Source organism: Sus scrofa, chromosome 9 (genome assembly GCF_054392235.1).
Source record: "Sus scrofa isolate SSC_HxYL_T2T_F1_AM1 chromosome 9, Sscrofa_HxYL_maternal_Yorkshire_Landrace_v2.0, whole genome shotgun sequence".
Taxonomy (NCBI): domain Eukaryota; kingdom Metazoa; phylum Chordata; class Mammalia; order Artiodactyla; family Suidae; genus Sus; species Sus scrofa.
In genome coordinates, this window is record NC_139391.1 from 47763945 (window position 1) to 48235485 (window position 471541).

A 471541-nucleotide genomic window follows, 5' to 3' on the forward strand; every position below is an offset into this window, starting at 1 on the left:
TAATTTCTTGACTCATCTCCTCTGGTTTTGAATCTCTTTCAGCGTTTCATGCCATTGTAGATAATTTGACGCTCCCATCTGTCCATTTCCTTCTGACCCTGCTACTGATAATGTGATTAAACCCTCCACTCTGTTGCTTCTCATTTACTCCTCAGTTATTTCTGATCATGTGTGCTGTATTTTCTTTATTTAGATCCAAGGTATAATTAGGGAAGAGGGCCTGAACAAAAGAGCCTGCCTTTTCTTTCTCTCACCCTGGCGTTGGGTGGAAAATGCTGTCCAGCATGTCCAGTGGGATACCAACTGGTCTTTGTCTTTTGTAACAGCTGAGGGAAGGTGCTGATGGGCTCGAATCCAGATGTGTGATGGCAGCTTGTTTACCTTACTTTGTGCTTAAGGAGATCTTTCAGATACTGTTACTTTGAAGCACTGCTTCTATTTTTACTATCTAACATTTATTAAATGTCAACCATATGCTCTGTTAAACACAAAGAATAGCATGGTTCTGTCTGGATTAAGAATCTAGAATGCATGTGATTTTAGTTTTAGCCCTAGTGACCAAAAAAAAAAAAAAAAAAAAAATTATAGTGATTATAGTGGACAGTGTAGGTCATCCCAGAAGATGTTTTCCAAATATTTTCTATTAAGTTAATAAACATTAGACCCTGCCCCTGAGGAGAGGCGTATATAAAACAAAGCACAAAATAAGAGAGAGAAATAAAATACACTGGGAACTTACTTTAAAAGTAAGATTTAACACTGTAAGCCAGCTATAATGGAAAAAATAAAAATAATTTAAAATGAAAAAAAAATTTTTAAATAAAAGCCATACACGTTTAAAAAAAAAAAAGTAAGATTTTAAATTTTGCTCTCATTTCAAGTGATAGGTTGAATTTTCCAGCTATTTTGGTTTCACCTACGTTTTTTTTTTTTCATTCCACAAAGAATATTTTGATCCTTTCAATTGGCCCAAGGCAAAATTGGTGGCTTGGCTCAGTTACAGGAAAAAGCCTGAATGTTAAGGAACATGAGTTTGGATTGCAGTTCACTTAACTACTAAGTGGCATAATTTTGTCAGTTAAACTGTGCCACAGGTTTTGTATGTATTCTATCAGAATGGTAGAGTGGTTGTTAAAATACAACCATAGCAGAAGGGGAATTTTCTGGTTTAAAATCAGAAAATACAACTCGGAGGCTCATATTTACTACTAAAGAGGTTACTTTCCTATCTTTGAAATGAAGGTGACATAACATCCTCACAGGGCTGTGAGAAGGAACACATGTGATGGGGGTGTGAAAACACTTTGTAAATTGTGAAGTGCTGTGTAAACATGAGTTGTTAAGAAGAGTGGTGGTGAGATGGACTTTGTACCTTTGTGATGACAGAACAAACAGTACTTATCCTGAGAACTCTATTTGCATGTATTTATTTGAAAAAAAAAAAAAAAGTACCCCAATGTATTTACTCCTGCATTCAGATTTATTTTGCTTTGAATGAGTAAGGTGCAGGGGTGGCAGCATTGAGCTGAGGACTGAAATGTCTGGGGTTGACTCTAGACCTCACAGGAGTGAGGGAGGCCCTGGAAGGCAGAGACCATCTGCATCCCTAGCATCCGGGATTTGACCTGAAATCAAGCAATTGTTCACTAAGCAACTGTTTACAATGGCCCCTGAGCGACTGTTTACTAATCCTGACTGAAGATGGACCACATCCTCAGCAGGAACTTCTGTTATTTAATAAACTTGTTTTCTGCCTGCCTCCATCTACTTCTCTATCCCGCTGCACCGTAAAGCAGATCTTTGTGTCACTACAGACAAGTAAAGATCTTGTCCTTGGGAGTTGGGGGAGGGAAGACTTCCTTTCTGTTTGGTTATTAAGTGTCTAAGTATTTATGTGTAGGCATTTTTGCTTGGGGTCTACTTTAAAAAAAATTACTTTCTCTATTTCTCTTTCCCCATCCTTTTTTTGGAGAGGAGTGGGGAGGCTGTGCCCACAGCTTGTGGGAGTTCCTGGGCCAGGGATTGAACTTGCACCACAGCAGTAACATGAGCCACTGCAGTGACAGCTCTGGAACCTTCAGCTGCACCACAAGGGAACTCTTCCGTCAAATGTTTAGGTCAATCCTTCCACCTCTATAGTGGGCCTGATTAATTAGCATTTGAAAAGCAATGCATCCCATCAGATTGGGGGAAGGGTAACTTGAGTCAGTTTGTTTCTGAGGAACAAGGTATTACTGTGTAGGCTGAGCTTCGTTCGCACAAGTGCTTCATGCTTGAAAATGCATGAAGAAAACCATCCTTCCTCCAGCAGGAGCTGCAGTCTGACTTGGCGGCTTAAAAGCGGTAGATCTATTGAGATACTTTCTCATTTTCACTCCACTCACTATTTCCATTCCTGAATGTGTATGCATGTGTGTGTTTTAAGAAGTCATTTTAAAAACAACCACAATGTTCATCTATTCAGAACGGCCTTATTTTGGAACTATCTTCTTTTCATGTAAATAGATTCCTTTTTTTTAAAAAAAACAAGGCTGTTAATGCTATTTACCTAGTAACACTTGAGAGTGTCAATAATATTTCTTTTGTCAAGAGAGCATTTAAGTAATTACCACATTTTCTAGTATTAAGTGTCTTCACTGTACTTAAAGTGCCTGTGCCTCTAAAGAGAAAGGCCCAAATATATGACATGTTTTTGCTTTCAACAATAAGTGCTACGCATCTTCAAAGACTGAAATTTCCTTTTAGGAGTTCCTGTCATGGCTCAGTGGTTAACGAATCCAACTAGGAACCATGAGGTTGCAGGCACAATCCCTGGCCCTGGCCAGTGGGTTAAGGATCCGGCGTTGCCCTGGGCTGTGGTGTACGTCGCAGACTTGGCTCCGATCTGGCATTGCTGTGGCTGTGGTATAGGCCGGCAGCTACAGCTCCGATTAGACCCCTAGCCTGGGAACCTCCGTATGCTGCAGGTGTGGCCCTGAAAAGACAAAAGACAAAAAAAAAAAAAAAAAAAAAAAATTCCTTTTAGCCTTGGGCCAGGGAGGCAGACTGAGAACCCAAGAATTTAGAGATGGAAGGTAGTTCATTTAACCTCCTAATCCGATGCTGGAATACCTTCAATGGCAATCCTGGCAGATGGCCATCCATCTGCCTGTATACTTCCAATGCTGGGGAGCTCATTATCGCCTGAGGCAACTCATAAATTCTTTCTTATTTGAGCTAAAATCAGCCTGTAACTTTTATCCATTGGTCTTGGTTATGGAGCAACATAGGAAAGCTCTTAAGTATCTGGAGACAGCTGCAACATCTTCCTGTAGTCTTTTCAAATTAAGATAACTAGAGTCTTCTAAATGAAGACTTTTGCCTAGAATCTGGAAGAACAAGAATGGAAATGATTGTTATACCATGCAATACACAGTACAAAACTTTTCTTGCCGTTGCAGCTAACGGGTAAGCATCTCTATTTCAAACTTGGGCATAACCCACTACGTGGTACAGTTCCTGAATGTAGCCCATGGCTGATTTAGCTAGGAGTGGTAAGAAATCTGTCCCCAGTGAATAGAAATCCTGCTATCTTATTCAGGTTGCTATTCGGAATTCCTTGGGAGGGCTCAAGCTCCTAAAAATTGCTATGAGATAAAATTTAAAGGTTTTCCTTTAGAAGGGAAAATTAAATGTGCCAGAATATAAACTTTTTGAAAGTAGAAACCCTGTTCAATTTTTCTTTCTGTCCCCTGTAGTGCCTAATATCCTACCTGGCAGATAGAAGCTGCTGGATGAATTATTGTGCTATTGAGCTGAAAAAGAGAACTGGTTGACATTATGTTGAAATATAGATGTATTGGGGGATATATATGTAATATATATGAAATATATGTATTCATATATATATATACATATATATATACTAGAGACATTTATACACACACACACCTCTTTTTTTTTTTAACCTTCAAATACCTTTATAATATCCTGAAGTCATTTAATAATAATTCATAGGAAGACTTAATGCCATTGTTCAGACAAAACTGTCCTCTGGTTAAATTGTGAATCCCAAACATCTGGGGTAATAGGAAAAGTGTCATCTTATGTTTATATCCCGAGGTGGTTGTATGGAGAAGGCAGGCCTTTTTCTATGTACCTGCCACTGCCCAAGGAATTACGCTTTGCTCTCCTTGCCTCTTCCTCCTGCTCAATTGTGTTGCTTCTTCAGTTTCTCTTGGTATTGGATCCTGAGAAGGAAAACAGAATGCAACTTTTTTTTAGTCCTTGCTCAACATTTGACACAATGTGACTTAAGTAAGTTAAGCTCCTTCTCACAGTGACCTTTGACCGTGTCCTTCCCGTGGCAAGCTTCCCTCCGGGAGTCAGAAGGCCAGAGTAACTTTTGTTACTTCTTCACAAAGTGGTGTGTTATCTATCACATGGTATAAAGGGAGCTGGCAATCAACGAGGAAAGCAAAATGCCACTTTCAGATGCGGGCATACTACCCTGACCATCTCGGGACTGGTTACAAGCCTTTACTTCTGCAGGTGAATACCATTGCCCCCGCCCCACAAAGGTGTCGCCAGAGTGGCAGGCCTCCCGCCTCAGTGTAAGTCTGTAGAAGATCCAGGCTGAGAATTCTGCATGTGTAGCCAAGCCATTGTGTGGGCAGGTCCAACTCTGCCATAAACCCCATGCCCGTGCAGCCTGCTCCCCACTCCACCCACCCAGTCTGCCACCCTAGACTATGACCATGTAACTGAGTTAACTAGGTCAAATGTCACACTGAAAATAGCTGATGTACGGACCCTGGCAGGGTTACTGCATTTTAATACTGTGTGGCACAAGGCTATTCAATCACTTCTTGGTTTCCTCAAACTTACTCCCTCAAATGTGAACCCAACTTCTCAATTTTTTAAAATTTTTTTGCTTTTTAGGGCTGCACCTGCGGCATATGGAGGTTCCCAGGCTAAGCGTCGAATCAGAGCTACAGCTGCCGGCCTACACCACAGCCACAGCAACACAGAATCTGAGCCACATCTGCAACCCCCACCAACAGCTCACGGCAACGCCAGATCCTTAACATACTGAGCGAGGCCAGGGATTGAACCTGCATCCTCACAGATCTTAGGTTAACCACTGAGCCACGAAGGGACCACCTGTGAACCCCAACTTTAGCTTATGTTTGTAACGGCTTCAACTTAATGGGGACCAATGCTTCATATGGCCCGTTAGGGCATTTCATTGGACTCATTTGGGCTGACCACAGAAGCAAATCTGATTTGCCAGAATTGCAGACCCTCCCTTACTCCATGTCTGTTCATTTACCGAACACGTTTACTTGCATCCACCTTCCCAGGCACTGTTCTGTTAATACAGCACAATGTCATTATGAACTTGCAATGAGCCTTCAGAGGGATCATTGGAAAAGAGATGGTAGGTAAACTTAAGAGCACATATTCTTTATGGATACACCCGAGGCAAATACAAAGACGGAAGAAGATAAAAATAAATCCAGGAGACCAAGTTCACAGTCTCTTAGTGAATCAGCCATGAAACAAGTAAGTAGCCACAAGCTCTAATAAGTGCAAGCGAAGTCTGGAGAAGGGAGTAATTAATCCTATTGGGAAGGAACTGGATAGCAGGTCTGGAGAAACTTCTAGTAGGAAGAGATTCCTAAACTGAGTGTGGAAAGGTAAATATGAACATATATATCTGTGTGAGGGTCGGGGGTGAGAGGTGGGAGTGGAGGATGGTTTCAGGCACAACTCAACATGTTCAAGGCACAGAGGCTTCAAAATAGGAGGGCCAAGGAACTAATTGCAAGTGTTTGGTGTTGATGGAGCATGAGCTGGGCAGTAACGGAAGAGGGGTGAGACAGGTGAAGTGAGCAGAGAGCTTATAAACTGCTAAGGAGTTTGTGACTTGAGTTTTACCTTAGAGGCCATCTGGGGTCATGAAAGGGTCTTAAGCAAAGGCAGCTTAAATAGTAGCCATTTGTGGATGTGTTGGAGGGAACTAGTCTAAGGGCATGGAGATCAGTTAGAAAACTGTTGCCACAGTTTCTAAGAGATGGGGACACAAGGATGGCATGTGAGGGCAAATCACCCAGTCACTGTGTGCCTGAGTTGGCCCCACTTATGCAATGAGTTCATGATAAACCTTCAAAGGGATCTTTGGAAAAGATAGGCTGGTAAATTTAAGATCAAATATTCTTCGTGGTTATACTGGAAACAAGTACAGAGAAGAAAGAAGCTAGTATAAATCCAGAACAAACTCCTTCCTGTGGGTTCCATTCACCCTACGGCTCAAATTCCCAAGATTTACCCATAATGCCCTAGCACATGGAACCCTGTCTTTCTAGCACAGCACAACCACTGGTTGCGGGGAGTGCTTCAGATGAGGGGCTCTGGGGGAGGGAGCCCTACTTCCAACACTTCTGCTAGTCCATTCAGGGCTGCAGCCTCAGAGATAATTAGCTGGGCCAACATTCCCCTCCCACAAAGCCCTGCTATGGAATCTGAGCATTAGCTGGACGGACCTTCCCCACCTCACCCCTACCCCCAGTTGAACTTGGGAATTCAGCTTGCCTGGAATTAAATTTTGATTGACAAATGACACTGATTTTCAGGAGTAAAGAAAATGGACAGCAAGCAGTGGGTACAGAACTCCACGATTAGCAGCAGAAGAGACAGGAAGGTGGGTGAGGCACAACCAGGGTGGGGCTGAAGGCCAGCCACTCTGGCATTGCTGCCTGCCATTGGATGGCTTGCAGGGGTGAGGGGGCTTGCTTCCAGGGGCCGAAGCTTGAAGGAAGGGAAAATCACTACTTTCCTAACGGGGTCCTCACTAGGCCACAGCTGAGGCTACCTCCACACCTATCAGCATCCCTCTGACCAAGCCCAGAGCTCCTTTTCACGTCCCCTGCTTAATAGGAGGAGGTCACCAGGCCAAGGAAGAAAATGAAGCATTGTGCAGAGATGGAATTTTTCTTCTCAAACACTTCAGCCTCTATGGTCTTGCTGATCTTGCATCCTTCCAGCAAAACAGGTCCAGGATCCAGGCTCAGCATTTCAGAGTTTGAAGTAACATTAGAGATTATTCAGTCTGTGTCCCTCATGGTTAGAGACGTGGACAGTAAGCAGAGGGATGGGAAGTCGCTTCCCAGGGGTGCCCCTCACTTCTCCTGTGTGCTGTCTGCCTGGCCCATGCTGCTGTTTGCCACTTTCCCAATGAGGTCCCATGGGAGGGACTAGAGCTGGAATGAGGAATAGTTCTGTGCAGCCTCTTTGTCCCAGCCTGTGGCTGGCTTATGGGGCTCCTTACACTTTAGCAGGCTCCCTCATCTGTGGAAGGGGGTGTCACCTTCACACCTACCTTGCAAAGTCAATGTGAAGGTTGTTGGAAATCATGCTTGTGTAAGTGCTCGTGGTTTTGGCACACAGTAGGTATTACGGGAGGCTTGCTCTAGCCAGTACTCAGCCAGCCCAGGGTGTGAAGCTGGGGATGGGAAACCAGGACTCCTGTGACCCACATTCCTCCCGACAGTCTGCGTGGCAGAGGAGTGGGGAGAGCAGGGTGGTTAGCCCTTTCTGGGGAACGCGGTGTCATGGAATATTCTCTAGTCCAGGTAACATCCTTTCATGCCCAAGGCCCAACCGAACATGTCTGAGAATGAACTCTTTACTGAGAATTTGATTAGGTTGTGGGTGGGCAGGTGCGAGTGGAGCCGAGCCTGTTGAAGATGGGAGGGCCCTGTGATCAGTGTATCGTTTGCCCAAGACAGAGACCACCTGGGTGGGAAAGGCAGGATCATGGCTAAGGAGGTCACGAGTCCCGAGATCTCCTTCCTCAGGAGCCTCCCCCCCTCCCCCCGCATTCCTCGGCTCCTCATTAGGGCAATTGTGATGCAGTTAAAATGGGCCATGACCTCGTCCACCTGGAGCTTGGACTCCTGGCTGAACCCTACCCCTCTCCCAGCCTCGGGGTCCTCACCTGTGACATGAGAATGACAGCTCCTCCAAAGATGTTCGTATTGATAAAATAGTGCCCTGGAACCACTAAATGCAAGTTGTCTCTCTCTAGTGTCTCCTGGAACAATTTGGTCTTTTCTCTCCCTGAGACCTCTGGCTCGCTCTCCATCCTCGCCACCACTAAGGCCGCAGTCTCCAGTACCCGGTACGCTCGTCCCTCGCGCTGTTCCCCAAGGTCCCACCAGGAGGCGCCCTTTGCCCGCCGAAGCGGGCCGGGCTCGAACTCCTCGGGGCCGGGGTGGGCGCCCCTTTGCGCAGGGCGGTGCAGGGTGCGGGCTGCGCCTGGGTCCCCCGGAGGACGATCCACCAGAGCGCCCGCACCTCGTCCTCAAGCTTCTCGGCCGCGCGCGCCCCTCGCGCTCCTGCCCCGCACCGCAGCCCCAGCCTCGCGCCTCCCGCTCGGCCTCGGCCCCCCGGGGCGGCGGCAAGTTTGCCCCCAGCCGCTCGGCCCCGCGGCCGCTGCGCTCCTCCCACGCCTAGGCCCCGGGGTGCACCAGGCGAGGAGGCAAGCGGGAGGCGAGGGCGTGCGGGCCGCCCGGCGCTCGGGCCCCGAAGGGGCGCCCCCCCAGTCGGCGTGCGCGGGCCGCTGCAGTTCCCGCGCTGCCCGCCGGGCGGCGCTCCGCGCCTCGGCCGCGCTCCTCCCGCGCTGCCCGCTCGCCGCTCGCTCGCCGCCGGACACAGACTCTGCCTTCAGCTGCCGGCGGATCGCGCTGGAGCCGCCGCGGCTGCTGCGGAAGAGGAAAAAAAAGGAAAACAACAGCCCGGCGGCCGGCGGAACAACGCCCGGCCCCAGCTCAGCCCCCGGAGTGCGGAGCCGCCCAGGTAAGGGCAGGGCCCGCCGCGGCGCCCCCGGCCCGCACCAGCGCTGCCCCCGCACCCCTCGCGTCCCATCCGCGCGGCGCCCGGCGCACGTCCCCTCCCGCGCCCGGATCCCCTACTTCTGACGTTCCTGCCTCTTCTTCCCTCCGGGGCCGCGGCCCCGCACCCTTCCTCCGCCCCCGCCCCCACCCCCTCCCCTGCGCCCTTCCTCCTCTCTCCCGCCTTCAGCCAGCCCGTCCCCTGCACTCCGGTCCCTGCGTCTCTCGATCGGGCCCCGAACCCCCATCGCTCTGCGCCGGTAGTTCCTCCAGTCTCCATCCCCATCTCCCTCCCTCCGCATCCCTTTCCCGGGCTCGCGTCCTCCCGCTCTGGTCCTCCCCCAGCCCCCGTAAACTCCCAGCCCTGCCTCTGCCCCCTGCAGGGCTGACGGCCCCTTCCCCACCCTGGCGCTTCTCCCTCCACACCTCGTCACCCTCCGCTTCTCCCGTCGCCGCGGTCCCCGGCTACAGTGCTCCATCCCAGCTCAGCCCCGGAGCCCACGGAGCCCCCTCCCCCTTTCCTCGCTGCCATCTGCCTCGACTGCCCCTGGCCCCTGCCCTGGACTCGGGCCACCACCACACCCCCCACCCTACACGTCGTCTCGCTTTGGGGGAACAGCGTCCTATCAGAAATGGACGAATGAGGCTGCCACCCATCCCACCCTAGTTCACCCGAGTGGGAAGTGAGGGAGAAACTCCAGAGACCTGCATTTGGGCGTGTGATGGGGGAGGGGGCTGGGGAGCAGCGGGGGGAGGGGAGCTGACTGAGATTCTCTCCAGTGAGGACCGGCCCAGCGAGCCGGGAGCCGCTCCGACCTGGCCGGGGTGGAGGGCCAGCTTGCGACAGCTGGGACAGGGGTTTCAAGGCGCCGAGAGCACCTGTGCCTCTTTCGCTGGCCTCCTTGAGCTGAAGAAAGTGAGAGGGGAGGAGCTGGGGCCGGGGGAGAGTTGGCGAAGACCTTTGGGGTGGAGGAGGCCGCGATGGGGGAGGCCCTGGGCCCTCTGGCCCGCGCGCCTGGCAGTGGCGGGGCAATGCGGCCGAGCTTTTCCTCCGCCGGACCTTCGGCTGCACAGCTCTTGGCATCTCTACTTTATGCTGCCATCTTCCTCCTGGTGCTGTTGTCTGGTGATGCCACGAGGTGCCACCTCCCTGCCTCCCTCCAGTGGCTCTTCTGGGCATGTCTCCCAAGGGCCTGGGTTGTCTGGGAAGAAGAGGGGCCCTCTGGGCTTGCTGGGCGCCGGTGCCAGGCAGTGGGCACCAGGCAAGACCAGACCAAGAGGTCCCAAGGACTGGGTGTGAGCCTTGAGCCCTGCCAGGAACAAAGAGAACTACCTTCACCTAAGCTCCCTATGGATCAGCTGGGTGACAATGACGCTTCCAGGAGCACCTGCTAAGGGTGGACGTGATATCCTCTGGATGGAGGCTCTCTGGGTTGGTAGTGGGCACCTGAGGGAGGAAGCTGGTCCTGCTTCCTTGCTTCCCTGTCCATGTGTGTAATGGGGGGGAGGGACCTGGAGAGGTCAGCTGAGCGCCAGTCCTTAAACCCCTCCTCCCAGGAAGCCCTGGGAACTCCACTGGGCATCATCAGGCCCATCGTATTTGCTGAAGCTGCAGCTCATGCCTCATCATTAATCAGGTTTATTATTTTCCTCACTGGCTGGATGTGTTTCTCAAGGTCGCGACCCTTTGGAGAGTTAATCTAATATGCACACATTACAGTGTCTGGGTTTGTTTAATTTCCCATATTTTGTTCAATTCTTGCGGAGGGAGCCTTCCATGGAGCTGTGGCCCGGGCTTGCCCACCGACCTCCTGTCTGCCTCACCAGCTCCATCCATGTCTTCCTCGGGACCTGCCAGCCAGGACCGGAGAGATGAGGCTGTCCCTGGAGCTCTTGGGGGTGCCTGGTGGAGAAGCGGCAGGGCTTTGTGGAGGGGGTAGCGAAGGGGTTCTGGTTTTCTGTGTTCTCCCTGTCCCCCGCCTCCCTGGGCATCTTGATCACTGGCTGGCATTTTCCCCAGCACCGAAAGCACTGGGTCGGCTTTGTGGTCTGGCTCCCAGGTGTGGTTTTCCCTGAGGCTGGAGAGGGAACTTTGCTGGGAGAGAGAAGTGGACTCTCGAGGGAGAAGGGCCCAGCTGCTGGGACGCAGTCCCTCCTGGACGGTGGGCTCAGCTGCCCCCGATGTGGGTCTCAGCCCAGCCGAGATGGAAGGAAGGAAGGAAGAAGGGCAGGATGACCTGTCCTGGGTGATGAGGAGAAACTGCTCAGAAAACAGGAGGGGCAGCGAGTAGGAAGCCAGTGGCTGCGTGTCTGGTTGCGGGTGGGCAGCGCCAGAGAAAGTGTGTGGGAAGAAAACATCTCTTGTTGCTTCTGCAGTACGAATCCCACATGTGGGGATTGAGTTCCACAGTTTTCCAAATGCTTTTTAGAAAAACTACCTCATTTGATCTGAACCAGACCTGAGTTACGTCTGTGCCTCTGCCCTGCAGCCCCGTGTTATTGATCCCCCGGGAACTGAGGCTCGCAGAGGTTAAATGACTTGTCCGAGGCTCTGTAGCCACACCTGAGGCCTCTGGACTCCCAGCCCGGGGCGCTTGTGCTACTACTTGTTGCTTCTTAAGGTCTCAGCTGCTCCGCGCTCCCGCTCTGCAGCCCCCACTCAGCCCTCCCCTCGTTCTCCAGGGTCAGCTCAACACCACCCGGGTCTGGGTTCTAGCTGGTCCTTGGTCCTGCATTTGCCCAGCTCGTAGACTGGCTGTCCCGGTACTCCAGGTGGCCTGCCACCTCCACGCCTGGTCATCACTTCCTCTTGACTTCCTCCTGTGGAGAGTTCCAGGTTCTCTCAGGCTCATAGCCTGTTCGCCTTGGACCCCTCGACCCCTGCCCCCCCACATACACACATCCTCCACTCACTCTCCCAAGTCTTCATGTGGCCTCAGTTTTTTGGGGCTCTGCTGGCGCCCAGCCTTGGGGCTGCATTTGCTCACCCCCCTGGGTTATGGTAACACAGCCTCCTCCCTGGGCAACCTGCAGGCTCTGCCTCCAGACACTCTACTGGTACCACACCTGCCTTCCTACAAAGGGTGGTATTTGTAACATGTGACCAGGTCTCCAAAGCCTCAATGGCCCCCAGGCTCCCGGAAAGAGTTCCCAGACCGTGGCTCAGAGTCTATGGCATGCACCTGCTGTCCCCGGCTTTATGCCTCTAGTCGTGAGCCTCTGTCCCTTCTCTGCCCACCATCACCCTAGGCCCTCTACCCCTTGCCTTTTCCTTTCCTCCTCTTTTTTGATCACCCACACCTTTCTCAGCCACCAAGATGCAGCTGGAGCCACACAAGGTGCAACCTGGGAAGGCCGCCCCCACCCTTACCCTCAGCCTGGGCTTTCATCCCAGCAGGAAGTGGTGGCAGCTTCCGCTGCTAAGTATCAGGCGTCTTGGGTTCCTGTCCTGGTGTCACTCCTGGAGTGACTTTGAACAAATATCTTAACCACTCTGAGCCTTACCTGTGTCACCTGTAGAATGGGGATAATCTCACCTGCCCAGAATGGTTGTGTGTGGGAATGTGGTTTGTCGAGTGACAGGCAACCCAGGAGGTACCCAGGAGCATCCCTTTTGTGGCTCATCCCGTGAAGCCTCTGTGGCTTAGCTCCCAGCTCCTGCCTGCTGTGGATTATTACCTGTCTCTGTGTGTCTCCCACCCAGATGTCAAGTCCCCCAGGAGCAAGGCCTTTGCCTGGTGCCTTTTCACACCCTCATCCCTGACCAAGGGAGCGCTGTCCTTCGGCATCCCAGCAATTGGCTCCTGCTCATAGTAGAAACAGAGGAAATAGTCATTACTTGATTATAATATTTGCTTACATAAAACAGGGGATGCCTTACAGGTAGCAAATCCAATACGAAGAAACATTTTAAGCCACAGTAACCAGCCGAGGTAAATGATGAGAAGGAAGGAGAGACTCAATTTAACATTGCATTGCCTTTGTAGTCTGCTCATTTTGCTCAATCACCCCTGAGACCCTGTGAGTTAGATGTGATCAGCCCGAATTTTACAGATGAGAAAGGGGGTCCGCAGGGGCCCCTGCAGTGTAGCCTACTCTGTGCCACATCACAGCAGGGGGCGCTTCAGAACCCCAGTTCTTGACCTTAGACTTGGGCCTGAAAAAGGGAAGGAGACGTTCTTTATAAAAAGATTGGCCCCTGGGGAGTTCCCAGTGGAATGAACCTGGGAACCATGAAGATGCAGGTTCGATCCCTGGCCTCGCTCAGTGGGTTAAGAATTTGGCGTTGCTGTGAGCTCTGGTGTAGGTTGCAGATGCGGCTCGGATCCTGCATTGCTGTGGCTGTGGTGTAGGCCAGCAGCTGTAGCTCCGATTGGACCCCTAGCCTGGGAACCTCCATATGCCATGGGTGAAGCCCTAAAAAGAGAAAAAAAGAAAAGAAAGATTGGTTCCAGGTTTTCTTTAAACAACTGAGCACTCCTGTCATTCCCATGTGGCCCAGCAGGGATGGGGTTTACCAGCACCTCTGGGAATCTGGTTTATGGCTGGGTGGAGTGCGCAGGAGGGCATGAGGCATGGTTGGCACGTGCGGCGTGTGCATGAATGGGAATGGGCACCAGCCTCAGGCTGAGCAGGTGTTCAAATGGGGCTGGAGCCCAGGACGGGGGGGTGGGGGTGGGGGGAGGAAGGGGACAGGGGATGTCCTGAGGGTTGGGTGATGGGTAGGAGGGGCGAGGTGCAGGTGAGGAAGGGGCCTGTCTGTGGGGAGGAGGGGTGAGCAGTGGTGGGGGGTGTGCAGAACTAACTGTCCACAGGACCTTGAGAACCAAAGAGAAGGGGTTCGGGACCCTCAGGCAGAGGAAGGTGGTGCCCGAAGGGGGGTGAGAGCCCAGGGGTAACGGCAGAAGGGGGTGCACTTGAGTGACATTTCCAAGGAGCAGCAGGACGTGCTGACAGATTGGGCACAGCAGACGGGGGAGCAGGAAGTGTCAGAGGGAACTTGGAGATTTCCAGCCTCGGTCTGGAGGAGTCTGGAAGTGGGTCTGAGGGAGGCTGTGGAGTGTCCCTAGACATGCTGTGAGGGGGGCGATGGGGCTTTTGGGGGTCAGCCCAGGGGGGCTGTGGGGTCCTGGATGCATGCCTAGGGGCATATGCTGGCAAGAAGGCAGGTTCTAGGTGGTTCTGATGCCAGATTTTCACCCCTTCAGCCTCCTGTGCGCCCTCTCCTCTCCTCCTAGAGCTGGGATCTCTGTGCCCAGTACTGGCTGTGCCTGTCACCTCTAGGGGACAGTGCCTCACATGCAGCAGCTGCTAATTAAATATTATTAATTTAATTATTTAATTCTCACCTGAGTTGGCCTCAACTCACGTTTAACAAATGTTTGTTACAGACATAAATTCATAGAGCATGGTGGGTGTGGAGGGGAGTGTGAGGGCTGGGCGGGGGGGCCTTTGGCTTCCTGTTGTGGAAGGTCCCCAGTTCCTCTGTCACACTGGGCCTTCTCCTCCTCCGTGGCTGCCCACTCAGTGCTGGACCCGACTATTTTCCAGGATGCTGGGGCCGGAGTGGTGGTGGGGAGGAGCGAGGGTCCAGAGGCTAGCAGACCTCCTTTTGTTATTCAGTCCTGGGTTTGAGCTTGGCCTGCTGTCCACTAGGGACACGGTGGCTTGACAGGGTAACCACTGTGAGCCCCGCCCCTCTCCTGGATTAGCCCTTATGGCCCCTCATTTGCCCCCCCCCCTTTTCAGGGAGCAGTTTGCTTGGAGGAAGCAGACAACCCAGGTGGCTGTGGTTTTGTTTTTGGGGTGCTGGCGGCATTTGGGCCATGGAGAGGCTGAACAGGAAGCTGGTGTGCAGTCTTGGGGGTCGGGGGGCATCTTTTGTTGGGAAGGGGGCACACTATGGACCTGTGGGAAAGATCCGGCTTGGAAACGGGAAATCCAGTCTCCTTATCGCTGCCTCAGTTTCCTGTCTATAATCTGGGGTATGTAATAAACTTGACCTCATAGAGTTCTTGATTCTGTGAGATAAGCATGTGGAGACTCCCCGGAGGGGGGAGCCAGCATGGGTGTGACCCCCCGCACAGGACAGGGAGGGGGGCTCTGGAGTAAACACAGGTTTAGAACTGGAGTTTAAGTGCCAGAGTTAAAGAGGAAGATTTAATAAAATGAGAAATCAATAGCCCAGAGGAGGTTAAGATGTGTGAGAGGCTGGCTACAAGGCACACTTAATAAAAAAGAAAAGTTTAAGAAGCCGAGCAAGTTGGGCATATCCTGGGGAGCTGGGGTGGTTTCTGCTCTCCAGCCCTGCAGGACTCCTGAGTGAGGAGCCTGGGTTTAGGGGCAAAGTGCCGCCGTCACCTTTGTCCGCCGTCAGGGACAGATCTCTGCTGCTCTCAGCCTGTTGGGCAGCCTGAACCAGACACTCCTGTTCCTCCTGTAGAGGCCATGTGGGGCGGCGGTGGCTGCGCCTCGATCAGATTGCACCGGATTCCAATCACAGCTCTTCCAGCCCCATCAGTGTGGCATTGGCAAGGGGCAGAGGAGCCAAAACTCACCTCTCTAAATCCCAGCAGGTGTGCTCAGTGATGGTAAATGGTCACAGTTGCTATCTATCGTTTACAAGTATGATTATTTTTCATGTTTACACAGTCTCTCCCAGCCCTGTTCAGTCCCTAAGCCGTCGCAGAACACAGTCCCTAGCAAGGTGGGTGAGAGGGTGGGAATTGAGGCATGGCCTTATGGAGAGGCAGCAGGGGCATTTTTTTCAATCATCAGAGAAGGCTAGAGTGAGTTTCGTCTAAGCCCCAGACAGAGGAGGCCCCTGAGGTTCAGGGAGCTTAAGTCACTTGTCCAGGGTATAAGACAGGGAGTGGCTGGCAGAACTGGGGTGTCAGCCCAGGCTCCTCAGCCTGCATCCTTTTCACTTGCCTTCAGGAGTGGGGGGGGGGGGCGCTGGAAAAGACAGACTCCCACAAATCATTTGGTCCCATCCCAGCATCCAGACCAAATCAGATTAGAGCTGAGAACGATCTTGCTTCTTTAAGGCGCTGGACTGTGAACTTGGGAGCTCAGATACAGTCTTGAGTTTCGTCTCTAGCACTATGGTGACACCTAGTAGGTACTCAGTAAATATTTATTAAATGGATAAATTAGTTCATAGCAACAGTGCTGGTAGCAATAACAATGGCTAATATTTATCGAATGCTTGTTATACACCAAGCATGATGCAAAGTGCTTTCCATATGTAATCTTAGTTCATCCTCTTAATGACTTTAAGGTTCTGTGATTATACCCATTTTCCAGATGAAGAGGCTGAGATTCAGAACACATGATTCATTAGCCCAAAGTCTCATGGTTGGTAAGAGGCGGGGTTTGAATTTGTACCCAGGTGGTCTTATTTCACACTCTGGTGGTACAATTCCTGTGTGCATGTGCATACGCATGTGTGCCTGAGTGCACATGTGTGTGAAATATACGCGGACTCTCCCCTAATTGCCTAGACTCCCCTCTGGCTCCCTCACTACTTCTGTTTCTCATCCGTTGGCAGAGAGGCCAGGCATGGAGGTGGCAGTGGGATCTTGATATGCGCTGGTGCCTGTCTTTCCTTGGCCTGATTTCTTTGACCCCCTGAGTGAGAGGTCACTGGCGATATTGGGGAAACAACTAAAACCAGCCCAGCAGAGCTTCTGCACTGGTGCCTGAAACATGGAAAGGGGAGGGCCTGGGGGAGGCTGAAGAAGGCAGCCACGTGAAGCCTTGACAAGACTCTTAGGAGCCAAAAAGTTGGAGCATTGATGGAGCTCAGGTGAGACTAGCCTCTGCCAGGTCCTGGGCCTCAGGCTGCGTAGACCAGCCAGGGTTAGTGTACTGGCCTTCCGCCAGGGCCGCGGTACTCGCTGCCTTGCATGGCTGCCCAGGGTACTAGGGGAACTAACTGAGGTCTTGGACTCTCAGAGGCTTGACAGCATCTCTGGAAGAAATCTAAAGGCTCACTGCTGGGCCCACGTGGTTATTATTGATCTGTATGGCATCTTCCTGGCCTAGTGCAGTTCATAAGATCACAGTGGAAGGTTGGTAACAGGATGGGAGTTTGGGCATCTCTTTGGAGGCAACAGAGACTTTTTCGGAAGTAGAGAGGACTAGAGTGGGTTTAGGGAGGGCCAGGAGACCCCCATGGAGGCATTTACTAGGGGAAGCTGGCGGGTGAAGTGTGTCACCAGCCCTCCACCCCACGGCCAGCCTCCATCAGCACAGTCAGCCTTTGCTCCGAGGCCACCAAGGCCCCTTCCTGATGGCGTCACACATTCATTCAAAGGCTTGTGATGACTTGGGGATTTCTGCCCTTTCCCCCAGGAGCTCACAGGCCACGAAGGTGAGGGGTGGTTGGGGCGGGTGGGATTTATCCAGACCCTCAGAGTCATGGATTGAGAGGTTGGATCAGGATCCGGGACTTCTGCCCCCCCGCACGGGGCTCTGTCCACACACCCGAGGCCTTGGGAAGGCCACGTCGGCCTGTGCAGATGATGGAGGCAGTGGTCCTTGGGTGCACCTGCTCCTCCGCCCAAGGTGAGGATGTTACACAGAGTAAAGCAGCATCTGTCCTGGAATGATAATGCCTATTTTATTGCAGGGAAAACCGAAACTCATGGAGATTGAATGAATCACAGTATCTTATTCATGGAAGGAACTTGAGATCATTCCGTCAACATCCTTCCTCTGCTCTCCTCTTGCCCACAGATAGAATCTCCCCTGCTAGTTACCTACCTCGGCTGCCTCCTCCTCCGCCTCCTCCTCTACCGCCACCTCCTCCTCCTCCTCTCCCTCCTCCCCATCTTCTGAAAGCTAACATCGGTGGGCACTTACTATGTTCTAGATGCCTTATGTGTATTAAGTTGATCTTCCAACAACCCCATGAAGTAGGGAGTGTCATCTCCTTTTACAGATGAGCGAACTGAGGCGCAGAGCAGTTGCATAGCTTGCCCGGGTGACACGCCAGGTGGGGCCAGGGTATAGACTCATCCGTCTGGACCATACTCTTGACCACCCGCCGGGCAGGTGTAGACAAGCATGTGGGAGCACCTGACGCACTGCCTGGCACGCAGAAGGTGCTCAGGAAGTGTTAGCGCTTCTCCTCAAAAATATCAGAAGGGGGGAGTTCCCGTCGTGGCGCAGTGGTTAACGAATCCGACTAGGAACCATGAGGTTGCGGGTTCGGTCCCTGCCCTTGCTCAGTGGGTTAACGATCCGGCATTGCCGTGAGCTGTGGTGTAGGTTGCAGATGCGGCTCGGATCCCGCGTTGCTGTGGCTCTGGCGTAGGCTGGTGGCTGCAGCTCCGATTCAACCCCTAGCCTGGGAACCTCCATATGCCGCGAGAGCGGCCCAAGAAATAGCAACAACAACAACAAAAAGACAAAAGACAAAAAAAAAACAAAAAAAACAGAAGGTTTCGCTGGACACTGAGCCAAACCTGCTTTCCACGCCCTTGTTCTGCACCCCGCCTTGGAGGCCTGAAGGCACTTCTGCCCTCTTGCCCTTCCTGTCCTGAGGGTGCGAAGCTGCCTCAGGAACAAGAAGCAGAGCCTCCTCCTACCTGGGTTTCTGTTCAAGACTCTTTTCCCCAAACGGAGTCCCCTGGCAGGAAGCTGATGGCTTCTCGGTGGGGGCCCCCGGGGAACGTGCAAGGCTGGCCCGGGCCTCACGGGCAGGTAGGTGCCTGATCCTTGGTCACATCCATTCATAGCACACATTTTCCGATGGCCTCCTGGGTGCCAGGCACTGCCACAGAATCCCACGGGGTGGGCTCCCCCTGGGCTGGACCCTTTCTAAATGTGCAGGCAGACCTCTTCTGAATCTGTCAGATGACGGGTTGGGCCTTGGGTCCTGGGGGCAAGGGGCTGAGAACCTCAGTGACCGACTGCTCCTTTGAGCTCCTGGGAGGCTGGGTGATGCTGCAGACACCTCCACCAAAGGGCCAGAAAGTTCAGATGACCCAGATCTGAGGGCAGGCAGGTAGGTGGAGAAAGCTCACCCCGTTTATGTGAGCCAAAATAGCACCACACCCTTCTCCTTTGAGAAGAAAGGGTCCTGCCGGAGTCCAGAGTAAATAGGCTGGAACATGAGATCCGCTAGGTGGGGTGCAGAGTGGAAGTGACCAGGGCAGTGGGCGGCGTGAGTCGTGGAAAGTTGGCTGAGTAAGTTTCCATCAGCACAGGACCCCCAGGCTGGCGGCTCGTGGGCTGGCTCTTCCCCTCGGTGCCTCTCTGGGGAGGGGGGTCAGTGGAGGTGGGTACTCAGTACTTGATCCTGGGCTTCTGGAGGTGGGGTGGAGCCGACCTTTGTCCCATGTTCCTGGGCTGGGAATGCCGCCCCTCTTGTCACAAGTTCCATCCTCTTATGTCTTGGCAGATCCTCAGAGCAGCCTTGCACTGCAGGGATTACTGGTTCCATTGACTCGAGAGAGGGTGGGTGCTCCCAGAACCTGGGGAACCTGAGCTCACACAGCTAGACCAGAGCATCACCCTTTTCTTTCTAAATGTGTGGCTTCTTCTGGTGGCTGGTGCTTCTCCAAGGAGCCAGTAGGGGTCTTTGCTTGAGTCTCCAGCCCCTGCAGGGGAGGAGCTTAAACAGCTCACCTGGAGGCGGGTCAAGGGCGGGTGACCACAAGGCCAGCCAGGCCACACTCAGATGCCTCAGGGAGGTCCGCAGAGGTCATCATCTGTCTCTTCAAGACATGAGCTCCAACAAAATAAAATAAAAAGGAGTTCCTGTCATGGCTCAGCAGTAACAAACCCAACTAGTATCCATGAAGATGCAGGTTCCATACCTGGCCTCGTTCAGTGGGTTAAGGATCTGGAGTTGCCATGCAGTGTAGGTCACAGATGTGGCTCGGATCTGGTGTTGTGGTGGCTGTGGTGTAGGCTGGCAGCTGCAGCTCCGATTGGACCCCTAGCCTGGGAACTTCCATTTGCCACAAGTGCAGCCCTAAAAAGCAAAAAAAAAAAAAAAGACATGAGCTCCACCACACAGCGCCTGCATCTGTCTCAGTGTTGCAGCCCCAGCAGCTAGGACGGTGCCAGCATATTGCGAGTGCTCGTTACATGTGTGTGGAGTGAATGGCTTCCTTTGGCAGCCTGCCCCTCGTGTGCAGAGGCCCGCATCGTGGAGCCTGAGGCCAGCGATGAGCCTCGGCCCTGGAAAGCTGGGATGTTGTGCTTCGGCTCACAGGCGTGTAGGATGGAAGGGTCGGTTGTACGGATCTCAAAGCACATTTCCCTGGTGGGTAGTGGGATTAACACAACCCATGACAGAGCGGAACCAGTCCGAAGGGCAGCCCTAAGCCCTAAGCACTTCAGCCCCTCACCCCTCAAACCCAGTCCAATCCCCCTCGGCCTGGCATGGGGGCCGAGGGGGATTGGATGGAGGTGTCTAGTGAGAGTGGGGGTGGCACGTGCGGTGAGAGGTGTGACCTCTGGATCAGGGTGGGGCACTGCCGTCCCCGTGTGTCAGGATGAAGCTCTGGGAGCAGAGGCCTGAGCCCCAAGGGTGCTCCCTAGACACGCAGTGTGAGCCGGGGACTGCGTGTCGCCAGAATTCCTTTATTCCCAGCAGAGTTAGTTGTATGGGAGGGCGGTGGGCAGAGGGGGGTGTCAAGGATGTGGGTGGAGGACCTGGGAAAAGGCCGCCTTTGTGCGGGGATGGAGGGCGCGTGGGCATAGGCCTGTCTGCCCTTTCAGCCCCTGGATCTTGGGGCACAGGTGCTGTGTGTGATGCAGAGCCCGGGGACTTCTGCTGCCCAGTGTGACCTTGGTCAGTGGCATCAGATGGGTTTCCTCCTGTGTCCCCTTCTGCTGGTTGGCCATGGTGCCTGCAAGGCTGGGTTGAGAGGACTGGGGCGGAGTATGGGCTGCCTGGGAGGGAGCCTGGGTGGACTTGAGATGTCTGCTGGGGGATCAGGACACAGTGACATTTAGTGTGTAACAGTGTCCAGTCGCATTTAGTCCAGCCAGCTCATTTTACACACAAGGAAAGCCAGACACAGAAAGAGGTAGGAACTTGCCCAAGGTCCTGTGATTTGCAGCAGTGGGATTCAAAATGGGGTCCCCTAGCCCCTGTTCTTTCTTGTCTTATGCCTCTCACTAGACTGATTCTCCAGGAGCCTCTTCTCAAAGCAGGGGAGCAGGTGCCCGTTTCCGCTGCTCCCCACCTGGCTGGCCTGGTTCAGCGGTGCCCCCACCATCCCCAACTGCTAGCCAGCCCCGTCTGTCCTGGGCAGGCCAGGAAATGAGCCTCAGAATCGGCCCTGCCCTCTGGGAGTTGTGACCCCAAGAGGCGTGTGGAGGAGAGACAGGCAGAGACATCACACAGACCCACAGCGGGCAGTAAACACACACTCATCTAGGCTGTGCCACAGAGGTGTGTGTTAAGACCCAGGGTCCAGGCTGAAATGGGCAGAGCAGGACAGGCTGATGACTCTCCTTTAAGCAATCCCAGGAAGCTTCCTGGAGGAGGGGGCTTCTCTGCAGCGTGGTGGTGTGGGAGTGCTGGTGCGATGTGTGGGAAGTCGTCTGGTGCGGTGGAAGGGTGACAGGAGAGGCCCTTGGCCAGCCTGGGATGAGATTTCCCACCTCTTCATTTACTCTGCAGCCTTGGATAAGTCTGTTACGATGTCTGAAAGCCTCTGTTTGTTCAGGGATAAAATGGGGAGGAGAAAACACCTAATCTTCGAGGGCTTGGAGAAGAGCAAATCGGATGACATCGGAAGGGCTTCTTAGAAGGGGCTTTCAGTATGTACTGTGTGACTTTATATACAGTTCAGGCACAGGCAGAGTAAACCTGTGGTGACAGGAGTCAGCGTGGCAGTTATGCTTGCAGGGGGTACGGGGGATGGGGGCTCTAGGGTACTGCTGATGTTGTTTCTGGATCCAAGAGCTGATTCTGTGGGAGATTCACTGAGCTCTACACTTTCGTGATTTCTTTGTACATACATTATACTTCATTTGAAAAAAAATTTTTTTGATGTTTTTTTGTTTAAGGTGCTTATGATGCTAGGCATGGCTGGGTTATAATAGCCAGAGTCCAGTCACTTGACAGAATGTCTAAGAGGAGACCTGGAATGACCTTTGGAGAAATCGTGTCTAGTTTGTGTGGAATATTTTAGGCAGTGTGCTAATCACTTCACATGCATTTTCTCATGTAGTCCTCGCAACAGCCCCTGTTTTTTTTGGGGGGGGGGTCTTTGTTGTTTCTTTTGTTTCATTTTGTTTTGTTTTTCTGTTTGTTGTTTGTTTTGGCTACACCCACGGCATGCAGAAGTTCTCAGACCAGGGATCCAGCTGGGATCGAACCTTCACCTTCGCCACAGCAGTGACACCATCAAATCCTTAACCTGCTGAGCCACCAGGGAACGCCCAACAGCCCCTGTTTTATAAGTAGGGAAACTGAGGCTCAGAGAAGATGTGTAATTGCCCAAAGTCACACAGCCAGCCTGGGGCAGGGGTGGGCCCAGGCCAAGTCCGACTCCAGAGCCTGGGTGGAGCATGAAGCGCCAACCTAACCTCTTGTCCTAACCCCTTCCTTGGCTACTAAGTGAGGGGTGGCTCCTGGGTCTGTGTTGTCTTTTAATTTGACGATGCTGGGGGTCCCATTGGCCTGCAGCTTGTGGTGAGAAGAGCACAGTTCCTGAGCTAGTCCCAGTCGGGGGGTGCCTCCAGAATGGGGGTAAGTGGGAAGCAGGAACCGGAAGGAACGCATTGGTCAGAGAGAAGCAAGATTGTGCAGGCTGGGTGGGGTTGGGGCAGGGGCGTCTCCAAGGGTCCTGGTGGGGAGGGGCTGTGTGGACGCTCCAGGCGAGTGATGCCTTGCTCAATTAAAACCCTCCTGGGCAGATCCCTACCAGGTAAGAGGAGAATGGAGTATTTTTCCTCCCAGCAGCCAGCCAAGGGGAGGGGGGAGCTGTTCTGCATTAAGCGAATTCCCTCACCTCTCCCAGAGTCTGTGCAAGGAATTTGCATCTTCACAGAGACTTTACTGCTCAGACTGGGCTGGGGGCTGGGAGGAAGGTGGGAAGTCGGGTCTTTTTGTTGCTTTTATTCATTGGCTAAGCAAGTCGGCCCAACTCCGATGAAGCAGCCCTGCGGTGTGGCCTTGTCTAGTGGGAGAGAGATGCCATTGTGTTTGTGTTTATATGCAACTGGCAAAGCAGATAAAGCCTTATTGTTGTCCAAGGTTTCCAATCAGATGGGGAAAAAGAGGGCCTGGTGGCATCATTTGAGGTGCTGAAGGGCACACAGCTTCTGTACCAGCCGAGCTGCTCAGCTCCTCTGGGAGGCCTGCCCTGATTAACCCCTTCAGCTCCTGATGGTTACATCTCAGCCCTCAGCAAGGACCTACACACTGTGAAGAGAGTAAGCACACTAGCGAGTTCTGGTTGTTTGTGACTGTTTTTGTCTTATGTCTGTCTCCAGTATGTTGGTCCTATCACTCCTATTTGACTGGAGGCTGACTGAGGGCAGGGACTATGAGGACCCTTTCTCTGGGCCTCCCTTAGCAATTCCATCCATGTAGCAGGTGTCAGCCTGCGCTCAGGCACTAGTTCCGCAGTATAGTGTTAACTCTGCCTCAGGACCTTTGCATGTGATGTTCACCTGTTTGGAACCCCTTCCGCCACCTCCTCTTTTCCTTTTGCTTCTCCATTCATCTTCCAGGAAGCCCTTTCCTGCGGCCTCCTGAAGCCTGAAAGGGGCCCCCTCTTGCTGCTCCCACCCCTCCTGCACGCCTTCCCTTCAGAGGATTCTCCAAATGGTGCTGTACCTGCCTGTTCACGGTAACTGCCACCCCGACTGGGCGCTGAATTCTGGGCAGCTCGGGATTGGATTGGGCTGTGACATCCACTCCTGTGCCATGGCCTCTAACACAGAGGGTCTTGCTGAATGTTTGTTGAAAGAGGCAAGGCCCTTGAGCACCAGATTGGGGGGCCGAGGTCCAGAGCTTCTCCACGGGAGCCCAGCTGCTCCGTCCACCTGCCCTGGAAGGAATGCCCTTGGCCTTGACTCCCTCCAGTTGAGCCTGAGTCCCAAACAGCTGTAGAGGCAGGACTCTAGAGCCCAGCGTGGGCGCCAGTGGCCACACCTGTTTTGCTCAGTGCTGAGTTCCTGACATCTGTACACAGATGCTGCATCAGAATGTCCCATGAATATGCCTGGAAATTCAAATGTGTCTGCCCCCAGTGGGGAGTGGGGCTGGCCAGAAAAGGTGCTTCCCCTCCTTCATCCTTCCACGGAACCAGGTAGAGGTGTTTTCAGGTGTCCTAGAGCAATCTCCCCTCCTCACCACCTGCACATTTGCTTTTGGGCACTTCCACATCCACTTTCTCATTTAATCCTCCTAGCAATCCTGGGAGGCAGGTGTTATTGGCCCATTTTACAGGTAAGGAAAGAAGTTCAGCGTGGTTATGCTGATATGGCCCAGGTGACAAGGCTGGTGAGCAGCAGAGCCGGGAGCCAGCTCTTCTCTTTCTAGCACAGCCCCATCGCGGCTGCCCTTCCTTCCAGGCAGCTCAGCGCCCTGTCTAGGAATCAGAGATCCCCAGTGTGTGCGTCCTCCTAGCACCACTCCCTTGTCCTTGATTGGAGCCCGAGAGTCCATGACCTTGGAAGGCCCGTGTCCTGACCACAAAGTGCGCTTGGGGAGGAAATCTGGCTTTGACAAATAGCCCTGTGGTCCCAGAACATGCAGGGCTAATTCAAGTGCAAACAGTGTATTAGTATTTATTACTCATGCTCCACTGCTAATAAAATTTGAGTTTTAAAAATAATGGTGAGCAAATGAATTGGTCGATGGCCTGTGGGGAGAGAATGCAGGGAAGGATATTTCATGGAGTTCCAGGGGGACGAAGCCCATGCAGTTTCCCTACTGGTGTGGGGGGATGGGAGGGCTTATTTTAGGGGGCAGCTCTCCACTCCTGGTCCTGTTCAAGAACTCTTTAATCTGCATGTTAAAATTGGTTGAAAGCACCTTTGCCAAGGGTGGCATCACCTCCAGGCCGAGGAAGTGGCTGTCGGCCAGGGAAATGCCTCTCAAATATCTATTTCAGTTATCTGTGCTTAAAATCCGTAATTTGGAAATTCTCACAAAGACCCATGCCTGCCATCCTGTGGGTACCTCTGTTTCTGACACCGGAGTTGTAGAGCAGGCCAGGTTCTGCCAAGCAGGGCAGAGACCTCAGAAGGTTCTAAGAAAAACCGGGGAATATGTCATAGGCTCCATGTTGCCTCAGAATTAGGAAGAGAGAGAGGGAACCCTGGGGAGTGGAGGGGACTCAGAGCTACCCTCCCTCCTCTCTGATAGATAGCACCTCTGTCCCTGTAAGTTATCAGTCCTTCTCTGTCTCAGGAGCATCATGAGCTGGAAGAAACGTAAGATGTGCTACCGTGTGACTTTGCGCTAGTCATTTAGCTTCTGCAGGACTTAGTTTTCTCATCTGTAGAATGGGGGTGATAAAACCCACTGGGACCACTTTATAGGATCAAGAGGGGGAAATGGGGCTGTGTAAAGCAGAAGAAATATGACAGCCCTTCAGATATTTTGAGACCATGCTTTTGCTTTCCTCAGGAAATTGCTTTGCAGAGTTTCTGTTCTAGCTCAGCAAGTTAAGGACCCGACATTGCCTCTGTGAGAATGCGAGTTCGATCCCTGGCCTCACTCAGTGGGTTAAGGATCTGGCAATGCTGCAAGCTGCAGTATAGGTCACAGATGCGGCTCCCATCAGCTGCATCTTCCAGCCGGTGTTGCCATGGCTGTGGCCTAGGCTGGCAGCTGCAGTTCCAATTTGACCCCTAGCCTGGGAACTTCCATTTGCTGCAGGTGCAACCCTTAAAAAAAAGAAAGAAAGAAACTGCTTTGCTGAAAGCTGGGCTTTCAGAGGGCTTAGAAAATGTGAGGGGCTTTGGGGTTTATTTGTGTAGGTGGTACCTGGAATATCCTTCAGATTTCGTCCATCAGCCGTGATGGACAAGGAGCTGCTTTGCCCTCCTCTCCCTCCTCTCGTTGCTCTCCCTGCCCCCACCACAGGCACCAGCTCTGCCCAGATGAGTGCTTAGACACCAAGAGTTGCCAGCACTGTGGACTCGGCACTCAGCACATCTGCCCCCCAGTTCTCAGTCAACCTTGAGGTGGGCACCAGTATTCTCCCATTTGACTGGAGCAGGAAACCGAGACCCAGAGCAGTGAGGGGCCTGCCCAGAGTTATGGTTAGAACTGAGCTCTGCCTGGTTCCTTCAGCATCCTGCCTCCTCAAGGTTCTGGTCCATGGTTGCCACGCCAAGGGTTCGGTCAGTGACTTCGGGTGTCCCTGTGGAGTGGGTGCCATCCCCCTTATTCTCTTTTACTCTCAAATGGAGACCCTCCTCCTGGCCCATTTCTGGATGCTCTGAGGGTGAAGAAGGACTTCAGCGCACCCAGCAGGTATTTGACCTTTGGGGTGCCAGAGACTGTGGGAAACAAGGCATCCAAAGGCCGAGCTGGTGTCTGTGGCCACTCGGACCCCCAGGGCTGCAGATGCAGAGGTGGTTACCTGGTTGTGATTTTGGCCTCTTTAAATCCTCCGTTGCCCCTCCCCAGTTCCAGAGGTGGCCTGGCCCTCTGCTCTGCATGTCCTTTCCCCAGACCCAGGCTACACTCTGAGCATCACTGAGGCCTGCCCTTCGGCCCAGCGACTTTGAATCTGGCTATCCCAATGCCATGGGATCTGTCTTCAGTGTGGGTATGGTGGCCCGGTGGCCCTGGTCTGTTGGTAGGCAATGTCCGAACAGCTGGGAGGCATTGGATCCTAGGTCTTTGCAGTGGGGCGGGGTAGGGTGGGGTGGGAAATGGGTATTGTTTGGACATTTGGTGTAAATTAGTAATATTGTGACTGCTAATTGAATGTCCATTGATTGCCTGTCAGAGGTTAGATTTAATCTGTCCTTCCCCCTGAGTCGCAGTGGACTGCTTAAACAGTTTGCTTGCTTTGCCCTCGTTTTCCTTTTCCTAACGTGGTCTCCTTCCCTGCACCCCAACCTGAGGTTCATTTCACTGGCTTCGTAACGAGCGTCTTCTGTTTTCTGGCACTGATCTTGGCCTCCCTGTAGCCTCTAGCCCCTCCCAAGGGGCTGGACTCATTCCTCCACTGGAGCTTTCCTGGAGCATCTGGAGACCCAGGGCAGACAGAGTCGGCCTGGTGCATTTCTTTTGGGGATTTAAATGCTTCGAGATGTTCTCTCTGGGGAGTGGATGGGGCAGTGGCCTGGAGACTTAAGGGATGAGCCCTGGTTGGGGCTACCTTCATTCACTCATTCACTCGTTCATTCATTCACTCCTTCACTCATTCATTCACTTATTCACTCATTCATTCATTCGATGAGGCACGGGCTCTAAGCCAGGCCCTGTGATCAGCCCTCAGGAGCAAATCCTGAGTTCAGCATTCTGGAGTAGAGATGGCGAAGCGAGCAGGTGACACAGTACAGCGTGATAGTCCAGGCAGGATCCTGGGGACATCGAGAGGACATTTGAATCAGATGTGGGCAGCAGGAAATGCTTCCTGAAGAAGGAACAGGGCCTGCAATAGAGCTCGAACTGCATTTCAGAGGACAAGGAGCAGTTAGCCCGGCAAAGGGAATCCTGGGCAGAGGGCACAGCCTGTAATGGCTAGTAACCTGGAGGGAGAGGTGGCCAAGAGTCAGGTGAGGGGCTGATAATTACAAGTGAGTTTCACTGAGCATCGGACAGTTTCTAAGAGCTTTCCTTGGATTGTCTAGTTTAGTCCTTAAAACAACCCCACATGCAGGTGCCATTAGCATCTGCTTTAATGGCTGAGGTGGTGGAGCCCAGATCCCACCTGTCCTGGTGGAGGTCCAGCATGGTGAATGCAGGCATCTGGCTTGGGAGTGCCAGCACCTTCTGCTTCACAGCTATGTCTGTCTCAGGGCTATTACACCAAGGGTTGGGTCGGTGACCTTGAGGGGTCCTTGCTGAACCAGGTTACGGAGGGTCTAATGTGTACAGTGAAAAGTTTTCACTTTATCCTGAAAGCTACATGGAGCCACTGAGAGCTTTTAAACAGAGGAATCACTTGATCAGGTTTGTTTTCAGAAATGACCACCCTTACTGCAGTGGAGGATGGGTGGGACTGGATCCAGACTAGAGGCCTGGGGAGCAGCTACTGAGCAGGGAATGATCCTGCAAAAAGGGCAGGGGGCTGGCTAATGGGGCAGAATTGGGGCACAGAGGCATGAAGGAGGCAGAATCTACAGGACACCTAAGGGTTAACTGGATGAAGGTGAGGGAAGTGGGGGAAGGCAGGTGTTTAGATGATTCTTTGATTCTTCTTTTTTCGTTTGCTTTTTAGGGCCGCACCCACGGCATATGGAAGTTCCCAGGCTAGGGGTCGAATCGAAGCTGCAGCTGCCAGCCTATGCCACAGTCACAGCAATGCTCTGGCTAAGGACTGGAGGTTCCAAGACCTCTGTAGCTCAGGATGGCCAGTGGACTCCCACTACCTCCTTCTCAGGCCCGATTAATTTGCTAGAGTGGCTCACAGAACACGGGAAATGTTTTTCTTACCAGGTCACTGGTAAAAGGATTATAATTCAGGAACAGCCAAGTGGAAGAGAGGCAGAGGACAGGGTCCATGTCCTCCCCACGGGTGCCGCCGTCCCCAGATCCTGTGTGTTCACCAACCTAGAAGCTCTCCGAACCCTGTCCTTTTGGGTTTTTACGGAGGTTTCACTGTATAGTCATGATTGATGAAATCTTGGCCATTGGCACCTGATTCACCCTCCAGCCTCTCCCCCCGCCCCCCACCCAGAATACTCACGTGGTCAGATCTCCTGGCAACCAGCTCCCATCCTCCGGTGGGGGCCAAAAAGTCACCTCGTTAACATAGTAAAAAACTCATTATCATGTATGTCGTTTAGGAAATTCCAAGGGTTTTAGGAATGGGGATGAAGACCAAATATATATTTATTATAAATCACAATATCAGTTCCCAAATCGATAAAAATGTCTTTATCATATAGAGACCTTACACTCATTTTCCCTGAAATGACAAGCGAATTCCTTCCAGTTTCAGCATATGTGCTGCTTCTGCTGAAGGGAAGGCTCTGAAGACCCAGATATAACCTACTAATTAGCTAACAGCGTGTTTTCTAAAACACAGAAAAGATGCATGTTCAAACTACACAACATTGTAAATCAACTGTCCTTCAATAAAATTTAAAAAAATGAAACATGATTTAATAAAAAAAAAAAATTCTGAGTCTTCATACCCTCTGAATGTAAACTGAGGGCTCATTGGCTACAGAATTCTTAACAGGAGTTGCTCTCTTAGAACAGAGTTTGGGGTTTTTTTTACCCCCCAGTTTTATTGAGATATAGTTGACATACATCCCTGTACCACTTTAAGGGGTGTAGCATCATGGTTTGACTTACATGTATTGTGAGATGATTACCACAGTAAGTTTAGTTTGCATCTGTAATCTCATGTAGATGCAATAAAAATAGAAAGTAAAAGAAAACCATTCCCTTCCCTGAAATCCAGAGCTCTTAGGCTTTGCCCTCTTAACTGCTTGCCTGCTTATCTTACTGCAGCGTTGGCTCTAGTCAGCATCCTGTGCATGACATCCCTAGTGCTTACTAATCTTACAAGTGGAAGTTTGTACCTTTGGACCACGTTCTTCCAACACCCCCTCCCCCACCTCTGGTAACCACAAGTCTGAGCTCTTTTCCTAGAAATTTGATTTGTTTGTTTTTTAGATTCCACATGTCGGTGAGATCATACGGTTTTTGCTTTTCTCTGTCTGACTTATTTCACTCGGTAGAATGCCATCAGAGTCCATTTGTTGTCGCAAATGGCAGGGTTGTCCTGTTTTTGTTTTTTAATAGCTGACTATTAAAATGTCCATTGCCTACATGTGCCGTATCTGCTTTATCCATTCATCCACCGATGAATACTTAGGTTGTTTCTGTATCTTGGTTATGGTAAATAATGCTACTGTGAACACGGGGTAGCATCAATGACATAGTGTTTGACAGAGTGTTTTTGTTTCCTGTGGATATACCCCAGAAGCCAAATTGCTGGATGATATGGTAGTTCTATTTCTTTTTTTTTTTTTTTTCTTTTTAGGGCCACACCCAAGTCATATGGTGGTTCCCAGGCTAGGGGTCCAGTCGGAGCTACAGCTTCTGGCCTACACCACGGCCACAGCAATGCAGGATCTGAGCTGCATCTGCGACCTACACCACAGCTCATGACAACACCAGATCCTTAACCCACTGAGTGAGGCCAGGGATCGAACCCACAACCTCATGGTTCCTAGTCAGATTCGTTTCTGCTGCACCACAATGGGAACTCCAGAAGTTCTATTTCTGAGGGACGCTACCTCCATACTGTCTTGCATGGCGGCTGCACCTGTTTACAATTCCACCGACAGTACACGAGTGTCCCCTTGCCAGCAATTGTCCTCTCAGAGTCTTCCTTGGAGGCAGCTGGGAGTATTCTCGAGGCTGGGCACACAGAGGAGGACTAGATTGCAATCGGTGATGGATTCGGTTCCGTTTTAGCCTAATTGATTTGAAGTGACTGCCCATGTGGAGATGTCCAGCAAGTAGGTCAAGATCTGCCCCCAAAGCCCAGGAGAGAGGCAAGGGCTGGGGATGCAGATTTTGGAGCTGGGGCAAGTGGGGGGCACATGGGATTGGATGAGCTCCCCTTGAAAGAATGGAAGAAGAGAAGAGGGCTGATGCCAGGCTCTGGAGCCTGCCCACCTTGAGGGCCTGAGTCACGAAAGGGACCAGAGGAAGGAGCTAGAGGCAGAAAGACAGCCCGCAGAGAGAACTGTGATGGAGACCCAGCTCTTACCAGTGTGGTATGACTTGGTCTGTGTCAGCCATCCTGGAAGCAAGGGAGGGGTCCGCAGTGTGGACACTGCAGAAGGGCGCAGTACCCAAGGCAAGGGCAACTCGGGGTCCTTGGTGACTGTCCTGGGAGAAGACTGGGTGAGGCATGGGAAGGAGGTGATGGCAGTAGTGGAGGAATGTCAGACAGCACAGGAGAGGACTCGTCACCCGTGGTTCCACAGCCTGGGGTTGGGGGAAGGGAGGGGAGACCAGGAGGAGCCCTGGGCAGGGGCGGAGCCTCGAGGGATGCCTCTCCGACCTGCAGGAGACCTGAGCACAGTTTACTGACTGAGAAAGACCAGAGGAGATGAAGAGGGGAGGGTGACCTGCCATCCTGGATGCCTGGGACTCAGGAGCTCCCTGGTTCTGGGGCTGCTCAGGATGGTCGGGGCAAACTGGGATGGTTGGTCACTTGGGAGAGCTTACATCCCACGGCAAGCTGCTGGGTGCTGGCCATGGGGTCTTTTGGAGAAGCCTGATGTGTGGTGTTTGCCAATTCCCACGGTCCGCTGAGATTACCAACGTGATGCCACTGAAGGAAGGGAAGAGGTGCACGGCCTCGTCTGTGAGGGGTCTGGGCGGCTCCAGCACACATGGGGGGAGAGGGAGAGACAGAGAGACAGAGACAGAGGGCCCCCAATGAAGGTCTCCAGGGAGGGCTGGGGAGGCAGAAGGGGCTTCCCTTCAGTGGGGACCAGAGGGAGGAGGCAAGGGTAGACCAAATGCAGGGAGGGGGTGTTAGGGCCATTGCCGCTCTGTGGCCTTGATGGTCACAGGGAAGGAAAGGCAGAGTCGCTTTTACAGCGTGAAGGGGCAGGAGGGAGGGGCAGAGGCCGGAGGAGTCTGGGAAAAACCGTGGAAGGAAGGCACAGGGGGTGGATAGGACCCCAGGGATTTCGGAGCAGCGTTGAATGGCAGAGTTGGTGGTGGCCTGGACGGTCGCCAGGCTGTTCTGACAGCGCTGAGAAGCCAGTGTGTACGCAGGAGGGGAGAGGCTGGCCAGCTGCCAGGATGGGGGTGATGAGAGGTCGAGGGAGCAGGAGGGCCTCAGGGTCATGGTTAGTGCAGGAATTGGCCATGGATTTCAGGCCAGTCAAGGCAGCGAAGACTCTGCTCAGAGGGTGTGGAGTGGGCCTGGGGCCTGGAGAGTAAAGGGTGGGTGACCCACTGTTAGGGAGTGACGGGGTGCAGTGGGCAGCCAAGGAGATGAGAGGCAAGAGTCCTGGAGTCGGTGCTGGTTTGGGGAGTATGTCACAGTGATCTGAGCCCTGTGGCCCTGTGGAGCCACGTTTGACCTGAGGGAGAGGCCCCAGGTGGGCAGCCAGACTGCCACTGGGTTTGTGCTGTAACTTGGCTGTGCTGAGGGGGACCCGGAGAAGCACTCTTCCTGTGCGCGGGTGGCAGCCATGGGCCAGGTCTGGGGATACAGGAGAGTGGGTGGGAGCCCAGGATAGCCCTGGGCCAGGTCTGGGGATACAGGAGAGTGGGTGGGAGCCCAGGAGGGACGCCCCCCACCCCCACCTCCAGGTCAGGCCTGGTTTTGAAGCCCCTCCCCTCAACCACGCCCCTCATTCTGGCTTCAGAAGCGCAGCCTCATCCAGGAGCCCCGCTGTCCTCCCAGGACCGGCCAGGCTCCCGCTTCGAAATGGGGCTCAGCTTGGAGAGACCTTCTCGGCTCCATCCTGGTGCACTTTGTCTCTGCTCTGCGGTGTGTTTGGGGGACGACCCACAGAACAGGATGCTAGGCAGCTGCAGCTCTAGACCAGTGACTTGTGCGGTGTGGGGAGGCAGTACAGTGGCCCCGGAATCAGACAGACCTGATCATTTAAACTCCGTGGGCCCTTGGTCAGGATGCTTAACCTGTCCAAGCCTCGGTTTTCTCATCTGTACAAGGGAGGTGATAATAGCACTCATCTTATTAACCAGGGAGGATTCGATGGAATAATCCGTGTAGTGTTGGGCAGTGCACCTGTGTGCACAGATGTCGCTCAGTTAATGTTAGGTATGATCACTGCGGCTGTGTGTCAGTCCCAGCTGTACCATCTGGGGGTCTTTCTCATCAGCATCGGCCTCCTCTGGTGAGTGATAGTCTTGGCTCACCATTACCACTGCTGGAGGGAGAAGGGAGGCAGCCGAGGGGCCCGCATTTGCTCTGAAGCCCTGGCCAAATTCTGGGGATAGTTGAAGGAATACTTCTATGCTATTCTTTTTTTTTTTTTTTCCCCCACTGTACAGCAAGGGGATCAAGTTATCCTTACATGTATACATTTTTTCCCCCTACCCTTTGTTCTGCTGCAATATGAGTATCTAGATATAGTTCTCAATGCTACTCAGCAGGATCTCCTTGTAAATCTATTCTAAGTTGTATCTGATAACCCCAAGTTCCCGATCCCTCCCACTCTCTCCCTCTCCCATCAGGCAGCCACAAGTCTATTTTCCAAGTCCATGATTTTCTTTTCTGTGGAGATGTTCATTTGTGCTGGATATTAGATTCCAGTTATAAGTGATATCCTATGTTATTTTTCTTTGTCTTTCTGACTCATTTCACTCAGTATGAGATTCTCTAGTTCCATCCATGTTGCTGCAAATACCATTATGTCATCCTTTTTTATGGCTGAGTAGTATTCCATTGTGTATATATACCACCTCTTCCGAATCCAATCATCTGTCGATGGACATTTGGGTTGTTTCCATGTCCTGGCTATTGTGAATAGGGCTGCAATGAACATACGGGTGCATGTGTCTCTTTTAAGTAGAGTTTTGTCCGGATAGATGCCCAAGAGTGGGATTGCAGGGTCATATGGAAGTTCTATGTATAGATTTCTAAGGTATCTCCAAACTGTTCTCCATAGTGGCTGTACCAGTTTCCATTCCCACCAACAGTGCAGGAGGGTTCCCTTTTCTCCACACCCCCTCCAGCACTTGTTATTTGTGGACTTATTAATGATGGCCATTCTGACTGGTGTGAGGTGGTATCTCATGGTTGTTTTGATTTGCATTTCTCTTATGATCAGTGATGTTGAACATTTTTTCATGTGTTTGTTGGCCATCTGTATATCTTCCTTGGAGAACAGTCTATTCAGGTGTTTTGCCCATTTTTCCATTGATTGATTGGCTTTTTTGCTGTTGAGTTGTATAAGTTGCTTATATATTCTAGAGATTAAGCCCTTGTCGGTTGCATCATTTGAAACTATTTTCTCCCATTCTGTAAGTTGTCTTTTTGTTTTCTTTTGGGTTTCCTTTGCTGTGCAAAAGCTTTTCAGTTTGATGAGGTCCCATGGGTTTATTTTTGCTCTAATTTCTATTGCTTTGGGAGACTGACCTGAGAAAATATTCATAATGTTGATGTCAGAGAGTGTTTTGCCTATGTTTTCTTCTAGGAGTTTGATGGTGTCCTGTCATATATTTAAGTCTTTCAGCCATTTTGAGTTTACTTTTGTGCATGGTGTGAGGGTGTGTTCTAGTTTCATTGCTTTGCATGCAGCTGTCCAGGTTTCCCAGCAATGCTTGCTGAATAGACTTTCTTTTTCCCATTTTATGTTCTTGCCTCCCTTGTCAAAGATTAATTGACCATAGGTGTCAGGGTTTATTTCCGGATTCTCTATTCTGTTCCATTGGTCTGTCTGTCTGTTTTGATACCAGTACCATACTGTTTTGATGACTGTGGCTTTGTAATATTTTTTGAAGTCTGGGAGAGTTATGCCTCCTGCTTGGTTTTTGTTTCTCAGGTTTGCTTTGGCGATTCTGGGTCTTTGTTGTTCCATATAAATGTTTGGATTGTTTGTTCTAGTTCTGTGAAAAATGTCATGGGTCATTTGATAGGGATTGCACTGAATCTGTAGATTGCTTTGGGGAGTATGGCCATTTTTACAATATTTATTTTTCCAATCCAGGAACATGGAATATCTTTCCATTTCTTTACATCTTCTTTGATTTCTTTGATTATAGTTTTATAGTTCTCGGCATATAAGTCCTTTACCTCCTTGGTCAGGTGTATTCCAAGGTATTTGATTTTGTGAGGTGCAATTTTAAAAGGTATTGTATTTTTGTATTCCTTTTCTAATATTTCATTGCTGGGGAGTTCCCGTCGTGGCGCAGTGGTTAACGAATCCGACTAGGAACCATGAGGTTGCGGGTTCGGTCCCTGCCCTTGCTCAGTGGGTTAACGATCTGGCGTTGCCGTGAGCTGTGGTGTAGGTTGCAGACGCGGCTCGGATCCCGCATTGCTGTGGCTCTGGCGTAGGCCGGTGGCTACAGCTCCGATTCAACCCCTAGCCTGGGAACCTCCATATGCCGCGGGAGCGGCCCAAGAGATAGCAACAACAACAACAACAAAAAAATTTCATTGCTGATATACAGAAATGCAACTGACTTCTGAATGTTAATCTTATATCCTGCTACTTTGCTGAATTTATTAATCAGTTCAAGCAGTTTTTGGGTTGAGTCCTTAGGGTTTTCTCTGTATAGTATCACGTTGTCTGCATACAGTGACAGTTTTATCTCTTCTCTTCCTATATGGATGCCTTTTATTTCTTTTGTTTGTCTGATTGGTGTGGCTAGGACTTCCAAAACTATGTTGAAGAGCAGTGGTGAGAGTGGGCATCCCTGTCTTGTTCCAGATTTGAGTGAGCTTCTATGCTATTCTGGTTGGCACCTTCTAGTGGCAACTGAGCCCAAGTCTCGGTCGGGGTCCACTGGCAAAACGTCCCTCCCCTTCTAATGTGTTCTCTGCCCTTTCCCCTCTTTTTCCCTCCCCACAGCACTTACTACCTTCTAAGATGTTTACATATTTATTTTGTTTTTTGTCTGTCTCCCCTCACTAGAATGTAAACTCCATGAGGGCAGGGGTTTCTGTGTTTTGTTTGCTGGTCTGTCCTCAGCATCTGGAACAGTGCCTAGTATACAGTAAACATTAAATAAGTATTCATTGAACAAATGAATGAATAAGTGAAAAACCCCAAATAGCCCACATACTTTATTCTTGCTGATTTTTTTTTGTCAGCAGCCTGGTTTCCTATATCCCTGTTCCAGAATCTTTCACTATTTATAAAGCCTGATCTAGCCAGTTATGATATTGTGTAGTGCAGACAGCTTCCTATGGAACCAGAAGGGAGGGAACAAATCATTCTAACCAGGATGGGAATAGGACATGCTTCACTGAAAAGATGACATTAAACTGGGCTTTGAAGGATGAATAGGAGTTTTCTGTGTGGGATTCCATGAACAGAGGCACAGTGGTGTCAAAGTACATGGAATAATCAGGGAAGAATGAGGAGTACCTGGATGTAGAGAATGTAATGTGTGCTGTGGGGGTGGAAGAAATGAGGTGGAAATCTTGGGATGGGGTCTTGCCGATGTATGCAAATATGCCTAAGAAGGGACGAGTAGTTGAGAGCTCAAATTTGGGAGCCAGGCTGCTTGGGTTCTGATCTCAGCTGTAATGCTTCCAGCCATGGGCTTCTATTTGCTGTAAAGTGAGATAATGGTAGTACTCGCTTCAGAGGGCTGAAGTGAGAATTAAATGAGTAAAATATACGAAGCACTTAGCACCTGAGCATAGTAAGTGACATAAACATTAACCATTAGTATTATAGCAGGAGCCCAGTGAAGGCTGAATGCATTTGGTACACATATTCGTGCACGTTTGCATCGCCACATGTAATGAGCAGTCCTCAGGATACGAAAGTGATGCTATAACCTGCCTCCAATCAGTGTGTGTACTTTTTATTTCTCGGTAGCAGACATCAATGCACATGAAGACAGTATTAGCGAGCTTGACAGACTCCTCCTGACCATGGGGCTGCATTTATACCTCCTTGGGCCGAAGCTTGGGTTCTGAAATGGGGACAAAGGGAAGCAGAAAGTCACTTTTAGTGGAGCAGTGGACAGTTATCAGTGTGATTCGAGAAGCATCGTGCCAAGAAATTGCAGGAAGAGTGAGAGGTGCCAGAAGTCTCAAGTCAGGCAGATCTTTTCATAAAGAAGAAAAAGGTAGATTAAAAATTATTATGAGGAGCTCCTGTCGTGACTCAGTGGTTAATGAACCCGACTAGTATCCATGAGGACATGGGTTTTGATCCCTGGCCTCGCTCAATGGGTTACGGATCCGGCATTGCAGACACAGCTGGGATCCTGCGTTGCTGTGGCTGTGGCATAGGCAGGCAGGTGCAGCTCTGATTCCGATTCAGCGCCTAGTCTGGGAACCTCCATATGCCACTATGCAGCCCTAAAAAGACAAACAAAAAACAAAAACAAAATTATGAAACAAAAAGTGTTATACCATTTTCCTCCAACATTTTGCAAGAGTGTGGGGAGCAGATGGCTTTGAAGCTCCTGGCAAACAGGCGCTCACCAGGGCCAGCGCCGTGCTCACGAAGAGGAAGCCAGGTCAACCTCACCTTTCCCCCCCTCCCCAAAGTTGCTGTGTGTCAGTATCTTAGACACGGGTGTCTTAACTCCAGGGAGCCTTAAGCCAAGTCTTGACCGAGTCCTTAGGAATAAGATGAAAAGCGTGAAGGGCCCTGATGTACAGACAGGTAGATTCCTAGCTTGTTGAATAATGGGATCCAGAGCATTGATTAAGGATCAGGGTGGACCCAGGGAAAACTCACCTTTGTCTGGGCTTTTATTCAGCCACTCACTTATTTGTGTGGCAAATATTAACCGAGCCTTTGTGTAGGTGTCTAGTGCCCTAGGGTGTCATCCTTGGGCCCATCCTGGGAGGCGCATCTGTGGATGTCCCAGAGGAAGAGAGAAGGCACATTGTCAGTGACACACATGCTACCAGCCTGGGAGGGAGAGAGGCCCCTCCACTGGGTGACATAATGGGTCTGTAGGATGATCGATGGGCAGAACAATGGGCCAAAAGCAACGCGATAGAATTAACCACATGCAAATGAGAAGTCTCGCATCCAGATTTTTGAAAAAAAATCAATTACAGAAGAGGGAAGCCTGATGTGGCCTCACTTAGGGCAGAGAACTTGGAGGTGGGCTGACATGAGCTCTGTGTGGCCAAGTTGAGGAAGGGGCCGTGTGTTCAGATGAAGGGAGAGGTTCCCCCCCAACCCCACGCTCTGATTAGTTCATGCTGGGGGGTGCCCTGTGCCCAGGACCGAGTACCCTGCTCTAAGACGTGTTGGTTAAAACCACAGCGCGTCCAGGAGAGGCTGGCGAGATGGCCGGGGGCTGCAGGAAGGTGGGAGGGAAGACTCAGGGTGACTGTTTCAGACATTTGAAGGTGTGCAGCGAAGTCCTAGGAGAGAGAGCCCCACTCGTTTGTGTCACTGTCCCTTAGTCTTCGTTCCCATCTGCAGACACACAGGACCCCTCCTTTTCTTGCCCACAGTTCCAGCATCCCCTCCTTACCTGGCTAGCAGTTTCTTTAGAAGTGAGAGCCTGGAAGGGGCAAGACGAAGTCTGAGTTGTGGTCAGGAGGTGAGCTCTGGGGTGGACATGTCCAGATGCTTCACAGGGTCCCAGCCATACAGCAGGCTTCAAAATAAGCAGTCACCGTCCTGAGTAGGGCCGCTGCCTCGCTCTTGATTGGTTATGAAGGGAAGGCGGATGCGTGTGTCTAAATGGGATCTCTGGGATCTCAGCAGAGCAGCTTCTGTACTGCCTGGGGGAGTCCTACCTGGGAACCTGCAGCAAAAGAAGCGAATGCAAATGCCTCCTGGAAGTTCTCCCCAAACCCCGCGGCAGAATTAATCATCGCAAACCCGCTGTACCGCCTCCATCAGCGCAGCCCAGAGTGCCTCGTGGAGGGGTGTCTGTGGCTCTCCCCCCCGCCTCCCCTGCAGAGCTGCCTGCGCCCGTTTATAGCCTCAGCCCTGGCCCCGCGCCACACAGAAAGTAGATGCTCAATAATGAATGAGCAAATCTGCTGTAGAATAAATGTGTTCTTCTCTGTCCAGGTTGGAACACAGACTCATTTGTTCTTTACAAAAACAAACCTCTGAGTGCGTTTTCCTTGTTCAGGGGATGGACCCAGGGTGGAGGGCGGGGATCTGTGTCTATCACACCCCAAGGAAAAGCACAGAGCATGCCCCTGATTTATTGCCAAGGCCAATGTTTAAATAAAAGCCTTGTCTTAATTATTTAGCCCTAATAAACAAAGTGAGTTTTGATGTCATAGCCGCAGACTTTCTTTTTTTTTTTTTTTTGTCTATTTGCTATTTCTTGGGCCGCTCCCGCGGCATATGGAGGTTCCCAGGCTAGGGGTCTAATCGGAGCTGTAGCCACTGGCCTACGCCAGAGCCACAGCAATGCGGGATCCAAGCCGCGTCTACAACCTACACCACAGCTCACGGCAACGCCGGATCCTTAACCCACTGAGCAAGGGCAGGGACCGAACCCGCAACCTCATGGTTCCTAGTCGGATTCGTTAACCACTGCGCCATGACGGGAACTCCAGCCGCAGACTTTCATAGATCACGTAGCTCTCATGAGGGCAGAAGTGTTTCGAGACAGGAAGAAGCTTGAGCTTCCAATACCACCCAGGGGCACAGAAGCCTCACACATCCCTCCCGTCACATGCTTGTCTCTGGGTGGCTCTGCTTTCCCAAACAATCTTGGTACCTGGCCAGCGGGCAGGGTCCGTGTTTCTGGAGATGCTGTTCCTCTTGGGAAGAAAGAATGGGGCACAGAAGTTAGGTACAGGCAGGCTTTTGTTCAGGAAAGTAGAAAATGTCCCGGCGACGCCCCTCACCTCCGACGCCACCCCCACCCTGGTCCACCAGGCAGCTGGTCTGTCGGATTTCCTCGGCGTGACGTCTGTGGTGTGAAAGGCCCGCTCTCTCAGGACAAATCCATCCAAGCCATTCCAAACTCTGGGGACTTAACATTCCAAGCACATGTCCCTTTTCTTTCTCCATAAGTTAAAATCAATTTTCACATTAGTAATGAAATCGTGTGGATTGCATTAGCCAACATCGTTGGCTTCCTCGCTGCTTCGGGCTGGCCGGGCAGACTGCCTCAGGTTCCTCCTCTTCCTCAAGGGCAGAGCTGGGCTGGGTGCTGGGGTTTGCGGCTTGTCTGAAACCTTTAAGCTGGTGGCCTTCCTGTGCCATGAGCAAGCTCACCCCAGAAAAGGAGGAAGTCAAAAGGAAAACAGGGTGGGATTTCTCCATTGGCAGGTCAGAGCCATCCAAGTAAGTCTGCAGGATGACTCTGCTGGTGCCAGCTGGGGCTCCGGGTTCTGACTGCAGCCCTGGAAGGGCTGGGGTCCTCCCCAGGGAGGTGTCAGAGAGGCCAGTGACCTCACTGGTCCAGGGGTCAGCTGAGATGTTTCTCCTCTCCTTACTCCCCAGGCTGGAGACTCGTGTACAAGGCCGGGAAAGCAGTGCTGGTAGCATTGAGAGCAGAGCCACGTCAGAGCAGGTGGGAGACGCTCAGCACAGGCTCTCGCTGGGGAAGGGCTCCCTGAACTCGGAGGCAGCACCTGGAGAGGAAACATCTCCCAGTGGGAGGAGAGTGAGCCCCTTTGCCATGGCTGGGGTGGCTTTTAGGGGCCTGTGGGGCAGTCCTGGGCCTGTATCTCCACTGGCCTAAAGAGGTTCCCGTTAAGAGGTGTGGCAAATCAGAGGGTAGAACCTTTGGACAAGTAGGGAGCCTCTTAAACTATCAATGATAATAATCCCTGGGGTTTGTATCCACTTAATAACAGGTCCCCCAAGGAAGCAGGTTGCAAACACCATCTCATGATCTTATGCCTTTCTCAACAGCACAGTGGAAGGAGTATCATCTGCTCCTCTTGGCAAGTGGACTCCAAGTCCAGTGCTCTGCCTGGGATATACTGCTGTCCCTTGTGGCCATCCACTGTGAGGGAAGCTGACCAGGGGACTTAATTGGAAGTATCTTAGCTTCAACAAATCTTATTTGATCTGGAGCTTAATTCGAGCTGCCATCAGCGAAGTTATTATCATTGCCTACGTATTTAAAGTGGTTAAATATTTAGAGCCATGTCAGCTTTTCCCAGCTGAAGAGGGTCACCAGACATATCAGCCAGACGCCTCCACTGGGAGCCCGACGGCAAGTCTCTGCACAGGGAGTGTGTGGGGGGGAGCGAGTGGGGTTCCTGTTGGGGAAGGGAGGCAGCCAGGTAAAGGGGGATCAGCAGTTCCAACCTGCTTGGCTTCCAAAGGCCTTCTCGAGGTTGCCTGCCAAAGGCACTTCTTAAATGATTGAGTTACTATGGGACTGGGACTTTGTCACTGCTGGAATAGGGTAGGGTGAGTGCGCAGAGAATGGATGTTTTCTGGGCTGGCGGTGCCTGTGGGAATAAGGGGAACCCTGTTTGTTGGGGTTTTCTGAGGGTCATCAAAGTTCTAGTCCTCAAGTAGAGAGGCCAGGGCTGGACACCAGAGATGTCATCGAGGAACCACACGTGGCCTGTTGCACAGATGGGCCAAGAAGAGGACACCGGCCGCACGAGGGTGGAAGATTGTTTGAGGTTGCTGAGCATGACCCAAGCCCCCTTCAGGTGCCAGGCGTGGTGGCTGAGGCCCTCGCTGGATCTTCACAGTGGCCCTGCATTGGAGGTTTCCGTTTGCTCTAGTTTGTAGATGGGGAAAGTGGCAGAGAGGTTGCATGGTTGGCTCAAAGGCCACATAGCTTATCAGCGGTGGGGTCAGATCTCCACTGCAGGGGTCCACCTGTGAGGCTGGGTGTTACCGTCTCTGTGGCTGTGTTGGGGGGAGCATCTCGGAGCCAGAGAGGCATGAGCAAATCGGAGACGGGTCTGGGTCTGGCCTCTGCTTCACTGGGGGGTGTAATTCTTGAGCCACAGTTCTGAGGAGACATGGAAGTCATTGCTAAAAAGGGACTAGGAGTTCCCGTCGAGGCGCAGTGGTTAACGAATCCGACTAGGAACCATGAGGTTGTGGGTTCCGTTCCTGGCCTTGCTCAGTGGGTTAAGGATCCGGCGTTGCCGTGAGCTGTGGTGTAGGTTGCAGACGGGGCTCGGATCCTGCATTGCTGTGGCTGTGGTATAGGCTGGCAGCTACAGCTCTGATTCGATACCCCTAGCCTGGGAACCTCCATACGCCACAAGAGTGGCCCAAGAAAAGATGAAAAAAAAAAAAAAAAAAAAAAGGAAGGGACGAGAACATCTCTGTTTATTATGTAGTCACACCAGAAATGGAGCCCTGCTCAGTCCAAATCACCTTATCTCTAGTCTTTAGAATGTTCTTTTGGCTGAAACTATGTGAAATTAATTTAATGGAAGGTTTTTTTCCCTCAGATAATTTTGTTCTTATTATAAAATGATATATGTTATTGAAGGCAATTTAAAAGTACAGAGAGGCAAATGTAAGAGCGTGGGAATTACCCATAATCCTACCGTGTATAAGGATGTTAATAATAACAACTGACATGTGTTGGATGTTGTGTACTAACACTATTCTCAGGGCTTTAAGTCACTCTTCTTATTAACCTTTTTCTAATGTGTGAAGAAAACGGATTCAGAGAGGTTAAGTAACTTGGCAAAGGTCACACAGCCCAGAAATGATGAGATTTTAATATGCACAGTGTGACCCCAGGGCCCAGGCTCTTAACTCCCTCTTTCTCCTGTGAAATAGAAGTAGCAATGCGTTTGGAAAGGGCAGCTTGGAGCTGTTTATTGCGCTTTGCCTACTTGGGACTTGAGAAACCGTGGTAACAGGGGTCAGGTGCCCCCCCCCCCCCCCCCCCCCCGCTGCGGGAATCTGTAGATAACAACACCTAGCCATTCTGTAACTCGGGCTTTGCGAAGACAGAGAAGGAGTTATGGAGAACCACTGAGGCATCCTCCATCTCCTTGCTGGGTTGGGGACACCTGCATAGAGATGAGCCAAGGACAGACGGTCTCTCTCCCTCATTGGCAAGGGGAGTGTCTTGGGGCCAAGCTCCCCTGGGCTCCGCTTCGAGGTCTGGTGCCCATAGTGTGGCCTGGGTGCCTCTGGTTTCTCCCCTTGGCGCCCCTGTGGCCAAGGGCCACCTTTGTCCTCGTGGTTGGTCCCAGCGTTGATCCCAGGCACCTCGGTGCTGGGCTTCTCATGGGGTCCCTTGGGGCAGCATGTCCCCTGGAGCCAGTGTGCAGAGGAGAAGGGAGGGGCGTGCAGGCCACATTCCTCACTGAAAAGCACCCCTCACGGCATCCGCTCGGCCGTTCCTTTTCACTTGGTTCAGTCCCAGTGGATGTAGGTTTGCTCATGCCTTTCTCAGGACTAGACCTGACCCAGAGCTGTGATCAGGGCTATTTTCCAAGGAGGGTGAGGGGGCGGGGAGAGGGTGAGCCCTGTGAGAGCATACCAAACAGTTCTGCAGTGGTCCTTTCTGGAATGGCAGAGGGCTTCCTTGGGGACAGCGCCTGCCTGTTTTTTTGCCAGGCTGGGGGGTATAGCCTCCGCACCTGCCATTCCAGGGGCCTAACTCCTTCTCTCCAGGGATCCACTGCATCTGGACAAAAGTCCAGCACCGTGAGGGGGGAGGGCACAGCGTGTGCCCGTGGACGTCCTGTCACACAGAGCATACGGAAGGGGCTGGGAGGGTGGAGTCTAAGGCAAGTGGACGTACAGTGCCTTGGGAGGGGCCTGGGACCTGCCTCCTGCCTCCGCTTCACCTAGGGTTAACCTTGATTGTGTCACTCCCCTTTCTGAGTCACGGACACCACCCCCTCCCAGAGTCCCCTCCCTACCATGTGGCTGTAGGAGTAGGGATCTGGGGCGGGGCTTCAGGCCTCCAGAAATAGAAGAAGATGGTTCAGAATCTTGCTAGAGGAACCAAATCTGACTTTGATCTCTCTTTAGTCCCACCAGGTTCCTGGACTGAGCACAGCTTCAGGACAGTGAGGGGGGTATGGTATCCCCTGACCATCCAGCTTAAGCCTCTTGCAAACAGAGCCCGGGGTGCCTCCCCTGGCAGCCTACCCTTTGGGCTCTAGCATCGCTCCCTCTACGTGTTTGTGTGTCAGGTGTGCCCCTCTCCCTGTGCCTGGCTGTCCCATCTTCCCTCTCTCCCCTCTACTTGTCCTGGGGAGCCAGCTCAGGGGTCAGCTCTTCGGTGACACCTCCCCTGCAGCCTTCCCTAGAAACGGTCCCCTCCTGTCGCCCCCAGAACACCACAGGCACTGCGTCCTCTCAGCCTTTAGCATCCGTGCTTGTTTGTTTTGATGTCTCTCTTTGCAGCTGGACTGAGAGCCCTGGAGGTCAGAGATCTTTTCTCTGGCACGTGAGGCTCCCGCCTCAGCAGGTGGCTGGACGGCTGCGGGGACCCAGAGTGATCGGTACTCTGGGGCCTTGGGGCAGGCAGGGCTCAGGCAGAGTCCCTGGAGGTGGCCAGACGCCTCCGGGGGGCATGGTGTCTCTCCCACACTTTCAAGACAGTGATCAGCTCAGTGGGAGACAAAGGTGCCCCAGGGGGTGAGGGAGGGGGGAGGGGGGGTGGGGGGTAGATGGGGGGGTGGGGCTGGTGAGACCGGGCAAGAAAGACTCACTCCTCTTTCCAGCCACTCAGACGTGGTTTTTATCTCAACATAAACACGCAGTTTTCCACCAAAATATCTTACAGGGAAAATCGGAAAATCTTCTTAGGGAGAGATCAGAAATTACATGAGCTCATCATTATTATTTTTTAATTAAAAGACAGCAACTGCCTGATATTTGGTAAATTCAGGCCCCTCCTCATGGGTCCCACTAATGTACTGGAATCTGGGTTTAATGTGCTGAATTTATTTTTTATAAGAATCTGTAACTGAACCTACTCAATGGATGGAGAGAGCCTGGCTAGATCTTTAAGAAACTTCTCATTAGCGGGATAAATGTGCTGAGTGGGAGGGGAATCAGCAACCACCGCTGCTGGGCGCTGGCCCGGGCGAGCAGGGCTGCTTGGCCTTATGTCAGGGTGAGTCCCCAGGGTCCCTGTGGGAGGGCACATGTGAGAATCGCACGCATAGGCGTCCTGATTCAAGCCTTTGTGTGAGTCATCACCTGTTACCTGGTGCCGAAAGGTAGCCAGGCGTGATGCTAGCTCACGCTGCCAGACTCCCAGGCCCACATGCTCTCCCTTACCCTGCCCAGCACCTGGGAGCTCCCTGATGCATGAAAATCCACATCATGCCACGCTCTAAGCGCTGGCCACGGCAGGTGTATAGGAGAAGACCCTGTACATGGTTGTCCAGAGACAGGCCTTTAATTCTGATGAGGGCAGGGGTGGGGGGAGAGCGCGTGGAGGACACTGGGCTGAGAATTGCATGAGGTGGAGACGTGGGACACAGAGGCAGGGGGACTCCAGGCAGAGGGAGGGCCGAGTGCAGGCAGGGGGTGGTGCAGAAAGGGGAGGGCTGTCCGCAAAGGTGTGTCTCGCTTGGCAGGATGGCGGGAGAGGAGGCTGGAGGCTGGTTCCTGAGCACCTTGCTGGGAAATCCAGACTTCCTCTTCTCAGCAGTGGGTTTTAGGAGAGAGAACAACGTGATCCCGTGGACCTTCTGGAGTGAGCTCTCTGGCGGCTGCGTGGAGGATGGACAGGTGTGGGAGGGGGGAGTCTTGCCGCCTGTGTGAGGCTCTGGCACAAATGCCCTGGAGCAGGGGCACATTCCTGGGCACCTGCCCCAGACCCAGGGCCCTTTGTGTTGCATCTGCAAGCTTTTTTTCTTTGAGGGCAGGCCTTTTGTGTGGAATCAACTCCAAACCAACATTCTAGGCTGGAAAAATATCATGTATTAGAGCCAGAGCAGGCCTGAAGGTCACTGTCCTAGCCCCTTCATTTTCAAGGACAGGAAGCCCTCAGAGGCTCAGTGATTCATCCAAAGTCACTCAGCAGCTGGGAGGGGGAGAATTTCCGGGAGAAAGGATAGCACCTCTGCTTTGCTTGGGGACACGTGTTCCCCATGGGGTCCTGGGAGCACACGGTGCAGGTCAGATGCGCAGCGGGTGGGTGCACAGCCCAGGCAGGCCCGGGCACCTAGTGTCATCTCAGGCAGCCGTGGGACCCGGGGGCTCTGAGGGATGTCCTGTTTCTTATCAGAGGAAACATGTCCCCCTCCATGGGGTATTGTTGGATGGCAATTGTGGACAGACACGACTGTAAGCAGGAAAGAGGGATCTTTTCACAGGAGGAGCTGCAGCAGCCCGGGTTTAAAGGTTTCTTTCCTTTAAAGGGGGGTGGGTGGAGTTCCTGTTGTGGCGCAGCGGAAATGAACTCGACTACTATCCATGAGGATGCAGGTTCCATCCCTGGCCTCGCTCAGTGGGTTAAGGATCCGGCATTGCCGTAAGCTGTGGTGTAGGTTGCAGATGCGGCTCAGCTCCCACGTTGCTGTGGCTGTGGCGTAGTCCAGTGGCTACAGCTCCAGTTGGACCCCTAGCCTGGGAACATCCATATGCCGCAGGTGTGGCCCTAAAGAAGCAAATAAATAAATAAATGAAAAGTAAGCAAAAGGAGGTAGGGCTGGAGAGAGTGGGGGAGAGGCCCAGCGAACACCCTACCCCAAGGCTGGAACGATGACATGCTGCACGACGCTGCTGGCCCGGAGCAGAAGCCTGGGACCAGACCGAGCGGAGGCTGAGGAGGGTGGCTGTGGGCAGCTGGTGGAGCCTGGCTGCAGAGGTGGGGGAGGCGGCCGCTGCCAGATGAGGAAAGGCCAAGGAAACACGGGTGAGCGGCCGGGGCACCTAGGGCCTGAGGACTCCAGCTGGGTGCCAGGGCTGCTGTGGGCTGGCGGGGCCCTTCGCAGCCTTTAGAAAAGGCTTCCCTGGATATTGAGGGGTGAAGATATATGGTCTGCAACAGCTTCAGACATTTTGCTATCAATAAATTAGTTTTTATCATTTAAGCCAGTTTGAATTGGGTTTTCTGTCACTCGCGATGGATTTGGTTCCAAGTGCAATGAAGAGCTATTAAAGGATTTTGAGCTGAGGAGCGCATGATCTAATTTACATGTTTTAAAGATGACTCTGGCTGCCAGGGGAGAATGGGCGGTAGAGGGGCATGTGTGGAAGCTGGGGACCCCTGGAGAGACCCTCTCAGCTGTTCAGGTGGGAGGAGTGGCTTCAACGCAGGGATCCTCGTAGAGTGAGCAGATGCCAAGGGAGTCATGGTGTATGTGGGACAGAATCAACAGGGCTGCTGTGAGTGGACTGGGAGGATCTGTGATCGCGAGGAGGCTGGGGCCGGTAGTGATGCTGGCTAGGAACAGGGCTGGAGGAGTGGTGGGTGGGCAGGTGGGGTGGGCTGGAAGTTCTCTTTGGAGCAGGTTACACTGGAGATGCTGAGTAGACGACTAAGCAGAGATAACAAGTCAGCAGTTGGAACTCGGTCTCTTGCCGAAAGGTCAGGGTTCCTTTGGGCGTCCTTAGCGATTAGAAAGAAAGTAATGTAGGGAGATGATTTAGATGTTGAGGCGACAGGGGCTGAGGGCAGAGTCTTGGGGTTGGCCAGTCTTAGAGTCAGGTAGAGATGGAGAGGCCAGCCATGGACACAGAGAGGGGAGGCCAGCCAGGGCAGTGTGGGGCCACACAGGCAGGAGGGAGAGGTCAGCTGTGCCCAGTGGTGCTGGGGATGGGGGCACACAAGGGAAGAACCCAGGAGTGCCCGCAGGATTTGGCAACATGGCGGTCACTGGTGACCTTGATGAGATGCCAGACCAGAGTGACTGGAGAGGGAATGGGAGGGGAGGAGTAGGGGGTGAGCCCAGAAAGTTCTCTGAGGTGGGCTGTGACCAGGAGCGGACAAGGAGGGCTGTGGCTGGAGGGGCCTGTGGGTTCCAAGGATAATGTTTTATTTTTATTTATTTATTTATTTATTTATTTATTTATTATCTTTTGTCTTTTTAGGGCCGCGCCCACGGCATATGGAAGTTCGCAGGCTAGGGATCTAATCCGAGCTACAGCTGCCGGCCTACACCACAGCCACAGCAACACCAGATCCGAGCCACGTCTGCAACCTACACCACAGCTCAGGGCAACGCCGGATCCTTAACCCACTGAGCAAGGCCAGGGATCGAACCCGCCACCCCATGGTTCCTTGTCGGATTCGTTTCCACTGCGCCACGGCAGGAACTCCTGGCATTTTAGTTTTAAAGACGGGCGATGGCAGAGCATGTGTGGAGGGATGGGAATGGTCTCAGTGTAGGGGGAATAAATTGATAATATGGGAAAGAGTTCCAGAATGAAGCTTCCGGCATGAAGAGCTCTGGAAAGTGAGGGGTTGGAACTGGCCTCTGCTGGGAGCATAAATGCAGGGATGCCAGAGAATATGAGATCAGGAGGAGGCGAGGGTGTCGATGTGGCCGTGGGACGTTAAGGGGGTTCCTGCTGACTTGTCTTCCTGGGGACTCCAGGGCAAGGCAGTGGGCCGAGTGCAGGGAGGAGCTGAGGGAAGAGGAAGGGCACAGGGCCTGGGGCCTCGGGGCAAGACTCCCGGGGTCTGTAGGAGGATTATAGGGCGCTGTTGAGTGCTCCTTTGAAGCTTGTGGTTATCAAATTAAAGTGCGAGTGGTCAGCCTGGCTCTGTGGTCCCCTCCAGAAATGTTCCGTTGCTGAGGTGCAGGCTGGAGAAGATGGAGAGTTGGGTTCCGGTGGACCTGGGATTCAGCGCGGGAGTGGAAGGAGGGAGGAAGGGGCAAAGGGTTGGAGGTCATCTGCAAGGAAGAGGTTATTTAACAAGCAATAATTATGCACATCCAAGAACTTCCGAGATAGAAAAGGATGGACGTGTTGGAAATGCTGGAAATGGATCTGGGATCATCAGCTAATGGGCAGTGAGTAAAGGCTTTAGACCAGATTGTCCAGGGAGGGTGTGCTGTGAGTAAGAAAGAGGACCAGTGGTCAGACATTTCAGGGGTGAATGGAGGAGGCTTGGGGTGACTGAGAGAGAGGAAACCGGGGGGCGGGTCATGGAAACCAAAGGAAGGAAGAGCAGGACTCCATGCTTCCAAGAAGTCCCGGGAGGCTGGACTTGTCCCTTTAGATGTCCCTGGTGACCTAGGGGTGAAGAGGGGAGGGGGAGGAAGTGGAAAGAGTGAATGGGATGGGAGGAATTAACAGTGTTAGAAACAGAGGGAACTTGACCAAGAGCCTACAGGGAAAAGAGGTTAGGATCTGAACTCAGGGGTTATATTTGGAACCAGAAAAATAGCACTTGGCTTCCTTTGGGTCTGGGACTATGAGTGAGAGAACCCTGGGGGCCTGGAGAAAAGAAAAGGTGTGAAAAGGGGTCTGGGAACAGGCCTGGGGTGAGGCCTGGGGTCTGTGGGGTCTGAACAGGTGAGTGACTGTAAATTGCCTGCCTGGGCACCACCTTTTCTCCCTCGGAGGTAAAGCAGGTGGTGCACTCCCAACACTGGCAGAGTGGAGGAGAGCAGGGGCTGAGGAAGGTCTAGGCCACAGTGTCAAGGCCAGGCTTTCAAACAGAGAAACCACTTGGGAGGGAGGTGCAGATATGGCGGGCTGGGTGTGTGTGGGACGCTTCACATTAGGGAGAATGTTAGTGGATTTCACACCCTACCCGCCTCGCAGTCCCTGGAATAGCTCCCAAGCTATAGGCTCTGTGAGGTTCTGTGCATGAAAGAAGGTGAATGAATATCTGACCTTAAGAAAACCTAGGGCTGGGAGTTCCCTGGTGGCTCGGTGGGTTAAGAACCTGGCATTGTCACTGCCGTGGCTTGGGTTGCTGCTCTGGCACAGGTTCAGTCCCTGGCCCTGGAACTTCTGCATGCCATGGCATGGCCAAGAAAAAAAAAAGAAAAGAAAACTTAGGGTTAGGCTCAAGTGGGACTAGCAAAAATGTCTGTGGATTTGTGCAAGTTTTTGAGCCCAGGATATCTTGCTCTAAAATAGCCTTGGATCTGTTGTCGGAGGGGGCAGTTCATTATTCTTCACCATGAAGGCTTTGATGGTCTCACAGCACGTCTTGCATCTCTTTCAGTGTCAGGGGGTGGTCAGGTGTTGGTGCTGGACGACAGTATCTCCCAGCCTTGCAGTCTCTGCAGGAGCTCCTGCCTTCACTTAGGTTTTGTTTTCCTCCTAGTTTCTCTTCCCCACTCCCCAAACTGGTGTGTGGCGTAAAGTTGCAGGGGAGGCCGGCTTCCTCTTCCTTTTCAGTTTCCCGTGAGTAGGTTCGGATGCCCCTGCACCCCTTTCCCTCTCCTTCAAATGAGGGATGTCTACTCCGCCCAGGGGTGTGGGGAGGAGGCTGCAGCCACATGGCAGCTGGGCGTCCCTGAAGGGTGGTCCACAGAGGTCTGCTGGACAGGCGGTTGCTTCTGCTGCCTTGGAGGCCGAGAAGATGCTCTGAAGCCCCAGATGTCCTTCAGGCCACAGGGGTCAAAGTGCCAGTGGCAGGTGTCGCTATGTTATCTATCCACCAGTTTTCAGCACGACTTCACACTTAAGTCCTGCAAATGGAGACATTTCCATCCCTGGGAAAGCCCAAGTCTCTGGTGTTTTTTGCTGGCTGGATTCTGAACGCAGAGCTCAGCGAGCGAGCGGCTTCTTGCTTATTCATTAAGTCTGGGCGCTCTCATTACTGGGTGGTGAACCAGAAGGCCCAGCGAGGCGCGGGGCCAGACAAGGGTGGGAAGGCAGCTCTGGCGCTGACACAGCAGTCCCAGGTCTGGCTCGCTGATTTGCACCGGCTTTGCTAAGAAAGCTTTCCACCTGGGGCTGCTCATGTACTTAGTCCGTTCGCCCAGCCAACGTGCCCAGACTTTCCCATCTGCCCTCAGGAGAATTCACATGGGGGCTGAGGCTGCTGCCAGATGCACACAGCCGGCATCCTTCTCACACGGTCCACCTGCCTTTTGCTTCCAGGCAGTTTCTTCTTTGGCAAATAGAATCAAGAAGGGCCCAGCATCTAGGTGGCGAGGTGGAGGCAGGGGCAGAGAGGAGATCCGTCCTCTTTCCCTGGCCCTTTGGACCTCTTGGCAAAGCTGTGAGTGGCATCAAGTCTGCAAGTCCCTTTTACCTCCATCCCCAGCTGCTCTGTCATCTTGGGGTTTCTTCCCACACGGTCACTCTCCACGGCCCCACCTCCCTGGGAATCATGGCCAGGCCGGGCTGTTTAGTCTCAGAGGCAGCAGAAATTGCTTGGCCTTGGATTTGACGGTTGAGGCAATGACAGCGTTTATACAGGCACTTTCCACCTTAGGTCTAGGGCACAGGTCATATTTCTAGCAGTTTATTCATAAATTGGCTGTGGGCTACTTGAAAACAGTTTTTCTCATAGAAATATATTTTCAGGTGGTGGTGAGGTTTCCATGCCAGCACACAAAGGGCTGTTTAACTTAGATTAAAATAAATGATCAGCTAGTCGGAAGAAGTGGGTCTAGGTCAAGGTTTAAACTGAAGAGGAGCAGGTGGGGAGGGGGGGCTTAGTCTGGAAGAAGGAAAGGTCATCTCACTGGGGCCACATAATAACGCAGCCAGCCCGGGACGCTCCTGATTCCTTTATCTCACACCCTGTGTTCAGTTCTTTAACAGTCTTGTATGATCTCTCTGAAAAGTATACCCCAAATCTGACCACGCTTTCTGCTTTTCACCTTGGGTAGCCACCACCACCCAAGACCAAACTGTCATCCTCTCTTGGGCTTCCTGTGCCCAGTCGCCCCTGTCCCCCTGCCCACAGCCTGTTCTTCCTATCACAGCTGGAGTAAACCTTGAAAATGCGAGTCGGAGCAAGTCATTTCAGAAAGATAACGCAGACTCTGGCCAGGAGGCAGCACCTACGCCCCCAAATCAGTTCCACTTACCTCCTGCCAACTCCACAAAGAGGCGGGGATCAGGATTCCTTGGGCGCTTTCTTTCTTTTGGAATCTGCCTGGTTTCCTTTTGGCATTTTCCCCTCCCCCAAGTCTCTCGGTTACTGCTGGCTTCTTCAATATCCTGGATAAAATCTGCCTTTGTTTTTGTTTTGTTTTAATTTTTTATTATCATTGATTTACAATGTTCTGTCAATTTCTGCTGCACAGCAAAGTGACCCAGTTATACATATATACATTCTTTTTCTCATAACATCTTCCATCATGTTCCATCACAAGTGATTGGATATAGTTCAAAATCTGCCTTTGGAACAGGCTTAACCCCTACCCTGCTTTGTTTTAGGAGGACAAAAAATAAAAATAAAAAAAAGCGCCCTCCCCCGCCCCCGGTCACCTACTACATACACACATAAGAGGATGCTTTTACAAAACGGTGCTCCATGGGTTCATAATTACAATCATTCATCTCCTCTGCGCTCCTCCATTAATGGTGAGCGGCGGTCCGGCTCCCACCCTCTGTGTTGGGTTCCCTCCTCTCCCCACAGGGTCTCTGATGCCTCCTCACTCCTTGCTCTCCGTCCTCCGTCTCCTCCAGGCCACCCTGCCCTGGGCCCCCAGCCTCCCCTTCCCCAAGTGAGCTGACATCCCCAACGGAGCCTACCCCGTCCAGGCCTGACCTCCAACTCCCGTGGCCAGGTTGGTGGACAGAGGCTTAAATCACCCTGACTCGGCCCTCGGCTGCTTCTCCTTGGAGCTGCCTGCTGACAGCTCTCAGGGACCCAGCTGACTTCTCAGCGGCGCTGTCAGTGTGTTTCTGGGCCATGTGTTAGGACCACAGAGAAGTCAGGGACCGGGAGGAGCCCTAGGAGGTCCTTTCCCCTGACTGGCCTCTGTCATCGGCCAGCTCCTTCCCACTGTTACCGTCAGAGAAGGAACCCTTTTCCATCGGTCCATTTGTCCCTTCCATCTGCCTGCGGTCTTGGGGAAAAGAAAACCATACCGCTTGCCGGAGTCGCCTGCCTCTGGTGCCACACGCCTGCCATCACCAGACTCTTCTCTTGACCACTTGTTTACAGTTTCTCAGCCTCTCTGCTGTCTGGGTGACGGGAGCACCCAGCCAAGACAATCTGAATTAATTTTGCAAGTAAAATTTAATCAGACGACCTATCAAGCGCTTCACTAAATCAAGACATATTACATCTCGTGTGCGCCCTGAGCCCATTCATCATGTAAGTCAGCCCCTGAAATGCCAGGCAGGCTCAGGGCAAGAAGGAAGAGCGTTCTTGTCTGAAGTCAGAAGCCGTCTTCCTTGTCCCCAGATTTGCCACCTGAGAGGCCTCTTCTCTGCTTGTCTGCTGGTGATAACATCAAGAAGGCATTGTTGGCAGTCTCAGAGTCAGGGTCAGATGCACCTGAAACAGTCTCTGCTTTGAAACTTATTAGCTGTGCAACTCTGAGCAATTTACCTAACCTCTCTGAGCCTCAGTTTTCTTATGTGTAAAATGGAAATGCTGTCCTTCTTAGAGGGCTTTATGAGGTGAAATGAGAGAAACCTATGTGAAGGGTCTGTATTATAGTAAATGTTCCCTAAATGTTAGTTCCTGCTCCCCGCCCCCCATGAAGGAAGTTAAAAAGCCCATGGGTGTTTTGGGTTCAGCCATGCTGATGTAGTGGCATTTAGACAGAACATCTAGGATAGGAAATTAGCAAGCAAGTAGATTTTATATATAAGGAACAGTTGAATGAATCTAGTTGAACGAGGGAAATGGCTTCAGGGGACATTTTAAGTTCACATAAAAAGAAAGTGGGCAGGGAGTTCTCATGGTGGCTCAGGGGATTAAGAACCTGACTAGTGTCCATGAGGGTGTGGGTTCATTCCCTGGCCTCATTCAGTGGCGTAGGTCACAGATGTGGCTCAGATCTGGTGTTGCTGTGGGCTGTGGTGTAGACCTAGCCTGGGAACTTCCAATATGCTGCAGGTGCATCCTTGGGCACCAGTGGCCATGGGACTGTCATCTCCGGTTGGGTGCTTATCTGTGCTGGCCCATGAGCAGAGAGGGCCAGACAGAATCTTTTTGTCCACCAGGGGCCCCCGGGCCTGCTGGGCTGTGGTCCTTAATTACTGCATTACTTACTGAATGTAACTTCTTTAAGCACCAAAAACTTAAAAATATATATTTTGGCCACTTAATGAAATATCCCCATCCCAATGGACAAAGGAAAAATAGCAGCAGCATGCATGCTTTCTTAACCAGTGTACTCAGAACACGATTAGATCAGTTTTGTATCACTCAGGGTTGTTGTAAATGTTAACTACTACGCCATGTGCTGCTGAACCAATAGCCCAGGGCTGGTGGGATGTTCTGTTTTCCGCACAGCTGACCTTCTTGCGTTCCTCATCCACTTCCTGTGCTTTCCCCCCTCTCCCACTTCATTGGTTGCCTCTTCTTACCTTTTTTATTGCCAGCTTGCCTGCCTCCCTGCTCCTCTTCCCTGTTCAGCACTCAGTCTGAATAAACTCTCTTGGCATTAGGCTTAGAGTGGAGCCCGGGAGCATCTCACCTTTTCGTTCTGAGGATCCGAGAGGCTCTCTCCTGTTCCTTCTGAGCCCCTTTTCCTTCCTTGTCTCAGTAGAGTTGAGGCCCCTAGCTGGCTGGTGCTACAGGACCGTCTGGGTCGACGCAGCATTGTTTGCATATGTGCCCACCTTTCCAGCTAGATTTTCAGATCGTGGTTGACAAGGGACCTGACTTTACATCTGTTATGCCTGTGACCGTGCTCCATGTATATAGCAGGGTCCCCGCCCATATGGACACATTGCAGTTATTGATGAATGTACTTAATGAGATAAGGAATTAAATTGAATAGTTAGTTCCATTGCAAACAGAAATAGTTTTACCACTAGAAAGAAAGAGAGCATTTCCATCATGTATACAAAAGAGACAGTTTGCTAGTGGATAAGAGTTAGGGATATTTGTGTTCTAGTTGGGTGATCTTATTCCATGCCTCAGTTTCCTCATCTGAAAAATGGGATAATTGTGGTGGCTACCTCATAGGGTTGTGAAGATTAAAGGAAGTCCTGGCTATTAAAATTGCTTGACACAATACCTGGCCTGTAATAAGCACTTGCTGATGTTAATAATGATAATAAAAAAGCTTTGATGTTGAATTTGGTGCTTCTGGTGGGGATGGTGTGTGAGCTTGGTGGGGTTTTGTGTACAGGCTCTTCCTTTCTGCCCAGGATTTCCTCCTCCACCTTCCCCTCTTCCATGCCTCTGGGAAGATCTCTCTATTTGGCCTCAGTTCTAGATGGATATTAATGCAGAAATGTTAGGTCTGGAGATTTCCACAGCCTTTGAATAATAGACATTTGGAAAATTAAATATTTCTGTCAAGTGTGCCATAAATCTTGGCTGTTTAGGAAGGTGAGAAATTAAAATTGCAAACCAGCCAGGGAGGGAGCCAGCAGTCAGGCTCCCTGGGGGGGGGGGGGGTCTCAGGGTGAGGGGGTGTGGAGCCAGGGGCCTCAGCCTGGGTGCGGGAAGAGGAGCAGCAGGCCCTGGGCTGCCAGGGGGCCGGGAGAAGGCTGGTGATGCAGGTCATCAGCTCGGCCCACTTTGAAGTTCCGAAGGTTTTGATGGAGGCTTCCCTCTCTGTGTTCTAGATCTGATCAGGCTGGCGCCTGCTGGGCTTCCAGCCTTTTTCTCTCTTCTTTCCCTCCTCTTTTGGCTTTTCTCCCCCCACCCCCACTATTTTCTCAGTGCTGATAGTTCCCAGCACCGCTGGAGAGCCTGTTCTGGCACCCCACCCCCCAAACGCTGTGGCAGGGTGTCCCACATAGAAGTGGTCTCCCAGACCACGTGGGCAGGGGCAGCCCCATGTCTGCGGGGGGTCAGGAACCGGCAGGCAAGCATGTAGAACATGGTAGTCCCCACAGCTCCCTCTGTCCTCCCTTGAGCCCCAAGGTGACTCAGAGATAGGCACCCACCTTCAGCCCGGTGCGTGCTTCTCCCTCCTGCCTTCTCACCCATTCACGAATCCAGGTGTGACTCTTGCCTGCTACTCTAGATACATCTGATTGGCATGTCAACTGGTCACCATTTCTTTGGTGAAACAGGCTGCAGACACATGGAGGCCTATCTGGGGGAGATGGGCCAGAGGTGAGGAGACTCAGAACCATGTTATGTTCTTGCTTTCACGCATTCGTTCGCTCAGCCACTGTGAGTAGACAGCTAAAATGTGTCAGATGTGCTGGACGCCAAAAAGATACAAATAATAGAGTTTATGTCCCCTCGTGTCCAGCATTGTGCTAAATCCTTTAGACACATTAATTCATTTAACCCTAAGAGCCATTATTATCCACTTAAATAAATGATTCGGAGAAATTAAGTGGCCATCCCAGATGGAAGAGCTGAGAATCAGACCCACATCTGAGGTTCAGTCACTTTGAATCACTTGCTCATAAGCCTTGCTAAAGAGTTGAGGGAGCCAGGCCTTGCCCCCGAGAAGCTCACAGTCTACTTGGAGGGCAGATGAATATATTTGACAGGGGGAACTCAGCAAGGAACCAGGGAGGGCTTCCTGGAGGAGGTGATGCCTGAGCTGAATCTCAAAGGATGTACAGAGCCCGTTGGGAGAAGGGAAGAATGGGAGTTCAAGTGTTATGAGGCTGGGGGAAGAGCTTCAACAAGCACTCAGAAGTGAGTGAGGACTTGTGTTTGAGTCATAACTAGGCTGGAGCCAAGGTATAAGGGGAGAAGCCAGGATGGATTGTGAGAAAGAAGCAGGGATCAGATTGTGAAGGGCCTTATAAGTCAGACTAAAGGAACCAGAAAGCCACTGTGGGGATTTCCATAAAAGGGTACAGGTTGAGATCCTCTGGGTAGCTGGACAAGGAGGCAGAAAAGCCATTAGGCCGCTGCGGACCTGAGTGTGAAAAATGCTTGGCTTAAACTAAGGTCTGCAAGTGGGCAAATCTGAAAGACTCTCTAGATGGGAGAACGGACAGGACTCCTTGTTGATTGCATCTGGGGAGTGCCATTTGTCGAGAAGGGTGGAGCCAGGGCTGGGGGATCAGAGTGGGCAACCAGTCCCCAGATATGTGTGGCCTGCCTGCTTGTTGGCAGTGGGAATCTGCACCGTGGACACAGGCCCTGTTCTGGCCTCACGTGGATAAAGTGGATGCATCATGACCACTGAGCTGTGGGAGGCATGTGACTATTGAGATGTCAGTCATGCAGGCAGGGGCCCAGCTGGCCCAGCTCCCGGGAACTGGGCTGGGGAAGTGTGCCTCCCCACCCCTCCTCCCTTCAGGCACAACCTCTTCTTTGTCGGTTACAAAGGAAGTAGACTGTGTATTAGACATATGGACAGTGTCTATTATTGTCCTCTTTTCCTGTGTGGCCTAAGGATTGCTTGGCCAGTAAGCACTGCTTTTGGACCTGGTGTCTCCTCGGATACCAGCACATGGCCGTTTGGAAGGCAGATGCCATGAAGCCCTCAGTCTAGCTTTGGGACAGGAGCTGTGAGATCCCAGGGGGTGCTTCCAGGCTTGCCCATACTCCAGTTTCTCTGGGCTCTAGGGAACAACTTCTGAAGCCTGGGTGACCTCGGTGCTCAAGGAGAAGCTTGTAAAAGGAGATAGGACAATCCTTATATTTTTAAGACCCTGGGAGGAAAGCAGGGTGGATGGCAACCTTAACTTTCTGGAGCAAAATGTAAAGTTCTGAAAACTGAGGACCAAAGCTAAGTTCAGTCTTGGCCATGCTCGGCCAAAGGCTCAGGGAGAGCAACAGCGCTGTCTTTGCTTTGTGAGTGAGATGGGGCCCTGGCTTTGAGTTTAGCAGACCCAAGCACTTCCAGAGCTCTGTCCTCTGGTCCTCCCCCATCCAAGGAAACTAACTAGACAGGGTTCCTGGTTCTGAACTCCTCTCCACCCTTCAGCAAAGCCCACCTGTTGTTCAAACAGACATGAATCCTCATCTGCTTTCTCTCTGGCTGTTTGTGCCAGTTCTGGTACCTACTGCACCTGGGGTGGGTTATGGCGCCCAGGCCTGCCACAAGCACAGCCACCGTCCAGTGTGACTCCCCACTGACTCCTGGAGCTCTCACTTTATCCATCACGGACTAGATGCTGCAGGTGTCTAGTGAATGTAATACAAGCTCCCAGAGAGCCTTTTAAAGGCGGCGCGGTGGGGGGGCGGCGGCAGGGGGCAGGATCGCGAGAGGGCGTGAGGAGTGGTAAGTTGGGGTGAGGGATGAGATGCTCACGAGGAATGGATTGTGGGCCTGGGCACGGATGGCGGCCGGCCGCGGCGGCGGCGGCGGCGGCGGCGGCGGCCGCCGCGAGCCCTGGCGCCCCCGCCTCGCTCCCCTCCCCACGTGTGCGCTCGGCCTTCGTTACTCTGGCAACTCGCCCTGCTCAAACGGCAGCAGGCAGCTGAATCCAGCCCCTTGTTACGGGGGAAAATGCTCTCATTGAAGCGCCAGAGCGGAGCTTCTGCCTTTTATTGCAACCGGCGCCACCGGCTTCCATTTGTAAACTTATTAGTGTGCGCGCGCGGGGAGAGGGCCGGGGAATCCGGGCCGTCGCGCCGGGGGACAGCAGAGGCGACGGCCGCCGCATGCTAATCAGGGGGGCAGGCTGAGCCTAGGGGAGGCCAGGGGCCCGCTCCGCCACAAGCGCCCCCGCCCCGGCGTTGACCTTGGTCTGGCCTGCTCCGAGTCCCCGACTTTGCGCAGGGAGTGGGGTCGAAGCGCACGGATGGAAAAGGTCTTAGGACCCAGAGAGGGGACAGGTGTCTTCTGGGGGAGAACCCCCCTCCCCGCACGAGGACAGGGCCGGCTCCCTGCCCTGATGTGGGGGCGCCCTAGCCCCCGTCCCTGGGCTTCCTTCAGCCACAGTCAGCCGGCGGCTGCCCACCCCGGGAGGGCAGGCCGCCTGCGCCCGGAATGATAACGCGCCCGCTCGCCCGCGCCTCCTTATTTTTAAAGGGCAGCGGCCCGGCTGCTGTGGCAGGTAATTAGCTGGACAGATGGGGACGAGCGCGGAGGTAGATGTTCCCAGTGAAGACAGGAGCCCTTCTCCCTGCCTCGCTCCCTAAAGGCTCCCGAGTGGGATGACGAACAAAGCGTGGGCCTTCCGGAAGCGGGCTGCTTTGGACCCATCTCAGGACTTTGCACAAGGGCAGCTCTTTGTTTATGGCTCCTTTTTCTCTTTCCATTTCCTTTTCCCCACACCTCCTCCCCTTTTCCGGTTATCTGCTTCTCTGGGGAGGGGGCGGGGCGAGGGGGTCCAGACTAACCGCCCACCTCCCAATCCCGGGTTATTCTGTTGGGGACCCTTTGCCAGATAGGCTGTCACACACATCAGGCCGGAGGCAGTGATGCTGGGGGCAGTCGTGGGAGGACGGTCTGCGGAGCCCACGTCATCCAGCCCAGGGGGAGGACGCTGGGCTGGGCTCCTGCCTGTGGGCGCAGAGCAGGGCTTTGCCTGCCTTGTGGCCACCAGCTGCTGACCTCATTAGGGCTCCCATCATGGAGGCGCCCGCAGGTGAAGGTCCATAAGAACCAGAGCTAAGTGGCTGCAAAGATATTGACAGCCTCCCTGGAAACTGGCTTTCCAATGAGCTGCTGCATCCCCTCCTGCTTTAATTAGCAGAAGGGAGCAGGACAAGTAGTTACAACTGCAGGGAAAACGATAAAAGATGGCTTTGTATTAGTGTGGCAAATTTTATTAAACCGAGAGAAAGGGTAACTGAAACATGACAGCCTGTGTGTGTAGTGCCTCCTGAATTTGTAATAACCCAATCTTGTTCTGAATCATCCCTGCGTTGGCAAGGGGAATATAAAGCATTTAACAGATCCAATATTGTAAGAGGTACAACAGAGGACTGAGTGGGGAGGGACAGGTAGGGGAAAAGGGTCTTCAACCCAGGGCAGCGCTCAGTGGTTAATGAGCAGAAATACAGGATCTGCTTAAGGCTTTGTCTCCTTAATTACTCTCCCTCCCTGCTCCTTTTCCCTTACATCTCAGTCTTTCCATTTATAATTCGGAGGTAGTATCTGGCCACAAAAGAGAACTTAACTAATAGCAATTAGTTGGTAGGGAATGGACAAAGCCACCTTTTTCCAAAAGGGAGGAACAGGGGAGATGGGAAACCCAGGAGGAAGAGCTGAGCTCTGTGGCTGTTCTGGGCTTGGGGATGCCTTTGGTACTTTAAACTGGAAGGCAGGGGGGTGATCCTATGTCTACTGTGCATTAGCTGTGGTGCCAGTAGCTGTTGTTATTTTGATGATAGAGATCTGAATGAGGGCCAGAGAGGTTAAGCCATATATCCAAGGTCTGATAGGTGGCAGCCTGCCTCTGTACTTTGGTCTTTCAGACTCCAAAGCCTACGCTTTATCTATTACCCTCAGCCTCAGATTTTAGTTGACAAATGAAAAGGGAAAAAAAAATTCTTCATTTGAAGAGACCTTTTAGTGAGGAAATGTAGCATTCAAGTTCCAAGGGATTTCAAGAGATCTTCTGATCGAGGTAAGATATTATCTCCTCTGCTTTTCAGAGGAAGCGACTGGGGCCCAGAGATGTTAGGCCACCTGTCCAGGGTGGTCCAGCCAGGTTCATTTGTTTTTTTTTTTTTGAAGACCTTATTTTAAGAGCAGTTTAGTTCACAAATTGAGAGGAAGGAATAGAGATTTCTCATGTCCCCCCTCCCTCCCACTCCCACACATGTACGGCTCCCCCATTAGCAGCATCACGAACTGGAATGGTCCATTCGTTACTAAGGATGGGCTTACGCTGGTACATCATAATTGCCCATAGATCCATGGTTTACCCAAGGGTTTACTCTTGGTGCTGTACATTCAGTGGGTTTGGATACCTGTATAATGCCATGTATCCATCATTATTGCATCGTACAGCACAGTTTCACTGTCCTAAGAATCCTCTGTGCTCTGCCTATTCATCTCTTCCCCTCTCTACCCCTGGAAACCACTGACCTTTTTATCATCTCCATAATTTTGCTTTTTTAGCTTCCATTTTCTGAACGGAGATGATGGAGTTAAGTGTATTCATAGCTGGTCGGGCAGCTAGTGGATTGATGTCAACTAGGAGGGCGTGTCTAGGAAGTTTCTGTGTCTAGGAAGTTTCTGCATCAGGACTTGGTCCTTGTTCTTACCCATTTCAGTTTTTTTGATGCGTTGATATTGGAGTTAAGACTCAAAAAGCTCTCAGCAGGATGGGAGAGGGGCTGGAGAGGGCATGTCTGCAGAGGCGGGCGGAACTACCATGTAGGACGGGACTTGTGGACACATGATTGAAGCCCATGCGTGCGGAGTGACCGGCCCGCACTTCCTGAGCAGAAGAGGCTGATGAAGTGATGGTCTCCGGGACAGAGACAGGGGCCCATATTCCCTTCCTAGACCCTTGTGCCTGGCCTTTGGTACTGGCGGGGTAGGGCGGGGAGCGGGGGGGGGGGTGCATCTGATGCCAACAGGAGGAGTTTCCTGTGTGGCTAGCATGTCACACTGTTGGGCTTTTCACAAGTCATCTGTCCCTTGACCCACCACAAGGCAGGTATGAACCCCAAACACCCCACATAGATAGTCGTCTAGCCCCATAAAATTTCCAAGGAAGACTTTGCAATCTCTTCAGGGGATGCAGTCAGACGTTGCTCACTTCCTTGCAGGGAGTCTGTTTCTCCTGGTCCAGCCTGCCTTCTCACCGCACCGTGCTCACTGGACGAAGGACGAACACCACCTTGTTCCCAGGCACTCTTCTTCGAGGCTGGCATTTAAGCCTCATCTCTCCTCTCACTCGAGTTCCTGCTGCCAGAAACTGAGCTTGGCCCTCCGAGGGTTTCACACCCCACTCAGGAGTGATTAACGTGCCCCCTCCCCAGTGTGGGGAGGAAATGAGTGAAGCACTTCTGTTCAAAAAAAGGAGACAAAAATATGTAATACAACCCCAGGCTCCAGTTTGGGTTTGCAAAGTGGAAAACAAAACAGAAACATTTCCCAGGTACTTTTATGTTATTGCCTCTATAATATGCCCAAAAATATTTTCCAAGTGATTCATCTACAATCCAATAAGAACAACGGCTGTTGCCATTTGTGTGAAAGGAGCAGAGGCGCATTAGTGAGCAATTTTATTTTATGGAGGGGAAATGGCACAGGTGTTTGGAGCCATTTGCCTGAGGCATCAAGGTCTGTGCCCAGGGTGTCTGCAGCTCCGGGAGGGGCAGCCGGCACCCCTGCAGGTGGGAGAATAGACCAGCCGGCAACACCCATGGTGTCCGTGGGGAAGAGCTGCCTGTGGTGGAGGCTTTGAACTTCAGGGCACTGATCTCCTGCCACTCAAAGATCTCTTTGTAGTCTGTTTATTAAAAAAAAAAAAAATTAGTATTTGGAGTTCCTATTGTGGCGCAGTGGAAACGAATTGCGGGTTCGATCCTTGGCCTCACTCAGTGGGTTAAGGATCCAACATTGCTGTGAGCTGTGGTGTACTTTGCAGATGATGCTCCGATCCTGCATTGCTGTGGCTGTGGCATAGGCCGGTGGTTACAGCTCCAATTAGACTCCCAGCCTGGGAATCAACATATGCTGCAGGTGCGGCCCTAAAAAACAAAAAGACCAAAAAAAAAAAAAAATGGTGTTAACAAGACTAGTTCACATTTGTAGGGAGACTTTCTAGTTTACAGTGCTGCCTTTTCTCCATCGTGGTGTTGATCCTGATAACAGGATTGGAACAGATGCTGTCGTCCCCATTTTATAGATGAGAAAACTGAAGTTTTGAGATGTCTATTGCTTTGTGCAAGATCGAGGCTTCCCGTCCCTTGTCCTCCCAGGCCTGTATGTGGGTGTCTGCTTGTGAGTGTCAGGGATTTCGTGTCTGATTTTGTGTCTGATTTTTGTGTCTGATTTGAGTGAGGAGGTTTGGGCCTCCCTCAAGGGTCGTGCTGCCCAATGTCTGTCACTGAGAGGAGAGGAGGGTCTTTGGGAAACAGAAGCAGCCTGGAGGACCCCAGGGTGGCAGGGAGAATCTCTGGGCCCCACTCTTGTGAGTACAGACCTGGAAGAGGCCGGGTATTGGGAAGAGTGTTGGGGTCAGCGTAATGACTGAGACACCCCTCCCCCTCGACCAGGACAAAGTGAAGCTTAGGTGACAAGGGTCGGGGTAGAAAGAGCCTACTGCCTTGCCTCACTGTAGAGCCTCCCTTCATGGCCAACCACAGAGGATCAGGTTTGAGGGTTTTTTTTTTTCCTCTTTTCTTTTCAGGACCACATTTGCCGCATTTGAAATTTCTCAGGCTAGGGGTCGAATCGGAGCCAGAACCAGAAGCCAACGCCTTAGGCATAGCAACGCGGGGTCCTGAGCAGCATCTGTGACCTATGCCTGCCCACAACTTGCAGCAATGCCAGATCCTTAACCCACTGAGCAGGGCCAGGGGTCGAACCCACATCCTCGTGGAGGTTCTTAACCTGCTGAGCCACAATGGGAGCTCCGTAGTTTGAGAGGTTTTTTTTAAAGCTAATTGTTCACAATATGAGCATACTTAATGTTACTGAATCGTACACCTAAAACTGGTTACGAAGGTACATTTCAAGTTGTGTGTGTTTTACTACAGTTTAAAAAAAGAAAACTAGCTGGTTGTAATCATTGCTCATAGTTTATAAGTCAAATAATATTAAAAGGCTTATGACAGTAAACAGTATTTTTCTGCCCTAACTGCCCCCCCCACCCCACAGCCTCCCTTCTTAGAAACAATGGCTTTCAACTTTTTAGCTCTTTCTTCTGACACTTACCTATCTCCACAGTTCTAAATAATATGTCTGTATTGTTAAAGTTTAATGCGGTGACTGTATTATCTATTGACTATTTATGGCAGAGAGGATCTAGTTCTCTCACTGCTGTCCTCTGATTCTTACGCCTCTGATTCTTATTCATGTATAGTGAATACACCGTGTATGTAATTTATATAGAGTGTATTCAAATTTTAGTTAAATCGGTGTTCAGGATTTACAGTGTTATGCCTGTGTTATTCATAACTGTTATACTACGATTGTGTTTTCTTTCTGATGTTAATAACTGCCTTGTTTTGCTTAATCTTTTTACTTTAATTTTCTTCATATTTTCTTCAGTAGTCTTTCAGAGTAATTTTCCTCAAGGTTGGTCTTATCAAGCGATAAATCTGTTCCAGCAGGTGTCTTGGAGCTTCTGCTCCTGGACCCTTTTCTTCTGTCTGGACAGCTGGCTCCCAGGCCTATGGCCGCATTATTCTGGGCATTCTCTTTGCCCTTCCGTGATTTATTACATTCCCTGTTGTCTAGGATCTTGCATCTTCTTTTTTTGGTTTGCTCCCTTGTTTTGATGGAGCACATTCTCCAGGAGTTTTCTCAGGTTCCAAAGATGTGTAGTGGCCCAGGGCATGGTAACGGCAGTGCTCGGGTTGGCGCCGCACACTCTAGGCTGGTGCCTTCTGCACCTGGTACACTGCAGTCCCCTCTGCCCTGGGTGGGAGCTCCTGTTTTCTGTAGCCCACACCATCCTTTTTTTCATTCCTTCGTCTTGCTGGAGGAGTTTGAGTTTTAGGACGTCCCTCCCACATGTCACACTAGTAGGTGGCAGAACTGTGACTTGGACCCGGATCTGCTGGCTCAAGTCTGAGCTGTGATCCACATGCCTCCTGCCATGGCCCGGACCAGCGCTCCTGGCCTCCTCTGGCCTCAGCCTTGCCTCGCCTCGCCTCCTCTTCCTCCCCAGTCAGCCCCACTCTTGATACCCGTCTTTCCATCACCCTTGGCTGGGCTCCGTCCAGGACCCAGTCTCCCAGAGGAAACCCCAGGGTCTGTGCGGTGACCTGGGCATTTTCTCCCTTTTTGGGTGGCCCATGGACTTTGGTGGCAGGGAATATGGTTTGTCAGGATCGAGGCCATCACCTGCTTCTTGCTTTGCCCATCACGCAGCTCTGCTCATGCCCCTCCTTTTAATGTAACGGTGGCCGATTTACAAAATTGTGTTAGTTTCAGGCATACAGCTTCAGGTTCTTTTGCATTATATAGGTTATTACAAGATATTGAATATCATTCCCTGTGCTGGACAGTGCATCCTTGTTGCTGATGTGTTTCATATCTGGTGGTGTCTATCTGTTCATCCCATACCCCGAATGTATCCCGCCCCCTTGCTCCTGCCCCTTTGATTGGCTGGAAGTCAGTGGCGGACTCCTCTCCTACAACAGGCCTAATAGCCTCTGCCTGGAAAGCTTCAGGCCTGAGTCTCGCAGGTGAAGGAGTAGAGCGTGGAGGAGAGAGTCAGGCCCCTCTGAAGTCCCCTGGGCCTCAGTAGGTGAGCGCGTGTTAAGATGGTGACCAGGGCGGGAGAGCCTGTCCCCTTGGCCGGCTGTGCCCAGGAGGACTTGCCTGGCCTGCTTGAAGGAGGCTGCCCGCTCCTTACCAGGTTCCTGCTGTCCCTCCGTCAGTCCCCTCCTAGAGCATTGCCTTTCGGGAAAGTTTCCAGGCGGAGGGGAAGCAAGATGGCAGTTCATGCCCGAAGTCCTGCATAAATAAAATCCACAGATAAACCCTGGGCCCGGCTCTCACCATCAGTTTCAATCTTTCTTCCTCACAAAACCATTCCCAGAGCTGCTGAACGAAACGTGACTGAATGATTTGTGTCTTCTCCCTTTTCATTCCCTCTGCTTCCTGCTTCTGCTTCTGATGGAGGTACAAATTAGCGATGAAATGACCCAAGTAAGGCCATTAAGTATCCTGCAAGAAGATGGAAAAGCAAGAGGCTTCCCTAGTCCATAAATTAGATGATCGGGCTCAGTGCCATTGAAGGTGACTGTTTACTCATTCATTCATTCATTCATTGACTCGGTAGTCTTTTATTGATCTAATAAACTTCTAGGCTCTGGGGTTCTAAAAGCCCAGCATCCTTCAATGTGGGGTATTTAAAGTATATTTAAAGCAAACTGACCTCTTATGGATTTTAATCACCCCAGGGTCACGAATCTTTGGTAGGTTTTGCCCACTTCGTATGGCTTGGGGTCCACGAGGTCCAAGGCTTGGGCTGAAGGACAGGCAATGGCTCAGAGCACGAGCCCCATAAATGTTTGTTGTTGACGACGGTGGGGCTTGATCAATAAAGCTAATACTGCCATTGTCATCAGGGAATAAATCTGCACTCGTGTGTGAGAATTTCCCCTTGTATGTGCTTCTAAGGATGCTCAATCAGACTCCTTATGGTTTCCAAGAGCTGGAGCATGATAAAAAAAGGCCTTGGCAATTTACTGCTGAGGAGACGTTGAGCAGAAAACAAGTAGTCACAGAGTCACTCCAGGCCTCCTTGCCTAGCCACCCCCACCTATACCACCCCACAGCTGCCAGGGACCCTGGGCCCCCGCTCAGCGCTCCTCACCTCTTGCTTGCTGGGCTGTTGGTGTCCAGCTCAAATCCCGTCTCCTTGGATGGAGGAGGAGGTGCACTTGGGGATAGAAAGTCAGAATTAGAACACATGGGACTCAGGGTGGCCACGAGCAAGTATGTAGGAGGGCAAACCAGGAATGCAAAAGGACGGGGGTGGAGGCAGCGGGCCCAGGGCTTGGGGCTCAGGACTCTCTCCTAGCCCCTTATATCTGGAGGTGGCCTCCATTGACAGCTAAGCCCACACTCTCACCCTGGCTGCCCACATCCTAGGGGCCCAGACAGAAGGTGGCTGATGGCCAGCTAATGGCCAGGCCTTGGGGCTGCTGCTGACTCATCTCCCCTGGCTCATGGGCTGGGAGCTGCCATCCTGGGAGGGCCTTACAGTCCTGAGAACATCTCCTGACAGAGCCTCTGGCTTCCAAGGCCAATGCTAATGCCTCTGGGATAGTCTGCGCTGGGAGACTTAGTCTTTTGTGTTTCTCTCCGCCCTCATGCCCAAATCATGCCCCAGCACCTGCCAGGTGTGTAGGAGGGGGCTCCATAGACGCTGCTTGAATTGAGTGGTGGGCCACACTGCGTGACTGTGCCTGAATGAGCAGGGAACAGTGATGGGAACAGCATCTGAGACTAAGCCTCTGGGAAGGATGGATCACTGTGGTTAGAAGTCTTCTACCGAAGAAGCCATGATGGAGACATGCTAATAATAAGAGCAGTGGTAGTAACGGCACAGACTTAAGGTGCGCGTGCCAGGCAGGGGGCCTGGTGGAACACCTGAGGTACGTGATCTGCTTAATTCTCACAACAGCCCTTTGAGGCACGTGTTATGACTCCCATTTTACGTGAGAATGAGAAGACACCTGGCTTTTTGCTATGCCTCCCTCCAGTCTCAGTTTGAACATCTCTTCCAGCTGTAACCCTCTATCTCCCTATTGCTGCATTTCTTTATCTTCCTGGCGGTTTGTTCTCTGGGACTGTGGGCTCTGTCTTGCTCATGTGGCGCCCTGGTGCCTGGCACGTAGGTGGGATGGTGTAGGCGCTCCAGGGATGTGTTTGAATGAATGAGTGGACACATCTGAGAGCATCACTTACTCCACCAGTCTACAGAGAGAGGAGGCTCTACGTTGCCTTGCAGCCCATGGAGCAGACCTGGATAGGTGTTTTCTGAGCGCCTACTGTGTTTATTGAGCACCTGCTCTGTATCCAGGTCTACACTGAGTAACAGGGAAGGGGTCCATGACCTCAAGGAGTTTCCAGTTTCTTCTGCAGAGAAATCCCTTCACTTGAATTTCTTCTAAAGCTCTCCTGTGCTTTTGATCAGTCACTCCTGCTTTGCCCCCAGGAGTTTTGGGAAGGGGCGAACAGGCACCATGCTCGGTAGCCTTCTCGACTTCAGAGGGCCCTGCCATGCCCAGCTTCCCTCAGGTGGACCAGTTGGGATGATTCAGTTACGCACATTCATGCTGGGATCTTTTGCTCCCTGCATTTGGGGACATGAAGGTTTTTGCAAATTCTAGAGAGCGTGAGTTTTCCGCGCAGCCTGTGGTGGGCTGAGGGTGCAGGCTGGTGCTGATGTCTTTCCACTTACCATCTCACAGCCCTCCTCCCCTCTCCCTGCCCGGCCACTGCCTTTTACCTGATTGAATTTTCACACCTTATTCAGTGGCTCCTCATGAAACTCATCTGCATCTCTTCTGTCTGGCATTGGGTCTTCCCACCATCTCCAGGCCTTTCTGTCCTCTGGGGCATTTTTACAGGAAAAGCAAAGGGTTTTCTTTTCTTTTGGGGGGAGAGGTGTTGCACTGTGGCATGTGAAAGTTCCTGGGCCAGGGTTCGAACCCATGCCACAGTTACTACAACCTGAGCCGCAGCAGTGACAGCGCTGGAGCCTTAACTCGCTGAGCCATTAGGGAGCTCCTGCAAAGGGTTTTCTGAAGGACTTGCGCTCTTGAGAGCATGAACGTATGCTTGGGGCATGTGTGTCACACACCTAGCCAGGCATGACAGTGTACGCAACTCCTACTCTTGCCTCTGCCATCCTCCCTCCAGAAACCTCAGCCTCTCTGACCTCCTATGGGCACCCTGCCGATTATAGCAGAATGAGGTGTGGGCATCCAGCACCCTCAGCCCTTCACCTGGCTCTTCTGAACCAAGCAGAAGAAGCTGTGGAGGGGGGCTGTGAGGATCGGCTCAGAGGCGGTCCAGATCGCATCCTGCTGCAGCTGGAAGATGCGGTCCCCTCTTCATTTTCTGGGAGGCGACCATAGGAAAACAGTATGAATGGCCATAATTTACTGGGCTCCTGGGTAAATTTGTATTTCATTCTGATTATTGAATGTGTCTCCTAATTGCAGCTATAAAAAGGAATAGTCCATCTTCCCCATGAAAGCCTGGTGCTGGCTGATTGTTGTTTAATTAGTTGATGCCAGTGGTCGAGGGGTGAGTTTGGAATTACAATTACAACTCCTATTATTTCAGGGAGATTGCTGAATTAATTAGTGGGACAATAGGATTCCTCATTGTTGACATCTTAAGAATCCACAATAATAACTTGAAAATGGGTTGTGATAATGGGAGTTGGTAATGGATTTGTCTTCTCTGCTGGGCGGGGCTGGACTTGAGGAGGACCGAAGTCCAACCCTTTTTTCTACTCCTCTCCTGGGCGGGGTGGGGTGGTGCTGGGAGTGTGGAGAGGTCAGTGCTCTTGGCCTGTGCTTTCTGACCGGCCAGGGATGGTGGAGGAAGCAGGGAGGGATCACACACTTGTGTGATATGTGACAGCTTTCTGATGACCTGGCCAGGTGGAGACCAAAAGTTGCATGAAATGAGTGAATAAAGAGAGGAAGGAAAGTGTCCAGCCAAGAATACTCTGGGTTTAATTCAAGGTCATTGAGAAGGAACCCTGCTTACAGCTCTGATGGTTATGGACAACCCCTCTGGCCAGGGGCAAGTAGCAGTGCCTCCCAAGAGGTAGGCCCAAGTGACAACAAGGTCGAGGTCATGCAAGGAGCTCTTGGAGGTGATCGGATGTATCCTCATAAGCCTCTATTCCTAAGGTGCCTCTGGGACCACCAGTCTGTGCTGGGCCAGTGATGAGGCTGGCTGCTGTTTGGCCTGGGTGACCTCCAGCCTTCTGCTCAAGGTCTGCCCTTAGCTCCTGCTAGGTGTCCAGACTGCCTGTGTTGGGGGTGGGGGGAGCTGGAAGCATCCTGCTTCCTCTCCCCTAAGCTTGCCCTCTCCTCTCTTTCTTGTCATCCTTCCCCTCTCCCCAGGAGCCACCAGAAGCATCTTCACTCTGGATATAAAAGAGAAATATTGCACTTTAGCTTCAGCAAGAGAGGTGATAATGAGAATATAGGAGAAACTGTTTATCCAGGTAGTTAATATTTGAATAATCCTGAAGGTCATGTGGCGTCTTCCTTTCAAAGCGCCATTTCTGCCCTGGCCGCGGCTGTATATGGAAAGTGGGGCAGGGTGCAGCTCTGTCCTGAATTCTGCACCTGGTGGAGGTGGAGCCAGTTGGTTTCTGTAGCCTCAAGACAGGAGCAGACGCCTGGGATAGAGGGGGCTGGGTAGGCCTTCGGGTGGTGGGTAGGCTGTGGCCTGAGAGGAGAGAGGGAGGGTCGGGGTGCCGTGAAGCACAGAATGGGGTGATGGAAAGCTCTTGGTTTAGAAAGACCTTCTTACTTCTGGTTCTGAAGACAGCTGCCCAATGAATAAGGTTGGGACCCCATTCACGACACTATCTCTTGGGTGTTTGCCTCCCCCATTTCCCAAACAGCACCCCACCCTGATTTTCCAGGGCTAGGTGTCCTCCAGGGGACAAAGGGCCTGGGGAATTTCTTGGAAGGCAGATCATTAAGATTTAATGGGCCATTTCCCGCCAGACAGGGTGATCATAAAATACAACTAATTTAGAGAGCTAGGGGATCACAGAGTCATTTTGCCTGTCGGCTGGGAAAGGCCAGACGTGAAATTATGCCAGCCCCTGCCCTCTTCTCTCTAGCCCTCCCCAGCCACACCACTGGGCTGCAGCTGAGCTGGCCCAGGGCACCTGCTAGATAGAGCCCCTCCCTGCTGGCGGCCAGCTGTGCAGCTGTGGCCGACTTGTGGACAGGTGTGTACTCAGCATGGAGCAGGGTCCAGGTGGCCACGAGCCCTGGAGCAATGCACAGACTTCACGGCTCTGGCCCTGGGGACCGCAGCTGAGGCCCAGACATCCTTTTGATTCTTTTGATCCCCTGTAGCGGGTTATCCAGAGCCTTGATCTGTCAGGGTGCTGTCCTCTGGGCAGAGTGAATTCAACAGCTGAAGGAAGTGAGTTGGAAAAGGGGTGTTGGCAGCGTGTGTGTGTGTAGGTGGGCACGTGCGTGTGTGCACACATGTGTATGCACAGGGCAAAGAAACAGAGACAGACAAAGGGAGAGGGAAGGGGGAGACAGAAGGGGCAGGAGAAGGAGAGCCACAAGCCTGGGGGCAGGGAACTGGAAGGGCGCAGGTTACCTTCCCAAGAACAGGGACATTTGGTCCATTAGCTGTGAGTCTGCACCCATGGAGATGGGAAATGAGAACATGAAAGGACAGCCCAGGGCAGCAAAGGGAGACTTGATGTCGGAACAGCAGCAGGATTGTCTGGGCTCTCTGGTCTGCTCCTCCATTGTTGGACTGAGAACATGCTGGATTAATGCTCCCCAAGAAGCTGAGAGAGGATGGGTGTGGAGTTGCCCTTAGGCATACGATGGAACCAGCTCTAGACATGAACTCTATTCATCTGCAGTTATAAAAGCAGTGAGTTATTTTACCAGTAAAATGGGTTTATTCGGCAAGAGCAAAGAATTGCAATTTGGAACGTGCAGCCTCTGAGACCCATGGGCGTGTCCACAGAACAAAGTAAGGGAGCCTGCTTTTATAGGGAAAGGGGGGAGTTGGGAGGGGCTGTTCTAAATGAAAGCTCATTGGGTGAAAATGGGAGTTCAGGGTGGTGATGGCTGCTCATTGGTTGAGCTGTGATGGTTTTTTGTTGGCTGGGTCGTTGCTGAGTGAGGAGAAAATCTTCCTTTGGAGAGTAAAGTAGCTGCACTTTCTGTTTGGGAGTGCAGGGCTCCCGAGGGGCACACGGCTGACCTGTAGCAGGACATGAGAACTCCCCATTCTGATGAGGTTTCTATTTATAATACACAGCCCCCCAAAGGCTCTGCCGCTTACAACATGAGCGACCTCTCTGAGGTAACATAAAAATGAGGATGTTATTGCCAGTCTCACAGGGTCATCCCGGGTGTTAATGAGACAATTCGGCTAGCGCTTTTAGGGCATAAAACATCTAGTAAACCACATCAGCCATCTTCCCTTCCTTCTGTGAATGATGCCCAGTGTGGTGCCAGACACGTGCCTGGCTCTCAGTACAACTGTTGTGATCAGATTCTGAATCCTGGGGACCACTCAGCAGCTGCCCCTTGGGCTGAGGGGTGGGCTGGGCAGACAGGACCTGGGGATCCTGGTACCGCCTGCTGGGCATGCCTTCCTTTCTGGTGTGGTTCTCACTAGACGCATCTCCACAGATCCTCAGAACAGGAGGTGGGGAAGATTGTTAATGCCACCAGTTTCATGGGCGACCGGCTTTGAGCCGAGGCTCTGTCGTTAACCGGCTGTTGGAAGTTCCAGGTTAAGCACTCCGCCCCGAGTCGGGTGGGGGATTCTACGGGCGGTGCTGTGCTTTCCCCATGTCTGAGGGACCCCCAACCCCAACCCCACCGTGAGTGCCCAGGAAGGCTCAGACACTCCTTCCTGCAAATAACAACGCAGGCAGCATTAATTGAGCACCCACTGCGTGCCATGGTCTCTCCTGGCGCTGAGGATTTAGAAGTGAATGAGGCTGGCATGGTTCTCTTGTGGAGCAGGGGTGACCGTGGTGCATAGGGATTGTCAGGACGTGGAATGAAAACCCCGGGATGGGTGAGGGTTGGGGGTGCAGAATGATGAGGTGGGATGAACTGAGGGATGACATTTATGCTCAGAGCTGAAGGGTTAGACAGAGGTCAGGGCAGAGCCTCCAGGGGAGGGGAACTAGGCGGGAGCAGAGTCCGCCAGATGGGTCATGCTTGGTGTCCTCCAGGGACAGAAAGATGGCAGCCACTGAGGAGGATGTGTGGTGAGGCCAGAGCGCCAGGCTCTGTGGGCCTGGGAGGAATCTAGACTGTGTTCTAAATGGCGATGAGAAGGCCCTGGAGGAGTTTTACGCAGGGGAGTGACATAATCTGATTTATATTTGAAAAAAGTACTTCTGACTGCTCTTTAAGAATACATGATAGGGGAGGAAGAGTTAGGAAGTGATGGGGAGCAGTGAGCTGGGTGATTGCTGATGGAGGCTTGGGCAGAGTGGCCCTGGCAACAGCAGATGCCTGTTGGGCAGATTCCAGATATGTGTGCTGCCGTTTTTTTGTTTGTTTGTTTGTTTGAAGATACACTTGACATACAATGACGTTTGCCCTGTTTAGCAGAAGATTCTGAGTTTTGACAACTGCATGTCATTGTGTGATTGTCATCACAATGAAGACACGGAACATTTCATCACACCCCCCCCAAATTCCGCTGTGCCCCTTGTTTCATTCCCTCCCCTGTCTTCCAACCCTAGCCACCTCTGATCTACTTTTGGTCCCATGGGTCTTGCCTTTTTACAAAGTCATATAAATGGAATCATACAGTATGTAGTGGATGGAGTCTTAGCATAGTGCATTCTTTCACTTGGCATCATGCATTCGAGAATCATCCATGTTGCTGCATGTAGTAGGAATCCATGCCTTTGTACTACTGGGTGGTATTCCGTTCTATGGAAATATGCATTTCTATATTCATTCACCACTTGAAGGACATTTGGGTCATTTTCAGTTTGGGACAATTGCAAATAAAGTTCAAATGAATGCAGACATTGGGGTATGCATGTTTACGTGAACCTGTTTTCATTTCACTTGGCTAAATACCAGGTGCAAGATTGCTGGGTCATCTGGCAAGTGTATGTTTCTAAGAAATGGCCCGTTTGTTTTCCAGAGCGGCTGTACCATTCTGTGTTCCAGTGGCAATGTGTGAGTTCCAGTCCCACTGAATCCTCACCCCACTTGATGTTGCCCTTAAAAAAATTTTTTTTTCTCTGCTCTGATAGATACATAGTGGTATCTTATTGTGGTTTTAATTTATATTTCCCTAATGATTAATGATGGACCTTTCTTTTCATTTGCTTATTTGCAATCCCCATGTCTTTTGGGGCCAAGTATGTGCTTAAGTCTATTGCATTTTTCTGTTCTTGTTGGTTTTCTTCTTATTGAATTTTGAGAGTTCTTTATATATTCTGGATACAAGTCCTGTATCAGATTTGTGATTTGCAAGCATTTTCTTTCAGTCTGTGACTTCTCTCTTTTACATCACAAGACCAAGTATATTTGTGAAAATAGAACCAAGAGTAAAGACTAAATATATAGTTTTTATATTTATTTATTTACTTATTTATTTTTGATAGGCAAGAAATAGATTTATTAAGATAGGATGCTTGTGAGAGTTGCACGTGGGCAGGCAGGAGAATGGTTCTAGAAGACCACTTCTTTGAGAATCTTATCTCCATGGTTCAACTTCTGTAGTTTCTATTTTTGTTCTTTTACTTTTTACAGCTGCATCTGCAGCATATGGAAGTTCTCCACCTAGGGGTCCAATTGGAGCTGCAGCTGCCGGCCTATGCCACAGCCATAGCAACACTGGATCCAAACCCATGCATTGTAGCTTGTGACAACGCTGGAGCCTTAACCGCTGAGTGAGGCCAGGGATTGAACCCACATCCTCACAGACACTGTGTTGGGCTCTTAGCCTGCCGTGCCATGACTCCCATATAATACTCCCATTTTTTTTTTTTTTTGTCTTTTTTGCTATTTCTTTGGGCCGCTCCCGCGGCATATGGAGATTCCCAGGCTAAGGGTCGAATCAGAGCTGCAACCCCCGCCTACGCCAGAGCCACAGCAACGCGGGATCTGAGCTGCCTCTGCAACCTACACCACAGCTCACGGCAACGCCCGGATCCTTAACCCACTGAGCAAGGGCAGGGATCGAACCCGCGACCTCATGGTTCCTAGTCGGATTCGTTAACCAGTGCGCCACGACGGGAACTCCCCATATATTTTTTTAATTGTAGTAAAATACACGTAACATAATGTTTACTGTCTTTAACTTTTTAAAGTATGTTGTAGCATTAAGTACATTGACATTATTGTACAACCAATCTCTAGAACTCTTTTCCTCCTTCCAAACTGAAATTCTGTACACATTAAATAACAGCTCCCCATCCCCTGGCAACCACCATTCTACTTTCTCCTCTTTATGAATTTGACTAATCATTAAGTGGAATCAAACAGTATTTATCCTTTTGTACCTGACTAATTTCACTTAGCATAAAGTCCTTAAGGTCCATCTATGTTATAGAATTTCCTTCTTTTTTTCAAGGTTGAATAATATTTGTATGTCTAAATCACATTTTGCTTATCCATTCATCTGTTGATGGGCTTGTGGATTGCGTCTACCTTTTGGCCCTTGTAAATAATGCTGCTATAAAGTTGGGTTTAAAAATATCCCCGTGGGACCCAGGTTTCATTTCTTTTGGATTCTTTTCATCCTGTTGACGGCGTTTTTTGAGGAGCAGAAGTTTTTTTTTTTTATTTTTTTAATTTTTTTTTTTAAGGGCTGCACCTGCATCAAATGGAAGTTCCCGGGCTAGGGGTCAAATTGGAACTGCAGCTGTTGGCCTACACCACAGCCACAGCAATGCCAGGTCCCAGCCACATTTTCAACCTCTACCGCAGCTTGTGGAAGTATTGGATCCTTAACCCACTAAGCGGGGCCAGGGATTGAACCTGTATCCTCATGGATACTAGTCGGGTTCTTGACCTGCTGAGCCACAATGGGAACTCCAAGTTCTTAATTTTTATTAAAAATTTATCAGTTTTTTCTTTTATGATTTGTGCTTTTGGTATTGTATCTATCCAAGATCACAAATGGTTTCTCCTATGTTTTCCTCTCAAAGTTTTATAATTCTAGATTTTGTACTTCAATCTGTGATCCATTTTGAGTTATCATTTTAGATGGTGAGAGGTATATGTTAAGGTTCTTTTTTTCTTTCTTTCCTTTTTTTTTTTTTCTTGCTGCTGGATATCCAGTTCTTTCAACACCACTTATTGAAAAGATAGCCTTCCTCCACTGAATTGCTTTTACATTAGATGTGTTTTTTATTTTGGCAGGCTTTATTTTTGGTCATGGATTTTTGCATTTTTATTATGTAGAGAGACTCTCTTTCTTTCTTTCTTTCATCATTCTTTTTTTGATTGTTTGCTTACAATATAAGTTTAAGGGGTACAACATAGTGATTCACAATTTTAAAGGTTATATTCCATTTATTGTTATTGTGAAATATTGGCTATATTCCCTGTGCCATACGATGTATCCTTGTAGCTTATTTATTTTTTGCATACTAGTTTGTATCTGTTAATACATGACTCCTATCTTGTCCCTCCTCACTTTACTCTCTTCACTGGTAACCACTAGTTGTTTTCTCTGTATCTGTGAATCTTTTTCTTTTTTTGTTATATTCACTAGTTTATTTCATTTTTTAAAGTTCACGTATAAGTGATGTGTCATCCCATATTTGTCTTTCTCCTTCTGACTTGTTTCACTTAGCATAATACCCTCCAAGTCCATCTATGCTGCTGAAAATGGCAAGCTTTCCTTCTTTTTTTCATTGCATGTATATACCACATCTTCTTTATCCAGTCACTGTTGATTACCATTGAGGTTGCTTCCATATCTTGGCTATTGTAAATAATGCTGCCATAAACACTGAGGTAGCTGTATCTTTTTGAAGTAATGTTTTCATTTTCTTCAGATATATACCAGGGATGGAATTGCTGGATCATATGGTGGTTCTGTTTTTAGTTTTTTGAGGAACCTCCACACTGTTTTCCACAGTGACTGCATCGATTTACATTCCCACCAACAGCTTACAGGGGTTTCTTTTTCTCCACATGGTCACTATCACTTCTTATTTGTGGTCTTTTTGATAGTAGCCATCCTGGCAGGTGAGAGGTTATGTCTCATTGTGGTTTTGATTTGAATTTATTTGGTGGTTAACAATGTTGAAAAACGTTTCCATCTGTATGTCTTCTTTGAAAAAAATGTGTGTTCAGTTGGGTTGTTTGGGTTTTTTGATGTTGAGTTGTATTAGCTGTTTATATATTTTGGATATTAACTTTATCATTTGCAAGTTTTTTCTCCCTTTCAGCAGGTTGTCTTTTCATTTTGTCAATAGTTTTCTTTGCTGTGCAAAAGCTTTTAAGTTTAATTAAATCCCATTTGTTTATTTTTGCTTTTGTTTCCTTTGCCTTAGGAGATAGCAACTATTGCTACAATTTATATAAAAGTGTGTTCCACTTAGTTTTCTTCTAGGAGTTTTATGGTTTCCAGTCTTACATTTAGGTCTTTAATCCATTTTGAGTTTATTTTCTTATATGCTGTGAGAAAGTGTTCTAGTTTCATTCTTTTTTATATGTCTGGTTTTCCCAGCACCCCTTATTGGAGAGACTGTCTTTTCTCAATTGTATATACTTGTCTCCTTTGTCATAGATTAATTGCCCATAAGTGCGTGGGTTTATTTCTATTCTGTCCTGTTGGTGCTATCTGTTCCATTCCATTGACCTGTGTGCCTGTTTTGTTCCAGTACCATGTACTGTTTTTTTTGTTTGTTTGTTTGTTTGTTTTTTAGAGAAACACTTGCAGCATATGGAAGTTCCCAGGCTAGCGGTTGAAATGGAGCTGCACCTGCCTCTGTATGCTGCAACCAAAGCAGATCTGAGCTGAGTTTGCGCCCTGTACTGAAGCTTACAGCAATGCCGGATCTTTGACCCAGTGAGCAGGACAAGGGATCAAACCTGTGTCCTCATTAATACTAGTTGGGTTCATTATTGCTGAGCCACAGTGGGAACTCCCCATGTACTGTTTTGATTTCTGTAGCTTTATAGTATAATCTGAGGTCAGGGAGTGTGATACTTCCAGCTTTGGGGGTGTTTTTCCTCAAGATTATTTTGGCTATTGGGAGCCTTTTGTATTTCCTTACAAATTTTAAAAATTTCCTCTAGTTCTGTGAAAAAAAATGCCATTGCTATTTTGATAGAGATTGCATTGAACCTGCAGATTGCCTTGGGTAGCATGGTCATTTTAACAATATTAATTCTTCTAATCCACGAACATGGTATATATTTTCATCTGTTTATGTTGTCGTCAGTTTCTTTTATTAGTGTCTCATAGTTTTCTGATATAGGTCTTTTACCTTCTTAGGTAGGTTTATTTCTAGGTTTTTTTTTTTTTTGATGCAGTTGTAAATGGGATTGTTTCTCTAATTTCTCTCTTATAGTTCATTGCATTAGATACTTTTTTGAGATAGGATTGACAGGAACAATTGGAGGAATAAAGGGTAACTGAGTTTTGACTCAGGCAGCTGGTTGAACTAGGGTGTCACTTTCTAAGGTGGGGTACCTTGGAGAGAAGTCTGGGAGTTGGAAGGTTAGGATTTGGAGATGCCCATGAGGCATATAGAGCATTTGGCAAGGAGACAGCTGGACGTATGAATCCGAAGTTCAGAACAGAGGTAAGGATTGGAGATACACATTTTGTAAGTTACTGGCACAAAGGAACAGACAAGTAAAGTGACACTTAGCGTTCTGTGTGCTGAATCAAAGATAGAGAGAGGTGTGTGTAAGGTGGGACAGAGCCCTGGGGCAGAAGTACAGAGAGGAGCAGGGAAAGGCCTTAGAGGTTAAGTCAGTGGTCTTAAAGGGCAAATAGGAGTTTGCCAAGAGGATCTAGGGAGTGGCATTTCAAGGGAGGGATTAGAATGTACACAGGCTTAGGAGCATGAAGTGTAGGGTGTTCAGGAAGCTGCAGAGTTTGGAGCAGCCAGAGAAAAGGTGCATGGGTAGGAGGATGGGAGGGGAGTCTGGAAGAAGACAAGGCAAGTTCAGGAAGGGCCTTTGCTCAGAAAGAGCAGTTTGAATCTCTCATGTAGATATCAGGGGTTTCAACGACAAAGTTTCTGTGAGGGAGCGACTGTCCCTTCCTCCCTCTGATGTTTATTTTAGGTACATGACCAGGGCCATGGTGTGAATTAGAGGCCATGAGACTGGAAGGAGAAAGGCCAATGAGGAGGTGCTTGTTATTTGTGAGATGCTGAGTGTCTGAACTTGGCAGTGGTTGGAGGGATGGAGAGTTAGAGGTGACAGTGACATGCAGGATGAGTGCCCTCCTCTCCTCATCTCCCCTCCCTTGGCCCCACCAGCAAGGCTACTCTTCCTCTGACCTGTAGAGTACATTTGTCCCTAGAGGTTCCCTGATTCAATCAAACCCCACCATTTAGGCGAATCTCTCTGTGCTTCAGCCTGTCCCAGACCTGATGTGCAGTGGGCATCAAGATGCCTGCAGCTCCTCCTCTGCCCAGGTGTGGAGGCACGCACGGTCCAGACACAGGCCCAGTGAATGGGTAACAAGTCTGAGCCTTCATCCGTCGGTCTAATCAGACCCCGTCTATCCTGACAGGAATACAGATGTGCTGCTCCTTTTTCACTCTGTCTAAAATTGGTTCGTAATAACAGTAGGAGTTAGAGAGGCATTTTTATTGATTAAACAATCGAGGCGATTTGTCTTTACAAAACTGAAAATATAGAGGTGTCTCCTTCTCCCTCCGTATACATTACGCATGCTTATTTATCGGAGGCCGTAGTCTCTGCTTGTAATCAAGCTGATGTTTATGATGGGGCTGCTTTATAATGCCAGGCTGAGATGATATAACGGGAATTGGACTGAAGAGAAGCCTAATGTAACGACACTGGCAATCAGGGGTGAGAGGCCCCCGGGGAAGGCAGTGCGGGCCCAGCGGGGGTGTTTGGAAGGAAATGTGCAGCCATTTTGATATGGAAAAAGGATTCTTAGAATGTCACTTACAATCCTTACAAGGTGCAGGGAAGAACATGGGCTCTGGATCTGATGACTCAGGGTTGGAATCCTAGCTCCTTGCCATTTATTGCTTGTGTCAAGTTACCTGACTTGAGTAACTTCAGAAGTGACTTCAAGTCTGACACCTGAGTAGAGATAATGATGTCTAATGAGATGGCAGGTGTGAACGGCCTATCACAGTGTCGAACACATGTAGTTATTATTATCTTGATGGCTCCAGAATGGGGTTCTAGGTAGGGGTGGGTGTGTTAAAATGCTTAGGCTGGGAGTGTGTGTAGGGAGCACGTCAAGAGCCTTGGGGGACTGACTCTCAGGCCCAGCCCATTCATTCTAGACCTTGTTTGCAAGTGTCAGGGAGCAAATTTGCTACCCCAGATTGTTTCTTTGGCATGAGGATTAATTTAGACTGAATATTTTTAAGCCTCAAAAGACTCAAGGGGAACCTTTGAGTTTCCCCCAAACTGCCTAGAATAATGTAGGTAGAGGACCTGATCCAGGACGGAAGCTATCAGCATAGATCACTAGACAAAGAACTAGGGTTATAGATGGGAGAGGGGGGACCCAGCAAAGCCTCTCTGTGTTAAAATTCCTCTGTCCTACTGTCAGTGTCCTACTGTCTCTGCCCGATATTTACTAAACATTTGCTTTTCCACATCTGTGTGACTTAACCTTCCTCCTCTTTGAATCCCCAAACCACTACCCCCAACGTCTTTTTTTCTTTTTTTCCCCCTGCTATGCCCTTGGCATGAGGAAGTTCCCAAGCCAGGGAGTGAACCTGCACCACAGCAGGGACACTGCCAGATCCTTAACCTGCTGAGCCACCAGGGAACTCCCATCCTCTTTGGTATTTAAGGTGAGGGCTTTAGCATTTCTGTGAGTTACTCAGTTTTTCTGGGTAGCTCTCATGAATACATATTATTAAACTTGAATTTGATTTTCTCCTGTTAATCTGTCTCATGTCAATTGAACTCCTAGACCAGCCAGAGGAACTGAGAAGGATAGAGGAAAATTTCTTCGCCCTGATATGAGGCTGGCCGGTCTGTGGCTCGGACGGGCAGATGTGCTTAGTGTTATGATGTCGTGGGCCTGCTGGGTTACCTGGCCAGCTACTTGTCAACTCTGGTGCTGGGGAAGCCTTCCTAGGGAGGGAGCAGACACCAGGAGGCTGCCGAGCTGTCTTTTGAATTGAGGGGGAGGACCTGGGCCATGTTGGACAAGGTTGGCTCTGTGGCATTATTAAGAGATCTTTCTAGTTCCAAACTGATACAGCTAACTGTTCCAGCCCTGCAGAACGTAGTGCAAAAATCGCTGTCAGTCACTTGGCTGCCGAGATTTGCCAAACCATATTCATGTGTTCAGTGTATGGCCCTGGATTGTGAGCTGTGGCACGCAGACTCAGGAGGGTGGGCGGCTGGAGGTGAGCAAGACACAGATGTCCAGAGGCCTGTCCCCTCTGGCGTGTGCTTGGACTTGGCCTGTTCTTGAGGACACCAGAACCCAGAGGGAGATGAAGTAGCTTTGGGGAGGGCTCTCGGCATGCTTCTAGTCCTCAGGTTTCTCGGTGCTTGGATTTGGGGCCAGTGGGGGCAGAAGATTCTTAGAGTAGAGTGTTCTTGCCGTTGGAGTGTTAGGGTGAGGTGATCACCCTGCCAGTCAACTCTCTTTCTTACTGCCTGGCAATTAATGAACAAGCACATATCTGCTACCTACTGTGTGCAAGCAGCGGGAATAGGGTTTCTGGGAAGTGGAGGCAGCAGTCATAATACGAGGTCTCTACTGGCTAATCGTTTTAAAAAATTTTAATTGGAGTTGAGTTCATTTATAATGTTGTATTAGTTTCAGGTGTACAGCAAAGTGAATCAGTTTTACATATATATATATAGCCATTCTTTTTTCTCATACAGATTATTACAGAATATTGAGTAGAGTTCCCTGTGCTATGCAGTAAGTCCTTGTTAGTTATCTATTTTATATACAGTAGTGTGGCTATGTTATTCCCATCCTCTTAATTATCCCCCCCCCCAACGCTTTCCCTTATAGTAATCAGTAGTTTGATTTTGGAATCTGTGAGTTTGTTTCTGTTTTATAAATAAATTCTTTTGTATACTTTTTATTAGAGTCCACATATAAGTGATCTCATATGATATTTGTCTTTGACTTTCTTCACTTAGAATAATAATCTTTAGGTCCATCCATGTTACTGCAAATGGCATGATTTCATTATTTTTCATGGCTGACTAATCTTCTGTTTTATATATATATGCCACATCTTTATTTATTCCTTTGTAAGTGGACATTTAGATTGCTTCCACGTGTTGGCTATCGTAAATGGTGCTACAATGAACATTGGGGTGCCTGTGGTTTTTTGAATGAAGGTTTTCTCTGGATATGGTAAGATTGCTGGATCATACAGAAGTTTTTTTTTTTTTTTTTTTTTTTTTTAGGACTGTACCCATGGCATATGGATGTTCCCAGGCTAGGGGTTGAATCAGAGCTGTAGCTGCTGGCCTGTGCCACAGGCACAGCAATATCAGATCCAAGCTCTGTCTTTGACCTACACCACAGCTTGTGGCAACACCAGATCCTTAACCCACTGGGTGGGGCCAGGGATTAAACCTGCATCCTCATGGATACTAGTCAGTTTCGTTATTGCTGAGAATGGGAACTCCACTAGTTCTGTATCTTGAGTACGTTTTCAGAGGGCAGGGACTTACTATGAACTAGACTGGTTGGGAAAAACTTACAACAGGAGTAGGGTTTGCAGGAGGATTCAGTCGGGTGTGATAGCCTGCTGTGGGGACTGTCCTGGCCTTGTACGATATTAGCAGCATCCCTGGTCTCTCCCTACTATATGCCAGTAGCATCCCTTCCAGCCTCTAAGCTGTGACAGCCAAGCATGTCTCTAGACTTGCCAAACATCTGGGGCAAAGTTGCTCCCACTGAAAACTCCTGGTGAAGAAGGTGGTCAGAGATTCGAGTGGAAAGCCTGGCTGGCCAAGTCTGGAAGGCTGTGGGTTTTATGTTAAGAAAGTTGGGACTACAACACAACAACAAACCATCAAATCACCTGATTAAGAAATGGGCAATAGGAGTACCTGCTGGGTGCAGTGGGATGATGGCATCTTAGCAGCACAGGGATACAGGTCTGATCCCTGGCCTAACACAGTGGGTTAAAGGATTTGGTGTTGCCACAGCTGTGGCATAGGTCGCAACTGCAGCTCAGATCTGATTCCCGGCTCCAGGAACTTCATATGCTGCAGGGCAGCCAAAGAGAAAAAAAGAAAAAGAAAAAGAAAAGAAAAGAAATGGGCAATAGACATTTCTCCAAAGATGTACAAAGGGCCAATAAGCATTTAAAAGATGCTTGATATCATTAATCCTCAGAGAAATGCAGATCAAAGCCACAGTGAGATACCACCTCACACCCATTAGGATGGCCACTGTCAAAAAATAGAAACAACAAGTGTTGGCAGGGAAGTGAAGTTGGAACCCTTGTGCACTGGTGGTGGGAATGTAAAATGGTACAGCCGCTGTGGAAAACAGTATGGCAGTTCTTCAAAAATGTAAAAATAGAACTACCATATGATCCAGAAATCCCACTTCTGGATATATATCCAAAAAGAATTGAAAACAGGGTCTGAAGAGATATGTGCACACCCATGTTCACAGCAGCACTGGTCACAATAGTCAAGAGGTGGAAGCAACCCAATGCCTATTGATGTGGTGTATACCTAGAGTGAAATACTATTCAGCTTTAGGAAAGAAGGAGATCCTGTCATATGCTACAACACGAATGGAACTTGAGGACAGTATGTTAAGTGAAATAAGCCAGTCGCAAAAGAGTAAATCTAGTCTGATTCCACTTGCATGAAGTATATAGTCCAGTGCATAGATACAGGAAGTAGAGTGATGGCTGTCAGGGCCTGGAGGGGGGGAATAAAAAAGAATTAGAGAGTTTCAGTTTTGCAAGATGAAAAAGTTCTGGAGATCTTTTTTATAACAGCCTTAATATAATTAACATCATTGGACTGTACACTTAAAAAGATGGTAGATTTTATGATATGTGTTCTCTACCACAATAAAAAAAAAAAAAAAAAACTAGACAAAAAATTTAGGGCCTCATTCTGGAAAGAAGGGGAAGCCTTTTATGAGCAGATGATTCCGAGAGGCTGTGGTATCAGCAAACTCTCCCAACAAGCTTGGGGTTTTTTGGGGAAAAAAAAATGCGGTAAACTATCATGACATAAAATTTAGCATTTTCCATCTTAACCATTTTAAGTGTATTATTCAGTGGCATTAAGTATATTCAGGTGCTGTGCAGCCATCACTGCCATCCATCTGCCAAACTCTGTTTCCCAAATGGAAACTCTGTAACACTAACTCCCTAAACCTCCCTCCGCCAGCCCCTGGGGGCCTCTTTCTACTTTCCGTCTCTATGAATTTGGTTATTCTAGCTACTTCATGTAAGTGGAGTCACACAGTATTTGTCCTTTAGTGTCTGGCTTGTTTCACTTAGCATAATGTCTTAAGCTCCTTCCTTCTTCTTTTTAACTTTTTATTTTATTATTATTATTATTATTATTATTATTTTTTGGTCTTTTTGTCCTTTCTAGAGCCAAACCTGCCGCAAATGGAGGTTCCCAGGCTAGGGGTCTAATTGGAGCTGTTGTCACGGGCCTACGCCAGAGTCACAGCAACGCCAGATCTGAGCTGTGTCTGTGACCTACACCACAGCTCACAGCAACACCAGATCCTTAACCCACTGAGGCGAGGGATCGAACCTGCAACCTCATGGTTCCTAGTTGGATTCATTAACCACTGAGCCATGACAGGAACTCCTTGTTTTATTTTAAAATTTTATATAGGGAGTTCCCTTTGTGGCACAATGTAAATGAATCCAACTAGGAGCGCTGAGGTTGCTGGTTCAATCCCTGGCCTTGCTCAATGGGTTGAGGATCTGGCGTTGCCATGAGCTGTGGTGTAGATCCAGACACGGCTTGGATCTGGTGTTGCTGTGGCTCTGGCGCAGGCTGGTGGCAACAGCTCCTATTCAACCCCTAGCCTGGGAACCTCCATATGCCGAGGGTGCAGCCATAAAAAGACAAGAAAACCAAAAAAAAAAAAAAAAAAAAAAAAAAAATTATTTAGCTTTTAGCCTCCCCATATAGTTTATTTTTTTATTTTTATTTTTGTATTGAGGCATAGTTGTTTTACAATGCTGTGTTAATTTCTGATGTACAGCGGCGTGATTCAGTTTTATACACAAACACACACACACACACACACATATATATATATATATATATATGAAACTTGCTATACAATAGGACCTTGTCATTTATGTGTTTTATATATGGTAGTTTGTATCTGTTAATCCCAAACTCCTAATTTATCCTTACCCCTACCCCCTGCTGTCCCCTTTGGTAACCATCAATTTTCTATGTTTGTGAGTCTGTTTCTGTTTTGTAAATAAGTTAATTTGCATCATATTTTAGATTCCATGTATAAGTGATATCATATGATATTTATCTTTCTCTGACTTAGTTCACTTAGTATGGTAATCTCTAGGTTCATTCATGTTTCTGTACATACATTATTTCATTCTTTTTTATGGCCGAATAATATTCCTCTGTGTGTATGTGTGTTTGTGTATAACATAACTCCTTTATCCATTCATCTGTCTATGGACACTTAGGTGGCTGTTGTAAATAGTACTGCCTGAACACTGGGGTGGGTGTATCTTTTTGAATTAGAGTTTTCTCCAGAATGTGCCCAGGAGTGGGATTGCTGGATCCTATGGTAATTCAATTTAGTTTTTTGAGGAACCTCCATACTATTTTCCATAGTGACTGTACCAATTTACATTCCTACCAATAGTGTAGGAGGGTTCCCTTTTCTCCACACCTTCTCCAGAATTTATTATTTGCAGACTTCATGATCATGGCCATTCTGACCCATGTGAGGTAATACCTCATTGTAGTTTTGATGTGCATTTATCTAATAATTAGCAATGTTGGGTATTTTTTCATGTGTCTATTGGCCGTCTGGATGTCTTCTTTGGAGAAATGTCTTTTTAGGTCTTCTGCCCATCTTTTGATTGGGTTGTTTGTATTTTTGTTGTTGAGTTATATGAGCTGTTTGTATGTCTTCGAAATTAAGCCCTTGTGGGTCATATCATTTGCAAATATTTTCTCCCAGTTCATCAGTCATCTGTTTCTGTTGTTTATGGTTTCTTTTGTTGGGCAAAAGCTTTTAAGTTTATTTAGGTCCTGTTGGTTTATTTTTGCTTTTATTTCTGTTGCCTTGGGAGACTGAAAAACATTGCTGCAATTTATATCAGAGAAGCTTTTGCCTATGTTCTCTTCCACAAGTTTTATGATATCATGTCTTATATTTAAGTCTTTAAGCCATTTTGAGTTTACCTTTGTGTATGGTGTGAGGGAGTATTCTAACTTTATTGATTTACATGCAGCTGGCCAGCTTTTGCAACACTACTTGCTAAAGAGAGTGTCTTTTCTCCATTGTGTATTCTTGTCTCCATAGGTGTGTGGCTTTATTTCTGGGCTCTCTGTTCTGTTCCATTGACCCATATGTCTGTCTTTGTGCCAATACCATGCTGTTTTGATTACTGTAGCTCTGTAGTATTATCTGAAGCTTGGGAGAGTCATGAGTCTAGCTTTGTTCTTTTTCCTCAGAATTGCCTTGGCAATTCTTGGTCTTTTGTGGTTCCGTATGCATTTTAGGATTATTCATTGCACCTTCCTTCTTAAGGTTGAATAATCTTCTACTCTATGTGAATGTATATATACATGAATATAACACATTTGTTTATTCATTTATCTGTCAATGACACTTGGTCATCGGGAACTTTTGCTTGAAATGAAACTATGTTCTCTGCCAAGGGTCATTAAAGTCAGATGTCACATGGGGCCCAGCTGCCCAGTAACACAGAGGTACCAAGTAGGCCACGCTGAAGACAGTAGTTGTTAAAACAGCTTGTGTTGGGCCCAAGAATGACCTCTACCTATTGCATTATCTCATTTGTTCTCAAGCTTTACCAGGCATCTTTATCACCTGGAGGGCTCGTGAAATCACGCATTACTGGGTTCCACTGCTCAGAGCCTCTGATTCAGCAGAGGCCCACGAATTTGCATTTCTCACACGTTCCTGGGTAATGCTGATACTGCTGGTCTGGAGACCACACTTGGAGAAACACTGCTCTGATTTAAGCTCAATGCCCAGGCTTAATGAAACAGTCTACAAGCTGTGGTGTGCAGAGCCCAGCCTCTTCCCAGCAGAGCTGAAAATCTGACCTTGACCACCACCTAAATTGTAAAGACTTTTCTCTGGAGGGCTCAGCAGATTGGAGACACCAGCTTTTGGCCCAAGGTGAGGTCTCAGGAGTTCCTCCTGGCTCAGCTCCAGGAATCTCCTCAGGGCTGGCTACCTGTGTCTCATTCTGCCTGTCAAGACTTTAGAATTAGATGCCACTGCTGAAGAAGGACCAGGCTCAGAAGGTTTGAAAAATGTGTAAAGACATAGAGCCTAATCCCACTTGCTTTGGGGGCACTCCCTGTTTGCACACCGGCTCACAGGGGGACCTCGGAAAACAAAACATGACCTTCCCTGCAGAGGGTCCCCCAGGGCCTTCCACCCTGCCACCTGCCCTGCCCCTCATCTACAGTAACAACCATCCTCAGCAGGGCAGTGTGTTTGTCTCCTTTAATATATATTTAAAAGGTATCGATGGTCAGAAATGCCAGAGGAAGGCACACACAGCTCTGCTTGGGTGGCTGGCATTTTTACATGTAAAAGCTTCTCTTCCCTTCACTCCTTGATGACCAGAGCAGAAAGAGACCTCAAAGGTTATTCTACTCAAACCCTTGAGGCCAGAGAGGGAGGTGAGGGTTGCAGGGTCACATGGCAAAGGTGAGCAGAGTCAACTCTGGGATGCTGCCCTTCCTAACTGATGTATCCTGCCAGTTCAAGGACATACCTATCTTGAAGGTCATGATCTGGGTCTGGGAGGTCTCAGTGCCTTTTTCATCCATGAAGCATTAATTCCCATTGACTCTTTCTTCTTTCTCCTGAGTGTTTCAGCCCCTTCCTGGCACCTGCCATGTACCCATGCCTCTGCTTCCTTTCAGCTGGCCTGGGAGGCGCATAGGTTCTGAGTTCATCCTGCCCTGGTGAGCCATTTCCTCACAGGCTCAGGCCTTGTCTTCTCCAGAGGAATGAAATGAAATCAGGCAGGCTCTGCTGTCCCACCCAGAACAAGCCCTTGGCCATGCATCCCAGCCTGGTGGCCTGGGGTCTGTGGCCCCAGATAAATCTTTAGGGATGCTTCCCTGCTCTCTGATGTCCAGCTTGCCCCCTTCTGCTGGCCTGCCACCTCCCTCGTGCTGTATTTCTAGGCTGCGCTCTGTGCCTGAAATGCAGTCGACCTGTGAGTCAGTGGACGCATGAATATGCTTTCCTCACCGCCTGATCTGGACTTGGGCCACTTCTTGGGAACCCTGATGCTGACCATATGGTGATGCAGGCACAACTCAGTGACCCATGTCTGTGGGGTCTCGTGGACCATCAGAGGCAGCCTCTGCCACAGGGTCCCTTCCCACAGGCCCCAGCTAACCTTTCATTTGTGGAGTACTTAGCCAGCATGCTAAGTGATTACCCACGTTGTTGGTTCTCCCAGCAACCCCTGAGATGGGCATTGCAATCTCTCCTTTAAAGATGGGTTAAATGAGGATGCCGAGAGGTTGGGGATGACGTGCCTTAACTCTTCCTCAGCTCCTCTCCTTCCCTGGGTTTCTCTAGGCTGACCCTGACCTAGATTGTGATGGTTATTGCCAGGAGGAGGTGTGTTCAGGGGTTAAATCCGAGGTGATCTGGCTTTTTCACCTGCTTCCTTCCACGGGAGGGGTAAACTGAGGCCAGTCACCATCCGGGGAGGTCAACCTCCTCTCTCTCCCCTCCTTCCAAGCCTGCAGCTGGGCTTTGACCCTGGCAGGTGGGTCTGAGCCTGGCTGTGCCCCTGGTCAACAGGGGAGCTAGTGCCTTGGGAGGGACCATCCATTCCATGGCCACCTTCTCTATGTGACTTGATCTCCTTTCCATACCCTGCTTCTTGATATCTGTTCATCATTGCTATGGTGCTAATCATGTCAGAAGTTTTTTTTTTGTTTTTTTTTTGTTTTGCCATTTCTTGGGCCGCTCCCATGGCATATGGAGGTTCCCAGGCTAGGGGTCAAATTGGAGCCGTAGCCATGGGCCTACACCAGGGCCACAGCAACGCGGGATCCGAGCCTCGTTTGCAATCTACACCACAGCTCATGGCAACGCCGGACCCTTAACCCACTGAGCAAGGCCAGGGATCGAACCCTCAACCTCGTGGTTCCTAGTCAGATTCGTTAACTACTGCGCCACCATGGGAACTCCCCCAGAAGTTTAACCTAAAAAGTGTGTTGGAATCCCCTGGTAGGCTGGTGGTTACAGACCTGGTATTGTCACGACTGGGGCTGGGATCGCCGCTGAGGCGTGCAGTCAATCCTTGGCCCGGGAACTTCTGTATGCCTTGGGCACGGCCAAAAAAACCCCTGTTGGTTGGATTACCCATGGATCCACCCCAGCTCCCTTCTGCCTCCTCCCCTCTCCTGACCTTTGCCCCCTCCTTCTCACACGTTCCCCTGTTTGGACCACCCCAACAACTTTCTTCTTTCTCTGTCTCTGTCCCAGGTGGCTCTGGTATTTGTTTGCCTCTGGAGTGATGCTCACAGACAAACATTTTGGGTGTAAGGGAAGTGCCGTTGCTTCCATCTTGATAAGTTGCAGACTGTCTGTCCCAAGCCTGCTCTGCTAGCATCCTGTCTCCCTTCTGCATTCATATGGGCCCAGGAGCTCTTGTTCCCCTCAAATGAGTCAGGGGAGAGATCTTGGAAGAGTAATTCATTTGAGCAGATGTATGTCAGTGTCCTCGGAGATAAAAGATGTCAGTACCAACCACCTGTGCTAGCTCTGGCCACAGAGCTCCAGAATGCAGGTGGGCCTCTCTTTAGGAAAAACCTCCTCTAGGTCCAGGCTGTTTGCATTACAAGTCACTTGACGGAAGGATTTCGCTGCTAGGTCCCTTAAAATTGGAGCTCTTTTGGTTTATTTAAATAGTGTACAGGTCATTAAGTACTTGACAGAGGGACTGCAGGGACAGGAGAACTTTATGTTCAAGCTTAAGAACCAGTGCCAATTATAGACCCTTTGGAAATGAAGACGAAGCAGCCCCGAAATCGTATGTAAGCCAGGAGGGAAAAACTGGACGGCACACCTCCTCTCTGAGATGCTTGCCAGGGACCCCTACAGAAATGTAGCTCTCTTTCTTTAATGATGAGCCCTGAGAACAGGAACTCAGCTTTCTGCACTGGTTAACGGATTGATCTGCGTTCTGCTCAGCACTGACTTCCCTTGAGCCGAGTGGGAGATTGCCTACCTGAAAATCAGAGTTCAAGTCAGTGGCCTTTTAAAATCTGTTATTGTCTGATGCTCCTCTAGTTGACTCCCTTTTCACTCCCCAGGGCTCCCGTGTCTTCCCTTCTCTCACTTCGGATCTCCCACCTCACCTCCCACACCTCGCTCTGAGCTCACCCTCTCACTTCAGATGCCCGGAGGTGATGGAGGAAATGAAGGCATCAGACTGGACCCCCGCCCCCCATCCTTCCAGCCCCCAAGCCTGCAAGCCCACTGCAGTGGTGCTCAGATTTGTCTCTCCTGAAACTCCCAGCCCAGCCCCTCCAGCTATGCTCTGGCTCCCAGCCTCTCACCTTCTCAAGGACTCACCCTGGGATCTTTCCCAGCAGTATCTTTACCTGGTCTCTTATCTGTTGCCTTTGAAGAAACCACAAGCTGTCTGCATTTGTCCCTTCTCTTTCCACTTCTGCTTCATCTCTGCTCCCTTTCACAGCCTAACCACTCAGACTTGCGGGCACGCGCTGCCTCTGCGTGTCCACCTCTCAGTCGCCCTCCTGCCCACTTCAATCTGGTGTCTGTCCCCATCCCCTGACAGCTTTCGGAGGTTACGGGTAGCTTCCATGTCACCCACTCCGGCTGACACTGCTGTGCCATCTTGGTGTCCCAACAGCATGCCCCACCCTCTCCTCGGGGACACTTGCTCTAGGCTCTAGGCTGCGCTCCTCTGGCTCCCCCTCTCTTTGCATTGATTCCTCCTTTTCTCTTGTCTGAGGATTGGATGTCCCAGACTTGGCTCTCCGCCTGCTTCCCCATCTTCACACTCTCACTAGGTGTGTTCACCTGTTACCGAGCTTTAAATTCCGTCTGTGTAGTGATGCCGTCCAAATTCCTCTCTTGGGCTCAAATCTTGCAACTCTGTCTGTCTACTTGAATTTTTCATTTGAATGGTCTACAGATATCCCAAACAAAGGAAGAGAAACTGAACTGTTGATTTCTCTTCTCAGATTTGTTGCTCCCTGCATCCTCCCCCCGTATCAGTAAATGGCGCCCTCGTCCACCAATGTGCAAGGCCAGAAACGTGGGAATCCCTGGTTTCTCCTTTCTCTCACCTTCTGCATCCATATGCCACCAAGTCCTGCCCATTTTCCCCAACATGTGCCTCACATGTACACCCTTCTCTCCTTCTGCCCTGCCACCCTCTGGTCTGGCCCCCATCATCTCTTTCCTGATGTAGGACGGTAGCCTCCTGGTTGGTCTCTTTACTTCCGTTGCTTTTTGTTATTCACACATCCTAGCGTTTCAGAAACATAATTGCATGTTATTCTTCTATGTAAGCCCTGTAGTGGTTATTCATTATCCTTAGAATAAAATCCTCTTTGCTGTGTCTTATAAGGCTCTTTATGATCTGGTCTATCCAGCTAATGCCCCAACCTCATCTCGCACCCTCTCCTTGACCAGTTGTCCCCTAACAACCATTTCCTCCCATCTTCCATGGCAATAGAACCCCGGTTTTGTTCAGAAAGGGGAGTTTTCATTTAAGAGGCAGTAACATTTTTAGGGAATTTTAGGGAAGGTGAGCTCTCTCCCTTCCACAGGAGGTGACCATGGTTAATCTAAGCTAATCATGGTGATATCATGACTCCGTGGCTTAAGGAGCAGGCATGTGCTTGGCTCTGTGCCATTGGACTTAAGAGAATGTCACCTGATGACTTCTAGGAAAGATGCACCGTCCTCATGAGAGAGTTGAGGTGGCTTAAGGGTGGGCATGTGCTTGGCTCTATGCCATTGGACTTAAAAGAATGTCACTTGATGACTTCTAGGAAAGATGCACCGCCCTCATGAGAGAGTTAGGGACAAGGAGGAGTTGCCTCCCAGCCACCCTTTCTGCTTTTCCAGTGTTGGTGGGTGAGGATGTGGTGCTCGGGGACCATGACTGGGGAGTGCCACACACTGAAGATGGAAGGTGGGAGGAGCAGGTCCTCAAGGACGTGGTTGAGCTGCAGAATCTATCCTATAATTGACAGCTGCTTCTTCAGTGGGAGAATAAATGTTTTTATGTTCCAGTCAGTCAGGAAGGTTTTCTGTTGCTTGCAGCCAAACCCATCCTAACTGCTATCCTTTCTCTCGCTTCACCCTCATTAGCTTTTCAGCCCAGGGACATGCCAAGCTCTTTGCTGCCCCAGGATGATTGCACATTCTGTTCCCTCTGGAGCACCTCCACCTGCTTTTCACATGCCTGTCCACCCTTAAGGCTCAGATTGCTTTCATATCAAGGTTTTCCTGCCCCACTCATTTCTTTGTCTCTGCTTCTTGTTAGTTTCACTTCTAGTCCTTAGCACCTTTGGAAATTATTTCTTCTTTTTTTATTCTTTTTAAGGCCGCACCTGGGGTATATGGAAGTGCCTCGGCTAGGGGTCAGATTCAAATGGGAGCCAGAGTTGCAGCTGCCAGCCTGCACCACAGCCACAGCAACGTGGGATCCAAGCTGCATCTTGTGGCACCACTGGGTTGTTAACCCACTGAGCGAGGCCAGGGTGTGAAACCTGCATCCTTACAGTGACAATGTCAGGTCCTTCACCCGCTGAACCACAAGGACAACTCCTGAGATTATTTCGTATGTCCATGTTCTGCTCCCCTCTTGTAAGCTCCATAAGGGCAAAGACTTTGCATCTTGTTCCTCACCTTGGCGCAGTCACCTGAAACAGCGCACCACAGAGAGACGGCGCTCACCTCCCGTTTGCCAACTGTGTGAATGGATGAACGACCAGGTCCATGCTTATCTTCCTTCCTATGCCCTCTGCTACTCAGTGACATCTACGCTGTGTACTCCAGCCATCCCATCCTGACCTATGGTATTGTAGTTTCTAGAATGTTCCTTAGCCTCTCACTTCTGGACATTTGTATAATGCAGCTCCATCTGCCTGGAACGACTCTTTCTTCTTCACCCAGGCACCTTCCAGGCTTCCATAGGTCTTAGCTGAGATGCTGCCTCTTCTGGGAGCTTCCCTTGCAGGACCCTGTTCCCCCACACCAAAGCACTTACCACCCTGGACTGTGTGGTATCTGCACTTGTCTGACTCTCCTAGACTCTGAGTTCCTTGAGGGGTGCCTGCTTTATCACTTTTTAAAATCATCGTATCCCTAACACCCAGCTCCCAGTAGGTATTCAAAAATTAGTTGTTGAGTCAGTTCCTTCGACCAGTATTTTGGAAGGCCCTCTGTGTGTCATCCATTTTGCTATCTGCTGGGGATGCAAAGATGAATAAGAAATTGCCTCTTTGGAGTTAATGATCAGTGGGTTAATGATCCTGCTTGGGTCTCTGCAGAGGCACCGATTCAATCCTTGGCCTGGCGCTGTGGGTTAAAGATCAGGTGTTGCTGCAGCTGTGGCATAGGTCGCGGCTCCAGCTCTGATTCAGTCCCTGGTCCAGGAACTCCCATAGCCTGCATGTGTGGCTGAAAAAGAAAAGGGGGAAAAAAAAAAAAAGAAAGAAATTGCCTCTCTTTCACATTCTAGGAAGGGAGAGAGGCCTGGTAACCAGTAAATGTAATACAGTGTGAAGAGTGTATTACATGACAAAGATATGTGTATTACATGTGATGGCAAAGAGGCTGTGGGAACACAGATGAAGGCTGCCTGGGAAGTAGGATGCGGGGTGTTTGTTGGGGGGAAGCTTCAGGGAGGAAGTTGGAGGAAAGACAGAATGTGTTTCAAGCCAGCAAAGTTATTTCCAAAGAGGAAGGATGGATATCGGCGTTATGTCTAAGTCTTGGTCTGCATCTCCGTATCTGTGTCTATAGCATATTGGGAAGGAGGGGCCGGGGCGGGGAGCTAAGGAAGGGTGTATATATGCAGGGAAGGTAAGCTGTGGTCTGAGAAGGGGCTTCCGCAGGTACACCTGGGTCCTGTCCAGGTCTCCACTCACCTGGTGCTTCTGTGTCTGTAAATACCAGAGGCTCTCAGGACCCTTGGCTTCATCAGTGGCTCCTCCTTGAGCTGGGAAGGCATCAGCCTCCCCCAGCCAGGCCAGCCTCAGGAAGCTTCGCTCCCCTTCTGGAGGGCCCTGGTTGTCTGCAGTGTCTCCACTCACCTTGGTGGTGGACCCCTGGGTTCCCATCTGGCTCTGCTTCCTATGTGCTGGGTGACTGGGGGTGGGGCCCTTCTCACGGTGACAGGTGCTCAAGAGGATGCAGGGGGGTCCTGTGGGCACAGCGCCTCTCCCAGGACCTGCCCCCCACGGGGGCCTGAGAACTGCAGTTCCCCTTCCTTCCTCTTCCCTTCTTGGCTGCTCTGCCCTACAGGTGTCGACTTGCCCCTGCGCCCTGGCCGTGCCCAGGCTCTTCAGCTGAGCCCCATAGGCTGGCAGCAGAGTCTCAGTGTAACATCAAGGCAATTTTTCGAGCTGCTTCTCTTTCAACAACGAAAATAAAACTGCCTCTCTGTCTTACTTGGCTGCCTGAGCCGAGTGCCTTGCCAGCTTGTTTACATTAAGGGATCTGCGGGGGTCCTCCAGGTTGTGGGCTGCGTGTGTTTTGCCTGTTTAGTGAGGCTCCCACTTTGTCTAATTTCCTAATACAGCTCAGCATTCTAATTTTTTCTCTAGGGCTGTGAACGGAAAAGGGAAATCGCAGCTCTGGCTGCGGCCTTCTTTGGCAGACTGTGCGAGATCCCCCCAAAGTCATCCTCCGGCCCAATTAGAAACCTGCCTGGCTTTAAGGAGCCAGAGTGCCTGCCGTCGGAAGATTCCTGTTCCGGGCCCTAATTACTGCTTGATGGAATGAATAAAGACATTGTGTTTTCTGCGTTTTACTTACAGCGTTGCTGATGCGGTGCATGTTGAATGAAATGTCTCTTTCCTCAGAGGGATTAAAAACCAAATGCCTCTGCAACAGATCGGAGCGGCTGTTTTAGCGACAGACTTGCCCTCCTGCCCTGGCCAGGCGATCTGGAATGAGTGGGTCCGGGGTCGGGGGAGCCGGTCCCTCTGGGGCCCCTTCCTGTACTGTCTGCTCTTCTGCACGTGGGGTAGGAGACACCCTGACATCTAGTCCAGCTGAGCAAAAGCGAGACAAGTGCTTAGTGAGCAGTGGTTTTCCCAGACAGTCTCTCGCTTCCTTCCCACAACAATGTAACTTGGTGCCTTGTTGTACCCATCGTGCAGATGGGGAAGCTAAGGCTCAGAGACTTATTCAGCATCTTTCTGAGGTCACGCACAGCTAGCAGGTAGCAGAACAGTGGTTTGGATTCAGGCTTCTGGTGCCGGGTGGCCTTCCCCTATTGGCCTGGGACACTTTCTTGGCCTGCTCGGTCCAGTTGGCCCAGCCCCTAAGGAGTCAGCCAGTTCTTTTCCTTGAGAGTAAATGGGGACAGTGAGACAGTGGGAACGGTGTAGCGGGTAACTTCTGCTGTGTAACAAACTTCCCCCAAACTCAGTGGCATAAAGATAACAAACTGTTGGTGTTCCTAGCTCTTGTGTTAGCTAAATGGCTCCTATGGTCTGGGTTAGCGTGACTGGTACTGGAAGGGCTGGGATGGCTTGTGTCAGTATCAGATGGGGCAGAGGTCAGATGTGTGCATCCCTCAGAAGGCTAGCCCAGGCCTGGCCTCTCTTCTTCCATGTGTTTCGTAGGTAGATGTAGCCAAAGATACCCATTCTTCCTCTTTGAAAACAACTCTGAGGAGTCTGCACTGTGGCTCAGTGGGTTATGAACCCGACTAGTACCCGTGAGGATGCGGGTTCGATCCCTGGCCCCGCTTAGTGGGTTAAGGACCCGGCATTGCCACAAGCTGTGGTGTAGGTTGCAGACATGGCTCAGATCCAGGCTGTGGCTGGCAGCTGCAACTCCGATTCGCCCCCTAGCCTGGAACTTCCATATGCTGTGGGTATGGCCCTAAAAAGCAAAAAAGAAAGAAAGAAAATAACTTTGCTGGTTTTAACTCTGTCCATACTTGTTCATGTGGAGGTGGAAGGTTCCTTGCAGCAGAAGAGGGGGAGGCTCCAATGTACAAGCACCTTTAGAGCCTCTGTTATTACTTCATGTCTGCTCATGTCCACTTGGCCAAGGAAGCCACATGTCCAAGGCCAGATTCAAGGGCTGGAGTGTAGACTCTGGGAGGGGCTGGGAAGCACCATGGCGATGGGCCGCATCCGGAGCTGGCAAGCTTTTGCAGTGGTTTTGCAATTTTCTGCCAAGGGTGGTGTTCTCAACAGCCTGCTTAGCCATTCCTGCTCCTGTCCACTAAAGGTTGGAGAAGGGACTTACTGATCCTCTCCATCTGGACAGGATGTCACCAAGGCTCTTTCCACACAGATGTTTCATTTGGTTGTTGTGTGCTTTTTACCATGCAGAGAATGAGAAAGCAAAACCTCCCTTTTGTAATTTATCCACGTTCTCATGACCAGTCATTATCGTTCATTATTTTGATTCCTCTGCCCCAGATGGTTCAAATTGCCTGGAAGTGCATGTGTGGACTTGGTGGTGGGGTCCGTGCCTGCTCCATGGCTTGTAGCTGCAGGAGGAAGAGGGGGAGGGGGAGGGCAGCTCTGTACCCCCTGCCTCCTCCCTTCTCTAGGGCTCACAGCATGCTCTCCTTTCTCCTCTGAACTTTACGTGGTTCCCCTCCAAGATCTGGGAAATGCAGACCAGAGAATTTTAGGCTCTTTGAAGGAGGGAGAGGTTCAGAAGAATCCATGCAGGGATTGAGTCTCTATATACCTTGACCGCTTCATCTCAGATTTTATCTGCCCAGCCCTGCAGCCTTTCTCCTGTGCTTCCAAGGCCACGGTGACCTGTTTTCTGAGTAGAAACTGCTATAATCAGAGGTTTGTGGAAACCAGTTTCAAGGCAGCCTGCCTTGGGTTCTATTAGGCCCTCAGGCCTCTGTTTAAGGTTTCCCTGAAACCTTCCTACAGGGAGAGGGCAGGGCTGTAGGAGGTGTCAGCCCCTGTGAGCTTTTCTCCAGCTCAGTTTTGTCAGCTGAGTCACTCCAGGAGCAAATCCTTCATAGCCAGGCCCCAAAGCCTGGGACCTGAACATGAGAGGCAAAGGGCCTTTTGCAGCCAGGACTGGTTAATATTATTGGCTGGTCTTGGTCTTATTCTTTCCTGCATTGGCTTGAGCACCTAGCACAGCGCCTGGCACAGAAGACAAGCTCCAGAAGGGAGCTCGTCCCTTGACCACGCTGCCATGGCTGATGCTCCCTGGCCGAAGGTTCCAGGACGGGGATGGGGGCTGGCAGCTCTGGTTCAGGTGGAAGTGAACTGGTTGCTCCAGTTGTCAAGGTGTGAGGAGAAAGGGGGAAGGGAGACCCCAGCGTGGGGGCCCGAAGGCTGCACCACTGAAGGCTGAATCATCTGCCTCCAGAGGAAGAGCATCCGGAGGCCGCCCTTGTCACCCCTGTGCGCCGGGCACCCTCCCCTCGCAGCCTGCGGGCTTCTCAGTGCAGCCGACTTCCTGCATCGTCAGCCTTTATGTGTCCCATTAGAGTAAGAGAGTAAAAGGTTTTATGAGGGTGGCTTTTCTCTCCCTCTGCCTTTTAAAAAAAAAAAAGTAAAGAGTTTTTCTGCAAATTAAACAAATGTCACATCAGCTTTGGTTGCCTGAATGGCAGCCTTCCAGAAGCAGTGCCTTAGGCTAAGCCAGGGAAGCTAGGTTTCCGCTCTCAGGGCCTCCCTGGAAGGCCCGCCTGGTCCTTGTCTGTTCCTTGAACAGAGGGCTTCGGAGGGATGTGGGTAGTCTTCAATTTACCCCTCCCGTCAGGGCAGCAGGAGAGCCCATTCTGGGGCCTAGGGATCCCTCCTCGGAGGGTGGTCACCATTGCCAGGAGCCCCTGTCATTGCAGGGCCACATTTTGTGTATGGATAGAATTCCCATCATGGCTCAGCAGTTAGCTGTCCTGACTGTAGCATCCATGAGGATGTGGGTTCGATCCCTGGCCTCACTGAGTGGGTTAAGGATCTGGTGTTGCCATGAGCTATGGTGTAGGTCACAGATGCGGCTCGGATCCAACGTTGCTGTGGCTGTGGCGTAGGCCAGAGCTATAGCTCTGATTAGACCCCTAGCCTGGGAAACTCCATGTGCCGCGAGTGCGGCCCTAGAAAGACAAAAAGACAAAAAAAACCCAAAAAACAAAAAACAAAAACAAAAAGCCACACAGCCCATTAGTGGCTTTGGTTTAAAGATCAAATCCTCATGTGCCCTGTGTTTACAGGGAGGGGGCCAATAGCAAGGAGTGGGGAGCTTTTCCCATTTCCTGCTGTTTTGTAAGCATCTTGTCTCTTGATTGTGTGTGTGGTGAGTTTTTGTTTTTGTTTCTTTTTTTTTTTTTTTTTTGTAGCTGGACTCACTCCCAGAAGTAAAGGGGCTGAGATGAGCAAAATAAATAAGGAATAAACAGGCTCAACATGTGGGGGAAGTGAAAGTAAAAAGCGACTGTGACTTTGGGGTGAAACTGACTCAGAACTGAATGGGAGCAAATCTTGAAGCCAGAGTTAATGAGATGGAAAAAGAGCAGCAAACATGATAAACAGTCAGAGCGAGTTTCTGTATTTTGTTTTTTTTTGGAACAGGGGAGCTAAGGGCTCGCCTTTCTCTTTAAGTGAGGAGCCCAGGCTGGGCTTGGCAGGTCTGTCTGCGTTGGCAGGCCTGCAGGACTGAAAGGGAATGCTCGCCTTCTGGGCCCTTGATCCTGGCCTTTGATTTTGCTGGGGTCCCTCTCACCAGCTCAGTCACCTGCCAGGTACCCTGGGGCCGTCTTCTGTCTGCTCTCATCGTTCCCTTTCATCCTGAGGCTCCTTAAACTTCTTGCTTGCTCTACTTACAGGATCCATCAGGGAGCCTCTGGGGGCCAGCTCCACTTGAACGGGCCACCCCTCCTTCTCTGTTACCTTTGCCAAGCCCCAGATCCCCCCATCTGGTTTCTCTGAAATGACGAGGATGCTGACAACTTCCTTTTCCTTATTTTCAACTGAAGAGAGTTTTTGCTTCCTGGAGCCAGTCTTCGTTTAGTGGATCAAGTAGAACCTAATAAGAATTGATTACCAGCCCGCTGGCTCCTCGCAGGCCCGGCAGCCCCATTCAGGGACTCCTGGGTCCTTTCAGGGAATGGGTGGATGGTCCTACTGGGACCTGCCTGAAGAGGAAGTAAGGAGCTGGCCTGGCATCTTGTAGACTTTCCCTCTGGCTGATGTCATCCCAGATCTTAGGGGGAGGCGTTGATAGCCCATTTCTGCAGATGAGAAAATAAAGACTTGAAGGAGCAACCTTGAGCGTTGGCAGAAGGAGGCTTGAACACAGAACTGTCTGAACCCAAAACCACTTGTCCCTGTTGAAGGCCTGGCCCGGCGTGAAGGGCTCTGTCTTCCTTAACTTTCCGGACTACGTTTTCACGAGTATCTCGTTAATACTAAACATGTTGGCGTTGTGTTTGGCGTTCATTGTGTTTGGCGTTCATTGTGTTCAGTGCTGGCTTGGACAGCAGAGGCTGGAAGGCAGAAGCAAAAGAGGAAGATGGCCAAGGAGGCCCTTTCGATGGGGGAATTGCCAGAGCTGAGATCACAAATGGGTGGGCTGTGTCCTGCTGGCAGACAGGCTTTGTTTGTCCAGAAATGCTGTTGCTCTGAAATGACTTTGGATGCCTTTGGGCAGGGAGGGTATTTACTGTGAGGCCGTACGCCCACCTCTCCTTATTGTCATACACCTGCCCAGGTCACACACACTTTATTGGCTTGGCTGGCCAGTAAGAAAGAAGGATTCTGCACATTTTCCCCTATTTCCACATTCAGGAACTTCAGGTGGGTAGCTTGAAATTAGCCATTTTGAGCATATTCACAGCATAGAAATCAACAAGAACTACAAATCAGAGCTATGTATTTATTTAGTTAGTCATTTCTTGTTTGAGACCTGGCTTACCTGCACATTACTGTCTGTAGGTGTTTACTTTGAATCCTAAAAGTCTCTCCAGCTCGTGCTAGGTGTGTTCACCCAACCCAGTTTATTTAATTCCCATCTACTCCCACAACAACCCAGCATGGGGATGTCATTGACCTCATCTTGAAGGTAAAGCCGTGCATGCAGGGAGGGTAGGTCCAGAAGCTGGGATTCAAAGACAAGCCCTTTGCCTTCAAGTTCAGTGTTCCTTGATGGCTTAGCTTCTTGGTTCTCAACTCGGGGAAGTTTTGCCCCCCAAGGGGATGTTTAGCCATGTCTGGAGACATTTGGAGTTGTCACAAGTGGAGGAGGTGCCGGCATGGAGTGGGCAGCGGTCAGTGCCCAGGGCACGCCAGCCCCAGGGCCAGGCGTGCTGAGGTGGAGGGTGCCTGGCTGAGCTGGTGGTGCCCCCTTGCATATGCCTCTTCTTTTCCTGTCTCAGGAAGAGATGAGCTAGATAAGGGTGACTTTGATCTTGGTCAGGAAAGGAGACACCATTTGGGGAGAAATGACTGCCCTGCAGAGGTGGGTTTTAGTGGGAGGGGTTAAGCCTGCACTGGTTTATGCCTGGACCCGGGACAGGAGAGGCTCACGGTCATCACCGAGCAGAGGGGTTGTGACCTGAAGACAAGAGAGAACATAGGATGACTTCACAGGGACTAGAACTGGGAGTGAGGGAGTGGTAATAAGCTGAAAGAGCTCCCGGTACAGGAAGGGGCAAGCCGGACCCTGTGAGCCCCAAGGTCCGAGCTGGAGGGAACATAGTCAAGAGGCAGATGAGGTCTTCTGAGGGCCACCCTGGGGTCCCCAAATCTGCCTCATTGTCAGAACCAGCCCGGGGACTTTAGTGAGAAACAATGATGTTTCTGGCTAGTCCCTATCCCAGGCGGAATAGCCAGCGGTGGGGCCCAGAACTCTGAATTTTTAAAAACTTACTAAATGATACTGATGACCAACCAAACAGAGGCCTTGGGATAGATGTTATTTGTCACAAGGGCTGGTCAACATCAAAATGAGTACTCCTGCAACAAACATTGAAAGACCTGTGCCTGCCCAGCACTGCTGTGGGCTTGCAGCAGAAGGTGGATGGATCTGCTGTCCTCTAGGACTGCACAGAATAGTGTTCAGCACAGGTGATAAAATCTCTCTGAGCCTCCCTTTCCTCATCAATTAATGGGACGAATACTGCTTTGATCACAGGGTCTTGGTGAAGTTTATTTTAAAAAGCACCATGGGGAGTTCCCGTCGTGGCGCAGTGGTTAACGAATCTGACTAGGAACCATGAGGTTGCGGGTTCGATCCCTGCCCTTGCTCAGTGGGTTAACGATCCGGCGTTGCCGTGAGCTGTGGTGTAGGTTGCAGATGCAGCTCGGATCCCGCGTTGCTGTGGCTCTGGCATAGGCTGGCGGCTACAGCTACGATTGGACCCCTGGCCTGGGAAAACTCCATATGCCGCGGGAGCGCCCCAAGAAATAGCAAAAAGACAAAAAAAAAAAAAAAAAAAAAAAAAAAGAAAAAAGCACCATGGAAACTAACAGAAAGTTCCTAGCTTGGCATCTGAGCCATGGCGCGTTCCCCACAGCTGTCTTCTGGCCATGATTCTTTCTGGGTTTTTTTAGGGCCACACGTCCAGCATATGGTAGTTCCCAGGCTAGGGGTTGAATCGGAGCTATAGCTGCTGGCCTACACCACAGCCACAGCTAAAGCAACAGCAATGCAGAATCTGAACCGCATCTGGGACCTGCACTGCAATTTGTGGCAACGCAGGATCCTTAACCCACTGAGTGGGGCCAGGGATCAAGCCTGTATCCTCACAGATACCATGTCGGGTTTTTAACTGACTGAGACACAACAGGAACTCTCTGGCCACAATTCTTTTTTTTTTTTTCTTTTTGTCTTTTTGCCATTTCTTGGGCCACTCCCGCGGCATGTGGAGGTTCCCAGGCTAGGGGTCGAATCAGAGCTATAGCTGCTGGCCTATGCCAGAGCCACAGCAACGCGGGATCCGAGCCGCATCTGCAACCTACACCACAGCTCACGGCAACACCGGATCGTTAACCCACTGAGCAAGGGCAGGGACCGAACCCGCAGCGTTATGGTTCCTAGTCGGATTTGTTAACCACTGCGCCACGACGGGAACTCCCTGGCCACAATTCTTGATGCAGGACTTTCCTCTCAAGGGCCATGTGAATTGAGGGTCTGTTCTGTGTCAGAGTGGTCTGGGCTCTGGAGGATATTGAAGTGAGGGAGACCTTGTCTTGGTCCTCAGAGAGCTTGGAGTGGGGTTGGGAGGCAGCTGGGTTAAACCCCCAACCTTCAGCATCTGGAACATCAGGCCACAATAAGTACAGACAACATGTGTCCTGCTTTCTAGGGGCCTGGGGACAGAGGGTGCCAGGGCCCAGGGAAGCTGCGTAGAGAGAGTTCCAAAGGAAGTACTGGATTTTTTAGGATGAGTGAATTTCTCTAGGTGGGCAGGGTGCTTGCAGTCTCAGTCTCAGCCAGACTGAGAACATGGGGGAGGTTTGAAAGAGGTGTGTTGTGGGGGGCAGGGGGTCTCTGGATCTTGCCTTCTAGAATTTCTGGGCTCTTCATTCTTGTCCTGTTTTTCCTTCCTCCCTCCTTTCCTCCTGGGAATGGCACACACCAGGTGCAGACACTTGAAAAAGTTCATCTACTTGATGCTTGATTTATCATTCAAACCTTCGGTAACCGATTTCCAGTCTCATAAAATATTAAATACATCCATATATTGAATATCACATTTTGATATGTTTTCACGCCTCATTTGCCACCGAAGTCAAGGACAGACTCACATTTTTCATGGCACGGGGCCCAGATTTGTCCTCCTACAGTGTTTTATTATATCCCCTCACCCCACTGCTCTGCTGCAGACCCGCATTCCTCAGTGTCTCACTGGAGCATCACCACCAACAGCCCACTTGGCACAGACTATGCCCACCCCAGGCAGAAAGGCTGCATTGATCATCCCCAAGGAGAGTTATTTGCATAGCATCGTAAACATTTGTGGAAGGGCAAGGTCTCTGCCAGACATCTCCAGATCCCACGTCAGACAGTGGCCAAGCCAGTGGCAGAGCCTGAGGGGAAGAGGCTGCAAGTATATTTAATTTTTCTGTCTGTTCTAGCACTCATGCTTTCAGTCGACGTTTAATGAGCACCTACTAAGTGACAGGCACTAGTGTGGAGTTTGTCTTTTTGCCTTTCCTAGGGCCGCACCTGCGGCATATGGAAGTTCCCAGGCTAGGGGGTGAATCGGAGCTGCAGCTGCCAGTCTATGCCACAGCCACAGCCACAGCCACAGCAATGCCAGATCCGAGCCACGTCTGCGAACTACACCGTAGCTCATGGCAATGCCGGATCCTTAACCCACTGAGCGAGGCCAGGGATCAAACCCTCATCCTCATGGACATTAGTTGGGTTCATTACGCTGAGCCACAACAGGAACTCTAAGCCCTGGAGATTTTAGAACAATAGACTATTGACTCCCTTCAAAGAGGAAGGTGTATATGCCATTTGGGGCACTAGAGTCTAGCAGTATCCAGGGAGAAGCCTGTCAGAGGAGCTTGAGCTTCGAGGGGAGGGCATGCATCTCTCCCGTGGGGGGATGGGAGGCAATGGGCAGTGAGAAAGCTTTCATGGGGTAGGGGCCTTATGTTTCTTTTTTGGCTAAAAGTAAGCGTGTGGAGGGCAGAGAGAGGACAGGGACCTCCTGGCGTGTGCCTGGGAGGATGAAGCTTGCTGTGGAGCTGGGAGCTGCTTGGTGTGGCTGGGATCCTAGGATTCGGAGAGGGGCCTGATGAGGCTCCAGTGTGGACAGGAAGTGAGGGTGGATCTTGGAGGGCCTTTGAAGCCGGGAGGATGAAGGGATTTGGCTGTATCTAGGAGACAGTGGGGGCCCCCGGGGGGTTTTCGTTAAGGAAATACCATGATCAAATGTGTGCTTAGAGGTGGTTTGGAGCAAGATAAGCGCAGGGTCAGAGAAGCCAATCAGAGGCGGGTCCTGTAGTCCGAGGGAGACTGAGGCAGGCTGGGACCGGGTGGAGGAGGAGGACACAGCTTCAGGGGACATTGAGGAAATGGACTCAACAGTGTAATTGCTCAAGGGCTGGTGAGCACGTGGGCTGGGTTTCCCCAAAAGTAGACCCTGAGAACAGGATTTAAGTTGTAAGAGGTTTGTTTAGGGGGTGACTGCAGGAAACTCCCAGTGGCAGAGGGAGACAGGGGAGGAGAGGAAGCCTGTGTGAGGTACTTAAAGGATGCAGTAGTGCTGTGAACAGCAGGGCTCAGTTCTGCTGGGGGCTTGCAGAGGTAGTCGGGAGCCTGGTCCAGGATGTCCTTCCCGAAAGCCCAGAAGACCCGGATACTCATCATCCAGGTCCCATATGTCACTGGCGAAGGGTTGTATCCATGCTTAATTACTCAGTGCTGTGATCTGCAGGAGAATGCGCTCAGGCTGGGGTCATTGTGCTCGCAGTACAGGATGCCACTTGTCGAGTGGGGATGGGCCACTGTCTGAGTCTATAAGGTTGGTTAGGGAAAAGGGGTGTCCATGATTCCCAGGGTTGGGTGGTGATGCCATTCAGAAGAGAATTTGGGGAGTTCCTGTTGTGGCTCGGGGAAATGAATCTGACTAGCATCCATGAAGACGCAGGTTCAATCCCTGGCCTCGCTAAGTGGGTTAAGGATCTGGTGTTGCTGTAAGCTGTGGTATAGTTTGAAGATGCGGCTCAGATCTGGCATTGCTGTATATGGCTGTGGTGTAGGCTGGCAGCTACAGCTCCGAATCAACCCCTAGCCTGGGAACCTCCATATGCCATGGAGTATGGCCCTAAAAAAGACAAAAAATAAAAATATTTAAAAAAGAGAATTTGGGAGGAGTAATTGTTTGGGTCAGAAAGGGGGACAAGCTAATTCCTGTTTGGATATGTTGAGTTTGAGGTACCACATGGAAACATCCAGCAAGTAGCTGATTGATGGGATCTGGAATTCAGGAGAGGGATGCAGGCTCAAGACACAGATAATGGCTTCATTTGGGTAGAGATGCAACTTAAGCCATGGGCTCAGATGAAGTCACTTATTGTCACATAAGGGATAAGAAGAGCAGACAATGGAAGAGCTGGGAAACATGAGAATTTAGGGAGCAAGCTAAGGAAGAAAGCTGGACGGTCAACCCAGGAGTAACCAGGGATAGAAAAACAGACAGAAGCAAGTGAGACCATAGCAATCCTGCAATTTCCAGAAAGGAAGAGGGATGACAGATGCTGCCGAGAGAGTGGTCCAGGAAAGTGAGGATGGAACAGTGTCCTTTGGGCAATGAGGAGGTCATGGGCATTTGGGAAGCATTTTCAGCTAGGAGATTATCCTGGAACTGGTTGTGCATGATCCGAGAGAGGAGAGGCAGCAAGGGGGTGCTGCAGCAGGCGTCCCAGGTCCTGGCCTGCAGTGTAGCAATGGGCATGGCAAAGAAGAGACAGTTGGCCGGCAGCTTGCAAGGAAGACCTGAGAGGGCTCAAAATTGCTAGGCTCAGGGGGCATGTCTGCAGTGGCTCTCAGGGCCAGCCCCGCCAGTCACATGCCACTGGGAGTCTGCAGACCCGGCCGTAACGTGGGTGTGTGTATGTGTTCCAGGGCTGAATGCTGTCATTATCGTGCCTGGTCTCTGCTGTTCCCCGTTGAGAGGGTGACCTTGGCCACGCTCCTAATTCTTCTGAGGCCTTTTCCTCAGTGTGGAGGCAGATATGATGCCCACCACGCCCTCCTCCTGAGTGTAAGACTGAAACAGCTGATTGTTTCAGAATGCTGCACAGCTTATGATGACTCATGTGGGTTTTTAACTACAGTCAGAACAACCATCAGGACCCTTGTCTTTGGCGGCCCCAAGACGATGCCCCCGAGAGCTGGCCCCTCTTCTCTGCAGTCTGGACTTTGAGCCCCCAGCTCACCCTTCTGGAAGCGCCCATGTGTGCTGACCTTGGATGCTTCTACGTCAAGGTGGGCAGGCCTGGCTGGATGGCAGCCTGTGGACAAAAAAGTGACCGGCCAGCAGGAACCTTGTTTTCTTCTCTTTTCTCTTCAATTCAGGACTGGTCTGGAGCCCACTGACAGGGAGGTTATTGAATCTGATTTGCTGAAATACAATAGCAAATTGATTTTGTAGCCACCGGTGCCTGTAACAAATTCCAAGTGAAGTTTGGATAGCACCATTGTGGGGTAATGACATTTTAATTATGTGTGTATTGAGTTTGGCTAAATTTTGGGGCCCAGGGGCAGAGATCCCGCCTCGTGCTTCCCGCTCCTCCGTCCCCATGAAGTCCGGTATGTTCATGCCCCATCAGATGTTGCTCCATCGCCCAACCCTTTCCTGCCTCAGGGATCTGGGAACTGAGCAGCTGGGGGTGAAGCCGCAGAGAACTCTGGCCTTGCACTTGTTCAGATTTTTCCCTCTTTCTGCCAATCCTTTGTCCCTCTCTCTCTGCGGCTTCTTTCTCACTCTCTTTGTATCTTTACTGACCAACCCTCTGGCAGCTTTTTTTTTTTTTTTCAATCATTTTTTCCTCTTCTGCACTCAGTTTTCTTGCCCCATTTCCCTCTGTTCTCTTCACGAACCTGCTGTGTGATCCTGGGCAAGTCACTTACCCTTTCTGAGCCCCGGTCCCTCCTCATTTATAAAATGAGGTGGTTAGACTAATTGGTCTCTAGGATCTCTTGGCACCGTTGTGATTCCTCCCTGTCTCCTGCCCTCTCTCCTCCCACCTGCCTTCTCCTCCCTCTTTTGTTTTTTCCCTTTCATGTCTCGGCCTCAATCGCTTTTTTATGGCCAGCTTGCATCTGGGCAGGCAACAGTGATGAAGGCTGGGAGCAGATTTTCCCTCTCCACCGTAAAGGTGGAGGCCGGGGCTGCCTTTTATGATCCCTGAGCCGTCCACAGGAGATGGATTTAGTGAGGAGCTGACTCGCTCCCCTCCCCCAGAACAGCCAAGTAATTGAAGAAAACATGAATGCTAATGATGCATTTAGCATTTGGACGTTAGAAGGGTGATTAATATGTTGTAAGTTGTATATTAACACCTTCACAGTGGCATAATGAAGACAAAATATACACTCGGATATGAAATTGTTTATTCTTGTGCGTAGACTCTTGGTTCCCAGCCCCCAAAGCCTCAGAAAACGCAGGGTTGCTCTGTGTGGCTGGTGGGGGTGGCGGAGGGATGGCTTCCTGGCATCATGGTTCCTGCCGGGAGCATGGCGGGCAGGGGACAGGGTGGTAGAGGATTCTGTCCCTTGTGAGCAGCACAACCATAGGACAAGGTGGCATGTCTTTTGTGGCCCATGGAGCTAACTCTTAAGCTTTCGAAGGAGCTACAGGATAAGGTGGCCATCGCCAGATGGCATCCACTTCTGGGCTGGGGGTGACATGAAGGATGGAGCCGGAAGAAAGGAGCCCCCTGGAGGGTCTTGGGCTTCAGGAAGTCTGGGGATTCGCCTCTGCCCCCAACTTTGCTCTGTGAAGGTCTGTTCTGCTGGGTGGGACATCCTTGCTAAGTCATAGGCCAGGCCCAAGTGAAGCAGGTGGATGCGAAACTCTGACTTTTCTCTTCCTCCACGTTGATGCTCAGCCAGGCCTCTTATTTATTTGTTTGTTTGCTTTGGCCATACCTGCAGCATGGAGAAGGTCCCAGGCCAGGGATCAAATCTGAGCCGTAGCAGTGACAACACCAGATCCTTAACCCACTGAGCCGCCAGGGAACTCCTTCGGTCAGGCCTTTTAGAACCAGAGCCTGAGACTGTCAGAGCAGGGAGTCTTGAGTGCAGAACTGGAGCACAGAGACTGGGAAAGTGGGGCCCCAGGATGGGTTCACCCCTCCGTCTGCAGGGACCTGTGGATGATTCAGTGGTCCAAGAAGCCAGGAGGAGTTCCGTTCCACACTCAACCCCATGGTGCCAAAGTCTGGAGTTGCGGGTAAAATGGGACCAGATTTGAGTCCTGGCTTTGCCGCTTGCCAGCTCTGTGGCCAGGAGAAGTCACTTCATCTCTCTGGGTCTCAGTCAGCCCTTTTATCAAACAGGATACTATTATTGAATATGTAGTGCCGTTGTAAGGATCACTCACATCCTAAACACACATACTCAAAGATGATCAGAGTGGGATGTGTGCGTTGATGTGAGAGGGAGAAAAATCAAGGACAGTTTCTGGCACAAACAGGGTGGGCCCTCAGAAAATGATGACAGTGATGGAGTCTTATAATTCCTGTTACTTCTCCCGTTGTCGCCTGCGCGCATGGCTGCAGCCTGCACACCCACCTCCTACCTGTCTCTTGAGGATCCAGCTTCATCGTCACCTCCTTCGGGCATATCGCCTCGCCACCCACCACCCCCGTCTGGATTCCACACCCTCCTGGGTGCCATCCCAGCGCCTATCCGTCCGTATCGTTCCTGGAATTTGTTTGTCTCTCTCCGCCATCTGACTGTACGCCCAGTGAGCCGAGACCGTGCCTCATTCTTCTCAGTATCCTCAGCACCCGTCTTTGGTGAATGTTCGTTGAATGAATGACAGATCTAATTCCCAGCCTGGGAAAGCATAGCGTGGAATGAAGCCCAGTGGCTGGGAACATACCAGCTTCTCGTTTTCCGAGATTAATCCTAAGTTCTTTTGTACCATGCAGGGGACAAGGTACTTTGGAGGTGACAGCATCCCCTCCTAGTGATGGGGGTCTGTGACCCAGCTTCCATCTTTACAGCGCCAGTCGCAACTTACATCCTATTGATTCCGTCTTTTCTGAATTACTCCCAGAATACTTGGTTCATTCTTCTTGGGACCTACTTGTCATTTTACATTGTCGTAGAGTCATTTGCTTATATAACCTCTTTCCTCCAAGCTCTTTGTGGATAAATGGTATCTATTCCTATTGGACACTTCTCACCACTGAGTACCACCGGCGTGTCCACCTCTGATAGACGCTACTCCCTATAGGGTGGTACTGCAGTGTAGGAATGATTTCCTACTATAGCTCTAGTGCAGGAGCCTATTCAGCTGTTACCTCATTATTTGATATGCTAGTTTTTCTACTTATCCAGTGTTCTAAGCTCCCAGAAAACAAGGATCTTATTAAAGACTTCTCTATCCTTTCAGTACTGGGTAAATCATGTTTAATGGGTAATTAATTACTGATTGATTTTCTCAAATTGTCTAGCCTATTATGACTTTTGAAGCAAAAAGCAAGTCTTATTAGCCTTGTTAGGGGGTGACAGCATTTGAAAGAATTGACTAAGCCTGAGTCCCAAGGATGCTGGGCACGCGGGATGCAGTGTGATGGATGGAAATGCTAAGGATTTTTTTCTGATCATTTCCTCACGAGCACCGATTACTTTCATGAAGGCAGAAGATCTCAGTTAAAGAGAATTATTAGACTTGACAATAGGAGTTGTAAATGTAACCCTCATTAACAATGTGGCTAATTGGGTTGCCTTGTGGCGGATGGTCACTGGCTTTGGGCTCTCCCTGTGATGTCTCTGATAGGAAGGGGGAGGACCCCTGCTCCTTCTGGGCCTGGCTGAGTCGTCCCCCCCCCCCCCCCCGCCCCACCAGCTCTGAGCTTTCACCAGGAGTGCAGTTCTGAGCCAGGGGCTCTTGAGGGCAGGGAGCAGGGAACCTAGGGGAAAAAGAAGTGACTGCCCAGCTGTCTGTGGCGGGGAGGGAGGTCATGAGAGCATGATGTGAACCTGAGTGTTTGTGGGAGAAAAAAACCTTTCAAACCAGCAACCCGCCTAGTAAGTAGAGCGCTCTGTGTACGTGGTGGGGGCTCTGGGATACACAGGCATTCCAGGCTGGAAGGGGTGGTCTCTGCATGTCACCTTGGGGTATGAAAATGATGAGGATGATAAGCAACACCTGTATCTAGGAGCGACTATGGGAGCTCAGGTTCTGGAGTTGAAGGGACCAAGGTTGGAGCCGAGCTCAGCCTCTTACTAGCCGACTGACCTCAGTGAGTTCCTTACACCCTTTGTTTCTTCATCTCTCGTCTGGGGCGTCCTGATAACAGTTTCTCTGTCTTGTGTGCAAGGTGACGTGGTTCCCCACCTGGGACTAGAACCCAGGTCCAGTCAAGCCATGGCCTGTGTTTTCTACGCACTGCAGCAGAGGGATGGGGGCTGTGTCTGTTTAATTAGCTGGCGTGGGTAAGAGCGTTGTATCTCCAGAGCTCTTCTTCAGAGGTAATCCTCTGAATCTGTGTAGGGCTGACGTGGGCATGGCATACACGAGGCAGACAGCATTGGGGGACTTGACCAGGAGGGCAGGGCAGCCTCGAGAGAGAATGACTGGAGGTGTGTACGTGCCTGTGTGTGCACACCAGTTTGTGCATGTGTCTGTGCACGACCACACACCGTTTATGCTCTTCCTCAAGGGTGCCCTGGAAGTGATGGGAAGGAGTTAATGTGCCAGGTGGGACTTGAGGAGATGCCCTCCATGTCTTTCCATCCCAGAGATTCTGTGCTTCTTCCCTTGGTTGGAAGGGACCTGGGTTCCGGGGCCAGGAAGCGCCTGAGCTCTGAATGCACATCCCTGTGGTCCCAGGAGGGTGTTGAGTAAGAGCCTGGTACAGGGGGAGTTTTCTCCATGCCGCCCTGCTCAGTGTCTCAGGATGCTTTGCAACATTTAAAACTTGGCCCGATGAATCTTTTTGGCAAAGTTGCCAGCCCTGCTGTAGCCTGGAATTGGGGAATCTGTGAACTCAGAGACACTCTATTCTGCTTTGACTCAGTGGCAGACAATCTGTTTTCTCCAGGGAGTTGGGTGTTGATCTTCAGTTATCAGGCAGTGCGCCCTCTCTTCTGTTCCCTCCTCCTCCCCATGAGTAGGCTCTGCCCACAGCCTCCCTAGCTTCCCTCTTCCTCCTTCCTCTTTCCCTCTGCTGATGGCAAGGACAGGCACCTGGCTCAGTGGCTGGCTTGCACCCTTTCTTTGGCCAGCCTTGCTCCCTCAGAAGCTGGCCTGGGATGAAGATGTAAGGCCAAGCAATAATATGCCCAGAAATAATCATCTGCCTGAGAAGCGAGACAGCAAAGGGAAAGAAGACAATAAAGCAGGTGGCTGGTTATTGCTATGGGCAACCAGCGCCCAGCCCCACTGGGGACCGGACCATGGGATAGCGCAGAGCCCCCGAGGGCAAGGTATCCTGTTGGCCCCTGATGGAAGTTTGTGACGCTTGGGGCCTATATGTGGGCTGTGTGCACTCCAGGGACCAGAAAGTTCTCAGGTGAGCTGCAGGGGCCCGAGGCTGGAAGCCCTTGAGTTGGCGAGTGTTGGGGGAGGTGGACAGGGCCCCATGGCTTCTCCTGACCACCCGGAGCTGACCTGCTGGGGGCCGGGCAGCTCCTGGGCAAACCCACTTGCAGGGAGATGCCAGCTGTCCTCCCAGGTTAGGAGCATTTCTGCAATTTGTGTTTCTTGAAAAGCTTGCCAGTGATCTGATTGATGAAAACTACAAACAAACTGTGGTTCACGGAGGGTTCCTGGGATGCCTGCCCCATGCTCAGTGCTTTTCCTGCATATCTCATCTTGCTTCTCTTGACATCCCATGAAATGGATTATTTAAAAAAAAAAATAAGGTTAAAAAGTGGAAATTATTTTCCAGTTGAGGCAACTGAGATGAAGAGTAGCCAAATGATTTGCCCCAGTTTACACGGCTGGTAGGAGGCAGGTGCTGGGTGCTGACTGGGGCCTCCTCTCTGCCCTGTACCAGCTCAGGATCTTGGCACTTACTTAGGACAAATGGCCACTGGCAAAGTGCTGGCAGTTTGGGTGGGCTCCTTCTGTGGGCTTCCTGTGTGTGAAACACCCAAATAATGAGATCGACTCCGTAAAAGTCTGTTAATTACTCCCCTGGATTATGGATTGATGGGGACCTGCGCCTGGGTTGACAAGAATTGCTTTTAAATCAGACTTTGAGGAACATCCCAGCCTCTGGCCCTTTGATGAATTTGTCTCTGCCTGGCAGGGCCTGGCAACTGCCTGGACCCGGCTTCCCCCTCGATTCCAGGAAGCCCAGCTGTGCCAGAGCCTGCTTGTCACTCTCTTTGTCCCAGGGAGCCCCTGGAGACCTTCAGGAACAGGTTCTACCTGTTGGGCCTGGCTGGCGCGCTCTCTGCCCGCGAGGCCTTGTACAGTGGCTTTGCCATCAGGCTTCGTGCTTGTAGCTCATGGGCAGCCCAAGGTCCTGCTTAACTGGGTGCTCACTTTCTTTCTTTCTTTTTTTTTTTTTTTAATGGCCGCACCTGAGACCCATGGAACTTACCAGGCGAGGGGTCAAATCGGAGCTGCAACTGCTGGCCTACATCACAGCCACAGCAACTCGGGATCCGAGCCACATCTGTGACCCACACTGTAGCTCACGGAAATATCAGATCTTTAACCCACTGAGCGAGGCCAGGGATTGAACCCGTGTCCTCGTGGATCCCAGTCAGGTTCGTTACCAATGAGCCACAATGGAAACTTCGCTTTCATTTTAATCGCAGGGCTGAAGAGCCCCAGAGTAGGCATAGGAGATCTTAAGTTCCACTAATTGCTGTGTGTCCTCCTTCTCTCTGGGCCTTAGTTTCTTCATGTGCTGAGGGATGGAGGTAGTATCCTGTCTAATTCTGAAATTCCCGGTCAGGGAGAAGCAGGGGGTAACTGGGTTACAGAGAGGGTGGAGGGTTAATGGCTGATTTTGGATGCCTGTCTCCCTTGGGTCCCAGCTGTCTGCCAGGTGACAGTTCCAGCACCCAGGACCCTTAGAACCAGAGACCTTGGACCCTGCCTATCCTAGAAGCTTGAGCAAATGTCTGGCCTTGGGTCTCCGTGGGGATGGGGGCAGAGGGAAGGAAAGCAGATGTGTGCTTGGGGGGGCAGGGGAGGGCTGTGGTCACAGCTGGAGCTTCTGGAGTCCGGGCCTGCCCCAGGTGCAGTGGGGCTGGTGGAGTGGACCAGGCCATGAAGAACTGTACCTGCTGGGCTTCTGGGCCAGTAACCCTGTCACTATGGCATCCCCAGGAGCAGTTTAGCCGGGGCTCAGTCCTAAAGACGGCACCAGAGAACAGAGCTTTCATGAGGGGTCCTTGAGGAAGAGCCTGTTGGATCATGCTTCCAAACTGGCTGTGACAGACATGCCCCCCAAGGAGCCATTCTTAGCTCTCTCTCTCTCTCACCAGATGGAAGCTGGCTACTTTGATCCAGGCACCTCCCAAAGGCCCCATCTCCTAATACCATCACAAGGGGTTAGGATTCCAACATAAGAAATGGGAGGGGGGGGCAGTTCCCGCCGTGGTGCAGTGGTAATGGCAGCATCTCTGCAGTACCAGGATGCACGTTCCATCCCCGGCCCCGCACAGTGGATTAAGGGATGTGGTATTGCTGCAGTTGCAGTTCAGATCTGATCCCTGGTAGGGAAATCCATATGCCTCGGGGCAGCCAAAAAACGGGGGAAAAAAAAGAAAAAGAGTGGAGTCTCTATTTTGGAGTTCTTGTTGTTGCTCAGTGGGTTAAGAACCCAAGATAGTGTCCGTGAGGATGTGGGTTCCATCCCTGGCCTCACTTGGTGGGTTAAAGATCAGGCGTTGCTGTGAGCTGCAGTGTAGGCCAGCAGCTGCAAGTCTAATTCGACCCCGAGCCTGGGAACTTCCTTATGCTGCAGGTGTGGACTTTAAAAAAAGGAAGGAAGGAAAGGAAGGAAGGAAGGAAGGAAGGAAGGAAAGAAAGAAAGAAAGAAAGAAAGAAAGAAAGAAAAGAAAGAAAGAAAGAAAGAAAGAAAGAAAGAAAGAAAGAAAGAAAGAAAGAAAGAAAGAAAGAATTTGGGGAGGGGGACACATTCAGTTTATAGTGGTGCTTGATAAATAATTGATGGACGACTAGATGATTAAAAGGAATAGTTGTTCATAAATGGGGAAAACTTTTAATGCAGGTGTTCACCGCCCTATGAAAACTTGTTTCTTATTTAGTGTGTTTAATGGACATCTATTTATCTCTGATCATATGCCAGGTGTTATGGTATTATTACTGCTACTGCTGCCACCACTGCCACTATGTCTCCTACTCTTCCCAGCCGCCGTTTGTCCAGCACACATGATATGCCAGGCATTGTGCTAAGTCCTTTACAAACATGATCTCATTTAATCCTTACAACAGTGCAATGAAATAGACACAGTTACCCCTCTTTTATAGACGAGGCTCACAGAACAATTAAGTCACTTGCCCAGGATCACACTGCCAGTCAGTGGAAAAGCTCTCATCCTAACCCAAGTCTGCCTGACTCTACCTGTACCCTCTGCCATTATTTCGGGGCTGGGTGGCTCAGTCCTGAGAACAAGGAGTCCTCTACCCCTGTTTCTGCAGATTGACTTAATTCTCTTTGGCTGAGAGATGCCATGGAGGAGTCTACACAGGCAGCCCAGCCCAAAGCCCTTGTCCCCTGCGCAAGGAACACGGTCACTCTGAGTCCTGTGCAAAGGCAGGCTGGCTGCAGGGCACGGTGGGGCCTGGAGGGGCGGCGGGGGCTCCTGGGAACCCTCTCCCCGGTGCAGCCTTTCTCACAGCCCATTTCTTGTCTCTGATCAGCGGACTGCTTGGAGGCCTGCAGGCCCCCCCTGCTGGGCAGGATCGGGGATCAGGCACTTGGAGCTGTCAGGGAGAAATACTGGAATCGTTTCAACAGGTAATCATAGGGCATTGTGAGCTTATTCAGTGCAAAGGAAGCTCAAATGGCACAGAAACCCTCTCCCGGCTCATCAACGGGCGTGGCGCCTAAGGGATTTTCTGTAAGGTGGACACAGCGGAGGCTTCGCCAGGACCCTGGTGGGGGGGGGCAAAGGCCTGGGCTGGAAGGTGGCTAACCAGAGTGGTGGCCATGGTGTCCTAGGGGTGAAGGGGAGCCCTGGTGAGTGTGCCTTTACCTCTGGTCCGGGGTTCCTGGACAGGCTGAGTTGTAGTCCTGTCTGGGTCACTTCCTACCTGTGTAACCTTGGCAAAGTCATTGTTCTTCTTGGGCCTCGGTTTCCCCCTCTCTGACGTGAAGAGACTTGACTGCCTGATTTGGGTCAGTTCTGACACACTCTGCTTCTGCCATCCCTTGTGACTTCTCAGCTGGAGAAAGGGCCTTGATAATCGTTAACATGGGCATGGGGTGTAGTGTGTTTTCATGTATGTCTTTTAGTAGTAGGAGTGGTAGTAATAGTAACCATAACGAAAAACTTGCCACAGCTAACACTCCCTGAGGATGCTGGGCATGTTAGGCTCTGTGGCAAGTGCATTATTTCCTCCATCCCTCACAGCAGCCCCATTTCACAGATGGGGATGTGAGGCTCGGAGAAGGGGAGTAACTTGCTCCAGGCCTCTTGGCCGGTAGGGGGCAGGAGGGAGTTGCTTAGCTGGGCTCTTTGATTCTGAAGCCCACGCCCTCAAGCCCTGGGCCAGAGTTTTTCGGTCTTTTGACCAACATCCACACAGAGCCCAACCCAGATTAGCCAGAGATAGATGTATACAGCCTGAAACACTGTGTGCTCTGTGTTCTGACCATTCCTATTCTCATTGCTTTTGGTTTTCCCTTTCTGGGTATCATTACTGCATCCCTTTCCTGTGGCCGTAGTGACCAAGGACCACAAACTGGGTGGCTTAAAACATCAGAAGCTTATTCTGTCACAGTTCTGGAGGCCAGAAGTTTGCAATCAGGGTGTTGAGAGAGCTGAGTTCCCTCGAAGGCTCTAGGGGAGAATCTGTTCCTGCCTCTTCCAGCTTCCGGTGGCTCAGGCCATCCTTGACTTTTGGCTGCATCATTCCGTCTCTGCCTCCGTGGTCTGATTGCCTCTCTCTGTATCTTTTCCTTTCTGTGTCTGCCTTAGAGGGAAAGAGTGGTTACATTCAGGCCTACATGATAGTCCAGGACAAGCCCTCCTCTCAAGATCCTTAACTCCAGAGTTCCCGTCATGACTCAGCAGAAACCAATCTGACTAGCATCCATGAGGAGGCAGATTCGATCCCTGGCCTGGCTCACTGGGTGAAGGATCTGGTGTTGCCATGAGCTGTGGTGTAGGTTGCAGATGTGGCTCGGATCCTGCGTGGCTGTGGCTGTGGTGTAGGCTGGTGGCAACAGCTCCCTTTCGATCCCTAGCCTGGGAACCTCCATATGCTGCAGGTGCGGCCCTAAAAAGCAAAAAAAAAAAAAAAAAAAAAAAAACCCAAAACACACACACACACACACACACACAAACCTTAACTTCATCACACTATTTGCCAGGGTAGTATGTATAGGTTCCCAGAAATAGGACATGAACCTAAGTTTGAGGGAACCACTATAATCCACTACCATTATGGACTGGGGAAGTTTTACATTCTCAGTGGATTTCCATCAGTGACTGTCACTATTCCTTTTGAAGCTCAAATTTTCTCATCGTTGGCCAAATGGGAGCCCCTTCAAGGCAGCTGCTTGTTCCTTAGACCCTAGCAGTCTAGGGGCAATTCCTTGTTCTCTAGCACAAGATGTTGCGGGCTTACCTTGGGTATTCCTTGCCTCGGACCTGGAGTGTCTGCAGGTCACTCTGACTTCTTTCAGCAGAGAATGATATCTCTCTTTGATATTGTCTATATTCTCTTCTATTTCCTTAAAAAATTTTTTTTACTGATTGCAGTCTACTACACTGATATCAGGGACCTACACATGGATGGGCCCCCACAGTTTGGAAACCACTGTGCTGGACTCTTTTGCCTTTTCTTACCTTCCCCACAGTTTTAGGAGTTTCCCCTCCTATCTGAATGTGAAGTACCCCCAAGCAGGGCCAGATCGCCATCCCTTGGCTCTCCCATGGCCCCCCAGGACTGGGTCTGCTCACCGAGGGCCCTACCCTTTGCTCGGGTCCTGCTTCCTGCTGGGCTTCAATCTCTCCTCCCCCACCTCCCACTCTCCCCTCCCCTCCCTGCTCTGCTTCTCTCTGTCACTGTCAGTTCTCCGCTTTGCCATTCTAAGAGGCTAATGTGAAAATTGTTCACAGATGGTACAAACAATATGGGAAGAGCCCCTGTCTCCATTAGAGCAACACAAGATAGTGTTTTTAATGATTAACTTGTTACTGCAATAATTATGCCAAAATCCAAACATCTTCTCAGTGTGTGGCTTTAGCCTTTTGTGAGGAGCTCCTGAGCCCCCCCTTGGTGCTCCCCAAGGGGCAACATCAATGGAGAGCCCAGGAACTGGCTGCCCTGTCCTTTCTGTAGCCTCCAACCGGGGACCCGATGAGCAGAAGTGGGTAGTGTGGTTACTGCCACTGCAGCCCCTCATCTGTAACCAGGTACCAAGCCGAACCCCAGGCCAGCCTCTAGCAAATTGTCTTTGGTGGCCGCCCGATCTCCATCATTCCTTTCGCCTCACACCCAGGCGCTCCTAGAGACCTGTCCTGCCCACCTCTCAGTGCTGGCCACCCCAGCTTCTTTGCACCCTCACTGGAGTCAGCTGGTACAGAGGGAGAAAGCAAACTGGGGGGAGTCCCTTGCAGGACATCATTAAAAACTGACTGACACTTAGTCCCTTACCGTCCTCAGAGTCTTTGCATTGGGGGGGAGTGCCTTGGGAATTGCTCCCAGCTCAGCACTTCCTCCTTATCCATCAGCACAGACCTTCATTTCTTCCTTCTAGGACCATGAAACAGCTCCCACTGGCCCTCTCCTCATCTGCTGCCCCCCAGAAAGAAAGCTCAGGAAGCCACACCTAAATCAAGACAATTTTGTGTATCAGATCATCCGGGGGAAGGGCAGTGGTGGGGCTTGAAGAGACCTGGAAAAGATGAGATGCATTCATATTAAAGTTAAAGACTGGTAGTCATGAAGCTGTACTTCAAAACAAATATTTAAACATAGGAGTTCCCATTGTATTGAACCCAACTAGTATCCATAAGGATGCAGGTTCAATCCCTGGCCTCACTCAGTGAGTCAGGGATCCAACGTTGCCATGTGCTGTGGTGTAGGTTGCAGATGCAGCTTGGATCCCGCGTTGCTGTGGCTAGGGTGCAAGCTGGCAGCTATAACTCCTAGCCTGGGACCATCCATATGCTGCAGGTGCGGCCCTAAAAAGCAAAAATAAAAAATAAAATAAAAATAGATTTTCATTTCATAGTGTGGTCAGTCAAGGCAGCCAGGAAAGAGGGAGACCCGGAGGGGGAAATAAAGAGGGGATGGCAACGGAGCAGCTGTCCAGAGAGGGAGGGACACAGCAGAAAGCAGCAGAGGGAGGCGAAGAGGAGCAACCAGGCTGAGCAAGAAGGGCAAGGCCTGCAGGAGTGGTGGGGAAACGACGAACAGACTCTGTGCCTCCTTTTAGGTTAGGAGTTCAGCGTCATTGACGCCGAGCACTAACATTGGCGAGGCTGCTCGGTCAGCTCTCCAGCTGCTCTCTCTCTAGGTCTTTCTCTCTCCCCCTTTAGCAAGCACAGCTCCCTCTGTCCAGTGGAGGCCACATCTTGGCCAGGGTTGCAGTGGACAGAAGTCCTCTCTGGCTTATGTGTCCTTATCTCCCCATCCCCAGTTCCAAGCAGAGCGCCAGGGATACGGAAGAAACAGTGCGTTTGGTGGGAGGGTGGGCGGATGGAGAGGTGACTCGGCTCTCCCAGGTGGAACCGATCCATCAGCGGCAGAGACAGCAGCAGTGGGGTGTGGGGAGGTGTGGACGGTGGCCGCCCCTGCCCCGCGCCAGGCTCCGGCCGTCAGACTGCCCGGTCCCTCTCCCGTTCAGATCCTCTGATTAAGGGCCCTGACATGGTAGTTGAAGAAATATAAAAAGCCCCATTCATCTGCTGGGATAGAATCACATTAAGGAGGATGAAACGAAAGGCTTTTCATAGAAAGAGATCTCCAGGATAATTTGATGGAAGACTTTAATAATTTCAAAGTACCCCCCCAAAAAAGAGGCTTTAAAAAAGAATTCATTTGGGGAAATCCCATAAAAATGTTAAGTGTGTGTGTGTCGCTTTGAGTTGTTACAGCCTGTTAGTGATCTAGAGGGCTCCTGGCAGCCCACAAAAGGGGGACTTTAGTTCCCTCCTCTCTGCTGGGACAGATGAAGCAAGGCTGCCACCAGGGGATTAGAGACCAGGGGATGGAGAATGGGTTTAGGTTACTCTGTTTAGACACTAGGAAGCACCTGAAACCATTTGACCTGCTTTCAGGGACTTGGCATAGACACTGTCTTGGAAGGAAGCTAATGAGTTTCCCTTGCTCTTGAAAGAGGGAGCGGCATCTCTTTTGTGAGCTGGGGTGGGCGCTGTGCTGTTTCCAGGCCACACAGGATGGTGCTTCTAGGACCCTGTATCCTATGGCCTTACCATCTTCCCATGGCCAGGCCAGCACTCCCTCTAGGTCCCCTCACTTCTCAAGCACCCCGAAATCCAGGATTTTCCCAGGAAACACTAGGCTCCTGGGGACCCCCAGAGCTCACTCATTTCATCCCTCTCGCTGAACCCCCTTTTGGATGAACCACTCAAGGTCTCCAAAGCTGCTGCCTGTTCATTGCTCTGGACCTGCGCAGCCTGGAAACCCTCTTGCTGCACTGCCAGCCCATTCCTACTGGTCCAGGGCTCATCAGAAGAATGGTGGAGTCACATAGCCAGAACTTTGTAGGGCAGAAGAAACTAGAATGTTTGCCCTGTGGTTCGCCCTGAAGAGGCATCTGCCTGATGTGTTTGACAGAAAGCCAGTCCCCACATTGGTGACCATGATGGCCAGCCCATGGGTTCCTGATGTGCCAGCTGGTGCTGCGAGGCTCTAGGGTCACCTCCCCTGCCTAAGGCCCAGGGCACACAGGTCAGTGGCTCCTGGGAGAAATAGGCCGGGTGGAGGCAGAGCCTGGCTCTGTCTGTGCTGATCTCACCTCCGGAGCCCCTGGGTCAGTACTGGGGGCGCGGCTGGGCCTGTGTGGCTCAGTGTCCATCTGCGTCACTGTCCACTTTATTCACTGTGGAGTCCCCGGGGGATGGCACAGGGGAGGTATTTCACTAATATTCACTGCAGTTGGTTGGTGAACAAACATTATGGAGCCCGATTTGACATATACGAAATTACAACACTGGTCTTGACGCCCCAGGCTGGATTCTGATGGGAGCCATCACTCACCTGATCTTCGCTGAAGGAGGAGCCACAGAGCAGGGCCAGGGAGCACCCAGGCTGGGGTCTGAAACCTGGGTTCTCATCCCGGCTCTGCCTGTTGCTGCTTCATGAGCCTGGCACTTTACCTGCATCTCCGTGAGCCTCTCTACTATGGGGCAGGTATGGCTCTGCTAGTCTCTTCCAGTTCTGGACTTTCCTCTTCTCCCCTTCCTTGTCACTCTGTGTCCCCCAGAGGGTCCCGAGCCAGCCTGGGAGATGGAGTGGGGCCCACAGGACCAGCTGCTCGGGCCTCCCCACTCCCATCTGCACATCCCACTTCTCTTATGTAACTGAGGCTGTGTTCATGCTTCAGTGATTCACTCCAGACAGCCTGGGCAGCTTGGCAGCTCCCAGAGGCCGAGTCACGTCCTGGGGGGGAGAAGCTGCCTATCCCCAGAGGCAGGTGCTGTTGGAACAAAACTGTCAGCACGGCTGCTACTGTCACCTTGGTCACCGGGCCAGAGGCAGCACAAGCCTGCGGCTTGGGGGCACCTGCTGGAGCTGTGTGCGAGGGTCTGGCTGCGCAGGGAGGTCCCTCAAGAGCCGTTCCTGTCTGGCCGCAGACTCCTCAGCTCTGATGTGGAATCATTCCTCCGGTCATAACAAATCCTTGAGGAATAAATGTAGCTGCACCCTGCTAAAGACAGCTTCTACCTAATGTCAGGATGCTGCCAACAATTAGCTGGGCCCCTTAATTCTCCTGGGCCTCATTCTCCTTATCTGTAAAACGGGCCTGAGAATGCTCCTGATGGAGGGATGGTCAGAGGCATAGTTTGTGAGGGTCTTTGGAAAAGTGTAGATGGCTGTTACCAGCAGGCAGCCTTTGGGGCTGGTGACAGGGGTGCTGGAGGAGCGCTGGGGGTGAGGGCACACTCCATGAGGGGTGCTTCAGAGAGGATGCAAATGAGACTGGGCAAACTGTGAGCGCGGGGAGGGAGCCTGAGGGGCCCTATCCTTGTCACCCGCCCTTCAGCCCACATCCACAGGTGCTGACCTCTCTCTGGCTTGGAGGAGTCATTGCTCTTGTTCCTGAAATAAATCTTCAGTCCATGGTCCCAGGACACCCCTGTCACCTGACACTGCTCCCTGGCGGAAATGAGGAATCTGACTCTTGAAAATCCATTTCTTTGGTGTTCCCAGGGGCCTTTCTGACCACCACAGGCCCCTTTGTGTGAGAGCATCCTTTGGAGATTGTAGGGTCCCCGAAGCCAAGAGCTGTGTTCCCCAGGCTCCTCCTGACAGCATGTGGCCCCAGCAGAGAGAGGCTCAGGAAGGCCAAAGCCCAAGATGACATAAAGGTCAGCAGCTGCTTCTCTGGGGTTCTGGTCCATCTCACTGATGGACAAAGGAGGAGGACACAGGAGGTCAGCCTCAAGGTGGCTGGAGGGAGGCCACTCCATGGGACCTGGGTGAGTCCTGAGGCCTTGGCAGTCTCATCCGCTCTTGTGGGGGATGGACGTCTCTGGAGAGGCTGAGACCCCATGCTCAGGTCTCTCTGTTTCTTTGAGACCCTGAAAAATAAATTGAAGTAAAGGGAGTTTCAGGAAAAGATCTATCCTCCCCCCCAATCCTTTCCTCCCCTTCTGAAATATTTATTAAGCCAGCTGTGGAAGCCTCATGCTGAGCTAGAACACTGAGTAGGAAGAACCTGTCTCCCACCCTCTTAGGAACTCACAACCTAGTCAGGAAGATGAAATAGCCATTGAACAGGACAGTAAAAGCCAGCATGGAGCGCTAATGCAAGTAGCACCGCCATTCAGACTTGGGTGAGCTGGGGAGAGCCTGGTGCAGTCAAGGAGGGCGGCATGAAGGAGGTGGCCCAGAGCTGGGCCTTGGAGGATCAGGAGGCTTTGAGGAGGTAGAGGGAGGTGAAGGGAAACACAGGGTGAGAACAAAACTGGTGCAAGGGCATTGTCTACACCAGTGAATATCTCGGTGGTTTTTGGACAAGTCACGTTCCTGTCTGAGCTTCTGTTTCTTCATTCGGAAAATGGGGACAATAGCAGTATCTAGCTCTAGAGGGTTGTTTGAGGATGGAATGAAATGAAAGGAAAATTACGTGGCGCCACGTTGCTCCAGAATACATACACCTTCAAAGCACAGTAGCCATTGTCATTCCTATTATTGCTGGTGCTACACTCTGCCCGCCCTCCCTCTCTCTGCCTCACAGCTGCCTCTCCACTGTCCTCCTCACACCCTCTCAGCTCTGCATCTCCCTCTGGGCCACATGTGCACCTGGTTCTGTGCTCAGGCCTCTGGCCAGTCGCCTCTCCCCAAGCGGAGAAGGCCAGGGCACCGCAGGCAGGTGTGAATTAAACCCAGCTTTCCTCCTGCTCTGCTCATGCCAATTGTCCTCTGAGGCAGAAAGTTTTCCTGCTGGGCCACTGCTGTTTGTATTGACAGCTCCGGCCACCTTTTCCTTCCGGTGTCCCCCATGCTGGGCGGCTGGGGAGCTGGCCTTTTGCTAGGAGAGGGGGGATGCCGCGCCCTCAGAGGCAGCATCTGCCCACCCCCTCTGGAGCCTGACATTTTGTCTGCAAGGGGCTAGAGGCCTCTGTGCTAATTGGGCCTGTCCCGGCTGTCCTGGTGTTAATCCAGTATCATTGAACTTGCAGTTGGACTGGCAAAGCTTCAGTGCAGAATGCCCAGCCCAGAGATGAAAGGCGCTTGGCAGTTGTGCTGGTGGTGGGGCCACAATGGGCCCAGTGCAGGGAGCATCCCTTCCCAGCCAGGGTCTAGGGGCACCCCCTACCCGCACCCCAGCTCATCCTGCCGGTGAAGTGGCCAGGAGGGTTGCCTCCCTCCCTGGCCAACTGTGGGCTGCAGCTCTTCCTCGCCACTGTCCTTTTTGGCCCTCGGTGTCTCTCACCTGTCAGCCTCCAGGGTCAGCAGAAGGCCCTGTAGCCCAGGCACGGGAGCTCAGCCCCTTGGGAGTGGACATGCCAGGCCTCCAGGGGCCTGCTCCTTAGCACAGACAAAAGACTGCCTCACCACTTGGTGGTGTCATTCTGAGTGTTTCTGAAACAAGGAGAAACACGCTGGAATGGAAACAGTGGACCAGGATCTCTTTGGGATGTACGTGCTCTTGGCAGCCTGCTGGGAGGAGGGGACCATCCAGGCTTTGCAGCCACATCTCTGCTGTTGGTTCTGAGCCAGCAGCCACCTCCAGCCTTCCCTGCGCTGCCAGGAAAAAGTGACCCCCAAAGAGAAGCCGGCTTCTGACTCCTCTTCCAGGAACCTTGGTCTGGACTCTGGGTGCTGGGGACCCTGTCTCAGGAACTTTAGGTAAGGAAGGAACCCTCTTGGGAGAGGATCTGTTAGGGGCCATGGGTCCATATCACTTTGAGGGGGAAAAAGAAAGTGAGCTAATGATTTGACTAGCTTTGCCGACTTGAAAATCACGTGGCTCCTTTTGTGCAGCAGCAGTGGGTGTTGAGGAAGGGCAGGGCTGGAGTCCTGGCTGTGGGGTCCTGGCGGTGAGGTCACTGGACCTGCTGCATCATCTGTAAAATGAGAACGTGGGTCCAGGTGACCTCTGGGTTCCTGGAGAAGCACTGGCCAACTAGACAAGAATGTGCGTGGGCTACAGTGTTGGACAGTCCTGGATCTGGGTTCCCAGCTTTGTCCCCTTTACAAGCTGGGTGACCTCTCTCGGCCTCAGTTTTTGTGTGCTGAATAGAAATAATCACAGCATCGGCCTCTCAGGGCTTTTGTGAGAATTGATAGAGATGCGTGGAGAGCGCTCAGCAGGGTTCAGCTCACAGACTGCCCTCAGGCCACATCAGCCGTGTCATGTGTGCAGCCGTTGTCATGGTCATTGTCATTATTATCATCGTTCCTCCCAGTTCTGACCGTGTTGTCCATGCAGCTGGTTGAGGGTTCCGGAATGCCTCTCACATTTAAAATGTGCACGAGTCCCTTAGAGACCTTGTCACAAGGCAGATTCTGACTCAGTAGGCATCGGAGGTGGGGTCTCAGGTCCTGCATTTCTCACAGGCTCCCCAGTGACACTGCGGACCCTGTCTGTGGGCTGCTGTCTGGGTGGCCAGGCTGTAGCCGTGACCCCCTGGTCATCCGTGCACCTCCTGGGTGGATGTGGCATCCAGGGCCAGGCTTCCAGTTTGGGTGGGAGCCTCTTAGGGTTCAAGAAGGATTTGAGGAGCCTGGTAAATCCAGCAGCCTTGTCATCAGAGGAGAGAGAGAGGGCGAAGGGGCCCTGAGGTCAGGAGAGTTTTTGCTGGCTCGTGTCATGAAAGAGAGTTTGAAGATGATTTTTTCCTTGAACTCCTCATTTTCTCATAATTTAGGGCTGATTGTTATGATTGCTGCCCGAGCCTTGAGACTGTCTCTCCAATTATGCTGAAAGCTCTTTGAAGACAAGTCTGGCCTCATGATCCTTCTAGGACAGAGCTGGGCCTGTAGGAGGCGCTCAGGACACGTCTGCCCGGAGCCCTGACCGAGAGCCTTGGCGAGTGTGAGATGAGGGTGTGGGCGCTGGAATCGAGTGGCTCAGTCCAGTCCAGCATGGTCATGGACAGTCTTGCAGCTGTGCCTGAACCCCCTCAAGCCTCCTCATCTGGAAAAATAGGACCATCAGGACCCATCTCAGAGATGTGTCAGGATTAATTGAGATAGGGTGTGTCAAGGGCCCCCATACCCAATTGCTCCCTTTCCCCTCATCTCCTTGCTCCGCCTTCGCCCATATTTCCTAGCTGCAGCACACCCCTCAAGTCCTGGGGCCACTTAGAATGAGAGACTCATCCCCAAGGGCTTCACTACACAGCAGGCCAGTCCCGCTCCAGGTTGCGCCGGCCTGTGAAAATTGAGGTCGAGAACTCGTAGTTCTGCGCCCAGTCCTCCTGGCCCCGTCCTGCCTGTCACCTGGTCATGTTGCTGAAAACTTTTGCTCTCGCAGGAACAGCACTTAAGTCGCCCAGCCCAGTGAGTCCTGTGGGTTGCGGGGGGACAGTCTCCTGTCGCCCCTGCACTAAACCCAGCCACCCCCAGAGGCCTCTGTGTTCACGGTGAACAAGCCTCTCTCCAAGGGGCCTGGGCAGGTTTGTCCTGTGTGCTGAGACATGTCCAGTGACACCGGAATCTTCTGGGTGTTGCCACAGAGAGACACCCAGATCGGGCAGTCGATGCTGATACCGTGTTAATTGCTCCGGTCTGTTGCCCACTTGGAGGTCACCCCCAGTTTCCTTCGCCCTCACACACAATCTGTGGGGCAGGCCGGCTGCCCCTTCCTCACTTCACAGGTGAGAAGACTTAGAAATCACCTGGTTCACCCAGGATCATGGTCAGATGGTGGCACCCTGTCATCTGGCTCTAAGTTCGGGGCCATTTTCCTTGAGTGACAGCTGCCCACAGGGCCACCAACACAATGGCGAGGATTAGAGTAGTCCAAGAGCATTGTCTGTTCGGTGACAGTGATTTCGGAGTCTTCTTGGCCTGGAGCTTCATTTAAGATGAAATGCCATCAGCAGGGTAATTATCATTATCGGCGTATTTAAAGTGCTTAAATATTTGAGTCCATGTCAAGCTTTTACAGCTCTCTAAATCAGAGAGGCGGTTACTCTGGGGCCAGGCTTCATAGGAATCCAGCCCTTCTCTGCAAAGAACAGAGGACTGTTTTCTGGGACAAAGAGGACTCCCTGCAGACAGTGGCCCCTCTTCCCAGAATGGCCTCAGCACATGTACACGTGTGCCTATGTGTGTGCTTGCATGTGTTAAGCTGTGTTAAGCTCCTTTGGCTTAGAAGTTCTCAAAACGAACAGTAGCTGGGTCTGAAGTCAGGCTGCTGCACCTGCCATTAATAGTGTTCAATTAGGGCCCTGGAAAGCTTTTAACTTTAACTGTTTATTAATAAAGTTAAATTCTAAGATGAAAACTGTACCAATTTAGCTTGTTTCTCAAGTAAAGAGGGAAATGAAAATGTCACATTCCCTGGGTGAGAGAGGATGGGCTGTGTCAGCATCTGAAGGCCCCTGGGAGTGGGGGTTGGGAGAGGCTACGTGAGCCTCTGTCTCCTCCCTGCCTGGCACTGTGGTGTTTGCCAGAGGAGCAGCCTGGCAGACACAGAGAGAGAGAGAACAGGGCTGGGCTCGGAGATTATTGGAAAGAAGAGCCTCGCTTACAGACCATCTACTCCTGGGGAGTGCCGAAAGCCCACCACAAACCTCTGTGCTTTGCAGCCGTGTGTGTCTGAGCACATGGGGGTTGGGGTGGTTAGCAGAGCAGACCTCCCAGGCGCTCACTCCGCTGCTTGCCCTTGGCAGGCTGTGTCATGTCAGAACAGCAGCAGCACTTTTGGATGCCCCATCTCAAGGGGACTCTTTGGACCTACCTTTCAGTTTGTGGGAGGGTTCAGAGGGATGATGCGAAGTGCTCAACAGCCACCTGATCAATGGCAGAAGATGGACTCTGGTGCCCTGTGTTTGTCTCTCTCTCTTTGTCACTCTCAGGTGGTTCGCGTATTAGTCATTGAACTTGACGATGAACATTTCTTGAGACCATACTGGCCAGGACCATACTGAGGTCCCCCAGCTTGTAGAGGGTGGAGCTGAGATTCAAACCAAAGCCCCCTCCCTCCCACCATTTGCTGTCGCTTGCTTCCCGGCCTGCAGCAGAGACAGCCTGGAAAAGCCTCTGCCTCGAACACAGGGCCTCCTCCTCCCAAGGGTCCCACCCTGGTTAGCCTTCTGCACAGCCTGTCTGCACGGCCGTGCCCTGGCTTTTCTGGAAAGAGCCTTGCCAGACACAAGACTCTCCCAGCCTGCCAGCCTGCCTTTCCCAGAGGGGAAGTTCAGGGTTGAGTCCATCAGACAGGGGACCTGTTGCTGTGTCTGGAAAACCCACTGATCCGGAGACAGCAGGTTGAGAACTGAGAAGAGAAGGGGCAGAGTGGGGACAGTAAGAGGGTCATATCTGGAGCTCTTACGAGATGCCCTGCCAGGGGTTTATCGCTCCCTCCTCCCTGCCAGTCTCTGTCCAGCTCACAGAGCCACCAAGTGGGCAGAGCAGGTGGCCTGAAGAGAGATGGGAACTGGCCTCCATGCTCCATTGAGCTCAGCCTGGACAGCAAAGCCCACGGGGCAATGCACCAGGGAGACCCGGGAACCCTGAGGCGCCAAAGGGTTTGTTTCCTACCCCCTTCTTCCCTCTCAGGACTGAGAAGATGGGAGGACAACAGGGGGCTGCCAGGGTGGCCTGGAATCCCCGAGGAAGCCTCAGATCACAGTCCCTACAATGTGCCTGGTTCCTGCTCTGCCCGCTGTGAATTTTCCTTTGAGATATTCTGCCTGTGAGGTTACAAGCCTGGCAGTTCCCCACCTGCTCAGAATGGGAGAACTGCTTGGATAGTTCTTGGAAACACAACAGAGCTGCCCAAAGTGCACTAAATCCGCTTCATAGATTGGGAGCTGTCAGTGGAAGTCCTATTGGTTCTTTGACAGTTTGTGAAACTGCAGACTCCCCCGCCAGCCATGCGCAGCCACACCCCTGTCTTCTGCCAGCTCCCCTCTGCCCGGAGCATTTTTACATTTAGCATTTTTGCATTTCTGTTGCTTAGTCTTGGCTTACCTTGGGGCTGACCTGACCTCTTTCCTCTCAGAGCCAGACCTGCCCCAAGAGTCCTAGTTCAAGGTCTAGATGCTCAAATGGTGCCTCCCCACTGCAGCCCAGGAGTCCAGCTGTGTTGTCCCCATCATTCTCTCTTTAGGAAGAGGCAAGAGGTTCAGCACCTCACAGGGTTTTGGGTAAGCAGGGCATATGGTGCTTTGAAGGGTGTTAGGGCAGTGCCCGCCCCCACCCCCCCAATCCCTTACCTCTCCTGCCGCCTGGTGGTAGTTGCTGTTTTGAGTTAAAGCAATTCTACTTTATGAAAAAGGAAACCCCCCAGGGAGGGGTAATAGTGTTGAACTGTTATTAGTCATGGATAATTTAGTGTGAATTAATTACTCTGATGGTGCCCCATGTAACTGCAGGGGGAGCCAAGCATAAAGTTGCTGGGTGATAATGGGGAGGGAGTGAAGGAGGGGGGCGCCTAGGGCACGGAAGCCAGGCAGGACCCCTGCCATGACAGGTTATCTCTTGTTTGTCTTAAAATTCTTTTTCATGGGGGGGGGGCTCTATCAAATATGCCCCCAAATGAAAAAGTCCTAAGTGTACAGCTTTGAATTTTTGCAAAGTGGATATACTCCTCTATCCAGCACCTGGATTGAGAAACCAGCATCCAATTGCCCCTCTCAGGCCCCCAACTAGTCGCCATGACCACTGTCCTGACTCCCAGTGCCTCTTTTGGAATTGATTGAGCATGGAGCCATAGAGCATGCATTTTTTGTGTGTGGCTTCCTTTTGTGCTGTGTTCTCTTTGTGGGACACATCCCTGCTGTTATAGTTGGTTCATTTTCATTGCTGGTACGCATAGGCCACCATTGATCGATTCTGTGGTTGATGGATATTTGGATGTCTAGTTGTTGACTCTCATGAACGGCAGTGCCTTGAATATTCCTGGACATGCATATTTTATTTCTCTTTTACATCTCAGGTTGGATGGTGGTCTCCCAAGAACCCTCCTCTGAACTCTGTCCTCAGGGGCCCCCAGAGGAGCCCCTCTATTTGACACCCCCCATACCCATGGCACTCTACAGTATTCCATGGGGCAGGAATGTTGAGCAGTGATGTTTTCATCTCCCGGGCCAGTGTCTGACACTGAATAGATGCTCAAAAGCATTGGTTGAATGAGTGACTGTGCACAGCCACGTCATAGCCTGGGGCTGGTCGTGATGTTTAAGAAAAGCAGCTTAGGAAAGCAGTGTTGGGGGGCCTTGGGGACTAACCAGGATTCCTCCCTAGAGGGAGTGTTGTTCTCTGGGCTCTGGGCTCCACAGGGTCCTGGGCGTCCCTGAGAATGGGACTAGAGTCCAGGACCATGGTCAGAGGTGTCTGACTGGGCAGGAGCAAGCTTCTCTGGTCATTTCTCAGAGACCCAGAAGCCAGGCTGAAGCAAAATGAGCTTCTGTCCCCTTTGCGCGTCTGAGGACCCTGATGCCATGGGCTTCCCTGGACGTAGGCATTTGGTAGCCAGCTGAGAGGGAGGAGTCATGAAGGATAGAAGAGAAAGGGGAGATGCAGGAAGAAAGAGAAGAGAGAGAGAGGAGGTGAGAGGGAGAGCAGACACAGGAACAAATCTTTTTCCTCTCCTTTCCAGAAGCAAGGCATGGGGGAAAACCAGACAGGCACGGAGCCCATGCTCTCGGGGGAAGCAAATGACCTCGTGTTTGGGCTGTATTGTTTTCACCAGCAAGTGACAAAGTGGAATCAGGAACATGAGCCTGTCGAAATGCAATGTCAGGGTGCCCTGGTGGGATGGATTTTTTTTTTCCCCCCACTGTCGCTTGGCAAATCCCTTTCACAGGCAGAGTGAGTAGCTTCCCTGGCTCCCTGGCTGAGCAGTGTTGATTGAGCAGGTTATTCTTTATTCATACACCTTTTGCTGAGCCGCATAACAAATATGCTGTAAATTCCCGTGCTTTAGAGAGAACCTGATGCATAAAACAGGACTACCTCCCCTAATATAATGGAGGCTGGTCAAATTCCACATACATCAAAGCCATTTGGGCTGCAACTGCTGTGTTTTCAAAGTAAACATTACCTCTTAAAGAAGATCCACACCCAGAATAATTATTTGGGGGCGTGATCTGAGGCTCAGGATGGTGGAACCTATTAATTTGATTCAGCCTAGGTTTTCTCCTAGTGAAGTGTGCCAGGGTAAACCCCAGACTGCAGAATGTGCCTTCTTTCTGCTGAGCCTCTTTGCCTACAGCTTGACACCTACCCCACCCCTGATGATCTTGTTCCTCTTGATGGCATCTAAATCCTCATCTTATGCATTCCTTTTCACCAATTTACCAATGATGGCACATGTACTGTGTGCCAGGCACGCTTCTAAGCTCCTTAACAAATACTAACTCACTTAATCTTCACCAACCTTCACCACTTTGTGCAGAGGCACTGATTTTTAAACCCACTTTCCCAAATGTGGGAGAAACAAGGCGCAGAGAAGGTAAGGGACTTGAGAGACCACACTCGCTGCCTCTCAATGATTTCTTCTGAGGGCATGGGAAGCAGGGGCCTGCCCTTTTCAGGATGAGAAAGAACTTTCAGTGGCTTTCTTACCATCCTCCCTATCAGAGGTGGCCCCTTGACCTGAGAAGAGCAGAGGGTCAGCCCCTGGCAAAGAAGTCACAGTCTGTGAAGTGTACCTCTCCAAAGGTCCGGATGAATCAGCAGCACCATGGACAGAGGCGGAAAGGGGCCCTTGGCGCTCCTGTCAGCAGTGGTCCCTCTGGATGGAAGGATTCGAAGGGCTGGCTGTTAACTCTCTTCATCTTGCTAGACATCCACACCACAGGTGCTCGCCTCCTCTCTGGGCTTGCTATCCTTTTTTTCTGGTTTTTCCTTCCTCTCTTTTCTGCTCTGGTGGCACCAGTATCTGCACATTTGCCCACTTTGGAAGCCTGGAAGTCATCCTATTTCCCATTTCTTCACGATCCACATCCAATCAGCAGGTCCTGTCAACTCTGCCTCCTAAAAAGCTCTCACTTGCGGGAGTTCCCGTTGTGGTGCAGCGGAAACCAATTCGACTAGTGCCTGTGAGGATGCGGGTTTGATCCCTGGCCTCACTCAGTGGGTGGAGGAGCTGGCATTTCCGTGAGCTGTGGTGTAGGTCACAGATGCAGCTTGGATCTGGCATTGCTGTGGCTGTGGCACAGGCCAGCAGCTGTAGCTCCGATTCGACCCCTAGCCTGGGAGCTTCCATATGCTGCTGGTGCGGTCCTAAAAAAAAAAAAAAAGCAAAAAGCAAAAAATTAGATAAAATAAAAAGGTCTCACTTGCAAACACACCTCTCCCCCCACTGCCTCTGCCTGCATTCAAGTCACCTTATCTCTTGCCAGAACTTCTGCATCAGCCATCCAGCTCCTCTCCCAGACTCCAGATGCAACCCCTCTAAAACTATTTTCAAATTGCAGCTGGAGTGGTCTTTCTATTATCTTTCCATAATTCTGACTATGTCACCCCTTTACTTAAAACCATTCAGGGGCTCTTGGAATAAAATTCACACTTCTTAGGATGGCTGCCAAAGCCTTGGATGACTGGGGCAGGCCTCCCTCCAGGCATCAGCTCTCGCTGTTTTCAGGTTCCTAAAGTTCTCTGTTTCCTCTCTGTTCAGGCCATGTATGTGCTGTTTCCTCTCCCAACCCCCTGGCTGATCCCAACTCATTGTTCAGGTCCCCTCTTGGAGGACCTTTCTCTGAGGAGTCTTCTCTGATCCCCCAAGCCTGGCTTGGAACCCGTTCCCAGTGTTCCCATGGTAACAGGCAACACTTCCTCTGTCATAACACCATGCACTTTGTATTTGAATTTGATGGTTACCTGTGTGTTTATCTGTTTTGCATAGTGTCTTGTATCCCTGGTACCTAGTACAGAGCTAGCTTGTGGAAGATAGTTTTAAAAAAAATAAACCCAAAACTTTTTTTTTTTTTTTTTGTCTTTTAAGGGCTGCACTGGTGGCATATGGAGGTCTCCAGGCTAGGGATCGAATCGGAGCTATAGCTGCCAGCCTACACCACAGCTGCAACATCATAGGATCTGAGCCACGTTTGTGACCTACACCACAGCTCACGGCAACGCCAGATCCTTAACCCACTGAGCAAGGCCAGGGATTGAACCTGCATTCTCATGGATACTAGTCGGGTTCGTTAACCACTGAGCCACAACAGGAGCTCCAAACCCAAAATATTTTAATGAGTAAATGCTACCAGGAAAAGGGTATTGATCCAGCAGCTAGGTGACTCGAGTTTTAAAACCTGCTCTGGTACAAATTCTTGATCTTGAATAAGTCGTTTTCCTTCTCTGAGCCTTGTTGGGAGGTGAGGGGCCTGCACGAGGTGATTTTCAAGGTCTCCTGCAGCTCTGAGATTCTGGATCCATCTTCTGCACCACGGGCTTGCTTTCCAAGGCTCTCTCAACTTTCTAGGCTATGAGGATACACCATCCCTGCACCTTCTGTGGCCCCTGTCTCTTCAAAACCTGCTGATAAGCAGAGCTTGGCTCCCTACCTTCAGCTGGGTGCAGATGTGGCCACTGATGGCCTCAGATTCTCCTGGCCTCCAGGGCAGGACTGCCTTGAAATTCTCTGATGTCCTTCTTCTCACCTCATCTTGTTTGCTGTCAGAACATTGTAAATAGGATGCTCCTAAGGCTGCCTCTTGTCTGTGAACTGTCCCAGTGATCAACAGGAGGGCATCAAATCTACATGCTCCTGAGGCTGCCTTTCCCCCAGCAGACCTGGGAAGCTCCTGGTGGCTGTAGCCTTAATCAGCACTGTGAGGCTTTAATATTTTTTAAATTAGAATATAGTTGATTTATAGTGTTGTGTCAATTTCTACTGTATAGCATATACTGACCCAGTTGTGTGTGTGTGTGTGTAGTCTTTTTCTCATACTATCTTTCATTATGTTCTATCCCGAGAGATTATGTATAGTTCCCTGTGCTATACAGCAGGATCTCATTGCTTGTCCACTATAAATACAATAGTTTGCATCTACTAACCCCAAACTCCTGTCTATCCCTCTCCCTCCTCCCTCCCCCTTGGCAGCACAAGTCTATGAGTCTTCTTCTATTCTGTAGATAGTTTCATTTGTGCCATGTGTTAGATTCCAGATATAAGTGATATCATATGGTATTTGTCTTTCTGCCTTCTTTTACTTAGTGTAAGAATCTCTAGCATCCATGTTGCTGCACATGGCATTATTTTGTTCTTCGTTATGGCTGAGTAGTATTCCATTGTGTATGTGTACTGCATCTTCCTAATCCATTCATCTGTTGATGGACATCTCCCTTGTTTCCATGTCTTGGCTACTGTGAATAGTATTGCAATGAATATAGGGTTCCTGTATCTTTTTGAATGAAAGTTTTGTCTGGGTACTTTCCCAGAAGTAGGATTGCTGGATCTTATAGTAGTTCTATATTTAGTTTTCTGAGGAACTTGCATACTGTTTTCCATAGTGGTTGTACTAATTTACATTCCCTCCAGCAGTGAAGGAGTGTTCATGAGGGTTTAATCTTAATACCCACTCACTGTTCACGTTTCTCATATTAATTCAGCACATCCTTCAAGCATCTCCTATATGGCAGATGGTGTTCTAGATGCTTGGACACATAAAGAATGAAGTAGATGAAATCCCTGCTCTATATTTTCACAAGCCCATGTAGGAGTGACCCATACAAATAAGAAACATGATAGATAAGCAAATTATATAATAAGCTAGAAGTCTGCGAGTGCCAAAGAAAGAAAGAGAAAGTAGAGCAAGGAGGATAAAGGCTCCTGAGACTTTGGTATTTGAGTCAAGACCGGAAGAGAATGAGCGCGTGCCAGTTTTTCCAGCAGAAGAGTGTTCTAGGTCCCCAAATGGGACTGTGGCAGGGGGAGGGGTACTTCATGGACCCAGCATCACCTGACAGAGCGCCATGCCCAGTGCATAGCAGGTCCACCACCAGTGTTTGTTGGTGGTCAGAGCACAGGCTGCTGGGCTTGAGGCAGACAAAACTGCATCTTGGCCCATCGCTCATTGGCTTTGTGACCCTTGACAAATTGCTGAGCTTCTCTTTCTTTCTTTCATCTCCCTTCATCTCTCCCTTCCTTGCTTTCTTTCTTTTCATTTTATTGGAGTGTAGTTGATTTACAATGTTGTGTAAATTTCAGGTGTACAGCAGAGTGATTCAGTTACACATATACATATATCTATTCTTTTTCAGATTCTTTCCCCATACAGGTTATTACAGAATATTGAGTAGATTTCCCTGTGTGTATAGTTTACTGTGCTAGTAAATCCTTGTTACCTATCTATTTTATATATACTAGTGTGTATGTGTTAATCCCAAACTCCTCCTGGTTTATCCCTCTTCTCCCATAGTACCCCCTTGGTAACCATAAATTTGTTTTCGAAATCTGTAAGTCTGTTGCTGTTTTGTAAATAAGTTCATTTGTATCATTTAAATTAGATTCCACATATAAGTGATATCATAGGGTATTTATCTTTCTCTATCTGACTTACTTCACTTAGTATGATAATCTCTGGGTCTATCCATGTTGCTGTAAATGGCATTGTTTCATTCTTTTTTATGTCTGAGTAGTATTCCATTGTATATATGTACCACATCTTCTTTGCCATTCTTCTGTGATGGACATTTAGGTTGCTTCCATGTCTTGGCTATTGTAAATAGTGTAGCAGTGAACATAGCGGTGCATGTATCTTTTGGTATTTATTTTTTGTTTAAGTACAGTTGATTTATAATGTTGTACTAATTTATGCTGTTCAGCAGAGGGACCCAATCATACATATATATACATTCCTTTTCTTATACTATCTTCCATCTGTATCTTTTTGAATTATGGTTTTCTCTGGATATAGGCTCAGGAGTAGGATGGCTGGATCATTTGTAAGTGCTATTTTTAGTTTTTTAGGAACTTCCCTACTGTTCTCCACAGTAGTTGTACCAATTTACATTCCCACCATCAGAGTAGGAGGGTTCCCTTTTCTCCACAGCCTCTCCAGAATTTACTGTTTGTAGACTTATTAATGGTGACCATTCTGACTGGTGTGAGGTGGTACCTCATTGTAGTTTTGATTTTCATTTCTCTCATAATTAGTGATGTGGAGCACCTTTTCATGTGCCTATTGGCCATCTGGATGTCTTCTTTGGAGAAATGTCTACCTAGATCTTCTGCCCATTTTTTGATTGGGTGGTTTGATTTTTTGATATAGAGCTGCATGAGCTGTTTGTGTATTTTGGAGGTTAATCCCTTGTTGTCGCTTCATTTGCAAATGTGTCCTCCCATTCTGTGGGTTGTCTTTTTGTTTTGTTTATGGTTTCCTTTGCTGTGCAAGAGCTTGTAAGTTTGGGTTTCTGTTTTCATCTCTGCAGGTGGGCCCCAACCCAAGCCTCATGGGGCTGTGGGACTTGAAGAAGTGACCGTGTGATGGGGCCATGGTGTATGGAGCCCAGTAATGTGGTTCCCTATACACTCATCTTCTGATCTTTGTGCAAGACACTTATTTTCTCTGAGCCTCAGTTTCTGCTTCCAGAACACAGAAGGCAGTTATTCCTGTGCTGTCTGCAGCCTAGACTTTAATAACTATCATGTCAAACCATGGAGGTAATAGTGATTTAAACATAGGTGACAGGTTTCCAGGGGCAAGTGTTCTGTGTATACATGTGTGCACAGATGTGAGTTTTACATGTGCATGATGGTGTGTGTGTAAGTTTGACAGGACACAGGTAAGCTTTCTATCATTTGTTGATGCTTCAAGGACAAGGACATGGTATTTTTACATGAGACCTTATGCCTCCTCTGCACTAGGTGCTCCACAGATCCTCGTTGACCGAGTACTGTGTTGGTGAAATGCTCTTTGCTGGATTAAATGAAAGCAGCAGAGCTGTTTGCTTCCAGGGAGCAGAGATGTGGTGCCATCGTGAAATAGGTTTAGAATATATTTATTGAGGACTGAACTGCGTGCCAGGCACTGTGCTAAGCACTTTACATGCATTTCTTATTTAAAACTGCCAACAACTCCATGAAGTTGGGACTGTTATCACGGTTTTATAGATGAGGCAACTGAGGCTCAGAGGTCAATGTCTTGACCATGGCTAGTAAATCAAAGAGCTGGGGTTGGAACCCAGCCTTCTGGAGCTAATGTACTTGCTTGCAACTCTGATGACTTTTTGAAATGTCACTGCTCCTTTCCATGGTCTGATCTTTCAGGAAGATGAGGAGGCAGAGGACAGGGAGGAAGGATGTTCTTTCAACCAGGCCAGGCTGAAGGTCCCAGCTATAAGGTCATTTCCCAGGTCATTGGCAAACCTTTCCAGTGTTGGGGGTGGGTGGGTGGGTAGAAAATGAAGGGATTTGCTTTTTCTTGCCTGCAGGAAGACAGTGAAGATGGTTAGAAACAAGGATTGCTGTCTACGGTGTATCTGAGTTGGTCCTTTTCCTTTTGGTCTCAGAACTTGTTGGAGATAGGAGAGCTCTGGACCACATGTTCCCCTTTTAGATGCCTAAAACCTGAGGATATATGTGTTTTTTTTTTTTTTTTTTTTTTTTTTTTTTTGTCTGTTTGCCATTTCTTGGGCCACTCCCACGGCATATGGAGGTTCCCAGGCTAGGGGTCTAATTGGAGCTGTAGCTGCTGGCCACAGCCACAGCAACGTGGGATCCGAGCTGCATCTGCAACCTACACCACAGCTCATGTCAACGCCGGATCCTTAACCCACTGAGCAAGGGCAGGGATCGATCCCGCAACCTCATGGTTCCTAGTCGGATTCGTTAACCACTGCACCATGACGGGAACTCCATATATGTGTATATGTATGTATATGTATATATGCTATATAGTATAGGCTGTGTGTGTGTGTGTGTGTGTGTGTGTGTGTGTGTGTGTGTATCCATTCTTCAAGGCCAGTGTAAGGGTCCCTTTCTGGCCACACGTGACAGCACTAACAGCCAGCACTGCCTTACACCTTGGCTGTGTGACCACACTCCCCACCCCATGCCACTGACTGCTGTTTATACCTGTCTCCCTTTGAAAGAACGTCTTGTGTGATAGTAGTTTTCTTTCCATTGCCACTGATGATGAGTGAATGCATCTTGAGCATGTAGATGAACAAATGAATGAACCAGTGAATGGTCACCATGCCTCCAGCCTGGGGGAACCCTTTATCTACCCCAGTCACTCATGTGTGGGAGGTTAACAGCTAGGAGGCTGCCGTCCTCTGGGGTGGGGCCCAGGGCCATGCTGGACATCTTTGGTGCCTTTAGAACACCAAGCTGCGTGGAGCTGACCCAGATACTCTCACCTCCCATCCCCTCAGATCCGCGGAGGTGCCGGGCTGGGCGGCTGGTCATATGGAAGAGCCTTTCTTCTGGAGCGTTCCTCATTTGATGCCTGCGTTACTGTCCCCTTGCCTGCTGGCTTCTCCTTGGGTCTGCGTGGAGAAGGAAAGTGTGAGGAAGTCGCTCTTCCGCGTGGTGTGCGTGTTTAATGCGCTCCATGCCTGCTGTGTCCCCCTGTGCTCGAGTTCTGGGCAATTACCCTCCTGCAGGGTTTTGTTGCTGAGCACAGCAGGTGGGCCTTGTTTGTAATTCACTTGCACCAGTAACGCTGGCTTAACACCATGAGGGCGACTGATCCACTCTGTGTCCCTAGCCCCAGATGCCACTTGATAGCAGGATGTTAGGTTGGCTTCAGGGGCTGAAGCACATCGAAGCTCATCCTGATCTGCTTTCTCCAGTTGAAGGTGACGAGAGGGGCTTCATTCATCTCTTGGCAGTCCCAGAGCATCACCATCATCCACACTAATGGGAAATCTGTACCCACATCCCAGTCCCCCCAAATCATGGTGATTTGGCTCTGGACAATAATAGCAATAATCACAATAACCGCTCTCAATAATCTCAGTAACAGTGCTGTCATTGAATGCTTGCGCTTTGCAGGCGAATGGCTACGATCGCAGCTGATCTTTGGAAGCAGCCTTGGGAATATCTAACATCGTCTCTGTGCTGCGGATGGGAAAACTGAGGCTCGGAGAGCGTAGTCCCTTAGCCAAGGGGACTACGTGGGACCACACTCTAGTTAGTAAGCAGCAGAGCCCAGACTCAGGGACCTTGGTTTAATGCCGATGCAAAGCTTGTATGGCTAACCACTGCCTTCCACTGCCTTCCTCTGGGATGAGTGATGATGAGTTTTGTGAATGGAGGTGGAGGGCCAGGGTGAGAGCTCCAACTTGCCATCCTCATTTTTTTTTTTTTTTTTTTTTTTTTTTTGCTAGCATTGATATTGATGAGTCACTGAGTGGGGGCGCTGGTGAGTGGAATTTAAACATCCTCTATAAGTTCACTCTTATTCATTAATCAATCATACATTTATTGAGCTCCAACTAGCTGGAAAACATTGTCCTAAGTGTTTTACAGAAAACAAAGATAAATCCTTCATCGGCTCAATGAATCAGAGAGATGGGGAGTCAGACATATATTCTAGAACAAAAGAAGGGAATTGACATGTTGGGATGGGGGGGGTGGAGGAGGTGAGAATGAACAAGCTGCAGAGATCTGACCTAGGAAAAACCTTTCTTACTTTCTGATTATGAAAACGTGGTTGGCATTTGGCACACTCTAATGAAACAAGTGTCACATGTGATGTCCCCTTTGATCTTTGAATAATCCCGTGGAGAAGCCAGGGCAAGTAGTATGTTTCTGTTTTATGGGAAGCTAAGGTGTAGAGAGATTTTAGGACCTGACCGTGGTCACACAGAGGATGGGTGCTCCATGTTGGAGCAGAGGGCTCCTGATTTTAAGTCCAGATGCTTCTGGAATCTCTTCCATTAGAGCCCAGAGTCTGAGCCGGGCCTGATCCACACTTGGCTCTCCGTGTGTCTCCCCATGTCCTACTGAGCCTGGCTCTGGAGCTCCCTGAGCTTCTGCTCTCCTTGCAGATCCAATGCTTGGCTGCTCAGAAACTTTCTTTTCCAGGACTCCAGGATCCATGCAGTACGGGGTCCACTCCCTTCGGGTCAACTCCCCAAGTTCACCTCCCCTCACACGGGGCTAAGTGCCCATTAACTGGCCTCTCTGCTCTCCAGGCCACCTGGAACACCCTGGTTACATCAATTTTCTTAAGCACAGCTCCATCCCTGGCTCTCTCTTGCCCAGAAACTTTCAATGGTGCTTTATTGCTTAGAGAATAAAGTCCAAGCTCCTTGGCCTTGGCATTCAAAGGCTTCTAGAATCTGACCCCAGCTCTTATTTCTCTTTGGGCCCCTCGGACACCACGTACTCCTACCAGGTCACTCTAGTCACTGTGCACCTTTGCCTTCCCCCGTGCATGCCTGGAAGGCCCTGCTTCCCATGCAGCACATGCCTCAGGGCTCAGCATGTGTCCTGCATCTTCCAAGAATCTAGCTCCAGCTGTTGGGGCCCAGGGAGGCTTTTCTGCCTCTGTCTTTTTAGCATTTCTTCCCAGTTGGTGACGAAAGCTGCCTGGCTTTGTGACAGCTGCTCCCTTGTTGTCTTGCATCCTGAGTTGATGGGTGTGCTTTTTAACTTGCTTTTCCCACAAGGACAGCCGCCCTTTCCAAGAAGCTTCTTGAGGGCAGTGAGCACATCTGAGTGTGCTGATGGCCCATTGGTTCCCAGCACAGAGCTGGATGGGCCCCGCGTGTGCAGGGCTGCTGGGATCTGGGGGTGAGCCCAGGCCCCCAGGTGGTCCTCACAGCCTTTTTGTCTCCTTCTGGCAGCTGGAGCTGGGCTTTCATGGTTATGTGCCCCCTTCGTCTAGGCCTCTGTGCTGGGGGAAGGGTTGAGTGCAGGGATAGCCCCCTTGCTTAGCTAAGGAAGTCAAGGATTTCCCCAAGGTCACCCTGAGGCTCTGCAAGGGGATGTGAAAAGCATTCAGCCCCTGGATTATAATCCGAAGACCCCCTGGCTCTGCTGGGGCTTCTGTGCCATCCCCCCCCTGGTTGTGGCAGAGGAAGTGATGGGGCTTCATCAGGCTGGGTGAGAGCTTCTGTGGCCTGTGACAACTGCAGAAGCTCAAGGCAGCTCCTGGAGAGGATGTGCCCCCTGCATCGCCAACCCCCTGAGACTGGCCCCCTCCCCTTCCCATCTCTCCTTCCAAGAAAGGACCCTCCTCTCACCCAGGGCCTGGAATTCTGCCAAGAACTGGAGGGGTGTGTGTGTGTGTGTGTGTGTGTGTGTGTGTGTGTGTGTGTGTGTGTCTGTGCTGAGAGAGAGAAAGGTAAGAACAGAAACTGCAGGTAGACTTGAGGGCAATAGCCTTGGAGAGAGCAGAAGAGGAGTAGCTAGGGTTAGACTGTGTCTGCGTAGGGAGTGTGGTCTGGGAGCACGGTCAGGGTCAGCTCTGTGCTGGGGTTAGACTGTGGCTGGGTGGGGAGCACGGTCAGGGTCAGCTCTGAGCAGCAGTGGCTCCTGCCCTTCTTGCCGCTAGAGCACCCTGGCCAGTGACTCGCGGTCCAGAGAGGCTGTGAGGGACCTGAGCTTCACTCTATGGGGCGGGGGCCCTGGCTCAGGGGTTAAATAAGAGGCCCATGTCTTCGAGCCAGTCGTTGAGAAAGCAGGGATTCTTTATTGTTTTTTAAATTATTAACTGGATCTTTTTAATTGGAAAAGCCATCCAACCTCTTAGCTTAAAAGGCAAACAGTAGAGAACATGTTTAGAATGAAAAGCAAGTCTGCCTGCTACCCTGACTGCAGTTATAGAACCCTCTCTGCAGGGGCAGCTGCCCAGCGCAGTGTCTCTTCTCTGCCCCCTCTCGGGGCCTGGTGCCCTCAGTGCTAATGAAAGTGGGTTGTGGAAGAGCTGGAGTGGACGCTGTGTGGGCTCCTGGCCAGTTCCCAGAGACCGTGCCAAGCTTGGGTGACAGCAGTGGAATAAGTCCCTCACGTTGCAACTTGAAGGAGACACCACTTATTTTTGTTACGGACTTTTATTGTGCGACCTCTGGCCTTTCTGCATTCTTTACTGTGGCCCTCCTCCACCCTGGCAGTGCTGGGGACCCATCCAGGGCGTCCTGAGGAATGCAGTGCACCTAGGGACAGCAGCCTTCTCACTTGCTCTGGCTGGGACTTTAAAAAGACGGGGCCTGGCTTTCTGACCACAGTGTCGGAGACACCACAAAAGCTCATGTGTACATAAGGTGACCACGTGGGCGAGGTGGAGCCAGGCCAAGGGATCAGAGCTCTGTGCCTGTGACCCAGCAGCTCTCAGGTCAGGACTTGCTTCCCTGTCGCTAACAGAGCCATTTCCTCTGGCTCTGAGCTCAGTGGAGCTGGAGACTGTCTGTGGACACCCTCATCCATGGGTCCGTAATAACTCATCTCTGGCTCTAGAAGCTTAAATTCGGATGCATCTCCCAGCCCCGTCCTTTTTGTCTCAAGGCTGCACGGCCCAGCTCTCCGCAGATATCTCTATGGAAGGTTGCAGTGCACAAAACCTCGCTCCAAGGTTTCTGCAGGGCAGCCCCTCTCCTCCCAAGCACCAGACAGATCCCGAGCAGGGGAGAGAGGGCTGCATTTACCTGGAGGTAATTAGAATGCTGTCCTTAAAAAGCGGGTTCTCTCAGCATCTTTCTTCCTGCTCGCCCTCTCTTCCTCTGTGGGCGCTTCTGCAAGGTCTCTCTGCCATGTTACAAACGGCTCCAGCATGGGGCTATTTTCCTTCAAAGCCTAGGCTCACGTGGTCTCTGCCAGGAGCTTGGCTCCCCCAGGGCCCAGCCTGGTGGCCTCAGATAAATGCCAGAGACATTTTTCACCATCGGGAGCCCGGCTTCCCCTCTGCTTCCCTCCCAGCCATCCTCCCCTCTCCTAGCTCGCTGAGGCTGGCGATTAATTCTCCATCGTCTCACCTCTAACCACCTCCTTTGCCACAGAGAGATTTGGATGCTGCGCCCTCCTCACTTTTTTTCATGAAGGATATTGGGTCCAGTACAAGGTTCAGGGAGGAGATTGGCTTTAGATGCAAAGCTTAGCCTGGACTTTGGGGCCGAGAGCGATTGGGGGCGCCTGATGACGGAGACTCACAGGAGCACAACAGATGTGTCAAGAAGAGTCTTTCCAGCCTCACAGACTCCCTGCATCACCCCAGCAGAGCCTCTGTCTGCATTTGCTCCTCGCTGCTCACCTCTGTCCCCTCCAAAGGACCTGGCTGACCCACATCAAACATTTCATCCTCAGCAAAACCTTCCCCATCGGTCACCTGAAGACCCCACCACACACTCTAGGGCAGCCTGTACTTTTCCTCCACCCTCTGTCGTCATGGTTTTTGGCTCCCTGGATATGGGTTCATGTCTCCTCCCCAGACTGTAAGCTCCACTAGGGCAGGGACTGTATCCCAGGGCCTGGACACTGAATGCCACACAATAGACACTCCATAAAATAGTTGTTGAATGAATACAGTATGAATCATGTAACACTATTTAAATATATTTGTATGCTTTAGTCTGGGCTAAAGGAACCACAAATAACAAAGTGCTTAGAAAGCACTTCACTCACCTGCAAAGTGATTCCCCTCCCACTGTCTCCTTCGAGGCTCTTAGCAACCCTGTAAGGTAGATGGTGGGAGAGTAGTTTTCCCATTTCACCAAAGAGGAAATGGAAGCCCCGAGAGGTTAGGACATGGGCCTGAGGTCACACAGCTCTCTATGACCAGCCCCGGACTTTCCTCCTGTGCCAGGCTGAGGCTGAGCGGGGATGGATGGCTGACTCTTCAGGGAAAGCTTCTGGATGGGGTTGACTTGGAGCAGCATTTGGAAGTGAGAGGGCTTCAGCAGGAGGCATGGGAGGCCTCTCATCGGAAGAAGGTGTGGATGTGGTCCAGGGTGCCTTGGAGGGGACGAGGGAGAGACAGGAAGTTCGCATTCACTGATTGCGTTACACGTCAAATCTCTTGCACTGGCTTTTCCAGGGAGGCCTTGTCAGCTGCCGTTTATAGTTGTGGAAATGCAGCTCTCAGAGGTTAAGAAACCAGCTTAAGGATGCTTAGTGGCAGCGGGGATTGAAGCCAGGGATGTCTGCTCTGGCCCCTGGAGAGGGGACATTGTTAAGAAGTGGATTGAGGGCTTTGATCTGAAATCTACACGGGCAGCGGTTTGGAGGGGAAGACAGACTGGGGCCTGTCTCACTCATCACTGCGCAGAAATTGGGAACAGCTTCTTCATCATATGTCCCGAGTGCCAGCAGTTACCTGCCATAGCCGTGCTCCCTGAAAATTCTCCCCTAAAGTCAGGCCTGGATCAGCCTCTGCGCTTAGTTTGTCCTGATGCGTCAGGCCTGGTCCAGCTCCCAAGCTGATGCCAAGCCTCCTAGGCTAGTCTACCATATTGTAACTCATCACAAACTCTCTTGATGGTAAATCCTAACTACCAGGCAAATCCTGATGGTTGAGGACATCTGGACTGGTCATTGTGCCAAAGGACACTCCCAGACTCCTTCTCATGTTGCTTTCTCCCCACCCCTGATGCAGCAAAATGTGCAAGTGGGCCTAGATCTCCTTGCATTTCACTTGTCTTCTTCAGCATCATGATCATTATTATAATCACCTTCTAATATTTTCTCAAGTCCCAGCTATGTGCCGGGTTCTGTGGGACACAGAGAAGCCAAGTGTAGAGAGCGGTGGATAAGAACAAGGTTCTGGAGCGGATGGCCAGGCTCCTCTGTTGACCAGCTGGGTGACCCTGACAAGTCCCACTTGAACTCTCCACCTTTGGGTTCCTTGTCTGCTGGGGGTGGGGGTGGGAAGCATGAGAGTCTGCCTCACAAGATTCTGAGAGCAATGAGTCTAAAACAGTACTTTGCACAGAGAAAGTAGATATTTAGTAAATTTTCCTGTTACCACATTGTTCCTGAATTGCAGACTCTCAGTGCTTAAAAGAATATTAGGGGTCATTGGTCTGATTCCCTCATTTTGGACAGTGAGAAACTGAGGCTTAGACAGGCTTAGACCCAGGAAGACCCAGGCCCTTGACTCTCAGGACAGTGTGGATCTGCATCCCGGCATCCCCTACTTGTTGCCAGGGAGACAGGATACTTACACCTGCTGCCCAGATGATTCAGGCCACAGAGAATGGCCCTCCCCTAAGGAAGTCACAGGGCTTGGGGTGCTGCTCCTATGCCCTGGCCACCCCACCGCCTGCACACTCCATCTGAGCTGCTGCCTGCTGTTGGGAGTTTCTCTCTGTCGGAGGAGTCGGAAGAGCAGAGATGCCCACATCCATTTGTCTTGGGGAGCCTGGAGCATCATGAGGAGTAATCAAGATCTTGTTGCCCGCAGCGGAGAGAAAACCTGTAATTAATCTGGCTGCCCCTCTGATTTCCTCTGTCCTCCCACCACCAAACACCGTCTGGTGGCTGTCAGCCTCCTTTCGGACACACCCCGGAAAATCACAATTAATGGTGTAATAGCCTTATGAGGACGAGAGAGAGACCAGCGGAGGGACCGCTGACAAATCAGGAGAGGAGAGGCCATTTAGCACAACTGGGTCAGGGAGACAGCGTGTTCGCTGTTGGCAGGCAGTGCCTGTCTGTGCCTGGTACCCATGCTGGTCGGGAGTCAACACACATCCATGGAGCTTCTGCTTGGGATAAATAGCATGGCAAATGTGTCAGGAAGATACATGCCTGAGAGATGTTCCTCTGCCCTCCAGGAGCACAGGGTCTGGAACAGAGAGAGGGCATAAATGTGTACAATGTTAAAAAATCATTCATTCACACCTTCCTTGATGGTTATCCCTGGCCAGCTGCCCGGCCACAGGGAACTGTCCTAGGTGCTGGAGAGGTAGCAGTGAATCAGAGGGAGAAGGGCTTGCCTTCATGGGGCTTCGTTCAAAGTACAAGCACCGGGAATTCCCACTGTAGCGCAGTGGGTTAACGATCTGGCTTGTCTCTGTAGCGTTGCTGGTTCAATCCCTGGCCTGGTGCAGTGGGTTAGGGATCCAGTGTTGCCACTGCAGCCAAAAAAGGAAAAAAATAAAAATAAGGTTATTAAAAAAATACAAGCACCAAAGAGAGGGTCAGAGACAATGAGTTCTGAAAGAGATGTGAAAGGAACTTCTAGCTCAAGATACTGAAAAAAAAAAATGGAAATTAGGTTCCCCTTCTAGGAAAAAGTAGGGACATCTGATTTGGGTCAGGAAACATCCTGGGCAGGTAAATGATGTAACATAGATGAGACCTCAGACGCCTTTACTCCCAGTCTGATTCCACAGCATGTCTTTCCAGAGCTCCCAGAGCAGCATGTGATCAGCATGCCATAGGATGCTGCCTGTGCTGTGCAGGTGAGGGCTGGAGGTTGAGAGCAGGAGCCCTCGTACAGTGGAGGAATCACACCTGGGCTGTAAATTCCTCATAGGCAAAAGGACTCTGAAAGTAACTCACCAGTAGATGGTTCACGCCAAGGCTCAGGGAGCCTTTTCCACATATATTACCTGATTGGATTCTTTCATTATTTCGATATATGTATATCGAAGCTACAGCTCCAACTTGACCCCTAGCCTGAGAACTTCCATATGGCATGGGTGTGGCCCTAAAAAGACCAAAAAACAAACAAACAAACAAACAAACAAAAAACAGCAAAAGAGCAGCGTCCTCAATTGCATGGGGAAGTTCTGTTTTTAAACTCTCTGCCTTCTGAGTTCCCTAAAATATAGGATTGAGGCCCAGCTCTGTTTAGATGGGGACTGTCAGAGACCCTCAGAAATCAGAAGGCATACTTGTAAACCTGCTTTGGACTTAAATTCTGCCAGTGCCTCCATGTTCAACTCTTAGTTGAAGAAGGAGCATGGGGTTTGTCATTGCAGATGGTTGGGTTGTCTTGAATTTGAACGTCAGCACTGTTGCTTTAGTTGCATGACCTTGGCTAAGTTCTGAGCCTCCCGGAGCCTCAGCTTCCACCTCTGTGAAGTGGGCGTGTGATATCATCTTGCAGGGTCAGTGTAAGGGTCAGGAGCAGTTTGTTACTTCGAGCAGTACATCACTCCTCATGACGATTCACCCCCCATATTACAGATGGAGAAATCAAGGTTTAGAGAAGCTAGCTCACTTGCCCACGGTGTACAGCTACTATGATGGCAGGGCAGAGCTCAAACCCGCGTTCTTACCTGTGACTGTTAGTCCAAGCCCCAGGCACAGAAGAAAAGGGCAGGGAAAGCTTTTTGACCCTGTAATGACCCTTTGTCTGAATCTAGAGCATTCTGTCTCCTTAGATTGTTTGTTTGTTTTCTTTTTTGGCCACACCTATGACATAGGGAGTTTCTGGGCCAGGGATCATATCTGAGCTGCTCTTATGACCTGTGCTGCAGCTGCGAAATGCCAGATCCTTTAACCTACAATGCAGGGCAGGGATTGAACCTGTGTCCTGGTGCTGCAGAGACACCGCCTATCCCATTTCACCACAGTGGGACCTCCTAGATTGTTTGTTTTAACCACAGTTAATATACAGAATGTACAAGTCAAAGTGGGAATTTGTTCCAGCTTGGTGTAAACTCAGAAAGTGTCTTTTTGACACCATCTGTTCCTTGATTCATTCAGTCAATAGTAGAGTACCTGCTGTGGGCCAGGTAGTATATATCACAGCTGACAGGTCCGTGGGGAGATGGGCAGCATCATCAGAAGTGGGATGTGTGCCCTAATGAAGACTGTTCCAGGTGTGTGGCAGCAGATGGGACAGGGACCACAAAACTCAGAGGGGAGGTGATGTGGTGAGCCTGGAAGACACAGTCTCCAGGCCATCAGAGGAGGAGGCTGCAGTCCCCACCCAGGCAGAGTGTGGGTGCCGAGGGAGGTGGGGGGTTGAGCCCTGCTGGGTGTCAGATGCAGTGGGGTAGGTGGTAGGGACACATGGGCAGGAGCCAGACCGTGAAGGATTTATCTGTTGGAGTGAAGAGTTCAATCAATCTCCAGTGCAGTGGAGAGCTATGGAAGACTTTGGGGCTAGGGTCGGTCATTATCAAGTGTGCATTTTGGTAAGAACCCCTGGCCGCTCAGCAGAGAACCAACTGGAGAGGGAAAGAAGAGAGAGTGGGCAAGCAAGACAGCTGCCATTGCAGAGTACTGATCGTTGCTGATAGACGTCTGGACCGGGGCAGATGGAGAGAGTGGTGATGGAGAGAATGTATCATATTTAGGAGGCAGAGCTGTCAGGACCAGGCAGCTGAATAGACGTGGGGGTGTGGAGGAGAACTCTAGGGTGACTAGTGGATGCTTGTGCACCAGGAAGGAGATTGTAGGAGGAGAAGCAGTTGGTGAGAGTGGTGGAGAGGATACTTCTTCTATAGGACAAGGTGGGTCTGAAGTGCGGTGGGACATCCAGGTGGAGATTTCAGGAGATGGCCATCTAAGTGCAGGTGTTCTGGGCTAGGGTTGCTGATTTCAAAGCCATAGCATGCAGGTGGTAACAAGACGTGGGTAGAGGTGAAGGTACCCAGAGATGGGTGATGCTAGTGGGGAGAGGGTCTTGGTGCTCTATCTAGAAAACGCCTTTTTTGTCCCTAAATGATTGAAATTATTCAGTTAATAAAAGCTGCACTGTTAGGTTCTAAGACCAGATTCACCTAAACTTTAAACTGAAAGTAAGAACTCAAATTTCTTTTTTTTTTTTTTTGGATAAAGGATCTAGAAGTTTCATGATCTGCTCTCATATGCAGACAGTTAAACAGTTAAGTGACAGAATAGGCATCAGAGTCAGAGACCTGGCTAGTCCTGGCTCTGCCTCCTAGCAGCTGTGACCTTGAGCTAGGCAGACACCTTTCTTTTTTGTTTGTTTGTTTATTTTGGTCTTTTTGTCTTTTTAGGGCTGCACCCGTGGCACATGGAGGTTCCCAGGCTAGGGGTCGAATCGGAGCTATAGCTGCCAGTCTACCCACAGCCACAGCAACTCGGGATCCAAGCCTTGTCTGAGACTTACACCACAGCTCCCAGCAACGCTGGATCCTTAATCCACTGAGTGGGGCCAGGGATCAAACCCATGTCCTCATGGATACTAGTTGAGTTCGTTAACCACTGAGCCATGACAGGAACTCCTAGGCACCTTTCCTGAGCTCACCTTCCTGTTCAGTAAATAGAGCTAGTTCTGTGGATTAAATAAGATAGAGACTCTGGAAAGAATTTTGTAAACCCTTGAGCCTTACAAACATGTGACGTGACAGTTCCTTTTTATTCCTGTAAGGTTTAGGGAAGACTATGTCTCATCCTTGTGCCAGGGCCACCCAGCTGAGGCCCAAGAACAGCCCAGGACCTCAGCCATTGTCCTTACACGTGGTATCTAGGATCAGCCAGGCTTCGGGGCCATGAACGTCGAATGTCAGCCGTGCATGTATTGAATATAGTTATGTCATCAATAAAATTTACACAGGCCAATCTGACACCTATTTAGTGGTCTGCCTAATAATTATTGTGCAGCGGGCTGACTGGGCATAAATGAAAGGCATTTGCAGAAATGATTGTATGTAGTATTACTTTTATATAGCCTAGCCAGGTTTTTACAGTTCTTCCCTGTTGACAATCCATTCATTACCCCATTCCACAAATATTTATTGAGGCTGTAATATATGCCAGGCTCTGATCAGGGCCCTGAGAAGTCAAACAGGATTTCTGTTCCTGCCCCACCTCCGTGGAGCTTGAATTCTAGTGGGGAGACAGATAGTCACTGAACCATTGACTTTAACCCATAATGAGTAAGAATGCTGAGCTTCCCCTGAGACAGTGTTTGCTTTTATCTCTTCCTGCACTGAAACCCATGAATTAAAGGACAAAGATTCTTGGCCTGATTTCCAACAGCAGAGTTGCCTTTGCTCCAATCCTTTTATTTTTTAATTAAAAAAAATTTTTAAAGGCTGCACCTGCAGCATATGGAAGTTCCTGGGCCAGGAGGTGAATCAGAGCTGTAGCTGCCAGCCTATGCCACGGTCATAGCAATGCCAGATCCGAGCCACAACTTTGACACCTAAGCTGCAGCTTGAAGCAAAGCCAGATCCTTAACCCACTGAGTGAGGCCAAGGAACCCACATCCTCACGGACACTGTGTTGGATTCTTCTTAACCTGCTGAGCCACAATGGGAACTCCTGCTTCAATTCTTTATCCTTTATTTCCCTCTGTCTCCCAATAGCTGGCTGTGACTTAAGGCTTTCCATCTATTGAACAAATATGTCCTGTGCACCTGTTGTGTACAAGTAGCCCCTGGGGATACAACAGTAAACTAGAAACAGTCCTTGCCCTTAAGAAGCCCTCACTGAGCCCACGTATAGACACATAAAGGCAGCAGCAATAGAGGGAAAATGCTGCCATCAGAGCCACTAGAGGCTTACTAGGGTGGCACAGAGAGCCGCCTGATGCTGACAAATAGCAGGGGTGAGGGGAGAGGGCCACGCTAAAGGCAGAGGGCATGATTTGTGCCCAGAAAGCTTCGAGGTGCTGAGTTAGGCTGGACTGTTGTGCATGTATATGGAGGGGAGATGTCATAAAATAAAGCTTTTACTAAGTGTTACACACACATACAGAAAACTGAACATCATCCTCAGGGTCTGCACAGCTGGATGTGGTTTCACGAACTGAGCACACCTGTGGAGCCAGCATCTGGAGGAAGAAACAGGACATCGTCACTGCCCCCAGGGGACCCCCTTTGTCCCCTTTGAGACACTCTCAACCTGCAGGGGTGATCACTAGCTGGATTTCTCATAGCACACAATGGTTTTTTCTGCTTTTGTACTTATTATAGTTAGACTCATTCTGCAAATTCTCTTTTGTGCCTGGTTTCTTTCACTTGATGTTATGTTTATGAGATTCATTCACACGGGGGCATGGAGCTGTGGATTATTCATTTTCATTTCCATGTAATATTCCATTGTGTCAATGGACACTGTGTTTCTCCATTCTGCTGCTGGACATCTGGGTAGTTTCCAGTTTGTGAAACTCCAGCGAGTGCTGCTATGAATGGTCTAGTGTGTCTTTGGTGAGCCTATATATGCGTTTCTATTGGAAATGCCTATTGTGGAGTTGCTAGACAATAGGATAAGTGTAAGGCTCTAAGAGAGCAGTTGTCCACAACAGTCAATGTCAGTTTGCAGTCCTGCTGACACTGCAGGAGAGTTCCAGTTGCTCCACATCTTTGCCAACACTTGATAGTATCTTTTTTAAGAGTCATCTGGGTGACGTGGAATGATACCTTATTGTGGTTTAAAATTACATTTTCCTGGGCACCTTTCCAAGTGCACCAAGGCCTTTGGATTTCATCCTTGGTGAAGTGTCTCTTCTAGTCTTTTGCCTATTTTTCTACTGGATTATCTTTCTAGGGGATGGGGGCACGATTCTGCTTTAATGCTGCTCTCCTAACCAAGGATTGTGGATTAAGATTTTCGGTTGCTTACCAACCCTGCCCTCACCCCAGTGATGGCAGAGCTGGGCGCCTACAGACTCTGATCGCAGCTGAAGACCTGGGATGTGTGCTTTTGCCCTCAGTATCTGCTGAGAAGCCACCTCTCCCACCTGGGCCAGGGAGGAGCTGATGTTTGTGTGGCCCCTGCTCTAGGCCAGGCCACGCCCGTGTTCTCCTCGCCCCTAGTTCAGCTCCATCAGGATGTGTTGTTATGCCAGGTCTCCCTGTGGGGAAACAGAGTTGAGTGACGGAGAGGAGCCACCCAGCTGGCAAGTGGAGGAGCTGGACTGGAAGCCGGTCCCTTCCCCAAAGCCTCCCCAGAGAGCAGGGCACGCCGTGTGTCCAGGATGATGGCAGAACCTTCCCACCCCCTCCTCTTCTGCTTACGCATGGTACCTGTTCCTTAAGAGCGGGTTGGGGTTTTCATCCCCAATTAGTCACTTTTTAAGAAGTGGAGCTCATTCAACCAGTCCCACTCACCTGCCCTTGATTTGATGGGGGCAGGCATTGGGGGGGGGGGATGGCCTCGGAACCTGAGGCTTCCGTGAGCCTGGGCAGAGGGAGGAAAGACACCTGGAGCCCGCCTGAAGCTCTCCAAACTGGCACAGTCGTTGGTGGAGGGAGTGCTGGCCCGCCCCACACTGGCTGTCCAGGTGGTGGCTTGGCCACTGGGCTGGAGGGGTGGCCGCTCTAGCAGGGACACAGGACTTGGACTCACGTGCTTCCTTCCCTCTCCCGCAGAGTTATGTCATGCCCAGACCAGCAGAGGGCTCCATGAGGATTTATAGAAGATGCCCCGCGTCTCGGCGCCTTTGGTGCTGCTTCCTGCGTGGCTCGTGATGGTCGCCTGCAGTCCGCACTCCCTGAGAATCGGTAAGCGTGGCGCTCAGCTCTGAGCAGTGCCGCTCCTGTACTCCAGGTGTGTGCAGTGGCTGTCTGGCCCTGCACTCTGCCCTCCCCGAGTCTGGCTGGGGCAGGGGTGCTGGTGGTGAGGCAGCTGTTGACAGGTTCACAGCTCTGATCTGCTCAACCTGCCCAGCTCCCCTTGGAGGGGAATAGAGATGCTGCTGAGTGCCTGCTGCAGTCTATGATGGACTTGGCGGGTCAGAACTGAGGGCGAAGGAGGCTGGGAATGGCTGTGGGGTTTCCCAATCCAGGGCTGGAGAGCAGAGCAGAGACCATCTCTTCTCTCCTCTGATCAATCCAAGAAGGCTTCCGGGAGGGTGCATTTGGGCGAAGTGTTCTTAGTGCCCCTGGCCCGGCTGCTTGGCAGGGCCCTTGTCTTGGTGTCGGCTCGTGCTGGCCCGGTTCTGGGGAGGAAAGGCAGGGGCTGTTCAGGGACGTGTGTCCTCCTCCTGGTCCCTCCCTGGTCCTTGCTGCCATGGAGTGCACATTCTAGGTGTGTGCAGGGAGTTCCTTGGTGGTCAGGACGCAGTGCTTTTACCACAGATGTGGGCAGCACTGCTGCTGCCTGTCCCATCAACAGCCCTATGCCTGGTGGGAGGCTTGGCACTTCTCGGGTCCAGGAATACCTGGGAAATCAAGTGTCTCCCCTCTTCCAACACCTCCAAGACCCAAAGCAACTCATTAACTTCAGGCGGGAGCACTGTTGATCCAGGTCCTGGAGACACAGCCCCAGGCACAGAGACAAGAAGGTTCAGTTCAGCAGGCGCTGTGTGGTTGTCTGATGGCCTAGGACAGACGTGGGGCGCTAGCAATCAGGAGTGTCTGCGTGTGTATGGGGAAGGGGGTCAATGTGGACAGATGGGGTGGGGAGGTGTCGCAGCAGTGAGGAATCCAGGCAGGTGTGTGGGTTGCAACAAGACCTGTTGAACAGCAAGAACCCCTGGGCAAGGCTAGGCACCACCCTAGAGACACTCGAACATTAGACAGGTTATCCACATAGGTGCCCGCCTGAGGCTCCTCTGCCCAGACTGGGATGGGGAGGAAGAAAGTGGGTACTATGAGTAAGGCAGGATCCTGGACCCTAAACTTGAAAGGGTGAGAAGCCGATTTAGGATGAAGATCACGATGCAGAAATCCCAGGGACTTGGCTTAAAGCTCATGATTCCTCCACTTGCAATCAGAACTGGTTCCAAGGTCTCAGAGGTGGGCATGGTAGTGGTGGCGGTCAGGAGGCCCTGGCAAGGCCCGGTATCATGGGCCAGAGGCAAGCTGCAGCTCCCTGAGTTGCTCCCATGCCACCTTGTGGGCACATGGGCAAGTTTCTCCACGCATGTGCAAGGACCGCTGATTGGAATCAGAAACGAGGACCAGTGACTCAGTCCTTCCTCTCACCCTGCCCTCGGCTCATCACTCTGCATACTTGAAAAAAGGAATTAAAAACAAAATCTTCCTTCCCTCTTCCCCATTCCCTTCTACTGAAACTTCAAAACCTAATTTAATTCTGCTTAGCAGCAATGCAAAACTGTTCATATCCTTAAGATGCTTAATTTATAAGATGCCTCCAGTTATTCCACATTTGCTCTGAGCTTTTCTCCTCCTCTAAATGAGTGGATAAAGCGGTAACCCATCAATTTCCATTTGTCACTAATGGGAAGCGGAAAGGGATTGAGCTGGAATCGGCAGCACCTCGCGGCCTCAGCTCTCCTGACACTTGTTACCCGGGAGGGAAGCAGAAAGTGGAACTGACAGATCCCTCTCTGGTCTGCTAGGTGACAGCAGAGGGCTTCAAAGGGACCCTCATGCTCCCATCCCTACGCTTGGAGCAATGCTTGTCCCATGTCGTCAGCTCCGCTGGCGCTCAGTTCTGGTTCAGGCCAGGCCATTTCCAACTGATTTCCAGCCAGGGGCCCTGCTGGCTGGCAAGGTCAGAGAGGAAAGTCAAGAAAAATCCAAACAGCCGTGCTAGGACTTGTTTTCCTCTCTCCTTGGTTATCCTGGGAGCCAGGAGCTTTATGGATGGAGAGGTGCTAATTACATGGACTCCAGAGGGGATCCGGAGTAGGGCAGGAATGGGAGGAGAAGTAGGTCAAGAAAACACAAGTAGCTGTGCTTAGCGGCAGACAGTCTTCCGCACAGACAGGCTGGACCAGTGCTGATGGTGCTGGGTCCCCCAAGTCCTCCAGAGGCTCCCAAGAGAGGGAGGGGCTGCTGCTCCATCCCCCTTCCCAGGAGTCACTGTTCCCCACGCTGGCTTTTGCTGGGATTCCTCCCAAACCCCCAGCCTTAGATCAGAGGGCTGTGAGATCGAGGCTGCAGGAGGGGACCAGGAATCTGGGAGATAAATTGCCCGCCTGCTCCACCCCCAGCCCTGCTTGTCTACTGGTGACAATATGGATGTTTGTGAAAAGGCAGCGAGCCCATTACCCTGCCTTGGGACTGCTGTTTTTCATTCAAGTGAGGCACAGGGCGGGAGACACAGCCAAATTGTCTGTTACCGTGTCCGGTGTTTACCCCCTGAATGAGGTTTTGGGTAAGAGAAAGGGATTTTATTTATGACAGTGAAGCTGCCTGCATAAATTCCCCAAACTCCCACACATATGTCAGCCCCCTTCAGTCATCTATCTTTGGAAAATGTCTTTTGATTTTGCTTCTGTCCCTCTGGGTCCTCTGAGTGATGACTGTGGGAGCCACAAGTTAATAAATGCCCTGAGAAGACCGTCCCCCCCGCCCCCGTCTCTACAGCCCTCCTTGACTTAAAGGGCGCATCATCCTATCTTAGAGCCATAAAAGATTCTAAGGATCCCATTTTCCAACCTGCTTATCTCACAGATGAGGAGGGAGGCCCAAAGCGGGCAGTGATACAGCCCTAGAGGCCGGTCTCCTTGACTTCTCTTGCAGGGCCCTCTCCACTGCCCACCCACGGGCACCCTTAGCCACTGAGGAAGCAGAGACACACTCACAAGTAGGTGCAGGTCGTCGTTTCTTAGTTTTCTCTCATCCCATTTCTGACATCGGCAAGTGTTACCCTTGTCCTGGTAACACAGTAAGTATTTGTCAGCTGAGTGAATACGGGGCTTGCCAGCCTGCCTCCTGTTATTGCTTCCCTGGTCCCTTATTTCAGACACACTCACCATTAACCAAATATACTGGAGTTCTCGCCATGGCTCAGTGGTAACCAACCTGACTAGTATCCGTGAGGATGCGGCTTTGATCCCTGGCCTCGCTCAGTGGGTTAAGGGCCGGCCTTGCCATGAGCTGTGGCGTAGGTCACAGATCCTGAGTTACCACGGCTGTGGTGTAGGCCACGGCTGCAGCTCCGATTCAACCCCTAGCCTGGGAACCTCCATATGCCGCGGGTGTGGCCCTAAAAGGCAATATATATATATAATCTCTCGAATATAGGGAGGTTTACTCTGGGCTTTTCCCCTCCCTCTCTTGTGCCTCCACAGTGCGTCCTCCCATTCTGTCTTCTCTGTCAGGAAAACAACTTCAACTTCTCCCTCTCCCTCTTTCTCCCCTCCCTCCCCCGCTTCTCCTGCTCCGGCTCCCCCTCCATCGCCACCATCACCGGCTTAAAGAGCTCTTCCTCCGCGTAGTTCTGTCCCAGTATTACCCTGTTCCTCCCAGGGGCAGATCATCTTTCCTCAACCATTCTCCTGTCCCCCTGTGCCTGCTCTTACTGGGTAGAGCTCTAATTATTATGGCATTTCCCCACCAGACTCCGAACTCCGAGGGAGGCTGACCACCCAACACAGGTCCTGACACTTGACGTAGGCAGGTGTATCACACAGGCCCAGTGAGTGGGTGGGTGGATGAGTCCATGGCCCTTGCAAGACATGGTTTCCCAAGAACACGTTTGGTATCGATCGTTGTAAGTTTCTTCGGGTCTTACCTCTGCTTAAAGAGGTGGACTTTTTGGAGGAAGTCAAAGAAAACGGAGAAAGAGAAAATGTCCATCTATCTGTCTTACTTAAATGAAGGAAGAACAGGAGTTTCCATTGTGGCTTATAGGATTAAGAACCTGCCGAATATCCGTGAGCATGCGGGTTCGATCCCTGGCCTCGCTCAGTGGGTTAAGGATCTGGCGTTGCTGTGGGCTGTGATGTAGGTTGCAGAAGCAGCTAGGATCCTGTGTTGCTGTGGCTGTGGTGTAGGCCAGCGGCCGCAGCTCCAATTTGACCCCTAGCCTGGGAACCTCCATATGCCATGGGTGCGGCCCTGAAGAAAAAAATAAGAGAGAGAGAGAGAGACAGAGAGAGAGGCTGGAGGTCCTGATTGGGTTCTAACACAAGTTTGAGCTATAATGGTAAAAACATCCATTCATCTGATCAACAAGTATTTATTGAGTGCTGTGCCAAGCACCAAGGATATGGTGCTAAAAAATAATAACCCCCATAATAATTCCCACGTGGAAAGGCCTCACTCGCTGCCAGGCACTGGGGTAGCTATTTCACATATTTCAAATAGTTCTTCACATCAGAATTAATGATCCGATGTTATAGATGAAGAAACAGAGCCTCAGGGAGTTTAACTCGCCTAAGGTCACCCAGAGACTGCAATTGGAAGCTGTCTGTCTCTAAAGCTTCTCTCTCTGCTTTGCTTTCTTGCAGCTGTGCACCCCTGGAGACCTTCGGGTGTCTCCCAGCAGTCACATTAAATATATTGTGGTCTATCTGGTTGAGGAGTTCAGAAATGGACTCATGACTACTTTATAGTCTCCTGCTCTTTTTTGATTCTGTTCCTCCCATCCAGTGATCTGAGGGCACAGAGTCCATTTGACAGATGAGCAGACTGAGGCCCAGGGATGCAGAGGCTCACTCAGGGTGGCACTGAGTCCTGCTCAGTGTGGGTGGCACTAGACACATCAGGGGGTTATTGTAGCAATTGGATTTCTTTCTTGTTTAAGGTTTCCCCGGGAGGTGTAGCAGCAAGAGCTTGGGTTTATGTGACACTCTGTCTTACTAGGACCCCAAGCACTTTACAACTCCCATTTTTTAGCGAGTTGGTTTCCCCCAATGAGCTCCAAGTCCTGCAGAGAGAGCGTTAAACATAGAGCATTCAGATGTTAGGAAGATGAAGATAATAAGAGAATTGGGAGAGGGAAGGGGGGAGAATTAAAAACACCGATTTTCTTAGCCTGTTTTGCTGTGTATTAAATATAACAGACCTGCAGAGATCCAGACAGGCCGACGGAATTCTGTGCCTTGCAGAGGACTCACTGTGGGATTTTTCAAGTAGTGGGCTCCCTTTCAGAATGTGACCACGTGATGCTGTCACGTGATGTGATTTATGAAATTTTGATCAGCGTGTAACTCTTCATCTCTTTGCCAAATGGAGTCACCCGTAGAAGCAATTGGTCTTTCACATTAGTGACAAATAGAAATTGATGACTTTCTCTTTCATCTATCATCTAGAGAGGGATCCGTCTACAAAGCTTTCTGGGACACAACCCCTTCCCCCGCTGAACACCTTAGGGGATCAGTATCTTTCTTGATATGTCTGTATTCCTGGGTCTAGCACCATGCTTGGTCCATAAGAGATACTTAGCAGTTGTTTGCTAGATGAATTATCTAAGGATAAGTTTTGAATCATGAACCGACCTGTCAGTTTTCAAATTTCTCTTCTCCCAGATATTGTTCAGTGCTGAAAAATGCCAACCAATTTTATTTAACATTAAGGGTACAAAATGTGTATTTAGGAGAGTGAGTATTTTGCTGCCAGCAGGCTGTGAGGGTGTCCCCCTGCATGTGTGCCTGCTCGAGGCTGTCTCTCCTTCCTGGCCTCCCCTACCCGCGCCCACCACCACCACATCCTCAAAGGGATGAAGGAGGCTTGGCTGCAGTTAGGACAACATCCAGGCCAGTGGGCTCAGCCGGCACAGTTGTCATCCGTCTTTCGCTCTGGCTGATCTTCTGCCAGGAGCACCACACCAGATACCTTAGGGTGTTTACTCTCTCTCTTCACCCTTCCAGGACCTATTTGTGAACTACAGTCTCAGGCCATGGTCTCTGTGCTGAGAAATGAGGGATGAGTGAGGCCTAGATGCTCCATTTTACAGATAAGAAAAACCAGGGTCCCAGGAAGTTGAAAGGAATTGGCAGAGGCCACTGCGGCAGTGCCAGGACTCCTGACTCCCCAGCTGCCGAGTGACACAGTTTACGGTGTATAATGTGTTGTGACGCATGTTAATTCAGTTTTCCCCACAACCTTCGAGGCAGGTAGAAGTAAAGGCATCTCGCGGAAGAGGAGCCTGAGGCTCCGGGTTTGTGACTCGCCCAAGCTGACATGGGAGGGAGCAGCAGCCTCAGAGGGAAGAGAGGAAGGGACAGCTCCCAGGCGGGAACAGAGGGGGTCTGTTGAGTCAATTCAGAGGACAGCTGAGGTGGTGGAGTTCTGAATAGCCTGTTAGCAGTACATTTTTTTTTTATTACTCAATGAATTTCATTGCATTTATAGTTGTACAGCAATCATCACAACCCAATTTTATAGCATGTCCATCCCCAAATGCCAGCCCATCCCCCCACCCCCAAACCTGTCTCCTTTAGAAACCATAAGTTTTTCAAAGTCTGTGAGTCAGTGTCTGTTCTGCAAAGAAGTTCATTGTGTCCTTTTTTTTCAGATTCCACATGTAGGCGATAGCATATGATGTTGGTGTCTCGCTGTCTGACTGACTTCACTCAGCATGATAATATCTCAGTCCATCCATGTTGCTGCAAATGCTGTTATTTCTTTCCTTTTAATGGCTGAGTAATATTCCATTGTGTATATATACCACATTTTCCTTATCCATTCCTATGTCGATGTGGCAGTACATTCTTTTTTTTTTCTTCCTTTTTTTAGGGCCTCACCTGCAGCATATGGAGGTTCCCAGGCTAGGGGTCCAATCGGAGCTACAGCTGCCGACCTACACCACAGCCACAGCAATGCCAGATCCGAGCCACGTCTGTGACCTACACCACAGCTCACGGCAACGATGGATCCTTAACCCACTGAGCAAAGCCAGGGATCAAACCCACAACCTAGTTGGATTCATTTCCACTGCCATGATGGGAACTCCAATGTGTCAATACATCCTTGATAGGGGAGAACTAAAGCTACTAAGGGCCAGCAGTGTGACTCCCAGGACCTCACCAAATCAGACCAAGCTAAAGAGAACAGGCAAATAAAAACAGGAAACACTATGTTTTCTTAAACATAAATGTCATGATGAATCCGTGGGAGGAAGCTGGGAAAGTCCCCCCCGGTAGCAGGGGTACTGGAGAGAAGGGAGGGGGCTGTTGGCTGCACTAAAAATCCTAGATAGTGGAGGTGATTTCCAAATAATTTTGGTACGTGGCTGCCTGTGTTCATTTGTGCTAGAATGCCCGCTTTCCCTGGGCTCTCATTTTGCCCCTCCTCACGTGTGATGACCCCACAGTATCTGCTGCCCTGCTGGGCCAAGCCCTGCCTGGCGGAGATGCACATGGTTTGGAAGAACAGGCATGGCCATATTTTGTCAGAATTTCAAAAACCTGTCTCCCGTTCTGCAGAGTGGTTTGCAGAAGTCTTAGGGTAGGGAGTGAGTCATCAGCAAGCTCTATTTTTTTCTTTTTTCTTTTTGGCCATGCCCAGAGAATGCAGAAGTTCCTGGGCCGGGGATCAAAGCTAAGCCACATCAGTAACCCAAGTCACAGTAGCAACAATGCCAAATCCTTAACCCACTGAGCCACCAGGGAACTCATATTTTGGGGGGGGCTGGCTTATGACAGGGGGAGGTGGAAATGATGGAGAAAGATTTGGCTTTGATGTAAAAAAATATTTATCTGATGGATGGAATGAGCTAGCCTGGAAACCAAGATCCCCACAGCTGGTGGTGGCCACAGATAGGCTGGACAGGGATGTCCGCATCCCTGGGGGAGGGGTTGGACCTGTTACCTCTAGGACCCCTTTCAAGCCAGGAACCTGTGCTAGAATACTTTAGCCTTTGGTCTGTTCTCATATCATTAAGGAGACATCCCGTTATCATTGTGTTCTCATTAAGCACCGTTAATGAGAGCTTAGAATGGAGACGGCCATCTGCCTGATTTAAGCCATGACCCCATTCTGCGCCAGTTGCTTAAGCTGGATAAGACCTGAAGCCCCACTGATTCCTCTTACTCTGTTGGTGTAGACCTGTCTGGGTGTTTCTTCTTTCCCTGTGGCTACTGCTGGAGGAGTCAGAGAAGCACAGGCAGTGACAGAGGATGTTGCCAGCTCTCAGCTGAGTGTCTGAGTGTCTGAGTGTGTGTGTGTGTGTGTGTGTGCGCGTGCGCGCGCCTGAGTGGGTGGGCAGCACACGTGCGCCTGGGCAGAGCCTGCATATCCCACTCACAGCCTTGCAGCTCGGCTTCAGGCAAGGGGGTGGCCGCATTGAGCTCTCCCTGTTCAGGGTGAGGGGCACAACGTTCCAGATCGGCTTGACGGGGGCAGGCCCTTGGCTGCTGGGAGCACGGGGCACAGGAGGTCACAGACAGCTGTCAGGCCGCCCAGCAGCCTCTCTCTGTCTTTTTGGTGTTTTTCTTCCCATCGAGCTGAGTTAGGGTCCTGGGCTGGTGAGGTCCCTTAAGCCCACATCCATGAGGACTGTGGTGCAAAGAAGGGAGCCAGCTCATCCAATCCAGGCTCAGCAGGTGCTTGTGGGGCCTGCCTGGTCCCCTGGCTGGGAGGCAGTGCCTCCAGACCAGACTTTCGAGGAAAGCCAACGTAACCGGGGGTGGGTGGCCACCTGGGGCAGCCCACGAGAGGGACCCTCCCTCCCTCCTGTCTTCCCCTCTTCCCTCAGCCCCTTCCACCCTGACTGGCCCAGGGGCTTGCCGTGGCTGTTCCAAGCTGATGGGGGTCTAGAGAGCAAGGGGACACCACAGAGCCTGGCATGTTCTGAGCAGCTCTGGAGTTGGTGCTGGAAGGTGCCAGCATAGCATAGAGGTGGTTGCCAGAGCCTGCGCTCTAATCAGACTACCTGGGTTTGAATCTGAGCTCCACCCTTTATGAGGAACTTAATTTCTTGAACAGGAACTTAATTTCTCAGAGCTTCAATTTCTTGACCTATAACATGGACGGCAGTAGTGGCTGCCTCATGTTTTTATGCAAATTCAATGAGTCACTACCTAGAAAGCACTTAGAATGCTGTCAGGCCTGTAGCAAGTGCTGTCAAAATGACACCGGCTCTTGGGAACGGCACTGGCCCGAGTGGGCCAGCCTGTCTCCGTCTCTTAGTCTTCCCCAGCCTAGAGCACCTTCTCTACCCCTCCACCTAATGCGGTCTCTTCCCTTCTTCTCAACTCTGCTTTAAATTCACCTCCTTCTAAGAGTGGAGCATCCCCACCTGGTTTGGAAAGCTCTCACTTCTGGAATTCTCAGCACGCAAGAGGTACACATGCTGGTCCAGTCGCACGGGTTGCACACTGTCTTATTGGCCCGGACCTGCCTGCTTTCACAAATGTTTTAAAAATTTGAGTTCCATCAGCCCCATAGGGCTAAGAGCATCCTGAGAGATTGGACACTATCTTCTCTTCCTTCTCAGTGTCCTGAGCTTTTCGCCCTGGGGTCACGGTTCCTGGTACCAGCTAGTGGGTCTGAATGGTCTCCCATCTTAAAAACCTCCCATAGTCCCCCACATCCTTCTTCAGCTAACCCCCTGTTTCTCTCCTTCCCATTGCAGAGAATTTCAGCAAAAGAATTCTTTTTCAAAGCTGTCTCCATTTCCTCTCCTCTCTTACCTTATCTGTGGGACTCCCTCCCATCAAGTTCACCCCCACCACAGTGGCCGCATGGCCAAATCCTACCGTCTCTCCCCAGGTCTCATTTCACCAGCAGCATTTGACTGTTGTCTTTCACTCCCTCTTTCTTGAAATGCCTCTTTTTCTTGGCTTCTGGGTCACCCTCCACCTTGGTTCTTGCCCTTCCTGGCTGGCTCTCGGTCTCCTTTGCTGCCTCCTCCTCATATCTCTGCCCTCTGAGGACAGATGTGCCCCAGGTTCTGTCCTTAGACCTCTTCTCTCTCCACCCAATCCCTAGTGACCTCATCCAGTTTCATGGCTTTTGGTGCTGATGACTCTCCAATCTCATCTCCAACTCTGACCTCCCCCCATAGCGCCAGACTGATGTGCTTACTATCCTCCCCTCTTGGATGTCTAAGAGAAACTCAAAGTGGACATGTCCAAAGTTGAGCTGCTGATATTCCCCTAGAAGCCTGCTTCTCCTCCCGCCTCCCCCGTTTCATAAGCGGCAATGCCATTCTGTCTATTCGGACTTAGAGCCCGCTTCTTGGAGTCGTGCTTGACCTCATCATTCTTGACATCCCCTATCTTCCCAATGAGCAAGTCCTGGTTGCTCTGTCTTCCAAGTATACCCAGAACCCAGGCACATCTTGCCACCTGGGCTGTGGCTTTCCTGCTCCAAAGCAGTATTCTTCCCCCTGCCCCACCCCGCCCCCGGATTACTGCGGGGCTGTCCTACAGGTTTCTCTGCTTCTCTCTTGCCCCGTCGCTTTTGTTTCTCAAAGTGGCAGCAAGGGTGATTCCTTTCGAATGGAAGCTGGACCACACTGACCCTCTGCTCAGCTCCTCCAATGCCTTCTTAGATCAGAGAGTCCTTACAGCATCCCACAGGGCCTCATACCTTCTCCTGTTACTTTTTTTCTCATCTCTTACCACTCTGCCTCTCACTCACTCCACCCCTGCCCCTGCTTCCTTGGTGTTCTAGATGTCTGCATAATTTACTCCCTTACATCCAGCAGGTCATGCCCTGCCCTCTCATTTCTCTCTCTCTCTTCCTTGCTTTGCTTTTTCTAGCACTTGTCACCCTCTGGTGACAAGTGGTCATATTGGTTTATTGTCTGAGTCTTCCCATCAGGCAGAGCCCTTTGTTTTATTCTCTGCTGTTTCCCTAGCACATAAAGCAATGCCTGGTATACAGAAGGTGCTCACTAAATGCCTACTGAATGAGTGAATGATGCAGACCCAAAGGAGGTCTCAAAGGAGCTTCCAACTTGAAAGCTCTTGGAAGGCAGAGACAATTATGGTCTCTCTTGAGACAACAAGCAGTTCTTCACAAGTGTTCCTGGCCAAGGACAGTGCAGTGGCCCTGCTGGCTCCCTGTCCCCACGTTCTCCGGTCCCTGCAGCAAACTCTAGGTCCTGGAGCTAATCTTGATCCCATGCCGAGGAAGTCCACACCAGCCGCTTAATGATTCAGCATCGACATGGGTCTTGGCTGCTGGTCTTTGTCCCTCAGATCCAAACACCAAGCTGTTGACTTAGAATCTTCCCTGACCTTGGTGGCCACTACAGTGCTCGTTTCTGTCTTGTCATCAAGTCTGAAACCTCTTTGATATTCTGACTGTGCCCAAGCTCCCCTGGGACTCTGGTCAGGCCTTAGCTTGTCTCAGTCTTCCCAGAGCCTAGAGACTTGAATCTGGACCCAGCCTCACAGCTGGGACGCTGCCACCTGCTACCAGCTCTTCCCTGAAGCTTCCAGTGTTGGCCAGGGTACCGCGGACTTCGCCAGTGCCATACTCTGCCTGTCTGCTTGTATGTAGATTTACAAATCTTGATGATTGAAGGGACCCCGATGTGACCCATCCCGCTTTTGAATAGTTCCGTCCATTGGTTTTCTTGTCCATTGAGCCAAAATCTGTCTCTCTGTCCCTTCCACCTGCTGTCCCAGCACTGCCCATCCCTCTGACGGCACAGAGGGATGGGCAGTGAACCAGTGCTTTTCCCTCTGACGGCATCTCTGAGATCAGAAGCCCTGTCATCTCCTAGCCCCTAGTGTCTTCTTTCTTTCAGAGATTTATCATTAGTACCTCTGACTCTTCCTTCCTTCTCAGCTTTCAGATTCCCTTTGTCATCCTGGTCACCCTCCTCCAAACAGGTTTTCCCCTTTCTCCTTCCTAGGTAGGATGTGGTCCCCAAATCAGAGGCAGGCACTCCCCTCATCTGTTTCCATCTGCTGTGGGCATCTCTCCAGCCTGATGGGATCTGGTCTCCAGGCTCAGAGCCCCTAGTTGGACCCATGCCCATGGAGCCCCGGCTGACTGGTCTTCTGGTTAAAAAAAGCCCATCTCTGTCTCCACCTATGCCTGTGAAATGCACACGCCCTCCCCCCCAACCCCATCCCCGCCCGCGGCTGTCTTTGCTCTCAGTCCTGGAGTCAGTGCTGCCTTTGAAAGCCGGTGGCAGGTTGCCCCAGAGTGTGAAGATATCTGTTAAGGAGCCCGACGCTGGGAGGTTCCCTAGGTTGTGTCACCCCTGTGGCTTCTTCCAAGATGTGCTTTCCGATCCTTTATAGTACATGGTCTTTCAAGCAGGGAGTGACACAGGCAGGGGAGGGAATGCCACTTTGCTGGCAACACTCATAAATTTCCCCCAGTGGCAGGGATCTAACAACATGAGACTTTGAGCTTTCAGCTCACAGATGAAAGAACAGGGATTTTCCCGAGATGACAGAGAAGGAAAGCAGATACAGCCCTGGGGGCCTCGGCAGGAAGCTCTGCTAAGGACTTGCTCCAAAGAGACGCCAGCCACAGCCTGGATGGGTGCAGAGTGGCCGTGGGTGGTCCCACACCTCTGGGCAGTTACCCGGAGGCCCTCCGGCCAGTGGCCAGGGGAGGGGAGAATTTTCTGATGGCATCTGTAGGGAGTTCTCCCTGCTCTTCCTGAAGCCCTCGGGGTTTCTGAACCCAAAGGGACCTTTACCTTGAGCGGTGATTGAATGCCAGTTTTTCCTTTAGAGCCAGTTGGGAAAACCTTGTGTGCTAGAGGACGTAAGCTGTGGAATGGGAATAAGCGGATTTGGTGGAGACGAAATAGAATGCAAGTCTCAGTATCTGTGGCTCGCCCCCATTGGAGCTCCCCCTGTATTTAATCAACTTCTTCCTCATCTGCCCAGAAATGATGTTGCAGAGAGCAATGCTGGTCTCTGGGCAGGGCCACCCTCTTGGGGGGTGAGTGGGGGCTGTTGCTCTTGGCTTGTGGTTACAGCCTGGGGGGGCTTCCTTTTGGTTCTTGATTGAAGCCTATCTTACCATGAAACCATGAGGATGGTCCCCTGGGGGAGCTTGGAGTTCACATTCAAGTCTTCGTATTCTAGGCATCAGGGAACAAGGCAGCCTTGGAGTCAAAATCCATGGGTATGACTCTCCCTTACCAGCCATGTTCCTTTAGGCAAATTACTCAACCTTTCTCATGCTCAGTTTCCCATCTGCAAGCTGGAGATAACATTCTACCACAGGAGGCTATCATATTAAATTAAGAGAAGATATGCAAAGTGCCATACGTAATGTGCAGCATCTAGTAATATTTAATAAATATTAGTTCCCTTTCTTTTGTTTCTTTAGAATGGGGTGGGCTTTGTTGACACACAAACTTGGAAATGATTTACAGTTTCAGCTTGTGACCTTGGGCAAGTTCTTTGGCCTCTGTTTTCTACTATAAAATAGGGATAATGATACCCTATATATGGAGGTTTATGTGTGATAATATATGCAAAATGGCTAGCACAGGGCCTGATAATTAGTAGGAGGTCAATAAATAGTATCCTACCATGATTATTATTACTAGAATTTTCAGCTGCTGCCATAACAAATCACCCCAGACTTAGTGCTTTAAACCAGACAAATTTATTAATTTACAGTCAGAAGTCCAAAAGGAGTCTTGCTGAGCTAAAACTAAGATGTCAGCAGAGCTATGATCCTTTCTGGAGGCCCTAAGGGAGAATCAGTTTCTTGATCCTTTTGGTTGTTGGCAGAATTCAGTTCCTTGCAGTCCTAAAATCAAGGTTCTTGTTTTACTGCTGGCCGTCAGCTGAGGCTGTTCGCAGCTTCTAGAGTCCGCTGCATCCCTTGGCTCCTGGTCCCCGTCTGCCCTCAAAGCTCAGTGTCAAATCATTCTCACATCACAGTTCCCTGACCTCAGCCAGGAGAGGTTCTCTGATTTGGGGAACTCATGAGATGATGTTGAGCCTGCCAGGATAAGCCAGGATAATCTCCCCATCTCGGGGTCTGAAACTTTAATCACATCTGCAAAGTCTATTTTGCCATGAAAGGTGACATATTGGCAGGCTCCAGGGACAAAGATGTGGATGTCTTTGGGGACCATTATTCTGTTCCTCTGTTTGGATGGCTTCCAAGAAAGGAGTCTGAGCCTCTTAAAAGCCTTCTCCTGAGCAGTGCCCTGGGCAGGGGACCGTGCATGCTCGTGGAAACTGGCCCCTATCCAGTCCTTGACCCGACTGCCTGACTCCTGTTACACACGGTTAAGCCTTTGGCAGGGAAACTGGACAGCCCAGAGCACTGAAGCCAATGTATGTCCTCGATGGGTAGAGGGAGCCCAATGGGATGGCCACGTGACTGTGACTGAGGTTGTGCCCTGGGAGAGAGAGAGCTGGGAAGGGACTGCATAACGGGAAGTACTTCATCACGCTGATTTAATGTGTTGGGTTCTAAAGGAGTAACCTACAAGCAGAATGTTATCTGTGGCCGTGTCACGTGGGCTCTGCTGGGCTTGGTTTGGAGTGATGTGTTTATTTCCTGCCATGGGGCCTGGAAAGAATAATGTCCCCTCAGAGTCCCAGCATTCCGTCTCTTACTTGGCCTGTCATCCTTCCAGAAAGGGATGGATCCTCTTGGGTTTGAGACAAGCATGGGAGAGAGGAAGGGACTGCTGTGAGCAAGGAACTAGGAGATCTGGGCTCTAAGCCTGGCCCAACGTGCTCCTCTGTCCCCTGGTACTTATTTAATGCTAACAGAGCCCTGCAGTGGGCCAAATTCTGTGGGAAGTACTGGGGACAGGATATTTTGTTGTTCTGATGTGAAAAGGTAAGACTCAGACACGGAGGAACTCCAGGCAGCACAGGAGGCATTGCGTGCAACAGGCCAGCTCCAGGGTTAAGCAGTGGTGACTGTGGTCCAGGGGCTGGGGGGCGCATTGGCACTTTGGGCTTCTTTGGATCTTCATGCTATATCGCCTGTTTCCATCTAATGAAAGGGCGAGGGGCCGTCACGTTCAAGGGTGAAATCACAGGATAGGGAATGACCTTCATGTGTGCTGAGCACCTAACATGTGCCCATCACCATCTATAATTTACATCATTTAATTTTTGTAACAACCTCCAGAGTTAGGTTTGATAATGTCTGGTATGAAGTTATAGAAACAGAGGCTTGGGGAGACTGAGGTCACCCATGGGGAACATGGAAGACCCTGGATTTGAACTCAAGCCTGTACCCCGTCTGTCGGCCACACTAGGCACCTCCCATTCTTGCCCCTGCTGTGCTTCCCTCCGTGGAGCCCCCGGGAGGCGTGGGGAGAAAGTGGGCATGAAGGAGGCTACCCAAGAACCTGGAACACTTCGATTTCTTTCGCGAACAGAAGGCAGACACTGCCCCTGAGCCCTTCTTGTTGCCCCCTGCCCTTGCAGGTTTCCTTTGCAGACGTTTGAGAGAGAGAGAAATTAACTTAAAATTGAACCACAGGAGTAGCGCTGAAGGCACCTTTAGGCTAAAAATAAGAGCAGAGGCTGCGCCGCTCGGAGGGGACAAATCTGCTTGCTGCCTTTATTTATAGCGGCTTATTTATTAGATTCCAAATGATGTTTAACCAGGAATCATATGGCAGTGATCTTTGATTACTTATGCGGCTAATGGCGGAACATATATTATTATCATTATTTATTCAGCCCTGTTAAATTCACTGGGTGCTTCTCTCCCAGGAAGTCACCAGGGAGAGGGGCCTGGAGAGTTTTTGCCTTGTAAAATCAGCATAAGGCCCCCAGGGAAGGAGGTGGGGGGGGGGGGCTTGGCAGGTGGTCCTAAAGACCAGGCAAGGGGCTCTGCTAGGAGTCTTTTTTTTTTTTTTTAAGGGGGCAATTGTTTGAAACAGGGGGCGCGGGGGAGGGTTTTGGAGAGGACACCCTAAGAGGGAAAGAAGAGTGCAAAGTAAGAACTGAGGCTTTGAAGTCAGAAGTATGTAGGATTATAATAATAGCAGCATATTTAAGTATTTATTATGTGCCAGGGACTATACTGTTCAAAATCATTTATTGCTGCCCTCGTGTCCATTTTAGAGATGAGAAGGCTGAGGCTCAGAGAGTTAAATAAGTTTCCCAGGGTCATGCAGCTGGTATGAGGCTGGATCCAGCATTAAAATCCAAGCCCTGTTATGCCCGTAAAACTGCCCTGCCCTAGTTCAAACCCAGTGGCCTCTCTACTTCTGCCTAAGCTTAACTTTTTGAGTAAACAGCCCAGGAAAAGAATGGAAAACTTGTCCTTGTCCCCAAGGCGTGAAAAGAGTGTGGGGGCTGGCGTTCTTGGCTCCCCTGTGCTCTCTCCCCAGGTGCTTTACAACCTGCTCAGGGTGAGCTGCCAGTGGTCCCCAGGGGCTCAGTCCACCTAGGACATGCCCGGAGCAGGTCACTGGGGAGGGGCAGGGAGTGAGAGATTCAGGATGTTGAGCAAAGGTTTCTGGGATGATGGGATCTCCCTGCCCAAGCCCCAGAGTCGGGCAGCCAGGGCGTCCGAAGGTGGAGGTGGTGGTGGAGGCCTGGGCACTTCTGGGCCCTGGTGCCCAAGGAGCAGAAGCCATGGTGTCCCCACCCTGTCACCCCTGGCCTTGCTCATAGCAGGTGCTCCGTAGGCATCGCTTGCATGAATGAATGATCAGTTTTTATTACCTTGGGCCTCTCTGGAGAAGGTGTTTGTTCTCCGTGGGACCATATACCCATTGACTTTGAAAACGGGCACCCTGGGGACAGGAAACAGAGACGATGTGAGCTAAGTTACATATCCTGAAAAAGAACAGCAAGGATCCTGGAACATTCTGGTGGGAAGGAGGGAAGGTGTTAGCCTACTGTGTGTCTCAGAGTTTAGAAAGGAGGAGAAAGAGACCTGGGCTGGATGCAAAAGGTGGCTTTCTGGAGCATCCTCCCCGCCTCTCTGTCCCCAACCCGCCGCCTCTGGCCTTTTCAGTTCCAGCAGACACACCGTGCGGAGCATTCGACCTTTAGAAAGAGGGTTGGGCGCTAGGCCCAGCATCACGGGGACCCCCTGCTTGGTGCGGCTCCGAGGCCCGGCCCCCACCAGGGGAGGCACTGCCCACAGTGGGATGAGCCAGTCTCACGCCCTTTCGCCCCATCCCTCGGTGCCCTTCCCTTCATCTCTGCAGACACAGCCAGCGGCTGCCTGGGGTTTGGCCAGGTGCCAGGGCGCTTGAAGAGAGGCCCCTCAGACAGTCGCAAGAAAGGATGCGCTTAGAGGAAGAGTCGCGAGGGATGGGGGAAGAAGCGCAAGGAAGTCAGGCGGGGTAGCAACCTTGACCGCAGCAGCTCAGGGCTCAGGAGCAAAGCCCAGGAGGAGGATGAGCCCCAGGCCGTGCCAGCTGTTGGATGTTCAGGGGTCACATCACGGCTCTGGGCCCCCACCTCACAGGCTGGGATCTCCCCTGCCCTGTCCAGCCTGGGATTCTGTGTTTCCAGGCAGGTCCCCTCCGATGCATTTGAACCTCCGCGTTGTCCTCCTCCTCCGCTGTTTCCCCTCCCCGCCTTCTCCTCCCTCTGCTCCTCTAAGTGTTTACCGTCCACCTGGATCTAGATCATCCCCTGATTAAGAGCCATTTAGCTGTTGGCTGCCTGTTCACTCAGTTTTATAGACACATTCAGCAAGGCACAGAGGCCAAGGCCTGATTTTGGAGGGGGGGGTAATGAGAACAGGGCGGTGGCGGCCCACTTAGATTGGATTTTAATAAAGTTTCCAGCTAACCTAAATCAGCCGCATCACAGGCGGCCCAGTGACCGCTGCGCGCTTCCAATCCGCCCCAGGCTGCGTCCCCAGGCCGGGGCGGCCAGAAGGCTCTCAAATGGGGCTGGGGGAGGGGTGGAGGCGGGAGCCCTGCTGGAGAAGAAGTGCCAGGCTCACGCGGAGGACCCTCCTTGGCAGCAAGGGTAGGGCGGCTTTTGTGAAGCGCTCCGAGGTGAAGGCTCTCGGAGGGGAGGCCGAATGCCTGCGCTTTCAGCAGCTGTTAATTAGTTGCAGATGATGAGATAATTCATAAAAATTAGCAGTGATTTCCTTCATTGTGTTAATATCACCGGGCAATAAAACTGCTGTTAAGGATGACTTTTCTCTGCATCAGAGAGCAGGACGTCAAGGGAAAAAAAGAGCCCTCCGTGGGGTGGAGGGAGAAAAAGAGGAAAACAGAACTGGTGAGAGCATGACAGAGGGAGTGATTTCCAAGCTTTGGCTGGAATCATCGGAAAGAAGTCAAATTGAAATGCAAATCCTGTGTCTCTCAGAGCCCTGGCTGGGAAGAAGTGCATTTGGTGGTGTCACCTTGGCTGCCGATGGGCTGCCAGACGGCCGGCGGGGAGGGCTTCCCCAGCTGCTCTGTGGATGCGAAGTTGGCTGTGGCCTCAGCTTCCACCCCAGTCAGGGTGGCCTGGGCCCCCAGGAGAATTCTCCAGAGAGGGGCACGCTTGCTTATGAGCCTATGAAGCCCTGCATGATCTGGCCTTGACCCCTCCATCTGCATTTCTCTAAGCTTTTCTCCCCTCTCACCCAGCTCTACCCACAGGAGCCTCAAGCCAATTTCTTGAGTGTGCCCAGAGCCTTCCTGTCTTGGGGCCTCACACCTACTGTTCCCTTTGTCCAGACCATCATAGGACACCCCTTTTCTTCATCCCTAGGTAAAGTGTCATCTCTGCAGATAAGCCTTCCTTGACTGTACTCGTAGTGCCTGACGCAGTCTTCACAGTGCATGTGGGCAGTGAGGGATGGATGGATAGTCTTTTCCATGCTCAGCACCTTCCCCAACCACCTGTTATCTCCAAGGTCAAACTCAGTTGTATATAGTACCTGTATTTACCTGCTAGGGCTTCCATACCAAAATACCACAGACTGGGTGGTTTAAACAAGAGAAATTTATCTTTCCGCAGTTCTGGAGGTTGGAAGTCCAAGATCAAGGGGCTGGCAGGTTTGGCTTCTCCCGAGCCTTCTCTCTTTGGCTTGCAGCTGGCCACCCTCTGACTGTTCCCTCATGTGATTTTTTCCCCTGTGCAGGTGCCCTTCTCACGTCTGTGTGTGTCCTTTTCTCATAAGGACACTGGTCATTTAGGATTAAGAGCTGCCCTAATGACCTCATTGTAACTTAATCACCTCTTTAAAGGCCAGGTCTCCAAATATAGTCACAATCTGAGGTACGGGGTGTGTGGGTGGTGGTGGTGGCTAGGTTTCAACACATGAACTTTAGGGGAGCACAATTGGGCCCCTCACAGCACCCCATGTGATCTAGCCCCTGCTCAAATCTCCAGTCGCATCTCTACCTACCCTCCTGTCTCTGTTCTGCTGAACGTCCCTCAACTTGCTTTGCGTGTCATCACATCCAGAAGGATTTTGTCCATGTGTCTGTCTGTTTGAGGAATCCCTACTAATTCTCTAACACCCAGTTTATATGTCATGTTCCTGGGGAAGTGTCCCCGGCACTGTTTTCCCCTCCTGCTTACTATCCTCACTCTCCTGAATCATCGCGCCTCATCAGCACCTTTATCATGACAGGTTTGCTTCTGGGTCTTTCCTGAACTTGCTCTGCTCTTCAGAGAGCATGGATCACCAGAGAGTAGGTGCTCCGTAAATTGTTAAGGGTACAAATGAATATGCAAAAAAATGGTTTAGGAGTTCCTGTCATGGCTCAGTGGTGAATGAACCTGACTAGTATCCATGAGGATGCGGGTTTGATCCCTGGCTTCGCTCCGTGGGTTAAGGATCCAGTGTTGCCATGGCTGTGGTGTAGGCTGGTGGCTACTGCTCCAATTGGACCCTTAGCCTGAGAACCTCCATATGCCGAGAGTGCAGCCCTAAAAAGACAAAAAAATGGTTTAGGTTTACTAGAGATGAGACTGTCTTAGATTAGGTGGTGACTGTGAAGGTGGTGAGAAATAAACAGGTCTTTTTGAAGTTGAATTGACCAGTCTTGGAAGTAGATTGGATGGGGTGGATGAAGGAAGGTTAAGAATGAGTAGGTTTCTGGCTTGACTGGTTAGATAGCCAGAGGCATCATTTATTAAGAAGAGGAACAGGGAGTTCCCGTCGTGGCGCAGTGGTTAACGAATCCGACTAGGAACCATGAGCTTGCGGGTTCGGTCCCTGCCCTTGCTCAGTGGGTTAATGATCCGGCGTTGCCGTGAGCTGTGGTGTAGGTTGCAGACGCGGCTCGGATCCCGCGTTGCTGTGGCTCTGGCATAGGCCGGGGGCTACAGCTCTGATTCGACCCCTAGCCTGGGAACCTCCATATGCCGCGGGAGCGGCCCAAGAAATAGCAACAACAACAACAACAACACAAAAGACAAAAGACAAAAGACAAAAAAAAAAAAAAAAAAAAGAAGAGGAACAACCTTGGGGTTAGGGTGGTGGGATGAGGGGATCGAGAAGGGTAAGACAAGGGTAAGACTGGATGTCAGCCAGGATGTCAGTCAGTCAAATGCGATAAGACAGGAGACCTCAGAAGCGAGGCCTTGGATGGGTATATAAACAGGAGAGTCACTGGCATGTAAGCGGTGTTCTGAGCCATAGGATCAGGCAATCTTCTAGGGAGAGAACAGTGTGGAGAGTCTAGGACTGAGCAACCTAACGTGTTTACTCAAAAAAGAAATACCATTTTGCAAAGCAGACATAGCCTAGTGAATCCACAATAAATGGCAAGACTTAACCAGCCAGAATATTTTAACCAGCAAGAAAGAACGGAAAACTGTGAATTGTGTGTCTGGGGGCATATTGGCCAATGATGGTAGACTAACTACAGAGAAATAGGGAATGGTTTTGAAAGACCAGCCTGTCTCTTGATAGACCAGCTGACACCATGTTATGCCAGCGTGTCCTCACACCCTGCTCTAAAGAAAGTAAACTCTAGCCCTGGAGTGTCCAGTTGCCAGGCTAGGAAAAGCTTTCCCAAGTGGTGTGTTACAAGATGCTCAAGAGCTAAATCATGAACACAGACTTGCAAATGAGAGCACAAACTTTTCCATTCCGTTAACACTTTCTGGTAAGCCTTCTTTTTTTTCTATTCTGGGAGAAAGCAGAGTGCAACAAAGAGGATATGCATTCGACTTGATAACTGACTGATCGATCCATTCTCTCATTCATACTCAATATTACGAGCAAACCACTGTAAGTCAAGGTTAAGAAGATAAAGAAGGATGGCATTTGCTTACTGACTTCCAAGGACTTATGAAGACAGCACTAACATATATGGAGAATTGAATGACAGTGTAAGACAATTTACTAACTGTAGCAAGGCAAAAACATATTTAAGTGTCCAATGTAGGGTGTAGACAGTATGTGGTATAAGAGCCCAGTGGAGGAAAAACTCACTATTTCTGCACCGAAGTCGTCAAGGAAAGCTCTTCTGTGCTCATCTGACCCAATTGTTTATCTTGAGGAAATGAGTGAAAGGTTCTGTCGTACAGGTAGTGAGATGGAGTGGTGTGGGATCTCTGAGCTGGCAGTTCGGCAGAAGATGACGTTTAGATCTGCTGCCATCTATTGGTGAGTGTGGAAAGGAGCCAGGAGCATGGTCCACAGGTGGTAAAAACGAAAGGTGCCCGCAAGAACCAGGGGTTGGCACCTCCCTCTCTGGGACACGAAAGCCTTATCCAGTTCATTGCCATGAAAAGTAGAGTCCTCAGACCAGTGTGGTTGAAATCACTTGGGAATATGTTAAAGTGAAGAATCTCAAACCACCCCCCAAGACCTACAAAATCCGTATCTATGGATGAGATCAGTATTTGAGAAATACTGATCTCATCTGGGTGATTTAAGAATTTTCCAGGAGTTCCCTTCATGGATCAGCAGAAACAAATCCGACTAGGAACCATGAGGTTGAGGGTTTGATCCCTGGCCTTGCTCAGTGGGTTAAGGATCCAGCATTGCCATGAGCTGTGGTGTAAGTCGCAGACATGGCTTGGCTCTGGCGTTGCTGTGGCTGTGGTGTAGGCCGTCAGCGGTAGCTCTGATTAGATCCCTAGCCTGGGAGCCTCCGTATGCCACAGGTGTGGCCCTAAAAAAAGCGCGCGCACACACACACACACACACACACACACACACACAAAGAATTTTCCGGGCTGCTTCCCAGGCCCTCCTCCCTGGAGAGTCTGATTGGTGGGACTGGGATGCCACCTGGAGAGTCGTATTGTTAATAAGTACTCCCAGACAATGATTTTCCTGCCATCAGGGAAGTTTTGGAAGCTCTGGTGCAGCTGTGGCCCATGTCCCTGGGTCAGGCCAGCTAGTCCCCATGCATCCACCAACCAGCCCTCTTCCTTCCACTGAAGGCACGCTTCTCAAGACCACCAACCAAATGACATTATCTTGGTCTTCATCGTCTCAGCCTCCTTTAACTCTGTGTAGAGTTACAGTTTTGTTGACCTCTTCCTTTCTGAAGCTCTCTGGATCTTGCCCCATTTTTCTACTCTTAAATATGTCTTCATCTCTTTTCCTGGTTCTTTTTCTCCCCTGAGCCCTTTAGGCTCCCCTTGCCCTTTTTGGGCTGTCTTGTCCATTCTGTGGCTGTGCGTACCACGGCGATGTACACAACTTCCCGGTGGGCTGTGTAGGGGGGGTCCCACTTGTGGGATAACGCCATTCAGGCTGAGGGTCAGTAATGCTGCTCCGGAGGCAGAAGTGTGTGAGTTTTAGCATCAACCCTTTGGGAGTGAATCCTGCTGTCTGCTGGTCCCCTGGATCTTGAGTAATCAGTTTACTTCTGAGTCTCATTTTACCTCTAAAGTGAGATGAATAATACCTTCTTCAGAGGGTGATTGTTGAGACCATTATGTATATAAAATGTATGACACATAAGAAATGCTTCATAAATGTTAGTTTCTTTAAAAAAAAAAAAATGCTTCTTTATGGAAGTTCCCATTGTGGCTCAGCGGTAGCGAACGACTAGTATCCATGAGGATGCAGGTTTGATCCCTGGCCTTGCTCAGTGGGTTAAGGATCCAACGTTGCCGTGAGCTGTGGTGTAGGTTGCAGACGTGGCTCAGATCTGGTGTTCCTGTGGCTGTGGTGTAGGCCGGCAGTTGTAGCTCTGATTTGACCCCTAGCCCAGGAACTTCCATATGCCGCAGGTATGACCCTTAAAAAAAGAAAAAAAATGCTTCTTTATGATAGACACCTCCATTCAACTGAATTCCTTTTACCCATCCTACTTTTTCTTTTAAGCTCTGTGTCTTTGCTCATCCTCTTCCCTCTGCTTGGATCATTTCCAGTCTTGCTGTCTTTCAAGGTCAAACTGTTGCTACCTTGCCCTTGAAGTCAATTCAATACCAAATCAGCTTTCACACAGATTTCTGTATTTCTCTTATTTCTAAGGTACTTAAATCTCTTATACCGTATGTTGTGATTACTTAGGCACATGCTATCTTCCTTGCAAGACTAAAAGTTCCATTCAGGCTGGGCTTCTGACCTGATAATGGTTTTTTCCCCCCCCTAAGGCCAGCGCAGTGCCTGTCCTTTTCATGCCAGGGAAGCTCTGCTGTCCTGGTAGCGGATGGGCTGCATCACTTTTACACATGAGAGCCAACACATTACTCTCCATTACATATGCTAATAGAAGAGATCAGTGATGTGGAGAATCCAAATAACAGACTGTCCAGCATTAATGCTGTTGGCTTTGGAAGGCATTGTGACGTTTCTGCTTCAGATTTACCATGCTGATTATGTGATATCAAAGTGAGTCTGCACTCCACACGCGTACTCCATCTGGGAAACCCAGGGGATGACCCAAAGGGGTGCTAAGCACTTCAGGATTCCAGTTGTCCAGGGATAATCAAGCCCAGCATCACTTGAGAGATGGCCATTTTATGATTATTCCTCTCCTAGCTTTCCCTGGTCAAAACGCTTTATAAGAATATGGGCACGAGTCAAAGGCACACTAGTCACTTGTCATCAATCTAAAATACCTCTGATGATAGAGGAGGAGCGCTGGGTCTTGAATGGATGTCAGACGATAATAATAATACCTTACATTTGTATCATGATTTATGAAGAGCTTTCATGTGTATTCTTTAATTTTATTTTCTTGATGCCATGAAGTAGATAGAATAGGTCTTAACCCGCTGCACCACAGCGGGAAGTCCCAGGTGGTTCTTTTTATAGTTTCCATTTTTTTGTGAAGTTCTTCATTTTAATCTATTTTGTAAATTTTCTTTCTTTTTTTAATTTATCACTTTTAAAGTTCCTTTCTTTGAACTCTGATATCTGGATCACCTGTGGGTCTGTTTCTGTTATCTGGGTTTTTTTCCCCCTCTTGGATTTTGGTTATATGGTTCAGCTCTAGGTATACTTAATTTATTATTATTATTATTGAATGGTGTGTTCCCTGGGTCTCTCCCTTGCTTGGTCCTGGATTCTGGTCTTGTCTATTCAGTACCTTAATACTGTGGGAAAACTCTGTTTCATAGAGGCTTTCTGCTTAGTTTGTTTCTGTTTGTTTTTTTTTTGGCCTTCTGTTCCATTCAGCTTCAAAATTCTGTAGATGACCTCAGGGGACAACTGGCCATGCATTTGAGGGTCCTCATGTCCCTCATTTTCTCTTTCTGGTCCTAATACTGCCAGATGCTCTGCTGGTTTTTGTCTCCTAGCAGCAGGCTATGCCTGTGAAAAGCCTGGATTCTCAGCCATTGTCCTGCACCCACAAATGGCAGATCCTTCCAGGTTAGAAGCAACTATGGAACGTGAGCTCGCCTCTCCTCATGTGCCCCCTCTGTAATTATATCCTCTCTAATCCTGTGGCTCCAGCAGGTGTATGATGCCTTCGAACAGATGACTGTTGTATTTCATCTAGCATTTCTAGTTGTTCTCAGTGGAAGTTTTGATCTGCTACAACCTATCCCATCCTTCCCAGAAACGGGAATCAGATATTCATTATCAACAACACATAAAAGCCATGGCTTACCTGGGCAGTTCTTGGCTGGGAGTCTTGGGAGGTGGCCTCTCCCATGGGGGGTGAACCTTCCCCAAGGCATTTACCAGAGACTTCGGGCTGCTCAGCCAGAAACAAGGCAAGGAAATGGATGGTGGTAACTCCGAGGCCCAGGAGGAAGGCATTCATTAGGCTGAGGAATGAGGGTTCGGCAAGCTCGGGAGGCCTCGATACTCCATCAGGTTTCTAATGACTTTGTCAGAGTGTTAATCCCTCGGGTGAGCGGCAGCATTTTGATATCAGCAAACAGATTGTGTTTCAGCCCAGATAACCCAATATGGAGTCTTGCCATGTGAGCTGCCAAAAAAAAATTCATCATATTTATAATGGGGTGGAGAGAGAAGAGTCAGGATAATGTACACTGGAAACAGGGTGATGGGGCTCAGAGTGGGGGTGGGCTGGAGAGGCACTGGCCCTGGGACCGGCCCGTGTGTGTTCACGTGGGCGCCATGAGAGAAAGACTGTCCATACAGCGTGCCTCCGGAACCTTCCCTTCCATCACAGAACCCTTTCTGAATACCTGGTCTGGACCAGGTCCTGCCAATACGCGGATAAAGGAGACCAAACCCTACCCTTAAGGACTTCACAGTCTGGTGGAAGAGGCCGACGAGTGGCCCGATAATTAATAACAGTAGCCCTAGGCGCTGGATGAGAGAATGTCCCTGCTGTATTGGGGAGCACAGAGCAGGGGCAGGGCTTGGGGCTGGGGGTGGGGCCAGGAAGGGCTTGAGCTGATTCCTGAAATGAGCCAGTCGGATGGGGTGGGAGACATTCTAGGCAGAAGGAACAGGCCGAGGAAGTGTGCTGCTGCAATATTGCCATAACCTGCTTGTGATTCTGTAGAAATGGGGGCCTTCCGTCGCCTGTGCCCAGATCGGACCTTCGGGACCTCTGGCCTGGCGAGAGCCTCTGCCTGCCTTCTGTCTCCTACATCTTGATTCTGTCTGACACACTGAACCCATGTTCTCTTCCTAAGGGGTGATCCTGGCCGTTGTTGTTCTCCACTTGAGAACGTCTTACGGTTTCTCTTCTTTATAAAGTACAAGATCCCTGTGGTGCGTTAAACTCTTCCGTGGTTGGACCGTAACCGGCTGCCCATTCACCATCTTCACTGACACCCTCTCACCCTTGCCCTGGGGCCCTGTTTTCTGGTTTTACAAGACCATTCTTCCTGTAGACAACCAGAGTTTTCCTGGCCCCCGCGGCTTTGTCCCTGGTATTCTTTAGGCCTGCAATGGCCTTCCCTGCCATCTTTGCATCTTTTGCATCTTTACTCAAGACCCAGGTCGCATGTCCTCTCTGAAAGCTTCCCTCATCCTCCCTGTCAGAATGATTCATTTCTCCTCTGAGTTCCTAATAGTTTACCCCTCTGTTAAAATAAATCACATTCTGCCCATCCTCTAGCGTTTGTGTCTCTGTGGCTTGGTGGCTGCTCCCACCCCCACCAGCTCGGTCTCCCACCCCCACCAGGGCGGTCTCCCACCCCCACCAGCGCTGTCTCCTTGAAGGCAGGGAGAATGCCTTTCTCCCCCATACCTCACGGTTCAGTCCCAGGGCTCGATATATATTTATTGATCGAATGAATAAATGAGTATCGAATGGGCTTTCCATGTGTTTTGCTGTAGGTGTCTCTTAGTGTAATTAAAGATTTTTTTGAAGTCAGTTTCAAGCAAAAGGCAAGATAAATTTTACGTGCGGCTTGAGAAGGACCGTAGAAGTGATTTATGGGTGGGTAGGAGATCTGTGCAGGCAGGTGGAGGACACGCCCACAGTCAGCTCTGCCTGCTCCTTCTGGCACTCCAGACCCTAAATGCAGAAGTACAGCTGCCCTCAGCAGCCATGGCCAAGGCCCTCAGGCAGGCTGCGCCCTTCCCACGCCCTCCTGACAGGTGAGTGGTTTCAGTGTGTTGTGCTGAAGCACTGGATAAAAGCGCCCATTCCTGAGTGTGTGCTAAGGCGTTTACGGTCAGGGTCCACCCAGAGCCAAGCACATGCCCTGCTGTCTCATGTTCTGGAACAATCTTTTTGTGCAAGGCTTGTGCTCTTAGGCACATTTGCACAGGTGGAGATGCTATTTCCTGGTCCAGCCACTTTCTGCTATGGCAAGCCTTGGCAGAGCCCACACGGGGCTCAAACTTGTGGCCTTGGCCTCCTGGCCTCAGGCTCCAGCCAGCTGAGCCCCCTGCCACAGTAGGAGCTGGCTGCACCTGTCTCCTTGTTTCGAGAGTGAAGTTGAGCCTGGGCAGTGGACAGCCAAGCAGCCGGCACCAGGCGTCAGAGGCCCAGAAGCAGCAGTTCAGCATGGAGAGTCAGAACACCTCCCGAGTGGTCCAGATGGGTCCCCCAGGGGCCATTTCTCCCAAACGGGGACAACAGCCCCGGGATGTGTGACTTTTGCTTCCCGATGACTTTGCACTGACAGTCAGGTGTCTTGGCCTCCAGCCTCCCCACCAGCCAACGTTCCCAAGGCCCAGATTTCACTTTCTCTTATTTTAGTTTCAGGCCATTTCTTCTTTTAATGGTGTCCCAAGCTGCCTGTAATAATTCTTGCCCTTCTTTTATGTGGCTCTGTCTTGCATATTTATGGGAAGTTATCAGGTCCTCTTAAGGCCCTGGGTCTCTGGGTTCCACGTATTATGTTCCTTTAACCTCCCTTTATAGGTCAAGCCTTCTAATTCCTTTAATCATTTTTATTACCTTTCTTTGTATTCGATCTCCCTCCTTGGTTTCTTTTAAGAGCCAGAAGAGCTAAATTTCAGAGTGGTCCAAGAATGGCCTGAATTACAGATGGTCTGGAGTCCCGCTTGGGGAACTCTCGGGTCCACCAACCATGAAGCTTTGGTGTGTTTCTCATTTTACCCTGGCCTCCCTGTTCCCAAAGGATCCACCCTAAACTTCACCTTCCCATGGAATGGGCCTCGCCTTACCATGACCCAAGTATCAGACTTGAGTTGGGGGCATGGTGTCCTTGAAAGCCAGGAAGCTAAGATTAGGAAGACTTGGGGTGGGAGGAGATTCTGAGCGCCTGTGATGTACAGGTACCATGCACGACTCCTCACCTATATCATTGCCATTCCACGAAGTCTCACATAATCACCTGAGGTATGTATTACTCCCTTTTCGAAGTTAAGGACCGAGGCTCCAACATGTAAAGTAGTAACTTTCCCATGAGCGTGTGGCTAATAAATGGCACATCGGAGATTTGAACACAGGCTGTGAGATGGCCCCCCAAAATCTTCTCTTTCCACTCTCCGCAGCCTCCTTTAAAAAAAAGAAGGAAAAGAGGGATTTGCAAAGGGGGCGGTAGAACTCAGAGCAGCATTAAGGTGAGCCTTCTGTTCCTTTTGTCCTCACTGAACCCAGATCCTGGGGACCCGTGGCTTTCTTCTGGCACATCCTGAAAGAAAAAAAAATAAAACCTCTCTGCTTTGGTTCAAATGCCTCTCCATTTATCCCAAACACAGGTTGTTTCCTATCTTTCGTGCTGCAGGACCCAGACGTCCTCAGATGCCCTGCCAGTGGCCCGAAGGGCATCTTGAGGTTACTGTTGTATTATTCCACACTCCTGAGCTGGGTGGAAGGCGTTCTGTGACCTAGAGCTTGGAAATCTCCCCCCCTGGTTGATGCTGCCCCCAGCCCTTTCCTGCTCCCTGTTGGGCTGCTGTGAGGGGACCCTTGTATGATGCATATGCATTGGATTAGGCTGAGCATGGCCTCTCTGTGGGTGGCCTCTCATCCAGTTCTTCTCCGAGCCCAGCCAGGCAGCAGGGGGAGGACATGATGGCCCAATGTGGCAAACTAAGCAAGTGTCGGTGGTACCTGGTATGATGGTTGCCTTCCCTGCCCCTTAGTGGGTAGGTGGTGGAGGCGGGGAGAAAGGGTCTGCCATTGTGCTGCTGACACCCTTGCCCCCAGAGCCCTATTGTAAGAGTAAAGAAGAGCAGTGGCCCATCAGAAAATGGCGAGGGAAGAGCTTGGCTCTCCCATACAGGAGGTAAGCAGTGCCTGTGATGGCCTGGGGGCGGGGGCAGAAAAGTTGGCTCCCCATCTCCCTCCAGAGCCCACTCAGCCCTAGGGAAGACTTCTGAGGCTTTGCTTCTCAGCATCAGCCCCACTTTTGGCCATTCTGCCAGTTTTTGTGCTAAGTGCTGGGGAAACAGATGAATAAGACATGGGACTGGTTTTCAAGGCGTGAGCAGGCTAATGGGGGAGATGACACATAACAGATCGTGACAACTCAATGTGGCAATCGCAGGGATGAAGATGTACATGATGGAACCAGAAGCAAGGCACCCATCAGCCTAGAACAGGGGTGGCAGCGGCCAGGATGGTTTTTAAGGGAGATATATCCCCGAGCTGGGTTTAAAAGAAGAGGGAAAGTGAGCCGAGCCAAATGAGGGAGAAGGACATGCCAAAGGGGAATCGTAAGTGGGACGGATAGGGATGGAGGGAAAAACGAGAGGAATCCTGGGCCAAGTTGTGGGGCCCCTGTGTGCCAGAGAAGGAAGCTTCAACTTTGGGAGGGACAGGGAACTTTTTTTTTTTTTGTCTTTTTAGGGCCCCACCTGCAGCTTATGGAGGTTCCCAGGCTAGGGGTTGAATTGGAGCTACAGCTGCCGGCCTTTGACACAGCCACGGCAACTCGGGATCCGAACTACGTCTGCGACCTACATCACAGCTCATGGCAACGCCGCATCCTTAACACACTGAGCGAGGCCAGGGATTGAGCCCGAGTCCTGATGGATGCTAGTTGGGTTTGTTAACTTCTGAGCCACGATGGGACCTCCCCAGGAACAGGAAACTATTAAAGAGGGCTTTTAAGTAAGGAGAGTCCCTTGGCAATATACATCTTGGATAAAACATCCTGGCAGTAAGATGGAGGGCCTATTTGAGGGAGGTGAAACTTTAAAAAGATAGACCAATTAGGAATTCCCTGGTGGCTCAGTGGGTTAAGGATCTGATGTTGTCACTGCTGCGGCTCAGGTTGAGGCTATGGCACAGGTTTGATCCCTGGTCCGGGAACATCCATGTGCTGTGGGTTAGGCCAAAATATATATATATATATATATATATATATATATATATAGAGAGAGAGAGAGAGAGAGAGAGAGAGAGAGAGAGGGAGAGAGAGAGGGACCAAATAAGAGACTGTTGCAGTGGTCTATCTGTTCCTCCATCCATCCATGAATCTATCCATCCAACCTTTTCATAAATATTTGCTTGCTACCTAGCATGTGTCCAATACTTGTTGAGTGTGGGTATACAGAGGTGGATAAGAAAGACAGAGCCCTGGCCTCCAAAGCTGGCAGAGGAGAGGCAAGGAGGCCCAGATCTCTTTTGTAGAGCAGATGGAAGGTGGAAGATGAAGTAAAACATTATTTCGGAGGTCAATTTAGTAGAAGTTGGTTATTGATTGGATGGGGCAGGTGGTGAACTTGAAGATGGAGGCAAGGATGTCTCCCCTTTTCCTCTCTGGATAACTGCAGTGGCTGAGTCAGGAGGGCTTCCATTAGCATCCTTGGCACCTCAATTAAGCATATAACCTGAGGAGAAGCAGTGTGCTTGCTGTGCAGACTCAGCGCTAAGACCAGTTCACTAGCACCATTCTGCCTCTCAGCCTGACTGCCTTTCATTCCTTCCTATAAAAATCCTGGAGCTGCCGTGGGGAGACTGGGTGATTGACATCCACCAGGGGCAGGTGCGTGATAGATGTGGACGGCTGGTGCCCAAGACCTCCCAAAAACAGCTGGATACTCAGATCTGAATCATGAGAGGTGGGGTCTGGACTAGAAGTATAGCTTTGGTGTTGTCAGCCAAGGAAACAGTGAGAGCAGACCAAATAATTCTGAGAAGAGTGGTGCCGGGAAAAGAACTAAACGTGGACTAGACATCAAGATGCCCTGGCTTGAGCCTCAGATTTGCCATTCAGCTGCCGAGGGACCTAACACCAGGGTCCCTCCTTGGACAGCCTTGGAGACCCTCATCTGTAAAATGAGATGATCAGACCAGATTAGTGGGCTCTAAACTTATTTTTTAGTGGTTAAGTCTTTTGTTTACAGAGTTCCTATTGTGGCTCAGTGGGATAAGAACCTGACATAGTGTCCATGAAGATGTGGGTTCGATCCCCGCCCTTGCTCAGTGGGTTAAGGATCTGGGGTTGCCGCAAGCTACAGGGTAGATGGCAGATGCGGCTGGGATCTGGCGTTGCTGCGGCTGTGGTGGAGGCTGGCAGCTGAAGCTCTGATTCCACCCCTAGCCTGGGAACCTCCGTGTACCCTGGAGGAGGCCCTAAAAAGTGATCTTGTGTTTACCTCCAGAATCCCAGTAGGTCAAAATGGAGGGCTGTTATCAAAGCAGGGCTTCGGGGGCTTGGAAGCCAAGGAGAAGCTTTCCTCCTTGGCCTCCTTTCTCCTCCCACCTCCCAGGACTGAACCACTTCCTCTGAGGGTGTTCCGGGGAGCACAGTTTGAGAACCGGAAATGTACGGGCTTTCGGAGTCCCTTCCACCCTGTGCCAGCTTCTGGAGCCTGATTCATAGCTGGCTTGGGTGCAGGAGGGAGAGTCTATGCCTTAGGCCTCCCGGAGGCTGCAGTAGGGCTGTTGGGAGACAGGAGGAGGATGAGGCAGCCTGGAGCCCATCCCACCTGCACCAACCCGGGATAATTGTTGTCCTTCCGGAGCCTCATTCAAAGGCTTTCATTTGTTTTCCTTAAAAAGAGAAAAGCAGTACAGGCCATAAAACACTGCAGCCTCCGGTAACATTTCCCCATCCCCTCCTGCGGTTCCCGTTCTTCCTAGTTTATCATCCTCAGGCTTGATCACAGGAACTTTATTATTTCCTTTTCCCCTCCGGAGCATGTAGGAAGGTTAAAAAAAAAAAAAAAAGATCTTGAGGCTCAGCTGAAGCCAGTTCTGCTTCTCACCCTTTCCAAAGGCCTGTGCTATTTATGATTCACAGTCCCTGGAGAGGAGACTCCGAGACCCCTGGCTGAGAGTGCGCTCCCCAGCTCTCCTCCTGCTCCAGGCCGCGGGTGGTGGGGGCCAGTCCGCACGCAAGCTGGGCTGCAGACAGCGGTGGTGCTGAACTGCGTTCCGAGCTGTGACTGTGCCAGCTGTGGTACAGCCCCAGAGGGGCTCTAGACAAGCCGGGGCCCTTTAGCTCCCCTGGCACTGAGCTTGTGCCTGAAGCTGTTCTGTCCCCTCCCTTCCAGCAGCAAGGGCCTCAGGCTGCACCCCCACGGAGGCCCTGGCACTCCCCCTGGCCAGCGTGGCTGCCCTGTCCAGTTGTGAACAGCCTCCCATGACTCGCCAATGGATTATTTCCAAGATGCGTATTTCACCCAGGCCCCCGTGAGAAAGACTCACTCTGTTCTCACCGCAAAGCTGGAGAGGTTTCTTTGGCCACATCAAGATGTCAGTTCTCAGCGCCAAGGGCGCTCGAGGCCACACTTGTCAGAATTTTCATTTATGCACACAAGGAGGATAGGTCAGCCTGTGGGGTCTGGTGGGCCCACCGCCTTCCACCTTACCTGGAAGGTGGCCACAGGCGGGAAGTGGAGCAGGGCAGAGCTGTCCCTGCCTTGTTAGCACAGCCCAGGCCCTATCTTGAGCCTTGTGTGAGATGCGGTGTCATTAGCAGGGCAGCCTGGCTGGATGTTGATCAGCCCTGCAGAGCCCTGGCAGGTTGGCACTGCCACACAGACCACCGCCCCCAGACCCAGCTGTGTGAAGCCCCCAGAGGGAGGGAGCATTTTGAGAGGACAGCACTAGCATGGGCCTGAGGGACCTCCCTTGCTGACACAGAGCCCTGCCCGTGGCCTGGCAGGAGCAAAGCCCAAGGCTCTCACGTGCCTCCCCTCAAGGGCCTCAGCTCCCTGAGTGGCCTTCCCTTGGGGCTCTTCTCCAGCCCTTGTTCCAGCAGCAGGCCTCCCACTGTCCCAGGCCAGCTCAGGGATCTGGGGTGCCTGCTTCAAGATGGGGCAGCAGTCCCGGAACCACCTCTGTGACTTGCCCTATAAAAGACAATCACGCTAACAAGATCTAATCGGCTATTAAAGGAGAAAGTGGTCCTCTAGGCTCCTCAACCCTGGGCATGCAGAGGGGGAGGAAGAATCTACAAAGGCTGCGTGTGAACCATCTGTGCTGAAGTGTGTGCACAGCAGGCCTCACACCATCCACATGGAGTCCTGGAATCCTGCTCTGTGGGCCTGGCGGGCAGGGGCCACCCCAGCTCAGAGCCAGAAAGGAGCCTCAGACTCAGATCCTATGCCCCCCTTTACAGATGAGGAAACCGAAGCCTAGGGAGGAAGTGGTGCTTCCCTAAGATCATAGAGCTGGTTGCAGGTGGAGCCAAGGGCGGACCTGGAGTTGGGGGAGGCCAGTCTATCCTGCCTCATGGCTGGTACAGTGAGCGCCCCCCTCTGCCCTGAGGGTTTAGGGTCTCATGAGGGAGATGGGCTCTACAAATAATTATAACCCAGTGCGCAGAGGCCTAGAGGAACATTCTGAACTGAGTAGTGGCTGCTCAGCTATTCCCTGGGATCCAGGGGAGGTGATATCTGAACTAAATTTTTTTTTTTTTTTGTCTTTTTGCCATTTCTTGGGCCGCTCCAGCGGCATATGGAGGTTCCCAGGCTAGGGGTCCAATCGGAGCTGTAGCCGCTGGCCTACGCCAGAGCCACAGCAACACAGGATCCAAGCCGTGTCTGCGACCTACACCACAGCTCACGGCAACGCTGGATCATTAACCCACTGAGCAAGGCCAGGGGTTGAACCCGAAACCGGATGGTTCCTAGTCGGATTCGTTAACCACTGTGCCACGACAGGAACTCCTGAACTAAATTTTTTTAATTAAAGTATAGTTGATTTACAATGTTGTGTCAATTTCTGCTGTACAGCAAAGTGACCCAGTCATACATAGATATACATTCTTTTTCTCATATTATCTGCCATCATGATCTATTGCAAGAGATCGAATACAGTTCCCTGTGCTGTACAGTAGGACCTCATTGCTTATCCATTCTAAATGCAATAGTTTTCATCTACTGACCCCAAACCCAGTCTATTGAACTAAGTTTTGAGCAAGGTATTTCGAGATAGGTGAGGGGATGTCCTGTGGCAGGGGAGCCCTGGAAGTGCCAGTGGCTGAGTTCCAGGGTGAGAGAGCTGAGGTAGGAGAGGGGGTTTGAGCCCTGTGTCCAGCATGGAGTTGAGCCGTTCTCCATGGAGCAGTGTGGAATTGGTATGGGTGAAGGCTTTCTCGTATTTCTGTTTTGGAAGAGAACTGGAGGCAGTCAGTTGAACTTGGGGTCAGGGGAGGTGGCAGTGGGAGAGACGGTGAGGATTTGGCCAAGGCAGCAGGGATGGATGGGGGGGGGGCAGCAGGGGCGGAGCGCCAGATGATGCCTCCACCTTGTGCCTTTAGCGAGGCGGGGCCAGGGCTCTGCTCTCTATACCCTCCTTCCAACTAACTCCCCAGCACACAGGCTGGCAGAGCCAGCAAGTGGCCTTGGAAATCTGGTCTGGCTTTCTCATTTACAAAAGAGAAAACCGAGACCCAGGGAGGAGGTGTGATCTGAGTGGGGCAGCCCCACGTCTGGAACCTTGGTGTCCAGCACCTAGTCCAGGGTCCCCACTACTGCCCTTCATAGGCGTCTGTGTTTCTGCTCATGAAGGAATCTGCCTTCTGCCTCCTACACCCATTCTTAGCGCCGTCACCTTCCCTGCGCTTTTCCTTTGCTTCGCATCTCCAATCGTGTCCCTCTGGTCCTCTCCAGGGCCAGGGTTGTTCAACCTGGACTAAGCAGCCGCTTCTGTTCTTGGAGAAGGGACAGCACTTTTGGTTGGTTGTACGGGTCCAGGGGAACTGTGATGGACAGTCCAAAGCATCAGCTAACCCTGATCCGAAATGCCTGACCACAGCTGTCTTCAACCTGGTTTCACTAGGTCTGACCTTTAAGAGCGTGTGTTCCTTTAACACGTGCCTGCTGCCAGAGGGAAGAGTAGCTCCAAGGTTACCAACAGGCATGAGCTACAAAACACACAGGGGTGCACTTATTGCACGCAGTAAGGCCTTTGTGGCGGTGTCAGCAGCACCATCAGATGTGCTGGCAGCCACCAACTCTCAGGGTGTATAAAATATCAGGGAGAAGTGTGGGGTTGGGGCTGTCGGATGGGGGGACAGTCCCTCTGGGAAGGCCTGGCAGTGCAGTAGTGAATGCGAGCCCAGTGGTCTCGGCTGAGGGTCTTACTCCTGCACCGGCTGTGCCATTAGTCTACACACCGCCGCTGTCCTCCTGCTCCAGGCCCCCTTCTCTCCTTCTAGGTCCTGGGGTTAGGGGTAGGGTGATTTGGCCAGAGCTAAGGTGACATCACTCGCCCTTCTGGCCTTGTATGGTGTGATGTTTCTCCACTTGATCCATTTTACGTCTATTTGAAAAGGATAAATTAAAAGAAAATAACATAATAAGGTGTTTATCAATATGACACTCTTTGTCTTATTGTGCTTTGCTTTATTGTGCCTCACAGATACTGTCTTTTGCAATTGAAGTTTTGTGCCCGCCCTATGTCGAGCAAGTCTATTGATGTCATTTTTCCAACAGCATTTGCTTACTTGGTGCCTCTGTGTCACATTTGAGTCATTCTCAAAAAATTTCAAATTTTTTCATTGTTATGGTGGTCTGTGTTCAGTGATTATTGATGTTACTATTACAGTGGGTTTGGGGTACCACGTACCATGGCTAGTAACACAGCAAACTTAATAAATGTATGTGCTCCGACTGCTCATTGACTGGCCATTCCCCATCTTGCCCCCTCTTCTCAGGCCTTTCTATTCCCTGAGACACAACAATATTGAAATTAGGCCAATTAATAACTCTACAGTGGCCTCTAAGTGTTCAAGCGAAAGAAGAGTCACACATCTCTCACTTTACATCAAAAGCTAGAAATGCTTAAGCTTAGTGAGAAAGGTGTGCTGAAAGCCAGGATGGGCTAAAAGCTAGGCCTCTTGTGCCAAATAGTTAGCCAAGTTGTGAAAACACAGGAAAAGTTCTTGAAGGAAATGAAAGGTGCTATTCCAGTGTACCCACGAATGATAAGAAAGTGAAACAGCCCGATCGTTGATATGGAAAAAGTTGTAGTGGTCTGGATAGAAGATCAGACTAGCCACAAGACTGCCTTAAGCCAAAGCCTAATCCAGAGCAAGGCCCTACCTCTCTTCAATTCTATGAAGGCTGAGAGAGGTGAAGGAGTTGTAGGAGAAAAGTTTGAACCTAGCAGAGGTTGGTTCATGAAGTTTAAGGAAAGGAACCATCCCCATAACATCAAGGTATAAAGTGAAGCAGAGACAAGTGCTGATGTAGAAGCTGCAGCAGAAGATCCAGCTCAGATAAGTAAAGAACAAGGCTACACTAAACAAGAGATTTTCGGTGTAGATGAAACAGACTTCTATTGGAAGAGGATGCTGTCTTGGACTTTCATAGCTAGAGAGGAGAAGTCAAGGCCTGGCTTTGAAGCGTCAAAAGCCTGGCTGACTCTCTTGTTAGGGGTCAATGCAGCTGATGATTTTTAAGTTGGAGCCAGTGCTCATTTCCCATTCTGAAAGTCCTAGGGCCCTTAAGAATCATGCTAATTCTATTCTGCCTGTGCTCTGTAAATGGAATGACAAACTCTGGATGACAGCACATCTGTTGACAACATGGCTTACTGAATATTTTAAGTCCCCTGTTGAAACCTACTGCTCAGAAGAAAAGATTCCTTTCAAAATGTTATTGCTCATTGACAATGTACCTGGTCACCCAAACCTCTGATGGAGATGTACAATGAGATTCATGTTGTTTTCATGATGCCTGGGAACACAGCGTCCATTCTGCAGCCCATGGACCAAAGAGTAATATCGACTTTGAACACTTGTTATTTAAGAAATAAATTTCAAGAGTTCCTGTTACTGCTCATTGGCTTAAGAACCCAACATAGTGTCTGTGAAGGAGTGGGTTCCCTGGCCCACATCCCTGGCCTCACTTAGTGGGTTAAGGATCCAGCATTGCCACAAGTTGTGGCATAAGCCACAGATGCTGCTTGGATCCAGTGTTGCCATGGCTGTGGCGTGGGCCTGCAGCTGCAGCTCTGATTTGACCCCTAGCCCAGGAACTTCCATATGCCGTAGGTGTGGCCCAGAAAAGAAATACATTTCATAAGGCTACAGCTACCATGGAGAGTGATTCCTCTGATGGATCTGGGAAAAGTCAACTGAAAACCTTCTGGAAAGGAAAAAATTTACCATTCTAGATGCCATGAAGGACATTTGTGATTCATGGAAAGAGATCAGAATATCAACACTAACAGGGCTGTGGAAGAAGTTGATTCCAACCCTTGAAAGCAGTGTTGGTGGTACAGTGGTGAGCATAGCTGCCTTCCAGCCCTCCTGGATGACCTTGAAGGGTTCAAGACTCCAGTGGAGGAAATAATTGCAGATGTGGTAGAAATGGCAGGAGAACTAGAATTATAAGTGGAGCCTGAAGTTGTGACTGATTTGTTGCAATCTCATGATAAAACTTTCAGGATGAAGAGTTGCTTCTTATGGATGAGTTAAGACTGGTTTCTCGAGATGGAATCTCCTCCGGTGAAGATGCTGTGACGACTGGTGAAGTGACAACAAAGGACTTAGACACATACACTTAGTTGATAAAACAGAAGCAGGATTTGAGAGGATTGACTCCAACTTTGAAAGAAGTTTTGCTGTGGGTGAAATACTGTCAAAAAGCATTGCATGCGCAGAGAAACCATTCCTAAGACTTAGTCAATGAAGCAAACTTTACTCTTACCTTCTTTTAAGAAGTTGCCACCGTTGCTGAAGGCAACCACCCTAGTTGGTCAGCAGCCATCGGGACAGAGGCAAGACCCTTCACCAGCTAAAAGATTACGACTCGCTGAAAACTCAGGTGATATGATGCTCTGTATTTTGAAGCAATAGGGTATTTTTCAATTAAGGTTTTCAGACATAATGCTCTCACGTAGTTAATAGACTTCAGTATAGGCTAAATATAACTTTCTGTATGTACTGGGAAACCAAAAAAATTGCATGACACAGAATTCTCATCGTGGCTCAGCGGTTAATGAGGCCAACTAGCATTCATGAAGATGCAGGTTCGATCCCTGGCCTTGCTCCAGTGGTTAAGGATCCTGAGTTGCTGTGAGCTGTGGTATAGGTCACAGATGTGGCTTGGATCCCGCGTTGCTGTGGCTCTGGCATAGGCCGGCAGCTACAGTTCCAGTTTGACCTCTAGCCTGGGAACCTCCATATGCAGCCCTAAGAGACAAAAAAAGACGCACACACACACACAAAAACCAAATTCGCATGACTCCCTTTATTGTGATGTTTGCTTTGCTTTGGTGGGTGGTCTGGAATGGAACCTGCACCATCTCCAAGGCACGCCTCTATATAAGTGCTTGGGCTGCACTTAAGGGCAAAAATATTCCCCCAGTTTCAGAAAGCCCCATAGAGCTCCTGTTAAGAAGCACTGGCTTTGGAGTTACAGAAACTCAGAGCAGATTCTGTATCCAGCCACCAAGAACTGTGTGACCTTGGGCAAGTGAGTTAGCCTCTGAGCTCCTGGCTTCTCTCATCTGTAAATTGCACAGAACCGTGGCAGCCCCCTGTGTGGACGAGAGCCATTAATGAGATGCAGTGTTTTAAAGCTTTTTACACCGGGCTGACTTCTTCCCTCCTGCGTCTTTTGCTCCAGATACCCATCTCCCGGTAATATTCATAATATCCTTCCAGCTCACCCTTGTTCCGTACTTCAACTTTGAAAGCAGTTTTGTGGCCACGGTGCCGTGGCGGCCTGCTGCTCCCTCCTCCTCACCCCTGTGGCTCCCTGTGCCGCTGGCTCAGCAGCCCAGCTCCAGCTTCCACCCTGCCCTCCAACCCCCATCCTCTCTGACCTCCCTGAGCCTCTGAAGGTCTTGGGCTTATTTGTCTGCACTGCCTGGTTGGGAAGGGGTCTGAGTGGAGCTCTCAGGAGCCCATTTACCCAAACCCTGAGTGCATACACGTTTCTGTGTTATGAGTGTACTGTGGTCATCAAGAGACCTGGGCTCTTGGCCTTCATCCAGCCAGGCCTAGCTTAGGGAAGAGTCCTTAATACTTTTTTTTTTTAAGGGCCATGCTCATGGCATATGGAAGTTCCAGGCTAGGGGTCAAATTGGAGCTGCAGCTGCTGGCCTGCATCAAAGCCACAGCAACACCAGATCCGAGTCACATCTGTGACCTACAGCACAGCTCGGGGCAATGCCAGATCCTTAATCCGCTGAGCAAGGCCAAGAATCAAACCTGCATCCTGATGGATACTCGTCGGGTTTGTTACCACTGAGCCACAATAGGAACTCCCTTAATAAATACTTCATCCCCCTCCCTGACATACACGGTGGGGACAAATCCTATCCGGCTCTGGAAAGCCTCCTGCCTGCTTTTGCGTCTGCTTCACTGGCAGCCCCAGACACATGCTGCCTCTCTTCATAGTTTCCATTGCCACTGGCTGGTAATGGAACCAGCTTCCTCCATCCACACAGCCGCCTGTGACTCTCGGACCCTGGGTAGCAAGGCATTGCCCAGCTGCCCTGATCCTGTCTCAGTGGCTCTCGGTTCCCAGCCCACTCCCCCCAAAGCCTGGGTCACACGGCTTTAAGGAGGGATCAGACTGGCTCCTCCAGGGTTCCATCCGTGGATGTCCGGGACCAGTGGCCACTGATCACCATGCAGCCTCCACAGCCCCAGCCCTCAGTTCATTCATTCATTGCACAAATGCTTATTTAGTGCTTGCTCTGGACCAGGCACTGTTCTAGGCAGGGACATAAAATGGTGAATTAAAACAAGCAGGAATCCCTGCATCATGATGAATATGAACAATAAACTGTGTGTGTGTGTGTGTGTGTGTGTGTGTGTGTGTGTAGTCTGTTAGGCATAAGTATTAGGGAGAAGAATGAATCAGGGAAAGGGGTGCAGGAAGGTCCTAGGGAAGGGGTGTTAAAATGTCAGACTGGTGGCTGGGGAAAGCCTCACTGAGAAAGGGACATGTGTTAAGATCGAAGAGAAGGAGTTCCAGTTATGGTTCAGTGGGTTAAGAACCTGACTGATATCCATGAGGATGAGGTTTTGATCTCTCGCCTCTCTCGGTGGGTTAAGGATCTGGCGTTGCTGCAAGCTGCAATGTAGGTCACCAGTGATGGGCTTGGATCCAGTGTGGCTGTGGCTATGGTGTAGGCTGGCAGCTCTGATTCGACCCCAGCCTGGGAACTTCCATATGCCCCAGGCGCAGCCCTAAAAAGAGAGAGAAAAAAAAAAAGACTGAAGGGAAGTGAGAAGTGAGAGAGGAGCTATGCAGATGTGAGGGGAAGAGTATGTTAAAGAAGGAACAGCAGGTGCAAAATGTGCAGAGACCAGAGGGAGGAGTGGGCCTGATGTGTCCAGAACATAACCAGGGGACTGGCCTGGCAGAACCACGGGAGACAAGGTCAGAGATGCAGGTGTGAGGGTCAAGCCCCATGGGTTCTTTAGAGTAAAATGGGAAACAGAAGGTTTTGAGCAAAGCAAGGTCATGATCTGACTTCGGTTTTGAAGGAATCACCGTGATTGCAGGGAAGACACAGGGAGACCCATTTGAGAGGCTCTTGCGGGAATCCTGGCGAGAGATGATGCTGGCTTCTACCAGATGCAGCAGCACAGCTAGTAAGAAGTGGCAGAATCTGGATAGATTTTGAAGGTAAAGCCAACAGAATTTCCTGATGGTTTAGAAATGAGATGCGAGAGCAAGAGAGGCATCAAGAGTGGCTCCAAGGCCATTGGCAGGGCTCTGGAAGGTTGGGGTTGGCATTTGCTGTGATAGCGAAGGAGACTGGACTGGTTTGGGTGTAGGAGCTACCTGAGTCCAGCCGTGGTGTAAGTCTGAGATGCCTGTTGGAGTGTGAGAGTGAGAGCTGGAGTGTGATTCTGGAGTTCAAGAGACTGGGTTCTGCAGAGACACAGACTGAAAGTTACCAGCACATAGATAACACTTAAAGACACGAGACTGGCTGTATATATAGATGGAGAAGAGGCCCAAGGACAAAGCCTGGGGGCACTTCAGAAATGCAGAGATTAAAGAGTAGGTGCCACCAGACAGACAGAGGGAAACCAGGTGAGCATGGTCTCCCAGAAGCCAGGGGAAGAGTCACCTGCTTTGGCAGATGCTCCCAAGAGATGCAGCCACATGAGGATGGAGAGGTGGGCCTACACATGGGGGATTTTTTTTTCACTTGCCTTTTTTTTTTTTTAAAGCATTCAATGTGTGTTTATTTTCTTTCTCTTTTTTTTTTGGTAAGATTTTTATTTTTTCTCTTATAGTTGATTACAATGTTGTCAATTTCTGCTATACAGCAAAGTGACCCAGTCATACGTATATGTTTCACTTGCTTTTTAATGCTCCGCACTTGTTGTTGTTGTTCCCTGAGCCCTGGTCTGGGGAGGAGTAGCAGAGCCCATGGTGGGGACATTTCTGTGAAGCTGGAGGCCCCAGTCCTGCTGAAAGCAGGGGGGTAGATTTATTGTCATGGAAGAGAAAGAGGGAGATAGCAGCACACTTTCAAGTTTATTATCTCATTTTATCCACAACAAGTCCTGCTGGGAACATATTGATAGGGTAAGTCCCCATTTTTAGATGAAGAAAATGAGACACATAGAGGAAACAGGTAACCTGAGATCATGGGCTTTGAAATCAGTGTTGGCCAATAGAACTTTCTGCAGTGATGGAAATGTTCTATATCTGCTTGGTCCAGTATTGGATCCTTGGGCTACATATGGCTCTGGAGCCCTGGAGATGTGGGTAGTACAACTGAGCTGACTTTGTATTTAATTTGTATTTGTATTTAACTTAATTTACACTTAGGAGCCACCTGTGGTAGCGCTTACCTTCATGGACTGTGCTGTTCTAGGTGGACAAATCTGGATTTAAACCCTGGTCTTCTGACCCAAAGCCTAGGATCTTCTCAGATTATCCTCTGCTTCCCAAGAAGGTGGTAGAATGTGCCAGGACTCGGCTGGCCTCAGCTGGTACATTTTGGGGGAAGCAAAGTTGGAAAAGAGACAGTGTTTTTGACCCAGGGGCTTCTCTAAAATTCTCAGGTTTATTAGCCAATTGGCAGGTTCTCCAAGGTGTCCTGAAGACTACCTCCTGCTGCTCAGCCCTGCCCAGGCTCTGTGGCTGAGTGTACCTGGGGGGAGGGTGTACCTAGGACACGCGACCATTTATAAATCCTACCACCTGTCCATTCCCTCTCCTCTGTGAAGCTTTCCCTGTCCATCTCATCCTCAAGATTGTTTGGCAATATTGTTATTTAAATCTCCTTTTGGACCCTTAGAATGTGCCTGCTGTTATTACCACTATCTCATTTGTGTCTGTGTCCTGCCCCTGAATTACTTATAAACGCTGCAGGCAGGTGAATCAGACCACATCCTGTCTCCCGTTCATGGTGTGTTTGGGGTAGTGGGGTGTAAAGAATACTAGGCTTGATTGTCTTGGTATCACTAGAGCCTGGAATAATGCTTAGAGAGTCGTGGGGGCTCCATAAATATCTGCTTAATAAATATCTGGCTGAACTTAGATTTATTATAGTCTTGGTTCAGATTAGGAGTATCCTATAGCTTTGTGGTCAAAGGAAAAATACTAAGCTCTTTGAAACTCAGTCTGCTCATCTGTCAAATGTGATGCAAGTCTTTTGTGTGTTTTCCTGAAGATCAAATGAGATGCTAACTATAGAAGTTTTTGCACGGTGCTCATTAAGTGATAGTTGTTTTTAAAATTGAACTATAGTTGATATACAATATCGTGTTGTTTCAGGTGTACAGCAAAGTGATTCAGTGTTTATATCTAAGTATATACATATGTGTGTATATACATATGTATTCTTTTACAGATTCTTATCCATTATAAGATATTGAATATATTCCCTGTGCTATACAGTACATCCTGTTATTTATCTATTTTATGAATAGTGGTATGTATCTGTTAATCCTATACTCCTAATTTATTCCTCTCCTCTAAGCAGTAATGTTTCTTGATATCTCTTGTGATGGTGTATATTTATTTTCTTCTACACTAGACTGCGATCTTCTGCAATGTAGGAACTGTATTTTACTTAGTATTGTCCTCTATAGCTCTTACACAATCCTCTAAACATATTAGGTCCTCTGGAAAAGCCGTAGCATTTATTGCTTGCTGGATACCTCTGGCCCCAATTTAGGAGATGCATCTGAATGAGACATGACCAGGGCCAACAGGGAGTATTTGGGCGAGCCCAAGCCTAGAAGACTCATAACCTCTATTTCAGCTTAGAAATGTGATTTACAGGAAGTCCCACTGCTTCTCCCCCAGGAGGCATTGGATTTCTTTAGATTTCAGAGCTGCCTTGGATAGTTCCCCTACTAGAGTGTAAGCTCCATGGGGACAGACATTTTTGTCTGTTTTATTCACCATTGTGTCTAGAGCAGGGCGTAGTATATACTAGGTACTAGGTGCCTGATAACGGTTTGTTAAATGAAGGAATGTCCACAGGTGGGCATGAGAACTATTACGTTGTACCAGGGTCAAATAATAGACATTTTAGATTTTTGAGCTGGACTATCTCTGTTGTGATTACTCAACTTGCTATGGTAACACAAAAGAGCCGTCTAGTCTGGCAAGACAATCACAACTCAAGGAACAGGCAGCGTGTGATTTTTCCGCTCTCTTAGTGCTCTTTGTTGAAGAAACCATTCTTTCCCCATGGAAGAGTATTTGCACCCTTGTCAAAAGTCAGTTGGCCATGGAGCTCCCGTCGTGGCTCAGTGGTTAACGAATCCGACTAGGAACCATGAGGTTGCGGGTTCGAATCCCTGGCCTTGCTCAGTGGGTTAAGGATCCAGCATTGCCGTGAGCTGTGGTGTAGGGTGCACATGCGGCTCGGATCCTGCATTGCTGTGGCTCTGGTGTAGGCCTGTGGCTACAGCTCCGATTTGACCCCTAGCCTGGGAACAGCCAGAGAAATGGCAAAAAGACAAAAAAAAAAAAAAAAAAAAAAAAGTCAGTTGACCTTCTATGAGTTTAGATGGGTTTATTCTGAAATCTCAATTCAACTCCATTGTCTGTTTATGCCAGTACCGCACTGTTTTGATTATGGTAGCTTTGAAATCAGAAAGCGTGAGTCTTCCAACTTGGTTTTTCTTTTTCAGTGTTGTTTTGGTTAATCAGAGTCTCTTACAACTTTATATGAATTTGAGAATCCATTTTTCCATTTCTATATGAAAAAAAAAAACCACTCTGGAAATTTTGTTAGGGATTGCATTGAATCTATAAACCACTTTAGGAGTATTGCTATTTTCACAAGATTAAGTCTACCAACCCACAAACCTAGCATGTCTTTTCACTTAATTGTATCTTCTTTCTTTCAGCAATGCTTTTTAGTTTTCAGTGCACAAGTCTTTCATCTCCTTAGTTTAATTTATTCCTAAGTTATTTTATGCTTTTTAATGCTATTGTAAATGGAAATGTTTTCTTAATTTTCTTTTTGGTTTATTCATTGCTAGGATCTAGAAACACAATTAGTTTTTGTATGTTGATCTTCTACCCTGTAATTTCACTGAATTTGTTTATTAGCTCTAGTAGTATTTGTGTGGATTCTTCAAGATTTTCTATATATAGATAAATGTTATGGGCAAAAGAATGAAGTTGGGCTTCTACCTCATTCCATGTGTAAAAAATTAACCCAAAATGGATTAAAAGTCTAAGTATAATAATTAAAACTGTACACTGTTAGAAAAAATCATAGGGATAAATATTCAAGACCTTGGATATGACACCAAAAGCATAAGCAATCCAAGAAAAGGTAGAAAAATTCAACTTCATCAAAATTAAACCTTTCATGAATCAAAGGACATTATCAAAAAATGAAAAGATAACCTAAAGAATGGGAAAAATATTTGCAAATCATAAATTTGAGGAAGGTTAATAAATCATAAGAACTCTTATAACAACAGCGAAAAGACAAACAACTCAATTAAAAAATTGGCAGTGGACTCAAATAGTCATTTTTCCAAAGTCCAAATGTTCAACAAATGTGTGAAAAAGATGTTAAGCTTCATTGGTTATTAAGGAATGCAAATCTTACCACTTCACATACACTAGGATGGCTTTATATAAAAAATAAAAATGAAAACACCCAGAAAATGAAAACACCCAAAAAATAAAAATGAAAACACCCAGAAAATAAACGCCAGGATGTGGAGAAATAGGAACTTTTGTATATTGCTGGTGGGGATGTAAAGTGATGCAACCACCGTGGGAAATGTTTGGCAGCTCTTCAGAAAGTTAAACATAGAATTACTATGTGGTCTACCAATTCCACTTAGGGGTATATATCGCAAAGAAATGAAAACCTATGTCCACACAGAAACTTGTATATGAATGTTTATAGCATCATTAAAAGGTGGAGACAACCCAAGTATCCATCCACAGATAAGTACATAGACAAATTGTGGTATATACACACACTGGACTATTACTCAGCCATAAAAATTAATAAAGTACTGACACATGCAACAACTTAGATGAACCTTGAAAATATTATGCTGAGTGAAAGAAGCGAGACCCCAAAGGACAAATATTTATGATTCCTTTAAGTGCCGTGTCCAGAATAGGCAAATCCATAGAGACAGAAAGCATCAGTGAGCAGTTGCCAGCGGCTGGGGGAAGGAGGAGATGGGGGAGTGGTTATTATTTAAAGGGTATGGGGCGTTTTGGGTGGTGAAGAAGTTTGGAATCTAAAGAAAGATGATTGTTGTAAAACATTGTGGATGCATGTACTAAATGCCCCCAAAGTATACACTCCAAGATAGTTGTATAGTATTTTACGAACTGTGTGAATTTCACCTCAATTAAAAAACAAACAGGAGGCAGGATTTTGGCCTGTGGGCCATAGTTTACTAACCTCTGCTCTAGAGCGCTGTTCTTCAAATTGCAGGTCAAGACCCATTAGTCAGTTGGGAGATCAATTTAGTGGCTCACAACCAGCAACTGTAGAAAAATGAAAAAGAATGGAATAGAACATAGTGGGGTGTCATAGACAGTAAAGAATTATTGTTTCATGAGATGTTTGTTTCAGTTTTATATATGCGTTGATGTGATAGCTGTTTCTTTTTATTGGCGATGGTTAATGTCTGAGAAAATCACGGTAGTCTCTCGGTCCTGTGTGTCTCCTTCGCTGCTCACACACAGCACTTCACTCTTGTTACCAAATGTGTGAAGGTTTTTCCCACACCGAGAAATTTTCTGCGACACCAACTGGGTGTCTTGCAGTTTAACTCAATTCTGACACTCTCTGTTGACACTAGCTACCTGGAGGTAGTGTCGGTTCTCACGGGTTAGGGGCTCAGCCCCACAAGACTGCGCCCCACTTCAGATGCCAATCCCAAGGAGGAGGTCCCCAGGTTACCCACAACGTCTGTCCTATTTAAACTGCAAATCAGAGGGTGCCACACCCTCCTCCTCATGTTCAGTTAATTTGCTGGAGTGTCTCACAGAGCTCAGGGAAACACTTACATTTACCGGTTTATTAGAAGATAGAATAAAGGCTACAGATGAACAGCCAGATGGAGAGATACATCACGCAAGGTCTGAGAGGGTCCTGAACGCAGAAACTTCTGTCCCCATGGAGTTGGGGCTGTGTCATCCTTGGCGTGTATGTTTGCCCACCTGGAAGCTCTCCAAACCCTGTACTTTTGGGAGGTTTATGGAGGCTTCCTCGGGTAGGCATGATCAGTCATTACCTCCATTTCCAGCCCTTCTCCTTTCTCTCGTGCGTGGGGGACAGGGCTGGAAAGTCCAAGCTTTTAATCCTGCCTTGGCCTTTCTGGTGAGCAGCCCCTGTTCAGGAACCCACCCAGAGTCCCCTCATTAGAGCTAAAGACCATCCATCACCCAGGCAACTGCAAGGGTTTCAGGACCCCCTTGAGCTCAAGGACCAAATGTAATAACAAAAGATGCCCCTGGTACTCTTATCACTTAGGAAACCTCAAGGGTTTGAAGAGCTCTGTGCCAAAAGTAGGGATGAAGACCAAACACATTAATCACAGCATCACAGTTAATAAAACCTCAAAGCCACTTTTTCCATAGTTCTGTGGCCTCTTTCTCGGGTCAAGTCCAGTTCCTGAGTTCACAGCCAATCCTCATTTTCCCCGAGTCTCGGGCTACTTTCCAACACCCTCCTTGAGCCACAATGAAGCCTCCAGGACACCCCACTCCCAGCATTGGACCCTAAATGCCAGGGAACTGCTTCCCAGCATCCAGCCAGGCCTGAGCTTTCCAGAGGTGTGTGGACACTGGGCAGGCACCCTGACCAAGTCCTTCTGCTATCGTCTTAGTGGAGACATGGGAACCCCTTCCTGCCTGTTTGCAAGAATTTGGTGATCCAGCCTGAAGTCCCGGGAAGGGAGTGAGGGCCCTCGAGCTGACCCTGATCTCTGCCCATAACTCTTTCAACACCTTTTTGCCACCAGCCCCACTCTTCTGGCTGCTCTGTGGAGAGCAGATTTCTTGTCAACATTCAGACCCAGTTTCTGCGGGTCACCCAGCTGATTCAGCCCTGGTTTTGTTTGCCGCTCTCCTTTCCCAGTTCCCAGGGTGACAGTGGGGTGCTGGGGCTCTGAGGGAGCGGTGTGCTCACATGTTGCTATGTGAACCTCTGTTCAAGTCTGCCCTTGGTCTCTACCCTTCTGCAGGACCCCAGAGCTGGGGGGCCGTGGGTAAGCCATACCCGGGAATGGGACGGACAGGTGGACTGCAAGGCGGATAGACCGCATACGTGTGTGTGTGTGTGTGTGTGTGTGTGTGTGTGTGTGTGTGTGTGTGTGTGTGTGTGTGTATGGTGTGCTCTGAAGTCCTTAAAGGATTGGGGTTGGTTTCTGGCCCAGGACATGCTCAACCTACTGGGATCTTTATCACACAAGACACGGGTAGTCTCTTCCATGTGATGTCAAAGCAATGTGGGAGGTTAAGGAAGGGTGGCTTAGGAGCAAGGCCCAGGGCAGCTGTGACTGCGTTGATGGTAGCTGGATCCACCCCCTCTGTGGCTGCCTGCCCAGCAGGCCTCCTGATTCCTGGCCCCTGGCGAGCAGATGCACCGTATCTGGCAGCCTTGTCTCCTATAAGCACCATTCCTAACGTTATGGTCACCATATCATCATACCACACTGCCACAGCCTGACACTGTGTCGGGCACCAGGAAAGCTATAAATAGCCATGGAGCTTCTCTGACGCTGGCACAGACCCTGGAGCACCTCAGCGTTCCCATTACAACCAAAAGTAGGACTTTTTTTGTCTTCATCAGTGTTGAAGCCACAGGCTCGGGTGAGCCTGCCAGAGGAGGGCTTCTCAGGAGGACACTGCAATGAGATGCTCATTAATGGAGACCCGGAGACAAGAATCCCTAGGGAACTAAGGAGGAGGCAGAATACATGCATCAGAACTACACGCCATGGGAGCTGGAGTGGGCAAGCTCTCATGTATCACTTCATTGGCTGAGACCTGCTGCCTGGGCTGCCTGCCTGCCAGGCAAGCCACGCTGCTCGGGGTGAACCATTAAGGTGAAGCCCAAGGAGGGACCTGTCAGTGTAGGCTGACCCCACTCTGAACTCTGTCCCGCCCCTGCCAATCCCATGCATTTGTCTCGCTATGTAAACCCATGTGGCTCTGTAATCTCAGAGCCCCTTCTTGATGACAGACTGACAAGAGTAAGGGGAGTGATTGAGAGGCTGGGCAACCATAGTACTTTAACATAACAACTGTCATTTATTTAGCTCAAAAATCAACTGGGGGAGTTCCCGTCATGGCGCAATGGTTAACGAATCCGACTAGGAACCATGAGGTTGTGGGTTCAGTCCCTGCCCTTGCTCAGTGGGTTAACGATCCGGCATTGCCGTGAGCTGTGGTGTAGGTTGCAGACGCGGCTCGGATCCCGCATTGCTGTGGCTCTGGCGTAGGCTGGCGGCTACAGCTCCAATTAGACCCCTAGCCTGGGAACCTCCATATGCCGTGGGAGCGGCCCAAGAAATGGCAAAAAGACAAAAAAAAAAAAAAAAAAAAAAAATCAACTGGGGCAAGGCTCAGTGGGCGAGGTGCAGAAGCCTCATCTCTGCTCCAGGTGGCATCCACTGGAGGCTCACTTATGTGGCTGGCAAATTGGCACTGGCTGGAAGCTCAACCAGAAGAAGGGCGGGGGCGTCTCTTCCTCTCCACGTGGGCTCCTTTGCAGGCTGTTGAGCTTCCTTGCAGCGTGGTGGCTGGGTGCTAAGACCAAGCAAGTCAAAAGCACTGTGCAGGAGCTGTCATGCCTTTTCTGACCCAGCAGACGTCACATAGACTCACTTCCACCGCAGTTGCAAGCCCACCTAGAGTCCAGAGGAGGGGTCTTAGGCCTCACCTTCAATAGGAGGGGTGCCAGAGTCTCATCGCTAGAAGAGCCTGTGCGATGGCTCTTGTGACCGTCTTGGGGGAAATACCATCTCCATAGGAGCCACAGAGAAGGAACACCTGTATTTGGAGGTTACCATATACTTAGAACCTTGGGGGACCCGAGGAAGTGGTGATGGGTAAAAAGCAAGGTGCTGAGGAAGTAAGTCCTGCCACTGGCACAGGAAACCTTGTTTCTCCTCTGGAGGGTGGGGGTGGGGGTGGGGGAGCACAAAGCCTTCCCTCTGCTTCTTTGACATCTGTAAGAGACCCTTTGTGAGAAAAACGCTCCCCATCCGCTCCCACCTCTCGCTTGGCTCACCAGAAATCCCTGATGAATAATCCTCGTCTGGGAGAGACCAGAAATATCTTCCTACTTAACAGCCAGGCAGAGGCGGGGATGCGCGCAGGGCTCAGAGGTACGGCACCAGCAGCTGGCAGATTGGCCGGTGTGGGTTTTTTTTTGTTTTTTGTTTTTTTCCTTTTAAATCTCTGGATTCTGGAACAGAGCCACATCCAGGGAGATGCCCCCAGCCTGGTGCTCCTTGTGGGAACATGAACAGGCTCCAGAAGACAGAGGAGACAGCTGCTTGATTCAGAAATGAAGCGGCCCCTCTAAAGGTTAATTGCGTTCAGCTGTGTGGGGCCAGAAAGTGGTCGTCGAGACCCACCGTCCTGATGCCTCCTCTCGCCTACGCAGGCTGGAGTCTCTCCTTTGCATGAGTCCAAAGCTCTGTTGCCTGGAGGCCCAGGACCGCTGTCCACAGACACTCTCTCGTCTCTCCCCTCCCACCCCGTCCCACACCCTGGGAGGATGGTTTGTGTGTTCATAGGACCCCAGCAAGCCAGGCGGCTCTTTGCTAATGGCCCAGAGCCTGAGCAAAGTCAGGGCAGTAACTTACCTTCTTGGCTTGGGAGTATTTAGGAAACCCAAGAGCTTGGGGGCAGGCGATGTGGAGTGCCGTATATAAACAGCCCTCAGGAGGACCTGCTGGCTTGGGAAATCCGAATCCTATCTGAACCATAATTTTCAAAGGGAGAGCCAGGGATCACCTATCTGGCCGGCTGTCTATCTCTCTCTCTATTTATTCTTTTTATGGCTACACCTGCGGCACATGGAAGTTCCCAGCCTAGGGGGCCGAATCCCAAGCCGCATCTGCAACCTATACCACAGCTCACCGAAACACCAGATTCTTAACCCGATGAAGCCAGTCCAGGGATCGAACCTGCATCTTCATGGATACTAGTTGGGTTCTTAACCTACTGATGCTGAGCCACAATGAGAACTCCATGGATCACTTATTTAGAATCTTACCTGGAGGATTTAGTAAGAATGTAGATTTCAGACCTACTGAAGTCTAGAGTTTCTGAATCTGGCATTGGCATTTTAACAAAGCACTCAGTGAGTCACAGGAATTCTAAAATTTGAGGCCCTGTTGTCATCCCTTCCCCCGAGTTGGACTGCCAAACACAGCAGTTCACTCACCTCTGTCTGTACGGTGGCTTCTTAGGTGCTGGAGAGATGAGGATAAATAAGACGTGGTCTCTCCTGGGGTGGGGGTGGGGGAAATAATTGTTTCTAGAAATTCCTAAACTAAATGTTATCCTCTGAAAACGAGGATTCACGTCCATGACCCCTCTCCTCACCTTCTGCCAGGGTTTTAGAATTACTTCCTAAGGGAGTCTCTACAAGTGCTGACTAGCTTATAGGAAAGAAAAGGTCAGTGTGATAGGTGTTCTGGGGAATTGATGCCATCTGGGCTGGCAATGTGGAATTTTGATAATAACCATTCTTCGTGTGTATATGGTGCCTTTGACTATCCCTGCAAATACACAAATGTAGACGTATTTGTCCATACCCAGGATGCTTTGGACAGCTGTTTAGCCACTTCCCCAAGCCCCTTCCTTTCCAAGGCTCTTTTAGGTTTTCTGATTACACCAAAGAGAGTCTCAGTTTTCTGTAACAAGAAAAGCAGAGGAGGTAGAAGAGAGAGTTCTGGACAAAGAGTGAGATGACCGGGATTCCAGTCCCTCCCAGCCACTTATGACCCATGAGGTGCTGAGTGTGCCTTCTGTCTGCCTTTTCCCTTCTGCCATGCGGATACCTCACAGCAGTTAACTAGATAAAGCAAGCCCGGTGCTTTGAAAACTGAGCAGGAATCACATGCAAAGCATTATGATGAGTAACGAGAACTTTGTGCCTTGGTTTCTGAGTTACCTACAGTCCCAGCTGAACAGTGGTCAGCAAGAGGCAAAGCGGAAACAAAATGAAAGGCTCGACCCCATGTCAAGTCTTAAATCCCGAATCCGCAAATACGGAAGGTGCCCTGTATTCTAATTAATCCGTATAGCAGCGTGGAGAAGTAGAGAAGACAGATGTTGTCTGCACAGTGAGGAGATTGGACTAGATATTTTCTGGGGCCTCTTCCAGATCTGAGATGAAATAATTCTGTTATTTGTCAGATGAGAAAACTGAGTTGAACTGAGCTGAGGGGAGGTTAAGAGGTCTGGCTAAGACCATGGACTTATTGATGACAAAAGTCAAGATGTAACTGGGGCCTTCTGGCCCTCTTCCTGCCCCCTTCTGATAGATGGCACTGCCTCACTCCGGCCCCTCGCTGAACAAGTAAATATTGGTCTGAGTCTAGCCTCCTGTATGAGCAAACTGGTCCCCTGTTCCAGCGGGTTCGGCCCCTTTCTCCTGAGCATTTTTAAATAATTCAATGAATTGGGAGTTCTCTTTGTGGCTCAGCGGTTAACAAACCCGACTAGGATCCATGAGGATGTGTGTTCAATCCCTGGTCTCGCTCAGTGAGTTAAGGATCCAATGTTGCCCTGAGCTGTGGTGTAGGTCACAGACGCAGCTCGGATCCTGCGTTGCTGTGGCTGTGGTGTAGGCCGGCAGCTGTAGCTCCGATTCAACCCCTAGCCTGGGAACTTCCATATGCCGTGGGTGTGGCACTAAAATAAACAAAAATAAATATAAATAACTCAATGAATTGTACAACCATCATCACAATCTAATTTTAGAACAACTCCATCCCCCACCCCCCATCCTCCTGAGCATTTTGACTCACAGCAGTCTTTCTTCCCAGATTGGAATATATGGGCAGTTTGGGTTTCCATGCACAGAGGTCAGAGCGGAGACAGGAGCAGCTGGCTTTTCTCCACAGAAGTGAGCACACCTCCAGACTGTCCCCAGTGGGTCTGATGTGTAAAGATAAAGCCCTGGAGTTCCCTGGTGGCTCAGTGGGTTAAGGACCTAGAATTGTCACTGCTGTGGCTTGGGTTGCAGCTGTGGCATGGGTTCAATCCCTGCATGCCACAGGCACAGCCAAAAAAAAAAGCGTCCTGCACATCCCACTTTGGGGTCCTTTCTCTGAGCTGCTCTGCCACCTGACAGAGCAGAATGAACTGTTGCTAGTGATTTGTATTATTTTAAAATCTGTGTGCCCAGAGGCGTCTTTGCCAGAAGCCCAATGAGTGAGGAAGGCAGTAAATAAGCTGGGAGCCTGCAGCAGATGCCAAGGCTGCCATGCCCTGGGGGGCAGCGCAGAGCCTAGGCCTCCAGCCTCCCCGCCACAGCCAGGATGCCCCCGGGGCGGGGGGCGGGGAGGACCAGCCTCTGGGCCCTGCACCCCGATCCTGGCCCATGGGGTGGGGGGAACCAGCTGAGTGGCAAGAGGCAGTGAGCCTCCAGTCAGGCTCTCTGATGAGTACTGACCAGGGCCTGTCACGTCAGGAAAGCGTACCTTCCTCCAGGAGACATCCAGTATTAGTGGCAGCAATAACAACCATGGAGTCAACAGAAGTGAGTTATAAAATGTTCATTTTAAGGGCAGCCGTGTTAACTCCTGAGAGCAGCAGGAGCATTTCCAGAGCAGGGCAAAGGCGTTTAACTCCTTGGGTCTTAACTTTCTCAATAGGGCGGGGGCTGACGGAGTCAGTGCGAATATTCTGCCCTTCATTTGCTGTCCTAAGGCCGAGAGCTCCGGGGGCCCCTCACCTGTCGCTCACACAGCCTCAGGTGTGCAGGGAGAAGGGGGAGCTCAGCCTGGGGTGACTCATCCTCTGGACCTGGGGAGGCCGTGGATCCATTTCTGAACACTAATGAGTGACAGCCTGGGATGGGGTGTCTTTCTCTTCAAGGGGCCTCTCAGGAGAGCCCAGGTGCAGGAGCCAGGCCCTTCCAGAATCCCAGAGCAGATTCCCAGGGCAGAATGGGGCTCAGAGGCTATCTCCTCCAGTCTCTAACCATCTGGCAAAACCCTACCAGACAGGGCGGTCCTTACTGTTTCCCAGGAGAGAACTTCCCGAAATGTCCTTTGCTGGAGCGGGAAGATGGGACCCAGACACCTGGAAGCTACAGGAGGCCTGTTGTGGTTGGAGGGGGAAGGGGCTTCCTCTGCTGAGCTTGAGGCCAGGGCAGAAAAGCCTCAAAGCTGACATGCAGGGAGTTCCCATTGTCTCACAGTGGAAATGAATCTGACTAGTATCCATGAGGTTGCAGGTTCAATCCCTGGCCTCACTCAGTAGGTTGGGGATCTGGTGTTGCCATGAGCTGTGGTGTAGGTCACAGAAGTGGGTCAGATCCTTCGTTGCTGTGGCTGTGGTATAGGTGGCGGCTACAGCTCCGTTTTGGCCCCTAGCCTGGGAGCCTCCATGTGCCATGGGTGTGGTCCATCCTGCCAATGGAATCTCCCCATCCTGGGGTCTGACAGTGTCTTTAGAATCCAGTTCATTCATATATTCACGGATTCAGAGATGTCAATTTCAGGCTCACAATGTGCCCTGCGCTCTGCTGGGTGCTCAGGATCCAGTAATGAGCAAATTGGACAAGTCCCTGCCTTCACCTGGCCTACACGCAGCAGGGAAATTAGACAATAAACAAGCAATGACTTATAAAGGGGTGAGTACTCTGATACCAAAAGCACAGGGTGCTAAGGGAGCCGGGGTGCAGGGGAACCCAGCCTGCTCTTGGGGGAGGTGGAAAGCTTCTCAGGAGAGATGATAGAGAAGCTGAGTCTTTATGTCCAGCCAGGTCATGTGACATGCTGGGCTGGGGGTTAAGGGGAAAGGGCAAAAGTGACAGAAAAGAGCCCAGAGAGTCAAGATTTTTTTTCTGATACATATATTTTTTAACATTAAGGTATAGTTGATTTACAATGCTGTGCCAATTTCTGCTGCACAGCAAAGTGACCCACTCATACATATATATGCATTCTGTTTCTTATATCATCTTCCATCATGGTCTATCCCCAAGAGATGGGATATAGTTCCCTGTGCTGTACAGTAGGACCCCATTGCTTTTCCATTCTAAATGTAACAGTTTGCATCTACTAGCCCCAAACTCCCAGTCCATCCCACTCCTTCCCCCCACCCCCGGCAACTGCAAATCTGTTATCTATGTCTGTGAATCTGTTTCTGTTTTGTAGATAGGTTCATTTGTGCCATATTTTAGATTCCACATATAAGTGATATCAGATGGTGCTTGTCTTTTTCTTTGTGACTTATTTCACTTAGTATGAGAATCTCTGATTGCATCCATATTGCTGCAAATGGCATTATTGAGTTCTTTTTTTATGGCTGGGTAATATTCCATTGTGTATATATACCACATCTTCTTAATCCATTCATCTGTCAATGGGCATTTAGGTTGTTTCCATGTTTTGGCTATTGTGAATAGTGCTGCAATGAACACAGGGGTGCATGTGTCTTTTTGAATAAAAATTTTGTCTAGATATATGCCCAGGAGTGGGATTTCTGGATCATATGGTAGTTCTATATTTAGTTTTCTGAGGAACCTGCATACTGAGTTCCATAGTGGTTGCACCAATTTACATTCCTACCAACAGTGTAGGAGGGTTCCCTTTTCTCTACACCCTCTCCAGCATTTGTTGTTTGTTGACTTGTTAACGATGGCCATGCTAACCGGTGTGAAGTGGTACCTCATTATAGTTTTGATTTTCATTTCACTAACAATTAGTGATGTTGAACATTTTTTCATGTGACTGCTGGCCATCCCATATGTCTTCTTTGGAGAAATGTCTATTTAGGTCTTCTGCCCATTTTTCGATTGTTTTTTTTTTTTTTTTTTTTTTGCTGTCGAGTTGTATGAGCTGTTTGTATATTTTGGAGATTAAGCCCTTATCAGTTGCTTCGTTTGTAACTATTTTCTCCCATTCCATGGGTTGTCTTTTTGTTTTTCTTATGATTTCCTTTGTTGTGCAAAAGCTGATATGTTTGATTAGATCCCACGCATTTATTTTTGGTTTTATTTCTATTGCCTCGGAAGACTGACTAAGAAAACATTTATACAGTTTATGTAGAGAATGTTTTGTCTGTGTTCTCTTCTAGGAGTTTTATGGTGTCACGTCGTTTATGTTTAAGTCTTTGAGCCATTTTGAGTTCATTTTTGTGCGTGGTGTGTTCTAACTTCATTGATTCACATGCAGCTGTCCAGTTTTCCCAGCACCACTTGCTGAAGAGATTGTCTTTCTCCCATTTCATATTCTTGCCAGGGAGATAAGATTTAAGAAAGGAAAAGGAGGGAGTTCCCTGTGGCTCAACAGGTTAAGGATCTGGCATTGTCCCTGATGTTGAACCCCTGGCCCTGGAATGAGGGCGCAGCCAAAAAGGAGAGAGAAAGAGAGAAGACAAGGAAGACGCCCAGATGGTTTCCTGAAGCAGCTCAACCAAAGCAGTTTGTACCCATGTTCTGGTCAATCAGGAAAATCACCCCCAACTCAGTTGTCTTGGTGATTTGTAGAGACAATATCAACCAAGGCCGCGGACTGTACTATTTTTGTTATCTTCTAAATTCAGCCTCTGCCTAGATCCTACCAGGGTGCTCTGCCTCATAGAGGTGGCAGCCCTGGTTGTTGGTCACTTTTTCCTGATGTCAAGTCCAGATAGGAACCTTGTCACTTCTTTCTACCGGCCCCGATTGTGCTCTAATCCTTTTTTTTTTTTTGGCTACACCCACTGCCATGCAGAATTTCCCAAGCTAGGGATAGAACTCACACCATGGCAGTGACAACTAGATCCTTACCCGCCAAGCCACCATGTAATCCCCTCTGATTTTTCCTCTTTTGTTGTTTGTTGTTTTTTTTTTTTGTTGTTGTTGTTGTTTTGTTTTTGTTTTTTGGGGGGACCATACCTTCGGCATAGGGAAGTCCCCAGGCTAGGGGTAGAATCAGAACTACAGCTGCAGGACCCGAGCCACATCTGCGACCTACACCACAGCTCACGGCAACACCAGATCCTTAACCCACTGAGCAAGGCCAAGGATCCATCCGGCATCCTCAAGGATACTAGTTGGGTTCTTAATCCACTGAGGCACACTGGGAACTCCCTCTAATTCTTCTTAATAGCCCTTTACGCACTTGAAGTCAGCAATCACGTCCCTTCCAGATCTCTTCCCCAAGATGAGTACTTCCCGCTTCTTCAGCCACTTCTCTTATTACTTGCTTTCTCTTTGTGTCACTAGCCTGGACCCTCTCCTTTCTTAGTTTGTCATTATCCTTCTGAAAGTTGTGCCCAGAATGGTCACAGTGCTTGGCGTTAGTCTGGCTAGAGTGAGTATCAGAGAGGAAATCCCCTCCTTTATCCCAGGCACTCTGCCATCATTAACGCAGCCCAGGATTATACCTTTTTTTTTTTTTTTTAAACAAGTGGCATTTTGTCACAGTTGGCCCATGTCAAGCTTGGGGTTCAAAAACAAATGAACAAAGAAAAGCCGTATCTTTTTCTTTTAATAAATGTTCTGAGCCAGGTTGGTATCCCCCTGTTTATAGGTCTGCTATTGATTGCTTGAATCCGAATGTAAGACTTTATATGTTCCATCCAAGATTTCATTTTATTGGTTTCCTGCAGTGTGCTCTTCTGCCAGTCATTTTGAGTTTGGATTCTGTCGCCCGACATGCTATATGCACGCCCTCCCAGTTTGACGGCCCCTGCAGATTTGATCAGCACGCTCTCTGTGTTGTCATCCCCGACCCCCGAAAGTCCCCACACACTGGCTGCTGACTCCCTATGGGAGCCCGAGGAAGGCCAAGCGGGGCCCCTTGCATCACTGCCACTGAGCTATTCAATCATTGTCATGTTGTAATTGGCAAAAGCGACTCTCAGCAACATGTCCCGTGCTTCAAGCCCTTTCCCAGGCTAGGTTTAATTGTAGTGGGATTTATGACCGTCGCTGTAGGAGGTAATAGATGTGTCTCTTTCATTCTCTCTGGCTGCTGAGGATTTCTGAGGGAGGAGGAACTCTGCTAGATGAAGGGGTGGCTACCAGTGACTGATTGAGTGGCAGCGAAGGTCGCCCTAAGAGATGTGGGTCATGAATATTCACAGTTCCCTGCATGTAGCAGTGCTTTTCTGGCCTTATCTCTTCACAGCAGCCTTGACAGAGAGGGAAAGGAGGGCTCAATTCTCCATTTTACAGAGGGGGAAATTGAGTCGAGAATGGATTCTAGGCTGATTTGGGGTCCTGCTAAAGTCAGGATTAGAACTGGGGCTGCAGTCCAGGTCTTGGGCTCTGATCTTCCTGCCTTACCCAGCATCCCGCATCTCCCGAATCATCTGGGATGGCACCTCTGCTCAGTACTCATGCCTCCTCCACTGTTATTTGTGAGACGATGGCCTGGCAGCATGTTGAAAGGGGGAGCCTAGCCGTCCAGAGTTTCTGTTGTTACACAGGACTTGCTGTGTTTGAGACAACGCACTGGGTACCACTCGGGCTGCGGTGTGTGAGCCGCTATCCTGGCTTTTCAGTAGGAGTGATGTTTCATAATGTCAGGAAGTCACCCAGCCGGGGACTTATCTTGACGTATCATCCACAACTCGGGGGTGGGGGGCGGTGGAGAAAAGAAAGTGCTAGCACCTGTGTCTGTTACAACCTGGAATAAAAGCAAGGGACTCTCAGAAAAGACTAATCAATCCTTCCTTCCTTCCCTCCCCTCCTCCTCCCGCCTTCCATTCATTGATCTTCCCATTTATTTTTGTCTATCAGCAAATATTTATTGAGCATCTGTTGTGTGCCAGGCACTGCTCTAGGGCTGTAGATACTGTGGTGAACTGGCAGGCTCAGTTTCTGGTCTCCTGGAACTTAGAATCTGGTGGAGGATATGGAGAACTAAGCACTTATTTTAAAGGGTCAAATCTGTCCTTATAGGGGAAGGATGGGGGTGCTGTAGGTCACTTAGCAAGGACCTGTGACCTGATCTGGCTGTTAAAGAAGCCTTCCTAGGGGACATCATGACTTAAACTAAGACCTGAAGTTTTCATAAAAGGTAGGAGTTAGCCTAGGTAGAGAGGAGGTGGAAGTGGGGGGTAGTTAGAGGAGAGGCGTGTTCAGCGCCTCCAGGCAAGAGAGATCATGATGTTTTATGAAATGCAGGGAGAGGGGAAGTGGGAAGAGTTGAGCCTGGAGGGGTCGGCAGGGGTCCGATCAGAAAGGGCCTTAGCAGTCCTATTGAGGAGGGTTGGACTTTAGCCTCGTACAGGGGGAAGCTACTGAAGAGCTCAAGCAGGGAGGAACATGGGCAGGTTTGTTTTAGAGATTCCTCCAGCTGCAGTGAAGAGTATGAATTGGAGGTGTTCAGTTTCCATCCTGCTGATCCTGAAGTGCCTCTGGGCTTCCCAGTGGAGCTGTGTATCCTGTAGGTAACTTGATATGTAGGTCTGGAGCTCAGAAGAGAGGTGATTTGCTGTGTCTCTGGGAGCGCTTGGGCATTAATGCTAGTCCTGGCCAGGTGCTGGGAGTCAGCTTTTCAAACTGTAATTGAAGCCATGGTCATGGATGCTGCCACCAGGAGGGTGGGGGTGCCTAGGACAGAATCCTGAGCACCAACCTAGGAGGGCAAGCAGATAATCTGGGATAAGAAGCCCTTTTTGGAGTCACAATGGAATCCAATAAAAGCTGTGGGTCTTTTTAAAAAAACAAAAACAAAAGCAAAAACCCAAAGAGATGGGCAGCTTATGCACCTCTCTGCTCTCATGCACCTCCCTGGAGGGAAAACGGGTCTCCCTGCCTTCCTCTGACCCTGCTCTTGGTCCCTCTCCTTCTCTCCCTTCCTGTTTCCTTTTCTAGACATTTGTTTTCTCCACCAGCGACTTCTCGGTCAAGTATGGAGAATGACATTTGCCAAGGGCTCAGGGATTCTCAAGTCCCAGTGTCCCCAAAGCACCGGAAAGGAAGTATCATGCTTTCACAGCATCACCGCACACCAGGCTGCGTGGGCACCTCGCCGGCTCCCTTTCATGGGGCCGATGGACTCTGACAGACAGTCCCACTCTGAGATAGAGCTGGGGAGACTGAAGCAGAAAATAGGACGCAGCCTCCTCTGGGTTCTCACTTTAATTTAATTCAAATGAATTAAATATACTCTTTCTGAGCCCTTGCTTCGTGTGGATTCCAAGTAGGGGAACTCACCCAAGCAAAGGCACAGAGGCAGGACCGTCCTGAGCGGGGAAAGGGCTTCGGAGTTGTTCAAGAACTTGGGTGCGTGGGATGTCACCATGGGGGGAAATGAGGCTTCGGGGCAGGATTGAGCCTGATGGTGATGGTCCTGAATGCACGGAGAGTGAAGCGTCTGGACTCTTCTGTAGGCAGTGGGGAGCTGGCAGTGGTTTCTGAGTTGGGAGTGAAAGTATCAGAGCTGAAGGAAAGGAACCAGAGCCTGATTTGCAGAAGCCTAGACCTGGATTTGTACAATTATAGAACTCATTAATTTACCCAACATGAATCGAGTGCCTGCTATTTGCAGGCTTAGAACTTGAACCAAGAGATGCAAAGATAAGATGCAGTCTCTGCTTTCAAAGAGTTGGCAGCCTGGCTGGGGAAACAGAAACGTAGTGTGATAAGTACATGGGAGGAAGCAAAGCCCTCAGCACCCCCGCCCCAGCCGCTCTCCCGCCCTGTGTAGGAACCCTGCCAACAGTGAAGGGAGGAAAAGAATTCTTCTCCTCCAGAGGCTGCCAGGAGACGAAAACCTTCCCAAGCAGCTGCTGCTCTGCCCAGAGCTAGTGATGGGTTCACAAGGGAGGGTGGTTCTGCTGCACCTGAACTTCATTTAGTGGCTCAGGGCCCCGAACAAAACCCCATTTGCCCAGCCCTGGGCTGAGCTTTTAGTCTGGAAGGTTACGAGGGCATGGGCGTGGATTAGGATCCACATCCTCTAAGTACTTGCTGGGGGGACCTCTTCATCCCCAAGAGGGGAGAGAAAGCTGATGAAGCAGCTCTCCAGTGCTCTGAGGGGCAGTTTGGGGTTTGGCCCGGAGAGTTTCCCCAATGACCGAATGACCTTTAAATGGAAGCCAAATGCCATGTGTCCATTTCATACCTGGTCGGCTTGATGCGAGCCAGGGGCTGGGTTGGCCTGGCTGGGCTAATGCAAATGTAACTGAAGGGTGAGAAATAGGAAGCGACTGCAAACACATGGGTGGCGGGCAGCGCCGCAGGAACAGATGCTTCCAGAAAGACCCCTACTGGAAATGCCTGTGTGGTTCCCTGGGAGGAGTCCAGGCTGCCCTTTGGGTTTCTTCCTTCTGTCTGCTGAGCCTGCTCGCAGGTACGGCAAACGTGCCAAGGATCTGGCAATGCTGAGATGGTGGAGAAAGTCAGGGCCCACCCCTCTCTTTTGCCACCAGCCTCCTCACCTCCTAGTCTGTTTAGAAGGACAGTGTACAGTCAGGACATCTGAACCCCCAAAGCCAAAAGCCTGGGTTCCCAGTTTGATTTGTGGTCATGGCTATATCAGCTGATCTCTTTGGTCCTCATGGTCTTATTTATAAGAAGGGAAATAAGATCATAGGAAGACACTAATGTGTGGAATCAAAAATACAAATAATACAAAAGAGCTAATTTACAAAACAAAAAGAAACTCAGGAGTTCCCGTCATGGCACAGAGAAAACGAATCTGACTAGGAACCATGAGGTTGAGGGTTTGATCCCTGGCCTTGCTCAGTGGGTTAAGGATCCAGCATTGCCATGAGCTGTGGTGTAGGTTGCAGACATGACTCAGATCTGGCATTGCTGTCACTGTGACATAGGCCGGTGGCTACAGCTCCAATTAGATCCCTAGCCTGGGAACCTCCATGTACTGTGGGTGCAGCCCTAGAAAGAAAGAAAGAGAGAGAGAGAGAGAGAGAGAGAGAGAGAGAGAGAGAGAGAGAGAGAAAGAAAGGAAGGAAGGAAGGAAGGAAGGAAGGAAGGAAGGAAGGAAGGAAAGAAAGGAAAGAAAGGAAAGAAAGAAAGAAAGAAAGAAAGAAAGAAAGAAAGAAAGAAAGAAAGAAAGAAAGAAACTTAAAGACTTCGAAAGCAAACTTACTGTTACCAAAGGGGACATGGTGGGAGGAGGGATAAATCTGGAGGAAGGGATTAACACATGCACACTTCTATGTGTATCAAATCAATAAGTAACAAGGACCCACTGTGTAGCACAGGGAAATCTACTCGATACTCTGTAATAACCTATATGGAAAAAGGATCTGAAAAAGAAGGAGTATATATGTAAATGTGTAACTAATTCACTTTGCTGTACATCTGAAATGAATACAACATTGTAAGTCAACTATATGCCAAAAATTTTTTTTAAAAAAGAAGGAAAAAAGGAACCCTCCGTCTCCTCTCTCACTAAGATGATGTGGGGAGACTGAGGGAGGGAGTATGAGAGAGTGTATCAGGTACGGGTCTAACCAGGTGCATCTTTCTAGCCGGTTTGTGGGCAGGAACATACTCTTGAAGCTGAGGCTCCACCCTCCTGGGGGCCCAGCAGCCCGAGCTCCACATAGAGCTGGGACAGAAAATCACCGAGGTGGCCTCCGCAGCCCTAGCTCTGACCCCTGAAATAGGCTTATTGCAAGAGGGCCTGAAGAAATTCCAAATAGAATTAAGTCAGTGAAGCTTTTTTCCCCCCTTAAGTGTCTGTCTAGACACACACCTGATTCTTGGAAAGGAAGGTCACATGTCAACTGCCTCCGGCTTTGGGTGCTGAGAAGCCTGGCATCTTTCTCTTGCCATCTCTCCTCTCTTCTTCCTCCATCTCCTCAATGAAAAAAAAGACTGGGCAATCCTGTGACTGTCGCTGGAGTTCCCAAGGAAGCCGGCTCATGCCAGATGTACATATGCACCCCACCCCCCCCGCATCTGTAGGTCGGCTGGGGGCCTCCCAAGCACCTTCTCCTCTCCCAGTCTTTACCCAGGCATTCCAGAAACAGTAGAAGAACCTCCGACTCCCAGCACACTGAGGAGTGATAGGACCAAGTCTCTTAGTTGCTAAAGCATCCGTGTTCAGAGGGGATGCTCGCCAGCTTCCATTTTCCCTGAGGACAGAGCTAGGAGAGGCAGGTGTAGGCGGCAGCAAGTTGGATGTAGGCTAGGGTTCAGAGAGAGCATGGTGTACTGGGATGGAATGATTTGCTGGCCTCCTGCCCCACCCCCTGCTCCTCTCCAGTCTTCTAATCTGGGGACACAAACTCCAGCTACAAGTGCAGTCTCGCGCCAGCATGGGATTGGTCTTGTCCCTGAGATGGAAGAAAAGAGGGAGGGCCTCACATACTGAGCATCGTCTTTAGGCTGAAGCTGCAGCAGAACGGGGCACTTTCATCCTCACCTTGCTGGACACATGGGGATCCAGGGCTGTGGGCTGCTCCAGCGTCCACCTTGGTCCTCCTGTGACTTTGTCTCTGGGCCTGGTCCCCTATCTCAGGCTGCTGTAGGACCCTCCATACCCTGTTTTCTGCCTGCTTCCCAAGCTGGCTGCTTGAACCTTTTTCTAACCCTTTCCCATCATCTTGCCTGGTTTTAGTTCCACACTGACTTGAATCTGAACAGGTTCACAACTGGCTGAGCCCCAGTTTTAATAAGAACTGTTAATCAAGGGGATGATGTGCTAAGAAAGAAGGTGGCTTCTTCCAATCCTTTATAGAATAATGTGGTGCTTAAAGGAGTAAATTAGTCGGTTTTCACAACATAGACTAGCACAACTTCTATACCCACATGTAACGCAGGGTTTCCTGTAATTGGTCCAGCCTAAGTAGAGGTGGGGCTGGAGGTCTCAGAGACAACCTAGAAGAAGATGAAGGTTTTGGAGTCAGATCTAGATTCACACCCAGCTGGGACCCTCACTGCCTGTGTGACCTTGGCCAGCTGCCTGACCCCTCGCATCTTGAGTGCAGTCTCTGTTGGTAAAGTCAGACTGAGGATAGTCCTGACCTTTTAGCTATGAGATGACCTAGAGATACAGTATGTGGTGTCTGTCTTCTAGAGGCCTGGAAAGCTCTTTTTCTTTTCCTTTAGGCTTCAGGAGTCCCAAGTTATTTGTAGACACCCCTTCCCATACTAAAAAGGTATTTCATTTTAGATTCAGATGTATCTAAAATGAGTTAGATAAGCTTCTCTCACACCTAATATTCAAAATTGGAATTTACCAAACAGAAAATTAAGGGACAATAGCTAGATTTATTACAGAAGGATCCTTCTTTTGCATAATGATATTTTCCAGGGTTCTTCTGCTAACAGAGCATTTTTGTCTATGTTGGATGCATTATTTATTTGATAAAGAAGCTGAGAAGAGAGACTGAAAGCTAAAGGCTTAAACATTAGGAATTACTGGGAACCTTTGTTTCCTACAGGTCAATTAGAAAAAAAGGGAAAAGATAGATCAGATAAGAGAGATTTGGGGAAACCGGGATTTGATTGGTAAAAATTCAGCTTTGCTTCAGGAAACAACTTTTGCATAAAGCAAAGTACACCTGAATTGTGGAGCAACTTGCGCCTAGAATGCAGAGCACGTTGATGTGTGTGTGAGTGCGTGCGTGTGTGTATGTGTGTGTGTGTGTGTGTGTGTGTGTAGAGAGAGAGAGAGAGAGAGAGAAAGGAAGAGAAAGGGGGAGAGAAGGAGAGGGTGAAATTGAGAAGCGAGGGCTCCTGTTGGCATGGCCATTAAAACTACTTCTGCCGGTCACGGTCACAGCACATTAGGGTCTGCCAACGCAGGATCGGTCATGAAATCAATCAACACTGCATTTTGTGTTTGACTCTGGTTTACTGTGGACTGTTTTCTCCAGACATCCTCTGATGTCTAACTGAACAGATGACTATAAATTTCCCGCCGCATTCCAGGTCCCAAGGCTGCATCCCCTGTGGTGGGAAGATGCTGTTTGGGGCGATGCTGGGCCCCAGATCCCAGCCTGCACACAGTGGGCGTTGGGAGCTGAGAGTGTGGGTGTGTGTCCTGCTTTGGTCAGGACAGCTCAGGACCGGGAAGGAAATAAGCTTTCAGGTGGGCGGTGGTGGTGCACAGCCATGGGCAGATGGAGAAGAGGCCGGGAAGATTGCAGAGGGGGAGGAGGTGCCGACACCAGGCGAGGCAACTGGGGGGCGTTATGTTTAGTCTGTGAGGGTGCAGGTTGGGGAGGGGTGGGGAGGGAGGTCGACTGAGGATTTGAGCTGCATTTGAAGAAGTCTCATGTGGTGGCGGGCAGTCTGGGTTGGAGGAGGGGCTATTGGCATTGAGAAGCTGAATTAAGAGGCCGTTGCTCTGATTCGGTGTGTGATAGAAAGCCTAGAGCAGTAGGCGGTGATGATGGAAAGGAAAGGAAGAGGGACGGGGTGGGGGGGGCAGAGACAGAGGGGTGCAGGGTTAAGGTGACTCTCCGTTGTAAAAACTGGGCGGGTTTACTTGTTCAAGCAGTTCCTCATTCATTCTTTCCAGTAATGGATATTGAGCTGCACCCAGCCTTGTGCTGCTGGCTAGAGGGAAGCTCAGCTCAGACGGTCCCGAGTTGATTTTCAAATGAAGGGTTTAAAGTCCCTGAGATGATCTGTTGCAATAGCTGTGGGAGTACAAAGAGGGGGGTGCTAGTTGGGGGGCTCAGGGAGACCTTTCAAACAGGTGACCTCTAAAAAAAAAAAATAATAAATAAATAAATAAATAAATAAATGAACAAAAACAGATGACCTCTAAGCCATGAGCTGGTTAATGAAGCCAAATGCCATAGTAAGGCCAAGAGGAGAAACAGACCTGGCTGGTAATCAGACATCACTGATGACCTTCGGGAGAGCAGTTAAGGAGGATTAAAGCTGTGCCCAAGGCAGTGTATTAAATATCATGTATTAATGGCAAATTTGAGGCCTGGTAAGATCAGGAGGTGACTGCAGTTAGGGCGTCATGGAAAAGAGTTTGTTACTCACCGTTCACAAGAGGAGGGGCCGCACACCTAACCAGGGGCCACACAAGGACGCACTGGGGTTGGCCAGGGGGCAGCAGGAGCCAGGGCAGGTGTGGGTAAGAGCCTTTATACTGGTTTCTGCAGGAAGCAATGGGTGAGGCAGCACAAGCAGGCTTAGGATTGGCCAAATTGAGTGACCTCAGTAGGTTTGGGGGCCTAGGGCCTCTCTCTGGTGGCCTGGTTCCTAGCCCTGTGAGTGATTAGGGCTGGAAGCCAGTGGCCTGGAGTGTCAGAGCCCCGTGAGCACCCAGTAAAGGAGGAGGTTGGGGTGAGTTGACTTGTGTTTGGAAAATGTCCTTATGGGCTAGTTGTTTACTATCTCTAGGAGGGGCGGTCCCTCCAGGGTCAGCAAAGCCCCAGGTGTCAAAGCATCAGAATACAGGAAATAAAAGACAAGGTTCATACTGGCAGTTAAGGGAATAATCACCATCATTTATTGTACAGTAACCATATGTCAAGTACTCTTCTTAGTAATTTACATGTTTTAGCTCCTCTCTTCTAGCATCTTTAGGAGTTAAGTACTGCTTGTTGATAGATACAGAAACTAAAGTTCAGAGAGGTTAAGTAACTTGAGGAAGGTCACACAGCGAGAGTACTGGGCCTCGATTGTCATCCCCATCACTGTGCCATTCTGCCTCCTTGGCGGGTGCTGAGCCAATCACAGCCAAGGTGGTGGAACCCTCATTCAGCAGGGACCATTTTAATTAAAGTTGAGAATTTCTTGCAATTCTGTCTGGCATTTTTGTTTGCAAAACTCTCCATTGGCTCCTCCTGTCTCCACCATGATGGAGGTAACGGCATTTTACAGTAAGATTAACTGAGGATCAGCAAGATTTTGAGGCTCTCCCAAAGAGACATCTTGATTCCAATGGGGAGTCAGACTCCCAGCTGTGGCTGTTCTGAAAGGAACTGGCATTTCCCTCTCTGGGCAGCCTGAACAGGCTTCCCCGAAACGCTGCTTCCTTCATTTGCATGCGCACAAAGTGTCTCCAGGTTTCAAGGAATCTCTTGCAAGCCTGTGTACTGTTCTTTCTATAAAGAAGGGGCAAAGAACAGTCTGTGCCGAAGCCTTCGGAGCACTGAGTGAATCCAAATGAGATTTGCTCGGTAATTATGTTTTCCTTAACGAAGTTTAAAGGAGGCAGTAACTAACAGGGCTTTATTCAGACACCAGCCATTTCTCATCCCGTAAATGGTGCTTCAGCAGCAGAATCATAAACAAAAGATTTTGAAGGGTTCGAGTTCTAAAGGCTGCCGTGAGCTGGAGAGGGAGACGGGAAATAACTGAGGTTTGGGGTTTGTGTCCCAACGTCTGATACCTGGCCTTTCCTCCTCTGTTTGGATGGCTAAGGCTCCGGTGTGTAACAGGCTTCAGTGAGTGTTGACTCTTCTTAAAGGGACCACAGGAGTTTTCTTGGGAGGCTGGGGGCTTCCTGGGAAGACCCTCTGGAAGTCTCTTTGCAAAGTATCTTCTTTTGCCCCTTACAGGGGATTAAACAAGGAGCCTTCAGGCATGACTGAGCTGTACTATAAATGGGGCAGCAAAGTGAGAAGGGAAAAAATAGCCCTTGGGAACCCCTGGGCTGCCGGTGATTAGAAAGAGGATCTTGTCAAGGTCAGGACAGTTTGCAGCCAGATGGCCTTGATTTCTGATTTGTCGCAGAGCTGTCTTGCCCAGACTAGCCACCTTCTGAATTCCTGACTGACCTGCAGTGATTCCCACCTACTGCTCTGCTAGGCCTCGTTCCCAGCCCCTGTCCTTTGCACAGGGGAGGACTTTGGGCAGGAGGCGACCTCTGATGAGTCTCTCTGTGAGAAGTATCCCAGTTATCAGCACAGTGGGGTGAGGAGTAATGGCCAGGACCTAACAGCCAGCTGTTAACCAGCTGGCCACCTGCTCTGTGGCCCCAGGCAAGGAGGGGCAGGATAAACAATTAGGAAACTAAGGTTCAGAGGAGAGCAGTTACTTGCCCTGGGTCATGTAAATGTACCCAACTGGTAAATTCAGGCTTTGGAACCAGACCTTCAACCTAAGTGTTTTGGTTTTCCCATAGAAAGTGCCATATAAAGCTTCACACACACCACGCTACTTGTTTCCAGAATAAGTCATGCCCCGCCTTCCTGACCGTGGACAGGACATCTGAAAGTACTTTGTAAAGTTCTAAACCAGTGGTTCTCAGTGGGGAGGTACCTAATTCTTTAAAGACTACAACTTAGAATAGATTTACAAGGAGATCCTGCTGAGTAGCATTGAGAACTATGTCTGGATACTCATTTTGCAACAGAACAAAGGGTGGGGAAAAAATGTAATGTATACATGTAAGGATAACTTGATCCCCTTGCTGTACAGTGGGAAATTAAAATAAAATAAAATAAAATATTTTGAAGTATAATAACATAAAGTAAAATTCACTTTTGATGGTGTGTAATACTCTGAGTTTTGACAAACACATGCAAGTATGTAACCAGCCCTACAATCAAGATATAGAACAGTTTCATCAACCCCTGTAAGTTCCCTTGTGTTATTTTGTTACCAGCTCCTCTCCCAACCCCCAGCTCCTGGCAAACACTGATCTGTTTTCTGGCCCTGTTTTTGCCTTTTCAGGAGGATCATGTAGGTGGAAGGATACAGGGCTATAGACTGACTGTGTTCCCTCCAAAATTCTTTGTTGAAATCTCATCTTCAGTGTGGCGGTATTTGGAGGTGGGGTGTTTGGGAGGTGACTAGGTCATGAGGGTGGAGCCCTCATGAATGGGATTAGTGCCCTTACAAACGAGGCCCCAGAGAGCTCTCTTGCCCCATCCATCATGTTGAGGACACAGTGAGAAGATAGCTATCTGTGAACCAGGAAGCAGATTCTCACCAGACACTGAATCTGATGATTCCTCGATATTGGATTTCTCAGCCTCCAAGACTATAAGAAATAAATTTCTGTTGTTTATAAATTACCTAGCCTGTAGTATTCCAAGATTAATGTAGCCATTTCTGTCTTTTTCTACTTAGTACCTCCAGGTTGTTGCCAATACAAGAAGTTTATTCCTTTTTGTTACTAAGTAGCATTCCATTGTGTGGATAGGCCACAATAAGTCTCTTCCTTCACCAGCTGAAAGACCTTTGGGTTGTTTCCAGTTTTTGGAGGCCATGAGCCAAGGCTCCTATTTTGCAGCCATGTGAATGGAGGGGGAATTTTGTAAATTTGTTAGGTCAGTTCTGGTTGTCACAGTGATTGAGGAGTGAGCACCACTGGCAGGTACCAGGCAGGTGCTCTTCCAGGTTCTGGAGGGTCCAACGCCATGCAGATATAGCAAGGCTTTTAGTTCTTTTTTGTTGTTGTTGTCTTTTTTTTTTTTTTTTTTTTTTTTTTGCTATTTCTTTGGGCTGCTCCCGCAGCATATGGAGGTTCCCAGGCTAGGGGTCTAATCGGAGCTGCAGCCCCCGGCCTACGCCAGAGCCACAGCAACGCGGGATCCGAGCCGCATCTGCAACCTACATCACAGCTCACAGCAACACCGGATCGTCAACCCACTGAGCAAGGGCAGGGATCAAACCCGCGACCTTATAGTTCCTAGTCAGATTCGTTAACCACTGCGCCACGATGGGAACTCCTAGTTCTTTACTGTATATTTATATAAGGCATAAACTCACATATTCTGCATTTACAAATACATCTTATGTATTTGTCAACACAGGATACTTTTGGTAAATTCTTAGTTTGCACTGAAGTTTCAATGAATGTAAACTACTAAGCACATTGGGAAGACTTTACCTTGTTTTGTTCCGAATTTTACCAAAAGTTGTTCAACATTTTGGAAAATCACGTCACCCTTCACCACTCTTGCCAACTCAGCTTATGGTATGTGAGTTGCCAGCACAACACTTTTTATATTAGTTTGAATTTATAGTTGCTGTGTTCATGGTGATGCTACATAGAGATGCAAAATTTGACTACTTCCTTATGTCTTCTGGTTTAGTCATTTTCAAGCCTTTGCATAATTAAATGCTTATTATCTTATTACAAATGACTTTATTACTCTTTTGTATTATAATTAGAAGAATGAGGTGGCTTTTTAAAAACAATAGCTATGTAGTTATATATGAATTTTATTTTGGAATAGAAAAGGAGTATTATAAAATATTAGTTATAGAAAGGGAGTGTTGAGTACATTAGAATTGAGGACAACACCTTTTTTCAAGAGTTGTGGTGTTAGGACACTTTATCCAACAGTATGGACAAGGCCATGTCCTGAGAGAAAGGTTTAGATTGACAGCTGGCAACTTTAGGAAACTATTCATGTTTCAGAGATTGCTGTGGCAGGGTTTGGGTTCCCTTTTCTACATCCCGAGGCACTTGGAGAAATAATTAGCTGATAAATATTTATTGAGCACTTATTATGTGTCAGGTGGTATCACTGTCCACAAGGAGAATTCTAATGGTGATGGTGGTGGTGGGAAGGTATATAAACAGACTACATTTTTATGTACAAATAAATGAAAAGGTAATTGCTGGCACTGTGAAGTGCTAGGAAGAAGGTAAAATCACCAACGGCTTTACCTGGGGTATTAAGTAAGGCCTCTCTGAGTTTGGACCTGAAAATGAGAAGAGGCAATGTTGAGAAGATCTAGGGGGAAAGCATTCCAACCACAGGGAATAGGAGGGATTAAAAACCCTGAGGTGAAATGTTCTGGGGAACAAAAAGAAGACCAGGTGTCTGGAGCCTGGAGAATATAGGGAAAGTAGAAGGAGAGAGAGTCAAAGAAGATAGAGGTCTTCAGAGGATGCAGGTCTTATAGGACATAGTTAGGTGCTGAAATTTCATTGTTTGCAGTGGGAAGCCTTGAGTTGTGTCAAACATGGGTATGTTGTAATCTGAGTTATGCTTTAGAAAGATCACACTGGCTACCCTGAAAGGGCAGTGGAGGCAGAGAGACCAAGAGGGTAGTGCAAAAGTCCAGAAGAAGAGTGGTACAGACCTAGATCAAGGGTAGAGCATGCAGATGGTGGCTAGTACTTGAATTAGAAATGTGTTTTGGAGGAAGAATGGCCAGAGCCTATAGATATGATTAATTCTGGAGTGTGAGGGGAAGAGACTGACCCCTAGGTTTTTGGCCTGAGCCATTGGGAGGGAAGTGGTGCCATTTATTGAGATGGAAAGATTAATAGAGATGGTAGAGTTGAAGCGGACAGTTGGCTTCTTTCAGCCAAGTTAAGTATGAGACACCTATCAGACCTCCATGTGGAGATGCCAGTTAATAGTTGGGTATGTAAAATCAGGTGATGCAGTCTGGAGATAAAATTGGAAAGATATCAGCAGGAGAGATTTTGGAAAGAGTGGCAGCATAGTTTTTGGATCTTTCCAAATCCCAATGTGAAAAAACAGACAGAATAATGAGATAGTAAAACCGAGATCCCATAAGTAACATTTACAGTAAAAGTAGATGACAGAGTATCCCCATGAACTCTAAATTACAATAGGATGGGAGAGAAATCATGCAAAATACAAGACTTGTCTTTGTCAGTGTCCATACATGAAAAGCAGAGAGAAAACAGAGGGGACCTGAGAACAGGAGAACCTTAAGGTAGCCACAGATATTCAGTAGAAAATATGAGGGACACTTTGTGAGTAGCAGCTAAAATTGGGGGACACAGTGGTTCTGCCCACTACAATAGCAGGTGAGTGCAGGGAGCCCTCCAGGTGGACTGAAGGGGCCAGACCAGTGTACTTCCTGCATTTTCTCAGAACTGATCTGCCAGGCTTTCTTCCTGCTGGGGTCCTCACTGAATAGTGGGGGGGGTGAATCAAAATTGCAGAGGGTTGGGATAACAAAAAGAAAAGGAAGAGAAAATCCAGAAAAGATTTGGGAGGGGAAAAGAACAAGGAAATCTCAGAAAACAAGTTACTTTACTTTTTAATACTACATAAAACAATGGGAGAGGGAGCTCTGCGGAGTTAGAGAAGACACCTGATTGAAGTCTTTTTCCTAAAAGTTCAGGAAACCCCATTTCACTTAGAAAGGAGATGATTGTGTCCAAACCCCATAAAACTTACTGTAAGAATGAGAGTAACATCCCTGAAGACAATGAAAATATCCCTGAAGACACCAGAAAACATGCTCAAAAACAAATCAAAACAAAACATAAAGAAATCCCATAACATGCTATTTCAGTGAGCTAAAAAAACATTTGGAAATTGTTCAAGACATAAAACTTAATATAAATCAGAATTAGAGAAAAGGAAATGTCATGACAATATTCAAGAAAGAATTATAAATAAAAGAAAAAAACATTTTATGAGTGAGGAGTAAACTGCAAGGAACATGAGAGCAAATAAACACTATAAATAATGACTTGTGAGAAATAAAAGGCATAAAGGAAGGCAAAACTTAAAACCAGAAAGAAATTCAGAAAAAAACATTGTTTGAAAGAAAGTGACAAACATGGAAGAAAGGCAAAGAGGATTCAACATATGGCTAATAGACATCCTTGAAAGGAAAAATAAAACTAAATCAAGGTAACAGATCTTAAAAATTACAATTCAAAAAAAACCCTGAAATTTAAAAAATATATATATTTAATTTGTTTTGTTTTGTCTTTTACAGTTGCACCCATGGCATACGGAGGTTCCCAGGCTAGGGGTCCAATCAGAGCTACAGCTGCCAGCCTACATCACAGCCACAGCAACGCAGGATCCAAGCCACATCTGCAACCTACACCACAGCTCATGGCACCGCCAGATCCTTAACCACTGAGCAAGGCCAGGGATCAAACCCGCAACCTCCTGGTTCCTCAGTGGATTTGTCTCCGCTGCGCCACAATGGGAACTCCCAAAAATATATGTTTAAAGTTGCGTATTGAAAGAGCACACTGGGTGCCTAAGGATATTGACCCAGAAAGACCAAGGCATATGGTTGTAAAATTACTACACTTCAAAGAAAAAGGAAAAAATCCTTTGGGTATCTAAGCAAGAGTAAGTGATTTATATGAAAAAGCAGATGATTCTGTCATCAGACTTTTCTACAGCCATGTGTTATGACAGAAGAAAATGGAGTAATGTATGCAAAACAGAAAATGTGAACCTGACCCAAAGATCTTATATTCAGCCAAATTGACCTTTAATTGTAAAGAGCACAAACTCTCATTAGAATAGCATGTAAGAACTTGGAGAATATTAAAAAAAAAAAAGAACTTGGAGAATATTGTTCCCATGAGTCCTTCCTCAGGAATCTACTAGAGAATGAGTTCGGACAACCCAGTGACCAGAGAGACATGGATGTGGGACCAGTAGTGAGCATTAAACATACATTTGCTTAAAACATAGGCCAAACACTCTCTGACGTAAACAACAGCAACATCTTCTCAGATCCACTTCTTAGAGTAATGACAATAAAAGCAAAAATAAACAAATGAGACTTAATTAAGCTGAAAAGTTTCTGCACAGCAAAGGAAACCCTAAACAAAACGAAAAGACAACCCACAGAATGGGAGAAAATATTTGCAAATGAATCGACTGACAAGGGATTAATCTCCAAAATTTATAAACACCTCCTACAGCTCAATATCAAAAATACAAAACAACAACCCCATCAAAAAAGGGGCAGAAGATCTAAACAGACAATTCTCCAAAGAAGACATGCAGATGGCCAAAAAACACATGAAAAGATGTTCAACATCACTCATTATTAGAGAACTGCAAATCAAAACCACTATGAGGTATCACCTTACACCAACCAGAATGACCATCATCAAAAAGTCTACAAACAATAAGTGCTAGACAGGGTGTGGAGAAAAAGGAACCCTAGTACACTGTTGGTGGGAATGTTAATTGGTACAACCACTGTGGAAAACAGTATGGAGATTCCTCAGAAAACTAAAGATAGAATCACCTTTTGATCCAGCAATCTCATTCCTGGGCATCTATCCAGAGAAAACCGTGACTCAAAAAGACACATGTACTCCAGTGTTCATTGCAGCACTATTTGCAATAGCCAAGACATGGAAACAACCTAAATGTCCATCGACAGAGGAGTGGATCAAGAAGATGTGGTACATATACACAATGGAATATTAGCCATTAAAAGAAAGATAGAACAGCATTTGCAACAACATGGATGGACCGAGAAATTATCATGCTCAGTGAAGTCAGACAATGAGACACCAACATCAAATGCTATCATTTACATGTGAAATCTAAATAAAGGACAGAATGAACATCTTTGCAGAACAGATATTGACTCACAGACTTTGAAAAACTTATGGTTACCAAATGAGACATGTTGGGGGGTGGGGGGATGCACTGAGGGTTTGGGATGGAAATGCTGTAAAATTTGGTTGTGATGATTGTTGTCCACCTATAAATGTCATAAAATTCATTAAGTCATTAAAAAAAATACATTTGCCTTATAGCAACAAAACGAAGTGAGCGTTCCCAGAGCAATAGCAAGTAACAATGTAGATACAGTATTAAGAATGGTGGAATGGCAATGGCGTATGCAAACCATTCTAAACCTTAATCATCATAATGGCTGGGAGTGGTGTTAGTATTGCTACTAATTAGTATTGTTATTCTGAGACTGTTGTCTGTGTGATGTGTGATAAAGCAAGTAAATAATTAAGGGTCATTCTAACTCTGTTTTTTCTGTGTCCTTGAAAATCAGGATTCTCCAGGCGAACAAATGGAAATACAGAGGTAGTTATAGAAAAGGCAGAGTAAAAGCCCTGTAGACCTGACCTTGAATTTTGTATCTTAAAAATTTTGTATATATATTTTATATTTATATGTTGTATGTTTTATTTTATATATCATATATAATATTTATTATCTACATCTATCTATAGATAGATTTTTGTATTTTACCCCCTAACCTCATCTACCAAAAAGATGGAAATTATAACCAGGAGATGCAACCAGATTATAGCTGTGCTAAACCATTTCCTACTGAAAGAAATTAGGCTTCTTGGAGAAATGGCTGGTCCCAGGTGTAGGCAGGAAATGTACAAAATGAGCGTGGAGCAGGTCGTACAGGAAGGACTAAGGAGCCAACCTAAAGAGACTCCCACTGGTCAAAGGTGACAATTTGAGCTTTAATAAGGATAATCATTGCAATGGATTGACACTCATGTTTAAACATGGGTTAATATGTTTATATCCATGGGTTCATAATGACATGTAAAAAAAATTGGTCATCATCCATGGATGACAGGGAGCTAATTAATTATGTTGAAAACCATGTAAATAAAAGGAAGTTAGCATTTATCTTGTCATTCTTACATGCCCTTGGGTAACTAAATAATAAATGAGGGGCAGCATCTCTATACAATTATTCAGGTTGATCTATGAAAACTGAAGTGAATGAATGAGTCTAGCGTCTAGATTTGCGACATTGAGTAGCAATAGTTGCTAATACTGAAAAAAAGTGTTAAAAGTACATATTACATGCCTTCTGATGGAAGTCTCCACTGAAGTTTTGAACCTTGAGCCTGACCAAGCCTCTGGACCCAGCGGTTGGTTTATGAGAATGAAGAGACAGAGAAGCATGTTGAACTGTACCAAGAGTGTGCAGGGAACAGAATTCAGACTATGGGGAACCCCACAGGGCAAAGGAACAGACACACTTTAAGGAAAAGAAAGAGATGAAGGAGAAATTCATAAATTATAAGAGAATCATAGCATAAAACTATATGCTATAATCAGTAGGTTAAGAACACGATTAGTATCCATGAGGATTTGGGTTGGGTCCCTGGCCTGGCTCAGTGGATTAAAGATCTAGTGTTGCCATGAGGGATGGTGTAGGTCACAGATGCGGCTCGGATCCCCTGTTGCTGTGGCTGGCGGTGGCATAGACTGGCAGCTGCAGCTCCGATTAGACCCCTAACCGGGGAATTTCCATATCCACAGGTGCAGCCCAAAAAGACAATAAATAAATAAACAAAAGAGTTTCCAAAACAGGGCAAGACTAAACTACAGTGTCTAGGAAAGCACTTGGGTGATAAAGCCATAAAAGAGGGAAGAAACACAAAAAGTGATCCCTAGAAAAGTCAGGAAACAGGTTACTTTTAGAGGGGAGGATGGGGCTGGGTTGGGATGGGGACTGGCAGGCCTTCTGGGTGGCTGGCAAAGTTGAATATCTTAACCCGTGTAGTTGTTATAATGGTGTTCACCTTATAGTAACCCCTAAGCTATTTATTTGTTTTGGGTGGTTTTCTGCATCTATGTTTTATTTTACGATAAACAGACTTAATTTTTTTTTTTAATCATGCCTATTTAAGTGGAATTTCAAGCCATGGAAAGGATGAGGTCACTTGAGAGAGAGTGTAGGTGGGAAGAAGCACATTCTGAATCTTGGGGGCACCCTGACATTCGGAAAGTCTGGTGGGGAGAGATTGAGAAGAAGTTATTGAGGCAGGAAGACAAAATGACACCTGTGAATAAACAGATGAGTGAGATAGCAGGGGAGCTGAGAGAAGAAAGGATTTCAAGGTGGAGTAAAATTTCACTGCCTAAGGAGTTCCCGTCATGGCTTAGTGGTTAACAAATCTGACTAGGAATCGTGAGGTGAGGGTTCGATCCCTGGCCTTACTCGGTGGGTTAAGGATCCGGCATTGCCATGAGCTGTGGTGTAGGTCGCCGATGTGGCTTGGATCTGGCATTGCTGTGGCTCTGGTGTAGGCTGGCAGCTACAGCTCCAATTCGACCCTTAGCCTGGGGTAGGCTAGGAACCTCCATATGCCACAGGGTGTGGCCCTAGAAAAGGCAAAAAGATAAAAAAAAAAAAAAAAATTCACTGCCTCTAAGAGATGAAATACAGTGAGGCTAGATTACCCATGAGCTTTGGTGAAATGTAGGTGACTGGGGACTTTAGTAGAAGTTGTGTCAGGGTGGTGAGGACAAAACCTAGTCCAGTGGGGTGAGTTAAGGTGAGAATGGAAAGTGGGATGGAGACCAAGTAAAGACAATGGTTTCAGGGGATCTTGAGTAATGAGAATGGGGATGAGGCCGATGGATAGGTTAGGAAAACCCTGGAGCTGTCTTAGTGCCAAACAGGAAGGGGACTCTCCCCAGCCCCCAGGGCACGTGCCCTCTGCTCTGTAAATGAGAGCAGCATGGCCTATTCTGCTGAAATTCATCACCCTCTGCCTCCCTGTCCCCACCCGCCCTCTGCACCAAACAGCGCAAGGTGCTAAAGAGACCAGGCAGCTGGTGGCTGGCTGGTGTTTTGCATGCGGGGTAAGCAGGCCCTGAAGGACAGGGGGCACCGGGCTTGTGGGCAGCAACAGCTAATTGTTGAGAGGATGCCAGTCCAATCAAAGCAGCATCAGCCAGATTGCTGATCCCCGTCACCCTCTGCTTTGGCAAAGCTGAGAGAACGAATTCTCCGCATGTCTTGTTCGTGCCTTTCCTCCAAAGCTCAGCCACCAGCTGGCCCTTTCTCATCTGATGAGACAGAGGGCCCAGACACCGCATAGGCCTGGGCTGTTGGAGACACAGCCAGTGAGTGGGGAGCCCTTTGTTCATTCGAAGACCAAAGCCAAAAAGTTGGATCTGCATGCCCGCTTCAGAGCATCCTGGCAATTTGAAAGGAGCTCTGGAGCCCTTGATCTCTACCTGCCTGTTCCCCTAACCCACCCCAGTTGGTTTCCTGAGGCTGTGGATCCCCACCCTGTAGCCAGTCCCCTAGCCTGGGGGCAAGGGTGTTCCAGCAGGATGGCTGAGGGATGAAGAGCCAGAGGTGGGTCTCCTCACCTATGTGGAGATAGTGATAGTGCCCACCTCACTGAGGTCCTGCAAGAATGAAACAGGTTAGTGGGCTCAGAGTGCTTAGGGCTGGGTTTACCTTGCCAGTGAGGCCAGCGTTGGCTGATCTGGTCCCTTAAACTTCCCGTAGGTCTGTCTGCTTTACTGCCTTTCTGTGGGGAGTTTAAAGCATTTCTGCGAGCCTGGACCTCTCTCCAGCCTTGCTCCATATCCTGCAAATCTGCACGTGAGGACTGTTGCTGCCCAGGGAATTGTGAGATGCAAGTGACCCCAGAGAAGACCTTGTGGATGAGAAAACCGAAGCCCATAAGGGGAGAAAGCCTTTTCCACTGCTTCTAGAATTTTCTCTTCCATTCTGTTCTCCCAAGACAAAATGTTCTGTGTGTGTGTGTGTGTGTGTGTATATATATATATATATATGTGTGTGTGTGTGTGTGTGTGTGTATGTATGTGTGTGTGTATATATATATATGTATGTATGTATGTATGTATATGCATATGTATATATATGTATATGTATATGCATATGTATATATACATATATACACTGGTGATCCCAGATCTACAGATAATGTTGGATCAATTCTCTGGCAGGTCACCTGCCATATATATGTTGGAAGCAAAATTTGCCATTGCTTTGTGGTGTGTTTTGGAGGATGAAATAGGTCATGGACCCCCTTCTCTCTCTTTCTGTTACTATCCCTCTGTCCTCGAGTAACAATGCTCAGCATCAGATATGCATATAGAGTCATTTTCTAGCATTTATGATGCATTTACACTGAACTGGCCCAATCCCATGCCTGACTACTATCTAGGGGGCAGGGTTAAACAAAAGGTGACTTTTGAGGCTATAAACAGAATCCTTCTAGCAGGATCACGCATGGCCCAGATCCAGGACCTGTGTCGTAGGACTGCTCTCTAGCCAGCCGACCTCATGTGTGCTCCAGCCTCGTCTAGCAGGACAGCCCATCTGGTGGCCAGAGTCTGCAGTGGGTAAATGCAGATGGTTGGTTTGCATGACATTGAACAGCTTGGGATCTGGACATGGACCATTGGCTGAACTTAGGCAGATCCTACCCAGTATCTGGCATCACGTATGTGTAGCTAGTCCTTCCTCCCCTTTCTGAGCCCACTCTCAGCCTCAGGGAATTTTAATAAAATGCCTGAGCCTGACTGGACTCGAAAATCTACAACCTCTTATACCTGAGTAGAGTAGTGGGTTATATTTAGGCCACTGGGAAAGTCATCTGCCGTCCTTGCAGCTGCTTTTGATTTGAAAATCAAGGGGACCCAGGACAGTCACAGCTGGCTTCTTGCCATGGCAGAAGCTCTGAGCCCCTGCCTCCTCACAACACACATGAGAGGCTGAGCCTCCAGCTACAGTAAGGATGGGGACTGGGGCATGCCCCCACCCCCACCTGGAACCTGCTCACCCCACATCACCCACAGCTGCCCTCTGGCCCTGTCTCAGCCAGGACTCTAAGCATCATCACCCACTGGGCATGGTACCCACACAGAGCCCCCGCAGGGAGAGGGCAAGTGACCTAGCAGAGAAGTGATCCAGCATTGCCTGTAGACCTGGGATCAGCATAGCTACCTTTGGGATCTGCCTGGGATCCTGGCCTCCCTGGGTGGGTCCAGGGGAAATCATTTCAGCCTCAGTGGCCCCATGGAACTAAGTGACTGGCGAGGGATGGCTGAGTTTCCCTCCTGCCCATCAGTTGGTTGCCTTCCCTGTGAGCACCTCAGTGCCTCTGTAAAGTGCAATGGCCCCTCACCTTCTCCTGGCCACGTGCTCTGCAAAATGCTTTGCTTATGGACTGTCTCCCATCACCCTCACCTTTCCATGGAAATGGCATCTTCCTTTGGTTTTATCTGAACTTCCAGGGCCGAGCCTGTCCCGAAGTGTCCACACTGCCCCCACCCCCATATTCTGGGTCTGCCAGCTGGGCTGGGGACCTAACCATCTAAGGGAGGTGGGGCCACAGGTGGTGTATAAGGCACGTGCCCAGGCTCATTCCCTGGGGCGGGTCTCTGGTGAGTGCTCCAGAGCCCCAGCGCTGCACTCCCCTCCCTGGTACCGTTGCCAGCACTGAGCCTTTACCAGATGCCAGGGATCATTCAGAGCATCTGCATGTATTAACCCATCTGCCAATCACAGTGCCCCCGTTTTTTTGCAATTGAGGAATTGGGAGATTTAGAGTGGTTGAGAAACTGGTCTCAGGTTTCACAGCTAGAAGGTGGTAGAGCAGCAGTGTACGCCTAACCATGGTGCCATCCTGCTTTTCTGCAAAGAACAAACATGCAGATTTCCTTCCTAGGGGGACTCTCTGTTCATGTAATGCCACAGAGGGGCCCTTGACCTTTCAGGTCAGATGGAAAAGTCCTTCTGTTCCCACGGGCATCAGTACACATGCCTGTGCTCACGCATGCACACACGCACGTACATGCACGTCAGCAGGTATCATTGCTTCACTCTTCATTTTTTCACTCGTTTGTTCAAATAGCCAAAACCCATTGGGCCCCACTGAGCATTATGGTGGATGCTGAACCTTGAGAGGGGAGTAAGGAGCAGCCCCTGCCCTAGAGGGTTCTTAGGCTCAGGTACAGCAGTAGAAGGGCAGGTGCAGCAGTAGAAACATGTGTGAGTTACCTGGGCACACAGAGGGGCAAGTCTGATTTGGGAACCTGTAGGAAATCTCAGGAACTGAGGAAAGCTTGGACATAACAGAACCTTGGAATTAGCATAGGAAGGCCTGGGCTCTGCCAATAACTGTTGCAAAGGTGATATGCCAGAGGATCCAGCACAGGGTGTAACGCAGGTGAAGTCTCATAAATGTGCATCTGACCAACTAGCTCCATGACCTTGAACAAGTCAGCCAACCTCCTTGAGCCTCGATGGTCCCATTTATAAAACTGGAGCAATGGGACCCGCCCTGACTACCTTTAAAGTTGTGGCAAGGATGATACCATTTATTATGGGTGAAAGTTCTCTAGATGTGAACTTCTCTCTTCACTGCAAGGACTTGGTCCAGCGAGGCTGGCTCAGGGGGTTCGTGGAGGACAGCTGGGGTCTCTGGTTACAGCAGAGAGGGACAGGATTGATCCTTGAAAGTCCGAGAGACAGTCTGATTCTGCCGGCACCCTGGACTCTCCCCTGAACTGACTGTAAAGCACTTTGCTGTGACAGTCTTTTATAAATACTTCCTAGTAACAACAACCTCCACAATTTCTAGAGGGAGCGGGGCTGGTGGGAGCGTTAATGAGGCTGTTGCAGCCCAGCTCCATCCAGCTCAGTGGAGACCAGGGACATGCAGGAAGCCATGGGGCTCGGGCCTCCCCCCGCCACCCCCAACGCACCCCACTGCCTGGATGCTGGACACAGCTGGACCCATGGCACCATCAACCCCGGCTCATGTCAGTCACTTTGGTTTTTTGTTGCTGATGCATTTTACTTGGAGCTTTAATCAGTCCTAAATAGTCAGGAAAATAATCCTGAAAGGCTTGCCCCCTGGCTGGGGGAGGGAGAGTGGATAATGTCATCCACATTTACTCCATGCCAGGACCTGGGCAAAGCAGGTGGCAGCATCTTTGTAGCAAGTGACAAACCAACCAGGCTATGAAAGGTCTTTTTCTGGGCAAGAGGAGATGAGAGGGGAGGAGGAGGAGAAATGGGGGGAGGGAGTCCGGCTGTGCAGGGTAGAGGGGTGGCGTTTGTATAAAAGACTCCAAGGAGATTTATGTGGAAGTTAGGGCTGGAAAAGGCAACCGTTCTAAGTGGAATATTAATGGAATCCATTTTCTTGCCATCTCCTGCAGGAACGCTTTGGAAGTGCAGGGGGAAAAAAAATCACTTTGCAATAATAACGGTTATTTATATAAGAGAACAGCATTGGATATATCAAAATGTGAGGTTTCAAGGTAATAGCTGGACCCTCAGAATCATCATTATCCATTTAAAAGGCAATTTCTGGGCTAGGAAATTGATAGAAAAAAATGGCCCAATCCTACCACGGTAGTAAATAAATTTGTGTTTCAGTTTTATTATTTGATTTCATTCTGAATCTGATGGGACTTGATGACTAAAGGGAATTGAGTAGGGACGTAAATGGGAGTGACCTTCCCCACAGCATCTTTATCGATGTCCGAGTGTGACTGTGGGGGGAGAAGCCGCACGCATCCTCCCTCATCACAGCTGGAGGGAAAACAGTGGAGGCAGAGGAGCAATTTCTGCCAGAATCCACCGGGCATCTTCTGGAAAGTTTACTCCACGCTCCTGTAATTCCACTCTCTCCCATCTGCCAAGTTAACCATCATGAGTGAACAATCCTCTGAATTTTTTTTCTATTCACACTAAATCTATAAATTTCTTTTCTTTGGAAAAAAATGGGATCATTCTATACATATGGTATTGCAATCGGCCTTTTTCACTATATTGTGAACAGCTTTCCGTGTCAGCTTCTATACATCTACTGCTTTAAAAAAGCAAAATGTTTCCCCTCTCTTTTCTTTTTTTTCCTCCCCCCATTCCCCCCCCCCTTTTTTTTGGTCTTCTTAGGGCCACAGGTATGGCATATGGAAGTTCTCAGGCTGGGGGTTGAATCAGAGCTGCAGCTGGCAGCCTGAGCCACAGCCACAGCAACGCAGGATCCAAGCCGCATCTGTGCCTATAGCAGAGCTCACAGCAACAGCAGATCCTCAACCCACTGAGTGAGGCCAGGGATCAAACCCAAATCCTCATGGATACTAGTTGGGTTCGTTACTACTGAGCCACAACAGGAACTCCTGGAATGTTTCTTCTTTCTGTGAATATCCATCATTTAAGTAAGTGATCTCCTTTTGATGGACATGTGGGCTGTTTCCATCCTTGTGCTGGAGTCTTTACACCTTTGCAGGAGTGTTTCTGGAGAGGAATTCCTCAGAGTGAAAGATTTGGATCAGAGGGTATGAACATTTTAAATTAGAATCAACAGAACATTATTGATCTTGAAAAATGAGACCTGACAACCTGTGCCCCGTAGGTCAAATAGATTCTCATGACGTCAGACAGATGGGCAAAATTGTGAAAGATCTTTCTGGAATTGGTGCTTATTTAGGGGCCAGGACAGTGATTGAGAAGGAGATGGAACTGGTTTTGGAATATGAGCCATTAAGCCACATCCCTGATGATGATGTCAGAGGTGTGACCTGAGAGCGTTTCCAGGGTAACGATAACCTCCTTTGCTACCTTGGCTGGTGATAACCGCTATCACTGAGCACTAATGATGAATGAGGCATTGGGACTTGCTGTCCAAGACCAGCCCTGAGATTCCAGCTCTGCCACCGATGAGCTCAGGACTTGGGTGCAGTTTTTAGCCTCTTCCTGGGTGAAATGGGGACCATCACAGACACCTACAGAGTCTTAATAAGGGTTAAATATTTTAATTCTTGTAATATTGCTTCATAAAGTAGAAAGTGCTACTTAAATGTCAGTGTTTTTATTAAAAGTGAAGCTGAGGTTTATTCAAAACTGACCGAAGTGCTTCCCCCGCCTCCGCCAGCCTCCACCACAGTGCTCGGAGTCCTAGGACCCAAAGAGCCAATGTGTGGTTTTTTTCCTCTTCGGTCTTGAATCTTGGTAAAGTTATGAAACCTAAGCCATAATCGCCCCTTCTGAAAATTTGAAGGGGAACACAATTGTGTAAGAAGCTCAAACCTGTGATCAGTAGCATCTTTTGCCAGAGAACATCCATCTGATTTGGTACACCTTTGCAGAGGTGCTCTGCTGATTTTTATTTTTAATTTTTTTCAGAGATAGTGCATTTTATTTTTTTTTAATTTTTACGATAGTTTGTTCACAATGTTCTGTCAATTTCTGCTGTACAGCAAAGTGACCCAGTTGTGCACGCACACACACACATACATATATATATATATATATACACATTCTTTTTCTCACATTAGCCTCCATCATGTTCCATCACAAGATGGAACTAGATCTAGTTCCCTATGCTATACAGCAAGAGCTCATTGCTTATCCACCCAAATGCAATAGTTTACATCTACCAACCCCCAACTCCCTGTCCATCCCACTCCCTCTCCTTCCCCCTTGGCAACCACAAATCTGTTCTCCTTGTCCATGAGTTTGGGTTTTTTTCTGTAGATAGGTTCGTTTGGAACTAGAAACTCTCATACTAAGTGAAGTCAGTCAGAAAGAGAAAGACAAATACCATATGATATCACTTATATCTGGAATCTAATATATGGCACAAATGAACCTATCTGCTGATTTTTAGATCAAGTATGAGACAGATAGGTAAGTAGTAGGACAGGTAGTGAGGCCAGACAGGTAGGTAGGTAGGACAGGTGTGGAGGTAGATAAGGCAGGTAGGACACTTAGGTGGTAGGTAGATAGGTAGGTAGGACAGGTAAGTAGGCAGGTAAGACAGGTAGGTAGGTAGATACATAAGCCACGGGAACAAGATAAGAAGAGCAAACTGCTCCTTCTTCCAAACCCTGGTCCTGGCCAGGAGAGGAGGGTTCTGTACCCTTGGAGACCAAGGACACAGAACGCGGGGTGCTGGCATAGAAAATACCTTAGGAGCCAAGGGACTGTCCTAGATAGCAGATGGATAAGAGCTTGTGCTTACCCGGCAGCTGGAACAGAGTTTCCATTTTCATTCAGCCACACTCTGGAGAAATCAGGAACTATTCAGGAGTTGCAAGCATCAGATGAAAAGGTCTCTGCCATCAACAGGAAGTCCAGATGCTTCGGAAGAGAGGCAGGCAGAACATGAGTTTTCTCACCTTCTCTTAGCACATCACTCAGTAGAAATTCAAGTGCAGACAACATTTGCATGAATGAAGTCACTGCGTCTAAAGGTGGGTGTTGGAGGAGGAGGACAGGTCAACAGAATGGTGAATGCTGTGGAGCTGAAATCCCTGCTTTACCTCTGGTAAGCTGTGTGACCTTATGTAAATCACATAACCTCTCTGAGCCAGGGTTTCCTCACTTTCAAAAACAGGGCTAATAATCCCTTTCTCGCAGGCTTGCTGTGAGAATTGAGGTAAAATGCCTGGGACAGAGTGAGTTCCCAAGACATGGCAGCTCTATGGGGTACAGCACCCTGAGGTAGCTGCTGTGGATGCCGTTGCTCAACTCTGACAGCCAGGGTCCACAGACTCAGGCCTTTCCCAGTATCAGTAGACACCGCCTTGATGTGCTAACAACCCCTAACGAGCATCATGCTCATCTGTTACATCAACAAGCAATTAGTGGGCAAGCAGAAGGCTCTTGCTCAGCACATCCTGTTAATCTGCTGGTTGTTAGTTCACATTAGTTGGAAGCAGATTAACTGCACGTCCTAACAGGCATGGAGCAGCCTCCATTCGGAGCAAGCCCCACGCGTCCCGGCCTGTCTTGACTCGCCACCGCCACCGACTCCTTCCCTCCAAGGGTTTGTGACAAACCCCGTCAGTGTGAGAAGTGGTGAAGATCTGGAAGGAGGCCAGGAAGCAATGGAAAAAGTCCCACACTCCATAAACGGATTATCTAGATGTAGAGTCAGGAGTGATAAGGTGGTTTGAGGCTCATAAGAAACTCAGACAACTAGCTAAGCTTTAGAAATTGCTTTACAGGTATTCATAACAATATGGGGCCGGGGAGGGGAGGGTGCGTGAGGGGGCAAGAAGTCCAGCTGCCAGGATTCCTGGTTCTCTACTCGGTTCCTGTTTGGGATGCTTTGGCTTGGTGATTTATTTTGTGCACAACCCAATATGACTGTTAATATTTTTAGGATTGCAGTTAATATTGCAAACGTTATTGTCAGATAATTTAATTAGAATTTTATCACAGAAGTAGGCACAGGGCCTGGTACAAAATCTTTGTGTGCATGTGTGTGTGTGTGCATGCGTGTGCGCACACACACACACACACACACCAGTTCTCAAGCTGCTTGCCCTCTCCAAGTATGCTTTTCACACAAGACCCAGGGTGAAGACCATGTGGGTTTTAATCCTTGACACAATGTGTGAACTTGACTGTTTGTAACCCAAGCCCACGATCCAGTAACTAAATGGTTTAATTAAGCTTATCACTGCTACCCTGAGCCAGGCGCCTCTGTGGATTAATGTAGCTAATTCAATATCTTCTCTAAGAGGCACCATCGGGGAATGTGATTCTGCTCCGAGGACCAGGCTTTGGCCTCTCCATTCACCTCCAAGGCCTGGCTGGGGTGTTTGTGTGTCTCCCAAGGTGGTCTCAGGCAATCGGCTGACAGGTTAGGCTGACAGGTTAATCCCTACTCCCTCCACAGGCTCCTCAAGTGCTTGGCTGTTGAGTCCACTGGAAGCCTTCCCCAACCTCCCCCTCCTCCTTCCTCCTCCTGCCACCCCCTGCCGAGCACTTTTAATTTGCCTCGAATAATTGATTCTGTCTTCTTCTTGCACCTCATTTTCTCCTCGCTTTTATTTATCACCTTTAAACCTGTCCTTGATATAAGTGGGCCCCGTGTCTGCAGGGAGAAGGGAGAGCTGGGTAGCAGTCTTGGGCCACCGTATGGCAGGCGAATGTGTTGGTTCCAGAATCCACAGGTTCCATGTCATCTCCCCAACCCCACCTTCCCCAGGCAGGGGTGACCTCATGGCTTGGACCCCCAGGTCTAGAAAGCACCTGCACACAGGAGAGTGCTGAATAGCTGGTGAAGAGAATGACAGATGAATGAATGAAACATACCTTGTCTTTTGTGGCTCTGTGTTTGCATCTGCTTCTCTCCTGCTGCTGAATGCCCTCCCCTACCCCTCACTCCCACTCATCATTCACGGTAGGATTCCTTTCCTCTGTTAAGCCTTCCCTGATTATCCTGAGAAATCATCTGGCCCCAAATTCTCATTTCATAGAATGGAAACTGACCCCCGAGCATCCCCTTTCTGAGTTTGCCTGGCAGCAGACCTAGGGCAAGAACTCAAGTCCTGGAGTTCCCATCGTGGTGTAGTGGTTAACGAATCCGACTAGGAACCATGAGGTTGTGGGTTCGATCCCTGGCCTTGCTCAGTGGGTTAAGGATCTGGCGTTGCTGTGAGCTGTGGTATAGGTCCCAGATGCGGCTCAGATCCCACGTTGCTGTGGCTCTGGCATAGGCCTCTGATTCAACCCCTAGCCTGGGAACCTCTATATGCTGTGGGAGCGGTGCTAGAAAAGGCAAAAAGACAAAAAAAAAAAAAAAAAAAAAAAAAGAACTCAAGTCCTGGGGCTCCCCCAGTGCTCCTTGCTTCTCCCTCCTGGTCACTTTATCATTTATTTTCTATTTGGTATTAATTTTTATTCCCCCCTCCTGCGTAATGAGCTGCTGGGGGATTGGTATCATGGGTTATTGTTCTTGGAAAGGCCCCTCAATGGATGACGAAGTGTCTGCTTATGAGGATGACAGTAATATCTTGCATCTGGGAACTTCAGTATCTCACAGGTATTCTATACTCACATGAAAAACATAAGGTTCCTATTGAAAACACTGGACAGAATGTCCTCTAGGGTCCTTTGGTATCGGGAGAGGCTGCACAAGCTGCAGCTTTCCACCTGCCGAGGATTGTTATTGAATCTGAATCTGCCCTTCTTTCCCAGTGCCTCTTACAATGGAGGTTCCCAGGCTAGGAGTCTAATTGGAGCTACAGCTGCCAGCCTATACCACAGCCACAGCAACGCCAGATCCTTAACCCACTGAGTGAGGCCAGGGATCCAACCCGCAACCTCATGGTTCCTAGTTGGATTGGTTTCCACTGCGCCATGACTGGAACTCCAACAGACTGTTTTTTAACCAAATTCTGAGAAGCTGGTACCATGGGTGCATGTATGGGAAGTGGGGTGAACCAAGACCAAAAAAGCTTGAGAACTTTTTTTTTTCCTTTTTAAGGCCGCACCTGTGGCATATGGAGATTCCCAGGCTAGGGGTCTAATCAGAGCTGTAGCCGCTGGCCTGCACCACAGCCACAGCAGCACCAGATCCGAGCCACATCTGTGACCTACACCACAGCTCATGGCAATGCTGGATCCTTAACCCACTGAGCGAGGCCAGGGTTCGAACCCAATCCTCATGGACCCTAGTTGGGTTCGTTAACTGCTGGGCCATTGCGGGAACTCCAAGCTTGAGGACTTCTTAATGAAACAACATCGTATGTGGTGTCGACCACCCATCACTTGGGTTGAAAATTTAGTGGATTCCTCATTCTAATTCTCTTGTCTTGACTCTGTGGCTGCTTTCAAATTTTAAAGCCACCATCTCTTGTCTACTGATCTCTGAGGAGTGGTCATGGGCCTTAGGCTGAGATGGGTTATTTAAGCAGAAATGGGTGAGCCCTGTGGGTTTGAGATTTTGTAGGCAGAGTCATATCTATGCTTGGCCTTTAGCACTTTTTAGCACCAGGAAATTTCTGCCAACACTTCCCCCTAAGCCCTTCACTCTCCTCCACCACCATGGCAGTCTTCTGTAGATTTGATAGAGCTGGCAAGGCACAGGCCTCTCCAGAGCTCGAAAGTGTTTGACCTCTGGACACTGAAGGCTAGAAGGAAGCCCCTCCTCTCTCTGGCTGCCCAGGTGCTGTGGGCACGATGAGTTTCAGGGAGGGATGGGCAGCAAGGCCAGAGAGCCTTTATTTGTCCAGCTTCCTTATGGTGACGAGGAGCTACAGAGAAGCAAACAGTTCTGCCACTATCTGGGTGCCACCCCCACATGGGAAACCATCCTGCTCTTTGGATCAGAGCAATCTGCTGAGCTTTGCAGGCAGGCTGGGAGGGTGTAAAGCAGAGCAGGGGAGTTCCCCAGAAGGGGCCAGACCCAAAGGCCTGGGTTTGCATAGCTGAGAATGGAGGGCTTAACCAAGCACAGTTGGCACAGCCCCAGAGAGGAGAGATGCAGGAAATGGGGACCACCCACCCCTGCTTGGTGGAGGGCCGTCCTCACTAAGGCAGCCCGGGCATGACTCCACTGGGCTGCTGACGGGCTCCAGCAGTGGGGGGGTGGGGAGGGTTAAAAGTGCAGAATCATTTTAAAATTTACTTGTAATAACTTTTTGCTGAGAGATGAGAAAGAGAACTCAGTCTGGAAGTGGGTCCCAAGGTCAGGGTTGTTGCAACTGCGTGTGAGAGTCATTTTTTGTCAGCGGTATTGGGAAGGGGGGAGCAAAGGTTGGGTCGAGCATCCCGCAGTGTGAGCACTGCACACAGACTCTGAGTGTGACCTCTCATTTTACCAGCAGAGAAATTGAGGCAGAGAGGGGCAGTGACTTGCTGGAGTTCATGCAGCTGCGCGGCTACTTTGCAGCAGAGTTACGGCCAAGACATAACCCTCTTGACCGCCAGGCTGATACCGCTCTGTGGAAGGAGGGGAGGGTCAATCTCCTGAGCACCAGGTTGGAGGCTGTTTGTTTCTCCTGGTGGTTCGGGCACAGCAGGAAGTAAAAAGGTGTTTATTTGAAAAAAAAAACAACCAACAATTGTTGAGATTCTGTCTTGGTACATGCTCACCCTTCCATAGTTGTAAAAAGGGATCTTCAGATTAGAACCCTCTCTTTCTTTCATTCTGTAGGGTTGTTGTGGTTTTTTTTGTTTGTTTGTTTGTTTGTTAAATAGAGGTAACATTGGTTTACAACATGCAGGCATTTCACGTGCAAGCATTCTAATTGGCCTTCTGTATACACTGGAGCATGCTCACCACCCAAAGTCTAGATTCCATCCATCACCGTACAGTTGGCCCCTTGACCAATCTGGTAACCACCAGTCTGGTCTCTGTATCTGTGTGTTTTTGTTTTGTTTTGTTTGTTCATTTATTTGTTTATTATATTCCACACATAAATGAAATCTTATGGTATTTATCTTCCTTCCTCTGACGTACTTCACTGAGCATAGTACTCTCAAGGTCCATCCGTGTTGTCACAAATGGCAGGATTTCATCTTTTTTATGGCTAAGTAATATATATATGTATATATATATGCATCTCTGTCCATTCATCTGTTGATGGCTACTTGGGTTGTTTTCATATCTTAGCTATTGTAAATAGTACTGCTATGGAGAAGGAGTGTTTTTTGAATAAATACCTAGACATGGAATAGCTGGATCATATGGTAGCTTTGTTTTTAATTTTCTGAAGGATCTCCATATGCTTTTTCATGGTGGCTGCCCCAATTTACATGCCCACCAACAGTATACAAGTGTTCCCTTTTCTCTACAGCCTCTCAACATGTGTTATTTCTTGCTTTTTTGATAATAATCATTCTAATGGGTGGGAAGTGAAATCTCATTGTGGTTTTGATTTGCATTTTGTTAAAAATTAGTGGCGTGTATTCTTTGGAAATATTTCCTCACCTCTTCTACCTATTTTTTAATTTTTTTTGTTCTTGTCATTGAGTTGTATGAATTGTGTATATATTTTGGTTATTAACGCCTTATTGGATATATGATTAGCAAATAGCTTCTCTTGTTCAGTAGTTTATCTTTTCATTTTGTTGCTAGTTTTCTTTGCTGTGTGGGAGTTTTTAGTTTGATGTAGGGCCATTTGTTTATTTTTACTTTTGTTTTCCTTGCCTGAGGAGACAGATCCAAAAAAGATACTGCTAACACCAATGTCAAAGAGCACATCGCCTGTGTTTTCTTTGGGGAGTTTTATGGTTTCAGGTCTTACAGTCAACTCTTTAATGCGGTTTGAGTTAATTTTTTATGTGGTGTGAAATAATGGTCAGGTTTCATTCTTTTGTTTGTGTCTGTCCAGTTTCCCCAGTATGTTTATTGAAGAGACTTTCTTTTCTCTATTGCATGTCCTTGGTTCCTTTGTTGTAAATGAATTGACCTTATATGATTGGGTCTATTTCTGAGTTCTTTATTCTGTCCTATTGATCTATTTGCCTATTTATCTGCTAATACTGTGCTGTTTTAATTATTATAGCTTTATAGTAAATTTGAAACCAGGCAGTGTAATACCTCTAATTTTGTTCTTTTTTTTTTTTTTTTTTTTTTTTTTTTTTTGTCTTTTTGCTATTTCTTGAGCCGCTCCCACGGCATATGGAGGTTCCCAGGCTAGGGGTCTAATCGGAGCTGTAGCCGCCAGCCTACGCCAGAGCCACAGCAACTCAGGATCCGAGCCGCATCTGCAACCTACACCATGGCTCACGGCAACGCCGGATCGTTAACCCACTGAGCAAGGGCAGGGACCGAACCCGCAACCTCATGGTTCCTAGTCGGATTCGTTAACCACTGCACCACGACGGGAACTCCTGTTCTTTTTTCTTAAGATTGTTTTGACTATTGTGTTTCCATACAAATTTTAGGCTTTTTTGGTTCTATTTCTATGAAAAATGTTGTTGGGATTATGATAGGGATTACACTGAGTCTGTAGATTGCTTTAGGTTCTGTGGACATTAGCATGGACTATCTTTCCATTTCTTCACAAGTTCTTCAGTTCCTTTCAATGTCTTATTGTTTTCACTGTGCAGGTCTTTCACCTCCTTGATGAGATTTATTCCTAGGTATTTTATTCTTTTTGGTACAGTTGTTACCCTGTCATCTAGAGCACAAGTTCCCAAAGCACAAGCTCCATGTACCATTTTATTAAAATAATGTAATTACCTATTGCTGAACTATTCTGTGCAGAATACTTTAGATAAATTATTCTATGTGACCTTTACCAAGTCAGGAAGCAGGCACTATGACTCTCATCACAGATGAGGAAATGGAAGTTCAGGCAAATTAAGTGATTTGCTCAGAGTCACACAGCTGGTCAGTGGCTGTGTCAGGAATTGAACTCGAATCTTTAGGACTCAAAGAAATACATGGGCAGTCAAGGCTTTTGCAGTTTATGAGTTAAGTGGAGAGGTGTCCTTGCAATGTACCTGCTTTGGATTTGTCCTATGTGCAGAGAATCTTGGTGGAGAGGGACCAGTGCCTTTTCACCTTGGTTGAGCCCCCAGGCTTACTCACCATCCGAGACCCCTACCTGAGTGCAGTTAGCCAGCTCTCGGGGCAAGTTCCGAACCAGGGCCTGGCAGGAGGGAGCAGCGCCCTGCCTGTGGCTGCCCGTGGGAAGCACATGCAGAGGGCAGAGGACCAGGTAGGAGGTGCTGCAGTGCAACTGCAATTAAAAAAGAGAAAAAGGAAAAAAAAGGAAAAAAAACCCCACGGTGCTTCTTGGCTCTGAATCCCAATTTGCATCTCATCTGGGAGTCATTTGCATAGGAAGTCCTATCCGTAGCTTTATGAAATAAAATAAATAAAATGAATGGGCTGGCAAAGCTGCCAAGCAGACTCCCAAAGCCTGTGCTCTGAAGGGGAAGTTATTGCTTTGTTGAGTTCTTCTTAGAATCTCTGGGAGCCTTCCCCGCAAGGCTGGGGGTGGGGTGGGGGGGAGGGGCAGGTTTCTGGGTATAGCTCCAGAGAAAGCAGGCAGGTCCGGACCCAGTAGGGCAGCCACCCAGACTCACTAAAAGCAGCCCCTGTGTTCCACTAGAACACAGTCCTTCAGGTTTCTCCTCTCTTTTCTAGAAGACTCCCCCCCCCGCCTCCGCCCCACCACCCCCTAGCTCTGCCAGACTTCCTGGCTGGGCTCTGTGCTTTCTGAACAGCAATTCTCTCTGTTGCATGAGCAGGATAATCCTTGGGAAGCTTGTCCAGGTCCTTCCCAGAGACTGATGTGGTTTGTCAGGATTGGGGCCCAGGAATTTGACCTCCAGCATGCAGCTGGGGGATGGGAAGTCACACTTTGAGGACCCCCTGCTCCAGGCTGGAGCTGATAAGATGCCAGGTATTCCCTGCAGGGTGACAGCGTCCTCCCCCAGGGCAGCCGCACGCCCCGCTAAGCCCCGGTCCTCAGCCTGAGGCCTCCCCACAACTTGTGAAGAAGAGATGAGCGACTTCCTATGACAGAGGAGGGAAGGATCCTCGGCTGGGCCAGGATCTGCCCCTGGTCACTCAGCCAGGAGGCAGGAGAGTTTGGTTTAGAATCTGCTGCATTGTAGTGAGTGAGCTCCTTGAAAATGAAGCAGTGTCACTCCTGGTGGAGTTGCGGGGTAATCAGAGGGGCACAGAGGGTGGAACTTTGCAAGGGGTCATCCTCAGCACAGCCCCCTGCACATCATCTGATGCTCCATCTAGAGGGGACAGGCCATGTCCAGGGTCACACAGCCCGCCCAGACAGGGCCGGTCCACAATCTCAGGGCTGCTGCAAAGGCCAAAGTAATGCCGGCTAGGGTGGGAAGTAAAGAGATCTGCTCCCTCCCTGAGCCTGGTGGGTCTTCTCATAATCGTGGAGAGTTCAGCAAAGTTGGCCTTTTGAGTGGCCCTTAAAGGTCATCAATTTAAACTGGCTTTTTCCTTTGAAAGTTCTCCCACTTTTTAAAATTGATTGTGCCTTCTAGCCCTTGCTGTAGCAGGGGTGGGCAGCCTTGCTGAGGGGTTAGGACTGGACACGGCTCCCTGCACCCCCCAGCCCCCGCCCAATCCAGAGCTCACTTTACCCGTCTTGCTTCTCGAAAGGGGGTGAAAGGACTACCTGTTGTCACTGTTTGCACAGCCAAGGCACAAAGCATGGTAGTGTCTGGTGACACACAGTTGGCTTCTGGGCCCCTTCACCTTCCTCTCCAGGGTGAAGTCAGAGCAGGACCTAACTCCTGGGTGGGAGGCAGGAGAGCTAGGTTCCTGGGCTGAAAGATGCCCTTGAGGTGTCACCTCCTCAGTCCTGCCCCTGCCTCGGTCCTGCCCCCTCCTTGCTCTCTGCATCTTGCAGTTTCCAGGGAAGTGAGCCTGAGAGTAGGAGGTGCCCACTGGGTGGGGAAGTGCTTGTGCTCGAGGGGGCCCTGCTCATCACACCACATCCTTGGCAGGGAGAGGCCAAGAGCAGGATGGGTGATTCAGAAAAGACAGGAAAGCTCTAGAGCTTTGCCCAGCTTTCCCCAGAGCAGAACAGCAGTGCCTGAGCCCTGCTCTGCATTCAGCCAGTTTAGGTCAATCTGAGGAATTGGAGGAGCTTCTGGGGAGCAGAGGCAGATGCCCAACCCTGAGTAGCAGGTGAGCAATCAGACAGCAGTGTGTGTGTGTGTGTGTGTGCGTGTGTGTAGGGTGAAGTAAGCTAGGGTGGCTTTGCTTAGGGAAGGAGTCCAATCATGGGCACTGTCATCATTCACTAACTACAACCTCAGACAAACCATTTAATTTCGCTGGCCCCCAACTTCCTCTTCTGTAAGATAGGGACCGTACCCATCCTAACCAGTAGTGGTTAGACAAACCTAAAACAGGTAAACAAGTTCCCTCTGGATGTCAGGAGATGATTACCCTGATGACATTGAACTTGAATGAGAGGCTACATACCCTGTTTTCATTACTGACTAAATAGTCATCATTTCAGTTCCACAAATATTTTTTGAGTATAAACAGCCCTGTTTCAGGTGCTGTTGGGGATTTGATAGGTAAGATCCAAGTCACACCCTTTCTTTCTTTTTTTTTTTTTTTTTGCCTTTTTGTCTTTCTGCCTTTTCTAGGGCCATTGCCTTGGCAATATGGAGGTTCCCAGGCTAGGGGTCTAATTGGAGCTGCAGCCGCCAGCCTATGCCACAGCCACAGCAACACAGGATCCAAGCCACGTCTGCGACCTACACCACAGCTCACGGCAATGCTGGATCCTTAACCCACTGAGCGAGGCCAGGGATCGAACCTGCAACCTCATGGTTCCTGGTCGGATTCATTAACCACTGCTCCACAATGGGAACCCCAAGTCACACCCTTTCAAAGTTAGAGGCTTGAGAGTAAGAGGTCAAAAAAAAGAAGTCTACTGAATCTGGTTGTTTGGGTTTGTTGTTTTGTTTTGTTGTCTTAAATGGCTTTGCTGAGATATAATTCACAATAAGACCAATCACCCATTTAAAGTATGCAATTCAGTGGGTTTTAGTATATTCAGAGATGCAAAACTATATCACTATCACTTTTAGAACATTTTTCATCACCTCAAGAAAGAAACCTTGTCCCTCCCACTTCTCAATCCCCTCATCCATCCCAGCCCCTGGCAACCACCAATCTACTTTCTGTTTCTGTGGATTTTACCTATTCTGGATATTTCATACAAATAGTCTACAACGATACCTTTGTGCCTGGCTTCTTACATGTAATGTAATATTTTCAAGGTTCATCCATGTTGTAGCATGATTCAGTCCCTTTAGTGGCTGAATAATATTCCATTGTATGGATATACCACATTCTATTTATCCATTCATCAGTTAATGGATGTTTGGACTTTTTCCACTTTTTGACTCTTAACGAAGAATGCTCTGAACATTAGTGTACGAGTTATCGTGTGGACATATCTTTTCATTTCTCTTGGGCATGTACTTAGGAGTAGAATTTCTAGGTTATATGATAATACGGTGTTTACCTTTTTGAGGAATTCCCAAACTATTTTTCAAAGGGATTGTACCATTTTTGCACTCCCACCAGGAGAGTATTTCCCATCCTACCTCATGTGGTTTTGATTTGTTTTTCCCTAATGGCTGATGATGTTGAGCATCTTTTCGTGGCAGATTGGCCATTTGCAGATCTTCTTTGGAAAAATATCTGTTCAGATCTTTGGCCCATTTTTAATTGGGTTATTTGTCTTTATTATTAAGTCGTAAGTATTCTTTAAATATTCTAGATTCGAGTCCCTTATGATTTGCAAATATTTTCTCTAATTGTATGGGTTGTCTTTTCACTTTCTTGATGATGTCCTTTGAAGCAAGATATCTGAATCTGAATTGCAAAAAAAATGTCAGTGTTAATTACCCTGAAACCTCTTTAATTTGGACTCTGATCATTTAGAATTGGAACCAGTCAGGGTAGAGGTTCAAAGTCCATCCATTCAGCCCACAGTTATTGAGACTGTCTGTGGTCAGGAGCTGTGTCAGGCTGGGAGATAGAGGACTGGGAAGAGCAGAGCCTGCCTTTGCAGCCCACAGTCTACAGTGAGGAGAAAACAGCAGAGCCCTGGGGAAGGAACAGCTAACTCTGCTATTCAGAAAGGGTTGACTAAGCAAATGAGCAGTGAAAACTATTTAGGAAAATGAAGTGCTTTTGAAGGCCCCTCAAGCCCCCAATGGCTCTCATGTCGATGCTAACGAGATGCGAGATGCGAGATGCGAGGGCCTTGGCCACTCACCCTAGGGGGACTCTTGGCTTGGATCCTCCTTCTGCTGGCTGTGGGGCCCGTCATCTTTAATCCTCCTGATAACCTGATGGGTGATCTGTTGTCGTCATTGTTTACTGATGAAGTAATTGGACCTGGGGGAGTTAAGTGACTTGCCAAAGGTGACAGTCAGTTGTCGGGTTGGAATTAGGACAGGGATGAGCACCCGCTGGCATCGTAGAGCTCTGTTCTGTGAACTTGGGTCCAGACCCAGCCTGGCCCCAGCAGTATAAACTTGGTGCCCTTCCTTAGACAGGTATGATGCTTCTGGCTCCAGGTAGTAAAATACTAGTTACCTGCTCCACCCAAGACTAACTAATAGGGAGTTCCTATTGTGGTTCAGCAGGTTAAGGACCCGCCGTTACCTCTGTGAGGATATGGGTTCGATCCCCGGATCCTGTGTCCTGTGAGCTGCAGTGTAGGTGACACAGAGGCAGCTCAAATCTTTGTTGCTGTGGCTGTGGCATAGGCCTGCAGCTGCAGCTCCAACTGGACCCCTAGCTGGGGAACTTCCATGTGCTGCAGGTGTGCCCCCCCCCAAAAAAAAGACCACTGTGTGGCATTACTTTTGCAATGCTGGGCTCTCCAGGTGACACTAACCCAAGGAATAATACTTAGAAAGTGTATTTTCATTCATCAAACATTTGTTGTAGGCCTGCTCTATGTATTACGCCCCCATCTCCTGCAAAATGGCTGAGACCCCATGCCCCAGCCGGCCCTCAGCAGACCCTCTGTGGGGTCCAAACCCATCGCTAACCCCCTCCCTCACATCCTCCCTGGTGTCCTGATGTGGATAAAACATGCGCATCACCTGTGTGCCACCCTCTGGGCCCAGGGAAGTAAACAGGGTGCCAGGATTTCCTCAGGACCCTAAAGAAAGCCTCGCTCCTGTTTTTGTTTGTTCTTTGTTTCATGCTCTTGAGGACTTGGCTCAAAGGGCAGTGCCAGGCCTGTGAGCCACACTGGACTCAAAATCATTTTTCTTCCTGCCTGTTCTTCTCACATGCTTAAACCACATTTGCCAACCCTGCCTTTTTTCGGGGCAAATTTCTTCTCTTGTGGACCCGCAGTCCCTCCTACAAATGGACCCCTGTGATTTTACCCCGTGGATCTTCCAGACTTGCCATCAGTCCGAATGGGTACACAGCTCAGATTCTGATCCCCAAACTCCTCCCAGGAGGCAGAAAGCCCCAGCCTGGGCTTCCCCTGGCGGCTTCCCCGCAGGCGTTACGCAGCCGGGATAATGCAGCTCCTTTCCCACCTCTGCCTCCCACAGCATCAGACACCTGCAGCCGCACAGCCCGGCCCCAGCTCAGCTCATTTCCTGCCTGAGAACACAGTTCAGTGGAGCTGATTTTTCTGCTCTTGATGAAGGTGCAGGATTCCACCCTTGAATGAACTGAGTATACGCTCGTCTGCTCAATGGCCCGTGAGAGTCTTGTCTCATTGATGGCATGGTGGCAGCGACAGGTGAGGCTGCCTGCTCTCCCAGCAGGGGAGAGGCTCCCAGGGAGGGACCCGAGAGGCCATGGGAGGCACACTCTTGGCCATCAGGAGCCACCAGCCCCACAGAGATACCAACAGACTCCTGGAAAGCAGCCTCTGGGAGGCAGAATGGCGAGGCCATCAGGCAGGGCAGGGAGGGCTTTGCCTACTAGGCCACGAGACTGCCTTGGGGCTTCTAGAAGGTGGCTTGGCCTACCAGAAGGATCATGGGCTTTTGTTCAAATCCAAGCTTTACTTCTCTCTGGGCAAATCCTCTGACATCTCCAAGCCTCAGATACCTTACCTGGAAAATTTGGGTGATGCGAAGGAAGGTAAATGTGTACTTACCTGGGTCACAGGGGATCTGGGAGGCAAAATTCCTCAACACGTGGAAAATACCAAGGATGGCACAGGGCCCTGGAGGGGAGGGGCGCTCGGGAACTCTTAGTCTCTCTGGAGAATCTGTCCACCTCCACAGCTATAAACGGAAGAAGAGCCCCTGGGGTCAGGGGGAAGCAGTGAACCCTCATTCTCCCAGCCCTCTTGATGTTATTTTGGGGTTCCAAAAGAAGGCTTGGGCTCCCACAAGGAGGAGAGCTACATTTAAAGCGTTAGTGTTCCCTCTTGGGCATGAAGCCACCAGTCTCTTCGCTCTGCAGTGATCAGAGGGCTGTTACCGAGGCTCCCTTGTCTGTGGAGGAGGGTTTGGATGGGGGAAGACATGGAGGCCACGGGACTCCTTCCCTGTGCACTTCTGGGGTCAGGGTTTCTCCACTCCGCCCCCACCGTGCTCAATGCACGAAGGGAAACACGAAGGGAAAACACGAAGGGAAACTGCAGCCCCAGGTGCCTCTGCTGGAGCGCCCCTTGGTAGGAAAGACTTTATAAATTCCTGATGGTTTATGGACTTGACGTGTAGCCAGCAGGGGGAATCCTACAGAATCGTGGCCGCCACCTCACCAGAGGAATTATCTCCAGAGCCTACAATTCCTGCTTGGGGAACAGTTTTCGCTCCCAGGTGGGGAGTAAAGGCCAAGATGCCAGCCCGGGGACTGCGCTGGGACCCATCTGGGGCCATTCATCCCTGCCTCCCTTAAGGCTCAAGGAGCATGGTTGGTGGCCCTCATGCCACACAGGGGGCAGGGGTGACACATTGTTCAATGCAGTCGAACAGACAGTGTGGGGCCAGACCTCCCCTTCACCCCCACCCCCCACCTTTGGCTGCTGCCTCACACCCCATCCTGAGGACCTCCAGGGCCCCGGTGTCTCATGTCTGTGTCTCAGCAGCACTTTTTTTTTTTTTTTAATCAACTGCTCCACTAATGAGCAGCTCTTCCCTCCTCCCTGTCTGGATACCTCCCTGATGCCCTACCAGCAATACCAATACACCAACTAAAGAATTAATCCTGGAAAGTTGTGGCAGTGGGCTGAGGAATGTTCCTCTCACTTCCAGGTGACCCCCAAATCCATGCATATTAGCAGGGTCTTCCTGAAGACAGGGTCCCCACTTTCATCACCAGACACAATGATGTGCCTGCAATTAGCTAGGAAGTCATCATTGAAACGCTCACCAGGTTTGCAGCCCCCCTTGGGTGCAATAAGGGAAGCGGGAGGAGTTGACTGATTCTCCTTTATGGCAAAGGCGTGGTGTACAAAACAAACACACACAAATCTTTCCGTATTCCGTGGCACAGAGCCACCTGGTTGACAGTGGCATGATGAAACGACCTCAACGCCCAGCATCTGTTTATGCCACACAGTGAAAGTTAATGAGGGCTGACCCCCAGCTAAACTGCGAGGTCAATCAAAGTTCTGCTTCTGGTTCCAGCCATCCTTTCCAAAGATATGTTCCTTCTTTTAGTGACACACTCTTTTCCAGTCCCTTCACTGTACCAGGGTGTGTCTCCCCTGTGACCTTGCTCCGTCCTTTATAATCAACAAGGATCTGCTGTTGGCCAGTTCCCCTGGAGACTGGCTGACAGGGTGTCCTTGTTTTTGAGTGAATTGCAGGGTTTTTTTTTTTTTCCCCCTCACACTGTGTACGCATTTTGGTACTTTATGCTTAATTTTGTATTTTATGCAATGAGACTTTGTCTCTGGAACAGATAATTTCAGACCCAGGCAAGCATGTGGTGGGGAGTGGTTGGAGCTGAGAGAGAAAGAGAGCAGAAATCATGGCAATACTAAACAATGTTCAGATTTTATTTTACCATTCTTAGAACACACACACACACACACTGTTTCTCACGAAACTATGAAATAGTAAGGCTAAGATAGCATCATACCTACTTTATAGGTAAAGAAACTGAGGCTCAGAGAGACGAACTGACCCAGAGTTGCTCCATAGCTAGTCCTGGCAGGACAGAGAGTTGAACCTGGAAGTTCAAACTGTCAAAATGATGTTCCTCTCATTGAGCTATGCTGTCCCCTCTATGCCCTGGCCCCTGGTCATCCTCACCTCTCTCTAAGCCTGGTCATCAGGGCAGCATGAAGATAAAACTGTTTAGGAACCTTAACAAATTGATCCACCTTGATGATGCCAAGTCTCATTGGGCTGTAACTGTTGAAGATTCTCTCTTTCTTTCTTCCTTCCTTCCTTGAGCTCCTAGGGGTAGGGATGATAAAATTGTGAGTATTGTGTCATCCCTTGCTTCCGTTCATTTCTTTATTTTATCAGTATTTGTTGAGTACCTCCTACATGCCAGGCTGTGTGCTAGATACTAGGGATCCCAAAGGGAGAGCTATACTCCCCATCCTCTAGTGAGCAGACGATTCCCATACAATGCTTAAAGGTCAGGATGGAAATTAGGGTGGGAAATAGTGGCTCACAGGAAAGGGCTTCCATCCCAGTCTCAGGAGATTAAGAAAGGAGCTGGTCCAGACGCTGATCTTGGTCGATAGGCCAGGTTATGCAATTAGGATGTATAGAGTCAAACAAGGAGTGTGTGTGTGTGTGTGTGTGTGTGTGTGTGTGTGTGTGTGTGTGCGCGCGTGCGCCTGTGTTTGTTTTATGTGTGATAATATTATATTATGGGGAGAAGGGGAGAGCAAAAGATGGAGAGAAGGCATGGGATGAGCAGGAAAGGGTAGGATCTAGAATACTGCTGGAAGGAATGGCCTTACTCAGGTAAAGGGTCTCTTTCTCTGGGACAGGGAGGAAAAATGGGTATAAATATTGATGCATTTATTCACTCATCTAGTCATATTAACTCATTAAATATGTGGTGAGCGCTGTGATGTACCAGCATTACTATGTAAGGTGATGAAGATATAAAGTTAAAAATAATGAATTCAGTACATACTTGCTGAACAGCTATCTGCTGTGTACTTTCCTAATAATAATTGTGATATGTATTGAGTATTTATCATGTGCTTGTTTTGTTTGAAGATTTTTGCATGTATTATTTCATTTAATCATGTAACAGCGGATGCCAATGTTATCCTTATTTTTACGTGGGTAAACTGAGACACAGAGATTAAGTAACCTTCCCAGTGTTCTACAGCTGATACATGACAGAAACACGCTTTAAACCCAGTTGGCCTGTGCTCTGAAGCCCCATGCTGACAGCCACTAAAAGTACCAGCTCATGGAGCTTGTAGGCCCAGTGGGGGTAGATAGATGTGCAGACAAACAATTAATATGCAGCAGATTTCTATTTCTGAAAATGTGGTTGACTAATAAGTTGAAAACTCCTCTCTGAGAAAATACCAAGAACTATAATAGCAAACCTTTTGAACACTAGCTGAGCAGGAATGAAAGTAAGGAAAACCACTAGGGACCAAAAAAATGACGAGAAAGCTGAAAACTGAAGTGGTGAGTGTGTGAACTGATGCTGTGGCAGCCTGGAGTGAGAAGTGGAGAAGTGCTAGTCTTGGGATTCAAGGAGTTTGGATTTCATCGACCATGAAGGGATAGGAGGCGAGGCCCTCGAACTGTAGGTGGAGAGTTAGAATTGAGAATCCCACCTAAGGATGATGCCCTCAGTGAAATGGGGACCCATGAAATAGCCCACTCATGGGCACCACCGGATAGCTCCAAGTAAGAAAAAGCAGTCTGAGACTTTATAACCATGAATGGTCTGAGGTTTGAGTTTATACTCTCTGCTGGTCCAAGAATTACCAAGTGGAAATGTAAGAAACAGTAACAGGCTGGTAGTATTTCTGACAAAGCAAAACAAAAACTCTCAAATGGACAAATCCTCAACCATGGCTACAAAGGATTCCCATAGACAAACCCTTGTGAACGAGAGTCATCAGGTGGAACAGACGTCAGGATCAGACCCTCAAGAAGTGCTGCTCGGAAACACTGCCCTCAAACTACGTGTTAGACTAGATGGCCTTTCCATCTGACAGTGGCAGAATACACAGTCTTCACAAGTGCACACGGAACACTCTCCAGGATAGATCATGTATTAGGCCACAAAACCACTCAACCACTCTTAATCAATTTTAAAAGATTAAAATCATATCAAACATCTTTTTTTTCACCATGATAGTGTGAACTAGAAATCAACTGGAAAAAACAACTGGAAAATTCACAAATACGTGGAGATGAAACAACATAATACTGAGCAACCAATGAGTCAAAGAAGAAATGAAAAGAGAAGTTTAAAAATACCTTGAGGAGTTCCTGTGGTGACTCAGCAGGTTAAGAACATGGTATCTATGAAGATGCAGGTTCAACCCCTGGCCTCGCCCAGATACAGCTCAGATCTGGCGTTGCTGTGACTGTGGCATAGATCTGCAGCTGCAGCTCTGATTTGACCCCTGGCCCAGGAACTTCACATGTCACAGGTGTGGCCGTAAAAAGAAAAAAAAAATGACAAAATAAAAATATCTTGAGACAGATGAAAATGGAAATATAACACACCAAAACATATGGGATGCAGTAAAAACAGTTCTAAGAAGAAAGTCTATAGTATTAAACACCTGCATTGAGACAAAAGATCTCAAATAAAGATCTCACTCTACACTTCACAGAAATGGAGAAAGAAGAGCAAACTAAACCCAAAGTTAAAGGAAGGAAATAACAAAGATCAGAGCAGAAATAAATGGAATAGAGACTAAAAAGATACTAGGAAGGATCAATGAGGTGTAGCCAAGACAGTGGAGAAGGAAGACTGAGCTAACCTCCTTCCACAGACACCAAAATTACAGCCATTTACAGAGCAGCTATCTATGAAAAGACCTGAAGACTAGTGGACAAGATTTTCTACAAATAAAGATGCAAAGAGGGAACCACACAACATGGGTAGGAGAGGTGGAGACATGGTATAGTCAACCTACGGTAGGTGACACAGGAACAAGAGGATAATCACAATTGCAGAGGTTCTTCCCAAAGAGCCAAGGGTCCAAGCCTCATATCAGGCTGCTCATCTCAGGAGCTCTGCACCAGGAAGACAAGCCCTCAGAATGTCTGGCTTTGAAAGCCAGCAAGGCTCGTGATGGGAGAACTAGAGGGCTGTAGGAGAGAGACGCTGCTCTTAAAGGGCGTGGGCAAAATCTCACACACTCTGAGTAACAGCACAGAGACAGTAATTTGAAAGAACCCTGGGTCAAAACACTTGCTGATCTTGGAGTACCTCCTGGAGAGGTATGACACAAGTAGGACTCCCCCTGGGAGTATGGATACTGGTCACAGTCACTTTTGGGAACTTGTTTTACCGCACTGGTGCTACCAAGCACCATTGTGGAATCCTCGCCCTAGCCTGTTAGTGCTGGGGGCTTACCACTTACTGGTAGGCCAAAATAAGCCCTGAGCCCCTCTCAGGGCAAGCAGCCAGCTATGCCAGGACCCAGCCCTGACCACCAATGGGCCAGCAGCCTCCACCCAAGGTAGAACCTGGCATCTAACCATGCTGGGACCAGGCTCACCTGCTAACATGCCCTCAGAATTCAGCCCCACCACAATAGATGGGCCCACACAGCCTATACAAGGGGATACCCCTGGAGCATATAGCTCTGGTGACAAGAGGAGAGTATGTTACTGGGCCCCATAGAATGTCTCCTACATAAGCCCCCTTCTCTAAGATTGGGAAACGTAACCAACCTACCTAAAGCATTGAAATAAACACAGAGAATTAGGCAAAAATGAAGAGACAGAGTAATATGTTCCAAACAAAATAATAAGTCAAAACCTTAGAAAAAGAACTAAATGAATGGAGATAATTATCTACCCAATAAAGAACTCAAGTTAATGATCATAAGGATGCTCAATAAAAAACTAAAAATAGAACTACCATATGACCCTGCAATTTCACTCCTGGGTATATATCCAAAAACAAAAACAAAAAACCCCAAAACACTAATTTGAAAAGATACATGCACTCCAATTATTTATAGTCACCAAGGTAGGGAAGCAACATAAGTGTTCTAAGATGAATGGATAAAGAAGATGTGATACATATACAGTGGAATACTACTCAGCCATAAAAAAGAATGAAGATTTGCCATTTGCAGCAACATGGATGGACTTGGAGCATATTATGCTAAGTGAAATAAGTCAGAACAAGACAAATACTGTATGATACCACTTGTATGTGGAATCTAAAAAACACAACAAATTAGTGAATATTACAAAAAAAAAAAAAAAGACTCACAGATATAGAGAACAAACTAGTGATTACCAGTAGGGAAGGGAAAGAGGGGAAGGGCAATATAAGGGATAGTGAGGTATAAACTATTGGGTGTGAGATAGGCTCAAGGATACATGAGGGAATACAGCCAGTTTTAAAAAAGATGCTCACTGAATATGGAAGAATTGATGAACACAGGGATGATGGTGGTAAAGAGTAAGAAAATGTAAAGAACCAAACTAAGATGATATAATGAATGAAATAAAAGTATACTAGAAGGAATCAACAGCAGATTAGATGATACAGAAGAATGGATCAACAAATTGGAAAACAGTAGTGAAATCACCCAAACTGCACAGAAGAAAAAAAAAAAAGAGTTTTTTTAAAATGAGGCTAGTTTAAGAGACCCCTAGAACAACATCTTGTGTACTAATATAGGCATCATAGGAGAGAAGAGAGAGAGGGCGGATAACTTATTTGAAGAAATAATAACTGGAAACTTACCTAACTTGGGAAAGAAAACAAACATCCAGGTCCAGGAAGCAAAGAGAATCCCAAACAAGATGAACCCGAAGGGATCCACATCAACTCTTGCCACTTTTATTCAAAATAATCTTGGAAGTCCTAGTTATAGCACTCAGATGTGAAAAAAATAAAGGCATCCAAATTGAAATGGAAGAAATAAAACTGACACTATTTGCCAATGACATGTGATATTATATATAGACAAGCCTAAAGATGCCACCAAAAAACTATGAGAGCTAATAAATGAATGCAGTGAAGTTTCAAGATATAAAATTAATATACGGAAATGTTGCATTTTTATGCACTATAAATGAGCTAGCAGAAGAGTAAGATGATGCTTTTTATAATAGCATCATAAAGAATAAAACACTTAGGAATAAGTTTAACAAAGGAAGGGAAAGATCTATGAACACTGAAAACTATGAGATTTTTGCTGAAAGAAATTGAATGATACAAATAAATGAAAAGATATTCCATGCTCATGAATTGGAAAAATTAATCTTGTTAAAATATCCTTACTACTCAAAGCAATCTACAAATTCAAGGTAATCCTTATAAAAATTTTATGACCTTTTTTACAAAAATAGGAAGAAATAACTCTAAAATTCATGTTAAACCACAAAAGACCCTAATAACCAAATCAATCTTGAGAAAGAATAAATCTAGCAGTATCACACTTCCGGATTACAAAGATATAGTAATCAAGACAGTCTAACATTGGCATGAAAATAGACACATAGATCCATGGAACATAACAGCCCAGAAATAAACCCACACTTACATGGTCAATTAATTTATGAAAAAGGAGCCAAGAATACACGGTGAGGGAGAGACGGTTTCTTCATTAAATTGTATTCAGAAAACTATTGGTACTGCAGAATAATCAAACTGGACTCCTATCTTACACCTACACAAAAAATCAACACAAAATGGTTTGAAGACTTAAATTTAAGACATGAAGCTGTAAAACTCCTAGAAGAAAACATAGGGTGTAAATGCCTTGATGTCAATCTTTGCAATAATTTTGGGGTTTGACACCAAAAACAAAGGCAACAAAAGCAAAAATAAACAAGTAGGACATCATAGTGAAGAGCTTCTGCACAGCAAAGGAAGTTGTCAACCAAATGATAAGGCAACTTGCGGAATGGGACAAAATTTTGCTGATTGTATATATCAATTAAGAAATCAACATCCAAAATATAGAGAGAACTCACAGAATTCAATAGCAAAAAAAAAAAAATGAATAACCTGATTAAGAAATAGGCAGAAGAACTGAATAGATACCTTTCCAACAAAGACATACAAATGGCCAACAGGTACCTTAAATGGTTCTAATCTCTAATCATCAGGGAAATACAAATCAAAACGACAGTGTCATCAAAGCCAAAAATATCACCTCATGCCTGTTAGGATGGCTGTCGTCAAAAAGATAAGAGATAATAAGTGTTAGATAGGATGTGGAGGAAAAGGATCCTTGTATACCATTGATGGGAATGTAAATTGGTGCAGCCACTTTGGAAAACAGTATGGAGCTTTACTCAAAAAATTAAAAATAGAACTACCATGTGACCCAGCACTTCTGGTTATACATCCAAAGATTCAAGTCCTTCTACATGGATTACAAGGCCCTTCACAGTCCACCCCCGTCACCCATACCCAGCCTCATTTTCTGTCCTTCCCTCTAATCACCCCAAATCCCAGCTACAGGAATGAGTTGTTTTCATTTCTCTGTGCCCATGGACTAGGAATTCTTCTCCAACCAGCAAATTTGTATCTCACAACCCAGCCTAACTGTGTCCTGCTTTATGAAGCCTTCCCAGACAACTCCCCAGAAAGAGGAGGTCCCTCCCAGTGCTCCAGAATCACTCTGTAAGTTCCTCGGCACAGCACCATCACAGCCCATGATTGCCAGATATTGCTTGAGGGCCTTCTCTGTCCTTGCTGGGGCTGGAGCATAGCAGGAAACAAAACAGACAAAATTCCCTCCCCCATAGATTTTTTTTTTCTTTTTACGTCTGCGCCTGCAGCATATGGAAGTTCCAAGTCCAGGGGTCGAATCAGAGCTGCAGCTCCCAGCCTACACCCCAGCCATGGCAATGCCAGATCCGAGCAGCATCTGCAACCTGCGCTGCAGCTTGCAGCAATGCTGGATCCTTAACCCACTGAACGAGGCCAGAGATGGAACCCACATCCTCATGGACACTGTGCCAGGTTCTTAACCCACTGAGCCACAGCAAGAACTCCCAACCCGCTAAAGATTTGCGTTGCAGCTAAGACCAGAGACTACACATAAGTACAGAGATGTGCGATGTGTTGGATGTTGACAAGTGCTATGAACAAAAATAAAGTGAGACAGGGTGTTCCTGACCAATCGTATTGGAATTCTTTGCTTGCATTTCCAGACAAGACTGTAAGCTCCTTGAGGTCAGGGACCATGAATATGTCAGTCTTGCATCCCCAGCCCTTAGCCACAATGGGCCTGTGATGGAGGCCGGGTGAACGATGAATGCTCTTTTGATGGGCAGGAGCTGAAAAGTGCCTGAGAGAGACAGGATCAGACCCCCAGCAAGCTTCTGCAGACACCAGGAGGACTGATTTGGGGAGAAAAACCAGAAGGACAAATTTGTTTTGAAGTTCCATGACTGGCTCCTTAGGCATCCCTATGTTTTATAGACAGGAATGAGATGAATGCGAATTTAAATAAAGACTTTAGTCTGTATTTAATGATGCTGTTATTAGGCTGCTTTTGGCACTGCATTCCCTGACATAAAGTTTTAAAATCGGTATTTCAAACACTAAATTACCCTTTGGGTCTGCCAACTCTAATGATAAATAAAGTGAAAGTCGAACTCATTACCATCAGATTCATGGGGTGGGTTAACATTTGGTAGATTAACCAGTTCTGGATGCTGAGGAATGAAAGCTTCTTCAGTGACAGAATCTGACGGAGAATCAGGGGCTGGAGCCTCCTTGGCAGCCAGGTTCATTACACAAGGGTCCATGAGCCCCTGCTACAAATTAGTGGGGACTTAGATCCCTCCACATTCTGATAACAGGGCAGCCCGAGGATGCCTTTGACTCAAGCAGCTCTGAAGTACCAGGCTATTTGGAGGCAGGGCTGGGAGAAAGTGTTAACTTGGAAGATGTGAGATGCCTTGGTATGTCCAGAGAATGGGCTCCCCAGGCACCCTGGCCAGCTCCCCGTGGCCCCTGGTCCTGCCCCTGCTGGGACGCACCCCTGCTGCTCGTCCATCAGGCCTGGGAGCGGAGAGTGCTGGTTTGCACCATGACCTCCGTGATGTATGCCTTCATGAGTGGTGGGAAGGGCTGGGAGACAGGTGTGGTTGACCAGGAATGGCTCTTCTCTGTCTCCTGAGAGGACCCCAAGGGTGTGAGTCCTGTAGCAGAGGGGAGATGGTACCCAGACCTGTGTGAGCCAGAAAGAAGGGAGAGTGGAGGAGGAATTTCCATAGGTCTGGTCTCTCCTCACCCTGAGAGCCAAGCAGGGTGGGCTGGTCAGTGGAAGAACATTGGAGGAAAGGGTCCCTCTAAATTACAGATGTGGAGTTCCTGTTGTGGCTCAGCGGTTAACGAACCTGACTAGCATCCATGAGGATGAGGGTTCGATCCCTGGCCTCGCTTAGTAGGTTAAGCATCCAGCGTTGCGTGAGCTGTGGTGTCAGTCGCAGATACAGCTCAGATTTGACGTTGCTGTGGCTGTGGCGTAAGCCAGGGGCTACAGCTCCAATTGGACCCCCTAGCCTGGGAGCCTCCATGTGCCACGGGTGTGGCCCTAAAAAACAAATAAAAATAAAAATAAAATAATTACAAATGCCCTGTCGGGGGGTGGTGGGCAGGTGATCAGGGGACTGCTGGTCAAAGGGAAGAACGTGTCGTTAACCAGATGATTCTGCAACACAGGGGTCGCTGTGTTTCCCAGTGCAGGGAGCCTAGGCGCAGCATCACACAGGCTCGGATTCATATTAGATGAGAAAGTGGTCAGGTGGTTTAAGCATTTGGTTTTCTGGATCATCATCTGTAAATTAAAATAATAACAGTTTTCATATTGCCCACCGTATAGGGTTGTGATGTGTAAAAGTTAAGAGAAAAAGCAAATACCAACCACCAGGTGCTTAGAAACACCCAGAGAAAATACTGTTTTTCCCTCTTTCCCTCAATCGTGAGAGAGGCATCTTCCTCAAAGCAAATAATTCCCCTCTCCCTTCCCCTCTCCTTGCCTTCTTTCCTCCCTCCCAACTAGCCAGCTACTATTCATATGCATTTAGCACATAAAAAGGTGATTTATTACACAGAACTTTCTAGGGAAAGCATTGAAATATACTGAACAGAGTCTTGGTAGTAAAGGATCAGACTTTTAGTTTTAATCCCTCAATACATCAGCTCTGTGTCCTTGAGTTGATTTAATCTTTCTGGGCTTCTGGATACTCATCTATAAAATGGGAATACTAACGTTGTACTCTTATCTCCTAGATTATTATAAGATATAAATGAGCTAAGATGTGTGACAGTGCTTTCGTAAACTGTAAAAGCAGGGAATTTTTTTGCATTAAAAATTATAAATGTCTGTGATGAGATCCACACATAACATAAAACTTACATTAGTCATTGTTTAGAGTTTGGTGGTGGTAAGTACATTCACAGCATGTTGTAACTTCAGAACTCTTTCTGTAATGCAGAACTAAAACTCTGTACCCAGTAGGTAATAACTCCTCATCCTCCCTGCCCCCCTCCCACCCCACCACCACCTTTCTAGTTTCTGTCTTTGTGTGAATTTGATGATTCCATAGGTGGAATCATGCAGTACTTATCTTTTTGTGTCTGGCTTCTTTCACTTAGCAAAATGTCCTCAAGTGTCATCCATGTTGTAGCATGTCTTAGAATTTCACTCCTTTTTTTCTTTTTTGGTTTTTGTTTTTAGGGCTGCATCTGCTGCCTATGGAAGTTCCCAGGCTACGGGTCAAATCAGAGTTGCACCTGCCAGCCTACGCCATAGCCACAGCAACGCAGATCCAAGCCACATCTGTGACATACATCACAGCTCACGGCAGTGCTGGATCTTTTAACCCACTGAGTGAGGCCAGGGATCGAACCCGCATCCTCATGGATCCTAGTTGGGTTCATTACTGCTGAGCCACAATGGGAATGCCCAGAATTTCATTCCTTTTTAAGGCCAAACAATATTCCACTGTAGGTATTGACCACATTTTGTTGATCTATTCATTGGTTGATGAACACTTGGGTTGCTTCTGTGTTTCAGCTATTGTGAATAAAGCTACTATGAACGTGAGCATACAAATGTCTCTTTGAGATCTTGTTTTCAGTTCTTTTGGATATATACCCCGAAGTAGGATTGCTGGATCATATGGTAATTCTATTTTTAGTTTTTTAAGGAGCCACCATACTATTTTCCATAGCAGCTGCACCATCTTACATCCTCTGCAGCAGTACATAGGGGGTCTTTACATTCTTGCCAACACCTGCTATTTTCTGTGTTTTTTGGGGGGCGGCGTGTTTTTATTTTTGATAATGGCCATGCAAATGAATATGACGTAAAAAGAAGACAGAGCATTAGTTATTTATATAAGTAATTGATTTAATTATAGCTCACCTCATTCAAAACAGAAAAGCGTTTTGAGTCCTATAGCAGAGAAGAGATGGTACCCAGACCTATGTGAGCCAGAAGTAATGTGAAGTAAAAAGAAGACAGAGCATTAGTTATTTATATAAGTAATTGATTTAAACCAATTTATTAAGATAAGGACACTGCCCTGGAAAAAGTCATGGCCTAGAGGAAAACTGAGGCTCTCACACCAATATGTGTACCACAGGTCACTTACAGATGGCATCTGGCATCCGTATGATGGTTGGACACGGGGAGTGATCACTGAGGGTGTGTGTGAGACTTAGCTTTTGAGCTTGGAGAATGGCTGAGATGTCAATATGCAGAGACTGAAGAGGAGGGGTAGAGCTTGGGTGATCTCTGCAGGAAAATAGCAGGGTGGCAGATGTATCTCAGAAGCAGTAAAGTTTGTTCAGGGAGTGCTACTCAAAGTATGGTCCCTGGATTAGCAGGATCAGTAGCTCCTAGTAACTTGTTAGAAATGAAAATGCCTGGGAGTTCCTGTCGTGGCTCAGTGGTTAACGAATCTGACTGGGAACCATGAGGTTGCAGGTTCAATCCCCGACCTTGCTCAGTGGGTTAAGGATCTGGCGTTGCCATGAGCTGTGGTGTAGATTGCAGACGCGGCTCGGATCCCACGTTGTTGTGGCCGGTGGCTACAGCTCCGATTAGACCCTTAGCCTGGGAACCTCCATATGCTGCGGGAGCAGCCCTAAAAAGACAAAAAAAAAAAAAAAAAAAAAGACAGAAATGAAAATGCCTGGCTCCTCCCACTCCAGGAATGGGGCCAGGCAGCCTGTGCTGTAACACCCTTGGGGGAGAGGAGGCAGGTAGAATCTAAATCTACAAAGAAGCAGATTCAGGGGGCAGTGTGGCTTAGGGGTTAAGGAGTTGGGCTCTGGTGAGAACCCTCTGGTGCCCATTGCTACTGCAATGAAGGCAAATTTCTCACCCTGACCCAGGAGGCAATACAGTCACCTTCTTCCCCTCACTCTCTACCCTCCCATCATGAGCTCCAGCGCCTGCCAGACTCCTTCTCAGCTTGTTCCTTCAGCTTGGAATGCACTTCCCTCTCCCTTCTGTTTAGGTCTCAGCTCAGATGATGCCTCTTTCCACAGACACCTTCCCTGACTGCCCGCATCATCCTTTCAGGCAACCCTGTTTTTCACAGCGCTCCTTGCAGTCTTCAAGTATCCCGTACTTCTTCCTTTGCGCGTTCCTTGTCTGCCTTTCCCAATTAGAGCCTAAGATCCTCTAGTTTGGGTCTTGGTCTCGATCACCAGTCTGTGAGAACAAAACCTGGTGTGTTGTAGGTGTCCAGTATTATTTTTGTATTCAGTGGACCCTGGGATGCTTATGAGGGGTTCTGAATAGTGAGGTGATCTCCCCAAAGTGGGGTCTTGGACGATTCCTCTTGTGGGTTTACTTAGAGGGTGGCAGAGTAGCAAGGCTCTGAGAGGAAGAATTCTCAGGGCCTGGAGAGGGGTTGTGAACTGATGATGCTCTAAAATAGAAGTTCTCCCCTGGGGCCAGTTTGCCTCTCTCCCACGCTCCCACCGGGACCTTTGGCAACATCTGTCGGCATCTTCGGTTGTCACAACTGAAACAGTGTTCCAGGCACCTCGTGGATAGAGGCCAGAGATGCTGCTGAACTTTGTACCATGCACAGGACAACCCCTCCAACAAAGAGTTATCTGGCCCTGAATATCAGTGATGCTGGGGGTGAGAATCCCTGCTGCACTAAACGGGGGAACAGGGGGTGACTGTGGGAACAAAGAGAAAAAAACCAGAGTGGATATTTTGTGTTCCATAGGGTAAGATTTTATCCCCATCTGTGCCTACAGTTGTGGCTTTAAATCTTTTTGGCAGCAGACTCAGAAGACCCCAAGGATGGGAAATTCCTCTGGGAGCAAGCACATCTCCTGCTCTGGTTCTCTTCCCTCCTGTTTTTCACTTCTCGCTAATCCTGTTTCTTTTTCCTCCCTGTATCTTCCTCTCCGCTTTCTTCTCTCCTTCCTCCTTCCTTCTCCTTCCCTTCCTCCTTCCTCTTTCCTTTTGCCTTTTCTTCTCCCTTTCTTCTTCTGCCCACTCTCCTTTCTCTCTCATTAAACTGCTCATTATAAAGATTTGAAGTTTATCGGGTTTATGGTCTCAGTCCTTAATTTTTAAAGTGGGTAATTGCTTGGTGTATACTAAATTAAATTTACTAGCTTTTTACTTCTGTGGCATATGGCATCTGAATGGGACTGCTTTTTATCTCCTGCAGGTTAGTGCTGTTCCCTTTCCCTTTGTCCCTCTATGAATATTTTGAATATTCTGACAGCAGCCACTAAGCATCTCTTTCAGCCAGCAACAGCTCATTAGGGAACTCCGCCAGGCAGTGTCAGGGTGCCAGAAAAGCAAGACCTGGTCTGCTGGGTTCTGGTGTAGAGTCTGACGGGTGCCCCTCTCCCCACCATCCTGGGCTGCTCTCCTGGGCTGCTCTCCTGGGCTCCACGTGGCCAGGGACCCTTGCTCTTCCCTGAAGCCCCTCCCCCAGTTCCCCACCTTCCCTCCACAAAGCCCAGCCCACAGCATTTCCCAGGGACAGCCTGAGGGGCTGATGACACCAGCTAACAAGGAAAATGAAATACAAGAGATATGTTGTCTGATCATGGGTTTTTGAGGGAGCAGAGACCCGAGAGGTGTGTTTTTTTGGTGAGATGGCACAAAGGGTGTGGAGACTCCTGCAGACCTTGAGGAGGCAGGGTGACAGCTGAAGCAGTGAGGCAGAGTTCTCCCTGAGTTCTAGACTCTAGATGGGGACACCACACGAACTTGGCCTCCCCAGGGCGTAGCTCAGTGACCCTCCTCCTGCAATCAGAATCGGTAAATGGGGACACCACACGAACTTGGCCTCCCCAGGGCGTAGCTCAGTGACCCTCCTCCTGCAATCAGAATCGGTCATTCCACTGTGAGCTAGAATGTTGACATTTTTGCTGGTACGAATCTTCTCCCTTCCACCTTAGAAAAAGGGCACAAAGGGAAGATGACATTATCTGAATATTTTTCGATGCGTTGGCGAATGAGTATTCAACAGAGCGCTTCTCCTACGTGAGGCCCTCACTTAGCCACTCTAGCCCCATGTCCTGCTCGTCAATTTCCCTGCCCTGTTCTGACTCTTTCCCAGGGGGATGGTGACACTGAACAAGAAGATCTATTGCCTGTGCTTCATTCTCCTGGGAAAAGAGATAACTCCAAGTTGGAAACAATCAAAGTAATGGCCCTGTGGATTTGTCTAGCTGTATTCTTGCAAAGAACCCAAAGCCGTTCTAATCCGTCCTCAGCTCTCATGTGCCCTCTTTCTTGGGTTGAAGAAAGATTAGCATCAGCCAAATGTGTCAGACTTCTGGCTCCCATCGTAATTACCATTCTGATTGGAGGCAATACAGTCCCGCATTGTGAACTCTAGGTGGCATGACCCTCATTTGTCTCAGCTTTGGGTAAAACATAAGAACCCCTCAGTGGGATTATAGCTTAGGGTCTCCCACCCTCTAGAGTCAGGGAAGGAGCATGGAGCAATGGTGACGTCACATGATGGAGAGTGACAGGTGGGTCACAGACAACGTGCAGTGGTGACTCAGAGGAGGTTGGCTTCTGGGCATGGCACCTTCCAGCTGCCCAGCTGAGCTCACATTTTCGAGTCAGCCCGGCACTTCACTTGTGCTCTCTGCCCTCCTTCGTCGCTGCTGCCACCATCTCCCCAGTTAGTCCACGAGCCTTTGAGAGCAGGGGCCAGGGCTGCTTCGTGTCTCCATGGTTCCTGAAATGCGTCTTTCCCATCATGACCTGGCTTCAGATAGGCGTTCAGTGCGTGCTTATCCAATTGAATTCCCCCTGACAGTGAAACTATCCTAGGCTCAGGCTTTTCTGAAGTTCAGGCAGAACTGGCCTGGCATCCCCGTACGTGCTAGACCTATTCTGATTCTCAGCATCCTCTTCACTCCCCGTCCCTCTGCCTTCATTCCACTCTACCCTGTAACTTGGCAGGAAGGCTGTCACCAGCAGCTGTTAGAAAAGACAAATGGGCAACTCCAGCCCACTCTTTCTCTGTCCTGCCTCGCTTTGTGTGCAAAGAGCCTTGAGTGCGGCTACATTAGGCACTGCCCTGCCACAGTAGTGCAGCTGGTCCAGCCGGTCCAGCCGGAACTGGCCAGGGGAACTGCCACAGATCTGTGACCATGAGAGCACAGGGGGACTGTCCTTCCCCAAAGAAAACCTAAAGGAAGGTGGTGAGATCCAGGGAGAGAAAGGAAGAGAGAAACTGGGATTATCGATGGTGTCTGCGGAGACCTGACAGAGCATCCGTATGAACAAGGCGCTAAATACAGATGTGATTGCTGGTTTTGCCAGGGACTTTATTCATACCTTTTTTTTTTCTCAAAGGCCATCTCCTTTTGTTAACTGTGGGAGTGTGAAGGATTAAGGGATGGGCCAAAAGGCAAACCAGGTCTGAAAGTGAGACAACCAACACACGTTAGGATCAAGTCTTTTACCAAGTTTGGAAGGCACGGGCGCCTGATGTTTGCCCAGATCTGTGCTCAGTCAGATGGACGGCTCCCGGAAAAATGAGATGGGTCCCCAACCCAGAGAGCAGTCCCTCAGCACCAGAAAGCCGCTCTCTGCACCACTGCGTGCAGGCCCTCCCACCCGTCCTTCCCCGGATGCTTCCCCCTCCCCCTCTGAGCGGTCCCTCCACTCAGACTCCCCCTCCTGAGCTCCCTCCAGGCCCTGGTCAGCTTGACAGGGAGCCCAGTTCTGCTGAGATGTCACGCCCATCACCCAGCCCCACTGCCAGAACCCAAACCTGTCGGGGGCCGTGCTTCCCTCCCAGGCCTCTCCAAGGGCAACTTCTCACTCAGAAGAGAGGCAGCTATATCTCCCTGCTCTCCAGGGCAAACTACAAACACCACCCCCATTTGTTCCCTAAGAAGAGCCCCACTTACCTGGTACCTGCCTTTCTCATCTGTGGCTTAGACTCCTGGCTCACAGCTTTCCTCTCATCCCTCTCTTGACTCTCGCCCTGATCCATCACTTTAGTGCCATTGCCTTTGGGGATCCTTAATGTCCTCCTTCTGGTGACCTTTTCCCTCTTCAGGTCACTGGATTGTGGCAATTCTTTTTTTTTTTTTTTTTTTTTTTTTTTTTGTCTTTTTAGGGCCACACCAGCAGCATATGGAATTTCCCAGGTTAGGGAAATTCCTAACCTGGGAATCGGAGCTGCAGCTGTCGGCTTACACCACAGCCACAGCAACCCAGGATCCAAGCCGTGTCTGCGACCTACACCACAGCTTACGGCAACGCCGGATCCTTAACCCACTGGACAAGGCCAGGGATTGAACCTGTGTCCTCATGGATACCAGTCGGGTTCATTACCGCTGAACCACAACAGGATCTCTTTTTTTATTTTTTTTAATGGAAATTCCTGGGCCGGGGTAGAATCCGAGCCACAGCTGTGACCTATGCAGCAGCTATAGCTGGATCCTTTAACCTGCTACACTGGGCCAGGGATCGAACCTGCACCTCCGTAGAGACCCAAGCCACTGCAGTCAGATTCTTAACCCACTGAGCCACAGTGGTAACTCCTGGATTGTGGCAGTTCTTAATTCTCTTTTGCCTCTAAAGATTTAAATTTCAATATCTCACAGTCTGAAAACAGCATCCTTCACCCTAACTCTTAACCATCTCACTCTCATGGCTAATGTTCTTCCATAGGTTCACATAGCCACATACCCCAAGTATTTCTCAGTCTCTCAGCCCCTCTGGGACAAATTTTGGGACAGCTTTTTCTGGGTTTCACTGGCTTTCCATCGAGTGGAAAGACCATGGCCAGCCAACCCCACCACGATCCTGGTAGTGCCTTCAATTCCTTTGTCCCATGTCCTGCCCACCCACCTACGAACTCCTACTCTCGACAGTTCTGACATCTACCTGCCCTGCTTTCGTCTGTGCCCTGAGGCCACTTGCAGAAACACACCGACATTTGTTTCATTTCAATTGGGCCCAGACAGAAATACATTTACTTATCAGAGCACCTGTTTTAAGCTTTCACCCGAAACTGCCTACCTCATCTTTGTCATTCTTGCTCGGAAGATATGATCTTACCTCTTTTCAGAGAAAATAGAAGCTCAAGCTCAGTCCTCTCAACACCTCCACTCCTTAAATCTATGGGCAGCCCCATCTATGAATATTGGGCAGACTTGTGCTGTCCAGCATAGTAGCTGCTTGCTGGGGACAGTCCTTGCCATGTGGCTAGTCTGTACTAAGGTATGCTGTGATTACAAAATACATCCTGCATTTTGAAGCTTTAGAATGAAATCAAGAATACAAAAATATCTCAATGACTTTTTATATATATTAGATGTTGAAATAGTAATTTGGGGAAATTTTGGTGAAATAAAATATATCATTAAAATTAATTTTGGGAGTTCCCTGGTGGCTCAGTGGGTTAAGAATCTGGTGTTGTCACTGCTATGGCACAGGTTCAGTCCCTGGCCCTGGAACTTCCGTATGCCATGTGTGTGGCCCCCCAAAATTGATTTCATTATTTCACCTGTTTCTTTTTACTTTATCAGTGTGGCTACTAGTAAATCTGAAGTTGTATGTGTGGCTTGCATTATATTTCTGTTGGATGGCATTAGTTAGGATACAGGCTGAGCTATAATAACCAGAAAGCCTGAAAATGCAGGACCTCAAAGATGGAAATGACTTTATCTCCTCTATACGTTGGAGGTAGGTGGTGATCCAAAGCTGGTGGGGGTGGTGGGGGCCGGAAGTGGTGTTGCCATCATCAATGTGTAGTTTCCTCCTGTTCCTGTTGTCACTATTTCCAGCCAGCAAAAAAGGGAAGGTGAATCCAGGGCAAGGAGATGGCCTGGATGTTCCACTGTCATGTCCACTTGCACTTACTGGCCCAAATTCTGCTGGTGGCTTCTCCCAGCTGCAGAGGATGCTGGGAAATGGAGTCTGTGTCCAGACTAGGGGCCATGTGTCCAGGTAACATGAGGGGATTCTATTCTTAATAGGGAGGAAAGGAGAGAGGGCCTTGGCCATGCCTCCTTCCCGCTCCCCCTGCTGTCCCCCCTCTTAGCTCAAGTGAACCTGTAGCCTGTGCTCCAGGCTCTTTGGATACCAGCCTTTGTGCAGGACTTGCTTCGTAAAGTGGCCCCCTTCTTTTGACAGTATTGGCTTCTCCCTCCCCTCCGGCTCTTCTTCTGAGCCCCTCTCCTGTGAATTAAAGACCTTCCCCTGGGCAACGTGATTCACTCTACCTGCTGCCCTGATCACACTCCTTCCTTCTTGAGGCCGTTCACTTCTCAGCTACTCCTCTACCTGCGGCCACCTAAACGCTGCCCATGCCTCCCTGTGAATGGCTCTTGCCAGCATCCCTGGTGACCCCGATTGCTGATCTCATGCAGAATCCTCAGTGCTTATTCTACTTGACTTTGTCCTCCTTCCCTCCTCTGGCCCATCCACTGTAACTCCATCTCTTGCATCAGCATCTCTTCCTACACACTCTCCCCAGGCTAAGTCCCTCTGTCTTAGCCTTGCCCCCACCCCCTTACTCTCCATCATAGGCCAGATCCAAATTGCCATCACCACCCTAACCCCAAGATCTCCCAGGTCTGTGTCAGTAGCCTGGTTGGTTCTCTGGAAGAAGCCAGGTCAGCAACTTTGCTGCTCAACAGCATACCCCACGCTTAATGAATACAACCCCAAACGCATCACCTGCCCTTCTCCAATAACAAAAAAGAACCACCTTCTTCTCTCCTTTTTATCATCTGAGTCAGTGATGTCGAGGTCTTAATAATAAGTGAAGCCAGAGCCCTTCCCAGCTCTTCCCAGCCCTCCGCAATCGCCACCCCTGTTCGTTCCATCTCCTGCATTCCCCCCATTTCTTTGACCTTGAATCTGCCCCCTCTCTTTGCCCTGTGCCTCAGTAGCTGCCTCATTTTTCTGGGCACTAAAATCCCCCAAAGTGGTGTTCCCAGCTTCCTTGGCAGCTCTCTCTCCAGTACATCTACTGTGCTGCGAGAATGATAACCCTGAAATGCAAATCTTATGATGTCACCGTCTGTGCAGAGTCCCCCTGTTGTTTTACCTGAATTCCCTGGCGTGATACACAAGGTCCTTCATGCTCTGGCTCCTGTCTTCCCATCCAGCCTCCCCCGCCACCGCCGGGGGCCCAGGCACCAGCTGAAGCAGCCACCCCCGGCTTCCTCATGCCTTGGGGGGCTCCCTGCATGGGAACACACTTCGTTGCCCTGCCTCTCCAGGGAAACTCATGTGTCTCCTTCAAGATTGCCTCTTGTGTGCACCTGGTACAGTGCCTGGTAGGTAGAAGGCCTCACCGCGTGTGCGCTAGGTAAATGCATGAGGCCTTCCCTAAAACTGCCCTCTACCACCTGGAAGAGTTGGGTTGTCCTGTATCCATGCTTCCTTAGAAATCTGTGATTCCCTCTAGGAACCACTTACTTCATTATACAGTAAAGGTCTGTCTCTCTCCCTGCACTCCTGCCAACCCCCAAGAGGGACCAAAGGTTTGAGAGACAAGAACCTGGCCTTAGTTGTCTATGATTCCCCAACACAGTGAGCACCTGGGTGACCTCTGGCTGGAGCCTAATATGATTTGGTCAATCACATACTGTAATTGGGTTGTGACCATTTGCTTTTATGGTCATATCTTATCCTTTTCTCTGTATATAGTACTTTGCTTAAGATAGACATTTAATTGGTGTTTGATGAATTAATAAAGGAATGATTGTATGAATGGATGTATTACTTATACCAATTACAAAGCACAGAATTAAGTGCTTAATGAATGACACAGATGAAAAGTGCTTTGGGGGATTTGAAGAGGCAAAATCAGCTGAGCTAGAGCAGTGCAACTCTTGCCTGGGGCAGGGTGGAAGTGGGCATGAGAATGGAGCATAATTTAGATAGGGTTTTGATATGGGTAAAAAAAGGCTGAGACCTTTTCCAGGAAGAAGAGACCACCTGGAAAAAAGGCACAGGCAGAGTGACAGCAAGGACTGCCGAGGTGTAGCCAGGTGGTCAAAGAATTGAGTAGAATGTGAGCCTGGAGAGGCTTGAGGGGGGCCAGGTTGGGGGGGGGCAGTCTAGTGAATCTGCAGTGGGGAGTGGCTAGATTAGTGCAGGAGAGACTGGAGGCAGGAAATAGTTTAGGGGTATTACCGGAAAGAGGCAGGGGTGGCGGCAGTGGGGACAGAAAGAAAGCTATGGTTGGGAGGCAGATCCCTGAGTGGTCCTTAGTAACTGAGCAGAGAGAGTGGCTGAAGGATGGGGAGAGTGCAGGGTGGCTCTGACATGGAGAGCATGTGGGAGCCTAATGCTATTAATTGAAACTGAGGAGTTCCTGTCGTGGCGCAGTGGTTAACGAATCCAACTAGGATCCATGAGGTTGCGGGTTCGGTCCCTGCCCTTGCTCAGTGGGTTAACGATCCGGCGTTGCCGTGAGCTGTGGTGTAGATTGCAGATGCAGCTCGGATCCTGCGTTGCTGTGGCTCTGGCGTAGGCTGGCAGCTATAGCTCCGATTCAACCCCTAGCCTGGGAACCTCCATATGCCGCGGGAGCGGCCCAAGAAATAGCAAAAAGACAAAAAGAAAAAGAAAAAGAAAAAGAAAGAAACTGAGAGGTCGGTGAGAGCCCCCCATTCTATGAAAAATAAAGGGTCACATTTGAGACATGGAGTTTGGAAGGACTTCCAAGGGGACATTTTCTTTCAGCGGCCAGAAATAGGAGTCTGATGTGTGGATAGAAGGTAGGGTTGAAGATAGAGGTTCTGGACTTTTCTGTATAGAGCTGATAGTTGCGAATGCATTCATTTTTTAAGGGAGAAAGTATACGTCAAGAGAAAGTGAGCTGAGGGCTAAATCCAGAATGTGAGATCTGGGAACACTGCCGGCTAGGGTTCTATAGAAGGAAGGGAGTGGGGGAAGGGGCTGGGGTGAAGGTGATTAGAATGAGAATCAAAACAGTGTCATGTCACGGATGTCAAAAGACAATGCCAAGAAAAAGGGTCCAGTCACAGGTGCTTCAGAGAGCCTCAACATTCTGAAAATCAAGGATGGAGAACCTTGGTGACTTCTGAGGATGAATCCAGAGATGGCGGAGACTCGGGTTGGAGAAGATGCAGAGGAACTGGAGGCCATAGGTGTAGATCACAGAGTTTAAGATGTTTCATTGGCTGAGGGGGAGGAGGAGGGGAAAGAAAAGGTAGAGAGGAGCCGGGGGAATAGTAATATTTTTCTTAGTAAAGCATTTTTTCACAATTGAGGTATAATTTATATACAATAAATTGCATATATTTTGAAGTATACTCTTGGAAAGGTTTTGCCGTGCATATGCCTGTAATACTGTTACCATGATCAAGATAATGAATTTTTTCTTCATCGGGAAAGGAGTTTCCTGGTGCCACATTGTCGTTCCTCCCACTGCTCATTCACACCCCCTCCCACCCCATCCCCAGGCAACCACTGATCTGCTTTCTACCACTATAGATCAGTTTGCATTTTTTAATTTTATTTATTTTTTTGTCTTTTTAGGGCCACACTTGTGGCATATGGAGGTTCCCAGGCTAGAGGTGGAATCGGAGCTGCAGCTGCCCACCTATGCCACAGCCACAGCAACGCCAGATCCGAGAGCTGCGTCTGGGACCTACACCACAGCTCACGGCAACACCGGATCCTTAACCCACTGAGTGAGGTCAGGAATCCAACCTGCGTCCTCACGGATACTAGTTAAATGCGTTTCCGCTGAGCCACGACGGGAACTCCCAGTTTGTATTTTTTAGAAATATATATAAATATCATCTACAACACATACTGTATGTTGTCTTTTTGGTCTGGTGTCTTTCAATCCATCTTATTGCTGAGTAATGTTTCATTGTATGGCTAGATCCTACTTTGTTTTTATTCATTCACCTCTTGATAGTTGTTTCCAGTCTTTGCTATGGATCAAGTAATTTTGAACATTTCTGTACATATTTTTGTGTCGGTGTATGATTTCTTTTCTTTTAGATTCATACCCGGGTGGGATGACTGACTCATATAGTAGGTGTTCCGTTTAATGGTCACACCCATTGTCCAGCTCCATCGGTAACACATGACAGTTCCAGGTCCTCCACATCCTCACCAACTTGGTTTGGGTTGAGCTTTTAAGTTTTAGCTGCGCTCATGGGTTTCTGGCACTATCTCATTATGGTTTTACTTTGTATTTTCCCAGTGATTAAGGATGTTGACCGTATTTTACAGACGATTTGCAGCCTATATAACCTCTTTGTCGAAGTGTCTCTTCGAATCTTTTGCCCGCCTTTAAATGTTGGGCTGTTTGATTTCTTATTATTGAGTTTTGAGAATTCTTTGTATATTCTGGATAAAAGTCTTTTATCAGGGATAGGCTTTGCATATAATATTTTCTCCCAGTCTGTGGCTTATCTTTTCATTCTATTAACAGTGTCTTTTGAAGAGCAGACATTTTCAACTCTGACGACATCCAGTTTGTCTATTTTTAATTTTATGGGTTTTGCTTCTGGTGTTACATCTAAGAAATCTTTTTCTAACTCAAGTTCACAAAGATTTTCTTCTGTACGTTTTATAATTTTAAGTCTGTGATCCATTTTTGTGTAAATTTTTATATACAGCATGACACAGGGTTTTTTTATGTATATAGTATGCATAAGTTTTTTTTAAACACATGAGAATCCAATGGTTCCAGCACCATTTGTTGAAAAGACCTTTTTTTTTCACTGTACCTTTGTCAAAATAAGTTGTTCGCATACATATGGGTCAGAATAGTAATTCTGATGGAAGAATAGAAGTCTGCATAAAATTCCTCAAAAGTCAAGGCAAATTTGGCTCACACATTTGTAAAACACCTCCTGTTATCAGGAAGGTGCCAGGCACTGGGGACAGAAGAAAATTAAAGAGTGAAAGTTAAGGACTAAACCAATAATTGAAATAGAGTGTAAGAGGCATGGGATTCTAGGATTATACATAGTTGGGATATTTGATCAACCTTTGGGTTCAGAGAAGGCTTCCAGGAGGAGGGGAGGTCTGAGCTGAGTAAGTAAGAGTGGTGAGTGAGCCAGCATAAGCAGGCAGGAGAATGAACAAATGTATGCTGGCACACAGTGGCACTGGGTGTGTGTGTGTGTGTGTTAGGTGGTACTCTATGTAGTTCAGTTTTTCTAGAAGGTAGATGCGGATGAGCAGAGAAGCAGAATATAGGTTTCAAGAGTTTGAGCCAGGCCTTGTTTGCCATATCAAGCAATTCATTGATGTGGGGATTGGAAGCGAATAGCCGGGGTCTGCACCGTAAAGGCATCACTCTGGTAGCTGTGTGGAGGTGTGCCTGGGACGTGCCGGCTAGTGGTTAACACTCTGGTAGCAAAACGAAGTGAGAGTTAAGCGGTTGCAGTCAAATCATTGGGATGAAAGGGCTGAGCTAAAACTGCAGTGTTGAGACCCAAGAGGAAAGGGGTGATTCGAGAAATTTTGAGGGGAGAAAATCAGAAGCAACCGAGAGGTGGGTAATTGGGGTGAGGCCATGATGACTGGCGAGCTGGTGCTGCCATTAACTAACCGCAGGAATGTCACAGCAAAATGCACGAGCGGAGAGGGTGGGTGAAGTCTGGGTCTTACTATTTGAGATGCTCGTCAGATGCATACGTGGAGGTACCATCAGACTGGTGGACATAAGTCAAGTATCAGCGTGGAGGTGGCTGTGAACAGGGTGGCCTAGGAAGCTCCTGGGAGTGAGGTGAGAAGAAGGCAGTCTGCATAGACTCTTGGGGCTCCCCAGGATTTAAAAAAGCAGGCAGGAGGAGAGTACCCCCTGAGAGAATAGGCAGGGATGGAGGCGGAAAGTCCCAGGGGCATCGTGTCATGGAAGCCGTGAAAGCTGAGAGTCTCAGGGCAGCAAAGAACACTCGGGACCCTCAGATGCTAAGAGAACCCCAGGAGGTGGCCTGATGAAGCGGTCATGCAGCCCACAGGCTGGACCAAAGCTCCCCTTAAGAGCTCGGTGATCTTGGGCAAGTTGCTTAGCCTGCCTCTTTCTCAGTTTTCTCACCTGTAAAATGGGACAGCAAGCTGTAGGGTCATGTGAGGATTAAATGAGATAACACACACAGTGTTCTTAGAACAGCACCTGGCAGGTACAAACAGCGGTGCCAGCTCCCAACGTAATTAGACAAGAAATCCAAACAGTCTGCTGCCTTGGATAGAAATGACTGTTGAGGGTTCTTTACCCTGTGAGCTGGTTTGAGTGGGGTGGGGGTGACGAAAGGGAGAGTGTGGGGGCTACGGGTGGGCGTTGAGGAGAATGTGGGATGAGGCAGAGTCAGCAAACATTGAGCAAGTCACTGGAGAAGCCCGGCCTGAACTGAAGGTGGGGGAGAAGGCGGGCCAGAGGGACGTGCTTGTTCGGTGTGGCCGGTGGAGGGCCCCTGTGGGAGTGGAGGGCTCCGACCACATCTTAGTGGAGGGGAGTGAGCCGGTCTGGGGCAGAGACGGAAGGTGAAGCAGAGCAGGGAAGCTTGGTGAGGCTGAGAGCTGGGCATGAGGGGGCTCTCCTGGAAAGGAGCCTCCTAATCCAAGCCCGATGGAAGGCAGGGTCGCAAAGGTGAGGCGTGTCACCGAGAGTGGCCTCAGGTTAGCCAGTCCTTGGGCCAAGAATGAGAGCTGGCGGTGGCCAGAGGTTAAAATCCGTGTTACAGTCTGAATTGTGTACCGCTTACCCCAACTCACACGTTAACATCCCAACACCCAGTGCCTCAGAATGTGACTGTATTTGGAAATAGGGTCTGGAGAGAGGGAATTCAGTTAAAATGAGGTCGTATGGTGGTCCCTAGGCCAACATGACTGATGTCCTTGTAAGCAGAGATTAGGACACAGACACGCACACTGGAAGGACCTTGTGAAGACCCAAAGAGAAGACGGCCGTCTGCAAGCCAAGCAGAGAGGCCTCAGAAGAAATCAAACCTGCCGATACCTTGAACTTGAACTTCTGGCCTCCAGAACTGTGAGAAAGTCAATTTCTGTTGTTTAAGCCACCTCGTCGGTGGTGCTTTGCTAGGGCAGCCTCAGCAAATGGATGCTCTGTAACATGCAAGGACAGAAATGATGGTGGGACAGAGTTGCACCCCAGGTGAGGTGAGGCGGGTGTGAGTTTGTGGTGGGAGCAGCCTGCACAGCAGTGGGATTGCTTCCAGCAGGAGGAATGACCTTGACCGACAGGAATGAAAAGGGGCACCGAGAGGACAGAGGTGAGAGAGGAAGCTGATGCCAGTGAGTGATGGTGATGCGGTGGTGGCCGGGGCCCTGGGAAGCAAGCAACCCGAAGCTTGGCTTGGGAGCAAAGCCAGCTGGTTCTCTAGAGGCTCACATCACCTCTTCTTGTTAGCACAGGGCTCTAACCAGCTGAGCCGAACAGTTGTAGACGTATTATAGATACTGCCTATAAAGATGCTCCAGTAAAACCTCTTTATTTCTACCCTTAAAGAGGTGAGAGTTGTCGAAGTGCTTGGAAATCTTCAGCAGCAAGACTCTGGAAGAACCAAGGGGTGGAGGATTGTCCAATCCCGAGGGGTCACCTGTGGGCTGCTGAGAAGTTGTGGAGGGAGGGCAAGCCTGTTCTGATGTGCACAGGTGAGCAGAGGGCGCGAGAGCCCTCGCCCCAGGAGGAGGGCTCCATGAGGTCCTCCGCCCTGCAGGGGAGCTGCCCGCAGGCCACGCTGCATCCAGTGCCTACTGCCCTGAGCACAATGTGTGCTGCTGGCTGTCAGCACAGAAAGGCAGTGGCCTGGCATTCTCTCTTCACTCCATGCCATTCACTAAGGGCTCAGTGCCTGCGCGTCCTGGATCGCACAGCTGCCGAGATGAATCAGGCCTGGCTCTCACCCTCAGGGTGCCGACTGTGGAGGAAGAAAAGATGGACAAATAGGCAAAATGAATAATAGAATGTCAGAAGTGGTTCCTGTCTGAGGAAGGGTACCGAGCACTTTCTATGAGAGTTCTAAGGAAGGAGGAATTGATTTGGGAGGGGGCGTCTGGGAAGATTCAAAGGAAGCAGGGATTGCACAGGGCTTTTAAGGTCCATGCTAGGTGAACAAACTCATATATTGGAGTGGAAAGAGAACTACCCTTTCAAGACAGCACGTGGAAATGGAAGGAGAGCGCTGGGCTGGGGAGCAGGGGGAGGGCTTCTTGGAAGAGGTGGGTCTGAGGGGGAGAAGAGGCCTGGTAGGGAGAGGGGGAACAAGGGACAGTGCCAGTGTCAGTGGAGGCATGGAGGAGGGAACACAAGAGGCCAGCCCAGGTCCTAACTCGGAGATGCTGTCCCTTCGGGGATAGAAGGGATGCTGCGGGCAGAAAGGTGTGACAGGTCTGATGCCACCCTAGAGACTGGATTGGGACCAACCCTTCAGACAATGGGGAGGTCTAAGGGGTTTGAGGGGGTTGGTGATCATATGCCCTCCCCTGGGAGGTCATGGCCACACCCTTTAGGGGTGAGCAAGAAAGCACTGCCGTGAGCAGACCTGGCCTGCCTGCCCACAGGTACGTGTCCTTGGCAGAGGGGACGTAGGCTGGTGGGCCGAGAATATGGAGGGGTGCTTGGATGGAGGTGGGCAAAGTCAAGAGGCTACCCTTTCCTTGGTGTGAGCCTCAGAACTCAGAGAGGTCCTATCAGAGAGTCAAGCTCCAGGCTCGTGGGGAGAAAGCCCAGTGGAAATAGAGGGCTTGTGGTTCCTTGGACAGGAATTTGGGTTCGCAGAATCATTGCATGACCCCCTGTCTGGAAAGGGGGGCAGATCCCAGTCCCTGAATGTGTCTCCCCATCTCAGTCTGGCCCATGCCATGGCCCCAGACTGCCCAGCCTCACCGTGGCTGCAGTTGCCTGGTCTGCAAAGCAGTGAGGGGGTTGAGGGTTGGCGGATGCATCAGATGAGGTGGCTGCTCCTGAGGCATTAGCTGGGCCCTCAGTCTCCCGGCCCATCACCCAGTTGAGGATGTTCTCAGCCAGAAATTAATCGTTGTCTAAAACCTAAAACCTAAAAACCAGTGCCCAGAATGGTACAGGAGTTGGGAATGGAGGCAGGACTGTGGATCTTAGAGAGTGGGTGAGCACCCACCCCCTCTGAGTGTGGAGTCCTGAGCGCTCAGTGTTGGGGGGGGCCCTCCTGTGCCCACATCCCCTCTGCTCCACCCCCTCGCTACCCCCTGGCCTTGATCCCTCTGTCTCAAAGGGTGTCCAGTGATGCTCTGTGACTTGATTGGGTGGTATCACAGGGCCGGCTGGTGTCCTGCACGTCAGCGTTTATATTAGCTCATTGTCTTTGTCAGCTCAGCTGCCATAATAAAACAACGCAGCCTGGGTGGCTTCAACAACAGACATTTATTTCTCAAGTTCTGGAGGTTGGAAGTCTGAGGTCAAGGTGCCAGCAAGGTCAGGTTCTGGTGACAGCCTGCTTCCCCTCTCGGAGGTGGGGAGTAGGGGAGGGAGCCCTCTCTGGAGTCTCTTCTTCTAAGGACAAGAATCCTATCAGATCAGAGCCCAACCCTTATGCACCTGTTGAACCTTAATTAACCTCTTCAAGGTCCTATCTCTAAAAGCAGTCACTCTTGAGGACTAGGGCTTTAAAGATGAATTAGGAGGTACATAGTTCAGTCCACAGTACAGATCTTATTTTTAATTTTTAATTTTTTTTCTTTTTTGGCCATCCCATAGCATATGAAGTTCCCAGGCCGGGGATCAGATCCGAGCCACAGTTGTGACCTACATCACAACTGCGACAACCCTGGAGGCGAGACCATGCTGATCTGTTGTGCCACAGCGGGAACTCTACACATCTTTGTTAAAATCGAAGTATAGCTGAATTACAATGTTTGTTAAGTTATGCTATACAGCAAAGTGATTCATTACACACACACACATATATATATATACACACACATATATATATACACACACACATATATATACACATACATATATATATATACACATATATATATATATCCTTTTTCATATTCTATTCCATTTTGATTTATTCTAAGGTAGTGAATATGGTTCCCTGTGCTATGCAGTAGGACCTTGTTGTTAATTTTATGTATAGTTGTTTGTATCTGCTAATTCCAAACTCCTAATTTATCCATCCCTCCCTCTCCCACCCCACCTTTCCCCTTTGGTAACCCTAAGTTTGTTTTCTATGTCTGTGACTTTGTTTTTGTTTTGTAAATAAGTTCATTTGTATCATATTTTAGATTCTACATATAAGTGATACCATATGATAATTGTTTTTGTCTGACTTACTTCACTGAGTATGATAATCTCTAGGGCCACCCATGTTGCTGCAAATGGCATTATTTCATTCCTTTTTATGGCTGTGTGCTATTCCATTTTGTATATATACCACATCTTCTTTATCCATTCCAGTCAGTGGATATTTAGGTTGCTTCCATGCCTTGGCTATTGTAAATAGCATAACACATGCTCTACAAAAAGAAGAGAAAGGGCAGAACCAGGAGGCTCTGGAACAGAGTGTGTATGTGTGGATGTGGGTTGCCACTGTGGTATAGGTATAAATGCACCCTTTGTGTACTGATGGGGCAGAGGTAAGTCCAGTGTGACTCTGTAGCACGAGTAACTTGATCAAAATGTTACTGAAGTAACTCCTCTTCTACTCTAGAGAGAGGCCTGAGCTAGATTTACAGAGACCTGGGGATTTTCTGAGAGATTATTTTATTAATTAATATCTTTTATCACCAGTGACCTAGTAGATATGTAACAGGTCGTAGATGAGAAAGTTGGTAATAGTGAGGTCACTCAAAGAGAACGATAGCTGCCCCAGTCTAAAAATCTCATAGGGGTTGGGTGCCTGACCTATGGGAATTCCCACGGGTCCAGGGTCCCCTGTTGGTGTCTCATAGCTGGTTTGCCTTGGTGAGAAGTCCTTTGTGCTGACTACAAAGCCTGTGTGCCCTGCTGTTGTGGATTGAATGCTTATGTCTTCCCAAAATTCATATGTGGAAACTCAAACTCCGAATGTGATGGTATTAGGTGGTGGGGTCTTTGGGAGGTTGACTGGGTGTGGGTGAGGTCATGCAGGTGGGGCCCCCATGAAGGGATCGGTGCCCTTTTCAAAGTGACCAGAGAGCTTGATCTCCCCCCATCTCTGCCATATGAAGACAGAGTGAAAAGACAGCCATCTGCAAAGCAGGAAGCAGGTCCTCACCAGAGCCCCATCATACTGGCACCCTGATTTCTGACTCCCCAGTGCCCAGAACTGTGAGAAATAAATCCCATCCACTCTATGGTACTTTGCGATAATAGTGTAAGCTGAGTAAGACCTAGCTACCTAGCCCCCTCCCTTCTCAGCAGCAAATCCCTAGGAAGACAAGTTTCACTGGAAGGAAGATAGAAGGTTAAGGGTACAGGGTTCATGTGAGACCGACCTGGGATCCCCTCCCTCCTCTATACTCCCCAGCCCTGGGAACATGGGCAGGGCACTTGACCTCCCTGACCTCTGTTTTCTCATCTCCAACTGAGGATGACAAGATACACCTACTTCATGGAGTTACTGCAGAGAGTAAGTGAGACTGTGCCCCCTAGGATTTCCCCTGACATCGACACTGGATAAATGTGTACCTCTTAGCATAAGGCTCATGTGCCATGGACCCTGCCTCTTTCCCATGGCTCGTGCAGGATGGCACCAATTCCTGACATTTTAGATGTCTCTTTTCTATTCTCTAAGGCTCGGCTCATGGTTTCTATTATATTTTTAAGAGCGAAACAGTTTTTCCCCACATCACATCTTTTGGGGAGCCCCACTACCTAAAACTGTTGGATGTGGAGTTGTGCTGGTTGAAGCCGGTGGGGGGCTAGAGAACCCCATGCAAACTCCCCCTCTGCTTCTTGAAGGAACCCAAGGGCCCTCCGAGGAGCACCCTTTGAGAATCACTCCTCCGGACTGCCCACTTCCCTTCTATTCCCCAAACCTTCCCCCCTGGGACAGCACAGAGCAATGGTTCAGATTTCCGTTTCCTGAATAATCATCTCATTCCGGTCTTGCTGCCCTAAGGTCACCTGGGTAGGAGTATTAGGTGTCCCCAGGCTCTTAAGTCATGCATTTCGGGTCCATTGGCTGCTCCCTCTGGTGGCTAATCCTATCACGGGTGAATGGACTTTGCTGTTAACTCGCAGCAGCCCACTTTTTTGCCTAGTTCTAAGGTTACACTTTTGTCTCCCCATGGCCAACCTGTGTAAATGAAATCTAATTTTTATTGTTCAGTAAGGCTAGGCCTATAAATAAATCCGCAAATCAGAAGAAAATGCTTTGTCATATTCTGTGTCCTGGTTTGGGTTTGGAAAATGGGTCACCAGAGGTCTGGGAACACTGTACAGAAAAGGCGGCATAGAACCGCGTCTCCATGCACACCAGCCACTGAGACTCAAGGGCCATGTGTCAGTGAAATCTTTTTGGCTTGATTTCTCAGAGGTGTTCTTCTGAGGCTTCAACCTTTGCAAGATAAGCTTGATCTTTCTTTCTTGGAATAGCTTTATTGAGATATAATTTATATACCACACCATTCACCCATTTGAAGTCTATAATTCAGCAGTTTTTCGTATATTTACAGAGTTGTGTATCCATTTCCATGATCAGTTTTAGGACTTTGTCATCATCCCAGAAGAAACACCGTGTACATTTCAGCCACTCCCCATGGCTCCCCCACTTCCCCTCCTCCACCACCACCACCACCATTGGGACTTTCTGTTTCTATGGATTCACCTGTTCTGGACATTTCATATGGATGGAATCTTCCAGCATGTGGTCTTTTGTGTCTGGCTTCTTTCACTGAGCATAATGTTTTCGAGATTCCCCTGTATCGTGGCACACCTCAGTACTCTATTCCTTTTTATTTTTGAATAGTATTCCATGTATGGATATACCACATTTTGATTATCCATTCATCAGTTGATGGACATTTGGGTTTTCTCATTTGGGGGCCATTGTGAATAATGCTGCTTGGAACATGTGTGTACAAGTGTTTATGTAGAGATTTTCCATTATATAATTTTCTCTACCAAGAGAATGAATGATATCAATGGTTAGATTTATTGAGTGTTTGCTGTGCGCCAGATACTGTGCTGAGCACTTCACATGTATTATCCATGTAATCGTCACAGTAGCCCAAAGAATAGGCTCTTGTGCCATTTTACAAGGGAGGAAACTGAGGTCCTATGGCTACCACAGGGCAGAGCTGGGATTTGAACTCAGGATAACACTTATCCATAATACCCCTTCCAGCAGTCAGACAACTCTTGGGACCACACCACTCCAACCATTCACGTTGACTAAATCACACTGGTTGAATCGGTATGGTGTGTGTCCCTTCTATACATTGTCTTACTCAATCCTCCCAGCCACCCCATGAGGTTGTCTGACTATCTGTAATGTTCAATGAAGAAAGAAGTTCGTAGAAACTATGTGGCTCACTGGGTGACACGTCTCATTTGTGTCAGAACTTGGAGAGCCAGCATACAGCCATATCCTGCAGCTACTCCTTGATAGCACACCTCTCCCTCCTTTAACCCTGTATCACCTCCAGGAGAGTGTCTCATGCCCAGAATGCCCAGAATACCATTCTGTCATGTGCCCAGAATGCCATTTGCAAAGGACAGCCACCATCTCCCTTTCTCTGCATGTGTGTGCCTGTGTGTGCGCCCATAAAGGTATATCCAAGGGTATCACCATGCCCGAGCCTAGGGACCTCTTGCAGGTAGGACCCCTGGTGGCTGGCCTTGGCATTACAGGGTTCCTGAGGTGGATTTCCACGTTAGAATTCACTGCTACTCCTGGCTACAAACTGAGACCCTTATCACGCAGAGGACTTGTTTTGGGGACAGTTCTGAGAATGGCAGGCTGGAGGTGGAAGGTGGCAGAGGGGGGAGACTGGAGAATGAGGAGGGGTAACAGTAGAGGGTACCAACTGTGTCCCTGTGGTTGCCTGCCCACAGCTGCTATCTTGGATGACCCCATGGAGTGCAGCAGAGGGGAGCGGCTCTCCATCACCCTGGCCAAGAACCGCATCAACCGCGCTCCTGAGAGGCTGGGCAAGGCCAAGGTCGAAGTGGACATCTTTGAGCTTCTCAGAGACAGCGAGTACGAGACTGCAGAAACCAGTACGTAGAATGGGCAGGGTTGCCCTCTGCTTCCCTTGCTGGCAGAGGAGGGGCTGGTGGTGTGAGCTGCACCCATCGCCAGGCCTGTGATGTAGATATTCCCAAGAGAGGGAGAGGAACATGCACCAGGAGGCCCTACAGGGCTTAGTCTAGACAAGATCCCAGCTTTTGTGGCTAATTATGTGTGGAGTGAAATCAAGACAGGAAATTCATTCATTCACTCATTTACCCACTCATTCATTCCTTCATATATTCAATTCCTTCGTCTCCTGGACAATTTGTACACATGTCCCTGAATGGAAGCTTGTATGTGGTTAAGAAAGGAGAGATACGGCCAGCCCAGGGGTGATGCAGTCCTTGTACATCTGTTCCCTGTCTTGCTTTCTTGTGCTGAGAGCAGTTTTGTGGGAAGAAGCAGAGACTTGGGCTGGAGTTCTGCACTCGCTCTGTAGGTAACCTTGGACAAGACTAAGTAGTCTATTTAACCTCAGTGTATTCATCTGTAAAATGGGAATGCCCGAGTCTACTTTGCAAATCTTGTAACTCATTGTGAGCTTTAAACAACTTACAATATAGGGAAATCCTCTGTCAATTGCAGTGCTTTACAGATATACATAATTGGTCACTTAAATCACACTCATGGAGCCCCTACTATGCTCTTGGTGCTGTTTTTAATTTTCCCAGCAACGGAGAGTTGTGTTATAATTCCAACTTTGCCAAAGAAACTGAGGCTCAAAGACATTAGATAACCTACCCAACCCCAGAGCAAGTCCTGGACCCTGAACTTACATCACAGCCCTGCAAGTCTAATGTCTCATCTGCTCCACCTCTCGTGCAATTCTCTGGTGTGTTGCTGTTATTACCTTGACGACTTTATAGGATGAGCTTCCAAGTTAGTGGGATGGTGCTTTGCAGCAAAGCTAGAGATGAACAACTCCAGCTCGGAGGGAAGGAGGGGAGCCCCTCAGCCCGGAGAGGCAGTGGCCTCTGTTCCCTAAGACCCTGGAGTCCCATCTCCTTCTTTTTTAGCCCATTTCAACCTTTAATGACACTCAATGGCAAAACCAAATCAAACCAAAGAACAACTTGCTTAAGTATACATGTCAGACAGCTGGTCTTCTATGTGTGGGTCCAGTGATGCTTGAATCGGGGCAATTAGCAGTGCAAGAGAAGAAACACGTTTACACTGGCTTAAGTAAAATTTGCCGGATATCGTATGGATCCAAAGAGGGTGAGAAGGGAGGAAGGCAGTGGCTCTCTCTATCTCACAGCTTCTTTATAAGCTCTTGCTGTATCGAACCCATGCTCCTCCCTCTCTGCTAGTTTGGTTTCCCTACCTTATTCATCATGTCCCAGAATGGCCATCCAGGTCCAATTTATAACTTGTTCATTCATTCAGGAAATTTATGGAGCCTATGCTCTATTTCAGGCATGATTCAGGATATCATGCATTGGGAAGGATGTGAAAAACAAGATAGGCACGGTCCCTGCCCTCAGGTAGCTGACAGTCTCTCTTTAGCCTACAGCTTCCCCCAGTGCTCCTTGGTTTGGATTTCTCAGCATCTGATTGTCACAGCTCATCTTTCCAGGGCTGGTCTCATAAGCCACAGGCATTGGCCAGATCACCTAAGCACTACCCTTGGGGAGAGAGTCCACTCCTAGAGACTGAGGGTGAATTCCTACCATATAGAACAGGATCTATGGACACAGATTCCTCCAGAAGAAGGCGTCGGGGCACAGTTCATTCATTTAGTCCCTTGGCCCGTCAATAAATATTCATGAGTGCCTGCTGTACTCTGTCCGAGATGATGAGGATTCAGCAGGGCACAGATAGAAATCCTAGTTGTCATAGAGGTCAAGTACAACAAAAGGAAGATTCAGATTTCTCAGGATCTTCCAGAGGAAATCCGACTTCCCGTTACTCTCCTGGTCCAGTCTGTGCTGTGGTGTTTCTTTGTCCAGGAGGGCAGGTCTCAGACAAGGCTCTAGATTTCTACATAGTTCTAGAGTCTGTTCTTTGAAAAACCAGCTTCCTTTTCTTCTTTGGTTCTTCAGGGTTTCCCTCGCAGAACAGGAAGCCTGAGGGGTTGCCCACTGCGGATGGGGGTCATGAGCAGATGTAAATTTTCTCTCCCAGTGACCCAGGCTTAGCAGAGGCAACACATCTAAAATATTAAGCCAGCTGAATCAGGGGAATAAAGGAAACTGATGTCTTTATTCCACATTGCAGAGCTGTGGAGCGTCTTTCTCATGCCCTTCTTTTAGGCACCGAGTATTTTACTAACAAGCGGCCTTTGGTTCAGCTTTTACATCTCAATGTGTTTGAGGCAGGATTAGCATTTGTGAGAAAAGAAGGCTTTTGGATCTTTCTACCCCAAAGGCTTTTCATCTAAAGCCAGAGCTGCTCCCCCACAATGGATTTTAAATACCACCCGGATCGTTCATAGAAAGCTTCCAACCCTGCTCTTTCCCTCCTACAATAAGGGTGGGGTGGGGTGCTGGGTTAGCGCTTTTAGCTGAAGTGGGATGGGGGCGGGACTGGGGGGTGGGGGTCAGTGGCAGGGTGGGGGAAGGAGTTGGAGGGAGATGAGATCCGGATGCGGAGGGAACAGCAGGCCTGCGATCCCTACTTTGGAGAGACTGTGGTATAAAGAGGAGCCAGGATTTGGGGATCGGACTGATCAGGTTTCAGTCTGGGCTTTGCTGTTTCCTAGCTGTGTGACTGTGGCTGTTGAACCATTTTGTGCCTCAGCTTTCTCACTTGTAAAATGAGGTGATAATCATGTCAGCTCCTAGGGTCACTCCAAGCAGGACCCAAGACTGTGCAGGTGAGTTAATTACACTGTGCACACACCAGGCATCCAGTAAGTGGCAGCTATGAATTTCGTTGTTGGCTTTATTCTCGCACCCTCGCCCTGGAGCTGGCTTCTTCCACCTCTTCCCAGCTTCCTCTCTCCCTCTCTCTCTCTCTCTGCCCTGTTTGAGTGTTCAGCCATCCCTCTCCACCAGCCCGTGTACCTCTCAGGCTCCTCTCACACGGCCTGTCTTAATGTCAGCGTGCCTTGTAGGGCCGCAATTGTGACTGGTTATTCCCCTCTCTTTTCCGTTTTCTGGGTTGATGCTGCCGACAGCTCTGAGCCTTTGGAAGTTGTGATGTGCGGCCCAGAGCCCCGTGCTGCTCAGAATCCCGGCTCTGTCTTCTCCTGGCTAATGGCCCTGGCTGATTTGCATTGTTAACTTACAACTATTTGAAAAAAAAATTGAGTGGTTCTGGGGCCCGGACTAAAGCCCCCAGCTTCACACCTGTCACCTGGTGGCCCAGGACACCACTTCAAGGAGATGAAAGATCCCAGTGATGACATTCTTGGTGGCAGAAAACAGAGGCTCTGATCTAAGTAGAAGTGGTATCGATCCTACAGGGTACCCTGCGCCTGCTCTCTGCGGTGTGTGAGTTTCAAATCTCCTGCACGAAGCACACGTAATGAATCACATGCTGGGCGGACATGTCAGTCAAGGGGAGCAATGGCAATTGCAGAATCAAGGAGGATGAAGTGAAAAGAAACTAAAGATGCTGGAGTCTAGAGTTCAGCTTTCTCATTTGATGGTTGAAAGCGGGGCTGAGAGATGAAAAGTATCACACAGGGTGTTAATTAATAACAACGTGGACTCTGGAAAGACACAAGTAGCAAACCACCCTGCTTCTATCCGGTTCCTATAGATTTTCATATAGTGGGTTTATTTAAAATGAGGGTCACTCGTCAAGCCTCCTCAGACCCACCACGTCTGATCCCCCCACCTCTCTACCAGGTCACCATCATCACCTCAAGCTTCTTGATGTTTGACTTCCCAGCTCCCTCTGCTCGGCGTGCAGATCTGAAACAAGGGGGCTGGACAAGACCTCTAGGTCACCTCCCCTCCCACCTGTCCCTTCCCTCCCTCGCTCTAGTATCTTATCTCCATCTCAGCCTTTCCCTTGCTGGGACCTCCCATGGGCCTCACCCTCCTCTCTTTCTATAGATCCCTGTGTCTCCTGTGGTGAAAGTATCAGAGCTTAACTAAGCGCCACCCTTTACCACCCCAACACCCGGAGGCACCGTCCCTGCTGCCACCAGAGCCAGTTTGAGGTTTAATTTACTGCAGAGTTAAATGCAGAAGCCTCCCTGTCAACCCCTCGCCCCTGTCAGGGTTTGTCTCTGTGAGGCCAAGCGTGCTCTCCGCTGTCCACACTGTTTCCCCTGGAAACCCAGAGGCGCACTGGTTATCGGCCCCGCGAGGCATCGGTGCCCGGAGATGGGCAGGGAGCGTGAGGTTCCGGCTGCTTGGCTTCTCGAAGTCTCTGTGAGCATGACCTCATGATTCAGAGTTGCTTCTAGCCGTTGAGGGCTAACATCCCTCCATCAGCTCAATAGAATGACTCCAAGGCAGCATAAGGGAAAAAGGTGAGAAGCCAGAAAAGAAAGTCTTGTGAATAATGATGAGTCAGGCAGCCAGCCTGCCCTGCTCCCCTTCTCTGAGCTGCCCGTCTGCGTAACCCGGTCTCAGAAATGCATTGAATTGCAGTGCTTAGAAATCATCTGGCCCAACCTCCTCATGTTACAGGCAGGGAGGCTAAGGCTCCTGGTCTTTCCCAGGAGGCTGCAAAGGCCACATGTTTGAAAAGTGCTATAAATCTCGGTAGCTCTGCTTGCCCGGGAGTGGCCCAGACAAGGCAGAGGGGGGTCAGAAATAGGTCATAGGTGTTGCTAGGTGGTCAGGTAAGGCCTCTGGGCCAGACCTGGGACAGGCAAGGGGAAGGGGAGAGGGTCTTGACACGGAAGGCAGGAAAAAACTCGGTACCTTGGGGCACAGTGACAACTGGGCGTGGCTAAAACAGAGAGTGGGGATGGTGGTGAAGGCCAGGACTGGAGAGCAGTGTGGAACAGCAGTCAAGACTCAGGTTCAGGATCCTACTCCTGGCTCTACCAGCACCATGATCTGATCTTCTCCTGTGCTTTGGATTCCTCATCTGTAAAATGGGAATAATATGAGTTCTCACTTCATGAGGTTGTTGCAAGGATTAAAGGAGATTTAGAGCAGTGCCAGGTGTCAGGTGAACTCTTGATGGATTTTTCCTATTCTATTATTATTAGCAGGAGAATTAGTGTTATAACGCCTCCTTCAAGGGATGTTTGTAAGGATTCAGGGTCGTGGCATGTCTGCCTGGTGTCTACATGTGTGGAATCCCCATAAATGGTGTTGCTGCTTCCACAGTGATCTGAGGCCACGCTGAGGGCTTTGAACAATGTGCTTTAGTTGAGAGGAGCCCATGGCAGGGTTTTTTTCCTTCCAGTTTTATTGAGATATAATCAGCATACAGCACTGTATATGTTTGAGGTGTACAGCATAATGATTTGACTTATATACATCATAAGTTGATTATCACAGTAAGTTTAGTGAACATCCATCATCTCACATGGATACAAAATGAAAGAAATAGAAAAAAATTTTTTCCTTGTGATAAGAACTCAGAATACTTTCTTGACAACTTTCATATAGAACATACAGCCATGTTAACTGTACTTATATGCTGTATGTTACATCTCTAGTTCTTATTTATCTTATAACTGGAAGTGGGTACCCTTTGACTGCCTTCATCCAATTCCCACTCCCCCCCAACACACACACCCTGCCTCTGGTAACTACAAATCTGATCTCTTTTCTATGAGTAGGTTGTTTGTGTTTGAAGAATAATTGACCTGCAAACTACTGGTTCCTGATGCACAACACAGTGATTGGATATTTCTGTGTATTACAAAATGAGCACCATGATAAGTCTAGTTACCATCTGTCACCATACAAAGATATTACATTATCATTGACTGTATTCTCCCACGCTGTTCATTTCATCACTGCGACGGCCAGTGGCAGTTTGGAGTTCTCTGATGCCCTGGGGCCCTCTGACCAGGGATGTCCCCATTGTGGGGGCGTGATGGTGCAGAATCCTGGCGCTCCCTCCCTCTCAGCTCAGAGTCCAGCAAGGCCAGTCCATTCAGTCCCGTGTCCATTCACAGAGCTGAGAATGGACCGTGCTCCCGAGGCTTTGGCACAAGGGGGAGACGGTTCTTGGCACTGACGGAGGCGATTGTTCCCCTTGCTCCAGATGGTCAGGGCTCTGTGCTCTGCGTGCAGCCTGACCAGGCACAGAGAGACCCTGCCCTCCCCCTCCACTTGGGCTTTGGCGCCAGGAAGTGTTTTTATGTGAAGGGCTCTGAGCTTTTGCAGCCTCTGCTCCACATGGCTGTCAGCTCCCCATGGCTCTGATTGTTCACCACAGGGATTCAGAGAGCACCCCACTGTCAGCAAGGAGCCCAGGATTTCATCATCCCCGCCTACAATCAGTGTGCCTATGAGTAACCCCTGTGGACCATCTGTAGCCCAGGCAGACCCTTCCCCTCCCTGTGAAGACTCAGGGGAGGAGTGAGTTCCACAAGCACCTTCCACCCAGCCCAGGAGTCTAAGGGGACTTCAGATCCAGGCCAGAGCTGGTATCTCCAGGGGCAGAAGTTCCCCCATCTTATAGCACCCCATCCTGGTCTATCTTTCCTGCAGCTGCTCTGTCAGTTGCCGGCCAACTCCTCTGCTGGCTGGGAAACTTGGTTCCCATGGCAACCTCACTCCCACCTGCAGGTTCTCTCTTCCCTCGGAGGGAGAGGTAGAGTGTACCTCCTTCTCCTCCATCCCTCATAAAACTGCTCAGAGACCCCCATGAGACGGCCAGGGCTTGCAGAATCAGGGGCCAGGAAGTTTCAGAGCTGAGGCCCTTTATAAACGATTTTCATTTCTATGGTGCAGGCATCCTTCATCCGGAATGAAAGAACAATTCCCAGATTTCGGGAAATCCCCAGGCCATGGCTGCTGGGAAGATGATAATTCACTTTCATTTCTCTCATTTTGGATCATTTCAAATCAGTGGAGCAAACATCTATTGAGCAATTCCTTTTTGCCAGGACTGAATAGATGTGACCTGTGCCCTCAAGGAGTTTCCGCTCCAGTGGGAGATGAGAGATGTGTACTCACAACAGCAGGCACCGGGCTACAAACCCCTGAAGCTGGATATGTATAGTATCCAGAACTTTTCAGATACAGCAAAGGTCTGGTGGTGCTTATACCAGGCATTAAGTAGCTTCTCAGGGTGGGGTGAGGCGTACACCTGCAGTAACCACAATTAAATGCATGCTTACATTCTGATATTCACATATTGTAAATAGCTTCACATCTGTCTATCCATCAATCTGCAGCAGATTTTGCCACCAAAGGAGTTTGATGAAAATCATCCAATTTCAGAACCTTTTGGGTTTGGGAATTGGAAGTAAGGGATTGTGATCTTTTCTAAGAATATCTTTTTGGGAGAAACTTCTCCCTGTTGGGACCTTGCATGATGAACTAGCTTGGGGCAAAAGCTGGCCAGGAATTCAGAGAACATGGATGCTGACCTGTCCAGCATAGAGCTGACTCAGAGCCACAGTGTGATATAAATAAAGGGAGGAAATGGCACCTTCTTGACTGTGGGCAAGAACTAAGCTGGGCACTGGAGGATCAATAGGAGTTTTCCAGTCAGAGGGGCAAGAGAGGGTCCAGACCATGGTCGTCTGTGGGTGCTAATGGACTCCTTTGCAGAAAAGTGGTTTTAAATGAATAAAATTAAATAGATAGGATGACCAGGGAAACCAATTATCTGGAAATTCATTTAAAATATTTTAATAGTGAGATATCTATATATGTATTTCTTTCTTAAGGTATTCAGTAGTCAAACCCAGCATCAATCTAAGTATTAGTGTAACTTTTAAGTAATTATTAATATGATATTTCAAGACATCGGCAGCACTGTAATGCAATATGAAAACACTTGTGATATCTATCAGTGACAAACTCACAGTTACCGTTAATATACTGTGGTTTATTGCCTGTATTCAACACTGAAGGGAATGCCAAATTTCAATTAGGGGTTAGAGAAAATAATGCCATTTTTCTTCCCCCAAGTGTTCACAGACCACTGACTTCTTCCCATAGATCTCAGGCAGCAGGTTAAGAACCCCTGGTCTAGTCAGACAGACTAGTATGGGAATAAGTCCGGGTAGGGAAGTATGGAGTGTGTCCCAGGTGAGCTGATGTGAAGTCGGAGGAGATGTGATGGGAGAACAGGCTGAAAGGGAGACTCTGGAGTTCAGAGCATCTGGATTTTACTTGCTCATTGGAAGAAAAATTTTTTGTAATGAAATTTTATTTTACTTTTCTTTTTTGCTTTCTTAGGGCCACACCTACGGCATATGGAAGTTCCCGGGCTAGGGGTTAAATTGGAGCTGCAGCTGCCAGCCTACACCATAGTCACAGCCACAGCAATGCCAGACCCCCCACCACATCTGCGATCTACACCACAGCTCACAGCAGTGCCGGGTCTTTAACCCCTTGTGGACACTAGTCAGGTTCATTGCCGCTGAGCCACAACAGGAACTCCCCAAATTTTATATTTTATAACGATGTATTATAAAGGGAATACATGTTCATTTATAGAAAGTAGAGAGAAAGGGGGGAAAAAGTATCATTTAGTGTTCCACTGGTCAAGTCAATCTCTACAAAGATCTCAGTTAAGCACTGTTGGTCAAGGGAAGCTGTGCGGTGCAATGATTAAGGCAGTGACTCAGGAGGGATTGGGGGTTTGAATCCCGACTCTGCCTTTTAACTCTTCTGTTTTGTTTTCTTATATGTAAAATGAAGGTGACGATAATAGTATCTATCTCATCAGGTTGTTTCTAGAATTAAATAAGTCAATTCATATAAAGTGCTTAGAATGGGCCATAATTAGCACTCAGTAAACCTCTTCTTTTATAACCCCTTCTTCTAATCATTCCTCAGTGCATAACTATTTTCTGTATTTGCTTAGTTGTAGCCTTCATATAAGCTGCACATATAATTTTATATCCTGCTTCTTTCTCTTAATATTATTACATAAATATTTTTAATACTATTATAAACTGTTCATAAGCATTTTAAATATCTAGGTAATATTCCATTTGGGTGTATGACCCACGCTTTAGATAACTATTCCCTTACGATTGGACATTTAGTTTATTTCCAGATTTCCACGGCAAGTGTTGAGTGGGCTTCAGTGTGGTTCAGCCGCTCTTTATTGAGTGCATAACTCTGAGTCTGGCCGGTGATAGGGTACTAGGTACAGAGGACACAGAGATAAATAAGACAAGCCCTATGTTGAGGATGATAATTTGCCTCAGTTTGAAGAAGGGCTTGGGAATGAACAGTCCTGGAGACAGAGAACGCCCTTAGGAGGCAGGTTGTCAAAGGGGCCGTGACAGTGGGCGTGGGAAGGAGGAGAGGGTGGGGGCGAGCAGGTCAGATGGTCAGAGCCTGGCCCCTGATTGGTATCTCGGGTGAATAGATTCAGTGGGGGGAGCCAAGGAAGAGTCAAGGGTGACCACGGTTTGAGATTTGGGAGCTGGGGGGCAGGGGGCAGTCAAGTGCAGTGGTTAAGAGCTTGGGGTTTTTATTTTGATTTATGTGTTTATTTATTTTGAAATGATTTTAATTTTTTCCATTGCAGCTGGTTTACAGTGTTCTGTCAGTTTTCTACAGAACAGCAAAGAGACCGAGTCACACAGCATATAGACATTCTTTTTCAGAGCTTGGGTGTGGATGCCAGATGGATCTCCAGGTTCCCGCCCAGCTCTTCCATACATGACCTGTGTGACCTTGAGCAAGTTGCTTACTTTTTCTAAGACTCCGCATCAGTTTCCACATCTGTAAAGTGGGGATAATAAGGACTCTTCTCCCTAGAAGTGTGGTGGCCAAATCAGATTATGTATGAAAAGTATACTGCAGATATGATGTATTGGGAGTAATAATAAATCATGTAGAGTAGGTACTTTGTGTCTATTAACTCACGTTAATTCTCACAACATCCCTGCCGAAGAGGCACCATTAGCATTCCAATACTGTGGGTAAGAGAGTGTTGGTAACTTGCTCAAGGTCTCACAGCTAGTTGGTGACCCAGCCAGGGTTCACCCCCAGGAAATCTTGCGTCAGAGTCCATGCTCCTCGGAACTGTGCTTTCTGCCTCTATGCTGCCAACGTGCTGAGTGCAGGACACCAGAGGGAAGTCCTTGTGGCCACACGCAGCAGGTGGCTGGAACTTGTTTTGTAGCCCCAGACATCCGTCAGGGGGTAGAGTTACTTGGCAGAGATGAGCGTGGAGGCCACAGGCAAGGGTGAGATTGCCCAGGGAGAGTGAGGCATAGACAGATTCGGAATTTAGCAGGTAGGAGAAAGAAGAGGAGCTGGTAAAGGAAGTGGGAAAGACCAATCAGAGAAGCGGATGAGAGTCAGGATCTCAGATGGATCAGATGGTGTCATGAAATTCAAAGGAACAATGCAATCAGCTGCAAAAAGAGAGATAAGAACTTCAGGGAGGTCACTGGAGACCCACGGAGGCAGGTGCAGCAGAACAAGATGAGGTGGGAACCCCAGCTGGAAGGGATTGAGAAGAGATGGGTGAAGTGGCTGCAAGGAGTAAGGCAGATAAAATAAGTGGCCATGAGCCAGTAGGGCAGACACTGGATGAGGTTCACAGACTTGATTTCTGACGCTGGCTCTGACCTGTCTTAGGTGTGTGACTTGAGGGGAGTCATTTAACCTAGGTTGCTGTTTCCTTATTGGTAAAATCAGGAACTAAGATTCATCCCTGAGGCTGCTGTAGGAAATTTTTTTCTTATTGATTTATGTATTTTTTTAATTTTTATTTTTATTGGAGTATAGTGATTTATAATGTTGCGTTAGTTTCAGGTGTACGGCAAAGTGGTTCAGTTATCCATGTACATATATCCATTCTTTTTCAGGTTCTTTTCCCATGTGGTTGAGTAGAGTTCCCTCTGCTATACAGTAGTGTGGGGATTTGATGGCCACTGAACAGAGATCCCCTAGCAGGCTAAGAGTTAAGTTGGCTGAGATCATGTGAGATAGCTTCCATGGAAGTAGCTTCAACTTTGAAGAGCATCCTTCAAAGGCGAACCCTGTCCACAGCGACTCTGTCACTGGGGGTGGGTCTGACTGTTAGTGCTGATGAGTTCCCCTCCAGCACCCACTGCCCACAGCCTCTAGGTCAGCTGAGTTCTGTGATGTTACAGGGTCCCTGCCTGAGCCCCAGGCCGAAAGAAGACTTCACAGATCTATTGTTTGTGCGATAAATTGCAGCACGGGGATTTGAACCCTGGTGCTCTATCCCACCACCGGTGCCCCTTTAGAGCCATCACTTGGCCGTGTGGGCTGGTGGTCAGGATGCTTCTTTAAAAGAAAGAACATCCAGGTTGCAGGCATGTCTTTGTGGCTGGCTCAGAGAGGATCCTTGGACTGATCCCTGAACCTCACGTTACTGACCTGACGCTCTAGGAGAAGGAGGAAAATGTGTCCAGTGTCCAGCTTTGACTTCTTTGCAGAGAAGGATGTCTTGTAGCAAAACTGGGAACCATGGGGCGTAATCCGGGGCGGGGGGTGGCTCTTTGGTTCTGCTATCACCTGTGTGTCCTGAGAATTGTCCTATGTTCTCTCTCCGACTATTTTCTCCTCTTCTTCCCGCCCTCCCTTTCTGAGTCTATAGTAAGACTTTACACTCTGTCCTCTTCTAACCGCGTGTCCCATCCACCCACTCATTCATTCGACAACTGTGAACTGGGTGCCTAGAAAACCCTGTGCTGGACACCTAGGCAAAGCAAGGTGATTGGGGATCTAGAGATAACTATGGCTAAGCGCCGACCCTTAAAGCTTTGACGTCTAGTAAGAGGAGCAACACATGTAAACAATGAACTGAAACAGACACATTGACAAGTGTCTTAGAACTTGTAAATCATGGGCCTTGGAGTCCTGAGGAAGATGAATCCCACTTAGAGGAGGTGCAAGGAGGTGCATGGGAAGTGCTCCTTGGCAGGTGGCTGAGCATCCAGAGTAGAGCAGGGGAAGGGCCTCTTCCCCAAGGGCAGTGCAAGGTCACAGAGCTTTGCTGGTTGGTCAGGAAGGCACCTGGAACATTCAGGGAAGCAGAGCACCAGGCTCCAGGGGAGCTGAAAGGAGGGTGATGTTGAAAGACGAGGCTCCCCTCGGCCCCCCTCTCTCTCGTCCTCTTCTCCTCTCTCTCCTCCTCCCCTTGACTTGAGCTGAGTGGCTTTCTTCTCTCTGCCTGCATCGGCCTCACTTCTCTCTGCTTGTCTGCCTTTCTCCCTCCCCAGTCTCTCTCTCTCTCCTTCTCTTTGAGAGGCTAACAGATTGCACCCCATTCCTGGGCCGTTCTGTGAGCTGGGTCCTCAGCCCCTGCAGCCGCCGTGCCCCGGCTGCCAGCACCCATCCCGCAGGCCAGGCTCTGTGCCTCTGTCCTGCAGTGACAGCCAGACAATTTATACACCCTTTTGGCTAAGGCCGTATGTTGTCATAACCTGGGTCATTTCCTCATTTAATACCTTCCATAAACTCCAATAAAACTGTCCTGGAGCCTCGGTCGTCCAGGGGAGGAGGAGCACTGGGTTTGAAAGGGTGGGAGAGGGGGCCAGCGGTGGGGGGGTGATGGGGGGGAGGTTGGAGGACTCAAGCGGAAGCCCACGCCCCACCTGATGAGAGCCTTGTTTCCTTTCCTGCTCCCCACCCTCTGCTCCCGCCACTGGCTGCAGTGTGTCAGATCCTTCCCAAAGGGGTGGTCGCCGTCCTGGGACCATCCTCCAGCCCGGCCTCCAGCTCCATCATCAGCAACATCTGTGGGGAGAAGGAGGTGAGTGCTGGACCGGGTAGGGGGACCGTGTGTGGGCTGGGAGCCTGTGCCCCAAAGAGAGCATGGCTTCTTAAGGGCTGGAAGAGTGAATCAAGGTCTGGGTCTGGTTGATGCCAGGGAAAACCTCAATACGAGTAAAAGAAGAGGTCCTTGGTTGGCACTTACTTTTTTCCAGGTAATTTGGATGGAGGAGACTCAGAGGAAATTTTCCCAACAAGATTTTCAAGCTGACCTCCTCTGAGGAGGAGGGGAGGAGGCTTGGTGGCGATGGGAGGGGGGGATGGTCCAGGGAGGCCACGAGGGCAGAAGCTGGAGCTTCACGGAACAGCTCCGGGGCTTCTGCTTGGTTATGGGGATTCTGGGGAAGAATGCCTTTGGGACAAAGCCTTCTTCCAACATTTTAGTGTGGAAATAAAGTTTGAAGACCTCTGTTTTACAAGTTCTCTAGAACAGAGACTTGACTTTGCTTTCTCCTTCATTCACGATTTTCAGTGTTTGCTTCTCCCAAGTGGTGGGTCCCTTCCCTCTAGTTCTTGTTCCCTGGGGGATAAAGATGGTTAGGGATGAGCTTCTGAGGGCAGGCCTGCTCCAACAGCTCTCTCCCTCTTTCCGCCCAGAGCAAACAAACAGAAACCAAGATTCTGCTGCTGGAACCTTTCCTAGTCCTTCTTGGAATCAATCTGTCCTTTGTCTTCAGATCTCTTCTCTGGAGACAGTGGCAGCTTGACCCCTTAACTGCGTGAGGGCCTTCCAGCCGGGTCTTTTGGGAACAGGTGATGCTTGATGCTTAGGAGCTGGGGAGGGGGCAGGGCAGAGGGACGAGGGATGGAAGGGTCAGTCTTACCCCTGTCCTAGGAGCCTGGAGGCTCAGCCTTCCAGAAACTTTAGCCTTGGGAGGATCTGGTTCTCATAAAAGGATGGGGCACCTCAGAGAGGCAGTAAAACAGCACATAAGCCTCTGCCAACCCCAGGTCCTCCGGAAGCCACTCCCTTGATGCCTCCACGTCTCTTACAATGAGAGAGCCCTGAGGCTTTGGGCAGAATGTTGATGTTCTCTGTTTTACGAGCCTGCTCCAAGAATTGTTTTCAGCGGGGCAGACTGCCCTGCGGTCCTAGCCCGGTCTTGTAATGGGTCTTGCTTCTCACTGCCCCTAGGCTGAGCCCCGGAGCATCATGCCATGAGCAGGATCCATGTTGACAGCTCCCCATCCTTACTCCCAGAGGTCCCCAAAGATGCCTCCTGAGCCAGCCCAGGCCAGACCAGGAGCTTCTGTCCCACCGCAGTCCCTTCCAGTATTGCACAAGCCTCGGCCCCAGCAAGTTAGACCTGATGTTCAATTTAAATTTTTCGTGCCGGGCTCCAAGGAGCAGCTCAAATCTATGGCAGGTTGTTATTTCAGCGATCACTGCGATCTTCACCAAGTGAGGTTGCCAAGACCTCAGCTCCCCGCTTCCGCTTTTCTGCTCTCTCCTTTTCTTCTCTCCCTTCCCCTCTTCCCCAGAATGCTCTCCTCACTGTTGCCTACCGTCATCCCCCATCCCCACTCCGGAATGACCAGTGGTTCAGTGGCTAATTTTTTTGCCTTTTTTTTCTAAAGCTGCACCCATGCAATATGGAAGTTCCCAGGCCAGGGGCCGAATCAGAGCTGTAGCCCCTGGTCTACACCACAGCTCACAGCAACGCCAGATCCAAGCTGCGTCTGCAACCTACACCACAGCTCACGACAATGCCGGATCCTTAACCCACTGAATGAGGCCAGGGATAGGACCTGCATCCTCATGCGTAGTAGTCAGGTTCATTACCGCTGAGCCACAGTGGGAACTCCCTCGGTGGCTATTTTATCTCCACACACACATCCCTTAACCCTGCTTGGCATTTCAGGCTGGAGGCGGAGACCCTGACTAGCAACCATCTTCCTATCCGGCCGCCCCAGACTTGTGCCGTTGACCAGAGAGATGGGTCATGCTGCCAAGGGAACAGCCAGACGGTTACCCTTCCTTTGTCTGGTCATGTTCCTTCCAGAACAGCCTTTCCTCTCCATTCAGATTATGCATTTCTTTTAATATTTTATGAGGCTGAACTGCCTTACACTGATTCCCCTCGGATTCAGCGAAAAGAAAGAAATGGAGTTCTCACCCAGGAGTTCATTCCTTTAAACGCTGCTAACATCTCTGCAGCCTCCACGACTGGCTGCTTTCTGCCTTGCCGACTTCCCCTCCAAGCAGCTCACCTCTCCTCTACTCCCTTCCCACCTGCTTGATGACTTCCTGGGATGCATTTGCAATTGCAAATCAATTATCAGTTGATCATAGTCCTGGCCTGGCCATCCCTGCCTAGGTCCAAGGGAACAGCTGGCTGCTTCCCCAGGAGCCTCCAAGGTGGCGGGCTCTGCTGGAGACTCCTCTTCCTAGGGAGGCCCCTCACCCCCTGCACATACAGCCCCAAGAGCTTTTCCAGCAGCTCCTAGATTTGCGGCAGAAGGAAGAAGGGAAGGAGAAAAGGCGTTGCCTGAATACTTACCCCATATGCTAGGTTCTGAGCTGGTACGTCCTTTACTTAGAGGGCCTCATTTTATCCTCCCAAAGCTAAAGAAATGCCACTTGTTTCTCCATGTTAATGAAGCTTAGACAGGTTGAGCAGTTTGCTCTAAATCATACAGCAGAACCCCGGTGCAAACCCAAATCTGTAGACTCTCAAACCCATTTTCTGAGTCTGCACTTTCCTGAATCTTTTGCCTGCTCCATCTCTGGGATCCGTGAGCTCAAGGGAATCTGTGAGGGTAGTTTCTGTTGGGATGAGTTAGCTGCTGATGGAGCCTGATAGGCTTGATGGCCATGTAGGGGGGGCTTTGGTTAGAGATGCTCAAATATGTAAGCCAGCCAGCCTGGCCATCTGCTCTTGCCCAGCCCTGGCCTCCATCTTGCCCCACTGTGACCTTTTCCTCTTTCAAGGTGCGTTCGTTATTCATCTTAGACAGACTGTAAGGGTTGCAAAATATCAGTGGAAGGAAAGACCCCTTATGACACACCCCAGGTCAGTGTCATTCTTTAGCATCTTCTGTCATTGCTCACCAGGCTCTCGCCCCAATTCTATGCTTTTCAGTCTTGGCTGGAAAATACTGGTTGCCTTCTCTCTATGGTTGAAGGGCTAATCCTACTTGATTTCAGGAATTTTCTCCCGAGTTTTTGTAAAATCTTTATCCTCCCCTCATGCCAGTCTCAGAGGAGCTCTGGGCTCTAGCTGACTTCTTTTTTCAGAAGCTTAAAAGGATAAGGTAGCAGAATTCTACAGAGACATCTCAGACTCTGGACCAGCCCAGGCAGAGAAAACTTCGACAATCATGTCTGGATGATTGTCCATTCTAGGAGCCGACCAACTCACCATCAGAAAGTTCTTCTTGCTGTCTACCCTCAATCTTCCTCACTTTGACATCAGTTCACACCCACGTTTGCAGGACTCTGGCCCTCACGGCGGGCGCCCTAAATGAGGATGAGGGTTGACGTGTCAGCTCCATCTCGGATAGAGGCACCAGCAGCCTTTAGCTCCTCTGGCTCTGGGTACCGGGGTGACAGAATAAAATCAAGGTCGATGGCAGCTTATTACATTTTAACTTTCCTATTACCTTACCCAATAGCCTAAGCCGCCAATAACACAGCCATCACAGCCTGTTAATGTCTCTTTCCGGGAGAAGAGAGGCGGAAGGCTGGGCAGTGCCTCCTGGAAATGTCAGTAATAGACGCAGAGGAAAGCTGACATTGTCCTAATGAAGCCAAGGCAGGTATTTATTTACCTGGCTCCATTCACAGGCTCCCTCGATGGTTTCCCAGCCTGTGCTGCTTCCGCTTCCACACGTGTCTACCGAGGAGCCCATCCTGGGCTTTCACCCAGGAAGCTTGCGGAGAGCTGGCCAGGCTAGGCTGAGGCGACCCCTCCCTTAGTCCCCAGGGCAGTGTTTTTCTCTTTCTGCCATCTCTGCTCTGATTCATTAACTACAAATAAAATAATATAAGGATTGTGCCTTCAAGAGCCGTTTGTCTCGCTGCCCAGCAGCAGGCAGTTCCTCTGAGGATAAAGACCTATTGTTTTGCCTTCCCAGGGCCACGGACCCCAGCTCCAGGGTCCACAGCACATTTATAAGGGTCTCGGCTGAAGGGTTTCCCATCCTGGGTCTCAAACATTGTCAGGCATGCCGGTTCATCTTCCTCCTGTGGACTGGGTGCCCTGAGTCCTGAAAGTTCCACCTCTTACCAGGCGAAGAATTCACACTCTGCAGCCTTGCCTCACTCATCTTTCTTTTCTTTCTTTCTCACTTGTTCTGGATCTTCCCCGCTGCCCATTTTTGCTCCTCCCCGCAGGTCCCTCATTTCAAAGTGGCCCCAGAGGAGTTTATCAAGTTCCAGTTCCAGAGATTCACAACCCTGAACCTCCACCCCAGCAACACCGACATCAGCGTGGCTGTAGCTGGGATCCTGAACTTCTTCAACTGCACCACCGCCTGCCTCATCTGTGCCAAAGCAGAATGTAAGTTTCCCTGGGTTGGCTCCTCCCCAGACAGTCGGGCTGTGTCAATTTCAACCTGACGGTTTGAGGGGAGGGCCCCCTCTGGTTTGGGGGATGACAGCCAGAGGGTTCGGGCATTCCTGCGTGTCCTTGGCTGTTTGTCTGTGTGTGTATGGGACAGACAGAGCAGTCTAGGAGGACCCTTTGCCAGAACTCCCTGGGGCCTCGGGTGGAACAGAGAGGAGCTCAGTTACAGGGAGACTGGCCAACTACCAAGGCTTTTTGTATCTGCACACGCAATTCCCACATTTTCAGCCTCATTGTTATGGAGCTACAAAAAGAGAGAGAAAGAAAATATAAAATTGGAGGAATTTGTACTTGATGGGTTGAAGAGCTTCTTTCCTTAGAGAGTGGGGCTTGCTGATAGAACAAGGTCCAAGGTCAATTCCTGATAGAGCATTTTTTTGCAAATGCAAGTTTTAGAAATGCGTTTTCTCTGACTCTTAGACAATTTGTGACATAAATTCAGTGTTTATGAGATTTAGCTAATTTAAGCCAGCACATTCCAGCAAATCAGTGCATCTGTGTACTCCTGGTGACAGCTGTGCACCCACACGCAGTCAGGCAGGTGCTGTCCCGTGGCTACCAATAGGGCCCCAGGGCCCCAGCCCCAGACGTCTGGGTCCTGTGTGACTCACCTGTGCAGGTCTTACCCTGCGGGTCCGGGTGTGCTGCGCCGGCAGAGGTTCCCCGTGTCCATCGGGCTCTGTCCTGTGGCTCCACAGAACCACTCTGCCTGCTAAGTTCTTCCTCCATCCTGGGATCCCTAGAGCATCTGAAAACAGTAGCCCCTCCCTGCCAAGGGTCAGAACCATCTTCTTCTTTTTTTAATAGTCAGTTTGCAATATTGTCCTAATTTCCGCTGTATAGCAAAGTGACCTAATCATATATACATACATATATATACACACACACACACACACACACACAATACATTCCTTTTCTTTATCATCTTCCATCATGGTCTATCCCAAGAGACTGGATATAGTTCCCTGTGCTGTACAGTAGGACCTCATTGCTTATCCATTCTCAGTGTAATAGTTTGTGTCTCCTGACCCCAAACTCCTAGTCCCTCCCACTCTCTCCCCTCTTCCCCTTGGCAAGTCTGTTCTCCATGTCTGTGAGTCTCCATCTGTTTTGTAGATAGAGAAGCATCTTCTTTATGGGACCTTTGTACCTTGCTGCCTCCACATATACTTTCATTCATTTATTAGACACAGATTAATTATTTGCTCTGTGCTACCCAAGAAACAAAGTAACTGAGTCTCAACAATGGCATGCATTTTATATACCTTTTTTAATGATGACAACCACCCAGTGGGTTTGGAAGTGTTGGAATTCCCTGTTTCAAAGTTCCATAAAATTTAAAATCCAGTTCCTCAGTCTCACCAGCCACAATTCAAGTGTTCACATGTGGGCAGTGCTGATATAGGACATTTCCATCTTCCCCAAAAAGTCAATTGGGCAGCATCGTTTTTGATGATCAGGGTTTTGTGGACCAAAAAAGAGAGACAAGCTTAGTTAACACTTGATTCCATTTCTCCCTGGTGGAGATTCACCGCACGCATGAGCACAGACACTCTGAGCTGTCCTGTGGCCAAAATGGCTCTTTACTTCATCTTCCAAAAAGGTCTGATCCTATGCGCCCGAAGGATGCTGACCTATAATTATTTGATGGGACACAGCTGGGACACGTTACATTCCACCAAGTGGCCCTCTCCTCGTGTGGCAGCCTTGCACCTTTGCAGGGTGTAACCAAGACAAGTATTCTCTCCTAGCAACTTCTGCCACAAGCCCACTGAGGCAGGACTGAACTGGCACACCCCATGCACCCAATGGGAACATTGAGAGACAGAGGACAGGCTGTAAATATGCCCAGGCAAAGATGGTTCTGCAGTCCTCCTCTATGCTGGAGGTACAGGGTCTCACCACCTGACAGGAAGTTCTTCCTTGTGTCTAGCCACAGTCGCTCTCGTTTGAAGCGGAGCCCTGTTTCCTCTGCTTCAGCTCTTACTGGGCTTTGGGAAGTAAGTTGCTCAGGTGTTTGTGCAGCACCTGCTATGTGCTGAGCACTGTGCTAAATACCATTGCCTCCTTGCCCAGGGCTTTTTCCACTGGAGTTGACATTCTCTGACTGACGTTCAAACAGCTCCTCGCAGATTGCAAAGCACTTTCTCTTAGGTTTTCCCACTCTGCCTCCCTTGTCCTCAGTCATTCTAGAGCTAAGCAGTCTTGGAGCCACTAAGGGACTTGGCTTAAGGTCACATGACAGGTACATGACAAAACCAAGACTCTTCACTTGGACTCTGAGCTGGGGGACTTCTTCTTCCATAGCCCCTCCCACTCTCCCGGGCTGCACCAGCTTCAAAGGAGGGGCTCGTGGTGAGCTCTGCCTGGCAGGCATGGTGTGGCAGAGATCTCTCTGGAGCGCTGCATCACCTTGCTCCCTTGAATGGAGTGCAGGATAGCTGGGCAAGACAAGGTCCTGGAGAGGATGAATGTGCCTAAGTGCTGGAGAGGCGAACCCACAGCCCGGGGGTGGGGGGGGCTCATCCACCACACAGGGTAGCCCCTGCTTGGAGCACTCATCTATTGAGGCCGCCGAGTGACTCTGGCCCCACCCACCAGGGAGGAAGAAGGGTGGGGCAGAGCAGGAGAAGTTCAAGGGCAAAGAGGATTAAAAATCTAATTAAAGGTTGAAGAAATGAGGGACTGAAGGAAACGGCAGCTCAGAACTCAGGAGGTGACACTTCCGTCTTCCTTAGTCACGCAGGGCCGAGAGACACCGCAAGTGGAATTAGAAAGGAGAACCTAATTCTCTTTTCCAGCCATCAAAATTAGACAGAACAGAGATCATTCCCTGGGGAGTCATACCACTTACTCTCCTTTTTCCCCAAAGTAGATTTTTAATAAGCAGGTTTTGGACCAAGTAGAGTTGTATTGTGGATTGCATTATTTTTCTTTAATGGGAAAAAAATATCAGAACATCTGCAAGTGCGTGGTTCTGGTGAGGCGGGGGTAGAGAGGTGGGAAGGAGCCCTGGCGTGCCTGTCCTGGTCATCCCCAAGGAGCCTGGGCGAGTTGCCGCTAGGGGACGTCCAAGGAAGTTTGGGGCTTTCCACTCTGGTCCCCCAGGCCCCTTTGGTGCGATCACCCAGCCCTGCCACAGAGTTCTCCCTCTCCCTCTTTTTTTTTTTTTTTTTTTTTTATTACAGCCGCACCTGCCGCATATGGAAGTTCCCAGGCTAGGGGTCAAGTTAGAGCTTCAGTGGCCGGCCTATGGCACAGCCAGGGCAACACCTGATTGGAGCTGCATCTGCAACCTACGCCATAGCTTGCACGTATCTTTGCACGTAGCTCAAATCATCTTTTTCCCCCCATGCTTGCTCTGGTGTTTCTAAGTATTTTAATGTCCTTTTTGTAGCTACAGGGCCTGTGCCGCTACACTTTCTGTACATATGTACCACCCTTGTGACCTTGGCAAAGTGATTTAGGGGATTGCTCATCTATAAAATGGGGTGATGATTCCTTCCTCCCAGGATGGTTGAGGGGATAAAATAGGATGAGGCGTCTATGCCTAGGGGACCGCGGTACACAGGACTTTTCCTCTCTTTCCCTCCTTGGATTCCTTTTGAATAAAGCCAGGCCAGGACTGAGCAGAGTAACAGGGGATCCACTCTGTCCTTAAAATATCCCTGTGTTCCTTAAACTCGGTCTAGGTTTTTGGTGAGGAGCAGACTCTGGTCTCCCAGGAGAAAGTGCAGCTGAAAAGAAAGGCTGATGGCTGATGAACCATCTTTGCGGTCAAACCAAGGTGCCCCACTGCTCATGAGCTGTGTGATGTTAAGTAGGTCACTCTCCCTCTCTGAGCTTTAGTTCCGTCCTGTTTAAAGTGAAGATAATAATGCCTCTCAGGGTAATTGGGTAGAAGGTATCTGGGCCCAAAACATATACACATTTAAGTACTGTTACTTTATTGTGCAACCCTGGTTCTGCATTAGAGGGTGGAGGATGGGGGGGGGGGGGCTGTTAGCAATGATACCCAGCGCCCCCTATGAGTAACAGGGCAATAGTAGGCCTTTCCTGTGCTGTCCCCAGGAGGCGCTGGGGGACGTCTTTTGCTCATGGTGATACAGATTAACCATTTATGAAGCACTTACTGTGTACCAAACACTCTGCTCAGGGTTGGAGATGATTTCATTTCAACCTCACAGTAACTATATAAGATGGGCTCTATAAATATTCTCATTATGTGCGTGGAGGTAAGAGAGATTAAGTCCATTTTCAAGGTCACATGGTTCTTGTTACCTCCTCTCCTTGCTTTTCTGAACACTGTGGAAGAGACAGAAGTAAGGGGCCAGTTTTCTATGTTATGGGCAGACCGAGGCTTTCCTAGGCTGCTTAGGTGGTGAATCAGGCCAGAATGTGGAATCAGAAACCTGGGTTTGAACCTTGGCCTGTCCCAGGTCCTCTAGTTCTGTGATCTGTCCCTGAGACGGTCCTGCCTCAGCGATTTGTTCTCCCCCAGGAATAATGATACTACCTGCTTCCTGGGCACTCATGGGGTTAAATGAACAGTAAGTAAAGGAGTGTGGACAGAGTTCCCCCTGCGGTTCAGGGGGTTAAGAATCTGGCTGCAGCAGCTCTGATTGCTGGGGAGGTACAGATTTGATCCCCAGCCTGGCACAGTGGGTTAAAGTATCTGGTATTGCTGCAGCTGGCTCAGATTCAGTCTGCAACCCAGGAACTTCCATATATGCCACAGGTGCAGCCATGAAAAGAAAAAGAAAAAAGAAAAGAAAGGGAGTGCAGGGAACTTTCGGGGGAGGGATGCCTGCTGGGCCCTATAACAAATAAATAAATAAACACCCTTGGAAGTTCACTTCATGACTCAGCTGTTAATGAACCCAGCTAGGATTCATGAGGGTACTGGTTCGATCCCTGGCCTCTCTCAGTGGGTTAAGAATCCAGCGTTGCCATGAGCTGTGGTGTAGGTCACAGACGCAGCTTGGATCTGGTATTGCTGTGGCTGTGGCGTAGGCTGTGGCTGTAGCTCCAATTAGACCCCTAGCCTGGGAACTTCCGTATGCCATGTCTGCAGCCCTAAAAAGGTAAACAAACAAACAAACAAACAAAGGCCCTGAAATAGAGGGGGTGGGAGAGGGCAGCGTAGAGCCAGGTTCTTGACATGCCCATCCTTGCCGGCAGACAGGGGGCAGCCTCGATGATGCAGCAGGTCCTCTGTGAGTAGAAGTCTCAGCCCACTCCCCCATCCCCTCCCAGTCTCCTCTTCTGGCCCCTCTGGGCTGGCCCTTTCTGCCTTTTCTTGGGGCCAAACCCAGACATGGGATGGGACAAAACCAAGAAGCAGGTGGAATATGTACCTCGTTCAAACATTTGAACTTGTTCTGTGCCCTTGCCCCTGGCCATACATCAAATGCTCATCCCTCCCTCTCACTTAGAATCTGCTCCCTGGAAAAAATAGGAGGTGAAAACCACCCACCCTTGTGCTTGGCAGGGGGAGGGGAATAGAGACGCCAGGTATTGTGCTCAGTGGTGAACTCGCCTTATCTCACTAAATGCTCACTACCGTCCTCTGAGGTCAGTGCTACATCAGCTGCCTCCCATAAGATTTAAAAGTGCTGCCCTGGCTGACAATATTAGCATTTTCCAAAACCAAAGCCTGCAGCCCAGGGAATCAGCCAGTGGAGAAGTGGGGATGCCTGTTGAAATCAGTGTTTATTCTTTTTTTGATACAAGGGTCCTCTGTGACCCCTGCAGGCCCATCCCTTAGGGGTTTGTGTCCTCATCCTGGGGCCCTGTCCACCCTGGCTGTGCCTTCCTAAGCCTGTGCAGCCTCGTGCCCTGCCCAGTCCCTGCCTCCCCGTCCCAGAAGCCGGCCTCCCTTCTTCTTCCCAGGCGGCCTGTTAGGTTTCACCTCCATCTATACCATTGCATCCTGAGTGGGACTAATAGCTTCCCCAGGTCCCACTCAGCCTTGGACTTGCAAGCAGACCCACTTCTGGGCCAGGGGTTCCATGGAGGAAGGTCAGGTGGAGGTAGAGGGGAAGCTGGGAAGAGAGCGGCTTTTAACCCCTTTGGTGGCAGTTGCCTTTGATAAATCCCTTAGTTCCATCAACAGAGGTGAGGAGAACGATGATCGGAAAAGGCCAAATGGCACTGAAAAACTCCTAATAGTCTTAATGTTTCTGAACCACTCTCCCTCTTCTATAGATGCCTTCCACTGCCTAGAATTTAAATAAATAAATAAATAAATAAGGATCCTTTTCTGATTCATAGAATTAAAAGATCTCTGGGCTGAAGAGACATCGACACTCTTATAGTTCAACTTCCCAACCACTGGTTTAATTTGCTCTAAAAGCCATCCTCAAGTGGGGTTTCAGTCTTTCCTTGACTACCTCCAGCAATGGGGAACTCACTACCTCCTAACATAGCCCACTGCCTATTTATTTATTTATTTACTTATTTATTTATTTTTGCTTTTTAGGGTCGTACCTACAATATATGGAGGTTCCCAGGCTAGGGGTCTAATCGGAGCTGTTGCTGCCGGCCTACGCTACAGCCACAGCAACGCCAGATCCAAGTCACATCTGTGACCTACACCACAGCTCATGGCAATGCCAGATCCTTAACCCACTGAGTGAGGCCAGGGATCGTACCTGCAACTTCATGGCTCCTAGTCAGATTCCTTTCACACTGTGCCATGACGGAAACTCTAGGATTAGATTCTTTATAGGATTCACTGTGAGGACCTAAGAGAGATGAGCCATGTGAAAGGCTTAGCCCGTTACCTAGAACACAATAAGAATTCAGTCAATGTTTGTTTTTCTTTCTTTTCTTTTCTTTTTTTGGCTTTTTAGGGCCACACCTGCAGCATATGGAGGTTCCCAGGCTAGGGGTTGAATCAGAGCTTAGCCGCCAGCCTAAGCCACAGCCACAGCCACAGCAACGCCAGATCTGAGCTGCATCTTGCGACCTACAACGCAGCTCACAGTGATGTTGGATTCTTAACTCACCGAGTGAGGCCAGGGATTGAATCCACATCCTCTTGGATGCTAGCCGGTTTCGTTACTGCTAAGCTGCAACAGGACTCCAGTACATGTTACTCTTGTCCTTGGCTGCTGGGAGCAAGTGCCTATTGGTCTCTTCCCATTGGAATTGAGACACTGTTTTCCCAGGAGACACCCGTCCACCCACACACCCTCCTCCTGGCCTGAAGACAAAGCAGGATTAAGATCCTTGCATCTTGGTGGTATTCTTCTGGAACCCTCCTCCCACTGCTGCCCCTAGACAGCTAATAGCAGAGGGAGGGTGAGAGTCCTTAGCTCACACTCCCAGTTTTCTCCTTTGCTCTGGGCCCACATGATTGCCTGCTGGAGTGCAGTTCAAAGCCTGTTCTTTCATAGTCGTAATAAAGCCTAGTCTTAATGCAGCCACTGTACTCAGTTCAAAGGGTTTTGCTGGACCTGTTTTCTGGCCCTTGTGACCTTGAAGGAACAACTCCCCGACCTCCGCAAGGAAATGAAGGCTCCTCAAGCTAGATGTCACATTTATGAGTGTTCACCATGTGCGAGGCTCCGGCCGAAGCACTTGACATGTCACCTCATTTAATTCTTGCCACAGCTCTGGGCTCTGGCTACTGATGTTACAGGCAGACGTCGTTTTATTGCACTTCGCAGATACTGTGTTTTTTTATCAACTGAAGGTTTGTGGCAGCCCCACCTGCATTGAGCAAGTCTATCGGTGCCGTTTTTTCCAACAGCAATTGTTCACTTCGTGTCTCTGTTACATTTTGGTAATTCTCGCTGTATTTCAAACTTTTTTGTTATCATTGTAATGAAATTATATGCGAAATTATGATGTGACTGGTGATCTTTGATGTTGGTATTGCACAAAGATTATGACTCGCTGAGGGCTCAGTTAATGCTTAGCATTTTTTCGCAATAAAATATTTTAAAAATTAAGGTATATATACTGAGTTTTTAGGCATAATGTTATTGCCAGCTTAATAGACTACAGGATGGTGAAAACAAATACTGTAGTCTATTAAGTATGTCCTGGAAAACAAGAAACCCGTGTGATTCGCTTTATGGAGGGGGTCTGGAACCAAACCCACAATCTCGCTAAGGTCCACCTGCGGTCTCATTTCTCAGATGAAGAAACTGAGGTCAAGAGTTTGGCTACATGAGGAGTTCCCATTGTGGCTCACTGGTTAACGAATCTGACTAGGATCCATGAGGTTGCAGGTTCAATCCCTGGTCTTGCTCAGTGGGTTAAAGATCCAGTGTTGCCATGAGCTGTGGTGTAGGTTGCAGACGCAACTTGGATCCAGCATTGCCGTGGCTCTGGCGTAGGCCCCACCCCATATGCCGTGGGAGCGGCCCTAGAAAAGGCAAAAAGACAAAAAAAAAAAAAAAAGAGTTTGGCTACATGAGAAGGTCACACAGTGAGCAAGGGGCCAAGTTAGGGCAAGACACATAGGGAAAGATTCTGAATCTGGGTCTTGGGTGCTGGGCGGCAGTGCCTCCAGGGCTGGGGGGAGGAGTGGGAATTCTCCACTCAAGGGAGCCACAGTGTCTGCTTTAGAAGAGCGTTCCTGGGGGGGTTGATGGGGGGAGGCCCTGGGCGCTGAGGAGCATTCTTTTCCTTTGAGGCGGGAGAGATGGAACCCCTAGAGGTTAAGAAACTGACCCAGGTTAGAATGGGGGGGCTTGGCGGGGGCCCAGGACCCTGCCTCCCACCTGCCCTGCTTCTGCTCCTGCCTCCTGAGGTGGCACCGTGGACCCTCAGGGGCTTCATGCTCTCTCCCCACCCAGGCCTTTTAAACCTGGAGAAGCTGCTCCGGCAATTCCTTATCTCCAAGGACACACTCTCCGTCCGGATGCTGGATGACACCAGGGACCCCACCCCACTCCTGAAGGAGATCCGGGACGACAAGACAGCCACCATCATCATCCACGCGAATGCCTCCATGTCCCACACCATCCTCCTGAAGGTGGGCGCCGGGCCGGGCGGGGGCTGGTGGGCACCGAGCCGCCTCCCTCTGAATTGCCGCTCCGCTCCCTCCTGGCCTTGGGTCCTCCTGGGCCGCGGCTGAAGGAACCCTTGCCGGGGCCTCTGAACCTGATGACACTGTGCTTCGGTTTCAGTGGCCGGCTCCTGAAAGCTAAAAGGAGAAAGCAGGATGACAGCAATGTCATAAAACATTTCACTCCCAGTGTGACAGGCCAGCCACCCGCTGAGACACTGGCCAAACCTAGACCTGCCAGGAGCTCTGTGGTCCAGGGGATCCTAAGAGGGGCTCGGGTCGTGAGGTGGGCTCCTTGGGGGCTGGGGGCAGAGGCTGTTTGCCAAACGGTGTCCAAGTATCTCCATATGTTGACAACCAGGGCAGTCACCTCCTTGCGTATTACTGAGTATCCGCCCTGTGTGTGATCCTGACACGTGTACTACAGTTTACAAAGTGCTGCATGTAATTTCTCAATGTAATCCTCTCACTGACCACGAGAGGTGGGCATGGTATCTAGCCTCGGTGGACAAAGAAACTGAGACTCTGCCATGAGCAGCTTGTCCAAGGCCTGGCCCAGAGAGAAGCCGAGCTGAGCCTGCTTCCGTTCTCTTAACAGCAAATCAACATGTTTTTCTTACTCCCCAGGGACACGGAGGGGCAGGGTGCCAGTGCCTGAATCAACATACACGCAGAGAATCTGGGACACGGAGGCCGATCCGAGAGAGAGAGAGAGAGAAAGAGAGAGAGAGAGAGAGAGAGAGAGAGAGGGAGAGAAGGAGAGAGAGAGGGAGAGAGAGAGAGAGAGAGAGTTAGGTGTCAGGTGTCAGGTGCCTGGGGATCGACACTGGACAAACAGCTGCAAACAGCTGGGCATCCTTGGAGTCACTGGCGCCGGTTCCTGGGCTGGTGGCTCAGCTAAGCGAGCAAGCCCAGATAGAGGGGACCCTGCTTCCAGGCTCCTCCTTGGCTCGGGCAGCTCCCCCAGCCTCTCCAGGCACATCGGCCTCTTCTAATGCTGTTTTAATTGCACATTTAAGCGCAACCTGCCGTTTTCCACAGGGGGGGTGAGCTTCCTCATTAACCTCTGCTGAGCCTCAAGAAGCCCAGATGATTCTTCCTCTCCCTCCCTCACTATCTCCTAAGCACCCCCCTCCCCCAGCTAGGTTTGTCTCAGAATTAATAAAAGATTTGAATGGGTTCTCTGAGTCCCGAGGACCGTCCCTTCAGCCTGTTGCTATAGTAATTTTCCACAGCTCTAAACCTACATCCGCCTGTGTGCGTACACCCAACTCTCAGACTCAGGCAAACACAGAATTTTTCTTTCTTTTTCTTTCTTCTCTTCTGTGTGGAGCTCTGATCAGTGAAGTCATCAAGGATGGAAAAGCTCCTCCAAGTTTCAGGGTCCGAGAGATATAGGTTGAGGGGTCCTCAGGAAGGCGGGGAGTGGGGAGCAAGCTGGATGTCGGCCCCCCCCAACCCTGCCCAGGTCAGAATGCATGTTCCCCCTGCAGTAGCCGGTTCCTGCCTGGAGAGCCCCGGTGGAAGCCTTTTAGGGTCAGCCCTTGCCCAGGAATGTTTCACAGCTCCCAGAGTAGACAGTTGGGCTCCCTTCTTCCTCTTTTTTTTTAGGGTCACACCCGCAGCATATGGAGGTTCCCAGGCTAGGGATCGAATCAGAGCTGCAGCTGCCGGCCTCCACCTCAGCCACAGCAATGCAGAATCCAAGCCGCATCTTTGACCCACGGCAATGCTGGATCCTTAACCCACTGATAGAGGCCAGGGATCGAACCTGCATCCTCATGGATACTAGTCAGGTTCCTTACTGCTGACTGCAATGGGAAACTCCCTCCCTTTTTAAAAAATGTGTCTGGTTTGTTGTTGAAATTTCAGAAAGTACAGAAAAGCGCATAGAAGAGAACAAAAATCCTTCGTGATGCCATCACCCAGAGATAACCACTATTAAATTTTGATGTCTAGCCTTTCTGCCTTTACAGACACATTTTTTTTCCTTTTCCAAAATCATTATCATACTGCACACATACTTCTGAAACCTGTTTTTTTTCCCCCACTTAATTACATGCCATGGATTTTTCTCATGTCATTACATATTTTTCCACAAATATTTTAATGGCTGCATCATTTCCTATCATATGGCTGCACCGTAATTTATTTAGCCATCTCTTTATTGTTGGAGATACAAGTTGTTTTCCATCTTTGCTATCATAAATAATGCTGGGATGCACATCTTTGTACATAAATCTTTATGCACATTCATGAATATTTTCTGAGCATAAATTTATAGGAATGGAATTACGGAGTTAAAGGTATGCACGCATTTAAGGATTTTGATGTGATTTGCCAGATTGCCTTTCAGAAAGGCCGTCACAATTTACACTCCCACCAGCAGCATATAGGTGTCTTACAGCACCCTTGCGGATACTGGGTATTTTCATTAAAAACGCTTTTAATTTTTTTTTATGGCTGTGCATTTGAAGGAAATTCCCTTGTAATGATCATTATTAGCAAATGGTTCTGTTCGGTGGCCAGTGGCAGGCTTTCCTAAGGCTAGCTTTGGGCTTCAGCCCTTGTGATCTTGGAACCAAACCCGTCAATATCCAGCAAGGCTTCTGGGAAGCCCCCCCGCCCCCCGCCCCCCACCACCCCGCCCTGTCCCCTTTGTTCCCAGTTGAATTTCAGGCCAGCCCTGGATCAGTCCTAGACTCATTCTGCATGCTTGCCTGGGGCTCCAGCCCCTCTTTCATGGGGTTACAACCCAGCCTTGAGGGCCAAGGGAGGATGGACTCAGTGTGGGTAGCAGTGTGATCAGAGGGTGCACGAAGCTTCGGGAGCCGATGTGCCCTCGTGAGCCTGGCCCCAGAGCTTGGCAGCACTTTGCTGTCTCTTGATTTCAGGAGGATTTTCAGAGTAATCCCCTACTTTATTGAGTGGCTGTTCCGGCAACAGACTTTGTGTTTACCCAGAATTGAGGTCTTAAAAACCAAGGATCTCTTGTCTTTTATTGTTAGGACAGAAGATTTGGCAAAACGGGTTTTAACCATCTGACAGTGCCCCCCCCACTCCAATCCAGCCCTGGAACCAGGGGGCTCTGGTCAGGGGTCAGGGCCTGGGCAGTGATGAGAGGCAGCAGCGCTGCTGTTGGATGGAGTCGGGAGAGAGAGGGAGGTGGGTGAGACAGCACAGCATCCTCTCGGAAGTGGAGAAGGCAAAATCCAGCTCAGCTGGAGGAAGGGGGAGCCTCACGTGGGGGGAGGCAGGGGTCTTAAGCTCCATCATGACCCCCGTGTAATCTTGCCCCAGTCACTTCAGTTTCCCACTGGAATGGCAGTGATATAATTACCCTGGCCTGTCCTTCAGGGAGCCTGTGGGGTCTTTATAAGAACACTCGGAGTTCCTGTTGTGGCGCAGCAGAAACCAATCCAACTAGGAACCATGAGGTTGCAAGTTCGATCCCTGGCTTTGCTCAGTGGGTTAAGGATCCAGTGTTGCCTTGAGCTGTGGTGTAGGTCACAGATGTGGCTCAGATCTGACATTGCTGTGGCTCTGGTGTAGGCTGGTGGTGGCAACAGCTCCGACTTGACCTCTAGCTTGGGGACCTCCATATGCCATGAGTGTGGCCCTAAAAGGAAGAAAGACAAAAAAAAAAAAAAGGAAAGAGAATGCTCGCCAAGTTATTGGGGTTCCTTGGGAGAGAAGCACTATGTAAGGGGCAAGTGTAATCATCCCTGGCCTTGTTTTCCGCCCCCTGCACCTCAATAGTCACGACAAAACCGGTCTCCAAGTAGCCCAGGGCTGCAGGCTCTGGGATGAAGATCTAACCAGTTGTCAGAAGGAATGAAGGCTCTGGGGAGAGATGAGCTCATTACTTCCTTGATCTCCTTGTCCGCTTCTAGAATACCTGTCACACTCCATGCCAGGGGTACCGACAAGGAAGTTTGGTTAGGGGTATCTGCGATGGCTTCCAAGATCAGACAGAGGAGGCCCTTCTGAAGTGGCAGCTCTCAACTGTGGGCTGAGAGCCGCCGGTGCACCACGGTGGCCAAGGGTGAGGCATGTCACAAGCTATTTGCTCCTTACTACTAATCAAGGACCAATGTTTGCAAAGGATTCACTTGTTTCCAGCATGACAGCAGATTCAGGAATACGCTCATGAGTCTCACTCACTCTCTTTCTGACGGGGGCGGAGTTAATTTGGGAATTGCCTACAACCCACACTCTCCTGTCTATGTCTCTGAAAGAGGCATCATCTCACAGCCCTCCAGGGGGAGTATAGTTCAGTTAAAAGCACAGAAGTTAGGCTGCCTGGCCAAACTTCTGTCTTTGGTGTTTACAAGCCGTGCCATCTTGGACAAGTTGCACCGCCTATGGTGCTTCAGTTTCCTTGGCTGTCAGATAGGGGGTGGCGGGGGCATAATGGTGCCAACCCCATCAAGTTAACCCAAGTAAAATGCTTTCTAGTCCTTGGCGCATACTAAACAGTGGGTGGGAGTTAGCTGTGGTTATTGTTAGTGGTTGTGGAGATAATTATTATAGTCTGTTTGATTATTTGTTTCATCTCCCTTAAGTTCGCTCTGGTTTCCATAATACCCAGTCGTATCCATGGGAATGTGCTGTACATGAGCACATCAGCTACTCGGAGTGTCACTGCCGGGGCGGCGGGGGTGGAGGTGGAGAAACCCTACTCTGGAGGCCAGGGTTCCTCTGCTCCATCCTCCCAGGTGGAGGGCAGTGTAAGAACCGATCAAGATGTTCTGCCCTGCCTGGTGGGCAGGGCCAGGCCAAGGGCAGACACTTGCAGCCGTCACTGCTCCTTCACTTCCAATGGGTTTTTATGTTCCTTTCTGATCTCCTTCTCTTCCCTTTGCAGGCAGCGGAACTAGGGATGGTGTCAGCCTACTACACATACATCTTCACTAATCTGGTAAGACATTTTCACAGCTCACCTCCTTGGCATAGAGAATATCATTAATTAGGGTCAGTGGGATGTGACGGAATGAAGCCCAGGAGATGGGGAGTAGGGGAAATGCGCAGAGGAGCAGAAGCCAGCATCTGAGAACCATGGAAAGCCAAGAGCCTCTGGGATTCTCATCGCAACGATTTCTTAGCCTTGAGAGGATGGGGATTTGGGGGAGTCTAATGCTTCCATTCAGATGCTACCAGCTACACAGCCCTGAGCCCTCGGGTGGGTGAGTGTCCCCTCTAGGTCTAGTTACTGGCCTGCAGTCCAGTCTCTACATTGCCAGACCCCTTTGCTGTCTGGCTCAGAAGTCAGAAAGCTAGAGCACAAAACTATGCATGTCCTCTGTACAGTGGTGTTGTAACTGGATGCACCTCCAGAGGCCATTTTTGCCAAATCCCCTTATTTTGCAGCTGAGAAAACAGATCTGTAGACATTTCCTTGAGTCAGGTTGAAGCACTCGCTTTGCCACATACCAACTACATGTCCTTCAACAAGCACGGAGCCTTGGTTTCCTTACCTGTGAAACGGGCATAAGGACAGCGCTATGTCGTGGATTGCTGCCATTTGGAAATGATGTAATTTAATCTGCGTGTAAGTATTTTGAAATGGTAAAGCATTAAGAAATGGGAAACGCTGTGAAGTATCGAGAGGAGAGAGAACCTCAGAGACCAGGTTGGCACATATATATCTTTTTATTTTGGAATAGTTCAAGATTCAAGGACGTCGCAAAAATAATACAGAGAGGTACCGTTTTCTCCAGTATTATGTCTTCCGTTATTACAATGCAGGATCAGGACCAGGATATCAAAATATCAAATCTGTCAAGACGTGTGTGGATGTGTGTAACTCCCACTGCAATCAGGATACAAGACTATTTCATTTATGACAAAGTTCCCCCTCAAGCTGCCGTTCTATCATCACGCCCACTTCCCTTCCTCCCATCATCCCTAAACTCTACCAGCTGCTAATCTGTTCTCTAGTTCTGTAATTTCCTGATTTTATATAAATGGAATCATAAGTAAATGACCTTTGAGGTTAGCTTTTTTCACTCAGCTATTTGCCCCCGAGATCCATCCCAGTTGTTGCCCGACTCAGTTTGCTCCTTATTAGTGCCGAGTCATCTTTTGGGTAAGGATGTACAGCGTGCTTAACCATCCACCTATGTAGACTGTTGTTTCCAGGTTTTGGTGATTACAGATAGAGCTATTGTAAAAGTCGTTCAGAGAAGGGGGTTAATTATTCTGTGTGTTTATTTATCGTATAAACTCATGAGATATCCAAATTATTTAAGTGGCCCCTTCATCCAGATGTAACTAATAGCCACCAGGCTGGGCATTAAGGATTGAAATGAGAATGAGAAACCCAGCCTGCCAGGAAAAAAAACCACAGCAAGGTACCTATTGTACTGCAAAGTGGCAAATTCTACACAAAATGCTTTAGACCCCAGAGTGGGGGCCACTTACTCCATCTGGGGCCAGCAGGAAATGCTACACAGAAAAGGTCTTTAAGCTACACCCTGAAACACAGGTGGGCTTTCTTCTAGCCAGAGCAGGGAAGAGCACTCAAGAATAAGGAACAGCATATTCACATACCTCAAGATTTGAAAATACGTGGTCTTTCCGGAAACAGTGAGTCACTTCAGACATATGGACTCCTCCAGGAATGGGCATGGCATTTAATTCATATTCATTTATCTATTTACAGCCACCCGTGAAAGTAACCTACTTAAAAAATGGGAGGCAGGGAGTTCCCACTGTGGTACACCAGGTTAAGGACCCAGAGTTTTCTATGTGGCAGCAAGGGTTCAATACCTGGCCCAGAAGTGTGGGTTAACAATCTGGCGGTGCCATAGTTGTGGCTCTTCCATTTGTCATGGGTGCAGCCAAAAAAAAGAATAAAAAATGGAAGGCGGGTATCAGAGAACAGCAGGATCCTTGATATGTTTAGGGAACAAAATTCAATCTCCCAGACTTGACTCTTGAATCTTAAAATGGACAAGGTGACCTAGAAGTTGAGACTTTCTTGGCCATCACAGGCGGTGGAGCAACCTAGGGACTTGTGCAATGTCCTATCGTGGATGTAGGACCAGGTCTCCTGAAATGCCCTTCCAGGGTGAGGAGAGGGCCCCCCAGGGAGACAAGCTGGGATTTCGGGGTCCCTGTTCTTTTCCAGCTGTGGGGCTGCTGTGGAATTGTTCATGCTAAAGCCCCCTCCAGGCCTTTGCTCTCAGAGTTGAAAGCCCCCTTGTAGAATCCACAGCAGTTTCTTTTCTGGTGTAGGGTGCCCCCGACGACAGACCTGCCAGAGAGTCATTTCACAGTTGCCTAGTTTGCCCCCACCACAAACCTGCCTGTTCCACTGTTGGGAAGTTTTCATTGAGGTCTAGCATCCATCTAGGAGGCCACACAAATCATAGGTGCACAGCTTAGCAAACATTCTCCAAATGAGCACACCTGTGCAAGCAGCACCCAGATCCGGAAATAGAACATTGCCAGCACTCTGAGGTGCTGGCACCTCAGCCCCCTTCACACCCCCTCCCAGTCGCTACTCCTCATCATGTAAAGCAGAGGGGACTTCTTTGTGTGCTTATTTATTTTTTTCCTACCTACTGCTGCTGCTGTAAATCAGAGCATTCACATGCAAAAGGGAAGCAAAGGATTAGACTATCCCCAGAGCAATGCACAAGCATTTGCTTAAAGTAGGGAGCTGTCTAGGGGAGCCTGGGCAAGTTGGCAGAAGAGGAAAGAGAGATTAAACTCCAAATGTGTTCTATTTTGGAAACCTGAAAAGTGAAGGGGAGGAGAGGGGAAAGGCAGGCCAGGGGCCGTCTGACTTGCGCCAGCCTTCCAGGGACGCCCCCTACCTTAGGCAGCCAGGGCAGCAGAGGGGGAAGAAGAGGGCAGCAAGGAGTCACGGGGTCGGGGTGAAGATGAAAGGAGCCTAGTCATTTGGAAGATGCATTCCCAGGGCAGGACGGCAATGAGAAATAAGGTGAGGTTGTTTGGCTTGGAGATTTTTAAGAACGCCTCACCCATCCTGCCTCCCACCACTCCCTCTTCTCAAAATTGGCAAGAATGATTGTGATGATTAATCTTGCGACAAAAGCACTGGCCTATGAAGGCAGGGGACCTGGCTCAAGTCCCCATCTGCCTCACACTCACTGTGTGACTTGGCAGGAGTCACATGGACTCTCTGAGCCCTAGTTTTCTCATTTGTAAAATGGGGACAATACAATCCTACAGGATTGTTGTGACGATAAAGAAAAATGCATTATAATTGCAAAGCCCTATGTTTCTAAGGCACTGTATTTTTTTTTTTTAATAACACTATGATACCTTCAGCTTTCAAAGAGCTTTTGTCCTAGGCTGGGCACAGAACGAGACGCGCTTTGGGAGCGGGCCTCAGTCGGAGAGTTCTTTGAATCTGGAATTAACAGAATTCACACAGTTTATAAGTTTGCAAGAGGAGATCAGAAAACTAACTGCATGAATGATGATGACAATAATAACCCAGAAAATGGAAGCAGAGCCATTGTAAAAATCAGTCAATGAGAGAATATTCTGGAAGCTCCTCATTAGGGCCTTGGCTCTCTGGAAGGGACAAACCTTTATTAGGAGTAAAGAGACTATTTGAAGTCCATTCTTTCTGCCCAGTTACTGCTGGAGTCTTGGGCCGGAGTAGGAGGGGCTTTGTACAGATGGTCCTAAGAGATGCTCTTTGCTTCTCCAGTCTCCCCCCCAAACACACATGCCGCCTGGACTTTAATTCATATTTATTTCTTCTCCAAATTCCTCAAGGACCCCCATTGTGTCCCATTGCTCTAAATTCTGCTTCAGTGATGCAGTGGGCACTCATATGAACTTTTCGAGAGCCACCGCAGTGAGCTGGAGAGGTGCAGGCCTTGGCATTTAGTAGACATGACTAAGAATTCAGATTTGACCAAGTTTCCAGCTGTGTGATCCTGTGCAAGATGCTTAACCTCTCTGAGCCTCAGCGACCTCATCTGCTAGTGGATGCCAATAATCCCTGCCTTAGGAGAGAATACCTATCTAGACACCGGCCCACAGTATACATTCAGTAAAGGGAAGGTATTATTTTAAGTCCTGTATGCTTCCCATGTGGTAAAGGGAACAGGAACTACTTACTTTGCTGTCCAGCCTCTAACAGCCTATAAAAGTGACTCCTAAAATGCCGTGTTATTACTTTGCAGAGAATGACGAGGACTGGATAGTGCAGTTGCTGTGCCTGGCCATTGTAGGGTCTGCTGGTGTCAGTGGTTACTGAGTAATTGGTCAGGTCCCCATGCCTCCATCCCATCCAGGTGTTAAGAAGGCTGATTCAGGGCATCTGTAATCAATGGACTAGCTTGGTGGCTCTGAACTCCGTCCATTGCTTACCTGTCACAAGACTTGGGACAAAAATATCCATGAATCAAACTTGTCATCCATCAATTCATTCACCCTTGTAGAAACACAGTTTCTTTCCCTGTCAGGATCCAGCCAGCAGAGAGTGAGTGTGCCAGCCCTAAGCTTTGGGTGATGGGGGTGACAGATGTAAGCAGAGGCTGAACCCGGGGCACTGAGGCTGGCTGGAAGGGTCCTGTAGCTTCTGCAGGCAGAGGTGAGGGGAGCTGGACAGGCCCCAGAGGAGTTGATCTGGGGGCCCAGTGGAAGCCCAGGCTCAGTGAGGTCCGACAGTGGGTCCATCTCACTTCAACCAGACGGAGGAGACCCAGGACCGGGGACAGACCCACTCCAGAGCAGAAGAAGTCGTTATGGACACGAAGTTGGCAGCTGTTGAAGGCACACAGGCAGTGCAAACAGTGAATGGATAGCCAGGTCTTTTATTTTTATATCTGTTCTGAAGTGGGATATGAGATAGTTTGCACTCGTGTCAGAGGTTTGATCCGTGAAACAGCTTCTTGGCCCTGCTTCTGGTCCTAATGGGTCAGGACTTAGTCCCATCAGGGGAGCCAACCTCGGATCAGCAGGTGGGACTGGGCCACCTGAAGGCACCTGGCTAAGGTGGGAACCCAGCCAGAGGGTCAGGTCCCGGGGTCTGGTCTTGATAGCTGTCACGGTAAATTGAGAAGCAGGGTGTGCTCTTGGTTGGGAGTCTGGAGAGGAACCAGCACGAAGCAGGTCCTGATGGTCTGCCAAGGTAAAGAGTTGAAAGTCCAAGCCAAAGTGAGATGGACCTGGTAAGGGACAAAACAAGGCCAAGGAGAAAATTATTCTGCAAAGTCACAAAAGACATGCACAAAAGATGCATCAGTGACCTTGAGGACTAGTTCCTGTCTTTATCCAGATGTGTTGCTTTCTTTGTTTTTTGGCTGTTTTTATTGTGACTAAATATTCGTAACCTAAGAAATGCCATTTTGGAGTTCCCGTTGTAGCTCAGCAGTTAACGAACCCAAATAGTATCCATGAGGATGCAGATTCTATCCCTGGCCTCGCTCAGTGGGTTAAGGATCCAGCGTTGCCATGAGCTGTGGTGTAGGTCACAGACACGGCTCAGATCCTGCATTGCTGTGGCTGTAGTGTAGGCTGGCACCTATAGCTCCAATTTGACCTCTAGCCTGTGAACTTCTATGTGCTGCAGGTGCAGCCCTAAAAAAAAGAGGCAAAAAAAAAAAAAAAAAACCAACCCCAAAAAGAAAAATGCCCTTTTAAGTTTATGGTTAAGTGACATTAATTACAGTCACAGTGTTGTACAATCATCATCACTATCAATTTGGGAAAACTTTCATTACTCAAAACAGAAACTGTTGATTAAGCAATAACTCCCCATTGACCCCCTGCCCCCGGCCTTGGTAACCTCTAATCAGCTTTCGTCTCTAGGAATTTGTCTATCCTGGATATTTCCTATTAGTGAAATCAGATAGTATTTGTCCTTTTCTATCTGGCTTGTTTCACTTAACATAATGCTTTCTAGGTTTATCCATGTTATAGCATGTATCAGAATGTCTTTCTTTTTTTCCAACTCCTTTTTTAGTGGTAAATATACATAAAATTTACCATTTAAAGTGTACCGTTCAGTAGCAATAAGTATATTCACATTGTTGTGCAGCCGACACCACCATCCATCTTGAGAACTTTTCTCATCCTCCCGAACAGAAACTTTATATCCATTAAACAATAACTCCCCCCTCCCTCCCCCTCCCAGCCCCTGGCAACCACCATTCAGCTTTCTGTCTCTATGAATTTGCCTAGTCTAAGAACTCCATATAAGTGGAATTATAATATTTGTCCTTTTGTGTCTGGCTTATTTCAGCTAGCATAATGTCTTCAGGGGTCGTCTATGTTTCAGGGATTTCCTTCCTTTTTAAGGCCGAATAACAATCCCTTTTATGTCTACACCTCATTTCGTTTATGTCTTCATCCATCAGTGGGGACACTTAGGTTGCTTCTTCCTTTTGGCTATTCTGAATAGTGCTGTGTGAACATGGGTGTTCAAATGTCTGTTTGAGTCCCTGCTTTCCATCCTCTTGGGTATGTATCTCATGGGGAAATTGCTGGATTGTATGGCGATTCTATGTTTAATTTCTGAGGAGCAGCTAAACTCCTTTCTGGCTGTACCATTTTCCATTCCCACCAATAATGGATGAGGGCTTGAGTTCCTCCACATCCTACTAATAAATACCCATTGTTTTTGTGATAATAGCTGTCTTAACGGTATGAAGTGTTCAGCTGTGTTTCTTATTTCTACCTGGAGTTTTCCAATCAAAAGAAGCAAGACCAGGGAGTTCCCCTTGTGGCACAGTGGTTTAAGAATCTGACTGCAGCAGTTTAGGTTGATGTGGTGGCTCGGATTCGATCCCCGGCCTGGCGCAGTGGGTTGAAGGATCTGGCATTGCCGAAGCTGTGGCGTAGGTCATAGCTGTGGCTTGGATTCAGTCCCTGGGCCAGGAACTTCCATATGCTGTGGGTGCAGCCATACGATTTTTTTAAAATTTAAGAAAGAAAGAAAGAAAGAAAGAGAGAAAAAAAGGAAGGAAGGAAAGAAAGAAGGAAGGAAGGAAAGAAGGAAGGAAGGAAGGAAAGAAAGAAAGACGGAGTTCCCATCGTGGCGCAGTGGTTAATGAATCCGAGTAGGAACCATGAGGACTCAGGTTCGATCCCTGGCCTTGCTCAGTAGGTTAAAGATCCAGCAATGCCATGAACTGTGGTGTAGGTTGCAGACGTGGCTTGGATCCCGTGTTGCTGTGACTGTGGTGTAGGCTGGTAGCTACAGCTCTGATTTGACCCCTAGCCTGGGAACCTCCATATGCCGTGGGTGCAGCCCTAGAAAAGACAAAAAAAAGAAAGAAAGAAAAAGAAAGAAAGAAAGAAAGAAAGAAAGAAAGAAAGGGAAAGAAAACCGCATGGCTGAAATGGAGAGTCCTGATTATAAAGCTTTGTAATAAGAGAAAGAAACTGGTGTGTAAAAACCCAGTCCATGAATCCTTCAGACCTGGTGAAAATTCCTGGTTCAGGAGCTTCCTTCCTGTGTGCTCTGATGGTCTTGGGGGGCCTCAGTTTCCTCATATGTAAAATGGGAATAATAATATCCATCTCAGAAAGTCTTGGTAAAATTAGGGTAACACTTTGGTTCTGGTAGGCAGTGCTGACTGCGCTAACAGGTAACCCCCAATCTCACGGCTTCACACAGTAGAAGCGTGTTTCTCACTTACTTAAAGTCCCCCAAGGGTGTTCCTGATCATGGGGCAGCTTTCCATAGGGCCACCTGGGCACCCAGGCTTCTTTCAGCTTCTATTGTGTCCTTTGAGAGGCCAGGAATGGGAGAAAACATAGAAGATCAGACACAGGAGGGCTTTGGGGCCAGGCCTAGAGGTGGTACCTAGCATTTCTCCTCATAATCCCATTGGATAGACTCAGTCACGTGCCCGCACCTACCTGAGAGGGATTTGGGGAAACGTCATCTTCTGTGTGCCCAGGGAGACGAGGAAGTGGGTATGGTGGTCAGCTGGCCGTATCTGCCACATTATTAAATGATCAGAGATCACCACATGTCTCTTTCACGGATCCCAGAAAAGCAACAAGCATCCTTAGTCCTGGCATGTCTGTTTAGAAGCTAACTGACCCTGTACATGGAGATCTCCACTTCGTTATCAAGGTGTCAGCTTCCTTATAACTAAAAGTGTCTGCATCTCAAGTGCTCTTGCCCAGGTGGGCCGCTGGCTTGATGGTCTTGTCCGGTGCTTCCGGGTGGGGCAGGCAGAGGACAGGTACAAATTTGCTGCGCTGGTTCTATTCTTCAGTCTGAAAGGAGTCTGTGTCCTCCATTCAGCCTCCGTGTTTGGCTGTGGCAACCACGATTTGCAAGACTGATGCAAGTTTGGATAAAGGACATGAAGAATTAAGGGCCTGTGGGCAAAGCTTAGTTGGCCACTGAGACAGCAGAAATGCCATCTGAAGAGAAGAGGTGAAGGAGAAAGTGCAATTGGAGCTAATAAATCTGGGAGGATTATCCAGCTACTAATGAACCCAGGGAGATTCGCAATCACTGCCTAATAGAAAAGATAAAATCACCCTAATCTATTGTCAGTGAGCACAGATGGGGCTCTGTGCCAAAGGAGGGAGCTGCCGCAGGGAAAAGTGTGCAGATATAGGATAAGGGTCAGGATCATGAAATGTCAAGGAAAGGTAGGAAATAATTGGGCACCAGAAGCCAGGGGCCACCCGAGCTGCCACCAGCATTGCAGGTGGCATGGCTTGCTGGATGCTGCAGCACCATTTCCTTTTCCTGCCCCGGGCAGCGGGGGGGAGGTGCTAGAGCTCTATGCTTTTGGCACCACCACCATGCAGGAGGGCAGGTTGCCATTTGTGCTGCATGTACAGAGGTTTGTGCTGGCCTCTCAGAGTTTTTCTCTTGGGAAATCTAAAGAGAAGAAACCAAGTGCTGGTTGGATGTTGGAACGCATGGGTTGGGTTACTCCAGCACCTGGAGGGCTACACCTGCATGGGACAGGGTTACACCAGCACCTGGAGGGCTACACCTGCATGGGACAGGGTTACACCAGCATCTGGAGAGCTACACCTGCATGGGGCAGGGTTGCATGAGCAGGAGGCCTCATCATGCAGAGGATGGGTAGTGAAGCAGCTGTGGCTTCTAGTTATGACCCTGCTACTGACTGGCTGGGTGACATAGTAATAGCGCTAGTTGATATTTATTGACTCCCTTGTACATGCAAGGCCCTGCCATCAGTGCTTCCCGGTTATTTTCTCGTTCAGACCTTACACAACCGCTCTAGCAGAGCACTAGGGCACTCCCATTTTAGAGAGGAGCAAGCCGAGGCTCATAAAGTGTTGATACCTTGCTCAAGGTAGTAGCCAGATTAGGGACGCAGGCAGTCAGCTCTTAGCCACCTTGCTCTACTGCATTTATCTGACCAACCATTTCTCCTCGCTGGGCTTCAGGTTCTTCCTCTGAAAATTAGGAGTCTGTGTGCAGGGATCGCTGAGGGGCTTTCCAGCCCTGACCTTGTTTCATCCTGCACACCGTTGGGGGTATTTCAATTCATAGCACTTTGGGGTTGGGACTCCTTCCTGGGGAGAGGGGAGATCAACCCATCGAACTGAGGGCCTGCGTGGCCTATGGAAGCAGTTTCTGTTCAGCGAACAGCTCCCTGGATTCCCAGAGAGTAGCCAGGTCCTGCTCAGTCCTGCAGATACCACCTCTCTCCGCCCCAGTCTCGGTCTTATTTGGGAAGAATGAATAAATACAGCCAATCAGTGCTGCTCTTCTTGATCCATGTTACTATCAGGCAGACTGAGCTTCTGTTTCTTTTCCCGGAGGTGTATCAGAGAGATTAGCCATAACTCATTGAAATTGCTAGAAGTATTATAGAAAGGGAGCCGAGGCAGACAGGGAGGGAAGAAACAAATGATTCCAAAGAAAGTGAAGGCTCCCCATTTTGTTCTTCTGCCCCTTTCTCTGACGAGCCAACCCTACCCATCTTGTAGGTCTTACTTAAATGTCACATCCCCAAGGAAGTTTCCCCTGATCCGCTCTGCAGCGCGTCTGCTGACCCACACTCACACAGCACCCTGTCTTCTGTATTTTGTGGTGTTCATCCCGAGTGGGAATTCCTCCTTCTATACCTGGTCCCTGCACCAGACTTTGAACTTCATGAAGATAAGATCAAATCTGTCTTGGTCTGTGTGCCCCAGTCACCTACTGGCACATAGTAGGTGCTCAATAAATAGTTATTGAGTCAGTGAGTGAAGATGTCAAGTTATAGTGTTCTTGGAGGGCCGGCCAGGGGAGTTGGCTCATCTCCTTCATCCAACAGGAATTCATTCATCCCAAGGAGGCGCATGAGTGCAAAGGTCCGAAGCTCAGCCAGGAGAAGCTGGGTCCAGCCTCCCCTTCCTGAGGATGCTTTGGCACTTTCGTAGCGCACACAGTAACTTCTCAGTCTGGAATACCCTTCCTGCATTCTGGGCTGGACAGATTTGAAAGGAAGGATGTGTGAGACCAGAAAGTGTGATTTCATTCAGGATTCGGGGGTTCTGATGAGGGAGGGCCGTGTCAAATCCTGAGGCCCAGGGTTGGCGCCAAGAGAGACCACTGAGGGAGGATGAGGCAGAAGTGTGCGAGGACAGTCCGGCTGAATGGCCTGTCACCTGGGGCTGCTTTCTCTACTGGCCACACCACGCCTGGGTCAGCCTCGGTCCACTGGCCTCTTCAAGCCAGCACCTGGCACCTGACTTATGGAGCCAGAGCCCAAGTCTTTGAAACAAAATCTCTCCTTCAGGTTTTCAAAGCTTCATGACATGATTTAATCCTGTCCACTGTCCCCACGACTAGGCCCATGAGTCTGGGTGAGCCTCACGGCTGTGTTGACACAGAGGATGAAAAGGTGGCCTGATGGAGGCAGCCAGGGACTCAGATCTCAGAGGACTGGAATTTGAATCTGGGCTCAGCTGTGCGTAACATTCACCCATGGCATGCTCCTTAACGTACTGGAGCCTTTCCCTTTTGTAAAGTAGGGATTTTGTTTGTTTGGTTGGTTGGTTTTCGGGTGTTTTTTTTTTTTTTTTTTTTTTTTTTTTTTGGCCACGGTGTGCAGTGGCTTGATATGGGATCTCGGTTCCCAGACCAGGGATCGAACCTGGGCCTTGGTGGTGAAAGTGCCAAGTCCTAACCACTAAACCACTGGGGAACTCCAGGATGGTAATTCTTATGACATCATTTGGTGAAGAACATGGGAAGTTTCTGCTCCTCAGTGGGCTGCTAGGGAACATTATTCCCTGGCCTCCCTTGCTCCCACTTCCCTGTTGAGTATTTCTGTGCTTAGACCTCAGTGTCCTGGTTACTGCCTCTAGCTTTCCAAAACTCCAGAGCCCTTCTCAGAAACTTTGCAAAATTGGCGTCTTACCTAATTAGAACTACTGTTCCCAGGGTGCACGAGCCTCTTCTGTATCTGATAGTCTTACAGAAAGCACACTGCACATATGCGTGTGCACACGCACACACGTACATACACACAGAGTTAGCCAACAGCTACAGTCCATCAGTCAGACAACTTTCCAGTGCCAGAGCAATTGATTCTAAAGTGTAGTTTATTGTAAAATTATTAAGACTATCCACATATTTCACCTTTATTGAGCCTTTTAGGAGAACCACTCTGCATAATACAGTAGACTTTGGTGAATAAATATGTTTTTAGTGCTACTGGAAGAGTAATGGAGTGAAAGCTCCCCATGTGTCTGTCTGAGCTTCCCAGTACCTCCCCCACCAAATGCAGACCCGGAGACGTGGCAGAACTGGCAGTGACAAATGTCTTCTGGGCATACATGGGTACAATGGCATCTTAAGGGGAAGCTATTACTCCAGAGTTGTGTGCTCTGGCTGCTAGCTCCCCTGTGTCTGTTCTCTGATCTAGGCCATTGATAGAGGGTGGGTGGGGGGTGTTCAGGAGAAATGGCAGGGAGAATTGGAAGAAGATTCAGGAGGCATCGACTGAAAATTACTCTTTGTATTTGCATCGGGGGAAACTGGCTGACAGCTGGAAGTCCCTTGGCCCAAGTTCTGGGATTATAAAATGATTAGCTAGTCATGATTAAGCGACTTACCTATGGAAAATGCTAGAGTCAACTCCACTTATTCAGCAAACATTTATTACGTGTCTGCTGTGTGCTGGGGAATGCAAGCAGCAGTAGCATGCGCTGGAAGAGCTGTATAGAGGCAAGGCGGGGAAGCCCAGAGGAGCATTTAGTGCTTGGGGGCGGTGGAGGGGGGAGAGGCTTACAGTTATGGCTTCCTTTGAATCATTTATTGAGGGAAGGTTTAAAAGGAGAATGGGAGGGTGACATGCGGCCAGAGGTAATAGGCTCGTGGGCCTAAAAAGGAAAGAGCACGGTGCCTGCCATGGCTGGAGCGAGAGGGTGTGATGGGGCTGGAGACCCAGAGCCGCAGAGGGAGGTTCCGGTCAGGTGACGTCCTGTCCACCCTGCAAAGTTGCTGGGCTTTTCAGCATTCAAATTGGCATTGGCAGGTCCAAGGTCTAGTCTTGGGGGTCCCACTAACTGACCTTGTGTGACCTTGGACAAGCCCACCCTCCCCTGGGGATAAACTAAAGGGTCTCCAAAGGCTTTCCAATTTTTCAATTCTGTGGACTTCGTGGATTGAATGAATATATGATAACTGGCTGGATTATCCCAGCCGGTCTCTTTTCCATGGGAAGCAAGTGACATTCCTCTTCACGTCCTTGTCCCTCCAGTGCCCTCTGCTGTCCCAGTCCCCCATCCCCACCCCTGAGCAACACCCCTGCCTCTCACTCCCTCTTGCCCAGCAGTAGCTGTCCTGTGTCCCACGTCCAGCCCACCTCCTCTGAGCCGGGATGGACAATGGGCCTCCCCCGTCTCAAAATCTAATTCGCACCTATACATGGATGGCTGGTGATGGCCTCGAATTTGGGAGGATCTCTGAGAGCATCTAACTGAATCTTGTCATCTCACAGCTGAGGAAAAGGAACTGGAGAGGGAAAGTGACTTGCCTCAACTCCCACAATGAGTCAGGAGTAGAGGGAGGTGTCCATGCTGTGGTTCATTGGCCAGCGTTCATTGAGCACTTACTGTGCCCCCTATCAGGGACACAACAATGACAGAAGTCCCATCTAGGCATAGGGCAGACCAGAGGGAGAGACAAACGCAGAGTATTGTAAATCAGTGCTTTAAAATGATGATGATACCTGCAGTGTATTCTGGCGCCATGAAAGAAGGGGCTTCTAGCCTAGCCTGGCAAGCTTCCTGGAGGAGGCCACACCTTGTGGGCCTTAAAGAATCCGTAGTCAGCCAGGTGGTGAGCAGGAGTGGACAGGACCTTCTAAGTGAAGGACACACACAGTTTAATGCCCTAGACCATTGCTTTTTAACCGAAGCCTTTAGCAAAAAAGGGGATCCTATGGGAAATCACGAATTTGGTGAGGAAGGTGTTTGGGGGCTGGGAGAAACCTTTGGAGCCTTCGCATCTCTGCACACAGGCAGCCAGTTGCCAGCTTCCCTGGCCTGGGTAAGCAGGTGCAGAAGGAAGGTGTGAATCACAAGGGAACCCGAGTTAACACCTTTCTTGTGGTGGTAGCTGGTTATAAATGCCTGAGACATGTCAAGCTCGCTTGGGTAGCTGTCAGCAATTCTCCCCTTCAAGGTGATGGGCACCGCTGGCCTAAAGAGATCTCCAAGCCAAGCGTCTAAGCCTGGGGAACAGGAGCCTGCCCACCCCTGGGCCTCACCAGGAGATCTGGTTATTAAAGGTGAGGCAGGAATTTCCGCGTATACCTGACTCCTCTCGGCGTGGGGCGGTGGTATGAGAGCTGAATGAGGATTGCCAGGAAAATCAGTAGAACCTGAAGAAGCCTTCGAGGGGGGTGTGGAAACCCTGGTGGAGGCACAGAAACCCTGCCTTGCGTCGGAGGAACCAATTGTCAGTCAGCCCCTTTGCTCGTGTTTGACAAACAGCATGACAGTGAACATGGGTCCTGCAGGGCCCCCAGAACCCAGGTTGAGATATTTGCGTATCAGCCTTTAATAGAATTGAAGCGTGTTCCTTGCATCTGCCCGACACACACACACTCCCACATCCAGACCTGCATGCGCTGCTGACAGGGTGCACCAGACTGTGCCTGTGAAATAAATCAAATTGAAATAAGAACCAGACTCTGGGGGCTACCCTGGCTCAGTATCTCTAGAAATAGAATGGAAACGTCCCTTCGGACTGCCCAGGGCTCCTGCCCAATAGAGCTTTGAGAGAAGTGGAGATGTGCCTTGACTTCTGTCACAAATAGTCCCATTAATTCAGTGAGAGATCCCCCAGCCTCCCCTTCGGTCCTCTGATCCAGCACTTCCCAATAATCCACGATCAAGAGTCTGATCATAAAATCTACCCATTTCCATAATCGGTACTGCAATAATGAATGCTTCCTAGGTGCAGGTGCTGCGCTGGTACCCTGCTAAGTACTTTATGCTCAAGATCTTAAATGCTCAAATTATTACTACAAAGTAGGGCCTCCCGTTCTACCAGGCAGGGCGGTGAGGCCCAGAGAAGTCTGAGAGCTTTGTCTGAGGTCATTCAATCAACAAGTGGTCCAGCTGAGAATTTGCCCTTGACCTTCCCGCCCACATCTCATCCTCGACAAACTGGACAAACTGATCGTTACTGCTTGTCTGCGTTGTATGAGTTTTCTATTGCTGTGAAACAGATTGCTGCAAAGCTAGCAGCTTAAACCACATCACTGATGGGCTCACAGCTCTGTAGGTTACACGTCTGCGCGGCACGGCTGGGCTCTCCCACTCAGGCTGGAATTAAGGTGTTGGTTGGCCAGGTTCTCATCTGGAACTCAGGGACCTCTTCTGGGCTCATTCCTGGGGCTGGCAGAATTCACATGCTTGTGCTTGGTTGTAAGACTGGAGCCTCTCTTTTTTGGGGACCACTCTCAGCATCCAGAGGTCGCTCTCCGGTCCTTGCCCATGATCCCACCATTCCCTCTGTCAGAGGATCTCCCGCTCATCCAGCCCTCTTCATACCTACAATCTCTTTGACTTCCTGCAACCAGCCAGAAGAAAACTGTTTTTAAAGGGCTCAGGTGCCTGGGTCATCCCCCTCTTTTACAGTCAATTGTGCCATGTAGCATAACCTAATCACAGGAGTAAAATTCACCCGCAGGGATTTTGTATGTGTCAGAAGGTGGGGGAGCTGGTCTCTTGCGGGGTCATCTTAGATTCCTGCCCACCCCAGGCACTAATCACCTAAATGCGTTTATTTCCTCTGCTCCCTCCCCTTGTCCCCATCAGCTGCTGAAAGGACAGACATGGAGAGAGGTAGCCAGGTAACCAGGAGGAAGCCACTGGAGACTCTTGGGGCAGGAAATGGTACCTCCCCTGATCCTACAGGTGGTAGAGCCAGCTTCTCTCTCCTGCCGGGTTCTGGGCCCGGTGCACCATCCCTCTACTCCTGATGGTGTGCTGTGAAGTAACCCAGGAGAGAAGACAGAGCCAGAGCACAGGGGGACCTGAGGCCCCTGGAGACACTGCAGCGACCACAGAGGCTCCTGGCCCTGAGGACTTTGGGCCCTGTTGAGAAGAGTGTTTAGGATGTGATGAATGTTTGGAAAGCTTAAAGAGACTGAAGAGAAAAGACATTATGGCAAATCATACTATTATTATTATTACATTATAAGTGCTATTGTATTACAAGCACCATTAGGAGTAGCAAGTGCTGTTATTATGGAGCAATCCAGCTCCTCTCTCCCCAGCATCAGGCTTCCCTCAGTGTCAAAGGCATCAACTGCTTAATTAATCACCATCTGAGGCTGCCCCCGGCCCTGTGTTTTTAGTGCTGACAGCTCCTGTTCTCAGTCGGGTGGTAAGTGTGACACCTGCCCATCTAGCTGAAGCCTCCAGCCACAGTCCACAGGGTAGATGCCTCTCTTGTGTGTCTTAAAGCTGGAACTTGATCTTGGCCAAAAGTTAAGATGGTCTAAAACCCATTCCTGATCAAACGAGGCTCTCTCCCTTAAAACCCTGCAGTAGCTCCCCAGGAATCCTGAATAAAGTACAAAGCAGCCTCTTATGAACAGGCCTCTGGCCTCTACTTGCCTCTTTCTCTACAGCCCCCGCACCCCAGCCAGGCAGGGGGTGGGCTGGAGGCTTGCGCACCCTGCACTGATCTGCTGCCTCCCCTGCCGGGCTCCATGGATCCCGTCCTTTCTCTGTCTTCCACCTCTTCACCTGCTGACTCCTGCTCACCTTTCAAGACTCAGCTTGCGTTCGGTTCTCAGACATTTCAGTGGAATCTGTGCCCCAGTGCTTGTGCCCCCCCCACTCTTTGGGGGCTTGCCTTCCACCTGCCACTAAGGGTAAGCACCTTGGCAGGGGTAGGCTTGCTCATTGGTATATTCTTGGTGCCTGAAAAGATGTGTGTCCTATAGGAGATGCTAGTGTTTGTTTGTTTGTAGAATGAGGCAAAAAATGGCCAGTATCTGCATAGTCTTCTGTTACATACATTTCCCTCCGACTGTGGAAACCCGTCTGAGAGCCCAGTGCCCTGGGTCCTGATCCTGTCTGAGTCATGTAATTCCGGAATGACCTCGTGTCAGGGACAGCAAGTCACCTGCCCCCCATGGGAGCCCCTCACTGGTCCTGCTGCAGAGAAGGGGGCAGGCTGATGGACCATGTCACTCATCTTCCTTAGCAAGTCCTAGCCCCCCTGCTAAGACGGGGAGGGGCGCCCTGGGTCTCTACACGCCTGAGGAAAGAGTAAGGTTTAGACAGAAGGCCTGATGGGTGGATCCTGAAGGCAGGGGACCTCAGAGGTGAGGCAGCAATGCTGGGGAGAGGACCAAGGCCTGTGGAAGAGCAATGGCGCCCCCCCCCCCGCCACCCCAGTCTAAGGGGAGAAGCACAAAGCTGCCACCATCTCTCATGTCAGTTTGAGCCACTGAAGATTCAGCTTCAGAGTTAGTAACTGCTTCCTTAGTCCCAGCAGCACAGAATAGTCTTAAAACCACAAAATGAAACTGCTGGGGTGGAGATGGGAGGGTTCTCCCCACTGGCCTCTGCCTTCCTTCTTCCTGGGAGTAGAGGACTGAAGCCTTTGTAAAGGTGGTCCCAGCACACGGAGTTTGCAGGTGAACATTAATTCAGTCGATGGATGTGTGAGTGCTTGCTAAGCATGGGCACAGAGCAAGGTACAGGGAACAGAGCATTGAACAGGACAGAATATGGTCTGCTTTTGAAGTCCTGTTGGTGGATGCACGTTGGGAAAGAAAAGCCAAGGAGGGACAGGGTTTCTGGGAGGAAGGCGTACGTGTTTTCAGATCATGGGGGTAAATGAATAAGAGACACGTGGGGAGAAGGATCTAGGATCGCTGGGAGCCGGGGTTTGGGAGCAAATCTCCCATTAAATGGAAATCACTGACAGGTATGAATTAGCCTCCCAGCTGCTGCTTTCTTCAAAGACCTATTACACAAAAAGCAATCACCTCGTCTATAGAGAGTAGAGGCTTTGATGCAGATAAACAGACAGACAGGTACCTAGAGGGAGAAAGAGCCTGTGAGGGTACCCAGGAGATTCTAGATTCCTGGTGGCTTCTGGGCTTTCCTGAGAAAGGAGAAGGGTGAGATAAGTGTCTGGGTGTGGGCCTCCACCATACTCTGGGTCCCAAGGGAAGATGAACGGCTGTAGCCATAGGAAGAGCCTTGAAATTTGAGAGGACCATGTGGTCAGAGGAAGAACAGCCCGACAGGTGTTCCCTTCATAAATCCATTCAGCCAGCAGCCTTGCCTTCTTTCTCTATGCTCTGCACCAGGGTAGATGCAGCTGACATAAGCCCTTCTGTCTCCGACAGCACCCAGTCCTAGGGAAGTCACTTTGAACAAACTCACGTGATAAAAATCTCTAAGTGGAATTCCTGTTGTGGCTCAGCAGGTTAGGAACCCAACTAGTATCCATGAGGATGCGGATTCAATCCCTGGCTTCTATCAGTGGGTTAAGGATCTGGTGTTGCCACGAGCTGCAGCATAGGTCTCAGATGCATCTCGGATCTGGCGTGGCTATAGCTGTGGCGTAGACTGGTAGCTGCAGCTCCAGTTCAACCCTTAGCCTGGGAACTTCCATATGCCACAGGTGCGGCCCTAAAAAAGAAAAAGAAAAAATATCTCTAAGTGATCATAAGTAAACCGGTGAAGACAGCAGCCAGTTATTGGATGATGGAGGAGGTCAAGGTGAAGCATGAACTGAGGGGTAGACCAGAATCACCATATGTCCAGTTAAGGAGTTTGCTCTTGTCCTGTGTGCCGTGGCAGGGGTGGGATGGATCGGGAGTAGAGGGGATTCACGGTCAAGTGTACAGTTGAGAAAGATCCCTCCAGTGATGGCAATGGAGAAAGAGCTTGGGGAAATGCAGGACTGGAGGAGGGCGACCCATTCGTTCATAATCCAGGAACAAGTGGAAAAGATCTGAATGGAGGTAGAGGCGAGGAGGATGGAGAGCAGGGGACAGATTCAAGAGACACAAAGGAGGGGAGGTATTCCCAGTGGCAGTGAGTGAGTGCCTGCATCCATGATGAGATGGGGAGCGTGGGAGTGGCAGAAGGGGAGGATGTGTCCCAAATCCTAGCCTGAATGACGGGTGAATAATGGTCACCTTCACAGCTAAGTAACCAAGGGAGGGGATTTGATTGGGGTGAAAAGAAGTTCAAGTCTCAAGGATATCTTTCATCATTCCAGCTTTGTTATAATGGTTTAAGAAATTGGAATCTGGGGTTCTCGTCATGGCTTAACAGTAACAAACCTGACTGGTATCCATGAGGTTGCAGGTTAGATCCCTGTCTGCACTCAGTGGGTTAAGGATCCAGCGTTGCCATGAGCTGTGGTATAAGTCACAGATGTAGCTCAGATCTGGCATTGCTGTGACTGTAGCATAAGCCAGCAGCTGCAGCTCCGACTTGATCCCTAGCCTGGGAACTTCTAAATGCCACAGGTGCGGACCTAAAAGACAAAAAAAAAAAAAAAAAAAAGGGAAAGAAAGAAAGAAAAAGAAACTGGAATCTTTCAGTCCCCCCAGTACTCCTGGGGTAGAACATTACAAGTGGTCAGTCATTAACAACCTCAGTGAAGGGCTCACACGTTTGCCTTTATGCTACATCCTGGTGACTTAGCCTAGCGCTGTGCACACTGTAGGAATGGAGTTATAAGCACTGATCTCGGAGGTCAGGTACCCAGATCTTAATCCTATGTCTGTCTTTTGGGCAAGATACTTAAGTCCCAGGCACTTCAATTTCTTCTTCCATCAAATAGGAATATACATAAAACCTGTTCTGTCCACACCGTGTGTGCTAGTGAGGACCAGAGGAGATAGAGGAAAGTGCTTTATAAATTTGTGGAGCCTCAAAGGAAGCAGTTAATGTTATTATCTTCAATGATAAATTGATGTTTAATAAATGACTTGTGATTCAGGTGACAGAAGGCTCTTGGCCTCCTTTCTCAGGAAGCTAGGGGCCAGGATGCGCATGGAGCAGAGGAAGTCAAAGGCTGAGTTTTGGGTGAAAGCAGCGGCTAAGTAAGGGGCTGCTTGAGACACCCCTGTAAGAATAAGAACCAGGGCTGGAGTGAAGGGTCTGCAAAGAAAGACAGAGCCCAGGTGGGTCCAGGGAGCAGATCTGAAGAGATGCCAGAGGCTGTAGAATCACCGTCAGGATGGCACTTTTACAGGTTGCCTGTGGCCGTGGCAGGAAGGGAGATGCTAAGGTTCTGGGGCCAATCAAGGCTGAGGATTTTCTGCAGAAGCAGAGACCTTCCTTCGTGGCATAATCTGTAGGCCCTGGGAGGGATCCTCCCCCACTGTGTTCCTCATTCTCTTAAGGATGCCTGAAAGTGCGTGCGAAATGCCTTCCTTGAGCTATTTTTATTGTTATACTAATAATACTAATAATTCAAGGAGTTCTTGTCATATTTCCAACCTACAGGGTGCTTTCCTATATATTCTCTCTCTTAAGTCTTACAGCCAACACTGTGAAATGTTATTTTCCCAATTTTGTAACAAGGAATCTCATCTAATTAAAAGAAACTAAAATCAAGTGGTTAAAAAGTCAAAGATTTTTTGGTTTTTTTTTTTGGAATCTGGGATTTCAGTGAGGAAAATGGAAGACAAAACACCCATAGACAGGGTATGATTTAAAAGGTTGTGACTCGGGGGTTCCCTTCCTGGCTCAGCAGTTAACGAACCCGACTGGGATCCATGAGGACGCAGGTTCGATCCCTGGCCTCGCTCAGTGGGTTAAGGATCTGGCGTTGCCCTGAGCTGTGGTGTGGGTCACAGACGTGGCTCAGATCCCGAATTGCTGTGGCTGTGGTGTAGTACAGCTCCCATTCGACCCCTTGCTTGGGAACCTCCATATGCCGCAGGTTCGGCCCTAAAAAGCAAAAAAAAAAAAAAAAAAAAAAAAAAGTTGTGATTCCAAATCCATACCCACTCTTTCCAACACAGTGATTCTCCTAATCATTTAATTAAAGCCAGCACCCAGCTGTGGGTGTCACTAAGCTTCTCTGAGCTGGGGATACAGCACGGAGCGAGACAGCCCCCCAGGCCATCGGGGATGTATCTGTGCTCAGGTGATGGTGACTAGTGATGACCAAGGCTCCTGAACCACTCTTGGTCCAAGTCGGCCAAGTTCAGGAAGCTGCATTTAACAGCTTCGTTCTCTCCGCGTCTTAGCCATTTATGTCTTCAATGACGCTGCATTTATTTCTAATTCCTCCCTGTCTGCTACCTGGCGTTGGCTTGGGTTCCTTCTCCCGGTTCTTCACACTGAACAGACATGGTGTGGGGCAAACCTCAGCTCTGCCCTGTTCTCCAGATCAGTATGCAGCTGCTCAGTCTGGAGCCCACGCTGATCTCCAGGCCCCTTTGTAATTAAAATCCTTCTCAGGCAGAGATTTAGTTGATGTCGAGGTAATCCCTTTACTCTTAGATGATCAGTGTGCGTTTTGTAACTGCAAACCTTAGACCAGAAGTCCCTGGACTTCAAGTTGAGTGGTGTATTCTGAAATGATTTTTTTTTTCTTTTTAGGGCCATACATGCAGTATATGGAAGTTCCCAGGCTAGGGGTTGAATTGGAGCTACAGCCGCTGGCCTACACCACAGCCACAGCAACGCGGAATCTGCATCTGCTACCTACACATAGCTCTTGGCAATGACAGATCCTTAACCCACTGATTGCAGCCAGGGATCAAGTCCAAATCCTCATGGATCCTAGTCGGGTTCTTTACCCATTGAGCCACAAGAGGAACTCCTGAAATGAATGTAAACTCAATTTTGCCAGCCCTCTTTCAGCACAATCAGAATGAACTCATAGGGCCTTGCCCCTGACTCGCATTTCCAGTAGGAAGTTGTACAAGCATCTGAAGTCAGCTAGGTCTGGGTGTGAGTCCGGACCTGCTTACAGCTGTGTGGCCTCGGAAAAGCCCCTTCACTCCTCTGGGTCTCTGCTCCCTCAGCTATAAAATAGCTCAAATAACTCCCAGGCCACAGGGCTGCTATAAGGATGGATTGAGATCGTGCATGCGAAGTGCTTAGTTCTGCCAGGCACACCGTCGGTGGCCAATAAATTGTACAGTTATTATTCTTATAACGATGGCTTTGTTACAATTATTTATGGTTGAAAGATCTGGATCTTCAATTCAAGCCTTCTGTCTCCACACAAATAGCCACACCAAGCAATTAACACCTTATGGTGACTTACTTAGCAAAACTTTTCTCATCTGACAAGTAGCTAAGAATAGCTTCTTGAGGGGTGAGGGGGGGAGAGAGAAGAAGGGAGGAGAAGCCCCCAGCCCAGATAGTTCTTTTTGTCAGGATCCACATGTAGCCTGGGGACCAGGAGGAAGGAGATGGGACCAGGAGGACGGAGATGGGACCAGGACTTCAGGACCAGGACGGACTGCACTTGTCATGGGTGCCTCCTCTCTGTGGATTATCTCTGCAAAGCGGACGTTCTTATCTGCGTTTAACTGAGCGGAATGAAATTCAGAGAGATTGCTGAACTGCCCAAGATCACCCAACCAGTGTGGGGGAAACAGAATTTGAACCCAGGCCTATCTTATGTCAAAACCTCTTTCTGCTATATCCTATGGCACCGCTGATGAGATCTCCACATGGCACAACTCCAGGGGGCGCCATTCACATCGCCACCCGTGTAAATAGCCACTGGGAGGTGTGCCACGTACTAGCTGCTTCTCCTGAGATCAGAAGGGCTGTTCACTAACTAGGCGATTGCAAAAGAGAAACAATGAAGGCCTGACTTGGTGGGGTTGGAAAGAAAGGGACAGATTCGAGAGACATTCAGGAGACAGGACAGAATTGGCAAAGATAAGGTGTGGAAGTAGAAGATGAGGGAGTTGAAGCAGTTTTTGAAGTGGAGGCAATAGTAATGCATTTGGTGGGTTAGAAATACAAGTGAGAAGGGCTTCCGGGCCGAGAGAATAAACATGCCTTTCCCCCACTTCACCTGGGCCCAGGGCTAGGAAGCCAAGGGTTAGGGGAAGGACTTGACCCAAGGGCATGGTCTGGACCTGTGTTTTGGTTTCCTGCTTTTCTCCTTGAAGTCAAGCACAGGAGCCGAGTGTGGATCATGAAGAGCTCTTGCGCTTGTAGCTCTAGTTGGCTGATCTTGTCCTGTTGTCCCCACCCCCACGCCCCCACCCCAGCTCACAGTCTGCCCTGGCCCCTGGCCTGGTGGATGAGCAGGCTATAGGGTCACAGAGTGGTCCCTGCAGCTGACCAGTGAGTGGATGCCTGTTAGTAAACCGGGATGTTGGGAATGTCACAGCTGCTGGAGAAAGGGAGGGCCACTCAGCCGAGTTGCAGCACCCACGTTGCTCTCAAGCCTTTATGCATGAGGCATTCTTTCCAGGCTGTTCCAAACACCTTTCATTCCAGATGACACTCCCCTGTTTTCACCTGCAGCTGTGAAGTGACCTTCAACTGTAGGTTTTCAGTTCCCTCAGTCCCCTGAAAATCATTGTGCATGCGAACACACACACACACACACAGACACTGACACATACAAGCATGTGCACACAGTGCACATTTAAAACTTTTTTTTGCTTTTTAGGGCCGAACCTGCAGCATAAGGAAGTTCCCAGGCTAGGTGTCAAATCAGAGGTATAGCTGCCGGCCACAGCCCCAGCCATAGAAGCACCAGATCCGAGATGCACCTGCAACCTACACCACAGCTCGCAGCAATACCGGTTCATTTAATCCAATGAGTGAGGCCAGGTCTCGAACCCACAATTTCATGGAAACTAGTGGGGTTTGTTACCACTGAGCCACGATGGGAACTCGTAAAACTTTTTTTTTAAATGAGAAAGCCCAGTGATAAGGAAACAAACTGTCAAGAATGTTTTTCAAAATACAGAAGGGCAACTTCCTGAGGACAATCAAAAGTTGACACCACTTCTATTCTTGTCCTTACACCTTCTGTAGGGATAAGACTGTGGGTGGAATCAGGCAGAGTGAGGTCCCCAGGGCATTGAAACGTCTTCCATCCACAGTCCTCGACCAGCATTCACCAAACAGCTTCTCGGTCTCAGGCACTGCGCTGGGCATGGCGTGGGGTTCAGAAATGAGGCAGGCACATCTCTGCCCTCCAGGAGCACACAGGCCTGGGAGAAAGAAGACACAGGTATGAAAATGCATTGGCACCACAAGGGCTGTCACAAAGCCATGCACCCCTGGAATAATTGACGATTTGGTCTTGGTCTCTACGCCACCACTCAGCCTGAGCAGGTGGCCATTGGTTTTGTTCTTCACCCTGGTCCCTCTGGTCTTGTGACAATGGTGGAGTCCCTTCCATTGGGATGTTCATGATTCCCTGAGTATGTTTAGAGTAGCATTTGCACAGTACGTTCGGTAGAGCACCGTCGCAAGACATTCGTAAGTTTGGGGGAAGAGTGTTCTGTGGTCAATTTGTTTGGAAGGTTCTGTGTTAAACAAAATTAAGCTGCCTCACTGTAAGACTTCCTTAACTCTTGAATACGCTCATGTGCACTGTGAGTCTTGAAAACCCTAACCCCTGACCCTAACCCTAACCCTTCCGCTGTGGCTCAGCGGAAACGAATCTGACTAGTATCCATGAGGACGCAGGTCTAGTCTCTGGTCTTGCTCAGTGGGTTAAGGATCTGGCATTGCCCTGTGCTGTGGTGTAGGTTGCAGATGAGGCTCGGATCTGGTGTGGCTGTGGCTGTGGCACAGGCTGGCGGCTACAGCTCCAATTAGACCCTTAGCCTGGGAACCTCCATATGCCACAGATTCAGCTCTAAAAATCAAAAAAAAAAAAGAAAAAAAAGAAAAAAGAAAAGGAAATGTAGAGAGAACATGCCTTATTTGAACATGGAACCCTGTTTTCATGAAGTTTCTGTTAACACCTCCCGGAAAAGTGAGTGCCCTGAGGAACATACTTTGAAAAATACTGGCTTAGAAGGTTTTCTTCAAGTATAAACTGGCGGTGGTCAGCCATTGCCCATATCCTTTTAGATACCAGGCTTCAACCACATCAGGAGACTGTAAGTTGAGACATAAAGAAGCATTTCCTAACCATGAGGCAGCTTAGAGAGAAGAAGCCTGGAGCTTCCCAGGAAATGACAGTAAGAGAACATGCTTCCCCCTTTCTTGGCCTTTTATAAGCTCTCCCACGAGTCATTATAGATAGAATGGATTATCAAGGAAGCTTCCAGATCTTTTTATCTTAAGGGGGCTTTGAAAAGAGAATCTAATTGAGGGACAAGAAGGTAGGAATTAAAAGGCAGGAAGACAGACTGGCGGACTTCTGGATGGGCTGTCTCGAAATGTCTGCAATTCATTCATCGCTTCTCACTCTGCCTGGGAAGTACCCTTCTAGGAAAACACCTTCCTAAGTCAGGTTTCCAAGACAAGTGGAACGAAAGAAGGGGGAAGCCAGAAGCTGCCTGTGCTCTGGCGGTGGCGTTTTGGTAACTGTCACAAGCGGAACATGCAGCATGCGCCCGATGTGATCCGCCTTGTGCGTGCATCTTACTGTTCCTTGAACAACCTCTGAGGTTGCTGTCATTATTGTTCCCCTTGTACTAACTGAGGATCTGAAGCCCAGATCCTGAAGGTCATACTTCCTGAAGGTCATACATTTCAGTCGGGTGTGGAGCCCGGATTTGAACACCAAGGCCCTGCCCCCTGCGTTCCCCTTCTGCCACTGTGAGTGTGTGGACATCACGGTGTCAGGCATTCCTTGAAATGGGCCTCCTTCCACCAGGCTGAGCATGTGGGGACAGGATGGGGGTGTGGTGAGGAGCTACCCCCCTGACCAAGAAGCCGAAGGAGAAAGGACGTCTTCCAGCTGCCCCCACACCAACCTGGCCACTGAGGCCCCTAGGTTGCCTGACAGCAGCCTGGCTCTGTGCCCCCGCCACCTCCCCCTGGCCAGATGCGCCTCTTCTCATTAGCCATCTGCCCCCTCATGCCTGCTGACAGCCTGCAGCGCCTGGGCAGCTGCCCTGTTAGAGAGACAGGCGATAATATCAGCTTATGAATCAATACATTCTCTGGCCCATCCGTGTTCCCCTGGCGGGAATGTGGCAGGATCCAAAATACACGTAATCCTCATCCGACGCCGAGATGTCAGGGGTTGGTGGCTCCAAAGGAGTCTTTGTAACATCGGTCTGCGAGCTGCAGCTAATGAGGCTGGGCTCCAGGTGGACGTGCTCAGGCCGGCCGCCGAGGGCTTGGCCGTGGCTGTGCGCATGAGTGAGGATCAGGGGACATGCCGGGGAGCCTGGAGGAGCTAAGTCTTAAGACAAGGAGGCCGCCTGAAGAAAAGCCATGTTTCTGCCCAGCCAGAAAGTAAGCCCAAGGCGGCTGCCATCTGTCATGTCGGGCCAAGGAGCTGATGAGTGAGTCCTGGGGTCTAACGACCTTGTGCCCACCGGGTGGAGCTGTGTGCTAGGCGCTTGGAGTGAACGTGCCATGAATGTGAATTCAGTGTGCAAGGCTGGCTGACCGCCATTTGGGGGCATTATTCCAGGAGCCAGGATGGCAAGCCGAATATCCACACCCACTTACCTAGAGTCCCTGTGTAGGGCCGAGGGGGCCCTTGGAGTCCAGGGCTCTGAGCTCAGCCCTGCCTGAGGAGGGGGATTCTTCCCCCTGTGACATTAATTGGCCTTAGTGAGACTCACACCTGCAGGCTTTCCTGGAGTTAATACCTGGCCCCCGCCAGGGCAGGGGGTGAGGGCCACCCGTCCTGGGCGAATTCCCTTGAGCTTCTAAATGTCCCTACCCCACATGGGGTTTCTCTGACCACTTCATCTAAAGTAGCCACCTCCTCAGAGTTCCCCATGTGGCTCGGTGGGTTAAGAACCTGATGTAGTCTCCATGAGGGTGCGTGTTCAATCCCTGGCCTCACTCAGTGGGTTAAGGGTCTGGCGTTGCCGCAAGCTGCAGCCATAAAAAGCAAAAATAGGAGTTCCCGTCATGGTGCAGTGGTTAACGAATCCAACTAGGAACCATGAGGTTGCAGGTTCAGTCCCTGCCCTTGCTCAGTGGGTTAACGATCCGGCATTGCCGTGAGCTGTGGTGTGGGTTGCAGACGTGGCTCGGATCCCGCGTTGCTGTGGCTCTGGCGTAGGCTGATGGCTACGGCTCCTATTAGACCCCTAGCCTGGGAATCTCCATGAGCCGCGGGAGCGGCCCAAGAAATAGCAAAAAAAAAAAAAGCAAAAATAAAGTAGCAGCCCCCACCCTCACACCCCATAGATATCTGGCATTGTATGTTTATTTATTTGCTTACAATCTGTCTCTTCCTCTAACCTGCAAGTTCCTGGACTCAGGAGAAGTGTTTTTTGTTTATATCTTCTGTGTCTAGAACATTCCTCTTGGCATATAAGAAGCACTTAAATGTTTGTTAAATGAATACAAAAATAATAACAAATAATGGCACAGTCAAGATGCTTACTGTTGATGCTTACAAATGAACTGCAGACTGTCAGGTTGAAATTGTTAGAAAGCAAACTTGATTTTGTCACTCCTCTGCTGGTAGTGCCCTCAGGTCCCATCACTATAGGATAAAGGGCAAGCGTCCCCGCCAGGCATCCAGGCCCCTGTGCTCTGGCCCCTGCTGTCTCCAGCTTCCTCTCTCACCATCCCCCCGGGCCCCATGCATCCTAGGGCTGACCCAGTGACTGGTATGCATGTGACTGTGTGCCCTGCTGAAAATGCAGACTCCTGGGCCTCAGCTCTCGAGATCTGCATTCGGTTGGTATCAGGTGGGGTGTGGGGATCACAGCTTTTAAGAAAGATACCCTGGGAGTCTGATGGCAGGTATTCTGTGGACATACTTTGAGGCACGATGCTACTGTCAAAGTCCACCTCGGGCACCCACGCCCCGTCTCACCTCCATGCCTTTGTATCCATGGAGACTTCGTCTGGCATAGCTTTTGTCCATCCTCATTTTCTACCAGAAAAGGACTATACATCCTTCAATATGCAGCTCAGGGGTCACACCTTCTGCAGATGCAGTCCTTCCTCCACCAGCTCATTCGTGTTTTTCTTTCGCTCCCACCCAGTGCATCTCACACATGCCTTTCTTAGAACTCATTCTGCTCACTTCTCTTGTTCTCCCTCCTGCACCCCAACACTGTGAGTGCAGCAAAGAGGCGCTCTCAGTCATCCCCGGGCCGTCCTGCCCAGCAGAGTGCCTGGCAGTGGTGTCCATCTGGCTAGAACGAGATGCCCAGCTGTGCTCCCGCAGAGTCTGCCCCGCTCTTCCCGTCCTAACCTGCTTTGCCTGCTGCATCTTCCAGGAGTTCTCGCTCCAGAGGATGGACAGCCTCGTGGATGATCGCGTCAACATCCTGGGATTTTCCATTTTCAACCAGTCCCACGCTTTCTTCCAAGAGTTTGCCCAGAGCCTCAACCAGTCCTGGCAGGAGAACTGTGACCACGTGCCCTTCACAGGGCCCGCGGTAAGTGCCCACCAGGTCCCTCCCTGGTGCCCCTTTGCCACCACGTGCACCCCCCTTTGTGGGCCACCCCTCTCCCCTGGACTCCAGCCTTCTCCAGGCCTAAACATAAAGGGGTTGTGGAAGTGCCAGAAAGTGGTTACAAGGTCACGTTTGGGGAAGTAGTGAGCAGTAAGCTGCAGGGGCAGAGAAGTCGGAAGGAGGATAACGTGTGAAGGCCCCAAGTTGTCATTTTGTCCTGTCTGTGCTCAGACACCTGATAATACTGTGGATGGGACCTGCCTGAGCTTAGGATCCAAAAGGTTGCAATGGGAGGGCCTCTCTGCTGATCTGCTCCCTCATTTCTCAGATGGGCTGAAGCCTGGGCAGGGAATGGGGGCGAAGGAGCGGGATTTCAAGGGCAAACCCCAAGCCCTTTGCCGGTGAAACTAGATTCTGAGATTCCTGGCCTGGTGCCCTTTCATGGCCCTGGACCACCGCCCCCAGCAGAGCTCATCCCATGAAGCTTCTGTGTGCCTCACCCGCATCCTTCCTCCCTGCCCTTCCTTCCCCTGCATGTGTGTGATGGAGGCAAGGGTTTCTTGCTGTTCTCCACCGGATCGGATGTCCTTACTCTGTGGGGCAGGTCAGGAATGTCTGCTCATATCCATTTGCCGAAAGGCAGGCCCTCAGGAGATGGGATTGTGTGGCTTTCTGGATCTTTCCTAGCCGGGTTACATTTCAGCCTCCCAAAGCCCCACCAGGCAGCTCATGTGATACCCACCTAACTTGCTAAGGGGTCGGAGGTCATGCAAAGCTCAGGGACCTTTGATCAGGGAACCAGATGGGAGAAGGAGACAAGGTTCTCAAGGTGACAGAGCACATCCCAACAGGGAACTTTAGACCTGAAAGAGGGAAGATTCCATAGGAAGGATTGGACAGGAGCGAAACATCTGAAGGAAGGGAGTTCTCAGCCCCAGCGGCTTAGGGGAGAGGGAGGATGACCTCAAGCGCAAGGTCATGGGTAGGACCAGGCTCATTCCTCCTGGCAGGGACCGGCGCTGCGCTCCTAGTCTTGCCTGCATCATCACTCAGTAGGTGCCGACACACTTCAGAGCCCCACAGCTCAGTATCAGAGAAGAAACCAAACCTGCCACCTCCTCACCAATCTAAATGGGTCCATGTTTGGCGTCTGGCCTAGTGACATTGAAGGTCCCAGTGCCACATCGCCGATTTCCCTCCGAGGGATTCAGTCCTTCCATTTGTGCTCACACTGACTGCAAACAGGCAGATGAAAGGCTGTTGGTACCTGATGTGGTAGCTTCTACAGACCTGATAGCAAGCCAGGCAGTGCCGTTCACGGGGCTGTGGGGCCGGCTCTGGACAGGCTCCCACGTGCTGGAAAGAGCACTGGCCTCAGAGGCGCAGGATCTGAATTCAAATATCCGCCTTGCCATTTTCTTGCTGTGCCATCTTAGGTAGCTATGTAACCCTTCTGGGGTTCAGATTCCTTATCTCGAATTTGAGGCAGTTATATCTGACCATCTTAGAGGATGGTTTGGAAGATAACGTGGGCTATGTGTCCATCCTCAATTCACGGTTATTCATCAAATGAGTTTATTTAACATTCCATCTGCCAGACACTGGGAAAAGTGTTAGTAAATATCTCAGGTAGCTTTTGCAACAAAAATGCTGTGTAAAAACCCTCCCCCCACCCAATCTCACCAATTTCCAACAATGAACATTTATGGAGCTTGTGCATCTGAGGGTCAGCTAGGGATCAGCTAATCTAAGCTGGTGCATCCAGGCTGCTCCGCTGATCTGACTGAGTGCGCTCAACCCATGGGGGTGGCTGATCTAGCCTGGGGCAGCTCTGCTCCACGTGCCTCTCATCCTTGTCCTGGCCCAGCAGGCCAGCTCGGCCTGTCCTCATGGTGGTGGCGGAAGGGTGGCAAAGCAAGTGGAAATGCACAGGACCTCTTAGTCCTAGGCTCCCAGAACAGGCACACTGTGACTTCCACCTCGTTTTCTTGGCCAGAGAAAGCCACAGACACACAAACTGAGAGTCAGGGAAGGAAGAAATCGACAGAGAATGAATGAAGAGGGAAAAGTGCAGTCACGTGGCAAAGGGCCTGAGTACAGAGCAGGGTGAAGGATGGGGGCCCGTCACGTAAAACCCATCACAGAGGAGCGCCACAGTGTGGGGAGCAAGGTCTGTCCCCACCTCTAGGACAGTGGTTCCAATGGGTATGCTGTGCCCGTGGAAGCAGAGGGCAGCCCCTCAGTGCTGACTGGAGGAGGCTAGTAACCACTGCTCATCTATTGCATGTGGGATGCTCTGCAGAGTCTAAAGGTCTCCAGGGGAGTTCCTGTTGTGGCGCAGTGGTTAACGAATCCGACTAGGAACCATGAGGTTGCGGGTTCGGTCCCTGCCCTTGCTCAGTGGGTTAACGATCTGGCGTTGCCGTGAGCTGTGGTGTAGGTTGCAGACGCGGCTCGGATCCCGCGTTGCTGTGGCTCTGGCGTAGGCCGGCAGCTACAGCTCCGATTAGACCCCTAGCTTGGGAACCTCCATATGCCGCGGGAATGGCCCTAGAAAAGACAAAAATAAAATAAAATAAAATAAAATGAAGGTCTCCAGGGCACGGGCCACACCCTGACTTGTTCCTGGCCCGGGATCAGGTACCCATCATGTGGGAGCAGCCCCAGACAGTGGAAAAGAGAGAAAACCCGACTTCATTCTTCTCCTTCTCAATCTATTCTCAGACCTCCTAATCCTAATCCAAGAATGTCTGGGGGACCTTTGGGGACAGGAGGATCTCTGGAGGCTCCCTCGGGGCTGGAGGTAGAGAAAGGAGAAAGAGTAGGCTGGGCCACACGCCCTGCAAGCTATTTCCCAGGGCGGGTTCAGGGTGGGGAGAAGAATGTGAGCCTTAGACCTGGACCTGGTCACCGGAGGGGCATAGCAGGCAGCCCTGGGCCACAGATTCTCGTTTTGCTTTTGTCCTTCTCTTAGCTGAGCCCCTTGGTTTTCTTGTCGGTGAAATGGGGACGCGGGTCCCTGGTATCTTAGGAGATGGGGCGCTCCTTCCACTGGCTCTCACCCAAGAGAGAAGAATGCCCAAGCTGAAGAATGCTGAACCACGATGCTTGCAAGTATCCCACTTTGAGCTCCTTTCCTGCCACATGGCATCCTAACAACAGACAAGAGTGGTCGTGTACCCTTTTCTGACAGATGAGGAAACCGAGGCACAGGAGAGCCAGGTGGCCTGCCCAGGGCCTCCAGAGGATGGTACTGCAACGAAGCCTGGACTGTAGCTTCTAGAACCTTCCAGGGTCTCTGTGGCCCTCGAGGAGCAAGGGGAGGTGAGACAGAAGTTCCTCACCTAGAAGAATGTGTGAAGCTCACAGCATCCAACAGCAGCAATTCTTCGTCAAGGCTTCTTGCTTTTAGCATCTACCTTTGGCAAAGTGGTGCTGTCCCCTCTCTCTCTGGGGGCAGAAATTCCCAGCCCAAACAGCCCAGCTCTTACATTTGCTGGGGAGCTGGAAGGCGAGAAGCAGTCAGTTCCAGGAAAGCACAGGCTGGTTTGTTTCCCCACCCTGCTTTCTAAGAGGCTGCAGCCACACCGTCTGGGAGGGCCCTACTGTCCTGCCCTCGCTCTCCGAGGCCCTGTGCCCTCTCCCCTCCTCTGTCCATGAATTCTGTCCTCTCCCTTTTCCATCTCTCATCCTCTCCCCTCACTCTTCCCTTTCCACCTTCCTCGTCCCTGTTTCTGCCTTCCTTTCTTTCTCTTTCCGAAGTCTCTTCCACCCTCCACGTTCCCTTTGTTTTCTTCCTCTTTTCTTCTCTATTTCTTTTCCTCCTAACGTCCTCACCTTCCCAGTCAGCCCGTGATGTTCCAGGTGGAGCTTGCTGGAAAGGGGGCCCAATGCCAAGGGAGGTGCCACAGGGAGGGGTGACCATCAAAGGAAAAAGCCCAGTGCCACCCCCTCCCGGCCGTGCCTGCCAGGTGGCTGCCAGCGGGCTGCAAACGTGCTTCTTGCTGGAGATGATGCCAGCAGAAGACAGTGTCATGAGCTGAGACACATCCCCGCTGGATTCACGTGCCACTCCCATTCATCACGCGGCAAAGAACAAAAATTGTGGGAAATCATTAAAATTACAGATGGCTAGATTAAGTAATTAGAATTTAGGCTAAAACAGATGTTTGTAATTAAGTATTTATTTCATTGAATGAAACCCAGATTGTAAGAACTACTCCATGAGATTTGAATGGTTCCTACCCTGGTATTCTCTTGGAGGGGGCAGCGTTTAAGTGATAGCAGTTCAGAGATAAATGGCCACTGAAGAGGACTCTGGGAATCTGGTGATCTGGGAGTGTCGGGGGCATGAGGGTTACAGGTGTATGTTTAGAAGATAGTCTTATTTTTACTTGGTGGGTAGGAGGAGAAACTCTGCCACTATTCCCTGAGTCAAATTGATTCATCTTAATTTATACAGAGCCTCTCATTCCCCTAAACAATTTACAAACAGCTCCAGAGAAGACAACAATGAAGAACTAAATGAAAATATAAAAACAAGAGAGTCGAGGGTGTTTGCCAAGCAACATTTTGCAGCCAAGAAAGAGGAGAGGATTTTAAATGAGGATTGAGTCATTTGGGGGATTTAATATTTAGAAGAGACAGGCCAGGAGAAGCAGAGACAAGACCCAGAGGCACACATGCACGGATGGGGAGCAGAGACGGCTCAGCTCAGGAAAGGGAAGCGGGATGGACGATGGGAAGGGGTGGAGACAGTGGGCATCTCGGGCCCAGTAGCGGAGACCTGGATGGAGTGCTCTTTGGGTACCAGAACGTTTCCCCAGCTGCAAGCCCAAATGCCTTCCAGAGCTAAATTAGTAGGTAATGGTAGAGGGAGAAAGCAATGAGGAGAGCAAAAGATGCTTCAGGATGGAGAGCTGAAGTGAGATGGAAAAGGTGATGGGGCAGAAATTACAGACTCTCACACCTTTGGAGGTGAAACTGGGTGAGAGGAGGAGATTGGCGGCAAGGAGGCCGAGGGATGAGCTGGAGGAGTGTGGATGGGGGACAGGTTGGCAGAGAGGGGATCCAGATGACAGACGTGGGCTGATTGCCGGGAACCTGGGAGAGGGGAACCGCCGCTGCCTGGTTATAGACAGAGGACCTTTAGGGGATGGAGCTGGGAAAAGATGTTTGGGGCTTCAGTTCAAAGCAGCCCAGACTGAACAGAAAGGACCTGTGATGCCTAGAGCACACGGAGGACACGTCACCCATGTCACCTCTCTGAAGGCAAGATGGAGAGGAGAGAGGAACCTTGAGGCTATCCTCTCCGTCTGCTCCCTGATCCATCTCCCTACCCCCAGCATCCCTTGTTGGAGGTGTAATTACTAGAAGCACTTGAAGAACCTTGAAGGCTCCTGGAGTTCAAGATGCCAAAGAACACCATGCACAGGCGCACACCGATCTCCCAGCATCTGGATCACTTGCTAATAAGGGAGCATCAGCCAAGAAAACCGCATCCCAGACAGAGTGGGAAAAGTGACAACCATGTGGCAGGAAAGAGCTTGGGGCCTGGTGGGAGGATGTGAGAAATGGCCTGGTGAGCTGTGTCTGCAAGTCTGCAGCAATATGGGTCTCCGGGGACCAGTGCACGGCCTCGAAAGAAGAAGAAAGGGCCTTAGACAGGGGATGAGGTCAGGCCTCTCTGGGGGGCTGGGGGCAACAGGACACCTGAGAGGAAGGGGGTCCCCCCAAGGGTGGTAGTGCCAGTGAGGATGCTCTGAGCTTCCCTTAATGGAAATCCAGAATTAAATGGCCTCCGGCAAGAGGGAAGTGTGTTATTTCATGTCACAGCAAGTCCACATGTAGGGCAGACCCTGGAGTGATGTCATTGGAAACCCAGGTTCCTTGCACCTGCTCTGTTGCCCTTGGTGTCAGCTGCATCCTCAAGGCTGGAGCCGGAATGGCTAGGACAGGTCCAGTTGTCATGTCCAGACCCAGTCATGTTCAGGGGAGGAGGAAGGACTGCGTCTCTTAGAGACAGGAAGCCCTTCTGAGAAGCAGCGCTTCACTCCAGGCCTCAGTTCACATCCCATTGGTCAGAATTGGGCCACCTGCCCTGTTCTGCATCACATATGGGCAGAGGGAGATGGGCTGACTCCAGGACCACTCCAGGAGCTGGGGTTGGGTCAGGGTCAGGTGCTGGGTAAAAGCTACCCCGAAGCACCTGGCCACTTGGGGAGGGGAGGACACTTGAAGGAAACGGGGGCTTCTATTAGGGAGGAGGGAGGGGAGAGGGGTGCTAGGCAGGCAACTGGTGGTGATACCCTTTAAATGCCCCCTCATAGTCCTGCTCCAGCAAAGCTTCCATGTGGCTCTTAAGCAAGGGGCTAACTTGAGGACAAACAACCAGTCAGAACAGGAGGTAAACTGGGTGATGACCAAATCCAGGGCAGCAGAGAGCCTGCCCATCACCTTTCCCTGCCCCCAGCTCTGGCCCGAGACTCTCATACGCTTGTCTGCTGTTGAGAAGGTAACTGCATCTAGAAAGACTGCCCCATGCTGGCCTGGGGCATATTGGAACAATTCTGATGGAGCAGTGACACCCGCACTTGTCAGGAGCCTTGTCGGGAAGGGAGGGGGAGAGACTGCTGCAGACAGGGGCGGAAACCAGCCTAGAGAAGGGGTGCTGGGTCCCATTCTAGTTCTGTCCCATCTGAAGTCCTTCTTCTTTTGTAAAACGAGTTGGACTAGTTGATTTCTAGGATCCCTTCCAGTTCTGACACTAGTGGATTTGAGAATCTCAAGATGGAGAGATGAACCGGGAGGCAAGGGAGACAGAAATTAGTTCACAGCATCGTTTAAATAGCCAAACAGAAGGATGGAGAAGCCAGCGTCAATCTGGGTGAGCCATCTCCCCCCTGCCCTCCCTGCCCGCCGCCACCGCCCCAGGTAGATGTTTGTCTGAGCTGGAAAGGCAGAGTCTATAGTGTTCATAATTTCCATACATCCTCTGGCAAGGAAACGTGAGAGGTCCATTAATAAAGGAGCCACACGTGCTGGGGGAAATGAATTATATGCAAAGGACAAGGACAGCTGTAGGCTTGCCCAGAAGTATCTGGTGCCAGGCAGGTGAGGCTTGAATCAAGGGAAGGAGGAGCTGAGCGTCAAGGCGGAAGGGCAGTGGGTGGAAAGAGCGTGGAAAGTGATGGATGGACTCTGAGCAGCAAGGCTGGTCAGCTGGACTGAGCGAGGTTTCCACTGACCTTGATCATGCGTTTTGAGCGCCCCTCCCTGCTTGGGCTCCATATCACAGGTGGCTTTGGGACCAGACAACAGAAAAGAAAGGCGATGGAGCCAGAAGGGCAGAAGCCCCAGGGAAGGCAGAGGGGGCACAATGGCCCACGCCTGGCTGGATGTCTTGGGGAGAACCAGAGATGCTGAGGTCTGCAGTACCTGCCGATGGCAGGGGCTGACTAGATGTGGGAAGAAAGGAAAGAAGCAGGTGGAAGGAAGGAAAGAGGAAGAGAGGGGGTGAAGGGGAGTGGTAAGAGCACACCGGTCAGGCAGTTTTGCAATGCGGGGGAAAAAAAGGGAACTGGAATTGGGGCAGAGAACTTTAATTGGCTGCTTTCCCTTCTCACTGCCTTCTAGAAAGATTATCAGATTATCCAAAGTCAGCCCTCTCAGTTCCCATCACAGGCCTCCTTGCCCAACCTGGAGCTCAGCTGTGGGGAAATGAGTCCCTCTTCCCAGCCCGTTTTTCTGCCCTGTAGCACCCTGTTTTTTCTACTCCCCAGGGTCCTAGTTCAGCCACCTATGCTCCCTGAGCACCTGCAGACACGTGGGGGCACCTGGGGGTGCACCGCCCCTCCCCTCAGGAAGGGTGAGCCTGACTCTGGTTTATAGGGTGCTTGGACAGACCCACGAGGCAGGCATGCTGCCTCCTTCCGTACAGGCAGCTGGCTGACCCCGCGGTTGCGCAGCTGCCCACGGCACTCAGCACATCAGCGAGGCCAGGGATCTAGGCTCGGGGTTCAGTGTTCCAAGTATCAGGCTCTTTCTCCTGCACCTCGCTATCTCAGGCTGCTTACTCTCTGGGGAGCTTGGACAAAATCCAAGAGGTCACAGGATGGCCTGCCTGCCACCTGCCTTGGAGGGGCTGGAGATCCAGGGCCCAGCCAGGCAGGAGGACGGTTGTAAGGCGCCACATGCAGAGTGTTCTCAATGGTTTAGGCTTTGAAGGGATGCTGCTGACTGCCTGTGTGGACTGTCACAGTTCACGGAAGGAACTTGCTTTGCACTGAAGCCACACCTTGGCTTCCTGAGCCGCATGTCCCTCCTCCCACGAGGGGGTCTCACCTTCCCTCCGGGCCCCAGTGCAGTGTCCACCCTGCAGTCATTCACACTCAGTAGGTTCCCTTGTCGCTAACACAACAGAGGGTGGTCACCTCCCCAGATGGCACGTTTCCCAAGGACAGGCATCTTCTGTTCTGCTCCCACCATCTCCACCCAGATCCACGGCCTTCCCCGCCCCAAAGCCCACAGGCAGCCCGTTAACTGGATGTATGTTCAGAGTAAGGCTTGTACATGGATTTCACTCAAAATGTAATTCCATTCAGGAGCTACGTCTTGGGGGCCTCCTGTGCGCCAGGTCCAGACGCTAGAAGCAATGTAGGAAAGAGGGATTGAGGCCCTGCACATTCCTGCCCTAAGCGCTTGCAGTCGCACAGGGAGGTGAAAATATGGAAAAACAGCTGCACCCACCCCTCCCCTGACTTTAAGGCAATCCCCCCACCCCCTCGCCTCACTTCTGGTTTATTGCTTCTTCTCCCATCTCCCCTGCTCCCAGGTGTGCTTCACACCCCCACTGTCCTTGCTCCCGCAGCTCCCCCTTCTACCCCCGCCAGAATGCCTTTCTCCCCCAGCAGCTCCCCACCCCAGACTCAGTCACTTTTCCACCAAAATCCTTCAGTGCTCAGTTCCAGTGCTGGACTGGAAAGATTTTCTTGATCACCCAACCAGATAAAGTATCTTCCCCTTTGGGAAAGATTTTCTTCATCGCCCAACCAGATAAAGTATCTTCCCCTTTGGGGACCCCCCCCCCAAAAAAAAGAGACCTTTGGAGCCCATCTCACTCAGTCTCATGTTGCCTTTATTTGTGTCCTGTCTCCCCATCCCCCTCCCCATTCCACTCTAATCTGTCACAGGAACAGGGTCTTTGGGCTTTGAACTCATCCTGTACTTCATGAGTGCTCCATCATATTGAATATACAAAATAGACTGTATCTAGGAAAACATGATATCATAGGGGTCTTCCAGGAGGAAGTGACCTTCACCTGAGCCTTGCAGAATGGGCAAATCTGAGGGCAGTGGCTGGGTTCCTTCCACCTCCTGAGAGAGGCACCCTGCCTCCTTCCTGGGTTTTTCAGATCCTTGGAAGTTACTACTTCCCTGGGACAAAGAAAGAGATACCCTCAAGATGATTTGAGCTGGCTTGAGGGGCCAGTTTCAGAGATGCCTTGGCCACCACTAGATCACCTTGGCACCTGGACTCCTAAGGGAAGTGGAATTGGCAGTGGGTCAAGGGCATCGGAGACCCGTCCTTACTTTCTCTGTTTGGCTTTTCTCTCGTCCTCCTCTTCTGCCTTCTTCCTCCTTCCCTCTCCTTCCTTTTCACTTCCTCTCTCTGCCCCGCTCTCTGCCCTCTCTCAGCTGTCCTCAGCCCTGCTGTTTGACGCCGTCTATGCTGTGGTGACAGCAGTGCAGGAGCTGAACCGCAGCCAGGAGATTGGTGTGAAGCCCCTGTCCTGTGGCTCGGCCCAGATCTGGCAGCATGGCACCAGCCTCATGAACTACCTGCGCATGGTGAGGGGCGGCGGGGCCCCCGGCGGGCATGCCCGGCCTTTGGGGTGTGTGTGTGTGTCGGGGGTTACTATTCTAGGGCCCTTGCCCTAGGGGGAAGCAGCGATCTGTGGTGACCCCATTCAGGGGATCATCAGTCACATGTGTTCCCTAAAAAACCACGAGAATCCATGGCGAGTTTGTGTACAAGGCAGTGGCCCTTGAGCCTTAGCCTATGAGGGAGTCCCTGGATTCTAGGCTTGGAACTTGACCTCTTGGCTCAGAGGTCCCTGCAAAACTTTGCAGGAGTGGGGATGGATAGATGATGCTGCTGCCGTAGACCATGATCCCTCAGGGCACTGCAGGATCAGCCCTCTGGCCTGATGCCGGGGTTCCCCAGCGTTCTCCCAGCCAAGCTACCTCTAGTAGGATGGACATGGATTCTCACACATGTAAGAAGCCAGCTCCCATCAGAGAAGCCTGGTGTGGCGTGGCTGAAATTTTGCTTTAGAGTCAGGTCATCCTGACTTCTTGCAGGCTGGGGGTGGGTGGGCACCCAAGGACCAGTAATGCTCTTCACAGCCAAGGGCCTAGAGGAGGCGCTCAGGGAGTTCTGAGTTCAAGCTAGCATGTCCGCATCAAGTTGTTTTATGTCAGAGCGGCCAGGTCATTGGGTCTGGGGCAACTTTTCCTTCCCCAGCCCTGGCCAATTCTACATTAGTTCCAGAGATCATTTTCAGGCTCTCAAGATCCTGTGGCTGGGGGGTGGACCAGAGACTGGATCTTGATGGCTTTCCCTTTCTGAGGCATCCTTAGCTATGTGGTGGAATGCTCGCCTGGGGCTACGTGGGAGGCGGGGCCTGTTTGGTGCTGTAACTCACTCTCTCTTGGACAGGTAGAATTGGAAGGTCTCACCGGCCACATTGAATTCAACAGCAAAGGCCAGAGGTCCAACTATGCCTTGAAAATCTTGCAGTTCACAAGGAATGGTTTTCGGCAGGTAAGCCCAGCTCTGCTACCATAGTGGCAGATCCCTCCTCCTAGTTCCTTCCTCTGTCCCTGACCCATTTCTCCTTGGCACTCAGGATGGCCTCCTACTCTCAGTCACTCCCAAGAGCAACAGGCTGCGTCCTGTACAAGGCTCCTGGCAGGCACTGGCTCCCCACTTCCTGCCCCAGGATCAGCCAGAGTGGGTCAGGGGCCTCAGCCCCAGCAAAATACCAAGAGGGAGGCACTGGTGCCTTACAGGGGAAGAGAGGAAGCAAAAGGACAACACATAAGTAAGGAATCCCAGGCCTTTGCACTGTTTGGATTACTCTATCCCCTGAGGCTTGGGGAACCCTAGAACCAGTGTGAGGTTCTGAGTTGCACAGATCAGATCTCATGGGGGCTGGGGAATCTCTTCGTTGTTGTCGCAGACGGTCTCTCCCTTCGGCTCCTTTCCGACCAAGCCCCACCCCCGCCTACCCCCATGCCAGTCACACCCTTCCGCTCCTGGCTGCTCCCTGTCTACACCCTCAGCTCAGGGATGCTTGTCCTCTGGAGCTCCTTTCAACTCCCTCCTCCTTTCTCATTCTCCTCCATTAACCTTCTCAGTCTCCTTCCCTCCAATTCTCTTACATCAGAGGAAACAGAAATTCTGGCAGTCACCCCAAGTGCCTCTCTGAAGGTCTCCCAACTTCTTCATCATCCCAACAGTCCACTCTTTATTCTTGGTCTATCCTTTCTCCAACCTTAAAAAAGCCTGAGAAGTAGGAAACGATGCACTCGGTACAGCAGGAAGCAGGCAAATTGATGAGCCTCCTGACTATTAGAGTGACTAAACCAGGGAACATACCACTGAGAGAGTCACAGAATCACCTTTCCAGGAGATTATGAGGAGTCATCCTCTTTATCATAAATCCTCTTCAACCACTACCAGCCCCACCATCATCTCCACCACCATTATCATCACCATCTCTACCCCCACCACCATCATCTTCACCACCCCCACCATCATCTTCACCGGTACCACCATCATCTTCTTCACCACCACAACCACCACCCCCACCATCATCTCCACCACCACTATCATCACCATCTTCACACCACCACCGTCATCTTCACCAATACCACCAATACCACCATCATCTTCTTCACCACCACAACCACCACCATCATCACCATCTTCACCACTACCATCATCTTCTTCACCACCCCCATCATCATCTCCACCCCCACCCCCATCATCTTCTTCACCACCTCCACCATCATCATCTCCACCACCCCCACCATCATCTTCACCATTCCCACCATCATCATCTCCACCACCCCCACCATCATCTTCACCATTCCCACCATCATCATCTCCACCACCACCACCATCATCATCATGGAGCTATCATTTATTAAGCTCTTACCATGGGCTACATACCACATTAAATGTGCCATCTGTATTTTGTTATTTAATCCTACAAAGAAGGTGCTTTTTACTAATCCCCATTTTACAAGTGAGAAAACTGAGGCTCCAGGAGACTGGTTGACTTGGCCTTGAACAGTTAGTAATAGCTGCTGGTTTGGACTCTGCAGCCCAAGTTCTTAACTGCTATGACAAATGATGCATCAGAATCACCTTGTTAATTCGTTAAAAATGCAGATTTTTAGACTCCACCTCATAAGAGTCTGATGGGGTAGACCTAGCAGAGGGCCTGGGAGCCGATGTGATCCTGATGACATCCTGGGCTGAGCTGGGAGGGCTGTCACATCTGCATCCTGCCACTCTGTCCTTGTGTCTGAGAGACACAGATTCAGCCCTTCTAATGGGGTCCAGGGGAGGGCCCTCTAGGAGGAAAGTGATTTTGCTGGGACAGCTCACCCTTCTTGGAAGACAACAAAGCAAAAGGCCTGAGTCCCAGACTGAGAGAGGTGCTCTGGCATCAACTTCTTAAGCTCAGGGCTCCATGTTTTTTAAACAATGACATCAGCTACCATTTTTCATAACTTCCCAAATGGGACAGAAGTTAAGTGGGATGGAAGATCCCCAAATGGTCATTTCATTGATCTAACAAATCCTGTATCGGGCTCATCCTGTGTGTCAGGTTCTGGGCTGGGCACAGAGAAAACAAAACGGGGAAAGGCACGCTCTCCGCACTGAGAGAACCCACTGTCTGCTGAGACAGACTGATGAGGAAAAAATAAGTGCAATTTTGGGTTATTAAACTCAAATTGTGCCCTCGGGCTCGTAATTCTCAAAACAAATGAAGCCGCCAGCCTGGAGGAAAATTGTCAGGCACACTTCCCTAGTCCCAGTGTGTTTGGGGGATGCAAAATAAAGAACTATTCATTTTTTCAATACATATCTTCAACACAGACGTGCCAGGCTGTCTTCTAGGCAGAGGTTAAGAATGCGCGCAGTGCCTGCTTTCATGGAGCCTATATTCTAGTAAGGGATAGACAACAGGCAGACAAAACTATGCAATGTACTCGTGTAGCTAAGTGCTACAGGAAAAGTAAAACAGGCTCTGGAAAGCGAAGGTTTGGAGGGAATAATGGGGAGAAACAGCGGCTAGGAGAATAGCACTTATGCCAGACCCAGACCCATTCCGTAAACCCAGGCTCAGGTTTTGAGAAGCTCCCTTTGGTCCTCAGCCCTGCTTTCTGATGCTCCCCAGAAAGAGCCCACTTCCATCAGGCAACACCTGCGGTGGCAGTGTTGGCTGGTGGCCCTGATCCCACCCTTCTCTTGAAGAAGAGCTCATTAGGCTCAAAGTACCTCTTCCCCTTATCTCTGCTTCTCCACCGGCCCCCACTCTGCCCGGCTTTACCAGCTGCTGGGCTGCAGGACTGTCTGAATCATTAGGAAACAGCATTGCTAGGCACCAGCACCCATCCCTTAGCAGCCCAGTCCAGCAAGGGGTTCGGCTCTGAGGCATCCTGCGTGGCACCTGCTGTGTCTCCTTCCCCAGCACAGGTTATTATAGCTGGAGAGGGCAGGGCTTTTCAAATGCAGATGTAGACAGAATGGCCCATGGTGCTTGTATTAAAGCGTGGGATCCCGGGCCCTACTGCTATTAATTCTGAGTGAGTGAAACTGGGTCCATGCCAGGAATCTGCATCTTCTTAACTAGCACCCAGAGAGATGACTGGAATGCTGGTGGTCCATAGGCTCCCCTTTGACTAATACCTACTATAGCCTCTGTGTATAGAATTTCTTCCTGACCCCCTGTATCCCACCTCCATCTTTTTGAGCTGATGTTGAATGGCACCTGCTGTAGGAGTGACCATTAAAGAGGATGGTGTTTTTGACCTTGAGTTCCCCTAAGGGACACACAGCCTGGATTGGACTTATATAATGGATCCCAATAATCTTCTTTATTACTCATTTTTCTTCAACAAATCTGGTGACCTTCCTACTGCTGTCCTGTCTGGCTCTGTTTCGCCAGGAGCCGTGCAAGATGTATCATGGGCACAGATGTAGCTTTGCAGCTCTGGTCCCCAGGTCCCATCCCAATCACCGACCCAATCTTTGCCTCTTGACAGGTGTCCTTCCCCTGCTTATTACAGGATGAAGAAATGGTTTGGGGAGTGGTAATTAATGGAGCTTCTCTTCCAGGGTAGGAGGAATGTCAGTGTCACGGCTCTGATATTCTCCCAGTTCCATCCAAGGTGATGCTGGCAGGGGAGGGGAGAGTGACAAAGAGCAGGAGAAATAATATCTCTTGAGGACCTGTTGTGGACCAGATACCACACGGGCACTTGGTGCAGGTCACTTCTGATCTGGAGACCAGCCCTTCAGGTGGACAAACTCCCATTTTGCAAATAAGGAAACCGAGGCTCAGGGATGGTAGGGAACTTGGCCCAAGTCCGAAAATAGCAAGGACTTTAGGCCAAGCTGGAGTTCACGACCAGACTTGTCCAACTCCAAAGCCCAAGCTCACAGGTCTCCCCTTCCTGCCTTTTCTCACTTTCCTAGAACCCCTCAGCCCCCAGATCAAAATGCTTTCTTTACCTTGCTGCCACCTGCTCCCAGTGACCTGCGGAGCTGGGCTTTCTCTAGTAGTGGCATCTTCTCCTGTGGATTTGGATTTGTTCTTTCTCTTCCTGTCTGGGCGAGTGACTATTAAGAGCTGGGCTTGATTATTTAGAAAGCACCATGCAGGGACCCAGTGGGTTGTAATTGGTAAAATGTCTGAACCAAATGCCATATTCCCTGCCAGTGGCTGATTAAGGGATTATTACCATTTTAAAAATAGTCTTTTAGAATTTAGGGTTATTTATTACCATTTTAAAAATTACTGTTTTGAATCTGTTTGGAGAGGACTCTGCTGAACTTCCATTGGAGCCTGTCTGGAGGAATTGCTCCACATAATGTCTTGTAAGTGACATTGCCAAACCCCGTCCAGGTTCGCTTGCTCCATCCCTGAGTTTTTGCTTGTGTGAGAGAGCCCATCTCCATCCCATATTCTCCCCCCGCCCATCCCCCAAAAGATGTCCTGAGTGGTATTGGAATAGTATAATTTCCCTCCCTAATTTGGGAAAAATCATATTTGAAAGACGCGAGGGAGTGAAAAAAAAAAAAAGCACAGCATCAGAGGGCCCTTAATTTCCTTCATTTTAACTTGGTTTAAAGATCAGAGGTTCTGAGCAGGCCCCCAGCGACTTTGTTAGGGCTGTAATAAGATGAACACACCTTTCATCTGAGGATCGGAAATGGCTTAACAGGCTTAATTAAGCCTTTGGGAGAGGGAGGGATGAGGTAGGAGAGGGAGGGAAGGGTGTATCTCAAGCTAAAGATGCACATCTGAACTTTGCCATTGGCTCACTGTATAAACACAATGGGACACGTCAAGTTTCTTCCTCTGAACAATGAAGATGGTGACCCCTCTGCGTGTGGGCTGGCTAAGTTCAAGGATGCCTGAAACCAGATCTACATAGCGCTCTCTTCTGCTTGCCTGTGGTTAGATAGAGAGCTGGCTCTGCAGGCATAATATTGGGTTACTAATATGGCTACCATTTATTGGGTGTGATGCGCCGTGCCGAGCAGTGTGCTTGTGTACTTACAAATTCTCATCTTTTTCACCCACTGTGCACGAAAGCTTTTCTCTCCGCCTTGCAGGTAAAGAAACTGAGACAGAGAGAAAGTAATGAGTCCACATGCTTCCAGCTAATTCGTTCCACACTTAAGAACTGAGCCCGGGTCTAGCTGTTTTCAAAGTCTATGGTCTTCCTACTTGGCAGAATTGCCCGGAACATGTTGGAAGAGACCTTGGAGGCCTCTGGTTGAATCTTCCAACCCCATGTTCTCCACAGTGTCCCTGAGGGAAGCAGCCACGCAGCCTCTCCTTGAGCACGTCCAAGGCTGGGGAATTCACTGCTTCCCTGGGGACACGTTCCAAAGTCATCAGGCACTGAGTCAAAACCTGCCTCCTAGTCCTGCTCCATGAAGTGACCCAGAATAATCAGCTTTCTCCTTTTTACCAGGTCTTCAAGTATTTAAAAATACTTTGATTTCCCTTCACTCATTCATTCTTTCCTGAAACTTACCCTGAGATTTTTTTGAGTACCTATTTCGTGTTAAGGGCTGGCAGTGCAAGATAAAATGAGTCACGGTTCCTTCCAGAGCTCCTTATCTTTTGGGAACGGCCAAAACTACAGTTGGTAATCGCTGTGCAGCGCTCAAGTTTTTATGCTGCTCCGATTCTTTCTCTTGCCCAAACAACAGCCCATAGCTGTTCCCAGTATGACCCAGCTGACAAATCTCTCACCACGAATGCTTTTTGGTTTGTCTGGGGGCTCTATGAGAACATGAGACCCAAATTGGGGATAAGGCTCCAGATGAGGCTGAACTGTACAGAGCTGAGAGCCCTGTGGAACTTGCACTGTCCTCACTGGTAACACACCATTTCTACTCACCACATTAACTTGCTGGAATCAGTCTTCAACTTTTTATTTTAATTTATTTTATTTTTGTCTTTTAGGGCCGCACCCGTGGCGTATGGAGGTTCCCAGGCTAGGGGTCTAATTGGAGCTGTAGCCGCCAGCCTATGCCAGAGCCACAGCAACAGGGGATCTGAGCTGCGTCTTTGACCTACACCACAGCTCACAGCAACGCCAGATCCTTAACTCCCTGAGCGAGGCCAGGGATCCAACCCACTACCTCATGGTTCCTAGTCAGATTCGTTAACCACTGAGCCATGACAGGAGCTTCAGTCTTCAACTTTTTAAAAATAGTTTTATTGTAGTTGATTTACAATATGGTGGTAATTTCTGCTGTACAACCAAGTGATCGAGTCGCACCTGTCCACACAGCCAGTCCCTTTCAGATTCTTCCCCACGTAGATTAGCACAGAACATTGGGTAGAGTTATCTGTGCTATACAGCAGGTCAGTCATGCCATCTTCACGTGTTTGATTCATTCTGAACTCGGGGCCCTGGAGTTCATTAGTTACTCCTTTCCCTGCCCCCCAATCCCCACCACGAAATACACAGGGTGACTTTCACATGAGCATTTCCATGGAAACCAGCTCTGAGCTGCCTTTCCCTTGGACCACAGATCCACTTAACTCTGTTCTTATGGCGAAGGAGGTTGGCAGAACTGGCCAGGGGTGAATGAGTAAAAAGCTTTGTGAACCAACAGCCCTGTTTTATTTTCCAAAACTGATGCAAACTCAGCTTTCCAGGGGCCTGATTTCCCCGACTCGACTGTAGGGGCAGGAGGATGGACAAGATGGCCTTTGTGAGTGGCCCTTGCAAACCAAGAACTCCGGGAGGCAGTGTTCTCTAAAAGGTTCAGGGAATCCATCTCCAACATCCTAGAGTCCCCGCAGGTTCCGCCAGTAACTGGGAGGACGGGCTGCCTCTCTTCTCCCTCCTGTGCCACCCTCTTTCCTGACGGAAGCCTGCACACGGACACATCTGCCCCCTTTCCGGGGAGGTCTGGGCGGGATGGTCCAGTGCCTGTGTCCGTAGAGCCCGCTTTGGCTGCCCCGCTGAGTGGTGCAGCGGCTACTACACTTCTTATCGTGGCCCTCTGCAGCCGGAACACCAGGAGGTGTCTTCTGTTGCTTTGAGGGTCATGTTACAGACCTGCTGGGGGATCCCCTTCCGTCCCCTCCTCCAGACCACTTCTCCCATTTCAAAGCAAAGAACAATTGGCGTTCCCTGGTGGCTCTGTGGGTTAAGGGTCCGGGGTTGTTACTGCTATGGCTGGGGTCACTGCTGTGGCACGAGTTCAATCCCTGGCCCAGGAACTTCCACATGCCATGGGCACAGCCAAAGGAAAAAAAGCAAAGAACGGTAGAAAACCCTGAAAACGCACTGTCAGCTGATGGTTTTCGCTGCTGTTACCAGCACCTGGCGTTGGGGGAACAGTGAGGAGGGGGACATCCATGGACAGGTGTCCCATCCCCAGCATCTGCACCGCCCTCCCACCCCCACCCCTCTGAGTATGAGCCTCTGGGTCCACCCGTGCTCACAAGGACAGCCATTAAAGCGCAGACAGGTTGTCTGTGGGGGGAGGCTGCTTAGGAAGTGCTGTGATTGCTACTAAGGCGTTCTCAATCCGAGGAGGGAGTTTTACCATAAATATGCAGATCCTTTGAAGCTGCCTTTGTGGGTCCTGGCTCAGAGCAGGGGAGCAGGATTTGACTGCTGGCATTCAGGAGCCTCGGGGTGCCAGTTCCCCAGCTGAGGCACGGACCTGAGAGGAGGGGCCGGCTGGGGAGCTGCTCAGTGGCCATTCCCCGCAACTTGACCTTTGATGAGGAAATTTTCTAAGGCAGAAGATTCTCAGGTGGAGGGAAGGGAGAAAGATGGGTGGTTTGGGGGCTGCTTTGAAGGTTACTGAGAAGTCACCTATTCCTTTTAATTAAGGAGCTGGGAGAAGGAGAACTGGCCTGAGGTTTAAAATAGTTGACAACATCTCCTGGAATATCATACATTCTTAGAATTGGAGGAGACCTGGCAGGTCCTTGAGTCCAACTTTCCCACCAGAGAATATGCAGATGAGAACATCGTTCGTAGGCTGAAAATCCCACAGTGATTCCCATTTGCTTTCAGGGTAAATGGCAGCTCAGCAGCAAGGCCGTAGCACGCTGGGCCCTGCCTACCTTTGAGCCCTCTCCATGCCATCCCCCCTCAGACGTCCCACCCCAGTCCCCCCACCCCCACCAGTGATCAACTACCTCATGCCTGAGCCTGGCCCTCACCCCATCTGTCACCCGGCCACTCCTGCTCACGTCTCCAGAGCTCAGATCACAGAGCCCCTCCCTCCTCAGGGAAGCATTGCGGGCTCTTCTTTTACATTTATTCATTTTTAAAAATTTTAAATATTTTTTGCTTTTTTAGGGCCACACCTGTGGCATATGGAATTTCTCCACCTAGGGATCGAATCAGAGCTGCAGCTGCCAGCCTATGCCACAGCAGCCACAGCAACGCCGGATCTTTAACCCACTGAGTGAGACCAGGGATCGAACCCACATCCTCATGATGCTAGTTAGATTCGTAACACACTGAGCCACAGCAGGAACTCCCCGAGTGCTGTTTTTATCTGCTCTCTGTGCCTGCCTCTACTATAGCACACTCGCACTGCTGTCACTCTGGGACTAGGGACTCTGTGAGTGCAGACCGAGCATGGCCCAGATGAGAGTGGGGCTCATGGACCTGGGGAGAAAGGATGCAGCCATGCACGAGGCCTTGGGGTGCGCAGAGCCAGGCCCTAGGGCCTGGGTGGGGGGGGGGTTGTGTCGGGAGCCCTGGGGACCAAGGATTTTGTCATCAGAGTGTTTGAAAGCCACTGCTCCCCAGTTCAAGATTCCACATAATAAGCCTCGCCCTTGGCAACTGGAATTTGAAAATTGGAGCAGAAGGTACCTCCAATCACTGATGCGTCTCTCCCTTTCCGTTTGCTTTCCGTTCTTTAACAGCAATACTCCTCTGGTTAATTAAAAGTCTATTAAGTACCTCCTCCAGTGAGGGCATCTGGCTCGGCTGGCCACCCTCACGATGACTGACAGCCAAGGAGCAGGTGAGCTGGCTTCCAAAGAGTGTCACGTGTCACCCAAGGCCTTTCTCTCCTCCTGCATCCCTGGCCCCACAGACTTCTCGTTCTTTCTCCCAGAGCACAGGGACCTCCTGCTTATCAGCTTTGATGAAAAAGTCACTGACTGCAGAAGCTTATTCACACACATCACACATCAGCCGGCAAACAAATTAGAGCTACTTAAATTTTCAAACGGGGGGAGCTGCTTTGGGGCAGAGGAGCAGAGTTTCAAAGCACTGCATTTTAAATCTATTTCTCGTACTATGCCCGATCACGCATCTTGCCTGAGCTCAGCCTGGGGAAGTTTGCCAGTTCTGAGTGACTGCTTCCCGCACCGTTACAGCCAGCGCGTGCCCGGGAGAGCTGGAAGGGCTGAGCTGCTAATTTAGTCTCAGAAAGCAGGTCGAGTCAGTCAGCTCTGATGAGACACAGGGCAGGCTCCAGGCCAGAGGTGTGGGGGGCGAAGGCAGGTGAGCCAAGGGGGAGGGAAGATGCGGGGAGGTGAGGGGAGCCGTGAGTGGGGCAGGCACCACGGGGAGCTGGAAAGGCTCAGGCCAGGGTCCAGCTCTCATAGTTCCCAGCGTTCCGTTCCTCAACTGCTTCCTAAAGAGGAATGACGGTCACCATAATGTCTACTTTATATGCATCATCAAATGATTGTGAGAACAAAAGGAAAGATGTTTTTATAGATGTGCTTTGAGGGTTCTACTCTATCGCTCAAATTTCACTTCTCTTTTCTCTCACAGAGATGTCTGTCTGTATATTTCTCTGTCTCTGCATGCAGCATTTCTGGAATCTCGCTGCTAGCCTTGCTCAGGGCAGAGAGGAAGACAGAGCAGAGCTGAGCCATATGCTCACGTCACTCCTGCTGCAACTCCCAGAGTCCTGTGAGGGCCAGCCCAGGCCAGCCGTGCCCAGTGGAAATAAATTCTGCCAGCTTGCCCCCACCCCCAGCTTCAGGATGTCCCCCCCCCCACTCCTCCCTCTCCTTCCTGCATTCCTAACCTCTGTCCTTCCTCTACCCCCTATCATGGCAGCATCACCAGTTCCACTTTGCAGTGGCTCTGGGTAGCCGTGAAGCTGAAAACCAGAAGTCATGGCTCTGCTCCTAGGGGGGCCCACAGTGCGTGTCGGGCCTGCCTGGCATGGGACTGCCCAGACAAGAGCTGCTGACACCCTCCCCCCCTACACCAGCGAAAAGCTCCCATCTTCCCAGGGGACAGTGAGGCCCAAACATGCTCCATCTCCCACCTGCAGCCTACACCCATCCAGGGGCACTGATGGGCCATCCTCAGTCCATCCCCAAAAGCTCAGTGATGCTCTCCCCTGCCCTCCAGCATCGTACTGACTCTTAGAGGACGGGGAGTGACCAGCCGCCTTCAGCCCAGATGCTTCATTAGAACCATTAGCTCAACTGGCATCTGCCGCTCAGAGCTCAAAGTTGTGTGTCATTAGTACAACTGCTTCCCCAAGATACTTCTCTGCCCGAGGAGCTTAACAAATGAGGCTGGGCACACTCCATGCCTGGACTGTGTCGTGTTCATGGGCAGTAATTTTCATGTAAGATGAAAAATCTCAAGCACGCTTGAGCTCTCTGATAAATTCTCTCCTCCACAGCTAATTTGAAATACCTTCCATCTTCTGGGAGGCGAGGGAGGGCTGTGCAGCTGAGTCTTCTTATTTACTGACTCTGCCGTGCACTCACCCCATGCTAGCTTGATTATCTTCCAGGATGTTTAGAAGAGAGTTGTGAGATTTTTGGATCCTACAAGAAAAAAAAAAAAAAAAAAAAAAAAAAAGAGTTGAGATGTAGGTAAAAGAAATGATCAAAATCAGTACTTTGTTCAAAAGAGAAAGGCGATGTGAGCATACTTACTGCCCTACTCAGGGAAATTTAACTTCTGAAACCTTTAGCTAGTTGGAGAGTCTATTAGAGCCCTAAGAGCATGTCTGGGGAGGGGACCATATTTAGCCAGAGCCAGTGGAATGAGCTGAGCTCCACTCCTGCCCTAGATGGTGTTTATCTGTCACCAGAGTCCCTAAAAAGAGCCGCTGTCAGTTTGTTCTCTTTGGCAGGAGTAGGGAGTGAGGGCTAGACCACATTCTGCTTAATATCCCAGAGGGTGGGGATTTGGGATGGAAGTCTGGGCACCTCTTGGCAAGAGTCAAACATTCAAGCGCAGACAAGTACATTTGCTTCTCAGTATTTGCAGATTCCATCTTTGCAAATTGGTCCACTCACTAAAATCTATTTGTAGGCCCAAAGCAGTATTCAGGGTGCTTGCACAGACATGTGCAGAGCAGTGAAAAATTGAGTGGGTTGCCAGGCACGACCCAGCTGAGGTTAAACCTGCGATGTTCTGCTGCTGCCTTTTTTCTACTCATACCGTAAACAAGTATCCTTTTCATAGTCTTTGCAGTGTCGCATATTTCACACTTTTGTGCTTTTTCTCAGTGATTTTGCCGTTGAGAATGACCCCCGCACTTAGTGCTGAAGTGTTGTCTAGTGTTCCTAAGTGCAAGAAAGCTGTGGTGTGCCTTCCCTAGAAAATACAGGCATTAGGAAAGCATTGTTCAGGCATGACTTTTAGTGCTGTTGTTCAATATTAATGAACCAACAGTAGGTATTGAATAAGATGTCTATCAGCAGAAACACACATAAAATGAGGTTTTGTGTTCATTGGTTGATAAAAATGTGGTCAGTGGAAGCTCATAGGAACGTAACCCTGTTTTTTCCCTTAGGAGCAATGGTTTAGTCTCCCTAATTCAGTGTTTGTGGCAACCTTACAGAACACAACTCTCATGAATAACAAGAATCCACCATAGGAGTTCTGTCGTGGCGCAGTGGTTAACGAATCCGACTAGGAACCATGAGGTTGCGGTTTTGATCCCTGGCCTTGCTCAGTGGGTTAACAATCCAGCGTTGCGGTGAGCTATGGTGTAGGCTGCAGACGCAGCTTGGATCCTGCGTTGCTGTGGCTCTGGCCTAGGCCGGTAGCTACAGCTCTGATTAGACCCCTAGCCTGGGAACCTCCATATGCCACAGGAGCAGCCCAAGAAAAGGCAAAAAGACAAAAAAAAAAAAAAAAAAAAAAAAAGAGAATCCACTGTAATGAGTTTGGCCAGGAGAGAAGGCCAGGAATGAGCAAGACTCTGAGAGGCTGAAATTTTCCTATAGTGGCCTTTTTCTCTGCTTTCTTTACCCCATGCTCTTTTCCTCTTGTTTTCTTACAATGTCCAAGGGTTTCATCTGCCCCTTGATCCTCCCGATTCCCCTGATGTATGAGTAGAATCTAATTCCAATACTCTTGGGGCTGAAAAGACTAATAAAGGTCCTCTAGACCAGTACTCTGTTCAAATGCTTGGATTCTTGCAAATGTGTTCTCATGAAGGATAGTCTGTGCTTGAATGCCTCCAGTGTCAGGGAACTCACTACCTATAGGGGTAGCCTGTTTTATTGTGGAAAGCTCTCATCATTAGAAAGTTCCTCCACTTATGGGGTGGGATTCTTTCTTTCTGAAGCCTCTTCCTTTTGTCCTTAGTTGTGTTTCTTGGGTCCACACATCTAGTCCATCCTTCCCATGACAGCCTTTACTTGTTCCTTCTGGAGTGTGATTTTGATCTCTTTACCTTCCTGCTCAGTAAACTTGAAACACTGAAGTTAGTCTATGCCTCACTGAAAGAGGGGTGCCTGGAACAATATGCAGTATTTCAGGTGTGGTCTGAGTAGAAGAGTGCTCTCTTCCCTTGCATCAAACCCGTCGTCCCTTTGTAAGTAGTGTGTGCAACTGGATAGGCTCTCGATACATATCTCTTGAATTGAACAATAATGTGTTAATACTTTGGGATTTATTTCCATGTTGCCCAAACACAATGTCTGAGCTCTTAGACCAGGCATCTGCAATGGAGGAATGCCAGGCTTCATCCACGAGGGTCAGAGAGAGTTGTTAGCTGGCAGGTGGGAGAATGCCCTTCCTGGCATCCCTCTTATTGGTGGTCACCTGCTTCCGCTCTGTGCCTGGGTGGCCAAGCTTCCAGTGGCCTTCCTACAGTCACTTCCATGGCCTCTAAATTGTCCCTCCTCAGGCCTGTCTCTCTCTGGCTTTGCTCCAAAGCCCTTGAAAAACAATATCACATTATCAAACTACCTGAAATTTTCAGAAGTTCCTGTTTGAGGTGGAAGGGGCTAGATTCAATCCTTCTTTTATAATAAGGTAACTTAAGGCTAAAAAAAGGGACTTGCCCAAAGGAATTCCATAATTCAGTTCAATAGATATTTATCGAGCACCCAATATAGGCCAGGTGCTGTCCTGGGAGCTGGAGCTCCGAAGGGGAATTTACTGATGCAATTGTCAAATATTGACCAAGCACTGATACCATGCTAGGCACTGGGGATAGGTCCCTGATGAGTCTCATTGGTCACGGAATGTTTTTTCTAGTGAGGGAATGGACATGAAACACATAATTACCTAAATAATTCTAAGAAGTAAATAATTATCTAAATAATTATATGATAAGGGCTACAAAGGAGAAGTTCAGGTCATGAATCCTTGTGATGGAGACTTGAGTGAGTCAGAGCTTGGGAAGGGCCTCCCCATGGGGGTGACATTCAGGCTGAAGGTTGATGATAGTTGGGCATCTCTAGGTGAGAGAAGGGCAGTGAACTTGAACAGTGGCTCCCAGAGCTAGTGGACCCATGTGGGACTTGGAGACGAGCATCAGGGGAAGGCAGAGCCCACTTGAGAAGCCGGAGTGCCTGATGCTTTACCTTTTCCACTCTACCCCTTCCTCAAGCTTTATTTAAATATCCTCTCATAAATATGTAAGTCAGAATCAAAGGTAAGGAAAAGCAAAGGCTGACCTCAGGGATGTGGACTCTCAAGCAGGAAAGCTGATAGCAAATACCAGTGGATAGGAATAGCAATTCAAATGTTGACCAGGTATTTAACTGCATATCCACAGCCCACGAAAATTAATATCTTGGGAACAGTGCAACAGAACGGACCTGCCTGGGTTTGAATCTACATTAACTAAAGGCACTTTGGGCAAGAAACCTCACCTTCCTGAGCCTTAGTTTTCTAATCGGTAAGATGGGGATAATAGTAGTACCTCCCTTATAGTGTAGTTGGGACAAATAACAAAGGTAAAACATTTAGCCCAATATTCAGTGTGCAGTAATTGCTCAAAAGTATCAGCTTGTATCATTTTCTTATAGTTAGGCCTTTTAGTTACAAGTGCTGAAGAGAGGAGTCCACTGATGCCAAAAATGTGTTTATCGAGCATCAGTTGTGTTCCAGGTACTCTGCTGGGGGCTGATTATAGGGTTGTGAACAGGTAAGGGATCCATATCCCTGGTGCGAGGCATTTGTATCCTTTTTGATCATGACTTGTATTTAGGTTGCAACCCAGGACACACATGACACCGACCCACACATAATTGAAAGCAAAGCTTGTGGAATACCAGTTGCCCTTCCTATGTGGGTTGCACTCTGATCTCTTCCAGATATATATGTCATTTTTAAAATGCAGGTCTTGACCCACTAAATTGATTTCATAACCCACTAATGGGTGGCAGCCACAGTTGAACAAAACACTGCCTTAGACCCATTCAGTTGAAGTTTTAATAAGCCAGGGACAGCTCATTTTATATGAAGTCTCCCTAGCTTTCCCTGGGGTTGTTTTTCATCTCTTACCTTTGGCATTTGCTACCCTTGTCCTTTGATCCTGGGTTTTTAACCGTATTCTGCACATAAGCACATATTTTGTGCTAAAAGAATATTCTGGCTGGGAGAATGAGGTCTTTGGCCAACATCAACAACTCCTTTTGTTCCCCAAATCACCCCCTTCAGGCACGGGCCCTCACTCATGACCCATTCTTCCATGTAAATGAAATTTTTATGATTGGAGATACTTGGTGTCAATTCAACGAACCTTCTGTTTCTTCGTGTCGGGGCTTCCTCAGGGAGGCGTACACTACAAGCCTTTTTAGCTGGACTTACACCAAGGCACAGACCTACCCTGTACTGTAGACACTCTAATCTGTAACTCTGTAGTGTTTCACACCTGCCCACCGTTTTTCCTGCTTATATGTTGACATTAGTTCTGTGCGCACAGGGACACACGATGCATTATTCTATATATTCTTCCTAATGGGAATTTCAACTTTGAACCCTGAACCTGAGGTTAAAAAAATGAGTCATTGGTTATGGCTCATCCAGCTTCGGATGGCCCTAGAGAACAAGGATTTGGAATAAAGAGTTTGCCTTTGATAGGCCTTTAAGCTTTTCTTACATCTGTGATTGCCTCGCCTCATCCCAGTAAGATGAGAAAGGAAGAAAGACTAACCACCCTTATCTTTTGGTAGCAAAATTGACTTCCTGAGGCCACGCAGCAAATGGCAAGTTAGAACCTGATTTCTGATCAGCCACCGGGGGGACAATAGTGCTTCTGTCTTAAGTTCCCATGGCTTATGATGGCTCATCAAAAGCCATCAGGCACCCCAACTCGGTTGATCACCATAGCAATGCTGTACTCTGGGTAGGCAGATTCATTTATTTCCATTTTGCAGATGAGGAAGATTCAGAGAGGTGAAGTGACTTGCTCAAAGTCACACACACAGCAGAGGTGTTAAGAAAAGGTGGGTCTTCTCTTGCCCCCCCACCCCCGCCCCGCCACCTCCTCTTGGGTGAAGCCCCTAAGAATCTACCCTGTGACTTAGTCAGGATCATTCTTGTGGACGCTTGTAGGTGACTCCTCCCTTAGGGACTGTATTCTCCAAAGAACAAGGTCACTGTGATCAGAGAGATGTGTGGGAAGTCCCAGGTCATAAGGTCAGGATAGCTTACACATCCCCAGTTCAGTCAGATGATATAGCAGTAAACAGAACCTGAGTTCAAATCCCAGTTCCATCCCCTGTTAACTGCGATCCTCAGCAAACTGCTTGATGTCTCTGAGTCTCAATTCACTCATTCATCCATTCATCGAAAACGTGCATGAAGTGCCTACATTAAACCTTGGCATTACTATTGTCTGAAGTGCCTACATTTCTCCAGTGGGAATAATAACAAGGTTGTTATGCAGAATCAGGGAAATTTATGCAAGCAACCCAAGTGCCCAGCATGCAAAGGTGACCAATGAGTAGTTGTGAACTCTGGCTCTAGTGCAGGAGGACTTGCCCGGCCTTGGAGTTATGTCATCCTGTCTAGAAGCTGGATCCCGGCAGCCGTGCTGAGCGCAAAGAACAATCATCCACACGTACATAAAATATTCAGTGTTATAGAGCCATGCGCATTCCCGCAGAGGCAGGTTCGGATGTGAGGAAATCCCTCAGGGCTTTAAAAACGAATCCCTTTTTACTTATTTGGGAGTGATAACCTTGAGAGATCCTAGGCAGCAGCGGGAAGGTGGGGAGCAGAGCGAGAGGCATGTGGCCGCTGGGCAGGACCGCCCAGCTCAGGCAACAGGGGAGGGCTTTCCTCCAGCGGCGCAGAATGGAGAACGACAGCCGAGACCTGCGTTCTCTAGGAGAGGACTGTGGTCCTGGGAGACGTTTGACTTTGGGAGTTAGAAGCAAGGCTTCCTGAAGGTAGTGATTTCTGCCCTGAAGCCTGAGAGGTTAACAGGTATAAACTAGACCAGGGTTTGGAGACCTTCTTCTATTCAAGAGGCCCAGCTAGTGAAAACGGAGACTTTGCGGCTTTGCAGTGGTAGATACATGCAGTCACAGACAGTACAAATGGGCGCAGCTGTGTTCCAGGAACACTTTCTTTCCTGACTCGGGCAGTGGGCCGGGGTGTCGGAGTCCTGTCGTCTGTGGTCTGCCCACCCCTGAACTGGCTGCAGAGGGGCTGGGGGCAGGGGGTCGGGCAGCAAGGAGAGTCCCAGACAGGGAACGGCGTGCATGGAGACCCTGGTGGGTCGGAGTTGGTGCACTGGAACACGTCAGTGTGACTGGAGCCCAGTTAAAGCCGGGGAAGATGGTGTGGGGTGGGTGTGGAGGGAGGGGAGGGCAGGGCCAGGCCTTGCCGGGCCTGGGGGGCCGTGTGAAGGATTTTGGTCTCTATCCTCCAACCAAAGTGGAAAAAGAATAGAAGGGTTCTCAGCAGAGATCAGCACCATCATACTGGAATTTTGTTATTGTTGTTGCATTTTAAGTCTGCACCTGCAGCCTTTGGAGGTTCCCAGGCTAAGAGTTGAATTGGAGCTGTAGCCACCGCCATATGCCACAGCCACAGCAACATGGGATCCAAGCCACCTCTGCAACCTACACCACGGCTCTCGGCAACACCAGATCCTTAACCCATTGAGCGAGGCCAGGGATTGAATGCAACGTCCTCACAGATACTAGTTGGGTTTGTTACCACTGAGCCACAATGGGAACTCCTAGACTTTTTATTATTATTATTTGTAATAATAATAATTAGTAGTAGTAGTAGTAATAATAACTATTATTATTATTATTTGTCTTTTTAGGGCCGCACCCATGGCATATGGAGGTTCCTAGCTGCAGCACCATCCGATCCGAACTGCGTCTGCCACCTACACCGCAGCTCACGCAGGATCCTTAACCCACTGAGCGAGGCCAGGGATCAAACCTGCACCCTCATGGATACTAGTTAGATTTGTTTCTGCTGAGCCACAAGGGGACTCCCTATATTCGGGATTTTGTAGAGATGGCCAGCTGCTACTGTGTGGGGAACAGAACAGAGAAAGGCCCTGGAGGATCCGGGTCCAGGGCAGGTTCAGTGGGAGCTTGGATTAAGGTGGAGGACGGGAGGGGTGAAACTCGGGCAAATGAAGTGACTTGCTCAGGGTCACCCAGCCTGGTGGTCCAGTGCTGGATGCTAATGCAGGTCTCCAGGCTCCAGGGGATGCAGTGGCAGCACTTTTAGGAAACAGCCGGGGACACTTGCAATCCAGGGCCCCTGGACAAACGTTCCCATGAGTTTACACTGGCCCAGGGCCACACCGCAGACAGAATGCAGGTCTCTGACACTCAGTCAACTGTGCAGTGGTCGCTTCTCCGAGGGGCTGGGGGTGGCCCACATCAGTGTCATAGAGTCTGTCCCAGGCCCCAACAGGCCTTATCTGTGCTTTCCTTATAGCAGGTCTTTGAAGCTTGGTCCCTTGGTGGCTGCTGGAGGGACAGCTACCCTAATAGCAGTAAGAAGTAACAGTTCACGGCAAGAATAGAGACACTGTGAAAAGAGACAAATTAACTTATGAAAGCACAGAAATGAGGATAAGAGGCTGAGGGCAAGGACAGTACCGTATCACAGGACAGGGTAGTAACTGGCTTCGGAAGGATGACACTGGGTGAAAGTACAGATGTCCACCCCACTTAAGAGGACACAGCATGTATTTTAGGAAATACTACTTTCAAATAAATAATGGAAATCCCTCAAACTTTAGTGCTTAAAGGAGCACGATTATTACTAATTTATACGTATTCTATGTCCTTTGGGAGAGTTGAATAAGGAATCCTTTCTGTGCACCTGCAGACACACCCGGTATCAGTTATATTTACCACAGTTTTCCTATGTGACAAAGGCGCCTATCATCAGATGTTTCTTCTAAGAGCATGGAATCAGTAGTGAGAAGGAATATATATTTGTTTTAAATATTCCAACCTTAAATAAGCAGCACAATGGCTTTGTTTCAAGTCTTGGTTTTGTTTTTGTTTTCCGCCTGCTGACTCTGTGACTCGGGCAAATTAGTACTGATATGGACTCCACCTTCCTTGCTGATAAAGTAGGGTGGTGACAGTGAGATTCGTAGGCACAAACTAGCACCCAGCACTGGGCCTGTGAGCCTGGGGGTGCCCGTGATGTCGTGGAGGCGGGTTGCCCCCGCTGGCCTGAGCCCGTTACACACGTCTCTTCCCAACACGGTGTCCCATGACAGCATGTCCATAGCTGGCAGTCAGTCGTGGTGGGGGTGTTGACACCACAGAAATTGGCAAACCAGACCAGCCAGGACCTTTTCTCCTGGAGAGCCAATTTTTTTTAATTTTTTTATTAAAGTATAGTTGATTTATAAGGTTCTATCAATGTCTGCTCTACAGCAAAGTGACCCAGTTTTATATACATGTGTGTGTGTATATGTGTAATTTTTCTCATATTCCATCCTGTTCTATCACAAGTGACTGGATATAGTTCCCTGTGCTTATCCATTTCCATTCAAAACGTAATAGTTTGAATCTACTAATCCTAAACTCCCCACCCATCCCACCCCCTTCCCCCCTGCCCCCTGGCAACCGCAAGTCTGATCTCCGTGTCTGTCTTGTAGAAAGGTTCATCTGTGCCATATTTTAGATTCCAGATACAAGTGATTTCTTATGGTATTTGTCTTTCTCTTTCTGACTTACTTCACTTAGTATGAGAATGTCTAGTGAGCGCCAGTTTTTAAATGGTAACCCAGCTGGCTGCGGGAAGGCCCTCCGCTGGGATTTATTCCCTGCACCCTCACCTCTCCCTGTCTCATGGTTGTCGTCTGAGTCGCTCTCTGTACTTGCTGTAGTCCCTCTTGCCTCAGAGTCATTGGAGGACTTGCTACAGCTTGTGCTGCTGGGCCTTGCTCCTAGACTGTCTGTAATGCAGCCCCAGAATTTGCATCTCTAATGCTGACCTTGCTGGTCCAGGACCCAAAACTTTGAGACACTGGCCCAGTCTAATAAACAAGTCCACAGTGCCAAAGACGGCACAGAAGAGAACCCCCCGTCTGCCTCAGATGATGGCATTGCAGATTCAGTGAATGATTATCTCGTCCTCTGCATCTATATTCTCTCCTTTCACCTCCTTAAGGACCCTGTAAGGGAATCATTACTGTTTAAACCCCCGTTTATAGATGGGGGGAACCGAGGCTCAGAGGGATTAAGTAACTCACCCAAGGTCACACAGCTCATTGGCAAGAGAAGCTGCATTAAACTCAGGACCTCCAACTCTGGGGCCCCCAGGTTTGTGGGCAGGCTGTGGAAGGCTCGACGGTGAGTGGAGGCTGAAATCAACCTGCCCCGCTGTGTAACCGCAGGGTCCCATCCATCCAGGTGGTACCTTTTTCCTCCCTGCCTTAAGGTGCCATGTAGGCTCACCATGGTGGTGTCCAAATCCATACCCTTTCCTCCCTTCCCTGCAACCCTGGGACTCTCTAAACTGGTGAGAAGGCAGAGCAAGTGGAAGAGGCAGGGGAAGGGCTGGGGAAAGACATTATTTGCGGCACAATCAAGCCGGCACATGTGGGCATGTGGAAGAGGCTTACAAAACAGCTGTTCCTGCGGGAGGTTTGGGGGCAGGTGTCAGCAGGGTGGAGCAAGGAAATTTGGCTGGAGGCAGAGCCCCAGACTGCCTGGGCTGAGAGCTCTATCTCTTGCCCACCCCTGGCATGTGTGTGGTGTGGAAGGTGCCCAGTGGGTGGGGCAATTAGCCTGCGTCCCAGGGCGCCTGGCTCTGTCTCCTGCTCTCCCTCCCACTGCCTCTCTGCAATTAGATTGCTCTGGGTAATAACTGCCAAGCCGCTTTGTTGGATCTGATGGGTTTATTAATTTCTTGGGGGCTAATGGGAGGGTGGGTGGGAGATTCATTTCCTGACTGGAGCTCAGGGGCTAATTCATCTCTTTGCCATGTCCCCAGAGGTGGGGGCGGGGGGTGGGAGGGGACGTGGCTCAGGCTGTCAGATCTGGCTCTGGGTAAATCATTTCTATCCCTGGCTTTTGTGGGAACCTGTCTATCTTGTGGTTTGGGTCAGAGAGGGAGTCTGGGGCCGGGGCAGGTGGTTAGTGAGGGTTGGGGACCATGAGGGTGGGAAATTTGGGGTGAGGGGTGGTCTTGCTGGTCCTGTTAATGTGAAGTGCATGTTTAGACGACAGGTCACTGAGAGGCTCAGTCTGCTCCCAGACACCCAGGGGCTGACATCCAGCCGAATTGTTCTTTATGTCCTTCTGTCCAAATCTGGCCCTTCCCCTCCTACGAGACCCTCAGGAGCCAACTGTAGCCATTTGGAAGACGGGGAAGCAGCCCCATGTCACCCAACTTTGTGGACATCTAGGGCTGGGGGTCCTTGCTGTGCAGCTGAGCCTCCCTCAGGCCTTTCACTGGTTGGCCAGGCCTGGTGACAGGAAAGATGCAGTGGCACTTCCACCTAAGAGATGGCCACGGAGACAGGAAAGCTCTTGCATTTAAGAGTTAGACAGGCTTCCCATCGTGGCTCAACGGAAACGAATCTGACTAGTATCCATGAGGATGCGGGTTCGATCCCTGGCCTTGCTCAGTGGGTTAAGGATCTGGCGTTGCCATGAGCTGCGATGTAGGTCACAGACGCAGCTCGAATCCTGCGTTGCTGTGGCTGTGGCATTAGGCTGGCAGCTACAGCTCCAGCTTGACCCTAGCCTGGGAACCTCCATATGCCATGGGTGCGGCCCTAAAAAAGACCCCCCCAAAAAAGAGTCAGCTCTGGGTTCAAGCCTGAGCACCACTTGCTGGCTAGGTGACCCGAGGCAAGCCGTTACCTTAAACCCCTGAGCCTCAGTTTCCTCCTATAGAAAATGAAAACACCGTCTCTGTTCCACAAGGTTGGTGGGAAAATTCAAGATGAGAGAACACACCCAGCCTAACACGTGCCCATCCCTGTTGCTCTGCTTTCTCCCTTCACTTGAAAATTCAGCAACTCATCCCCTCTCCTTCCCATCCCTCTGCCTTGCAGAGAGAGGAGGAGGGGGAAACTCGGGCCCTACCCTGACCTGGCTGGTCCTTTTGAGGGATGCTGGGCACTCCGGAGCCTGGAAGAGGCTTGCTGTCTCCTGCCCCCACCTCCCCGCCAGCTGCACTCCGCTCACATGACAGGATGGCTTCCCCTGCTTAGGACCAGTCCCTGAGCTCAGCGGCAGGAGCATGCATAGGCCAGCCCCACGCAGGCTAGTGGGGGGACAGGAACACAAAACGTGCAGTAGGACACTGGAAGAGCTGGGCAGGATGGCAACGAAGGCTTCCTTGGGCTGACTCATCAGGGCCAAGGGCACAGGGGTTAAAGCTCAGGTCTCTCAGCTGATGGGGAGGTGACCGCAGGCAAGTTGGGAGGGCTCTTCTATTTTGGTTTCAGTTTCTTTCTCTGTCAAACGGGGCTTCCCACATGGACATACAGGAGACACTGCTTATAAACTGAAAACAGGAGCTCATGCAGCCCCATTCTGCCCTGGCCCAGGTGGAGAAAGCCGCCTAGCCCCTCTGGGGAGCATCCTGGCTGAGGCTTGGAGAGGGGATTTTGGTCACCTCCCCCTGGGCAGATGAAGGGTTCACGTATCTTGAACCATTGGGCTCCTGCATGAATCTAGAAGAGTCCAGCTGGACCCTCCCCTCCTCAAGCTCCAGACTGTGACCTCAGGAAGATGGTTACTGCTCCCCGTGACCTTCAAACCTCTAGCTCCAGGAGGTGGGGAGGGGGCCAAGGGTGAGGTGTATCTTTATTGTGGTCGGAGCTTCCACAGGGGGACCCAGAGCCCAGCTGCCATGGGTAGAGCCACATGGCATCCAAGGAACCTGTGAAGGTTTTCCAGGGAAGCTGCCGCTGGTGCCTGGAGATGCCTGGCAGAGGCCGATGTGTGCATTTCATTGGGTTTCTAGCCAGCTGTCAGCCATCGCTCCTGGCTGCCCACCTCCAACACTCAGCAACAGAAGCGATTTGCCAGGGGCTCCAGCTAGCAGAAAGATATTGGGATCACACACACGTGTGTGGAGTTATAAAAAGGGTTCCACTGAGAAAACAAACAAACTCTAAAAACCCAATGATGCTGCATTCTGCTTTCAGTGACTTTCTGGAATGCGGGATTTGAGTAAGGTACGGATTTTTTTTCCTCCCTAGAAGTCAAGACAATGGGGAAGAGGAAGGAAACTAGCATTTATTGAATGCCAACTTAATACATCTCACAAGGACCCAATGAAATTTCTATTATCCCCATTTTAGAGATGAGGAAATGTGTTCAGAGAGGTGCAGGAACTTCCAAGGTTATACTGTCAAGATCTGTGCTCCTGGATCTGGCTGAACAGGCCCATCCATGATCTCAGTTGACTCAGAGAAGAAGGCAGGGCCAACAGCCCCCATTTATAGCTGGGGAAACTGAGACTCAGAAAAATTCGGGTGACTTGCCTAAGTTCCCGCAGCCAGTGCGAGAATCCACCAGGACTGGAGCCTGGGTCTTCCCTCTTCTGGTTCCTCCATTCAGTGAACCTTTCAGCAGATATTGATCCAAGATCCTGGTATGTGTCCCCTCTCTCCAGGGGCCATTCTGGTTCTCGTTCAGATAATGAGAACTATTGAAGGCAGGCTGAAGCAACAGAGCTCGGTCCTGCCTCGAGGTGATGCAGATCCACGCGGCCCTGCGCTTCTGGGTGGGAGCACGTCCCTCAACTGTCTTCCATTCCTGATTTCTTTTCCCAGGTTCCTCTCCCACCTCTCTTGAGTCTTCCCCTCCCCTCCCCCTCAACCCACCCATCCCTGACCCCCTAAACCCATGTATCAGGGTCCAGACCCTCCACACACCACGCCCCTTCCTCCTTCACTGGTGTCCATGTAGCCCAGCCAGAGGCAGGGGACTGGGCTCCCCGCTCCCCCAGCCCCGCAGGACCTCAGCAGCCCCGCCCCCTCCTGCTTCCCCATCCCTGCCCAGCCTCTCTCCTTGGTCTCCTCAGATTGGCCAGTGGCACGTGGCAGACGGCCTGAGCATGGACAGCCGCCTCTACGCCTCCAACATCTCCGACAGTCTCTTCAACACCACCCTGGTCGTCACCACCATCCTGGTAAGCGGGGTGCCCCCCGGGCCTCCCAGCTGCCACTCCCCAGGGGGCCTCCTCCCTCTCCAGGCACCCACAGCCTCCCCGGGAACAGAAGATGGGCACTCTCATCACTGCACGGAGGCCAATTTATGATGGTGTAATTAAACTCAAGTTGCTGTCGCATATGGAAATGATAGCTGATGAGCTCACAAGCCATTGGGCCAGCAGGATGGGGTGGTGAGACAACACAGTATGCAGATGCCTCTTGCAGAGGCATCCTGACAGCCATGGCCATGGGTGGGCACCTTATGCCACGGGTGGGGAAAGGCCACCAGGATGGCCCCTGTTCTTTCACAGCAGCCTACCTGGCTTGTTGCCTACTGTGTACAAATCCACCCCAGCCCCCAAGCCAGTGGATACCTGAACCTCAGTGGGTATTCATGGCCCGTTTCTTCATTTCCGGATGATCAAAAGAAAGTTCTCCATCTATATAGCAAGGGACTATCTGCCTTTTTTTTTTTTTTTTTTTTTTTTTTTTTTTGTCTTTTGTCTTTTGTCTTTTTAAGGCTGCACTTGCAGCATATTGAGGTTCCCAGGCTAGGGGTCGAATTGGAGCTGGAGCTACCAGCTTACGCCATAGCCACAGCCACGCCAGATCCGAGCCATGTCTATGACCTATGCCACAGCTCACGGCAACGCTGGATCCTTAGCCCACTGAGCAAGGCCAGGGATCAAACCCTCCACCTCATGGTTCCCAGTCAGGTTTGTTAACCACTGAGCCATGATGGGAACTCTGTGCCTTTCTTTATTTGATTCAATTTTTCTCAACAATTACCAAGCCCTTCCCCCTGCGTGCCAGGCATTGTGCTCACTCCTGGGGACATGAAGATGAGTGAGACTCAGTCTCTGTCCTCAAGGAGGCTGTGATTTAGTAGATGGCACAGGTCAAGTGCATTCACGGCCAAGGTCTTCTTCCTCCCCCAACCCTCGAAGACCTTGTGTTCTTTAAGGCTTAATTAAACCAACTTCATGTATTAAGCTATAATTAGTATCCCCCTCCCCCACCTCCTTTTAACTAATCAAAAGCCTATTTTGCTGCCTGGCCCAGCATCTTATTAGCAGGAGATAAATAGTTGGCTGCATGCATAGAATTCCAGCCCAAACCGACTTGACTGTGAGTTAGCCTGCTCAGGCTTCTGGTTGCTAACTGTGCAAGGTCTGGAATTGTGTCTGCTTTTTTCAGGCTTTTGAGATAATACAAAGAGGTCAGGTAGCTCCGTCATTACCTTCATGAACTCCTGGGGCCCAGAGCCCTGGACTGGACTAGGTGACCCACTGTAAGCAGATCAGGATAAAAGCCAGGCAAGAGGTGCCTGCCCTGTGCTGTGGGAGTTGAAGGAGAGGGAAGTTGGTCCCATCAGCGAGGTCCGCAAAGGCTCCAGAGAAGAAGGACATGGAGGACGGGCTCCAAGAGCCAGGGACAGATGAGAAACGAGAAGTGAAAAAAAGAGTATGTTGTCTGGCATTCAGGAAATGCCGGAAAATGCCACTTTCTAGGAAATGGCCATTGGAAGAGAGCAGAAAGGCTTGAGGCCAGAAAACTGTGTTGGGTCCGCAGGGCTTAGGAACTTGAATGCCAAGCTCATGAGTTTTGCCTTCATTTGATACAGGACTGGGGTCACTGGGTATTTTTATTCACTCATTCGGTGACTATTTGGTGGCACTGCTCTGCGCTGGTCACCATTCTGGGGGCTCAGGTCTAGACAGAGCTGGGGAAGGGGAGTGGGGGGCTGGCCTCACAGAGGAGGGCAGATCTGAGCAGCGGCCTGATGGAGTGGGGTGACAGCTAAGTGGCCGTCTTGAAGGGAACGTAACAGACAGAGGGACTGGTCAGGGCAATTCCAGCTCACAGGGCTTTGGACATTTCCCACCTCAGCCCAGCCTTAGCCTGTCTGAACTAACATGAAAATGTCAGCAGGGTCGGGGTAGGGGTGGTGTCACCAAGCTTTGGAGATCTGGGAGAGCCTGGCTGAGCTGAGGCAGCTGTGAACGGCCGTTTTGGCCAAGTGCGTCAGCACACAGAGCAATTGCTGGGCCCTTCTCTACCTCAGGAGGACTTCCTGAGTCTGTCCCCTGCTGTCCATTCTCAGGCCCATGTCCGAATATAGATCCAGCCACCTCTGCCCTTGAGCTGCTGTGGCATGGCCTTCTCAAAGGCCCCCTTCTCACTTGTTCAGTACATCCCAGGCCCTGCAGCATGGGCATCCTAAAATCAGAATCGTCCTGTCATTTCCTTCCTCACAATCCATCAGTGCTGCCCAGGACCAGCCTTGAACCTGGAATATAAACCCCCTTCATCAGGCTCAGCCTGTTCTACCTGCTTCCTCTCCAAACAATGTGGGGTCTGGCAGCATTGGACCACCTAACACTTCCTCCTTGCATCATGCTGTTCCCTGCCCCTGTACATGCTGTTCCCTCTGCCCGGAATACCGCTCTCCCATAATTCCTGTTTCCAACAGGAAATACTTGTGCATCCTTCAAAGCTCTGCACCTCTTCTGCGAAGTCTTCCCTAATCTGCTTCCTGCCCTCTCCCTGCCTCCAGCATGTTGTACACACCTCTGCCATGGCCTTTCTCCTATTAGAGGTTGTCATTTACTGATGTACCTGCCCTTCCAGAATTCAGGCTCCAGAAAGCTCAGGGATGCCTGACACAAAGTAGGGGCTCAATGGTTAGAATTTGAATAAAGGAATTCCTTAAAAGCCAGAAGAGTTTGAGAGAGAGAGATGGGGACATCACCAGGATGTTCTTCCTGCCTCTTTGGGTCTGAAATTGGACAGGGCTCAGAGCTTTGCACAGACCCTCAGTGACACCGAGGCCACAGGGTCATGTTTCTAGGCTGGGAAAGTCAATCTGCACACACACGGTTGTTCTCCTCTGCACACGTGTGCTTGTGAGGGTGGGGAAGGACGCTGGTGTCAGGTGACGTTTAATGACATGTCAAATGCCATGCCAACAAGAACCTTCTCTTGTGCACGTGTGTACAAGTCAGTCACTCTTACCGGGAATGGTCATCTTCATTTAGTCCCTTGTGACCATTTGGGGGATATCCTTGGCAAACGATCATCCTGAATGATTTCTCCCTTAATCAGCACATGTCCCTGTTGTCCCTGCTCCCCTCAGGGGACAGTTGGGACTTATGTGGGATTTCTTGGTTAACACCAGCAAATACCCAGAATTAGCCGCAGCTGCCATCCCTGGAGCCCTTACCCTGTGCCAGAGCCCGGGGTTAGTGTCCGGCCTGCGTCACTGCCTTTCGTTCTCCCAACACTCCACGAGGACAGGACTCCAGGCCAGCGCTCGGCCCCCACACCTCCCAGCGTGCCGCTGAGCCCACCCTTTCCTGCACGACTGCTCCCTCCAGCGTTGGCCTTGTGTGTATTTGCTCTAAAGATGTCTGGATTTTCAATTAACTTCAGAGGAGAGAGTACTTGGAGAGGAGAAGTGGGTGACACTCCTTGGGATCATTAAAGCTACCCTCTGGTGTTGCCTAACCACCCAGGCCGGGACATGCCCAGCCAAGCCCTGTCTCTGAGGCCATTTCAGTGTTTGTCACAAGTGCTGAATGCGGGCACCAGGTGGGGGCGCCAGAGAAGGGGAGGAGTCAGTGCCCACAAGTGACAGAAACATTCTACCTGCAAACGGGCACTCACAGGAGGATGGGGAATGTGGGGAGGGGGGGGGCTTGGCTGGAAACGCTGTGGGAGTTTTGAGAAGTGGGGCGACATCAGAGGAGGCAATGGGACCCCAAGGCCAGAGATGAGTTAGGTCAAGCAGAAGAAGGGGATGGAGAGCAGCTGGGGCAGAGGGAAGCCCTTGACCTGAGGACAGCATGTGTGGAAGGCAGGGAACCTGGCCCCATCTCACTGACATGACTGTGCACTTGATCATAAACCTGAAGCACATCTCCTGCAGCTCAGAGCTCCCTCTCCCTGGCACGGAACCTCCAACCTTCCCCTGTTCTGCTTCATCACACCCCCAAACCCACTGAGCCCCTTCCTCCCCTCATGATCTCTAGTCTGTCTGGCTCCCCATCTTCCCCAGCCCAGAAACCCCTCCCGGCTTAAGTTCAGCAAACCAGCATTTCGGCACGTCCCTCTCTTGGCTTCTAGAATTGTCTCCACCCTCATGCTCAGCCATCTCACCTCCTGCCTGTGCCCAAACCCAGCTGTCCTTGCATGCCCTGCTCCCAGCTGCCCATCTATATTCAGCCTCCTGCCTCAGCTGGGCCTGGGCAGCCCTGTGCTCATCTGCTCACCCCCATCAACCCCCCAAGCAAACCTTTCCAAGCACCAGGACTTCCCTCCCACCTGCCCTCAGCACAGCTCTGGGGGCTGGCACGGCTCCTCCCTTCTGGCCTCCTCACCGCCTCTCTGTACCCACGTCTGTGCTCTCCACCTGACCGCCAGGTCCACTTCCCAGCCCCAGGTTCACCTTGACCCTGGCTCTCCTGGGACCTGGCTCACCGAGCAGCCCTTCCCTCTCTTCCCGCTCTCATCTCTCCTTTTCAGGGGTTCGTCCCTTTCCACCTGTACCTGTACTCTGGTCCCGCCCATCCTAGGATGCCATCATCACCACCTTCCCCATATCCTGCTGCCCTTGAGCCACCCTCCAGTCTAGGCGGTCATCCATCAAGGGCTTGGTGGACACTGATGGGATTCTCCAACCCTGTAGTTGGCAGAGGAGGAGCTGCAGTTTGGAGAGAGAGGTGACTCATAGCACTTGGGTGGAGAAGTGGCCTGCCGGCCTGCCTTTATCGCCTGATTTCTCAAAATCCTGGTTGGCCTCACCTGGGCACTTCCCATTCACTTGGATGGGAAGAATCCTTGCTGGATTCCTCCATCACCCACCCCACCCCCCAAATCGGCTTTCCAAGATCTCAGACCCAGACCCTGGTGTCACAGTTGCTTCCTCACTGGGAGGGAAGTGTCTGCCTTCTCCTGCTTGAAGCCCCCTCCTCCTCAACCTTCATGACCGCACTTTCCTGATTTTCGGCTTTTCTAGCCACTTCTGCTTTGTCCTCCTCTATGGCTGCTCTTCATTTTCCCTCTCCCAAAAATCAAGTCTTATCCCTCTGCTTTCCTTCCTCAGTTCTTCCCCCTCGATGGCCTCCCACATCCTGCCACTTCAGCCACCCGCCTCCCCTGAGGCCGTGCCAACTCCACCCCCACCCCCTTGCCCTCACTCTGCACCCCCAACCCGCAGTCGGAGGTTCCCTCCTGGATTGCCTGCCAACACCTCCAATTCAACATGTTCCACAGCCTCTTCCTTTTCAAACCATCCACGCCCTTGACGACACCATCCCCGGTGGGTCTCTGCTCGGGCTCCAAGGGCCTGAGGCCCCTCCCCTCGGAGCCCCCCTCCCCCACCTGGCATGAAGCCTGACCCTCCCAGTGTGGCGCCAGTCCAACCTGAGCCAAAGCACCGCCTAGGACTCAGCATCTGTCTCAGGAGAGGGTCCATCCTTACTCCCAGCTCTTCTCTCTCTTGCCACTTAATGTTCATTACTCACATCCCCAAGTCTTTAAAACCCTCAGTGCTTCTCTACTATGTAGGTCTGATTACAATCACCCCACCCCAGCCCCCAAGGCCCATGTTGACCCTAATTCATCTTTCTGTTTATCCTCCCTCCCCCCACAACCTAAGGGCAGCTCCATCGTCTGCCAAATGGGCCATGATCCTTCCCTCTCGGGATTATGCCCTTGGTCCTGCCCTTCCCTGCCCATCATGCCCTCCATTGACACCACGTCCACCTGTCAGTGTGCTGTCATCCTCCGGAGCCCAGCTTGGACAGCTCCTCCTCCATGGGAACTTCCCTGGACACCTCACCAGAGAGACCGTCCCTCCTCCCAACCTTCATGGCTGGATGCATCCTGCCTTGGGTTGTGGTTGTTGGTACATGGAAGAACCTCGCCTGCTCTGTTGCCAGCATCCTGTACCTCATAATGCGCAGTGATCGGTCTGTGTGGAATAAACACAAAAGGAAGAGGGGGAAAGGAACAAGTGAAATGGGTGGGGGGCCAGATGATGACCTTTCCTAAGGTAGAGGGGCTTTAACTGGACCCTCTTGTGTGTTCCTGGTAAGAGAAGTGCCTTGGAGTTCCTGCTGTGGCTCAGCCAGTTAAGAACCTGACATAACATCTGTGAGGATGGGAGTTCAGTCCCTGGCCTTGATCAGTGGGATAAGGATCCAGCCTTGCTGCAAGCTGCCACGTGGGTCGCAGATGCAGCTCAGATCCAGTGTTTCTGTGACTGTGGTGTAGGTCTCAGCTGCAGTTCCGATTGGACCCTTAGCCCAGGAACTTGCATGTGTTGCCAGTGCAACCCTAAAAAGAAAAGAGAGAGAGAGAGTACTGCCTTGAAGTCGAGGAGGGGAGCTGATTGTCACCTCTAAACTAGCCCATTTACCTCCTTCCACCCCATCTTCTTCCCAACCTCCTGTGTCCCTGGGCCCCCTCATCACATGCGGCTGAGACACCAGGGCTAAGATGAGAATGACAGCTGCCCAGTTTTGCTGCAGGAAAACCCGTATTTAATGCTGAAGGGGAACCACCAGGAGATGGAAGGCAATGACCGCTACGAGGGCTTCTGTGTGGACATGCTCAAGGAGCTGGCAGAGATCCTCCGGTTCAACTACAAGATCCGCCTGGTCGGGGACGGCGTGTACGGCGTGCCTGAGGCCAATGGCACCTGGACGGGAATGGTTGGGGAGCTGATCGCTCGGGTAAGGAAGGAACAGGTGATTTGGATTTGCGGGTGCGCTGGGGAGGGAGATGGAGGGACAAGAGCTTGTACTGGATGCTCATGAACCCTCTGTTTATTCAGTTAATCTTTTGTGCATTTTTCATTTACTTGTCTATTCACTGCATAATAAATCTTTCCTGAGCTGGCACTGAGCCAGACACTGGTGGTATACATTGGTGGATGAGACCACCATCAGCCCTTCCCCGTGGCTCTCCCGGTCCCAGTCCAGCACCTGTAACAGGTAACTGGAGCTTTGACCATTAACATGGCTTAGAGAGTTTGGGTTCCATTCTTGGATAATCCAGGCACTTTTTGTTTGTCCTGATTATTTTGTGGGTCATCAGCACCCGTGGCAGAGCTTGGACAGGCCCTGGGAGAGTAGAACACATCCACATCAGTTGACTTTGACACTTGAGAGGGGCTGGCGAGGACACGTGACTAAATAACAGGGGAAAAGGGATCAACTGTCAGAGGAATTGGTCCCAGTTACCACTATTTGGTTACTTCTTGTATTGGTTTCTGCTGTCGTTCATGTGCTTTTATAGGCCCAGGGCCAAGGTGCACTTGGACAGGCTGTAGATTTTCAGGGTGAATGTGGGGAATTGATTAACATGCAGGGAAGCATCAGAGAATGTCAGTCCTGGGTAGGTTAGAGCAAGGCTACAGAGAGTTCTTCCATGGGGAGAGCTCTGGTTTTCTTGGTACACACTGGTAACATCTGTAAAAATTAATTAAGTGGTTACTAATGCACTGTTTCTATTTCCACAACCGAGTTTTTCTGGCCAGGATAGGTGAGGAGTACCCAGTGCAGACAGCGCAGACCTAGGTTCTTAGCGTGACCTTGAACCAACCCGCTGCTCTCCTGCTTTGCAAGTGCAGAAGGAGTGCAGCTCTCTGGCAGCCTCCCAGCCAGCGCCAGTGTGCAGGGGGCTTTACATACATTAGCTCTAATCCTCCTGGAACATACCTTTTAGCTAGTTGTTATCCTCATTTTACAAATGTGCCACCTGAACTCAGAGAGCTTGAATGACTTGTCTGAAGCCTCACAGTTAGTGTGAGACGAGGCTGGGATTTGAACTACATTTCTCTAGCTCCGAAGCCCACGTTCTCCCCACCCCAGAATACGACCTCAGCTGGACTTGAATGTCACCAGGAAAGGTCCCCATAAGCCCAGGCCCTTCCTGCTCTCCTTCCTTTTTATCTTCCCTCCCTCCCTTTCTCCCTTGCTTGCTTTTGTTCTTTCCTTCCTTCTCGTCTCCCTTCTCATCATTGAACTGATATTATCTTAACCTTTTATAGGTACCAAACCTGAGATAAAGATACATTTTTAAAATCCTAATCCTCAAGGATTGAGACCCGAGCCCCCGGAAAAGGATGTGCTGCTTTTCTCTAAGTCCCACACCCCCTCCCAAAGCAGCTTCTTGTCTGGACCACTCCCCTAGCCCCCCAGAGAGGCACCACCCAGTAGTTAAACCCCAGAAAGCTGAAATGCCAGGTCTTTTCCTTCCCTTCTCATTAATGTGCTCAGTCACCTTGAGCTCGTTCCTTCAGCCCCATTGGGCTGCCTGGTGACTGGTGGGGTGACTTTCAGGGATGTCAGAGTCAGCGCACAGCCATCCCCTTATCAGCCCCCTAATGAGCGGTGACGTGGACTGGCAGGGGGAGGAGAGGAAGCTGGGACTCAAGGACATGCAGCCTCGTGCTGAGTGACTTGGGCAATCAGATGGGGATCTTAAAATTCACCCCAGATCGCCTTTCAGGCCAAAACACTGTTGCTTTATCCTCATCAAGACCTGGCTGCATAGTTTTAATTAACTAATGAACCTATTCATTCAGTACATATCCATTGGACACTTTGCACTCTTCTAGACGATGGAGATGCAATGGGGGACAAAATAAACATACTCACTACCCTTATGAATCTTAGATATTAAGGAGTATTGTTAACGCATTGACTTAAGTTCAAGGGAGGGGAGGTAGGAGGGGCTATGAGAAGGCCCTGGAGAGGAGGGGTCCAGCCTTGAGAGGCGAGGGGGTGGGGAGGAAGGCTTCCTTTGGGACATGGTGTTTGAGCTGGTGTCTGAAGAATGAGAAGAGCATTTCAGGCAGAAGCTCATTTGAATGCCATGGGCTGGTGGGGAGATGTGATTCTGGGCAAGTGTGGGAGACCCCTGCCCGGCTCTGCTGTAAGTTCAGTGCTTTGATATGTCTGCCCGGATATTCTCCTAGAATCCCAGCAGAACTAAGGCCTGCATCCCTCCTGTATGACCTGTATCCCAAGACACACAGGAACAGGTCAGAGGTTGTAAAAGCAGAACCTTGGGATGACACAGTGTCCCAACTGAAAGAGACCTCAGAGATCCCTGCACCTAAATCTGTCACTTATTTAGGTGAGCAAATGCAAGCTCAGGGAGGCCAAGGAACCTGCCAAAGATCACGTAGCTGGGAAGTTTGGAGCCAGCGTTTAAGCCGTGGTCTGCCTGGCTTCAGGCTCATAGTCTAAGAGCAGGAACTGTGATGTGACATAGAGCTGACATCATTTCATCCACTTATTAGCTGTGTGTTCTTGGGAGAGTTATTTTCTTCTTTCCATCCCGTCCTCCAGGTCCTCAGTGCTTATCTAGAAAGAATTTTTGTAAGGATTTAAAATAACCCGTACAGGAGTTCCCTTCGTAGCTCGGTGGCTAACGAACCTGACTAGGAACCATGAGGATGTGGTTCCATCCCTGGCCTCGCTCAGTGTGGTTAAGGATCCAGTGTTGCCGTGAGCTGTGGTGTAGGTCGCAGATACGACTTGGATCCCGCGTTGCTGTGGCTCTGGCGTAGGCCAGCGGCTACAGCTCCAGTTGGACCCCTAGCCTGGAAACCTCCATATGCTGCGGGTGTGGCCCTAAAAAGACAAAAGACCAAAACATATATACTTTTACAGATTATACTCAGTGAAAAGCTATTACAAGATCATGGCTGTAATTCCCTGTGCTGTGCAGTATGCCCTTGTTGCTTATCTATTTTATACCTGCTGGTTTGTTTCTGTTAATCCTGTGCTCCTGTTTGCCCTTCCCTCCTTCCCTCTCCCCTTTGGTAACCCCTAGTTTGTTTTCTACATCTCTGGGTTTGTTTCCATTATGCACTCGTTTGTATTATTTTTTAGAGTCTATGTATCAGTGATACCATGCAGTATTTGTCATTCTCTGCCTGACTCCTTTCACTAAATATAATATTCTCTAGGTCCATCTACATCAAATGGCAGAATTTCGTTCTTTTTTTTTTTTTCTTTTTAGGGCCACACCTGCAGCATGTAGAGGTTCCCAGGCTAGGTGTCAAATCGGAGCTGTAGCCTCTAGGCTATACCACAGCCACAGCAATGCCAAATCTGAACTGTATCTAATACCTACACTACAGATCACAGCAGCACCGGATCCTTAACCCACTGAGCAAGTCCAGGGACTGAACCTGTGTCCTCATGGATACTAGTCAGATTTGTTTCCGCTGAGCCATGACGGGAACTCCCCGTTTTGTGAGTGTGTGTGTGTGTGTATGTGTGTGTGTATGGTTGAGTTAATATCCCCCTGTGTATGTCTATATGCTACATCTTCTTTATCCATTTGTCTGTCAGTCCCTCTCTTGTTCAAGGAGTATGTTTTCCTGGTACAAAAATCCAATTAAGCCAATCATCTGCCAGCAGCTAAGGGTGAAAGCCATGGTTTGCATCATGCTGGGGCCGGCCTGAGATACCTTCATGGGGGTCCAGAGTCCTGAGTGAGCTGGTGCCTCAGTGGCAGGCCCTGGAGTCATCCTACAGGCATGTGTGGCTCTTCAGGGGCTGCTTACTCATGCAGCTCATGTGGCACTTGAGGGAAGATAGAGAGAGAGCAGGAGATGAGAGGCCAAGGGTGTGGGTGAGCCGGGCTGCCCACCAGCTTCCCCTGGACAACAGGCCCGGTAAGTGTAGCTGAAACTGCAGCAGGAGAGACAAAGATTTGATGTAAAGGAGAACCTCCCCCTGGAGGCCTGGAGACAGACTAAGGCATCTTTCTTTAGAGAGTTTGAAGAACACAGTAGGTAGCCTCCTGGATGTCAGAGTGATGTGGAGGAAAGGGTAGAGGCCCGGTCACCTCCACCGGGCATTCTAGGGCTTCGATCTTTCATACCCCTTGTCACCTGCTTGCTCAAGATTGTGATGCTTGAACACATGGTGTGTTAGTTGTGGAAGAGCATTCAAGCGTGTTTTCTACATATGTTTGGAAATCATCAAAGCATGTCTTTTGGTATAAATCCCATTAAAAGTAGGAGTGTGGTTGGAGTGAAAAGAAGTGAATCCATATACCCTGGGTCAGGTGGCTGGCCTCTCACCCCCAGGGCTGTGTCTGAGCAGTGGTGATGAGAAGCATGACTATTTGGGAGCTTCTCTGGCTTGGATTCCTTTTGCCCTTGTCCAACCCTTCACAGCTGATCCCAGAGAAGCCCTGCACCGCGGTGATGGTGTGTCTTGGTGGAGGTGTAGTTGGCAGAGAGGAGGAGATGGACTGGAGCAGCTTGAAGAAGAAGACGCCTTAGGAACAGTCTCCACATCCTCCTGTATCACCCCAATAAGTGTATTTAAAAGTTAATTGAAATTGTTGCTTATATTCAGATACAGAGCCGAATAAGAGAGTCCCTAGTTCCTCTTTAATGCAGGACCAGTTGGGTAAAAGCAGAGGGAGAAAGGCTAGGATAGGGAAGTACAGGGGACAGTGGCAGGACTGGAGGAGGGGCTCCTGACTCTGCTTGTGACGTGTAGGGAAGACACCTGCAGGAGATGATGCCCGATCTGATCTTTATGGACCAGGAGAAGTTGGCTGGGGGAGAGGAGGATGTGGAGAGAGAAGGGCACACTGGGAGGGAAGGAACACAGGGTCCAAGTCATGGAAACAGGAAGGTCGTGATAATTTCCATTCTAGGTCACTATACCTGAAACAGAGCGTGGTGGGAAATGAGGTTGGGAAGTGGGCAGTGGTCACTGACAAGGGGCCTCCATGGCCTTCTATAGTCCGGAGCATGGATGGGTGGAGGGGGTGGGACAAGTCTGGAGGCGGGAGAACCAGGTAGAAGCCTCATGTTGTTGCAAGAGGTGATGAGAACCGGAAGTCACTAGGGAGATAGAAGCAGGTACACGTTCAAAGGCTGTCTTTCAAGATAACAGTTTTTTTAATAGAGGCATGCAGTCTTTAAAATATATTTATGTTTTAAGAAATGAAAGATTACCTGTAATTCCGCCATCCAGTAATACCCATGGTTAATATTTCAAAAACCATCCATTCTGATTTCTGAATGAATCTATACTTTACACAAGTTCCTTTTGTAAAATGGGACCATAGTATATGTGCTGTTTGGAACCTGTTGAAACTATTTAATAGATAAATCATCAGGAGTGGGGACCAAATGGACATGGTCCATGGGAGAGAGAGCCCAGGATGATGCCCAGGTTTCTGACAGGGGCGTCTGAATGGATGGTGGTGCCAGGCATTGAGGTGGAACGTTCAGGAGAAAAACAGGTCTTAGTGGGGAAGGGGATGATTTCAGCTTTGGAAATGGTAACATTGAAAAGTTTGGGACCCGCAGGAAGAGGTGTTCAGCAGAGACTTGGCTAGACTGGAGTGGGTGGTGAGTTGTCAGTGGTCACTGAAGCTCTGCATGGGGAAGGAATCCCCAGGGAGAAAAGTCCTCTGTTCAGGAGTGAGGTAGGGGAGGAGAGCCTGTGCAGGCTGCTGAGAGACAGTGGCTGAAGCAGCGTCCCACCTCTTAAAAGGAAGTACAGAATAGCCTTCACCAGGTTGAGCGATGTAGAAGCCACCGGCAAGAGCGGTTTCGGTGGGTGGCTGGATTGAAATCAGATTGCAGTGGTCGAATCCTCGTGGAATACTCTTTAAAGAAGCTCAGCTCTTATGCGAAAGCAAGGTAAAGCCTTGCAGTAGAAGGAGGCTTCGAGCCAGGGAGGTGGCTATTGCATAAAACGTCTATGGAAGTGGCTGCTAGGAGTTGAGGACATGTCTCTTAGGGATTGCGGAGAGGCAGGGACGGTCACAGGGTTGGACCAGTGTCGTGGTGGTGGAGAGTGACAGTGACAGTAGGCAGGACGGAGGGCGGGGGAAACCGTGCATTCATAAAGGTGTTTGGAGTCCTTGTCGAGACGTGAGCACTTCTCTCCACAGTGAGAACTGGGAACCACTACAGTCAGGGGTCTCCCATCTTGCATGTTGGCCTCGTCACCCCCACGTTTGTGCATGGATTTCATGTTTGCAGCTGCTTCTGCAGCTTTGCCCTTTATCCTCCACAACAGCTCTGTGATGCAGACATCATTACTGCCGTGGCGTGGGTGAGCAGACTTAGACGTCCACAGTGATTCCCCCAAGGTCCCACAGAGGGGGGGTTAAACTTGGGCATCTGAGTCCTCATCCATGACAGCACACGACCTCTTCCTGCTGGAATTACAGCCACAGTTGGCCTTCACTTCTAAGAGGTCCTTCCAGGCAGAGGATTTGGAGGCTGCTCAGAACTTGGTATCCAAGGCTGACTCTGGCCCAGAAAGGGATTGCACTTTATCTGTAACATGGGAAAGCTGCACAAATGGCCTCTCCAATCCCTTCTCTTCTCAGCAAGTGGGTATGAGGCATCCTTGTCAATTCAGCCCTGTGCCCTGATGTCCTGGAAGCAGGGAAACTGCATTTCGCATCCTCAGGGCCCAGCTTGGGAGAGAGCAAAGCACATTCAGGAAGAGAGAGAGTTCTCCTCAAGCTTCAAAGCTCAGAACCAAGTGCCCTGTTGGCATTCAGTGCCCTGTTGGCAGAATGGCCCATTTGGGTTCACTGAGAAAAGGGCTTTGGAGGGCTTAGATTCAAGACTCAAGCTTTGGACATCAAATAGCTTTCACCAATGACATTTTGATGAATTAAGTGTAAATAAAGCTGAAATGCTTCATTCCGTTTCCCCTCCTGGGCCCCTGGGAGAAAGGATTTTGAAGAGAGTTTGGCAGAGACCTGGGGGGGAGTGAGCTGTCCGTGGCCTTGATCCACTGGGAAAGTTGTCCAGAGACATTTTGCTGAACTAAAAAAAAAAAAAAAAAAAAAAACATACAACTAGTCCCCTGAGATTCCTGTTCACCTTGAAGCCAGAGATGACTTTAACTGAAAATAGGTCATAGAATTGTATTCTTTAAAAATCTAGATACCAACCCAGGGACTACAAGTGAGTGTTCCACTCTCCCCACATGACCGCCACGCTCAGGGAGGGCTTTCTCTTCCTTCTTAAAGCCTGTCTCTGCATTTATTCAAATAGGAAGAGGTGGGCTCCATTGAGCACTCAATGATTCATTCGTACATTCATTCATTCATTCATTCATCAAAGTGCCCACTCTCTGCCAAGCACTCTTTGGATGTGAGGAATTATGTGGTAGGGGGCTCAAGATCTACTCAAAGAGACTGGTAAACCAAGAATTCCAGTACGGAGAGAAACACACTATATTGATAATATTAATGATGATGAGAATAATGATGGTGATATTTATGAACTGTTTCCTGAGCCCCTGACTCCGCCTTCACTCACCTAGTCCTCACAATAACCAGATGTTGCCGATGAGGAAACTGAGTCACAAAGCAGATAAGGAACCCATCCCAGGTCATGTGGGTTGGGAGTGGCAGGGGCAGGTTTGCTGGAAGTGTGGACGAGGTAGGTACAGGCCTGAACAGGGAGGGGCTCACCCAGGAAAAAAACCACTGAGCAGAGTCTTGAGGATGGAGAAGCAGCATCTCAGTAGAAAAGAAGATTCTAGGTGTGGCAGACACTGAGATTACACCAAGCAGTGCAGGTTGTTCTCTGTGGCTGACGTCAGGTGAGGCAGGGGTGGAGGAGAGCAGGGCTCTAGGCAGGGGCTAGTCGTGACAGGATTTATATGTTGGGATATTTAAACTATGTCCAGAGAGCTAATGAGAGCTATTGACGAGTTAGGTGGGCTGTTCTTTTTATTTCAAGAGAGGAGGGCTGGCGTAGTTGGCTCTGGTTCCAGAAGGTTAGTTCGGCCAGTGAGAGAAGGGTGGGCTGGAGGTGGGGAGACCACATGCAGGTATACTCACCAGACTGTGGTCCCGTGATCAGGTGGGATGGGATGGGACCTGGATGAAGGCAGGGGCCGGGATGGCCGGGAGAAAATAGTGACAGTATGGGGTTTCGGCATTTACTTCTAGGACCCACCAAGTGGGGGCGCTCCCCTTTTGTGTAGACTTTTAAGCACGGGTTCAGGTCGTCCTGCCCTCAGGAGGAGAGGAAGGCTCTTTGCCTCTGGGCAAGGTCCTTGCCGGAATGGCTTCCCGGGGGCGGCGTGTCCAACAGCGGTCCCTGCAGACAGCCCCCGGGGACCTGGGAGGGGAGGAAATCCATCTTGTCTGGTTCATTACGCACAGGCTGGTGTCCTTGAGAATAAAAGGGCCAGTGCCCTGGGCTGCATCTTGGACCACAACTGCCTTTGCTCTCCCTCTCTCGTCAGACCCTCCCTTTACAACCCTCTATCTCATTTTGAGTTCTCAAAGCTTCTTTTCTGTGACTCGAGTCCTTTTCAGCCACCTGATAAAAAGCCAATAAAAGCAGTTCGGAGACTGCAGCTGCTCTGCCTTTCTTCTGAGATGTCTGTATTGGCCTGGGCTCTCCTGCCTGCCTCAGTGACCACTTCCTCTGTCCCTCTTCAGAGGTGAGGTACACACTGCCCAGGAGACAGCAGCTGGGCTTCAGAGCCTTAGCCTGCCATCGGCTGAGTCCCAGAGATGCCTCCCTGGCTGTCACCAGCTTTCAGCAGAGGGTCTGCCGTGGGCCTTCAGATTCTCTTTTTCCTCTTGCTTCCCAGGGATTTGTAGAGACTTAGAATGAGGGTCTCCTCTGCTGAAGGCACCTCTTCCTTATTTAAAGCTGAGCCCCCTTGAGGGAGAGGGGGTGGTGGCCATGACAAGGGCCAGGTGCTGTTAGGGCCTCTACACAGGTTATTTCATCTCGTCTGTGCCTGGCAGGGATTATTACTCCATTATACAGATGAAATGGAGGCTCAGAGAGTTACCAAGTAGCCCAAGCTCAGGCTCACAGCAGGCAGCCAGCGCCCAGACTCAGCCCCTGCTCAGAACCCCACCTTGTGCTCACGTCTCTTCACCACTAGGGCGGCGTCAGAAGTGGTGGCTGGAACAGAGAGTGATTTGGGTACAGCTTTCCTGTCCTCTGGGTCTGCTTGCTGGGCGAATGGAGAGGAAGGAAAAGGCTAGTCCAGGGGAAGACCAGAAGGGAGGAGGCTCCCGGAGGCCAGTCTGAGAGGGACGCCTGGATGACACATCCTCACCGCCGTTATCCAGGAAGTGGGTGTTATAACTGCTTTCTTTTTGCTGACTGTGAATGCACAGCCCAGAGAGGCCAGCGCCTGCAAGTGCTAGGATTTGAAACCAGGTCCCTTCCCTCTAGGAGCTCCCCAACCAGAAGGGCAGACCGACCACAGAAATGATCTCAACACAATGAACACTGACAGAAAAACCTAGGAAATACGTGCTGTGTTACAAATTCAAACAGCATCACATTCAAACAGCAGAAGGGTTCTCATTGTGGTTCAGTGAGTTAAGAACCCGGCATGGTCTCTGTGAGGATGCCCGTTTGATCCCTGGCCTCGCTCAGTGGGTTAAGGATCTGGTGTTGCTGTGAGCTTCGGTGTAGGTCACAGGTGTGGCTCGGATCCTGTGTTGCTGTGGCCGTGGTGTAGGCCGGCAGCTGCAGCTTGGATTTGACCCCTAGCCTGGGAACTTCCATATGCCATATGTGTGACTATTAAAACAAAACACAAACACAAAAAACAAACAGTAGAGTATCAGGCAGAAATTACTTCTGAATGGGGACCGCTGAAATGGATTCTTGGTGGCATTGGGACTGGCAGCTCCTTGCAGGCAAGCATAATGTCTAATTCCTCCTAATCTCCATATGGACCCAGCATGGTGCCTGGGACACAGGAAAGTGGTAACAAATAGTTGCTTTGAATCATGCAGAGCAAGGCATCAGGCTCTAGGCATTCCTTGAATAAACTTAGGTCATTTCTCAGTAGCTTTCTATCAACCCAACTGTCAACCTGAGGCTTAGAAAACCAGGCTACCAATTGATTAACCAATCAGCAGAGAGTAATTTAACACTATGAGGCAGTCACTGGGCTAGAGGTTCAGGGTAAAAGGACAAATGAGATTAGCTTCCGTCTTTGAAAGCTTACAGACAAGGTGATATGGAGGTAGACATCGTACAGACAAGTAAAAGAAACGTTTGCCCCAGTGTAGGCACGGGGGAGGAGAGGATGTTGCTAGGGGAGCCCCAAGTAGGGCTGGACCAAGGAATGACGTTGTCCATCACCGGTGAGGGTGCGCAGTTTAAATCCTCATCTCCCAGGAAGCAGCGTCAAGCCTGTTGCCTCCCTGGGATCATAGAACATGAGGCCCAGAGAAGGTCAGCCACAGATCCAGGAAGAGAGAGCAGAGCTTTGCCCGTCTTTCCTTAGACCCCCGTGATGGTTCTTTTCCGAGGAAGAGGTTGATGTGGAAGAGGATCTCAGGGGCGCTGAAGTTCGGTTATGTTCAGAGCTACCCCAGCAGCTCCAGACTGGGAACTCCTCCAAACCCCATGGGTGTCTAGAAGCAGCCTGGGAAATTTGTCAGAAGGCTCACTTCTTGGGAATTATTTCCGCCCTCCCCACCGAGTGCCAGCTGTTAAGGGGAGTTGAGGGTCTACAGAGGAACTGAAAATGGATTAATTAAGGCATCTGAAAGCCTTCTGAGAGACTGGCTTGCTGGGAAACAGAAGAGACAGGCAGTAGGGAATTGATTTGGGGCAGGGGTGGGGAAGGGAGCGATGGAAAGGGGTATCTTAATATCTTCTAAGAATACTCTGGTCCTGATTTCCCACTTCATATGGCAGAGGTGAGGTGTCACCTACAGGCTCAGACATACACCGGGCTTTAGTCTGAGGTCAAGGTGCTTCCAAGGGCTCCAGTTCAACATGTGGACCCTTAACCTCTGTCTTGTTCCCCAAAGCACCCAGGAATTCAGCTGCTGATTATTCTCCAAAGCCTGAGTCTCTAATGTTGCTAGCCCTGGTTCTTGCACTCCCCTCCTCTCCAGGAGTAAGGAACCTATTCCTGAACCTGGGGCCAAGGCCCTACTTATGTACTTCCCATCCTCAGGCAGTATTACTTGCCCCTACATGCATTGATTCAACACTGGTTGTGACTTCAGATTGAATAAGACCCAGTTGTTACTTTCAGTGAGCTCACATTCTAGCTACACAGAGCATCCAAGGACAGTTGCACAGGTTGTGTATAGTACAAGGGGTGAGTGGGGCCTGAAGCCTAGCCCTCACACTGCTCACCAAGCATATGCTCTAGTGTGGGGCCGTATCCACCTGTAAATTTTCTTCCTACAAAGACCTTTAGTTTGCCAAGTCATGTGCCCCCTAAATCAGCTAGGAGGATCAACTTTTATAATTTGCACAATGGCCCCAACTATACTAGGAATGAGGCCCAGGGTATAAAAATAATGAGACCACAACATGTGATATATGCAAAATGGAATCGTATACAAAATTTTATGGGAACACAGGGAAAAAAAAAAAAGAAATAGTTCAGCTCGAGGAAGCCAGGCAAGGCTTTACAGCAGAGCTAAATAATAGCTACTGTTTATTGAGTACCTACTACCTGCCAGCATTTCTCATGCATCATTTCCTCTCCAACAACAATCTTACGAGGTAAATGTTATTATTCACAGTTTATAATGAAGATGCTGAGGTTAACTTTAACAGAGAGGCTAACTCAAGGTCACATAGCAAACAAGTGATTGATCTGGAATTCAAAGGCAAGCCTGACATCAAAGAACACAGTCGTTCTAGCACACTGTGTCACCTCTAAGGGAAGTAACAGTCAAGTTGGACCTTGATGGATAAGTAGGAATTTGACAAGTGCCAAGGGGGAAAGAGTTGCAGGCAGAGATAACTGTGTGAGCAAAGACACAGAGTTTGAATTAGATGACAGGTGTAAGGAACACAAGCAGTGCAATAGGTTGAAGGGAGGTCAGTTGCTTGAGGTGATGCTGCGGAGAAAGTCTGGGATAGTTTGTGAAGATCATTGTAAGGCGTGTGGACCATATTTTAAAGATAGTAGGAATTGCTGGAGTGTCTTCAGGCAGGGCAGTGACATGATCAGATCTTTGGTCTAGAAATAGATTCTAGAAGCAGTGGTTTTCAAAGTGTGGTCCCTGAACCAGCAACATCAGCATCACCTTGGACTTGTCAGAAACCCGGATTCTGGGGTCCCATCCAGACCTACTGAAGCAGAAACTCTGGAGGGGAGCCTGGCAGTGTGCATTTTCACAGACCCTCCTGTTCAAGTTTGAGAATCACAGGCGCTCTTGGCATCCACTAGACTGGATGGATGGAGGAACTAGAAGCAATGAGACCAGCGCAGAAACTATTAAATAATTCCAATGAAGGCTTGAATGATGACAGCAGCAGTCAGATCTGAGGGGCAGTGATGGATTAAATGGGCATTTCAGAGGCAAAATGGATGGGGCCTGGCTGTTGAAGGGAGAGAGAGCAGGGAAGGGGTGGAGAGACTCAGGCTAACTCCTGCTCTTGGCTTTGGGTGGCAGCTGCCTGGTAAAGTCGTGAACTGAGAAATGGCCCCTGGAAGAAGAGTGGCTTTAAATCTTTAGGCAAAGGTGAGGAGATGACATGAGTCTGAAATGCCGGCAGGACTTGGAGGTGGAGAAATGCAGTACGTGGGAAAAATGTGTGAGGAAGGTCAGTAAGAGGGCAGAGCTGGGTCTGAGCTCATTTGGGGGCCGTCAGGATGCAGGTGGCGGTGAAATGGGACTGAGCGTGCTCCCCCCTCCCCCCTGCTGGCCCCCAGGTACGGATCCCTGCTCTCTGTGTGAGCTTGGACAAGCCACCCAAAGACCCACCCCACCCTCCTCTTCATCCTCGAAATGGAAACCATAGCACCCACCCCCAGGGAACAGTGAGAAATCAATGAACTGTAGTGTCTGCAGTGACTCCGAGAGTGTCAGCCGGCTCCTCTCCTTCCTGCCCTGTTACCCGCCTCTCTGCCTCTCCAAGGCTGTGCATGCACTTCCTCTCCCAGCCTAAAGCCCAGTTCCTCAGTGCCCCCTCTATCCATCCCCAAAAGTGGGTACACAGGCACTGGCGTGCACACACACACATATACACACGCACATCCCGTCCACCTGTTCCCATGAGATGAGCTCTTCCAGGGCCAGGTATTTTCCTCTCCCAGGCTGGCCTGGGCTGATCCCTCCTTGCCACACCTGTCTGGAGACCACAAAGCTGTAATTGAATCACACAAAACTGAAGCATTTCATGCCCATCGTGTTCCTGTTCAGGGAGGTCCAGACACCTCCCAAAGATGACAGGCAGTGATGGTGGCCCGCCAGGCTGTTCTGACCCTCTCTCCTGGCCTCTGCAGGAAAAGGGGACACAAGGAGAAGGAACTCCCTCCAGAGGGACAACCTCTGGGCCATCTCTTGGGGGAGACATCAGCTCTGTCAGGTGACAAGGTGGTGGCACTGGTGGCAAGTACACACGTTCTCTTGATCTTGAAAAAAAAAAAAATACCCGAGGTGGAAGTCTGGGTCTGTCCCTGAACCTTAAATTGGTGCCTGCATGTCCCTGGGCTCCCTGCCATTTGCTCACATGTTCCGTGCATACACATTTCCCCCATGCTCTGCCTTCATCGGCCCCATTTCACCAATATCCCTACTATCTGAAGGATTAATTCAGAGCCACAAAGTCCTGCATCTCCCATCACTTGCCCCTCACTCTCTAGTCTTCTCTTGGTTCCAGTTCCCGCATATGGTTTGTACCTTTGCTCTTCCTTCTGGCAGAAACCTTTTTCCCCAAGTCTCCAGTCTACTATTCCTGCCTTATTATCTAAGTCACCCCCTCCAAGAAGCATTCTTTCTCTGCCACACTAAGGGACCCCCATCCTCTCTCTGAGCCATTCTACCACATCACCTTGTTGTATTATCTTCAAAGAAACTATTCCCAACTGACATTATCTTGCTTATGGCGAGACTATTTGTTTGCTGTGTATCTCCCTTCACTAGAATGTAAGCTCTCTGAGGTCAGGAACTACATCTGTCTGGTTCACCTGTATAATGGTAGCACCTGGAATGGGCTCCATTATCCACAGCACTCAGGAATTATGGGATGGATGGGTAGATGGATGGATGGATGGGTGGATGGACAGATGAGTGGATGGATGGTTGGGTGGGATGCTATGGAGGCATGTGTGAAAGAACTAACTGCTATGGCCCTTGGACCCAGGCACCTTAGAGCCTGGACGGAACAATTCAGTGCTGAGAACCAGCTGCAGGTTTCCAGGTGACCCTTTTGACTGACGACAGGGAAAACACATGAGTGGTCCAGAAGTGCTGGAGCATCCAGCAGGCCAGGGCAGCCGAAGAGGACGTTTTCCTGGGCGCTGTCCCCCCAGGGCCACTGTGAGGCCTGTACAAGCTTCCAGTAATTCCCGGACCCCTTCCCCAGCTCCCCACAGCTGGGCCTTCAGCTCACCCTACTATATGCTCTACCCGCCCCAGGTCCCGCACCAATATTGTTTTGAGAAAGAAGAACTTAAGCCACCTCTCCCCTCGCCCCTCTTCCCTTGGGGTGGGGATTCTGGTGTGAGTTGTCTGACTCTCAGATTGACCCCATCTTCTATCTTGTTCCTCAAGCCACAGCCCCCTCTCTTCCCTCTTTAAGCTTTAGTTGGCCTAACTGGGTATCTTCTCAGGCCACTCCACACACCCATTTATCCTCCAACCGCCTTTGGCCTAGACCTTGTCCCCTGTGCTTGCCGTCTCGATTTCCTTGAGTATGTGTATTGATGGGAAGGGGTGACCGCAGCCTGAACACCAGGGAGCAGGCGCCCGGGTCACCTGTCTGGGCGTCTGAGTCACCTCACCTGAGGCTCCTGTGTGCTGGGCTCACCCCCATGACTCCCTGTGCTGACCTTTTTTTTTTTTTGCCTGTCCCGTGGCCGATATTGCACTAAAGGTGGTAGTGGGCTCCGTGTGTTGAACACGTCCTGCGTGCCAGATGCAGTTCTGACAACTGCTTTACAAAGATGATCTCATTTAATCTTCAAAGCCTCGCGAGGTAAAGTATGATTACCTCCATCGTATAGATCAGCAAGCAGACTCCGACTTCAGTTGTCCACGTCACACCCCTGAGAAATGGTTCCAAACTCAAATGGGCCAACAACGTGCCCTCTTAAGGACTGTGGGGAGCTGCCCTGGTCACGTGCCATGCTGTGCTTACCAGGGGTCCCTCGGCCATCAGCTGCTGCTGCTGTGGCTCCCTGCCCCAACCCTCTCCCCCTTCTCAGCAGTCAGGCCCCGCTCGTCCCTCCCCTTCCTGTGAATAAACAGCCCCACTTCAAAGCATCCGTAGGTGACAGCTCCCTCTGTCCTTTGGCCATCCCTCTCTCACAGAAATGAATTCTCGCCAGAAGGTCTTGTGGTTTCAGCGCGCTTGTTGCCATGGCTTGGCCTCGCCATCTCAGTTCCCGGCCAGAATCACTATATGCTTTGGGAGGCTTATTCACAGACTGTTTTTCTTGCTGTTCTCTACCTTGTCAGGAGCAACTGACATCCCACCATTTGTCAGCATGAGAGCCGGGCCTGGCTCGATCATGCCAGTGGCAGTGTTGGCAGCTCTGAAAACAGCCCTCTGAGAGCCCCATTCTGCTCCGCCCTTTCCAGAACCTGTGGCATTATTCCTTATCTCCTGCAGCCCTTGGATGTGCTTCTTAGCTTGACGACAAACTTCTGCTCCAGCTGTGTCTACATTTACAATCTAGACAACAGAATGAAGGCCTAGATCTTTTGAAATGGCAGCATGTGGTCCCTTCAGTGAACGTGGATGGCTCCAAAAGTCTGTCAACTCTTGCTAAATGGATCCCTTATCCAAATCCAAAACAACTCCTGAGCAGATCTGCCGGGTCCTGGATGCTGGCGGCCTGGCGGCCTGGCTGGTTGCCAGGGAGTGACAAATAGTGGAACACAGGCAGGAGATGAAAATGGAGGGTGGATGTGGTCAGTAAATACAGCCAAAGCTGGTGTCAGTTTGGCCAAAAGTGAAGGAGAGTTGATAGAAGCAAATCAAGTAGAAGGGCTCAGCCTTCAGAAACCCCGCCAGGCAGGACAGTGCAGCCCAAGCAGAGGCCAGGTCTCAGGGGCTTGAAGCAAATGGACAGAGGATGGAAGCAGGACGCCAGAATCAGGAACCATGTAATAATAGTAGCAGCAAACATTTATTGAACGATAAACATTTTCTGTGTGTCAGGCCTTGTATACTAATTCATGTCATCCCCACAGCAACCCTATAAGATAGAAGCTGTTACTGTTCATACTTAACTCGTGAGAAAACAAGTTCAGAGAGGTCAAGTCACTTGCCCAAGGTCACACAGCTAGCAAGAAGCAGACTTCAACCTGGGACCTGGGACAGCTCTCTGTCACAAAACACAAAAGGGAACATCACTATTGAACAAGGAACCGACTGCTCTCCCCCTCTGGGTTTTGAGACCCATCCAGGGTGGGGGCTGGCAGGTGCTGGAGGGTATTTGAAGCTCCCAGCAGGGAGGCCGTGTTCCCTCCAGGGCTTTGCCCCGTGTTCATAGCACAGAGAGAGCTGCATCCTCTGGGAGTTTCACAATCTGTTCAGCTGTTTGGACCAAACAAGGGACCTGGACTTTTCTCCATCCAGATGTAAATGCAAATCCAATTAAAATATCCTGATGTTCCTTTTAGCCCTTCTTGATGTAGAAGCCACCCAGAAGTTTAAACAGTAGGTTCACCATACCTGACCTTCGTTTCTTGTGTGTGTGTGCAATGACCGGCCCCTGCCACAAATAATGCAGCCATTGCAGCTGGGCATGTATGTTCTGGGATTTTTTATTCCAAAGAGTCAAGGATGCTGAGTGTCAGGTTTGAAGGTATCCATTCTCTCTTCTACTTGAGCAAATAACTTAACTTAAAAGAATTTTTTTAGGGAGTTCCCATCATGGCTTTGCGGTAATGAACCTGACTAGGATCCATGAGGATGCAGGTTCGATCCCTGGCCTTGCTCAGTGGGTTAAGGATCCAGCGTTACCATGAGCTGTGGTGTAGGTTGCAGATGCGGCTTAGATCTGTTGTTGCTGTGGCTGTGGTGTAGGCTGGCAGCTCTAGCTCCCTAGCCTGGGCATCTCCATATGCCATGGGTGTGGCCCTGAAAAAAATTTTTAATGAAATATACATATAGAAAAGTACGCAAATCATAAGTGTCAACTTGATGACTTATCACAAAGGGGGCATAGCCATGTAATCACAACCCAGGGCAAAAACTACACCAGTGCCAGCACCTGCAGATCCTTGTCCCCACGCCTCCAGATGCCTCCTTTCACTCTCTACACCCCCCTCCTCCCAAAAAGTAACCATCACACTGAACTGAGCACCATCCGTGCTGAGCCTTATTCTCCTATTTCTGAATTGGCTGTTGCTGATCTTGAGGTTGTTGTGGGGCTCAAATGCAGCCTGTGAAAAAGAACTTAGGGGGATGTTATTGTGGGTGGGCCCTTGAGCCCTGTCCTCACGTCTCTGGAGTTGACCAAACACACTTCATCACCCAGGAAGGGTGGCCAGGGATTTACAAGGAGATCTCTAGCTCTCCTCTTCAAAAAATTGCAGGGATCCCTGAGAAAATGCTCTCTGCCCTTGGCCATAGTTTTGACTCATGTGGATGCTGATAAGAAATGAGGAAAAGGCTAGCCGAGCCAGATGGTGGAGCTGACGGGGCAGATCTTGGCTTACCCTTCCCGGAGCCCTGGGGCATCCCAGGGGCCAGTCTGAGGCAGAGCCGGGACCTCCCTTCTGTCCAGCAGGACAGTAAGGGGTGGGGGAATCAATAGAGGAGGAGCAGTTGCAGGCTTAGGGTGGAGAGGAGGTGAGGGGGGGGGGTTCTGGAAGTTCTCTATGGCCGTCAGCAATGCTCTCAGCAACCGGTGGTACTTTATGTCACCCAACAAAAATAGTCTAATAACAGGCCTGTGAATCACACCTTTCCTAAATGCAGAGCTGACAAGAGGAAAGGGCAATAAAAGAAAGCGCCGTGAGCTAGAGGTACTGTCAGATTCCTCCAGCAGCCCATTCGACTGCAGAGCCCCCCTGGGCACGCCTTAAAAGCACAGGCTCAGAACCCAGAGGCCCTAATTGGTATAGAGCTTGGTCAGTGCCAGCTCTCTTCCTGGAAGGTCAAGGCTGCATGTTGGATCCTCGTGTGGGCCAGTTAGCCTTGCTCAATGTCAGGACCCCACACCGCATCCCAGATCTTAACCAGCTTTCCTGGCAGCCAGCAGGGATGGGAGACAGACGGAAGTGTGTGAACTCACCGGCGGAAACTCCCTGCCTCTTATCACGGGCCTGCTGATGACCGTGCTGTCATGTGGGCTGGAGCTTTTCGCAATTTGATTGGGAAAGAAGGAGCCTTGGGTTAGGAAGGAGAATATCATCCAGAAAAATTAGCTGGGATTCTGTGTCATTTCCTTTTCTGATGTGTCAATCGTTGGTGGATCTTCAGAAAATCAGGGGCGATGATGGCGGGGATGGTAATGGGGCTGCAGTGGAGGAAGCAGAGGTCAAGCTTTCTAGGGCATCATTGCGCCTGTGGAACTGCTGAGACCCAGAGTCTCAGTGCTGTTTCTTTTTCATGTCCTAACCACATAAACATCGTGCAACATACATCATGCATATTGGTTTTCCAATCGTGGGATTTCTTTGCACTCTCATCAAAACCTACATTGATGTTTTGAAACGATCATCTTTAAAACATAAAATTGAAGTTGAACTTTCAATGAAAACTAATAGCTTACACTTCAGTAGCATGTCCTGCTCCAGGCAGTAATCTAAGTGCTTTTCATGTAGCCATTGAGTCTTCACAACATAGCCCTGATGTATGCATCACTACTGTCCCCATTTTCCAGATGAGGAAACTGAGGTAAGGGATAGGGGTTTAGGTCACTTGCCTAAGACTGCATGGCTGGTGCGTGGCAAGGCTAGCCATAGAGTGTGTGTTCGTAGCTAAAACATTAGGACGAGTGGCTCCCCCAGCTCAGAGTCAAGGTGAGAAAATAGCAGGAACTGAGCTCCTCCTTGCTTTGCGTGTGTTCATTTGGTTGTGCCTTCCTTCCTCAAAGGTCGATTTGGCGCCCACCACGTGCCAGGCCCTATTCTAGGGTCTGGCGATATGTGCGGACACAGCAAACCCCAGGCTCTTGCCTCCTGGAGCTTTTTGCTTTCTAGACAGACCATAAACCAGTAGATGACTACATGAAGACAGTTTTAGATTGCGACTTTTGCTGTGAAGAAAACCAACGAGAGAGAGGGTGTCAGGGAGAGGATTCCTTTAGATGGGTGCTCGGGGGAGGCCAGTCTGAAGCACAAACAGTGTGGAGAGAGAGGCCAGGGCAGAGCCGAGCAGGGAGAGGGAGGAGTAAGTGTGAAGACTCCAAGGTGCACGTGAACCGGTCGTGTTTGAGAAGCAGGATGAAGGCAGCACGGCCGGAGCGTGGCAAGCGGGCAGCAGGGCACAGCCGTGTCACAGCGCCAAGTGGGCAGTGATACAGAATCACAGTCAGTACACTTGGGGGGGGGTCTCTCTGGGCTCTTTTCCCGGGGCCCATGCACACCCAAGGGTCCAAGGAGAGTGACGAGAAACCCTAACCTCATAAGGGAAACGTTGACATCTATGTTTTTTCTTTTTTAAATGATTTTCATTTTTTCCATTATAGTTGGCTTACAGTGTTCTGTCAATTTCTACTGTACAGCAAAGTGACCCAGTCGAACATATATATACATTCTTTTTCTCACATTATCCTCCATCATGGTCCATCATAAGTGGCTAGAGAGAGTTCCCAAGGCTATACAGCAGGATCTCATTGCTTATCCTCTCCAGATGCAATAGTTGGCATCTATAAACCCCAGACTCCCCGTCCATCCCACTCCCTCCATCTTTTTTTTTTTTTCTAAATTCAAACTGAAATGTGATGTGGCCTTCAGTTACGACTGTGAGCCACAGACCTTAGTGGCATTAACCACACCCGTGACTTTGTCACCAGTGGTGCCGTTAGAGTGTTGCTGCTAGACCTACCTCTGTCCCCTGCGGCCCCTGTATCACAATTATGTAGTTATGCATTATATAATCTAGTCATGTGATGCAGCAGGTGTAATCAACATTTTAAAACATTTTTAAAGAAGGTTAACAGACCTCCCCAGGCTGCTAATGGGGTCCATGACATTAAAAAAGAGTAAAAATGTGCTACAGAGAATGGCATGGTCTGCTTTAGTTTTCACACACCCCTCTGGCTACACTTGGAAGAGTGGATTATAAAGGGTGCTCCATCCACACAGCTCACTGCATTTAATCCTCACCGAAATCCTCAAAAATAAGCATAATAGGAGTTCCCGTCATGGCACAGCGGAAACGAATCTGACTAGGAACCATGAGGTTGTGGGTTCCATCCCTGGCCTCACTCAGTGGGTTAAGGATCCGGCATTGCTATGAGCTGCAGTGTGGGTCACAGACGCAGCTCAGATATGGCTGTGGTGTAGACCGGCAACTGTAGCTCGGATTAGACCCCTAGCCTGGGAACCTCCATATGCCACCGGCCCTCAAAAGACAAAAATAATAATAATAATAAGCATAATATTTCCCCTTTTAGATATGAGGAAACTGAAGCACAGACTTCAGGTAACCTGCTCAGCTGAGAATGGCAGAGCTGGGATTCAGACACATGTCTGTTTGATCCTGAAGGGCAAGAGGGTCCATGGCCAGTGATGAGAGCGTGTGACAAAAGGTCAGACAATATCTGCTTGGCCTCCTGATCCAGCTTGGACCCCAGAGCCACATGTCTTCACCTGTGAATGAATCGCCAACCCTTCTTCCCTTAAGCCTGCTTCTTTCCTAAAATCTGCCCACATAGGCCGGTTACATAGCCCTGAGCTGAGCCAACTACATATTTCATGGGGATTTTAACTCTAAAGAAATTCATGCAACCCTGAGATTAGACTGTCACCCCGAGAAATAGCACCAGGGAGCCCTCGGATCTGCGAATGACGTTGCTGCTTCCCCTGGGATGCTGCTGCTCCTCTGGGCTCAGCTCTGAGAGTTATAGGCTCCACCCAGGGGGCCCTGATCAACCTTACAGACCGGGGCTCAGGTGAACTTGAAAAGGCTCTGCCAGGGTCTCCATTTGAACAGGAAGCAGCCTGGTTCAACTCGGTGTGTGTGCGTGTGCATGTGCGTGAGAGAGAGAGAGAGACAGGTGACTGGGCTCCAGTCCTGTCCCCTTATCCTTGTTCCCATATCCTGACCCAAAACAAGGGAGAAATGTGGGCTTGACACCCAGTCTCCCCAGTGAACAAGGGCACCAGACATCTTGCAGGTGCTATGTGACCCCAGCCTGTGGCAGATGCGTGTCGCTGAGGCTGGTTATTAGGGAGTCTAAGTGGTGGGTCCTGCAGTTGCTGGAGCCAGGAGTGGGAGTGAGCTCCCCAGCACCTTCAGATCCCGTTGCCTCCTGATTCAGTGACCCGGGGGAACCACAGTGGGTTCCCTGGGCCCCTCACTAGGTGGGGACAGGGGAGAGAGGGAGAAGGGCTCCCAGCAGGTAAATGGATCAAAAGACAAAAGGTGGGTAGATAATCTAATTTGCAGTAGTCCGAGCTGCAGATATTGATCTGCTCCGCTGCGCAGCACAAAAGAACTGAGGGCTGGCGAGATCCTGGAAGCCGGTCCTTCCTCTTCTGGCCACCTCGCTCTGGCTGGGCCTGTCCTCAGCATCCCCTCCGATGACTGTGGTGGTGCCATAACCCAGGAGTCCGGGGCCCCTTCCCCTTCTGCATGGGCTCTCTGGGTAGCCCTGCCAGAGGAGTTATGGGAACAGGGCCTGGGAGGGGGCAAGGGGAGAAGGGAGCCCTCTAGTGAGGATTTGGTGGGGATTCAAGTCTTCTTTAGGCTGAAGGAAGAGGATATCACATCCAGAGCATGACCTGAATCTACTAATAATGACCCATCTCCCTGACAAATTCTGTCCTGCCTTCAAATGCATCAGAAATCAGCCTGATTCTGCTGTCAGCAAGAGGGGATGTTTGGGGATGGTCCCCCTCTACTCTGCACCTTTGGCTGCCCTGGTTGTTAATTACAGACTTATTGTGTATCCACTTTGCAAAAGTCACTATGAACAATGCAGCCATAAGAAAGCAGGCCTGGAGTTCCCGTCATGGCGCAGTGGTTAACGAATCCGACTAGGAACCATGAGGTTGCGGGTTCAGTCCCTGCCCTTGCTCAGTGGGTTAACGATCCGGCGTTGCCGTGAGCTGTGGTAGGTTGCAGATGCGGCTCGGATCCCGAGTTGCTGTGGCTCTGGTGTAGGCCAGTGGCTACAGCTCCGATTGGACCCCTAGCCTGGGAACCTCCACCCGCAGGAGCGGCCCAAGAAATAGCAAAAAGACAAAAAAAAAAAAGAAAGCAGGCCTGAGAATCTGCACATCTGAAGCTAGCTTTTTCTGTATCCTAGCTATGTAGGATGCAAATTAGTAACCTCTCAGGACCTCAGTTTCTTTATCTGTAAAATGGAGCCAATGGCAACTTTGAGATATTAAATGCATTAAGTTTTTGTAAGACTTGGTCCCTGCTTTATACAATCTAATGGAGAGCTAAATTATGTGCAAGAAAGTCCACAAAAAAATGTAATAATAACAGTAAGAGTTAGTATTTATTGGAGTTCCCTCTGTAGCACAATAGGTTAAGGTGTTCTGCAGCTGCATTTAGGTCACAGCTGCTGCTTGGATTTGATCCTTGGCCCGGGAACTTCCAATATGCTGTGCATGGGGCCCAAAAGGGGAGAGAGAGAGAGAGAGAGAGAGAGAGAGAGAGATGTAATTAAACGATTTTTTTTAAAAAAAAGCTAACATTTATTAAGAATTATTTGGGAGTTCCCATCGTGGTGCAGCAGAAACAAATTTGGCTAGGAACCATAAGGTTGCCAGTTTGATCCCTGGCCTCGTTCAGCAGGTTAAGGATCCGGCATTGCTGTGAGCTGTGGTGTAGGTCCCAGACGTGGCTTGGATCCCACATTGCTGTTGCTGTGGCTATGGCGTATACCGGCAGCTGTAGCTCCGATTGGACCCCTAACCTGGGAACCTCCATATGCTTCCGTTGCAGCCTGAAAAATAAAAAAGAGGGAATTATTTTGTGCCGGGCATAAATATGGCATGGGTTGCTCACTTAATTCCTGTAGAGGCTCCATGAGGGTGGGAAGTATTGTTATATCCCCTTTATGGATGAAGAAACTGAGGCAGAGAGAAAGTAAGTCCTTTCCCAAGGTCACTCAGCTACTAAGTGCAGAGTTGGAGTGTGAGCTCAGGCCCCCTGTTCTAATACAAGATGCCTCCTGAGTGGTCTGAGTGGCGTCTTCTCACCTTTGATGATTGGGAGGAGGGAGGCCTTATTCCTGAGATGATGGATGGTAGGGAAGTTCATACTGAGGAGGTGACCTTTGAATGGACCCTGAAGAGTCGAGTTACTGTTGGACATTCTAGGTGGTGGAAGGGGCCTCATTTGAGCTCCGGCTGTGGGAAGGTATGAGGTGCTCAAGTTTGAGGGTCAGCTGAGCCAGACAGGCTGTGGGGACCTAGGGGGACGTGCTGGGAGCTGAGATTGAACTTGAAGGCATGGGCAGACCATGAGGACCTGACCCCCAGGCTGGGCTTTAGAGGACTGAGCATCATGGATAGTTTTTTAAGAGGGAAGATGGGGACAGGCAGAGATCAAGACGGTAGAGTAGTAGGACATGACCCCCCCACCCCGCCACCGCCACCACCGCCCGCTCCCACCGCAGGTACGTCAAGAGGAAGGACAGGCCTGACTGTCATGGTGTGAGTGAATTTTGTTAGGAAAAGAATATTAATAACCACCGTTTATGGTGCATCTACAATATGCCAGGCATTGTGCTTTGTGCGCTGTATTATTGTCTCATTTATCCTCCTGTCTACCCTGAGGTGGTGATTATTATCCCCATTTTACAGATGAGAAGCGTGAGCCTGGAGAGGATGTGGAACCTACCCCTGGCCACACAGTAACTGGACGGCTGGGATCCCAATTTGCTTTGGTGGCAGAGAGGCAGGGCAATGTAGTCACAAGGCAGAGCAGGTGGAGGGAGGGAGAGCTGTGTGTTTGCATTTGCCTCATTAGGAGGACCAGACGGGCTGTAGAGAGAGGCCATCGAGATTCAGCAGGATAAGAATCGGAAAGTACCCTGTAGGCATTGCAACGTGGAGATAGGTCACTGCTGACTGACTGGAGTGACACAGGTCAAGGGCAGCATAGTTGCCAGAGTGCCCTTCGTGGAGTGAGCGCTATCAGTGCAAGGAAGTGAGGCAAAAAATGAAGATGGCCCTTTCTTGCCTCTCTTCGATCTTTCAAATTCACTAGAACCAACTGAATTTGTTGCAGGTTCAGGGTGCAGCCTCTGAAGCCCAGTGGCCCAGGGTTGAATCCTGGCTCTGCCACCCACTTGCTGTGCAACCTTGGGCAAGTTCCTTAACTTCTCTGTGCCTCAGTTTCTGATCTATAAAATGGGGGGATAGTAGTAACCTATCTCATAAGGGTACTGTGAATATTGAATGAAGTAACAAATGTAAATTGCTTCGTTAGTAAATTGATAACCCAGGAAAGGGCTATAGGTGTTAGATATGTGAGGATTGCAAATCTGATGCTGCTTAAAATATTCAGAGGCCTTTGAATTGCTCTTCAAGGCACTGCATTTTCTGCCTGCCTCTCCAGGCTCACTCCCCAGCCTTCTGTGCTCTAGACACTCTGGCCTTCTTCTGGCTTATGGAAAGCACCAAGCTCCATCCTACCTCAGGACCTTTGCACATGCTGTCCCTTCAGCTGGGAGTGCTCACCCCAGGTCTTCCCAGTGGTAACTCTTTCAGGTAACTGAGTCTCTTTTGGAAAAGCTCCCATGACCATCCCAGACTCCGTCAAGCCCTTTTCTCCTTTCTCCTGGTGCCAGGGATGACTCCTTTATGACACTAACTACAGCTGTAATTTTATAGATTTCTTTTCTTGGACCATCTGGTAGCTGTCTGCCTCACCCACTGGACTGTTAAGTGCTTTGCTGCCAGGGACCACACCTGTGTTTACTCACCCCTGGATCCTTGCACCTTGCACACTGCCTGGATCTGGGCAGATAGTCAGTTAAGAGTGTTGGGGGGATGCTGAGCATTAAAGAGGAATGGATTGCTGGGGGCGGGGGACAGTGGGTTCTGCCTACCCCGAGATCCCATACTCAAGGGTAGAGCCTGGGACATACCGCTTTCCAGGGGCCCTCTGAGCTCCGTGACACTATGTCACCCTTAGCCCAGAGTCTGAGCCAGAGCCTACCATGCCTTATCCGTCCCCAGCAAGCCAGGCTTGGTGGACCTGGAGCTCATTCCTAGCTGGGTGTTTACAGGTAATGCCCTCACTGCTCTCACCGCCTCGGGCCTGGCCTTGCTTGGAATTCTGTAAGCCTTGCAATAGACAGGGGATCTCTGGGGACAATTACTTTGGAATGAAGGCTTCCAGGAATGCTCACGACAGCCTTATTCTGTGTAGTGTTTTCTCATTCCCACTGTAGCCTCCCAAAGCTTTCTAGTGTTAAGTAACACAATTACAGAGTTAAATAAATGACAGTGAAAGCTGTGAAGCACTGTGGGGCCCGAGGAGAAGGTGAAACAAGGTATGTACAGACGTGACAGGCAAAGGAGTAGAAAGATGCTGGCGGGGTTGGGGGGGAGCAGCCGGCTCCACGGGGGACAGGAGCCCGCTGGACTGGGAGGCCGGGGCAGGGGGGCATAAAAAGCCTGAAGAAAAAGATCTGGAAGCTGATCAGAGATAGCACAGTGGATTTAAGGATTCACAGGGAGCCGGGGAGGTCATTTAATCAGCTGCCCCCAGAAGAGAATCGTATAATGAGGAAGAGGCTGAGGAGAAGGACTGGGTTTGGTTTCCAAGCTGGGCATCAGCTGTTTTCCCTGGGACAGGATGAGGCCCCAGAGGGTCCTTATGTGGATCTTCAGAGGAGAGCCAGGGAAGCATGTTGTGTCAGTACAGTTGCATGCATGTCCCAGTCACCTAGGAAAGGCCACCAGGGGCCAGATGTCCAGAGGCCTCTACTTAGATGGAGGCAGATTGGGCCTGGCTGCCCTGCGGACGTGCCTACAAATAGTATGGGTTAAGAGGTTGTCTCCAGACGCCCCTGTTGAGATTCTCATCATCCTCAAGTTCATCGTCATGATCACCATAATTATCATCTCGACAGCAGACATTTATCAGGTACTGACTTCCCTGGCCCCAGGCTCAGCATTCACTTTCTTAGCAGTTCTAGGAGGTGGGTGCTAGCATTATCCCCACCTTACAGATGTGCAAACTGAGACTTGGAAAGGTCAAGTGATTTTTGCCCAAGGTCACATGGCAAGTAAAGAAGTAACAGTCTGGACATGTCTGTCCCACAGCGAAGGCTGTCTTGGCCACCCTCTCTGTTGCCGTCATGGTCCCAGATCAGCCTGGCAGGACTCTACAGTGTGTGTGGTTTACACGCCTCTTCCACACCCATCATCTCTTTATTTTATTTTATTTTTTGTCTTTTTGTCTTTTTAGGACTGCACCTGCAGCATATGGAGTTTCCCAGGCTAGGGGTCCAATTGGAGCTGTAGCCACTGGCCTATGCCAGAGCCACAGCAACACAGGATCCGAGCCACGTCTGCAACCTACACCACAGCTCACGACAATGCTGTATCCTTAACCCACTGAGCAAGGCCAGGGATCGAACCTGAAACCTCATGATTCCTAGTCGGATTCGTTAACCACTGAGCCATGATGGGAGATCCCATCATCTCTTTCGACTCACATAATATTGATAGGCAAGCATCATTGCCCCATTGTATAGCCAGGCAAACTGAGTCCCGGTGAGGGTAGGTGAGCTACTATAGACTTGTGGTCAGCCAGGTCTTCAGACCTGCCCCCACCCTCTTATTAGCTGGGCTCCTGTAAGGGAGGAGCTTGTGGGGAGGGGGGAGGGAGGAGCTCGCGGGTGGGGTGGGAAGGGGGCAGAGCTGAAACAGCAAGGGGGCTGCTGAGGGGAATTTTGCCCAAAAGGGGACAGCAGGTGTCTAAAAGAGGAGGTAAAGGAGACAGAGGAAAGCTTTGTTCCTTCAGATCTTTTGGAGTCTGGCACTGTGGGCATTTAGGAACCAGTGCCCTGCTGTGAATTCGCCGGCTTCCTCCCGTCCAGGCCCTGGACCCCTGGTGAGGATCAGCAGCCACCCTGAGCCCTCAGGCTCTGATAGTGATAGAGGCAGTCGCCTGACCCCTATGAAAACCCAAGAGACAAAGGGTAGTTTGTTTTGGAAGTCACCTCCAGGCTGCCTCCAGCCTACCCTTCCCTTGTAAATTCCACAAACATCCAGGAGATAAAAGAAGGCCTCTCTCAGAAGCAGAACACGAAGCTCTTCAAAGTACACTTTCAATCAAAAATGGGAAGAGGAGAGAGGTCTTTATGTCAGAGCGCATGTATTTATACACCTCTGTGTGCATGCGTGTGCACGCGAACGCATGCACGCGCGCGCGCGCGCGCACACACACACACACACACGCACGCACGCACACGCACACCCCTGCAACCAGGAACATCCCAACGCCTATACCTCTGCCTCTTCCCTTTTCCCAAGCCTCCTTCTCTTCCTTCTCTGGCTCCCAGGTCCTGCCCTTTTCAGATTCCCAGCCCCCGGGTTGCACTTGCAGACGTGCTGTCTTCAGATGGTGTTGCATCTTCTGACCTTTCTGGCCTTCCCCACCCCAGGCCCACTCCTTGCTCCCCAGTCTGATAACCACTTTCCTCCTCCCCCTCCCTGAAGGATTCTGGGATCACCACGATTTCTTGAGCAAATAAGGGCCAGTTAAACGAAGCTCCTCCTCTCCTAGCCTGGCAAAACGAAAGCCTGGGATCTTAGGGCCAGGAAAATGCTCAGAGGGCAAGTGGTAAAACCCTTTCATCTTACAGTGGAGGAAACTAAGGCCAGGAGCATGGAATAACTTGCCCAAGGTCACAGTGAGTTTGTGGCCCTGCTGTGACAAGAGCCAGGTCTTCTGATGTCCTTTCTGTGGCTCTTCCCATTGGAGAGCACAGCCCTCCCCAGCAACTGGCCAGAGATGCAGAAGGGCTCTGGTGAGCAGTCACTGTGCCCACACACCCTTCATCCTCCCGTGCCCGCAATTGCTGGCATTTTTGCAGCCCCACCCACCTTGGTCATTAGTTTGGTTTTGTGGCACATTATATCCTCATCTAAGACTGCTATATTTTTTTTTACTTTTATTTTTTATTTTTTTGCTTTTTAGAGCCACACTCGTGGCATGTGGAGGTTCCCAGGCTAGGGGTCCAATCGGAGCAACAGCTGCCAGGCTACGCCACAACCACAGAAACGCAGGATCCGAGCCACATCTGCAACCTACACCGCAGCTCATGGCAACGCCGGATCCTTAACCCACTGAGCGAGGCCAAGGATCAAACCCACGTCTTCATGGATCCTAGTCGGGTTCTTTAACAGCTGAGCCATGAAGGGAACTCCTAAGACTGTGTTACTGCATGATATCTTTTTAACTAAAATAAAATATAAGGTAGGCATGCCTTTTGGAATAACCTGATCCCAAGAGGTTATTGCCGATACTCTGGGGTGCACTGAAGCCAAGATGCGAGATTACTGTTCTCTGCTGAATCAATGAAATATTAAAAACCACCACCACATAATCTCCACAGTTTCTTCTAGTCTCTCATCCCTTCTTTCCTGCCTCAGCTGCTTCCTGCTTACTCTTGAGCAGGGGAGAAAGGTGAGAGAGGTGGGCTGGAAGGTGGCAGGGGAGGAGGCAGCAGTGCCCACAGGAAGCTCAGTCTGGGGAGATGTCTATGTGTGAATAGACAGAAGAGCCCTGTCAGAGATGCTCTCTCCTGGGTCCTTCTTCTTGTACCCAGGAAAGTGCCCTCCTGGGACACTGTCCATTTCCAGCTTTCTCCCCATATGGAATTGTTTTACCATAATGTCATTGTTGGCCAATTTTATAAACTTGTGAAATGATTTCCAAATTTCAAGCCAAAGTTTGCCCTTTGGGGAAGAAGGCTGTGAGTGTGCCAGAGAAACTTTAGGATAGAGTTGTTGATTTTGGTTACCTGGTTTGGCTATGTCAGTTTTTTTAATAACCGGAGAAAGGACAGGATGCTGGGTTTACCTCTTGCCCACCTCACCAGTTTTCATTTTCCTAACTTTTTCTTCAGTTCTTTCACTCCAACCCATTTATCTCCTGTCTCCTCCTCCCAAGGTCCATGCCGGGCTGGCTGCTGATTGGATGTAAACCCCGCACACACAGAGCCAGCATTGCACCTGCTGGGCCTCTGTGGTTGATTCTGTTTCTTTACACTAAGCTTGTGAGCAGACCCCAAGTCAGGGCCATCATCATGGAGGGAGGGGCTGAGGTTCTGAAGGGCCCAAACAGCCCTATGAAGAGCTCCCCAAATGAAGGCCTAACAATCTTCTAACCAAATTTCACTCCTCCCTCAAGGGTTGGCTCACTTGGTAGCATTCATCAACACTGTCTTGCAGAAATACAGAGTGAGCCCAGTGAGTCATTCATGTTTTTCATTTTTTTATTAAAAATCCCTTGCATCTGCTCTCTAGTCTCTCTTAAGCCTGGCCTCACTTTATAAGGCCCTGAGTTGCTTACCTATGTTAGATCATGTGGCTGCTATAGCATGAATTGGGAGTGGAGGATTGGGGTTGAGATGGAGAGGAGACTGACAATGGATGTATCTGCCAATGGATATATCTTTCTTATATGCAAACCATAAGTCCCCATAGGTATAAAATGAGGGCCACTGTGTCTCTCTTCCTATTTCCTTTGCAATAATTTAGGAAGAATTGTGTGTGTGTGTGTGTGTGTGTGTGTGTGCATTCAATCAGAATTGATTGACCTGTTCATAGATCGATGGACACCTCACTTTTCCTCATTTATTTCTCCATCTTTTGTATCAGCTGATCCACCAGAATTAGGAGTTAAAGATGCTGAAATGTAAACCTCAACAGAGGCCAGTTTGAGACACATGCCAAGGTTATAAAACAGGGCTCTTGAATATTGGTCTAAGTCAGAATCACCTGGGCAACTTGTTACAAATTCAGATTTCCGGGCGCTACCACCAGATCCAGAGGGTCTGGGAGGAGACTCTGGAATTCACATTTTAATAAGCACTTTATTTTTTTCTTACTCTTTCATAGGAATAAGGTGCTTCTGATGCAGGTGGTCCTAGACTACGTTTTGAGAATCACTGTCAGAGAATTGCTGGGAAGGATCCTAGTGCTGTCTAAACCCCACATTGTTGATTTACAAATGAGATTAAGGAAGCTCAGAGAAGTAAAGAGACTAGTCTAGGTTAGTCGGTGAGTTAGGGCAGAGCATGGCCAAAACCAATGCCAGCCCTGAGCCTTTCCCACCACGTATAGGGAAGCAGACCAATCAGAAGTGAGCTTGCTGGAGTTCCCATCGTGGTACAGTGATTAACGAATCTAACTAGAACCATGAGGTTGCGGGTTTGATACCTGGCCTTGCTCAATGGGTTAAGGATCCGGCGTTGCCGTGAGCTGTGGTGTAGGTTGCAGACATGGCTCGGATCCCCGCATTGCTCTGGCGAAGGCCGGCGGTTACAGCTCCGATTGGACCCCTAGCCTGGGAACCTCCATGTGCCACGGGAGCGGCCCTAGAAAAGACAAAAAAAAAAAAAAAAAAGAAGAAGAAGAAGTCAGCTTGCTTTGGAACAGGTTGGATTGAAATTAGACACAAGGAATAACTTCCTGACAGATAGGCGTATTGAGGTAACTGAGAGCATCTCCTTTCCCAAGGGGGCCTTAATTCAGGAGGGCACTTGAGGGGCACTGCAGAGACAAAGAGAAGGGAAGGAAACACCTGGTGATTTTGCATGAAAGGGAGCAGAGGCCCTTCTTTGAGGTCTGCTGTGAAATCTGGATTTTAACCTTGACAGCAACATAAGTGGTCAATGGTCCAGGAGGCCTGAGGTGCAGTCCTACCTCTGACAAGTGAGACAGCTTTGTGAGGTTGGGCCACTTGCTCAGTTTCTTAGCCTTCACTTCCTCACTGTGAGATAAACGAGGTTGCATTAGATTGCCTTTAATTTCTGTGGTGCCATCATTTTTATCTTTCCTTGGAACTCTCCTCACCAAAGAGTCTTATACAACACAGGAATTCTGTGAAGCTTTCTTTCTTTTTTTTTTTTTTTTTTTTTTTTCTTTTTAGGGCTGCACCTGCAGCATATGGAATTTCGCAGGCTAGGGGTTGGGTTGAATTGGAGCTACAGCTCCCAGCCAACACCACAACCACAGCAACACAGGATCCAGGCCGCATCTGTGACCTACACCACATCTCACAGCAACACCGGATCCTTAACCCACTGGGCGAGGCCAGGGATCAAACCTACATCCTCATGGATCCTAGTCGGGTTCGTTAACTGCTGAGCCACTAAGGGAACTCCCTGTGAAGCTTTCTCTCTTTTTTTTGTTTTTTTTTGTTTTGTCTTTTTGCCATTTTTAGGGCCGCTCCCGCGGCACATGGAGGTTCCCAGGCTAGGGGTCCAATCGGAGCTGTAGCCGCTGGCCTACACCAGAGCCACAGCAACATGGGATCCGAGCCGAGTCTGCAACCTTCACCACAGCTCATGGCAATGCCGGATCCTTAACCCACTGAGCAAGGCCAGGGATCAAACCTGTGTCCTCATGGATACTAGTCGGATTCGTTAACCACTGAGCCATGACAGGAACTCCATGTGAAGCTTTCTTGACTGAATAAGTTAATCAGTTGAATAAACAACTACTCAGTGGGAGTTCTGCTGCAATGGGCTGATGATCCAGTGTGTCTCTGTGGCATTGCCAGTTCCCTCCCTGGTGCAGCTCAGTGGGTTAAGGATCCTGTATAGGCCACAGATGTGGCTCAAATTTGATCCCTGGCCTGGGAACTTCCATATGCCCTGGGTGTGGCTGAAAAAGGAGGAAAATAACCCCCCCAAAAACAAACAAACATTAAAAAAAACTGCTCTATATTGAGTATCCAGAAGCTTTATCTGCCTGTTCTCCCTCCCTTAGGGCATTTTGAGTGATCCCCCCTTTTCTACTAATTTATAGATTTAAAGGGGTCTAACCTCAAATGAGTTCAGCTCCATTGTCCATGTCCCTTGCTGAGTTGTCATTCAGATCTGGGATATGCAATGGCTCCTTAGGGTCATTCCCCAAGCAGAGAAGCCAGGCCAGAGAAATGTTTCCCCATTAGTGACTGGTCACAGGTCCCTGTGCCCCATCTCGTGTGGCCACCCCCCTGATGGTCTCTCTCTGTTCCTTTCAGAAAGCAGATCTGGCCGTGGCAGGCCTCACCATCACGGCTGAACGGGAGAAGGTGATTGATTTCTCAAAGCCATTCATGACTCTGGGAATTAGCATTCTTTACCGAGTTCATATGGTAAGAGATTTATTTTATAAGCATTTATGGCATTAAAGTTATTTGCATGCAAACACTGAGTTATATGGTAATAATGAATGACTCACAGAAATATTTAGATTTCAAGACTGTAATGCAAATGTGCTGGGTTATTTTTTCCCCCATCAGCTGCAACGACTTGCAAACAGGAGGAATGGAAAAGTCACACTTGTGGGCTTTCCAGTAAAAACTGCTTCTGCCACACTAAGTAGGGATAGGCCGAGAATGGTCGTTCCACCCTTGGCTTGTAGTGTGTTGGCGATCAGCCCTGTGGGTCACTCTGCTTCCTTCTGGGGGTGAGTCCCCAGCCCAGATAAGTCAGCCCAGCATTCTCAGGGCCTTCAGCATCTTTCAAGTCCACTTCTGTTCACTCTGAGCATCACATCTGGTGAGACAATGCAGACTTCCTTTCTTGGTTATCTGTACTGGGGAATAAAGGGTAAATAATGTCATGTCACTAATACCTGGCCTGTCCCCTCTTCTTCATCCTTTACCAAAAAAGACTTCTCTGGTTAGGGTGGCTAGAGTGAGTAGAGTGAGTGTGAAAATGAATTTGTGAAAGTTCACCAATGGGCAGCAGAGGATGGATGTGACATCAAAGTATAGTGGCTGGTGGGAGAAGGTCTGGAGAGTAACCCTGCTGTGCCCCATCCAAACTGGCTCTAAGTACCCAACTCTTATATGGATTTCCCCATAGTTACCCTAGGCATCCAAGGTCATGCCAACATGGTATATTCTAACACCTGGCACCACAAGGCTGCCCAACAGGGGAGGAGCAAAGAACTCACCCTACATGTCTGCTGAAGAAGTGACCCTCCAGCTTCTGACCCCTTCCCAGCCCTGATTCTCAACCCTGGCAGCTGCTCGGGCATCAGAAAATGGGACCTGTTTCTCCGGAGGAAGTTCCCCTTGTCACAGAGCTCACTCGAGCAGCTCAGAAGAGCACTGTCCTGGGCTGGACCTCAGTGTCCATCATGATCAATTCCTGGCTTGGGAGAAGAAGCCAAATCATCTGGAAGAAGAGACAACATCAAAACCCCTAGCTCTCCAGGCTAAGACAGAAAGAAGTGGGAGGATTTGGTCATAGGCAATGCTGTGACTGATGTGTCTATCTTGTGAATTAAGCGGGGGCTTTGATCCCTCCTCCTCTCTTTTCCACAATGATAAAAACTCCCATACACTGAGCACCTAGGTGCTCTCTCAGGCCCCTGTGATGTGGGGCTGTTGTTATGGGTTGACTCATGTCCCCTCAGAAGCTGTATTGAAGTGCTAACCCCCAGGACCTGTGAATGTGACCCTATTTGGAAATAGTGCCTTTGCAGATAGAATCAAGTTACAATGAGGTCCTACTGGAATTGAGCAGGAGGGAGGTGCTAATCTAATGACAGGTGTCTTTATGAAAAATGGGAAATTTGGGAGCTCCTACTGTGGTGCATCAGGTTAAGGATCTGGTATTGTCTCTGCAATGGCATAGGTTTGATCCCTGGCCCAGCACAGTGGGTTAAGGATTCAGTGTTGCTGCAGCTGTGGTGTAGGTTGCAGCTACGGCTGGGATTCGATCCCTGGCCCAGGGACTTCCATATGATAAAGAAAAAGAAAAACTGGGACATGCGGAGAAGACCGGAGGCAGACTGGAGTGAGGCATCTGCAAGCCACGAAAGGCCATGGATCACCAGCAACCATCAGACGCAAAGGAGGACCCGTCCCTAGAGCCTTCAGAGAAAACAGGGCCCTGCTGACACCTTGATTTTGAACTTCAGTCTCCAGAACTGTGAAACAACACATTTCTGTTGTGTTAAGACCCCAGTTGGTTGTACTTAGTGAAGGCAGCCTGGGGAAATCAACAGAGTGTTCTTACTTTAGAAATGAGGAAACAGTGGCAGTCAGCTCTAAAAACCTGGACAAGGCCACACACCATGTAATGCAAAAGCAGGGTTCAAACACAGGTTTGGTGCAATGCGAGCCTGTGCTCTTTCTGTGCCGCCACGCTGGCACCCCCATTGCAGGGCCTTTGCACAACTTGTCCTGGTCTCAGTTGACTTGTAGGGCTGTTTCTTGTGCCCACCCCATGCCTCTCCCATAATGAGGGAGGATTCAAAAGAAATGGAGACACACAGCCTTTCTCCAAATGATACTGCTGTGGCCAAGCCAGGTGGCTAGGTATGGCCTTGATTTCTTTATTTTTTTTAATACTTTTTTCCCTTTAAAAAAAAAAAAGTATAGTTGATTTACAGTGTTGTATCAATTTCTGCTGTACAACAAAGTGACCCAGTCATACATATATCATCCCTCATCATGAAATCCCAAGAGACTGGACACAGTTCCCTGTGCTGTACAGAAGGACCTCATTGCATATCCATTCCGAATGTCAGAGCTTGCAGCTACTAATGCCAAACTCCCCATCCATCCCTCCTCCCTCCCCCTTGGCAACCACAAGTGTGTTCTCCATGGCTGTGAGTCTGCTTCTGTCCTGTGGATAGGTTCATCTGTGCCATATTATAGATTCCACATATAAGTGATGTCATATGGTATTTGTCTTTCTCTTTCTGACTTACTTCACTTAGTATGAGAATCTCTAGTTGCACGGCCTTGATTTCTTTTTTTTTTTCCTTTGTCTTTTTAGGGCCGCACCTGCGGCATATGGAAGTTCCCAGGCTAGGGGTCAAATCAGAGCTGTAGCTGCCAGCCTACACCACAGACACCAGATCTGAGCTGCATTTGCAACTTACACCACAGCTCATGGCGATGCCAGATCTTTAACCGAACCCGAGTCCTCATGGATACTAGTCGGATTCATTACCACTGAGCCACAATAGGCCTCCCTTGATTTCTTGATTAAAGCCAAGGAAGCTAGACCCTGCCCATGACCCAGTGGGCCAAGAGGAATCACATGAGCGAGGGCACGAACTGCCTGGGAACATCTGCAGCTAGGCTACCCCCACCACCAGGACACACGGTCCTGAGTATCAGCACTAGCATTTTCCAATCCTCTGGACATCCTTAACTGGACCATTGGCCCAATGTTTTCTACCACCTGCAAACTATTAGTTCCCCTGCATTCGTTCTGGGATGTGAAGTTTTATGTGTCAGCTTGGCTAGGCTCTCGAGCCCAGATGTTGGTCATCCCAAGACTAGATGTTGCTGTAGGGATATTTTGTAGATGCAATTAACATCTACGATCAATTGGCATTAAGGAAAGAGATGACCCTTGATGGTGTGAGTGGGCCTCGTCCAATCAGGTAAAGGCCTTCAGGGAAAAAAACAGATTTCCCAAAGCAAAAGGAATTCTGCATCAAGACTAATGAGTAGAAATACCATCTGAGTTTCCAACCTGCCCTAGAGATTTAGGATCCTCCAGCTCCCATAATCACATGAGCCATTTCCCTGAAATCAGTCTCTTGACACACACACACCCTACTGGCTCTGTCTCTCTGGAGAACTTGAACCACACATTTCCTCTCTGTGGTCAGCATCCCTCCCCTCTCCCAGGCTTCTTGCTGAGGCACGGCTGTGCCACACAGCTGCTCTCAGATCTGATTTCTAATGGGGGCCAAGCTGAGTCAAAATCGAGTCCTGGCATGAACAGCTCGCACAAAGCAGAACTGACAGTTTATGCATTTATTCAACGAATATTTATTGAGTGCATTCTGCATGTGAGGTGGAATGCTAGGAAAGCACCAAAGGGTGGGCTGAGGAGAGAACGATCCAGAATCGACTGAACCAGGGATGACCTGGTGGGAACAAGTCTGAGGTGAACTTTGCAGAATCTGAAACAAAAGAGGCCTCCTCTGCAGGAACAGCCAACACCAGAGGGCAGCCCCACAGAGTTCACCAAGCACACCGAAATCTAAAACCACCCAGAGATGCTGTCTCTAATATAAGTGTTAAGTTAGTGAAATTAAAGTTGAATCCTGAGGGTCTATTATTCTGTGAATTTTCTCTGATTGAGAGATTTCTGTGAGCAAGTATATGGTTCTTTTTTATTCCATTTGTAATCTATAATGACCTCCCTATGTCTGAGGCCACCAGAGTCATGAGCGATGGTCACCAAAAAGCCAGCCTCTGGTGGTAGCAAACCTTTGTACAGGTGTTGCTGTTGTGGCTCATGGGTTAATAATCTGACTAGTATCCTTGAAATTGCAGGCTTGATCCCTGGCCTCACACAGTGGGTTAAAGGATCCTGCGTTTTGAGAGCTATGGTGTAGGTCACAGACATGGCTCAGATCCCGCATTGCTGTGGCCGTGGCCTAGGCCAGCAGTTGTAGCTTGAATTGGACCCCTAGCCTAGGAACTGCCATATGCAGTGGGTGTGGCCCTAAAAAGACCAAAAAACCAAAGAAATCTGTGTGCAAAAGTGAAAATAATTCACCCAAAGGGTAAAGACCTAGTTAGAAATTCTTCAAAACCTTCCAAAATAACAAGCAGTGTCAGGTGGGTCTCAGGTCTAAAGATAGCCACAAATAATTAGTGAGTTTCCAACAGGCTAAGATCATCTAGGCTCTTTCATGAAGAGGGATCATCACGAGTCGACTATGGAGTATTTCCCGTCCTCTGAACCTTGGGGCCTCATCTCTGTTTCTGCTCAAGCATCTCCAGGACCAAAATCAGAAGGATGTTTTGCTCTTTTGATCTCTGCATCCTGTCACTCAGGCTGGTTAAGGAGGCTGGCTTTGACCTTCGGTGACTGTTGACCCATTCCGCCTATTCAGACTCTCTGTTCCTGGCTTCCAAGTCATTTTCTCCTGCTGTTCTTCCTGCCTCTCTGATCATTGCCGTCTCCATCTTTTCTGTTCATTCCTCTCTCTGTGTGTTTGCCCCTTAAATGACCTTAGCCCTTTTCGCACACTCCCAAATCTCTGCCTGGGTAACCCCACCTGTTCCCAAATCTGTAAATGTTATGCTGACTGTTCCCCTGAATTCCAGAAACATGTTTTAAACACATTACTAAGACATCCCACCTGGATATCTCACAGGCACCTCAAAAGCAGTGGCACAAACTGCTTTCAGTATGCTTCTCCCTCCTTTCCTTTGCCTGGTCTCAAGGTCACAGCATTTCCATCTAGACACCTGAGAGGTCCTTCACGTCTTTTTCCTCAGTGTTCAGTTGGTCAGCTCACGTCCTAAATACTCCTCATATGTACTGTCTGTCCCCACTTAATCTGCCTTGGTTCAGGCTCTACCCACCTCTAACCTCAACTGCTTCCATTCCGATGGCCTATATTTTCTTTGAGGGCAGGTATTTCTGATCCATTACTGCATCCCCATTAAAGTGCCACAGTCACTATAAACATTCACCAAGAAGCACTGGAGTGAAAATCATGGACTCTGGAGCCAGATCGCCTGGGTTTATTCCCAGATCTGACACTCACTGGCCACAGCACACATGTGTTTCAGGTTCTTCATCTGTAAAAATGGGTTGTTGGAGTTCCCGTCATGGCTCAGTGGTTAACGAATCCAACTAGGAACCATGAGGTTGTGGGTTCGATCCCTGGCCTTGGTCAGTGGGTTAAGGATCTGGCGTTGCCATGAGCTGTGGTGTAGGTTGCAGACGAGCCTGGATCCCATGTTGCTGTGGCTGTGGTATAGGCCAGCGGCTATAGCTCCAATTCGACCCCTAGCCTGGGAACCTCCATATGCCGCGGGAGCGTCCCTAGAAATGGCAAAAAAAAAAAAAGACAAAAAAAAAATGCATTGTCGTGCATCTATATATACTTTGTCAGATTCTTTGGCATTATACGTTATTGTAAGATGTTGAATATATTCCTCTGTGCTGTACGTGGGTCCTTGTGGTTTATCTATTTTATATATAGTGGTGTGTATCTATTAACCCCAAATTCCCAATTTATCCTTCTCCCCCAGTTACTGCCTTTAATAAATGTATGTGAATTTCTCCCCGCTGCTGCCCATCCCGATCCATCCTGAAGCCTGAGAGTTGTCTTTTTTTTATTTATTCATTTATTTTTACAAATGTAATCATATCAGCTCCCCACTTAAAATCATTCACTGGCTGCACATCTCTTACAAGAAAAAGTCTGACCTTCTTAACATGGAGAATAAAGCCCACCTCTCCTGTTCCACTTCCAGCTCTTTGCTGCAGGCACCTTCACCCTTACTGCTCATTCCTTTGCCGAGCATGTCAGCCTTTTCCTGTCTCCTTATCTAGCTGGGTTCATGCTCATGTTCTTGCCCCTCGACCACCTGACAAGCTCTTCCCTAGCCTTTAATACCCAGCTCAATTAGCGTTTGTCAAATGTGACACCTCTAGATGGAGCTGATTGCCTCATTCTCTAAGCTGCTGCCCTCTGCCTATACCTCTATCACAGCATTTATATGCTGTGTCATATTATTCTCTCCCTAAGTAGATTCTAATGGGAGATACGTTGAGGAGAAGGTACGGTCGTGTCAGACCATAATTTTTTTTTACTGAAGTATAGTTGATTTACAATATTGTATTAGATTCTGATGTACAGCAAAGTGGTTCAGATGTTTATCTATCTATCTACACACAGAGATGGTGATAGATAGATGATTGATAGATAGATAGATAGATGATAGAGGTATGTTCTTTTTCATATTCTTTTCCATCGGGGTTTACTACAGGATAGTGAACATAGTTCCCTATGCTATACATTAAGATCTTGTTGCTTATCCATTCTCTACACACTAGTTTGCATCTGCTAGTCTCCCAACCTAACCCTCCCCATCTCCCACCCCCTTAGAAGCCACACGTCTGTCCTCTATGTCTACGCGTCTCTTTCTGTTTCATAGATAAGATCATTTGTGTCATATTTTAGATTCCACATATAAGTGATATCATGTGATATTAGACCACACTTTTTATGATATGATTTTTGGTGTGGATAATGTTAACATCCTAAATATGCAGTATTTACTTGCTAAGTGTGGAAGGAAAAAAGAAAGGGCAGGAAGGACCTGTGACCCTGTGGGCGGTGAGCACCACCTCCCTTTGTGGCTCATGTCGAGCAGAACTGAGCCCTAGGGACGTGGCTTCTGTCAGGGGCCCAGTATTTTAGGCAGCAGGATGAGTGACCCAAATAGATTTCTTCTTCTCTGGCCTTTACCTTATTTATCTGGAGAACAAAAAGTGACAGGAGGCAGATGTCTGGGGCAGCTCAGATCCACCTTCCGCTCAGGCCTGGTTGTGGCTGCCCCCCGAACCCATTGCTCCCTCCCTCCCTGATGCCTTCATGTCCCACATCCAACAAAGCACCCACCCGAGAAGGCATCAGAATCCCTGCCTGGGGCCACATGAGCTTCCAGGCAGTACATAGAGGCTCCAGTCTTTAGATGTCCAGGTGTCCCCTGATACGCCAAAGGTGGGGGTCAAATGATGGACATCTGAGGCTCTAGACTCTCTTGATTTCCTCGGCATATTAGCTCATTTCTTCTTATTGAAAAGTTCAGTATTTAGCATAGCAGTATAATCTCGGGGGCATTTTGCAGTCCAAGGTTTTATAGATTCGATGCATGTTTTTGCAGACCAGAATTTTATAGAATTGATGCATACTGTGAGCTCCCAATATCTGTGAACGGAAGGGAGGAGGGCATAAAAAAATAAAAACATTCATGTTTGACATCAGAATTTATCATGTAGTTTTCTTTCTCTCTCTCTGTCTCTTTTTTTTTTCCTGTACAATTTGCCTAATGATGTTTTTCTCAGATTAATATTATACTAAGTTTGTATTCCTCAAGCACACGCTGGCTGTTGGAGTAAGGCCTTGTCAGAACGTTCCAGAAGCCAACCTGGGATTTGACATTTGGCACATATAGCTCCCAAATGGATAATCAGTTTTTATTTTTTTTATTTTTTATTTTTCATTTTTGTCTTTTGTCTTTTTAGAGCCTCGCCGGAGGCATATGAAGGTTCTCAGGCTAGGGGTCTAATCAGAGCTGTAGCTGCCAGCCTACACCACAGCCACAGCCACGCCAGATCCGAGACGCATCCGTGACCTACACCACAGCTCATGGCAACGCCAGATCCTTAACCCACTGAGCAAGGCCAGGGATCAGACCCACAACCTAATGTTTCCTAGATGGACTGGTTTCCACGGCGCCACGACAGGAACTCGAGATAATCAGTTTTTAAAAATTCAGCGTCGATATATTCAAAGAGGTTGGAGATCTGTCCAGGATATTTGAATGTTAACTAACATCTATCTGGCATCTCATTATTCACGAAGCACTTTCACATACAGTCTCTGGTTTAATACAACAATCCCCCAAGGCAGGTGTAGGATTCTCATTTTACACAGAAGGATTCTGAGGCCGCTGGTGGTGGTTAGTGGTACAGGAGACAGGGGAAAAATAGTGCAATGGGGGAGGTGACAGGGAACCTAGGTTTGTTTTTTATTTGTTTGTTTTGTTTTTATTACTCAAATGAATTTATCACATCTGTAGTTGTATAATGATCATAACAATCTGATTTCACATGATCTCCCTCCCACAGCCCAAGCACATCCCCCCACCCCCCAAACTGTCTCCACTGGAGACCATGAGTTTTTCAATGTCTGTGAGTCAGCATCTGTTCTGCAAAGAAGTTCCGTCTGTCCTTTTTTCAGATTCCACATGTCAGTGAAAGCATTTGATGTTGGTGTCTCATTGTATGGCTGACTTCACTTAGCGTGATAGTTTCTAGGTCCATCAGGGAACCTAGGTTTTCAATCCCCCAGTCCATACATTATCTATCTTGCTGGTAGGTGTGTTTCTCTGTGTCAAGGACATCTTTTAGGTGATCATTCCAGATCCTTTTTTTTTTTTTTTTTTTTTTAGGGCCTCACCTGTAGCATAAAGAAGTTCTCAGGCTAAGGGTCAAGTCAGAGCTACAGCTGGCAGCCTACGCCACAGCCACAGCAACGCGGGATCCGAGCCACGTCTGTGACCTACACCACAGCTCATGGCAGCGACGGATCCTTGACCCACTAAGCGAGGCCTGGAATCGAACCTGCATTCTCATGGATACTAGTCAGGTTCATTTCCACTGCACCACAATGGGAACTCCTCCAGATCCTTTCTAATTGGTGTTTACTGTCCATGATCCCACATGGTGTCCTAAGCCACCAGAGCACCTAAGGCTCCCTTGAAAATGCAAGTTTACTACTTTTCCCTTACAATGTCTCACCCGACCTTTGATGAACAAATATGAAAGTTTCATATTCTGTTCTTTCTCTCTTCTTAACTCTTGGATAGAGTCTCTCTCTAAAGAAAAGTTTTTTAAAAGAACAGACAGTGATTAAAAAGTGAGCAAGAAATAAATGTCAACATTAAATTAATGCCTGATTTTTTTTTTTTTTTTTTTTTTGCTGGATGTATTACTTATTTTTCAAGAAGGTCTGTTTCATCTCAGAAAGACTGTCTTGGAAAAATGGAGAACAATGCTAAGTAAACCAGTGAATCATTTCTAATACTGCTTAATACTCTGTTATAAGAAAACAGAAAATGAATAGAGTGCTATTCCTTAAAGCTAAGTCACATGATAGCCCCATATAATGGAAATAGACTTCCCTGAATGTATAATCATGTTAATATTGGTTATTTATTGAGTGCTCCTCTTTCAAGAAGCTCAAGGGTTTTATCAGCATTACTTTTGTAATTGTCACATTCCCCCTTGACGTTGATGGCAGTGTCCCATTTTCTGGAAGAAGAAAACAGCAGCACGCTGAAGCAGAGTGGCTTCCCCGGGATCACTCTGCAAGTCAAGGTCAGGGCCAGGTTTAGAACTGAAGTCTTTTCATGCCAGATTTCCAATCAGCAGAGTGAAAATAGATAGGCTGGCATCTGGGTTATATCGGCAACAAACCCATCTGGGTGTTTTATGTAAAGAAGAATTAATTTGCTCCGTTCTTTTTTCCTCTTGGAGTCAGAGGTGGGAAGTGCATGCTAAACCGAAATACCATCCAAACAGCCCATTGCAGACATGCCAAGGGAGGCTATCTGTGGGTTCCTGGGGTAAGATGAGAAGAAATCACTTCCTTTGGCTTCTTTCAAAAGGAGTCAGGGAGACTGTATCTCCTTCTTCAGAGGGAAGAGTGTTTTTGACCATTGATGGCAGTTGGGAGTAGACAGAAACCTCCCTAGGAGTTGCCATTTCGTTCTAAAGACTGGCAAAGATGAACCTCTGTCATTGGCTCTGCTGGAGAGGGGAGCGGGTTCAGGGAAGGAAGAGAGCTGATACCACTCGTGTGTGTAGGGAAATGATGACAGGGGTCCACAGCCCTTACCCAGCCACAGGAGAGCCCACCGCACATCTGACCCACTCTGTCTGCGTCTTCTTCGGGAAGGCTAAGGTGGAACCAAGTGCCAAAGGTTGCAGTCACCAGCTTCTAAGAGCCATCCATCCAGAAGAGAGCCTGGTGTTACCCTAATGGCTTCCCTGGAGAGCCCTGGGGGAACCCTCATGATGCATGTATTATAACCCATAGCAATTCTAGGAGTTATGGAAAGTGACTGCAGACAGATGGCATTCTCCCCACCCCTACCCCCCAAGCATCTTTAGCATGTGCTACAATAGGACAGAAAATAGTATTTCTTGTCCATTGAGGGAGAATCAGCATAAAAGCAACTTCCCTCTTTTGCCGTATTCCATCTCTCCACACGCACGGCTGCCAGGAGACAGAGGGGGAGCAAACGCTTATATTGCTCTTACTGTGTGTTAAAACAACCCATGAGATAGGTTGTCTTCTTACCCCCATGTTACAAAAGAGAAAATTGAGGCCCAGAGCGGTTACGTAACTTTCCCAGGGTCACATAATTGTAAGTGGTACAGCCAGGATTCATTCCTGGGCAGGCTAACTCCAGAGTCTATGTTTTAATTCACAACCTGCCTTGCATTACCTGGCTCTGGTGTCCTTATGCATTTGGCTCCAGACTCTGGGAAAGCAATTACTTTCTTACTAGAATGTCATTTCTTCCAGTACATATAGAATGAAGTATCAGTGAGTTAAGAGATATTTTTTCAGGATAAGGGGAATTTTCAACAGGCAACAGGAGAATAAGGGGATTTTTCAACAGAAGATTAATGCCCCTTCATAGCTCCGTGGACAGCTCCACTGCTAACATTCAAAGGGCCTCACCACTCAGGGATTATGGTCATTTGGTGACCAGCCCCGTCTCTCTCACCATCAAAGAGCATCAGTGATGCCGGCTCTGATGTGGTCAATCTGAAGCACAGTACAGAAGTCAAGGAACCAGTTTTAATTAGCGTGCCATCTCATTTTCAACCCCATCTTCATGGCTTGGCCTGACCTAGGCATTTGGGGCATAGACTGTATATAACCAGTTATCTACCTTCAAAGTGGCTGTATTCTCCAGAAGCTGCTGGCCAAATTTGAAGCCAACAGAGATATGTATAAATCAATACAAATGCCTATAAATACAACAGCATCTAAGAAATGATGGGTAGAGATAAATATTTCAGAGTACTTTAAGGGAGTGGGATAGAGTAGGTTGGGATTCTGTGGGCATTGGGGAGAAGGCGTGGGATTAATTAGGAAGTTTATTGGAGCAAGTTGCAAAGATAAAAAGGAGAGGAAGATGTGACACAGCTGCCATTTGAAAGAAGAAGGACGTGGCATCCCCATGGCATGGCTTGACGAATGGACACCAGAGAAACTGAAGCCATCACCAGTGATTTGAGCATGACCCTTAACCTCCCTGGGTCCCAGTCCTTCCATCTGTCAATATGGAGAACAGGGTGCTGAAATGGAAAGAACGTAATGGAGCATTTTGAGTTCTTCAGGAAAAAAGTGTCACCATCATATATCCTTTGGATTAAGAAAAATATCTATGATGTGGCATAGGACACCTGATCTCCAAGCACCAGTAATTCAAATGTCTTTGGGGAAGGAAGCCATCTAAAGCATCCACATAGAAAAAATGGTAGGCGTTCAGAGCTTTGCAAGTAGCATACTTCTCTTTGGCATCAGAAAAGTAGCTTGGGCTCAGCTCAAGCCAAAGTTCTGTGAGCCCAGACCCGGATCTCAAATGACTGCCCATTCTTTGCTCTTCTGGTTGGCATCAGTCAATTACAAGTGGAATCAGATGTTGCCTTTTGCCAACATGACGGATATATTTCCAGTGAAGCTCTGTTTATGTCTTGATCCTTGTTTGTGCGATGTTCTATGTTTTATAACTTGAGTCTCCAGGAATGTTTTTCCCATGGCTGTGCATCATTTCTTATCACCCATAACCAAATATGGCAGCTTTAAATAGTGCTGTCATTTTCCTCAATTTCACTCGTTGTGATATAATCAGGTATAGATTTCTGACATTGAGCATCTAATGGGGTTTCAGATTCAGAAAGCAACAATAAAAGATTTTCTTCCCTCCTGGATATCTCTCAATTGAGAGACACAGAGTGAAATAGTCATGAGTGACGGGCGTAGAAAGCATGTGTCTGCCCAGGAAAGCGCTGGGGTATAGAAGGACCCCAGGAGCAAACCAGGCTGGTGGTTTCTGCTGTGGCAAATGTACAGCCATGGGGAGCTGCCCATCTTGGTCTGGACTTACTCTGTGTCTTCCTATTTCCGCCCCTGACTCTTAAGGATGATGACGGAGACATGGTTAGCCCATGATGGATGCAGCAGTGACTGACTAGGGACTCCAGTCATGCTGCTCTTGAGTCCTTCTTCCCATTAGAGAATTTACATAGTGATAGGACCAGGTATCCTCAAATGGTCTTCTCCCCATTTCTCTCCTGTTCCCTTGGTTACTGAGCTTTGTCTCTCAAGTTGTTTTATTTTCCCTATACATCACCTGAGTGTTTCTGTGTGGCTCAAGCGTGCATGCACATGAGGCAGGGAACTTGCAGTTGGTATCAGAGGGCAGTTGCCTGGTCTAAGCCACATTGGGAGAGAAAACCGGTCTCAGACAGACCACCTGAGAGGTCACTGTCAGTCTGATGAAGGCTGAAAGACCAAAGAACCGAGGGCCCATGGACAGAGGGTAAGCTGTTGACTTCTTCACTCTGCGTTCTCTGGACTGTGTCCCCAAACAGGAGTGTAAAACTTTACTCCTAAGTGCTTCAGGTATTTGCCTACTGGCTCTCCAAGAAGGAACAGCATATCCACCAGAAGAGAAGTTGAAATTGGGACTGTGCAAATACGGTGGGACCCTGCAGCCTCTCCCCACCCCTGTGGATGCTACAGAGGGAGCAGTTCCTGTTACCTGGAGTTCCTCAGCTGGTCTCCATGGTCTGGCTCCTTTGCATAACGAAAGCCCAGGAAGTTGGTTGAGATCAGCTCAGTACTGGCATAGGTAGTTCCCTTTTGTGCTTCCAGGGATCCCAGTGTAAGAATGGCACACCTTGATATTAACAGTAGGTTGTGCTGTGATTCATATATTCTTGAGCTTGAAAGTTTATCTGTCGATAGAACCCCTGAGCTGCATGCTGATTTTCTGCCCTATCCATGGACTTCCTAGATTCCCGGAATCATAAAATCATATCATCTTCTACTTATAACGGTTCTTAGGGAGCATCTAGTCCAGTGGTTTCATAATAAATGAAAGAAGTAAGCCTGGTGCAAGATCAAGGCAGCAGTGGGGAGCTGGAGAGAAGGACCCTATCTTGAGTGGCAGCTACCACTCAGCTCTAGCTGGTTGAAAATGAGGCCCAGTGTTGCCAGATTGCCCATTTTTTTTAAAGCCAGAAATCTGGATTTTTATGTGAAATCCCCCAATCATTTAATGTTGGCAACTAGTCAAAATGGGTAAGCCCTGTGGGTCAACAGACAAGTTGTCTATGGGCACTTGGCCATAGGTGGCCAGGGTATCACCTTTGATCGAGTCCAGCTACAGTGAAGGCTGGAGGGGAGTGTGCACCTGCCAAGACTACACAGCAAAAGACCAGGAGGGAGGACTTTCCTGCAGAAAACTGCAGGGGAGCTTGGCCCCCAGCTTTCCATTCCAGGCTCTATCCTTTGGCTCCCGTGACTCCAGCCAAGCATGTCCCTGGGCTGGGGACACACGTGTTTTCCCACAACATCATGGTATGAGCCCTAGGCTTTGTGTCAGCAAGCTTGCATTTGAGCCCCAGTTCTTCCTCTGATGAGCCATATAACCCTGGGCACATCTCTCAACTGCCCTGGGCTTTGATTTCTGCTTTAGGATAGTGAAAATGAGAATCTGGGCCTCCCAGCACCAGTTTAAGGTTAACTTGAGAAGGTCCCGCTGTGCCTGAGATCACCCTGCAAACAAAAAGCCAAGGATACCTATCATATTAGCATCCTCATGAGACAGATGTGTCATAGAGGGGGGCTAGGGTCCTGTCCAGCACCGAAGACATCAACATGCCCCAAGGCACTTCAGAGCCCATCTGCGCTGCCCCTGGAGGACACAGGGGCACTGAGGGCTGTTCTGCTTGCCCAGTACAGAGCTTCCCTGATCCTAGGAAGTGATGAGGTCCCAGTCTGTTCTTTTGTTTCATCTACTGAGATCAGGGCTGGATAGGTGTTTTGCTGCAGTCCCCTCTACACCTTCCACTCCTGAGTCATTTAAACCAGTCACCCATAGCCCAGGGCTGTGCAATCTGGGGCCAGACCCAGCTCCCATCCTGTCTGCCCTGCCTGCCCAAGGGCCATGCTGACTGTGAACAGTGAATCTTGTTTTTATCTCTATTTTCAGGGACGCAGACCTGGCTATTTCTCCTTCCTGGACCCATTTTCTCCGGGCGTCTGGCTCTTCATGCTTCTAGCCTATCTGGCCGTCAGCTGCGTCCTCTTCCTGGTGGCTCGGTACTCTCTCCCCTTCCCCGTCCTCACACCGCCACCTCGCGTCCACCTCTGGGAACTGCACCAAAGGGGGTGGGGAGCAGGAGTGGGGCGGGTTGAGAAGACCTTGGTGCGAAAGAAACCAGAGGGATGGGCGAGGCATTCAGGACATGAACCACTCAGCCCAACTGTCGACCTGGCACCACCCATCCGTCCATCTATGTGCACATCCCATAAGAGGCACAATGCGACAGGCCAGCTTGTCCGATTTTGCTTTTGCACCCCTGCCTCTCATCCCTCCTCTTCGGCGGTCTCCAGCCCCCTGCTTGTGTAGGAGTCTTGGGAGACAGAGGAAAGGAGGAAGGTGGCAGGAAGATCACTCTGATTAAGTGCTGTGCGTTTGGCTGTCCTGGCATCTGCCCTTGCCAGGATCTGCCATAAAGTGCTGAGTGACAAGAACAGAGCCTGCAAGCCCAGAGTGGGGGACCAGAGGCCTGGGTGGCACAGGTGAGGGAGAAGGCCTCCTCCACAGAGGGCCTGGCCCTTCCCCAGCCCCGATCTAAAACACAGCTGCCTTGTTGAATGGGAACTGCAGAGGGTGCTGGGCAGTGGGAGGGCAGGATGGAAAGATACATTGGCAAGTAGTGCTGAGTTGAGATGAGCAGTTCAGATCAAGGGGTGGGGAGAACAGGCGCCCTCCCACCCTCTCCCTGGAAACCAGAGATTGTTTCTGAACTGGAGGTGCATCCCAAGCCAAGGCCTCCCCTCAAGGTACACAGAGAGGGTTGTTTCTCTCTGGGGCTAAGTTGGACCAGCCTGACCAACTTACTATCCAGAAGCAGAACCATCTCTTGTGGCTCAGGGTCACTCGCTCGGATCCCTGCTTCCTAGAGGAGCAGAGAACAGCTCAGACTGAGCTTCTAGAGGGCTGACAGTGGCTCTGTTCCAGCCACTTCCTCAGCGCTGTCCTTTGCCAGAGGCCACAGGAGCAGGACAGGCTGCTTGTAGAGTGAATGCTCCACGGCTACGGGGTGGGGCCTTCTGCAAGAGCTTGTCAGCTCGGTGGTGGAGGGGAGTAGATGGAGCCCCGAGGAACTGTGGGGTGCTGTACCCCAGGCAGTTCCCAGCCTTCCCAAGAGGCATGGACTCACCCAGTCCTTGCATCTTCCAGTAGAAATCAAAGCCCAGTTCAGAAAGTCATCCCCAGCCCATGAGATGCAGCCAGCCAGAGGAAGGCCTTGCTTACAACCTGGACCTCCTCAAAGGCTGCTGCATGTGTGGCTCTGGTGCCATCTTCCCCGCTTGGGCCTGTGGGCATTGCCACCGACAAGTATCTGTTGTCAGTGATGACTGGCCAGGTGTGCGGGAGCTGGCATGCTGTCTGACATGTTCCCTCTCTGCTTCACTGTGCTGTCTATGGCTGCTCAGAGGAAGCTGTGCACCTGAGTCCTGGCGCCGCTGCTGTGTAATTCACTCTTGCCCCTTTGATTGGACCTCTGTGTATAGCAGGTCACAGCTCAAGGTGACCTCAAGGGCCTGCAGATGGGCTTGGAGCTTAGTTACCAGATAAACACACACACACACAGCCCATCCCAGAATCCAGAATTAACAAAAAGTAACCAAAAAATTTTACTGAAGTCTGATCATTCATCATATATATATGGGTCTAGATATAAATAAATAAAATACATACGTAAAAAATATATACACACATATAAATAAAATACATGTATATATAAATAATATATCCTACATATGTTATTGGGACATATTAGGACATATTAGGATATATATTATTTATATATCCTACATATGTTATTAGGATAACATGTTGGATATATTATTTCTATATATATGTGTGTGTGTGTAGGATATAACATATGTAGGATATAGTATATCCTAATAACATATGTAGGGTGTGTTATTTCTGTGTATACCTATATATAATTAAAATATCCTACATATAAATAAGCACACACATATAAATAAAATATCTTATATATAAATATGTATTTATAAATCAATAAAATAACATATATAAATATATATTTATATATTCTTACATATAAATAAAATATCCTATATATGTAGTATCTGAGCCTAGGGTAATCTGGCCTGAGGCAGTGGCCTTCAAACAGAGTTGCACAGAGCATGGAGGCTCCTGAAAGGTACAGTGAGAAGAGGCTGGGCGACCAGAGCTCTGGCCCCAACCCGTCCTCATTCAGACCAGCTCTGACTTTCTCTCTTATATATTGTACTTCTGGGTAAGATTTTAGAGGCGAAAAGATGTTTGAAAAATCACTGATGGAAGGCAGTGGTTCCCACGCCAGATGATGCCCCAGTCACATAGGGAGCTTTTTTTTTTTTGTCTTTTTGCCATTTCTTGGGCCACTCCTGCGGCATATAGAGGTTCCCGGGCTAGGGGTCTAATCGGAGCTGTAGCTGCCAGCCTACACCAGAGCCACAGCAATGCCGCGTCTGCAACCTACACCACAGCTAACAGCAATGCCGGATCATTAACTCACTGAGCAAGGCCAGGGATCAAACCCGCAACCTCATGGTTCCTAGTCGGATTCGTTAACCACTGCGCCACGACGGGAACTCCATAGGGAGCTTTTAAAAACTTGAATTTCGAAGTCCAAACGTCTCAGAAGCTCCAAGGATGGAGCCTGGGAATCTGTATTTTTGAAGCTCACTTCCAATGGCTGGTAGGCTTGGGAACCACCGAGGTGAGGCACCACGGATGCAAGCCAGCTCCGTAAGCCACAGAGGGGAGGGGCACATCTCAGGACAGGGCCAGTGGCGGCCCATTGGCTTTGTGTTCGGGAATGAGTGGCCACGATGGAAATGTGGCCTGGGGCCGCAGCACAGCACATGCACACTAGACTGAGGGAAGAGATAGGAGGGCCTAGGACGATGATAACACCCTGTGACCACACAGCGCCTGCCCTGCTCAGCACATGCCCAGGTGCATCCTCGCATCAGAGCTAGAAGGCTCGGTGTGGGAGACAGGCTGGCAGAAGAGGTGGCAGGAAGAAAGGGCATTCTAGATATCAGAGGTACTGCTTGGAGAGAGGCCAGTGTGAGGCTGTGAGGGTCACCCACCCTTCTCAACCCCGTGTGCCCATCACGCTCACCCGGAGAGCCCTAAAAATGCTGATGCTCAGCCCTCACCTGGATAAATTAAATCAGAACCTCTGGGCGTGGAATCCTGGTGTTGGCCATTCTTTTAAAAGTTCCCAGGTGACAGGGCTGAGAATCAGGGCTGAGGGACCATCCAGGCTGGTGGTTCTCAAAGTGTGGTTCCTGGGCCAGTGGCCTCCATATCACCTAGGAACTTGCAGGTTCTTCGATCTTACCCACATATACTGAATCAGATGCTTTGGGGTGGGGCTCAGCAGTCTGTTTTCACAGGCCTTCTTGCTGATTCTGATGTCGGTTAAAGTGTGATAGATAACTCCTGCTCCAGGCTAAGGGTTTTCAAACCATAGCTCGTAGGGCCCTGGGTCTCTGTCTGATCACTTTGGGAATTAGCAGAAGCAGAACAAGCAATTCCCAGCCGAACACCCCTTGACTTGATTTATTTTGAAAAAATTCAGTTGTATCTTTGGTTAAAGAGAAACAGTTCCAAAACCGCCCACAGAGTCCAACCCTCTCATTTCTCACTGGGAACATCCCAAGTGCTGCAGGGGGCTCACCTAAGGCCACAGGCCCAGCAGAGGTGAGGCCAGGAAGACAGCGCCCCCATACCCCCAGCACCCCTTCCTTCCTACCCACCTTTGGTGTCACTGGTGTGTGTTCCTCTCTCCCGCAGGTTGACCCCCTATGAGTGGTACAGCCCCCACCCATGTGCCCAGGGCCGGTGCAACCTCCTGGTGAATCAGTACTCGCTGGGCAACAGCCTCTGGTTTCCGGTCGGGGGCTTCATGCAGCAGGGCTCCACCATTGCCCCTCGCGCCTTATCCACCCGCTGTGTCAGTGGCGTCTGGTAAGACCCCCAGCCCTTGGTGAAACCCCGATCCATCTTCCAGTAGGCAGGAACCTCAGCTCTACCGTGGGAAAGGCCAAAGCCTCTGCCAGCTCAGGTTTGGGGGCAGTGGGTGGATGAGTTTTATGCCATCCTATCTCCTACCCCATTCTCCACCTCGGAGGTCTGGATGCAGAGGGACACCAAGGCAGGAAAGAACAAGGAGTAAGAATATGCCTTGAAGGCCCACAGCAAAGCAGTTGTAACTTCCCAACCTGAAGATGACCAGAGGTTGAGAGGCGGGGCCTCCAAAGTCATGCAAGGATGCATATATGAGCATGTAGCATCTCAGCCTCCTGCCACATCATGCCCCTTCCATCCCCTTTCTGGAGCTTTGTCCCTCTGTACCTAACTCTAGGGACCTGCTGTACCTGTCCACCTCCGCAGGTGTAGGAAAATGTGAGCTCCTAGTGGCTCGGAATTGGACAGGACCTTGGGGAGTGAGTTGACAGCACAGTCCACACATGGGCAGTCAGCCAGCCTCTGCCTGAAACTCCCCTCTCCTCTTGGCTCAGGCAGGGCCAAAGGAACATGGTGGAATGATTCAATGTGTGGGAAGTTTCTTGGAAAATTTGGAAGATCTGCATAAATGTTTGGACTAATCATTGCTTTTAGACCATTAAGGGAGGAAATGAAATAATGTGTAGCCTTGAGAGGCAAGTTCCCCGATCTCAGTTAAAAACCCACTGTCAGGTTTGGTGTCACAGTTTTTAAGACTTACATCCTTCATTCTGTCCCCTCCTTCTCAGCCTGTGTAAGCCAGAGGAAAAGGGAGGGCAAGGGCGCTGGGGACAGTCGGTGATCTGGACAGTTACCTAGGAGATGCTGGACAGGGGCTGATGGGGAGGTAGAAACACAGCTGGAACTGATGAGTGACACATACAGTAGGATTGAAACCACTGGGGCAAGGTGCTCACCCATCATCAGATTGTGCCCAGGAGTCACTGAGCAGATCCCCTGGGGAACTGAGTCTCATGTTTCTCACAGACAAGGTGGTCTTGGCAGCCACAGTCCCAGAGCTCCCTCAAAATCTAGGAAATCGGGGCCGAAACCCAGAGATGAGAAGTCAGCTACAGATTCTGCAGATCCCTTTCCACCTGGGGCTTTTCCTTCCAGAGGTGCTTGTTCCCATGCACGGCACGTAGGGCCGCCCTGCCTGCTTCCTGCACCTGTCAGCTCCTTGCCTCAGGAACTCCCTCCTCCAGAGAGCATCTGTCCTGGTGCGAGGACCACTTGTCCTGCAGGCTCTCGGCCTCAGCCACCAGCTCGGCAGCGCTTTAACTAGCTGGCCCCAGGTGGCTGGGCCACCCTGCTCAAGAGCATGACGGGGGGAGAGGGGCTCAGCCCCCCCAGCCCCCAGGAGGGGCTTGTGTGCCCCATTGCCTCTGGGAGTTCTTGGTTATTAAATCAGGGACTAGTTTGGTTGTTCCCTGGGGAGTAGGAGGTCAGAAGACAGGGCCATCTGGTGTCCTTATCCAGAGCAAGTGACAGAAGATGCCATGTTGCTAACAAGAATGCCAGCTTTACAACTAACAATGCCCCTCTGGCCCAGGAGCATGGCCCCACGGACCCCTCCCGAGAGAGCATGGCGTGATTTGCTTTCTCAGCAGAGGTGATGGGCTTGCTCTGAGCTCCCTACGCTCTCTGACCTGTCCCTTTGTGACCAGTGGCATAAATAGCTGCATGGCTGCTCAGGGTGGAGCAGAGGCCAAAGTGCAGCTACGGGGCTGAGGGGACCTCCCCAGCCAACTCTGAGGTCCTGTCCACACCCAGGGCTCATTAACCCACAGCCACGGAGCAGAGCAGCATCCGAGTGCTCGCCTCCACCTGAGGACCACTCACCACCAGCCCGGCCTCCCTGGGGGCCAGGGTTTGAGAGACAACTTCCAAGGGAGTGTGAGAGTCCAGGCAGGAGCAAGGAGAGCAGGTTTCAAGACTGGACTCCTGGTCCTTACAGGTCCCCAAGAGGGAAGGCGGCCAAATGATTTCCATCCCACTCTCAGTGCGAGGGCCTGTCCCTACAGGTCTCTGTGTCTCACACTCATCTCGTCCTTTACAGATTATTAGTCACTAATGACAAATTATCTCATCTGATCTCACAACTCTCCAAAGACAGGATTAGCACTGTTTATTAGACAAGCAGATGAGCTCAGAGGAGGTGTATTGCTTTTCCCCAAGGTCTCATAGATGGAATTGGACAAAGCCAGAACTCAAACCAGATCCCTAACTGGGGGTCTTGATGAATGCCCTTGTCCCTTCGTTCCTGGGAGGCCCCCTGCAGGAGTTGGGTGGCAAAGGGGGCAGTGGGACTTCCTGTCTTGAAAATCTACCTGGAAACTACTAGTTGCCACATCCTGTGGCAAACGCTATGCCTTAGTTGGCAATGTCTTTGCAATGAGTAAAGCCTCATTAATTCGACTCCACTGATTCAGAATCTGGCTATTATCCAACCTCAGTTGCACTTACATATATCTTTGAACTCCTATAAACAAATGGATTAGGAAGCAGATCCATACTGCTGACCAGATGGTAGAAGTCTTGTTTAACCTACTTAAGTGAACAAACTCGTTTTAATGACTTTAGCGTGTATGCTGCCTGAGTTGCAAAACTCTTCTAATTTTAAATGAGTTCGATCTACCCAATAAAACAAGCTTCCATTTCGAAACTGCATGACCATTGTAAAAGCGTTTTCTAATTCCAGCTTCTCAGCAGTTCAGAGGTGCATTTTTACCCGTTAGTCTTGAAGAGTTTCTGCTCTCAGAATGGGTAACACTGGTTTTAGAATAAGCGTTTATCAGTGGGCTACTTGGCACATAACTTTGCTTCTCTGAGCTTCAGTTTCCCCATCTGTAAAATGGGGATAAGAATTTCACCTCCCCTGAGTTGTAGGGAGTCCTTGAGATAGTGGGCTCAGCTTGCAGCAGGGGTGCAGGACATGGCAAAGCTTCTCTGAAGGTCAGCTGCATTGTGAGGGGGCAGGGGTGGGGGGATAACACAGATCCCAGCTCTATCTTTAGACAGAGCCCCCAGAGCTGGCTCATTCACAAGCTCATTGTTCACTGTCTCCCAAGCTGCCTGAGGTTCATGGACACACTTCTTTTGAGTAGCGACCCAATAATCACCTCCTTTGGGAAATAAAATAAGAAAACCGCTGTCTTCTCCTAGCCACCCTGCCAAGCGCTGTTCATTTCTGTTGCTATCATATACCCTGCCTTCTCTCTCTTCCCCTGCTAAGCTGAGAGCTCCTTCAGAAGAGGGCCACCCGGTTTCTCCCATGTCACTGCAGGACGGGGGATGGGGCTAAGACTCCTGGGAGTGCCTGGGCAGTGATGACTTTTTGGTCTTTTCCTACGTAGGTGGGCATTCACGCTGATCATCATCTCATCCTACACGGCCAACCTGGCAGCCTTCCTGACCGTGCAGCGCATGGATGTGCCCATTGAGTCAGTGGACGACCTGGCTGACCAGACCGCCATTGAATATGGCACAATTCACGGAGGCTCCAGCATGACCTTCTTCCAAGTAAACCCATATAGTTTCTCACCAACATCGGGGGTTGGGCAGAATAGTGTTGAGATGTTTCTCTGCTAGAGATAAAAACATCTCTCCTCATCCCATCATCCCTTTTGAACATCTAGTTTGAAAGCTCTTATGAGGCTCATTTTTCTCCTGCTCCACAACATACCCACGGAATGAGGTCCCCAGAGCGCTTGAGTTAATATCTGCCTTGTCCCAAATGTTGTACATGAATGATTAGTAACACTTGAAATGATTTTAGTGGTAGAACTATTTTCTAATTGCAGTAGGTTCATATTTATTCTAATGAATATTAGAAAAAATAGGCAGTTGGAGTTCCTGTTGAGGCTCAGCAGATCAAGAATCCAACATAGTTTCCGGGAGGATGTGGGTTCGATCCTGGCCTCGCTCGTTGGGTTAAGGGTCTGACGTTACCTCAAGCTGCAGCATGGGTCGCAGATGTGGCTCTGATCTGACATTGCCGTGGCTGTCTGTGGCATAGGCCTGCAGCTGCAGCTCCAATTCAACCCTAGTTTGGGAACCTCCATATGCCACAGGTACGGCCATGAAAAAAAAATAGGCAGTGAATCTAACGTATTTTATTTATATTGCTGCATGGGATGAGGCTAACATGCATTTAAACTTTCAAGTAGGCTGAATATTATAAGTCATACTTGGACAAAGCAAGATTGGAATCACACACAAATGACTGAAGTATACAGAACTCTAGATTAAGATGAATTGGTTTCATTGATCCCAAACTAGATGGATCTCAGGGGTCCCCTGGCAAGGCTCAGGAGCAGACCCCGCCACAATGCTGTGTTAGCTGGCAGACCACGTGACTGATGACCAAGGCTGACAGAGTCAGGCCAGACACAGCAGCGGTTTTCTTTTGCTTCAGGAGCTCTAGGGGAGCAGAATCCCCTGGAGTCAGTGGGTGTCGAACCACCCTAAGACCCAAGAAGTTGATTTGCACAATGAAACCAGTCCACGGCCTGCAGTTTTCTGTTTTCCATACAAGTCTCAGTGCTGTTGGCACAGGGCCAGTGAAGGCATCCGGCAAACTCAGGGTTTAGAGAGGCCCCCAGAATGCTCTCGGTCTAGTTATCATTTGTCAAATAGAAGCCGGTGTTGGCTGGTGCTTGCTGGATGCGTTTAGGGTGGAAGAGGCTGGCTCTGCTCCCTCAGATGATGTTGCTTGGAAGTCCAGAATGCACCTGACTTCGCCTCCTCCGGAAGGGCAGCAAGGACACAGTCTGAATAAATAGGTTATTCTCCCTTGGGTCAGAACACAGAGGCGGGCAGTGGAAGAGCTCTCGAGGGTGGATGAGGCAGAACCACTTATGGAACCCGCAGGCAGAGTTGAAGCACCTGCGGACCCTGTTCCCTCTTTGTCTTTCTGGAAAAGGCCCCAAAGGTCCAGCCCTCTCCTCCTGCTGTTGAGCAGCCACAGTTGAGATGAAAGGGAACGGGGAACAAGGAGGGGACGGAGGTGCAGAGGGGCCAGAATTTGAAGGCCCCCATCAATGCCCTCCCTTCCCGACCACTGTCTCCGTGCCCTTTGCCCAACCCGCTTTCCGTGTGCTCTTTTCCCAGAATTCCCGCTATCAGACCTACCAGCGCATGTGGAATTACATGTACTCCAAGCAGCCCAGTGTGTTTGTGAAGAGCACCGAGGAGGGGATCGCCAGGGTGTTGAACTCCAACTACGCCTTCCTGCTGGAGTCCACCATGAACGAGTACTATCGGCAGCGAAACTGCAACCTCACTCAGATTGGGGGCCTGCTGGACACCAAGGGCTATGGGATTGGCATGCCAGTCGGTATGCAGGAGAGGAGCAGCCTCTTCGGGTAGCTTCGTCCAGGCAGGCCCAGACTAGCTCCAACCCCGGAATGCAGCCTTCAAGGCCGCAGCCCCTGTTTCTAGAGCCCATTTAACAGTGACCCGAGGCAGGCATTCTCCAGGTGTATTAAAAAAGTGAACCCACATACTTCCAGCCATCAGTGACCCATTCTCAGCCCTTAATTACTGAAGGGGTAACCAGTTATTAATTGATGAATTATTTCAAGGGAACCCTCGGTGGATGCTTTGGGTCTCTGCCCCAGCCTCTCCCGCCCTTTGGCCATTTCTCTATTGGCTGACCTGTCTACTCGCTGTGGAAAGATGGAAGAGATGGTAGAACTCAAGGGGATTCATTTTGTAGTTAGTGTCTCTGGGGAAAGGTTTGCTGCAAAAGGGGACTGACGTGATTAGAGGAGAAGGTTTTCAAATCGTCTGTGGCTCCAGGTCAGTGTAATGGGCTGAGCGTGGGTGGGAGAGCGCTGGTGCTCAGCTTGCTGACCGTGCTGTCGATTTGTTAAGGAGGTTGGAGATGCTCAGCTTCCAGAAAGGCATCCCAGCTGTGCCTTCTAGAGGGTTTCCTTGCTTTAGGCCTCCCCCTGCTGATGGTCCCCTCGCCAGCAGGTGACAGAGCACGTCTAGCTGTTCACTGTGATTATGGACGAGGGGATTCACTCACACACCCCAGAGAGCCAAATTGGCCAGGACTGTCCTCGTCTGAGGCTGTCCTTACACCAGGATGTCCTGGACGAGGCAGCAGGAGAAGAAGCAGGAATCAAGGAAAGCCATTCATGTGGGGAAATTGATCTACAGTATGTGCACCTTTGCTGTTATCTTACACACCCTTCTCTGCATCATTTCCTGACTCAGAACTCTGTAAATTATAAGCCTCACTTATAATGTGAAGAGCCCGGGCTGGAGTCAGGCAGACTGGGGAGTGCACCCTGGCTCCTGGCTGTGGGACTTAAGTTACTTAACCTCTCTGAGTCTCAGTTATCTCACTTGTAAAATCAGCTTTCTCTCTTTTTTTTTTTTTTTTTTGGTCTTTTTAGGGCCACACTTGCAGCATATGGAGGTTCCCAGGCTAGGGGTCTAACCGGAGCTGTAGCTGCTGGCCTATACCACAGCCACAGTAACACGGGATCTGAGCCATGTCTGCAACCTACAGCACAGCTCATGGCAATGCCGGATCCTCAACCCACTAAGCCAGGCGAGGAATCAAACCTGCATCCTCATGGATACTAGTCGGGTTAGTTAACGGCTAAGCCACAATGGAAACTCCTAAAATCAGTTTTCTAATAGCTGCCTCATAGGGTTAAACCTGATCATCTGGTTAAACCTAATCATCCAGTCAGGGGTCTCCCCACAATGTCTCATCACCCTGAACCTGTTTTGGGGAACATTCATGCCCTCCTCTTCTTCTCGATTGTTTACTATGTTATTTGATAAAAGCAGATGACTTCTTAAAGACTGGCTGGAAACCAAGACAATGACCATAGGCAATAATAGGGTTCACTCCTGAACTTGGACACTAGCAGGTCTGTAAACGAGAGGTCTCACTGAGGGCACTCGGCGACCCTTGTAACTTCCACTTAGCGTCATATTTCATTGTTTCCTTTAATATTACAGATTATGGGCCCCTTCGAGAAATGCAATGGCTGACATTTTGTTTCAAAGTGGTGGAGTGAACCACAAAAAGAACTAAAGCTTTCACCTTAGTAATACTCCAGCAATTTAACAAATTTAACTGAAAGGTCAAGTGCTTCAACAGTTTTCATGGAACAAACCTATAAAGAGTTGACATAAAGCAGACTGACTCTAGAAATTTTCACCAATAACCAAGGAAAAAGGGAAGGGAAATGCATCTCTTCTGTATCTGACGTGATGCTCTTTCCACATGTGTTATCTCAGTCTTATCCCACCTGCAAGGGAGATGTGGTCCTTCCCATTCTAGAGGAGAGAACTGAGATTCAGAGCCCATAAGTGACTCGTCCAAGGTCACAGATTAAGTAGAGAGAGAAGTGGGGCTTGAGCCTAGGATGCCTGCCTGTTTCCAGACCCAGCTAACCATGTTGCCAAATGGGTCCACCAGCTCAGCAGGACAAAATAGATGGGGAAGGTGAGCTGTGGGCTAGCTCAAGTTCTTAGATCAGGCTGGGACGAGCATTGCACAGTGCTTTGGTGAGACAGAATGTAGTTCCAAGAAAGGTAAGCATGTGTGTCACTCTTAAGTGGGAGGTAAGGGAATCACTATAGAATGAGCAGTGTGGCTGGACCCAGGAAAATTAAGAGAAAGAGAACAAGGAATGAGATGGAAAATGAGGTCGTTTAGGAGCTAAGTAGGCAAATATGGGGTACAGATTAATCCTTTCATGGGGCCCTTGGTGTGCAACCGAGGTTGGGTTGATGATGCCTTGAAAACTGCTTGAAATGCCTGGACCCTTGCCTCTAAACCTAGAATGATCATGAGTCTTACCACCCAGCCCCATCTGCTTGAACTAGCAGCATTCACTGCAGATGTGTGTTAAGTACCTACTATACATGAGGTGCTGTTGAACTTCACCCAGATCACGTTCAGTGCCGTAGGCTTGGGGTTGGCATGCCCAGCATAGTTGTATCCATAGCAGGGAAGTTTCTATCTATGGGGACAGGGACTCTTAGGCTCCTAAGAGATCTGGGAGCTGATCTAATTCCTTACCTGTCAAAGTGCAGTGCGTGATCCCGCGGCAGGGCCCCACTTTGGAGCCTGTTAGAAAGGCAGAATCTCAGCCCCCACCCCAGAGCCCCTGAATCCGAGTCTGTAGGTCAACAAGATCCCCAGGAGATTCCTAAGCACGTGCAAGTTTGGGAGCCCAAATCTATTTGTTCCAGCTTCTGCCTATTTCCTTCACTGGAGCACTTTCCCCTGGGCTATCTGTCCACATCAGGCCTTCGCAGAGCTCGAACAAGAAAACTGGGCATCTTGGTTGATTTCCAGCCCCTTGGCAGCTTTTTCTTAATGATCTCAGGTCTCAGCCTATGTTGGGGCATTGAGCTTTCCATGGTTTCATTTAAGCCTGTTTTGGGGATTAAACCCAGAAAATTCCAGAACCAAAGCTCCTTGGCCATAGTGCATTCAAAAAATTGAAAAAAGTTGCACTCAATAGAGCTTTCTGTTTGGGGGTGGCAGGGGGAGCCATGTCAACAGAGTGGTGGGTGGGGACAGGGGTTCTGTACACTTAGCAGGCAGCTGGGGGCGGGGGGCGGGGGGCGGGCAGGCGGGGGTGTCCCAGACCAATTCTCCACACGGATGGAGGAAAGGAAGTTTCCACCGTGCTCTGGGCGGCTCTTCTCTTGTTGGGGCTACTTTGGGTAAACACTTGTCAGGTATAGTATAGTGATAGTTAGAAGTGCCTGAGAAACTAAATAAAGCAGGAAGTAGACAGATGGCCTATTGTGAGGTTTTTGTCACAGAATATTCCCACCCCCACCCCCACCCCCGGCTTCCCAGAGGCAGGCAGGTAGGAGCTTGGCCACCAGCTGCCCGAGTGCCAATGGTCAGGTCAGTTGACCCAGGTAGAAAGTGGTGGCACCTCGAGGGGGAGGTGAGCGGCATAGTCGCCTGGAAGGGTATCGCTTGACCCCCATGGGGTCTTGGCCAGGGGCTGAGCATCCCAGTCAGCGTGGAAAGAAGGAAAGTAGAACCCCCTGGTGTCCTGCATGGACCCAGAACTCGCTCCTCTCCACGCAGGGGCCCCAGCCTGAGAGAGTGGAGAGCAGTGCTCCTGCAGGGACCCCCTGTCCCTCCCCTCCTGTGTGACATGGGCAGGGTGGCAGGGAGGTTTGCCGGGTCGGGAACACAGAGATGCAGACAGCGGCGCTCACATCCTGTGTTCTGGGCTCTCCTGTGACCCACAGGCTCTGTCTTCCGCGACGAGTTTGATCTGGCCATTCTCCAGCTGCAGGAGAACAACCGCCTGGAAATTCTGAAGCGCAAGTGGTGGGAAGGGGGCAAGTGCCCGAAGGAGGAGGATCACAGAGCCAAAGGTAAGGGTGCCCGGGGCCCCCGCCTGCCTGGGGGACCGGAGCGGCTTGACTCTGGTGTCCAAGTTCCAGGTAATGACAAGCCTCAGAAGAAGCCGAGGGCTGGGCTGGGACTGGCTGGGGTCAGTACTGTCCCAGGATCTCGGCTTATTGTAGGGTACCCACTCTGCCCGCTGAGCTCACAGTCCTGGAGGCCCTACCTCCACCATGTTCCCCAGGTCCAGCCACTTCTGCCCCATTCCCGAGGCGCATGCCCCTGGCACCCCCACAGCTCGGCCTCCTCTTCCCGTTCTTGCCCCTCTGCGGTGTGTTCTCCAACAGGAGCCAGAGTGATTCTTGTATAGATGCACCTAAGATTGCAGCCCAGCCCTGGACAGTCCTTCCAGTGGCTTCCCATCTCACTCGGAATAAAATTCAGGCCTTCTCAAGACCCTGCCTCATCTGTTTCCCCCTTTTCTTTCTGTTCCCCAAGCCTCCCAGGCTGCTCCCCACCCCCCATCCCCACCCAGGGCCTGCGCATTGCTCCCCGCTACTGGCCTCCCCCAGGAAGCTCCCTCAGAGAGGGCCTCCTTCCCCACCCCACCCCCCACCTCTCCTCCCTCCTGAATTCTGCTTTATTTTTCTTTCCAGAGCTTTTTGCTACCTGATATTATATTTTCTACTAATTCATTTACCTTCTGCCCCCTCTACTAGAATGTAAGTTCCATGAGGGCAGGGTTTGCCTTCTGCACGGGGCTGTCCACAGGGCCTGGCACAGGGATATTTTATTGAATGAGTGAATGAAGGAATAAGAAGTCCAGCTGGGTGGAAAGCAGTCATTGACTGACGTGTCATTGAGGAGTGTCGAGGGGCCCTGAACACCCGGGATTTTCTGTAGGGCGAACATATATCCTGGTGTGTCTGGGATAGTCTTGGATTACATCTGTTGTAGATCAGTTAATACCTGTTTGTTATTTTTAGAACGCCCTTCCATCCTCCAGCTGTCCTAGTTTGGAAAATAAATTATACGGTCACCCTAGTAATCTACTGCAGCCTTGCTAAAATATGCAACAACTTTACCTAAGCCCGCTCTCCCTGGGGAGGCAGCTGAGGAGTGAAATGAGTGATGCCTCTGTGCCTCCCTCTCTGCTCAGCGTGACTGATTATCCAGCATGGGACAGTGACAGAGTGACTTTGTGTTTCTAAGTGTCTCCGTGTGGATCCAGACCCTGCAATGAGAGGGCTCCGGGTCTAGACCCACACCCGCCCCCGGGCGGGTTGGCAAGCCCTTTGTAATTTAGAGGAAATACTGCCCCTTCCCTTGCAGGAACCCTGGGAGGCCACACGCTTCTTGGCCCTCCACTCCCCAGAGCTCAATATGGAGGAGACTAACTCTGCTTGTTCAGCGAAAAAAAGAAGTCAGGGAGGTTCAGAGCAAAGCATTAGGGAACTTTTGTGGGTTTGAGAGAATGAACTAAAGATGCCCAGGATGGGGATAGGAAGGGAAGGAGGGTGGGTGGCCTTGCAGGCAAGAAGCACCCTGAGGACAGATGCAGAAGCCAAAATCAGTGCAGCCGGCAGGGCTCTGAGTGGGACGGCAGGTGCTGCAGGTAGCAGGAGAGGGTGCTCATGGAGAGGGTCGGGTTGTATAGACAGTTTGTAGCAGGAAGGTGTGGGTAGCAGAATACTCCTCTACTGCCCCCTCCCCATAAGATACACGTGGATTGATAGCAATCGAAATCTGGCTGGACCTGGAATAGTCAAAATAAAATAAGACTATTGTTAAGTGAACGTAAGTCGAAGTTGTTCTGCAGGCCCAGTGAACTCCAGAGGGATAGGAATGAGCGCCTTCTCTCCAAGGAGGTGGAGGGAAATGGTAGCGCCTTGTGATCTGGAGTAATTTAAAACAAATGAAGGGGTGGACCTGGGACCCAGAAATAGGGGAAATAGGAGAAATGCCTAGGTTTCTGTCGCCCCAGAAGCTCCTGGTCCTCTCCAGCCTCTCCCCACACAGTGGCTTAGATGACTTCTGTGACTTTGGACAGAACACTTAACACACTGCGTTGCGACTTTTGGTCCCCCTGCCTGGTTGATGGCGCCTTTAAAACCCGTCTCATCTGCTTCTGTGTCCCTGGCCTCCCCTACCAAGCCTGGCACATAGTAGGTACTCAAGAAGTATTTGTGGGATGTGTGGTTAAAGCCACAGACTGATAGCTGTCAAAAGCTACCAGTTACTCTGTCCTCCTGGGCCGCCCTAAGGTGATGAATGAAACTGCTGCAATTACTTTCCTGAGTAGCCTTCATGCCCATAGCTCTCCGCTATGTTGTTCCAGCCTCCAAACGGCTGACTGAACATATGTGCTAATGCAAGGATGCTATGGATGAGGGAGGCTGGAACAAAGCAGGAGGTGGCCAGGAGCAAGGGCTCAGAGCAATGCAGGGACCCCTCCAGGCTCCCCACCAGGCCCCAGCTGCCAGCTCTGGCTGCTCCGAGCCTTCTTACTCTTTTCCTTCCTGCTGGTTGCCGTTTCCTGGCTTTCCTTTCCTTTATAAACCTGATCCCAGTTGATCTCCCAGAGCCTGTTTCCCCTCAAGACTCATGACTGAGTTGATCCCATCTCTCCCATTTCCTCTTTCACCCCTGACCCCTAACCTCAGCCACAGTGCACTTACTTACTTGTTTGTATTTATTTACATGTATTGTTAATTCTATAGGGAAGCAGTCACAGGGCAGCAGATGGGCTAGGACAGGGTTGATGGCACAGGAGCTGGGTGCCTTATAGTTTTCACCCAGGGACCTTAATTTAGGTCATCTCGCTCCCGTTCTAGATTTCATCCAAAGTCCAGTGGGCTCCCCTCCCCACCCCCTACTCCTTCCCCCCAACGCCACCAGCCCATCCCCTGCTCTAAGAATGGAGCTCATCAAACTTTTACCCTCCTGCATACCTGTTTCCTCTACTGACAGCCACTAGGACGGTTCTTTTCCCTGAGGCAGTGTGGCTAGGGTTCAAGATCATGGGCTTTGTGTCAGATGGACTCCACCCCGTAAATACCTCTTACTTACACACACTGTGAAATGTCTTTGAGCCTCAGTTTCCCTCTCTGGAATAGAAAGATAATAATAATCATGCCCTCATCGCCCCCCCCCCCCCCCCGCTCAGGGCTATTGTGAAAATGGAATGAGATAAATTATGTTATACATTCAGCAAAGCACAAAGGAAACAATGAGAACTGGTTTTGTACCAAAATCTAGGCCTAAAGAAGCAGTGATGGCTTCATGAAAGGTCTGAACAGTGTCCACAGACACAGGTATGCCCAACCACCCCATGTTCCTCCAGGCTAAATACCTCTTCTAAGATCAACACTGAGGACAGTAGTTTGTCTGAAGATATTTGTCCCGCAAGGACTAGGAAAAACTCAAGGGCAGGGTCTGTGTCTTATTTACTTTTCTATCCCCAGTGACCAGCACAGGTCCCACTTCCTTCCCAGGTCTGTTTCCTCCCAAATAGGAGCCCTGACCTGATACCCGGTTGTTGGATGGAAAGTGTTCACAGAGCCCCGGTTGCAGCCAGCAAACCTTGTAGACCTCTGTGGATCAGGCTTTGTGCTGGGCTCCAGGGCTGTGAAAAGGAATGAGACAGCCCTGCCCTCAAGAGGTTTAGAACCTAGAACGAGGCACAGAGAGTCGCTGTAATGGTTGCACTGCAGGAATGCTTTCATAGAGCCGAGCACAGAAAAGTGTTCTGAAGCCGAGAGGAGGAAGGGATTCATTCTGAGCAATAGACAGGGCAGGTTTACCGAGACCTTGGGCCTGGACTGTGAAGCATCCATTAGGAGTCACAGCTTTGGGAATGTTGTGGGGCACAGTTGTCACGCTCAGAAATTGGTTTGCAGAAGTAGGATGAGGTTGGAGTTAAGAGGGCATTGACAGACAACTGGGTAAAGGCACTTGGACAGCAAACCCATCTGTCCTAGACTTTCCCGTGGGAGAAGGTAATAGCAGAGGAGACTGGGTATGTGCTTTTGGGGATCTGGGGATATGGTCTAAAGCAGCCCAGCATGCTTGGAATTTCCTTAAAGGCTTCTGTTTTGTCCTAAAAACACATGTGAATTTTGTATCTTACAGCATAATATAGACATGTTTATTTAATGTAAAAATGCTTTGCCTGCCTAAACTCTAAGTAAAACCAGTGCCGGAAGATGCCCTATAAACATCTCAGAGCTTTGCATATGTCTTGGCATATCAACAGCACATTGGACTGGGTTGGAGACCTTGGTTACAGACCCTAAAGGTTCTGGGATGAGATGTGGCATCAGGAAGGCAGGTGCAGTGGATGGAGTTCTGAGCTGTCGGTGGCACTCGTGGTTCCAGGGGACAGTTGCTGCCTCGGGAGGAACAGAGTTGAGTTATTGGCTTTAAGTTCCAAAGGCAGTTGTTACAGCTCAGCAGAGACAATGTCTTTAGAAGTCAAGGTTTTTGATTTGTTGGAAAATTCTTTTGGAATACAGAAGGCCAGTACCCGAAGAAAGCCTGGCAGAAAGCTGACACTAGACGTTCAAAGAGCCAAGCCACCCAGTCTGCAAACCAGATAAAAAGATGGTGAATGGGCAAGCATATGTTAGGCTGTGGCAGGGCCCTGAGAAGGAGCCTTCTGCCCTGCTAGGAGATGGAGAGTGCCAGACAGAACTACCAGAATCTTGGGGAGTCCAAGACGTAGAGAGATTTTTGCTCGCTTCTGGAGTTCGGCACAATCCAGGAGTATGTGTCATGCCACAGTGGAGTAGGGGCACAAGAGATGGCACAAGGGGCCAGGTCAGAGGGGGCCCAGGGACAGGCTTGCATCTTCCTAAGCTCCAGACAAGGATGTTGGAAATCAAAGTGGAATCTAGCATTAAGACCAGACATCTTGAGTTTCCACAGTGGCCCAGTGGGTTAAGAACTGGACTAGTATCCATGAAGATGTGGCCTTGCTCAGTAGATTAAGGATCCAGCATTGCTGTGAGCTTCTGCATAGATCAAAGAAGCGGCTTGGATCCTGAGTTGCTATGGCTGTGATGTAGTCTGGAAGCTGCAGCTCTGATTCGACCCCTAGCCTGGGACCTCCCCATATGCCTTGGGTACAGCCCAAAAAAGACAAAAAATCAAAATAATAATTTAAAAAAAGACCAGATATCTAACAAAGACTAACCAGACACCTAAGCCCATCCCCATGACACATGATCTCCTTCTCAACCTCAGACCTGAGATACATCCAGGAGTGATGGAAGAACAGAGAAAACACTGTATTTAACTGAATGGAAACCTGAAATGTAAACATAAAGACATGTCTACGTTTTTGGCCATCGGGTGGAAATGGGAGTTTGAGGTAGTAGTTATGTACATTTATAGAAAAATTAAGTTGTTGGAGTTCCCGTCATGGCACAGAGGAAATGAATCCAACTAGGAACCATGAGGTTGCAGGTTCAATCCCTGGCCTTGCTCAGTGGGTTAATGATCCAGCGTTGCCGTGAGCTGTGGTGTAGCTTGCAGAGGAGGCTCGGATATGGCATTGCTGTGGCTGTGGTGTGGGCTGGTAGCTGTAGCTCCAATTCGATCCCTAGCCTGGGAACCTCCATATATTGCAGGTGCAGCCTTAAAAAGACAAAAAGTTGTAAAAAGAAGAAAAAGAAGAAGAAGAAAGAAAGAAAAACTAAGTTGTCTTATTTTTGCAGAGCAGTTGGCCTGGGAAATTCCTCCCCCATCCTAAACAGAGGTTTGATCTGACAGCTGAGCTCACGATGGATGGAGAGGGGAGACAGGGGAAGCAGGCTCCCAGGAAGATGGAAAGGAGTGGCAGGAGGCTTCCCTCCCCTCTGCACTTGGGGACTGGATGTTCCCTGGCACAGAGAAGAGAACTGAGCAGATGAAGGGGGAAAATAAACAGCGGAAGCCATCCTGCCCAAACCCCACGTGCTTCAGAAGATGCTAGGCTTCTATCCACCAGCTGATGTTGACTAGCCTCTGTGTAGTTGTCCTTTAGAACAAGAGGGGCTATTAATCAGCCCTGATGTCCAAGAGGGGGCGGACTGGGAGAGGCTGTGCAAATCACCATGAGAGCCAGGGCTTCGGCTCCCATCCCAGCCACAGACTCGAGTGCCAGTTTAATGCAGTGGCCCATTTCTGCCATGCCTGGGACCCAAGCAGACATCACTTGGAGAGGCTAAAAGGCTTCCTGGTCCCGCGAAAGTCCACGTGACCCCCTCCAAGCCAGGGCAGAAGTGCTAGCCTGGTACCAGCTGAGCCACTGCTTGGTCTCTCTGACACATTAGCCCTCAGACTCACGGAATATAACTCGCTGCTCAAGAGACTCTCCTTCTGTGGCAGAAGAACAGGACCAGCGTGACCCGAAAGATCTCTTCCTTTAAGTCTTTCGTGGAGGCCAGGAGTGGAGCCGCAGGACCACGTTTTTCCCTGTGTCTCCAGTTGAACAAAGAGCGGTCCTTTTAATGTGCTTTCCAAAACAGCTCCTGGGGGACCTCTCTTTTCGTGGTTGGAATTGTTGGCTTCCACGTGTGCCTAAGGGAAGGAGAAGATGGAGCAGGTGGAGAGGGATGGAGGTGACAGGAACTATGGCAGGAGTGGGATTTGTCCTTTTCTCAGAGACCTCTGAAACTGAGAGTGACATTAATTAGAATGTACCAGACAATGTGCCGTGCCTCACGCAATCCTCTTCTACTTTGTTATCCTATTAAAACGTGAGAAATTTCAAAGAGAAGGAGCTCAGGCTACCTCGCTTTTAATCCATTATGATGCCCCAGCATCACTGCCAAATTCCAGAGAAGAAGCCTAACATGGGGGTGATGCCACTGATCTGAGTCTGTTGCCAGGTCCTCCTTGGCTCTGATGGGAACCATAACGTTACCCCTTCACTCCATCTCCTGCCGGTGTCTTTCCCTGCCTGTAGCTCAGGGACCGGCGACCTTCATCCCCAGCTTGAGAAACGAAATGGCAGATCATGTGGAAGACTGGAGAACTACAAAAAGAAGCAGGCTCCGTTCCAAGCGCTTTCCATGTCTTCTGCCTTGTCTTTTCGAAAACACTTATTTTATTTATTTTCACACTCAACTCCTATAAAAAGAACTATCGCTAGCCACTCATAGATGCCGGCCTCCCAATTCAAGAGGATTGAATTACCGAAGGCTTTGCAGAACAATGGCTAGACAAAAAGGGAGTTGGTGAATTCCAAGGAAATTAAATACTTTTATCTTGAAAAAACGCAAGCTCACCATCAGGCTTCAAAGGAACAGAAATACACCACCGGGCTGTGAAAGTCAGGGTCCCCTTTCAAGGATGGAAAAGAGGCCAGTGGCTTTGACTCACAAAATCCTTAGAGAGCAGGAAGGTTGCTGCCTGGCACGGTGGGAATGAAAGTGTGAGACATCTTAGCAAGAGAGGGGGCGAGTGATGGGGAGGGGGAGGTAGGGGGGATTCTGGGGACATTTTCCTCTCTCTTTCTTCTCTGAGGGCCCAGCTCTATTACTCTGGTTCTCTGGTTTCTCTGGAGAGAGCCAAGACTAGAAACCCGAATATGGGAATGTAGATAGTGTCTCGAAGTGATGCTTGCAGAGGAAGCCTCTTTCTAATCAAATCAGATTGATTGCTGAGAGGCGGAGAAACTCTGGGGCGGGGGGGGGGGGGGGGTGCCAGAAAGCATGGAGGAGCTCAGGAGGAGGAGCAAACCGTGACCCAGGGTGTCCGCATCAAAGGAAGTCAGCAGTTCTAAAGACCACAGCCCCACTTGGTCTGGAAAGTGAGCCAAGATTAAGTCAATAAATCATTGATTCAAACATTTGATGTGAGGTTCCCAAGGAAAGAAGGGAATTTTATGAGTGGAACAAATAGGCCATATATAGGACCCTCGTCCCTGGTCCCTCCGGGCGGAGAGTAGTCCCAGGGATGAATTCAGACATCAGGGAGCCAAGGTGAGGTCTGTAATCACGCCCTTGCCGCATAAGGGACCATGAGGACCCGAGTTCTGGGAAGAGGCAGTGTGGAGTAGGGGAAAAGGACTCAGGCTCTGGCTTCTGCTTGGCTCTGGCACTTTCCCTTGCCAGCCAGGGGGCCCTGGGCAAGTTACCTGACCCCAGGACCTTGGTTTCCTTGTCAGCAGCATGGAGGTAAAAGTAGTGTCAGTTTCACAGGGCAACTCTTAGGATTGAATTAAAATATTTAGCCTGGTGAGCTTGTTCATAGTAAACATTCATAAAGGTCAGCTGTATTTTTATAAACATAAGCTGGGCAGTCAGATTTATCTAGGTTTCACATCTTAGCTCAGAAGACTTGAGCAAATTCCTGAATTTCTGCTTCTTTAACTGTAAAATGCTGACAGTGGCCCTTCTTTGCAGTATTTTTAAATTTTTTTTTTTTTAGTTTAAGTATAACTGATTTACAAGTTTGTATCAATTCCTGCTGTACAACAGAGTGACCCCATCATATATATATATATATATATATATATCTTTTTTCTCTCATATTATCTTCCATCATGTTCTGTCACAAGAGATTGGATATAGTTCCCTGTGCTGCACAGTAGGACCTCATTGCTGATGCATCCTAAAAGTAATAGTTTGCATCTATTAACTCCACCTTTATAGTAGTTTTAGTGATACTTGAAGGAGATAGAGAATATTTTCAAAGAGATGCTTGAGTTTCGCTTGAGCTCATATTTTGTTAAATTGAAAAGTGCCTCTCCCATAACTTGTGTTTTGATAAATTGCAAAATCCATCAGATGCTCTCCCCTCCCTCTTTTTTTTTTTTTTTTTTTTGGTCTTTTTGTCTTTTTAGAGCCATACCCACGGCATATGGAGGTTCCCAGGCTAGGGGTCCAATCCAAACTGTAGCCGCCAGCCTACGCCAAAGCCACAGCAACGCAGAATCCAAGCCGCATTTGTGACCTACACCACAGCTCATGGCAATGCTGGATCCTTGACCCACTGAGCAAGGCCAGGGATCGAACTGGTGTCCTCATGGATGTTAGTCGGGTTTGTTAACCACTGAGCCAGGACGGGAACTCCTCTCTCCCACTTATATTCTGTGTCCCTTTGCCTAGGCTTCTTCTATCGCTGTCTCCAGAACCTGCTAGATCTAGTCAACAGGTGTCGCAGTGAACACAGGAAGAAATGGCAAACTTAGTATTCCGCAGTCCTCTGCAGAGCACACACACGACAATTTGCTTTATATTTTTTGGGACGGTCATACAGGTCAGCTTACACATTGGCACCTGAAGTTACTATTTACAACACATAAGTCCACAGAGGTGGGACCATTTAATGTATTCGGATGGATGTAGGTGACAGTGGCTCTGAATTAATAAGTGCTTGAAGGTCATATTGGTCAAAGAATCCATGTTCTTGTTGAATGTTTTCCATGGGGAAGATGGGACAGAGCTTCAGCACCTAGCATAGTGCTCAGTTGACAGAAGCTCCTCTATGAAAATGTATTGACCGACGTCAAAGACCAAAGGCACTGTCCCTTGATGGATTGTGGTACCAGACTCTCCTCTCTCTGCACCTGCCCTATGGCTCCTGTGGCCTCTGCCTCTTGGCTTCCCAGGCTCCTCTTCAAAAGGAGCTTCCTGCATCTCCTTTGCAAATTTCCTCAGGACTACTTGGAGATATGCACAGGGTCTAAGGCCTGAGACCTGTGTGCCCCTGAATCCAAGAAGTGATGATTTGCCGATCATAACTGAAGACAGAGCAGGTGGTGAGCGGGTAGAGATTCAGATCTATTCAGAGATGCCCCCTTCCTTCCAGGTTGCTGTTCCCTTCCATAGTTCTAGACTCAAAGATGGTTCTTCATTTGCATTTGTCAACTCTCCTTTGTATTTGTGAGCAACCTGTGAGTGACACCCAGGTTAGCCTTTAATCAATCAGGGGTTTGTGGGGAGTGTTTGATTCCATTTTGGTGAATGCAGTCTTATTGCAGGGGCATAGCTGGAGTGCAGAGACTCAAGTGTCAGGAGACAAATCTCAGTTTGAACGCCGTCTGTCTGGATGGCTTCTCTGTGGTCCCCAAAGAAGAAGGGAAGGGAGGGCTCGAGGAGATGACCCCCTGCAGATGTGGAGGCATCTGTTGGTGCAGAGAGGGCCTCGGAGTCGGATTGGAGGGGGCCCACATCTGAGGCTCCTCTGAGTGATGGCTGGGAGCTGAAGAAGGCATTTGACTAATGACAGTGCTAAACGGAACTGCCGCTCCCTCCTTACTCCCGCTCCCCGCTCCATCTGTTTCTCAATTCCGACTTTGCCAGCAATCTATTCTTGCCTCCACTTTCCAATAAGTTCCTAAAGGCATGAGTGGTATACAAGCCTCGCTCCTGGGGGGAGCAGAGGGCGGGGGTCTGCTCAGCCTGGAGTCAGCTCACTGGAGCCGGCACCACGATTAACATGCTAGCCCTGAAATGCGAGAAGCTGGGAAAGAGTGGCTGTGGGAAAGAGAGGCTATGTTTCCGTGACTCATGGTTTCTACCAGCATCCTGTTCAAACCTGATCTGAGGGCGATTAACCCAGCAGGGATCACCTGTCTGTTTATAGCCCTTCCTCATCCCCCCACCCCTGCCCAGGACCTCGTGCGGTCAGTCCATGGATGTGGATCATCCACATCATTTTCAGTCCCACAGTCTGGGCCACCTGCCTCTGCATCCTTGCTGGGAGCACTCGATGAGGGCTGGCACAGTTCACTATAACTTTAAACGACATTTAATTGGGAGGGAAGAAGACATATCACAGTATGGATCCAAAGCTTTTGATAATGCAAGCTTCTACCCTGGAATGGCCTTATCCTCCTTCTGTTGGCTTTTTTTTTTTTTTTTTTTTTGCCAAATCCACAGCATGTGGAAGTTCCTCAACCAGGGGTTGAACCTGTGCCACAGCAGCAACCTCATCTGCTGCACTGACAACACCCTGGTCCTTTACTCATTGCACCACCAGGGAGCTCCTGTCAGCTCATTTTTTCAGTAAACATTTCTTGGGCTCTCATGATGGGTCCATGGCTGTGAGGTTACAGAGTTGAACAAGCATGAATCTTCCTTTCAAGGAAGTCTTCCTTTCAAGGGAAATCCAGATATATAACATTAAACTAATGTATTGTTGTATGCAGTATTGGCATGATACCCGATGTATCAGACAGAGAGCTTCTGATCAGAAAGGTCACTCGGGCAGCTGTGTGGATGGTAGAATGCAGGCGGACACAGCTATGGGCAGGGATGTCATTTTGGAGGCTGCTACCAAAGTTCAAGCAAAAGGTGGTGGGGCCTGAGCTTGGGAAGTGGTAGGAGGGATAGAGAGAAGGGTAAGAAAATTGAAATGAAACATGTTTAGGAGCTCGAATCAGCAGGACAGTGCATGGAGGAGAGGCAAGTGACCAAAGGCAGGGAAATGGGCGAATATGCCTCAGAGCAGGCAGAGGAGATTGGGAAGAGTGGAGGAGAGCAGAGAGCAATGGCTTCATAAAAAGCCAAGAAGGGGCTTGCTTGGCAATGTCAAGTGTTTCAAGAAGTCACTTAAGATCAGGACTGGAAAAAATTCCAATAGGTCAGAAACAAAATGTTCAGTGGTGACCTTGCTAAGTTTGGTTTTAGTGTGCAAGACAAAACTGCATGGGATAACAGTGAATTCAGGGAGTTTCCATTGTGGCTCAGCAGGTTAAGAAGGATGAAGGTTCGTAAGGTCCATAAGGATGAAGGTTCAATCCCTGGCCTCTTTCAGTGTGTTAAGGATCCTGCATTGCCACTGAGCTGTGGTGTATATTGCCTGGGGCTCCGATCTGGCATTGCTGTGGCTGTGGTGTCAGCCGGCAGCTGCAGCTTCAATTCAGTCCCTAGCCTGGGAAGCTCCATATGCCACAGGTGTGGCCCTAAAAAGAAAAAAAAAAAAGTGAATTCAGAACAGAATCATTTTCTCCTTCAGGTACCTGCAGACAGACTACCCAGCACCTAAAAGCTTTTCAAGCGTCCAAATTTATGTTTAAGGTCTGAAAAAAAAAAAAAATACTAGCTTCGAAATGCAAAAAGAAAAGTGCAAAATTAAATTAAGACGTGTAATTAAATAGCTCCAAAATGTGACATTGTTTCAACTTCATTAATTTTTAAATTTAATATTCATAAAAAGTTCATTACATTTAGAAACAATGTTTTGGGGTTTGATGTTTCTCCTTTTGCAAACAGTCTCTTCTTGTCTGCACAATGACTGCAGAGAAATCACAGCCAATTATACATTAACTGTTTCTTGCCACTCCTTCACAACAGAAGCATAATTTTTGAAATGTGTTTAACGTAAGATGTGGGTGCGTTTCTTGTACTTGCTTTCATGGGAGATGGGGCTTCCAAATGTAAGCGTTCTCAGGGCTGTCTTAAAATAGTTCTGATACAGACAACTGTTTCAAAAAGCTTGGCCAGGGAAGGAAGGAAGGAGAGGGGTGTTCATGAGATAGAGCTGGAGGGGGAAGAAGGATTTTTTTATTTTTCTGTCAGAAGGGAAAGGGGTGTGTGTATGCGGTGTGTGTGCACGCGCACGCGCGCACGTACGCATGCACTCAGAGAAAGAGCCAGTAGGGAGCAAAAGATGTGGAGGTTCTGGTAATGATTGAGGGTGGAAGGGAAGCACCAGAGTCCAGATGGCAGAACTGGACCTGAGGAGGGCAGAACTCCTCCTCTACAGAACCCCGAGGGGTGAGTGGAGCCCTTCAAGGGATCCTAGTCTTTTTTCTATAGCACGCAGAGCTACCTGAAGGGGATAGGAAAGTCTTGCGGCAACTCCACAGTCTCTTGGGCCTCTGTTTACCTGAACAGGTGGGCATTCTTGGATCCCTTTCACTAGGGATCCCTTTCTCCATAGGGGCCAGCTGGAGAAGCTAGTTTGGCCATGACACTGAGACGCACATCCCAGTACCTGGTTCTCACACCCCAAAGCTGTGGCTGGACACCCCATCTGTAGTGCATTCCCCCTTAAGAGTTCCTTTTATCTCCCTGATGTTCCTATGGTCAAAAACCTTCTGCTCAGGAGTTCCCCTTGTGCCTCAGAACCTGACAGTATCTGTGAGGATGTGGGTTTGGTCCCTGGCCGTGCTCAGTGGGTTAAGGATCTAGCCTTGCCTCAAGCTGTGGTGTAGGTCACAGATGTGGCTCAGATCCCGCATTATTGTGGCTGTGGCTCTGATTCGATTCCTAGCTGGGAAACTTCCATATGCTGCAGGTGCAGCCCTAAAAAGAAAAGAAAACATATTTTTAAAAACTGCTGCCCAGATGGCCCCAGGTTGGAGGGGCAGGTGTTCAAATGAAGCCCAAGCACCTTCCTCCAGGAAAGTAGAAATCGGCTCCAAACCCTTTATGCCTTCCCTTAGAACTGAGTGTTTAAGTCATCTCCTGTTTTTGATTATTTAAAATAGAGGCTCTTGTATTCACATAGGTACCCAAGAGTTGGCTGTGTGGAACCGCAGACCAGACTATATAATCCATCTGCTGCATTTGTTATGCAAGCAAATCATTAGTACAGGCAGCCACTGTACCACACTTTTATTTTTAAAAGGAAAAGCAACAGACATCCATTTGAGGCTTTGTGAGACAAAACCCAAGACATCTGGAAATGGCTAAGTAGGGCTATTTTTCCAGCTTTCCAAAGTGCAGAAAGCAGTGTCAGATTTCTCCTCCTGAACCATGGCTCATCTCCTAGTTTTGTATGAAGCTGGCTTTCCCTGACACCAGCATAGCTCCATGTTCCATGAAGGCACTGCTGAGTGGTTGAACAAACACTCAAATGTGCAAACATTCTGGAACAGCACGGGATGTAAGCTACCCTCTTGACATTTTCCTGGATAAAAGGTGCTTTTTTTTTTTTTCCCCCACTGTACAGCAAGGGGATCAAGTTATCCTTACAGGTATACATTACAATTACATTTTTTCCCCACCCTTTGTTCTGTTGCAGCATGAGTATCTAGACAAAGTTCTCAATGCTATTCAGCAGGATCTCCTTGTAAATCTATTCTAAGTTGTGTCTGATAAGCCCAAGCTCCCGATCCCTCCCACTCCCTCCCCCTCCCATCAGGCAGCCACAAGTCTCTTCTCCAAGTCCATGATTTTCTTTTCTGAGGAGATGTTCATTTGTACTGGATATTAGATTCCAGTTATAAGTGATATCCTATGGTATTTGTCTTTGTCTTTCTGGCTCATTTCACTCAGTATGAGATTCTCTAGTTCCATCCATGTTGCTGCAAATGGCATTATGTCATTCTTTTTTATGGCTGAGTAGCATTCCATTGTGTATATATACCACATCTTCTGAATCCAATCATCTGTCAATGGACATTTGGATTGTTTCCATGTCCTGGCTATTGTGAATAGTGCTGCAATGAACATGTGGGTGCACGTGTCTCTTTTAAGTAGAGTTTTGTCCGGATAGATGCCCAAGAGTGGGATTGCGGGGTCATATGGAAGTTCTATGTATAGATTTCTAAGGTATCTCCAAACTGTTCTCCATAGTGGCTGTACCAGTTTACATTCCCACCAACAGTGCAGGAGGGTTCCCTTTTCTCCACAGCCCCTCCAGCACTTGTTATTTGTGGACTTATTGACGATGGCCATTCTGACTGGTGTGAGGTGATATCTCATGGTAGTTTTGATTTGCATTTCTCTTGTAATCAGCGATGTTGAGCATTTTTTCATGTGTTGGTTGGCCATCTGTATATCTTCTTTGGAGAAATGTCTATTCAGGTCTTTTGCCCATTTTTCCATTGATTGATTGGCTTTTTTGCTGTTGGGTTGTATAAGCTGCTTATATATTCTAGAGATTAAGCCCTTGTCCGTTGCATCATTTGAAACTATTTTCTCCCATTCTGTAAGTTGTCTTTTTGTTTTCTTTTGGGTTTCCTTTGCTGTGCAAAAGCTTTTCAGTTTGATGAGGTCCCATGGGTTTATTTTTGCTCTAATTTCTATTGCTTTAGGAGACTGACCTGAGAAAATATTCATGATGTTGATGTCAGAGAGTGTCTTGCCTATGTTTTCTTCTAGGAGTTTGATGGTGTCCTGTCGTATATTTAAGTCTTTCAGCCATCTTGAGTTTATTTTTGTGCATGGTGTGAGGGTGTGTTCTAGTTTCATTGCTTTGCATGCAGCTGTCCAGGTTTCCCAGCAATGCTTGCTGAATAGACTTTCTTTTTCCCATTTTATGTTCTTGCCTCCCTTGTCAAAGATTAATTGACCATAGGTGTCAGGGTTTATTTCCGGATTCTCTATTCTGTTCCATTGGTCGGTCTGTCTGTTTTGATACCAGTACCACACTGTTTTGATGACTGTGGCTTTGTAGTATTTCTTGAAGTCTGGGAGAGTTATGCCTCCTGCTTGGTTTTTGTTTCTCAGGATTGCTTTGGCGATTCTGGGTCTTTTGTGGTTCCATATAAATGTTTGAATTGTTTGTTCTAGTTCTGTGAAAAATGTCATGGGTAATTCGATAGGGATTGCATTGAATCTGTAGATTGCTTTGGGTAGTATGGCCATTTTTACAATATTGATTTTTCCAATCCAGGAACATGGAATATCTTTCCATTTCTTTATATCTTCTTTGATTTCTTTGATTAAAGTTTTATAGTTCTTGGCATATATGTCCTTTACCTCTTTGGTCAGGTGTATTCCGAGGTATTTGATTTTTTGAGGTGCAATTTTAAAAGGTATCATATTTTTGTATTCCTTTTCTAATATTTCATTGCTGGTATACAGAAATGCGACTGACTTCTGAATGTTAATCTTATATCCTGCTACTTTGCTGAATTTATTAATCAGTTCAAGTAGTTTTTGGGTTGAGTCTTTCGGGTTTTCTCTGTATAGTATCATGTCATCTGCATACAGTGACAGTTTGATCTCTTCTCTTCCTATATGGATGCCTTTTATTTCTTTTGTTTGTCTGATTGCTGTGGCTAGGACTTCCAAAACTATGTTGAAGAGCAGTGGTGAGAGTGGGCATCCCTGTCTTGTTCCAGATTTGAGTGAGAAGGCTTTCAGTTTTTCCCCATTGAGTATTATATTTGCTGTGGGAAAAGGTGCTTTTTGATTTATGACTGTGGCCCCTTTGGAAGCAGGGTTTCATATGTTTATGACACTCCCTTAACGTATGGGTGTCTTTAGTACCAAAATAAGCATCCAATTACATAGCAAACTCAGTGTTTGACACTGTGGCAATGAAACAACCCTATAATTCTGCAGATATCTACTGAGTATATATTATATGCCAGGTATTGTACAAGGCAACAAGGTTACAACCAGAAACTAGACCTGACTGCAAGGAACCTGTACAATGCTCCCCACATTTTATGCCTGGCTAGAAAAGAATCACCTGTGAAGTGCATTTAAAAATACAGATGCCTGTGGAGTTCCCGCCATGGTGCAGTGGGTTAAGAATCTGACTGCAGCAGCCCTGGTTGCTGTAGAGGTGAGGATTTGGTCCCCAGTCTGGCATAGTGGGTTAAAGAATCCAAGGTTGCTGCAGCTGCAGCATAGGTTCTAGCTGCAGCTCAGATTCCGTCCTTAGTCCGGGAACTTCCATATGCCATGTGTGCAGCCATTAAAAAAAAAAAAAAAATGCAGATTCCAGGACCTCATATCCAGAGACACGGATTCACTAAGTCTAGGGTAAGGACTAGGAATCTTTTTTTTTTTTCCTTTAATTTTTGGCCACCTATGGAGTTCCTGGGCCAGGGATCAGATCCAAGCTGCAGCTATGGCAACATCTATCCTTAACCCACTGGGCTGGGCAGGGGGACTGAACCTGAATCCCAGCACTCCAGAGATGCCACTGATCCCACTGCGCCACAGCAGGAACTCTCTAGGAATCTGTATTTTTAATGAGCTTCCCAGAGTTTTCTGATGGCATCCAGGTTTGGGAACCACTGGTCTGGTGGGATAAAAAGCTTTCCTTTACAAGTAATATTTTAGTAACAAGTTGAGACTGATAAGTAAACATAATTTTTCCTATTCCTAGTTTGGTTAAAATAATTGCTTTCTATCAAGCAAACGCAATATTAGGAAGACTGAATACATTTTTTGTGAACTGCTAGAATTCACTGATATTTTGGAATCACATTTCTACACACTAGATCAAGTTTTGCCTGAGTCCTTTTCTTGAAAACGACCACCCCTCCCACCCCAGACAGCCTTTGGAGGTTTCTCGGTCCCTCCCACGAGCATCTAGTTCCCCCTGCCTCCTCCACCCCAGATATGCTGCATTTTTTGTTTCAAAAGCATGTTTATATCTCTTCAAGGAATATGTGTGGAAAACATCTATAAGACTCAAGATCTGGTTGTTTTAAATAATGTTCAGCATTTATGATGGAATGATTGTGTGTCCCAGCTCTTTGACACTATTTTTCGTTCTCACTTTCTCGCAGGACTGGGCATGGAGAATATTGGTGGAATCTTTGTGGTTCTTATTTGTGGCTTAATCGTGGCCATTTTTATGGCTATGTTGGAGTTTTTGTGGACCCTCCGGCATTCTGAAGCGACTGAGGTAAACCTTCTAAGGGGTATGACCTATAGTGATGGCAGGTAGGGCAGAGTTCACAGGCTCATGCAGGGGCAAAAGTCACTTCAGACAGAGCCTGTGAAATCAATCCCATGGGAGGGTGGGGCGCCCACAGTTCCGAGGGCAGGCGATCTGGGTTCCAGCTTCATCCCTTACTAACTCTGCAGCCACAGAAAGCACACGTTAACCTCTCTGGGCTTCAGATTCCTGTTGGAAACAGCCCAGCAAATAACTATGTGAAAAATGTTTTATGAACAACAAAGTCTTAACACGATGCTAAGATATAATAATACAAAGAAAAAGAGGTGAAAGTACCGGGTTACTAATGGACACGACAGCTTTGGTTCTTCCATCTTAAGTATGTTTTTGCCTTGCAGGTAAAGCTTAGGGATATCCCAGTTCACAAGAGCCAAAAATGACATCTTCCTCTTCAGGAATTTTGCATAAGTTTTATTCCCCACCTGTGGCCTAAAAACTGGGTTAATGTAAACTCCACAGAGATGGGAGAGTCTGAGAAGGAGGAAGATATTTTGTTTCATTCTACCTCCATTCTACCCCAGAAAAGGGGCACAGATCCTTACATGCTACTTGCATTATTTGGTTTTTAAAGCACATGGGCTGCTATCTCAATCTCCCAGCGCTGAATCATCCCCAAACCTCCCTCCCGAATCGACCCTGGAGAAACAGCTCCTAAACGTACATCACAGCACAGCACCCCTAGAAACCTATTGTGGTCCAGCCTCCATACAACACTGCCCACCATCTCTTCGTCTTTTGTGTTCAGTTTCTTCCCCATTTCCCAGTAGAACTTTTTTTTTTTTCTTTTTTTTGGTCTTTTTGTCTTTTAGGGCTGCACCCACGGCATGTGGAGGTTCCCGGGCTAGGGGTACAGTTAGAGCTGTAGCCACCGGCCTAGGCCAGAGCCACAGCAACAGAGGATCTGAGCCATATCTGCAACCTACACCACAGCTTACGGCAACACGGATCCTTAACCCACTGAGCAAGGCCAGGGACCAAACCCTCGACCTCATGGTTGCTAGTCGGGTTTGTTAATCACTGAGCCGCAATGGGAACTCCCCCAGTAGAACTTCTAAGCCATCACCCACTCCTCACACCCCTTTGCTCCTTCATGCCTAGAGGATAATTTTATCTCCCCACCTCACCAAGAAATCAGGAATGACCAGCCCCAAAGTAAAACCCCCACTTAAAAATTCACCCACTGCGGGAGCCACCCCCGGGGCTGTCACAGACATTTGGTCATCCCTCCATCCCTGCCTTGTTCCTATCTCTCCTCATCTTCTCTAGGATTGTCCTCTTTCTCCCTTTTATTTTTTTCTGCCTGTTCTTTCCCCCAAATCCAAAAATATGCTCATGCATATCCTTTTTTTTTTTTTTTTTTGTCTTTTTAGGGCCGCACCTGTGGCACATGGAGGTTCCCAGGCTAGAGGTCTAATGGGAGCTTTAGCTGCCGGCCTACACCGCAGCCACAGCAACACCAGATCCGAGTTGTGTCTGTGACCTACACCACAGCTCATGGCAACACCAGATCCTTAACCCACTGAGTGAGGCCAGGGATCAAACCCACAACCTCATGGTTCCTAGTCAGATTCGTTTCCGCTGCGCCACAAAGGGAACTCCTGTATCCTGTATTTTCAAATACTAGCCATATCACTTTTGCTTTTGCCCTCCCCACCCCTACACTGAACCCAGGTGACCTGACTGCCTCTGTCTCCAAGTCCTTACCTCCCATTCAGGGGCCTCACTCCGGGGCATCTGCTTCTCCCCAACCCTGCACTGAAAGGTCATTGCTAAGAGGTCTGACCCCTCCCAATGGATAAAACCAAAGAGAACCCTCTGGGCCTTTCTGGAGCTCAGTGTGGCCCTTGATGAAGTGGACAGTTCCTTCCAGAAGCTCTCTCCTCCCTTGCCTGCTCTAAGCTGTCTTGGTCCCCCCACCCCCAGCGTTACGAGCTTTCTCCTTTGTCTGACTCCTTAAATGGTGATGCTCTTACCACTTCCTAAGACCTCATTGAGGTGTTCCTCTCCCTGTGAAAACTTCCCCAGGTCTGCCTTCTCCCCAAGACCAGAAAGTTCCTCATTCCTCCTCCTTGCCAGCACCCCTGGAACCAGAGCACAGAGCACTTACACACTGTGTGGCAATTAGTTATTATCTCAAGGTCTAGTATGGCTACTAGACCTTGTGTTGCCTGAAAGTAAGGACTGGATCTTTTGTGTCTGTATTTCCACTGCAAAGCAGTGTTTGAGACTTAGTTGACAGTCAATAACTATATGTCTTTATATTCTTGTCCCATATAATAGATTAGGCAGGTGGTGGTGCATCTGTTGTAATTATGTTACAGAAACCCAGAGAAGTTTTGAGACTTGCCATGAGTCTCTGCTGTTTAGTAACAACCGTGGCTTTAAAATCCAGGGCTGCAGTCCTAACTCAGGACATGTTCTGTTAGGGGTTTCACCTTCTCTGTAGCTGCTTCAGGCAGAGGCTCTGTGGACATTGGGTTACTCTCCAAAGAGCTCACCCATGGTCTGGTTGCACCTTGAAAAATTCAGTGGGGAGGTCAAGCCCTCTCAACATCTATAAAGAAGAGAAAAAGCCATGTTAACTACTTGACTATCGTAGAACAACTGTTCTCTTGATAGAACGGAAGACTGGAAGAAAGAACATGAAAGAACAGAAAGCTTCCTTTCCCATCCTGGTGGGAGAAAACGTCCTTTCCAGCCCAGAGCAGAGTTAGGCAGAGCATGTATGCACTCGGCAGTAAGTAGGTTTAGGTTCAAATTCTGGGTTGGCTATTTGTTAGTCAAGTCATGTCCAACAAAGCATTTAACTTCTCTGATCCTCCATTTCCTCATCTGTGAAATGGGTATAAAGGTAGTAGTCATGATACAGGCTCATGTTTCTTCATCCACAATTCTCCAACTGGAAAAGCTCAGAAAGTTCCAAGTTGTTTGTAAGTTTGATGCTAATGCCTTTGGCAACAAACCTTGACTAGGACTTGTCTGGGGCTAATGTTTGCGGTCTTTATCTCACTTGGTATGGGAGCTTATGTAGATTTAGCTACAGAAATATTAATGTATTTGACTATAGGTTCCTCCCCAGACCCCACTGGCTATGATACATAATATATTGCATATGCATGGCATTACCTTGTCAAAATCCAAAATATTCTGAAACACAGCTGGACCCAAGAGTTTCTTATCGGGAGATGGTGGAGCTGCAGGAGTAGTGACTGTTCTTTTTGTTGTTATAAATCTTTGTTAGAATGGCCTCCTTTCCAGCCATAACCAGTTGATTAAAAGCAATGAGAGGAATTCCCATTGTGACCCAGCAGTAATGAACCACATGTAGCCATGAGGATGCAGGTTCAATCCCCGGCCTCCGCTCAGTGGGTTAAGGATCCCGCCTTGCCAGCGATCTGCGGTGTAGATCGCCAGGGGCTGGGATCTGGGGTTGCTGTGGCTAGGCCAGCAGCTACAGCTGGGTTTGGACCATGGACCCCTAGTCTGGGAACTTCCATATGCCCTGGGTGGCAGCCCTAAAAAGACTAAAAAGAAAGGAAAAGAAAAAGAAGAAATGAGATTCTTTAGCCTGAAAACAGGATGTTTTTGGAGACATGGTTGATTTTTCAAATACTTGAAAGACTGACATCCGGCAGAGGGATTATTTATTTAGTCAGCTTCAAGGTCCAAATTTAACTGGGATCAGTGGATGAAAATTTCAGGAAGAAGAATTAAGTCCGTAGACGGAAGCAGCATTTAAGGGAAATGGGCAAAAATGGTACAGGCTCTTTCCCAACATGGTGAGATCATTGTCTTTGAAGGTGTTCAAAGATGAGACGACCAGCTGGCTGGGCTGTGGAACATGATGGTGTGGCGGATGTCTGAATATTAAAAAGGAGGTGGAAGTGAGGAGAGGGGTTGCAAGGTCTTCCATTCTGTAAGACTGTGCAATTCTGAGACACTGCCCTCTAATGGCGCACCCAGTAGAGCCCGCAGGGAACCCTCGGGGGCTGTCCTGAGTGGTTGGGCTGTGACCTCCTCGTTTCCTCCAGGTGTCCGTCTGCCAGGAGATGGTGACCGAGCTGCGCAGCATCATCCTGTGTCAGGACAGTGTCCACCCGCGCCGGCGGCGCTCCGGCCTGCCTCCGCCCCGGCCCCCCATCCCGGAGGAGCGCCGGCCCCGGGGCACCGTGACGCTCAGCAACGGCAAGCTGTGCGGGGCCGGGGAGCCCGACCAGCTGGCGCAGAGACTGGCCCAAGAGGCCGCCCTGGTGGCCCGCGGCTGCACGCACATCCGCGTGTGCCCTGAGTGCCGCCGTTTCCAGGGCCTGCGGGCTCGGCCGTCGCCCGCGCGCAGCGAGGAGAGCCTGGAGTGGGAGAAGACCACCAACAGCAGCGAACCCGAGTAGCTCAGCAGGGCGAGGATGCTCCGCCTCGCGGCCCCGTACGGAGGCGGGATACGCTGGGCCGGCGCGGCTGTACGTCGGGACCCCGGACTTGTACAGCGTCCACACTTCTCTCTGGATTTTGGATCCAGTAACTTTACAAAAAGATCAAAGAGCCTGACGCCCCAGCCAGAGACAGCGCCCTCTTCCGGGGAGCTGGGGCCACCCAGAGACGTTGCGCCCGCCAGAGGGGCAAGGGCCGCTCCCTCCTGGCCACAAGTCCTGTGTCCCCCGCTGGGCCTTCCCCTCCCATCCGAAGTTCAGAGTCGTCGGGGTGGGGGTCCCTGCCCAGACGGTCCAGTGAATTGGTGACATCATCAGTGGAATTTCCCCCCAGGAAGGGGCCATTGTACCCTGGGTCTAGTTCTTACAGGAAAAAAAACAAAAATTAAACTCAACAGGGAAGTTTTTCTTTTCTGGATTTGTATATTTTTGTTAATGTTCTTTTGCCTTCCCCTTTCTCTCTTTCCCTCCTGTTCTTAGCTTTCTTGTCTTCTCAGTTCTATTTGGTTGTTTTGTTTTCTTGGAAGGGGAGGCTGGGGTAGGGAATGGAAGTCTCTATAATCCCTTTTCCTTTTCCCTAAATTCTAGGATATGGAGCGGCCAGTGCATCAGACTCCAGGTGCTGAATTCTCCTTTCTGTGCAGTGACCAGGGAGCCTGGGGCGTGTAGGAGAAGGGTCTGGGGAAGAATTAGGTGGAGAGTCTCAAAGGTCCATTAAAGAAATCTTTTAAATGCCAAAACCCAATTAACTCTTAGTTTACTGAGAGCCCTTGACATGTCTGGGTTAATATATCTTTTCTTTCTCTTTTTGACCTTCACTATTACTGGGTTTGATTTGGTCTTTGGTGAATGTGATCTCTGAAGGAGAGAAACAGGGAAGGAGGGCAGAATGCACAAAGTAGCCCAGGGCCTTGAGTAAGGAACAGGGAGGGCAGATGCAAATTTCCCAGATCTTGGCCTTGGCTTCAGAGGAAACGTACTATTCACAGGGGAGGAAGGATGGGGCCACGCTGTTGGTCTGGTGCATACTTCGTCAGCTGCACCTCTTTTTAACCAAACTCAGTAGCTGCCTATGAAACCAAACTCCCAAGATATCATGGATGGGGTGATGCTTGTTACTAGATGTGAAACCTGAGTGCAAGAGTGTGTGTGGGTGTACATGTGCGTGCGCGAGCACGTGCAAGCGCGCACACACACATGGTGTGTATTATATGGAAAGATTTTAAGTAATCAAGAACTGGCCAGGAGAGAGGCAGAGTCTCTAGCCATTGCACAGGCCTGGGAGCTAGGAAATCTTGACACCTCAAAGAAGCATGGGCAGCAGCGCCCCCTTGTATGACTTTACATGAAGCATCTCACTTCTTTTCCGTCTACACAGAGTTACTGATGCTTTCCAGGCTGTCAGATGACTGCTAAGTGCTTCTCTACTTGGGAGATGTGTGTGGGGTCTGGAGCACTCACCAGATGGGAGGGCTGAGGCGTCCCAGCAGATGCTTGACCTTTGCGCAGCTTCGCCAATTGGGAGATTCCCACAGAGTTTTCATTTTCTGATGGAAAACAAATTCTATGCAATTTCTGATTGTCACCTGGGAAAAGTCAGAGGGAGAGAGGACTAAACAGCCACTACCACCACCTGCCCGCATCCCCGTCACCACCTTGAACCAAATGGCCCTCACATGGTTTCTGTTTTGAATGTACTAAAATAAAGACACCTTTGGAAGATGATGAGCTTACTTCCATGTCTTGCCATCCACCTTTGGTCGACATCTTCTAGTTAGTTAGAGCTGCCATCCCTGGGGGTACCCTGATGATGCCTATAAAGGACGCCCATTCTGTCCTAGGCTGACTTCTTCTCTCTCCTGAATTTGAATCCTTTTACTTTTTCCTGTTAAACCACCAAATGTCGGCAAGCTGTGCGGGACATGAGTCTTTGTTTAAACCTTGCTTAGCGCCTCCTGGAGAAACGTGGATTTGGTGGGAAGGGCACAGGAAGGCCGACGGACCGCAGACCACAATGGTGCCACGCTGCTCCAACCCACAGCTCCATCCCTTGCTTCTGACAATGTGGTCCCTACTGTCAGATGGCGTGTGGGGCGGGAAGGGTTGTTTTTTTAAAAACTCGTTTTTATGAGCAGGATATCTTGATCAATAGCAAACTTTTTTTAATGGATTAGTGAAATAAATGTCCCCATGAATCATTTATAAAGTCCGTTTCTTTCACTGTGTGGAATTAAGATAAGACTGACAGCGCTGGCAGTTTCTCTTAGCTGCTGAGCCCATCGCTGCACCTTGCTCAAGCTGCTGAGTGAATTTGCAACCAGCTAGTTTCTCTTCCTTGGTTTGTCTCCACTTTTTATCTGTTGGTTATTGGCTTTCTTTTCCATTCTGTATTTTCTATCTGACTCTGTGTACTGTATAAAGCTGTTTTTTTCCTTGTCTGTTTATCTTTCTTTGACTGGAATATTTACAATAAAATAGAAACAAACCCTGAAATGTTGGTGATGGATGAAAGCTGTTTGGGTGTGGAGAGAAGGGCTCGGTGTGTCTAAGATCCAGGTACTCGAAAAGCAAATAAAATATCCACCCACATTGTTTCTTCGCAGACACCTGCCCTTCTCGCTCCCTCCCTCTCCCTTTCCCCCACCCCTTTAGCTCCTGTTCCGACCCCAGAAAAATCTAGGTGGCTTCTTTCAATTTGCGGTCCTGGGAGTCCTAGCCAATCCCCCACCCCTACTCCAAGCGGATACACATGTTAATGAAGTTCAGGACTCATAGGGTTTTGTCTTCCTAAATGCGCTTTCACAGAATAGTCATCTATTGATACCCAGGGTAACTCTAGTCAGATATCACCCCAGATTCCACTGGGAGCTTGAAGATTACATCAATTAAAATATAATACTTTGCTTTATTTCTTTTAATTGCCTTGCAGGGCCCCAACCGTCACAGGATCTCTACCTCCGAACCCAGGTGGGTGTAAGTTGAGCATGTAGATGCCGAAAATCTTTTGGCTTCCTCTAATCCAATGCTCATATGAGAATATTCATCCTGGGAACTTGCCAACTGGCCCTCTTATTGGTTAGGTGAGACCGAAATATCATGATAACCAATCCACCTGGGGCTGCTCTGTGAAAGTTTATTAGTTTTGGATTCCAAGGAGTTTAATTTTCTTTTGGAATCTGAGGGGGGACGTCCCCCTGGCGTAGGAGTCCAACACACGAGGCCAGAAAGGGCCGGGGCTTTGCAGGCATGGCAAGGCGGGGTTGGTGGTTTGAGTGAAGCTTGATAGGCGCGTTTGTGGCCCTCCCGCCAGTGGGGCGTGCGTAGCAGGTAAAGCAGTCTGGACACGATAAGCGAGATTCGATTCCTTGACTGGCTGGCGGCTCTCTTGGGCTAATAACAAAGAGGCCTGTTGGGAAAATGCTGAGAAGGAATCCTTTCATAAAGATTCCACTTAAAACTAGTGCTTCCTAGGGGGCCTCTCAAAGAGAAAAATTAAGCCTTATAGTTGCCTTCAGTTATTCCCATGCCTTTCTGAAAAAGGTGGCTTCCCTTCCCCAACAGGCACATCCCCCACCATTAGCCAAAGGGAGCATCCTGTGTCCTCAGGGGCTGACAGCCTGGGCATCCTACAGTGTGCTTCAAAGACTGATGCCAACGTGCCTCCCAAAAACTCTTCTCTAGAAAAAATACAGAATCTATTGCTCTGTCTATCACACCTGGGTGTGGTTTCTGGAGGAAAAAAAATCTCCCAGTTTTAGAACTGAAGAGGTCAACAACCCTGTTGTACTTTAAGGGCGACCAGGCAAGAGAGGGTCTACCGCTATAAACACAATGTTATCATTCAAATGTTATCAATTTCATACTAATTTTCAACTCTGGAGTTCCATGGTGGCTCAGTGGGTTAAGGATCTGGTGTCACTGCTGTGGCTCAGGTCACTGTTGCGCTGCCAGTTCAATCCCTGACCCAGGAATTTACGCATGCAGTAGACAAGGAAAAAAAAAAAAAAGAGGAAGATTATCATTAAACAAATAGGAAAACTATCACTGAGATCAAAAAAGAAAAAAGCATATGGAGGGAATAAAGTGGAAAACAACCTCTCTGATCAGAAATGATAGACTAGTTAAGGGCCTAAGAAGGGGCATAAAGAAACTGAGTATAAAATCTGCCCCTGCATTAACTAAGAGCATGCATCTCAAATTTTCACTCGTTGGGATTGAAGCGTGTCAGAGAATCAGTGCATTGTGACAGTGCTGTGTCTGGGGATTTGACCCTATTTACTCGTTAGAATGTGTAGAGTCTGTATTATAGAGGATGGAGACCAGACACATAAGTGCAATGATCCTCCTGCTAGAAAATTAGCTAAAGAATCCTGCCCACTCTTCAGTATCTCTTGGGCTCGCTCCAGAGCTCTCTCTTGAGTATGGCAGAGAAATCAGAGGGCAATGGGACCAAGGGACCTCTCATCCCATTGGGACATTTTCATAGATAGGTGAGTGACCTTGAAAGAATATTTCTTTAGCACACAGCCCCACATGAGACTCTGGGCTAAAAGAAGAAGAATTTAACTGTCCTCTCTCTGGGAAGACAAACTTCCTGGTAAGAAACAGTGAAAGTGAAGCACAAAATGTCTACATGCTGGATTTGGTGGATTGGAATACAAACCACGTACAAATTCAGAGAGGCTAAGGATTCCAGGTAGTAGAGATCGGCTTAGTGGAGGAAGCAGGATTGTTTGTGTCTTGGGGTTGTTAATTTTTTTTTTTTTTTTTGATGTCTAGAAAAACAAGGCTTCGCTTCATCTCCCTGGGGGTGAAATATGGTTAATTCATGTTGATGAATTCAGCGCTTTTCTGATAAGAGATAGCTTGTTGTTGCTGTTGTTTTGATTCACCCAGCGTTCCTTTTTGCAGGATGCCAGCTCTCCTATTATGCTTCTTCCTGTTTGCTGCCAACAGTGTTTAGAGATTTTCACCACTATCTCATTTCTGGGCTTCTTTAGGTTGTATTAGTGGGATTAGCCGTAACTTTACAGAATCCAGAAAGACGAACTGTGAAATAAGCAATGAAATGATCTGAAGTAGGTTATGAGCTCTTCAAAAAAAGATCACATACTTTTTAAATTGGGAGCAAGGAGTGTGAATACAGAACTGAAGGTGTGGAACCAATGTGAAAAATTAATACAGAACCAAACTCCCAAATTTCAGATGTACAGGAAGATTCCGAATGATTTTCCTTTTCAGTCCATTAAACCATCCAGTTATCCATGGCACATGGAGTCAGCTGGAAAGTTATTCTACTTGGATTGTTCTGATTAGATTCTTAGTAGCTTTTCCATTAAAAATAACAGGATGTAACTTCCATTTCTACATCATCTGTAATCCTATAGCACCAAGCAGATCTAGAAAAGCAGGTTAAATCGCTTAAATCTGGTGACATGTGACAGTCAAAGGAGAGGGGTCAGGAGCAGGTAAACAGCACGGGACAGCAGTACAGAGATGCTGTACACACACACACACACACACACACACACACACTCAAATGTGCTGATGAGACTTTAAAACTACCTTCAGGAGGATCTGATGAGAAATACTTCTGTATGGAGAGACTTAAACTTATTTCTCTGTGCTGTTCTTGCTCCCTTATATACCCTCTGCTGGGGGTGTGTGTGTGTGTGTGTGTGTGTGTGTATGCGGTTTCAGCAAAGGCCTGCAGGTTTCTGTCTGGGGGCTCCTCGGGTCCATTTCAGAAGAGAGAAGGCACTTTCCATGACCACTTCAGCCTTTGTCCATGCTTCCAGATAACATTGCTGGGTTTAGTCTTCTGACTTTCAGCAGCTTAGTTCTCACTGAGCGGTCTTTGATGTAATTTATTTCTAAGCCAAAGTATATGTAGACGCATGAAGTAAAAGGTGTTCTTTTTCCCCATTCCCAGTTGATGGATAAGATGCCTGAGCTAACTTCTTAAAACCTCTTCTCTCCAACCCCATCAGCTGCAAAGCAAAGTTCCTCTGGCATGAATAAGTGACCAGGCAAAACGTTCTGCCGATAATGTAATTAAACACAGTCAGGGGAAATAAGAGCAATGCAGGCCGACATTCATCTGCATCCCACACTTATCAATAGCCTTGTCCATTTTAGGTAGAAAACAATTTTCAGAAAGGTCAGACAATGAAATTGTTAAAATGTGAATGGTTAGGTTAGCCAATGGAGTGCAGATTTCAGAAGCCACTTTTTTTTTTTTTTGTCTTTTTAGGCCCTCATTGGCAGCTTATGGAGGTTTCCAGGATAGGGATAGCTGTAGCTGCCGGCCTATGTCACGACCACAGT

General features: G+C 49.4%; 1 protein-coding gene across 8 annotated transcripts; it reads left to right on the top strand.

Annotated features, from left to right (window-relative positions):
- Positions 1 to 8679: 8679 nt before the first annotated feature.
- On the top strand, positions 8680 to 467707 carry GRIK4 (glutamate ionotropic receptor kainate type subunit 4). Of its 8 annotated transcripts, none has more exons than XM_084976373.1 (21): positions 8680 to 8838; positions 40116 to 40185; positions 150306 to 150437; positions 281425 to 281589; positions 294294 to 294391; positions 298748 to 298913; positions 307790 to 307968; positions 312869 to 312922; positions 340797 to 340958; positions 350673 to 350825; positions 351697 to 351801; positions 375498 to 375605; positions 382161 to 382364; positions 414968 to 415081; positions 429737 to 429846; positions 433637 to 433810; positions 437206 to 437371; positions 438962 to 439187; positions 443102 to 443230; positions 460615 to 460733; positions 464819 to 467707. In XM_084976373.1, exons 3-21 carry the CDS (start codon positions 150356 to 150358, stop codon positions 465173 to 465175), a joined length of 2871 nt encoding a protein of 956 aa, XP_084832499.1. In that variant the 5' UTR covers positions 8680 to 8838; positions 40116 to 40185; positions 150306 to 150355; the 3' UTR covers positions 465176 to 467707. The 8 variants fall into 8 exon arrangements, with proteins under 8 accessions (XP_084832499.1, XP_020918650.1, XP_020918651.1 ...); XM_084976374.1 differs by lacking the exon at positions 8680 to 8838 and adding an exon at positions 23580 to 23698; XM_021062991.2 differs by lacking the exon at positions 40116 to 40185.
- Positions 467708 to 471541: the final 3834 nt, after the last annotated feature.

What these genes read in the sequence shown, in the direction of transcription:
- GRIK4 (XM_084976373.1), top strand. Translation starts at nt 150,356, where the DNA reads ATGCCCCGCGTCTCGGCGCCTTTGGTGCTGCTTCCTGCGTGGCTCGTG. An exon ending in TGGTCGTCACCACCATCCTG is followed by an intron (nt 375,606 to 382,160) that starts GTAAGCGGGGTG and finishes GTTTTGCTGCAG; the next exon opens with GAAAACCCGTATTTAATGCT. An exon ending in TGGGATTGGCATGCCAGTCG is followed by an intron (nt 439,188 to 443,101) that starts GTATGCAGGAGA and finishes TGTGACCCACAG; the next exon opens with GCTCTGTCTTCCGCGACGAG.